The 415,231-nt window shown below is 35.1% G+C and overlaps 16 protein-coding genes, 5 long non-coding RNA genes and 1 other non-coding gene across 51 annotated transcripts in view; 10 read left to right on the top strand and 12 right to left on the bottom strand.

Annotated features, from left to right (window-relative positions):
• Dpr1 (defective proboscis extension response 1) overlaps positions 1-87,038 on the top strand; it is a 291,260-nt gene extending 204,222 nt beyond the window's left edge. The window contains exons 3-5 of the mRNA XM_072013999.1: positions 42,421-42,640; positions 48,176-48,273; positions 80,707-87,038. Coding sequence (XP_071870100.1) covers positions 42,421-42,640; positions 48,176-48,273; positions 80,707-80,810 — 422 coding nt within the window. The 3' untranslated portion in view covers positions 80,811-87,038. The remainder of the gene's footprint in view (positions 1-42,420; positions 42,641-48,175; positions 48,274-80,706) is intronic.
• LOC139992897 (uncharacterized) lies at positions 8,384-10,234 on the bottom strand. The gene is made up of 3 exons (XR_011801239.1): positions 9,828-10,234; positions 9,261-9,463; positions 8,384-8,572 (listed from the first exon to the last, which is right to left on the bottom strand). It is a non-coding gene; the product is annotated as an uncharacterized lncRNA (long non-coding RNA).
• LOC139992816 (uncharacterized) lies at positions 73,209-75,941 on the bottom strand. The gene is made up of 2 exons (XR_011801208.1): positions 74,499-75,941; positions 73,209-74,456 (listed from the first exon to the last, which is right to left on the bottom strand). It is a non-coding gene; the product is annotated as an uncharacterized lncRNA (long non-coding RNA).
• A 33,182-nt stretch (positions 87,039-120,220) lies between the features above and the next one.
• On the top strand, positions 120,221-128,816 carry Exu (maternal protein exuperantia). Of its 3 annotated transcripts, none has more exons than XM_072013990.1 (6): positions 120,221-120,586; positions 126,582-126,883; positions 126,961-127,242; positions 127,354-127,546; positions 127,625-127,767; positions 127,862-128,816. In XM_072013990.1, exons 2-6 carry the CDS (start codon positions 126,599-126,601, stop codon positions 128,174-128,176), a joined length of 1,218 nt encoding a protein of 405 aa, XP_071870091.1. In that variant the 5' UTR covers positions 120,221-120,586; positions 126,582-126,598; the 3' UTR covers positions 128,177-128,816. The 3 variants fall into 3 exon arrangements, with proteins under 3 accessions (XP_071870091.1, XP_071870089.1, XP_071870090.1); XM_072013988.1 differs by lacking the exon at positions 120,221-120,586 and adding an exon at positions 125,398-125,532; XM_072013989.1 differs by lacking the exon at positions 120,221-120,586 and adding an exon at positions 125,890-126,033.
• Positions 128,817-129,396: 580 nt separating this feature from the next.
• Positions 129,397-139,627, bottom strand: LOC139992798 (uncharacterized). Of its 5 annotated transcripts, none has more exons than XR_011801202.1 (6): positions 139,488-139,627; positions 138,611-138,919; positions 134,775-136,660; positions 132,224-134,348; positions 132,067-132,134; positions 129,397-131,403 (listed from the first exon to the last, which is right to left on the bottom strand). It is a non-coding gene; the product is annotated as an uncharacterized lncRNA (long non-coding RNA). The 5 variants fall into 5 exon arrangements; XR_011801203.1 differs by having other exon boundaries at positions 129,397-131,392; XR_011801205.1 differs by lacking the exon at positions 129,397-131,403 and having other exon boundaries at positions 131,441-132,134; positions 132,224-132,275; positions 132,354-134,348.
• LOC139992787 (uncharacterized) lies at positions 132,847-141,542 on the top strand. Of its 3 annotated transcripts, none has more exons than XM_072013987.1 (6): positions 132,847-132,983; positions 138,674-138,931; positions 139,476-139,612; positions 139,943-140,393; positions 140,867-141,044; positions 141,209-141,542. In XM_072013987.1, exons 1-6 carry the CDS (start codon positions 132,951-132,953, stop codon positions 141,448-141,450), a joined length of 1,299 nt encoding a protein of 432 aa, XP_071870088.1. In that variant the 5' UTR covers positions 132,847-132,950; the 3' UTR covers positions 141,451-141,542. The 3 variants fall into 3 exon arrangements, with proteins under 3 accessions (XP_071870088.1, XP_071870086.1, XP_071870085.1); XM_072013985.1 differs by lacking the exon at positions 132,847-132,983 and adding an exon at positions 137,761-137,988; XM_072013984.1 differs by lacking the exon at positions 132,847-132,983 and adding an exon at positions 137,761-137,997.
• A 771-nt stretch (positions 141,543-142,313) lies between these two features.
• On the bottom strand, positions 142,314-147,449 carry Pect (phosphoethanolamine cytidylyltransferase). 2 transcript variants are annotated; one of them, XM_072013992.1, is made up of 6 exons: positions 147,040-147,449; positions 146,502-146,639; positions 146,126-146,305; positions 145,608-146,034; positions 145,305-145,525; positions 142,314-144,384 (listed from the first exon to the last, which is right to left on the bottom strand). In XM_072013992.1, exons 1-6 carry the CDS (start codon positions 147,081-147,083, stop codon positions 144,378-144,380), a joined length of 1,017 nt encoding a protein of 338 aa, XP_071870093.1. In that variant the 5' UTR covers positions 147,084-147,449; the 3' UTR covers positions 142,314-144,377. The 2 variants fall into 2 exon arrangements, with proteins under 2 accessions (XP_071870093.1, XP_071870092.1); XM_072013991.1 differs by having other exon boundaries at positions 142,314-144,371; positions 147,040-147,439.
• A 757-nt stretch (positions 147,450-148,206) lies between these two features.
• LOC139992778 (uncharacterized) lies at positions 148,207-154,138 on the bottom strand. 2 transcript variants are annotated; one of them, XM_072013968.1, is made up of 6 exons: positions 153,966-154,138; positions 152,271-153,475; positions 152,143-152,202; positions 150,181-150,411; positions 149,937-150,095; positions 148,207-149,834 (listed from the first exon to the last, which is right to left on the bottom strand). In XM_072013968.1, coding segments are annotated over exons 1-6 (1,821 nt in total). In that variant the 5' UTR covers positions 153,968-154,138; the 3' UTR covers positions 148,207-149,670. The 2 variants fall into 2 exon arrangements, with proteins under 2 accessions (XP_071870069.1, XP_071870068.1); XM_072013967.1 differs by having other exon boundaries at positions 149,904-150,095; positions 153,966-154,136.
• Positions 154,139-154,390: 252 nt separating this feature from the next.
• Positions 154,391-162,114, top strand: LOC139992783 (RNA-binding region-containing protein 3). Of its 3 annotated transcripts, none has more exons than XM_072013982.1 (6): positions 154,391-154,409; positions 160,278-160,757; positions 160,855-160,999; positions 161,076-161,525; positions 161,635-161,785; positions 161,866-162,114. In XM_072013982.1, exons 2-6 carry the CDS (start codon positions 160,512-160,514, stop codon positions 162,023-162,025), a joined length of 1,152 nt encoding a protein of 383 aa, XP_071870083.1. In that variant the 5' UTR covers positions 154,391-154,409; positions 160,278-160,511; the 3' UTR covers positions 162,026-162,114. The 3 variants fall into 3 exon arrangements, with proteins under 3 accessions (XP_071870083.1, XP_071870082.1, XP_071870081.1); XM_072013981.1 differs by lacking the exon at positions 154,391-154,409 and adding an exon at positions 159,884-160,030 and having other exon boundaries at positions 161,097-161,525; XM_072013980.1 differs by lacking the exon at positions 154,391-154,409 and adding an exon at positions 159,884-160,030.
• Positions 154,926-159,530, bottom strand: LOC139992767 (probable ATP-dependent RNA helicase DDX5). 3 transcript variants are annotated; one of them, XM_072013949.1, is made up of 8 exons: positions 159,211-159,521; positions 158,447-158,704; positions 158,320-158,372; positions 158,135-158,220; positions 157,695-157,975; positions 157,120-157,613; positions 155,588-155,830; positions 154,926-155,512 (listed from the first exon to the last, which is right to left on the bottom strand). In XM_072013949.1, coding segments are annotated over exons 1-8 (1,719 nt in total). In that variant the 5' UTR covers positions 159,213-159,521; the 3' UTR covers positions 154,926-155,210. The 3 variants fall into 3 exon arrangements, with proteins under 3 accessions (XP_071870050.1, XP_071870049.1, XP_071870051.1); XM_072013948.1 differs by having other exon boundaries at positions 154,927-155,512; positions 158,135-158,372; XM_072013950.1 differs by lacking the exons at positions 154,926-155,512; positions 155,588-155,830 and adding an exon at positions 156,166-156,721 and having other exon boundaries at positions 158,135-158,372; positions 159,211-159,530.
• Positions 162,115-162,544: 430 nt separating the features above from the next.
• On the top strand, positions 162,545-166,552 carry LOC139992790 (uncharacterized). The gene is made up of 5 exons (XM_072013993.1): positions 162,545-162,947; positions 163,402-163,678; positions 163,758-164,041; positions 164,138-164,381; positions 164,498-166,552. Exons 1-5 carry the CDS (start codon positions 162,759-162,761, stop codon positions 164,557-164,559), a joined length of 1,056 nt encoding a protein of 351 aa, XP_071870094.1. The 5' UTR covers positions 162,545-162,758; the 3' UTR covers positions 164,560-166,552.
• Positions 166,553-168,882: 2,330 nt separating this feature from the next.
• LOC139992792 (uncharacterized) lies at positions 168,883-170,632 on the bottom strand. The gene is made up of 3 exons (XM_072013998.1): positions 170,485-170,632; positions 170,118-170,339; positions 168,883-169,835 (listed from the first exon to the last, which is right to left on the bottom strand). Exons 1-3 carry the CDS (start codon positions 170,629-170,631, stop codon positions 169,362-169,364), a joined length of 843 nt encoding a protein of 280 aa, XP_071870099.1. The 5' UTR covers position 170,632; the 3' UTR covers positions 168,883-169,361.
• Positions 170,633-170,741: 109 nt separating this feature from the next.
• Positions 170,742-176,933, bottom strand: LOC139992776 (uncharacterized). The gene is made up of 11 exons (XM_072013963.1): positions 176,815-176,933; positions 176,383-176,452; positions 175,419-175,698; positions 173,876-174,053; positions 173,353-173,579; positions 172,909-173,195; positions 171,977-172,801; positions 171,538-171,645; positions 171,342-171,443; positions 170,943-171,249; positions 170,742-170,861 (listed from the first exon to the last, which is right to left on the bottom strand). Exons 1-11 carry the CDS (start codon positions 176,870-176,872, stop codon positions 170,787-170,789), a joined length of 2,517 nt encoding a protein of 838 aa, XP_071870064.1. The 5' UTR covers positions 176,873-176,933; the 3' UTR covers positions 170,742-170,786.
• Positions 176,934-178,108: 1,175 nt separating this feature from the next.
• On the top strand, positions 178,109-179,501 carry Cnep1r2 (CTD nuclear envelope phosphatase 1 regulatory subunit 2). The gene is made up of 4 exons (XM_072014000.1): positions 178,109-178,540; positions 178,684-178,755; positions 178,896-179,030; positions 179,112-179,501. Exons 1-4 carry the CDS (start codon positions 178,513-178,515, stop codon positions 179,264-179,266), a joined length of 390 nt encoding a protein of 129 aa, XP_071870101.1. The 5' UTR covers positions 178,109-178,512; the 3' UTR covers positions 179,267-179,501.
• Positions 179,502-180,489: 988 nt separating this feature from the next.
• LOC139992791 (regulation of nuclear pre-mRNA domain-containing protein 1B) lies at positions 180,490-184,006 on the bottom strand. 3 transcript variants are annotated; one of them, XM_072013996.1, is made up of 5 exons: positions 183,728-184,006; positions 182,741-183,039; positions 182,525-182,659; positions 181,774-182,049; positions 180,490-181,666 (listed from the first exon to the last, which is right to left on the bottom strand). In XM_072013996.1, exons 1-5 carry the CDS (start codon positions 183,876-183,878, stop codon positions 181,517-181,519), a joined length of 1,011 nt encoding a protein of 336 aa, XP_071870097.1. In that variant the 5' UTR covers positions 183,879-184,006; the 3' UTR covers positions 180,490-181,516. The 3 variants fall into 3 exon arrangements, with proteins under 3 accessions (XP_071870097.1, XP_071870095.1, XP_071870098.1); XM_072013994.1 differs by having other exon boundaries at positions 182,735-183,039; positions 183,728-184,005; XM_072013997.1 differs by having other exon boundaries at positions 182,735-183,039; positions 183,712-183,848.
• A 424-nt stretch (positions 184,007-184,430) lies between these two features.
• LOC139992795 (HUWE1-associated protein modifying stress responses) lies at positions 184,431-188,282 on the top strand. Its single transcript, XM_072014001.1, has 5 exons — positions 184,431-185,037; positions 185,305-185,376; positions 186,224-186,395; positions 186,633-186,778; positions 186,976-188,282. The coding sequence occupies exons 1-5, from the start codon at positions 184,845-184,847 to the stop codon at positions 187,116-187,118; spliced, it is 726 nt and encodes a 241-aa protein (XP_071870102.1). The 5' UTR covers positions 184,431-184,844; the 3' UTR covers positions 187,119-188,282.
• A 3,387-nt stretch (positions 188,283-191,669) lies between these two features.
• Sans (SAM_USH1G_HARP domain-containing protein Sans) lies at positions 191,670-198,923 on the bottom strand. 3 transcript variants are annotated; one of them, XM_072013975.1, is made up of 7 exons: positions 198,782-198,923; positions 196,325-196,468; positions 193,743-194,015; positions 193,324-193,597; positions 192,801-193,109; positions 192,027-192,228; positions 191,670-191,914 (listed from the first exon to the last, which is right to left on the bottom strand). In XM_072013975.1, exons 1-7 carry the CDS (start codon positions 198,802-198,804, stop codon positions 191,670-191,672), a joined length of 1,470 nt encoding a protein of 489 aa, XP_071870076.1. In that variant the 5' UTR covers positions 198,805-198,923. The 3 variants fall into 3 exon arrangements, with proteins under 3 accessions (XP_071870076.1, XP_071870078.1, XP_071870077.1); XM_072013977.1 differs by lacking the exon at positions 196,325-196,468 and having other exon boundaries at positions 198,782-198,883; XM_072013976.1 differs by lacking the exons at positions 196,325-196,468; positions 198,782-198,923 and adding an exon at positions 195,202-195,334.
• LOC139992799 (uncharacterized) lies at positions 193,517-194,215 on the top strand. The gene is made up of 2 exons (XR_011801206.1): positions 193,517-193,657; positions 193,753-194,215. It is a non-coding gene; the product is annotated as an uncharacterized lncRNA (long non-coding RNA).
• Positions 195,329-403,963, top strand: LOC139992796 (uncharacterized). Of its 9 annotated transcripts, XR_011801192.1 has the most exons (8): positions 195,330-195,468; positions 195,975-196,103; positions 198,033-198,218; positions 198,614-198,741; positions 198,826-199,008; positions 199,577-199,711; positions 287,613-287,955; positions 293,783-294,444. It is a non-coding gene; the product is annotated as an uncharacterized lncRNA (long non-coding RNA). The 9 variants fall into 9 exon arrangements; XR_011801197.1 differs by lacking the exons at positions 287,613-287,955; positions 293,783-294,444 and adding an exon at positions 402,784-403,963; XR_011801194.1 differs by lacking the exons at positions 287,613-287,955; positions 293,783-294,444 and adding an exon at positions 326,732-326,913.
• On the bottom strand, positions 199,749-213,783 carry LOC139992779 (uncharacterized). 3 transcript variants are annotated; one of them, XM_072013969.2, is made up of 8 exons: positions 213,659-213,783; positions 210,214-210,297; positions 207,993-208,095; positions 207,035-207,166; positions 205,339-205,778; positions 204,894-205,119; positions 204,008-204,266; positions 199,749-203,700 (listed from the first exon to the last, which is right to left on the bottom strand). In XM_072013969.2, the coding sequence occupies exons 2-8, from the start codon at positions 210,286-210,288 to the stop codon at positions 203,085-203,087; spliced, it is 1,851 nt and encodes a 616-aa protein (XP_071870070.1). In that variant the 5' UTR covers positions 210,289-210,297; positions 213,659-213,783; the 3' UTR covers positions 199,749-203,084. The 3 variants fall into 3 exon arrangements, with proteins under 3 accessions (XP_071870070.1, XP_071870071.1, XP_071870072.1); XM_072013970.1 differs by lacking the exons at positions 210,214-210,297; positions 213,659-213,783 and adding an exon at positions 208,156-208,649; XM_072013971.1 differs by lacking the exons at positions 210,214-210,297; positions 213,659-213,783 and adding an exon at positions 208,193-208,648.
• Positions 206,527-206,599, top strand: Trnat-ugu (transfer RNA threonine (anticodon UGU)). Its single transcript has one exon. It is a non-coding gene; the product is annotated as a tRNA-Thr (tRNA).
• On the bottom strand, positions 224,547-370,948 carry LOC139992777 (dipeptidase 1). Of its 2 annotated transcripts, none has more exons than XM_072013965.1 (13): positions 370,309-370,948; positions 336,205-336,623; positions 324,766-325,074; positions 270,552-270,832; positions 269,832-269,988; positions 248,738-248,870; positions 244,015-244,165; positions 239,618-239,687; positions 234,668-234,844; positions 227,779-227,863; positions 226,952-227,027; positions 226,526-226,664; positions 224,547-226,028 (listed from the first exon to the last, which is right to left on the bottom strand). In XM_072013965.1, exons 2-13 carry the CDS (start codon positions 336,445-336,447, stop codon positions 225,939-225,941), a joined length of 1,911 nt encoding a protein of 636 aa, XP_071870066.1. In that variant the 5' UTR covers positions 336,448-336,623; positions 370,309-370,948; the 3' UTR covers positions 224,547-225,938. The 2 variants fall into 2 exon arrangements, with proteins under 2 accessions (XP_071870066.1, XP_071870067.1); XM_072013966.1 differs by having other exon boundaries at positions 370,738-370,948.
• Positions 403,964-415,231: the final 11,268 nt, after the last annotated feature.

Raw genomic sequence — 415,231 nt, 5'->3', positions numbered from 1 at the left:
AGAGGGTACATTTTCTGGCAAATTTTCGATCGTTTCAAAGTTTTTCCAAAATTTTAAACCAATTAAGGCTACATTTTGTCGATTACATCTCTGTAGTTATTTATTTCTCTGGATCTGTAATTTGGGACAATTGAACAGTGTGAACGTTCGAAACGGAAAGAGGGTAGCCCGGAAATGTGTGATTGGATAAATGTCGAAAACAAATAGGATGATTCCATTCAGAAAAGAGAGGAGGTAGAAACGAGTATGGGAAAGGGAGGCAGAGTGAGAACACTTCTCAGCACGACCATTGTTCAACATGCGTTCATTTTAATTGAAAGGATACATGGTGCACACGAAACCTAACAAACGGCACGTGTCATCGCGCCAGCTTCAATATTTGCGCTCTAGCACATAGCCACTGAGATTGAAATGAATTGAATGAATGCTGGGACGCTGCTAAAAACAACAAGATACTGTGCAAATATATAGAAATACGAAAAGTATAACGACGACACTTGTGTTCAGTCGTTGGCAGTTGTAAACAAGCGTGACGAGTAATACCACTAGCTGTCGAGAGATATGGTTGTCGAGCGCCTTTCGATAACAACACACTAAGCATGCCGCATTTCACTCAGACGTGCAGATTTTTATATTTTTACTAAAACTTCCCAAACAAGCATTCGCGAATCTATCTATGTTACATACATGACATTTTTTCATATTTCTACCCATAGAATGCTACGATCGTTTCACGAAAACAAATTCGATAAAATCGAAGTAACAGTGACCACAAGAGGCAGTGGCACGCAAATTATGTACGCAAAGAAGAATTTCAACACGTAACAAGAGAGAAACGTTTCTCGCTACCAATTGCGAGAAGTATGATAAATTATAATTATAAACTGGGAATTATTATTTTCATGTATGAAGTTATATAAATTTTCATTACGAAGCTTGATATTGCGGGAGACAATAAACTCGTAAGTTCTCTGAAAAGAAGGCGTATCGCTATCGGGATCTCGTTTCGTTTCCTCAAATCTCGAAAGTCGCGCACAAAATTCCTAGCGCGTACTCACGACGGCGAGAAAATTGCAAGGATGCTGTGAATGTCGAAGAAATGGCAAGTGTTGGCAACGAAAAATTCGCCCAGGATTCCGGTGGAAAAAGCGTGCAATGCGGTCTAAATATTTGCTCGGATGGCAATTGTCGTTAGAGGGTAGGATGATGGAAAAAGTATGTGGTGCGCGCGGAATACACGCATTCTCTGGCTGGGTTGGCTGTTTTAATTGAAACGGCGCGAAAGGAGGCGTAGTCGGCGGCAAAAACACCGGCACGCGGCAATATTTGCAGCGAAGTGTAGAAATTGGAACGACTCGCCCTGAAGAATGGCGTCATTTTGTTTGGCCGGTTTTGTTCGCGCCGTTTACCCGTTTCCCGACGTTGCCCAAGCATCCGACCGATCGACCCCCGTCGAATACGAATAAATCCGATTCCGTCCTCCGGTTATTCGATGCTAAATACTCCGACGATTGTTCCACGTGCGTTGCTCTTCGTCTATAGAACGCGTGAGATTCCATTAAATGTGATTTTCGAATATCGATAGATTTTTCACAAACGGTCGTTTCCTAAATTCGTTAAGCTTTTGTTCAAAGTATCGGAAACACGAATCTTTTCAATGTAAAGTAACTGCAAAAAATACTTACGTACCATCGTATTTATTATAGCATTTACATACTACGGTAGAGCCTGTCATATGTTCCTCTGTAGTGTTAAATTCGTAGTCAATACTGGTTTCGATAGTCAACTTCATTGTCTGAGATTTGGTTAAATTGGAACGCCATTATTAAGTGGAAGGATAAAAAACAGTGAATGGGAGAAAAGGAGCAATCAATATTTCATTTTTTGTCTTTATAGTTCGTTTGATTAATGTGCAAACGAAACACCCGTTCGAATATTCTTCATCTCTAACACTAATGCTGTTACATCTATACAGCTTAAGTATATGTTACACGCAAATAATCTTAATGCTAATCCTTTGTATTTCAAATTACATTATACATTTTATCGTGATTGTTTCCAATTTACTGTTTCTTCGTATACATATTTGTAATATTAGTCAGATATAATAACAGTTAAAATTCGTAGGAAATTGTTATATAGATTAATAATACAAGTTAGTTTGATGGGAGAAAATTTTGTTTCCGACAATTTCATATGCACTTGGTACTGGCTGGGGAGTATGAACAAATTAGATTTTCGAAATTTATTTCGTTACAATCTCTTCTTTCTTCCTGTGTTCCTATTTCATAGGTTCTCACTAAAAAAAACGTATCGTGCCTCTGTGTGCATACAATAATGAAATTGTGAAAATTTAATTTCCATCCGTAGCTGAATTTACGTCGAAATTTCTTTCGCCAGTCATCTGTTGTCTAAAATGCATTTTTTATACCATAAAATGAACATTATTTGACAAATACATCCTAGCTCTATTCGCGAGTGTTTCCGTTAACAGTTGAAAATTTTGAATACCAAAGAAAACCAAATAGAAAGACAATTTTATCTGGACTTCAGTTTACAAACTGAAGAACTGTAAACTGTAAATTGATGATGTTAATGAATTTAATTGTATTATACAAATAATTTTATCAATAAATAAATTCAACCAGTCGTTCGAAAGAATTTATTGTTCGCTAACTAAGAACCAAAACTACTAAAATATGCGAAGAATGCAAAACAACGATGATTTCTAAAAATATTCTTACAAACATCGTACTTCTATGACGAAAGTTCGTGAATGTCAATGATTTAAATTAAGGAATTTATTCTGCTGGAAACTAAAGTATACCTAACTAAGGGATACCTTTAAAGATAATTAAGACCATAATTTTCAACTTGCTACGAATCTCTTCGAACAAACTGAACTGGTGTTTAATAAATAGTCGCCGTATACATTGATTTTGCCGCAAGCCACGCGTCAAAGGGGACCGCGTCAAGGAACATAAGGAACGTTGGAAAATCGAAAACGACGAAGGAAAGGCAAAACCAAACTGCCTGAATTCCGGCGATGTGGCCAGCGCCATTTGCCGGTACGACACATCCGAAGATTCGTGGAGGCAAAACTAAGTTGTTGAAACTCGCTTGGCAGTCGTCAAAGCGGCGCGACATCGAGGCAAGTGACATGGTAGCGCAACGTGGAGGGATTAGCACAGGTTCTCGTGGCAGTTTCGTGACCGACTGGCACCAGCCACCGCAGGATCTAATTGTGTGCCCTGTATTTCTATCCCACACACACACACACACACACGCTCGTGTACACATATACGCGTGCATTGCATATCGTGTAATCCACGGAATGATTTGTATTCAAAGCTCGCCAAGGAGATAACGTAACGTCGCGATACCAGCTATTCTAATTGACTGGCTGTGTGCTTTTTGCTGTCCGTGCTCCAATACGTCGCTTTTCTAGAATTGCAATTTCGTGTTTTCGTGGTCTTCCAAATAGTTTTGAAGAAGATATATGCATACTCGAAGTGGAATTGTATATTCCTTAGCACATGCCATACCAGTGCGGGAAATCAACGTATGTAATTTATGGTTAAGCGAAAGAAAGAGCCGCACATATGAAATGAAAACCAAATGAATGAAATTTATATCATGTGAAAAGCGTTCGTATCTTTCGTTGCGTCAATATAACGTTACAAAATAAATCTGCAACATTTCCTTCGTTAAACCAACGAACATTTAAAAAGCAGTAAACAAGCTACGCTTCTAGAATTCTGATTATTTATTCGTTACTAATGAACTTTCTTCTTTGTGTTATTTCTTCATGAATAATTAAAACGTCCATTTGATCGGAAAATATTTATTCCGACAATAAATAGATTTCTACGTTATTGGATAAACCTGCACAAAGTACGAATTTCCTATTAAAAGGAGAGGAAGATTAAGAGAATTTTATTTCGCGTTTTTAATTTGCTTTCCCCTATCAGAAAAAGGAGTATGATCGAATTATCTGTCGGTAGCCTTTATAATTATCTTTCTTTCATCTCTCGTATCACCGGGGAACTACAATTATCAAAAGAATTCTGTGATTAACCGACGGATTTGTGCGTAACGAAACAAATATCAAGCAATTTCTTTACTCTCCTCCTTTTCCTCGGCTTTGAGGCTACAATGATAAACGAAAGCACAAGTCTGATCGTTTGAAAACCGACGGTTCTTTGGAGGTCATTGACGATTTTCATCGAATTAACAACATGGTAAAAGATGTTCACTGATATGTCAATGAAGGCTGCGAGGAAAAGTTGTAAATTTAAAAGTCTTTTACGAGAAAATTGATATTAAGTTTATGAAGCGAATAAGCTGTTTCTTGTAAGTAGAGTAAGCTACTTTAACTTAGATTTTCATTCGATTCTTGGGCCTCGGAATGTATCTTTATCCACCCTGTCCGTAATTGTCACAATATTAAAATCAATTTATAACATCAACGATTTTATTCCAATATCAAAGATAATATTACTATCATTAGGTATTGTATATTAATATACCACTAAATAAAAGAAAGCCTAAATAGAGTGTCGAGAATTAGTTAAAGTCAGAAGTTTGACACGGACTACTCGAAACATCGGAGAGATTAACACAGTTCTGTAATTGGTTTCGTAGCTGCCTGGTGCAGCTGTGAGTCGCAATTGCGTTCGATCGCGGCACATGTATATGCAACCCTCTCGAGAGGACATCGAGTCGACAAATTACGTTTACTTTCACATCCGAACAAGCTGCGACCGCGCTTAAATTCATCGTACACTCCACTTGCAACTACTTGATCTTAGCAATGACTGGATCAACTGGAAACTTTTCCAAAGCATTTCAAATGTCTGATCGTTGATTAGAATCTCGTTGCTCCTTCCTTGCGATTCCTACGTTCCCTCTGTCTTATGCAAGATGTCACAGTTAAATTTAATTAAATTGTTTCCACATTATTTTTTCTTGCTGTTGAAAATAAGGAAACGTGGCAAATTGTGAGAAGAATTTTAAACATTGTCGAGAGAAGTTTGATTCCAAGCGTCTGAACAGAAATATAATCTCGATAGTCACGTTTCAAACAATCTCGTTTAACACACATAACACATTTTTTATGAAAACTTGCTGTGGTTCGAATACTTTGGTCAGTCGCTACGCGTACTTGACGATACGATCGAGATACAAGAATTTTCGCCAAGAATTAAAAGCAATTTTTATAAACTATAGGAAATATGTTAATTAATAGATTTGTATTGATAACACGAAGTTTATTGAGCGAACGGATAAAAGTCGAGCATCATAGTTCACAACTTGAACTGAATCCCGCGGGACGACATTGTCGTGTTAAATTTATCCGTAGGGCTGATGCACGTTCAGCGTTATCATAAAATCCAGTCACGTTTCTAAATGCATCTTTACGCCATAAAACAGCCATAAACATAGTCACGTCGTGTTCGATGAAGCCTTTTCATCCGCAGGCAAAACTGACTCCGTAAAAAGGTGTACTGTACGTTACTTTTAATCGCCACTTCGTTATTAATTTGTACACTTTGACCAAATGTAAGTAATTACATACTTGCATTACTCTGTGTACGTACTCTGCACACTTGCGAGCAACAGTGTACCTTGGTGTCGTAAATTTATCTCTCTTTTCCTCGATCGACGAAATAAGAGCGTTCTCAAAAATAAAGTTCAATCGTCCATTCGCAGATTAAATCTCTGATTTCCGTTCGTTCCAGCGTGAAAATCCCATATTGATATCGACGTTTTCTACAAAATTCAATTTGCCGTTGTTTACCGTAACACGCGAACGATCGTTTCGCGATTTACCGGAGTGACTTTAATTTTCGTAAAAAAAGAAAAAAAAAAAGAAAAAAGCAGAGAAAGAAAGGAAAATAGATCGTTGCACAACCGGATACGCGCGATGCACGTCGTATGGTATGACGGACAGAAGCACAGTAGGAAAATTCGATCACATCCTGGAAGCGTTTTTGTGCGACACGTTCGTGGCTCAAAGTTGCTTCTCGAAAAGCATAAATACACGTCTCTTTCTGTGCCAGGTCGGAGTATCTGAAATTTAATTAGCAAATGTCAGCTAACGCGTTCTGCTCGCAGAGTTGATTAATGTATAGACCAGGGATCAAAGAGTAGCACGAGTATGGAAGCCATTCCAGAGCCAGCCTTCCGTTTCCCACTTACGTTGTAACGTGTAATCACACGGTTTATTTGCATGAAGGATATCGTTCGGGACTCACATCGAGGTGTAATAAAAGCTTTCGTCCCTCTGGAAATTGGTTGGTTGTCATTTGTCTTTGCATCGGTAGTTTTGCTACAATTTCTGAAACTTCATGAGAAATTGAAATGACAGGAGAAACGATGTTTTGTCTCTTTCGACGTTTTAAGAACCTGATTATATATTTTTTATTATTTTTAGTTGTATATATAAATTCTTTTTAGTAGTTAGTCGTGCCTATGTTATGCTACATCAATAATTGTTCTTATTTAAGAAAATAACCCTCAAAGATGAAGGTTGAAAGTATATTTCTGAAATATGTTCCTCCTTACACCGCTAGAAACAATATTAAAAATAGTGGGATTATACTAATGGATTATATAAATTTTATGCTTTCGAACGATTGTTTTTTCTTTTTTTTTTTTTTTTTTTTTTTTTTTGGAAATGACTTCGCTTTCAATATTTCATATGTTCCTGTATATTATATACATCCTGTGGATTTTTACGCATGAAGATTTTCCATAAATACAATCTAGTTGTAGCAAACTGTTAGTAATAAAACGTAATAGCTTTATTTGAACTCGTTTGAAAAGGATGTGTAGGTTGTAAGTTAATAATTCTCGTGTTGAAGTTCATCGCGTCAGGTTCTGGATTTCTCCATTTTCCTTTGAGTTTATTGGAATGCAAGCTGTAATATCAAGAAATTGGAAGTAGAATTTAATTTTGAATCTTATTGCCATATTTTTTATTTTCTATCGCATGGAAAAAATTAAGGAATATTCACTAAATGTACCACTTCATGTCTGCTTCTTCTTTTCAGATTTATTACAATCATCCCTTTGATGTTCTCAGCTTTATCGTAAATAGTTTTGTATCTCGCAACTTTTCTGCATAAAATTCCTTCTCGCTGCAGTTGTTACGAACCGGTGACAAAAATGTTTCATTCTGAAAGTTTCAGTTTATAAGGTAAAATTAAATGCACTTTACGTACACTCTTGGAATGTGATTATTACGTAAATATATATATTATATGCACGTGCAATGTCGTTACTTCATGAATTATAATACTTTTTTAAACTTTCAATGCTCTACGCTCACAGTATTATAATCAAAAGAGGTTCTTTCTTAAAAATAAAATGGAAATAACGTGTTCCCCTTTGAGCAATGGACATTCCGTCCTTCCTCAGGCAGGCCAATCACGCTCCCAAAGTTGCTCTTATAATACCGATGTAGAGTCAATCTCAAGTAAGCCTTGGTTCGGCAGCTTTATCGGCGAAGAAAGATTTCGCGTAATATGCAAAGCAGCCAAAAGTCGATCCGTCCCAGATCAGCATAAAAATTGCAACAATGTTATCATGGATTATAGTCTTGACTGATAGCACCGTTTTTTATAGGTCGACTCATTTATCACAAACATTTTTGTTGAAGTAACTACTTCAAGAAAAACTCTACATCTTTATTTATGTAATTCCAACATAGAAATTCTTCAACGATTCCAATTAAAAACTCTATGATCTTTAATAGATGCACCTTGGTATGTTACCAACGAAACAATACATCGCGACCATAAGATACTTACAGTTAAAGAAGAAATATCCAAATTCAGTAATAGATATAACATAAGAATTAACAACCACCAAAACCCACTAGTTACTCAATTACTTGACACAACGGATCATATCCACAGGCTAAAAAGACATTACCCTCTAGATTTAAACATTAGATTCAGCTAGAATCAAACATACGATAATCACTTATTCGCGTTATAGTACCACGCCAGAATAATTTACTTATAATTCTCAATGATAATTGATTGTAAACTACTTCCAAATAAAACAAATCTTTATTTATGTACATCCCTGACCTGGAGACCGCTATTACGCAAAAATATTCTAAGTAAGGAGAGGTGAATATTATTGTGCCCTTGAATATATATTATGTTTTCGGTTGCAATGTCTAGGAACAAAGGAACTAATAAAAAGATTTCTATTTATGTTCCTTGCAGCCTCTAGCTAAAGCTATAACTTAACTTTTTTGGTAATGTCCTTTTGCTATAAATATATGAACGTGCTCCCTATCGATTCCATTGTATTGTAACACTAAGCGTAAGTGAGGATCTGAATCAGCATAAACTTATACATCATACTTATACCTTTAATCATTTCAATATACTTTTCTATTACAAATTCATCTACTCGTTCTTCAATCAATCAACCTCAATCTCAACAATTTTGAATATATCTATTGGTCAAGTATTTTTTTCTGCTTTATCAATAATGTATTCGATTATTAATCAGTAATAGCATTTCGTTTATGAGGATCCATCTGTATGAAATGCTGAAATAGATAGAGTCTTAAATTAAATGTTGTAGGAGGCACAACGTATGTATATGGAATGTTTAGAATGAACTGTGAGGAAATACGAAATCAAAGACGTAAATTAAAACACATAATAGAAAGAGAAGTAATGAAGAAGTGCAAAGGACCACACGAAATAATAATTACTTAAAATTAATCGATACTTTTGAGGTATTGAATATTGTATTAAACAATTAATTTAGAATTAGTAGTTATTGAAAATTCTTAGGTATCATTAAGAATATATATTCTAATTAATAAACACAAAATATGTAAATTTGCCAGGTAGCCCAGATAGTTCCAGTTTAATTAATTATTTCCTCATAAACAGACGACAATGAGTTAATTGATAATTATTTCACAAAGTAATCAAGCTAGCTTTACATTCGCTAAATGAACATCCAATACTCTTCAACTTCGAACAATTACCACTCGAACCTATTAAAACACACCACGAAGATCTAACTTCTGGTCGACGATTTATTCCTACACGGTCGGAAAAGGAATTTCTTCTCGAACCGATTCCAATCGACTGTTTTCGCCAGAAGGTCCCGAAGCTTTTACACTGAATAATTATCAACTGGATTTCGAAGGAGATCTGTTCGCGGTCAGATCCGTTCGTCCACCCGCGCGAACCAGATCGCAGGGCGGAAATTTAAGAACTTACTTGGAAATCCCTTTCATCGGGAAAACGGACGGGCTCTTATTGTTAGCACCGCGAGAACTCGTTTTCCACCGGTCGGCCATTCATTCTTATGGCGTACATAACTGCCTTCGCTGAAAATCTCATCTCCTGACAAATTTTGTTACGTGCCCGCAGCAATTTCCGCGTATAGTTCTCCGTTGCTCCGTTCCTCGGTGTTTCAGTTCCTGTAACGTAGCCTGTCACATTTCAAATTGAACTGTTCTCCACTCCTCTATCCTATATTGTAGCAAGAATCAAAAAGCTAGTTTGAGCTTTCGCTACGACGGTCCGAGAACCATATAATTTAACGATTACACACGGTGACTCGCGAAAGTATTCCAACACTTGTAGATATCTCTCATGAATGTAATATATGTGTGTTGTATGGAACAATTTGAGATTTTTTTCGACGAATAAGGAATAAACTTCCTTTCAATGAAGAAAACTTGAATCCGTTTCATATAACACACGCAATATACAAATCAAAATTGTCTACGATAAGCAACTCATCCTCGCCACGTAAAAACTAGGTTCAACAAATCATCTTACCACCAAATTCTTGATACATCCCGGGCACATGTAACGGAATGCAAAAGCACCCTTTGAGTCGCGCGTTGAATATGCACGCGTTCATCAGTGGTTCCTGAATGCGCGATCTCTCCCTCTCTCTAACGCATACTCGCGCGAACTCACACACAGAATCGAAACAGAGAATACAGTGGAAGCACGCGAGGCGTGTAAGCTAGTACCAGTTCAAGCCAGGTCGGTTGCATAATACGCGTGAACCGCAGAAAATAGCCGCGCGAGCTGAAACGCGGAGCTCGGAAAATTACGAGCTCCTTCATCTTCCCTTTGCCGGCCAACGCAGCAAGGCTCAAAGGACAAACCGTCTCGTGGAAATTCACAATCGCTCGAGCAAACGTGTCCTGCTTGACTCTGTGTGTTCCTGTGGTTCACACCTGTATACGTACCCTGTATCCTTTGTATTCGTACGGTATATCTGTGTCTCGTTCCATGTATCTGTATATACATGTACACGCACGTCTATCTGCTTGGTTGGACGACTGAGTCAGCTTTTAAGCTCGTTGCTCATCCAGCTGAATTGCCGAAGCCTCTTTGAATGGCTGTGCTTCTTTCTCTTGCCCATGGAATATATGAGAGAGACAGACAGAGAGAGAGAGAGAGAGAGAGAGAGACGAGAGAATATGAAATTAATTAAAAAGGTATCGGATACGCGGATTTCTACTGACACACGCTCGCGAATTCGTCCACGACACGACTGCCTGTTTCGCTCATTCTTTTTGTCATCCTCTCTTCTGGTTTTGTTTGAAGCGACTCGAAACCTTTGATGAATCGTCCTTGAGTAGATTTCTGGATTGCGGTGAATTACGGTGATTCATGTGAACGACCGAGCTTTGCCAAGCTATCGAATAGTACGATGGACGTTTAGCGATGTTCTATTTTATTTGTACGATTTCAAAATACAAAGTAGTCTAATAATGAACGTACAGGGTGTCTTGTTCGTTCTTAATAGAAATAAAATTACTTTGCCCGTGTTATCTTTAAAATGAAAATAACAAGATACCTATTTGAGATGATTCATTATTTGAAATTATCTTTCTTATGTTTATTTCAAATTCAATTTGCTTAAGCTTGTTCGATATTTAGGAAAATTACATACAGCTGACAGAACGTTAAACTTTCAAACATATGCTTGCTTTTAACATCCAGTGTACATCGCACTTCTTGATATAAGTGTTTCCTCATTGACACACGATGAGACGCTGAATGGAAACATTCCACAGCGAGAGCAGTTGGGCAACAGCCAGCATGGGCGCAATTAGTCTGCAACGTTAATTCTCTAGAATACTAACCATTAGCCCAGTTCTTGCATCAGGAAAGCATGCATAATCGAGAGACGTACCTTGCCTTTTTATCCTCGTTTCGTCAGACAATCTGTTCGCCTTATCTTTCCCTTTTCGCTTCCTTTAACCCTCTACCAGCTCGATTCGTCTTTTATCCGCAACTCCGAATCGTATAAACGACCCATCCAGCCAGAAACTACAGAGTAGCACTCGCGAGACATGGTATGAGAAGATAGCTTGAAGAGCCGCGTGTTAACGTTTCATCGGATTTACTCGACGAAGATTACTTGGTCGGAAGGACAATTGAAATGAAAAGATGCAGAATTAAACGTACCGCGCGTGAAAGTTTTACTTCGGGAACTGCGCTAGTTTTCCTTGATTATAGAGATTCTTGTTTGAACGATAGCTTGTTTGTGGAACGAATTTAAATGGCGATGCACAATGTTTCGTATGGACTAATTAATCAGACAAGCTATATATATATATATTCTAATTTCGTGAGAAATGGCTACTTAATGTATTCTTCAATGATTAAGTATGATATACTTGTTAATAATATCTAACACACGTTAGATTATTGAAAAGTATGTTAGAAAAAATGATGTCAATACGTCTATCGAACGATATCAAAGTGAATATATCAAAAAACGCACACTTCTCTTAATTTCATTTGATGGTAATAAGAATATCTATTTTTACAGAAGACATAAAGTATGTTGTATGATCAAGATCTGTAGAATAGAATACTAGATACTAGATAAGTTATCTGACTTTTTGGTGGTTTTGTGTAAACATAGCAATCAACGTGTTAAAATTTGATTTCCACGGCACGAATTCGCAGTAGGACTTAGGTTTGTGACAAGATGCGTTCAGTGAAACCCAATTAAGACTTTGTTAAGTAGAATGCATTAATAGTCTCTCACGGTTATTGTCTGTTCCCATTACATTCTCGTGATTCCTAGTTATAATTACTGCTGCGTTCACGTTTCCAATAACCGTGCTGGTTAATGATATTTTATGGATATTCTATCGGTTCCCATAATTCTACATCTGTATTTTAGGGCTTCCGTTTCCGCTCAAACTACGTTCCTTGGAAATAGTGGGTATCTCTCTTCCCCTCTCTCTATCTCTCCCTCTTTAAACAGAATGCTGCAACAAGTTAGTCAGATGTTATATTATTAGAATTTTGGAAGTATGAAATTATTTAAATATAACTAAACATTTTTAAATCTCCTTCCCTATAGATATTAAAACGCTTGTTCTTTTTTTCTATTCCGCGTCAAAATTTCAGCTATTAAAAAATAGAATGATATAGGTAACTTGCAACGATTGTTTTTTCAAAATTAATTAAACTTTTGGGGAACTTTGCTTGTAAATAATGATTTGTGTAAATTTCTTCTTTCTCTCATTCATGTCAATTAATATTCGATGATATAATCAAATCGATAAATATCGAGTAAATCGGCCAAGTCAGGTTTTAAAAATTTATTCGTCAGTGAGATAATATATTTTAAGGAAGATGTATTGAGAGCTTGACTGGGGTCAGCTTTGAAGTACGGCGATCGATACTAACGACTTGAAAAATACGTAAACATTCTCTGCCTGTGAATTATGGAACAACATATTTTTAGAAGATCTTCCTTTACGCCACTGCAAGTATTCTTGAAACAATTTAAATAATGGTTACTCTACTTGTATAATATGTTTACACGCGAGAAGGGTTCGCAAGAACTTTGTTTTATCTAGGTTAGAAATTTCCGAAAACTTGTAACCATTTCGTCGACTACTTGAGAATTCTACTTTTCCTTGCAAACTGATTTACAGCTAAAACTCTTAGCATATATATAAAATGTACAGCAAATTACAATTAAAACGTACGATAAAAATAAGGCAGGTATAGAGTGTTAATTTTAAAAGAAATTGTACAAAATTATGGTCGCCTTAGAATCATTTAATTTTTCTTTGAACATTCATCATTCATAACGAAGAGTTTCGACAAGAAAATTCCCACGGATTACAACGAAATCGTAGAATAACCTTTTTGCTGAAAAAATTAGATTTATACTGCTGTGTATCCGTGCCAAAATTTATCAGGGGAAGACAATCTGGAAACGGGCGAAGGTTTGTATTCAGGTGGTAAAAGTAAAATGGAAGTAAGTAAAGTGGAAGAGGTAAAATGTGTAATGACTGTGGAGAGTTCGTGTTAACTTGAATATTCAGACACAAGTAGATAAGTACATATCTAGTCAGACAACTTTGCCAAGTTGCGATCAGGTATTTAGCTCCAATTGTTTTGTGTCTCGACAATTTTGACAGGAAAATCTCATAGGCAACGATATGTGTTACTCGTTACTCGTTATACAATGAATATTTTTCATTTTATAATTTTTCAAAAATATCTCTTGTAACAAATATAAAATTTAATTGAAGATATCGAAACTACAATTATTTCTTTCTCAGCTAAATTGTTAGAAGAAAAAAAAACAAATATCTATCGGAGAGAAATGAAAAATACTAGACTATTTTCTCGCTTTTCCGAAAACAAATAAAAAATTGTTAGGGGCAGTTTTTGATATCTTTCGATATAATAAATTTTATTCTTTATGTTTCTTTGACGGTTCCAGATCCAATTTCAACGAAATGTCAAATTTTCGATATAATAACTGCGTGTTGCATACAATTATACTGTGAAAAGAATAGGAAAAAAGGAGACGGGTGTAAAAATGAAACGCAAAATAAACGCCTGCGATTTTTACAATAAAAGAAACGTCAACGTGAGTCTCGGATCGCCGAACGTCAGCTATTGATCGGTTTCCCTAAAATTACAAAGAAATTGCTTTTTGAAGATAGCGGAATCGCAATCGACTGTAACCAGATCGAAAGCAGTTGCGGGAAAGCGATCGATCTAAATAAAATATAGGAAATCAGATATGTTTAAAACTGTTTGCTTCTTAATGTTTGCATTCCATTTCAATTTATCATGAAACTATTGCGAACGACACCGTAAAAAATATATTTATTAGTAGAGATTTTTCATGAATCATAGAACGAGGAATCGAAGTTGATCAAACTTTGTTATCAAAATAAAATACTTCTGAGCGATAGAGAATGAAGACAGAAAGAAAGAAATATTATAAGAAATCGAAAAAACAAAAAAAGAAATTGGAAACCACGCTTGAAAAACGCTAACGAAAAATTGGCTGGTCGTTACAGAAAACTGTCAAAAATAGAAACAAAATTACTATTGACCTCGTAACGTTTAATCGTCATCCCAGCGAGTTTTATCGTTTCGCTGAGCGTTGCTTTTTGCAGCGTTGGCAAAAATAGCGTGACGGCGCTCTATCTTGAATTTGGATCAGATAAAAAACACCAGGACAACGAAAATCGTGTTTGAAAGTTTATTTTATAACGCGTATTAAGATACGCCGCCGTTATGACGTTCTCATACTCTCGATGCACATATTGCATCGCAGCATAATGCAGTCATGAAAGTCACCAATGGTTTGGGGGCGCAACTTGAGCGACTGCAGCTGGCGAATAATAAAAGCTGTCGTTGGCTGTTCCTGTCCTCGTTTTCCATCTTGTTCCGCCGTTATTCTATAGTGTAAAAAAGCATTTGGCGAACGATTGTTTTATTTTGGCGATGCAAACGGATCCGCTTGAAACTCGAGCATCCCGTCTTTGCCTTGTTACGTCGCGCGCGTGATTAAAACACCACAGATTTTCCGGGCCATTCCTCATAAAATTCGCTGAATTCTCTTGTTTCCGGCTTTTCTTACGTTCCTGTAGTGCTTTATGAATAAGCGACTCATTTTTTATTTATATAAAATATTAGCTTCTTTAGATAGTTGACATTTATCATCGACAGCGTACGGATTTTTACGCATTTGTGAAAATTTTGGAAGCGTAAAATTGCGCGGAATGCACGTAATATGAAAAAATATGCAAAATATCCTAAACGTAGTGCAATTTTCTGGCGAGGTTCTACTATTTTAATTATATACTCGAAAATGTGAGTTTGCATAAATATCCTGTGGACTATTTATAAATGTTAAGAATATCAAATGTTCGTTTGTCGATTTCTTACAAGTCTGAGCCACATACGCTGCGTTCGGCATTTCTATAAAGGAGAAAAAGAAGAAATCTGTTGGATTTTAGCTTTTCCTCACCCTCTCTTCCTTTTAGCTTTTCTCCGCTTCCTGCTCGAAACATAACAGTGTAAAGAGATCTGACGGCCCAGTTTGTATCTGGCGCCACTTTTGATACACTGACCACAAAAATCTCGCAGTCGCAGTTGATCAAATGACATCGTTTAGACCGGAATGGAGAATTATTGTTTAACGAAAACTCTAAGCTCTGATTAAAAACAATAATTGGATTACAATATTTTTACACATTAATCCTAGACTTTTAATATGAATCTAACGTGTTCTTATCATTGTTTGCATTTATTTGTTACTTAATCATCTGTATTAATTATTTTTTAACACAGAAGTTTAACACAGTTTAAAAACTACTGTTTTCTATCCCATTCTTTTAAATATTTAAACAAACAGAATAAATTTTTCGATGACGATTTATTAAAAAAATGTCTTACGTACGTACGTGCTACGCTGTTTTCAATCCATTTTCCACACATGATTTTCTTGCTTTAAACTGTTTAATAATAAATAATTTCTAACAGACGTCTAATTTCTATAATGATGTCAGGGAAACGCCAATAATCGATCCAGAATATCTCGTCCGATATCTACAAGCATTAAAAGCATGCTCATTGCGAACAAAAATTGGCTCCAAGTAATAATTCGAGCAGCCTCTAATTAATACCGGCAAGGTTTCTAAAACGTCATCGATAGTCGATACTCTCCACTCTCTTTCCTTTTTCATCTCTTGGTTTTTGTTCAGCCGTAATACTCGACGATTCTCAGGTTAGCGAACGGACAAATAATTCGTGGCTCGTTCCAAGTGGCTCGTTAATTCTTCGGCGTCACGATTCCACGATTCTCCGGCATCGAATGTCGATTTCAGACCTCTGCACCGCGCACGAGGCAAACTCCCCTCCGCGACAGTTTCCCCTTTGAACACAGCCAAAACACGAACTTACCTCCTTTCGAGCCAGCCAATAAAAATTCACTTTGCGAACTTTACGCTACTCGATTTTTCGCTGGCTTGCTCTTCCATCGTTTGCAAATTCTGCGGAGAAGTTGGCCGACACGTTCGATGTTTCGGGAAGATTCCCACACATATTGTCAATGCGTTTGCTGCTCTTTTATCGTGATTTGTCAGTGTAAATTGCTCACAGTGCTTGGCTCAATATTTTATTATATCGCGCGGTATATCTTAACACGAGATAACTTTTATGTGACACACCACATTACCTTTGTTTAATAATCAACGTCGTGAATAACCAAACGAAAGGAAGATGAATAAAATTCAATGAAATATGATAATGAACGTAACGAGTAGTTTCCTATATTCGTGAAATCGAAAAATCGTATTTAAAATTCTACGATAAAACTTATACGATTGTACGTTAAAATTAATGCTGGATTCGCTCCTAGTGTGGAATTCGAAGAAGTGAACTTGCTGACACGACAGCGAAAGCTGCTTTCACAGATTTGAGTGAGATATTTAAGAAAGCTATGACTAATATCTCTGAGAATTCGTGATCGAAATGGGTTAAACGAAAGGAAAAGACTTCTTTCAAATTTTACAATGAAACCAAAACCATAGTCGAAACCTTAATTTTTTTAATAGAAAGCTCTGTCGCGAATTGATTATTACGATTAAACGCTGCAGAGCTGATCGTTACAATCTTGCTTCGTCTCTAGCTCGAGTTCGCATAATTAACGATAATACTCATGCACGCACAGTTACCATTAATCATATTGCGTAATAATGCTTTGTTCGACATCCAAAGAGCTTTACAAGTTTTGGAACTCAATACTACCTCAATACTCAATACTACAACTACCCCTAAATATGACTGTCTTATGTTTTCAAAGTAAGTAATATTACTTACTTTATAAAAAATAAATAAAGTATAAGTCGACGTATATAGTTACATTTACAATATATATATTATATTATATATATATTATATTATTATATTATAGCAAATAAATATGTATAAGATTGGAAAGCTTATGAAAAAGGGAAGCTCGACTAGACCTACTCACATGACGTTAATTTGGATTGCGAGCTTATGCTTAGGCTCTTCCAAATTGCGGCAAAGAACGCGATACGCAACACAAATTGCAGATTATTAATATTTATTATTCATGTTATTACAGCAACGATAGACTGCAGAATGATTAATAATAGACTGATAAGTACGTCGTAGCAAAATAAGTCAGTCATTCTACGTATATGCGGCACTGAAAATATTTAATGTTTGACATCATAAGTTATCCATGAGTCATATACTCAGTGACACGTTTACACTTCGCTAACCGCTGAAGTTGCGCTTGATCGAGCACGTCGTAACTCGAAACTTTATAACTTTCTTACCATGAGAACTACTGAAATAAAATTCGAACGTTAAAAACCCTTTGCAATTTATCTTCGATATTTACACTCCACTTAAATAATAATTAAATTTGTCCAATTCTAACGCTCGATAAATCAAATCGAATATCATTCATGATATCAAATGGTTAAACTGTTCTCGATGTTGACCACGTCGCATCGTGGAGAAACAAATATCGATTTAAAAAAAATGTCGACGAATAACTTTTCAGACGATGTTGAAGAAAGGAATTCTTTTTTAATCGTTACTAAATTCACTTCTTGAAACTACGGAAAATTTCTCTCAGTGGTCTGTCTTTTCTTATCTTCAATAGTAGGAGGTAATTTAGATAGTCAACTTAAGTGAAAGTATATAAATCTGAAGAAATGGTTAGTACGTCTCTAAAGATAGTACTTTTGAACTTTGAAGTTACCACACTGAAAATTTCCAACGATTTAAGCTCTATTCTCAGATACTCTAGAATCTCGAAACTCTAAGCTTCGTAACTTTAGAGCTGCAGCATTCCAGCCCGACACATACACCAAACGTCTACAGAACATTCCCCAAATGTCCACCAAAATCCCACCATTGCCTATCAATCTTCCAACAGAATCAAAACTCTCGACCGCAATGCTTAAGTCGAAATACGCTACTGTTCAAGAGTATTTGAACACTTGCTTATATTTGACAAACTATGTTTTATATGTTTCAATTACGTTCGAATAAATTGAACTTCGGTGATTTCATTCTTAATATCACATTGCTAATAATCATTAGAACTATGTATAATAGCATATTTTAAATTGATTTTTGAAAGGCAAGATAGTGAATATTGTTGAAGCAATTACTTCGAGAAAGGCTCTACATCTTTACTTTTGTATATCCGTGACCTGAAGACCGCTGTTACGAAGAGAATAGAATTTAGTGAAAAAATTCAAAATAAGGAGAGGTCCATATTATTGTGCCCTTGAATATAAATTTTTTCTTGGGTTACAAGGTTTAAAAACAAAAGAGTTGTAAGTAGATTTCTATTGCTGTTTCTTGTAGCCTTCAGCTAGAGCTATACACCAAGATTATCTTTTTGATAATGTCCTTTGCTATAAATATATGAACGTGCTTCCTATCATACACATATTCTATACGGTATTGTAGCAATATACCTTTTATGTATACGAATATTGTATTTTACTCTAATTACGCACACCTTGTTCACACGAATATTGTACTCTATTCTACTTACGTACCCTCTGTGGAAAAAAATATTGCGCTCTTTTTTAGTTAGGTGCCTCTTGTCTGTGTAAGTACACATTACAGTGAAATTGTACGAGTGAAATTCTAAACGCTTGATAGAAAAAGAAATCATTAATTTGCATGCTTTTATAAAATTCGTGTACTGTGGGTGTTTCTAGAAATGTAAAGTATACCGATGGCTACGAATGATAGTGTACTTTCTCGTAACTCCTTCGAGGCCAACGGTAATCTCGCGATCCATTCTGTAGAATAGAACAAAAAGCAGGACGAGAAGAGGAACAAAGTCGCTTTTCCGATTTCGGAACGGCAGAACGGTGAGCGACTACTCTAAATATTTTACGAACAGCCTGCTAGTAATTCTGGAATCCGAAAATCCCTGTTTACACGGCCGCCTCGATGCGACACCTTCGGGAACGAAAGTGGAGCGAAGCCGATGTCGTCGTCGTCGTCTCGGCGAACTTGCCCTGTGCCGTTTATTTCGGTGCCGCTTGTTTGTGCAGTTGATTGCCTTTGCAGACGCCTGGCAGAAGTTAAGCGATCAATTAAAAATGTAAACTCGACTAATTGCCACGTTAAACGGCATATCGCTTTGAAACACAGCGAACGGATCGGTGACCTGATTACACGACACGGCCGCGACTTTGAATTTCCCGACGTCTTCCGTTGGACCCATAGGGAGGCTAATGAAGACGAAAAATGATGAATTTTAGAGGGGAGTCATGTTAATTGAATTAATCAGTTGATGGAGATGGGAGATGGGAACTGGAGTTCGTAGGAAGCGATTGAGTTTTGAAGTTCAGAGACTTGCGCTGAGTTTGTTCGATGCTGCAACGAGGTTGCATTGATAAATTGTTGATTACTTTTCATGTGAGTATCAAATTTATGTTCTTTTGGAAATATACGTTTATATATATATATATATATATATAATAAATCTTTAGGCCTGTACAATTTTTGAAAATTGAAATTCATGGAGAATATATTTTAAGAATAACTAAACGAATATTTCTAATGTATTCGTAATATGATGTAATATAATCGGAATTCTGTTGCCAGAATATATTAATATATAAAGCATTTGCAAAAAAATACTCGTGTGAAATATTCTAAATTGCGGAAAATCACCAAAATTGATAATGCGTAATTATCAAATTTAGTATTAACATTCATTACACGAATTTCGATGATAATGGGGTATATTTAAAATATATTTGAACGGATCCTAGGATTATTGGAATTGTAAAAGGCAGGGGCGTGAATGGCCTGCATAAATTACGAGACCAAATTCCACTACGCGCGACGCGTAACGGGATGTCCGATAAATATTTGAAGGTTCTTCTGCAATGAAATAGTCGAATGCCAAGCAAACAGGCTACATCGTTCGTTGTTTTAATTATTGTTTGCTACAACGGCCACGGCCTCTGCTTTTCCTTTTTCCGTTCCACCGTTGCCTCTGTTCCATCCACCGATGTTAAGAGAATATTTTTCAGCATAATACGTCGAGTCCCAGCTGTTTACTATAGGTCTGTTTACGTTGTTGATTTTGTTTTGCTCACAGTTGGTTATTTCTAACGATGAGATTTTTAAACGGGATTTTGAATGTACGTGGAAAAATGTTAGATTTGCATTTGGGAATGAATTCCGTTTGTGGATGTAATTTAAGAAGTGGCACTGTTAGTTCTTATTGATAGTTGATTTAAAGGATAAAGAAAACGAAACATAGAACAGATTTTAGAAAAATTATTATAGCTTAATGTATTGCGTTCTATTGAAATCTGGATTATATATTTCAGAATATAAAATTATATATATTCAGAATAAAAAAAGAATATATATATATATAGAAATTATAAATTAAAAATTATGTAGTGAAATATAAAAAACTGCAAAATATTAAAAAGTAAATATTACAAAATAGTTTAGGAAATGTATGTAACTTAACGAGAGACAATATCTAAACCAATCATTTGGCTATTTTATGAACTTTAACCCAACACTAGTGTTAAACCTAAAGAACACAGCTTGTAAGTTATTATGTACCTTGTGGAAATTAATAAGCGTTAACGACGTGCAGGGATGTTTAAGTACCACAATGTTCTTGAAATATTAATTAGGGTTGATACGAAGCGATGGACTATGGTCAGATTTAACACACTGAAATTTTCGAGCCCTTCGAGCCGATAACAGGGTTTGCGAGGTTGAAAAATATTTGCGTTTTTTCTTCGTACAAGACAAGCAAGGTCTATTAAATTCATTAGGCTAGTTTAAAATCTGTTGAATTTGAAAGAAACCAACGGGATAGAAGAATATTAAAATTAACAAATTATTATAATTAGCGATGCATCACTTTGAAGGAAGTAGAGCAAAACTTGTTGCAAATTTTAGAAATCTGATCATTTGATTTGGTAACTAGAATCTCCCAGTTATGCATCTTCATTAAACAGTTTTTTACATTCACTTAATTAAGAATGAATACAAATAAGCTTATTTGTTTTATCTGTAGCATGTATATCTATAACGAGTATAACGTAATTTATCTTTATTATAAGATAATGTTAATAAAATAACTCGAAACTTCAATAAATGAAAATTAACATTGTACCGTAACATGCTGTTAATTAACTAGACGGTAAATGTATCTGTTTTCAATGTGATAAATCTTACTTTACGTACATTGTATATTTTTTATAAAAACGTCAGGAAAAAATTTATATCCGTTAAAAATAATTGATAAAAGAAATTTTTTCCTACAAACCAATGGATATTCCCTCCTGAAAGAGATTATTTTCACACTTTAGCTTTCCGCTGCATATTCCCCGTACACTTTTACCAAATCGCCCAGTACTTTTATCCGCATACAATTACAAAAAACTAAATGCACTGAAAAAGCGCCACGAACGACGATGGAAAGCTACATTTACGTAACAATGTGAATTTCATTTATCACGTCTCTCGCGAAAACAACCGACTGGTTTGCTTCATAACAACGAATACTCGACGCGATAATGCAGTGCCAGATTCGAGATTTTTCCACGAAAAACGTATCTAGTGTTGGAAAAATTGTTTGCAGTAAGCCGTGACGAGGCAAAATCGCGAGTAGCGGCTAGCAACAAGCGTGGCGAGTGCGAAACGGTCGAAATAGGTTGCATAAATTACAGGCCTGGGGCGGGAATGTGCCGTATAACGAGATAATTAATACATGGACGACTGTTCAGCGAGGCGAAAGCTCTGGCCGCGGTAGAATGCGCTTACCGACTGTTACGTTGCTTATAACCGGTCATATATTGTTCACCGGAAGCACGTGCTGCCTCTTTTGTTCTAGCGGCGATCTATGCGCCGACCGAAGAACGATCCGCGAATTCGAGAAATTCAAGTGATGCCGGTTTGAATCGGCGAACAATTAGAATTCACCGGTTGGCTGGCTCCGGTTGGATGGCCTGGCCAGCTGCCTGGCTGCCTGGCTGGCCCTTCATCGACCGTGACTTTTGCCATTCTGCGCGATAGTAATGAACAAAATTACATGCCGAGTGTTGATAAGGTGACTGGGGCTCTTTTTCGTCGAAATGTGGTTCTCGTTGCGTGAAATGTAAAAAATGCAGCCGGATTTTCCATCTGAGATGAAAATTTTACGTTGATTTCGCATATTTGAACCAATAATTTTATTTTGCCTACATACGATAGCTGACGAAAATATTAAAACGCTTGTAGAAAATGTGGCCAGAATTTTCACGTTGAATTTCGTGTTATTGTTCGATTGAAATTGAAATCACACTAGTCAAAATCAACTTTTTTAACCCGCGTATGAATCATCCATTTCATAGATCGAAGTTACTCATCTTTATTCTTTATTCATATATATACATTGCATATCATTTCTGTCAAGTTTCTACGGATCTCCGTGATAAAAACTTTTATTTGATTGTACACATCGCCGTTTGTTCTTGCTAACAAGGCTTTTCATGACAAAATCAGCCGTAAGCCGTGGCTTAATATCTAAACTAGTATGTCAGTGCGTGAAATTTCAATTTAGGATATGCACAAGCAAATAGCCGGTGAAATAGTTAAGTCTGTGTCTTATGGGGAATATAATCTATGCTAGCCGCTTCCTTAAGCTGCTTAACGTCAAAATAACTTAAAGCGTGTCCACGATGTGCCAGTGAGAACAATGTTCTGTAACCCGTTGGGCATCCTTTGTCGGTAGCAGAAAATTTCTACCGCGCTACTGCAATATTCTATTCGTTTTATAGATCTATATCAAACTTTTTTGCTAATGAACTTACTCTTTTACTGTCCTCAATCTATTTAATTATTATAATCCAACCCATTGGTGTTAGTGACATCAAAGTACTATATATCCATTGTACTATAGTAAGTAATATATACCCATTGTACTATAGTAAGTACTATATATCCAACTGGATCCATTGTTAGATTCGCACAGTAAGATATCGAGATAATGGCAGTTCAATTAAGAGAAGGTCTGCTATATTAAAATTTTTAAAGAACTCTCTCAGCGCTGAAAAGCTGGAAAATTTAGGGACTAGTCTGGTTAGGATAATGGAATACAAATCGGGCCAAGGGAAGTTCTCTTTGGCCCATTCGAAGTGTCGATCGAGATTTATCACGACCATGCGTCTTTGGAAAATTCAAAACCTCATCGAATTATCGGAATTGCTACTGCGAATTTCGAAGTTAAAATATTCTGATACGTGTAAAAACTCTTCAGTGATCCTTGGAAACTGTAGCGCCACAAGCTTTACATTATTCGGCAAGACAACAAATTATAATTAGCGAACCTTAACAATAACGTTTGCTAACATATACAAGTAGCTACAAAAGCGTCATAATTTCTGGCACAGTCTGTATAAATAACAGCTTAAACTTATCCTCAGAAACGAGCATTGTTTCGATTTCATCTATCCCACAGGTTAATAAACGCGACTCTCACAGATTATGCGAAGGATCCAGCGACATTTACATATCCCGTAATTACTCTCTTGATATTTGCACTGGTGATAACGGTGCCGACGATCCCGTCGAAGCGAGTAATTATCGTGAAACTTTCAGAGTTGCGGCGCGTGTCGTGCGAGAGCATAATCGTGTTTATGATTAGAATACCTCTGGTTATGTAGGGTGAATACAAGCCGGCACACGTGCCCCGTCGCTATCAAGAGGGAACATCGATTATTATCCGCTAACACGCCGCGTTCATCTGCTTGATAATTACAATCTCGTTTGGTATTCTACTAAAACGTACGAGATACCCGAACGAAACCACTTGTAGCTTAATAACAACACCATTACCTAAGGTAAGATGGCCTGTGTAACGCTATTATTTCTGTTCCTCAGAAGCAACCAACGAATTTGTGTTCCGTTCACTCTCGTGTTCATGGAAAATACCGTCTACGAAGATCAGAGGATCGAATTCAGAACATTTATGATACTTTTATAATCTTAATAAAAAGAAAATTGGAAATATCAGTTTAATTTATTCAAGAGTTTTAGATGTAAGAACATGATAAAGATGATTTCCGAGATTCCGGAAGAATTTTGAACAAATACTAAATGAAAGAGATTCTACAAACTAATAGATAGAACATTTATTTTGCAAATAGAAAGAGGAGACAATATTTTGCTAACGTAAATGAGAATGTGTGTTTTTTATTCTATCTTTTACGTCTAATTATGTCTTTGAAAATTTCCATTTTTTTTCTTATTAAGTCTCAGTGTCTATCAGATACGCTCCAAGATTAATAAAAAACATTGAAAATTATCAATGTTACTGGAAGAAAGGTGAAAAATTGTTGCCCTGTGTTAGGTTACGGATATGTTCTAGACATAGATTTTATACAAGCAAGACAGTAAACGAAGATAAAATGTAAATTAAATTAACAATCAAATGATAAAACTAAAAATAAAGCAGATCAATTTATAATACAATAGTAGTCCAGCTTATAGTGCAATGTCCAACACGATCTAATTCATTCATTTTATCTCACCATCTCGCTTCAACAATCTTCCGTGCTTTTCTATCGCGGAACCGTGTGTCCGGATTTCAGCTTCGGCCATTAGCATCTAAACTTAAACGAACTTCCGCGAACTCGTCGCCGGTATTTTGCGGCTCGCTCGGATCTGCCCCCGGGGTGAATTTTCTTGGACCCCGTCGAACGAATCTACTCTCGGTTTTTCGTTTCGCGACTCTGCCCGGTTCATTGTCAATCCGGCGAACAACGAGGTGATTATCATCAGCAACGATTGTTCCGTGGACTCGCATCAGGATTTCGCGGCAGTCCCACGAGTCGAATAACTCAACGACCGTGCGGTTTGCATCTCGCCGTATAAATTCACTTTGCTTCGTTGGAATTGCGGCAACTTAGAAACACGGACACGCCGCATATCATAGCTCGCGGACGCGTACTGCGCTCGTCCGCCTTGATGCACCGGCAATTTATGGACGCCGTGGAATGCGCCACTGCGAGGATTCGGAGGCAATTCTGTCTTCGTTTTTCATTCTCGGAACAATTTATTGGTGAAAGCATCGAGGAAAAAGAATTTTATTCTAGAGGCGGTGTTTCTATCTCCAGGTTTCGTGACCTATAAATTAGCTTAATATTATTGTGTGTTTAGACCAAGCAGCCGGATCCTCCTTCTTCCTCCAGTTTGCTAAAATTTAGTAGAGTGAAAAGCGCAAACGAATGTTCTTTCGCCGTTTGGCAATTTCTCGCCGAATTGGAAATCGAGCATGGAAATTACGATTTACGATATTTTTCACCTGTGGCTCTCCTATATTTGTGTGTCCTGTCTCTATGATTGCCTGAGATAAAATGGAGCTATCAATTTAGTTTAAAAATAGAACCTGGACCAATTTCAACCGCTTAACACCGGGTAGAAAGATGATAAATTTACATAACAACTTTGGTCGTTTCAATTTCTATTGTTGTAAAATAAAATGATGTAACAGATACGGTTTTTTATTATTTAATTTGTACTTTACAATTTGTCCAGCTGGACATTTGGTAAATTTTTCTAGCTTAATTCCTAAATAACATGTGGATGGCTACCCCCAGCGGGATACCATCTTCGAGTTTGATTATTTTATTTCTTTAGTGAGGTCAGTGGGATGTTTTCTTTCTATAAGAGTAACAGATACCATAGCTTCGAAAAGTAGCGACACACTTTGTTTTATTTATTACAACATTTACGGACTAATTGATTCGATACCGTGGAATAAATCAATTAGTGCATTCCTTTGATACTATGAAAACGAAATGTATAGTAGATATATGTAATTTCATTGGAAAATAAGAAAATTTTTTCTGTAATACTTCTCGTATCGCTGTATTGCGTCTGATCTAACAACCATTAGCTCAGTAGCATTAGTCACCAGCTCGTGGAACAATGCTATCATAAATTGTTCTCGGCTGATTGAGACACTCGAAATTTCGATGCGTCGTGGTTATCGTTAACCGTGAAATTCGGAGAAACCCATTAGGCGTTTTGATAGGTTCGCTCGGTGGTGGATGAGTTGTATGAAGTGAATTATGATAGGCCATGTATTGAGTTATAATAGAACAGAATTATTGTAATGTGGCATGAATGATGAACTATACGTCCACGCTCTTCATCCTTTGTTTTTATTATCATTTGTACGGAATGGCTTGACAGTACAACGGTCTATTTAATTTAATTCATCGAATCAAAAATAAAAAATAAAAGATGAAATAGAGATCAAACATGAAATAAATGAAATAGAGTTGAATTTTTTTAAGCTTTTTAAAAGCAACGCGTAAATTTGTTAAATCACTGTTTGGTCGTATAATTTGTAGTAAACATTCGATTCTAATAACATACAGATGGAGATTTCTACAATATTATCAAAGGAAACATGTAAATGAGAACGCTGAATTCTTAACGAGTGACTAATTAAAGTAGTTATTTATAGGTTACTCGATGTAAAAAATTGGAAGAGTCTATTGCTTTGAGAATCTGAAAGAAGTATCGAACAATGGAGTATATGAACCGTATTGAGTGAAGTCCTCCAAAGTTAACTTGAAGCGTGTCTGAAGTAGCCTCTAATGCTTCCAAAAGAACTTTGGGCTTTTGATTTAAAAAACTATTCACTTCGTCTTTAACTGCATTCTTAGCTGACTTTTCTGGTACAAGAAAGTAACAAAAACGAAATTTTTCCTCATTCTCTTTTGATCGAATTCTCGTAAAACTATTGTAAAAGAGCGATTACTCTATCTCAGACTTCGAACACTCTGATTTATCTTCAGAGTAAATTGCATTAAAATGATCCTAAATACTAAACTGTATGTGAAATGTTTCCATATAATTCCTATTTCCATTTGAAGCTACTGTTTCAACTGCAAATTTACTCGTTTTTCCACTTAATTTATACTGAAACGATGAATACACACGTAGTGTAGCAAAGGCGATTAGTGATTATACTCTAAGCTTGATTTATGGCCTGTAGAATAATCTGATTACATTCTACATTCGATTGTGAATTTCCGTAATTTACCAAATCGCACATACCTGATATTGACATAGGGGAAACAACATGTAATACAATATCACTTACTATTTATATCCTACTATAACTAACCGTAAAGTAGAACGAGCACAATTTAATCTCCATTGCTTCATACAACTGGAAACCCGTAAATCTACGATCCTCATATATTTGATAAATAGACTTCCCTGAGTGTCCTTAAATTTGGAGGAAAGGAAGTTAAGGCTTTCCAGATCACAGGCTGATAACATGGATTCTCAGATCTATTCGGATTTCAAAGGATCAAAAATCTATCATCTACATTAAAAAAACTTCTGTATAGTATATATACAGTAAATATACAGTAGCTACAAAACGTTTCGCGCATCTTTTGAAAATTTATGCACCAAAAGATTAAATTATAATACCTACATCGTAACATAAAATGGAAAGATTCTCGAACAACGGAAGATTAAAATTCAGCAACTCCGCTAAAAACCTTGCAAACCGTCTAAAAAGTTGATAAAAACCAAAGAAGCAACAAAATTAATTTAACGCGTGGTAATGTAGAATCGAGGTATCCTCTAACAACGAATACTTAGCCACAAAACAACATAATAACTGCGCTTCTGTGCAAAATATTTCCGCAACAAGCAACACAGACACTACCAAGCAAAGTATGCTTTATCTTCGCTCTTTTATGCTCCCGTTTTTCGTACCTAACTGCCAGCGTAAGAACGGATTGTAAAACTAGCGAGAGCACAGCGGAAAAACGATTCAGAAACAGGAAGCAGCAATGAAGAGGAGCCGGTCTGCCGTAAAAATTCGTCTCGATCCGGACGCGACGTATAAAATATCCAAGCCAGTAAATACGTGGAAGGGAGTCGATTCAAAAAGCGACGTACTCGTAGCAGCGGCGGCGGCTGCCACCCTCGACAACGGGCTGAGGGGACGTTTATATCATACACGCTTGCACGTCGTAAAATTTGGAATGTTGCCCGACTATCTGGGTTAAGAGTGCCCACTCGGGTTGCGGCAGTACGAAGAAAAATGCTCGGCATCGTTCGTGGCCGTTGGATCGCATACTCGCCATCCTAAACTCTTTAATCGATTTTCAACCTCCGGTTTCATGGACCTCCGAATCCTTGATACATCGATGCGATCGTTTGATACTGAACAGAAGAACGAAAGAAGGAGTGGTTACCGAACGTATGATAGGCTCGATATCGATGAAACACGATTCTTCTTGTTTGAATTAAGAATCACCACGGTCTTCTAGATTTCCCGATGATGAGTTGTTCTGGTTTCAGAGGCAATTCTCGCGTGTTCTTTCATTTTTGCTACATACCTCAGACTATTTTTTTTTTTTTTTTTCTCCAGATTTTGAGGACTGAATAATGTCAAATGCTCTTTTATAAAAATTCGTGCTTCATTGTTCGTTATTCAAATAAAAGTGTAGCCGAATAAATGAATGTAATATGAGTGTAATTACCATGCATACGTTTATTTTTAACAGCCCTTTCTGAATAGAATAAAGCTCTTTTTACAATATACGCTAAGAATTAATATAACAGGCTTTACATTTGAAAAAGTAGTTCACCAGTGAATTGCGTCACTAGTTGATATAGTTAGATGTAGGACGGTATTAATAACGACTCGCCGAGTTATATTCGTTTAACAATCGAAGAAGTCATAGTATTATTAGACGAGTCAATAAAATAACGAGACGAAAGAGACCTCTGTACAAGAAGAATTTGAAATTTCATTATTGGGAAAATTTCAAATTACGTAGCATCAAATATGAATTTGACACGAAGTCTTCGTCACCGAGCAGCTTTTATGAAAGATAAAATAAAGTTTCGTGCCTCTCTATCATTTTTCTATATTTGAACTAAATTTTAAAATTCCCAATTTCAAATGAAAAACGAAGTAGCTCAGCTTAGATAGCTCGAAGCCACATGAATAGCTGGCTTAAATACTCGAAGGTGCTTGTCCGAATCGTGAGTACCAGCAGCTGCTCGTATATCAAACGTCAGTAAGCCGGATTTATTACGTTTCGAAGTTTAACAATGTCCAATGGAGTCCGAAGAGATCGGCGTGACTTTAAGGGGAGTTCACAATGAGGTTCCACTGACGAGGCCAAGTTCGATCACGGTCCAGTCGGAAGTTAGCAGCGGAGTAGTTTATTGATACCGCGCGTTTATCCGAAAGAAAATAAAGTTCACGCCAGACGGCTCGCGAACGACCAATAAACAGTTGCGGCTCTTTCCGCACGTTTGCAACACTATTATTGTGCAATTTATGATTTTTGTCAGGACAGATTTTAGAGTTTACGAAAATAGATAACAATGAACGTTATATTGAAGTTAATTTGGTAAAAGTTTGGTCAGAGTTGATTGCTCTCCTGATGCTTCGTTTCGTTGCCGTAGCCGGCAAATGTTGATACGTTATCGTATCGTGGATTATTCGTGTAATTTACACCGATATCGCGTAACCTGACCGAAATCGATTATTTGCCACGTTTAACTTCCATCAGCAGCTAACCAACCGTGTTTATGCACTCGACAGTTGTAATAGGAATTGCGTGCAATTAGACGCATACTGCAATGATACAACTTAACGCCCTGTAGGAGAATATGCTTCTCTATTGTTAGTTGCCGACAGTGCAATCACGCGGGAAATTTATTTTCCACAATGTCCGGCATACACGGTGCCCCTTTTGTACACGTATCTATATGAAACACACCTAAGTGTTTATCTCTATAAGACACGCTGTATTTCGTTTGAAAGCGTTTCAATGTTATTAAAACTACGTTGGATATCCTTTCGTCGTGTTTTTGTTCCGTAGACACACTGAATTGTAGAAAGCATCGCCAATAACTTAAATTTAAAGCGTTTTAACTTATATTTAATATTTGTATACGTATTTAAGTAGAAATGTGCAGAAACTCAAGTAGATAATTCGAAGAGTAGAAATTCGGATAATAAAGATTCTACGGCAATTAGTTGCTTGCATGATCGAGCCTCCGCGTTAAAAACCAATTTTAGCCTTTTTCGACTGGCGAATTCGAATACCTTTTTTCATCCGCTTCCCTCTAACACTCGAAACTACTCCCATTTTTTATTCTCTCTTATTGCTTCCCTGATAATCGCAACAGAATCCCTGCAATCATCTCGTAACGACAGAAAATAAGCGAGATGATCGACGAAACGCGAAAAAGCGAAACGTTAAACGACCGGCAATTAATTAAACGCGGAATTCTGGAGGAAAAAGGCGGCCACTAAGAACTGCATCGTTGCTAATTATTCGGTAGGGAATCTTCATCGTCCGAGGAAGATACAGCAGGCTGAATCACTGAAATTAGGTTGCGAAGTGGAAGACGAGTGTCATTATTATAAGAGGCGCGAAGGGGCGCGAGGGGGAGGGGGTTAATCGGATTTGCCGGTCGAGCAATTCAGTCGACTCGAGAACTGGCAACATCGTTCAATTTGCATAACGATGTAATTTAACGCATATCTGCCTGGTCAAAATGCTTCTTGCCTGTGAACGTAATCATGGTTCTTGTGTTTACACAGCTTTCAAATTTTGCCGATAACCTCGTACGCTAGGATCCGTGTTTTCCGTATAATTTTAACACCCGGCTTTCGCTAGCAGCGCTCAAAATTTCAGGATTCTAGTGGAAGGGACGGTAAGTTGAGCTTTTGAATTTCTCGAAGATTTACTGTTACGTTGTTGACTTGTTAAGCAAGCGATTAGTATAGTAGACAACTACATATTGGAAAATGCTTCACGTAGCAAGTGAAGGTAGTTCGCAAACTTCATCGCTGATCGTGCTTCTATTATACAAGGGGAATCAAAAGTGAATACATGCCTTAACAAAAACAACTTACCTACGGACTTACCTATGCTTCTCACCGTTAATTTGTATTTACACATATCTTATTCTCTTTTCAATTAATTTTCAAAATGCCAAATGTATGTAAGAATTATTTATTAAATTTCATGCATCCAAGGTACAAATATCTTTGTAGCCACCGTATGTGCGAATATTTTTTGTACTCAACGCGTTTCAATAGAATATTCCTTGTAATGTAGCTCGGAGAAGCGAATGAACTTATTACTACACGATCTAATAAAATAACCAAAAAACAGAGAAAGAAAAAAAGATAAACTTTCGTTTCTTCATCGAACTGCAATGCTTCCCGCAATTAAGTCTGGAAGGAAGGCACGATTAGAAGGCAACCATTAAAGAAGAAGCCACGTCCACGTGTGCTGTAAAAAGAGTAAGAAGAAACGCGCAACGAAAAGGGAGAAGAGAAACTGCTCGCTTGCACGAAGGCTCGCTTCTAATAAACCTTAATGTTCTGCTGGAGATATTAGCATCGTCGGTAACGACGGGCAACGTCGCGACGCCGGGTGTCGGCGGTTTCCACAGCAGGCGACAAAAGAGCAGCCACCCTTTCAGCGTTTTTTCTCCTGCCACCGCTAGGTCTCACTCTTTTTCACTGCTATTCTAGAAGTACCTCAGGTAAGCTCATTGCCGCTGCTTACAAAGCTTACCTACCCCTCGTCATCGTCGTCTTCTTTTTCTACCACCTCCACCAACTCTTTTTTCATCCGTGCACTACGTCTTTTTTTTCACCCTTTTTCACCTAACGTCTCTTTAGCTCTTTTTGGAAACTCGACGAGCGGTATCGTGTGGGTCTTGTTGGATTTCTCCTTTTTGTTGTTGTTGTGTAGGTTCCTTGTTTCTTCGACCCGTTCATTTCAACGAAATGTAGCAGATCGTGGAGAATTTTTGGTGCTTTTACAAAATTTGTCCTTGATGGCTGATTAGCCTTGATGTGAACGATAGATAGAATAACGTAGATATAAATACCATTCTTTTATGAAGATGATAGCAAAATTATTTTAGGTGATCGTTAGATGTTTGTGCTTTTTTTACAATTTATCATTGACATTTGGTTGATCTTTACTTGATTATTAGATTATTGACAATAAGCATATTGTGGGTCTATGAGAATGTTATCAATTCTGCGATTTTTTTTTCTTTTTTTTTTGCAATTGAATATATTTGACGCTATTCTTTTAATTCAACAGCTGGGAAGTTAAATAAAAGATGAACGGTAACACAAAAGTTAATTAATACGTTTGATTTAAATTCCTAGGAGATAAGAAAGAATGTGATTTTTAAGTAAATTAGATTTCATAGATTTGTAGTGTTGTTATGTAAATTAAGATAAGTGTTACAGTGTAAACAATTTAAGGGAACATAGCTATCGGTGATGATAACCAACCGTCGATAGTTTTCTGTTTAATTTTAAGGTCAGCGAACGATGACGAGCTGGTGGCCACGTGCGGTCCTTGTGAGGCACGTAGGCTTAGGTCAAAAGGGATGTGCATGGGTGTGTGCGTCTGTATGTTACATTACACAGCGAGTGCGAACGGATGTCTATTTTTACCTAGCAATAAAACAATAGTTCAACCTTCCGTAACAATCATCCGTTCTATCGTCCCTATAGATTTTAGTATAACTCATTGACAATAAATTAATTTACATGTTTACAATAAATTTAGGAAATATTCTGCAGAAGATGAAGAAGAATTGTAGAAAAATTTTCTTAAAATATATGTATATGAAATATTAATGAGGAAATCAACAATGATTTAACGTCAAATATTTCATTTTATTACGTAGAGGATTTTATTTAATGCTCACGAGAAATTATTTGAGCAGAATTTTATGTAATTTTTTATATATTCACGTGCTCTTATGATAAATTTTATTGCATTGCTATGGTGGACGTATTCGAGAGACTTTCCACAGCATGTAAAATTTGTTGATTATTACTCGCACCTCGACCTGGAAACTGCATAAATCTGCCCTCGAAAAGGTAGTTAGTGCAATTAGAGGCACGCGAGCAGTTCTTTGCAAATTTCCACGATGAGCTCCGCAATTTTGCACCGCACGGATGTTCATACTTTTAAAGCCTCTACCATTGTCTACTTACACAACTGTACAGTATATTTCTACTCTGAAGAAGAGACACGAAATAACAATAATAATAACGTACTGTATAACGTACAATTATATTCAGAAACAAAAAAAGGAAAAGTTATTAACAGTACTATATTATCATTTTAAATATATATTTTTTCTTTAACAACATTCAATTAGTGCACGGTTTTATTAATTTTTAACCAGTTATGGTATTCGTATTATTTTTCTCAGTTTCCGATGTAAAATTGCAATTTAATGTACAATCGAACGTGATAGGTTTTCCTGTTTAATTTGATAAATATTTTATCATTATAATCCCTGTGATACCAAATAAATCTTTATTAAGTTAACTTATAGTTAACTGAATGAAACAGTCTCCAATTTGGAAACACAAAGCGTCCGATATTAATTAAAAAAATCAGCGAAGCTGTATCATGGAAAATTCGCGAAGCTTGGCAATTTTTTAACCGCTGCTGGATTTAACAATCGGAAACCTCTGGCGATACTTTTATTGTGTCATCCACTGCGTAGATTCATGTGGCTCGAAAATCCACGTACGCAGAAGCTTTTCTCGCAACGAACAACGCCGGGTGCGTTCATTCGTCGCGGCGACCGCTCCTAAATCTTCAGCGAAATATGCACAACAATAGCGATGATAATAAATTCACGCGAGGACATTAATTAGCGAATGCGTTGCATGGAGATAAAAGTCTCGTTTTATCGAGATCCTCATTTTGAAAACGTATCGTAGTTTCGTACCTAGAGACATTTGTAAGTTTAGAACGCAGTTGAAAGCATGCATACGTATCATAGTACAGACAATCTTGGTTAATGTGTCTTAATCTCAATGATATACAGTGTGCGCTGTGCACAGTAAGGAACCACGACTTTTGAACTGCTTCAAATGATATGTTTATACTATACATTTTGGCTGTCTTAGTACTATATACTGAGGACTATAAATTACTTTTACGTATAAATTATTACTGTGAAATTACTTGAAACAATATAAAAATCATATATATTCTATATTCCTGTGTTCAACGAATTTCCATTTTTTCTTTATCCTTGGTAAAACGTTAAATTTCCGAATAATTTTATTTTTCTTAACTATTTTACATAAATCTCCTCTTTCCGGTTTAAACGAATTTCCGATTTCACATTGTATTATTGTACATTTTCTAATACTTTGATTTTTCTGAAAATCTACACTGTACGTACAACATAAAATTCATAAAATATAGAATAAATTTTCAAATATTTTCGTTGAAATGTTATTTTTCTTTATACTTATAGAACTGGAGTTTATACAATTTTATGCCGAGATAATAGATACGAGGCCTTTAGCAGTGTGCAAATATTAAAATTTGGGCTTTATTGAAATTTCAAACAGGTCAGAATATTTCAAAGAATTAAATAATACCTCTGCATTGGCTTTGGAATTTTAGTAATAATTGTAAATTGAAGCAAAATACGAACGCGGAAACGTTTTCTGACACAGTTAATTTTAATAATGACTGCATACTTTGTATCTGAAGCTTTGACAATTCACTTGTTTCAATTCTTCTGGAATATTTATTCCAATGAATATACATTAATGTACATTAATTACTCATTATTACAATGAAATATTTATATAAAAATATTGCCGATAATAATATTAATAATTTTAATTTTAAGACAAAATTTCTTTAATATGTACATACGTACATATTTCTTGTACTTTTCTGGAGAAACAACGCAAGCAGTATATCACGCTCAATATAACAATATTTCTATATATAATATATATATATTTTTTAAACTTACTACACACATACACGCGCGCACGTATAATAGGAATTGAAAAAGCGAGCAGAAACGACAAAGAGTCTGTCTCTTGTTTCTTTTAACCGTTTAAAGCAAGAGTCTCTAACCTAGATTCGCAGTTGGGTGTAGAATTTCAGAAAGGGAAAGAAAGGAAATGATGTTGTTATCTGTTTTGTGCAATATAAGGAGAACAATTTCATTAAATTTAGAACGAGCTCTGTTTTTTTCCATAACAACTATTTTCTAGCTTTCTTTTTTCCAGGAAAGACAAATCTACTATTCAATTATTGAACTAATCAATTATTCGAATTGGAAACAGTTCTCCGAAACTTCGAAATTAAATCAAAGAGAAATTATAAATGGTGGGTGTTTTAAGTAATGCAAACGATGTTTCTTACGGATGAGCGATAAGCAATTTTGTTTGGCATCCAGCATCTCCTTGTGAAACGAACGGATCATTGGAAAACAGATATGAAGATTTAAAGGGAGTTATTCATACGTTTAATTAACAGTACCTTTGAATTTATAATTTAATTTCGTGAACGAATTGTTCTAAAAAGTAATTAATGGCTCTGAATTAACTATGTGGATATGGTCGTTTTAATTACGAACGAAAGATAGCGCTTATATTCTTTCCCTTTTTATATCAATTTGTATTTTATGCTGTTTCTTGGTAAAATACTTAAAAACCTAATTATATACATATAACATATTTATATAATGTTAATGTATACAATATCCCTTATACATAGAGATACATGGTTTCTTAATTACAATGATAGATATTTCGTATCTTCCACAATATTATTGTTTATATTCGTAATATAAAAATATCGAACAGATTAAAAACAAATAAGAAGAATCATTAATAAATTCTGAACACTAAGAAAATTAGACTAAAAATACTTTGTAATACGAATCAACTTTTTATTCAGAAATTATTTTTTATATTTGATCAATTAATTGATAGGAAATTTTGATACCATGTTGTCATTTCAGCATTTATTGTCCCACAGATTTAGTCACACCAATACGACACGACGCGACGTCAGCTTTCTGAATGTAGCAGTGTACATATATTTGCAGAACTGTTTAACCTTTGAAGGACTGTCAGATGTTTGAGTTTCCAAGTACTTTGTCTCCGATTACATACAAGATACCGATATTATTACGGTATTAATCCTACCTATTACGTTATTAACTCAGCTAATTTTCATGTTTTTATCGTAGGGTTGTGAAATTCAGTACGTACCGCAATTTTTCACAACAATATTAATGGACGATCGATATACACACGTATCCGATATGGAATTGCTGTGAATGCTTCTAAATGCGGGATTACTTCAGATATATTTCTAAAGATTTCAATTTTTAAATTTAAAGGAAATTGAAACAGATCTGAGGATTGAAAAACGGCTTGTCAAATGTACTTAAAATTTACAATTTTTACTGCGAACTCTTATGCATCTATGAGAAATTTGAAGATGTAAAAATGCACACACCACATGCATATAATAAGCGTACGTATAATATGTGTATAAGAGATATTTAAAATAGGATACTTGTTATTGTGTTTAGTAAATAAAGAAATTTTCTGTCTCGGTTCCATTTTTTTAACACTTTGTCTGCCACGTTGGTCATATATGACCGGCCACGGTTTTTCCTGTGACGCCACGGTGGTTATTAGTAACCAGAGCGCTTGAACTTCTTACAGTTGTAAAAATTGTATGAAAATTGACAGTTAGAACATTTTGAATATAACTGATAAATAGCAGATACTTTGAAACAAGAAGTGTACCATTGAACAATTTTTATTAAAACATCAATAAACAAAAAATGAGAACAAATCTTGCATCTAACGGATGCACTGTGTTTGCATCCATATCTTTGAGGGGTACTCTACGAATATTATTATAAACACATCTTAGAAAATAATCGTAAATGCTGCTTTATAATCGTATAATTGAAATTAGAAGTGTGAACATACCTTACTATTATATATAGAATGAGCAAACACTGTTTACTAATACCTTTACACGTTTCAACAATATATTCTGCACGTTTTGCTTACGACCAAATAACCAATGCGAATGGTTTGTTGAAGTAAATAAAGCCTCGTTATAATATGTCGCTATCAACTGTTACCAAGGCGCCACGGTAGTCACCCGTGACCACCAATAAGATAAACGGTCCATTGGGGAACAATGTTGTCTTACATAATCAATTTATTATTATTTTGCCATTATATGCATTATAATAAAAATACTCCCGTGGCGCCCTGAGCGGAACATGTGATTTCGGCGTGGCAGTCAAAGTATTAATTATATTTGCAAAAATCTGAATGTTCATAAATATCCGCAGTCTATTGATGTCAAAGAATCCTATTTTTCCAATAATATCAGAAATTAGCAATGTCAGATACCTTCAGGCTGTTGTATCTTCAAACTGTATTACATATGTAATAGTCTTCGACCATTTTCCCATTTTCTGTCGATCAGATTTGCATTAAATCGTAAATTCGGTTTGATTCCAATGCAGAAATGAATTCCACGATTGTTAGTATTCATCGAAGATAATCATTCAATGAAATGCCAGACTGCAACTGAATCGTACTTCACGAGCCTCATCGCGTAGGGTTCTGCTCTCTTAATCCTGTTCGAACATCAGTTAAGCGTGAAAGATCCCATAAAAACGCGCATTAAGCGAAGATTAAGCGGTGGAAAAAATCTTCCGCCTCTCGGATTACCCTCCTATCTTCATCTCAATGGATCTTGTAATTTAAATTCGAATAAACTATTCGTCCTTTTCTTATCCGCGACGATCGGGGGGGGGGGGGGCGTTAACGCGCGTTACACTTTTAGTAATTAATTAAGCGCATTGTATGACTTCTTCCATCATCCTAGATCGTTGCAAGTAAAATGGCCGGATCCTTTTATAAATCTTTCAACTTTGTTTAACTTTATTGAAAATAGTATTAATAAAAATATAATTCAATAGTTTCAACATATCTTGATTCAGATATAATAAAAATCTTTGATTAGCCATTATTGATAAAATTTTGATGCATTATCATTTATAGTCGTATTTTGATATTTAGATCGAAATATCTTTTTCGATGAATTGTCGTTATTGCATTCCATTGTGTAAGATCTAATGGTGAAATAGAATCTCGCAGATTTGCTGAATATTTTTTTCATTGTTGGTTTCTTGTATCATCTGGTACGTAAACAAAATTTTCTGTTTTTTGTTTTTCTGTAGCTTTAACAAAACTGTGTTTAATATCTCGATATTACGATGGCTCGTGACAAACCTTTTCTCCTAAAATATTCCACGCGATAATTGAGGGATTAACATGGCCAATCTGCAGAAATGCAGGTAAATTTGCTTCCAACCAATGTCGCGTCATTTTATCTTTATAACTTCGTGCAGATTATAGCCGAAATGCCCGATATTTTCCAGAAAACGGAGTACGATTTTAAAGTACGTCATTTTTAGCTATTTTTATATTTTTTGCTTCAACGAAACATCTGATCGAACGATCCGTTTTCTCTGCCTTGTTAGTAGTTCTCATCATTTACGGGCTATAATCATATAAGACGTTCTGCAGTACACGCTGAAACATCCGACAAAATGTGTTCGTGCTACCGATCATTCCTCTTGGCGAAAAATGGCATCGCCAGCTTCCTGATTCAATATGGATATTACGTTTTTACACGAAGGCTTTCGATCGGTATTTTAAAAGGTGAAAGATTGAAGAGCGCTAACACCACGTGAAACACCGTCGATTAAAAAGGAATATATGCTCGATATAGCGTTGCAGATTTTTACGGTCTTTCGAATTACATGTTTTTCTCTTTTTGTTATTACTTTTAAAGTTTTATGTAGTTCTGGTAGAAATACAGAGCTCGCAATATTTTCAAATATCGTTGTTATTTTACTCAACATTCAAATTTCTATGTTTTTAATTATACATAGTTCTTGTAACTGATGTATCTATCATTTATTCGGACGTTTAATTCGAATTTCTCATAGCCTATTATATATTCTTTTACTTTTTACTTAATTGTTTTCTTAACTTTGAAATTAAAAATGCATGTTCGTGCCCCTTCAAACGATCGCGGTTGATCGATAATTCGCAAAAATGTGGAACGCAGCTGTGGCGAGACAATCGAAAACGCCACCCCTGTGTGTTTGTCTTGCCTAAAAGCTTGCAATGACGCGGCGATAATAAAATACCGAACGATAATTAAACCATTCAAAAACGAACAAGGGAAACGAGCGAAAAAAGCTATGGGCGCCAGTTCAAGCGCAGTGAATTCCTTTTGTTTCAAACTAGGCGCCAATGATGCGTGCGCACACGACGGTATAAATCACGTAGCCAGGCAAAAACATTTATTCGGAACACGGTAAATCCATGCGAAATCTTTTTATCGGACTTGCTTTTGTCCGATAGCGGAGATCCCCATACGCGCGTACCGAGCCGCGATTATTCGTGTAATCGCGAGTTCCGCGTGTACGATACCATCGTACGCGGCCCATAGTCATGCTCATCGCTACGATGATAAATGGGAGAACATCTTGGCTACGTTCGATCGATAAACCGGCTACGTTATTCTCTCTTAACTCCCTCCGTATCCGAAGACGAGATTTCTTGCGATACAACGTCGTTCATGCGACTCGTATCATACTTATACCACTATATAAGTATCACCACTGTATAGGTTCACATATTTACCTTAGAATGCTTATATATACACTTAGTCGCACGACTAGAGTCCCACACGAAGGTACTGAGAACAATAGTCAACGCCCCATGGTATGTCAGAAACGAGGATACACGCAAAGACTTAAAAATACCAACGGTCAAAGGTGAAATCGGCAGGTACGCAGAAAAATACAAGGAAAGGACGGCAACACACCAAACCAGCTGCCTGCTGTAAAACTCTGAGTAAAACTCTCATAAAAAGAAGACTAAAGAGAAAACACCCCACTGACCTCGCTAAAGAAATAAAATAGACAAACTTGAAGATGGTATCCCGCTGGGGGTAGCCATCCACATGTTATTTAGCAATTAAGCTAGAAAAATTTACCCAATATACTGCTGCACAAATTGTAAAATACAAATTAAATAATAATAAAAAAAGAAACTTAGTCACGCAAGTCTACGTACTTCTGCCAAATTTTGTGTATCTGACCTATCAAAGAAACTCAAAACGCAGTTCGTCATGAAGTTACTTAAACTTAGAGTAACTGACGAAACAATTTGTGCACTCATCGACGGTATCATGATTTGTAAAATTTGGAACGATTCTGAAAATGTATTCACAAAGTACACAATATTTAGAGTTGGTATATGTTTCACAGAAATCAAAAATATTTAGGCAAACCATCGTTCGCGATAAGAGATCTCGGTATTCAGTAGGGCCATTTTTTAATTTTATCACGTGTTTAACACGATTATTCAGGCTGTGTAACAATTTTTTATATAACCGATATTACTTTCTTTCCTCTAGTAAGTTTAGCAAGTTACTTTTCGTGCTTATCGTAACTATTTTGTATTCACATTCCTATATGGTGGAATAGTTCATTTCTACTCGACTACTTATTATTTTTAGATAACATTGTTTCAATAATAAATATTAAAATAGTCAATTCCTAATCGTAAATAAAATTCAAGAAGCGAATATTTAATGCTATTTTATCAGATTAAGGGATTATAGAAGTTCTGAATTAAGCGAAAAAGATAGCAATAAAGCTCTGTGGCAAGTTAACCAAAACATCCGGTAATGTTCGATAATACCAGACAATGACGAGAAACGCTGGAATGCAAAAATTGCAGTATTAACGGGGCATGTTGAAATTCAAAGCGAAAATCGATACGCCAATCCCACGGTGAAATAGCGCGAATCAGATGCCCGTTATTCTTGCACGAATTTGATATCTCAACAGTGACTAGACACATTCTTCTTCTGTTCGCTTGAAGTCATTGAACTGTTGCCTGATAGAAACCTTCGCTGGCCATGGTAAAATTGATGAGTGCTTTCTAAAAAAAGGAACCAGAAAAAAGGAAGCATAAAAGAAGGGATGAAAGAGGGAGCTTTCGCTATGAAAACTGAATACGCGATATCGTCTTTGAAAACTGTGTCTGAACTGTTTGTTTGAAGATTTATCAATGAATTAAGAAAGATGCAACGGTTTGCCTACTCGCTTCAGAAGCATATGGATTTAAATTACAAGTATTTCGCTGAATAGCTCAATTCAAACCTTGTATTTTTCAAAGTTCAACCCTTTCACTTCCATTTCACGGCAAATTCAATTCATTAAATTAAAATTGAAAATCTGTGTAAGAGTTAACACGAAGAGGCTGCAGAGGGTAAAACAACATTTTCGCAAATTTTCAAACTATCGTTGAAGTCACACCCTGTCGATCTTGTGCAAATCTTTTGCATTTAAAGCTTCTCTTTATAAATACAATTTATTAAATTAACATTGAAGATCCATTTAGAGGTTGATATCAGGAAACTAGAGAGAATGAAAGGATAGTTTCGCAAATCCTCATACTATTGTTACAATCACACCCTGTCGACGTCGATCCTCTTATTTTATATCGCTAAAACCCATATACGCAGCAACTGCAATTTTAAACGATTTAATAGTTGGCGCGTGTTTCAGCAAAGTTCGCCCCCTCTCGCTCTTCGCTTTGGCGACAATTTTCCTCGCACGATAATTACTCGCTCGGCCATTATAAATGCACAGTACCGAGGAAACATTCGCGTGCTAATCACAAAGTAGGTCGAACCGAATCCCCAGGATAACTGAACGCTCGCTGCTTATATACGACGCGATTTGCTCGCGATATGAATAATTTATCGGCATCGGATATCGGATAATAGTCTCTAAAATTGACACAGCTTGGAAAGCAGCATTTAGCGACTATTTGACGCACCTCAACGTCCCCAGGCTTCTTATCGTTACATCCTGTAACCGCTCTGCAGTTACGTTATACGATGTTGAAAGTTTAAGATGTGACCGAGATTTAGTTGACGAAGCACATACTTAATAATGAATTATAGTGTTGCCGTGTTAATGGTAATGTTCGTCATGAATGTCAGAATCCCCAAGGAATACATGAAATTCTGTAGAATAAGATAACGATATATATCTTAACCATAAAAATAAATGATTAATCGAGTAAAATAATTTTTATTTGCAGAGGCACGAGCCAGAATAAGTGGCCCGTCGGATATTTACGTGAAAACCGGCAGTCTTCTCACGCTCACTTGTCTAATGTCTCAAGGACCTCACGATTTAGGCACAGTGGCTTGGTACCGTGGTAGTCAGCCAGTAGTAACATCTCCGCATTCAGAAAACGACGTAAACGGCGAACCTCGCATCGCTGTCGAAACCGAGTGGAGCGATGCCCTCACGTCGAGGTATGTTTCTTTCACTTTCGTTAGTAAGTTATTTTGCTATTATAATGGCAATTGCTAATAATATGAAACGAAAAAATATATTTTCTTCTGAGATTATCAATCCTGAGGTTATCCATGTATATGAAAATCACGCGTAAAAGTCCGTTTTTGTTGACTTTCTGAGTTTAGAAAGGAAGTTGAATTTCTCTTCTGTAGTTCTGCATAATAATAAATATTTGTTGGAGTATAAATTTAATCGAATTTTTAATAAATCAATCTTCATATTGAATTTAAGATAGAAGATAGTATAATGAAAGTTCGTTGGATTATTAATCATTATCACGATAAATAGATAAACTGAAGATGCACTTTCTTGCTAGTGGTAGCTGGTTTCAAAATCAAAAGGACATGCGTCGCTGATGCCAAAAGCAATCTGTATCCTAGTCCGAACTCAGCAACATTGCTCAGATATTGATCAATAGATTAACTGGTTGAACGCATAACCTAAACATAGATAAGCTTTCAATCTCAAAACTAGAACAAAACAACTATATTCGCTGCACTGAACCGAATTTACCTGGCCGTACATCTAAATTCACTTATCGAAACTACAGTCATTATTTAACACATTCGTATACGAATCAAGTAAACTAATCACTTGCGCCAACTTTCAAAAGCGAAACAAGTATATTCATCATACGAGACGCAATACCTACCTTCAAATCTATTCCGGTTAACTACGGAGAAGGGCAGTACAGCAGAACTCGTTTATCTGAACAGGTCCCTTCCATCTCTTCTTGTTAGTTCGAATAACAGAATATAACTGTTAGGATTTCAATTGCTCCTCCTTTGACAACTAAAATTTATTTTGCGTACAAACAATAATTACATACGTCAATATATTATCCATATTCACTGTGAATATATTTATTGTAAGAATATTTGAACATATATTATTGAAATTACGCTCAAAAAGGATTCAGCAATGACTTCTCTATATAGTCTAAACGTTCTACTGCACATACAGTAGAACCTTAATTACTACGAACACGCGTTACTTTGATTATCATAAGGAAGTTTCTTCTTAACTATTTCATAAATATTCATTAAAAACTTTGGACTAAAAATTAGGGATGCGTCACTGAGAAATAATATCCAAATATAAACTCGTTTTCAGTAGAACTGAAATTATCGGTAAGCACATTGAACCCATAAATTACAGTTCTACAGAGTCGGTATACCGAAGCTGATCTGTGGCGTTAGCTTCGACGCCATCCGTCAAAATTATACTCGTTGATCAACTCGTAGCCGCCACGTTAGACGTGTAAATATCTAGGTGACAATTCGACGCAGGGAATTTGCCTTGCCCGAGACAGGAAGAACGCGTCGCACGCAATGTCAGCCACTAGACAATTAATTTCTGCTTCTTGAGGCCGTGGCTCTGGAGGTCGGCTGCAGGGTGATCCTCGTCGTAAATTCATCGACGTGAAACGCCAGCCTGACAATCGTCAATCACGTCCAAAAACAGACGCAGCCTGACTGCAATATTCCCGCGACACACAAGCACCAGGGCTTACAAGGGTCGGCTAGAAATGCAGAGCATGCCCGATGCGTCTTCACGGTGCACAGACTGCCTGACAAAGGACTACCCTGTTTCCTCTATCATCTGAGAACCGGCTGGATATCATACCACGTGCTGAGACATGTTGCACTGCTAAGACGTAATACACACGAACAGAGGAAAGGTTATGGTCCCGGATAAAAGAGTTTTTGACTCACGTATTCGGCGGATTCTCTTTGGCAAGAGAAGATTTTCGTGCGCGTCGTATGGATTGATGCTCCAGTTGAGAGCGGTCTTACTATTTTTCTTTACAAAATCGCAGACGAAATCTGTATCTTCTAAATTTGTATCTACGATACATTATTTATCTATTATTAGATAGATAAAAATAATCTTATGCAATAAAGTATAGCGGTAGGTACTGCACAACTTTCCTTTATATTTTATTCTTTTTATTGTTTTTATTATTCCTATGTATCGATTATTATATAATTTAAAATTCATACCTAGCCCTTGATATGTTCGATCAAACCATCCAATATGCTTTCTTGAAAGCTCTTTCTTTCTCCCTCCTCCTCTTTTTTTATTCTCTCTATTTCTCTATCTTTTTCAATCGATGCACACATTTCCAGGCGACATTCCTAGGAGACATCCAGACATGTCTACCCAAACCCCTGGATGGCCGTATCATACACTCTTCATTCACACCATGACCTCAGGCATTCTCATATCTGTAACACTCTGAACTACATATATTCTTATTCCCTTCTATCGCTCTGGTTTCAAACACGTTTCACTCGTTTAATAAAAATTCTATCATTCCTGTGATAGTAACAATGACAAGAAGCGAATAACGTTATTGTCCATAAAACACAAACGCGAACAGAAACAGAAGTCCGGCATTAATACGTATCTTGCCGTGTAATTCTTCTGCATTACTCGAGGGAGTTTATCAAGACTAGATACAGTTTGGTCCCTGAAGCATTAAAATAATTATTTCTTAAGGCCTCTTCGGTTACAGCAACTACAACTGGGACGCTGTTAGGCAACTCTTAAACGGCCGTTATTAGCCTCAAGGGTGCGATACGTTACTATACTACACGATGAAACTGAGTAGTAAAATGCAGCAAGTAAATGATTAATCGATAATCTATTGGAAGCAAGTTGCCGAAATTTCTTCACAAGTTCCATCGTCCTATAATCTGACTACCGCACTGCGCATTTAACATGGAATTATTTGCTGTTGTTCGAAAGGCTACTCGAATTACATTCGGGCGTTTCAAGTCTGTGAAAGAAAGAAATAAAGCTGTTTTTATTAACGAATTTGGTATTTTGAATTCTCTTTTCATTTGTCACTTTTTAATTCTCTTTGGTACCCAACAAAGAACAATATTTGTTCGAACGTTTCGTTGTTTGATAGAAATTTATAACAAAAACGCGCCGAATCTTTTAAACAATCTAATGCAATAAACGTTGTTAACACTTCAAATTTCGCGGCTGATCCACAATTTCTGAATCGTATTAGTTAGAAGGAGATACGAAAATACGAAAATGCTTTCCACGACTGAACTATATTCTTCCCAAAGGGACTATTTATTTTACTTAGAACCGACATACTGCTCCCTTAACGTCAATGCGCACCAAGGCATTATGTTGCGTCAGGGAAGTGTTTAGGGCTATTATTATTACGAGCCTGAAAAGAATGATGTACAACGCTGCCATTGGGATACTACGCTTAGGTGAACACGATTGTTGGATTTATTTTACGACGAACTTGTCTATGACGCTCCGCTGTTTCTGACAACCGTTGTATAATGATTTTCACTTACCTTGTTGCCTGCTCATGCTATGTGCCACCGCAAAATGTAATTTAGTTTAATGTGTACAGCAAATGACGAAAATATCCGAATGCCGTGGTAGAAAATAATTCATCGTGTAAAAATTGTACGATAGATTGCGATTTGTTGAAACAAATTGTGTCCATACTATCATATATATAGTCACTAAATGTACGTAAAATTAAAGAAAAATTCACCGTGTAAACAAATTACACAACATTTATCACACCCAAGTACGAATAACGAAACGAAAGCATTCGAACGCTGTTCTGAAGTGCATAAAGTCCGCGATTTATAAATATAAACATGTATTTGGCCAAAAGCCTAAACATAGAAAGATCTTAAGAATTCAAAAGTCAAAAAATCTTCTGTATGCTACTAACAGTATTCGAGGGCAAATGGTTCAAGTTAGCTGGTTATGGTTTCGAGACAAGCAAATTCCGTCCGATTATACTTAATTTCCAAATTGCTTTGATTCTCGATATTCCATTAAAACAATTTCAACTCTTTGAATAAAAATTGTGAAATATCGAAGCAAATAGAGTTTGCTTGTTATCTTTTCTGTATACCATAAAACGATTTTCAATATACATTGACTATACATGGATATACATTTTTTAGTCAGTGTTCACCGATTCATATTTATTAATTGTTACACACTGTATTTTACTAAAAATTAGATAAAATGTTTGTCGTCAGAAATATGTTTCCTTGTTAATTGATTTCCTTTCTATTATTTTAAAAAAGTGGATTGAATGTAATGAAAACCCATTTTTAAACTTGGATATCTGATTCTGTATATCGCTGTGTTTATTACTTTCAATAATATTATTACATTCACCATTGTACAAAACAAAAACGACTTTCATCTATGTTTGTTTCTCTTCCAAGAGAACAGAAGAATGCTCCACGGTATTTAATTTCTCTTCGATACATGTTAATTCTTTTTATAGAGAAACACTCACACCACCAGGTCTCTCACAGCGATAATTATAAATGTGAAGTAAAAAAATTGCAAGTAAACCTCCATGAGAGATTATATTTAAAAAAAAACAGTCGTATACAATCTAATGACTACCAGCGGCGGAAATACGTTGCTCGATTTAATCAAATGTACTATCGTTCACAAGTCATAAGCACCTAGCCAACCGAAGTTTATCATTTAGAAGCAGGAAGTACTTGTATTTGATTCACGATTTATTTCTGACTTGATGGAAAAATACTCAGTGAATTTTAACAGTAATTACGGTAGTTCGTATAGCAATGAATTACTATGAAGTAATTAAATTTTCAGTTGATGAATGGCCCGTGAAATTGAATCATGAAACGCATGTATTTTTCATACTAGAGAGGTAGGAAGTGGACACAGGTAGGAGGATTAATCGTACCGCAAGCGCTATTTATCGTCGATTAATAGCCGCTAGATCATCGATGCTTCATTGTTAATTTCGTCATCAATTATTTCATATACATATAACCCAGCGCCGGAACCGCGTATCGATGACCACTCACGAAATTAAAGCCATTTCTATCATTCATATGCAATTGCTCGGTCAAATTTATGCGTCTGACATGTTTTTGTGTATTGGAACGATAATTACATCGGACGCGAATGACAGTCAAATTACGCGATTGATCGTTTGCTTGATTTGGGAGTAGATACGAGTGGTTTGAGAAGATTGCAGGATATTTTGTGTTATTTTTACAATTACGGTGGCTACAAATGCTGTTTGTACATACCCTTAATTTTCGATTAAGCATTCTTTTTACCTTATCTTATCTTTCTTATCTTATCTTATCTTTCTATCTTACCTTATCTTTCAGATTCCACGTTTCATTCCCGCGCTATCAGATTTTTGTGATCATATCATCTAATTATATCATCTAATTATATTATTACAGAAACTTTTTTCAAACATTTATTTTACTCACACGCAATAAAAGTACGTATCGAGCTGTACACAATAAATATACTACAATAAGGAAAAGGAAGCAATTTCTAGCAAATAATTTTACAGGATACATATATTCGTTACAATGTATTAATTCGTAATCGTAAACGTCAGATAAGACTAATAAGGTTACAAGTTGCGCTTAATGAATAATAAAGAGCAATATTTTGCTTGAGACGAATGTTAGTTTTTCATTCTATTGCAGATTGAGGATCACCCATGCAAAACCAAGCGACTCTGGAAACTACAGTTGCGTGCCCACTGTGGCAGAGAGGGCCAGCGTCAACGTGCACGTTATTAATGGTGAGTCTCGTATATAAATTGCTTAGCATATTCTCTTAATACCGTGAATTTTATTCACTGACGTGATCATATATGGATCGATGTCTGCATTTCAATATCGATTACAATTGTACCGTCTAACATTCTAACAAAGCTCACCTATGATTCTACAGTTATCATCGTATGTAAAGTTATCGTTTTAATATATTTATTTCATTCCGAATGCAAAAGAACCTGTTGAATAAAACTTTTGAGCAGAACTAGTAAATAGTAGTATTGTAAATAGTAATTTTGGGAATATTGTTATATGTGAGATGGTATTAGATGTAAGGTGCCCAAGAAATACTCTCGATGTTCAACAATATAATTTATTTAACAATCAACAACCAACAATCAACAATCCTCGCTTTTCGACTATGTTTGCTTCGCTGTTATATTTGACCCCTTGCACTTCGCTGTTCAAAACCGAATGAATCTTTGGAAAGATTCTTTTCTTTTGTTGTTGCTCTATATCCCACTATGCATGCGTTAGTTAGACGTCCGAACCGTTGTCCCGTACGCGTTCTTCCGAATATTCGGCGGAAGGACCGTAGGGATATCGATGGCACATTAGGCATGTCGGCCTTATGCTTATGTCGTGAAGCTGTCGGCAAGTTCCGTCGTCGAGTGCCGCCACATATGATATGTTATAAAACAAAAACATACATGTGTTATACATATTTGAATTTTATTATTTTTTATTCTAAGTTGTGTATATATACATAAACTTTATATATAATAAATATTTCGGAGCTTAGCCAGAATAAGCGTGTTGAGTGTCGTTATATTTTTACGATACGGAACACGTAGTATCCATGAAGTTCGAGGAATTTCAAAGAAAATGTGCTGCAGAAAGTCCATGATAACTATATTATAAGCAGGATTTTCATGGTTCTTTCTATCGCGTTTCAAGCATCCATCGAAAATGCCCATACGATTCCTGAAGAATCCATAGAATGAAGAGACGCTGTTCTTCGACAACCTTTTTACTGCTTCTCAAGGTTTTTAGTAGCCTATAAAGGCCGGCGGACCATTTTCCGAAGCGATCTTCTGAAATTTGAACGTCTCATTTATGAGCCGCGTAAGAAGGAACGCAGGCAGCGGGAAACGAAGGAAGGAAAGTTCAATTTCGTCTAGTTACGAGAGTTTCAAATTTTTTGGTAGCTTCAGGTGGGTCGTTCGCACTATCTAGAAAAATCGAGGAATACCGAAAATGAAACGTTTTACGAGAAGATGGTTAAATAAGCTATCTAGAAAACTGTAAGGGACAAAAATTGCCAGAAGAAAGATATAACAGCCTTTCATGTTGTGCAAGGCGAGAAATGAAAGGGTTGAAAATTTATTATTAAAAAATCCTTCGAAATTCTATCAAAATTCTCGTCTACGTTCCAATAACACGGCGAAGGAATTCACTAAGTACAGAAAGCAAAACCGTAGATACAGAATTACGAAACATGGTCAGCATTTCACAAAAGTTGAAAAAATGGATGAAAAATGCGGGCAGAAAATTCGAACGTAGCGAAGTTCTCGGATGGTTATGGATCCAATAATCATCGGTAGAACGTACTGCAAGTTAATTAACCCGACAGCTCGTTAATTTCGCGTTGTTCCAATAGGGGGAAACCTTTTAATTATAAACAGTCCGCGAAATTCGAGACGACGGCTGATCGATCGATATCAACGATCGATAAACGTGATCAGCTCGTCGGCTGTTGCACGTCGCGCTTCCATCACTCGAATTGGTGTCGCCTCGTTTCATCGTTGAACGCTCGGAACGTCCACGGATTCCTGTCGAAAATGTGGCAAACAAGCTCGAGTTTCCACGAATACTTTCCGCCAATGCGAGATTGTTATTTCGATGAATATGCCGATTATTACGGAATGGCGAACAATTGGCCGTGGTTTGATTATGCGATATGCCCGAACGGGATCAGTTTCGATTTTCGTCAGCCCACGTCCTATGACGCTGTGTTTGATGATTACCGATTACCGATTACCGATATTATCATTGGTACTTGGTTTCGATTTAATTGTTGATCGTAACATAGGAGAAGCGTTGTGACGCGACTATTTTTTAGTTCCGGTCGTTTTTGCAATCGGTTCCATACCATTAATCTACCTCAAAATAAATAAATGCTATTCATAATATAATCCATAACATAAATATTTATGTATCATTGTATTTACGATAGCATTTACATGTTTCCGCTTAATTGGTTCCGATATTAAATTTCATATTACTTGCTAGTATTAGGTTTCGTTTGTTTCTATTATTATGTTCTGTTTCTATTATTATGTTCGTGAATAATTCAATAAACTAATATAAAACAAAAAACATTGTGCGTCTGTTATTTCCTTATAAAACGAAAGAAACTTTTTGGACAACCTAATATTTTCACATGGCTATAAAAATTTGATACTATGCAAACGAGACGCATAGAGCCTGCTATGAATACGCTTGATTGGAAAATACTTGATAGGCTATGCTCGAATACTTCTTTGTAAATTAATCGAAAATCTTCTCACAAGCAGAAATTCTTTCCAAAATTTCCACCCACTTAAATTTCATCGTACAGTACGCATCACGTACGGATTATCGGATAATATTTGGAAATCGCGCTAAAGTCCTACGAATTTGTTAACAGGAAAGGAACCGTTGCTGGAGCAAAGTTGCAAACATATCGGAAAGCCTGTCATTTGCCGTTTCAGCGCAAAATTCTAGGCAGATCCATTAACTTTCGCAAATGTGCCCTTTGACAATAGTTAATAACATATTATTAATTGAACCAACTGATCGTAGAACTATGAAACTGTCTTGGTCGCTTTTGCCAGTTGCGCGCCAACACGTTTGTGTGTCCTGTTAACGTGTACCTCTCGAGTCTCGGGACAACACACGGTACAAACTGCATTCATATCGTCTCGTGTATACATTTTACTGCGTGCTAGTTGAACGTCGACGATAAGCAAGTGTTTAACTACGTGCACAAGTACGAATACGCGAAATGTTAACGCCTGAAACTTTGCCGGAAACGAGTTAGGTGGAAGAAAAATGTTGTTGCTCCATTCCTCGGTGAAAATGTCGGGGAAACGCGTAGGAATGATCTTGATACTCCTACTGTGTAGAATCTAGAGTTTAGTAGATACTATTATGTGAAAAAAAAAAAAAAATACTATGTATTAGGTTGTCCGAAAAGTATTCTTTCGTTTCATAAGGTGATAATAGATGAAGAACAATTTCTATTTTATATTATTTTATTGAATCAGGTATGATCCATTTCGATTATTATATTTCTATTATTATGTTCGTGCATAATTCAATAAACTAATATAAAACAAAAAACATTGTGCGTCTATTATTTCCTTATAAAACGAAATAAACTTTTCGGACAACCTAATATTTATTTTCGATATTAAGTAATGGAGATGCAAATGTGTCGGAATTATTAAGGAAACAGTAGAATCACATAAAATCGAGAAAGCTATGGGTAACGAAGAAGATCAGATTACAAATTGGAATTCAGCGTGGAAAAATACGTCAGAACTTTGTTTCCATTTTTTGCTAATCACATTTATTAATGTGAAATAATTACATACAGAAAAATATTTGTGTAATATATCGTTTAATATTCTACATGCAGCTTAGTACCAATTTAGCTGATATTTTTTCTCCGATCGATTTTAATACACTTTACGTCATGCGTCTTTTGCGTAAACGGCTATGCAAATTGGAATTAACGTCGGGAACCACATGGAAATTAGACTACGGGACTAATGGGATTTAGCCTTCCGGGAAACCGGATTCCACATGATTCGTTGTGAATCTCAGCGAAGATTAGGGCATCGATTTTAACGCAATATCTGTGCTAGACTTTACTGACATTGATTAAGAAGATATTATCGCTATAAATCTCCGAGTTATAGAATACATTAAACTAATTTAAATTACACAGTACTTTTATTCGTCGATGTTAATGCGTTGCAAATGAACAAAAGCAATATTTTTCTCTGATGACACCTTATATGTAATATTCGGAAACAAATTTTTATGTATATATAGTGAACGAAAAAACTATAATTTTGCATAAGTTGTTGACTAATCGCTTCAAAAATTTAAAAATTGTAAAAAATTATAATATAACCGTGTATTTTATTCTATTTATTTTACTAACTTTAATAAATAACTCGCGTAAAATTTAAAACCTAATTAGAAAAAAGGTTGACTTTATCGTAAAAAATACGAAAATATCTTCAGTAAAAACAGAAATAGCCAATAAATAAAAAGCTACTTTCAAAATTGCAATTTTGCTGAAAAGAGAACGAGATAATGGTCAAAAGGCAGTTATAGTAATAACCACTTAGTTAATGGAAAATTCTTCAGGAAATATAAAGCCATTAATGAAATCATAAAACATAGTTTTGAAACATAAAAGTGTACTTCCGTAAAATTTACGTCAAATGATTCCAATCTTTGTTTTCCACCATTTCAGTGAAAGACCTTCAAATCATTTTTTATTTCAATTACTTTAATGAAATATTTTGAAATAATATCTTAATCTATATACTTTTTATCTGCATTTCAATAGAATTCGTCAGTCTTGAAGTTCAACATCAAAATATGAATTATTTGAATGGCCTACATTTTTATAACGAATTATAAGAATAATTTTAAGAGAATTTTATAAGAATTGCTTATAATTTTGGTATCGTTATAGATTCGAAATAGTTATATTTATTTTTTACTTTCTGCAAATTTACACTGTAGCTGACTGTACCGATAGCTTCACCATGTATAATACACCAGTTCTCATCGGGTTACTTAAAGTTAAGCTGCACGAGGCACGGTTGGTGCTTAAATTAAGTTTGTCGCATAAAATTAAGCGTAGACGCATAATAGTATGCTTTAGCTATGCAAAGTATTCGTACACCAACCAATTTGGTCAGAAAGTTTGCAAAGCATTGTTTATTTGAAACATTTTAATAGAAAGCAATTAATATGAAATGACAACCTAAAAACTTCGAATTAGAAATTTTAAAGTTTTCTTAAATTAACAAATGTTATTTCCTCATTGCTGCAGCTATTACTATTACATAAACAATATGATATCATATATGCTATCATTTGCTAGTACTTTCATTTCACTAGTACTACGAAAGTTTACTGCTATAAAAATAAAATGTGAAATCTGATAAAAGAACGCTTCATAAAATAAACAAAGAATGTACACATATACAAATACTTTCTGTATAACCACTATGTATACCAAACATAAGCAAACCGTACAAAAAATTTTACTTTCTGCGAAGACCAAATAACGAATACAATTCCGTCAATTACGCTCATTCTTTTCGATTTTCGTTATTCGTATCTTCTGCTTATTTAACAAAAAAAGGCACGAACATGGTCAAAAAAGTTGCACGATAAAGGCGTATATAGGAAGGGACATTTCGTGACATGTTTTCTTTGGACATTTTCCTCTGTGGTCTTGCAAGCGTCTCGACGCCATTGATTGGACGTTGCCAGGGAGGTTTGACGAGCTCTTTGACATTACTGCGACCTCGTGGTCCCATACGATCAGCTGTATTTGACAGATTAATTAGACTACAAGCATTTTAGAATGATGTAGTGTAGACTGTTGAGATCAGAAAAAAAGGTCACAAGAAATTATTCTTTTTCTTCTTCTATTACGTCTTTATGCCATTCTATTTTATAGTTCTCATTTGACCTATTGTGCACGGTTTCAAGATAAACCGTAAGATTTGTTTGTTTTTAAGCGATGATCGACCGAGAGCAGTTCACCATGAATAGCTGATGGATCCGTGATTGAAGGCTGCCACGATACGTTCCCTCGATTGCAGTTTCTTTTGCTCGTTTTTTTGGTATTCGGACTGCAGTGTTCTGTGAAACTTTCATGAAGGTTGATTAGAAAGGTATTTTGTGTCGTCGAAGCTTTTCATTGACGTTTATTAATAAAATTCCTATAAAAAACGAGACGATTGTCAGATATTTTTGCTTCGTACTTTACCATACTTGGTAAAAAAAAAAGTGTTCAATCGGAAAAGTTTTTCCGGACAAATAGTTGATAATCGTTTGATCTAAAAGTATAATGCATCGCAATGGAAAATCTGTGCAATGTGTTCACCCGACACAAGCGGTGTTTACAAAGCAGGTTTTTATGAACGATAGGATCTCGTGTTTTTATTAATTTAGTTCAGTGAGATTTTTCTCCTTTGAATCCAGTAATCCTTGCAAGATAGTTACACCATAAGCGTTTTATAATCGTCACAGTAAATAAAGTTTGCCAAATTTTTCTATAAAGGAAATCATACTCGCTTATAGATCGTAAAGCCACAGAAAGAAGAAAATATCGAGGCAATCACAGCCACGGAGTCGTTTCAAAGTTCTTATCAAGTCATCCTGACGAAGCTATTAGAAAGCAAAGACGGACACGAAATTTAAGATCGAGCAAGTTTATCATCGATTGAGCAGCCAATCGAGCCGAAGGAAAATTATCGAGGCAGCAGCTTGACGAGCTAGCTACCCGATGAGTGAGTGGAAAACGAGGGCGGAGGTGAGGACGTGAACCGCCTGAAGGGTAACGAGATTAGCAGCGATCGCGAAGGCTGCAACCTTGCAAGTCACTCAGATATCCGGCTGGTAACCTTTAACCCCTCGGATGGGCCGCATATTGGCATAGCGTTCCCTGCTATCAGCTACAACCACTTCCTTGTGCCTTACCGCCCTCCTCTTCGCTCTTGCAAGCCACTTCCGGCGACGTTAGAGCTGATTCCGTGAGCATCCCCTTACTTACTTCACACATGTGATTAAAGCTGTCGAGGATGATCTTGAACTTGATTTGGTCTTTGACGCGTGAACTAGTATCGCGATCTCTATGAAAATTTCTTTAACTAAAGAAACCTATAATCTCGAGTTTTATATCTGTGGAAAGATTTTAAGTTTTTCGAGCTATTTCCACTTTCATATTAATGATATTAATTAAATGATATTTATCAAACGATATTGATCGAAGATTTTACTCCAAGTTCCTAGGTTATTGAGATGTAATAGAGTTTTTAAATTACTAGCTTTCACTTCGTTCGCGTGGACTACTAGTATTCTTTTTTACATAATTTTTAAGGAGAAAACAATTACGATTTGCAAACAAAAACAATTTTTAAGTAGATGAATTTTTATGAATGAGATACTTGCATATTTTTATAACAACAGTTTTAGAGGTTACTCTTCGTAGTAAAAAATGTTAAATTACAAAAATATTCGATTTCAGAAGAAACATGATGTAAACAATAACCATCGTTGCTTGTCTCTACGAAACATGGGAGCGCGTACAACATCCAGTGATTCCAGGCTATTTTGCAGCTTGCACAAAAGGGATCGAAATGAAACATAGCCTATTTTCTTTCCTGCGCTGTAAGCTGTAGATATAACAGGAAAAAGCCCATCAAAATCCGTTCAGTAGTTTTTACGTGATGCGAGTATAAACAGACAAACAAACAGAGAGGCGAAAAATCCAAGAGTTAGTTTTTGCAATCCATAGCTTATGGTCTGCACCTCGATGACTGTCTTATTTTCTTCTTTTTCTGTTCAATGTATAGACACAACTCTTTTACTCTATTGCATGTATAAATAAATAAATGTAGCACAAACAATCTTCTTTTATTTTCAGAAAATATATTTCTAAATAGTTCTGAATTTCATGACTTATTTTCGATTTCTCAAACAAATTTGTTGAAATATTATTCGACAGTAGTCTGAGAAACGAATTGTTTTCAAGAATAATCTCAAACAAGGATGTTGGTAATCATCTGTTATTTCCAAAAATTCAAAATCGTATGGAAAGTCATCATTTTTATACAATTGAAGTGTATGATCGACTGTATGTAGTACAGGATAAACAGCGAGTTATTTCAAGAAATAGAAGAGATATGTCTTAAATTATATTGTTACTTATCATGCAGGTTCATGCACATTTCTACAAATCAAAACGATCGTTAAAAAAGGAATACTTATTGAACAATAACCTTATTTATTACTTTTCACTAAAAAATCGTTTAAAAAAGATACTTTTAGAAATATAATTTTATTTACTACTTTTCGGATAGATCGACGAAAAAATTAAAAAAAAGGACAAACATCTTATCATAGAAACGAGGACTAAACGCTTGTTCTACCGAACTGAAATGAAGATTTTGTTTGTCTACCTTTGCGATCCTGTCCATCAAAGGTAGTAGCAAGAAGCAGAAACAAATGGAATAATAAATGTAAATATATTCAGCGGATATTATGCGCGATTCAGGTGCGTTTGTAAAGAATGCACACTGACGTTGGATACGATTTTCCAGCGCGTATTTCTATGGTAATCGAACACAGCACAGTCGAAGGTATTTCTCGAAAGCCTCGAAAATACTTGGTAATTCGATACGTTGCGTATGTATGGAACTTGCGAGTATCCAGTGTCTACCACGATGCATTCCGATGCCTGAAACATGCTGAAGCTCTTGCATTTATGGAAACTAGTAACGTAACTTTAGATAGTGCCTCAGAATTGAAACTGTACTGTCCGTTACGCGGAAAAGAAGAACCAATGGTGTTAACGGAGAGATAATGAAGAGGAAAATTATTGGAACAAGCGATAAGGAGGACGAGAATTTTGACAATTTTGAGTAGAGTTTAAAGTTGAAAATATCGCTGTTCTAGAATTTTTGACACGGTACTGCAAAATGCTGGTACTCTACAAGATCATTTTCCATGTCACTTTGACTTTTATACGTAATTTTTGTTTCTGTAGATTTTGTTGATTATTACCTTAACTGAATTGTAATGTTTGAACGTCATGTAACAAATATAAAAATCTTGCTCCAAATTTACAAACTTGTAGCTATCTACATTATGTTACTCTTTGCTGTCAATATTCTACTCATTAAAGGTACTATTCGAGACTTGTTACTCGAATAGTATTTTCTGAAAAACTTTTAATAACTAAACGAACTTTTGTTCCGCGTCTGGTTATTCTGTATTATAATTTATTTTATATTATATTACATTTAATGCGGTTTGCAATATGTTAATATGTGATTAAACTATAACTAATTATGGAAATGAAACATGATGTGGGGGTAGAATTTAGAAGCTGGAAAATCAGTAATGGAAAATTAACATATTAAATTTCATTTAATTAATATTAGAACAATAGACAGCAACGTTACTGGAAAGGGCACTGACCCTTTTATCAACGAGTGGAAATGAAAAAAATAAAATTTGAACTTAAAAACGGAAAGTTTCATTTTTCTAGTGTGTTGGAAATTTTGATATCGAGTTATTCTAACAGAGGAAGTTTGGCAGCTCGAAAATTCAAAAATATTCGTAACTTCGCACAAGTGTAGTTTATGTAACGCTAATAGCGGAACAATTCCTTTTTGCAGCTGAAAAGCGGTCCTAAGAGTGAAAATACCATCGCAAAGAAATCTTTACTTTTCATATCGCATTACGTTGTTATTAGCATCACGCGAACTACATTTATGCAAAATTCCAAATTTTCCAGTTTACCAAACTTCCCTCGTAAGTATCTAAATTCTAAATGCTTAATCTTATGGTTCAATTCATTGATAAATGATCTGCCTCTATTATTATTCTGCTTGCAATAAAAAGAAAAATTATTCTACATCTTAATTTAGTAATTTAATAATCTGTAATTGAATCTCTTACAAGAAGTGTCTATTCCCTCTCCTTCCAATCTATATTTTTCGTAATGAAATCTTGAATTTTATTGCGCTGTTCGACATGACATTATCAGAAAATTTCAATAACTCGTCCTTCTCGCATAAATTCAGGCCGATTCGTTCGAAGAATACTAAAATAGCGGCAGTACTCAAAAGTTTCTCGCTGTACGTTTGACATTACAACCAGCTGGACGGTGTGTAAAACAAGATGCATGGAAGGTATTTTATTGCATGGCAATAAAATGCAACAGATTACTGTCACGAAGTGACCTATCGAACACGACACACGTTCAACGCTGACATAACGATTCCGTATCCATCAACGTTCTCAACCTACACCAGAACTCTGATTCGAATGCCAACTATGTTCCTCATCTGTCGAAGTCTTGAAATATCGAACATTTCACAAAAATATAATATTGAACGTAACATGGTATAATATAAATAAATATTATCAGAATGGATCGGACATTATCGAAATAGATTTTCATTCAAATAATTATTCAAACGAATTCTTTATTTTATTTCTTATTTGCTTTGTTACTTTATCTTAAATAAGATGTATCAGAACGCTCTTCTATTATTTTTGTGATTGATCCCATAGATTGAAATAGAACCCCGTGGGAAATCGACAAAGTATCCATCGAAATGAAACGAAAATGAAATAAATAACTTGAAATCTAAACTAAAGGAAAATGAAATAAATAATTTGAAATCTGAACTAAACAAAAGTGAAATTAATGTGCACATTATTGACGTGAACAAATTGATTTTTATAGTAGAGCCATAAAATACAGAGAAGTCATCCGCGTAAACCTTAAATAAATTACAAATAAATTTCAGGTAAACGTATCAAATGTATTATATGATTTCTTTGCTTAAATAATATCAATTGTTAATAGAAGCAGAAATGAAATTAATTTTCTGGGAATTGAAAGTAAAAATAATTAGTGGAATAAAAATTGGCGATAATATTCCGGTTATTTTTCTGCAATAACTTTCCAGAAAATTGACTAAAATATCGATCCTTTCGAAATAACAATGTCACATCGAAAACATTCAATAATAGCATTCCATTATCTTTTTTATTTCGAACGTTAAACGAAAAATCAAGCAGTGAAATAATTGCCATTATTTTATTTTACATTACTTCTTGCTAATAATGGTTTAATTATCGTGCTAATGTAATTCAGTAGTACAACTCAGTAGTAATGCAGCCAACTGATACTATTACACAATCGGGGCAGTGCAACCGACTAACGTAATTTGAAATTGAGAACCAATAATGTGATTTAACGCTGAACCTTAATAGCGCAACTTGTAGCATCAGCGAATAGTAAAATTGGATGCTAAGCGAATACTTCGATTGTACGTTACAGAAAAAGAGAAAGGGGGAAAGAATTATAATATAATTGAAAATTAACATTTTTTAATGACACACACATATCATTTTTCTACAGAGACTAATACCTTGATACTGTTAAGTTACGGTATCGACATCTTTATGTAATCAATTAATCACTCCGTAACCAACCAATCATCCCCATACGAATAGAAAAATACAATTCGGTTAAAAGGGGGTGAAAGAATACAGCAAAGTTGAATCCCGCTATTTGTAAAATTCAGCATTCAACGTGAACTAAATAAGGAAAGGGTAACGGAAACTAATATCCCAGCCATCTTAGTCGAAAGAAACAATAGAAACGAAGAAAAAAAGGAAGATCCTGATATTCGATCAGGCGATTCCGTCGAGACACGCGGAAAGCACAGAGAGAGCTTTCGTAATTCGAAGGCTAGTCCGGGGAACTTCTCCCCTGGCTGATCTTCTACGGTGAGGAAACGGCGAATTCCCGCGGGATCGCGGTTGGGTATCGAAATCAAATCAGGACCAAGTAGACAAGCGGCAAGCCGGGCACGTAGCTACAGGAAAGTAACATAAACGCGTAGCGCTCGCACTTCCGCTCTGTGGCTAAAGTCTGCGCGGAAGGCCCTTGCATCAGCTGAAATCTCGATCGTATTAGGCCGAAAGACTCGTGAATCCGGCTTCTTTTCATCAGCCGACAATATCAGATTCTTTCCACAGGCTTACTAGAAATTTCCTTTCTTCGCAAGAAGATTCTAACGACACTGTATAAATACGTATTCCTACTTTTGGCTTATTGACCCGTTTCTTCTTTTATTCTTCTTCTTCTGTTCTTTGTCGATTGCGTAGTCGAATAATGTGACTCTGTTTAGCTTGTGGTATGTCGGATGGATTATATGCCTTTCATTGAATCGGATACGATTGTTTGTTAGTTGGATTAGTAAGTGGAGCGAAGGTTTCATTGTTTGGCCAAGGAATTAGTGCAACTACATAAAAAACTACATAAAAAGCTACATAAAAAACTACGTAAAAAACTGCATAAAACTATATAAGTGTTAATAAAAAAGTTTTGTAATTTTCAAGACTTTTAAATCGGCCGTTTCATGTGCGACACGAACCTAAGATTTAGTAATTTAAAATGTTATACGTGCAATTACGACCGAATGTAAGGTAACTAGGAAAATAAAGATTGAAAGTGACAGGGACAGAAAGAGGCAAACCGCTAAGTAGGTGGAAAGAACAATACGTGATAGGGAAAGCGGTTACAGAGTAGGAGAAAATTACAAGTTACAAAGCTACCTGTAGAGATTATACGTATGTAGTGCCACGGTGGAAGGCTCCTCTTTCTGTTGTGTTCTTACCACTTTGCTTTTAAAAGTTCTTTGGTAGTTGAGAGACGGAGGCGAGTTAGGGGTAACTATGTACGTTGCCGCGATAATGAACGATCGATTCTTTGCGAAGGAACACGTATGTTCGTTTATAGAGAACGAAGCTTTTCAGGTAATTGAGAATTTCATTTAACAAAGAACGTTGGAAAAAGAAGTTGAAGCACGTTAACTGGAGAAGTAAACGGGGGTTAAAAGTATTATATAACAGCGATAAATTAGAAAATTTCATACTGTTATGATATATTATTACACGTATTGTAATATGAAAGTTTCTATTTTTAAATCCTTTGCTTTAATAAAATTGTAACCTGAATAGTTACGTTAAAGAGAGAGGAAGAAATGATTTTCAAAAATAGAAAAGAAAGTCTAGTCTATGTTAGCCGTTACGCTGCGATATTCGTCTATCGCTGCTGTATACGCGTTGTCTAAAGAATTATATTTAACAATATAAATCTAAATTTAACGATGTAAATGATACATATATCGTAATTTACGTTATATCGTAATATAAAAATCGAATGACGGAATGAAACCGAACGAATCTAATCCTCACATAGAATTAAATAGGAAGGTAAATAGGAAGGTTAAATAGGAATAAATCGCATAGGAAGGTTCAAACGACGTCAGAATCAAACGCGAATCGAATCATCATGATCGAATTCCAGAAAATCGTGCTCCGAATTCCGGCCGTGTCAGTGTCCTTGCAGCGGAACGCATAATTAACCGAAGACGTGTTAATTGGACGCACGAGACGCGAACCAGCAGAAAGGAGGAGACAATGCAATATCATCGGAGCGTCGCGTCGATGCGAAATTAATTGGCGAAAAGTGAAAAGAAAGCCATCCAACATGTGTGCACACGCGCACGAACGGCCGTTAGCATTAATTAAAAGCTGGAACATTCTATTTCAATTTCAAATACCATGGATTGGTCGCCGAGCTTCATAGCTTGTCTGTGTGATCGTGATACGACAATACCGTTCCTTCAGTTACCTCGACCGATCATCCGTATTTGCATAATTCGCTGGCCAACTTAATTTCCGGCATCTCCGGAGACGTTGTCGGAAGTCTGCGCACGCTTCTTCAACGTCGACGAGTTGTCGTTCAACGGAAACGGTTTCACGCTGACGACCTTTAATATTTGCTGTGCCATGATTTTATTGAGTTTTATCAGGTAGAAGTAATGAAAATTTAATTAAAGGCTAATTTGTTTGGTAATTCAATGGACATTTTAGAGCGTTTGTAAAAATATTTTTATGGTGGGGATTCCAAAATTTGAGATATCGCGTAATCCAACACGACGCAGTAATGCTTCTTCTTCTGAATCGAATAAAAATTGTTGAATAAATTAGAAATAATAATGCAAGAAAATTGAATTTTTCTTTTGAAGAATAGGTCAAGAGTTTCATGTAGCTCTATGCAGTTTTGATACCTCATACAGATTCATACGTTCCGTTATTTGCGTTTAAAAAAAGAAATTACACACGTGCCAAGAAATTTCAAAGAGATTACAAGTGTCTCGAATTCGCATTATGCTTATCAAAGTGCACAGTAGGAATCGATATCTCTCTTCGATTCGACGATTGTCAAATCAACGTTTAACCAACCCCTACGTCCATAAATTACAATCCTTTCTACCCTTGCAAAACCCCATTTCTGCCGACAAGCCGATTTTGTATAAACCGTCGTCGTGTATTTATACCAGCACATTTATACCAGTGCACTTGGTACTTCCGTGGGTTAATTCGGTCATAAATATACGGCGACGTCTTTACAGCGATAATCACGAATGTGGTCACGAATGTGTATATTGTGTATACAAGGTGCCCCAACAATCACGGTATAATCGGTAATAAGATAATTCTACGTGGAAAAGCAAGACAAAAATGTTGGATAGAATATAATACTTGCTGTGGTATTTGGAGCGAGAATACAGTTTCTTCAGCTGTATTCATAAAGATATGAATTTATGTAAATATTCCGGTTGTTAGATAGGTTTGAGTGAACGAAAAAGTGTTATAACGATAAATCATGCGTCAAAAAGTGGATTCCTGCTATTTTGCAATTCGTAGCTTCAATTGCATTTAGTATTCAGTAGCAGATTGATCGAGCTTTTTGGCTAAAATTTATTTCGAAAGAAAATGTCGTACAATTGCTTTTTACGCCGTGTTTTAATTAATTATTAATTTGCTTTGAAAAGGAACACGGAAGAAGACGAGGATCAGCTATTTAATTTTATTTACGAGTTCTGTTAAATTTCCCTCTGGATCATTATTACCCGAATGTGATTTAACTCTGATTTAACCTGCGATTTAACATTTTCAATGGCAAATTAAAAAGTTAACCTTCTCGACTGGTGCATCGTTGAAAACCACGGATTACGAAATATAATTTTCTGGGTTATTTCGGAGTATGTAATTAAATTTTATACTTCCATTCTGGAAAGTTTAATATCATTGGACGTTAAAAATATGATTACTACGGTTTGGAATGTTCTGTCCAATCGCTTCGTTATTTTAATACGAAGCGATTTGCCTGGCATAAAATATACATATTTTAAATATATTTTATACACGTAAAACATTTCGTGCTGCAACAACTGGAACGAGTTGACTTCTTGTCCCGGATTAGCATTCCAGCAGAAAAAACAATTCAATTTATTAAAATATGAAAATATACGTGTTATGTGTTCAATTAATTGTTTTACCTACTAAATAGTATAATAAGCATACTATACTTTGGAATTTTATATATCTTTGTGTATTACGTGTATCCTCTGCACTTTGACACTATTAAATATTTCATAAATGCATAAAAATTTACGATCTATTCATCAGGTTTACTTTCAAGTAACCTAATATTTATAGACCAGGGTATTCTTGGTTTGTTTTTCTTCCACAATCCATCCTTCAAGAATATTTCGAAATTTTCCAAACTTTTTGTTGATGGCGTACGTTTGATGGACACCCTGTGTACTAGGAAAGTCAGGTTCGACGTGTTTCACCAGAAACGGGGATGATCCCTGACGATAGCGTATAGAGATCCATCACGCGTGTCGCGCGCAATATACAGGTAACCCACGAATTCTAATCCCGCGCCGTGGATGCGCGTATTACCATTTTCAAATGAAACGAAAATTGCGCCGGAATAGCCCAACGCGTTCGGTCCGATTGAACCGCGGTTTCGATGAATCAAATCGCGATTACGCTCGCGCTTAAGTAGCAACATTTCTCTGCTGATTGCTGTAATGACCTATTAAACCACCTAAACAGAACTATTGGCACCAAGCTGAAAGAAAGATTGTTTGTGTCAGAGGTGGCAGCGTTGGGAAGAAATAGCGACAGTGATTGGTGCGTGCAATGAATTAGGTACTTTCATGCAATGGTTATTACTATTATGGTTTTAGTGCTATTACCATGGCGAACTTTAACTTTGTCAATGAACACAATATTAGCTTTTCGAACAGAAATTGCCGTTGCGCTGCCAACTACGATTTTCCACATTGTTCCACGCTCCAAGTATTTTTCTTTTTTTGTTTGAATATATACTAGAACTTCGTTTGTTAGAAGGAAATTTTAGTTAATGTTAGTGTTAGTAAATTTTGAATAATAAAAAATAATATCTAAGTAGCGAGGAAAATTGGTGAATTGTCGTTACACGCATATGATACAGTTGAACCAATTGAAATAGTTGAAACAAATGGAGCTATGATGCAATGAAGAGCACAGTGAGGCTCTTGCTAAACGCCTGGATATACAACGGCTACGAAAAGTATTCGTACGTCCTTGTATTATTTATTGTAGCATTTATATACCAATTAATTAGTCCCATGGTAGTTTAAAAAAATCCCAAGTGCATTACGTTTCCTATGATTCAAGATTTTCTTTTTGCCAGTGATTCTTTATCACGAAGATTTCCCCCGATCAATTTCCTCGTAATTTGTTGCCTCCGGCTCGCTTTTCCGTGCACATAGTCTATATCTCCAGGTATCGGGGCAAGTGATTCGCGCGAAGCACGGCTGAAAAATAGGTCGAAGAGCAAACAGTCGAGGAACATCGTTAACGAAACACGGAGAGCTAATTCAGTCGAAAGGATGGCTGTTCTCCAATGGAAAACTAATATCCGGCATTATCGAGCGCGTTATTTATTTTACTTTACCATGGAAGCTGATTAGTTTTTCGATATTTATTTCAACTGTCGTCGATTAATCGTGAATAGACGAAGATTTGCTCCTATTGTCCGACAGGATTTTCCTTTCGATTGGTATCGTTGCAACGAATCTCTTATATATGCAAATCAAACGTTTTCCTTGTATAATATTCACTTTCCTTTCCTTTTCTCTATTCCTTTGCGCCTGCTCCATCTGTTAGACTAGAGATTCGTTGTTATTTGACATAGATAGCGACGATGTAGAGATCGAGTTCGTTATTTCTCCTGCCTGTTCCTTTGTTTTCATATCACGGGCTGGATGTATTGCAGTTTTCTTAAATTATGTGAATACCAGTTGTTGAAATTGAACGTGCTGATTGAATACGCCCGAGCGATTCTTTTGTGCTCTATGTTCCGCTTCATTCTTTTTTCGTTCCTTCGTTTCTCGAACGGAATTGAATGTAGTTTGTTCGATGAATCTTTTACCTCGCTGATTGTGAGATCTTCTTCTCTTGTTCAAGTGCAAGGAAGAAACTTCGTTTTCTTTTCTCTTTTCTTTTCTGCTTTATGAAGTCTATTTGCTTGTAAGAAATAATGTTCCTAAATTCTTAGGTAGACATTTTTAAACCTATAAGAAGAATAGAAATTTTAAATAAGAAATAAAATGATTATATAAGAGTATTAAACGAGATTACATTTAAAAAAAAAAGAAATGTTAAAACTAGAAAACCCATCTTTTAACAGTTCGAATATTTTTCATTGAAAAATTAGCTTTTAATTGCGCTTAATTTAATTTAAAATCTAATTTTCTATAAAATACTGCTTCCTCTTCAACTAAAACGATTTTCATATGTCTAAAATTTGCATGCTGGTACTCTGCGCATAAATGAGTTTAGTTTTCCCAATTCTCAGAGCTATATAAGTTTCTAGTTTATTTTCCACGCTTTCCATCACTTATGAATTCGTCAACTCGATTTAGCCGTGAACTCCATTTGATTGAAAACTCGAAATCTAACTATCGTCGAAATAAAACTTCGAAATCTGCGCGGTCCCTAAAGCAGCGACGAATAAAATTTCAACCGAACAAATGCACCTATCTCTGATCAGTTAACATTTTTCATTGCATCTGCTGCTTTTACTTTTCGTTGCGTTTAAAATAATCAAATGTTTTCTGATATTCTTTTATCCAAAAAATTAGTACGCTCGTTTTATTCTCCATCGTAAAAGAATTCTCTGTTAGCGAATCCCACTTTCACGTCAATTGCTTATCTATGAGTTGCAACCATAGAAGAATCAATAGCGTGCTACATCAGCGTTATTAAACTTTTTTTCCAGCTTTACATAAAGATAGACGTTTCAGCAAAGTTTATAATTCCATTGGAAAGAGCACGTTGGGATTTCGAATATAAAGGAAAACGACTTGATAATCAAAACCAGTTAAATTCGTTTCCATCGTCTCCTTCACCTTCGTCGTCGAATACTCGACGCGCGTATTCGTTTCGTGGACGTTTGCTTGTTCAGCCGCTGGTAGTTCCGCGATGAAACGATTTTCATAAGGCATTGTTGATTCGAGCGAATCGCGTAGGCGCGAACGCGATGCACACGTTCGTCCAATATTTGCGAAAAGTGTGTCGACGCGACTGCCGTGTGCAAATACCAGTCAGAACGTGTTTGCCGCCTACGGAAGCGTTATAATATTTAATTCGTTGTTTTGAAGTTTGTATTCGTGTGTCCGGTTGATTTGTAACCGCTAGCGTTAAAGAAAAAAGTTGGATCTGAGGAGAAGATGGGCTTCTTTTAGAAAGACAAATTGGAAGAATTTCTCTGGAAAGAAGCGAATTTGTGTGTTTTAAAAAAAACTTAATTTTATCAGATTAGCATACATAAGTACGTAGAATGTGGATTATAATTTTTAGGACCAGTCCATACATCTATTTATCAAATAAATATTTTTCTTATTATTGTTTTATTTTCTTTCGATTGCTGACTACAGATACAGCCTACAGGTATTGTAAAAGAGTACTAGCGTTATTTCAAGAAAACCATCCGACTGTATGAAAATAACAAAAAAGACTGCAGCTTCTTTGCGATTCTTCAGAAAATGTGTTACGCGCAGGGAACAAGTTCCGAGGAGGAGAATGGGCAAAAGTTTCGGTTTTGCGTCATTTCGCGAAAGTTTCCTCGCAATGGGCACAAACAGTTGTAAACAATTCCACTGATTAAAAAAGCTAGAAATTTATCATTTTTCTAGAGATTGCTAGATACTGGAGGTAGAATATCTTTCTCGCAACTTGCTCATTGAAACATCTACATTTTTTACATTTTTTTTATATCTTTGTACTACATCCTACCTTTGTTCCTTCTTTTTTGCAATCTATGCATATCGCACAAAGAAACACGCAGAAAGTTTTGATTTAATCGTCTAAGAAATTATTTCATTGTCAATTATTAGACACGCCATAATTGTTGGATATCCTGGGATATCTCGCGAATTACAATGATATCCGAAAAAGATTGGAATCACCCGTGATGGAGCCTTTTTGTACAATTTCCTGCTCTCCGAGTTCATTAAAGCAAGGGGTTAAAGTCTGTGCCCTGGCCCAGTTACGAAGAATGCTCTCGCAAGAAACGTCAGCAACAAGCTAAATTAAAAATCTCACGCTTGCGAAAAGCTCGCAATACCGTATTTCGACTATCCAGCATCAAAGAATTTTCAGTTCACGTACGTCATACAATCCGAACCACGTGAAACCACGAATCAAAGACGGCGAAACCTTAGACATGCGCGTTCTCTTCCGTTTGTTTAACGAAATTAACCTCTCGGCCGTGAAAAGTGCGACAAAAAATGCTCGTGCTGAATGGCAGCGGTGAAGACGGCTTCGCGCGAAACCCTGTGAACGTTCGTCACGGTCTAAACTTCAGACCTGAGGAAATTTAGACCAAAGCAGATCTAGCTTCTAACTCGAATGAAAAGGGAAAACCATCCGTGATAAGAGAAAAGCTGCCCTCAGCCTTGTACAGGCCACGCGCTTTGCCGATCTCGTGAGGATACCAAACGTCCTGCATAAAAAATGCAAGGGACACCAGCTTCCCTTTGATTGTCGCTGCGGCAGGACGATGCGATAGGCGAAGAATAAAAATGAAGACAATAACAGAGGGCTTAAGAAATCTCGTCTCTCAAAGGAAATCATCTCGTCTAGTAGGATGAGGCTTCTTCTCCGCGAATCGTCGAGGTCGTGCCTGACCGCGTACTTGCTCTTCTTCCACCTTCCTTTTTTTTCCCCTTTCCTTCACCCTCTTCGTTCCGACATTAAAGTCTGGGGAATTAAGAGACTACTCTGCTCGAAAAGCAGAGGCTGGTTTTAATGGAACGGCGTAAAGTGAACTGGATATGGTTTTGGAATTTTTTTACATGGGATTAAAGCGGATAAAGACGAAGAACACGCACACGAAAGGGGTTAATTGTTGACGGTGGTCGAGTAACACGCGGCAAGACACGCGTTTTTATATTTTTATGAACACGGCTAAAGAAATGAAGCTTAGATATCGTTTCATCTGGTAAAAGTTGTAACAAATATTCTACTTTGGATGGTTTACATTTTCCATAAATGCATAAAAAACTGTAGTTTAATTAATATAAATATTATATTCATTTTTGGCGGTATTGGACATTGTTGAAAAGTGTGTTACAGGTTATAGATTAATTAACGAATTGAAAGGTTTGCAGCGAAGGATAAAAGAACGGATGACTTGAATTCCAACCAGTCAGAAAGTGAAAGACGAGAGGCAAAGTGTAGCACCGGTGGAGAGAATAAATTTATTTTTCCAATGGAGTATTTTTCTTGCATTAACGTGATTAAGTTAAGTTCATTTTAAAAGCGGATACGCGGTGTTTGCGCTCGATAGCGATGCATTTTGTCGGCGATTGAAATTGTTAAGGTAGAAAAGGGGTTGATTTTAAATGATCGATTTGCGTTTAAAATGCGAAAGGTAATTTAATTTCGATGAAAATGTTTAACACGATAAATCGAGGGAAAGGGAGACAAGTCTAACGTCGTGCTAAATTAAATACACGAAACATAATAGTCCTTATGCTCTGAATTTAATTGAAGTTAAATTATGTGGTAAACTGGAAAAGGAGCAAAAATCTCGAAGCGAGGTGAATGTTTTTCTAATTTTATTATTATGCTTTACTGTTTATAACATTATTATGCATTGATGCGTTAATTTTATATAAATGATTATCTTCAATTATAAATCAATTTCTCTAAGTCGATTCATAGAATATGAAAGAAATAAAATTAGAATGCTGTTAATGTCACTCACTAAATCTTCTAACTTAATAAATAAAATTTAATCAAGAAAGCACGAAATACATTGCAGACTATACGATTGACATTATGATTCTCGATACCTTTACTCACGAGTACGTATATAAATTAATTAAAAATAAATTAAGACCTAATGGAGATTCATATATTGTTAAGACAAATTCGCTAAAAAGTGTCGGAACAGTTATGAATGGCAATAGACATGTCATCGATATGCAACAACTCTATTGTTTTTCTTCAATTAAAATGTATCGTATAATGTATCCACTATATATTAAATTCTCAATATAACAATTCCATTGTATGTGATTAACGCAGCCATTCGAATGATTCGTTTGTTCCCTCTATTAATTTAAATAAGGAACCTTTCAGCGGCCCTTTCGCAGAGGTGCTCGGCTGGCCTAGTTTCGAATGACAAACGAAACGTATCTCCCTAAAGGCGGTGTTGTATTGTATCAAAAGCATGTTCTGAACCGCGACCAGAGAGCGTGGGTTCGCAAACTGAAATGACTCGGCGAATTTGCGGATTTCAATTCGCCAGCGGCTCCTAAACTGTTGAATTTCGCGATAGGGAACTCGCCCGCTCGCTCACTCTAATAATTGCACACTGCTCGCAGAGTTTCGCGTTCTTACAAACCATTTAAATGTCGCTCCGTTGCAACTAGAAAACTTTCGACCTACATCTTCGGGAAAGGACGCCGTCACGACGTTTATTCCAAGACTTACCAAGGAACCCTGCACCTCTTAGCGTTCTCTCTCTCTCTCTCTCTCTCTCTCTCTCCCTCTCTCTCTTGAAGCTAACGGAAATTGTCGCGAGTTTTACGACTTAACACTTCTTACGGGCCTTAAGTGTCCGTTTAAGTCAATATCGGAACATTGTGTCTATTTAAATAGCGGAAAAATCGGATCCGAATTCCGAAATTGTCTCAAAGAAGAACAGTCAAAACTTAAACATACACATAGTACAAAACTGGAATATTTTATACTTTAATGCGACTAATGGGAGAAAGTAACGAGTCAAGTTTAAAGTTCGAAGAAAAAACATTTCGCGTGCACCGACCCAACAATAGTTCCAAATATCCGTATTTCGTTCATCCACGTAGCTGAATGAAACAGTCAGCAAACAGCCAGTAAAAAGTTAAGAAGTAAGGACACCGCAAAACGGTCATGCGGAATATCATTTTCCACTTACTACCCAGAACGAGCTAAAATTCTCATCAACTCTCATTAACAACTTCCTAGAAACAAGAAATTGCAAGACAGTAACGCAGATCACACTTCCGAATATCATTTACTGACCACAAACTGTCGTTAAATCGTAAACTAGGAACGAATTGTCCCGAATTTTCGACGAATCGAGGCAAAACTAGTCGTAATTTTCGTATCGTTTCGAATGGCCACAGAGAAATTGTCAAAGGCACGTAAGGCACGAGATCTCTGACGAATGGAAGTTTGCAAGAAACGATGCGTCGTTCGTATCGAAAAGCTGTGTGTAATCTTGTGATACACGGTTGTAATTAACGCGGCTCGATCGACCGAAAAACAGCCGGATTATACGGCTTGTTGCTTGCCGGTGGATCGACGAGAAATTTCCAGCGACGTTTCAGCAGCGATGCTGCTATCGCTTCCGATTGATTGATTTATGAAGATAAAATGGACTATGCCAGCGAGTGATATCGCAAGCTTGATCTAATTCCGCGAGAAGCGTTTCGTTTAAATCACCGAAACTTTCAGTGCGAGGCTAAAATTGCGCCATTTATTTTGCGGCATGTGTTTTGTCGATACTCTTTCAAATTAACACTTTGACTGCCACGTTGGTCATATATGACTGGCCACGGTTTCTCCTGTGACGCTACGGTGGTCATTGGTGACCGGAGCGCTTGAACTTCTTACAATTGTAAAAATTGTATGAAAATTGACAGTTAGGGCATTTTGAATATAACCGATAAATAGAAGATACTTTGAAATAAAAAGTGCCACATTGAACAATTAAACATTTTTATTAGAACATCAATAAAAAGAAATGGGAACAAATCTTGCATCTAACGGTGCACTGTGTTTGCATCCATATCTTTGAGGGGTAATCTACGAGTATTATTATAAACACATCTTAGAAAATAATCGTAAATTCTGCTTTATAATCATATAATTGAAGTTAGAAGTGTACACATACCTTACTATTATATATAGAATGAGCAAACACTGTTTACTAATACCTTTACACGTTTCAACAATATATTCTGCACGTTTTGCTTACGACCAAATAACGAATGCGAATGGTTTGTTGAAGTAAACAAAGCCTCGTTATAATATGTCGCTATCAACTGTTACCAAGGCGCCACCAATAAGATAAACGGTCCATTGGGGAACAATGTTGTCTTACATCATCAATTTATTATTATTTTGCCATTATATGCTTTGTATAATAAAAATACTCCCGTGACGTCCTGAGCGAAACATGTGATTTTGGCATGGCAGTCAAAGTGTTAATACAGCGTGGATGTTTCGGTAAATTCATATTTTTACGAATAAGGAATAGAACGTAAACAGAGACTTTCAAACCACCTTTGCCAAATTTAAATGCGTGTAGAAAAATCACAGGAATATCTATCAGCACTTGGGAAAGTTTTTTTAAAGATATTTTTCATCGCTGCTCTTAGGAAATAAATGGAGTCCACAATAACGGGAGTTCTACTGTACTAGTAGCTTCAAAACCTCGTATCTTTGCAGATTCCTGAAAGCGGTACCAAAGCAAAACATTCGACTTCGATTATACCAAATTGTCAACAAATCATAATTTCCTGATATTCTAAGCGAAGCATATTCAATACAAATTTTCCCCTTTACGTAAGAGAAATCGCTCGCTCAGCGTTTCAACTATTTTTACGAATCAGCAACTTTTTGAAAAGTCACCCTGTCATACATCCGCGAAGGTAGTCCTTTTAGAATAGTCCTATCGAGTCGTAAGAGCAGCCGAACGTTCTTTGATCCGCCATTGATTTCGTAGCAGCCGGTCAAAGGCAAAGGTTTTCCACAAAAGGAGTACGGCTTTTGGTTATCACGCGTCATTGAATCCTGAAGAAGGGCTACCGATTTCACCATTTCCACGTAACTTCTAACTGTCAACGAATCTACACGAATTTCCAACGCAACTTCTTCCTTATTTTCTATTTTCCCTTTCTTAATTCTTTAAATATATGATTTAAATATTACAATTTAATATATACGATTAAATTGATTACGACGTTTTAATCGCACCACACAGACATTCGGACTTTCTATAGCTTTTTGATATCTTTTTCTCGTTACACATAAAATACACAATATTTCCTCGTTTAGCGTTCGACATAATAATGTACTGGCAATAACTGTCGATTTTTTAAACGCTAGTATACCGCTTCAGTTACTATCCTCAATAACGAGTTTCTCTGTTTACAAATTCTTTTCGCACACGCATATGAATTTATAGCACAGTCGTCACGTATGTATGCGCGTGACTTAAAAAGCCATTCGATTGAAAATGCTTTGTTTGTAGCGACTCCATCGCTAGCCATCAGCTAACCTTCGACAGGAAGCTGCTTGATCTTGCTCGAATTAATTTAGTCGCGAAACGTGACGACTTTGATACATCCGCGAAATAATGCCGCAGTCACGCCTTCACAGGCCGAGGCTACCACGCGCCACGAGTAATTAATGAAGACGAATCGACTTCTAGCTCTCTTCTTCGTTTCGAGGCGTAAAATTCTTCCTTCTACAAACTGTGTACGTTTCCTGATGAATCACACTTAATTAAGGTGACTAACGAGCTTGGGATCGCCGCTACTCATACGCCGCTATCATGTATTGTTCTTCGTAGGAATCTTTCATTTTTATCTCTTATTAACATTCGTGGATACTCGCCCCTTTCTTTTTCACTTTTACCCCATTATTTGTAACAATAAAAATCTTTACGTTTACGAATTGATTCTTTTATTTTGTAAAACCTGACATATAAAAAACAAGGGACCACGTAAGGAATTACTTCTGTACTTGTATCCATACAATACATTCCTCGCAGCACGTACATATGTTGTCCTTCGTACGACAGCTTTCACAAAGTAAAAATTAAAATATCTATTAAAAATTAATGATTTTTCTACTGGTTATATTAAGAGATATAATAATATGAAAGAACATTAATCGAAATAAAATAAAGGAAAGCAATGAAATATACTATACCAGATACAAATCAGACAACAACTATTAAACGTCCTTACATAGAAACACAAATATAGAAGGATACCGTAAGTCATAGACAATTTTCTTTCCCATAAGTGGCTCCCTTATCATTTGTTACTCCCTATATATCATTGCCTTCCGTTCTTTTAGTTTCACCCTATCTACGTACTTGCTGCTTATCTCTGTACTTCACTCCCCCTTCCTCTATGCCCCCGACTATTTTTCTCAGCCTCCGCCTCTTTATCTTTTGGCCTTTTTCCACTTGAAAAAAGCGAGTAGGGGAGTGGTCAGAGGGCAGAGAGATAATTATCTTCGGCGAATTACTGGTAATTGTATTTGTTAAAGGGGTATTTGAATTCATTTAATTCGGACCATTAACGAGAGAAAAATTAGAGAGCAGGTGAATAGAGAGAATTAGATTTCTTTGGCGGCCAGACAGAGACACGCAACATGCGATTTCGTAAATAAAGCGTTACCGGCTCAACGAATTAAAGGGTTTACCCGTTATTTCCCTACGATTTTGAAAATATTCAATGCCTGTTTCCACTAGGATGTTTAATAAATTCATTTGCATTAGACCTATTTAAAAAACGTTAAATGCACAGTTAAATCCATATACTCTTATTTTCCAATGAAGAATTTCTTTATCAGAATATCCTTTAACATCTACAGATTTGTTTCGCGTTTTACCGATAAAATCATGACGGTCACTTTTTATTGCCGAATTACATTGCCAAAAAAATTTCGAAACGTTTTGTGTAAAACATACTGTAGGATCTTTACTACAATTAGTTTATTTACAATAAATGGATTGTAAAACAGATGTTGGTTAAACAGGAAACGATGGTTGTTTAACGTGAACTAATCACAATAACGTATTATAATTAAGACAACTAGATAGTTAATTTGCAACTCTCATCACCACGGATCCAACGCTCTCTCTCACGCAGACCGCACTCTCTCGAGAACGCAATTCGCACTCCTTGACTTCTCGATTTACACTCTCTGACTTCTCAACTGATACTCACTGTTAATTCGTCTTTATCCCTTAGCATCCCTTTGTCTTTTGTCTTAACCCTACCACATACGTGTTCCGCAGCTGCACGTGGCCAGGATCATGCAGGCCTTTTCCGCGAAACTATTCCATTGAAGGACCGACGATATATTATTGGGCCTGTCGGTAGTTCGGCTTTCTCACGACATTGTTTATAGTTTGCCCAAAGAATTGATCGACATCCGAGGCGGAAACCGATACGCAATCTCGATAAACTCGGTGCGATCCTTCGCTATCGAAAACTGCTTTTCTTACTCAATCCGTAGAAATGAGTTGCGGACTCATTTCGAACGGCAATTATCTCAAGCAAAGTGCATAAATTCATCTGTGCTCCATGCTCTATAAATGCAACGGACGCCGCGGAAAGATAAATATTCAAATATGCATAACAGCCACGAAGTCAAAGAACGTTGTTACCAACTATTTCTACTACTCGACAAATGCTGTTCCTTCGAATTCTCATCTTCTCGTTGTTCAATGTAGAAACTCTGGATACGAATTAACTGCTTTGAAGAAAAAATAGAAGCGGTAAAAACAGGTGTAGCTATAAAGGGCGTGGATCGTATGAAAATGAAACGAACTAGAAAAGTCTATGAGTGTTCTGCCAGGCAAAATGTAGTAATAGAACTTTTGTTGCTGTTTCAAAAAATTATTTATCGAAATATTCGTGGCTAGTCAAATGTAAATTGGACTTATTAGCTGTTATAATTCATTGGCTATTATAAAAAGAGCCAAGAAAGTCATGAATGCGCGAGTTTTCCTACGTAAAATATGCTAATGAAACTTTTGTTTATGATTCTGAAAATTCTCCATCGAAATATTAGTAGACAATAAGATTGTGAATTGGATTTGTTGATTATTATACTTGGGAATTATCGCGCAACAAAGGTCTGTGAAATCTCTGCTAATTTCGCGGACCTTTGCAAGCATAGCTTTGATTTATTATTTAACGGGCATGGTTCGTGATTTATCACTTACTATGGTGTTGGTCGACTCTCCTTTTTCCTGTCTCCCATGGCGCGCCGAAATAAAATTGCCATGTATTTTCGGCGCAGTGCCAAGGCTTGCTTTCGCTACTAATTTCAGCCCGTCATACACCTTACTTGTTGTTGCACATCACGCGCAATACAATTTACGTGACGTGGCCGGCCTCGTGACGAGCTTTCCCAGTGTTCCGTAACAAGCTGCATCCCTTTACCTGGTAATTTCCACCGAAAATATCGCGCTACTGACTCACGGCTAATACGTTCTAAATAGAGCTTTGATGATTTTGGTTCTTCGAACAATCTGCTTCTGGGAAGAAACGACCGAAATAACGTTAGAAACAAAGATTGATAATAAGAACATGATGAATGCATTTTTGACGAATTTCTTAATTTGATGTTATTTAGCGATTAAAGAAATATGATCCTACATAATGTAGTTAATTAAGAAGAACACAATTTTAAGAACAGAAAATTTTAATAACAGGAAAATGACCTCAATTGTATCACGAAATTATGTAGGACCACGGTATATGATATTTCAGAAGTGCAAATAAAAAAAATATAAATCTTGTTTCTCTAAGAGAAAAAGATAAAGTTTACTAAAAGTTCTCAGGAAATGATGCAAAGGAAGAAACTAGCCGAAATTATTGATTTAGCTTTAATCAACGTTTTATTTTATTTTCACACGCGACTTGCTCGTTAAATTATTCTGCAATTAGCAGAGCTACTAATTAGTATAATTACAGCAACAAATAACGTAAAGTACTGAGTTTTACGTTTCGGTATAAACTTGGTGTAAATTCGGCCAGTCGCGGGGAGACGCGTTCGCGAGGAGGCGCGTCAACGGGAGTCGTAAATTCCCGTTACGATTGTATCAATCGACACCACGAGCAGGTCGATCCCCGTATTTCTTTTAGGATAATAGGGGTAGTTCAGTTGGAATAAAACTGTAGTCTACAGTTTTATTAATATATATATTTATTTCTAATTTGCACGGATACACACTCTCATACACAAGCGAAGTCGGTGAATTTGATTACTTAGACGGAACGTGGAGTTAGGATGAACGCCCGATTGTCGTACGAACAGTTGACTTAACTGTCGCGAGGGCTTGAAGAGCCAAAGGAACCCGGGAGATGTGTGGCACAGACTGGCCTAGACTCGACTCACAGTTCGTTCTTTCGCCATCTCAGGAGTGGGAGACTTTCTACCGTCTTAGGTAGTGGATGATATTGTTTTTTTGGGATGAAGTCCCTTTTTTCTTTGTATACACATCCGCTCTTTCCGTATGGCAGATACCTGTTTTATTCGTGATTGTTACCAGCACGTAATAAATTCCAGGTAGTGGTGAATAGCCCGCTGTAAACGTAAAGTACTTTTTGGGACTCTACGTCCCGTAATTTTAGTGCAGACCAATTGACCCATCTATATACGTTAGACATTAAACTATCGTTAGAGTATATGGTGAGTCCTTGGATCTGTAGAAGGTCAGAATAACGGTATGAGGGCCGTTGACAGTCAGGTAATAAGGACTGACTTGTTGGCCGCTTCATACGGCGTAACACTTGGAATAAGTCATTCAAAATTTCGTAAGCATCGTGTCAAGTTTATGAAGAAAGATTCGATGGAAACTTAAGAAATTCTTGAAAACGTTTCTTGAACGTTAATCGTGTAACTGGATGATAAGATTGACGGGGTTAAGAAAAGTGACGTTGGCGAGTTTGTCTTCTGAAAGGTTCAATTGCGAGAGTAATTCCAACGCTATTGTTCAAATCGACTCCCAAAATCTCAGAATCATGTCCCAAATACGAATCCCTCTTTTCAAATCTACATTCAGGGCTATATGTCACCTGTCGACGATGATTTTTTCTAACCCAGTGAAATCAATCTTCCACGAGCTATTTCATTACCACGACACGTAACCTGAATGTCATGTCATCTCGTCAGCAACGTAAATTCCCTTTCTCAATGGGACTTAAGACACGGAACGTTAATCGGGCTGGCCGTCAATTGCGTAGGGCGACGGGAGCCCTTTAAACCGTCACGACAGAACAGGAATTAGAGCATCGATTAGACGGTCAATTATGGAATTGCGTCGGGCAGACATCATACGAGTAATTCGACGCTTCCAGCCGGAATACTCGTGCCGGGAATGTGGATCGTTACGGGACCGGGCACCGTTCGAAATATAATTAGTTAACGTCGTGTAATTAAAAGCATTCGGTACGAGACTCACGTAGTTTCGACGCGATTTCACCGGCCTGTCGAAATGATTAAATATTCTATTATCAATGATGGAGGCACAGGTTAGAGGGGTTTTTGGCGTTCATTAGAACAGGCGACCGAATATAATCGGACACGCTGCCACCAATTGGCAAATCCTTGCCGCGCGTTTTAACTCTCCGTGAAATCTATTTTTCTTTGATTTTCTTATAGAATCGCACGTGCTTCATGGTCGAGATTTTATTAGCAGATCTGTGAAATATATCTCGATGGTGATGTTCGAGCCACGTATTGTAGTCGAATTGCAAATATAAAAAGAAGGTAATATTATTTCACACGAAAAGAAACATGCAAATGAAACTTTGAATCGAAAGAAGTTTCATTTAATAACGTAAACTGTAAACTGAAATCAACGTTTAATTCATTATTTCAGTCGACTCGATCAATAATTCCATGTCAACGGTTATTACGTTCATTTATACAAGTGAAATATACAGTCTAAATATTAATAAAACATCGTGCAACCTATAAACGACAACTAATGCGCGTGACGTACGTGTAACGCGATATAATGACTGAAATATAGTTGATTTGTCATTTTATTTCGCGTAATATATCGATTTTATGCTTGCTAATTACAATGCTAAATGTATACCATTTAGGCATTGAACATTTTACTTTTAGATACTTGTTAAAGTAACTTTTTTAGATAAACCTATTGAGAAACTCGGTCAAGAATATATATCACGAACAAATTTTCTCTTTCGACTCGAATCAGATTGGCCGAGCGGATGCAGAATTTATTGAACTGAAGATTACCATGAGCGTTTCTGGAAGATGACTATCGAGGTAATAACGACGAAAAATGATAACAAGCTACTAAATCCTGATAATAATATACAGTGATCCTATATACAATGATCCTGAGATAATATTCTATATAGTGAACAGTGGCAGGAAATTAAATAATATTTCTCCATAATTGAAACAAGTGGCTCTTGTTCCTCCTGTTGCTGGTATCATCTGCGGTACAGTGAAGCCTGCTGCATGCAATTACTATCTAATTGCCTATACGAAATGGACATCTAATCTGGTATACATCATGGTACTCCTATAGCCGATAGCAGTAATTCTCTGGTTTATCCCGTCAACGAACGTCGTTCTAGCTTGCTGTAATTAGCAAGAAATTAATCAAAGATACGATTCTAGTGTAGAATGTGGTGCATTTCCTCGCTTTGATACGCATGTTTTATTTTTCTTTTTTTTTTTTTTCGTTTTTCTATGGTAATATGGCAATGCTCGTCTGTAAGCAAAACTTATGGTTTTTATTTAGACAAAGCTAGGTATATGGAAAAGTTTTAGCCTTTTTTTCAAGCTTTCACGTGCAATTATCTTTAATCGATACAATTCCCTAGCTTTTTGCGCAATTGTTTGGTTGGTATCGATCTGTCTGAAACGCCAACTTTGTGATCGATTGGCGACCGCTTCACAAAACCACAGTGAGCACGATGAGCAACGACCACAACGCCTAAGCCGCATGTGGCTTGAATCACTATCCTTAACTTGGACTGAGAAGTTCCACAGCACGCGGCGTATTCTCCAGATTTGACACCGACAGATTATCGCTTATTCCAGTCGATCTATTTAGCTCTCTTTAGTCGGACAACACTTTCGAAATATTGCAGAAATACGAAAGTGTTCCAGTGTGGTTTCTTCGCGACGAAATCTGAAAGTTGACAGAAAATTGTACCAAGTGTTTCGAACATCAATTTGTAATGCATTGAAAGTAATGTAGTTGAAAATGTAAAATTGATAAAGGGGCTTGAAACTTCTGCATGCGTCTAATATTTGAGGGAATAAAAGACAGAACTTAAATAGAGATCAGTTTTAGCTACGAGATATTATCATTGAGTACTTTACTCTGCATATTCTGTATATTTTTATCTTGTAAGAATTATTACCGTGAACGTGTCTGAATTATTACACAAACGTAGAGCTACCAAATAAGTAAGTGACAAAGAAAAAGAAAAGTTACAATTTGAAAATAAAAGTTTCTTTTATATCGTTAAAGATAGTTCAAAACGGGACGGAAATATCTCAGAAATTAAGCCACCGTGGCTTTATATCCCTGTGAATTTTGTACTCGTTTTAAGTATCTCCACGCTCTTCGAAACTTTGTCCATTTAAGCCAGAAGCAAGCTGTTTATGTTTCATGAGTTTACGGCTACCAAGACCATTTGGAAGGAACACACACAGCGTTTTTGTACGATACTTCCAGGTTTCTTATTCCTCAGTATGACCTATTTAAAGAGAGTGGTCATCTTGTTCTTGCTATAGGAAAATTGTTCGAGCAATCAGAAAACAATGACCCTGTTTTTTTAAAGTCAAAACGAAGTCGTAAACGTTCCATCGTAAGAAAATAGTCTCGAGAAGTTTGCAATCAGAACCTTAAGAGAAGGTACCTTCAAAACCCAAAGACCGTTTTAACTAAATTTGAAAAAGAAAAATAACAAACTGGTAGACCAAGCGGTCGAATTTTTAGTAATTTTCTATCTCAAATTTCCTATTTCAAATCGACGTCCTGGAAAATTGACTTCCCGTACTGTTATTCTCTTCCATCGAACCGTCATCTAAAACGGTAGCTTCTGAGAGTTCTGTAAAAGATAAAATTCCGCAAAAAAATAAAAGATTTTTCTTCCATCTTGTTCTTTTTAAAATACACATCGAAATCTCCGTAAGGCCCGATGTGGTTGCTCGTAATTCGAGTAAGTATGCCTCGGAACAGAAAAAATATAGGATAAGAGGAAAGACCCGAAACCAAAGAGGAAAAGGGTAACAACACGGGAACGTATAAAACCTTCCACTTTTTTTCTTCTTGTACTGTGCAAACCGTGAAAAAACGAAGTGTTCCGGTCGGAACCGGAAGTGCAGGACAGACACTAATCCAGCCTTCGTTGCTCTTGTTCCAGGAGAGCATCCAGCTGCAATGCAGCACGGAAACACGGCAGCAGGCTCGCCAACATCGAAGACGGTCCTCGTGATGCTCGCCTTCCTTTTGGGTCAATTGAGATAATGTGCGTTCTCGTACGTGCCCGTGCGTGTGTCTCCGAGCTGTCTGTCTGCGTGTATACTTTCTGCACGTACTTACGTGTGTGTGGATGTGTGAGAGCGCGTATGACGGTGTGCGCGTGGCGATTTAAACGCGAACATGGATGAATATCAACGGGAGCATTAAGTGAAACTCGATGGATCGTTGGACACAATAAGACGTAGCCAACCCTTAGTCTGTTTGTACCTTGATCGGAATTAAATTGCATGCAACCGGAACGATCATCGATGAAGAAGCTTTCTTGCGGCCACGTGATGGACGTTTTAAGAGAAAGGTTGACTGATAAGAAAGTTTTACGTTATTTCGGCCTTTTCAGCTTAGTTTTTCGATAATCGTCGATGGTATTTCCTACTTTTAACACGTTTAGATATACACACATATAACGATGAATTTTTTAAATATTTACTGAATGTTTAGTATTGTTTTAAGAAGTAATAAATTATAAAATACAAATTATAGGCAACATATACAACAAGATAATTAACGCATACATACATAAGAAACGATGCTCAAAACTATAAAAATAGAAGCGTTACACATTAATAAATGTACTGAATTATTGTAAGTTAAAGAAAATCGATGCAGAAATTATTGTTACGAGCAAATTTTTTTAGTAAATCAATTTTTAATATACATTTTCTTTTAACTTAAAATAATCGATTAAACCTCATTGACCGTAACAACTCTCGCAAGAACAGTTATGAACGATTAATTTTAATTATATTCATTTTTTGTCGTCGTGTTCGAAATTTCTTTTCAAAACATAACTTCAACCGTCAAATTCTCGAAACCATGCTCGCCAAATTTATCAGTCTAGAAACTATTGCCCGATGAATTAATGAATTAAATTTTACGAATTTTAATTAATTAATTAAATTTAAGTTTTACGAAAAGAAAGCTTCTTCGAGTGCAATTTCTTTTTATTGCTGCTCGTTAAAATATGTTCAGTTCTCAGTGAAGGAAGAAACATATATCGATGAAGGAACTCTGTCGCAGCCGGTTTCGCGTTGGAAATCGCGACTTTCAATGCATCCATAGGTGAAAACTGTCGAAAACGTCGTCGTAGTATCCCAGGTTCGATATGTGTAATAACTTGCAAATTACTAGCGCGTTCTAGTGTCATCGAAATAAGGAAACCACAGTATCGAAGTAACATTGTACATGGTATATATTGTAAGCGACGATTCAATGAACAAGAAAGAAAGAAATTGTAACATGTAAGAACGTGAACGTGTGCTCGAACATGGTAAATTCGATGTGTAAGTTTGCGAATTAGTAGGGACGATTATGTATATTGTAATTGTTACAAGACGAAAGCGATCGTTCCAATAACGAAAGAGTTCGTTCGTTCGTGGCAAAGAAAGTTTTAGTGGATATTTTCATAGCTGTACGAATCTTCGGTGAGATATGAACTTTCTCGAGAAAAATCTCGTATTTTTCAAAGATTTGATTACTTTGTTCGAACATTGTTATCTAGATTTTTCTGCGTAATAGTCCTTCAAAAAATTGCGCAATGTGTTAAATATTTAATTGTTTATATATATTGTATGTTTGTTGGTATTGTTTTTCTTTCTATAGAGTTAAAACATTTAGTACAATGTGTTTTATACGTTTTTGGTAAAAGCTGGAAAAGTGAAACGATAAATACCACGTATTAGTTAATAAATTAATATATTTCAACGTGGAATAAGGTAAAAGGGAAAGAATGTCATGTGAACAGTGAACACGTGTGTTTCATTCGCTTTTGTTCAGATATGGAGCTTTCAGCTTCCACAAAGGAGACGCCGGCATTATTTTGTAACACAGGCCAATATTGACAAGGGATTCTCTCTCGCGGATACCTCTAGTTTCAACGAAAAGAAATTCTGATATTACAACGTTGCAGGATAGCACACGTTTTCGGAGGAAAACTCGCGAATCCCGGAGCATATCGAGTTTTACGCTTCGTTGTGTGTTTCTTGAATGAGACGTGCATTATCCGGTTCCAAATGCATGATGGAGAAATGCGAATTCTTGTCGAAATCCGAGGGAAACTTGAAGGGAATGCGAGACGAGTTTAGCAACTGCAACCTACAATCATGACGATCCTGTTATTCTTATTTTACTTCATCGAAATATTTTATGAATAGAGAGGGGGAATTTGAGGGAGTACAAGACAAAAATGAAGTTAAAAAACTCGTGACAAAAACGACCTTTCAAATTCGCCAACATTTTAGATAACAATGTATTTTATACATTTATGAAATTGATCGACATATGAAATATAGCGTTTCTCACATAAAATTTTAACTGAAAAGTAACTTCAATATTATTCGATACACTTTCTCCACGACTTAGTTTCATCCCTTTCCATTCTCGAGAATTATCATTTTCAAAATTCAAAGATTTTCAAGACTCGAATATCCTGCTTACCCATGTTACTTAATAGTATAGTTTTGATGTTTTCATTGTAAATTTTCCGAACCTTCGAATGTATGTCATTAAAGTGATTATGTATAACAAAGTTCCTCTTCGCCAATTAGTTGACAACTAATAATGTGACAACGTTTACTGATTGATATTGGCCTGCCAAATTCAAACATTTGTAGAGATCGAACTGTTCGTATCTTAATCGTATCTGGAAAAAATACTTAACATATGATGATTCTTTTAATCTTTCGTGATAAATGGAAGAAACGTAGAGAACACCGCGCGACGAGGAAGTCGAAGAATGAAAGGAAGCTGTTTTACGGCGAACATGCGTATCAACAATGTGGATTGTGAATTTTATTGCGGAAGCCTTTGGAAACATTCGACCGTGCTCCTGCGAGCAAATCCGCGCGAACTGTCTTTGTGGTACAAAGAGTTTGTTTGATTGTTCTGTGGTGAAATAACTCGATCTCGGTCTAAAAGCAGAAGAAAGGACGGTTCTTAAAGAGGAGAAAACAATGAGGGTATTAACGCCTGAATTGAAATCCACAGGATTCTTTAACGTTCAGCACGGTTTTCTTTTCTTGATTTTGTCTTTTTCGAATTTTTATTCGGTGAAAAATCTTTGAAATATTAATACGGATTTATTCGTATAATTGGCAATTACGTAGTACGCCGAATTTAGTTTCATAATGCTATTATGTCAGAATAATTAGGTCGTTTATAAAAAGCTTAAGTATAAGCTTAAGTATAAGCTTACAAAAAGATTAATAAAACATCGTGGAAAATATCTCGAAGAAGTATAAAAATTCTTCGTTACTCGATATACGAACGAACGAATTCATCCTACCGATTGTCAAAATAGTCTTCCGATCGTCAATTACCAAAGACTATTTGACAATCGCATCTAGAAACCAAATGATCGTGAAAATGACTCAAACTCAACGCATATTTAATCTAAAGCCGTTTTATAATAATTTATCGATCGTCATCTGTGTTATCTTATCGTTAGATCAGCTCGACGGCTTGTATCTTAAGTAGCCAACGCTATTCGCTGTCTCTCACCATCGATATTTTTACAAACTACTTCAGAAGCTCAAACAACTAATCACCAGAACCACAACATTTAATATAATACAGAAACAAGCAGGATGCAAATAAAAATCACGTACCAGCGATTTATAATTTTTAAAATAAAACCCATATATAAAATGTCTAAGTTCCACACACAAGCAAGCCACAAGTGCGTAATCGCATAGTACTCGTACGATGATAAATATTAATAAAATAGATCGTTAGACGCGATCTCGATTAACGAAACAATGTTTTTGTAACGTGCAATTTTATGGAAAAGAGAGAAAGAGTGAGTGAGAGAGAGAGAGAGAGAGAGAGAGAGAGGAAAAAACTGCGTATGTTGCATAACACGTACGACACGCGCATGAGTTTGTACAGGAAAACGAAGACACACAGAAACGACGCGTGACGATGGAAAAATTACTCTGGATTCGCGTGATAAATTAAAATAGCGGAGAGACGAGACCTCTGGAGACTTAAAGAGCCGTAAAAGAGGCCAAACGAATCTTTCTCGTCCGCGTACCAATTATTCTTTTCTATCGTCGAGTTGTTCATTTCCCTGTTGAATCCAGAAGGATTTTCATATCTTCAGACTGCGTCGTTCTCAAATAGCTCTCGATCTCGTTCGATTCCACGTGAGTGCTTTCGTTCGAATAAATTGCGAATCGATCGAGAACGAGTACATGGTTGAATAAGAAATTTTGTATGTTCGTTTGGCGAAATATAGCGTGTTTCAATGAACGAGAATCGTAACGATTACGATGGATCTTGGTGTATCTCGTTGCGTCAATCCTGCTTCATTTGCTAAAATTATATTCTAAATTAATTATTTTGTATTTAATTTTGACTTTATTTTATTTACTCACCCTTTTAATTTGCATGTATTTCAACGTTTCAACCAGCTTGAAAACCATGTTGGTCCCATTTTCGCTTTTTTTACAAAACTATTTCAGAATCATAGACATGCAACTAGAAACATGAGATTGTTACTTTTATTGGCAATATATCGCGTAATTTTCAACGCAGTGCAATCAAAAAGCACGTCGCCTTTTGGGACAATTCAAATTTTCACCCATCCGAATACAACATTCGATCCATGCCTAATCGTCTCGTTAATTTTCGTCTCATATTAAGTATACAAATAAAACGAAGAGTGAATGTGGTAGGATGAAAGGAAACAGAGAGAGTCTGTAAGAAGAGTGTTAATTAGACGAAGAACGTATTAAAATTTCCGAACAAGAGAAGAAACTAAAAAGGCCAGACGTCGTCATGAAAAATACGATGTCCACCGAATTATCCCCCTCCACTCTCATCTACACCCCATCCCTTGACGAAATACTTTCTACTACCGAGTAAGCGTTAACATAAATGGAAATAGAAAGCGAAAAGAAAGAAGAAATGGGTGAAATAAAGGGGATTCGTATCCCTGGACTGCCACTTTCAAACAAACTCTCGGTGAAGCGAGACAGAGTAAAATTTGTCGTCGTCGCGAATGTTATACTGTGTGCAAATATTCGTCTGTCCCTCGTCACGATTTTAACGATTCACCGATTTTTTAATAGTTGTCCAAAGCGTCGATACCCTGATCGAGCAACGCGGAGATCGTTACGTTATCGTTTCGTTCGTTTTTATTCCGGGCCATTCTACTTTTACAGTTTCTTTTCAATGGATGTTGTTTATTGATTCTGTCGAATTTTTTGAATTTGATAGTTGTGCGGAATTTTGTCGGCCGAGTTTCCTAACAGGTTCGTCTTGCATGTTTTGCTAAAGCGTACAATGGCAAAGTACAATGTTTAACTGACATGGGCATTGTTTCAGTAAAATGTTTGGAAAATTATCGTATTCTATAATATGTCCAAAGTTGATCGACAAATGGCCTGTAAATTTAGAAGAACATCTTAATGAGAAAAGACTGAGAAAATGTATAGAATAATAGAAAATTTCGTTAAAAGCTTAATATTATCCGTGTGTTCAGTAGGTTGCAAGTAATTGTTATTCCTGAAAAAAGCAAACTAAATATTAATTACAACACGGGCATGAATTAATACCGCTATACGAGCAATTCCATCTCGATAAAGTGTTATTATTATGCGGGTTTCGTCTTAAATAATTCAATTAACATTTGTCTGTGTACACTACTGCGAATGTCTACTATTACTAACATTACCATGTGTAACGAACGGTTACATATATTTCAATACATTTAATAATATATAAAAAATATTTCTCTGTTTTTTTCTATTATATACCAATTGTACGAATACTTTTATATATTTATTTATTTATTTACTTATTTACTTACGAGGTTATTTTAACCTGGTCCAATTAACAATAAGGTCGTACGAATACCTTTGTCTCTTGTCGTACGCTTTAAAAGATTTGTTTCCAACATGAAAAAGGAGTTCACATCTTTTTTCTCTGTCGAAGTTTCCCCAAATGGAACGACACGTAATTAATCACTTTTTTGTATTAAGCACGGCCCTCGTTGCTGGAGTTCAGGGTCGTAATGCTTTAACGACGACTTCGAAGCATGGTCGAATATTCGTCGGTGGGAAAAATGATGGCAGTTCAGGGCTACGAGAACGATCAGAGGAAAGAACGAAATAAGACGTAAGAAAAAATCTCTGTGTATGTGTATACCACGTGAACTTGTATAATTTCTTACGTAAAACTAAACGCCGGTAAAAAAAAAAGAAAGAAAAAGAAAAAGACAGAAATAACGAATGAAACTGTGTTCCCTTTCCACGACCTCTCAGCATGTATTGTTTTCACACGATTCTCGACGCATTCTTGTACATAATGTTTTACTCTTGTAAATAAACTATCCATATGATCCGGACGAGTCGGTTGATTTCATCCTGTCGATAATAATTACGGTAGAATCTGAAGCATCCGAATCGATACGAAGGCACGACAAGGCAATTTTTGGACAGTTTTTTCTTTTTGTTTTTGGACGCGTCTTTTCTTATAATTTCAAAACATTTTTCGTATAATAGAGATGTAGATTGTGACAGATTTATAGAAAACGTGAAAGAAACAAAAGTGTTCAACGATACGAGTGGCTCAGAGATTACATTGTCAGGAAAATGTGCGCGAATACGATATGATATCTTGCAAAAATTAAACGTTACGGTGTATAGTGCATTTCAACGTTTTACATGTGTCAGGGCAAAACATATGAAAGTTACGTGTTAACCTATTAAAATGAGAGAAGCGATTGTTCCATTACACGAAAATTCCATTATTCAGACGTTTCTATCTCCCTAGTAATTCAGACATGGAAGGTTCTATTATGCGAATCTTTCTAACACAACACAAAGTGAGTAAATTTCAATTCGAAAGGTTTGTTTCCCAAAGCGGCATTTCGACTTTAAAGGTATCTCAGAAAGAGAGAGAGAGAAAGAGAGAGAGAACTGATTGTGATTCGGAAGTAATGGGAATTGGAGCGAAGGCGTAGGCCAGAGGAAGATCGATAGGTCTGACCTCGATGCGCTTGAACTTTTCTTACGTTTCAGGATATTTAAGGATGCTCGACTTCGAATCGCGAAGCTTCCCTTGGCACACGATCGCGAACTAACAACGATCGACCGATTAATTTTATCGTTCGCGTAAATCAGCCCGGCTCGAAACCAACGAAAAATAACGGTGATAGCGAGGTTAATTAGACGAGCTCGAATTACTCGTGAATTATATCGCTTGCACGAACGAGGATGCAGAAGTAAAAATTAACGCAACGCAATCGCGAAGCCGCTTGCAATTAATTCGTCGAAACAGGTCATCCTTCGTTACATGATTCTTTTTGTGTTCGTTAAATTGGAAAGATGCTGCCAGTTTAAGTGGCAATTTAAATAAGTATTTCAAGAATACATTTTCTAATAAAATATCGACGAGACGAGTAGGTTTGAATTCTTCCCGCTTTGCTTATCTACGTTAAGGTTAACAATTGAAAGAAGAAACTCTTATATCTTATCAATCTGAAAACAATCGTTCGAGAAAGTAGGTGTCCAGTTTCAACGTGTAATCCAACTTCAACTTTCAATTACGGTCATCTGTTTGAAGAGTTGTAATGTCGTAAAGCTCGTTAACGAATAGTCCAAGACAGACAAAGTATTCCTTCGTAGCAACAAAGTATTTTAATCTTCGCTTCGATCTTACTAAAATGGAGGGAAAAGGAGCATTCGCTTGTTCGGTCTAAACTCTAAACGCACTATAACGTATCGGCTTTAAAACGTACCATCACTTATCTCCGTGCAAACTCTACTCTATGTGACAAGGAAACAAACAAACGAATCTCGTATAATTTTTTTGTTAGCGAAGAAAGCAATGGCATAGACGGCATAAACGTATCACCACGGATGAGGAAACAGTCAAACATTCTCAGCGTCCAAGCATCGTATTCGAACACAATTGTATCCTTTCGTCAGCCAAGTGAAAGTAAAGTGGCCTGATTAACGTTGTTAATTAAATTCGACCGGCAAACAACAGCAGGCCGGCTTGCAGTATCTCTCGAATTTAGTATACTGGCTGGCTCGAGTGTCGGTTAATCAGCGCTACTTGTCTCTGCGTCGGCTATTTCGCAAGCTCGCGAAAAATGTTGTATTAGCATTCATCGCGGCCTGCAATAATTAAGGCTAGTCATTGTGAGCGAGAATATTTCATTGCCGTCTGCTGCTCCGTCTCCATTCCTTGTGTGCCTCGCTTTTTATTTTTTTTTTTTTTTTTTTTTGCTTCTTTTTATGTTTTCCTTTCCTCTTATTGACACGATTCGTGAGAACGCGTATCCCTGTCACCCAACTGATTCGTTCTCATTGATTCTACAGAGAGATACTGGTTTTTCCGATTGTCAAGTAAAACAGGGAATCGTGATTTAAATATTTCTTCCGAAAGGTCGAACAACGATTTTGTTCCTCGTGTCGATACTTTGCTTACGATTAGCTCTGTCACTTGAATTTTGGCAGTCGGTGTTCCTGTATTCTTCGTTGGAAAAATATAGATGTAAATTTTCTTTATTTTCTATATTTGCTATATCTACGCTTTCTTTTTTCTTTATATTTTTCGTATTTTCTGTGTTTCCTATATTTCCCTCTAATTTCTATATATCTGAAATTTCTCAGTGTTTATGCAAGTGTGTTTAAATGTGTATTGAATACACTAAGATTCGTTATTCATATTCCTATAAAAGTTGGCCGAAATTAGCATATAATACATCGTATAATATGTAGCACCGTAAAGCCAACGCCGGTTCGAGAGATGGATTCTGCGTGAAACGGTGCCAACACAAATTCGTTAGCGTTTTCAGGTCGCGCGTTTTAATTGGAAGTAGTGTTATAGCGTTGAATGTACATGTTTCTTTGTGTGCCAGTTGCATTAAATACAGAGTAAAACGAAGAACGCTAGTAATTTGTTGAATTTGGCTGCATCTGCTTGTTAGTTCCGTTGATTTGTAGATTTTTCCTCGCATATTAAAAGACTGTCGTGAAACTGACGTTTATTACGCCAGTGTTTCGTCGAAATTTTAATGTCTATTCGATTAAAATTAACAACGTAAGTATTAACGAAGTAAAAAGCGTTATTTATGTATAAATTCTTTTTCGATTACGAAACTGATGTTTAACGTGTTTAACTCAACTTCTCAGAAGTAGCGGATGTTTTGTTCTCATCATAAATTTAGTCTGTTAACCTTAACAGTAAGAGTCAGTGGCATCAGAGGTGTCAGCGGATTGAAAACTTTGGCGCACGCTGCAAGTTACACTTGAGTTTTTCCACTAAGTTTCCATTGAAAATTCGTCAGCTGCGGCTAGTCGACACCTGGGCGTTATAAAGCGTCTATTACTCAAAACTTACAACTTTCTTGGCTTTGTAACTCTACGCCTTTACGCCCCAAATATTAACTTTAACACACCGATGCCAGGATAATATTGATTGTTTTTTCATGGTACGCTCTACGGATATAAAATCATACAACTATATGAATTATAAATTTATCAAATTACAAATCCATTCTAAAGTCGCGTGTAACGACAAGTGGTGATTAATACGACTTTAACAAACTATTAAAGAAGAGGAAGAAAATGAGAAATTCCATCGAAGAGGAAGACGATTAAAGGAAAAGAACATTCAATAATTACGTCTTCACTTTTAACCGCTTACAAATCAAAATTCCCGACGGAGCTTCCACGACCGACCGCTCCCCAGTTTTCTACAGCCGCGTCTTCAAGTATAAAGACCTACGAACCAGTCAATCAGATTAATAATCGAATAATAATCAGTCGCAGAAGTTGCTCGACGCCCTAACCGTTCTCATTCTCCGCTTCGTTTCCCTCGTTCGACTTGCACTGATGAATTCACGCGCGAAAAGACGCTCGCTCGGTATAGAAAGCTGGTGAGTTCCTCGGTGTTCGCGGTGTCGCGACGCCCTTACCTTCGCGCTTTTCAAAGGACTCGAGATTCGTAACCACGCGCGCGCGAGTTCACGCGTATTGCTGAATTCGTGCGAAGCGCAAACAACGAGGAAGGGAAAAAGGTCAAAAGAGCGGCGCCGAATGGCTGAGCCCTGCCCTTTTCAATTTCCGTCGAAATCTTCTTTGGACGAGATCTCCTTCAACGTCGTAATATCTCTCATCCGCTTGATTTCTACGAGCTCGCTCCAGCATTTTCTTCGGACGACATCGTGAATTAAACGTCCGTTACTTTCGATACTCTCTGTGAGAAAGAAGGTTTTCTAAACGTTTCCAGTGGGATAATGGTAGAATTTGCGAGGAAGTGGAAGTGGAGTATTATTGGATTCTTTTGTCTGCGGGATTTTTGACTCAATTAAGCGAAGTTAACTTGCCTTCGGTCGAACTCAATTTTACAATCTCGAGACCAATGTATAATTTGATCTAACGCGCAATTGCATTCGTTAGTGACGTTAGTGACGTCTTGCCATTGAACTGCGAACTGAAAACATAGGGTGTCGAGAAAGTAAAAAGAGAAAAAAATAAATGACATGAGAGTATAGGAGATTTACGCGATCGATTAAGAAAACGTATTTTTAGGTTACTGGCGCAAAAGGTATTAATACGTTCGATTTGAACCCTTTCTTCTAATTCGTCTAGTTAAATCTCTATGTTCGATACATTGAATGCCAGAGTAAATGATAAGAAAGGAAAGTACGAGGAAAAATATCGCATCCAATATCAAATAACGAGTGAAATATCGCGATTCCTGACTCCACTGGTACTTTACAAAACAGAAACGTTCGTTGACATTCCACTAAATATTCGTCGGAAATTTTACTAGCCGACTCTCTCTAACAGAACCTATGCTTCTGACAAACGAGCAACGTCACCGAAAACGTATACCGAATGGTAACAAACAATAAGAAATACGCGCGCCGGGATTTCCGCTGACAGCGTCAAAGCCGAACTCAAAATAACCGCAAAATCCTGCCTGTACGGGAAAATATTTTCCCGGAATTTTACGAGGCAGATCGCTTCGTGAAACGTTTTCTGAACGCGACAGTCATACGTATACGTAGCGTTCCAGAGCATTTATTAATCCCGAAAACAAATCTAACCTTTTAGTTTATCAACGTTACCCTATCGGTAGCTAACGATTCGCGTTAAACAAACAGCTTCGCGTCACTGGTCGACGCATAATATTCATACAAAATACATTGGGTAAACACGTTTCGATATGGTTATCTAGGATTTCGAGAGCACGCATCGATAAAAAAAAAAAAAAAAAAAAGGTGAGAGGATGCAGGGTATACCAAACCTCGATTTACTAGTGGAACGTTGCTAGAACGCGTTCTTTCGGTATCGTGCATTGTTACGTTCCTATTGGACGATCATCAATAGTCGAACAATTTTAGTTGACAGCCATGGTCAGTCGACGGCAACTTTATCGTAACTCGATCTACCAGAAAAATTTGAGAGCGTGAATCTAAAAACCTGATTTTGGATTTTCGATGGATTTTCTAGTTGAAAGAACGTTGCGACTCGATTAGTTCACCGTTGAATCGGGTTATTCCAGAGAAGTATCGAACAACAACTTTTATAACAGGTAATGTTTAACAGGCAAACTATCGACCTACGACATACGTACACTTAATCTTTTTAGTTTCGATATTATTTAGCCTGCGCGAAAATTCATATTCTCATTAGCAATGTATATTACTGTAGACAAATATGTTTATCGTTTAGATAATTAACTCGACTAAGTACGATATCACGTATATAGGCGAGTAAATACTCGCTGTAATAGGAATAAATTTTAGAAACGGGTCCTGGTCCCTGATATTAAGGCTAGTCTCGTTACGTGCTCGCGACCATATAAAGGTGCTTAGCTAACCGTGCGAACCACCATTCGAAATCAGCAGGGAGGATTCTCGCATACGTTGGAAACGATCCACGCGCCACTTTGATCGGCGAACCGAGACGTTCAGTGTTACGCAAGGCTCTTCTGATGTCTCCCTTCTGGAAATTAGATTATAACGACACTCGGCCACGGTGTTTAATTAAAGAGCTAGGATTTCCTTCTCCCCCGATACACGTGTCGTTTCTACGGTTCTTTAACGCTTCCGTTCTCGTTTCAGAACTGCCGGATATGTACCTGGAAATTGATAATTGCACGATCAAAGTGCCAGAGGATTAATAAAAGGGAATTTCAAGGGAAGATCGTTTATGGAATTTATTTAGATTGCTAATTTCGATCATTTGACCCTTAACTACCAACGTGACCGTGTTTCTGTCACATTATCAACGTTATTCGCAATTTTCACATTATCACGGCTATCGTCATTCAGTTTATTATCATAAACTTTGAAAGAATTACAATTCGTTTAATTGTAATATACGTGGGATTAAATTATGTATATTTTTTTAACGAAAATGTTTTATGTAAGTAACATGAATTATTTTATGATTTATAGAAAAGAAACATTTATTATACGCATTAAGAATGAACCACTGCTTCCTGAAAGATAATCAGTTTCTCTTGAATATTTATTAGTATTATTGAATATTTATTAATATTCTGAAGAAGAGTTATACCGAAAACAATGTAAATTCAAAATGTTGTAATAAATGGCGGTAAATAAGTTACACACGTCAAAATGTCGAAAATAAAGCGTTTGCATAAAGTGCTGCAAAAATATTTACAAGCATGCATAAATTTAACATCGCCATAAATTTAATCCAAATGTAAACGCTTTTGCAGCAAATATACATAAATTCTACTCATAATAATTATTATAAAATTCAGAAGGACGTGCACATCAATGCGAAAGATGATATTTGCAAGTTGAAATTTAGTATACAAATTAAAATAATAATAATAATTCAGAATTTTAATGTAAGTCAAAAGGTGTTGCTTTTTTATTAACATCAAATGAAAAATATAAATTGTTACGGAAAATCAAGGAGGACAAAATTTTCCAATAAAACGAAACATTTCAGAGCGTTACTTTGAAGTTTCAACAAACAACAGAAAATTTTAGAAAATCTTACACTATACTTTAGTTCTGTATAATATTTTATATTCAAATTAAGACGAAAGGATAAGAGATAAAGGCATCGCTTTTGCAGGCACAAAATCCTGGCTGATTTCAAATGTCTTTGCCTGAGTCATCCAAGGTGACCAAAAACAATTAGTTTTGGCGAATACAATAGAACTTTTCGATGGAATTTTAATACGTTGTTTATTGATGAACACTGGCAGATTGGCGATATCATCGTGCCACTCACCCTACGTGATAAATGTTTTCGCACGTTTAATCTTCCACCGATGGAATTTTAATGGTTTCCTTAGAATTAATTTTGCGATGACAAATGGAATTTCCCGCGAATATCGAGCTACGTTATGCGCGAATTTTTCTGCGAAATATTTTGCCATATCTTCAAATATTATTTTATCTTCTCCTTTTAATAGTCGACTACGCATAAATTTCTCAAACGAAGAAATTCGATCGAAATATTAAATATTATAAACCGTAATATCAATTCTACGCTGTTGAAGTCAATCTTCATCTAAAAAATCAAGTATTATTCGGGAACGATTTAAGAAGAAATTAAGTTCTGACAAATAATGTTCTAGGACGTTCCAAGATTCTTCTTCATTCGCTGAGAAGTACTAAATAAGTACTAACAGCTTTCGCGCTCAGATTACTTTATTTTACGTAAATAACAAAATTCTCTCGGGAAAGTTTCTAGTTTCTAATATTCTGGAACCAAGATAAATTGTTATTCCGTTTGCGTTCCTATACCGTTATATATCACTGTAGCGACATTCTTTATAAAAAAATTTCATTCGCCAAGCCATATTATATATTGTAAAATATTATTTTATACAAAAGGGACGATCTTTCACGTTTCCGTAGAAAGAGTGCGAACAAATTTATCACACAAGCTAACAGTTCCTAACACTTGCAATCTTTTGGCTTCCTTTCATACACCACTTTTATCTTTCTTCCTCCTAATCTCGCCAAATACACGAATCTAATCTCACGACGACTCGATAAATCCGTTATCGTGTTACCATGACCGTCAATGGAGTTAATGGACTTGATTGAACTTCAAACATTGAGAAGCGAGCATGTGCATCGCCTCGCCATACTTGGCGCGACAAACATGCCGAAGAAACATTGACAAACTCATTTTGGCATTCAACCACGCGACAAATTTGTCGATCAATCTGGACAGATTAGCGCGCGACCACGCTCTAAATTCCACGCGAAACGAACATACAAACATGAGATTGATCTGCAAGATCAATCGTATGCGAGAACAATTTTCCCTTAGTCAGATTCGAAATTATGCAGCTGTTCATACAATCGTGTTAAATGGCTACAAGACAATCGTTTCACGTTTGGTGTGCAAACAAGCTTACGCCGAAGGGGGTCGTAATACGTAAACAGCGTAGTCTCTGGTTACGTTAACAGTATTCCGTTCGTGCTATACGTTTCTGACTGCGCAACCGAGGAAACCCCGTCCAACGATGGAATTTGATTAATAGAGACGTTGTTATCTGGTTCAACACGCACCATCGTCAAATGTACCGAATTAAAATCTTTAATCTTTTTCCTACGAATTGATCTTTGTGTCGAATTTAATTTTGAGGGGTAGACAAGAAAGGGAAACTATAGAAAGACCGACTATCTTCCGATTTCGATGATCTTTGGATATGTCGTAAAACTGGATATTATGAACAACTTTTTGTGGAAAAAATTCCCAGTACTAACACATTTAATTCTGCCTATAGTTGTACGTTTATGGTAACGTTTGCGTCAGTTTGGTTGCCTCACGCCTATCCGATAACATGATACATTCTGATATTTATTTATTTAACCCGAACCTAAATATAAACTAAAAAATGAAAATAAAGATAGGGTTTTGGTTAGATGTTATTTCATCCGCAATCAATATCGATGTATACGTTGGTACAGACGCGCAACTGTAAACAGAATTCACTGTTACTGTTATAATGTCGGCAGTTTTTTGGTATCTCGGGAACTAAGCGAGTGCAGCCCTTATACGTATCGGAAAAAGTTGCTCAAGATATCGATTTCTACGACTTATCCAAAAATCATCGAAATCGGAGTGTTACGCCACGAGGCTTTTTAGAGATCGTATTTCCAACCGTCGCTCGCGCGTCGCAGATACATCCTCTTATCTGCCCGACGAAAAATATACATTGTATCGATGAGCGCATACTTGTCACCAAGCAACGAGTTCTGGAACCGTCGATCTCGGACCGTTATTTTATAAACGAAGAAGTCGGCCTGCAAGATCATCGGCGCGTGCGGTGGCGTGATCCGAGCATATGGGGGGGTCGTCTCCCCGAAAGACAAAGAATCAAAATCTGTAACCGATCAGTCTCATTCGAACACTCTAACCGATCAGTCTCATTCGAAATCTGTAACCGAGAAGTCCATTTTCGTCGTCCGAACAGTCAATAAGTCTACCACGGTTCTACCTTCAAATCAATCCGTTTGTAAAGTCTAACTATCTCATCGAGAGATATCATCAATTCGGGTCACATTTTCTGTAACGCATAAGCTGTACTCATCGTCAAATACTTGTGACGCTCATAATATTGTGTAACCCATTGTTGAATATATACATCATATTAACCTGTTAACACAGTGTTAATTTCAATTAACCACCCCTGTTATCCTAACCGAAACACGGGGAACGACTACTTCGCGGCGTCGATTATACGAATCGTAGCGAGAATTTACGCCTCTCGCTGACGCGTTTTCCTCGCGACCGCGTCTCTCCGCGAACGGTCGTAACATTTGGTCCTTCGAGCCGGATTCAGTGGTAAGTGAAAAGTGCACACCAGTGACACCCACTACCATACAGTGCCACGTGAATCCAACATAACCAGCAGCGGAAGCGTTACCACTCCAGCGAAGTCAGTAACGTCAAGGGACCGTCACCTTGGAAGAGGCATAATTCGATGGTTGAAGACGCAACCATGCAGCCTCCCGCCGCAACTGGACAATCGTCAACATAACGATATTCAACAACTTCGATCGCACGACAAAACACGTCATTTTCGGGAAGAATCGCCTTCCTCACGAAACGTACGTCAACGACATTCCACTGCGCAGGGACAAGCTACAACCTGCAGTCGGAACAACTTCAGTTTCACTACAACACGAGTGATCTTCGGGAAGAACGCCTTCCTCGCGAACATCACGATATCCCGCTGCACAGTGACGAGCGAGCACTGCAGCCGGAACAATTCTGCATCGGGAAACACCGATCGCACATCACAAGTACCACCTTCGTTAACGAAGCATCTTCAGCACAAAAAATGGCAAATGAAGCAAGACTCATCGCCTTGAAACAAGAGTACGACGATATAAGCGAAGCATTCAAGACCATATGGAGACTACTCGACCAATACGAACAGTCCGGACAGCGCAACAAGGGCAGCTTAAAATTTTATCAAACACTGGTCGACGACAATTGGAAACAATTCAACATTGTCGTTAACGAATTGCTCGACATCGACGACAACGAACCTGAGGACTTATTGGATGTCTATACAGACCTGAAGATACGATTGGTTAGACTCAACAACATTGATTCTTCCTCAACGGATGCCTCCAACGCAGCGGCGAATCCAAAACTATCGGAATGCAACAGCAATACTTCCAGCAGTTACCAGAGACGTAAGAATAATCTAAATAATAACAGTAACAATGATCATACTCCGCCGATGGAGAATCTCGTATCGAGTCTAGCGCCGATTCCGTCGCATGACACGCGAAGTTCATTGTATAATACTCGCAGCGCGCCAACACGCGACTCGACGACGATCAAGTTCGCGTCCTCATTATCCGAAAAATCTGATTCAACACTACCAAACGCCGTGAATCAGACAACCTCTAACGTTCTCTGCTCATCGCCTGCATGCGACTCGAGGACGACCAAGTTCGTGTCCTCATTGCCCGAACAATCTGATTCAACGTCACCGATCGCCATGAATCAGACAATCGCTCACGTTCGCAACACATCGCCAATACGCGACTTAACGACAAACAAGCTCGCGTCATCATTATCTGAACGATCTGATTCAACGCTACCAATCGCCTCGAATCAGACAACCTCGAACATTCGCTGCTCATCGCCAGCACGCGACTTGGCGACGGCCAGGCTCGCGTCATCGTCTGAACAATCTGATTCAACAATGCCGATCGTCTTGAATCAGACAACTTCTCACGTCCGCAGCTCATCGCCTGCATGCGACTCGACGACGACCAAGTTCGCGTCCTCATTATCTGAAAAATCTGATTCAACGCTACCAAACGCCGTGAATCAGACAACCTCTAACGTTCGCTACTCATCGCCTACACGCAACTCGACGACGACCAAGTTCGCGTCCTCATTATCCGAAAATTCTGATTCAACGCTATCGGACGCCGTGAATCAGACAACGTCGAACGTTCACTGCTTATCGCTTACATACGACTTGACGACAAACAATTTCGTGTCATCATTATCGGAACAATCCGATTCAACGCTACCAATCGGCTTGAATCAGACAATCTCTAACGTTCGCAACTCAGAGCCAAAACGCGACTCGACGACAAACAATTTCGCATTATCATTATCTGAACAATCCGATTCAACGCCAGCAAGCGCCTTGAATCAGACAACCTCTGACACTCGCAACTCTTCGCCAACACGCGACTTGAAGACAACCTCTCACGATTCTCTGGACCGGAAAAAACTGAATCCCGTTCAGGACAACAGAGGCAATTTCGAATCAAAACCTACAGCAGGGGTTTCGAAATCCACGATAAGATTCTCCAGGAACATTTCCTCCTCAATCAGCATCTCAATGTTCAGTCTGTCTTACAGCACGTTACCTGTATCATCTGAGAGCAGGAGTATCATATCGGAGAGTCATTCTCCTGGACATAACACGAAGATGCCACCTTCGCCATTTTCGAAAGGGGCCACATCTGCAAATTACCCGAAGCGGAATAATCATCACGTTGTCACCACCGTAACGAATTCCTCAAATGAGATTAGTTGTCAAACCACACCATCAGTTTTCAATACTTATCCACTGAGCCCACAGATTGCTGCATCGGACAAGTCTCGGGAAAAAACCACGAAGATCTCACTGGAGTCACCCCTGGCTCCAATAACGCCAACATATTTTCCAATGCCAAGGCAAGTCACAGTTACGACGTCCAGCGTCGCGACGTCCAACGCTCATTCTCCGCCAAGGATCATCACTAAGAGAGCGCGATTCGGGCGGATCATCGGGGGGAGCCCAACCTCCCAATCAACTCCAAAACTCCGCATCGTGTTGGACGAATCAACATCAGGCAACACAAGAATTCCGTTCAACGACACCTCATGGGCAGAGGTGTTCCAAGACACTTCCTGGGTCGAGGTACTACACGACACCTCCATGATCGAGACATTCCACGACACTTCATGGGCAGAGGTGTTCCATGATACTTCCTGGGCCGAGCTGCTACCTAACACCTCCAGGATCGAAGCATTCAACGACACCTCATGGGCAGAGGTGTTCTACGACACTTCATGGGCAGAGGTGTTCCATGATACTTCCTGGGCCGAGCTGCTACCTAACACCTCCAGGATCGAAGCATTCAACGACACCTCATGGGCAGAGGTGTTCTACGACACTTCATGGGCAGAGGTGTTCCATGACACTTCCTGGGCAGAGGTGCTTCACAATACCTCCAGGATCAAGGCACAAAACGACACTTCCTGGGCCCAAAAACACAACCGCAAATTCCTAAAACGACGAGAACCACAGCGATCGAAACTACAAGGAGTTTCCGAACAGGACATGAACAACAAACTTGTCAAATCACTATAATTTAGTAATTTTCAGATGTAATCCGTACTCTACGAAGGGAATCTGGCCCATTCATCAACCTCAGAATCACCTATTGCAAATCATTTACGTCAAAGAGCGAGAGGATCGCAACCACCGCAGAATCCAGGTATTCGTATCCAACTTATACGTCTTGCAGTTAATGCAGTCCACATCGAGCTGGTCAACGATCTCATAAGCGAGGCCTTCGTCGCGTCTCTGGGAAGATTCATCGCTCATCGAAGGGTCAGTCTTTCTAGCCGGCCGATGGATCGAATGGCACTTCACACTCTCAACTCGCCTCACTTCAACGGATTGTGGAAGCTAGCAGCAATTCTTCAAACGACATCTCAGACGTGTCGTCATTAACAAGCTTCATACAATTAAAACGCGAAACACACTCCCTATCAGAATCAAAATCAACCCTCAACTCCAGACCGCCAACTTCGATATCTCCAGATCGAAACGATCTCTTAATCCTTACTCCCAGTCACCTCCTCATCGGAGACTAACAAGTTTGCGAGATTGAGTTTTCAGGGATACTCCAACCAACCTTCTCCAGCTAGCATCAAGAATATCCACACGAGCTGAACATACGAACCAAAGGGAGCAAGGGCAGTTACGGCATACTAGAAGACATCATCGTCCTCCTCATAGAAGACAACGTTCTCCCAATGCGATGACCATTGGGCAGAATCATCAAGGTCCAGCCCGGCGCAGACGGCATCATACGGACGGCTACCGTACGAACGGCAACAAGCACACTGGATCGGAGCGTCAAGTGGATGGTACCACTACCGAGCAGATCGCCGACAGATGACTCCGAAACACCCAACAGCTACGAAGTCTAACGAGAGATCCACCTCACAGTATTACCCATAGTACTTGATCGGTACCCTCTCAACGGGGGGAGTATGTTACGCCACGAGGCTTTTTAGAGATCGTATTTCCAACCGTCGCTCGCGCGTCGCAGATACATCCTCTTATCTGCCCGACGAAAAATATACATTGTATCGATGAGCGCATACTTGTCACCAAGCAACGAGTTCTGGAACCGTCGATCTCGGACCGTTATTTTATAAACGAAGAAGTCGGCCTGCATGATCATCGGCGCGTGCGGTGGCGTGATCCGAGCATATGGGGGGGTCGTCTCCCCGAAAGACAAAGAATCGAAATCTGTAACCGATCAGTCTCATTCGAACACTCTAACCGATCAGTCTCATTCGAAATCTGTAACCGAGAAGTCCATTTTCGTCGTCCGAACAGTCAATAAGTCTACCACGGTTCTACCTTCAAATCAATCCGTTTGTAAAGTCTAACTATCTCATCGAGAGATATCATCAATTCGGGTCACATTTTCTGTAACGCATAAGCTGTACTCATCGTCAAATACTTGTGACGCTCATAATATTGTGTAACCCATTGTTGAATATATACATCATATTAACCTGTTAACACAGTGTTAATTTCAATTAACCACCCCTGTTATCCTAACCGAAACACGGGGAACGACTACTTCGCGGCGTCGATTATACGAATCGTAGCGAGAATTTACGCCTCTCGCTGACGCGTTTTCCTCGCGACCGCGTCTCTCCGCGAACGGTCGTAACACGGAGGTTAGACAGACTTTTTACGGTTTCACCGATAAAAGTTTGTCTGAACGTTCTCTATAAAATAATCCCTACAATCTATTCAAGACCGTAGTTAACTCCTAGAATGAGTAACGAAATAGTCGAATGTGGCGAATTGGAAGGAATCCAGTTCGGTAAAATAGGACGAACAACGGAAGCGGAACGTTTACGCAAATGGAACATGAAACGAGGATGAAGTTCGTTTAATCTGCAGCCATCACCTTGCTAAATCTGTTTCGTTCTTTGAGGACCGGGGGATTTTTGGAGACTCGGATTGGTGACATGTGGTTTGAAAGAAAATTTCGAGGTGTAACTGGGGAAATTATGAACATTGTTCCATACTTATTAAAGCGGTTCTTCATTTTGTAAAACCCAGCTTTATTATTTAATACATGAAAATTTAATATACAGGGGAGAAGTTATTTTTTGCGAAGGACGGTAAGTAGCTCGTAAAGAAAACCTTTAATATAAAGCAAGATCAGGAAGCAGCTTAACCCTCTGAACAGCCTTACATGCTTGGAATAAACAGTTCCCTTTAAAAGAGGTACAGATATTAAAATGATATTGATACATATTGTAACTTCATATCGACCAATTTCAATCTTTTTACTGTAACTTGGACTAGGGAAAATCCAAATTTTACAAATGTCAGTCATAACATGTAGATATTCTGCAATGAAGTTAACAATAGCCAACGAGAAAATTCAATTTCGCAATAAACCGTAAGGTAGAAATTTACAGAAATTAAAAAGAATTTTGCGTAGAAGTTTACAAGCTTGGAAAATTAAAGAAAATGAACTTTTAACTTAGCCGATTAAAGTATTCTTCTTCGGAAGGAATCATATATACGAACTTAAAAAAAAATGTGCTATAGACTTAAGATAAAAAAGCAATTTATTTTTCGACAAGTGAAAAGCGCAACCGCGTGTTACAGCACGAGTTACAGTTCTTCTAACCTTCATAAGCTTTACAATTAGAACTTCCAGCGTACTTCCTTCGTAGCTTTACAATTAGAAAGTTGTAAGTTAAACTTTGTAGCGAAGTATCGGCTTGTGAGAGGCCAAAGGGGAATAAATAAACGAGAAGATATTAAAACAATTTCGAGGATGTTCGCATGTAGCGTGCATTCTACCCGTATTTAAACATTCTCTTTGAGTGACGAAAAGAGGGAATAAATTAACTAAAAGAGCTTGTCTACTCGCGTCAAAGTGTCGCGCTGCAAATTACTTCTCGCGAATACTTGTCAAAATACTAAAATTCGAATTTCATTTTCAAATCCGTTCAAAATAAAATAACCCGATTTCTCTACGTACTGTATTAAATTATTTTATTTTTCGAATTTTCAGTGGAAAAAATATAGTTCTCTGATTGATTGTTTACAGTCGCATTAATTATCACCATAGGTTATCAACAACTCAACTGAAGTTACAGTTCGAGTTTATATCATTTTTGTAATATACATTTATTTTTCATATGTCTACAATAGGTCCAACACTATGACGAGAAAAGAATTTAATTGATTACGAAACCAATATAAAAGAATGATCTAATATTAATGTATATCGAAATAGTGTTTTAACAATAGACATAAAATCAAGAAGGTCATGTACGTTCAAAATGTCCGCTATAGTGTTTTTAGACAGAATAAAATCACCGGGGTCCTAGCGTTAAAACGCCGAATCACTCTCGGATTACCATACAAAAGCCCTTTAATTTCAAACGATTTTATATGACGATGATTATCAACCAGCGAATTCTCACTCCATCAAGAACAAATTGCCACTCTGCCTTTCGATTTAGCACGATGTAACATCAGGGAATAGAGTTACGATTCGAGAGATCATCCGATAAGATCATCGCCTAGCATTCGTACTCTTCCCTAGCCAGAAGGGGTTTAACAAAAAAAAAAAAAAAAAAAGAAAAGTAAAGGAGCAAAAAAAAACAATAATAGAAAGGAGGAAGATTATCTGACAAAGAGATCGAGCAGCTCTCCCTGGTAGGCGATCGTGCTCCCAACCGATCGCCAAAGCCCGTTTCCGGTATATTCGATTTCCTGCACGCGAGTCAGGAGGAAATTGATTCGAACGACGCGCCGCCATCGTCGCTACATTTCAAAGTTAGGCTTGAAAAACGGATTCGAAGCGAGAAAAATGTGTTCAGCCGATGAAAGTTGGCACCGGAAGTACGGCTGTCTGCACGCACCCGATGTTCCATCGTGCTTAACCCTTTCAATAGGAATATACCCGCAAAATATTGTAACAATGATCATTAAAAGAGCTTACGTATCGATTCTCTATTCTTTCTCTCTGATATTGAATTTTTTCTACTAACGAATTATTAGCGAATGATCGAATTATTATGAACTTATTGCCTCTACAATGTATAATTTATTGCCTCTGTTTTGTATAATTTTTGTATCGCTCTTTCAGAAACTATAAAAAAATCTATTGTTTCTGATGACTGGAGATGGCTGTCGTCAGTCTTTTACTCTACTTGCTAGTTATACGAATGAGTTAACAGCAGAGATGAGTAAAAAGAGATTGTCGATACGATGTTTAAAAAGGCAGCCAAACGATGCACACTGAGAAGAACCAAACCAGCTAAGAATGACCAATGGCCGAAATAAGTGTACAAAGTATAACTGTGCGAAATTTAAGGAAGAATCTTATAAAAAAGACCGCGAAACATCTTCCGAAAAATTTCCGAAACATGACATTTCCCAAAATCAGCAAACTGTGCCACCTCCTACGTTACCATGTTCTCGTGATACAAAATCTGAAAATTAATCGAAAAAAATAATCATGCTACTTCCAATGTTATCATGTTCTCCTGGTACAAAATCGCAAAACCGGTCCGAAATTTTCAACGAAACCTCGGAAATTTAGTACGTCATCTTCCAATATTATCCTGTTCTCTTCATAGAACATCGCAAGATCAGCGATGATTAAACGCTTTGTTCATTTGCGAAATAAGATCGTATTGTTCGATTCAATTTGCAAGCTTACAACAAGTGTGCAATTTTACTATGAGTTCATAGGTTTCTGTGCGATAATTTGCGCAATTGCGTAGCTTTGTAATAATTTGATACCGTTGCTCGATCGGTGAAGCTGAAACAATCCTTATGCGAAAACGTCAGATCAAAACTTTAGGCGCTTGTGGAACGCTACAGCATTTTGTCGCTTGCTTTCAAATTACGGCTAAGCGCCTGCTTTCCACCAACTCTGTACGACCCGGTACGAACACACATTTCCTCTCTCTCTCTGTCTGTCTCTTTCTCGCCGTGCATATGCACGTTTTTTCCAGCAAAATAAAACATGTGCGTATAGATCAGCTGTTTCACCATTACAGGCAGTAATTCGTGGAGCAATACCTTTGGTTGAATTTCTCCCACATCTGTTGACGATCTCCCTTTACTCATCACAAATTAACAGTAGCTGTTTTTTAGTACCAGTGATATATTATTTAAAGAAATTGCATTAACAACCATACATGAGTTAAACGCACACCGTAGGCGTAGAGCGTCCATTAGATTTTATTTAAAGTCGAATAGAAACCCCTTTAATCCACGAAGGCCATTATGAATGATTCATTATAGAATTTTATTGAAATAATTACTTCAAGAAAAACTCCATACTTTTTGTTTTGTATATAAGTAGCTAAGCTGGAGACCGCTGTTATGAAGAGAATAGAATTTAGTGAAACAAAAAAATTGGAAATAAGGAGAGGTCCATATTATTGTGTCCTTGAATATAAATTTTGTTTTGGACTACAAGGTTTAGAAACAAAAGAGCTATAAGTAGTAGATTTCTATTGCTGTTTCTTGTAGTCTTCAGCTAGAGCTACAAGGTTAACGTTTTGGTAATGTCCTTTGCTGTAAATATACGAACGTGGTCCCTATCACAGCCCTTCTTCTATTGTATTGTAACACTATAAGAGTGAGAATCTGGTCAGCATACATTACCTATAGTTATTTCAATATATTTTTCCTATTACAAATTCATCCACTCGTTCTTCTATCAATAAACCTCAACAAATTTGAATTGATATAACGATAGTCGAATATTTAAAAATTTGGAATATAAATCACCCGCGTGACTTTCTGCGCACGAAGATTCCTTTATTGACTGTAGCAAAACTCGTCAAAGGTAGAACGTGCTACCCTTATTTCTACTAAATGAAATTTCAGATACGGTTGACTTTACGACAGCATGGGGGAATGTTATAAGTTGCAGACAATTTTCTACTCTATAGGTGCTCCCCCCATTATCACACCCCTCTGTTCCTTCTCGTTCTCCTCCACCTAGTAACTACACCTCTTAGCTGCATATCTATGACCCATCTCTTTTCCCCACCATTTTTTTCTAGCCGCGATAAAAGGTGATCACAGGGTAGGAAATTGCCCGCAATTTACGATGAATTTCACGAAAGTCGTGCTTGCACAGATTCGTATATAATCTCCTCGTTTACGTTCATATGCTGATAATTTAAATTTTCTCTATGAAGGAAAAATGTTATAAAGTCTTGCAAAAGTTATTACTTTCTTTTTCATGTATTATCGTTTTATTCTTTTCCCTTCCCAATATAGCATCGTACAAACTTCCTTTCCATAAAACGTAACAATTTCTTCTCTTTCACCTTACTTCTCGCTCGAAGACGAAAAAACAGAATCGACAAACTCCTGCTCAGCGAACATGTTATAAGGTAAAAGGCAAATCTCAGGGAAACAGTCTTCACGAGCATCTTCATCTGATAGTTTCGCGGACGATATATCACGCCCTTACAGATATTTCTCTGTTGTAAAGCGATTACTTAACGCGGTCGGTGCACATAAATCCCATCGCGATTAGCTACAGGCTGTTTGCGAGGCGATCGGTCAATCAAAGCTTCCAACTATTAATCGACGAGTACAGAGAATGAGAACAACCGGTGGAAACAGAGGAAGATAGTCGCGCCCTAATGAATATTGATTCCCGAAGGTGGCAACACTCTACCGCCAGAAGAAACTGGATCAGAACGGAGGAATTTTACTCCCCGGCGACTGTAATGGGTCAGGCTCATCGGCCAGCATCGCGTAAGTAAGATAAATGATCCTCTAATATCTGTATTCCGCAACAGTTGCTGATGAGCCGACTGGAGCCTGGTAGAGAGAGATTCGAGCCGCTTTCAAATTAAAATCTCGACCATTCTTGCCTCATAATTATGCAATCGATAGATCAAAATCGATCGGTTAAGTTGATGGAAGAAAAAAGAAATAAAGCGCGTGTCTATAAAAATTTATAAAATGATGGTCGGTTTAAGTTGGTGTACGCGTATCGTTATTGGAAAAGTACATTTTCCAGGAAATTAGATTAGCTGTAAAAGAATTCAGGGTGAAAATTATTAATAGAAATGTATAAAATTATTATTATGAAAAGTATATAGAATAAAACATACATATGAACGGCGCACGATAAGGATAAAAATCAAATTTCGAAAGAAATAGTCTTACACATTTGTCTCCTATATTCCAATGTAACTAGCATTTTTCGAACGATTGAAATGACTTTTCAGTGATAAAATTTAATTCGTATGGGCATGTATACATGCATCTCATTTTGTAACTTTCTTTTCTTTAATTCATACGTAAGCTAGAACTATACTTTGCGCCTTACCATTATAATTTGGAAACTGTCTACATTAATGCTATTGCACATTTTGAAATATACATTAAATAAACGAGTAGAATTGCCATTGACTCACATGCAGGATAATACAACAATAATCGTTTTATGGTACCGTTGTAAAGTCTACAGCTGAATCTGTTATCTAGGTCAAGCAGTAAAGAAATAAGTATAAACGATAAAAGCTCATGCGTACTCCGTCGAACAGAAAATTTTTAGACGAGGTAGGTAGACAGAAACTCCCTTTTTGTGTCTCTCGATATATACGAGATGAAAAGCAAATAATACAAATAAGAAGCGAAAAATATTATTCCTGATCCATTCGTGTATTCTATATTTTGGTATCATTTCTTTATCGCAATTTTTGCAGTAGTTTATTCAAGTAAAAGCATGATTTTCGCTGGTTCATGATTCTATAGAGACTGACATAATCTATCAATATTTTCGGTAACACTTACGTATATTACATTTAACGATATTTCATTTTGTATATTATATATAAAAACATAAATTATGTTAATTAATTGATAGTAATTATTATTATTAAATATAAGAATATATAATAAATGTTACCATATGTTATATATATAATATAACATATATTACGATATGTTATATTATCGTATTACTAAAATAAAAATTTTATTATTCATAGAAGAACTTACGTTGAACTTGTGGGACCATTGCGTCCTCTCCGATTTCGATGGTTTTTGAATATGTTAAAGGAAACAACTCTTTGAACAACTTTTTTCTATACATATAACCATCACTCTCGCTCAATTTCTGAGATATTCGCGAAAAACCTGCTTTACCAGCACATTGAATTCTGTGTTTGTTTATAAATGAGAGTCGGGTGAGCTTAAAGGCTCCGTGCACAACGTGCATATGCGAGGTTGCAAGAAACGTCTGTTATGAGTTTATATCTTAATTAAAAGTGAATATCATCAATGTGATTTGGATTGGGTTTGGGTTAGAATTTTCAATCCAGTCACTGCGATCATTCTATTTCGTAAAATAGTATCAATTATTCATTTATGTATTATTTTTATAATTAATTTGTTATTATTTCACATAAGCGTAACCAAAGTGAATACATTGTCAGTCAATTTTTAAGTGAATTATAACGAACATTTCGTGTAGCCTCGCGTACGCAGTTGCGCTCGAGATTTTTAAGCTCGCCCGGTTTTCGTTTATAAACAGAGAATAAGCGGCAACCAATACTGACGCATACGCTGCTACAGACGCACAACTATAGGCAGAGATACGCTGTGTGGTACCGGCAGTTTTACGCGAATATCTCGGAAACTAAAACCGACCGACGGTTATACATACAGGGAAAAATTATTAAAAATGTGGAGATTTACAATATATTTAAAAATCATCGAAATCAGAGAGGACGGATCGAGATGACAACTTCTCTGACATCGAAAAATGATATTGCTTTAATTCAAATAAGCTTCGATTAAAAATAGTACTTTTGCAATTATTTCCCTTGAATTTTCGATATTGATAATAATTTAAGGAGAATACATCGTGCAGTAAGCTATAAATTTCTCGAGTTTGAATGAAATATAGACGAATACGCGTGATTCACGAATTAACATATTTCCATAAACGCCTACATCGAACCTAAAAATAAAGTACAGTCATTTTATGACGAACTGTACCTATGATATTTGAAGTAATATGAAGAAGATTTATATCGTTCTTAATCCTAGTGTCTGACTTGAAAGAAATTTTCAATCTTTAACATCTTTTAAATTATGCTCTTTAAGTGCAATAATGTTTTTAAGTTTCTTTTGTAAATTAAATTTTTCTATTAAATGGTAGCTATTTATTCTATTATTAGCTTTAATTAAATTACTTGGACTTTTCAATCTTTAACATCTTTTAAATTATGCTCTTTAAGTGCAATAATGTTTTTAAGTTTCTTTTGTAAATTAAATTTTTCTATTAAATGTTAGCTATTTATTCTATTATTAGCTTCAATTAAATTATTTGGACTTCATAAAAAAAATTCTCGATGCTAGATATCTTGTATCACTTTATATGCATCTCGTGTAAATTTTTTCTCATAAAAAGTCATCGAAATAATTATACAAACGTAGAAACAAGAATGCAACATGATATCATCGATACAAATTGCAAATGATGTCATCTCTCTAGCATGAGTTCTACATCATGCCTCTCATTTTCTATTATCTTTTCCGCATAAAACGAGAAAAGCATTCGTCAACGTGTTTGAGTCATCGTACTTGTGATAAACAAATAAATATAATTCAATGATATTTTTAAATCTTCAGTGTAAACTTACGCGTTCACTTTACTTAAAGCTACTTATTACAATAATTATTATGACTTTTATATTTTAGATAAACTAGAACCAAATTTATATGTGCTTCTTGTACCAAATTTATATTAAATGTCAGTTTATGACAAAAATAATTACACTATAGTAGCCAAACATTAAGTTAACCAATGATCAAGAATTATCACGCAATGATGATGCATGAAAATCCTACACTTGTAGAAGTTTCCTTTCTCTAAAGTTAATGTTGCAACAGCACCGCTTATCATCCAAAAAAAAAAAAAGAATTTATACATTTCAATTTCTAATAATTAGAAATTTTTCGATTTTTAAGGGAAATTTTTCGCATTACAATATAATTTATCTATCTATTACCATGTAGTTCATTGCTCATCAGCGAGTACGTGTTAGATAACTCAGTGAACATCAAAGTGCCATTCATATTTTCTCCTTTCTGCTTAATTAGATTTAATTCCGTTCGATCGCTTTAAACTCATTAACAGAACTCAGGAAAAGGAAACGCGATGTCGGGAACCAAGAGTATTCCCGTACTTTTCTCAGATGTGGATCGCCTTTTATTGCGCTTCTTCGTTTCCTTCGAGTCTGATTTCTTCTACCTAATAACGCCAGTTCAACGTTCTTCTGTCTGGTATTTAAAAAATAAAGAACCAGTTTGTTTCATATCATACTACGAAAATTTAAATGATCACTCAATATATATATATACATATATACTATTTTATATTTCTCCGATAAAGGTATATGTGTGCGATACATGTTAAAATTTCATTCGCATTGTAATAAAACATGAAAATCATAATTACATTGATATTTGAAACAAAGCTGAATACAATCACTCATCACCATTATTGATTTAATTCGAAATCATGACGTACATTCACAGCTTGTATAGGAAAAATTCTACTGATATTCTATAGAAAAAATTACAATAATTTTAAAGATATCATTAACGGGTATTTGTTAACAAGTAGTAACACTGTTAATATTTTATTTTTCAGTCTCCCGGTCATAAAGATGATTCGGTTTACTGAATCATACATTCTTCTGATACATATATCTACACACCCTTATTAGACTGTTTCAATTTCCCAATATTTCATTCATGAAATTAATAATCCTCTACTACCATCAATCTCGATGAAACATATGTGATGAATAACATATTATATTTCTACGAATTTAATCCGCTTTACAAACATAAGGATATAAAATATTATTACACAATATTTTATAACTAATACGATACATAATCCGTGATTTTCAAATTTGTGTAAGGTAATAACTTACAATATTCTTTTATCCTTTAAACCACAATGATACTCTCTATAATTCGATTTATTTTCATAATTATTGACGTTTACTCCTGCTTAAATTAGCACGCATTTCTTTCATTTCTTCATAAATGTTAATTCTTAATATTCTGTCTCTTACGATTCTCCGCTAATCTTCTCATGCGTCTCTCGCTTTGTCTCCCCACTCATATACTAATTCTATTTCTTTAATATTAAAATTTATAGTTTTCTAATTTAGAAATTATTTTCACCCTTTTTGTATATTTTATCTATCTGGGAAAAACATTTCCTTAATTTAGTAGGAAATATTCTCTAGGAATTATTCTCTAACATATGATACTCCAAAAGTAAACCAAATAATTCTATAAAAATATATCTGGGTCATTGAACTCAAGCAAATTATTCTGATGTGCCCCAGCTATCTAGCTTTTAAAAGAATTAACAGCACCATCGTTCCATCTTGAACTTAACGAGGCCGAGAATTTTTTCTCACTTCGATTTCCCGGCTGAAAAGTATGAGAAGCTATTCGTGTTGTCGGCTGATTCGACGGAAAAGGTCTCGTCCAGGATCTTCGTTTCGAATTGTTTGTCTCGACAAAATGCAAATGAAGAACAATCATCGCCTTGCATAAAGACACGTTGACGTATAATTAGGTACGAAAGGACGCGTGGGAAGCAAATACTACCTTTTCCATTATAAATTTGATACACGGAGATAAAAGATTAGAAAATGGTACTTTTCTTAAAAACTTGGACGTATATTTTATCGAGATTCGCAGAAAAATTCTAGGCGACCAGAATATTTTATGTTATTATGTACAATGGCGTTAATATTCAAACATTACGAAAGATTTATATATATTAATGTTATTGAGTTATTTGTGTTAAAACATCTATTACATTTAGTAGAACATTTACGATAATTAATATTTACATACTAGCCACATAAGGAACGTACATCTTTTATTAAACTGTTAATCGCTAGTAATTACGTCAAACAGCAAAACCAACTATTCCGAGAACAGCTGATGGATATCGTATGCTAATTTAATTAAATTAATTCTTAATGCTTCAGGGATTTTTCATCGAGCAAATATTATAAATAAAGCGAATCTTATGAATAAATATTACAAATGGACACGCATTGTCTTCTTTTTATCTTCCTATCACATAATTATTTTTTGAGACTCCTTCGTTAAACGACAGAATATTTTGAAAAAAATGTCCAGTTTTTAAGCTGATATTTTCCCTGAAAAATTTCATAGACCATTCGACAATAAGCAACAGCATTTAACAATAAGTGGAATTGGAAGAAAACAGTGAAAGAAGAACATAAATTGCAATGAACAGAATTAATTACGCGAGCGGGTGGTCGCTAGTTCTAACGATCGACCACGAAAACCACAGATTTCTGGGGCGGTGTGCGGTAATTGTGCGAGTAAAATCGCATAAAATCCACGTGCTGACCAGAACCCAAGTAACGACATGTCGACAATGTGCCTGGCACAGGCTGCAGAGATAACCAGCTTGCGTGGAGGAGACCAACGTCGTTCGAAATCAGCTCCGAAACTTAACGAGAGGATACCACGATATGTCTGTACGTATTATAATTTTTCTATCGTATTTAGACGTTATGTACGTATGTACGAGGTGACACTATTTCAAGTGGTACGCGCAATTATCTCCCAAAAACTATTATTCGTTATGCGAAAAAATGTTTTAAGCAAAGTTTAGCTTATTTCGAGTGGGGCATCTTGCGATAATCACAAATCTTATCTAGGTGGATGTATCTTACAAATTTCAAAGTGATCCTTGTTTTCTTTTTTTTTTTTTTTTATGTATTTTTGCAGAACTATATGTTTTTGTGCAGATAAGTGTGTAGCCTGTTCCGTGACGAATTCATCGATCTATAATCTCTTACTTTTCAAGGTCATTCAAGATCGTTTGTTGCCTTCGACACCATCAAGTGACTTTGCTATCTCTCCCTAGAACCAAGGATAACGGAACCCAAGCAATCGCTACGAATGTTCGAAGCCTCACGTTTTCAGACATCACACTCGCAATACGTCGGGACTGGTGGCCTACACACCATGCGGGTGAGGACTTAAATTTATGGCACCTTTAAGTGTTGACGCTTTCTCTTTCCCATAGCCGAAGATAACGAAGAGAAGTCCAGCGGTAATTTGCAAAAGAAAGATGTTGATTTATTGATTGTTCAAGATGTTGTTTTCTACAACATTTTGAAGCAACTTCCTAAATAAGTACCAATTTTTGACCATCATAAAATGTTCCTCGAAATAAAGTAAGTTTTATGAACTTCAAACATATTTTTGCATAGCGAGTATTTTAGGAGGTAATTACATGTATCACTCCAAATGGATCACACTGTATATACTACAAACTAAAGATTAGGCACACACATGCTGCATTGTATTTCATTAACTCCATACTTAAATGCAAACTGCAAGATTTAATATTTGATTATATTTTCATTGTGGCATCTTTTTTGGGTGATTTTATTATTTTTTCTAAAATGTCATGAAAACTATTCAGATGTACATCTATCATAACATAAACTATTATTATCTTGGTTCCTGTATCTGAATAGTTTTCTTTTTTTCCAAAAACAAAACCTGTGACAATTTTCACAGCTTTTCGCTCACGAGCATCACACTCTATGCTCGTTCAACAAAAATTTGATGCAATCTTTTTATATCGAAAAACGCAAACCGGAAAAACAAAAACGGGCCAGACGTCATGGCTGGAAAAACATGAGATTTTGAATCGGTATTTTAAAAAGGAAAGAGAGACGCGTTGAAAACTATTTTATGCCACTCTCGTAGTTTTACTACCTATTTTTATTTTTCTCGTTTTTTATACTCTTTTTTGTTTTTTATATACTGTTACATGATTTAAAAGAGAATTTTATTATAAATAACACTATTTCTTCTAAACTTTGTATCGAACTATTTTACATCTAAATTATTCTTCGTTTAATATGCCATTTATGAGCGCTGTATAACACATCGAAAACAAATCATTAAAAAAGGAAAACTATAGGTATATTATGATAGTACCGTTATAAAAAATACTACTTATTTACTTATTCTACCACATGTACCAGAAAACGCAAAAAGAAGAATCCTAAAATCAAAAACACATGGAAATTGAATATTCAAATAGAAGTTTTTATACGAATTTAAAAGTAAAAATCTAAATGACAGTAGAAGCTACACGGTATCGAATAAAAACTACGTTTTATTTCGGACTGTAGGAGTTTAAGTGACAAACGATATAAAAAAGAGATAAAAAATAATCTTTGTATTGGAAAATTGTGTACATAAATTCCACGATTTATAATTTATTTCATTTTTTTATGGATATTGCAGTATAGTGTAAAATACATAAATATAACAATGCCTAATCTATGTATTATAATCTATTTTATATCATATGTCAAGAGCTAATCAATCTAACACTCTTTTTACCATATACATATTCCTTTCTGCCAAAATTCCTTAAAGTAGAAATTATACTATGAACTATAGAATTTATCATAGCAAATGATTAAAAGAAGCACCATTTTAAAGAGCCATGATCATCTCCATGTTTAATTGAATACAACATTTTTTCAATTGCCAACTGATAAAATTTTGTTCGAAACATCTTTTTATCATATTAAGAGAAATGCTGACTGATCGTGATCATCGTTACAATGAACATCCTGCATAAGCATCGAAATTAACAAACGCGCGTTTTTATCCTTCATACTTTTTATTTTCTACCTACGTAATTTGTCATTCACCAATTACCACTATATAATACATGCAATATCGCTATAACAGTTTTCCCAAAAGGTATCTTGCTCGAACAAACAATTATGATCAGATAATAATCAGACAGAAGAAGGACGATTCGCTGTGCTAAAGTTAGGCAAGCCAAATGAACTAATATCGAACGTTAAGAGCAAGACAAGAGCCAGGGATCGAAACACCACCAGATTTTCCACCAGCTATAATATCAGTGGTCGCATAGTCAAGTTATTCTGGTACACGCCCACACGGTACACTATGTACATTAGAATGTATATAGCGCCACGTGCTAATTATACCAGCAAACGAGCAACACGCTGCATGCTTTGTACGAGTCGATAATACAAGCGCGTTTGTCTTTTCACGATTAAAGAGACTAAGACCGTGAACATACAAAGAGCCGTAAACGGCAAGCAGCAAACGGTAAGTGGCAAAATTGGCATTTGGAGCTGTGCTCGGTACCTGACTCGATTCCAGTTGTGTTATACCTGAACGTTCGCGATAAATCAATCGGTGTCGACTGTGCGAACAGTTGTGAATGACACGAACCGGGAAGTTTGCCTCCCCATCGTGTTGATCAAAAATCGCAACTTTCTTTTAAAATCCACACCGGTCGTGAAGTGATTAAAGGTTCTGTTTGAATTGACTTGGGCCGCGCTAGGTAACTACTTTTAATTAAAAGAAAAGTAAAAACGCCTCTTGGTCCGTGAGAAGGGAAGGCGGGAGAAGGGTTCTCCATTGTTGCACGCTGATCGCTGTTCAACAAGAATGGAACTCGAGGAAATTCCTTCTTTCATTTGATCAAGGATTACGACGCTACTTGTGTCCAATTTTTAATATTGAGAGATAAAACTATTTAATTTGTTGGATTAATTGATCGTTAGAAAGAATGAATCAGGAAAGCCGATCGATAGATAATTTTCATAATTGACTTTATAGATTGTTAACTAATTATCATTCTAACGTTCTCGTCGTATTTCGTTATTCGTTCGTATTTGGATACTTAAATTTCATTAAATTGGATCGAATTTCAATGACGATATGTCGAGTAAAAACTGTATTGTTAATCACGATTGATAATCAAATATTTCAATATTAATTGTCGGTTATTAATTGCATTGAATAATTCCAACACTGTTTTTGGAATGTTATTTTCCTGCTCTTACGCATACGTGGGAAACCGAAATTTTGTACAATACGCACGATAACAGAATTGATGGTATGATGAAGAGAAAAGGTAATTACTTGCGCAGATATAAATCGAAAATGTGGGGCGACAATTTTTGCAGAAGATTGGCTGAAAGTTTGAATAATCCACCTACACATTTTCGTTGTCGAATATATCTTTTCGTAATTCGGCATTTCTATTTAAAAAGGTTCATAAAAATTCAAACTTAATTCACTTCCTACGCAATCGTATTTTATGCACAAAAGTAGAGGCAGACAGACAGGATGATTTTATCGTTTCAACGAAGCTTCGTAAAAATCGCGAGCGCATTCGATTAAATTTATTTCGTAATTCTCAACGTAGACATACACAAGTTGGACTACAAATTGTACGACGTTTCTTCGGTGCAAACGTAAATTTATATCTGTATGTCATTACTATGCAACTCGAGACACATGAAATGTATCAAGTATACGATTAATGGGACCGTTTTAATGTCGCTAAAAGCACCAATTTGTTTCCAGAATTAGAATGCATTTACAAAGGAAATGCATTGCCGCTGCTATTTACCTGATAACTCTGTTACACAATATGTCTTCATATCGTGTTTCGGTATTCATTTATTACACATCATGAAACGTAATCGTTTTTGTAATTTTGCCAACTTAAATATGTATGTAATATATGTCTTGTGATTGTTTTCGCGGTACACGAATCTAGGTATCAACGCAACGGCCGTAACATTATTTTCGATACATTTGCTACGCGATATTATCGCCATTATTAGTTATTATTATTTAAATCGTTCATTTTCATGCGAATTTACCACTCGCCATTCATGAACGTTAATGTATACTTCTGGAAATGTTTCCAACCTTATAACTACCTGTTATCGTTTCATTATGGAAATTTTACAACTATCGCGTCAGCAATCAACGATTTCATAGGTGTTTCTAAGATTTTTAATTGCATTTTAAATATCATGCACCGTAATAATTGCATTTCACTGTTAGTGACTCGGGTAACTCTAGGCTTCGAAGCCTAGAAGATTTATTATCTTCTCAAACTCTATTATGTTCAATCGTCTTTGTTGTAAAAGCTGACATTATATAATTAGCTACGTGATAAATCTGTAACAAATAACCTGTGATATCGCTATATGATTTTTTAATGCGATTTTAATTATAATTTGTAACATTGTTTACGTAGCTTATGATTATTTCATTAGATTTATGACAATTTAAATAAATGTCCATTCTATTATTAAAAGCTTATTTCGCAAAAGTTGCGAAAATTACAGTGGCGCGATTTCAATAGTTAATTTATTTTCTTAACGTATCAGAGCAGTTTATCGATATAAAAAGTGACAAAACAGAATTGACCTTTACTTACGTTTACGCGCAGATAAATAATGACTCAATAAATATTGCAATAGAGGAAAATCGATATTTCTTTCTGAAGAACATGAGATAATCTATTTAAGACGGGTAAACGAAACAACTTGCAAGAATGTTTGAAATTCTAAAACACGATAAAGGCGAATCAGACTATTCTTTTACAAATTTCCGGTTTTCTATACATATAATATACGTATAAATATATGCTTTTTTAAATGTCAGCTACTACTTTCATGTGTTATATGTCATAAGAAATATCTCGTAAAGCGCGGGAAAAGTAACGCCCTTATCAATTATCCGGTTGCCCGCAACTCGTGTCATTATTAAACGTACACGATAAATGCGTGTGTAAACCACAAACGTCAGTTACATAATTATTCCGTTACAAAACAACATATTCTATTAAAAAATAACAAGTAGTCGGCGAAACGATAAAGTTCGAAAAATATGATAATTTTGTCGCACATATATTTTTGTAACATTTTTGAATTTGAAAAAGGAATATAGGGGATTACCCACTTATTATTAAATAACAAGGTCGTATTATATAATTAACAGATAAACCGTTGCATGTTTCTGCTTTATTTATAAGTCTGGCTATCGTGTTGATAATTTAAATAACATATTACTGCGTATTTCATGTTTGTAGGCAAACGTTCGATGCATTTTAAGAAATTAGATAGAAAAATAGGATATAAGATTATCATGTTAAGAGATAAGATTTTTCTTATCTATTGGATTAGCTTTGGATTGCGTTTATTTGATTAATATCTAATGTATCGTTGAAAGTAACTGTTATGTGATATTGCTATAAATTACTATTGATTTTCAGTGTATCAGTCAGTCATTTAATACTAAGAATTTATTGGGTCGCCCGGAAAGTTCATCCCGATTTGCATTTCGATTCGATATACATTTATTGAATTATATAGGTGCCATTTTGTTCCACAACCTTTCTCCATCTTTCACGCAACCTGAATATTCCATCCATCCAGAGCCTCTCAGGTTTTTCGGCGAAAAACTTTTCAATATGATCTTTCATGTCGACCAAATTCCTTAAAGATCAAAACGAACTTTCCGGGCGACCCAGTAAGAATCGTATTACGGAAATAGTTACAGTTCACTTAATATCTAGCTATTCGAAATAAGTAACTATTAAAATTATAGGTGACTTATTTGAACAGTATCCAAGAATAAAATTGGTATTAGGTAAATAATAACCGTAATTATATTAATAAATGTGTTCCACGAGCACTCTCTCCAAATAGAAAAAATTCGATGCACACAACACGCGACGCGATTTTATCGCTTCATTACAATTCTGGAAGTTGCATGCTTATCACACAATACGTAATACCGTTCACAAATTCTATTATCGCGTTCAATAATGTATATCACGTCGTGAAGTTTCTATTCGCAAGCAACAACTGTATAATTTATCAAACTTCTGATACACAAGAAACCGTTAAATATGTAGATAGTACGGCCGAAGACAGAAACTTTGTCTTACTGATTTCATTTATCTTCGTTTTTTATTTATTACGAACAATTAAACCAATAAAAATACAAACAACCTTTCTCCACATAAAACAGAGTTTATTGAGAGTGTATTGAATAAAGGGACGCAATATCGTTCGCCGTTCACTTTCAATATATTCCTTTTTTCCTCTTCACGTGTTTAATCTGTCAACGTGATAGAAAATCCCTGTATTGATAGGAAGAAAAACTCAAGTGCTATAGAAAATTTTTCTTAAAAATATAGAAAATATATAAAGCTGATATTATTCGTAGATATAAATGTGTTTTCAATCTTCCTATTTTATAACTGTACATTGAAAAGAAATTTAAATGTTTCGATATAGTAAACTGAACAGGTTGCTGTGTGAGTCAGACTTTAAATTTATTCAGAAATTCAAATAAATAGTGCCCAAAATAATTATTACTTATGTACAATTTTCTCTATTGTTCGTATCATACTGTTTTATTAAATTACAAAATGTATCTACTCAAAATCTGGATATAATTTTTTAATTCTCTTCAGTTTTAAATGTTTGTATCGAATGTATTCTATTTTTCAGGATATAAATTTAGATCAATTACGTGCATCCCCTTATCACAATTTCATGAAAAGTTTGGGAATGAAACATACTGATTGCCATTTACTATGTAAAAAAAGAAATGATTTTATCCATTAATACTGACTTTTACCACGCCATAATAATAGACTTCCTCCATAAATTATAATGTCATGAAAAGTTCTAATTATATGAATTCAGTTCCTCGTATGTAATGTGTTCTTATTAAACGTATTTTATACGTATACTCGGAACATTATTAGCTTTACAAATTTTTAATTTTAGCTGCTTTTTATCACTTTGTATCACTTTTTCTAATTAACCGCTTTCACGCGAGAAGTAAAACTATACATACCAAGATTAAATAAACAAAGATTTTATCTAAACTGGAAATCATACTACAGCATCTGCCAACATTTTCCTTATTAACCAACTAAAATGCTTGTTACACGTGATTTTCATATAAATTATCATATTATTTTTTATATTAATCTTCCTCGATATCTTAACGCGCTATAAAATATTTCTTAATAAGTAAATAGAGAAATGTAATCGCATGTAACTCTTGTCGTAGTTGTACTTAATATTTTTAGTGTCATTTTTGCTCATTTTATATTAATTAAAAAGAAATCTTCGTCTAAAATTTACAGAGCTCAAGAGACTTTTCATTATATGCTATTAATCATCAAAAATATTTCGATCATTTATAATCGTTGTTCGTTCGTAACCAGAACAACTAACAATTAATATTTTTAATCATTCAGGATCCCTTCAATATTTAGTCAAGATCACAGTCTTTTATTTAAACAAAAATTGATTTTATCTCAGTGATTTCCATAAAAATGTTAAAAATAGCTGTTAATTCTGGATCCTGGCTCAAATACATTTGTGAGTCATTGTATTCTATCATAACACCGCGAAACTTCAAAAGCCCGTGCCAATAGCCAAGAACGTCCGTATCCTACGTTGTCGCGCATCAAGAACCGCGGTTGCACGCAATGCGCGAGCGATGCAACCTTATCACCTGCTCGTTGCAAATCGCTCGTATATCAGACACGTTGCAGGTACGTGCAAATCTCACGATATCTTACGACGCGATGCGTCGTTATCAGCGAAAGCGTGCGGCTACCGAGTCGAATACGAGCGAAGTCGATCGTTCGCGGTACGAGTGGGGCCCATCGTTGCATCGCATCGGGTGGAGAAAGCTGGTAAAACAAAAGAGTAACGAAGGATAACGCGTGGAAATGAGATAAAGATAAAGATAATGCTAGGGAGCCAAAAACGAAGGGAGACAATAGACTGTCGGAATCTGTGCGTCGAGTCAACGGTCTTTTGTCTGCATTTCACGGCGTTCACTAAGGCGTCACGGTGAACAGAAAGAATTGAGATCCAGGAGAAAAGTGTCACGTACGCGGCAACCGCGGCGAAGAATCGTTTTTTAACGACCGATCATCGAAGTCCATCCATTGAAAGAAAGAGTAATCAAGATCCAACGCTGTAACAGCTTACTCCACGGCGGAATTCGTGGCGGAATCGTTCTGTATTGTAAGTCTTTCCATTTATTCGGAATCTCTTTTACCGATCCTTTAGATTGTATGGTTAAATTAAACGTTGACGTGAGTTACGTTCGTTTGGCTTGGAGAATTGATCAAGTGATAAAATCGTCGCGGAAGAAGAGGTAACCAGTCTCGAATTAATTTTGAACGTGCGATTTCTGATAATTTGTGATGCGTTATTCAACGATGGATGTTTGTGCTAATTTAAATTTGTAGAAATATAAGAAGTGGAGTCTAACTAGAGGTTTGTTTGTTGTAAAATGTATTTTATATATATTTTTTTTTCTTTTATATATTGAATGCACTCTCCTTTTTATGTATATTTGTATTATCATTAATCGATTACTATTCAATTTCCAGACTGTACGTTGTACGTTTGTGGATTACGTATTTAATGTTGAAATACGTACACATATTCTTTCAATAATTTTATAATAGTTCCACGTACTACATAGATAATTAAATATTTTTCCAATAATTTTCTTCTATTAAATAGTTGAAACATCGAAAGAATGCATAATATTATTGCTCATATAACATTAACGTCATAAATGATCGTTAATCTAAAAACGTAGAAATGGAAATATTCAATTAAGGAGCCTTTGAAATCGTATCTCTGGTGCTCTCAATGGAACTGCATAATTTAACAACATTTATGCATTATATTTGATATTCCCTTTTACCATTAACATTTAAAATTACTTGTATAGGTTATCACCATGCTGTTATCATTTGTTTCTTCGATATAAAGTGGAATTATTCTAATTATAATACATTCTGTGTAAAAAGTAAATTAGGCATAAAATACTTGATCATAGTTGAGACAAAAAAGTCCTTCGTTATAATTTCATGCGATATGTACGTAGTTACGGAGCATGTGAACTTCCAACGAGTTACACAAGTCAGTATGTAATGCAGCACAAGGGTGAATGAATTTCACAAGTGTCGGATATGAATGAGCATCTCATGCGTTCCATGTGAATGACAAGTGCAGAAGGGATTGAATGGTTGTTTATGGTTGAAATTCGGTTTCATGCAAAATGTACATCTAAATGAGCTCTAGAAACGTACATGGTGCTCTTAGAATGAGAAGATAATCTCGAGTAAACGATGTTGACATGTCCGTGATATATCTGCAAGGTAGTTTTTATATCATATTTTTTTAATATATTATCACATAATGGAAAAGACTAATTAGTCTATCAGAATCAAAAATTCAATAAATGAGTGGCATTTAAAGCGAAAAGCGTCCATCTTGACAAAATGAAATTAACTTCAAATGATAAAATAAAGATGTGAACAATCGTTGATGAAACTCGACATAAATTAAATTCGTTTTAATACTCGTTAAAAAAGTAACGTTAAAAGGATTTGTTTGTAACAATACATCATTCTGTATTTAATATCGTTAATAATTCCTCGTTCGCGAAGGAATACCTCGTGAACTAATTTTTACGCTATGTACGAGATATCTCGCGTCTTAATAAAAAGGCGTGCAAGATATATCTCGTCCATAACGTCACATCATATGAACAACATTGCGTCATGAAATATCTGATCGATAGGTGAAAATAATTTTTATCTTCGAATGCAAGATTAAAACTATTATATGAATCAATATCATACGTATCGAAAGTACAAAAATGTATTCAGTTCAATACGATCGCTCGTAAAACATATAGAACTGACAAGATTAAACATATTTTATCGTGAAAATTCGCAGCTTTTATCATATCTATTTCGTATTTTTTTTTTTTTTTTTTTTTTTTTTTTACTATCTACCTATATTTATTTTATGTATATGTATACTGGATTAGAGCCGATGATCTATTGATTCATCTACAATATTAAATGAAAAGAAATTTTTCTCCAATTTTTAAAACGATTCTTAACTCAGGATTCTCGCATTAATTGATCCCTTTTCTGCGTTTATCTCTCATACTATGTTTGCTGATGGCACTATTACATCTGTAGGTGATAGACTGAATATTAACGAAGAGCAAACCTGTAAATCTAGAATTCGTTTTCCGATATTCTCCATCTACAGCCATTTTCCATACTGAATTCTGATGCGTCGTTTATCTTGATAGTTGTGATCTATTTAATCTTCGAAATTCTTAAGTAAAAGATCTATTTGACCGGAAACTTCAACTATATGCCGTTTTAATTTATCCGAATGATCGTACTTAATAAAGAACTGCAGGTTTCTCAGCAGTTAATCCTTTCAATCTCGAAAGAAACGTACCTATGTACATACACACGTCGAGTTTCATTTCCCTTTGCCATTTTTTAATTTCAATGAAATACTCTACTTTTTTTTCTACCAGTCGGGGGTAGAAAATGCACCGCTAGAGATACAGAGAGATGATCGATTTTACCATGTTTGCCGAAGCTAGGTTGAATACTAATCAATCTATCAAGGTGTTTCAATATTCCCTCGCCAACCTCCTTCTCCCTTTTTTTGCTGCCGAAATCCACTTGAAAAGCAATCGTGATATTTGAACACGATGTTCATTATACCAAGTGAAGCGCTTCAGAAAAATCATCGACTTCGTCAAGACGCAATTTCTGTCGTTGCCATTTTTTCCCCGTCGATATCTTGTTATTTCTCTCTCAAAAATATTCACATCACATCGACTACACTTAACGTATCTTCATTATCAACGACGATTACTACGAGGATGAATGATTCCTCTTTCACCACGTTTCATTCAAATTTTATAGTATCAACATTTCCTATCAGAGAGCAGATATGAAACTGTCGAACACATGCACAAATAGCGAAACCAGACTTGAATATTAACCAATACCGCTGACGCGAAATGCTCCAAGAGCGTTTTAATATTTTTTACTATTTACATGAGATTTTGCTTTGTCATATATTGTAAAAAGTGAACGTGACGGCTGAGAGAAAGCTTTCAGCTGTAGTCGAAACTACAACAGATTAGTTTTATTTTACGTTGAAATTCGTGAACTTCAGGGGCTTTTTCATTTTATTTAAATTTCGATGTTTAATTGATTATTGTATTTTTCGTATCTCATTTGTGACACCTTGTTCACGTTCTACTACACGATTAATCATTTTAACTTGTACGTCATCATTGATATTGCTTTCACGATTATAAACTTTCAGGATAATAATATATCGAAATGAAATTATTTTAACTTTTGTAGTGATGTACAAAGATATTGTTCGCACAAAAATGTTTCAAAAGTCATTCTATTTTTACCATAGCAAAAGAGAATACATTCGACCAACAGTCCAATTAAAAATCTGCAAAAATAATTGAAAACTATTGTAATCAATCATAGCTATATCGTGGATTTATGTTGTAGATTTATCAACAATAATGATATAAATCATAAATAAAAAAGGCTAAATAATTTATGCATAGTAAATCTATGATACACGAAGATTTATTACGAACAATTACGAAAATGAAAAAGCCATGAATAATTAATACATTCTAAATTTATCATAAACGAAGATGAGCATAAATTTGCTCGACATGATCTTACTCGAACATCTTGAAAAAGTTTCATAAATGGTACATTTGTTAGCTACAAGAAAGAAATGATAATAAATAATAGTAATATTACGTTTACTGTGCATGTTGTGGCGTATGCATTAATCTAATGACGGTAATTACTGCCCTAGACAATTATTCTTATGATATTATACGGAAACGTGTATCATGAAGGTGCATTATAATGGGAATTTAGTCGTAGAAAAAAATTCAATAGAGTGATAGTTGGTCGTGCACAATTCGCCTTCCAATTTTCTCACGTTTAAACACCGCGGAGAATTCGATAAATTCGGAACAACCGGCACGGGAGAAATTCCGCGGATAAATGAAAGACAAAAACGAGCCGTGGCGAACGGATGACCCAGTTGAAACAATTTATCAGTGCTACAAAGCGTGCGGCCCGCTCTAAAAAAGGATAAATAACAGATAACGAGAGATAAGCTGCAGGCCAATTTATCGCTACCGTCAACAATTTTCCCAGAGTGCAACGTGCAAATGGAACTTTATGCAGAGGCGTCGTAACAGCCGCATAAATAAGAAGTACGATTCACGCCGACTCGTGCTAATAAATTTTACTTACAAACCAGTTTTTAACGATTCATCTCATCGGGAACGATACCGATATGCGAAAACGTGAATTTCTTTTTACACTCGACCGTCCGTTATGCAGTCACTTTCATGTTAAATACCTATGACACACGTATATCTTTAGAACACGTCGCTATGCAACACACTTTCGATTTGTTTCAACCAGTGTCTATCTGCCAATCTCAACTAGAAAATAATGTAATTGAATGTGGATCAAGTTATTTATTTCACTGATGGTTCTCATACAGGTATCTAACTATTTAAGCATCGAGTCACGAAAAATTAATGTTCGTACCGTTTAATCGCCGTTTTTCATTTCGAACACGTTCAATATCTTATAGAACGAATATCAAATCGTTTATTGTTCGTCGAATCTCACCTTTATTATTCTACATACACGTGAGATACTTTCAATCGAACATTTCCTAGTTTCGTTTGCAATGTTCACCAACTGCTATAGTGCTAAAGTTAGATTAAAAAGTAACGCTACTGTATTGAAATACGAGAAACAAATATGTACACAACTGTTTCAATTTGATTCACGTACTGTTTTAGCAAATCTACTAGAACTTCAACTTCAATTGGCAGTCTCTCCTTCACCTAATAGTGACATTAGAACCACGTGACTTAAGAACGAGTACGCAGGCGCAGATGATCGAGCAGGCGGTTTACTGCCAATTTCGCACGTGTGTTCAAATGAATTTAGTTGCGTTCCAGTAGTTTCCAGTATCTACAAAGGATTTATAGTACTGCCATCAGTTTCGGTGATCGTATCAAGAAACTCAGTGAATAATACGGAACTGCGAAACCACGTGAATCGGTGAGCGAATGTAACGAATCTAACGTTGACTTAATGGAAACTAAATCGAAATCGAGGCTATACATGAATCGCAATCGACCCACGTGTGATGAGAATATCTGTTTTACATACGTGACACGATTCGCCGCGAGCTGATATGTAATGCGTGTTGCATAGACGTCACGGAATCGCAAAAATCCATGTAACATTCAGTTTCCTTAGTGGTAGATATACCTGTCGCGAAACAAGATAGCAACTGTATTAGATCGTCATTTTTTTTTTTACATCGTTGTTGATGGTGGCATATCACTCGTTTTGATAAATTTCTTGTTCCCAAGATTAATATTAATAAGTTTATTAAACGTGAGACTGCGTGTGTTTCATTATTTCCGATAAATATTTCCGTCGCCTTGTTCTTGGCACAGAACTTCTTTACACAAACGCCTCTGGATAAGAAAAATTGCTGCATGCGATAGGAGATTATTTTTATTTGATAAATAATTTGTAAGTCTGTCGTAGAAGGTAAGATATTATTGGATGTATTCTAAGCCATTAATCTTTTGTTCTGAAGTATTTGTGTACTGTATTGAATTTCAAGGTCGACCTTGCCGATACCATGTATAATCTTCTACTCTACGCACGTACCAAAATATCTCGCCCTTGTACAAAAACTGAGCGTTCGTTTCAAACATTTGTTAAAAGAAATCTTCGGAGACTCATAATTTCTACGCAAATTTATACATTTTTTTATTTTTTTAAAATTTATATATTTTTTAATGATAAAATTTCTATGTTGAAGATATTATATATATAAATAATATATATAAATTCATTGAGAATGAAAAATTAAAAAATTATTTAATCCTTATTATTATGTGTATAATGTATATGAATCGCATTGTGTTTCTTTATTAATATTCATTCATTATTAACTAACATTGAATTTGATTAATAAAATTTGCGTTAATGGACTATTTTTATATTGATCTATTGAGAATATTAATATGAAATATTATTATTTTAAATATTCTGCTTTGTATAAATAGAAAACTATATTATATTTTTTGCAGATTATTAGTTTAAGAAGATGGTGTCGTCAACAATAATGGAAAATGGGAAATCTATCCCATCAAGGAAATCTACTACGGGTATTGGCCCAGGCAACTATCGTTTAGTTGGTTGGGATATGGATACTACAGGCAAAAAAGTTATAGATGAAATATGCCAAATAGCTGGGTATACACCTAGTTCTTCATATTCACAATATGTAATGCCATATAAAGATCTTAATCCTCCAGCTATAAAAAGGCATAATATGAAGATAGTAACTATTGGCAAGTTTCGTGTACTTAAAGATAGTACAACCAATAAGGTAAAAAATTTCATTAATATCAAAAAATTAGTATTTAATCTGTATTTGATTATATTACACTCTATATTCTTTTACAGGCATTAAAAACTAAAAGTGAAGTGTCTGCATTAACAGACTTTCTAACATGGCTTTCGTCTATAAGAGGAGACGCAGCAGATGGTATCATATTAGTTTATCATGAACCACGTAAAGTTATTCCTGCTATGTTAATTGAATCTTTAAAGAAATATAATCTTCTGGAAAAATTTAAAGAAATTGTGAAAGGATTTGCAAATGGGTTTAATGTCGCAGAAGTAAAATGTGCAAACACAGTTCGTGCATATACTCTTAGGACATTATCTCAAAGTTTATTTAATCGAGTAAGCAACATCTGTTTTATAGAATGTGTAATTATAATACATCGATGATAAGTTTTAATAATAATATAAAATCGCTATAATAATTTTAATATGAAATTGTTATTATTTAAGGAAAATCAATTAAATAATGCAAAAGACAGAGCATGTTTGGCTTTACAAATAGTACAACACTTGAGTTCACTAGAAGTTACAAAAGGAAATGAAACAGATGGTAGTGGTGATAGTGATAGTGCCATGAAAAATACTGTTGATTTCATTAGAGAATTTGTTCAGCCAGTAGAAATGGAAGAACAAGAATATGCAGGTATATAAAATAAATTAAAATTTAAATGTTTAAATATTGATTAGAAAAAATTCTATTATATAGTATTATGTATTTCAGAATTAAAAATAGTATTTGAACGTCAAAATACTTTAAGACCTATTTTTGGGGCCCTATTCCGTGTGAATCGTCGAGAACGGCAACATGCTAGTCCTTTACGTCGATTGCTCGCCGAAGCAGGCATAGAATATTCTCAATTACAAGTTTGTATAATTCAAATAAAATATTAATATCTATAGAATCGTATTTTGAAAACTAATAAAACTAATAAAATTACTGATTTAACTTGTGTTACAGGAAGCGTGGAATAATGGAAAGAAAGAAGGTTTAGAAAAATTAATTAAAGAAAAATTAACTTCGACTGAAGAAAAGAAAATCGAAGATTTATTGATCGTCCTTGAAGATCATTTCGATCCTAATAAGAAACCCAAATTAAGAATATCAAGAGAAAAGAATCAGATGAAGATGGAAAACTCTATGATTAATGAGGATAAAGAAAATAATAACAAATGTGATTCAAGTATCGGAAGTCCGGATACCACTACTCCTAATTCACCGCTTAAAATTAAATCCGAATCTTCTGAGAGTAGTACAATTATAGCAGAGGAATAAGAACTAAACAGTTCATTTCTTTTCTTCAGTGCCTTTTAACTAATTATAAGATCAATATTGTTATCAGTAACTGAGTTTATAACCATTCCGTTCATTCTTATCATAACGTTATTCTAGTGTGATAAAGTATGAGTGTTATTTGTTGCAGTATTGTATTTAAGTTTTTATTTTCGTTATAACAGAGTATATATTGTATCCTTGAAGGATATGAAACTCGACTTATTGCTAGTTAACAAAAACATGTACAAATAACACATTAATTATTTTTTTAGTTTATGATAAAGGAATATTTAATGTTCGTTTTTTTAACGGTTAATTTTATGCTCATTGATTTTTATTTAATCGGATTAACGTTTAACGTTGTAACAAGTGATTGTTTAGAGACTGTCGATATAGAAATATATTCGGACGCTAAAGATTTTTTGTTTTTCATCATTCTGAGATTACCATAAAATATTCTTTTTTTTTTACTTAATGTTAGTAAGATTTACGTATAGAGTACAGATAGTAATATTTGAAGAAAGATATAATATATTTTTGTACGCCAAAAGTTTAATAAAATGAATCATGCACCATGATGTTGCATTTAAAAGTTAAATTTTGTTGTACTAAACAATTAAATAAAAACTTTGAATTACAACTTCTTATTTCGATCGTTAACACAAACTTACGGTATTTTATTTTTACTCGTCTCTTTTTTCATCTCCTTCTTTTTTATGAGTACTACAAAGTCTTAATTTACAAATAATTAAACGTATCACGCAATATCGTTCTATGTTCCGAAACGACGGTAACGGCATGTTTAAAGGAAAAACAAGAAAAGACTCCAGCGTGACTTCTCTCTGTTATAAAGCGCATCTCGAATCGGTGCAACCATCGAGATAAAGTCAGAAATAAATTAAATATATGAATGCCTATGCAGTGGAGCGTTGTATCCGCTTATGGGGTTCCATAAAGCATGCCAAACGCCTCGAAGCGTAAACAAGCCGGTGCACCGCGAAAAAATTAGAGAAATATTTACTTGCTAAGAAAGGTATCGACGTAAATCCCTTTAGTACTAGGCAAGACTTAACTGTTCGATAAAACTTTACGAAACGTACTTGTCACATTCATCAGAGATTTCTAGTTAACCGACAGAACACGTAATACAAAGGATATTTCTTATAATTTTATTTCGATCCACTGAACTATGACATAGCATATCAAAGTTTTATCTTAGAATCAATTATCTCTCCATCATTAGCTCTACATAAAAAATTTCTAACTTACAAATGGTATTGATATATGATTAATTAAAATTTAAATGAATGCAGAAGATGACAACAGTATTTAAAAAAACATGGGTCTACCAATATTTCAATAACTATCTGCGTGTATTTTTAGCTATCGGACACTCAACTTGGCCTTATTAATTTCTTTTCATGGACGACGAACCATAAAGCACAAAATACACTTACTGCATCGCCATTACTGTAACAGGCAGCGAAAAGGAAATTGCTGTTACTGGAAGGCTCGTTAATTGAGCGCCTGTAACCGTACGAAAGTATAGCGATAATAAATAATCTGGTGATAGTGGTGTTTGTTAAATCTTTTGTTGTACAAGATCGGAATGTTAATGAGATAAGAGATCAAGAAATAAATTGGATTGCATGATATAATAAATATCAATGATCAGTATTAATAAACGTGGAATGCTAGTTTTTGGTGTTTTCGATACATTAATTTTGCTTTACAATAATTTTGCAATATCTATCATAAATCAATATACGTAGCTAAAAATATAGGAGAGATATTTGATGTAAATAGCATATTTTAATATATTATACGACGTTTATTTGACATTTGCTTCATGTGTTAAACACATGAAACACGCGTTGAAATTGAAATGAGAAAATAAAGTTTTTTAGAGAAATTTCTTCTTCCACGTACATTTTAAAATAAACAGAAAAGGAGATATTTTCATTAAAAATTCCAATATTAAGTTCCATAAATATTTTCACAAATTACGATTAAAATCGCTTAACTAGTGAACAATTTTATATCTCGCGTTTAAATTTTTACTCTGCGGTAAAAAGAATGTATAAGATAATTATAAAAATATTAAATTTAATTTACGTAAAGTAATATGTAATAGTGCTCGAAGAATATTTGTGTTGCTCAGTAATTCTTCGAAGAGTGTTCACTAACGTGATACACAAATATTTTTTACAGTTTTATAGAACCATTAGTTTTCATTTTTAGCGAGTCTCGAATTTCTGCAACAGCGGAATTCTCTACTTCCGAATACCTACTGTTCATCCAGCTCGAGTTTAAGATTCATAGAACATAATTGCGTATACAATAGCGAGGAAAGCATGAAAAACGATTATAATAATAACTTAACAAGTGTCGGTGATTATTTTCCCTTCTTACTTCTATATAAAGCTCAAATCATATTGTAATATGCTATAATTGAGCATAACCATTAAAACATCTATCTTTCTTTCAGATTTAAGTGTTTTATTGCTTCTTTAAATTAATGAAATCTTTGCATGCCTACGTTAAAAAAGTTACACTCAGTTTTGCCTAATTATTTAATTAGAATTTACGGTTGCTCTATCCATCGTAGGAAAAAGACCAATCTTTCTTTCAAATTATTTGTATGTAAGTCGGTTTGGTAAAACCGTTATCTAATAATTTGAAAAATGCTGGAGAACGCTCGTGAATGTACAGTTTCAGTTTTCATCGTCAACACTTTCGTAATATGCAACTAACGGATACATTTTCCGTCTTGAAGCGTAACAAACGATAACGGTGAACGATTATTACTAAAACCTTTAGCGAGTGAGGCCGCGTAACAAATGTAATTACAAAGAATACGCGCGTGCCACCGTTGAAACGGATCCCTCGTTAAGGGAGCGTGCTACGGAGAATAGAGGGACGAGAACGATTCGATTTTCATTAAAAAGCAATCGTTTCGTGGCATACGTACGGTCGTTGCCGATGATTCACTACGAGGTCTGGGCAGACAGAAAACAACGGGAGAGCAATTTTCCCGAGAATCTCGGTGCGTTCGAAACGCGTGACATAGCACTGTGCTCTATTAGTCTCAGTCAGTCAGTGACAGGTACAGTAAACCGGCACGAAAATGACGACCAACACGACGTCATTCTCACTTTTTACGCAGGCATCTGACACAGCTGATGAAAGACACGATCCTCGATGAAAAATAAAATACTGTAACAAAACTAGAAACTTTTCATTTTTTTTTCTTTTCCTTTTTTTCTTTTTTTTTTTTTTTTTTTTTTGACATTTCATCAAAATTTATATTCGACTGTGTAGTAAGTTTATTGGTATTTCTTCGAAAGAGCATCGGAGATCATTACTTTTATATCAGATGTATTTACAATCACCGCGCATTATTTTGTTCCATTATCCTTCGCAAATGAATTAAGTAAATGAAATTAAAAATATTTTGAACGTTTGTAAAATATATCGAATTTTTCTTTACTGAAAATATTGCCACAAGAAATTATATTTCAGCATTCCGATTTGATTAAAGATTTTTGGTATTTTTAATGTAAATCATCTTTTATGTATTCTTCTTTAACAGTGTTCCAACATGTTTGATCGAATACTGGCATTGACCCAAAATCAACGCACCGGAAAAGTCAGCAACCGGCTAAGCAATTCGTCTTTTATGCATGTCGGAATCACGTAATGTCTCGCGATTCCGCCAGTTTACTGAGGCTTCCTAGACTGGAATGCCGCCGCGAGTAAAAGAAACCGAAATGAAATTTTGATTCGTAATAAAAATGCTTCACGCATAATGAACATTTCTATTCTTCGTTAGCGATTGCATCCTCTTCCGATAGAATCAAACGTGGAATATACATGAAATATAAACTCACCATTGGAGATAATCACCTCGATTTCTTTTATACAAATCTCCTCTATCTATGTATCATCCTTCCGTTACCTGAAAAATAAAAATGAAATGTCAGAGAGAAGGGAGAGAGAGAGAGAGAGAGAGAGAGAGATTTACTCCTTTCAATTTTTGATCCATACTTCCGTTTAAAAAAGTAGCAAAGAAATAAGATAAGAAATCTTGCAAGGGATTCTATATAAAAGTAGACAAGTAAATCTTTAAGGATTCCACGTAGAGATTGTTTCGATTAGAATGTAAGGGTTATCGTACCTCTTTATGCCATATTTTAGAAAAAGTAAACTGAAACATTGTCTCGAATTCTACTCCACTTCTTTCATCTTCGTATATCCGATTGTTCATAAATTATCCAAAAGAATTCAATTAAACTCAAACATTAAGATCGAATCTACAGGGCGATTAAGTCTTCTTTGAACTAAATTTCTAAAAAAGGAAACAGAAAAGAATAAAATTAAATGCGGAAGAAAATGGGGCGAATGCTATCCCGAAGGAAGCTCGGAAAGGAGACGCGGTGTCCGTTCGAGGCCGTCACTGCTCGCGAGGAAGACGCGGTAAGGATGGTTGTTAGCGGAGGCAGCAAGCATGCATTAACAGTACTCTGGATGGGCCGGTGGTTCTCTGGTTCCTTGATTTCCGTTCCTCCCCTCCAGGAGACAGTACCCGTTGGAGGAACATCTACCACGGAGGGAGAATTCTTGCGTGGTACACGCGCCTCAGTTCATCGGGAATCTTCGTCAAAATTGCATCCCTCTCTGTGCAATTCCTTCTATCAGGAAGTGTGTTTCTCGCGTGTTTTGCGTTCACGATTAAAGAAACAAGGATAAGGAAGGGAGACACTTCGGCTGGATCATGTGGATCGTCCTGATCGCTGGATTTTGCACGGTGGGTGTCAAACTTCGGTTTTTACCTTTTTATGTAAATCTTGCGAAAGGGTTCACACGAAGCTCGAAACTCCGGTGAATTTCCACTTTAAAATTATCGATCTCACGCCTGACACTTGTCGTTGATTACGTAGGGAGAATTATTTGAAATCACATTCCAAAGGGAATGAATTCTATGATAATATAATAACTCGACTTTTCAACCCATTTTCCTCTTGTTCTTTCGTTTCACTTCTTACAACTTTGTCGAGCTTTTAGATGAAGGATTTATGGAATTCTGTCTTTCTTTTTTTTTATGTGTTTCTACGTCTTGATAAATTTATAGGAAAACTTGCAAATTCTCTGTAGGGCTGGGGTGATAATGATGTTTTCATCTCGTAGCGGAGATATAAAATTTTATTTGCATAAGAAGACCGCGGGTATAATCCTTGGAAGGCGTTTCATGTCGAAATGTTAACTCGGATCTTTTTAACGCGTTCGGTGCGAGCTGTATTCTATCAAACTTTTTCAATTCCGACTGTTCTTTTAAATTACTGGTTTAGAAGTCACAGATAACTGAATCGAAATCTGAAAATTACGTCCATGCAAACGATTTGAATACATAAAAATAGAATTTATCGAGTTACATTAGAAATATCTCTTTAATTTAGTCACGTATCGCTTTGAATATATATTTTTAGTATGACAGTCTATTTATATTAACACGTATCTTGTATATTCAGAATTCAATTAAAACAGTGTAAAAGACATTATATATAATATAACAAACTATAATTTATGACGTGCAATAAATTAATCGCAGGAGTATAAAATATAAATAGACCAGTATACCAACATTATGTATATCGATACAAGAGAATATAATGAATAAACTATCCGATAATCAGATATAAATCTTTTCAAATCAGATTTCGTTAATTTATACCATTCCAACGCTCGATTGTTAGTGAATTCAATATTTCTTCATCAACAGGCTATTCAGGAAGTTGTTAACTTGTATGGCATCCCATATGCGGAGACAAATCCATGTCATCCTGCCAAAAGCGTCAGTGAGAAATAAGGAATTTACGGCGCCATAAAAGAGACGGGTGCGGTACTTTCGTAAAAAAGAATAAAACGAAAAAATGTACGTGTGTATAGTTATCTAGGAAACAATCTCGAGGGAACCAGGCGCACACGAGAGCCCGTTTCACGTAACAGATTCGGCTGTTTGTCTCTTCCCGTTAACCTTCCGCGCATCAATCGAATCGGAGCGTACCGCGCACACGCGCATGTAACACTTTACGTAAATTCTTCCACGCGTGTATTATTCACCACTGCTCTGTTAATTTGCCTTTAATTTAACGACACGGTACCTACAACATACCTACAACAAATTTAACAATTACATCTGAAATATAACATTTATTAATCGAATTAATTTATCGATATCGATGAAATCTAATTATGTATCTTTATGTAATTTTTGTAATTATGTAATTTTTTGCCAGTACAAGGAAAGAAATAGAATGCGAATAGAGATTTGTAACATTTATAAAAGAAATAACGGCAAATACATTATCTTGGAAATTTTATGTATTTTTCTCTATTGTATGCATTCTACCATATTCTATTTTTGCAATTCTTTATTTTTCCATTTTTTGAAATTTCGTATAAATGCACAGAAATCCGTAATCTACTGATCACAATTTTTTCAAATTCAAGTCATTTTCATTCGTATCACACTTTACCCGTAAGCCCCTGAAATATGAAAAAATTGAGAAGGCGATACGTATACGACTGTGGAAAGTACTTTACAGTATGATAAAAAAGTGAAGTGTTACGTTCCAATTTCGATAAGCGACGATTTATACGAAATAAACAGAAACGCAGCGATACAGCGTTCCTATTACCGCCGTCGAGTTTGCCATTATTATTACGGCTACAATCGGTAGTATTATTATTCGCAGTTTCAATTGAATTTCGTGATACAGAGAACAGGATCGCGTTCGTTCATCGAACAAGACCCGACCGGTGTCGGACGATCGATCGAAAAAACATTAACGTTTCGATAAAAGTCCTATCGACCGGCAGCAATCCATAGTTTGGCATTCAATCTGAAACAAGGCTTGATCAAACTTCTATTAACTCCACAAATTGGATACCTCGACTGTCACGACCATGCAGTAACTGGGGTCCGCTTATTTTTCCCTTCCAACCGGTCGGTTTCTTCTTTAATGCGAATAGTTTCCGTTTAACGATTCGGAAATCATCGTCGGACGTTCCAATTCCATCGAAAACTTTGTGTTTCAGCGTCGTTTGCTTCACCCGTGTCCGATTAAAGTGCTGTTACAATAACAGTTTCGACGCACGCCATATCGGCCAAGTAATGGCTCAATGCTTATTAACTCTTTAACCGTATCGATTTCTAAATTAGTAACTTCTTTCGGACATGGATTTAAAATTTCGTTAAACGATCGGATCTTTTCGTTTTTGTCTGCACAGAAGTTTGCACTATCTTTTACTCCTTAAACGAAACAAACTTTTGAGTATAATTTTTCTGAGATATAAGAACGTTATACCTAATTTTGACCTCCATTTTGAAGTATAATTAATTACAGTTTCGATGCTATAAAATATTATAATGTATAAAATATTTACCTACTTGAGGAAATCATTATTTCTTTTGGAATTCCAATATGTTTCAAACTTTCGTAGTAGAATTATGTTAAGTAGAATTATGTACATGAGTAGTAGACAGTAGGATCCTACTTCTCATTATTTTTACTTAATTCTACTTATACCTGAAGAAACGATTTGGATAACTGGACATCTTATAACAGGAGATCGCTGATTTTCTTCACTATCTATAATTTGTCACTGAAATAACCGGAGAGCATGTTCGAATAACTGTATTCGAACGTATGTTACCCATTCTTTTGCTTATTAACGTACGCAAAATTGTAAGCGTTCGTATAATTGGAATAAGATTCACCAATAGTTCGATGTACAATAACTTACCAATCAGTAACATTAGATTCCATTGCACATTACAGTTACAAGCTAAATGACTAATATTATTAGTGTGTTAACTAACTACATAGATCCTACCAGTTCCTTTGCTTATATAAGTACATAAGAAAGCTATCAATAATATGATAGATATAATATTGACACATACATCAATATAAATGTGCCTCTAGATCTTACAGAACACAGAAATAATATATTTCATATTATAATAATAAGTCTGGTATCGACGTATTTTTATTTCTTTCGAGTATCATAAAACGGTTTAGATAAATGAGACTAAGTAATTTTCTATATTAAAACACTTACGCAACAAGTTCAGTATCTTGTTTCTTCCAGCCAATGGATAAAAAACACAATGTCTGTGACAACATCAAAGTCGATTATCTCCGTAGTGTTTACATCCATGTGACATCTTAATTGCTAATTAAGGTAACTACGCGAAAAATCTATGAATTATTTATAATTCTATGTAGTTTTAATATCCTGCTATTTAATATACATGCAATTGATACAGATGATCCAAGGTAATTTATTAGCCCGTCTTGAAATCGTTAATTACGCGGCTGCATTTGGATCACGTTTTTCCAATTTCGCCGCAAATTTTTCGTAAATCCGCTCGTTTCATACCGTCGTCCATTCAAGATTATTGATGAAAAATCAGTGAACCTGAAATAATTAATGATACGACATAGTAAATCGGTGTATTTCGGTTAAATCCGATGAGATTTTGTTTAAATTAATCGCTCTTCAAGTACGTTGACTCAATTACCCTCGCTCATACCTGCCCTCAATTATACTCATTTTTTCGCGTTTAATACGAAGATTAATAAAAGCGGGAAACAAGAGTGAATTTCTATAATATTTTTGCAGTCCATTGATAATTATTATATTCAGTATTTAATGAATATAAACCGCGCACATTAAGCGTTTACTGTATGAACATTGATTTTGATACATTAACTTTTATGATTATTGAATATATTCAGTTTACCAATAAAAATTCATCGAACGATCAACATCTTTAATCAGCGATAAGTCATTTTGATTTGAAATAAGTAGTTTTTAAGTACTTTCGTAATAAGTTTTTGTCTCTCATATTACTAGATTCAGTATCTAATTATCAAAATGTTTTAAATATTTTTATTAAAATTACGTAATAGTATTAATTGAATGTTGCTTGTTACTATAACGGAATATTAAATAATGGTGGATCATGTAAATGAAATTGTTGATTATACCTTCTACCTTCTACCGGCAAATTATTTCCCTATTCCTCAATTATGTTAATACTAGTGTGAGTTCAATGATTCTTTGGTAATTATAAAAGACAAAAGATTTGTGTATCTGAAATTTCCCCTTCCTGGATAATAATTAATAAATAACTATAAATTTTAACATAAAACAATTCTCTACCAAGATTCCATGCTTTTAATCGTATTCGTAAAAATATGATCTTGCATAAATACTCGCTAAATTAGCATATTAATAAGACATCTAGAGAGTCGACAGGGTACACCCTTTTATCGATCAGCTTATCAATCGTATCGCGGAAATCAAGCAATCCTGAAAGCTGGGTTGACCTACCTCGAAGAAATAACCATGACCTGTACTACGATTATACGCCTGGCTGACCGTACGATGAACAACCAGTATGGTACGCATACATATAAAGAATAACTTAGGCGGGCACCAGAGCGTTTCTCTACACCGTTACTCGTATTGAAGTCTTTTCTCTCCGCGTGTTGGTCACCTTGTTTCGTATCGAAGTTTCATACCGCGCTAGATATCGGCGGAAATGGTAAAAAGGCGCCTTGGGCTCGATATCGAGGAAAAAGTCCAAGGCGACCCACGTTAATTAAAGAAATTACTTTATCTATAGTCGCGAGAGGTCACTCAACGCTATCGTCCAGATGTTCAGACGAAAAAACGGCCGTCTCGAGGACAGTGACACGGCTGAACAGGTGTTATTTCACGGTGAAATAGTTCAAAAGTTTGTTAGTAAAGTATGTTAATGGTTAATGCACTCCTGTTACCGCAAAACGTTCGCTCAACTATGAAATTCTTCGTTGCCATGCCCGCATTGTATTTTGTATCATTAACACCGAGGTTACGGCATTCTTTCACCTCTTTTTATCTTGCTCCTCTCTGTCGCTGAATCTCATCTTTAATTACGATCAAACGTAGCGTAAACTCGTGCTGACGGTGTACGTGTGTACACTATCGCTCAAAAGTATTCAGATACTTGATCTTTATTATTCATAGGATGTACTTTAATTACAAAAGTGCATGTTGTAAAGCTACGCTATGGATATTTTGACGCATTAAATAATAAATAAATAAATAATAATAAATAAATGATGAATTAAATCGTCCGAAGTGACCCAATGCTTTTGAGCGGTAGTGGCAGGTATTTATGTACGTTGTACATCGTTTATAAGATCTTGTTATGGAAATATACGCGATAGATAACGGCATCAGCGGAAACTGGCGTAAGAGATAATTAAAAGTGTGATTGAATTTCCATAGATAGTTTTATCTCTAAGTGTCCATGAATATTATATTTCAAGGCAATTGGAAAAGAAAAAACTATATGCAAGAAGGAAATGAATTACATACCAGGAGGTCACGAATGTCGTTCGAGCAAACCTGTGTAGATGAATGACTGTCGTATTGTTTCAGGTTGCCGCCACCGTTGCCCAGGATTACGAGGTCTCTGACATTCAGTGCAGCGGCGCAGGATCAGCAGCCGATCTCCTGACAGCGAAGATCAAAAGACCAGTTGGCTTCAGAGGGGCGCCGCTCTTTGCCGACGACAGATCCGCCAATCCGCTTACCGACATTCACTGCCAGATCAGGCCAGATCCCAATGATCCTCAGGAAGATAACTATTTCCTGAAGGTGACTGACTTCTCGAAATGCGGCATCCTGAAGAGAAACGTGAGTCATCGATCGAAATTTTGCTTCCTGCGCTCGTTGATTGTCCGCGTCCGCGTTCTGTTACGCGCGTCGATAAACCGAAACCGATCAACTAATAAATGCTTTCGTATTACCAACTTGTCACGTAACTGATCGCAAAATTCGATTATCAATCGCTTCTTGCTCAGATCAGATGATCGATGAACATACGCGACATTTACGATCGTCTTGTATATATATCTAGGGAAGATTTTTATATATTTCTAACGAAACGTAACTACAGTATAGCAATATAAATATCGTACATTGCAAACTACTCTGACATATCGTATGAATTTATATAATGCGATTGTATATTATCGTAATTGTTAAAAAATGAGTATTCAAAATATTTAAATCTAGCGCTTGAAAGAATCTTGAAATTTATCGTTGACATTACATATAGATATGAGCTGTTAGTTATCTAACTCGCTAAGGACCAAATAATGAAGTACATAAATAATTAAATAAAAAATACATAAAAGCTAGGAAAGAGATACGATGAACAAAATTTTATTGTCATTAGGGTTTCATTCACCTGCGAGTATGGTTTCCGGCATTTCCCGGTGTCGTTATGCTAGCCGATCAAGAATTGATCTTAATGTGCCGACCACCTGAGCCCACGTTACTCCGTCACAAAGCTGCCGGTTTCGCTGGAACCTTGTAAGTTGTTGTTCCACATTGACAAGATCGTGTTTTATCTAATAACTCCTATGGAAACAGACATGAATTGCAAAGACACTCGAATAAATATTTACTTTGTTTAAAGTTATTTATGGTATTGGTGATAATTCTGATCGTTTAATTATCTAGATCAACGACGAAAGTATACATGTATGTACATATGTATAATAAAACATTCAACAGTTCATTCTATAAAAAAAAATAAGCATATACAAAAATTTTCATGTTGGCACCGTATTGCGGAAGATGTTTGAAACATGTCGTGTACAAATTTTGTTTTCTAAATTTTGAAATTCTAATCTCTTTCAGTCCTCACGGGGCAAGAGTATCTGGGGTGGTCGAAGAAACACCTGGACGACTAGAGTACGAGGTAGCCCTTTACCGCGAAGCTACGGGCAACGTATCGGACGCATCGGGGTCGCAGACTGTCGATCAAGCGGTTCCCATTGGTACAAAGCTTCAGTTAAGAGCTCGAATCAGTGCAGACAGTGCATGGGGTTACATTAAACTGTTGGAAGTAACCGTTAGTCCCGATCCCGATCAGCCTCACGCTCCAGGAAGTGTCGTGTTGGTGAAGGACGGCTGTAGAAATCGAGATTTCGCGTCAATAATTCCTCATCAACCAGCCCGTTATCGAGAGAGAAAGAACGAAGTTTTCCTCGATTTCGAAGCCTTTCTCCTCAGTTCCATGAGAGAACGTTCCACGCTGTGGATCCACTCGCAGATCAAGGCTTGCATGGAACCTCAGGACTGCCAACCGGTAAGGACATAATTTACGGTCCAATTTAACTTGTGGTTGACGACTGAATGAGTGGCTATTCACCTGTTCAGCTTTGTAATTCGCTGTCTGACACAACAAATACATTCGTCCTTTAGAGGGCTCGTGCTTAGGAGTCTGCGGTTTTCCAAATGATTGTTTGGGCACGTTTTTCGTAAATGCGAACGGTTCAAACATAAAAACGAGATTGACGTACTAAAATGATAAAGAAAGAATCTAAATTCATAATGGATTTGTAATTAATTCGATTGATATGTCAAATTTATACTTTTATTTTCTTAAATTACAAATTGTTAATTATTTAAAAATCTCTTTGTGATCAAGTGACAGTACAAGTGTCAATATCTAGTAACAGAAGATGGCAAAATTAATATTTTAAACGATCATAATTCAAAAGTGTTTCTTCTATTTACAGAAATCGTAAGAATAAATAATATATAACAACCTATTTACAGGATTTTTGTCTCGATCTTTTTGAACCATCAGGACACGGAAAAAAGAAAAAACGATCTATCGTAGAAGATACGAACGAATATTTTCCTAAAGTCGACCGCTTGATAAAGGAATACAACGATTCGATACCTTATACGAAATTTAAGGAAAATATCGAATACACAGTGATGATGCCTGATGGTGAGTTAAAAAAAATTCCATTCTTTAAACTCGTTAATACTAAAATAGTAATTGCTATTTTCAAATATTTAAAACATATTTTTATTGTAATTATTGAAGTATGTAACTTTAATAAAATGAATCTTATTGAAAAATTCATTACCTACGTATTTTGTGATTTCTAGATATATATCAGAAAGTGACTGCTGGACTTGAAAACAGTTGCGGTAGTTTCCTTTACGTTGCAACAGGACTTGGTGCACTTCTGGTTTTATCCGCTTTTATCATGTGCTATCTTGCAACAAGACTTCACAATTTGTCGTCAACTATACCACAAAATAAATCGATCGACGAACTAGTACGAGATCGTGCTAGAAAATATTCTGAACAAACACCAGGCTACACCGGCCGATCTACGGTACAATAGCAAAATGCAAATATTATATTACATATGTACTTTATTATGCTCAATCAAAATGAAACGGTAGTTTTCGTGAAATGAAATAAGAAACCAAATTAACAGAACGACTTATGGTACGGATATAAACAAAATATCATACAAAAATAACTAAATTGTATTATAACGTAATATTTTTTTTAATATCTGTGAGCGTTAAGAGATTATATACTAAACTAAAAACACAGAGTTTAAAAAATATATAAAACTAATATATTAAATTAATATACTTAATGTATATTATTTAAGGTAGATAAGATAGATAAAATTTGATAAGACTTGATAGAATTACTGCAAAGATACGGATATGTTATATATTATTACATATTTGTGTATAACATAAAAAAACAAATGTAATTTACGAACTTTAGCAAATATTAAATTCTTCACTATTGCTCTTCGTAACTGATCATTCACTTTTGCACGTTTTATACAACAAATTGCACGAAAAATTTATTTTATTTCATTTCTCACATTAAATACTTATTACATAATTGCAAATCTACTTCTCCGCTATTTCAACATTTTGTTAAACGTGCAGTGCTATTACGTGACCTGAAACAGTGCGTATATAATCTTTAATAGTAAGTAATCCTAAATGAGCTGTATTAATTTATTCATTGTAGAATAATTTACTCATATCCGTCACGGTTGAATATAATTATAATGTATTTTCTTTTGAGGGTGATTGTATACGTTTGACTCAATGTACATACATACAGTAGTAGAATACTATTTGTTGTTTATAAACAAAATGTTATCATTTAAAGATTCTAACCATAAATTTCTTAATCGATCGAATAAACGAATAGGTATAGAAATATTACAAAATATTTACTGTATTAATATGATCGCATATAAGTTATTTATTGCAAAATAAAACATCACTACATTTTTATGCATGTCACACTTTTAGGAATATTAAATTATTAATAGAAATTAAATTGATCGCTCCATTTCGCAATATTTTATAGCATGTCATTCTATTACATGTTTATGAATATAACATAGTGAGGGATTGGTAAAGCTGTGCAATAGCGCGTATATAAATTAGGATACAAGGGCGGACTAGGACTTAAATTTTTATTGTAGAAATAAAAAAATGGGACCTCTTGTGTTCTTATCTAATACGCATTCACATTCGTACAGTAAATATGTGTGTGTAACTCAATTAGCGAGCGGCGTCAATTGCTTGTCTGATTAAACAAGAACAGTAAGGTCCTATACAGAGTTCTCTTTCAATTCCCACATCGCATCCACTTACACGCTAACATACGACTCGCGTACTCTATATCTGGGAGATTACAATTCTACATAGAACGGATCCAAGTCCGTAAAACCTCTAAACCCTACTGCCTCACCGGGAATTTTCCCAAACCCCCCAATAGCCAGTCCGCTCCTGTAGATACAATTTATAACAATCAACTTCACTTAAATAAAGTAAAGCATATAAGAAAAAAATTCTACATCAAATAGATTTCGGTCTACAGATAATAAGAGCGTAATAAGAGCAAAATAAAAACGTAGAACAGATTGCCTACTTTGTATCACGATCAAAATGTATCTTTGGTTAATATTTAGTTTCAAGTAAAAATAATGTAACATGATTATGTTACAAAATGTGGCACTTACGATTTATTTTACAATTTTAACATTTGTTTATAAATGTACATTTTCCTTGTACAATGCATTGTTAATTCGTATTAATTAAATACACATGTATTTGATAATAACGATTACAAATATTATTTCTTGTATACACAAGAAATCTACAAATACTGCACAATTAAATATCGTAAAAAAAATATCGATTGCAAATGCACAAAATTACAGTACATTTCATAAAACAATAATACTATAATAAACAATTTATTTAAATAATTATGTTACTATTATCTTTAATTAATATAATATTGTGTGTTTATGTGCTATGAAGAATATATATAGTTATCTTTCCTTCCAAATAATTATGCAAAATTATTATAGTCATACTACAACTATATTCTAAGTTATAAGAAAAAATATTTAATGTAAAAACAGATTTAAAAATAATCATAACATTCCACAAATCAATCGTTTAAGAGTTAATAAGATAGATTTAACAATTTACACTTATAAATTTATTTACTATTTCCACTTTATGTGCTATACAAAAAGAATCCAATTATAAACTAGATTTAACTAAGTGACTATGAAATTAAAAATATACATGTTTTGGTTGTAAAATGTTTATAAAATCATTTGCTTAAATTTTTAATTTCATATAGATTAATTATAGTAATAAAATAGTGCATGTATTGTCAAAAAAATAAACAATACCTCAAATATGATGATAAAATCTCTGTAAAAAAATACATAAAATATATAAGTAAAATCTAACATTGTAAAAGTTTCATTTTTGTATAATATTCACATCATGATACATAATCAAAAGCTTATTAATAATATCCTAGTACCAAGTTTTAATACCAGATTTATATATGTGTGTGCATATTTAGACTTAGCATATAACATAAAATAAGTTTCTCTAAACCTTCCTAATTAGAAATATTTAAGTTTACAAATATTCACAATTTTTTGCATACCTTTATCGTTGTATTTGTTTTTGTCGTTGAGTTGTTGGAAAAAAAAATTGTCTATAATATGTTAATACCTTAAATATTTAGCATGGTTATAAATATTTAAACCATACATATTTTCAAATAGAATTAAATAATTTAAATATTAGTGTGATATATTTACAAATATGTTCCATAAAATATAATTATTACACACTTTGAGTGTATAGAATAAATTATTCAGTCCTTTCTTTTTTCTGAGACTTTATAAAGGCTTCGTAAGCTGCTTGTTCTTTTTTTTCCTTCTTTAAATTCCTATTTTCAAATTCCAATCTGCAATTAAGCACTATATCAAAACATCGTGAGTCTGTCTTAAAATGTTGGGATATGCAAATATGTTTTACAATCTTAATTATGATAAAATAAATAAATTATAAATTTCATTGTAAAGAATACACACTTACACAAACTACACGTAAATAGAAATATAAGATGAATCCATGAAGTGTTTGATAGCATAAACTTGCATATCCCATTATAAAAGCATGAATAGATGAATGATATAAAATTTCAAAATAAAGTAAGGAAAAAGATGCTGATTTCAAGCTGAATGAGGAATGGCAAAATGCAAAATGGCAAGATTCAACATATCAACAGTTGTTCAAGTTCTTAATTATTATATGTAGTTCATATGACCTAGGAAGACAAAATACTGCATACAGTACATCTTTTTGGTGGAATTATTTAGTAATAATAATCTTGAGTAATCTTGAATAATATTGAGTATCGACTATATTTATATTATAAAAAAAATATTATATGAAATAAAAATATTTCTATATCTTTTATTTAATGAAGTATGATAATTTCAAATGCTCATTAAAGTTGCACAATCATTATTAGATGTATTTAATATTTTTCAATTGAGTGATAATTTTAAAAAACACATTTAAGTTTAATATAAATGTAAATATTCTGTAATATTAAAATATAATATTAAAATTAAAAATTATTTTCAACATTTATTATTACTTATTTTCATTTGTTCTAAAATAGCACAATTAACTTCAAAATTTTATTTTTGTTTAGTTTTAATCTTGTATCTTAAAGTAACCATGTGTTAATATTTAATGTATTAGGTTTACGCACATTATATGTAATTTTAATTTGGAATCTAACAGTAATCTTTGTAATAATTTATCAATTATTTTTAGTCATTCATTCACTTATAGCAGTTAAATCTTATACAATTTAAAAATAACGTACCTGTGAAGAATTATGCGTTCAACAATTTTCTCTGTAGTCATGTCATTACCACTATCCAATAATTTAAATTTATTCTGTCTTTTAGGTTCAGTATATGGATCTGAACCATCCTCAGAAGGCATGATAGGAGTCTGACCATGACAAACAATAGCTACATCAAAATGTTCCATAAGATCTTTAGTAACTTCATATGGAGCCCCAATTACTACTTCATTAACATACTAAATCAAATAATAGACTTTAAATATACTGTAGCTCGACTGGTATTTTATAAAATATTTGAAATAATATTTTATTTCTTACTTTGCATGCCAGCACACTAAGTACTCTTTCATGAAGATTCATAATTGGATGATTACCATATTTGTATCTATTAACCACTGGATCTGTATGAAGTCCAACTATAAGATAATCACCTTCTTTTTTTGCAACTTCTAGGAAATCTAAATGACCAACATGAAAAAGATCAAATGCTCCTGCTACATAAACTATTTTATCTCCAGGTTGTGGACTTTTCCCATCACTGAATTGGATAATTTTTTGTGTAGTAGGTAAGAATTGTGAACAACCTGTCCATGGACTTCGAGCTGTTCTATCTTGACCCATGCTTTTACTAGGTTCTCTATCAACACTATATTCACTATCTCCTTGTTTAAAATGTTGCCGTGTCATTAACAGCATTCGGCCTACTAGATCAGTTGTTGATACGCCAGCTGTTCTTTGAACTTCCCTGTAATAATTATATTTGCTTATATTTTATTTATTCCTAACTTTTATTATTATTAATATAACTCTCTTATATTAATTTATTTTATATATACCTATAACGACCTGCTGCTTTGACCAAATGATACGTGTCTACACCATCTGCTGTCATAGTGATATCATCACCATGAACACAAAAATCACAATTGTATTTGTCTAATGTTTCTAAAGTCGTAACATAAGGTGCTCCTTCAACTACCTCATCTACCCACTTGATACCACGAACCATTTTGTACCTAATATAAATATATTTAATTACAGAACAACCATAAATTAATTTGCTTTAATGCTAAAAGTATAATAATTTGCTTGTGATATTACTTGCACAATATTAATTATTTTTTATATATTTATACATAATTAACAAAAAATGCTATAAAAGTTATTTAAAATTCAAAGTAATTCAATTGTTTTATTTGAATAAAGACATACCTTTCTTGTTCCATAAATACTGGTGGTCCCTTATGCTTAGTAATTTCTTCATCTGTATGTACACCCACAACTAGATAATCACCTAATGCCTTCGCTTGACGCAAAGAATTCGCGTGGCCAAAATGCACCATGTCATAGCTGTGTTGAAAAAATAATCATTTGAGAAAGATATCTGTACATTTATAACGAAATGTACAGGTGAAAAGTTTAAATGTATTTGTTTGATAGCGGAATTCGCATAGTTTAATACAATAAAAGTTTTATAAATTGTCTCATACATAATACGTTAAAACGTAAAAAAGAATGAAAACGGCAATTATAACAGTGTCACAGATATGAACTACTCAAAATTATCACTGTAATTTCTGTTATACGTATAATTTTCTATCACTGTATACATATAATTGTGTCATCCCTATCAAAACTTTATTGATCGACATCCTATTATCAAAAAGTCATAGTCATACACCAATTGTGGACAACAAGCACGTAAAATTTAAATTAAGTATAGGATAAATATAAATTAATAAGAACTTACCATCCATCACACCATACCCTTACTTCCTTGCGATTTTCTGTCATAATGAATGAAATTGATATTTATAATACAAAATAGAAAAAATTCTTTTGCTTAATAAATAATAATCGGTAACTACGAAGCACACTACACGAAATCTTGGAGTGCACTGCGCTGACTACGCGTATTGCCGACTCACGCGCCATATACTTTTCATCAATTCATCCCCACTTCGATTATCATTAATATGTATATGTATATAATACTCTATCGGTAGTAGACGATATATATGTATAAATATATATATCTTGAATATATCTCATAAATCATTGAAATTGAAAAAATAAAATTTTTATGTTCTTTACCTTACAATTATGAGATCATTGCAATTAATTTTTGAGAATTTTCTGATGAACATATGTCTGATTCATACATCGATAGCACTTATTTTATTATCTCGCCTTCGAGCCTCCAATAATTTATAAGTATATACTTAAGACGGGAATCTACCGGAAAATTAAGATACACTTCCTAACTATAGTACACTATACTAAATTTAAAAATATTTGTTCCAATATGTACAGAATCGTATCCATCAAAATTAAAACAGCACGCCTTAGGAAACATTTTAGTCTTTGACGTAAATGGTTCCGTATATATGTGTTGAAGCAAATATTTTTTAATTTAATACAATGTACCATAATTCAGCTTAGTTTACCGGTGGATTTTTGACTTGAAGCGAAAAAGCTGAAAAGATAACTGGCAATTTCCACACACCTATCTCCCTTGTTAGCATACACAACTCGGTTTCAACATGCGTCTATTATCGAGGTAATACTGTTGTTTATCAATTGTAAATATTTAAAAATCTAATAATTGGAGTTGTTCGTAAGGTTTTTTACAATAGTAGATTTTGTATAATATATTGGAATGATATCCATATATTAAATATATAAAGTGATTTACAATTAAGTAATGTGAGCAGAAACAACTTATTTTATGTTACAGATTTTTAAATATTTCTTAATTTTGTAAAAAAATCTACTTATATTCCTATAAATTCTATAAATTACGTAGTTTGAAATTGACACATTTTTCCTATTTCACAAATTCAATGTTGCAATTAGACATAAACTGGAATAGAAATACACTAATTATGGAACAATAACATAATGACATAATACAACATTACAATGAGAATGGAATACTTCATTATTTATTAGACAACATTGTACAATATAAAAATATTACGACAATTTCAGATCTACAAAATTTACTGTATTGATAAGACATGATTATTATTATTATTATTATTTTGTTTTGAGAATTCTGACCTAATGATTCTTTAATTTATTCAGCTAACATCAAAAAATATATTCACGCAACATCATAGAACACTAAAATATACAGATTAATATTATACGCTAAATACTATAAAGAATGACTAATGATATTACAATGTAAATTCTATTATCGTAAAAGCAATCAAACAGGCACACATAATCGGCAGTTGTGTAACTCTATCGTAAAAGTGTAACTGTACAAGATTGTATTGGAATGAATCAATAAACTCTGACCTGATCGTATGATTTCTGATAAATGCCACAATGTCACTCAATAAGAAAAATATCTTTTCGTGGAACAGATAAAACTGATTACTCGTAATGTCATATATTATCGTAATATTTTACCATAAGCGATGAAATAATAAATAAAAAATATTGTTCCAATGAATAAAAACTCGTTACTTTTTAACAAAATTTGTATATAGAATATAGTAAATTGATTGTGACATTGTTCCAAGATAATATGAGTTCCTAACTTAGTATCTTTGAATCCAATAAAAAATTTAATGAATACAATTTACCTTCCAAATAAGGAAAGTAAGCTGTGATGAAATTTTATATAGAATTATCGAAATACTTTATACTTATATTATTTTATTAAATGTCTAATACTACACTGCATAGGATTTTATATCCTCTTAAGTAAAATACAATTCAATGTACTGGACGTTTGAAATAATACAGATGATTCATGCATTTACGACTTATACCGATACATATACAAAAAACACATCTTTGTAAACTAAGCAACTCTGACATAAATAGTCAGCATAAATTAAGTATATTGTTCTGAAATAATTTTTTTCATTTCTTACTATTTTTCTTAAAACTCCCATATTTTAAAGGATATTATTTGTCAATATTTTGTATTCGATTTTATAAACATTTCTTTTTACTTTTGTTTAATGTACCAAATACATTAGGACTTTTAAATAATTAATTTAAGTTGTACGTGAAATATATAGTCGTATTTGCAAGTATCACATGTCAGAAATCATTAGTAACGTTCTATCTAACATTACATTTGCATATACACTTTTTATCTTTTTTCATTTTTTTTCTTTTTTTTTTTTTTTTTTTTAAGAATGATTATGAATGTCCTTAAATTGTCGTAACCTAGCTTGCTAATACATTCAATCATATTACTTTATCCGGTCATAATATCACGTGCATTTTACTTTACTTTGTATTTAACCATTGCGAGAAGCACGTTACATAAAAAAACCTGTTCTATAAAACATTTTTTAGTTTGTTTACATTTCTTTACTATATTACATAAAACATCCATTCAAAATGAATTTTGTAATTAATAGCCATTTTGTTGTCTATAATTACTGCCACCTCCACCTCCTCCTCCACTGCCTCCATATCCACCATTTTGACTATAACCGCTGGAACCACCACCAGACCCTCCTCCATAATTGTTTTGAGAAAATGCTTTACTATTATAGTTGCCTCCTCCCACACCACCTACATAGACATAGATTATTTAATAATGTATATTAAAAAAGTAAAGTAGAAAGAAGATAGAACTCTTACAATTTTTATTTGACGTTATACTGCTATTATTACCATTCCACTTATTTCCTCGATCTCCTCCACCGCCATTAGAACGATCAAATCTGCCACCCCTCTCTCCGTCGCGACCACCACGCGAACCACGGGAAGTGCCACCGCGGCCTCCAGAACCACGTCCTCCACCACCTCCACTACGTCCCCCATAACGACCTCCTATAATAAAAAACGAAAAACAGAGATATTAAACGCAAAATTAATTACTTCAAAGAAAAATACATACTTTTATAAATATACATACTTTTATAAATGCCTGGATTCCTCGATAATTCATATAATTTGGGATTTACAACTTGTTTTGCTTCTTCTAAAACTTGAATTAAGTCACTAGCCTTGTGTGCGTTACCAGGAGTGAAAAATGCGTACGCAGTTCCCGTACGCTGTGAACGTCCTGTACGACCAATCCGGTGTACATAGTCTTCAGAATTGGATGGATAATCCAAATTTATCACAAACTTAACATCTTCCACATCTATATAACATTAAAAGTTATAATCATCAAAAACGAAAATTACTTGTGTCTTTGTGGTTCAATTAACTTACAAAGCGAATTAATTAAAGCATTAGTAGACATGTTATGTGCAATACAAATGGAATTAAACAGTATTTTTTTGTATACAAAATTTGATGAGATAAAACATTTTATATTAGAAATATTTATTCATCATTATTCATCACTAACTCCTCAGTCCTTAATTCCACTTATAATTTTCACATGAAATACACAAATGAGTTGACCACAAAGAGCAAATTTTTATATTATTTACCTGTGGTTGCCAAAAGCTGGAAACGTAAATACATTTTTGGAAATGTAGAGGAATCAGAGCTCAGATGGTTCTCATGGAATTCTCACTTTATGCGTTAGCGAGCTGTATATTTACTCTTAGTAACTTCACACCCTTCTCTCCCGCACCAAAGTATGGATCTGTGCTGGTCATTCAAAATTTGGTCCTTGCGCATTGCTTCCGTGAGGTTGGAACATTGGATGAGCACCATGTGCATTCTCCGATCAACCCCACACGCATTCCATTGTATGAGTAACACCAACATTTATTTTGCACTGTTGGGAGTTCACAAACTTTCTTTTGTACTAATGCATATTTTTAACAATTTGTAAATCGAATATAGATTATAAATTTAAACTAAATTTACTTTTTTTAATTTAGTGGAAGTATAATTTAACAAACAGTGCAAAACAAAGTAATGCCGTTTCCTACCCTTCTAATCTAAGAACATAAATGGTACATCTATCCTGTCTAGTAGTCCTTGTTTGCTAGATACCCTAACTCTATGATTTCCATACTTTGGACCGTCGCAGGTACAGAGTGAGAGTGTGTTTTTTCAAGTGGCACGGTGAGCCGAGGCACAGCGTTAGGTTAGCTTGTTGCGCGGGGACAGACCAGCAGTCACGCCCCATTCAATTATATATTCCAAAGCAAGCTCTCCAGAGTTCTTATCATTGATAAAACTCCGTCGCATGTGCCTCTGAAAACACATAGAACAGCACGTTAATACCAGACTGACAAGACTTTTCTCAATCAGAGCAAAATTTAAAATCATGAATCTTCTATCGTCTTACCTGTTTACCTACACTAATTTTAATGCTGAAATATTTTGACTTACTTTTAATTCCAATATTGATAATAATAATAATATAGCGCTATAATCAGGAAACGAATTATGATGTTCCTCAGAACATAATTCATGTCTTAAATTAATATTAAAATATTCATTTATTAAAACTAATAAAACTTTATTAAGAAAATATTATGTTATAGAATATTATTAGATACTAAAAGTATGTCAAAATCCACCTAAATTGTAATAAAACTAAAATTACAAAGTATCCCTTCAGTATTGTTGTGCTGAAAAGATGAAAATAATAGCATTAACTTTCTGTTTGTGATTTTATAATATATCATTAAGTTCCCTAAATAATGAGTTAATGGAAATCAATTAAAATATCCTAAACGAAATAGTAAAGAGACTTGAATCAGTAATTGTATTAATTGATAGTTCTCTTCTTGAACCTCTGTATTTTTTAAACAATTTCCATTCACACCAAGAAAGGACTAATGTCAATCAGTCTGGCACATGCCGTTATCCGTTGCCACATCACAATTATACAACTCTCACAAATGTGAAATAACCATCGCAGCCTGACCCTTACATCATACCCACGTGTGTGTAAACAGATTCTTACCTAATCCTCTTGCTGCAACATCTGTAGCTACTAGAATGGCAGATCTGCTATTCCGGAACTCTGAAATAAATTCTCTAGTATTGGACAGAATATGTTTATATACATAGAATTTTACAGTTAACACTTACGATTTAATACATAATCTCTTTCTTGTTGGCTTTTATCTCCATGGATGCCAATTGCTTGCCATCCATACCTATTAATTGCACGTGTTATATCATCTACTTTTCTCTTTGTTTCAACGAAAATAATAGTTTTATTCTCTGGTTCATTTGATATTTCTTCTAAAAGTTTCATAAGTTTACCCTCTTTTTCATATTCTTCACATACATCAACAATTTGAAGGATATTATGATTAGCGGCTAATTGTAGAGAACCAATATTAATTTGTATATAGTCAGTTAAAAATTCTTCTGCAAGATTGCGAACTTCCTTTGGCCATGTTGCTGACCACATAAGAGTTTGTCGATCAGGTCGGATTTGTTCTACAATTTTTCTAATTTGTGGCTCAAAACCCATGTCAAGCATTCTGTCAGCCTCATCAAGTACTAAGTATGTGCATCTACGTAAATTTGTTGTGCCACGTTCTAGAAAGTCAATAAGTCGTCCAGGTGTTGCTATGCAAATTTCAACACCTCGTTCAAGATCACGAGCTTGAGGGCCTTTTGGAGCTCCACCAAAAATACATGTATTTCTTACTTGTGACGAGATACCAAAATCTGATGCAACTTGTTGAATTTGCTGTGCAAGTTCTCTTGTTGGAGCTAAAATCAAAGCTATAGGACCATCATTTCTATTTAATCTTGGTTGATGATTTATATGTACTATTGCTGGTAAAATATATGCTAATGTTTTCCCAGATCCAGTTTGAGCAATTCCAACCATATCACGTCCAGATAAAGCAATAGGCCACCCTTGTGCCTGAATTGCAGTTGGTTCTCCAAAACCTTGTCTACGAATTTCATTTAACACATAATCTGGAAATCCACCTTCCTCAAAAAATATATTTGGCCCTGGCACATTTGTTCCTTTTACAGTAATTTCTTTATCTGAACGATAAGCTTCAACTAAATGTGAACTTCGAGTTGTAACATTAGGATGAGGTTGATAGAAATCTTTCCTAAATGGTGGTAATGTACTCATATCCCATCTTGGTTTTCGAAGCCGTTCTCCAGGTTGCCGGTTTTTAAAATTATTGTTTCCAAAACTACTATCTCTATTGGAACTACCAAATCTACCACTTCCACTACTTCCATCTCGACCACTAAAACGACCTCCTCCACGTACTCCTCCTCCTCCTCTTCTATCACTACGTTCACGATCACGATACGCCCTTAAACATAAAGTAATTTATATGTATTAACTAAATGTGAATACAGTACACAGTTTATATACATAGATATAATTATGTGAACAGTTGAAAGTGATATTATAAAAAAATATTTTGTTTTCTGATATATCGTATATCATTTATAACATAAGTATATGTATTTAATGCTATTTTAATCATATGAAGTAAATTAAATTTTAATAATATAGCTTAAACACGTGCTGTGAATTCGTGAGATTATAATTATAAAATCAAGATCCACATATTTCATACTTATAAAAACAAATTATTAATATTAAAACTTTCCTTTAATAACTAATATGTTACAAATAAGTTTAAAAACCATATATATATTAAGTACGAGCGCAAAAATTTCGTTAATATAAGAACAATATGGAGTAAAGCAGTCAATCATAGACATCAAATGTCAATAAGAAATTTACAGGAAATAGGTATTTTTAAGTAATGATAATAGAAATTTCATATAACTTACATTCTCCTAAAGATACTTATTACGTCAAATTCGGAATTACGGTAATTTTCCTTAATAGAAACACGTACCACTAACAAGAACCAAGCAAAAGTATGTTCTACTCTCTACTACGCGTTCTCGTTATACGATTCGAAGAGGATCTGTGAAACAAATATCATGGCGTCGTATTGTATCAGGAAATACCTCCATTTTACTTTCAATTTTATCATTTTATATATATTAATACTTCTATCATTTAAACATACTTTAACTATGTACAAAATATTTTATTTCTTTTTTTCAACTATTAAAGTTTAAACATTAAGTATAAATATTTTATGAAATATAATTGCATAAAATACCGGAAATAATAGTATCGAGCAGGGAAAAATACATTAAAATAAAATATCAGATTGATAAGCAAACTATCAACTTACTAATGTCTTTTGTTTTTATAGCTTATAGGTAAGAACAACTCAGTTAATTTTGTTAAAAAGGATAATTTTATTAATATAACTTGAAATACATACGCACACGCACACGCGTACACGCACGCACACAGACACACACAACATAAAAATATAACAAAATACATTTAGTTATAATTCTTTAATGGGAAATTTTAGCATTTATATAACTTTTGATATATTCACGCAGAGAAATAAACAATTTATTTTATACATGTATCGAAATTTATTCAATAAAATTTTATCATCATAAATGAAGAATAATATTTGTGAAAAATATTAAATGTTAAGTTTTTTGTAATTATATTTAATGAACATCATTGTATTAAATTATATTTAATAAACATCATTTAACATTCTATATGTATATGATATGTATAACACAATATAACAAGCTAATTTCATTTAAATATTATTTTTCACAAAGCGTCCTTAATTAAAATATTTTTTACTTTAACACAAAATATTATTAACACAAAATATAGTATAGTTATAAATTATATAATAAAAACATAATATATATTTTTAACCTGAAATGTTTTTTAAAACATTTTGTATAATGAAATCTAGTTTTTAACTTTTAAAATAATACATACATATTTAACAAACATTATTTTGACCATTACTATTTTTTTATTTTTTTCTTTATCATGTATATAAAATACATGATATTTTTTGGTTCTGTTTCATATTTTGTGTATTCTTTATTTTATTTATCTTAAGATTAACACAAATGTAACTATACTGTTATTAACATACTTTGATAGTAAAATTTGTTTGTAATATAGTAAATGTATTTTTAGTATGTTGTTCCTCTATACTGATAAGTACTTCCATAATTATCTCCTCCCCCATAACTTGGTGCTAAATTGCTTTGCCCATAAGTTCTCTGTGTATACCCATACCCTGTATTCGGATTAGTTGAATTACTTTGTCTCATATTGTTATAGCTATTGTAGTCTGAATTTGAATAATTGTTTGAAGTAGATTGATAAGAATTTCCACCACGACCTCTTCCTCTCGTAGAACCACCTCTTCCTCTGGTATCAGTATTACCTCGTCTAGCATTACTTCTGTCATTGCTCATAAATCGTTTGCCACCTTTCACAAAAAATACAAAATAAATGAATTATGACATTTATTTAAGCTTCACATGAAAACAATTTAAACACATACTTCTGCTTCCATAACTTCCTGATTTAGCTAATTCTGCCATTTCAGTAAGTCGTGGATTTATATTTTGTCCTGCTTCTCTTAATACCTCTATTAAATCTCCTGCATGTTTCATGTTATGAGTTGTAAAGAATGCATAAGCGGTACCAGTTTGTCTTCTTCGTCCAGTACGACCAATTCTATGTATGTAATCTTCTGACGATGATGGATAATCAAAGTTTATTACATATTTAACATCATCCACATCTGTGAAAAAATATTTTACAAAATATAAGAATTTTCCTAATATTTATACTTATATGTATATTGTTTGTAATAATCATCACCCCATTTGTTGAGTGTGTCAAGTTCACAGAATGATCTTCAAACTTGTAAAAGTAATTATATAGAATGCTTGAGATGAAATATATAAAATGGTTTCGAATATATTAAATTATTATAAAATTTTTAAAAGTTTTTAACTTTTATTGAGATGGAACAATATCCCCCAATTTTCACTTAAATATATTTGTCTATAAGTCAGGTTTGAAAACCACCCACCTTTTAGTTGGAAATTCCATTTCAAAATCAGCAAAAACAGCCCCATTTACTTTTAAATGTAGGGTTATTCAGTCATGTATGATGGCCTAGAGATTAGACAGACACAGCGGTAGTGTCTGGTTTGGGATAAAGGCAGCATTTTAATGTTTAAGCCTGAATGCATTGACCTTTTTAGATTTTAAATAATAATTTTAACAATTAGAGGCACTAGAAAACGCTTGAGAATTGTTTGACATACTATAACGGCAAATCAATAGACAAAGATAAAAAAATAAATATAATATATACTACTTACATACATATGGTAAAACAGAATTTTTTTTTAAATGTATGATTACTTTATAATTATTGTATTATAAACATTTTCGATGTAATCATTATTATTATTATGTTATAAAATTAAAATCTGTATTAAATTCTTAAATTTAAATTCAAAAATATATAATACTATATAAGAATTTAAAAATTGAAAACACAGGCGTATGTTTAACATTTTGATATTGTTATTGATATAATACAAGCAAAGAAAAATAAAACATTCACTGTGTCTGCCCAATACTGGCAGTACACTGCGTTCACTTAGGGTACTCTGTGCCTCTGAAAAAGAAAAGCAGACAGTCTTAGTGGTAGCTTGTGTGCATTTCTTTAGAACCCTTCATATAAATTTTATTATTGAAAAAATATGTTTATTTAAATATTTATACATATAAGTAACCCTATATATGTTATTAATGATAAAAAAAATACAAACCTGCTTAAAATGTAAATCATATCATAAAGTATAAAAATAAAGTTAAAATAGAGTTTAATCTGTGTATTGTAAGGGCTCTGCTATCAAAAAATTTCAATAAATCACACATTGCTACATACATAGCTGTCCACTGGTCTTATTAATAACGCATCTGGCTAATCCAATAAGTGTTGCCAATTCCCATATTCACCCGATATTCTTGACTGTGTACATAATCTAAGTACTATGAAGAAGTAACGCATACCTAAGCCTCTAGCAGCTACGTCTGTTGCAACTAAAATAGGAGCTCTTCCACTTTTAAATTCCTGTAATACATGATCTCTTTCTTGCTGATTTTTATCGCCATGAATACTCAATGCTTGCCATCCATCTCGCCTGATATTTCTTGTAATATCATCCACTTTTCGTTTTGTTTCAACAAAAATTATTGTTTTATTTTCTTTTTCATTTCCAATTTCTTGAAGTAGTCTATATAATTTTAAATCTTTTTCAAACTCCTGGCAAACATCCACAATTTGAATAATATTATGATTAGCTGATAAAGTCAGAGAACCAATATTAAGATGTGTATAGTCAGTCAGAAAGTCTTCAGCTAATGCACGAACTTCTTTAGGCCATGTAGCTGACCACATCAAAACCTGTCTATCAGGTCGAATTTGTTCAATTATCTTTCTTATTTGAGGTTCAAAACCCATATCCAACATTCTATCAGCTTCATCTAATACTAAATATGTGCATCTAAAATAATGCATATTCAATATCATATATATTGAAAATATTTTAATTGTACATAATTTTAGTTAAAAATAAAAGTTATACCTGCGTAAATTTGTAGTCCCTCTTTCCAGGAAATCAATAAGTCTACCTGGTGTAGCAATACATATTTCAACACCTCTTTCTAAATCATGTGCCTGTGGGCCTTTGGGTGCACCACCAAAGATACAGGTATTTCTTACACCTGCTGCTTCTCCGAAACAATTAGCTACTTCCTGAATTTGTTGGGCTAATTCTCTTGTAGGAGCTAAGATTAAAGCAATTGGACCATCTCCATTACCAAGACGTGGTTGATGTATGATATGTACAATTGCTGGTAAAACATACTGAAATAAAAATATTTTAAAAGTTTATCAATTCATATAAACTCATTAAAACTTAATTTTATATACATGTATTATGTGCATATTTTAACTCTTAATAAAAAAAAAAACGTCTTTACATTTCTACAAGTTAAAAATTAATGTATCTCTAATTTGGCTCACTCCTAGCGTTTTTCCAGAGCCAGTTTGTGCAATAGCAACTAAATCTCTGCCACTAAGTGCAATAGGCCATCCTTGTGCTTGAATTGCTGTAGGTTGAGAGTATCCCTGTTTATGTATTTCATCCAATACATAAGGTGGAAAGTTTCCTTCCTCAAAATATTGAATAGGATTAGGTATATTGTCACCTTTTATAGTTATTTCTGCATTTTCTCTAAACTGGCATACTTCTTCTTTTGATCTGGTGTAAAGTATTGTATTGAAATTTATATTGTAGTTAAAAAGAATAATAAAAAGTGGATAAAAGGTTTTTACCTGCTTCTTACTGTAGGATGTTCAATATAAAAATCTTTACGCAAAGGTTCTAAAGATCTCACATCCCAATTGATTTTTCTAAGAGCTCCTCCAGGTTGTTTGTTTTTTACAATACCTCTGATATTATTAGTAGTGCCTCTACCACGTATACCGCATATATTAATGCTATTACCACGAATACTATCACTACCTCCTTTATTGTTACCTCTGCCACTACCACCTCTGCGGGCTCTATTGTGATCTCTGTCTCGATTAAACCTGGATACATAATCTATTTTAATTTATAATCAGTTTATTATTATATTATAGGATACAAATTTATTAGATATATTATATGAATTTCATATAAATTTAATATTCGTTATAATAACTGAAATATTTTAATGACTTGTTTGTTTATTTAGAGATATGTATACATTCCGTAATAAATGTATTTTTTTCATATAAGTATGTACTTTTTTAATAAAATTATGAGAGTAATATAAAAATTATTTTTTTATATTAATAACTACTTTAGTTAACGATCTATTGTAGATGTACGATAATATAGACATCTATATAGAGATATGTTAAAATATACAATCATTTTTTATCATAAATTTTGATTATTGATTACCATTATCTGCAATACGATTTGGCACTACATACTTGGTAACTACGATAAAATAAATAATTAAATGCTTATACTCTGAATTACATCCATGGAAATTTGAATACAAATGTTTATTATGTAACTTTCAATTAGGTTGTCAAGTCGTACTTACATTTGGAAATTGGAATATCCTTAAATACAACGAGCAACAGATTATTCTGCTTTGCGGTCACTTTCGCAAACGCCAATCGATACTTTAGTAGAAGCGAATATTAGGAACAGTCAATAATCCTAGTTGAAAAATTGTATTAAGCTTAGCACAAGCTATGAAGTCTCTTGACCGTGAAAATGCAATTGATATACTACGAATAAAATATAATCGTTGTCTTTAAACTTGCCGGTAAATTCGGCGGATCAAATTGACAAGTGAACTTCCGAAAGTAGTTCCGTATAAACTGTTTCCATGACAGCATTCGCGTAGTAGTATATAGAGAACGGATGAATTAAAACAAAAAAATATAAAATAGAATAGAATACTTATAGAACAGTTAGAAGAAATATCAAATATAAAATAAACGTAAGCAGAAATCTTCTTTTCGCGAAACTTACATTTAATTTAAAAACTTTGTAACTAACTTATTAAATATATTTATAGTTTATTATATAATTAATGGATTAATCTGGTTTTTGATCTTTATTACGTTCTTGTGGTAACAATAAAATTGACAAAAACTTTAGTTTAAGTAAAATTTCTAGAAACTATAAGTAGGAGTAGATAAAATTGTCAAAATTGAATATGCCGCGGTCTTATTAATTAATATATCTTAAGAAGATGTCGCTGGACTTTAGCCTCCAGGTTCATAATTTCCTTTCTGATGATGTGTATACTCCATACAAGTTCTTTATGTTTACGATCTGCAGTATAATCATAAATATAGTTTGACACTATTTGATAATTTTTTAAATTTAGGATGTCATCTGAAATAGCACATGTAATTTAATATTTATATACGTATGACTGAGAAATTATAAATAGAAATGAAAATTTTATTAAGTTTATGTTATAAATTATATTATGAATACTTAACCTGTCATAATCTGATATTTACTTAGATTCATTGTATTTTTAGTTTTCATTTTATTTTTCAAATTTTATATGGAATTCAGAAATAGGTTTTTAAATATATTAATAAAAATATTTATTCTTATTAAATATATTAACGAAATTATTTATTTTAGGCCTCAGATACACTTAGAATTCTTCATTTGCCACCAGAACTTTCTGATGAACGACGTAATGAATTATTAAAAAAATATGGTGCTACTAAAACCCGAACTTTGAGGTTTTCTAAAAAGTACACTATAACTTTTGCAAAATTCCAATCTCAAGAAATAGCCACACAAGCATTGTTACGTTTACATCAATTAAATGTCAAAGGACAATATTTAACAGTTGAATTTGCTAAAAAGTCTATGTCAATAGAAAAAACAGAAAATAATGTTGATAATGACAAACTAATAAAAGAAGAAAGTAAGAAGGAATCCACAAACAGATCTAACTTTCAAACATTTCTACAGAAACTAAATAGTTGGACTATGAACCAAGTTTTTACTCAGCCACCTCCACCAAATATACAATATAAATATTCAGCACCAACAAAAGGCACTTTAATAAGAATAGCCATACAATTATTAAAAGAACCAGTGTTTTATACTCAGGTGAAGAAATTAAAATATAATATAAAAGTATAATTTAATATACTATATTCTTTATTTATTTATATTCTTCATTTATTCTTTATTTATGTTTACATAGGTTTTACATTTGATGAATAGGATGAATTTACCACCTCCTTTTGAAGAGTTAGAAGCAGAATTTCCAGCACTTAAGGAAGCTTATGATATAGAAAAGTATAATGATATTTTTATAAAAGAAAGTTTATATACTAAAGAAAACGAAGGTAATGAAATTATATTTTCTCTTCTTCTTATGTTCTTTTTTTAAGTTATATATATTTAGTATATAATATACAATAGATATTTTCAATGAGGAAATAGAAGAAGAGGAATCGGAAATAGAGTCAAATGAGGAAGATAATGCAAAACCTATGGAAATTATACCTGTAAAAAGAAAACGTCCACAACATAAAAAACGTTTAAAAATTCCGAAATTTATTAATCCAAATAAACAAATAACATCTTCAAATTCTATACAAAAAGTTGTAAAACCAGCAGATATGTTTGAGCCAGTACAACGTGGTGAAACAAAAAATCTTAAAATTGAATTGAAAATGGTGGATAAACTCTTAGATGCTTCAAATAAAGAGGAAAATACTGATTCTAACAATGCTGCAGATGGTGGCTTTGGTTTAATGTTTCCACTTTCTAAACCCCTTGATCTTGCTGAAAATAGCGAAAATACTAAGGGTGTTGAGCAAGAAGTAATTACATCTAATCAATTAGCAAATAACAGAATTTCTGCTAATGGTAAGAATTATTATATTCTCAATAAAATATTGTATTCTTCTAAATATAACAAAACAATCAAAGAAAGAACATGTTAAGTTTTTTTTTCATTATATTTTATTCATTATAGATCAAAGATTACTTCCTGTTTTTAAAAATTACCACCCTGGAAAACCATCAAATCGTTTATATATAAAGAATCTTACAAAGCAAGTTGAAGAGAAGGATCTACATTATATTTATCGAAAATATATAGTACCTGAATTAAAAACAGAATTTGAGTAAGCATTAAATAAGAAGCAATTTGTTTGTTATATAATTTAATAACAATTGTTTCTAATAATAATATATTTTGTTTTAGGTATGATGTGAGACTTATGCAAGAGGGTAGAATGAAGGGTCAAGCATTTATCACATTGCAAAATGTAGAACAAGCACAGTTAGCTCTTAATGAAACAAATGGTTTTATTTTAAAAGATAAGCCAATGGTTGTACAGTTCGCTAAAATATCAAAAAGTTAATAAGAATTTTGTTTAATATGTTATATGTATTATATTATTTATAGTCAATACTAATTTTAATAAAGATAAATTTTTTACATGCCTAGTAATTTTATGTTACGATATGTAATATGTTATATGTATTATATTATTCATAATCAATACTAATTTTAATAAAGACAAATTTTTTATATACCTAGTAATTTTATGTTATGATATTTTGTTTGAAACAAAATAGAACTTATTGTAATGCATACTACATATTTACATTTACGAAAATTTTAATCACATGTATACTCTTGTAACGTGGATCTTTGGATCGATGCGGCGAAGTGATTAAATTCAGTACTTTCTACACAAAAGAATGAAAAATTTATATGATATATTATTTTTCTATTATTGATAAATTATAATCGCTAATTTTATGATATTCTGATGTATCGCTATCCGTAAATGTGTTATTTAATTTCCATAAAAACTTTTGTGAATATATGAAATAAGACCTCGCTTGAGTTATTTAGTGGCATGTCACAGCCGCGTCAGCGAAGATCGGCGCCCGCCTGGCATTTAGTAATTCGAAGACCTTCCACTAGAGTGCTATGTTTTGAGTTGTTCGATCTGTATCGTGTGCGTTAAGCGTTCGGTTCACCGATCACCGTCGAGTTGTAACCGTATGTGCTGTCGCCGTCACTCTATTGCCGTCCCTCATTTCCGTCGTCGGTCTCGCACACGTTGACACGTCCTTTGTATTGCCATGGACGTCAGCTTGCTGCTTCAGCATTCACAATATGCGTTACCTGTGGGTATCGTGCTTGTATGTGCAATTCTCGTTTTCGTCTTTGGTTTCAAGAAGGCCGAACAACCACCTTTTGCACAACTTTCGGTAGGCTCCGACGTGGACCGGAAATTTGCCAACAAGAAACGTAGCAAGATCAAAGAAAAGGTTAGCACGATATAAGTGAGCGATTCAAACAATATATCTTTCTTTTTTTTTTTTTCGAATCAACTGACAATGCAAATCTATCAATCTTTATCGTTTACCCTCCATATGGTTGTCTATTTGTTGCAAGTATTTATACACGAACACATGGTTGATAATCAGCTGGCATCGCCAGTTGAAAACGATTATTCGTTATCGTCTTTTTCAATGTGTAAAATGCAATTTAATTATGTACATGCTGTTCAGAGTCAATATTATTATCCCTTTCTCTACTTTTTTGAAATATTTTATTATTCATTGTATCATAATAGACATTTATGTATCCATTTTTAAAAAATTCATAGAACTAGGGCAATTTTAATTAATATAGTTTTGTTTTTTGTCTGTATACAAATTATAAAAAATGAAAAATTTATGTATTCTAAATTTTTATTGAAACAATTTATGTATATTGCAGAAATCTGTTAATGGCCAAGTTACAATTGAAAAGCCAAGTCCTATTAAAAAATCTGTATCAACAAAAACGGATGCTGCAAAGAAAGCTGTGTCTAAATCAGATGATATTGAAGGAAAGCTGAAAGAACGAAAACAAGAAGATAATAAAATTTCTGTAACAAAAAAAGATAAAGATCAAGTTGTAGTAAAAGTTGGCAAAGAAAACAAAGTTGAACAAGTGAAAAATAAGAAGAACATAAAGAATTTATTCCAAGAGAAGCCAGTTGACTTCGATGAAGGTAACATCCTATTGAACATTTTTAAATGACTTTTAAAATGGTATTCTAGATAAACATTAATTTTATGTTTAAAATATAGGCGACTGGGAACAAGCTTATTCACGAAAAGATAAGAAAAATAAGAAAAAAGAAGAAGAATCTCCTTCAAAGAAGAACAAAAAGAATGCTAAAAAGGCTGATTTAATTAATGAGGATGTTACAAAACAAAAAGTTTCAGAAAAAACAGAAATTAAAGATAAAGTTATTAAGGAAACAGAAAATAAAGAATTGAAAGATAAGGAGAAAAAAGATGTGATACTTACACCTATTTCCAACGAGGAAATAAATAAGGAAAAAGAACAACAAAAGGAAGAACAAACTAAGGTATTCTTTAAATGTTCATTTAAATGTTTATTTTCGTATATATATATGCTTAATATTTAATATTATAATAATTAATGCAATTTAATTATATTTAAGAATGAAAAGGTAGAAAAAGAAGAGAAAAAGAGTGGAAAGTCAAAGAAGACTAAGAAAGTTTCTGAAAGTGAAAACACCTCTGTAGTGACCCCACCTACATCAAAAGTAGATAATAAAGTTCAAGAACAAAGAGCAAAAAAGAAGGATGAGAATACAGAAAAAGATTTAGATAATTCAGAAGAAAAAAGTCCTAAAGCTATACAAACACAAGAGAAGACTGGACCAGTGTTTGATGAATTAGGAGGTAATTTTGTCCACTGTAATAAATTCTATTTTTGTAGTTTCGAATATGGTAATAATAATATAAATTCTTGGATCTCAATAGTAGAAATCTTATACGTGTTCTTAAACATATTTTAGATGTCTGGACAGAAGCCAAACCTCAAAAGAAAAGTAAAAAGAAAGCTCGTAAAGATAACTGAGGGTGATTAAGTATGATGAAAATTACGTTCCTTGTGAAAAGGAATAGAGTGAGAATCCTGCTTGGTCCAAACGACATGTGTCATTTCGGACTTACCAGGTGTGTTTTAAGTGACTTACCAATTAACCACCTGACCAAATTGTTCCTTCCCCTTGTACATAATGCCAATTGGACTAGGTTGTTCGATCAGTTCGATTTTACATGCTACATGACTGCAGGTGCAAAAATCGTTGTATGCAGAAAAAATCTTTGTTAACTATTGATTTTTTCAACATACTAATTATCTGCTTTAATGAAGCTGCTTTGCATTTAACGAAAGAGGCATAAGTCATAGTTTTCACTATAAAATAGTTATTATATATATATTATTCTTTTAAGGATTTTCATATATGTCTATAATGATGCATTAGTATTCTGTGAGTTACAGCTACATCTCTTAGTATGTATTTTTAAGAGTTTCATTGTAAGTATAAATTGTTAACAAATAGTACTTATGTCCTTTACGTTTTGTCAGCAAGTCCTATAAACAATATTTTTGCTAGGTTATTCTGCAACATGTTTGCATCCACGTTAGTGATATTTTAAATATTGATTTTATGCATTATAAGTAATTCAAATGTTATAGATGCGAACGGTTGAAAGCCAAAACTTAGAAAATATGAGATATATTTCAAAACAATAATAAAATGCAGGACAATCTCTTATGGAGAAAAGTTTGCATTACTGATGTACATGTCATTTTCAATGTACTAAGAGAAATATTTTCTTATACTTGATAGCGGGTAATTTATTCCATCATATAGATCCAAAATTATATACTTTGTAATAATAAACTGTATGTAATATTTTATCATAAAAAGTACATCAGTAATGAATTTTAAGGATTGATATGTATTTATAAGCATATGCGAATCTGTGACAAAATTTGTGCCAAGTTGTGAAGAGAAGTAAAACAAGGTACAATGAAAGTCATTATACAATTATATATGATTAATTTATTAATTAAAATAGATGGTTTTAATTGTTATAACTGAATTTTATTCATTATTTATTTGTACAATATATAATTATATATATATTTTTGTTTTCGGATTTTAGTGTTTATATAATACCAGTAGGTATGTATAATACTTAAAAATATAAAAAATATTTAATTCATACCTAAAATACTTTTACTAATTATATTATGTGATTTAATAAAAATAAAATTGTGTTCTGACTTTCAAAGTATCTAGTTATTAAATATATTTAATAGAAAAGAAGGTACTGTTTACTGCAAATATTATCTTTTCATGTATAAGAATAATTCTACTGAACAAAAATCTGAAGGAAGTCTATTAACGAGTATGATCAAACGTGGATCAAATAATCAAAGTTATTATGTTGTCTTTTAATTTTTTACGAACAATCTAATCCAGCCGTTCACATTTTATGCCATGTATAAAATATAGTGAGTATATTGATTATACATTAAAGGTTTTCTCTGAATAGTCTTTTTAACTAATGTAATTTAATCGTTAATATCTACATTATGTATAGTAATATCGCATATGGAAATGCAAGAGTTAAACTCTATAAGAGAAGTAATATCTTGAAAGGAGAATTAAATATTAAGAATGTCTTTAAAGAAAACATTAAAATTGAGTACTATATTCAGAGATTTTTGGCTTCTATTTTCTGAAAAAATGAAAAAACAAAAATTTGAAATCGAAAAATGATGTTAGTTGCAATCGCGTTATCGCGAATAAATGCGTAATAATTAATATAGGAGATGCATTGTAACGTCATTTGCTCGAAACAATTTACTAATTAGTGTTGTATGTTAATATGTAAAGATAAAGAAAGAATATTTAGGGTGTATGGCGAATGAAATATTGTGATAAGTATACTGTATACCTGAGCGTTACATGAACGTTGTAAAATAGTACTATTAAATAATATTATCATTTATAGCTTTTACTTATAAAAAGAAAATGAAAAAATATTCGTTTAAATAGTTCTCCATATTTTGTACTTTTACCCTTAATATATTTTCACAAAATATTCATTCTACCTGTATGTTTTGAGATATACATACAAGCTATTAAAGATTTTAGTATTTCACATATTTTAAAAAATTCTTTGTTATAAAATATTGATACTTTGAAAAAAAGAAAGATTTCTTTATATAAATACAATTTTTTCGAACGAGTTTCAATTCTATATATATATATATATATATATATATATATATATATATATATATATATATATATATAGTGTGGAACCACGGATCGTTATTACTATGTAAAATTCAATGAAATATAGTCGCTTGTATCGAGTGACCCCATCGAGTGCCAAAAGTATATGTTATACTTTACTATGGGCAACTGTTGTATAATAATTTTTGGTAATGAAAAGACTTTAATATTCATCTTTCGAGTATTTATGAATATATCGTCTCTACATTTCTAATTTTATGTAGCAAGCACTCTGCATTTTTATAATTTTACTTTCCTATACGTAATTATTCAAACGAATTGTTGGAAGTACCTATTCAACTATAATTGAAATAATAAAAAGGAAACGTACGGAATGTAAAGATTTTTCTACAGACGTTATGATCAGTGTTGAAATAACGATTTTTCTTACTAATAAGAGTTGTTACACTTCGTTGTTTAAGGTGTAAACGGTACTAAGGAAAAGTAAAAAATATAGTCTTTATTTTGTTTCTATTGCAACTATAAATGCAAACATCGCTTAAATAATTCATGTTGCGCGTATACTATCCATATTCAGTGTTACAGCTGTATTAAACTTATATATTTAAGTGGACAATTGATCGAGCAAAGCTAAATGTAATTAATTATAGTTTTATATTACGAACGATTATGTAATGTTATTGTTCAATGCTGGTCGTAAGAAACGTTTATATTTACCAAATAATCATTGGTGAACTTAAGTTCAACGATCGGGACAATTTGAGTAGCTGCCGAATCATGCGGTCTAAGTATTTAATATCATATTTTTGTATGTAATATTCTTCGGGTTACTAACTCATGTGACGACACAATGACAAAGAGGCGAAGTTAATTCGGTTAATGAGCCTGGAAATTAAGGGAGTTTTTAAAATCGTGTTGATAAAAGGATATCATATTTTGAATAACATTTATATGCACTTTATTCGTCTATCGAGTAATTAAATATCGATGTAAAAATCACTATAAAACTGTTGCTATCGCAAGATCCTAATAAAAAAAAAGAATTACACAAAAAATTAAATACTAATGATATAAGGAAGTCTTTTCAACAAAACTAAATTTAATTGTACTGATTATGATTAAAAAAATATTATCGCTATTGTATATATGTATAATATATTAATCAGCAATGTTCTTTCTAATTAAATATATACGTATGTGCAATTTTATTGTATACTGAAGTGGTAGTAACTTGAAAAACTAATGATTGAATAACGTGGTCTATACAAGTACCATTGTAGAGATATTTCAAAAGTGTCGATCAGTGTCCAACGAAATTAATTATATTTCTAAACATACATATATGTATTTTGATTGTAGCTTAATGAGACTACTGTAGTTTCATATAGTGATTATGATGTGACGTCGATATTTTGCTTGAGTGTAGTTCAAAGTAATTGAAATATTTTTTGCTAAAGAAAGTCTTTCTCCTCATATAAATAAATGTACGATACGAAGTTAAGTTTAGTGGCCTAACGCTTGCAATATTATTAACCTGATAGTGATGCACTTGGACTCTGATCATAATAGAAATATCGAATATAGAATAAACGAAACTAAGTGCAGACTAGATAAAAGGATATTATTCCGTGAAACAGAAATATCATGGTTATTCACGATGTATTTTATTCATCAAAAGTGTTAACATAGCTGCTGATATTACGATATCTATATAAATATATTTGTGTAAAATGCGTGTATTTCAGTCAGTTCAAATACTATGTATAGCGTACGATTTAATGTTGAAATCGATATAAATGGAATTTTCTTTCAAAATCGATGGAAAAAATATAATTTAAGAGAAATATTCTGTTTCCAACGGCTGCATATTCTTATTTGAATTATGATATCATTATAAATTATGAAAATTTATATAAGTCCTTGCAATATAAATATTTCGTAGCTGTAAGTTTAAACTACATGATCAAAGCTACTACAAAAAAAAAAACCGCACAATCGGTACAAATGCGAAAATAGAATATTTCTCGTTCCGTACTTACATTTTTGATTGTGACATTTTTGGGATAGAAGTATAAGAGAAAAAAAATGCATTACAAAATAAAGAAGAGGCAAAAAGAGGTAAATGAAATGAGGAATAAAAATTATATTTTTCAACATTCAGTTGCAACCATTCACTGCGCCCGCCCACTAATTATCGTTACAATGAATGTTTTGTACATATTTAATTGTCATTACAGTTTTTAAATATTGTATAAGGAAGGCTAGTTTATTTCACGTTTCAAGGGACCACAGAATATAGACAAATAATAAAACATACAGAACCTCGTTTCTCATTTTACTTTTTCATCAGCTGTTCCTTCATTATTCTCTTTTAGTTTCTACTTCCTACATGAAATTATTTACATTATATAAACTTGTACAGTATCTATTCTTTTTTTTTTTTTTTTTTTACTAATTAATCTACTCATCGTTCGGAACACAAACAATATCGTTGGAATACATACGTTTTACATTTATGATTATCATATTTTACTTTCATTATTAAAAACAATCATTTACTTAAATTCGTTTTTCTAGTTTTCCTAAATGTTACTTTCTACGCTTATTTTCGAAATCCTTTTTTAGGGTATTTGCTGCATTTCCTTTTGAATGGTTTAACAGGCTTCGAATCGCTCTCGTTCTCGATTTTGACTTTATTGCTCTTTCTTCCCAAATCAGTAGATTTCATTCCTTTGTGTCTAATTAACAATCTTCCATTCTTTCTGGACGATCTGTTTTTATTCTTAACTCTTTTCTTCCTCTTGCGTTTCTTTTTACGATCCATATTAGCTATTATCGCTTCTGTGTCGGCGGACACTTTCACTTTCGGTTGCTGAATTGTAACAGTTACCCTCACAAAGAGATCGTACAGAACATCGCCACAAAATTCACCAAAGCAATATTCTTCTCCACACTCAGCACAAGTTTTTACGCTACTTTCGATCATACCGGCACGGTTTTTACTGCGTCTAATGGGGCTTATAATTGATCGTCGTTCTTTAGCAACTGTTTTTGCTTCTAGTTTTCCCATTTCTACCTGAGAACATAATACAATGTAAAATAACTACACGACCTAACGATTAATTTTAAAAGTATGGTTCCCAAAACGCTACACATAAATAATAATATTCACAGCTTAAAGCTATTAATGCAGAGTAATCTACGAATCATCAAATATTCAAGTTGGCTCTGATAGTTCGAAATGTTTCAAACAAAAGTTTATTGATATAAAATGAGGAATCTACAAATGTAAAAAAATGTTTCAAAAGCTAATTTGATTGGTGTGTGCGGAATTACGAGGCCTAAATAAAATAAATACCAATCTGGAAAACATTTCTTCGTCTTGTCGATGCTTTGGTCTGATCGGCGTTAACATTCTCCAATCAATAGCAACCTGTTGTAACTCATGAAGATTCAAAGCTCTCATGTCTGGAGGTATCGGATTTCCATAATTCCATTCCTTTCCAAATGCTTTCAGTTCTCTTCTGGTTGGCTTCCAGGAAAATTCTTTATCGCGCACTTTTGCATCATCTTTTTTTACCTATTACCATAATTATTCCATAATTATCAGAGAATAGAATTTTCAGATTTTGATAGTGAATTTTTTGTCAATTTATTACACCGTCAAAGGATCTTAATTGTACACGATCGTGGAGGAACAGTTAAATTATTCGTATTACTCCAACCTTTTCCGGTTTAATTTTAAATTCAGGGCAATTTTCGAGCAGTCGCCGGAATTCTTCTTGAGAATTACAGGTTGCTTTACTTAGATCAGGTAATAAATTTGCATCCTTCTTATCTTCTTTTAGAAGATCGTCCAATTGGAAGGCCATTATTTATATCTGTAATCCAAGAAAAATATTCAGATCTCATTTTCCGATACGTAAATCATTATTCCTTCCTTATGCTGTCTGTACAAATTCGTTTTCTACAAAAATAAAACGAAAGAAACGAAAATGTGAACAATAACGCGATTGTTTGCTTTTTGTTAAAAGATCTCTGATGCAACGGGAGAGATTAGGCATCTCTCGGAATCCCATTCGATCTGTTTCATTAAAAGACCCTGCAAGATAGATTTACATATATCAATTTATGGAACACTAATATATTTAAAAGCGTCTCTATTTTGTTATACAACACGTACATTTTTCAAGGTAGATAATTTAGATAGAATTTCTTGTCCGCACCAAATATTAGAATTGTCATTTCGTGATCCTTTATTATCAGTATTATTAATATGAACATTGTTCAATCGAGCTTTATCACTTTGCTCGCATCTATTTTCTTCGATAGAGATTCTCCCATTCTTGTCAGTTCTCAATGGTATGATAGAGTTTAAACTATCCATCGAAAGATCTGCATCATAGTTGTCAACTTTTAATTTTGATCTATTTAATGTTCGAATTTTCGATTTAATATTCATAAACTTTCTTCTGTCAGGAGATGGTGATCTATCAAAAAACACAGTTGATTATCTGTTATAATATTTCTTATATAATATTTTTAATGCACGAATCGAAATATTAATAAGAATTACGTGTACCTAGAACGTTCATCGCTGGATTCAACTTGACGTCTCCTCAATCGCAATCGTCGTTGATAATGAGGATCTTTTTCGCTTTGCGTGCGATATCGAGTTCCAGGTCTAAGAAATTAACAATATTTAAACATTTTTCATACTGCGATGAGATAACCGTTAATTAAATATTAATCTATGTTTGAACATTATAAAAAATTACCTATTAGCATTCCACTGTGGTCTAGATTCGATAGCTCTTCTAGGTTGAGGTTTCGACCGAGGAAAAGTTTTTACGATAATGTCTTCCGCCGATCCAACGTTAGCAGACCTTTTAAATTAACGAAACATTGCACGTAACATTTAATATCGTGCAAATGTTAGTTAGAAGATAAAATATTTGCATATTTATAAACACCCAAATATAGCGAAAGCAAGCGTAACTTGTGTTATAATAAATAATGTATATACGTGCAAATAAATATACAACAAAAGATAGTAATATAAAATAAAAATAATTGTGTAATAAAGTGCGTAAAAAATAGAATTTCGAGAAACGAAATGAAATCATAATTACCGCTTCTATTTGCAAGACAGAAGAATAATATCCTCTACGACTCTTCAAGTTTTGAAGTGATTCAATGCATCATATTACGACTCACTTTTCAATGTCCCTTTTAATAGCATTCGTTGCATCCTTGCGGTCCTTCATAGAAGTATCCTTAGTGGTCAAGTCCTGCACTTTCTCCGGAAAATCCTGAACATTGTTTTCTATATCTGTTTGCGTACCGAAATCTCGGCCATTTATAGCTCTGTACTTGCTTGGCGTGAGTAATCTATTCTCTACGATCATCGATGATATCCTGGAGGAATTTGGGGTAAAGTTCGAACTGCCTATATTCTGTATGAAGGTATTCAAGCCTACAGATAAATTACTGTTCGAATTATTTTCTAATCTTCTTGGTGTTGGAGTCAACACCAAGTTGACCAATTGTAGATTTGCCTTGCTGAGTAGTTCCGAATCTTCAAGTCGACCACTTAGCACAATGGCTACGTCTTTACTAACAGGAACTTGGATTGGTTTTATGTCATCCATATTTTGTTCTGATTCGTTCATCGTATTATTCTCATCGCTATTGTCATTGTGTGTTTTGTTACTATCGTTATCAACATTATTATATTCCCCTGTATTTGATATTTCTTTTTCGACAGTTTTGTTTTCGACATCGTCATTATTAGAAGATAGATTCTGTTGACTTCCTGCACTCGCGCAATTTTGACCGACCTGGTTTTCATTCGAAGTATTGGATTCACAGTTTTTAAGAGATGCAATGGGATTCTCTTCGCTATTTTTTTCGCACTTTCGCCGAAATTTCTTTTGTTCTTTTGCTAAACGCTCTGCTGCTTCTAACACTTCACGCATCGCCTCAGCTTGTCTTAATTTAGCCGCTTCTCGGTCTTTTAATTTTCTTTGTTCTTCCTCAAATCTAGGATAAAGATGATTTCGTATAGACTTATTGAATTAATTATACTTATATTTACTTGGTAGAGACACGTATAATCAGTTGTAAAAATAAACTCAATATATTTATACCTTTCCTTCTCCTTTTCCCTTTCTCGTTTGATTCGTTCTTCCTCTAATCGTTCCTCCCTCAAACACCGCTCCTTCTCTTCTTTCCTTTGTCGATCCTTTTCTTCAAGTTGTTTTTTAATCGCGCTCTGAAGTTCTAGAGCTTTTTGTCTTCTTACTTCTCGTTCTTGAAGAATTTGTGCATCGACAGGAATATTTTGACCACGAAGATAAGTCTTGTTATCGGATCCGATCGAACCTACCGTTGAGCTGTCTGAACTACTCGCACTCTCGTGATTAATAACCAGAACCTTGATAAATATTAATATAAAGTTACAAATTCTGATTATAGGAGATAATAGCTAACATGATATATATCAATAGAAGGTACGATATTTGTTCTATTGATTTAAATTTGTATTAAATAGTTATCAAAATCGAGTTACAAGGTATTTCTGATAGTCATACTTGGCTCGAATGTCCCAATCTTGACAACCAAGACGGTGGTGGTGGATCTCCTCGTGTAGTCTCCTGACCCCAGACACCGCCCCATCTTGGCCTGTTAAGTTCGCCTATTCTACCATCAGATAATCTCCTCGATGGTGGTAATGAACTTTCAGGTGTTGTGTGATAAGGATTCTGCCACGTCTTTTCGGTCATGTCCGCTCCTAGTGACTTGCAACTGGGCAACAGCGCTACAGAATAAAACAGGAAATTACCTATTATTTAAAAACAAATATTATTTTATCGACAAATGTGAGTGCTTCTTTTTTAAAAAAATCGAACATAACTCTCCACATACATATGTAAGAAACTGTAATAACTAATAATAGGAAGTAAATAGCTTAAGGCAAGAACAAGATGATTCTAAAAATCGAATTCGTAGATGACATACTCTAACGTGTCATGAACTTATGCAATATGATCTGGTACTTACTGTATGATATAATATGTTAAGCTTCTTACTCCAAAATCTACCATACCAACTTACTTCCTTTCGCTGATACAGGTATGTCTACAGAGTCGCTGGCGTAACCGGAAGTTTCCCCTTCGCGTTCTTCACCTTGCGAGCCGTACTGATTGTTTTTCGAATTCTCGTAACGATCGTAAAGTCGACGTTTCTCGGAATGATAGTGTAAGCCTTCTGTAGCGAAGTCTCGTTGTTGGCCCTAAAATACCAAGCAATGAATTTGTTCTATAAAGGCAAAATAAAACGGTTCGCGTGACGAGAGAGCAATTCCCTACTTTTTCATCAATCTGGATATCGTGTTCCCTTTAACGCGCATATAAATATACATATACATATACATATACATATACTTATAGTTAGATATGATTACTGTACCAGTACGAGACAGGGACGACAAACCGTGATAGGGTTCTGTATCGACTTTTGAGATTTGTAGGGTCTGTTTGCTATCTTGACATAGGTTTAAGCTTAAGTGAATACGATTGCTTTGCCTTTATCGTGTTTCGTTATTTTAACGAGAACAGTTTTTATAAAATAAATGCTTCGTAGGAAAAGAATTATTTTCTATTTTAAAAAGGAATTATTATAAATATATTCTGTTATAGCTATATTTCCTTAAGTGCTTATATTATTTATTGCGTTATTGATTGCATTGAAAATATTTGGATTTATTTTATATTGTTATATTGTTATTTTATATGAATTTTAAAAATATGTAACTATCTTAAATTTTATATACATATAACTCGTTATGTAGCATCATAATTTTCTTCCAGTTCAAACTACAACAATCTATAGCAAATATATGTAATTGCTTCAACTTTACACATACAGTGACTTCCAAAAGTGTCGCAACACCCTTTGAAACTGAATTTGGTCATTTGGTCCAGTTTTAAAAAAGTTATTCAGTCTTAAATAGTGTTGCACCAGGTGTGGTAGTCATTGCATGCCTCATGTATATTCAATATGAAAATTGGGATATGTACAAAGTATGTAATTTTGGTAAGAAACTTGGTTATATACAGACAAGGAGTAGTCAAGAGGTGAGTGAACTTTGGTTGGAAGATAAGAATCGATTTGCCAGACTGCCTTACTTTTGCTTTCCCCTCACGAGTAACACACAATCACGTATAACTTTCAACACAGTCTCGAAGCGGCAATTAAAAGCACGTGCTCATTTGTTATTTCGTTATCATATAGAACGGCTTTTAGAACAAATTTTACGTAATGAATATTCAAAAATAATCAATCATACACAATACATAAGCGCGGTATGTAGCGTAAAAAGTAGGACAATGTTACGAATTTTCAAGTATAAAAAGAAATTACGATCATCTTAAATTCTGCACTACATATTTTGTTGTTCGCTTACCTTCTTTATATATTTATATATGTATCGTTTTACAATATTTTTTATTTAATAAAAATCGTATGTCTAATAAGTAACATATCCCGTTAGAATTTGTAATTTATAATTTACAATTTATATTTTATAATCGTTATTCCTGGTCACAATCATTGAAAGTAATCGAATATTTTTGTGAGCCCCTGTATGTTGACGAACCTGACAATGATATTGTTGCTGATCCTTGTTATAAATCGGTGGTAAGCTCGGACTTCTGTGCCTAATCTGCGAAACTTCCGACTGCTCGTGTAGATTTATCAAGCTACCACCATTGCAATCCAGACATTTTACACTCGTACCGCCGTTTCCGGAACTCTCTGTCACCAGACTCTTCAGGCTGACGGTGCTTCCATAATGTCCAGCAGCACGAAAAGGTTTCGAGGACGATTGCTTGTCTTTCGTTTCCGTCAAGGACATTCTTGCGCCATTCGGATAGGTGCTGCGTTACACGTTTTATTAATACATCGTACAATAGTAATAGAAACACCTTGATTTACAATCGGATCGATGCGAGCCTCTCTGGCTAACATTGAACACGTTTATTTAATATCACTAATCTAACGAATTGGGTACGAGTACTTTGACCCTATTCGATTGTTGATGAGTTCTTGAATAATTTAACAAAATTCTTTAGCTTTTATATGGAATTTATGTTCATAATGCTTACTATATTAACGTATTAACCGAGAAAGATGAGTTAACTCGTCACTCAGATTGCCAATCTCTTGGATATAATAATATCTTTATTTAAACTTTCAATTTTGCAAAAACCAGAAATCTAGCTGAAACTAATTTAGCTTTGGTAACATCTGATTGGATGATTATGAAAGTTTCTGGTTAAAGGATAATCCGTTTAACAGATGAAATATCCTTGATCTACTCCTCTAGTGTCTAAATATTATTTTAAGTTATATACGAAAACACGAGCAATTGAAAAATAATTATACGTAATGTCTATTTGATTACTTAAACATCATCTTCTTAATAGTTTTTTACACGACTTACTCTGTACTTAGAATAAATTCAATTAATAAATATATTTAAAGAGTCTTGGTGTTTTTGAATGAAAATTTTAAAACAACTAAATTTATTGTGACCTTTATTGTATTTTTGGTATACTTACCGAATATTGGTGCGGATATTGATGTTATTTTTCAGAAGGCCCCAACTTCCGCCAAGACGTGCCATTTCTTCTACAGTATCCGTATAAAGTATTAATTTGCCGCGCAATATTATCATATTTTCATGCTAATATCTCTCTCATATTTAATTCAGTATGTACATAAATGAACATTATTTTGTATTCTCTACTGGCTACTTCTATTAAGATTTCATATGACCTAATGTAATTTACATTTCCATCTAAATTTACTACGATTTCGATACGGTACACAGCACGCGATATGCTATTTTTGTATCAAATATATTATTGCAACTTTAGTTTTCATATTTTTCAATATCTACGATCATTTTGAGCAAATCTCAAGGACGCTAAATTTTTTCCCAAGATTATCGAGTATAGGATCATTCGAATGATTGGAATTTTGAGACCTACCTCTCTCTCTCGCCCATTGGATCCTTTTTTGTTCCACTAATGACGTTCTCCCGAACATTGTTGGCGCGCGACACGTTTCGCGCGAAAAGAGATTTGCACGTTCGGTAATGAGGATACGGTCAAATACGTAGGGAAAAAATAAAACAGAACCTACATCAATCAGTCCTTATTTAATGCCAACGCACGGCAGTTTTACCTATTTAGCCGTTTTCGATCTCCGGGCGATGAATCATCCAATGTTTCGGTGCACGATGACTTCCGGCGCGAATTTGAAACCCTTAGATGTCAAAAGACGTTGCCTGAGTTCATCACAGGTCGTGTCAATATTTGAGACTGCGGTAGGCCTGCAAGACTGTACAAGGTTCACCTGACAAGTACACACACGTGTGGCTTATATTAAATGCGAAAGGAACGCGCGGTCGCGATTCGATCGTGCGGTACGTTTCTATGGGAACAATCGTGAATCAACCACGGAACCTTTTACACTATTGTCAGGGTCGATAATATTGACCAGATAGGCAAGATAAGGGATAATGACCTCCAACCGTCTATTTGACGGTCAGAGATCAAATCTTCGACAGTGGCATATGAACGTATGTAAGTGCATTGTTGAAGAGATAAAACTGCTGTAATGAATAACAATTTAAATATCTGTACCAATGTAAAGCAGAAGATGCAATGTTTCATAGCTTTCTGCACGACTTACGAATATCAGTGACATTTCAATTTAAAATTCTTATTTTTTATATCAATTTTTCGTAAATGTTATTTTATATGGAAATAGAAACAAAGATCACACGTATATTTATGTAACGAAGAAGATTTATTTTACATAAGTCCTTTATGTTGAGCAAACAAAACCTCATTGTTATTAATATAACAAGTACATGTTTATTTAGCTATTCAACCAATTCCATATTTCTAATTTAGTTTGTCTTAGATTGGTATACTAGATAGATGTAATCTAAAATTATATAATTTATTTGCAATATATACGTATTCTGTTAATACATTTTATGTATAGTTTAAATATCATCTACAGATATGCTGTTTTATAAAATTGTAAATAAAATATCATCATTAAGTCTTACATAAAACCAATATTTATAGGATAAATAAGTAATTTTGTTAGCTGTAATTGGAACTTGTTTCATATATGCCGCTTTTAAACGATATTATTATGAAAATACACGTTGCTACCATCTGTTATTAAAACTGTAAATTGACAATTAACGGGTTTCTCTAGCGACATCTTGGAACGGTAAAGTTATCAACATAAATGCACGTTCGCCCGGGAAATCTTTCTTATGAAAAATGGAACTATATTACAATGTAAAGCAACGTCTTTCCTGTTTGCCACAATCTCCTATTTCTAATTGTTTCCATTTGTTTAATTTTTATAGTCCTAGTCCTAAAACATAAATAAGTTCTGAAAAACGTAACATCGCTATTAAGAATTCTTACGTGAAAAATTATACTTTATTAGTTTTTTATTCAAAAGAAAATATCTAACAATACTAAAGTATTATATCGTATTTGTGAATATCAGTATAAAAATGTTTATCAAAAATATAATTACATGTTTATTTATGTAATAATTCGTATTTTCAACGATAGTGGCGTGCATGATGTGATTTTATAATCGGAATTATTTGTAATCCGTTTGCTTTAAATGTATACATATGAAAGAAGTAAAACATGTCTTTAGATCAAACAGTGTGTGAAGGTAAAAGTAACAATTTAGTAATTTAAACGATTAATTTAACGCATTTAGTGAGAAATAGCAGTAATGTTATAATAGCAAATACAAGATCAGTTTTCAGGTTATATTGTGTTTGCTTGTAACTTCTAACTCTTTGTTGTTTTCAGATCTGAAAGCTTTTGAAAGACGACTTACTGAAGTAATTGCTAGTTTACAACCAGCCACTTTGCGTTGGAGAAGTATGTTTTTCTATTTATCTGTGTCTGTTATATTTTATAAAACTCTCTTATTAATGATAATGTAACGTTAATGTTGCTTATTCATTTTGTTACTCGATGTAAATTTATTCTATGTATATTTAATGTAACACTATTTTCAGTGTTGTTAGGTTTCATTTCTGTGTGTACCGCTGTTGGCGCATGGCATTGGTTAACAGATCCAAATACACCAGCAGTATCATTTACACAAAGTCTATGTAATCATCCATTTTTTGCAATTGCTAGTATTATTTTAGGTAAGCATGATCAACATGATCTGTGTTGTCTCTGGTAACATATATATAGATATAGAAATGGATACATTTAATTTGTTTCAGTTATATTATTTATGATGGGAGTTCATAGACGTGTAATTGCACCAAGTATCATAACTCAAAGAGCTAGAAGTGTTCTTAGTAATTTTAATATGAGTTGTGATGATACTGGGAAGCTCATTCTTAAACCAACGAGATCACGACATCATGAAACTTAAAAACTAGAAATGATATAGATTTTATGTTAGTTTCTGAAGTGTTCATTAATACCTGAATTGATATGCAGGGTGTCTATAAAAAATATATGTATACTATATGTATAAAACACATTTTTGATACTAGTGTTAAATTTAAGATATTTTCTTGTTGTACTTAGTATTTAAAAGATTCAAGTTGGTATCTTTTATTTTTTAAACTCTATTCATATATTAAAATTGATACACATATAAAAAATGTTGTATTTCATAAAATTATTTTGAAAAATAGTAAAAAATGTTTAAATTATATATATTCCATGTACATTCATTTTAAATACTCTTAAACAATAAACATAGTAAAAATGATTGCCAACAGGTGATACAATAATTTTCATTTGTATCGAAGCAATAACATTTAATAGGTTTACAATGATTTATTTCAAAGCAATGATAAATGTAATTTGATATATATTTTATTTCATGTACGTCATAACTTCCTAAATAATATAAGTTATAAATAATATAGTTCTTAAATACAAGAATATTTGTAATGTTCTTATTTATTGTGTGTATATATACGTAAACATATGTATATGACAAGAGATATAAATATTATATATTTATTTGATTGAAAAATATTCGCGATGTTATATATCTAAATTAAAAATTATATATATACAATATTATATATATTATTTACATATATATTGTGAATATTTTTCAATAAAATAAATATATAATATTTATATTTCTTCCCATATATTTGCTGAGAGTTGATACATGTTAAAATTTTTGTTTAGCATTTCATTAATATTTATGACATGTATAAAGATATAAGTATAAACGTAAGGTGTTGTAGTAATTTAAATTCATATATAGATAAATGATACATGTAACATCATAATTGTATATATATATATATATATATATATATATATATATATAGAGAGAGAGAGAGAGAGAGAGAGAAATGTAAAATAAATTTTATTAGTATACTTTAAACAAGTAAAATTCTTTGTTATATTCATTAAATATACATGTAATGTACTATTTTAAATTTTATATGCAGATTAATTTTTATTTTTGTTGGTCGTGTGTGTGTTTCTTTTTATAATAACTTTAATTACAATTGAACTATTTTAAATCATAAACAGTATTATCATACTATAAGTAATGAAACATAGACAATAACATTGAAATATTTACTGTAAAGCAGAATTATGACTATTAAATGAAACATACTATTATAACGATCAAAACATTTATTCGTATTAATATTCTGCATATTATTACAATTTTCGCAATGCACAATCACGCGATTTATTTCGTACAATATTACATATACAATATTATTTATTTACGCAGATCAGTATTCATTCAAAATCAACTATAGCATTATGTATTTAAGACGCGTTTCTCAGTCCCAGTATTACATTACCTACGATATATATATACAAGGGATAATTACCAAGTATTATAAGTGTAACATTCTAATTCTAACATTGCTAATAGCAATGTCTGGACAACTAAAAATTTTCTGTATTTGCCAATTTCTAATTGCATATTTTTAACATATATAATATATTTCGTTATTTCATAAATATATACTTTTCTTTTTCATTTCTATTGGAAGTTTTCAATTGAACAATTAAATTGAAAACAAAATTTCCAATTTGTATCATTTAGAACTTCAAATAATGGACATGTTTATTCATATTTTTCTTCCGTTTTATTTTTTTATAATATATTCGATTTACAAGTAATATATTTGAAAGTTATAAACTTATTAAATACTTTTTATGAATAAAATATGAAAGCAGGAACATTGTTAATTTTGGACCAAAAATTTTTGTTTAATTTTTCAAGATATCCTAGTAAAAATTAACTTTCATTTGCGTTTTACTTAAAAACCTAAAAAAAAAAAAAAAAAAAAAAGACAAAAAGTAGGTAGTTTACAAATGAAATGTAACATTGAAAATGACTGGCACTATAGTTTTATAAATTCTGAAATGTTATACAATTACTTGGTTCGTTTGCTTTATTCACATTACTAAAATATTTTGTAAAACGATCCTGTGATATTCATTTATCAGTACCTTTCTTTGTAATTACATGCGAGGATCAATATTTAATGTATTAAATATTGAAAAGTATAAAGTTATAGTATAAGATATATTTCATCACAAAAACCAAGCTAACATAGCATGGTTGCACTTATTTATGCATGGAACTAAAAAATAATTCAGTAATCGTGTTTTCTAAACTCACGTGCTAGTGCATAGAAAACAGATCACCAGCTGAAGGAAGTGGTGCCAATCCGCCTGTAACATCAGGTAATTGTGTCAAATCAGGTAAATTGGAAATGTGTGATTTCACCTCAGATCGGACAGCGCATACTTTTTTAAGTTTTTCTTTATAGTCCTGTAACATTATTAAATTTTATATTATATATATATTTTTTTTTATTTATATATATACTTTTTAAATAGATATTTGTGATTTATTTTCTAAAAAGAATACAATCGTACTTCTAATGTTGCTTGCGCCTGTTGAAGTAACTGCCTTTGTGCCAAAGTGTAATCTCTGAGCATAGTTAGCAATCTCCTTCTGTCTTCCATTTCTGCTTGGAGTCGTCCGTTATAATCTGCTAACAATGCAGCAGCTTCATTTACTGCAACACTTAATTGATCTGCAGCTGCTCTGTCTGCTAAATTCGCAAGAAGCGAAACTTCAGAAACTTCTGGTGGTAAAGAGGCAATACGTTCTCTAACACCAGCATCTGAAGATGCTGTGTTTTCCAAATCCTGAAATAGAGAAGGCATTCTTTAATAATTGCCTTCAATATGTTCATGTATATATACATGTTTAATGTATTTGTCTTATACTATTTACATGATCATATGAATGGATCATTTAAGAGGGTGAGGTATTCTTTTACATAAAATTACGTTTTATTAAATAAGAATATTATTTCTAAAAAGACTAAAAAGGCTATATATGAAAATTTTAAGTAAATCCAATGTTACTATTTTATTATTTATGCAATAAATAAATAAACATTTTTTAGTAACAAAAAAGAAAATGTATTGTGAAGTAGATTAAGAATAAAAAAGATGGTTATGAAATGATTAAAATTTCTATTGGGGATGGAAATATCAAACTGTAAATATGCTTGCCAATATGCCTTATGGATTCAACATATATTTTTCTATATATAAGATAGTTTATTGCTAACGATACATATTCCGAATTTTTGTTGTTTTTATAAATGGTATTAACCATTAAGGCTTTGATGAGTTCCTCTGTTTCCGGTGGGTCTCCAGCAGGAGTACGAGGACTTAGTGTTACATGTAGCTCTTTGGTTCCATCCACTTCAACCTCAGTCTCTGATTTCTTTCTCTCCTTTTTATCTTTCTGCAATGTATGATACACATAACATAATTAGAAATATTATACTTAACATCATCTGAAATCAGTGTTTTATGTTACCTTTACTTTTTCTATATCATTCTTAAATTTCTTTTTTGGAGGAGGTGTTCCCGGATCTTTTGAGGTATCTGTAAAAGCAGCCTTAAACTCTGCAATTTGTGCCTTATCATAAACTCCTCTTTCTTCCCAAATTTGAAGGAGCCTATTTAATCTCTCCCTTGTCTTTTCATCAAATCCTTTCATATGTTCAAAAGCTTTTGGTAAAACTGTCTCAAATTCTTTTCCAAACTCTGGTCCTTTCTTTTTACTATTTTGAATAACATCATTTGCCAAATACATAAACATCAGCTTACGATTATCCTTCACTGTAAAAATGTTAATAATAATAATACTTGATAAAGTATAAATTTATCAATTTTATAAATCAATTGTATATAAAAAAATATAAACTAATTTGCATTTTTTCTGTTAAAATTGAAATTGTAACGAAATGTAATATATGAGAAAAGTTGTAATTATACAGTAAATCAGATTTATTATAACACTTTATTATAAAATAAATTATGACAGTTATGAAATAATTAGTTCAAACATATATTATGTAATACAATTACAATGTGACAAATGAACAACTAACATGTAAAAAGTGGAGAAATATTTTTAAAAACCTTTAAATAATGATGTCATTTATATTAAGAATTAATAACAATTACATTGTATATGTGAAAGCATATTATGTGCTGAATTTTACTTTTACATTGAAAATTATAATATCATGTAAAATATAACATATTCTGATTGTATTAAATAAATACTAACGATATAAATACAATTTTGCAGTTGACATACTGTTACGAAAAGTATGTTCATAATTACGTAGCGAAAATCTAACTTGCGAGTTAACCTAGACATTTTTCGAAGATTATTTCACATGTATTTGATTTGTAATACTTTTTTAAAATAATTCGATAAGAAAATAATATTCGACCACGTGTCCAAAGTTTTAAATATAGAATAAATAGCAAAGATATACTTACGACAAGCGTCACGTACCTTTACACATCTCTTTAAACCAGACTTTCACGATGGTCGGATGATGTTTTCTGTGGTGAATTAACCAAAGAGAAAGTGTTTGAATGCTTTGTTGAGAGGGGTTTAAGTCCATTAATCTTTTCACAAGTGCACTTTCTGTAAACCCTGTCATTTTTAAATTAGAACGTTTGTTTTGTCAGCAAAAGATGTATAAAACCGTACGTATCCCAACTCACGAGCCGCACAACTGTACGACTCAACAGCTGAAATACAAACACGAACGGCGTATAAAACGTTGCACTTTACCGCATATTATTTTCGTCATTTCAACAACCAACGCCACCTTTCCGAGACATTTTCGAACTATATCGCATTGCGTTGTTAATTTCATGATCGATAATTCAAATATTACAGTACAGATAAAATACTACTCGTATTTTCTGGTGGTCAATGACAGTTATTATCGTATTATATATGTCCATGTGACAGAATTTTTTACATTATTTTACTTGAAGAAGAAACAATTCATAATATTAGTAAGTATACGCTATCAAAGCAAAGTGTATACTAATTTCATTTTATATATATAAGAGGTATTAAAGGTTTTTTAAATGAGACAAATCAATAAGTATAGACAAAAGAAATATAAATGCATATATATATATATTAAAGAATAAAATTCCAAATTCTTCTTTATCGACTGTGCATGGTTTTGGTAAGAACCACGAGTAGAGGATACTGGATCGCCTTGAATAGAGCGCAGCAGTGATTTCCAGAGACCGCCAGAGATCAGTGCGTCGTCGCAGTCGAGGGATGAAAAAGGGATTATGTATCGTTGGGTTAGTTCGTTCTTCGAACCTGCCAATTCGTATTTCGTGTTTCGTTGCGCGTGAGACTTGTGCGATCCTCGAGCGAGGCTCATCGTAATGGCCGCGACCTGACTCGGGTGGTGTGCATGCGAGCTGCCGTGTTCGCGTTACGTGAAGTAGACGAGCAGAAGAGGAGATAGAGTAAAAGAAATACAAGTAACGAGAAAATACGACGGAGTTTAAGGTTACCCGATTTCCGTATATATCGTGAGTGCGTGTGGGTGGGCGAGGTGGGTTGAGCTTGCAAAAAATCTGGAGGACGGCAAATCATGAACGAGGATAGGAGTGAAGAGGATCCATTAATGGATCTCTGGTACAGCAATTGGGAACAACAGTGCGTTGAGGCGCTGGAAACGGAACCGGATTATGAAACGCAACTGCATAACGAAAAGGAACTCTATTCCCATCAGATGTGGACGAGTTTTCAGACGACAGCGTCGGCCATCGCCCAGCTGTACAAAGGCAAGTTAATTTAACGATAATACCGATCGCCGTTCCTGTCTTCCTTTTTGCTCATCTTCAGAACGAGTTCTATACGATGTTTACGAGCAGCAAAACGTCTTGCTACCTCGCTGTAGTTACCATTTCGCGTGACATCCATTTTGTGCGACGTACGAGAGGATACGCCACTGTTCTCGCTTCTCGTTTGCTTCGATTCCCTTTTTTCGCCGCGTGTTGCATATCGATTTGATCGTGTAACCAGTTCCTTTCGGCTTTGCTCTTTTACAGATCGTATGCTGGGTGTCTCTCTATGGCTACCCTTCCAGACTGCCGCAGGTACCGTCACGTCGTTGTACAAAGGTGCGTGCACTTCCTTGGTCTCTCTTGTCAACAATGTGAGCAAGATAAACCTACATTCTGTCTTTCTCTCTCGTGATCTTTCTTTCTTTCTTTACGATATTATTTTTTTTGTGTCAGCTTTTTTTTCTCTTTTTTTATCTACAGGTTTACTATTCGGTCATCCTTTTGCACAGCCGTCATCCACACACAAACATACATCTACATTCACAAACATTGATAATGTGTTTGCATGTACATGTGCGTCAGAACGCTTTGCACAGCTGACCAATACTGAAGGTCAGCTGTTAATTGACGCAAACTTTCAGGACTATTACGAATATTTATAGAAAACAGAAGTACATTCCTATCATTTTCCGAAAATTAGATCATTCTTGCAGATAATTATGAGTCATATAATAAAATAATATCAAATGTTCATCAGTACAAGTTTTATATGTGTTGACTATGATGCTTGTTTTATAAGTAATTATTGATATTTTTGAATTGTTTATTTTGAAATAAATTTAATGGTTCTTTACGTTAAAATTTTGATATGTTCTATCCTATTGTAATTTAAAGAAAGCTAATATTGGCATTTTTAAATTATTATTTTAATTTCTAATAATTCTTTCAAAACGTTAATTGTTTTTATGAACATTAAATTTAAGTTTATGACCATATTACAAAAGATTTTAGTTTTATTTTTAATCTTAATAACGTAGATTTCTATTTATTTCAAATATCTATTTAACTATAACTATTTGCGGATAACAATTTTTCCTTTTTTCATTAGTTACTTATGCTGATAATCATATATGTTATATATTTAACACAGTTTGGTATATAAGTGTAACATATATTTTTACAGATTCAATGGACAGCATGCGTCGCTGCAGTGAATTAGGTGTAGAAATGGGACGACAAAAACGTTCCAAAGAAATAATGAATTGGGCTAGAAAAAAGAGACGTATGATTCGTAGAGAAGACCTATTAGCATATCTCGCTGGAAAATCACCTCCACCTCGATCACATTCGCACAGGTAAGTATCGTATCAATATCTTTAATAATATTTCATGTACAAATAAAGGCGTTTTCTATAGTTTTTGTATAAAATAAATTCCAGGAGCTGGGGAAGGCATTAATGTCATGTTACTGTACTTCACTATGAAAAAAATCTTTTAAATGTTTTATTTTATAGGACCAATAACTTTTATAAGGTTTGTCTTATTAATGGAAGTAACACAGATGTAAAATGAGCATTAATAAACTTTTGCAGAAGTTCACCTAAGCCAAGAATGATGGTGTGTAGTTCACCTTCATCAGAGAGTTCATCGCCAAATATGGTTGTTGCACCAACACCACTATCTGGTAGTGATCCTGATCCTGAATTACATACATTTAGAGAAGCAATTGCATTATCTGGTAAAAAATGTTGCAATATAGTAGTAGTAAATGTATAGTAGTAAATGTAAAAAAAATTAAGCTTACCATGAATTATTGAAATCATTCTGTGTTAGTTATAATGATGGAAAGATCCTTATGTTGATGTTCAAATTCTGTTCACTGTAATTAATATTGTCTTTAAATAATCAAAATATCTTTTTAAAAATTGTGTGTAGGTTCGCCAATATCTCGGCGCGCTGGGAGACAAGCCGAATTGTCAGCCTTTATTACTAGCGAATTCGCTCGACATCATAAACGGCCTGCTTCACACGATGTGGATATGGGATCTCCCACGCACAAACGTTCGCGTTTCATGTAACGGCGCGCGATGTGTAAAGTAGCCTCGCTCCCTTGTTTCCCATTAATTAATCAATTGATAAATTAATTATTAACGGTTCAACTCCCCTACATAGTTCCCGGTTAAACATAATCACTTCAAGAAGGTGGCAGTGACTTGCATTGCCATATGAAACACGTTCGTATATCTCAATTGTTATAATATTTGCCAAGTTATATTATTATTATTATTTATTAATATCAACTCTAAAGTTTTCATTCTACTATTAATGATTAGAGCAATTAATTTAGTTATTAAATAATTAATTTAATTGCGAGGAGTAATTAAGCTATCGAAATTACTGTGTCATCGATCGAAGAAATATTAATTTGTTAACTTAAGTTTTTAAAATTATTACAAAAAAATGATTAGAATTTATTTGAAAATTATTTATTTATTTATATATATATATATATATACAACTTGTACCCTAATGAAAACGTGTTATAAAATACCATTCAAAGTGCCCATATGGAGTGAATGTCATTGTTTCTTGTGCAAAATTCTGTATATGTGATTATTAGTTGATCAATTTGTAAACCAAGAGTTATATATACCTTGCCAAACATACTATGAGATGTTAAAAGCTGCAACAAACATGCTTTACACATAATTAATGTGTATCTTGAAATTAGCAGCTAATATTTCGTGATATTTTTTAGCCAGTTCATAATGTACCGTAATTTGTTCGAGTGCGATGTTTGACAAGTGATGAATTGGTGATCTAGTATTTTGTAATTATATTACTGTCCATGATTGTAATTTTATAGGAGAAAAAGGGAACGGGGAGAAAATGACTGTAGATTGTTCTTTCACAATCCAAAGGATCGCTTCTCTGATTATAATATTGTTATGATTATTAAATGATCATAGGTAATTCGTATTTGGACGCTTTTGTGAATAAAAAGATCACATTTTATACGACTTTTGTTGGTGATATAAGGGAAATATGTGATGTGAGAGAGAGTAAGAACATAAATGAAATACAATGAAAAACAATGTGTTAATGAATTGGTTTCTGTAATTCTGTAATTTTTATTTATCATGTAAAAACAAGGGATCTACATTTTTTGTTGTATGACCTCTATATGATGTAGAGGAATCATAAAAATGTCTTTTGGATAATATATTTAATTGTTTCTGCAATCCGTCTTGTTTGTAATTGTGCATCTGCTTTATTTGTTTTGTGTGCGATCCCTTGGAAGCAATCGAAAAGTGTTTGCTACCATGTTTTACGCGTCATGACATCCACGCCTAAGTTTTAAATAACGTGAGATCGAGTTTAGAAGCAAGGTTCAAGGAAAATGCTGAAAAATGATGTTCACGTCTTATTCTTTCCATATGTGTCGCGGGTGCTCATAATTGTGTAACTAATTGATAAAAGGTTCTTAAATAGACTTTGTGTAGTTATAAATCTTAAGCAAGTTAGGGTAAGCAATGCTTATATCAAACAGAATTGACAGATAAAATTAGCGGATCGGTGGAAAAGCTCTATAAAAAGTTTCTTCCAATCTTCTTGTATTTGACATCAATGATGGAAGATTATCATAGTATCGAAGTTGATTTTTATTTTTTTGCGTATTTGTTACAAGCAAAGGGTTGAGCAGTGTATAGTGAAGATGTGTCTCAGGCGAAATCAGCATGAAAATCGTGAAATGTAAAGGTATCTACTTTTCCACAATTTCTAGTATGGATTTAATCAATAAACGAGCTTTCCGTCTTAGACGTAGCCATTGTCAGAGAGACACAGGCAGCTCTTCGCTGTACATGTATATACACATATACACATGTAATGTATATATGTGTATTTGTACGTATACGTGCATATTTTATAAGAAGCATTATGTTCAAAGAGAGAAGTTGAAATAGAGTGATTCATCACTCGAATTATAAGGTCACTGTACATGTATATTATTTCTAGTGTTGTGCCTCGTAACTGCTTCTACTTGAATTTTGAAGATCATCAATTATAGGAAATTCGAAAATGTTTTAATCGAACTGCCTATAAATTTATTTAAGAACAAAGTTCATTCTTCCTATTCACGTTTCGAATTTCCTTCCATTCGTTCTTCGAAAATCACTTAGGAGCAAACTTGTTTCTGTTTGTTTCCTTCTCCACATCGTTTGAGCACCGTTCCGGAAACAAGCGAAAAATTGTTATTCAGTTGTAAATATAGCGTATGTTTATAATGATAACGATAAACAATAGCCTTAGGGGTATTGCTAATATTATCATTATTGATATCGATAACTATGCGATAGCTTTAATAATATTTATCATATGATCGGCAATTAATAAAACACCCGGATTCCACTTGACTCAATTTTCCTGACCACTTTGGTTACGCAGGGTCACGTTTTTGAAACTTCTGAAAGTTCAATTCAAACGAAATGTATAATACTATATCGAGAAGTATCTTTGTACGTAAAAAATTTAGTCGCATTATTTGTTTCTAAGTTTTTCAGACGATAATATTCTATTGATCTGATTCATTTCTTGGTAGATTTTCGTACAAAGGTAATTCTACTTAAACATTTACATAGAAGAAAGTAACACGCTGAAGATGCCATACTTAGGAATACGTTATTGATAAGAAAATAATAGTCAATGATGGAACATCGAGTCATTTTGTACAGGCATTGTCATCTTTATTTTCCCTTTCTTAGCAAAGAGATATTTTCGATTTATATTTGAGAGGTTTGCTTTTGGTCGTAAGAAAATCGATATTTGTTTATAATCTAATAACGTGTTACTTGTTCGACTATTTTCAAGAATTTGTTACTATAATTGACATTTTCCTACCTTGTATAATCCAAGACTATTCATACACTTCGAGACCAGCAAACTAAGTTTTCCCACGTATATAGGGAGCTTTCCCTTTCTCATAGGAAGTTAATCTTGCTAGTAATCTATGTTGTCTTTTATACTGATACAATATTTTTTATTTATACAGTCAGTGCAAAATATTGTGCATAGTTTCAAAAGAAAATATACGGGTTTATTAAAATTTCTTATCATTTATAATGAAAACTGCTAGAAGGTGATATGTTTTATAAGTAAATATTTTGAGATTGTAAATGGATAGGAAACGACATGAATATCATATCTTTTATGGAGAAATTAAATTTTACGTTATAAGTAACCTTTTTGTGAATCGATGACTTCCGTGTTTCTTTAATGAAATTTGTAATTCATACTTGCTGCCAAAAGGAGTTTCCAATGAAATTGCCATTATGCAAAACCGACTGTTGTGTATAGAAACAAAAGACATAGCTTATAGGGCTCTGAAATTAATCGATTAATAGTAAAAATAAATTAATCCGTTTTTATATTAATAAATTGATAGTACTCTAGAATAATCGGACAAGTTGAACATCAATATTTATTATTTATTAATCGATTAATCGGGTAGCCTTAGTAGGTGAGATCGCGAGGATCATTTCTGTATCATATCTTTTTCACAATACTGGTAGTTCGTACGCTAATCATACAGGTGCGTAGAAACGCGTACGTGTCACAAACACAGGGCACCAACAAATTTTCTACAAACCATTTTTTTTATTCTGATGCACATTAATCGCAACGTGATGTACTTTTTTGTCAACAAATGTATCACCAAATTCTACTTGCACGAACACGGAAAAACCGTAAGAGAACATGAAATGTCTGTTCGCGGCGAGGCGAGAAATGGTGCTGTAATTTTTTGCGACTATAAGAAGCTTGTATATTTTTGCGTCTCTTGTTTGTAAGATAATCATTTACAAATAAAATTACAAAGAAACAAATATTATATTGTTAGTATTTGCCTTTTGTCTACAAATTATTAATATATTTTTTACAAAATAAGGCTATTTTATAAAATGTTTTCGATATTTATTCGTATCATATTTACATGTTTTAGTTTTATGTGATTTGTACACTTTGTATATTGTATTTATATGACCAATAAGAAAAAATTAATTTCACTTATCCTATTGTCTAAAGAACCTATAAAGATACATTCTATTAAATTGGCATTTACATTCTCATTTACATTGATTAATTTAGTAATGTATTCTACTGTTTTAAGGCACCATACAAGCAAAAAATTAGGATTTTTGCATGATGAAATAGTATTTCAACATGTCGTCCATACAGTGAATTACCAATTTATACTTTTATGGCTTGTAATTTTTTTCCGGAAATGAGTAGATTTTTTATAGTACATTAATTATAAGGAAAATGGCAAGAAGCGATACATCGCTTCTTATGATTTGATTATAGCAAAAAATAATGTAATCTTATAACACCTATACATCCGTGTAATTAAAATAACTTTAATCATACAATCACGCAAAATTTTATACGAACTATAATTAAAACGTAAGTGCAATTGTTCGTATTGATTTTTTATATGTTGTATACAATTTAGTTTTGTATTAGAAATTAGTTGTATAATTTTTTAATAGGCACTTAAGCAATTTATTAGGCAAGATTAAAATATTCGAAAATAAAGCTAATATTCTTTTGTTTCCTCAGTAATATTTCAAGTTTCACAGTCTACTATCTTTAATGACATTTTCTGGGGCATCTAATGCTCTTTTCCTGTTAGCTATTGCATTCATTAATTTCCTTTTAGGTCCAAGTGGAAGTTTAAGTGCCGCTATATCGGTTTCAGTTAGTAACATTAGGGCTTCTAGATCAATTTGTTCTGATTCTAAAACCGGATGTACCGATGAAAGATTATTGGCAACTAAAAATCTTTGCAATGGTGTCCATTCTTCATCGGTTTCTTCCTCTATAATTATATATGATTTTATAAAAATTATTAGTATTTAAGATAAAAATTTAACAAACATATAAATATATTAACAATTTGCAATAGAATTTAGTAATATAAAGGATTTTACCTGAAAGTAAATCATCATCCCACATACTTTGTCGGCGAGCTAAACTACCTGCGCTTCCTATGCTGATTTCTTCGTTGTGCCCATTTGAGTTGGTTCTATGACCATTTATAGATCCGTTTACAGAACCATTCACGCAAGAGTTACCGTTTTGTTCATGTGCATCCACTTGCGAGACTGGTAGATTATCGAAAGTAGTTGTTATCTAAAGTTAGAAAACAGCAGTCTTCTATACACTGCTTTAAATAAAATCATTATATTTGAGACATTTCAATAATATTAATGAACTATTATTCTATTATCTATCCATTGTAATATTAACAAATTCTTTAGATGAATATATTAATATCTTTTGTTGTTAATTTTGCATTTGAAATGCATTACGAATTCAATGTCTTTAATATCGTTGAAGAAATGAGTAATATAATCAAATTGGGTGGAATGTAACTATTTAAAACAATTATCGTGAGCAGTGACCGTGTAATCATTTAATTTTACAGCTATGTATGTCATTATAACATTAATAAGTGTTGTGAAGTAAAATAATCACAAAAATAGAGCAAGCTAATGTATATTCTGTATTCTGTGAATGGTTGTTATAAAGAACGTTTCGCAATAAAAATTTTATATGTTCGTGAAATCATAATGTGAATTAATTAAAATGTCCCGTAATCATATAAGATATCATAAAATATCACGCTACAACATTTAAATTAATTAATAGGCATTTCTCGTTTAATCTCTTTTACCATGCAAAAATATAATACATAAACTTACCGCTCTTCGAAACGCTACCGATCCAAAACCAGGTCGATTGAAGATACTTGCCGGTTCCTGCAGCAAAACGTTATCTCCTACGCCATCCATATCTTCTCTATCATCTTGTTCGGTATCTTCGTCAAAGGATCGATCGCCCAAGAGATCAGGAGTACTTTGTGCTTTGCTTAGTGTACCCCAAACGTCAGAGATCTTTCCTCTCCTTCCTGCTTGTTGAGTTTGCGTTTCATAAGTTCCTACGTACATTACTTCAGAATCTCTTCTAAGACCAGTGAGACTACGTATCGATTTTTTTCCATTTACTTCAATCTAAAAATGTTTTATCAGAAAGAACACAGCTTAATTCTCTTTAATAAAAGAAATATTATATATATAAATAAAATAGATTCAATATTGATTTTTAATTATATTATTGAATTATGTTCAAAGGAACACTAATAAACTTATTTGCTGGTATTAAAATTCGTTTTTTAGTTATTTACAATCATGCTTAAAAAAATGTAAGTTTAAATATTTATTTTACCTCTACTACTTTGAAATCATCAACGGCTTTTCTTGCTAAAGCTTTTCTGCATACTGCACTGCCTTGTTTCTTTGCAGTAGTGCCAACAATATCGCTGAATGTTGGTGAAGGCTTCACTCGACCTTTGAAGGTCAAGATACTGGGTTTGTGAGGTAGAATGCCGGTTTCGTTAACCGTAGCTAAATCCAATTTCGTTCGATCTTTTGATAACTTTTTCTGTTCCTTTTCAGCTCTGATTTCCGCCATCTTCTGTTTTTTCATATATTCTTTTAACCTGTTTTATACATAATTAATGATGATAAAAATTGAAAGTGGAAGTTGTATCAGTGTTGAGGTATAACATTTTTTTACTATACTCTTTTACATATTCTTATATCTATATATTCCTTTTGTACATATTTAAATAATTGTATAAATACCTTTTTTCAGCATCTTTTTCTGCCTTTTCTCGAAGTAAACGACTCTTTTTGCGATTATTTAATTCTTGATCAGCTTGAGCAAGATCCAGAAACTGAAGAGTCATCTCTCTACCATTTATAGCAGCCAAGTCTCTAGCTGAATGCCTGTCGATATCCAATGACCAAATGTTGCAGCCGAATTTCACGAGGAACTTGACGCAATATTCATGACCCCTTGCCGCTGCCAGGTGAAGGGCCGTATTACCAAAATAATCGGTTTTGTCGGGATCCCCCCTACAAAGAAAGTTGTTAAAATACAAATTATTCCACATCTGCTACTTGTTACTCGGCACATATATTCACAAGGATGAAGTTGCGTGTTCATTTCCATATTGCTTTTGTAAATATCTTCATTAACTTTTAATTTTAAAGTTTTGAAGTACAAGGGATTATGTAGAATGGAATGTAACTAAAATAATATAGCTTGTATAATATGTGGTGTCATTATTTTCCTATTGACAAATTTGAACGACGTAGTAATAGTTTGCATTTTTACAATTGTCGTTGAAAATATATATTTTTACCCTAGGGGATTTGACCTTCGAAAACGAATGGAGGGAATAAATGAGTTCTGTAGCATTACATCCTGTCACGCAATGACACACGAGCGGAACAAAGTTCCGGAAAGATACCAGGTCTTATATCGAATTTCTATCGTTCGTCGACCACACTGAAGCCAGTCGAACGACATATGATCTTATTCATAATAAGGCACGTGCTGTCTTTCAGCTTTTATATCAGCTCTTCATGGATCGTCGCTGATCCTATGAAATAATGTACAGTCGTAAGGTATTTTCAAAAATCCCATACGAATTATCATCCAAAATAAATCTTGAGAAATAGAACATTTGTGAAATTGAAACAAATAATAGAAGACACATGAATAGAAAAATTATAGTAATATTTTATTAAATGCATTTACCCTTTTATACATATTATGTTATTAAATGATACTGTACAAAACTGTACTGTACTGTATTAAACCGTGTGCTATCCGTATATAATAATGTAAATAGCAGTAAGCAATGCGTGTAAGAAATGTGACTATTTTATATTATACTAGATTTTATATCTTTTATCGTAGTGATCAAACATTACTCTTTTTATGTATGTATTTAAAAATGTTTAAGCTTAATATGTAAATACATATAATCCATATAATTTGAATATTTTGTGATAATATTTATATGATTTATATTTCTGTTAATTATAATTGATTAATTATAGTGATATTTGATTTATTTGCTCAATATTTCAAATGTCGCGATAGAAAGTGATCGTATTAATATCAATGATCGAATTATTAAATGTTTTTGTTACTTCAAGAATAAGTAAGAATTTCTGCATTTTATTTTGTCTACAAAATGGGTAAGTAAATATTTTAACTAGAAAACGTCCAACAACGATTTTAAATGATTACATGAATGGCAATTCCTTGTTCCCCTGTTCCATTTCATTCCGTTCCCCTGCGTTTTGTTCCGTTCGTATTGTTTCCCACTCCGATTCGATTGTTTTCCATCGGTGCTTGCTTGGCCGTAATTTCCGTTCGTGGGGTCGATAGATGCCAGATTATAGCATATATTTCCGGTTTCGCACATCTGTCATCGTTTAATACAAAACTCTCGTGTATATTCATACATGTACGTACTTAAAGGAAAAAGGAAACCACGAATATTTCATATTAGAGGTATGTTTTAAAAGTAATTTTCAGCGATTAATGCAACTTTTTTCATGTTTTGTGAATATTATTCATATGGAGTATTGTTAAAGTTTCCGCGTTCACTAACCATAACGGCCTCGTACTTAATTTACATGTGACTTTCAAGGTTAACTAAAGATACATATGTATAAGCTTCTTCAATTTCGTATATTACATGTTGATAAGTCTACTTTTTTAAGTAATAAATTTGCAAGATGCCATAAATAGAAATTATTAAAAAAATCGGTAATACAATATAGTAGGACCAAATTTGTTGCAATGAGATTTTTGAATATTTTAATTGAACTATTTGTTTCAAAATATAATATTTATATTTAATTTATCTTATCTAATATTTATATCATATCATATTCATTAAGAAATTTACATTTTCGAAGTAAAATATTTTGTGCAAAAAATTACATTAAAAGTATCGTCTGTGCATGCGTGAGCAGTTACATTTTACCGCGAACCTTTTCTGTTTTAGTGCGCAGATGCAGAAATAGGAATGTAACCAGAAATAAGAAATGTTTGACGATAAAACTGTTCATCCAAGAATCGAGAGGTATTACATCGTTTCTCTTTATGGATTATATTTTCCACGAGCTATTGCAAGTGATATGGTAAATTAATATAAACATGCACATGCAGCGATAAAGTCCTCTTTTAAAATAAACTAGTTATTAATTGCAACTTGTAAAAAGAGTATAGTATAGTATAGTATAGTACAGTATAGTATAGTATAGTATAGTATAGTATAGTATAGTATAGTTTCGTAGAAACCCTGTGATGCGTATGGATGTTTCTCGAATGTGTTTATAAGTAAATAGTTTTGCGAGTATACCCTCTGGCGACGAGCAGTCTCAGAGCATCTATATGACCTTCAAAGGCTGCCCATAATGTAGGGGTCATTCCACCGTCATCCCGCGCGTTACAATCCTTTTTTGTTGCTTCTTTTAAGATGTCTAAGGCGCCATCGCGTGCAGCTCTATAGAGAAAACAATTATTTTCAAATAATCACTGATCACATATAACCGCTGAAAAATTCTGTTATACTTGATATAGTATGTTTTTTAAAAGATAAATATTTCAATTATATGATTTTATATCCAATGATATTTGATGCAAAAATATTTTGATTTTTTAATGACAGACATTAATAATCAAGATTATAAATTTTATAATAAATGAAGTTATCTCTTTTGACATATAATACAATTAGAATAACAAAGAAGTTGTGTTCTACTAAAAGATCATTGAGTCTTTAAATAATTAGTATCTTTTGTTGTAGGAGCACTTTCCGCTATACATGTATTTAGAAGTAATAGATATTTCATTACTATGTAGTTATCTCGTTTCTTGATAATTTCCTAGCTCTACTTATGAATTAAACTGCATATCTTGTGTCACGATAATGTGACATAGCACGTCATCGTTTTCTCCTTTGGTCGAGTTTTCTTCTTTTAATTAGTCTTTACCTAATTAAGAATTATTATACAAGATTTTATATTCGTATATATATGTATGTATATAATGAAATTTAACGCTTAAAGTTTACATTCACTTTTTAACACTTCAATTATTTGACATTACTCTATTTTATTTTATATATTTTTAAAGATGTACAAGTCTATTTGTAATATGAAAAAAAGAAATGAGAAAAGAGTCCTAAATGAAAAATACGAGCAAAGATGTCAGAGAAAGTACGTACAAAGTTCTAACGAGCTCCTTGCATGATAATTTTCTCTATGTTACAAATCATTAACCATGAATATATCTTGACACGTATTGATTTTACTTAAATGAAAGTATGCAGAAGTGTTGTAAGAGAAATGATTACTTTTATTAGATTAGATGAGATTCTTAATTGTTATTTTTAAACATTATAATAATTGTATATAATTATGTATAAAATTTTATAAGAAAATGTAATGTGTCCTACGAACTCTGTCCACCTGAAATATCTTTGTTATTTCAAACAATACGCGAAAATGTTTCTAAAATGAACAAATGGTATCAAAAGCGCAACAGTACCACTTCGTATGTCTATTATTTGTTCACATTTGAAGTACTACGTACATCTTCCAGCATGACTCATAACGAAAGTAAAAAGATGAACATAATCAAATATCTAAAAAACGGCAAGGTTTGGGATAAATGTACCTTCCTTTTATACCCAGAATCCGCTATGGTATCGAACTCAAATATGAAAAATTGGATATTGCATTTAAAAAAATAAAATTGATCTCCTTATCTTTCCTGTGCATCTACATGTAAAGAAACCATTATCTGCTACCATATGTATGTATTTCTTTAAATCCTACAATTAATTATTAATCCTTAATTCGTAATACTTTCGCATATTGTTTGAAATAACAAAGATATTTCAGACGAACAGAGTTCGTGGGACTCAATTGTATATGCGTTATTCATTAGAAAGAAGCATTGACGATTTACATTTTATATTCTCAAAATAATGATTTAGTTTATTAAATATTTCTATTCGAAGAGTAAATTATTGCACCTTTTAATTAAATGGATACTTTTTTCAGTGAAAGGTGATATTCAGAAGTGGAGTATACATTATACAACCAGTGCTCGTAGAAGTGGGCTGGATGATAAATCTTCCTGCTGAATCAAATAAAAGCAAAGGTGTTCTCATGCATAAATTCCGTACGCGTGCTATGATGTACATATACCAATGAGATAGTACTTACATGATCATTGTACAGTTCTGGGTAAGTAGGTATGTTTCAAATTTTTTAAATTCTTTCATTCAGTTATACAGCATGTATCACTTATATTAAATGATGCAGTATTGTTACCAAAATTTTGTTATTAAATCAATTAATATCCGTGTACTATCTTAGAATGTACTAGTTAATTTATATTAATAGAAGACCCGTTTTTTATAATTGTCGCAAAAAAAAAAGGAAAAAAAACAGAAATATCTACACCTATATATGAAACTAGAAGATAAAAATAAGTGAATTTTGAACTGTGATGTTGCAGTGATTATGAAACAATAAATTTCTTCGATTGATTTCTTATCGAATTGTAGTTGGTGGTCAAGATTTCAAAGTGCAATACTTCGTTCTCATGGTTAACCAGGCATGTCATTTTTTCACTCTAGCCAGAGACAAGAACCTGGCTCCACGACATTTCTCTGCTTCCTGGATCTTAGATAGATATCTTGTTGTAGTATATTAAAGCGTACCGCGTACCATTGGTAGAGAAACAAAAACATGAAAACTCAGAAAGGTATGCACAAAGTTTGTTGCTCGTATAAAAGGAAATTCACCTGTGAAATCGTTCGGACGTCATTCTGTTCCTCTGTCCCTTTAGGAAGTTTCGTTACCGATGGCAAAACATCCCTGCTGGAGGCAGAACTTTTGGCACTTTTTCTATGAGATGCACTTTAAATATCAACAAATGAAAGTATCATAGACCGTGCATATTTTGAGCAAAGTGAAACAACCACGCGCGCTGAGTATGGCGTCCAGCAGTGTACTGCTCAAACGAACGAAGGTATTATACTCTTACTGTATTACTTGGACCGTGTTCTGTGGTCCCTCACCAAGTCTATCTTACTTTCGACCGTTATATTGATAAGTCCTCTCTCGCTCTTTTACCAGTTCCCGCCGTTGCTTACCTGTCTGGTATCACCATAGGAATACTTTCCGCCACCTAGTGTTCAGTATTTCGTTGCATACGTGTGCAATCTATTTCTACTCTACCGACAAACTTTCATACTGCCTTTTAAAAATTAATCTGCTATAGCATTGTCAACGCTGGCGTATTTATAATATATAATATTATAAGGCCTATAATAGCTATGTAATTTGATCTAATATATTTCAATTATGTAGAAATTTGAAATTGTTTTTATAGATTAATTGTATATTTGAGACAATAGAAATTTAAATCAACCTGAATTAGTGTTAAGTTCTTATTTGCCATTTATTTATTATATGCGCATTTACATTCTTTATGTTTTGTTGGTTTTATATATATGATCATAGTTAGGAAACATTTAATAACTTATAACAATAACTTATGTATATACATGATAAAGAAATTCTTTTGCATGTTATAGATAAGGAAGATGTAGTAACGACGACTTATATTAACGATTGTTGGATTAGTTGGATTCCTTTCATCAGAAATGAGCAGAGAAAAGTTGCAGTTATGAGAGTTACCAACATGAAGATAGAATGCTGCGCCGCAATCGGTAAGTAAGTATTTTAAAAAGATAAATGATTCACGCCTAGTATGCAATCGCTTTTATATCTCTTAAATAATAATTTATATACAAATTATGTTTTCGAAGTTGTTTTATTGAGACGTTACAACAATCAGCATGCAAAGATTACATTGAGTCCAGAATCTTACAATATTCATTTGTTTCAATATACTTGCTAAATATACAATTGGCTTGCAACAAAACCGCTTATGTCAAGCAAAGAACATTGTTAGTGCTGCAAAAGATACCCTTGAGTACAGATTTTGTGCATATTTAATTGTCAATCGGAAATTCTTTTGATATGTTTCTTTATTGCTCTACATCATGGACGTAAAATAATGATTCTTTAAGAATTACAGTTTTTAAACAAGTTGTTTATATTGCACATTTATTGCCTTCATTTGATTTTAATACAGACATTTAGGAATAATGTTACGTGTAATATAAAAAAAGATTAAGTATTCATGATACGTAGTTCTTAATTCTGTAAGAAATAGTCTTTAAATTAAACTAAATTTTTTGAATTAAAAACGAACTAAATATATTATTATTAAACTTTTAAGAAATTGATCTTTCTACACATTTTCAAATTTCATAGTAATAAATATATAAATTGACATTAATCATGTATTCCATGAGTATCTTTAAGTCGTTAATAATACAATCCGCCTTTCTTGAGTTCAATTGTATACCTTGAAATCTTGCACCGAATTTGCAACACTAACGATAATACCAAGCAATCTTTCCTATTGTTATTAACCCTTATTTACTTACAGTTTCATCACAGCTTGATTATGTTTTTATTGTTAATTGTTAACTATGTATTTCGTATATTTACATGTTATCAGTAAGAATAATTAACAGAGTAACGCCAGTATTGATTGCATCATTTTGAAATTTCATTGCACCTCATCGTGTATATGAAATTATACTTCAAAAGTTAAAATTTCTTATTATGTAAATTTAAAAAACCGATATAGATATTTTGTTCCTTCAAAGTTATGCTTCTAATAATTTTATTCATAAAAGTTAAAAAAAATTATTTTATTATACGAAAAAATGTTCAACAATATTTCAGTTTTGTAACATGTACATAACTAAAAATTTTAATAAATTTTAGCTTTTATATACACAAAATATTTAACAAAGATTTCCCTAAGTAAGCACATATGAGTGGGACATATTAGCCCAGAGAAATAATATTCCAAATATTATCGGAGATTTATCATTTTTATATGTATATTTCTTTAACCATTGGTCCATTCAAACTCGAATAATAAACAACTTTTTGTTTTCTGAACAAACTCAATTCTTCCCTTCTCGTTTTATTCCGTTTACCAAGAAAATGTGTCTCAGCAGTTTTATCACCAATTTTTAGTGCAAAATATCAAATAAAAATAAACGAAGAAATTTCTCTGCACGTACAAATGTTGTTTTACTGATTCCATATGTATATTATTCGTACTAAAAATAAATTAAACTACAGAACGCTGTTTTTCATTATATGCTGACTTAATATGTTCAATTGTGTTTTATCAATGTCACCATATCATCGTACGAGAGATATAAAAATAGATTTTTATATTCATTTGGCTAAGTCTCTGTTTTTAAAAAACAACATATATACGGTATATCACTCGACGTCAATGGATTGTCATTTTTGCTACATTTCTTTTCTTTTACACTCGATTCGAGTATACCTACAAAATTCATTTAATTCCTTCATTCTTATTATATCATCCAAGGAAAAGTATTTTTTCATGGAATTTAAGAACGATTTTGATATTTTATGCAGGTATAATGAAATAGGCCTCAACTCGTGAAACGTTTAACAATAGAACAAGAAAGATTTTGGCAGTTAATTCTTTTCGAATTACTGCACTTTCACAAATGTGTTACAAGGGACAGCTCAACGCTGTGTAAATATAACATTGTACGTCATACGTATTTAAACGAGTTTGATACGATATGACAAAACCGTGTCATATATAAATGTTATAAATACATTGATTTTTTCTTTATATTGTTTGATATATCGTTTATCGTTTCAATTTAAGAAATACGTTGTTTGAAATGCCAAATGCATTCTCTTATACATATATATATATATATTGTATATATTTCTTTGTAGCAGTCATTTAATAGCTAATATAGATTGAGTAATGGTAATACAATTTATCATATGTGTTAAAAATTGGAAAATACATTTTTAGTAAAATTTCGCTACAAATACATATCAACAATTTTTTCGAAATATTTGAAATGCATGTATGTATTTACGTCAAATATTTTTAAAGCGACTTGAAAGGCTTTTTATACATTGCCAAATATGAAATCACGTGAATAATTTTCAACATTCTCGCGGTGCAATTGTCTTTTCGCTTTATTTTTCGTATCATAAACATTGAGAAAATTGTATAATGTAAAAAGAATATAGCGTAAAAGATTTGTATGATTATTCTCGGTAGAAATATGTATCGTAATTTCAACATAACTTTTATGTACCTTCGTTATAGGTTAATGTTAATTTTGTACAGATTGATCGATTACATAAGAGGGTATATTATTTGTCATTATCGCGGCAAGCTTTTATGTTTATCATATTTCTTTCGTCAAGAAAATAATGTTCTTTTGAAAATGATTGTCTTGCAACAGAAAGCAATTTGTGAAAAGCCATATTAGCTTCACTTATACTATGTTTTGAGATCATTGAGCACACATTACGTTACTGTATATTATAATTCGAAATTGAAAGATAGAATATTTAATTATATAATGAATCATAAAATAAGATACAGTGAAACAATATAAGATTCGGAGTGAGTTCGTTAATATTAGGCAAAATATTTATCTTTTAAAAAGCAATTATTCTAATTTTAATAGTCAATACACTTATTCCTGATTCAAATTTTGTCTAAATTACAAGTACAAATATGATCGTAACAAACTTGCACGTAAAACTATATCTAGACTTGTAAGTCTATCTTGCCTAAATGTGGCTGTAATTTTACTAATTCACGCAATGTTCCATTAAACTTACATATCTAATATTATGAATATTTACCTTTATAAGGAATACGTTATCAAATAACAAGTGACTGTATCAACCTTTTACAACAAACAATTTCACAATATCCTACTAAACGTGTATCTAACGTGGAAAATGCGAACCTATTCTCACTCAAAACTTGGGGATTCATTCGTGTAAATTTGTTCACAATCAGCCTTTACATTTCTCATTTTTACCTGTTGCGAAGATTTTCTTCTTTCAATCATTCGAAGTAATCGTATATCTCTTATATCTCGCAATCCAATTATTTTTTTATAGGTAATTAATCCATTAATTGAGAGTATCGTTTCTTCAAACTTCATCATCCTCTATGTACAAAGTAGTTCCTTTGCTTTTTACAAAATCATGCAATATCGCATCATCACTACGAATATTCCTTTTCTGTTCTTGTTTCTTCGATACTTGATTGTTACATATCAAATTTTCGGTTATTAATGAAACTTCATTGCGTATTTCAGTCTCGTCCAATTCGTCCCTCGGCGTTTCTACCTCTATCTCCGGGACATTTTCTAATTCAGGTTCCTCAAGTAAGGCATCAACTTCAGTCGGTCCATCGGACGATACATTCGCGGCGATGGGTTCATCGACATCAATCGCATGGCTATCGTCAGAATTGTCTGCTCGACTTTCTTCAGCGTCGAGAGACGCTGCCGTGAAGTACTTGAACTCGGATTCGGATCCGCCACTTTCGATAACGGCTTGCGTGTTTAAAGAGTATCTGCTCGATTGCGCGTCTTTCTGCTGTTTCTCGAAAGATGCTCTCTTATTGTCGTCCGACCTAGAATGGTGCAGTTTCGCTTGTCGTTGCCGTTTTAGATTTTCACCACTGCTTGCCCTTGACCTCATTTCCACCTCGTCAGATAGGTATTTCGTGCAATCAATGGAGAATCTGTCCACTGACAATTTTCTAGGAGAAATTCATTAAATAGTTTAGAATCTCCCTTTTGTTTATTTTTTACTTGATATAAGATTAACACGTTTCGCATTATGGTTGTCTGTCATAATAATCAAAGACGAAAAATACTAAAATACTAGGTAAGAAATATAGAAAGGATATTTTTTTAATAAATGAAAATTGTAAAGTCTTAATTTAAAGGTTTATTTTAATATACGTTTAATGTGCATTTTGAACTTCGTTTTATTTTCTAAGTTCCGTAACAACTTTTGGCATTTGTACGATACGAAACATGTTATTAAATAATTCTTAATGTTACCTATAATCTCCTCTGCGAAAATCGGGACTCTTCCTGAACTCCAGGCTAGCTTTACGTTGGCCCATCATTCTTTCAATTCTACGTTCGCTTCCAGCTTTGTCAAATGACATTTTATGGAAGCTCGGCGAGGAGATTTTACGGAAGTCTCTGGGGGATATTTTTGTAAGATCTTTCGATGCGGTCAATTCCTCAAATAATCTTATGTCTATCGAGTTTCTTTTTCTCGGTACAAAATCGTCTGGATATTTGCTGTAGGCACCTACAAAGAAAAATAACTGAACATTCATAACAAATGTCATAAACCTAAATGTCATTGTAATAATATTACAAGTCAACGTTACGCGAATGTGATATTTCATTTGCAATGTTGATTATGAAAATGGATTCTAAGAATTCGTTTATTTATAGCATTATTATATTTTTATTTTTAGAAATTGCTTTTATGTTTGAAAGTATTTATTATTAGAATATATTTCGTAGTAATATTACATTTGCGCATTATTTCTTTGCTTGGTCCTTGATTGGTTAATATTAACCCATTTGCATCCAAGCACGGATTAATCCGTGCGCTGCGACTGTCTTCTATCACCAAGCGTGGATTATTACGCGCGCTGCGACTGCCTTTTTTTATTTCCATTTTCTAATAATAATCTAAATAATTTTTTTTTAAATAAATAATTTTTACTTTTTTCCTCTGTTATAAAGAATGTAAGATGCGATGTTTGCGAAGTAACATTGTCTACCAATCGTTTTGAACAGTAAATTTTCGGTAAACTCCATGAAGAATTCGGATGTCATTTACTGCAACTACGATCGACTGCGCGCAAATGGGTTAAAAAGTTCATTACTGTCGGCTGATCTTTTTACTTCAGAATTTACAACTGACCTGATAACTTAGGCGAATAACCACGACCCGTCGGGGATTTATCTGCTTCTTCAACTTCTTCGACATAATCAACTTTCGTTTGCCGAAGCAGTTGATGACGTCTCGCGGTATCCGATCTATCTTTAACTTTCAATGTAACTGGACCTTTATTAGGAATGTGCAAATCCATCGCCATTGAAACTTGGCTGCCTCCCATTTTTTGTTGATCCAAACTTTCCCTGCTGACCTATTCAAAAAATCACGTTAGCTATGTCCCAATTTTATAATAAACTCTCATAACAAAAACGGTCTTTGTCAAAATTGTTTAATTTATAGATATTAAAGATATTAAGTTAAATTGTACAAGTAAGTCCCGGTAAAAGACAAGTATGAACAAGGGGCATTTTTGTTATAAGTTTAATTGTTTATTAACAAAGAATATACGGCTATTGTATTCTTGTTATACCTGATGAGGACTGTAGCTTGGATTATCAACAGAAAGAGCATGCCTCTGTAACAATTCTGGATTTAATAACGCGCATCCAGCGTACTTCGGTGTTCTTTTACGAGGTGATTTCTTCTCAATTAACGTTGGTGCACTGGGGCTTTTCTTAATTGAGTGCCCAGTCTGTTTCTCGCTCAGTTCTTTAGAGAATTGCAAGAACTCCGCGGTCAATTGTTTCCTAGAGACTTCGTGTATGCTTGGACTTGGACTTCTGTTTACTTTGAACACACCGAGTTGGTGATCCCATTTGGTCGTTTGACTAGATGTAGACCTACGATTCCGTTGATTTCTCGTGTTTTTTATTGTCGACGTTTGATTAAAGCGAAAACGGGCCGGCACCACTTTGGCAGCATTATCACGAGCCTCGAAGGTCATTACACAGGCTGCTACTACGATAAAACCTGTGAGATTTCATCGTGTTATTTGTAGATCGCGCTTTAGTAAAATTATATACCTAATTCGGCAGTCCTTAATGATAATGATTGATTAACTATCAACGTTAAAAAGAAAGTTAATTGCGATTTTTTATTAACATAGCGCACTTCGAATGATTGGAGAAATTTTTTTAGATTTGATCGAAAATTAAGAGGAACGTTACAGAGTATGCTGATAATTAGTTCTTTTTAAATTATTCTTCTGTGAAGAAAAAAATCAATTCGTGAAGCGAATCGGAGAACAAAGCGATAATAGATGGATTAAGTGGTGCGAGAAGGCTTTTGAATATTTATCTGTGATGTCGGATGTCGAGAGGAAGCATTTATGTGTTAATTTAGGAATATTTTTCAACTTGTGTCATATTTTATATTAAATAAAATTGTGAGATAATATTAGTAATGATCTTGCATATATATATATCAATACAAACAATTATTTAATTATATAAAAATTTGTTATAATTATTTTATTAATTTCAAAGTAGAAAATTTAAATTTTAATCATAACACATACGTATACAAATATTGAAAAAAAAGTTATTTAATTATTTCAATTTAAAGAGAAATTGTCTTATATTATGTTATATTTGCATAAATAATAATTAATTTGTATTGAAGTTTTATACATTTATAATTTATAATTTATATTTTATACATTTTTAATAAATGTATAAAGAACCGTGTAAGGAGTTCTCAAGACGTTCGTAATCGTCAAGCCTCCATAGCTCAGGGGTTAGAGCACTGGTCTTGTAAACCAGGGGTCGAGAGTTCAAATCTCTCTGGGGGCAAACATTTTTTTTCCCACTTTTTTCCAAAAAACAAATATGCACAATGTACAAGCACTGTTTCAATCATGATCAAACATTATTTAAATATATTAAAGTTTTAACAATATATAATCTATCTCACTTGCTATTATATTCTATAATATTCTAGATCACTTGTCTTTTATAATTTTTTTTTAGAGATATATTTAGCTGTGATTGATAAACTGTTAAACGATGTATTAAAAATTTTATATTCTTTGACATAATTTCATTCGTAATTTATAATTTCGCCGAAACTTCTTTTGAAAAATCTTTGCATTTGAAATTAAATACGGAGATTGTGAATAATAAAACTGTTTGAAATAGTTGTTTTGAAACAGAGACGTAGTTTTTGATGTATAGAATTTAAACAGAGGATAATATCATTTAAAAGTTTTTATAAGATGTTAGCATTACCTCCTACTCCCATTACGATCGGACCAGCATAACTGAGGTTATTTAGATGGAACCCACGTGATTCATTCTTCACTCTTATCGTTAGATTACCTCTGATTTCTTGTGCCACGGACAGTTGATCTGCGAAGTATCCTGTACGATGTACAAATACAGATTTTTTAAATTTTATTTTAAAAAAGAAATGGAGCAATATCAATGCATTATCTGGCTTTGTATGTAAAATGTGGCATTTTATTTGAATTATGAATATATTTGGTTATTAGAATAATATAATTTCAACATGCGCTCTTAATAATTCGCAATATTATTAGTTAATGTTAAATAAGTTGGACGTGGTTCTTGATTAGTAATATCCTAGGGTTCTTTTTGCACATACTGACCAATAATCAAAAATTCGCGAGTGGTATATGTATTATATATGTATAATTGGATATTGCTTTATGCAGACGTTATAAAATAATTACACGCATTATGCAAGCAGGAAATTATTAATCGATACCATGCAGCTATCTTAGTGTTTTGTTTTTCATCTATTTTAAGAAACAACGATGGCACTCGTGATTGTTTACTTTTTCATAACTCTTTCGCTACTATAGCATCGAAGCTCAAAGCGTTTTTGGTATATAGACTAAAACAGTATTTTTTAATACAGGAAAATTATGCATATAAATATTTATAACGTATCATATAAACACAAAAAATATGATACAACAAATATAAGTAAATATAATAGAATAAATATAAATATAATATAATAAATGCAAATAAATATAATATAATGAATACATATATACGTATATCGTAGCAAAAGCGTTAATAATTACGAAGTTTTAAAACGAATGTGTGATATCATATAAAGATTAATTTATTTCGACCAATAAACTATTTCTAATTATTCAGATAATCTGTAATAATAATTAGATCAATTGAAATTTATAAATCTCATAAATCTACTCACCTATGGTCGCCATGCAAGCTCCTAAAAGCATTAGTAGTAGACCAATTCCGAGAGCTTTGCAGGCGTACCACAAACACCGCGTTGTCACTTTGCCTCTCACCACCTATTCGATTTAATTGCTTTCGTTAACAGTTAATAACCTGGACGATGTCCAATAACTTACTGAGCACATTCATCGACGCTTCATCATTTCACTTTACCTAGTTCTATGGTCTGCTAAAACGATCACATCGATTCGTTCGTCACATTCTATTATGACGCAGTATGCAGTAATACTCGTCTGTTATAACTTTAACTTGCGTGTTAAATATTTCTCGGTACAAGAGAAATTCTAAAAAATAATCTTCTCTGTGTGATTTAAAGTACACAATACAATAATTAATAAACACAAATAATTAAAACGTATAAATCGATTTTATGTAATAATTTAAAAATTGGAGGAAATTGTGAGAAAAGTACTAAAAGGAACATAAATCTGACAGAACTAAATTTTGATATAAGAGAAAAATTTTACCAAATGCATGCTTCATCTAATATTTAAGTTTATTTAGCTACGCGTTAATCATCAAAGATATAAAACACGACTAAACTTATTCGGATTACTTTTTCTTTTACAAAATATAATTTCATCGAGCTTTAGGGAACACAGACTGCGACTTTTATTTGCACGAAATTCTTACCTCATTAATGTATTGCTTCTCATATTGCAAATATAGATACAGTAGTCGAGTTTGTATGCACAAGAGAGCTTATGTTTGCATATACTACGAAATAATATCGCGAATCAAATACGTGTTTCAGTTTCGAAATTATATGTGTACGAAGATTATTCAAGTAACAATCTTTCAAAGAGAAAGATATACTGTTCATGTTTATTAATGTATTTCTTGTTGAATATTTCAGTTAATAGTCGAACTGTGCCAACATTTTCTATGGATGCAAATAAAAAAAGAATATTTGTTTGAAACAGAAAACGTTTGGATCATAACTCTATATTCTACTTTTAGCGTAATGCCCTGTATAAAAAATATAGTACTTAAAAGTTTTTAAAAATATTGTATTAGTAATAATGCTATTGTATTTACATATTTATTTTCATAATACTTATAGTACTATTATTATATGTATACAATAATAAATATTATAATAATATACAGTAGAACTTCATATATCCAGATCTCGTTTATACGCATAAATAATTATTTAGCGTCAATTATATAAACTCATAACTGAGCCTCTATTATCCGAACTACGATCCATCGTACTTTACAGTTATATGAACATATATTCTCAAGTAATACGCGTTCGATACCCAGCTGAATGTTGGGTCAGAATTGTTGTTGAACCTCAGTTGTCCGAAGGTTATCAGGTATCGGACCTAATAAGAGGAATTAGTGGAATAGCTAGTGAAACTTTATTATCGGAACTTGTCTGTTATCCCAACAGCCTTGTCCTCCATGTTCGGATAAACAAAGTTCTATTGCAATTAAATTAATTATAATTGTATAATATATTATAATAATACTATAGTAATAAATATTAGTTAAATCGACAATATTCCTAATTGAATTATATGTTAATAATTTAACAATTCTCTCACAAATTATATTTTAATATCTTATTATAGGAAACATTGGTAACTTTTGCATAACTTCTTTTGTTAAGTTTACAAAGGGTATTATATATTTTCTATTACACTGTTTTATATCTTCGATATTTTCGTAATAAATTTATTTGTTTCTACATTTGTTCAATATTTATTCTTAGAAAATATGTATCAACATATCTCAACTTTGCGCCAATTTATACACATATCGTGCCTATATTACTATACACGCTCTATTTATACGATATATATCTATAACACGACATAATCGATCCAACAAAAGTGAATGAATTTTATTTCTATAAAAAAAAGTATTTACGTAATTTGATGATTGAATATACATTATACAATAAAATTCTATTTTATTCATTATGATTGAAAACTTATTTTCATTTATTTATAAATAAAAAGATTACGATATTTATAATATTAATACTCTAGAGAAATTTTTGAAAATAAAGATGCAGGTCCAATAAAGCAATAAATTACAAAAAAAAAATTAAAACGTAACGTTGTAAATTTCGTATTTATCAATGATTGAAAGTGATTTTGTTTCGAATAAATTCTTAGTAGTATATTAATATTAGAGGTTTTAGTTGGAAGTTTGAAATATACCTGTACATTCCAGTGAGCTCCTGGACCGCAGGCTCTTCTCTGCGTCCCTTGCCAGTGAATGCTTCCTTGGGGCATTTTGCGTTCCTGAAGTTGAATAAATCCTGCATTATTAACAGGAGTTAGTGGTGCAACAAATTTAATAAAAGATACTGTTCTAAAGAGAAGTTAAAGTGAAAACCTTCTTATCACAGATTTATGTGATTCGAGATATTTTCACCGTTGTTGCAATACTCAAACGTTTTCAGAGTTTAATTAATTTGATTTAAATGTATTTTGAAAGTACGTATATTGGTTTCCAATAAAAGTATTTTGGTTCTGGACTGTAGGTAGAATATAGATTGATAGTACAATTCAAAGATCATTTTAGACTTTTATACATATAATTTTTATAGAACTGAGAATTTTGCATAGATTCATTGTTTTTTTACTTTACTTCAGTACTTTGTGTAAAATCGATAGACCGGCTATTCCTTTTTTAATTTTCAAAGTACCAATTTAAGGTTATAGTTATTAATTACGGTATTCAACTTTTATACTTTAAGAGTACAAGCATTAAAAGATTAAAGGTAAATCAATACTTTTAAGCTATTTGGTGTAATAAATTTGGTTGAAAAACTGTGCTATCTTTAAATCAATATCATCTTTAAATTTTTAATAGTTTGATAACGTTATAAAAGTACAGTAATCTATCCATGACAAGACTTCCAAAACTATCTCAAAATTGCTACAGAAAGCAACTAACGTCTTCCTCGTGGGTACTATGGTTATATCGAATTTAACACTTGTATGAATCATTTCGTATCAAACGTTTCCGGTAAACAAGTTACGGCTGTGACTTGTTCGCACGAAAATAGAGTACTAGCTCACTCAGTGCCTCATTTCATTTAACAGAAGGCGTAACTTCTTGCTCGGCATTCGATTTAATTCAACTTCGCGATACGTATATAGTACTTGCCCCGACTTTTACCACCCTCTCATGCTCATTCACTTTTACATAAGGGTAGGTAGACATAGCCCAGGCGTGCACAATACGTCCGTGTAAAATTATCTGTCAGTTTTCGATATGTATATGTGCCACGCTCGCATACTACACGCATATAACAAGTAGAAGCATTGTTCAGATCTGTTTCCTATCTTTTCTGCATCTTTCACCGTAGAAAGTTCCCACTTCGTATCGATCCAAATCCTTCTTTAAGGTTTCTTTCGCAATCTCTGTTTACAACCCGAAAACTTGTCTATTTTCTCTTTCACGGGTTTACTCCGGATTCAAGACCCATTCGAGCTCGATTGCGGTTTCGAGAGCCTCCGCCAATATATTGTTACCTTTTGAGTTTTACTGCTCCAAGTAATCGCGAAATATTTCACGAGAAATATCTATATTAGAACCGTTAAAAAGATATTAATAATCTAAAGCACTTTGAATCGCTAACGAGGAAACTTGAATATACTAATTGTTTTACAATACTATAATCAACATAATGTTTGAGTACATGTAATTGAGATCTAAATGCAGAAAATTGAAAAATATTATGCAGTTTGTTGAACAGAAGGACTTAATATTTTAAACGCTAATTACTGATTATAAAACTCTGAGAAAGTTGGTTATAGATTTTACGTTGATCAAGTCTAGAACTACGTACTGCCAGCTCTTAAAGTTTCAAATTTGTATTTTTTAACGTTCTATGGATATACTAGAATCTGCTTTTAACAGGACGCACAAAAACACAGAAGAAGGTTCTTTTGAAAACACAAGAGTTCAGAAAATACAGTTGATATTCTAACATCTGGTTTCTTGTTTTTTATTCGTATCGTATCGTATAACTCGTTCCTGAAAAAGGTCTTTACTCCTTCTATGCTACATTCGAACACAATGTTCACAGAGAGGAGTCTTCATTGTAGGTCAAACGTAAGCTCCATTGTGCATAAAGTGAGAACTTCCAAGCATGAAAAGATTCATTACAATTATGGCGATTAAAGCTCGACACGTTTCGGGCTTTTAAATGCTTTTTGACGATTGTTATCTTCTTTATAAGACGATAAATTTTTCAGATGCAATGTTCAATCGCATTTTTTCATCTTTTGATATAAATGGGAAATTTATTTAATACAATCATAACACACTGTTATCTTATTGTATATTTATATTTGAGAAGAACAGAGGACGTTTCATCTGAATTTATGGGAATAAAACTGAAAAATGGAAGTAGAAAGAAAATGCAACGTTGTGTTGACGCAACATTTTGTATGTAATTTCTTTTTAATGAATTCACATTATTGAATTCATGTTGTGATTATGAAAACGAATTTCAAGAATTTCTCGATACTTTTCTTTGTTGCTATTTCTCTTCTTCTATCTGGATCCTACAATTTTATCAAATTTGAAGAAATTCAAGTACTGTTATGATGAACTATATTTTTTTCAAATAATAAAATTTCTTTTTATGACTACCTGATGAAACAGCAACTTTATTCGTGTCCGTTCAATAATATTGCGTTTACGCAAATTCTGTATATATTACTTTACTGCTCAACATGAATAAAAAATAAATAAATTCTACTTTGGTATTGGATACCGCAGAATGAAATACAATATAGAATGAAAGTTTAAATAAAGTTTGAATATACGTTCGCCACAACAACTTTAGGCGAATAGTGTAATACATAGTTAAAATAAATGACGAATTCCATTCGTTGTGGAGTATTAGTTGCCGTAACGATCGAACCGAGCCATTTTCATTTGCATAACCACGACCTTTGACTACGTTGCAGTATTCTCCTTTGTTCAATTCGACCACGAGTGCAAGTAACAGAATGGTTCTTTTGAATAATTCATTGAAAAAGAATTTGGCATCCCTATAACTTTCTCTCTGTGTTCTCGAATATTTCATCGTTAAAAGAAGATGTTCCTTCCATTTATGAGATTATTTGTGATAGTCGAACATTCTCGGCAACACGAGCAGAAGCATTCGGCTTTTAAGTTTGCCCTCGAGCGGTGTTTTAATATGCAGAAAGCAGGATTGCTTTTGTGATTAAACTTTGTCCTATGGAAGCGTTTCCTTGCAAACGGTACTCACACAGAAACCGTTCACGTGGAACGTAAGATAAGAAATTTCAAGAGAGATAATGTAAGCTCTGATTCATGCTACTATTTCTTTTAAACGTTTTAACAAATTTTACGTATAAGGTTTTAGCGAACTGCTGATAGAATTCAAGTAAAGTCAACATTTTGATTGAGAATCTCTTAGATAAAATAATTTCTTTATTTAGAGATTTTCCGTTTTTGTTGAAAGTAAACTATATTATATCTACATTTGCAAGGATTAAGATTGGTACAAGCGGGATTTATTTGTTTCTATCCACTTTAATTTCGAAATTACGAAAATTTCGGATTTAGAAATGATGTTAAATACAGAAGGAAAAATAAATTCCTTTTTTCTTTACTCACCTTCCTGCCTCTTCGGATTTGTTATCGCAACATCTTCTTCTATCTTTTCTTTTAACGACCAATGTGTTTGCGTGTCTCTTGTACCATTTTCTCTCTTCGAAACTCCGTTGAAATTGATTGTACAATGAAATAGTCTGTATGTCATAAATTTTCAAAGAAATGTGAACAGCACTATAAGTCGCATGGTTACGTTCAATCGCGATCACAAATATATGTTTACATATATATGTATGTAGAACGTATGAACATCAAAATACAATCAACTATTGTAAATTCACGGGATGATAGTTGGCGGACTCGTACCGACGGGACTACGCTTTATTTTTATTCCAGCACGTGGTATTGGTATGCGAATTACCCCGGGCGAGAAACCTCGGCTCGGAGACGAGTGTAAAATGTACTTAGACCATAGTTCTTGAACCGCGTTTGTCATTTCAACGAGCTCTCTTTACGATGTCTCCTTAATTCTGTAATTAAGCAGGCTGTGTGGAGCCACCGAGCAAACGCCAATTAGCTTCCATGTAAATTCCATTCATGAAACAACTCCACTCATCGATCTATCCGTGATATCGTTGCGTATACTTTGTCTCGTTCCTTTCAACAGTTTCTTCTTTCCAACACCTCCCTTCGCAATTTTGGGAGTATCGATTCGAGTTCGCATTACAGAATAATTTTGTAACTGGGACAACCGGATGAACTTTTGAAAAATACCCTCGAATGTTTTCCTCAGTCGGTCGTCTGGACCCTCTTTGAAACGTCTCTTCTGTCTGATATTTTTAATGGATGCACACCATTCTCGTCTGTATGCCGGTAAATGATTCTAATTACGTTGCAGCGCGCTGTTTTCACAGATCGAACATGTATTTTCCGCGAAAGAACAACTCAAATGTCATATCGTGTTTGGTCAAGGGAAAAGTTTCATTGAGAGCCAAGCTAATTCATCAATATTTCTACGATTCCTTTCTTACGAATATAACTTTTCTTTTTTCGAATTTGATTCAACAGAGCTGTGTCAATTAAATGTTTTTATAGGAATTTTGTTGTATTTTCTTATAATATGCAAATTTTTTTCACGAGTATTACAATGAAAGTTCGTCTTTTTTTTATTATTAACTAGCTTCCTAAAGCTACTTACTTAGCTAATACTTAGACACATCGATCTTATTTAGCAATTTATCGTAGATTAAATTGCACGGGAATTTCGTTACATTATAATATAATCAGATAAACCAGAGTCATTTCGCAATAGCGATCGATTGCTCCAATTTTGCATGTTCATTCCGAATTTCCAGATGCTGTTTATTTACAGCGATTGTATCTGTATTATTTATCGCTTCGCATTGTTTATGCCCACTGTATTTATTTATTCATTATACGTATGAATATTCTGTACATATTTTTGTTCCACACTTGGTTCCATAGAATTCTTATATCTTAATTTAATAGTTTAATTTAATAGCTTAAAGATTTTAGAAAGGAATTTTGATATTTGTCATCAATTTATTCCTTTGTATAAAATCTACGAAGGTGGAAGAAAACTGTTTGTTCGTGGTTTAATAAGAATGCAGAAACATGATTTATATTTGTTTTTGAAGACGATATTCGAATAATATCATTAATATTTTTGCGATAAATTTCAAGAGAGACAGTTATTTATCTCGTAGAAATACTGAGAAATACCTCAAGAAATCTTTCAAAACATAAATATCCTGCAGGTTTCTTTTCTCGATGAGATGTTTATGATCTTTGTATCCATTCAAATTCTTAAACTCTCGTAGAATATGAGACAAAATTGCAAAATATAAGCTTCACTTTTTCATCGATAAGGCAATATCGAATCTCTTCCTTCTCTTTTGCAGCACTATTTTTAAGTCATGTTTCTCTTTATTTTTATTTTTTTACGGGTTTACTATGTTCGAGTAATCAAGAAATGGAAGTGTTTTACTCGCCTAACTCCCATTCCCTTAAAACGAGTCCAATGGAATTAAATTTTATGGTCCGCTTAACTCCTGCCTTTTCTCACACGATTCTGCGTTTCATCGCGGAAGGAAGCCACTAAATCTGCACTGGATCATCGTCGGATCGTAACTCTTCTCTGTCCCACCATCGGAAAACGATTCCCACCCTTTCAACCACCTTACGAGACACGCGTTGCTCACAACTTTCGAACTTCGTCGTAGAAAGCACGAGGTGGAAAGCGCGATCACTAGGTCCTTCTAAAGCGGCCAGAGTAGATATTTGTCGGTTTATTGAAGGTTGATCCTTCTGGCGGTATATTCAGTGTCTCCTAAGGTATCACAGAGTGCTTGACAGCAAGTTTTACGTATAAACTGAAATAGATAGAAAGGAAAAAAAAAAAAAAAACACCGAACCGATGGAAACTGAATCGTTCACTAAATCATCGCGCGATGATCGAAGACGCGACGCTGATCGTCAATGTTTCAACCGCCACGATTTTCTTCTCTGTTCATCGTTTCCTGCGTCTCTTTAACGAGATCCGGTCCCCCAGCCTTGTCCTTGTTCACCCTAAATGGGTGCTGGCTGTTCGCCGGAGAAGGAAAAACGACTGGAAACGCTACTAAATCACCGTCAGGATCAGGACTCGGGGGACGACGATCAACGATGCCGCTTGAGGGAGTGTCTCTACTCCTCCAGCATCACCTGTTGGTATCGTATCCCGGTCACGGGCTATACAGGGTGGCAAGGGGAAAATCTGCTCGAGCTAGACGCCGAAAACACGCCTGCGCGAACGCAGATCGATGTGTTATATCGCAAGCTCTCTTATACGGATCCTCTGCTCTAGCTCTGTCTCCTTCTCTTGGACGTTCGTTCCGAATGAGACGTGACGCGACGTCGACGCTTATCGTCGATTTGACGAGTGCTATTGTGTTTATCGGACGTTGCTTTGTATCTTCTTTTTTTTGCTTCTGTTCCTTTTTTAGGTACAGCTCGATGAAACCTTTCTGTTCTTTTTTGGTCCTCGTTTCGAGCTGAAGTTGGAATTCGATGATTAAACCAGATTGATGACTTTTGGGAAAATTTTGCTTTAATTATTAGTTCTGTAATTTGGTTTGTTTTATTGCTTTAGTTATTTGAAAATGTTTTGTTAATAAATAATTTCAGTTATTTTGCGATTTTTCTGCTACGTAGCTACTTTACCATAATATTCCATTCGTCTTCAATTCAACCGTGTTTTTCTGTTTCGAAGCTTCTAAAGTTTCAGAAGAATGTGGTAGATATAATTGATTTCATGTTTCAATTTTGTTCTATTTTTCTGGAGCATTAAAACTCTTTGCTTATTGAACCAAGAACGAGATTGAGATTAAATTTCAGAAACTGTATATTCAGTTCGAAACGAAATGCCACGATACATTATACGTTTTTAAGCCACAATTAAAGTCGGAGTTAAAATTGAAAGAAACCAAACTCTGGTAAAAATTTAATCCATATGTCGAATATATAATTAATATATAATATATAATATATAATATATAATATATAATATATAATATATAATATATAATATATAATATATAATATATAATATATAATATATAATATATAATATAATTACTAGATACATATAATATTTTTGTTAGTATAGGTTTCTTTAGTTCAGCACGTTTCGAAATTATTCTTTTATCAAATGTTTTTTAAAGTATGCAAAGAGCTGTATATTCTTTAACTAATCGATTTTCCGTTATCGATTCTTATATTTTTCTTTGCGCTTCGTTTCAGAGACGGATGACTTCTTTCGACAAGAAATTGTTGATCAAGTCCATTGGCTCGTAAAAGTTTAGCATACTACTACTACGTATACTTACTTTTTATCCCTTTAACAGTTTCGATATGTTAGTACTATTTATACGATATTTATTAGACTCAAGAAGATTTGGTTTTGAGAAAATTTTATAAAAGATTAAGTGAGAAGAATTCAATATGCATTAATCGTATAACGTTAATATTATACGTTTAACGAATTATTGTTTCGTATTTGTGAATTGTCAAGGAGAAAAATGAAGAAATTCTTTTATCACTGTATCAACTAGTTTTGTAAATAATGTTTATTAGATAATGCGTGCTTACGAGTATTAGGTAACATAATGTATTCTACGGTCCTTCATAGAAGGTGTACAAATCATTGTTCCAGCAATGTCTTCTAGATTAACATAGATAAAATCATCATCGTTGTCATCGCTATCGTCTTTGTCCTTGTTCGATTCGTTAAATCTATTTCTCTCGCCTGAGTTTGTTATCGTGCGAGCCATTTATTTTGCATCGACACTTAAAATCGAATCTGTTTGTCAAACTCCGAGACCATTATTCACACTTTTGTTGAATTCTCAGAAATTTTTCCCGCATCTCACGGCAAATATCTTAAAATATCGAAGCGTCAACGGATAGTAAAAAATGTTTCGCGAATTTAGTGGGGCCGACATGTACGTGTGGAAAAAGATATTCTTCTGGATGGATCTTTATCTGTTTATTTAAGTACGAGGTTTATTCTTCAGGTTTGTAGCATCTTTTACTTCAAAGAGTTAGAACTTTAATCTAGTTTAACTCACGTTCTAAGAAAAAAAACTATTAAACAAGATCGACTACATCGTGCAACGTGATGAATCACTTTGTTGAACCGAATGGTGTGCTCTTCCTCAAAATCAAGCTGATCAAATAAATATTGGGGCGCGATAGAAACGCGCAGTTGGCCTCCGATTTCTAATAAACATCATTCGATTTTAGTGTTCCGTTATACGAGTCCACGATGATCGATTCAACATTCCCGCGAGTCTTTCAACATCAAACAAACCGAAGTCCCTAAAATTATAATAGTTTATACACAATCTAGGGTTCACCACTTTGGGTATAACTAAAACTGTTGATAAATAACGTATCACTTTTGGATGTTTTCTTTTTCTAAATTCGTCAGGGTCATTCGGAGCGTATATAGCTCGTGAAAAATTGGCCTGACGAGTCTTTTAAAAAATGCTCGATTTCTTTCATTTCCCTTTACGTTCGCTCAGTCATTTTTCTCCCTCATTCGCATTCTGCATTCATCCTTTATTTCTATATATATATATATATTTGTTTTGTTTTATTTATATAATATATATAATATATATTTTTATGTAGGTAATAGCAAGTAATTTAGTCTTATGTGTCCGTTTCACGTTCGTAATTATAGCAATCTCTAGTCGAATGGAGATTAATTTATTTACGCACGGGATTCTGCATATTCTCACCATTTCATGTTCATAGGATTGTATGCCGTGTACGTGTCATGTATGCGTGCGTATTCCCCAATGATTGTATAAGATCGTGTAAATGTTTGTATTGTATACATGCTTGTAAACGTACTATTTTCCTTAGGTAGTAGGTATCAATAGTGTCTCTTGCTTGTAGCGTTAATAATTAATTTATTAAAACTTTCTATATCATTTTAATCCTCATAGTCTCTTTAATAATCGCCTATACATCCCATCTCGCTCTCTCCCTTTTCTCTCTCTTCCTTATCATCATACGTCTTCTTTACAATCTCTCTCTCTCTCTCTCTCCCTCTCTCGCTCGCTCGCTCTCTCGTAAATAGCTGTCCTTTTATTTCGTAAACGCTCTCTTTTATTAATTTAAATTCATCTAAAAAGATTTTCGCGTGCAGTGTTTGTCGAACAGCTCGAGAATCGATTTTATCATAGCAACAAACTTGTTTACTTCCATTTATTTAAAAAGTGTTTATTTCAAAATTCGTCTACTTGATAATCTTCTGTTTAAAACAGTATAATTCAACCGTAAGAAACAACTAGTTGAGTTAATGAAAATAATAAACATGATATAAACAAAAATGCTTTATTGATGGTTTAAACAGGATAGATTGCCGCAAGTCGAAAAAAAGAAAAATAAAAAATATTTGTAGGGTATACTTTTAATATTGGAAAACGTATGTTTCCATATGGATTGGGCTGGTCTAAGTTTAGCTTTTCTCCTCATCTATATTGCATCCTGATCTGATTGCATCGAAGCATTATTAAATAATTTAAAATCATTGAATCTTACACATTTTTCTCGAGCGTTCGACATTATAACAGTTTAAGAACAGTTTAAATAGACAAATGAACGAAGTATCAGCATTATATTTTCCAAGCATTTAATCGGTTCCAAGCCTAAAAGTGGCAATCGTTGAGAGTTTAAACATTAAATATTAATTTGAATTTTTATTCAAAGTAACTTATAAATTTTCAAACGCTAAAATTCGCGAAGGAGAAAGCTGGAATGAAACAACTTTAAGGGAAAAGGAAAAGGTTAGAGAGGAGAAAATATCTAGAAAAGAAAGCAGCTCTACAAATTCAATCATTTAGGTAATAGTTTATAAATATCTGAATTATCTAACGATTATTATTAACGAATTATATCTTTACCGAATAAGTAGGGAAAACACAATTCTGCAACTTCGTTCAATTTATCTGTTCATACGTACATTGGCTACAAACTTTTTCGTCACGAATGGTCGTAAGTATTACATTCTCGAGGAATAAAGTGAAAAATTGTAGCCAAGATCAGACAGAAACGGCTTCAAGTTTTCTCGGGTTTCGGTTTTTGAAACTGCTTCTCTTGTACATCCCCTGTTATATACATCTGTGGATTACACGTCGATATATCCTATTTACATGCGCGTGTCTCGTCTTGCCAAACTTGCCCTTTTGTGCGTTTGGACATGTCGGTTGTAATTGTATATAATATAGTAAGTTACAATATTATTAATCTGAGTTTCTAGGCAGTTGTGTGTTGTTTATGTTATGTACGTTAAGATTTATCTCTAAAGTTCTTCTGTTTCTCTTTCTCACACTCTCTCACACTGTTTCTCTCTCTGTCTAAACGTTTTACTTTCGCCCTTTACACGAACAATTGATTTTGGCCTCTGTTTTCTTGCTAAATCGGTTCAGAAAAGGAAGGTTCATCTACGCATGCGTGCTTGATCGTTTCGCTACTTAATTCATAGAAAATGAACACGTTGAACAGTTTTCGTTCGACGTTCGAGCCTTTTAAAAAGATCGTTGAGCGTATCGATACTCGACTCACACAAAAGAAAGTCATCGATAAATAAAATTTGTAAAAATAAGAATTCGATTTGATTCTCACGCGAGAATAAAAAAATGTAAACAAATGTTTACCTTTATCTTCTTGAAATGCTCGAAACATCGATTTCTTTCAACTTGTTCGATATTTCTCTTGATTATTATACGACGATTTATTTCAACCGTATCCATTTCTCATTCTTCCGCTTGCACTCATGTACTCACGCACGCTCGAAATGATTATCTAGAGTTTCCTCCCTCACGAGTCGATTCGAAATTAATTTCTTTTCGGCATCTCACGCGGCTTCGAAACCCATCTTCGGCAATTTTTTTTCGCCTCGAAGGAAAAACGTGATTTCTTCTTCCCCTTTATTTTTTCTCCCCATTTTTTTCTTTATACAAAGAATACACCGTTGCGGCTATACGAAACTAGAACGGTATCATTTTGTCTACATGTGAATAATTCCATGAGTCGTGTGGTTGTAACGCTATCGTAAACACAAGAGTGAGTCTTGTTTCCATCTCCATGTCTCGATCAATGGTATTGAGCAATGTACTGCCGTCGAATCAATCGTTTGAGAAATATACTTCGCTTCCCTCAAACATCATCGTTCATGAAAAAATTTGAACAGCTATAAATAATGTATCATCGTTGATAGAATGTCGGAATCAAAGAAGCAAACCAAATACGAATTTCTTTTTCTTTTTTAGCATTCGAAGATTTTACTGTTCTCGACGCCAAGTATTTCTCAAAGAATCGATCCAATCAATATTTTTAACGTGCTAGACTTACTCTTTACGAATTAGAAATCGTAAATATCGTCCTATTGGTCTTTTACACTACTTAATCGTTCACTACGTGGCGGTTATCAGTGTTATTGCTGCTAAGAGTTCGTTCAACAGGATCCTGCTGTCTCGCTAAGGTTATTTTATCGGTAGACAATAAATTCTGCTTGTCGATTTGAAATTGTTATCCTTGTCAACGTCGAGGAAAACGCAAGCGTACGTATTTTTACTTCGAGGAAAAAAGCTTCCACTAACGATCGTACTCAAGACCTTTCGCTTCGTGTAAAGTAATTAACGATCATTCGCTGTATAAACCGATAGCCTTTAACGCAATTGTTGTTCTCGAAGTTCTTTGCATTTCGCGATATATTGTGCATATTTGAAGGGCTCAGTGAAAAAGTAGTACAAGTGAATTTTTTTTTGACACTAAATAGAACAGAAATATGAAGAAACGATATCTGCGTTTAGGCAGAACGTAGAAGATTTTGCTATGAATAATCAAACCTTTATAGGTATAATAACTAGCATTGTTATTGTGTATAATTAAAAGAATAGGAGTAGCAGAGATTTGTTTTAGCTAATACGTATTATAACAAGTGATAGTGCAATTACTTTGGGTATTTTATATACTTTTTATATATTAAATGTATTCTATCCATTTTTGCATCTTTAAATTTCTCATAAATGCATAAAAATCCGCAATCTAACGACATGTTTTAATTAACTTAGAAGCATATGCATTTCTCTATTAGAGTTTAATTTTATTTATAGTTTCCTTAATTGAGAATTTTTTCATTCGTACTAGTTTTCCTCTGAACCCTTTCTTTAATCCTGTCGAATCTATGGAACGATATATCTCTTAAAATTTTCTTTTGTACGAAACGATACTTAGTTGTATTAGATCGTCCAATAAGTTCGTATCGCAATCCGTGTTTACTTTTCGTGGCGTGTTTTATGTACGTATTGGGTAAGCGACTAAAATAACTAATCTTGTGGCATAGAGTTGAAGAAAAGATATGAAGAAAATAAATGATAAGTACTATCCAATAGTGCAATAAGTTTTTAATCAAATACGATAATATTAAGCTAACTAGAAATACTAATGTTTTTGAGATGTAAAACGTTATAAATACGAGACATAGGAATCTCAACAAAAAGTTAAGATTTAATTAATGACGTTAATTGACGTCGAATTAAATACGCAAGATATATCGTCCAAAGTGTTGCAGAAGCATCATGTGGCGAGATATTTTGTCCTTAAATGCGTCTGTAGATACAAATGAGTTGATACAGAACGAATTTTTGTTAATTCCTTCACCACGGATTAATCTTCTACCAGAGTCGTAGAATGGTGCTGCGAGTTGTCGAAGGCGCCTTGGTTTCTTTTATATAATATATGTATATAATATATATATGTATAGTCGTTAACAATGTTAATTACAGGTACCTAAAAATTTCTCGCACGCGTTCCCCACGTCGGAAAAAAGTAAGAAAAGTCGAAATGTTCGTACAAGCTAGGACAGTCTACGCTAGTTTTCGGTATCATTCGCATCTTCTGATTCGCAGTGCGTTTTTTGCCTTCCTTCTTTGTGTCTTATTTTCACAATCGAGCGTTTCGTTTGCTATCTACCGGTGATACTTATCGTGATATTACAAAGTCGATAATGGAAAAACGTCGTTATAAAAAAATCAAAGACGCTTGCGAGAATTTTGTCGAGTAAACGCTAGGGAAATCGGTGTAATATTTGATGTATGCGAGCACGACGTTATATATATTTACAGTGTCTGCAATAATAGTAATTGATCCGATATTATTTCCCAATGTTTCACAACGCGTTTCGCTTCGCAGCTCAGCTTTTGCCTCGTTCAAAATTTTCGCATCCTTCTCTTCTTGATCCTCAATACGTATCATAGATTTTCGGATGACTTAAGACAATGTCCGAGAGCGATTGGCAAACCAGATGAAGTATTTGTTTAGTACTTGCTCACTGTCTCTAATTTAAGTTACATCCCAAAAGAAGTTCCCTTTTCTAGATATGTAGAAGTATTTTCTACGTGTTCTCATTCCCGAGTCCTCGGTTTTATTTTACGATTTACCGACTAAAAAGTTTATTGCTACGTCTCGACTACTATATCGAAAAGGGATTTCGGCAATTATAGGTTCTCATGTCATAATGGTTCAGTATAAATTGGCTTGGCAGTGTTTCATATTGGTGAGCATAATAAATAGACCTGCCAATTTATCCGGATTTTCAATGCTTGATCTAATTTAGATAATATTCAAGTATCCAACATTAACGTCATTACGCTAAAATGACCAAGCTAAGTAGAGATTTGATTAAAAATTTCATATTGAATTTAATCTTCTATCGAGAAAGGAAATTTTAGATACAAAAGCATTTAGTATAATTTAAGACTATTCGGTTATTAGTTAAATTTTCTACTTAATTTTCTAGTAAAAGAAAGGTGCCTGACACAAAGATGTTTCATATAGATTGAAAATTATCCACTTTGATTGGAATCTAAAGAATTTAGAAGAATTTAGTTATTTAAAATTCAAATGTAACACTACTATAAAAAGGTAATTATCTCATGTGTGTTTTCAATAACGCACAGTATGCATATACATATGTATGCAAATCTAAATAATGGCAATTGAATAGCGCAGTTGATTCTACGAAATACTCAATTTTTTATATAAATATAATTGAATATTCGAATATTATCGATATCCGGATACTCGCAGTCCTAACAAGGTATTTCGTTTACAAATGAATCAGCAGTTGCGTCAAATAATTGCGTCATGCATGCGTAATAGAAGCCTCGTTATAACAAACATTATAAGAACATTTTTAAGGATTTCAGTCGGAGGTTGGAAACATTTAATAAGTGACGAACAAGTCTTTCCTCTTAATGGTCTTTGGTGACGAACTCTAAATGACAAAAATTATTTGCCATTTGTAAATATAGAAACTCTAAAAGCTTGAAACAATCGTATATACGTAAATATTGGTTTCTGTGATCTGGTTTCAAAATTTCTAATTAAATGTTACAAAAGTTTCATTATTTTCTCGCCGATTTTTCTAGTTCTTTTTTTTTCTTTTTTGGTTTTTCTTTAATTCCTTGATCTTAAGCGCACTTGTTAAGTTGACAAGGAGCAAGCATTCAAATGATTATCTGCGTCTTTAAGGGTATAATTTTCATTCATTCGTATTAAAAAAAAAAGTATATCAAGGATAGGTGTAATATTTGGGAGATTCGTATATTTTATATAGTAGTTATTTCGAATATATCCTAATTTCTCCTCTATGTCAAGGATATTATCATGCAGTTATAAATTACAAAATAAAATTTATCAAATCATTCAACGTTAAATCATGATTAATAGATCTTTTCTCTGATTGACATTTGAACGCGTGCCACCTAGTATCCATCGCTTGAGATCTTATATAATTATTCCAAGGTAGAAGTATCGAAAAACATTTATTGGAATTCTGTCAGGATAATACCGGGAGAACGTTTCTTAAAGAGTATCCTCGTTTGAAATAAATTCTTCCTAGCAAGCATTTTTGGCCGCCTCGATTGTCCGCATCATTATAAGCTATTCATTCAGGAACGCTTTTTCTTACGCTTATAAGTATTCATCTATGAATATCTTCAGGACCAGCTCAGATTTCTGTATAAAATTTCTATGTAGATGAATACGCTAATAAATACGGTTTATGCTATAAATATATTTCTAGTTGAATATATTTATGTTCCTATAAATTTCAACAGTTTCGGTGTTAACACTATTATAAGCGAAATAAAACAAATGTTCGCGGTTTCTCAGTAAAATTCCTTTGGGAGGTAATACAAGCGCAGTGTGTATCAAAAAGCTGATTTCCGTAGATGCAATCGATACAAGGAAATAAATAAAAAGTCCTCAATAATTATGTATCTGCTTGAAAGTATGGACGGACGTATCCAGCTATTAAAATAGCAGCAAATTAATCATTATACGTTATACAGATATGTTCTTTCAGCGAAGTGCGACAACAATACGAAGAACAAGATAGTTTGTTCATAAAGTTAGTCAAAAATGGCCAAAAAAATACAATCGCATAATTCATGGCGGCGCGGCGTGTGAATGAGAGGAGAAAAAGATAAGGAAGAAAATTGAACTTGTCCTGAAGATGATCGTTCAACACATGGTCTCGATCTTATCAGTTTTCACAGATGGAACGTACGTTCTTGTTCAATTTTTCATCTTTCATAAGGCGCGATCGAGTTCCCCGGAGAACTCAAAAAGATGTTATCAGGGAAAAGCGATCTTTCAGCTGATCCAGTCCGCACGTTTACAGGGTCCTATAGTTCCATGAGACGTGTCGAATCTTCGGCGATCGTAGAAAATCGAGGAATCCTGCTGTGAATGTCTTCAAAGAAGATCAAGACGCTCCGTAGACGCATGCGGAGTTGTCAGGTGGACTGATCTTCTCTACTGGCAATACTGCCGCTCTGTGCCATTCGTCGCGCACCTAAAATTCCATTTTTTTAAATCCATAGAGTTAATAATTAAGAACGTACGGCAATATACATAAATATCGATAGGATTTAAATAATAATCTCGCGTAGAAGGCAAATTTTAATTGCTTTGGAATCTTTGAATTATTCAACGTTTTATAAGTAACAAACCCGAGGATGTAGCTTTTTGAATATTTTATGATAAGGGCATTTTGTTTATCTTAAATTCCTTATTATTTTAGCTTGTTTTGTTTTTAAAATTTTAGTTGGTTGTTATAACAAATTTTATCCAGTAAATCTTATAAATCGTAATAAACAAATAAAGATAATTTTCATGTTATATTCGGAATGCGAATTTTTAATATAAATTTATATTATATGTACTGTAGTATAAACTTATCCATTCCATCTATTCCTCTTGAGCAAGTATATCTCTTATACAATTAGCACAAATCCTATTTTACTCTTTGATTATATCCATTTTAATTAATTGGTAAGAAATATAACTCACCTGCTCGACCTTAGCGAATACCCTCAATAAATTGAGGCCAGCTAGCTTTTTAATGTCTTCCTCCGTCCACGTTGGATCCTCCAACAGAGTAGCCAACAATTGCGGATACCTCGAAACATCCTCCAAGCCGGTAGGAGTGCTGAAAAGCGCATCGATAATCGCAGTGTCGGTTTGTTTGATTCATAATGACCTCTATCATTCAGAGAATAGATGTTCGACACTAAAATTCGTTTCAGCAGTCTCGTATCAATGAAAGCAATTTTACGATTTACGCGTTCGCCTAAGTGTTCATTGTGTGTGCCAGTGAAATGTTAGCAAACTCCCTCCTCATAGATACAACAGTAATTGCTTCATTGAGCTGAGTATCGATAATGATTATTCTCTGAATGCGCGTTGTTGTGCCGAGGATACTCGAAAGATAATTACAAATTTATCCCGTCGAAGCCGGCTCCTATTCCAACGTGATCGATCCCCGCCACCTTTCGAATGTGATTGATGTGTGCTGAAACAGCATGGTCGTCCTTAATAAACTTGGTCGTGCCGTGGCATTTGAAATGTTGATTTTATTATTTTCAACCTGCACTGTCATTACTGTACTCCATTTGAACAAAATACGTTTCTGCTTGATTGTTAATTGGTCCCGGCGCGCGTGTTAATCAGTTTCACATTAATTTACGTAAACGCGATCGAACAGAAGAAACGAATCATTGTTCAGCTCGAATATAGATGTGTTTTATTAACATAGTAGAAATTATTCCATTCTTATATTTATTGTTTTACATCATTCCTCTCGATAGGAACGTCGCGTATTCATTTCGCCGAAGTTCGGACTAAAGAGGTTTCCGAGGTAATTTTTCGGAATTTCAAGAATTCTAAGTTCCAATTATTTTTTATTTCTCAACTCCTACACAGAGCATCGTGATCCCAATCTTTTAGTCAACAGTCCAGTTATAAATTATATTATTTTGCGTACTTCGCAAATCAGTTCACAATCGATGTTGAATTTTAATTTTTACTTTTTAGAAATATCTGTATTTTCAGTATTTGCAAAGGTTTGACAACATTTATCGAAATAATAAATTCAAAATTCGAAATTAAATGTTTTTATAACAAACAATCATGATTTGTAAAATGGACCATGTTATTACGTAGTGGAAAGAATTTCAAAGCTAATAATTGCAATGCAGTTTCTCCTACAGTCGACTATTGCTTTAAATAAGAACGAAATAACATATCGATGATACTTTACGTACCAATAACGTCTTTTATGGTAGCTGTACTGTTGCACGTTATGAAGTATGTATAAAACGGAACCATTGCCACACCGCCATTTTTAGCCTGTGAACAGATGTATTAACCTGAGATATGCCAAGATTGTACAACTCTGAATATTATTCGCGCAAAGAGAAGCGATTGTAAAATGGTGCGGAAAAGAATAAAGCGGTTATTTCATTTTCCGCGAATATACAAAGGCATTGGATTTTTATTGTGCTTTTAAAAAATTCTTCTCATTCCTGCAGTATACATATGGACTGTTTCAAAAGATATATATAGATGAAAAATTTAGAAAGCTGCTGGTAGTTTGTAAAATTCATAAATAGAGTCGACAAAAAGCTATTAATTTCAGAGTATGTGGTAACTGCTGGGGTCAATTTGTGGAAAATGCGCATATCGTTTGTAATTCAATTCGTTATTTATGTAGGATAACAGTTTTCGAATAAATTTAGTAATTTATCTTGACGTACTGTATTATGTAATTTACAAAATGTATCTACAGAACGCAATAGCGCACAATTAACGAAATCTTTAAACAAAAATTACATAGATCGTTCGAATAAAGTATTGGAATCTTTAAATTCAATTTTCTAATTGCCAAATCTGAAAAGTACAAGATGGTATGATAAAGTATTCGCGAGACACGCAAGCTCTCGGAAGCTACAGAAAGTAACGGTTTACATCGATTTGTAGTTTACGATTTCTCCGCTTCAATCTACGATTCGAATGTTCTACACCGTTGGACGATATTAAAAAAGTTGCGATTCGAGACGGCATACTTTCTGAAATGCGACTGGGAAACGCACATTGAAATTCGATGAGTTGGTCGCTTGCTCAAATCTGGGGCGCATTCGTAGCTTTCCATATTGATTTCGTCCAGAGTCCTTTTTCAAAAGACAAACGGAAACGACTTTGGCTACCATTAGAATCATCTGTTTCCACTTGCTTTTATGTTCCTGTTCTTATAGCGTTGGTAAAGGGGACATCTGAAGTTGTTTCTCGTTGCTTTTTCTTTTGCACGCATTCGATATTATAGGGCAACAAAGAAATCGGTGGTTATGTCGCAAAAAGTTTACGCGTTTGTTCTTTCTCCGGAAGTTTTATTTACTATCTAGTATAACTACGTTAGATTGCAAAAGGTACAACTTCCTCATTGTTAGATGACCGAGTCATTGATCATTTTCTATTTCAAGCCGACTTTTTGAAGCATTTAATTTCTTTAGTTGTGTGATTTTTTCACTAGACCGGTGGTATGGGTCTTGTGGTCAGTTCTTGAATTGCTCGCCAATAAAATTCGAAGAAATCGTAAAGTTACTCCAGAGGAATGCAATTTCACTTCCATTCCACGGAGACAGTACACGTTGCATTGAAATTTTAATACCGCCAACTGCTATAAATCATATTCTCCGCTTACTAGGATTTTTGAACAATTGATTCAAAATTCCATGAAACATTTAATATCCACGACGCGACGTGTCCGCGCGTCGTGTCATCGGAAATCGCCATGTTTCCCGATACAAAATTTTGCTTTTTCGAATTTTGCCATAGTACAATGAAAACGTTTCTCTCGCTCGACGTTATAAAGTTCGTATCACCAGTGCCTGTCGCGCTTAAATTTGGCATGAGATTGCTTTACTCCTTCCCGATGCTATTTACATGAATATTCATTTGATCTATCCAATTTTAAGTTGCGCCATTAACCAATAATTTAGCAGCTTAAGCGGAATTTATAAGTGGAATTTACGTTACTCGTATATGTTAAGATTAGCATTACGAGAAATTATTTAAAGCTACTCTGCAGATTCCCTTATCAATTTGCATGGTAGAGATTTTTACGGTACAGTAATCGATACACTAATTAGAAAGAAAAGTTAGATATAGACATAGAATCGGTACGAAAGAAACGCGATAAACTACTCTAATTTCCTCCATTTAGCTGACCTCTATATTCCTCGTTCAACTTAACTTTATAATCCCCTCCAAGATAGAAACGCAGCTACATCTAACCGATTCGTCAATGCCGAACTTTTGATGACAATCTAAACAATCTCCTAAAGTACCGGACCGATTTTTATCTGTTTCGGTTAACACGAAATGCTTGGAGCTAGTGCGCCATGGCCATCCAGTTTTATCAGGACCTTTTTATCTCTACCTCCTATCGACAATTACTGAATGTGCCAATCGAGAGAAGAGACAATGCCCTGCCGTCTAGTCGATACCTGACCTGACTTAAACTATGAAGTAGCGAGCGTTAATTGGGGCAGCAGTGTGGCACAGCTAATAACATGTTACCAGACAGGCCATCGTTCGGCCTCTGATTGGTGTAACTCATCCCCTTGTCGCTTCGTCATGATCGAGCCAGTATTGATTGTACCGGCGAAGCAAATAAGAAACACATATTGATTCTCTCTCGTAAAGATACAATTAGTTGGGATTTTAATCAAGCTAATTGGATTAGTAGATATTGCTTGTCTCTTAATATCCGACTGTGATTTGATTTTTATATAATTCAAATTTTATTTTAAGGATATTTATATAATGTTTTACTGTTTCTTTTTAAGTTCTTTGTCAAGTTTACATTAAAAATTCGCGCGCCTATTACGAATTTTATACAAAAAGACTTTCCATATACAAAAAAGAATTAATAATTGCCAGTCGAGTGCACGAACGCATGGTTAAACGGAATTTAAGGCATTGTTGTCGTCGTCTCAAATTTAATCCGATAGATTAACTTAAAGCATCGACGCAGGGTAATTGTCATTTTGACGTCAGTGATTGGCAGGCGCAGGGCAGCGATAGGATTAAATTTTAATCGAGCTTTGCACGCGAGACTTAATCACTTACAATCAGTTTACTCAATGTTGCGTCATTAATGTGAAATCACTTACGAATCCAATAATTGTGGAAGCTTGGCCACACGGTACAGCGTAAATTACTGCGAGAGCTTTGTGCTTCGAGTGGAAGATCATCGCGATTCGAGTTTCTTCTGATTTAGAATCCTGATGATTTATTTCTTCGGCTTTCTAGCTTTCGTACTCGCGAACTCGACGAAAACCGTGGAGTATTACTGTCCGTAAAGGAAAGTTTAACGCACGTAGAGGGTCGTAAATATTTAGATAATTTAGCCCGAGTGTTTATGGTGCATGGGAACGTTTTAAAAACAGATTGTACATTCTCATTGGCCAGTTGACTTCCTTGTCGGATAAATCATGTACCTTCACGTATTGTAATCCCAATTTAATCCTACAGAATTCTCTGCAGAACCATTTTTTGTCAGCCTCATTGACCCAGCTCGTATATTATTTTATACGAGTATCCCGTGTGACTTTTTTCCACCATTATCCCAAGCGCGAATTCCGCGCCACGTTGAACATGTACTTTCTGCCCTGAATATATCCTCTTGGTCGTTTCGAACTCGCTTCGAATTTCTCTCGTTTTTCATCCCGTATGCTTTTTTCTCGATTCGTTTGCACGGACCTGACACATTCAACGGACGAATTCACCCCCTTTTCCTTGTCGTTCAACTGACGTTTCAACCGCTCGGCTGGTTTCGAATTTCAGACAAGAAGACAGAGGAAGAAATAGATAGATAGGTAGATAGATACGATAGATAGATAGATAGATAGATAGATAGATAGATACATGGAGAGAGAGAGAGAGAGAGAGAGAGAGAGAGAGAGAGAGAGAGAGAGAGAGAGAGAGAGAGAGAGAGAGAGGCACGTAACGCGTTTTCATCAAATCCTACAACGAGGCTGGACCGGGCCAACCCTGAACTTTTCGGAACACCCGACCTGGTTCTAGTCGCGTGTTTGCTGACCTAAAACCAAATAATCTCTTCGTTGGCTAACGTTTGCGAACAGTTGGTCAAAACGGATGGAACGGTTAGGAATATTCGTGTGTATTTTTGCATACATATACTCTTGAACTATAAGTAAATCAATCACTCGAAGCAAGAGGTGATAGCCGATGATAGAGGAAACATTTTGGTTTAGTGACTACAAAGATTAGTTTCGGCTATTAGACTTATTGCTGGGCTATTTACGAATGTGTATATATGCATTCATGGGAAATATAAATGTGCATAAATGGACAAAACGTATAATTAGGATTTAAAATTCATATTTATATTTAATATTAATTTCAACGCCAAAATTAATATTAATATTAAATATTAATTTTTACATTAAATATTAATATTAATTTTGACACTAAACATTAAAGGTGTTAACAGTTATAATTTATTATTTGGTGTTAAATTTTATATCTTTCATTACTATAAAACGAAAGGAGATTGAACGTACGTTTATTAAACGCAAAATGTTTCCTTTATGTTTTTCAATCTTACTCGATCGATGTGTAATTTTAAAGTATTTCATGTCCTTCACATTATAACTAGCGTTACTATGTTCACGTATTTCATTAATTTAAAAAATTATATCGCTGTAATTGATTTCCAGAGTTCGCGCACGCCTTTCAAAATTTGTTATTTAACATTAGAATGCCATGAACTTTAAGTATATATTATCTGAAAGGGGATTAAACTTAATGTCGGTCCACTAACTTTCAATGTAGCAGTTGGAAAACTGTAACTAAAACGTTAAAATTTATCGAGCGACCCAAAAAGCTACGACGACGCGACGGTCGGTAGTGGGTTAAGCATGGATTACATCATAAATGCTCACTAACAATTTTATCTGCTACCGTATTTACGCTCAAACTGAATTATTTTCTCCTGCTTTTTTGCGTACAAAGACCATCATTTTAGGCGGACCAACGAGATTGCTTGGAGATTTTAACAACGTTGAGCTTATAAAAGATACGCGACAACTAGATTAGTCAGTGTTTCGGTTTATTTTTCAAAATGTGGTATTAATACTTACAAATTTTTTATTTTCTGGAAGAAGCATTCGAACAATTATCTATTTCCTCCTGTCCAGTCTGGAAATTAGTTAAATTCAAATATACTTGACAAATTCTCGAACTCGATTTTCTCGAAAATCAAGCCTTGAACGAAAATGATTTATGCTATACATTCGTTTCTTATTTTTTCGTAAGGAATCACCCGAGAAACATGTTGTACATGTTATTCGATTTCACTTTATGTGTTATATAATGAAGTTAATTATTGAATATTTTATGATCCTGAAACAGATAAAATAATATTGTCGTTGAAAAGCAACACTTATTATTGCTACAACCAAATAATTATTGTCTGTTAAGTTCAACAGTCGCCGTTGGCTTTGCCTTAGAAACTCAAAATGCAAAATATGAGGTTACTTTATTTATGACTTGATATATTTCTACTGGCGCGCTTAACGAAGATTTACCGGAAATTTTTCAGAATTATATGACATTGCATATTTCTGAGCAATCAAGAGTAGGAAAAACATTGACAACTGTATTTTCCACGATTCTACGACTTGGTCCAGAATAAATTCATTGGTCTTAATAAAATATCTACTTAGCTCCTCCGAGACGTAGAAAAACTTATAACTGTAATGTTAGGACTTTTATGTTGGTTCCTATCTCCTATATCCGGTTAATAGTTTCTACGCGGAAAGTGTGCATAGATATGTGCATACAGTGTTAATCATGCGAGCAAACTTTATACATGTTACTCTAGGAATCGCAATAGATTGAAATATACTTACTACACCATAACAATAAATTTTTGCAAAATATTACTTTTCTCCCGCAATGTTGTCTCTGGCATTCATATCGTTGAACATTTTTTTACTCCATGAAATTTATCTTGTTTTAATGATTTTAAAAAGTTTAATGAAATGCGATTTAATAAATCATCAATGATTACCGTGACAGTAAACGTGTGAACAATTGAGTAACATAAAAAGTAGAAAATCAAGAGAAGTGGACTTATCGAGTAAATAGATGAAAGTAGATAGTGAAAACACATTTTCGACCACCCATTGCACATTTTCTACAGCTGGTCAAACCTGCTCTGTTCGTATGCAACACGCGGCACCCTGCTGCACTCATTGCATCACTTTGTGCAGGCGTCGAGTGCTCTTGGCGGTTCCACTCTTACACCGCGTCGCGGCGCCTTCAGATGAACTTGCGAACGTGTAAGTCGATTTTTCTCCTTCCATTTTAATTCTTACCCCCTATCCATCTACCTTCCCTTGGTTTACAACAACATTCTGCGCGACCTTTCCTTTTTTCGTCTACGTTCGTTTCCGCAACCAAATACTTGGCTTTTTACGACGTCGTTTCTTCTGCTTTGTCCTTTTCTATAGGTTCCTTTGTTAATTGACAGCCAAATTACAGCGTTTCTCCTATCATTTGATGTTTCTGTTAAATGATACTGTGTTTACCGAGTTATTGTCGGTTTGTAGCGAAATCGAAGAATTTCAAAGTAATATATTTATACAAAAGTAGCAGTTTCTATACTAAACATTTTCTAAAATGTATATGCTAGTCAACGTTGAACGATCTTATTATTCAGTTTGATATATATTACTCTATTTAAAGAATAAGAAGTTTGGTGTTGAATATTCCAGCTTCATCAATACGTAAGATTTAACATTGTCTTCTTGTATTTAACTGTTTTTATGCTTGTCGTATTTAATAATTTCTATTCTATTTTACATATGTATATTTTCTTTATTAATTTTTTATTGAACGCTCTGGCAGTCTTTCGATACTACGTTTTATTGTCTAAAGGTTACGCTTGAAAAGAATTGAATTCTATTGGTAACAAGGATTTATGCAATGTCCAATTCATGGAAAGGGAAGCGTATAACGTTCATCTGATCGAGTATCGAAATTGGCTTAACCTTGCCTCACTATCCTATCGCATTTCCATGCACTCCTAACTTTTCCACGTCGTTTGGTTGCACGGGAACTTACCAGATTTCTAAGCACGTCGTCTGGCACGTTTCTAGTGGAATTGCAAAGTGCCCTAGCAGCACTGTGAGAGAAAATCACCGGTGCCCTCGTCGTCTGCAGGGCCGCCCTCATAGTCCTTGTTGAGACATGAGAGAGATCCACTAGCATTCCCAGTCTGTTTAGTTCCCTGACGACTGCCTGAAAAATAATAAGATATAAGTATGCATATTTCATGCTTAATTTTCGTTAACCCTTACCCTCTAAACGTCAAATCATTCTTTTTAATAAAGAATTGCACTCTCTGCAGTCATTGCAAAAATTATTGTACGAATACAAATAATTCTCTACGGAGAGTTTTCACACTTTTATATACTTCGAGTCCTTTGAACTTCATAAAATGGTAAGAACTAGACGGACGAAAACAATAGCAACGAGAAAATTGACTAATCTCTTTCATAGAAGATTACTCTTTTTCATAACCACACCGTGAAAAAAACAGACAATACGATAATGGAAAAAGAAATTTCAAGCGAAATGTTATGTTAACGTAACGTTGATCTTTAATTAAATCAGCACATCACTGTGACACTACTGTATAATTTCAAGAATAATTTCAAGGAATTATCGCGTATGTTATCACCACACACGTGACTGAATTAACTCTTGGCTCTAGGTAGGATAAATACCGTCGACTGTTAAACGTGCCGATGACGTGGCTAAATAATTGTCACGTATTTAAAGATCGACAGAGGTTGCCTTTCGATACGTGGATTCGGTCGAACTGCGTGTAATTCCATGAATACGGTTAGAATGCAAATTTTCATGCCAGCCACCGCCGCCAAAGAGATTACGTGATTTTACAGTTTGCATTACCTTCAGCCACGGCGAACTTTATTCGTACGCAAAACGACTCGAATTTCGTTTCGGCAGCCTAGTTTTCGAGCAGCCACGTGTTCCTGTTTTGCATTCGCCGCTGCCACGGACATTATAGAAATTAACTGACATAACGGATGGCCGTGTATTCTGTCGTGATGCATACGTATACGTGCTCTTTAATTAACAGAACGAAATTCACAGAGCGCAACATTGACCGTACAAGGTTGCGTTACTCTAACAATCTTTTTTTCACCCTCTCCAGTATACACCACCCTAGCGAACCTTTTTCTTCGTTCCATGCACCGTGCTTTTCTGTTTCATACAGTAGCCCGGTTAGCGCATAAAACTTAATTGCCCGTGAATCGTGAGCAACTCGAAAACGAAAATATACAAGTATTGGCCATACACTACATACGCTGCATTTTAAACGTATTATTCTGCGCCGATTTTTTCATCTCTGGCGCGGCCGCTGTGTTTTTTCAGTAAGATCGAAAACCAAAGTGTACACTGTCGCTCATGAATACGTGGACATTTTGGTCGATTTGTATTAACGATACACGAACGTTCACTGCAAACAAACGATCGAAAACAATACTCGCTATTTTCTTATGAAATTACACATTCTACATACGCGTAAAGAAAAGGAACGGGATTAATCGAATGATTCCGTAATCAGAATTTGTACAATTCAAAAATTATTGGAGACCAAAGTGAGGACGTCGTAGTGTTGAAAATTGCTACGCCCTCTTTGCTCCTTAATGCCGCAGTAAAGTAATATGGGAGCCCGGCAATCTCGCACAATTACAAGACGTGCCACTTGGAGGCAATTACTCTGAAACGCCGGAAGGGTCAGTATATATGTACGTGTGCATGGACTTAAGAGATATCTTTAATTCGGCGCGATTTCACAGGGCGTTGATTAAGAAAGATGATCGGAGTTACTTGTAACACGAGAGACGGGATGGTCCCGAGATATTACGTGCGAGAGAAGGAGAAAAGAGAGGAGAAGAGGAAAAATCAGAGATCGTGAGGGTGAAGGATGAGAGGGGTTGGATGGTGGTAAGGTTGAAAAATAGCGTAGAGGACGAAGAAACGTCGGCATTTCGACTGGCGAACATTAGTCGATGGCGTAAGCAAGCCGCCTCTCCTATCGCGCGAAAATAGAAGAAAAAAGCTGATGCGGTGCATAGACCGGGACGTCGATACGAGAGAAAGGAAAAGAAGGAACACAATGGGCGCTGTCTTTTTTTTGCGAGCGCGCTCCCGCTCTAACAAGAAGCCAGTGATGTTCGTTTTTCTTGGTATGCGCGATTTTGTACAGACAACGGGGACGAGGTGTTTCCATCGATTTAAGCTACCTTTCCACGCGGCCATTCCTTCTTCATAACGAATATTTAAACGTTCGCGCGTCCTCAGATAACGAGATTCTATTAGCGAGGTTGCTGGAAATAATTTGACTTTGCGGAAGCTATAATTTTCACGCGTAATTCGAGGAAATATTTTACCGTAGATCTTTCAAAAGATGGATTATTTTCTGGCATTATCAAATGGCATATCAAAAGGATATGGCTTAAAAAATATATTTGTCAAAACTTCTGTAAAAAAATATGGTGCATGTATTATGTCCATACAAATTTCATTGATCGATCTGAGCAATGAAGTAATAACAAATACAAGATATTCTTTCAAAAATTAATGTAACGTATTTCCTTGAATTTTTAAGCTTATCGCGAAGAATCGTGTTCTAACTGAGCTATAGCGCGCTTCCCAGTGTATGTATTCTATAAAGAAAAGCGTGCACGTGCTTACACGAAGCAACGAAGGAGAATACCATGGGTGTGCAATACGAGTGTTAGGTAATCGAAGAAGGAAATAGAAAAGGAACAGGGGAAATATCGTAAATATCGTGTACTAGTGTACATACACATCGAAACGAAATCTTTTCTTGAAATATATTTGGTCCACAAGGTACAGAGATGCAGTTTCGTATTTAAATGAGAAAAATATTCCGTGCAAAAGTTACGCGGCTCACGAGGACAAATAAATATGTAAATACGAAGCTGATCGTAGGATTTCCAGTTGTCAGTTTCTTTTATTTTTACGTCTGTTTGCGATCACTTTTCTAACGAAACGCGCCGCTATTTGTTTTCAGCTTTTTCGTTCGCCTCATGCGGGTTGGCAAACTTCGAACTGGTGGATATTTTTTTCAATTTTATCTTATTTTGTTCCAGAGAATATTCATACCTTATACTATATAAATGACGATAATAGACAAATATTTAAGACTTTGAAGTATCCTGATATTTATTTTTAGTAAAAGAAGCATTTAATATTATAAATATGAAATTCGTAAAAATGTCCAGTTTGAATCTTCCTCTTTCAGAATTAATCAAAATATGCACGTACTTGAAATATTTATATTGCACGCGAGGAAAGTAAATTCCTTCGATATTATAAGTATTAATAACATTATCATTTTACGAAAAATGTTTAGCTCGATATGTCAGTTTTCTTCATCAAAAGCTTGTGCCATCGAATAACATAGCAACGCAATTTCCTCGCGAGCGGCGTGGAACGAAATATTAGATTATTTCCCAGCGATTTATACGAAAGATTCGCGTCGTCGGATGCTTACGTAATGTCATACAGTGGTATTGAAAGCCACTCGAATTCAATATCGAAAGAAACAAACGCGAGGAAAATCCTTTCGGGAACTCGGTTACATCACGAAATTATTTACAGTCTGTATCGTAACAGCGGGTCGAGGCGAGGGTGCAGCAGGAAAGAGAAGCAAGACAACCGGGAATAGCTTTGAAATCCTCGGATTAGTGGAATTTTGTAGTAAATTGTCTAGCAAGGTTGCCATGTGGTACCTTCGCAATAACGATTTTGTACCGACGTTGTTTCAATATAGCCGATGGTGTGCTTGAACAATCGAGCTATGCCTGGCAATGTAGCTTGCACACGAACACAATGGAAACCGTGGTCTACGGTGGTGCGCATGTAAATGAGAGGGAAAAGAGGCAAAGAAGAAGAAAGAACGGGGAGTAACAAAGAGAAAACGGTGGAAAGGGCAGCATCCAGCAGAACGAGACGAGAATTCGAAGGGGAGAGATTAGCGAAGGAGGGATGGAAATACTGAAAAGCAAAGGTGGTGGGGAAGATAGCAGAGATGGCTTATTTGATTTACGTTCTCGCTTGCATCTCTTCCGCTTCCAACCCCTTTCTTTATTCTTTTTTTTATCACGCGACAGAGACTACCACCGAGAGAGTGCAAATTCCGCAAGATCGATAAAAAATGCTCCATCTCGTCCCCATCTCTGTTCACAAAAAATTCACCAGTGTTTCTTTTTCTCTTTCTTTATTTCTTTTATCTTTGTCGTCGGTATATCGAGATTCGTGCAACGAATTTCGACTGGAAAATTTTCCCCATTCCGTTTTAACGATTGAAACTTCTCCGCGAGATTCCGCGAGACCTATTAAAATAGGTCACGCGCTTATAACTTCAGGAAGAATGAAGAAACGTGGCGTAAATAGAACGCGCATCGTCATTGATTGCTTTTCATTGATTATTATTTACCTTCGTTCATCGAGAGTACTACGGTTACTTATAAATATAACGTTTATCGCTCGGAGACGATCGATCGATCGTTCTTTAATATTTGCCCGCCTACCTGTTTTCAATACGCTGTAGAAACTGTTCCCAGCAAAATGTTAAATGAGATGGAATATCTTTTCAACAAAACATTTTCATGTACTACCTTGGTTGTTGATGGTACAGTTATTAATATAATCGCCGTACACCTTATGTTTTAATGAGTACGATTAACGTAGTTTAGATATAATATTTCGCGCAATTGATTTATAAGTTCAAGCGATGTATTGATATTTATTCCAATGGAATTAAAATTCGATGGAATTTGATTTAAAATTGCTTGCTTATTATGACGTACGAAGACAGCAAGAGGGATTGTTTATTGACAGTTTATTCGACTTAAAAATTATCTTTTTGTAAAGCAGAGAACAGTGACTTATCATTTCTCTCCCTAGTTGCCTGCATATGCATGTATATGATGATTTCGTTTGTTAACTTACCTTTCCAAACTCACTGAGGCCTGGTGTCGAATCCTGGGTACTGTTCGTCTCGCCAACTGAACAGACTGCCCTGCCAAGAAAATGTCTGTTAGAATTCCTTTCTTCTTTTGCGTAAAGCCGTCGAGAGCTGTAATAATTTTTTAATACACACGCTTCTGTCTTTGTTCACTCGGTAAACATGAATTTCTCACGTGTTAATTTTTCATTTGCCAATGGAAAAATTTCATTTAACCAGAGGAAGGAAATGCCAGGTCGAAATCCTACGAATCGTTTTAAAATCGAGAAATAATTTATCACCGCGCGGAAAAGCAATTTCTGATCGTAAGAACAGTTCGGCAGAGGCGTAGAATCGTTCGGGGGTGGTCGTGGTTCAGAAGGTAAAAGATCGAAAGATCGTCGGCGACTCGCGAAGCCATAGAAAATTTAATCCGAGCCACGAAAGCCGGTAATCTTTCTTCTCCGGTCGATTCTCACCTCGATGCCGATGTCGCCGCGGAAACGTTTTCAGAGGAAGGAGGGTCGACAGCTCGTCGTCATCGAGAACCGCGGGAAATCCAATCGTCTTGGCAATCCCCCGTTCCCACGAGGAAATAGCGGACGAAGACAAAGGAGAACGTGAAAAAAAGATGGAGAGATGGAGGTCGAGGATTGGAGATCGATTAGGCCTACGTAACATTTTCTGTAAAGCGATTCCGGTATCGTCGCAAGAAAATGATTGTTTGATAATAATTAGGGACGAGACCAAGTTCAATGAAAACAGAGTGGCTGAGGAAAATATTGGAACACTTAGAGAAATTTTTCATGGATATATTACGTGTGTTATGGAAAATATTTTGAAATTTCGTTAGCACGGTACCGAGACACGGGTATCACGATTACATTGGTCAAATTTGAAACTAATCTGTAGGTACTTAGTTCGGATAATCGAACTACTTACTTCCCTACTTACTGTACTTTTGTTTCGTCTCGACTGATCCCTAACTTTTCAGCCAACGCAATTACAATATGTACACGAATTCGTTGTACATGGAGACTGAATTCCATTAGATAGAATTTTCTCGACATGCTTCCCTCACATACGTATCTACTTTTCCTTATCCGTGGCACCTTGCGGCGAAGCAAGGCGCATTAGGCCTGTAGAAGAGAAAAATATGTAGCATCGAAACAGAGATTTGTTCGAGGACAACGTGACTCTGGTTCTTATTTACAGCGCCGCCAGCCACAGCGTCGAGGGACTCGTAAAGTAGGCAAGGATTGAAAAGCAGGCTGTGAATCGGGTCGACGCGGCGGCTATTGTCGTTTGATACTTTGGACTCGAACTGTTAGTTACGGGCAACGATATCGGCCATCGAGTAGTACATTTTGCATTCACGATCATAGACGGATACATAGTTGGCTCGTTCCTCGTTGCAAACTCTCGAGGGTATAAATTCCAGCTTTGTGACAGGAATTATTCTATCTTAATGGTGAGCTTTCGGTGTGGAAAGTATGTAGGTCGTGTTGTGGATACGCTTTAAGGTCTGTAGCTTCGCGAAGTGTTCTCTGCAAAATTGATGCTCAATAGCGGTGTATCTGCTATCTGAAAGGAACTTGTTATTCCGTTGCTCCTATCCGCCGCATTCGATACGTTTTTCGGGATTCTATCTATCGAGTTTTCAACCATTCCACCCGTTGTTCTACCGGTAAGATAATTTTGTTAGTTTTTGTCGGATATCTGAGTGGTATTTGTTCGTGAATCGTACCGACAAAAATTTATCAACACTGGGATACAAATTTAAGTAATCAAAGAAGTCAAATAAATGTATATCCATGTGTTTATGGACGCTGTTAAACAAATGGAGCCGGAGATTTGCTGTACTTAAATTGGATTTAGACCTAATAGGGATTTGTTTCACACCTTAAATATCATAATTAAGATTAGACTTTGAAAATTTTATGTATTTTTGCAAATTAGGTTTCCTATAAGTGCTTAAAAATTTACAATCTACTCGTTGTTGAGCAAACAGAACTGTAAAAAGTTCCATATAAAACGCACGATATATCTATAAAAGACTTTTTACGTTGAATTTTCAAATACTTTCGTAAGTCACCGTATCTCAGAACTACACGACTCGCAGGAACAAGGATTTAAAATGTTTACCTCGCCGTTCGCCAGGGTAAAACCCGACAGAATTGAAGAGATGCATGAAGAAAAGCTTTATTTACAACGGAGCCCGGTACAGAGCGTGGGGTATCGTGGGACGCATAAAACTTGCCTGTACGATTGATGTCCTCAAGGAACTCACATTTCTAGCTCGTTTCGACATTATTCTAGTAGCAATCCCATGTTTCTGGAAAGTCCGAACGCGACGATTTCGGGATTCCCGCGAACAGAGAGAAAATAATAAGAAACTTTGCGGGCTGTAAATGCGGGAACACAGATCGGGTCTCCGGAGATTGAACCGTATAGCGAACCCCGGGAATTTCGTTGAAATATAGCGACTGAAAAGGAAACCGCACGAAACTTGTTCGATGCAGGGGGGAATCGACGCTGAAAGAAATTCCTGCGAAGGATCAACTTCTCGTAAAAGGAATCGGTTATCGGACGTACGGGAATCCATGGACTCATTGAGGCATCTTTCGGTCCATTCACTGCTTAGTTAGGATCGAATAAATATAAGAATGAATTTTCGCATGAATTTTCGTCTCTAAACACAAGGAACGTTTTTACGAATTTTCATGCTGGTAATTCCTATACGCTCTATGTACTATTAACGAGTTTGCTTTACTCTGAACAATTTGGTTAATTTACAGTAATAACATGTGAAATTTGTCAAAGCGTAAGTGTCTCACCAAAGATTTTACGAATTTCTATGAAATCTTTCTATGAGATCTTTCTATGAGAATAAAATGTATAAAATCTGATAAAAAATGCTGCATCGGAAAATAAGAGAGCTTTTTGTCGTCGTTGTAAAGTTTTGATTTGAATTGAATAGCATTGAAATGAATACGAACGAATATAATATAAATATAAATGAATATAAATGAATATGTAGTATTTGAACTTTATCTTTTCTTTGTATAGTTCGGGATCAAGAAATGTCCTAATATTGATGAAAGGGGATGTACTTTGCTGTGTATTGAGACTGGATTGTCGATCAGAATCAAAGTTCCTTTGTTTCCTTTCGAAACAAGCTTCTTTTGACCGTTCATTTCTTCGAACGTAAGACGCGAATGGAGGTTTTTGGCAGGGTACTGAAATCGCTGAGATGGAGGAAATTTTCTGTGCGCCAAGGTTTCAGATTGCGTCGAGCTCTTTCAGGTTGATCGGCCATGGCATAGGTTTTTCTTCGGCGATGGATCACGGTACAAAGCGGGGCCGAACGACCTGGTAAAAAGCACTCGTAGTAGTCGTATTTGACGAAAGAGCGGGACGAAAGAAGTTTCACTGGCCGATTAATTGAAATGGAAAAGGGTCCTTTGGTTGAGAAATGTTTTGTACGGAATCAATTCAATGTGCGATTTCGGTCTGATAGCAATGCTTTCGGGACTTCCTTTTTTCTCACCGAGCCGAAAGAATACCATTTTTCTTTTGTACGTTTCTTTCACGATCCCATTATATTTCTACGCGGTATATTTTGTACTCGGTAGTATAATTAAGAATAAAATTAAAAGAATTAGCATACGAATAGAATGGTCGACTAATATTGGCAGCAATAAACTTTTTCCATTGAATACTAATGCGCTCCTTCCGCTATTATTATAAGTATTCCATTGAATACTTGCACTCCGAAAATTTGTACGATCAATCTTTTACAGTGAAAATTTATAAAACCGGAACGAGAATTGTAACCTAAATGTTTTATTCATTTTTATATTTAAAATCATTCTATCCTTTGTTATTTCACTCATTGCGGTTTTGCAGATGTATGTACGTACGTATAGAGACCTGAATTAAATCACTTGGTCGACACAATGACAACATTTCGATATGAAATTGCGTGTATTGTAATTCAATCGTTAATTAAATTGCTCGTAGATTCTGGCTTCTCGAATGGATTATCGATTTATCGCAACGTGAATTGTACCGAGTATATTTTGATACATAATTAATGGGCTGACATTATAGAAAATGATACGCAGACAGTTAAAGGTCTATCAGGTCAATTAGGTAGTTTGGAAGTCCATACACGGAATATTGAAATACTAAAATAAATTTGGAATCCAACTTAGCTTGTTCGTTAAGTTTAACACCAAATGTTGGAAACTGAAAATTTAACCCTGTTTGATCGTAGCTGTTGATTTATGCATATAGGACCATAGAAAAAACATCTGCCTCCGCTTCTACCTAAACTTTATTTAGAAGTTTGACTATAAATTTTTTTGGATCTTTCGAAAGTGGTATGGAATGTACTCACCAGGAAGTATCGCAAGCATGCGTTAAGGTAAGGTATCTCGCGCCCAGGCCGTAAAATGTCCTGAGAACACCTAAGGAATTCCCCAGGGAGTGACCACCTTCCACCCCGATAAGACTTGCGATTTTGCCTTCTCGATGCGCTTCGATAAGACCTACGCAATACGAAAAAGTACCACTTTGTTTAGTACATTTATTGCATCCGTATATTTGAAATCGTCCACATTTTTTATTTATTTTCACCAGGAAAGGATAGGTTACGCTCGTTGAGAAAAATAAACACGTTATCGATGTTTAGATTTAATCGTGATTGAAAGAACAGAATAATAATAAAGAACAGAATAATTTGAAGATATGTCGACAGTTAGAAAAATATGTATTTTTAATCTCTGTTCCAATAAAATGTCCCCTTTTTCCCCTCAAATATTCTCTCAAACTCGGTCTCCATTTCAATAAAAACCATGGTAAAATTATTCTTGTCCTTTTTTTGTCGGTTTTTTTAATGTTGCCCGCAAATTCCTAAAAAGGCGGGAAAGTGGGTGGGATTTGCATAGAAAATTTCTTATCACCGTAGACCAATCAGGTATCAAGGAATTGCTTAGAACGAGTTTAACAAGACCCAGTGTTCTCATACTAGATTATTCAAATCGAGTGAAGAATACGTAAGTACGCAAATAATTCGCTGCTTGTTCGTTTTAATGGTTACGGAATTGTATTTTCTTCCTGAATGAAGGAGGCTCTTTATTTTTCGATTTTTTATTTACCCAGCATCAGTTGTGCTTATGTAGTTGTCAGCATTATCGTTGCCTATTTTTAAACAATGAAAATACAGAATAAAACCGTTTCGTTACATACATGTGACGTAAACTGGTCGAAACACACGTGAATCTTATCTGACCTTTTTTAAATTTTACATTCACTGAACAATTTATAATTTCTTAATTCTACCATTTATTTGGATTCTTTTGTATCTGGTTTGTTGCAATATTCGACCATCGATTCTCTTCAGCCAATGATCCATACTATTGTAGTATGAATTTAATAAGTCGATCAGTCATACGAGGTTTTGTAGAGTTTAACCACCGGTTCCTCTAAGAATCACCTTCTTTTCCACCTACTGCCCTTTTCCTTCCACGACCTTGTTTCGGTTTCTCACTTGGCGGAGTTTTTCAAGCTTATGAAAATGGTTGACAGCTTTCTGGAGCAGGTTACTTGTGAGAAGTTTTACAACAAGGCGTTTGCTATACTTCGCTCAACTCCGACTGTCGCACTTGCCTTACGTCCTCCTCTCATTTTTCTGCAACGGCGCATGCATAACGCGACCTTTGCTTTACGTTTGTTGCACTGTGAGTACGCACTGCAATTCCAACTGACAAAATTCTGTTGACGACTCTTTGTACCCAACCTTCTGAGTTACTTGCAATGACAGAAATTGAAATGACAATTATTTTGGAACTTGCACTATTTTCCGCGCTATTTCACGTTGCGGAGTGAAATAAAGGTAAAGTAAGTTGTAAAGTAAATTTTATAAAGTAAAGAAGCTTCATTATGCAAACGTTTTTGTCTTCCTATTAGTTTGGATATGGAAGACTCTACTATCATCTAATATATATGTATATACTTGCGACCGTAATATATGTATGTAAGTCAATAATAAGTTGACATATGTAGCTCAGTTAAAAACATTAACACGAGTCCAAAGTCCATTTCTATTCTATTTGAAGTTCAAATACGAACTTCGAGATGTAGGTCACAAACTTCAAATACGAATGCGAAATTCTAAGAATCTAGTGCAAGTTTAAAATAGGTCACACAATTGGAAGTTATGCTAACGTACTGACCATTCATTGAAGATAAATTCTCTTTCCAAAGTACTCGAAGAATTTTGTTCACCCCATAGTGATAAAAAATGGGGTCGTAAAATATTCAACGGGAATATTAGGGTGGTTCTTTTGCAAAGGAAAAGCGTGGGCGTAGAAACCGCGTTTGACACGATACTAAGTTGCAAATTGATGTTACAACACTCTGATAGGATTTGTTACGGAGCTTCGTATTTTTATAAGTATCCTGGTTTAAAATTTTTCGTGCGTCAAATTTAAGTTATACCGTCTCGTACTGTATAGGAAATATTAACGTCCATATCATAAACTTTAGATTAAGAGCAAATTAAGACTGGTTTTACGATCATCTTCAGGTTTCAACTATGAAAAAGAAGATTATCTCGAACCAGGACTGTGGTTAAAATTTCAATAGTAGGGATTCTGCGTTATAAACATAACTTGTCAAGAAGTTCCCTATGGGGCTTCTGGTTTTATTTAATTTTGTATATTTCCGTTTCGTTACCCTGGTAATGGTTTCCGCGTGGAACTGTCTGGCTTCGTTGAGCATTCAAGGAAAATGCATGTAGAGGCTCAAAAGACAAGTGAAAAGTTCTATTCCTGACTTTCCGTTGGATGTTCTTTTCGCGACCCCGATTCGGTTTCCTAGTTGCCAGAGTTTCTTGAGCTTATGAAAATGGCTGACAGCTTTCCGACGTGGGTTACTTGTCGCCGAAACTTTTGCAAATTTCCTCGCGCAGGTTATAGACTCCTTCGTTTTTGTTTTTCTTCCTTATCATTCTCTCTCGTCCTTCCCTGTGGTAATTTTCCAAACTCTTTGCCAGAGGAATAACTTTGCGTTTTTAAAAGTCCGAAACTTGCGTATTGTTTGACCGAACAAAGCTGGATGAGAGAGGAAATGTCTTTGGCGGCAAATAGAATTTTATCATATTTTTAATAGAACCATCGCCGTCGACGAATGGACTGAACTTTATTATGATATTTGAAAATTTTAATTTAGAGTTGGGAGTTCGCGAAAGAATATTCGGCGTATTCCTGGCAAAGCCATATTTCACGAAATACAAGTGCGTCGGAATTTTGACGTCAATCTACGCAGTAATGAACGAAACTAAATTTGCTTTTAAAAAATGTGCAATAATTGTTTGCTCGATTTGTGAAATTGTTTGATTTAAACGAGCAAATAGGATATTTTCGTGGAAACAAAGCCGCGAGTTACAGTGTATTTTTGCACTACTTTATTCGTTAACTCAGTGAAAAAATGTAGGAAAGAGTAGAAGCGACGTGAAAATTTGCATGAAGGCAATTTTATCGATTAACTAGCCGCCGATAAGCAAACATTTTTCTCAACCGTCGGTAAAGCTACGACAATATGAAACGGTGCTACCAAGTTGGAACCAATAATTACTTTCCTCTTGAATGATACTGCTTCAGAGAAATCGAGCAATTAATACTAGTTTCCTTTGTCCTCTTGAGTTTCCTCGAGAGCAAACTTCCTACCCGGCTCTGTCGTTTCTGTTGCATCCATTGTTACTTGCAGTTGGTACGCGATTCTAGCAATCTAATTATCAGTAGAACAAGTAGCAACATCTTAAACTTGAAAATCTGTTTTGTTACTGCTTATTGACTGTTATTGTACCGAGTTCCTCAAAATTATTAATTTCCATCGCTTGTATAATCTTCGCAACGTAATTATAGAAACTTATAATTGCATTATACTTTGTTCAATTCGTTGAATATCTTTCATTTTATACGAGGAGCGACTCGTTTCAACAACTTTCTACTCATTAACATATACACTGCTACTAAACTATGGCTACTGATCTTCAGGAGCGGCACAGCTTGTTCATCAAAAATATCTTTAGCTTCAATGAGTCATTAAATTTTTGTACATTAAAATGGGTCATACGTCTATTTACATAGCATTGATTTTTAATTTTATTGATTTCTAATTATATGCAAAACTATTACAACGTAATTGCTCATCTTGTAAATCACTTGGAAAATATTATATACAAAAATGAGTTTTTGTATTATTTGAAAGAACAAAGAAGAGATTTGTTTACTACGCTTAGTTCTTATTTTTTTATTATATTACATTTTCATTTTCTAAAGTAACTTTTACGAATTGTTAGAATTGTTAAAATAGCACCTTCTCGTACATATAATTTAGCCTGAGTAATAATTAAATAAGGAACAAACAACATCGGAGTTCCATTCCACGATGCAATTTCTGCTGTAGTAAAATAGAGAATTGTAAATCTTTCGAAATCCGTGGTAATGCATTGTTCGTTCCTAGAACGTAAGTCTCGCTCCTTTTCCGTTTCTCAGTGCTATGAAGCTGCATTTTTTATTTCTGTAGCAACCTTAGGGAATCGTACCTGATAAATATTGCTTGCACCATTACGTATACCTTGATATTCTGTGCACCAATCTTCCTCAAGACGCTCTTATCTCTTCTTCGTAAGTTGAATCGAACAAACTCTAAATCTCATATCTTGCATTATGAAATAAAAACTGTTATATAGTTTAATGTTTGAAAAAATAATTTCAATTATATTAGATGTATGCTGCTCTATATATGTAGAATTTGAAGCTTCGATAAAATACAATCAAAGTAGTGAATTAGTGCGATCAACAATTTCATTCGCATAGCAATTTTATTAGTTCAATTTTCATGTATTACTTGGGTCAATTATTACCAGATCAAAATACTATTTAATAATTAAAAAAATTCATGTATTTCAAAAAAATAAGATTCAACTTTTGATTCAAATATTCGCATTATATATAACGTAATATATAACGTATAAAGATATAACGTAAAGCAAATTTTCCAGATCAATGTTTTGCAATTAAAAACTGATCGTGAATTGAAGTTTCGAAGCTCACCTTTGACGGAGGTAACCAAAGTTAAATGTTGAGCATTCATCTCGGCGAGCCGGCGGATCACGTCGATCTGTTCCAAGGAAAGTTGAACCGCATTCAACTGTGCCGCACCGCATGGAACGTAGGCAGACCAAAACTGAAAACAATTAAAGCAAATGTTACGAATAGTTTACAACCTTACTTCTATGAGAGATTACTAATAACACACGTATAACTTTTAACCTTTTCTAAAATACTTTAATAATTCTAACATATTAAATTGTGAGAAATATATGCCGAAGATGAGAGGCGACGAATTCTTGATAGAAACATTTTTAATAAACCATGCTTTCCACTCATTTCGCATATTCATGACATACAGATTTAACGCTTGTCGTATTGAGTAGGATCGAAGACTCTGATAGAGTAAAGTGGATTCGGATGGATTATTATTAATATTATCCATGCATTTGCATGGTTTCGGTATTGTGTGCCGCTAGTTAGCTACTGATTGTAGCGGGTAATACGTCCATAATCATAACACTTGAGAACACTTAGCACTGGACGATAGACAGTTAATTAACACTCGTCGTTGTACGAGCCGAATTACATTCACATGCTCGCGTGGAGTGCTCCTCCCTACTTTGAAAATTATTGTGCACAGACAATTAATCAGCTCGTACATTAACGCTAATTTCATTTCGTGTTAAACAACGAAAATATTTAATTAATAATTGCGGCAGAAAAATAATCGTAAAAATTCAATTATTAGGTAGGTACTGTAACATACCAAATTACCATTTTATTCATTATAGATGCTTTTTTGTAAATATTATTTTATTCGATAGGTAAATGGAGTGTAACACGTTGACGAACGTATTTCTCGGTTAGGAATGCTTTCCGAGTACTATTAAATTATAAAAGAAACCAGTTAATAGATCTTGTTGATATTAAATGCTGTTATAATTTTAGATCAAAGATTCTAAAATTATGGCCAAAAGAGAATTGTCGAAAGAGATTATCGGTTAAAGCTACGCGATACCTAAATGTTATTAAGGCTGTACACGAAACGGTACCTAGTGACGAATAAAAAGTTTTCTGGAACAGAAGGGGACAAAGCAAAGAGCAATGAGGCGCGCCTCTGCATTTCACTAGGTTCCGCTTTGAGAAGCAACGTTACCAATTACTCGGCGGTCTGATTACCGTAGAGTTTCTGTGCCAGTGTAAATATTGAATTTCGGCTCTCGTCTAACCCGATTGGCATCCCTGATTCCCATGGTGCAGCTGCCATGACGTCAATGTTATTATACTAATCGCGTGGCGATATAACATCGGCGGTGGCAACATGAAATTTTATGGAAAACAAATCACCTTTTAAACAAAGGGGAATAATTAAGTGAGATACACGCCATGAGCTCGGCGGTGGCTCCTTTGTTAATTTTACCCGCTCAGCATATTTTATAATTTTCGTTTAACTTAATTTTAACGAGAGTGGTATAAGAGAGGAAAAAGAATTTTAATCTTCAACGAGAGTGGACAAAGGGATGTCTTATTAAGTCAATCAAAATTACAGGTTTGAAAAAGTTCGAATATTCATTTAAATATCGCTTAGTAAATCCGAATCGGCTTTTAAATTTCCATTAATCGCTTGATTTTCATTGGAATTTATATTTTTCTACTACAGGATTCAATTTTTCGGATTTTATCCACCGATTACTATTTGCAATCTTCGTAATGAAACGTTTATCTCTCGTACTCAATTTTGTATCAACTTGGCAATGAACACGAAAGAGAAAGAGAGAGAGAGAGAGAGAAAGAGAGAGAGAGAGAGAGAGAAAGAGAGAGAGAGAGGGAGAAAGAGAGAGAGAAAGAGAGAGAGAAAGAGAGAGAGAGAAAGAGAGAGAGAGAGAGAGAGAGAAAGAGAGAGAGAGAGAGAGAAAGGGAGAGAGACAGACAGACAGACAGACAGATAGAGACAGACAGACAGGTATAAAATTGTAATATTTGTAATACTTAACAGTATCTTCAGTATTGTCGTAATGTATATTTATAAAACTTTAGTAAAACCATTGTACAAACTGTTAAGTGTTTGTAATCCTTATAACATATAGTATAAAAATAGTATTATCTTCTTATTTTACGTAACGCAATTGTAAATCGATCGTAATTATAACGTTAATGCAGCTTTAACGCGATTTAAACGTTTTCAAAGCTGGGGGAATGGTGAAAGCCAGGTAATGAGAAGATGGAAACAGCAAATACAAGTTACACAAGGCTTCATTTTACTTTAACTTATGCGCTCCACGTTTCGTAATTTAAGTCGGCTTCGTGTAATTATTTAAATCTACTAGATTTTAATGAGAGTTCTTTATCACTAAACACGATGCCCCTTTTGAAGTCACCTGTTATTAATTAGTCGGTTACAAATTAACCGGCCCTCGTCGGTTTTCCCTTTTTATAACCAGAATGTTTCCGATGTGAATATAAGGAAAATGGCTTCTCCATCTCGAGCTGGAAAAACGGATTAAATATGAAGCGAGACAACGTTTCATGGTTGGCTTTTTACACCTCGTACTCAGAGAAAATAATTGAGTTGTTGCCGCGTTGCTGAAACTTTCACGGTAAATTGGGTATTTTCCCAACTATAAAATGACAGGATCCAGCTAAAAGGCGCGACGCTGGATATTCTCGGAACGCAGTTATGTGCGTAAAAATGAAAAATCTAACAGGAGTTTGTATATCGCGCGTAAAATGTTTTATGAACGTATCAAATAGAAATTCTTTTCTTTGTTATATCCGTTCATCTGAGACAGCTAAATTTACTTATCTGCATGCACTATATGCTTTCACTCGTATACTTACAATTTTAAGATCGAAAGATCTGACATTGCTTACTGATCGAGTCAACGTTTCAACCAGTCAGCGAAGCGAATCTGATAAGTCTATCTCTTCCCTGACACCCGGTACAGTAAGTAGTAACACACACTAAGCGTGCATACACAGGTAGTGGAAATCGTGGTTAATAAGCGGACGGGAGATAAAGCCGTCTGACTGGAAAGAGACGCGCGTTCTTCCAGAAGGGAAGCAGATAATACGGTAGTAACGTAGTATGTAGGTAGTTCGGCTGCCGTATTTTATTCAAAACACGAATTCGCCGTCAGGGAAATGTGCTTTCGATAGAAAAAAGGAAAAAAAAAAGACAGGGAAACTGCAATCAAGCCGGTGACGATTTCAAAGCAACTTGCTTGTTGAGTCTCGTATAGCAGTTGGCGTTCCGTCAAGTTAACGTTCGATAGGAAACAATTTGTTCCTTCTCGCGTGGCCAACGTTGGAAAGCGTCGCACGGCAATTAAAATTCTTTTGATTTTCATCGCGGCCGAGTTTTCACCGAGAAAGCAATTTCGGACGTCATCGCGAAAGTAGAAATTAAAAAGTCTCGCTGATTCAATTACCGATTGAAAGTTTCCTCGGCCGTGTTAATTAAAAGCGAGACACGCGATGTGATTCCTCTGCTTTGTTTTTCGTATCGAACAGTAGGTCGTCGTTTTTTCTTCTCTGTTTTTGTGTGAAATTAGTTCGAACGTTTTCAGGCTATTATCCTTAGCGGCGCAATAACTGGACTAACGACGTTTGCTTAACGTCTTATTGGTGTTTGGCGCACCATCCATTAAGCGCGTATCTACTTTATTTTGCAGTTAGAATATCTGATACGCCAGAACTCCATCTATGTCAACTGCATTTATCTGAGCGAAATTTTAATTAATGCTCGATTAACTGAGCTTTTGCTGGTTGTATTCATTTATCTGAACCTGAGCTTCTGTTATATGAATGAAAAATAGTAGGTAGTGGGGATAATTGCTACAATTACATAAACTGTTTGCCCTCTGACAAGTTCAGATAAATAGAGTTCCAACGTAAATGGAGTTCTACTGTACTGAAAATTAGCGTCGTTATTTCTCAAAATATGTCAAAATATGGAATTCAGATAAATGCGGTTCTATTGTACGTACTACGCTAAATATCGAACGCGTTTAATAAGAAAGTGATACCAGTGCCAAAAATGATTCTGTCGTAGCCGATGTTGTCACGTTAAGACTGCAAGGTACCGAGTAATTTCGAGAAAGTCATAAAAGGCCCGGTTTGCTCAATATTCTTAAAACCAGTCGTTTAGTCTGATCCCTTTTCTTCTCCTATGGTAACTAACAGAATGAAAAGTTCCTTTGATAGCGAGGAGCCGTAATAATGGTGGTTATTTACGTTATAACGAAATTCTTTATAGGAAACAGCTCAAGAAAGACCGCTGTAAAGGGTGCGTTTACACGACACTGGGTTTCTTCGCGTATTTCCTTTTTGTGCCATTCGTTGTTATGTTTCCTTCCGTTCCCTTCTGTCCTCTCTACCGTCGAACAGCAGTTTCGCCACCAAGAAAATGACTTTCTTGCCTGCCTCCTGGTTTTACGCGATATCTCGTCCGTTCGAAATAACGGAGTATTACTCGAGGTAAACGAGTAACGATAGTCGCCGATTATTGCCGGTGGCTCGTCAAATTCAGTTCACGGCGTGTATCTATGTATTGTCGATTATCTTTCGCCAGTGGTTTTCCATACGTTTTCGAGGGAAATCGATAGGAGAAGAGAAAACGGAGCGAGTCGATTTGTGTTTTCGTGCTTTTAAGGATGAAATTTCGTTATTTTTCCATTGTCCGAGGATCCTTCGTGGACCAAACTCGGTAAACAGGATAATTCTCGCGAGATATTTATCGACGCTCGTGCATTCTCTCTTTTATCGGTGAACGCTTCCGGTAACCGGCTCTTTTATTGGCTTCCACGGTTTCCTTCTTGACTTTCCCGAGGTTCGATCACGATCTTCCGACTAACCCGACTGGAAATAGAAATTCTCTGACCTGTCTCGCGTAGAAAGATTTTTTATCAAGCAGAAATTTAGTTCTTTCAAAGAGAAATTCGTTATTTTATTCTTTTACAAATTGGAAGTATCGATTCTCGCGTTTAATAGCTGTAAAGATTTTCAAGAATGAAATTACTCTATGTGCCAGTGACAATAAGAAGTACAGAGTTATCAGGTTTTTCATTTGCGATCTCCGATTATCCTCGCCATAAACTAGAAAATCAGTTTCTAGTCCACTTTTTCTGTCGCGCACATGCAACAAATCGTGTTAGCTGGCCGCGCAAAATGTTTTCATATTCCTATGATGATTTCACAGGAGAAAGAACTTTACCCTTCTCTGTGGTCTACATCCAAACAACTCGAGGGGACATCGAAAGTGCGTTAACACGCAAAAGAAATCTGCATCGACAAAGTTCGCTGCACGCGAGTACTTATGTATAGATAAAGACTCGCGGAGAATACGCGGAGAGTGGGGAGGGAACTACGGAATCTCGTTTCCATTCTAACTCCGACGAAAACTCGAAGAACGCGCAGTAATCGCGAAAAGAGAATCAGCCAGGACGCTCTGCTACATCATTTCCGATGTTCGGTTTGACGAAACAACCGCGGCAACCTTCGGTTGCCATAACGCGAAACTTAACTAACTGCGTTCCGAGCGGAAAACGACAAGTTAATGTAAGCGAATTGAAAATCGTTAGTGAGTTATGCACTGTTAGTTTCCGCGGGATAAACTTTTCCAAATGAGAATGAGTCATATTCCTTTAATAGAGCCGCGGAACTGGTGGGGAAAGTACGTGCCGAGAAATTTGATTTAATACGATTAGACCGTGAATAGTTATGCAAATTCATGTTTCTATGAAAGCAACTGAAGAAATGGAATTTGAATAGAAATTTGTCTCATCTACTAAATACCATAACGAGTATTCTACTTTGAATATTTTATATATCTTTAGATCTTTGCGTATCGTTGTATTATGTGTTCTCTAAACATCTTTAAAACACAATATGCATGTACAGTCTAAATATGATTCGATAATTTGATAGAATATAGATGTAATCTTCGTAATGATTGTTATGCATATTTAATATTTTAGTGCTCAACGTAATTCTCTTTCATGGAAGTAAGAATTTTTTACGTATACAGACGTAGTGAAATTTCCACGGGCTGCAGCAATTTATATCGCGAGGCATGGAAGCGTGATTCAAATTGTCTTCCATAGGAATGTGTCGCGTAATTAATAATTGAATACGGACAATGACATAGAAGTAACAGCAATTGTTAGACTGCAACGTTCGTGTCTAAAAGCTCGTATAATTACACCAACGGTCACGAATACATTAACGAACCTTGAAATCAATTTTTAAAACGAATACAGGAACGAATTTGCAAATAATTTTACAAATTTCTCAATCTGTAATACTTCGTATATATGATATTCCAATAATCGTAATCGTATAATTGACAAGAAAGCAAGTTTTCGTGAAAAAATATAACACGTATTGGCATGTAAACATACTTAAATAATTTTGTGATAAAGTGTTTAGTTTCCTTGGTAAGTTAGATACACAAAATTAGGTAGATGTATGTATGCTTTCGTGACTGACTGTAGGTACACGAAGAGTAACCAGTGATCAATATTGTTCGTTATATTTGACGTTAGCCCGCGGCATGGTGTCAATTCATTACAACGATGGTGGAACGAAAGCCATACAGAACGGTAAGGTCATAATACGGGGGAAAAGAAAATGATCCTTTAGGAAACCAATTCGGATCGAATCTTCCCCAGAAGCCGTAAAACATACTGCTCCCCCAATTTTTGTTGCTCTCTCGCAAGGGTGAGAACAAATCCATACTTGTTCTTTACTTCTGCGAACGGTCCTATTACTTTTCCTTGGTTGATCATCGTATTCTTTCCTTTTTTTTTTTTTTTTCGTCTCCGACTTTATGCTCCGTCCTTGTTTTTCAGGACCAACATAAAATCCACGATTGCGTAGATATTAAACCTTCATCCTTTGAATTCATAGTTATATTTGTAAGAATATGAATTTGCAAAAACATGTAGAATCTAATCACTGTAAAGTTCAACATTAGATTTGTTTATAGATATCGAGTACTCGTTAAGTGGAAACTGGCTGCAAGCTAACGTTCTTACGCCATCGGCAAAAAAATACGAGTGAACACAACACGTCGTAAACCAATCCTGCCTTTAAAAGCATGAATTTCCGGTTCCTCGATTTTCCGTGCGAACGCTGTATTGCCTGTTTACATTATTAACGAAATAACGGATGATGCTTTTTTTCTCTTGAAAATTGCAAGTTGGAAGCCCACGACTCGTGCATCTTCCCGTAGTTAGCAAAGTCGTTTACCAGTTAGAATCTAGGTCAGGGAAATGGTTTCGCATCCCACTTCCGATCGGCTCTCTATTTTCTTGGTAGGCCTTTATCTATTCTTTTGCTATTCGTAGACAATCGCGAGAAGGGTTCGCTGGATACGATTCTCGTCGTTGGTCCGTCGTTAATACGATATGGATTCATTTTCAAGTAGCTACGATCGATTTATCGGCGTGAAGGTGATTCCTTCGGGAAACCTTAGAGACGTCGCGTCGTTTCCATGGGAAACTACTCAATTGGATTATCGGATGACTTGGCTTTAGACCTTTTCCTACACTTGCCTTCCTTTTATTTCACCTTAATGCTATTGTTTTTACTTAATTGTTTCGCTTCAGCGAACGTTATTATCTTGCGATCAATTTTCTTAATCTCTCTCTCTCCTTCTCTCTCTCTCTCTCTCTTTCGAAAAAAGAACAGAGTATTTGTCAAGCAGTGCAATACAGGGACTTAGAATCTGCAATTTAAAGCGAATGAAAGAAATTTATGCGTTGAAGAAACAACAGAACATCCGCAACGAGAATTTCCTTCTCTTGTATGCGCTGCTCGTGTTCGATCAATTTACAGGGGTCCGCACTTTTCCGAGTAGTTTCCACTCTCACGTAACCCTACCTTGTTAGACGTCAAAGTCAATATGCAAACGAAGAAGCGGCAAAGTGCTGGAAGCGCGCCGGGGCCGCCGGTCTTATCGAGTTTTAATATTTATTCGTGCTGCGGGACTGCATTTTCTCGAAGAAACTAAAAAATTGAATTCCCCTGGAGTAGGCGCTTACCATCGATGACAATAGAATCGCCACCCTCTTGGAATTGAGTCTCGATAATCAAATTACAAATCGCCAATAGCACGACAGGGGATTCTTTGCTCTGGCTTTCCTCACTGACCCTCCAATAAACGCAGTCGGAATTTCAGATCCCGATTACCTGCATTTTTCGCGCTTATGCTCGCGTCCATTCCATCTACATTTGCATTTCGCTGCTTTTCTCCCTGTTTGTTTTCTTCTTTTTACCTTGTTTAATCTTTCTCCATCAGATTTTTATTTCTTCTCCTGTTCTTTCGATTCGAACAAGAGCGCCAACATCACGATTTTTCCTATTTCTCTGTAAATCTTATTTTTTAGTTTCATCACAGTACTACTTTATTATATCATCTTATCATATTTGCATACCATTGCATTTACTATAGCATTTGCATACTAATCGATTAAATCCAAGTATATTAAATTTACTATTGTGCTATTCAATTTATTATTATTTATTTACTAAATTCCGACCGTGAATAAATAATTGCAATGAAAATTTCAGATCCAGGCTACCTACGTCTTTCGTCCTTATGTTCGTTTTCTTTCAACTTTCATTTGCATCTCGCTACTTTTTTCAATGTTTGTTTCGTTCTTTTTACCTTGTTTAATCTTGCTCCACCAGTTTCTCATTCCTTTACCCATCCCTTCGATTTTCTTACCCTCGTCACGGTTTTCCTATCTCTCATCCTTCTACTTTCCCTCTCCCCGTTCCTTTTTTCGAGTAAATTTAAAGCTACCCTATTGCCCGAGGAAACGCCCTGTCGATTTATCAGTGAAACTCAGGTTAAGTAGAGAGGAAGGAAAACGAGACCGAGAGACGAGGGAGGAAACGCGAACGAAAATTGGCGGATGTATTAGTGTTTGCGTTAGCTGGCCGGAAGAGCCGCTGGTGTACCCAAACGTATCCAAAGAGAATAGAAACTACTCTCGTATTAGTGGGAGAAGAGAAATTTTGTTGGGCGCTCGAGTACTCTTCTTGGCTTCGTATAATATGATGTATTTAAGGCGTGCTTAAAACATTTACAACTGTTAACTAGGATACCGTTTATTACGGAGCTCGAGGATCTTGTTTTACGAGTCGCACCAAATTGTTTTACATTCTACGTTCTCTTCTTTAATAAGATGTTACGTGTGTAGCGTGCGTATACAATTGTTTCAAAAAATGTTTCTACGCATCTTTATCTTTTAACGAAGTGCTTTCTTATCAGGTTGTACATATCATTTCCATATTTGTGTACGAAATTGCAGTTGTATGAATATAAAAGTGCTACCTTTGAATGATACGAAAATTAATACACCGTGGGTCTAAATTCGTGGTACAAACGAAATCAGGGAAATTCTGTGGTTCGAAATAAGGCGAAAATCAAGAATCAATTTGATAGAAGCGTGATGGTGGAAGCTTCGTTTTTGAGAGAAACGAACTTGAAAATCTGTCAAATATAATATATGTACTTAATCAATTGTCGATAAAGGCGATGCATTAATCTTTGGTCCGTCCGAAATGAATCTTCGACACGGTGCGGTTTGTTGTTAATTACTGAAATAACTTTCTAGAGCGCGTTTGCGAATTCCTGTTAGCCTTCCCGCATAACCATGGTTCACATGCGCTTCGTATTTATCGCGTGGAACGCACGCAGGTATTCATTTCCAAGTATCCGGCAGGACGTTCGTGTGCTCTGGATCGTTGTGCACGTGTTTAATTTTGTGGTACACGCCAGTGTATGCAGATGAATCTCATATGCGAGTGTGAGTATATCATTTATCGAGTATTTTCTGCATTCTTTGCAATATTCCACTCTATATAAATCATAAAGATTACAATGGTTACTTATGATTTTGTAACGAGATTAAATCTTGTAAATAATAAACAAACCGTGGAATATTTTTGTGCGGCAATGTACACCGATGCATATTTTAAAAAATTCTGAAATCGCGTAAACGAAGTATGTGAGAGTATTGCATAATGAATTAATAAAGAAGTTGCGTAATACGTTTGCAACCATCAAGATGAATTATGATTATCTCTGAAAACAACTCTCAAAAATAGCGTGCAGTGGTGAGATTACAAATGGATAAATCCTCTCTGTTCAAATTATATAAGATTTCCATCGATGAAAGAGCTTGTCGAACGTTAGTTCGTAGAAGTTCAATTCCTTCGAAACGCTTGATCGTGAATTTCAATCGATACGCTGAATTCCTTCGAATATTAAATAGAATGCAACACAGTTTTATGAAACTTGCTGTTAAACGATGCATACAGAACGAACTCGTTTTTACGTAATATTATGCAAATACATTTTCCAAGAAAGTTAATCTGCTCGAAAACTTAGGTGGTGCGTTTCAAAACACTCAAAAGCGCATAATCAAGCAATAACATGGCGGACTAAGAATTGTGGTGATGTAAGCCAAAGTTTCGAGAATTCAAGTTTAATCATGTGCTTCAGCTTTTAAGGATGCCGACAGTTTAGTTTCTTATCCGGCGAATTACAATTTATAATTTCATTCTATGGCAAAATTATAGGTGGTATATTGGACTCCTGAATTATATTTCTATTATTGCACAATTTGTTTTTTTATAAATTGAAAAGCTACAGGTTCAATGCCACGAACATACAATATTTGTCAGGTTTACGCATTACTGAAATGATTTTTAAAATTAGATAATTTAAATCTATAATCTGCTAATGGTATAAAAAGATATTAATTACTTTTTCTAGTTACCTACTGCTTTTCTACTGATTCTTATACTTTGATAAAATTCACATTATGATTAAAAATGATCTCAAATACAGGATTCACGTGAAAAGATAAAAAGGAAATGCCTTCGAAGTCTGTTACAGATATCCAACGCGTCAATAGCAATTTGCGATATCGAGTTGAAGCTTGAAAAAGAAAAAAAATAAAAAAAAAAGAAAGTAAATGAAAGGATTGGATGGCTGGGGTTGTTTACCGAAGTGCAATATCTCGATGGAAAAGGATGTTTCGTAACACTCAACGAACAAAGAGGAACGATGGGTCATACGCGAATAGATCGGAATAAACGGTAGACGCAGCCAGGGTGGGAAAAAAGAAACTAGCCTGCAGCCTGTGAGCCCTCTTTTTACGAGTTTGCATCTCGAAGGATGTTTGTGAATGCCGAACTAACGTCGAAGAAAACAAACACTTGAAATGAACTAACGCAACTGCCGAGAAGTTTGCAAATGCGAGCATCTCACGCATACATAGGTATATGCAAGATGGATGCATCTTTGAATTACGAATGATCCGTCTGCGAACTTCCAGGGAGAAGTTTCACGAATTTCCGTGAAAACATCCGCGAACGAAAGATGTGTCTCAAATTTTTCACGTGAGTCGCCTTCGTGATTTTAATAAATCTCTTCTGTTGCTGTTCCCACATGCGTGCGTTTGTGTGCGTGCCTGTGCATATATGCATGGAATATCTGTTATGCTACGAACGCGTATTCTATTCTTCGCTTCAAAATTCCGCAGTTTTAAAAAAGAATACAGATCACAGTCGTTTTAATATTTCCTTCTTTTCTTTACAAACAGAAACGATATTCCCATGACATTCTTAGTTCTTTGCGTCTTCCAGTGAAGTTTTATACTATTTTTACACAACAATTTCAGGTTTTATACAACTTTAGGATCTGAAGTTGGCGTGATTTGATTGCTACGGTGTTTAGTTTGACATTGTAAGAATACGCAGGCGGACTTAAACTTGCAAAGTATTAAATGAAAACTATGTTTAATAATGAAATTATTAACTTAACATTAACAGCGAATCGTCTAATTATTAAAATTGTCCGAAACTGACGCATTTCGTGAAGAATAGAAATCGAAATGCCTGAAATCGAAGATAATTTAAAAGTTAAGCACAACACCACGATTGTAAATACTTTTGTAAGCCTCTGTACATAATATATTATACTACACCTTTTCTCTTCTTCTTGATATCGTAAAAGTAGTGATGAGTAACAAGTGTCGGGGCTTATTTCTTTTCTTTTATTACGTTTTCATAATTTAAAAGTCAATCAGAGTGTTACGACCGTTCGCGGAGAGACGCGGTCGCGAGGAAAACGCGTCAGCGAGAGGCGTAAATTCTCGCTACGATTCGGATAATCGACGCCGCGAAGTAGTCGTTCCCCGTGTTTCGATTAGGATAACAGGGGTGGTTAATTGAAATTAACACTGTGTTAACAGGTTAATATGATAGATATATTCAACAATGGATTATACAATATTGTGAGCGTCACAAGTATTTGACGATGAGTACAGTTTATGCGTTACAGAAAATATGACCCGATTTGACGATATGTCTCGATGCGATAGTTAGACTTTGCAAACGAATTGATTTGAAGGTAGAATCGTGGTAAACTTATTGACTGTTCGGATGACGAAGATGATCTGACTCGAGAGTGACGATGCTGTGTCAGAGGAGAGCTGGGAAAGGGTGTGTCTAACGCATGGGATCATCGGATTCGTTAATGACAGTTTTTTGGTCAGGAAAGTGAGGGAAATAGACGTTGTTTCTATTGGCTATTACGATTGTTGGTGGACCAGGAGGGGTCTTAGCCGCCCTCGATAGAAGGTTGGTGGTGGGAAGCATCGCACGTGTGAAAATAACTAATTTTAAGTGTTTTCCGGACACAAACCAGAGATCTTAGAAATTACTTTCGTAGAAAAGATCCTTGTTCGGACTGAGAAACTTTGTTGAGATTTTCTAAGATTTATGGTCGGTCCTTGAGATTCTTTAGAGTATGCAGTAAGGATGTGCAGACATATGGTTGCCATGTGCGATGCAAGGCCCCGTCCAGGTAGAGAGTCGGCCGACGTAACACAGAGCAAGTCGTCCTTATTGCAGAACCGGAAATTAAGCTTTTGGCGAACAGCCCATGCAATCAATACTTCTCATGAACAGCATGCAATAAAACACACCTCTTGTTATTAGCACCCGTTGAATTTTGTCGAGCCATTTCTTACACAAGAAAAATGGTCCAAAACGGTTCGATAAATTTTACTTCAAAGGATCGAACGTAGCATTGTCTCGATAATACATTGCACGAAATCGATTCGAAAATACACGCATAAAATTGTAGTGGTATGAAATTAGGCGACACTGCGGGTCTAAATATTGTCCTTTTCATATTTTATATTTTTGTCATAACTTTTTAATGAAGCTTCGAACAATCTATGTTTATATAACTATGTTTATATAACATTTTTTCTTATTTATATCCATAGAATATCCTAAACAAGTTTGGCCCGATAAAATTGGATTACTATATATATACCTAGTTATTTTCATCCTATCACTTTAATTCTCTTCGCTTCGCTTCGTCATTTTAATTCTGGTCATCCATAAAACGTATTTAGACGCACGTTAGAGATACGTAGTTTCAAACAGTTGTTTCTATCGAATCATAGCATCTTCTTACGAAGCAAGAATTTATTTCGTTTTGATGTGTACCATCCATAATCAGTGCTCCTTTTCCACTGTTTTAATTACGTTCGGTCGAATTCACGGTACGTTTGCCTAGAAACATTTCGCATGAAAGAATTTTCCATTCCTCTGTACGCCATTCGTTTGCTTGTAACCAACACCGGGGGTTCGTCGGTTTCGTTCAAATAAAGAACCCAATGAAATCCTCTCGTTAAGTAGCAGGGGTGTGCGTTTACTCTTTGAAAATGGCTGCGTGCATCAGGACTGGCTGGTATGACCTAATTATGATAGCGGTACGCCAGCCAGAGTGCCATGCACCTACTATAAATGGATGCCCGTAAACCAGTCCTGCATGTGCTGCATCACGATTATACCCTCTCGTAATAACAACCAATCCGTCTCACCCTTCCCAGCCACCGCCGTAGATGACGAGGAGAGGTGCATGTGCGGAAGTAACGTTTTGTGAGCCGCATCTCCGTAACCCCGGCGAAGTGATTGACATATCGACAAACGCAACCACCCCTTTGCCCGATTTTATCAGCCCCTCATAAAACTCTGATTCGTTGTTTAACGATTAATCGTTAACGAGGACAATCAACCGCGCTCCACTTTTCACGGAAATTTCATTCAGAGTTTTTCGATTCGATTCAAGCAGATGGAGAAAATTCTTCTTCCTTCGAGTTTGATATAGATGAAAACATTGGAATTTCATTGTACAGGGTGATGGAGAAGTTGGAGGAGCTCGTATGCATGAGCTGCGTTCATCGATCGTTCTTTGTTCGTTGATTATTTTCGAGTAACGGCGATGTACGCGAGGGAAATTTCTTTTGTCGAAGGAAGGTGCTGTTTTATGTCGAAGATAGAGGAAGAAACGTCGAAATCAACTTTCTCGTATAGGTAGTGCGGTATAAGTTTTTAAGAACAAGTTCCAACCTTATGCTGCTAGTCAGAAAAATCTTATGTCTATACAAAATCTGCGTTCTTAAAATTTGTAAATGTTTAAAATTTTGTTTAACACTTGGTCAGTTTGTTTTGACCGATCCATTGATTTGTTTTATTTTTCACGCGAGTATTCTCCATGTTCGTTCAGTCAGTGTCTATAGGATAAGTGGAAGAATTAATTTCAACGTGTGGTAATTAACAATGACAGGCAATAATTTGACCCGATGTTCGTAAGTGACATTTCCGGTAGTTTATCGTCGCGCGGAATATATATAATTGAATAATTTAAACGTTCGAACAGAATTTTGTTCGCGTTGCGTCAGTCGCAGTGGCGTGTAAGCACAGAAAGCCCGCATGATGGCGGTGCTTCTGTTCGTAGGTGAACAAGAGGCAAAAAGAGGATGTGTGTTATGCAGGGTGGATTCCAATGATTTTCATAGTGATTGACGTATCGACACGTGCCATCTCTTTCACCTGGTTTTCTCGTCACTCGTACAATGAAATTTCAGCTTTTTCTATTTGTGACTTTCAATGTCGAATTAACGAACCTCGAATGGATACGCGTTTCAAGCGAAATTAGTTCCCTTCACGAATCGGATTCGTTGATTTCGTTCGGAACGTGTAGGTTAAATTAACAAGACGAATTTCTACGTGAAAGTTAGAATAAATGTTTTAACATGTACGCTGATTCACGAAGTTATAATGGATATATCGTATTTATCATAGGAAACTTTTAGAAATTTCATTCGCGCAATTTTACGATAACTTTGTGTCGATTTTATTATCTTCAATCGTGATGTATCGACGTTACCGAACTATGGAACATTACTCATTAGTAATCTGCGTGGTTGGATCGTTAGAGGGCAATCCTTTGAGTCCAACACAAACCAGTTTACGTATGAATTTGGTGATTAGAAACTATTGATTAGAGCTTGGCAATTACGTGAGACGCCAGTTGAACGATGCTGGAATTTAGATGTGGCTCTTGTTAATCGTTGTGATAGGTACATTCCGAATTCGTCATCAGTCCTGAGAATCAGGAACCGAAAATATCAAATATTTAAAATTTACAGAAGCTATATAATACTGCTTAACATAGGTCGTAATGAGTTCGTAACAAACAGGATCATCATAACGCATATCTATCATAGAATAGAACTTTTAAAATAAGATATACGTTAAAAAAGATGTAACGTCTATGAAGAGTTATTAAAATCATACTACTTAACTCTGCCTTAATAGACTCTTCCGTAGGTTATAACCGCAGTAATTATAACCATAAAATATCACATTCTTCGGAATTCAGCCGATAGAAATGCGAAATTGAACTATTAAGACGGTGAGTAGTAGGTGATCCGCGCGAGGTAACTAAGCCCGCGTAATTATCGTGTCGATAATCGAAGGGCAAAGTTTCTCTTGAAGCTTCCCGGCCCATTGACACTGGCAGAGTCGTTAGCAAGCCTTCTTCCTGCTCCGCCAAGTCCAAATAGTACCCGGTGCAAACTTGTCGAAGTTTCGAATGCACCACGGCCCAGCCCGAATACGTAATGAGTACGTGGCCTCTTGGCTTTGGACCATTATGCGAGCCGGACCATTATGACTAATCGCTTGGAATGCTTTGCTATCGGGGCCAGGCAAACATTTTGCGACGAGAATGATCGGCTGAGCTTTACCACCCAGACGAGAAGAATGAAAATTGCTCGATCGTTAACTTCGATTTACGTTGAGTTTCTGTTGATTTCAAACCTGTTCGTTATGATGCTTTTTGCAATGAAGAAAAACGTCATAGAAACGAAGGAATATCGTAGGTACGAATGGTAGGTCGTTAAAGTTTTGATACTTTTTCGGTTTATTATTCCTGAATCTCATTGAGAGATTTACCGATTCTGTAATAGATCTGCAATAGTTTAATTATCTGACTGGTAATATGGCGCTATTATGAAAAAAAGTACAGCATGCTATTAAGAAGAAAGATAAAAGTGATCTGAAAATCTTCGAAAGCCCTCTAGCTTTTGTAAGCGAACTTCCTATATTTAGAAAATTGATTGTATCCTTTCGTTTCTTTAATTATCTGTCTATTAATTAAGTATTCCTTTGTTCACCTTGCGTACAAAGAATCATATTCGGTCGTTTCCCGATTTCTTGAAATATCTTTTGTCAGGGAATTTCTTAATTTCACAATATCGGTTTTTCTTAACAAAATTTCCTTTGCTCGCGACGTAGCTTCCCTAAGGAGGCAGACTCACTTGACACGACACAGCGTCATCTAATCTGTGACCTAATCTCAAACGCAAGTACAGTTCAGCTGGTCCAGCGGGAGCACCGGAGAGGGAAAGAGAGATGACGATATGTGACTAAGTATACGAGTATGTACATGTTGCCATGAAATTGGAGCAATAGAGATGGACATGAAAGCTGTGGCACTGAGAAGGACAGTGATAAATATGTATATAGAGAGAAAGCGGACCAGAGAGAACAAGATGGAGGAAGAGAGAGGGAAATGGACGTTCAGGCATTGGTAGCACCGTATTAGTGCACCGATTGCCCGCAGCAGGTCTGGGCTAAGTGAATGGGTCTGCCGAGGGCTTTGCTGATTATGGTGTCGTCATTGATCCAGATCGAAATTGGCTTGCTTCTGTCATGGAACGCGCCCAGAGGACCATTAATATCCTCCTGGGGGCCTGGATGGAGGCAGAGAAATAGCCAGGGGAAAAGGGAAAGGGGTGGATGGTCACAAATTTTGCGGTATACGAAGACTTCGCGCGACCCTGTCACCATGAATCCATTTCATAATTAGACTATCAATTTTGGATCGGGACCACTTTCGCTCTGACTCTGGGTTTTTATGAGATCTCTGGAAAGACTTCCCCTTATAGACAACCTCTAGTGATTCTGGCATTGGTTTAATGAGTTTTTCATTGATTTCCTCCGTTTGTGTTTTTCGGGAAGACGAGTGAACTCGAACTTGTAAATTGACAATCTTTTTGACACGATATTTGTAATTACGGATTCCGTATTTTTTACGCGCCTAATAAATTGTATATAATAATTTTACAGAAATTTATAAATAATTATATAAGGATCTTCGTATCACGAGATTGTATCGTCTAGTATGATATTTAATAATAGCAAATTAACTTGGCAACATCTTTCAAGTAACGTCGATTCGACTGAAATTTCTATAGAATCACACGCAAATAGAACGAGCTCTATGGTCTGGAGCAAGCACGGAAAGAAGAATGGAAAGAAAAGAAAAAAAAGGAATGATTACAATGGTGAATCCATCGAGTGTCTGCATTCAATTCGTGAGATTGAATTGGTTTTCTGAGGGAGTTTGTGCAAGATATACTGGTTTGATAATGTACGTTGACGGACTTCATAATTAGGGGAGAAGTCAATTATATGGAAATGTGGCGCTTTCCTTTGTCGGACGCGCTCAGAATTCTTGCAGGTTCTTCTTGTACGGCATTGTACATTCGGCCTTTGGAAAACTATCATTGTACCATCTGCGAATTACGAATCAGTGCAGCTTTGTTATTACCATTTTAAATTACCACCGTTCTATTCTATAATATTTATCCTTCTGCACTCGTTTCAGTAATTGATTCATCGAGACAATCGACAAACAATCTAACCGGCCAACATGTATCCGATAAACAAGCTGTTCATGGCCGAAAGAAACACATTTGCCATCTTTTCAGCAGCACAAAAGCGACAATTTCCTTTCTCCTTAACTCCCATCCTCTATCATATTTCGAGATCAAAGGATTAATTACAAGCCTGTCTCCAATTCGACGCGATAGAAAGTCTCTTAATTTCGAATTTCCAGCGTGTCACGCCGGTTCGCGAGAACAAAGGTTATAACTGATAACAGTGAACGCGAAACCGATACCCTGTCGAAGATATATAGCCTTTCCAATCTGTTGGCAAAGTGGAAGTTATAGTTGGGCTTTTGCGGCTGGATAACGCACGAAGGGTAACTGGAAACATCGAGTCAAAAGAGAGGTACTTTCGTGACAGACTTTTAGGATTGTCGAAAGATTGTGCGGCTCTATATCCTGCTCTATTGACTAATTGAAGATCCCAAGGAAGATACCTACTGGCTATCTCTCGAATCAGATTAAAAGCTGTCTCGTTACGCGAGATCAAAGGAATCCATTTTCTAGTGGTCTGGTAAAAATACTCGTTTTGAGTTGCACTAACGTCGATCGCCGTTCCGGTTGGATCGCAAAGGAAGACGCACGTAGATTGTAGTAGCCTTCGTGGCCGATAATTGCTCTTTTTTCATTGCTTCTTTCTCTTACTCCCCAACCCCTCGTTTATCTGCCCCTTGTTTACGGCCTACCTATCCATATCTGTCGATTGCCAATATCTTGCGAAGATGGTAAGAACCGACGCGACGGTACAAACAGGATCTCTAGGTCAGATAAGAGTTAGTGCTCACTTGTTGACCCGTTTCAATGGTCGTAATTTATCGAGATACGCGGGACGGGCTGGAGGCGTGGCCAGTTGCTGAAAGATCTGGACTTATTACTGATTTATCGGGGAAAAAGTAGGATTAATGATGTACGCCATCGGTTGAAAGCATTCGTTTGGTTGGTTTTGACAGGATGTAATTTTATTACAGAATTGTTGATAAAATAATCGCAGATTATTTTGTTGCTTATAATTAGATTGCGGTCTTTCATGCATCTACGGGGAATTAGAAAGTGCACAAAATGTACACAATGCATGTAATAGTGTTGAAGTAATTACTTCAAGAAAAACTCTATATCTTTACTTTCGTATATCCGTGACCTGGAGACCGCTATTACGAAGAGAATAGAATTTAGTGAAAAAATTCAAAATAAGGAGAGCTCCATATTATTGTGTCCTTGAATATAAATTTTGTTTTGGATTACAAGGATCTAGAAACAAAAGAGCTATAAGTAGATTTCTATCGCTGTTTTTTGTAGCCTTCAATTAGAGCTACAAGGTTAACTTTTTGGTAATGTCCTTTACTATAGATATATGAACGTGCTCCCTATCATAGCTTCTTCTATTGTATTGTATTGTAACACTATAAGAGTGAGGATCTGGATCAGCATACACTATACCTGAACTTATATATATACTTATACTTATTTACCTTTACTTATTTCAATATATTTTTCTATTACAAATTTATTCACTCGTTCCTCTATCAGCCAATCTCAACAAATACAAAAATATACGAAATGTCCAAAATAAATATATTTTAATACAATAATATTTATTATAATTTGTGATGAAACTACATAATGTTCCACTCCTTTAATTATGTTCAGGAGAATATAGAAACGCATAAAAGTTCGTCTATTTACAATCGTTATAGTTGTGTTCCGTATACAAATATGCGTATGCAAATAACGCATAGGACGAAATGTTTGTAGCTATCATTTACTTAAAAATTTCGCCAAATGCAATTAAAAACGCCCTAATTAATTTGCACTTATTATCGATCTATCGATATTGACGACATACATATACCAATCAACAATTTGTATTCTTAATTAAACGTTAAATTACTGCACCTCGTGCGATTAAGCACAAACAACAAAATTACCAATTACGCTTTATTCCTTGCATTGATATATCTACGTATATACATTATATATACCAACAATGAAAAAAATTCTAATAATTATCGAACACGTTGTTCCGTCTCTTGCAAAATTTAATTCCAAATATTTTTATTAAATCATTTGGAAATTAAATAATCTCCGATGTTCGATCCCAATTAAAATATACTACTAGACCGAACACACATTTACCAATTAATCGTATTCGGGTATTTAATTAAACACGAAAGCATTATCCGAATTTTTCGATCGACACTGCTGTAGTACTGTATTCGACTCGTACTTAACATTTTGTGATTTCATGCACTGTCTGTAAGCAAACGTGCACAACCAATTTCTATTTCCTCCAGTTCGACAGGTTCTCTCCGAATTTAATTGAGCGCTCCTGGATTACTCCCGAAGGGTTTAAGCATAAACTTGCTTGGGATTTACCGATATGTTCCTTCTGAAGCCGGTCGAATAGTTTCAATCGAAAGTTAGCAGGTTTCGGTGCCATTAAACGGTAAGTAATCATTCCCACCAAAATTGTTCCCGAAGTGAAATTCAAAATGACTAGGAATTTCCAACTGCGTGAGCCAAGTTGCGATGATAATATCGTTCAAATTTTCCACAATAATTTGTATGTTTTATGATCCTACGCTTTGCTATTTATTATCGTTATTGGTTTACATATTAGTTTCTATTTTATATATTATCAATCTTCTCTTTATTACAGAACGCCTACAATAATTCTCTAAAGTTTCATTTTACATGTTCATTTGAAAACAGAGGAGTCGAGTGTCGTTCACCGAGCTACAATAATATTTGTACGGAAAGTCTCTTTAGACGGTAGGTCGAAGACAGTTGTTCAAACAGAAACCGCACGATCGAGGGTCGACAAGGTGCTCGTAAAGTTTGTTTAAAACGCAAAACAATAACGTTAAGTTGGATTGAAGTAATTAAACGCGGAGATCTCGTCACGTTGGCAAAGTTGAAATTGTAATTAGAGATGACTGAAAAAGCTACCAGGGACTGGGTTGGGATCTGTGTTATTTCACGCTCACCTGTGCACCGACGAGACCAGCACGTAATCTAGGAATGTCTGTGTGACTCCAGTCTGATCTAGCCCAAGGATCAACTCTGCCGAGATCGCTGCTCAGATTGACCTCGCCGAGTTGATTGTGTACGAACTTTCTGACGTTCCAGGGCAAATCGTTGTGCCTGAGGAACAAAGCCGTGGAAAACGCTTCGTGAAGAATTATTTAATACAAATCACTCGCTAACTATATTGCTAGATAGGTAAACTATATTGCTACATCTCTTTACATGGATTATCGACTACCTTATGTACTATCCAGGGCCCTTTTACACGATAATTTACCAACTATTCGACACACTACCACTTATGAACTCCTTTTTTATAATTTTACAGCTTTATACCCAACAGAATAATAAGTTGATTTGTAATTTGTACAATTTAGCTGTACAATTTTAGTTTTTTACCTAGCTCGTTATCGATAGTTTGCGACTTCTAAAATTTCGCTAATGATTTTAATTCAATCGTGCAAGAAGGCCTGGACGAAAGAGAGAAAGTAAAATGTAATAGATATTCAACTAATAATTGGAAAGCATTAGAATCTGTGAATTGTTAATTCGTTTATGTCATAGAATAGGTGGCACTCGTAGATGCTTGCGAGAACTGGTAGACTGATTTCACTCGAATTTCGATCGATACCTCCGTTAGCTTTCTGTGACGCGATTCTTCCGTGAATGCACGAGCTTACCCGTCGATCAGAGGCACTTCAGTGAGAATCCTCCTGATCACGTCCAGCCTCTGCTGATGCGTGACAGGCGCGGATTGTAGAAGCAATGGTAGACAAAGCCCTCCGAGAAGCAGAACCGCCACTAGGAGCAAGATGGGCGCCAATACCCGGCATCTTCTGCGAGGACTCTCTTCCCTGCGGTCTTTGCTGCTGCCGCTACTTGGGGAATCCTCACACGGCGGTGGCAGTCGCACTGTGCCGTTGCACGGTGCCACGTCTGGCAGTTCTGTTAGGCACGTCGTCTGCAAACCAGAAATAATTCCTGAATGTTTCTGGGACAAAAACTCAATGGAAATAAGGAAAACTAAAATAATTCACATATAGAATTTTGAACTTAAAATAGATTTTAAACTTTCACGTTAATTCGATCGGACATTTGTGGCCCTCCGGGTTTCGAAGTTGTTTTAATCGAGAGATTACGTGTGTTGGAAAATGTTATTTATGCATTTAAGATATTTTTTTCGTCAATAATATGATTGCCTTGTATGTCATCAGAGGCAAAAATCAAATAAAGGAGTTATATTTCAAATACAACTAATTTATATACACATTTGCAATAATATGGAACGGTCCAAATATTCATGGATGGCAATGTACAAATAATGCATAGTAATATGAAGAGGGAATAAAACTGACCCAACCGTAGAAAAGGATAATGATATTAACTGAATTAATTATGTTATTAATTGGCGATCAAACGAACAATTGTAACTACATTTCCATATTTAATTCCAAGCCGATTTACCTAAATTGCTGTATTCTTTCAATTTTATTGTGAAATGTGAAACTGTAATGCAGTTAAACAAATTTGTGTCCATTGAAACCAGTCATTAACGAGCATTTAATTATCTTTTTGAAAATATCGTAACAGGTCATGGTTGGCTAATTCGCAGCTGAATGAATGGCAACCATAACCTGTTCGTATAAAAAGATAACAACCAGAGCTATACTGACACGTAACCGAGGAGATATCCTCCAGAGCTACCGACTCGCATTGCAGACACCGTGGAACTTTTCTTCGCACTTATCCTAACTCCTATAAAGTAGAGTAAGACTGAGACCGGTTTTCCACGCGTGTCTTCAAATCCTTCTACCATCTACTAACACCCTGAGCACCGATGAAACTTTTATTGGGCTGACACGGAGCAGAGCATTCTTTCTCCCCGTATAATAACAAGTTCGCAACGACTTCAGTCCGATGTTGAATTTATATGATGATTTTAAGCTTCGATTGATGTTATTGAAACGTAGCTTACCTCTGTACTTTACATGGTAAGGATAATTAACGATATTCATAAAAAGTGTAATGTATAAAACGTATATAATTAAATACCTTAAGATTAAGATATTTGATCCATCTCAAATTTAAGGCTCAATGAAACTCAACGTCTCAATGTGAAATATTTGTCGATATTTTTTTGTCTACATATCGTTAAATATGTAAAAACGACGTTCTATATGCACTGAGCTAATACAATAGTTCTTTCTCGGGGGAAATTTCAGTTCTTCCGTATTTATGAGGCAGTGTTTTAACCGAGTTGCTGCGTAATCCTATCTCATTGAGAAGCCTAACGGATCATCAAGTTCCATGCGCTAATTGTCGGTCCTTTCACCGTATAGGTAATTCCGTCCGTAACTCTGGCAGTTTAGGGCAGCATTGTGCACCATGGAAAGCAAGGGAAATCCCAGTTTCATTCGGATTCCTCTCGTTCCGCAATTCTCGGGTTTCTTCTATATACACACGCGGTATCCACTAGAAACTTCGCATCCCTGTGCATCCGCATTATTGTGCGCCATAAATACAGGAAACTCGCTGCTGCCGTCTACACACGACCAAAGGGAGACACAGAGTTGTACGTCAGCCAGATAAAAGTTTCGCCGATGCTCGAAGTGCCAGCTTCTTTCAACTTCCTCGCTTCCGCAGTATAAAAACGTTATATCCAGCGACAACGAGGCGGATTGCGGATGCGGACGAGAAGACCGTTGAAAATTGCTAAAGCGCGATCATCGTCGATCGAAATAAGAAGCCAGGTTCGTGGAAACGTTACGGATGATGGATATTAGGTAGTTGTATAATAAACATACGATATATGAAGTATCGTTTCGAGATAAGTACCTCTTAGTTAGCGTAATTTAAACTATCGCTTAAAATTACAGTACTCTTATTTGTAACCCGTGATCTTGGGAAAACATTTGATAAAGCTGAATGTAAATTGGGGTTTTACAGGGATTACCGGCTAATGGGAAAATTGGATTCATTTAGGCGAAACACACGACCACCTAACGCGTTCGTTCGCGCGAAATTTAATTTTCCTTTTAATTGATCGATACTATTTGGAATTCGTATTCGAATTTCAGTTTTAATTAGAATAGATCTACGATGCATTGGCGTAATGTTCGTATAAACTATTGGGCTGCGTGGCGTTACGGTACGTTAACAAGGAATTTCGTGCTGGTTAAATGTTATTAATGTTACACGCGGTTCTGTCGAAACTTCTCGTAAATAAGCGTTTAATTACACGCGATCGTTGTTTGATATGCGCGGTTTGAAACATGTCGTAACCGACCGTATCTTCCGCATCGATGGATTCGAAGTTTGTGGTCCGCGTTAATTGATGCATTTGTATCAAAGTTCCAATTCGTTACGATGTTTTTCAAACGTAAGGCCGTTTGTATTTCCCGTAATTATTTCATTTCGAACTTTGTTATAACACGATATTTATGCTATACAAAATTTATATACGTATTTACATACTCAATTACATATAATTTTAAATATAATAAAAGTCATATGTTATTTCATTAAAAATGTATCGTGAATAATATCGAAAAGTTATTCACACACGCACACACACGTTGTTTGAAGCTGCGTAAGTAGTATGGTCTACGCTTAGTCCGCGCATAACGTCTTGTTCTACTGACAACTTATACGCTGTCATAATGAAACAGCCGCTGTCTATCTCATCCCAAGTGAGCCCAAAGAATTGATTACTCTCTGAATATCTCAGAGTGTATAATAGTCAGGTGATGCTGTCAGAGTTCTGTGATAATGCGCTCATTCTAAAATCTTTCGGGGCCAAAGCCGCGACCTGTCGTTCGACTTTCGAACTTCCGAACGTTCCCGTGCACTGCCTAGTTGTCTCTGTTCGTCACTTCGTCGCGTCCTTCTTCTTCTTTGTGTATTCTCCTCTGAGATTCCATTTTCTGTCCTCCTGCTTCCTCCTTCCTAGTTACTGGCACATCGCCATGCGTTAACGAGGGAACAAGATGAAACTTCGCCGACAGATATTCCTTAGCAACGGAATTCTCCGTGCACGCTTTGGGAACCGGAATATTCAGCATTGATGTGACATCACGTACACCCCGAGTTCCGGGTTTTCTCTGCGGTCGAACGGTCCTGCTCCTCTGTTCAAGGCCATTCAACCGATCGGGGTCGCCGAATGCCCATGTTTCGTTACAGAATAGAAATTGTCTTCCAATGCAGATAGTGGTTTGATGGATTGCTTACCACTCCTCCGACGACGTTTGCGTTCGTTTGGGTGTCAAGTTTCAACTTGTATCATAATTTTGAAGCTGAAATTTACTGTGTGTATAAGCATTCACTTAAACATCTATCGCACCAAGAATGGAGAGAAGTATTCGATACGTTTTTCGGATATATCGTCAAAAAGAGATTCGTGAAATACGTTAAAAGTACGCTCACCCATATGTGCAGCGACTTTATAGAAACCACTCTTAGTATCTTGCAACTTCATGCTCTTCAGAGAGACCCAGAATTCCATTTTACCGTTCGTTCGGATTTTATCTCGTTTCACAAAGTGTGTCAACATTTTCTACCCATTCAAAGCAATCGAGCAAAGCCAAAATAATTGCCGCACAATAATTGTTCACACTTGTAACTTCGCCTCGTTTGCTAAAGCGGTGCGCTGCAAGAGAAATAGACAAACTAAACGCACGCGGTAGCTGCCAGAAAGTTCCTGTGATCATCTAACGCTTTGAATTCATTGTACGGTAATAATTATCGTCCGTTCGCACGCATCTGGTCACTCTTGACCGGAATAAGAAGAACGAAAATTGGAGTGGGCGACGCTTTCGTGACCGTGGTAATTGTTTGAAAGTTTTTCATTTGAGCTCGTCAGACATTAAGGAAGCACGTTAATTGTGGCAACTGAAAACGAAGCGACGAGATAATGTCGTTAGGGGAAACGTGACGGTTTTTTTTTATTGTAGTTTCCTTCGCGACTCGACCGCGTCCTCGATAAATCAGAATTATTACGCAATGCGGAACCAATTTCGATATCTATCCTCGGGGCGAAATTGCCAATTCATTTCACGGGCTTCCTTGAAAAATTACGATCGTACGGGATAAAAAGTAATTGAAATTTCGGGAATTCTCGCGATAAGGCACCGATCGAGTTTCGACTTTTATCTCGACTAAGTTTACACATTTTACGTTGGATTAAAAAAGTAAATTTTTTAAGAAATCCTTTTCGTCTCTAATCGCGCGTACTGTCTTAGAACGTGGATCTTTTATCCATTAAATATCATAATAAACATTATACTCTACATATTTCGTATATTTGTGCACATTACCTGTATTTATTTTGAGCGTTTTCGCAATTTTAAATTTCCCATAAACGCATAAAAATTCGCGAAAGAAATACTTGCTTTTAATTACTAAGTAACATAAAAAACATAAAATCAACAGAAACCGACCAATCGTACCTTTTGCATGCGGTCTTCGTTTATCTTCTACCATGAAAATGAGTGGATTTCCTATTTCGAACATTAAAGTAGACAATTAAAGATCGCGTCTCTAATGGAGCATTCTCTACAATTGAGTTTTACCAGGTGGTTCGACATAATTATTCGGTCGGAGGGTTGCTTAAGGCGCCTTGCTCGATTGCAAAATCGATTGCCGCCGTAATTCTCCGTTGTTCTGTCGCCTTCCGTTTACGTACTCCTTGCCGTCGTTTTTTGGCCATCGTCTGTTCTAGTAATTAAGGAACGGTCGACGGCGGAGTCGTAAATGGTTATTAAAGGCCGCGTGTTACGGTCGTTATAGAGTTTCTACGAAGGTGGCTTCATTAATTAAAAATTCTTTAAAACTAGTTCCTATGGTTGAGCTTGTGCGATACCCGCGAGACATTTCCCGTGGACTTTGCCGTGGATAAAACGGACCTCGACGCACAAAGTGACTCTTCTCTTTTCTTTTTCTTTTTTTTTTTTTTCTGCATAGAGGAAACTTGTCGGCCAACGAACTTCGCCTAACGTCTGATTTTTTTACGAGTTTCTTAATTGCATAGCCCTGAGATGTCGTAAATTAGCGACTCTCTTTGGATTGAATTTAATTAAATGAATTCCTTGACACATAATTAAAATTCAAGCCTCAGGGCCGCGTCGCTGCGTTTTGTTACAAACACGTGTACACGCGTGCGTTTCGTGATCTGCTTTGGGATTACCGCTTGTGTACAATTACATGCTTTGTGCTGGTTTCGTGAAATTCTCAGGGCGTTAACATTTTGTCGAAGATATACGATGCAATCGGTTTAGACGAATACATTGGAAACTAAAGAATCGTAGCTATTTATTTGCTGGTTACTTGAAATGATTTTTACTTGAAGTTTGTCGATAAACAGTAGCTATTTATTTTTGTCGAAATCGAAATATTAATGTATGTCGGCAATTAAGCAAGTTTCTTAAAGTGACGAGAAGATCCGTTTAATCCAAGAATGTACCAAGCAGAAAAGCAATGGGCATTACGAAATGCAGGTAAATCGATATATTGCTGCGTGAAACGCGAAGCGTGAAGTGTTTATCGAATTAACGGGCATCAACGTTACGGGATTTATGCTGGTAATCAGATTCGTAGTTTGCAAAGCAGATAGCGATTCCGTCGTTTCTGCTGAAGTTACAAATCCATGAATATCATCGAATTCCTGGAGAGAGCCCTCTGTTGTTCTTCGGAGAGGTAATATTATGGAAAGTAGAGCAAAGATTAAAGTGTCTGGACTGGGGTGAGGGTTAGGCAAGGATATGAGAGGCGATCTTATTCGAGTGTCTGCAATTCGTACAAAGAAAAGGAGGGTCAGACCGTGCTGAAAGGTGCCTGCCAGTTAATGGAACTAAGAACCATGCGAATCTGTTACGTCTGGCAAAGGCTTTTCGCTTTGATCCGTCAGCTGCATGTACTTCCGTCTTTAGTCGTCTGAATGCCTCGTCTGGCACTTGATGCGCACTCGTATCTGTATTCGCGCGTTGTTCATTTGTCGTTATCTTTTTCGCCTGTGATATTAAAATCCAAAGCTAACGGACGCTGTTGAACTACTTTCAGTGGAGAGCTTATGATATTATATGATATTTTCTATCGTATCGGTTTAGCTGTGAATAAACAATGACAGTCGTGCAGGATGGTATATCAACTCTCTGTCCATGCCAGCTATATCTATTATTTCAACTAACAAACGGAAACATTACGTACAAAAGGTGTATGATTCTGCAAGAAACACATAACGCGATGACGATAGTTTCTGTTGAAAGGCGAACTTGTTGGCCATACCGATGGTCAACACGGTGGGCTAAAAATATACCTAAGTCAGATATACAATTTTAACCGATCGAATTGCGTTTTGTCGTAGGTAAGCAAGTATACTTTAGGACGATAGTATAACTGTCGCTTCTGGACTCGTATTCATCATCGAACTTTATCTTTAATTACACTTTCATATCTATGAAACCATGCGAAAGCGCATATCTCCGCAGTAAAGCAGCTCCATCGAACACGTACCGCCCCCGAAATACTAAATCAAATGCTTCTCTTCGGAAAAGTTCCGAGAGTCGAGCGAACTGTTCCAAACTATCGACAGCGCGATAGTTTTCATTGAGGACAGTCGCGCAGTTTCTCAGATCCTACCACGTCGACCTCAGGAAGCTCTCACATCGAGGATGACATCGCCCTTCTACATCGTGAACGATGTTCTCCACAATGCTTCGAAGACTATAACTCACGCGTCTTCATCATTTGATCGATTTGACCTCTTAACGCCTGAGTTATGAAGATAAAATTTTGCGAGTATTCTGTTGGTGAGAAAGTAATATCAGTTTTGTGCATATAAAGTGCATTATCTTACGGTGTTGTTTTTTTATTTAATCAGTTATATTCTATCCGTTGTTTTCTACGATTATCCCACCAGTTTCGGAACTTCTGCATGGCAACTTCGAAGAAGAAATTGATTTTCATTGAAAAAATGAACCGAACTGATTGCTTGATATCGCGTCCATTCAAATGATCTCGCAATGCCTCGAAAGAGCAGAAGTCCGTTCCTGCCATATCCGGAGAACGGGTAGAATGAGAAAGAATTTCATCTAACTTACGTCTTTTTTTAAATTTGCGTACAATTGATGGCAGTCAGACTTTGTCAGGTTCCACGTCCACCTGTCAGAACCACGTATTCGAAAATGAGCAGTAGTGTACACAGTGGTTATAATTACTATAATTATAATTTTTACCAAGTTTCACGATATTTCATGGTGTATATATATTTTTTATAGCCACTCTAACACATACCAGGCGCTAAGAAGCTTAATACACGACGCATGGTCTAAGACCAACGTCTTGTTTCTTCGCTAGGTTCAGAAGCTTCCCTCTGTCGTGTACGATTTCGTACACACGGTCTTCGTAAGGATATGTATATATACATATGTGTGTACGCGTGTAAAAAAGGATAGAAGGGAGGAAGGGCCAGAAGAGGACTTGAAAGCCAGCGAACTCAGTCCGAGCATTGTCAAGTTTTCGTATAAATTTCTCCTCGACGTAAATTCAAAGGCCGCCGTTGGTGCACAAAGCCAGCTCGAAGGGGGTAGCTGAGACAGAGCTGGTGTAGTTAGAAGGGGTTGAACGAAGAGAAAAGAGAGGATTCGAGCCAGGACGCAACTGAGGTACTTTCAAGTCTCTCTCCTTACTCCACCTACGCTACCTTCCTCATCCTTCTGCTCGTTCTCCTCCTCTTCCACCATCGTCTTTATCTCCGGCTGCCTGCTCGTTCTCTTAATTCTGCAGCGATTAACGATCCAAGCCGGCGAGAAATTAGTTCTGCTTGTTTTCATCCCCTTCCGCATCCGCCTGCTCTTCTTCGTCAATGTCCTTTCCTTCTCTAAACACCTTACTTTTTGCTCTTCCCAGTAATTATTATTTGCAGATTTGAACGTTCCTTTTGTAGAACTTTTCCGATTTGTTCCCCGGAATTTCCTTCGAGTTTCATAAATTAAACATCGGTATTTCTCGTATTGGTTTAATCTTACAACATAACACCAGAAGACGCGGCGCGACGTACACGACGAGAATCGCGACCGAAAGATACAGTGGAACGGCTCTGTTTATTGCCCACTTCGCTCGATAATTTCAAATAACAGTCGCTCGTTCTTTCCCCGTTGGTATGGAACTCGGTTTTATTGCGGGAATTCTGTTTGGAAATTCTATTTTGTCGGTTAATCCGTCTCAACTTCCGCATCGATTATTGCTCCCTCGATGGGGTTTCGTAGAATTAAACGGATATGGGTGTAACTGCGTTTTACGAAGAGGTCGTCTTTTATTTTAAATTAACAGGTAGATACAGTAACATAACAGGCATTTGATTGCATTTATCTGTGTATGTCTTCCATTGATAATATTACCAGTTGCTCTGTTTTCTCTCCATTCGATGTACCTCGTAGAATTAAATCAATATACGATGGATGATTAAATTGTTATGATCATCTCGTAGTCATCGGCGGTTACACTCAGAATCTTCGACAGTATGTCGACGACATACTCCGAGGTCATCGATATCGGTAAGACGTGCCCTGTTTTACATAATTATCCGAAAATACGTACGTATATGTAATAAAAATTCCTATGGTCTATTTATTAGATCGTCATAACAGCGTCTGCCAGTACGACGAAACGTAATTTTATCTCGCCTATACTACCGCAGGACCATGTTCCGTGACATATTACTTTATAATCCGAACGCATTTACAGAGACTGACATTTCCCTGCTGGTAGCTGGTAATGAGACAAATCGCGTTCGACTGCTCGTCGATGTTTTATTTCGACGGCCACACGTTTCCCGTTGTTTGCTGTGGCCAGAGAACGGCGTGTGTAGCTGTTTCATGTTAATTAGTTTAGTTGGACGGCGTTTGTGTGCGTATCGCTGAACGAGCCGTGAACCCGAACGATTTTCTGGACGTTAAACAATGCGTCCTCCGCCCGCCTCCTATTTACGCATAAAATAAGTTTAAACATGGCCAAAATTCGGCCTGCCATGCCAGCTGGAAATCGCTTCAATTTACATCGTCATGGGAGAACGTTTGCGCTTGTTCGTAAACAAGCTTGGTCGATTTTCGAAGATTATTTGGATGCATAATTCTCGCATACTGGATCCATTCAATCCAGATTTTGCAATTTATATTTTTCGTTCCTCATGTATTGAATAATCCGCTCGAGGAATAATGAGTATTATAAATATCGATCATGTACGGAGTGTTTCGTATAATGCGTGCGACGCATTTCAGCAGTGGTCAAAGGATACAAAAAGTGCTTTACCTGCTTCATAATTACAGTCCTCAATATGTTACAGGGTTATTATGTTTATTCGCTGCAGTTAAGACACATAATATTCTATAATATTCTTCAAAATGTAACGTAGAGAGGTGAACGAATTCATTAAATAGCAACCTAATAGGAACTTTTATTAGGCTATCTCTAGATTGCCAATTGCACCGTAATTACTGAAGCATTCCGCACATTACTTTTTCTTTCCATTTTTAGCTCCACGATTCCAAGTACCCTTGCTTGAGGAAATTAGAATTGAACGGAATTAGGGTGAAAAGAGTAACACGATTCGAAAAACGAATATTCTTGCTCCTTTTACAAGACCTTTTAGACAAGCGTCGCGACCCGGTGAAACAGTGTGACGAAATAAGCGTCTATTTCTTAGTGAAAAGTAAATATTTCACTAGCAGTGCGCGCCTAAGTGGACCACGGTCAAACCAAGCAACCCGACCAAACAACGCCGCGTGGCCTAACTTCTCGTCGACTTAATTTAAATGCATTTGCGGTCGGTGGAAATTTTACAAAAGTGTACGGGCCTGTGTAGGAGACACTAAGAGGAAACATCCTCTACTCAGTAAAAAGTTTGCGAGCTAAGTTGCTCGTGCAGGGCATGTCCTATTTCATTTGTTCGCTGTGGAAATACGCTTGAGCCTTGGAGGACTGATGTCTTTCTCGCAAATGTAAATATTATATTTAACACGAAACAATTAAAAAACGAGAAACTGTAGCTTTTGGATACCTCTGAAGAATCCGTGAGATAAACGAGATATGATGATATTCTTAGCGGAGCTTTCAAATTTTCCAAGTGCGAAGAAGTTAAGAGATCGATCGTGAAAAGGTAATTGTTAAATAGTCTCATCTTGATCATAATTATCGTCGTATAGATATAATTAAAGGTATAATGAAACAGCTTTCTACCATGACTTAACAAATTAATTTAATTATTTCCTTCAATTATATTCCGAATAGTTTGTTACGAATAACGAATTATATTATTCGTAATTGTGCCTATTGTTAAAATAAATCACGTTCGTCACTTCATACCAACCACTGTACTTTCTTGCCGATCAGGTTTTGAGTGGTAGATAATTTATAGTGATAGTGTGCAATTATAAACAAACGGTATTTCTGGACAGTTCATGAGATTAAAGGGCTATTCATGACCTGATCGTACAATTTAACGATGCGGTTATTTTCGCCATGCTAATGGCACCAGTGGTGTCGTATTTACAGTAATGAGAGAAAGCTATTATCACTTTCGAGTATGCATTAGAACATCGGTGTAGCGTGAACGTGCGTTGCCATCAAATGGGAGGAATGCAATATGCTGTACACTGTTTCATATGCGATCCGTGGAATGCAAATAAAGTTTGCGTATGGTGCACTTCATTATCCTTCATTTTGTATCCTGTCCGTTATTTAAGTGTACATAAAAGCTCGTAGCATGGCGGACGAAGGTGCGTTCTTTGTTTAAGTAGAAGTATATTCTTGTTTCAATAAAAAATTGCCAGCAGTTTTGGAATAACAATATTTTCCAATTACGCTGATTATTTTACTCTTTTCGCAACAGCTAGGTAGACAATGTTTGGACAGCTGTAAGACGGTAGTTGCAAAGAAGAACGTGATATAACGTAATCAGAAAATAATTGGAGCGAAAAGAAACGTTGTCTGCAAGGTTTTCTATAGCATTGCGTTATAAAGATTATAACATCACATGATGAATATTTCAAAGATAAACGAATAACTAGTTATCTCAGTGTTCTTTCAAATGGCGATGTATCACGATAACTATGCAACAAATATATTTTACGTTACGTAACCAGAAATTGTTAAATTGATTAATTTAATATCGGGTACTCAAAATGTGATTGCAACGAAATTTTCAAGGACTGTATGAAAACATGTGAGGGTTATCGTAAACACTTCGTTTGTTTTCAGTTACTTTGTTAACGTAATAATCGATAAAATGAAATAATTACGCGAAGGAGTGTAAACATATCGGCGATTCAAAGTGCGGCCATTAAAATTGCATTCGAAGGTATTCCATGGAAATGACAGAAAACGGATTAAAATGATTAAACGGAGGCCGTTCTGATTGCATTCGAAAGTTGCATTTAATAACATTTTTGATTACCTATAACCATTTTTGCTATCTCGCGGAAATAGCGGCCCGTTAATCAACGATATCCGATTAAGTCCTGACTGTCTTTGCGTTTGCGAAATTTAATAAACAAAAAACTAAGCGGCCGCCTTGAAATAAAACTATTATACCGATCGGATAACGTACCGATATGGTTTCTTTCCTGTCTCGAGATTCGATTTCAAGCAATATCGGTCGATCGCTCAAGCTGCAAAAATACCCTGCAATTTATATTTCAAACGAAGTTTCGTTTTAGAGCAAATCGAATTTGGAAATTTATTAAAATTTTCTAGACTGAACTTTCTATAATACGAGGCCTTAAGGGGTTAAGTCATCTACAATCGGTTAAGTTTGCTACAATCTTCCGCAATCTTGTCTTGTAAGATGATAAAATCAAGGAAAAATGTGGAATACAGCCATTATTATACATGAAATAAGAATCTCAAGAAATAATTCTGTATTTTTCTTTTTTTTTTTTTTTTTTACGAAATAGTTAGACTGCGATCTTATTAATGCAGTATAAATTCTTCGCGGTGGCGTAGATTACGGTGCCACGGTTTGAGCTGAAGAATAAAACCAAATATTTTTAGTTTCTGCGTAATATTTAGTACAGAAGTACGTAGGACTTAAAAAAATGTTGATTTTTGTAGAAACTGTGCACTTTTAAATAAAAAGTTTCATTTTTCACGCTTTAAAGCATATGTTTGCAAAATATGACTTTTAAAACGAGTGACGTAAGTTTCTTCTACAATTTTTATCCGATTCGCTTCAAATTTTAACATGATTTTCCTTTTTACATAATCTAGGGAAGTACGTATGGTTTTTTGTGAGATATTTAAAGCTTTCTTCGTTACAGATATTTTTATAATGAATTTTTCCATGAAAAATGAAACTCATCATTCAAGAGTTTTCACAAAAGCCAACATTTTATTTAAGTCCTACGTACTTTCGTATGTTACGTAGGAGCTAAAAGTATCCGGTTGTATTCTTTAACCATCTACTCCACCGCGAACAATTTATGTTGCGTTAATAAGATTCCAGTCTAAGTCTTTATGTAAAGAAATTATTTCTTAAGATTCCTATTTCTTGTATAATAATGGCTGCATTCCAAATATTTTTTTAACGTCGCTCTTTTACCAGACAGAATTGCAAACGGTTGTAAGAGATTCAACCAACTCAAGATGGTCTAAATCCTTAAACGAAAAATTGTATTCTACACTTTCTACTTCTTTTCGTAAGTAGTATAATGTAAAATGATCTTCTATCGGTCGTTTACTCCTGTCTAGTTGTTAAATTTGTGAAAAATATTAAAAGAATGCGTATGATGATAATCATTTATCTTTCTGTCGATTGTCTCTCATTATTATCGGCTAAAACCGAGTAGAGCAGTAGTCAAAATCAATAGTTGGAAGAAAGTCCTAGAAACGACCACAATAGTCAACGGGAATAATTTTGGGTAAAGTGACAGTTAGTGACCACTGACAAACCACAAAGTGGACATCATCTCCGGTAGGTAGAGCGTCAAGAGTTAGTTGATAATGTGCAGCAGTTTGAGATATTCTAATGTACATAAAAATGGAAGATTAATTGAGTTAATTGAAAATAAAATTAATATCAAAATTGAAAGATTTAATTAGAATTTCTGACGTGATAAACGCGTAGTTGCATGTCATTTTATGACGTACCTATGCACTTTCGTTCGTAAGTATCCCGACACCTTGGGCGATTTAGCTCATAACTTTTGATTTTGAGTTACACAGACTGTAGAAATTAATAATGTATCAACAATTATGATATTTGTATCTTTTTATTGTTAGAATATCAAGGAAGTAAACTGATACTTTACTAGTTGAATTTCAAAGACAGCGGGATTTTATAAATTACATTTCGCGCTAGCGATTCTCGGTCACGTAAACGATCTTTCGTCCAGTGGAACAATACGGACCAGAGGGAACGAGTTTCTTGCCTTGCTTTGAAACAAAGTGTCCATTTCGTTTATTTTCTAAGGCACTCGGTTCTATGTCACAACTCCAAGAAGCTTCTTCGCCCAGTAATCAATCAATTTACTTCTAGATCAAGTTTCCTGCCCGATCCGGCAAAAATTCGAACAGATTAAAAAGCGAGAACTACGTTCACCTTTGACGGATATTTTTATGTGCCATCGGCTTCTTTCGGTTAATAACTTTATGTTCAGTTACCTTTCTCCTTTTTCTTCTTTTCTTAGCTTTCTTTAGATATCTTTCTTTACATAACTACAATATTATATTCTTAGATGTTATAAGAATATTAAACATTTTTTGCCTGTCGAAGTAGATCGACAAAGATATGAAAAATAAATAAGATAATGTTGACTACGGTAACAAAATGGCCTGATTCAACTTCGACTATACTTGCATGTATAAATAAAAGTCAGATAAACGTATGTTATATTTTAGAAGGTTACTTTTTCAATTTTGGTGAGTAACGCAAAACACTATTTAATTGCATTAATCGATAGCCACTCGATTATCTGATTTATTACCGCGATATACTCTCCTCATTGACCACAATTGTTATCGATCTCACCTATTGCGATTATTATAAATGGCTAATTTCTTCGAACCGACAGGGAATAATATCATTGATTTTGCATAATTAATATTTTAAAACTATACTAGTTAAGCCGTTTATTAATTTAAATTATAAAATATAATATCACAGAATAGAATGGAAATATTACGGAGTATAATAAAAAGAATAAAAAGATATAGTGGAAGAAATTTCTTGAAACGGTCGATAGAATCAAAAGAAATGAAAATTAACCCATAACTGCACAACTTTCAACTAATATTTAATTTCTCGAGGCTCTCTCTTAAGAGCCATTGTGACGTGGATCAGCTAAATTGCTGCGATTCGCAGTCGATTATCGCGAAACGACTTTTATCGTCGACCCGAGCGTAAATCGTAGCTCGAACCGATCTCTTTGGAATCGGACTTTCGAAATAATGCAGCGCCGCTCTAGAAACTGGGGCAGCGAATCGAAAGGGGCTAGAGTCGAAGGAAAAGCCTGTTCACGGCTGGGCGTAGTTGGAAGTTCGCGTGAATTCCCGGCTTTCCTGTGTTTCCCGAGCGAAGCTGTAATACCAACGAGCCGCGACCGTGACTTTTGTTCTCGAATAAAAGGAAAACTTTGATCTACGCGAAGATCAACGCGAAGAAAACTTGAACAACCGCGAAGCTACCGCGAATGAAAGATGCATAAAACATTATCGACGTTCTATTAGACTTCGCGACGTTCGTCCTATTGAAAAGCTATCTTTGTCCAGCTCACGGTGTTTCTTGTGATGGCGTCTACTTCCGCAAGGATGCTGCGACGCGACGTTTATGAAAAATAGCTGTAGGAAGTAAATCGATACCCAATTTCTCCTTATAGCCTCGCTTGGATAAGATTGGATAGTTAAAAAAAAAACGTTTATGGCGAACTTTCAGAAAAATTTTATAGTGCTGTATCTGTTTACTTTGGCGTTTTACCGAAGCCAAGTCAGTCCACGCTCAATTGAGATTAGATTTAATCTCAGTCTAACAAAAAATTGACCCAGCGAATTTGAATTAAACGTTGTATTTTGAATTCGTTTGGATCTCTACTTAGATTGAAAACAATCTAACAATCTCGTGCAAATATGAAATTACAAATAGATCTATTTCAAGGCATTCATGATTTTATAAATTTGGAATTGTCAGAGATAGGTTCGAATTACGATTTTTTAAATTCTATGTGAAAATTAAGATATCGGGACGTACTCGTCGATGTATGAAAAGAGTATGAAAATTGAATAAAGAAAAGAAATTTAATGAAATAATTAAATTTTTAATAATTTTCTGCAATTCACCTATTTATTTTTAACATTTTACGTGCAGAACTCAAGCTAAATCGATAATGAGATAGCCATATTCACCATCGTCAATTCCCTACTCTTTAATTCCACTAGATTTCGCACCATTGCGAGCTTTTTATTTTCTGTCGTTTCTTTCCCCGTCACTTTTTACTCTTCAACTTCTCTGATATTACGTTTGCCCGGTTCTTTACCACTTTACGCGCTAGTTCAACACGATTTTTTCCTCCCGATGAAGTCTAGCCACCCCGGCTCGCATTACTTCCATTTTCGGTTCATTGTTCTATGCCGCTTCCACCCCGCGCCACGTCCCTACGCTTCGTTCAGCTTTGCTCATCTTCTTTTTACCGCATTTACCTCCGCTATATCATCGATTCTACCTTTATCTCGTCTTTATCGCCGCCACTTCCACCTCTATTATCTCTTTCACCCTTCGCTTGATCTTTAGGTCTAAGGCGGCGTCGTTCCACTACCTCTTAAGGGTTGAAACTTCAACGTCTGGCTAACGTTTAACTTTACACCACAAACGCATTTGGCTATATTGAACGCGGTCTCCTTATTTTCTATTCTATTCGAATGTTCTTTGGTTCCTTTGAAAATTTGTATTTTGCATTACAAAAGTTGCCACAGGTGAATGATAAATACAGTTACTCACATTGATATTCTGACACGGTACTATCTACGTATTTATCGTTTTGTATCAAAGAGAATGATTTCTATTATCGTAATCCGAAAGTACATAAAAAGTTGCTTCCTAAATAATTTTGGGAGGATGCAAATATATTTGAGAAAAAGATTCATTCATTCATTTTTTTTTTTTTTTTTTTTCGTCAATTTTACGTTTTTCATCAGTTACATTTTGTAATTTGACCGTTCCGTAGCAATTTGCATGGTAATACATTATAGATATTAACAACGCTTGGTAACGATCGATATTATTAATTAATTTTGTTAAAATGCCGAATCAAAGCGGTGATTTATACTGCAAGGGTAACTGATTAAATAGGATAAGTTATTATTGAAATATAATTATCAGATTAATTATTGTGGCTTAATTTAAAGATGAGTCGAATCATTATTAAAAAAAGATCTATTCCATAATTAATTCATTCGCTAGAGATAACGATTAATTAGTCTTTGATTATTAACAACTGTACAACTCTTCAACCGTAGTTTAGTGGGAATAAAAATTAACGTTTATTATCACCATTTTCAAAATCTAAGCAAACGCGTAAACACGTCATATCAACCTTCCATCGGAATTCTTCTGAAACAATTAGAACGTAACGCAGCTTTTTGCTCGAACATTACCCGAAACGCGAAAACACCAAAGATGGCTACATCATAACGAACACCTCGCGTTCCGTATTTCAGTCATTGATCACGCAACTGATACTTCTCCGTTTGTTTTTTTGCAGTCGTCCAATATCGAGCAAAAACGACGAACGTGAGAAAGAATCATTTTAGTCGCCGAGTAAAACTGCCGATCGGATTGAAGAAACGCAATTATGGCATTCTGCGTGAAAGCATCAGAGAATGAGTTTGCTATATACATGTACACAGTACTGTGGAAAACGCTAGCTGCCGGAAATCCATTTTGCGCGGCGCTGTCGTTGGAATTTCTAACAGGCCAGCCTCGCGGATACATTTTGGTGCACAGCTGGGTTGATATCCTCGATGTTATTAGAGGAAAGAAGAACCAGGAAGGAGCAAAGAGAATGGAATCTGTGTGCCAGACTGATTGCAAACGAAAGCACAAACGTGAGTCGAAGTAATGTTTGCTTTCTTTTTTTAGTATTTGTTTTGAGGAAGTTTACATGGGTTGACGAGAGCCGATTGGATTTCATGGTAACTACCATTGACCCGCTTTTTTCTCTTTTTATTCTTCCTTTCGAGAGGGAAAATCGACGTTCATTGTTACAGAAACTGGAATTGCATCGTGAAGGCAATTTGTGGAGCGTGTAACGCTATTGTGATTAATTCTGGCTGTTCTGGCTGTCAGAGAATTCAATTGGAACGTAAAAGTATGAAACTGATACTAAATGAATGAACGGCCATGGTGAATTCACGAAACGCCTGTTTTATCACCATTTTATCGGGGAATTTTCGTGAATTTTATTGTACAGTTCGCATTCAGTTCTCTTTCAGGGTGTAATTAGGGTGTCGTGTCCAGTCATTTCTGTTGTGGGACGTGTATAGGATGTCGATCGTATATTTCGGCAGATTTTATGAGCTGCTTTCTATTGTAGTAAAGTCGAAATATCCTAACAATCACATATATACGAAATAATTGGTATTGTAGAATATTGTTAATTATTCGATATCTAATTATAATTTATTATAATTTAATATAGTACATGTTTGCGTTATCACCGTTGGACCAATATTTCTAATTTTCTGCTCTATACAAATGATAAAAAATGAAAGGCAATTTCTAGAATTGTAGATGAAGAAACGTATGATGTGAAGAATATAATTAGTCGTTGTTGTATTTTTAAATTCTAATTTAGATTCAGTCGCTCGTGTTATCGCGTTATGTGATCAATACCTCGCTGCTCTCTCCCCGTAGCGAGTACACTCGGTTCGCAATGAACCGTTGAACGACGTCCAGATGACTGACTTTTCCCCGAACGACATACGTTCAAGGACTTGCAATTTCGTGGCACCGAAGTGTTGTGATACTTTGAAACGTCCTCGTAAAACAAGCGATTTTCCAGGAAACTGTGAATTCGCTACTAGCGATATAAAAAGTTGTCTGATAACGCTTCCAGTCGACCTCTGTATCGTTCTTGTTTTCTTTCTCTTGGAAACGTATGGCTGTATCCACAAAGGAAAAAAATTTATGATTTACATTTTTTTATAAAAGGAACGCGACGATTCTAGACTCGATGTTGTAACATCGAACACTACCGAATAATGTTGCTGTTTTAACGTGTTTTAATATTTAATATTGTTTCGTATACTGAAGTTGGACGTTATATAGAGCATCGGAAGGCTTTGTCGGCGAGTCGGGCGAGGATTGGACTAGGAAAAGCTCATCTAACAATTTTTTAATAATCCCACTTTTTGTTGTCTACTATCCTACTATCTTTCTATCTGCTATTTTCTACTATAAAACATTTTTAATCTGTTGCTTTGTTAACAAAATCATAAAAAGTATATTAATCGAATTTCTGCGATTGATTTCTCCTTTCGGTGTTAAAATATAATTTAAAAGGAAAAGGTGAGGATTAAATAGTCAAACTTGGGAAAAATCATTACACTGCGTACTTATTATCTGTTTTTGTAGGAAATAATTCTTAGAAATAATTTTTCTAATAAATTTTAATCTCCACTTTTCATTTCAAATGATCACATTTTCAATCGATTCTTTTTTTCTCTACTGATACCCATGCAGATGAATATTGCAAAAGCTTGTTCCGTGGGCAATTCTCTGGTCGTATAAATAATCTAATAGTATAAACTCGCCGCGGTACATCTGCGGCTGGTTTGTGTAATCTGAGGGCAGTTATCCCCGCGGGAATCTCCCTTTACGTGTTCAATCCTACATAAACAGATTCGTAGTTCCCATGTAGCGTAAATCTCGTCTAAACAAACCCTTTGTACTACTTTTTAACATTATTTGATAAGCTAAATAGTTTCTATTTTTCAATTTTTTTTACAACGAAAGTTCGCAGGGAGTATTGCTTTTTTTAGAGAAATTCCATCTTGTTTCATTAGGGATGAAATTATTAAGGAAAGGTAAAAGTGACTTGCAATTAGTGTTTCTTAGTTCTTTCGTTTTAATTTTCTGATCCAATTTAAAAAGTTACTTGTTCGCCCAAGCGATGACAATTTTTAAATTTAAACTTATAATTTTTGAGACAGTTTTCTTTTTAATTAGTCAAAAACGTATATTATTTTTCACATCATTCGGCATAGAGTAAACGTGGTAAACCAGAGGGAAATTATTTTATCTAGAATTTCTCAAATTGCTAAGCACGTTCATAAAGTTCTTTCAAAGTTATCCCCAACGAAGTGAATTTTTTTGTTTTAGTAATTTCGCAGCAGGAAATTGTATCTCGTAGAAATGAAAACTCACGAACGAAGCTACTTAAAAATCGATGTACCCATTACAACGGGTGGATCTACTGTGATGCCTTTGGTGCATCGGGACATCATCTCCCACCCGTATGCGCGTACTCGTAAGTTCACTTCATGCTATACGTGTGTTTTTCGGTTACCAGGACCGTTCCATTTCTTGACTCGACAGGAAGGTCTTTGGTACCAGGAAAATATTGACACTTTCCTTCATCGAATACACAGGATATTTAAAAAACTTGAAGTCGAATTTTAGGTATCTACATTTATTAATATATTTCTGCTTGTTTCGATGAATATTACATACTCCCGAGGGTTTGACCTAAACTTTCTAAAATACCCTGTAGAAAGAATCATAAGAATAACATCGGATCTGATGAATTTTTCTTCCCATTCGTCTTCTTCGTCTCTTTTCTCTCGACCTTAAATGTGCGTTCTTCTACACACGGACCATCCGAGCGTTTTTACACGAGACAATTGGACGACAAAGGAATTAAAAGCGGGCCACATTACGTAACCGCCAGGCTGCTGTTTGCTTCGTTATGAAACTAAGCGGCATGCTTTAAGAGGCTCTCACCTTTAAATAGCCTCCCGGGTATGATGAGATGGACAGAGATAGAAGAAACTGGAATGAGAGAGTATCTGGAAAACCGTAGGGCACTTTAGCAGTTAGGACGCTCCTGTTTTCTGTCTTTTCGCTCTCGTGTCCTCTTTACTCGTCTCTTTCTGCCTTTTTCCCTCTTTCTTCTTCTTTCTTTTGCCTCTGTTCTTTTCGTACTCCACCCACCCGGCCAACCATCCACACAAACATGAGCACATCTCTTTCTGTCACCTGGTTCTTTTGTGAAATATACACTACCGCTCATACGTATACGGACGCTTTGATCGATCTGTAGTATCAGAATGCGAGTTCTAACAAACTATACGCAGTGACATTTTAACGTATGTATATGAAAGACAAACACACGAAAGAAATCTTATACAGGGACAAGATATCATACTTATGTTTTTAATTAATTCAAAAAATCCTTCAAACATTTGGCAGTCACTTTTCACCACACTCTGAAAAGTCACATAATCTAAGACTTACATCGTCTACCTATTAAATAGTATAACGAGATCTCTGCTTTGTATATTTTTACACCTTTGAATTTCTCGTAAATTACACAGCAGCAGTCTGTTGATCATATAATTGATAATAAAATTTGGAAATTTACCAAACACGAAATTCATCAATTTTCGAGAAACAGCTTCTGAGAGATACTATATACGATTCGTATCAAATATCTGCTTTGTATCAAGAGATTTGTAATACTGATACGGCTTACTGTGTGTGTTATACGCTATGTATCGTATTCATGTCATAACTGTATATCATCCCGTAGCAATTATGTAAATGTCTGTTATATCGGTATTTATTATAAACTCTGATTTTCTAATCTTTTCTAATCTTATTTTCACATAATTTAGGTTTTAAGAGGGTAATGGAATTAATGTTTCGATTTATACTTATTATATTCGTACACGGTTAGACGATTTAAGAAGCCGCGGCCGTAAAGAATCCAAATAATAGCAGATATTATTACCGCAAAATTGTATAATTACATCACGTGCAATTCAAAAAATAAACAAATGTGTAGGTACTCTTGAGAGATAGTGTATCTCGGTGGATTCAAAGGAGAAGACTTTCTTTCTTGCAACCCGTTTTTCAAGTGACGACCAGGTTTTATCCTCGTTACTGTACTAGGCCTGCAAATCTCTTCTCTTCCTTCCTGTCTTCCTTTCTTTCTCTCTACCTGTCACTTTTTTTCTCTCGTTCTATGTGCTCGCAAAATTCTATGAGATTAACTCGGTCTCGAATGTGATTTCGGTGAAGTGTTTAATCGCGTTTCTCTTCATTTCTTTCTTTGGTTTCCTTATTTCCCTTTTGAATCCTTGTTCCCGTCGAATGGGAAACCTGGGCGTTCACGCGGCGCTCCACGCGAGAAACCGAATTAACTCGAGCAGCCGCGGCATTAACGTAAATAATGCTGTTCACTAGATGTATGCAAATTAAACTTGCGACAGATTTAATTGCGTAATGGCTTCATTAAGATTTATACGTGCACCGGCTCGAGTGTGCTTCCGGCGTATCGAGACGGAGACAATTTGTTCGAGTGTGGCTTCAATTAGTCTCAAAAAAATAAAATATTCTTAGGACTTAGTCTTGAAAAATAAAAGATTCTTAGGGATTAGTCTCGAAAAAATAAAAGATTCTCATATACGAAGAGAATTGGAGAATTCTTAAATATTCAAAATCTAAGGGACAAAAATCGTCTTTTCGCGCATTGTTTCTAATAAATATTAGAACACCTAATAAATATTATTATATATAAAACGTAATAACTGATTTAAGTTAGTAAAGCATGATTTGACCAAAATTATACGTTTCTTGCAAGACAACGACCGAAAAGTAGATGGTAGTTTAAGAGAACTCGCAAACCTGAGAAAATTGAACTCTTCGTTAAGCTGTAAATGCTAGAGAAAATTCCAAAATTTATCGTGAATGGTCAGTGTGAATACGTACCTGTGCGACTTTAGTTTCACACAATAGTCTTTATAGGGGATTTGTAACAGAGTAGAATTATTGGAAATCGATAAATTCGGTCCGTCACCGAACTGATATCTATGGAATATAGTTATTTGCACGTTTGCACCTAGATATCACCGAGTCTTTAATAAATCCAGACTCCTGTATCACAGTCGAATTAATCGGTCTACCCAGTTATTTGTTTCAAGTTCCACAAATCGCATCATCTGTTTATCGTTCAAACCTTCATTAATCAAAGTATTAGAATCTTGTTACTGACCATCATGGTTGAGATGACATATCAGAAGAAGAGGACACCTAAGATAAAAGAAATACCAGAGAAAGAAATGTTATTTAATTAATTTCTAATGTTATTTAACAATTCTACTGTTCTTCCACGCTATTTTATCAGGAGTTTATTCACTTCATTTGCAATAAGTACCAACAATGCGTACAAATCGAAATTCAGCTCGTTAAAACAAATAGTTTCAGCAGTTAAAATAAATTGTTCGTGATAAATGGTTAAAATAAATAGTTAGGAGAGAAAAAGCGGAAAGCGATCGAGAGATTCTTCGTCGTTACACTTTAATTCGTTATAGATCAGCGACACCCCTTTAAACGCGACACGAAACGGAGCGTAAAGTTGATCCTAAACACAGCAAGAAAACGTACTTTGGATGGGATCGGTTTCTCCGCCGGTGTAACAACATTTGTTCAGAGAAAGCATGCGATCCACTACGTGTTTGCTATTCTTCGGCCGCCTTCGTGTAGCGTGATGCTGCCTGTCTCTCTCATCCTATCTAACCGGTGCTTGGGTCCCTTTTAGAGTTATCGGTCGTTCCACAGACGAGCGATTTCCCGTTAAATCGGCCGCCAAGCAAACTGAATGAGAACGAGTTTTCGACGATGTAATAGGGTTGTCTTCTTTCGTCTCCCCAGGCTTGGCCTATCGTTCGGATTAACGGAGGGTAATGGACATCAGAAAAGTCCTCTGAGACCTGCGTTCACCCTGGTATCACGGGGCTACGCTCCATTTTTGTCTTCGTCCGGCTATCTCGTCGCGCGAGAGGAGCCATGCATAAAAGCCGTCGGCAAAGCAACCTGCCGACACATTATGTAACGACGTTTAAGCTTGACGAGGCGTGAAGCGTAACCTTCCGCCTTCGTCGTCGCTCCTGGTCAGTTCGACCGATCTCTCAGGATTTAATGCAGTCACAGGTGAGCAGTCTGAGTTGGTAGACGGCCCTGCACCACGCCGTTTCCAACGTTACCTCGGAGGTCAATGATCTTACGCCGTCGTCTGTGAAACGCCTTCAGGTATGTTAGGAGCTTCAGGCATTCGATTTTGCGATAGCTACATACGTGTTTGGAATATGCTCTTGTGGAATTTTTAGACTGAACAGAATTTAGACTGGAGCGTAACTACGTCCTTATCCAAAAATTTCAGATATTGCCAGTTTAGGGATTAATTTGATTCTTTCGGTGTAAAAATGATGCAAAATGTCAAAATGTGGAATAACCTTGTAGATTGTGTCGTTTGTCTCCTCGTGTTATATTATACATCTGACGATTTTCATCTAGCAATGTGTTATATTTATTAACACATTATAACAATATAACACAATCGTGTATATATTGTACATCTAACAATTATTTCACGATGTTCCTTTGTTTATAAAAATTGTATAAAAGCCTTTCAAAAGACACGACGTTTTACGGAGCTTGCACGATACAACGAATGAGCTAAGATTAAAAGTCATTGTTGTAAGCAAGCTCCGTGACAATACAAACCGCGTTTGATATTGTACGTCAAAAGCGAGTCCTTATGCGCGGCACCGTTACACAACCTAGTACAAGACTCTCATTACAATTGTTGCTTCCTGCACATAGCCAGACCAGCGAATTTCTACCAACAAAATATAATCGGTGTTCTATTTAAGAAAATAGAGGTCATCGTCATTAGTTCAGAACTCGTGGCCACGTATAAGGTTCAAACGGTGCGAAATACAAAATAACAAGACAAAGAAAAAGAGAAACGTAGAAAAGGCCAGAAACAGTGAGTTATCTACTTGATTCGAAATTGATTAAAATTTTAGCTCAGAAATTGGATAAATTTTTAGTTCAAAGACAGGCCAAAATTTCAATGTAGAAATTTTGTCGAAAAAAATTATTTTTCTCTTTTTTATTTGATTTATTATTCCACTTAAAAAGAAAAAAATAATTTTTCACTTCCTTGAATTCACTCAATTTCGTGAGAATTGAGTATTTGAGCTACACACTGGAAATTGGAGTATTTTATTCCCCTTCCTTGTAGCAATAAGTCGAAGGAAAAAAGGAAAAGAATTTTGGCAATTCGTCCGAAGCGAGTCCGGATTAAATGTTTGAAGAAACGTGGCTCGCATTTCGCTTGTTTAAGTTATGAATAGGTTCCGTAGGAAATCTCATCAGAAAGTTTTCATAGAAAAGTGCAATCGCGTTTGCGCTGCACGCCACGCTGTTTCCTTTCGTGTTACTCCAGAATTTTGCCGGTACTTACTCCTACGAAAGGAAAGAGTAGAGTTTCATCCCGGAAACAAATAAGTAAGACGTATCTTCTTCAAAATAGAGTCTTATTATTAATGTGTGTTGCAGCTGGAGGCAGCAGTTTGTATTCTAAGAGGGCCATGCACGTTTTTTACAGATAAAACCACGGGGAATGAATAGAAAAATACCGTGATTTTGTGCTTTAATATTTTAAATGTATTTCATTTACTTTGTTCCTTTCCTTTTTTTTTTTTGTTTTTGTAGTAGTTTGAACTTGCGTTTAAATATTTTAAATATTTTATAATAGAAGATACAATTTCTTTTTATATGTATTTAACGTCGCGTCAATTGCGGGGTCGTTAACGGCGACGTTAGGCTCAAACTGATTAGATTTTAGTGCACGCATTTTTATTTCTTTGAGGAAATTTAATTGATAAGTGCAGTGTTAAGTCTGTCTCACGTTCCATTCCATGCCTCTGTCTTTGCGTTTCTGTATATTTACATTGATAAAGTATATGAGTGGTTTAATTGTTGATTATAGCAAGTTTTAGTTGTTCTTGCGAGCTTAATGTATGTTATTTGCAATATATTTTTTTTATAAGAGAAAAGCAACTAAATATTCGGCATTTTTTGGATTGTTGAAAATTGTATACAATAAAAATAAAAATAAAAATACATTTATTTATGTCTGCAAGAAAGAAACGTTTCATTGGAAAATAAGAGCATACGCGGATAGTTCTTGCAGTCACCGAACATTGCCTGTAAATTATTCTTTCTCGCTACGACTTTTCCGAGCAATCCGTTATTTTCGATACACCTCGATTTTGATTTATCGACATTCCTAGTGGCCTAGTTTTTTACATCGATCATTAATTTATCACGAGTTAATTGATACTCTGCTTTAATTACGAATCGTCTAAATTAGCTCTATCTCAATTTTCACCTGATTCTGCGTTCAGCTGATTCTCGGCTATAATGTTGTTTCGAAGCGAGCTGTACACGCATTCCAAACGCTATACTCGCAATATTTCGAGTTTCGATTAATTGCTTTGCCGTAGGCCACGTGCCCCGTATTGTTCTAAAATCGTTCACTTAATAGTAATGCATCCCCAATATTCGGTTTTCGCGAGAACATGTACAATGCTGCAAATTAAATCGCGAATTGCGTTTTCGTCCCGGGCGGAAATTAAAATGCATTGTAGAGCAGATCAATACCAGTCGCTATTTTCGTTAAATCTGTGCGATCTGTCTATTGTAAATATCATTATCGTGAATGGGTTTCGATGACCTGTTTCGTTGCTTATCGTTATGAGAGAAATTTCAAGTAATTAGTTTAATACGCGGCGTTCGGTGTTTTGTGTGCATTCCAGTGGTTATATGATATCATGACAAATATAATAAATAGATCGTGTGTTTCTATACAGATTTATATTTTCATTATATTTTATATTATTTATATTGTATTAAGTTGTCCGAAAAGTTTTTTTTTCGTTTTATGAGGAAATAATAGACGCACAACGTTTCTTGTTTTATATTATTTTGTCGAATTACGTACGATCCATTTTGTTCTGTTGAGATAAACTCCACGACATTTCACAGACTTGGTTTCACGTTTGTATGAAGGTGCATTGTTGCAAAAAACATGCGAATGAAAGACACTTTTCGAACAACCTAATATATATCATATTTATATATTATATTTATATTATTATATTGTATATCATTATATTTACTTTTACATCGGACAGAGCTGAAGCAATACAAATTATTATAGGCAAACTTGTCATCAGATCAATCAGATTTTTTATACTCAAATTGAAATATAGAAATGTTAATATCAGAACATTTATTCCTATCTCTCCTATGATTTTTATCTAGCATTCTATAATAAAGTTCCATACAAAACGCGCTGTCTAGAATCGTATCAGGCTGGAAGATTAAATCAATCGTCCGAAGAAATATGTTGGTGGAAAATATAAAGGAAAAACGTGAAAATGGGTGGGGCCTGGATACGATGGAGTAGAATAGAAACGAAAACGTGACAAAAGGTAGCACACGTGGCAATCACCTCGTTAGCGCGCCATTCGCCTGGAAAGGCGCTTTTTCAAGTAGTTAGGGTTCGGGATTTCACGGGAATGGAAAAGACGGGAAAAGAAAATTGTGGGTAAGGTCTTTGTGCGCGCGAAATCATGGCTCTCGAACTTCTCGCATCTCGAGGACGCTATTGTGTCCGCCTATTGGCTGGATCGTACGCGATTTTTCACCCTTCCTTCAACAGGGACCCCTTCTTCAGACGCGTTTCTCCTTTCGCGATTTCTTTAAAGTTTCTCTGCTGCTACCACAGCAGGTGATTTATTAGTCATGTTGAAAAGAATCGTTAATGGCTTGGCATTTCGTATCAGCGACGAAGAATAAAGTAAGTGTTATAATACATAATATAGCGTTGGTTTACGCCACGCTTGAGTGAATTTTATTTGAGATAAAGATAACAGATAACGTCTTGAAAATAACATGTCAGTTTCAGTATTGCGTCGATCGATCCGAAACTTTTTAATGTAAAAAGGACAATGATTTCATATCGGACTAACTCTTGAACATTTTGAAGTAAGAAAGATATAATAGATTACACTTTAGATACATTACACTTAGATTACTTAGGTTTTAAAAAGTTTTATTCGCTGAAATTTATAAAACACGAGGCATAAGATAAATATTGTTACGAGAGCTTTCATACTGTCAGAAATAACGAATTAAGATATTAATAACGATATAAAACATGCTTTATTAAAAATGTTAGAATGTAAATTAAAATTATAATTTGTATGATAACATATTATATTAATACTTTGTAGCCGAATTGTACATATTAATTATTATTTTAATCTGAATATGTATGAAAATTTTAATTTAGTTCCATGTAAATTATTTGAAAATTGAACGTAAATGATGATAAATATGCAAAATTATTCATTAGATGCTTAACAATGAATAAAATTTCGTTAAACGTGAATAAGACTGTCGCGTGTTCCATTAATATATATGGTCTAACATTGTTTGTTGAAACAGATCATCTTTTCTATTCAACAATCCACTAGATTTATTCCCTCGTTACAAAGAGAGTGAATTCAATATTTTGTTATCAAAGTTTTTTAGCAATCAATTCTTCTTCGATCTTGAATACGTAATAAAATATATCTGGTATCAAAAACACTACGATGTTTTGAACAGCCTAATGAATTTCAAATTCTTGATATTGCTTTAATTGTGGAATTCCCGCTTTAAAATCTTGGTCAAATTACAAGTACAAATATCTGTTGCGTTAATACGATGGTTGCGTAAATATTCGTTTCGGGTAGAAACGCGACAAAAAATTGCTTTTAAATTTAGCAACAACCTTAATCCTAGAGACTGTAAACAACGCGGACACGTCTATTAAAACATTGTAATTTAATTTCTGCATGCTGTGCGCGGTACAATATTCGTGCTCAAGAATTTTAATTAAAAACATTTCATAGAGAAAATTCGATGCTATGAAAAAAGGGGGCGAAGCGGCGACGAAACAGAAAAGAAAAAACGGCACAATGTAATTTTCGACTCTTCATAAATCCAGAAAATTTCGTTCGATTCACGTGGTAAGCACCGATGGCATCGACTTTTGAAGGTGGCTAGTATGGCGAATTGAAACCGCAGACTGGCGGTTTCCGATTAATTCGCGCGGATATACCACACGGACACCTCTTTAATTCGATCGGTTCCTTTATTTATATGGCATCGCGTCCTTGAAAAAGAAATAGGAAAGAACGCAATAAAACGTGAACATTTATAATAACAAATTTATGGCACCAATTACTTTTAGATATTTAAATGGCCATTAAACAAGGTATTAGATTAATTGGAAAGTTCCATATGGAGTTCTGTCTGAAGTTCTGAAATAAAAAGAAAAAATGGTTAAAGCATAAAGGCAACAAGATCGCCTCTAATATCGCGACCTCCTCTGTAGCTTGCGATCGAGAATTTAATTTTCTCTCGAATTACGACAGTCTTCGTACCTTGCTAGAGCGAAATAATGAACCGAGTGGATGGCACTGCTTCTTTCTCCTACCTTCCCTATTTTTCTTTCACTGATCGAGGAGACTGAGTGCTGCTGACCTTCTATAGGACTTCGGTTGACTGGAATCTGTTCTCCCATAATTTGCCTGCTCTCTCGCCACGAAGCTGTACATTCAATGATGTACTTTGAGATGAAGAGAATCGACGCGATTCAGGTTGAGAGGAACGACGAATGTTTCTTCTATCTCGAAAAGTTGCAAGAAGAATTAAATTCGACGAATGTTCCAATTTGATTCTCCGATGTTCCCCAATTTTCACGCATAACTTTTTCTCTCAGATTGCTTTTCATTAATAATTTCAATTTAACACAGGGAAGCATAGATAAAAATCAAAATCTACTGTCATAATGAACAATTCCTGTAGTCTCGAAAACACGATTGTACATTGCGCGGATTAAATTATAACAAATTGCAGCGGGAAAATGCATGGAATCAGCGGTGCGAGAAGAATGTAATAATGATAAAAAGGATAATCTTTGCTGTAGGGTCGTTGTTGTTTTAATACATTAGTTAGGCGCTTCTCTTTATGGAAATCCCCCATCTGCTGGATCATGCAAAAATTTTCTTGTCGTTTAAATTAATTCACTCGCAAGTTAAATTACTTCACTGTACAATTATTCATTATCCTTTTACTTAAAATTGTATTAGTTCATATCGGAACTGACACGTCTATCGATAATCCTCAGTCTATGCAATATCGAATTATTTTTACTTCGCTTTTCACATTTGAGATTTACAGGATGACCGCATTTAAGTGTTTGGAGAAAACGTAAATTTACATTAAAGTATTAGAGTTTGAATTTCTTTTATTTCTTCTCGGTGCTCCATTTTCCGAACAATCTTAAATCAATGTGCACTCTGCCGTGTAAATTCTCTTTATAAGTGCAATTTAACACCAAATTCTTCGTAAGCTGGTAAAAGCGATCAGACACATCCACATGGGAAGCGGAGGAGGAAAACCGTCGAGTCATCGCTCCGAAGCTGAGGCATTTAATACTACGCGTTTAATTTGGGAAATTCGTTATTAACAATAAACCTTATCCATTAAAACAATGATAAAAGGAGAAATTAAACATTTAAACAATAATCGTGTTCAACCCATTCAAATATATAAGACAATCCTTATTGCTTGTTATTATAAGCTTTTATTGTCGTCTCATTTAAATCATTTTCTTCACAAACACCTAATATAAATATCTCCGATTATATTTATATATTGCTTTTGACTACTGGTTTAATTAATGCATATTTTGATGTGTCTATAGACAGCCAAAAGAGAATGAATTAATGTAATTATCGATTTTTCTGGACGGTCTCGTGAAATTCACTTGCTTGTTGATTCGTCGAGAGTCTCCTTGAAATGAAATAAGGGGCGCGGGGTATTCAGGTGTTAAGAGAGGTCAAAGTGCCTGGCTGATGAGTCGCAAAAAGGTTCGCAGAATGAAAAGTCAGGGTTGCTACTTCGATATTGATCGATCTTCATTCTACGAAATAAGAGTCTCGAGTTTCCTCATTTGTACTTTGTCGATCCAAAAATTGCTTCTCATCAGATTTCACACTCTAATTAAACAATTTTTCAATTCGTTACTTTGTACGAGTTTAGAACAAATGTAACAAATATAACATTTTAGTCAGCGACAGTCCCTTTTTTATTTTCGCGATTCTAATTCACTGATACTCTGCAACTCATCTAATAAGAAATACATCTGTACGTGGAATAGCTACAAGGAACATTCCATGTTAGGAAAGTGCTAAAAGTTTTTAGAGGCTTTTAATCTAAAGATCGATATAAATCGTCGAGTTTCCACGTTGCTTTCTATATTTCGTTCCTTTCATTCCTCTTCCATCCCTTTTATGTATCGCCGCACGGCTTTGCTAAGCGAATAAATTACTCGGAATAAATTTTCCTTCAGGAAATCGAGTGATTTGGAGAATTTCCAACTTCGATATCTCGAGGTAGTCCGGAAATTAGAGACCCTGGTTTGTATACTCAAAGGAGACACAATCAATTCGAGAAGCAAAATGCTAGGGAAGCACGAAATTGGCTCAAAAAATTATATTCCAATTTCAAATGCTGACTTTTTCCAGAATAGATAGTATTTATTCAAAGATACAATCTATTTGATATTTTACCAAATGGTCTACAATATTACAATTTTTAACATTAAAATTTCTTTACATTCGATAACGGACAATAGTTCAACGCGGTTCGATTTCATCTTCCTTCGCCGATAAAAATTTTAATTGATTCTTTGTCCATGACCAATCACACAATGAACACATACATGACTGAGTTTCTTAATTTCGCACACATTTAGAAGCAAGAAGCATCACTGTTTCGGACAATTAGTTTTTCCGGCTCGTTCGTCGCGAGCTCATAATAAAGTTTGCACATTATGCACGCAAATTATACGTCCTCTGCACAACAGAGATGTTTCCATGCGCACTATAATGAATAATAAAATTTATTGCCACTGTGCTGTTGTTGAATCTCATATCTTGTTTATAACGTTCCGTGGCATACATCATCGTAGTTTGACGTAAAATGAAATTGGCACTGTGAATTGTGCATTGATCCTAGAGAAAGAGTATTGTCTTATTAGTATATCGTTCGTTTGCTGGAAGTGTGATATAGAAACAATTAAAGCTTGTTTTGATTACCGAAGCCAAAGAATCACAATATCATTCGTAAGTGTGAATTATTGTTTTGGCTTTAATTTCATTGCAATATCCTTAGCAATTAAAGTATAATTTGCATCGGGAAAATTTAATAATGCTTTACCTATGAATGAGCTTGTTTTAATGAAAAATAACTATAGAGGCTAATACTCACGTACAATACGTTCAGAATTTAGGTCACAGAGACAGTGAAAAACATTCGTATAGAAATACCTCTGTCCCAGTTACCTTTGCTTTTAAATAAATCATATATTTTCTATGCGAATTAAAATACGATCGAAATTGTCCAAAATTTGGATAGAAAACATATTTACAAATATGTGAAATCTTTATAGATTCGATCCAGCTAAAAAGAGCGTGCAATCCTAGCCCGTTAGGTAAAAAAAATTATACGTTAATGGGTTTATCTACCAGTAACCGAATCCATAAAATTTCCTATACCAGTAACCATATTTCTGTTTCATTCTTTCACCTTAATCTCCCAATCTATAGCATCTTTACGTAACATCTACTCGCAAGATAACCTGAGCCAAAGGTACTAATTAACTTGAAGACACCATGAAACGAGCAAAAAAGGGCACAGCAAACAAACCATCGTGGCACATTCGTGCAAACAGGAGCAATTAAAACGCATGTCTGAACATGGTTCGTTCTTTTTACTATCGGTCGTATATTCACGTGGGGGTGGCGGGCTCCATTACCAGAGATACGGTTGCCTGGTGTGACCAGGGGCCATGTGTATGGCGGTAAACGAGAGTCGAATGGAAATTCGATAATAATTATTGCGGGACCGCGGCGCGAACCTCCGTAGCGTCGAAAAGCTGCGGGAGCAGGTCGCGGCTGTAGCGGCCATAAATTCTGGGTCGGGCTACGTTATACGGCACTGCACCGCGCTCAGATTGGCCAAGGTACAGCCGGGAGCTAGACGAATGTGCACATTTATCAGGGTCGACCCCGGACGGCGGCTGATAATTCGATTAAAAAATCGTCGACCGCCGTCGTTGCGAAAAGACGAATCTCATCCTTGTCCTTTTTCTGAATATTTATCCCCCAAGCTAATCCCGCCTTTCCACTCTGGGCAAATTGCTCGCGGAAGGCGGAGAGTCCAACGGCAGGAGAAGGATTAAGCGACGTCCTCGCGTGTTATCCAAGAAATTTCGTAATTTACGCTTACATTTGCTTCGTCGTCTTAGAAATTCCAGAGGAGATTGATAAATTTTGGCGATATTTGTCGGCTGCAGATTGTCGGATTGTTTCATAAGCTTTGCGATATATCGCAGAAGAGCACGCTAAAATCATCGTGTATAATTTAAGAGTTTAAAATAGGAGTTTCAACGTATAGCATTGTTAACACGTACTGGGCGGTTTGCGATGATGTAGCGAGGCGACAATGCTGCTTTTGAAAGAAGTTATTCTGAGGATTTTTGGGATTGTATAACGTCGCATTGTAAAAAGAGATGTTAAGGCCAAGTATTATGGTTCCAGATCGAGTCTGCGAGATCTGTTCGCTGAAGGTAAAAAGATTTGTACACGAGTTAAATTGGCGTGGCAACATTTGTCGAGCGGAAAGAAAGCTGGAAAGAAACATAGATAGATCTGTGCGAGTTATTTCGCGGATTTCCACGTTCATGATTGGTTTCCTTGGGATGTTTTTTTCCCATTTAATTGTATGAGAGATAATCTGTTCCTGTTTGCCATATTGTACTACGGAAATATTAACGTTGCCATATTCCACGAATTCCTTTCGACAAAAATGAATTTTTGTGTTTTAAAAGATTGTGGTATTTAAATATTTCTTACTTCATGAAAATTTGGATCGTAGCTTTATCTCACGATAACCCAAAAAGCTAAAATAAATTATTCCAGCATTTATAATTTTCTCCGCCATATTCAGCATCAAGTTACATCTTCTTCACTAAAAGAATCGTTTGTCATTTTTTTGATACTTTCATCGTTTATCGTTTCAATTTTTCCGTTAATATGCCGGTATATACTACAAATAAGAAAATGCCTATGCAACTGAACAACCATCTCATCTCATCTATCGATCGATCCCTTTTCGTTCGAGTATAGCGATACTGCTGCCAATAATGCGCCGGAATATGCGTACATTCGAACGGGTATTACGGAATGTTATTATAACCGAGTGGAATTCTGTTGCGTGTACTACAGTGGATCACCATTCCGACTAAACGCCACTTCCGAACGATGCTGACATGTAAATGTTCGGTTAATGAGCTGCATATAATCGCGATTTCGCTTCGTTGTTCTTCACTCCGGACGCGAAGGCCAGTCGACGTTAAATTCGGCTAGGTTATTGCAATCCCTGTGCTCGAATAGCGATCATCTCTTGAATCTCGAGATCGTAATTTCATAATCGAGTGAAATCCTTCATTTCCTAAACTTCGACGTGTATTTCCTGCTATAGAGAATATTTGTCATATGGAATTTTTTCCCACTTTTTCGATATATTATTTCATAGAAAATTGTTGTTATTTCTAGTTCTAAGAAATAATTTCTCGATGTTGATAATTTATGCTTCCCTGAAAACATAGATATCATCTACGAAAGTAAACAGTTTAGTTGTAGCCATCGCATAAATTATTCTTCGAAATTGTAGAAGCAAATTTTGGACGCTCTTTTGGCTTTTTGTTTTCTAATTTACGAGCAAGGTTCTGACAAGCGGATGAAAATTTTGCGAGTATAACAACAGAGCTCTAACTTCATATCAATTTCTAAAACTTTAACGAGATATAGAGAGTGTAACCTCGTAAACTTTCCTTTCTACAAGTATACGCAGTTTGCCCAGGTCGGGAATACTTTCTCATTTATTAGACAAGCGATTAAACGGCGCTTTATCACGAGAGAGCATTATGTCATACGAGCGTTTTTATGCTGTCACCCTTTGATGTGGTTTCCATGAATTACCCAGAACGTTGAAATGACAGTTTAAAGCTATTGAGCGTGTTGCATGATTTTCGATTTATGCCGATAAATTTGAAAAGGAAAAAATTCCGAGCCTATTAACAAACAATAGTATCACTTTAACGATATTAATCTCATAGTAGCGTGCAAAGGAAACTTTAATAGAGAATTTATTTGATAATAATCTTTGCCGTGAAATTAATTAAGAAAGTATCTCCGAAAGCATCGTGACTGTAGAAGAAAAAATCGAGGCCAAACGAATCTGCCATTATATCGAACAATGCCGGTGCGAAACACATTATACCGCCCTTTGTTTCTTCCATTATACCTGTACTTAGCGCTTAAACACTCCTTTGAAGGAACGCACCGCTTGCACCCTCTCGAGAGGGTTGCTCGCTCACCGGTGAATATCACGTAAGAAATTACATCGAAAGAGTGGGACGCTAAAGGAGGTGAAAATATGGAATGGAGGACAGCAGGCGGTGTGGGTGTAATTATTTAAATATACGTCGCCGTCGGCGAGCTTCGAGCGGGAATATTTCACAGCTCGCGCCATATTACGCCAGTAACTTACGTCCGGCTATTCGGGCCAGATGTTTCTGGGAGGTTCAGACGGACGAGTATTTACGAGAGGAGCCGACCTCATCCGATTTCTCCGTCCCTCGGCTCCGATTCGTGTCACGTGGTCACGTCTAGCGATGGAGTGGGGATAGAACGCGTAGTAGTAGGGATGTATCGCGCGGTGGTGGGGCAAGCGTTGTTGGGGAATTGTTGCGAGGGTGGGGAAAACGGAGGTGGCTGTTGTGCCCGATATTGATGTCAAGGTCTTCCATCTCGGTCGTACTCTCTTCTCGCGTGGGTCGCGCGAAATCAATAGGATAAAATCGTTGCCGACAGGCATCTCGTTTCTTCTCGCTTCCCATAGCTTCTGATTACGTTTCAAGCGATGCAACTAGCGGCGATTAAAGCGTAACATGCTTTGGAATTTATTTGGGGCTTACATCGTGCTCAAGCTTCTTCTGTCCAGCCTTTGACTTCCAAAAATATCTTTCGGACACGCTTGTTACTTTCGAGACGAAAAGCGAGATGGACAACATAAGCCATAAAAAACAGTGCTTCCGCTGAGAAATACAATAAATTGTTTTCACATTTGCAAGAAATATTTGATGCATTTTTTCCATTTCAATATAAAATAATATCTGCAGATCATGGACGGTCTGGTATCACACGATATACATGTTTTACTCGTTATAGTAAGTCTAGTTCATTATTTCTGATTAGAGTCTTTAAATGTGCTCACAAATGACACCCATAAAGTTCCAGTCAGGTGATTGAAGATGCAATTCTGCTGGACCTCCTCTCTTATCTATCTTTCACTAAAGATTCCATTTAAATGTTGTCTCACATTCATTAAGAAATATGATGGAGCATCTTTACATCAAATATGATTATGGCAGTCGTGCTTCATTATTATGCTAATGAAATTAGAAATGCTAATGAAATTTCAAAATGTTTTGTATAATACACACAATACACGTAACGATTTATTTATGGTAAGAGTTTCAATATTTTTGCGAGCCACTGTGCGTTGATTAAACATTTTTTACTTTCCTCGGTGAGTGCTATAAGCTCACTAAATCTTAGAGCTCAGTTTTAACATCCTACATATTCCCAACTGCGGAAACCTTTGTCATAATTCGTAAAATTTTATGCTTTCTTCCAGAGAGTTTCGATACTTCTTTTTCCTTTTCGTAAACGCAGAAACTTTGCAACTTCTTAGTACCATCGGTTTATATTCGTGCATCGTAGCGGCAGTTAATCACCGTGACTTTAATTTCAGTGTTATCACATGCAGCCTCTACTCTACTCCTCCGGGAGGACCAAGTTGTCGTATGTAATAAATTATGTCTTCTGCTTTGTTTCTATGTCCGATTGTTTCCTTTCTTCCCTGTGTTCTCAACAACGATGCTCTACGAAGGCTGTTTCTTACACCTCCGTCTTCATTTCGCTCTTCTTCGGAGAAAGCGACTCCAAGTTTCCACGACTGTTTAACACCTTCGTTATCGTTAGAAAGGTTAGTACCTTTTTATCTATTAACGTCTGCTTCATTCATAACAGAGGTAATATCAGAAGAGAAGTTTTATTTGTGACTATAATAAAATAACGGCTATAATAATGAAAATCCTTCTAATGATGGTGATTATTCATTAACATACCGAAATATCGAATCGCCTTTTCTGAACTTTTTGCTGCATTTGGAATTCGCGTATCGATAGCGATAAATAGAGACAGTTTATGTATTTATGGGAAATATATAAGTATAAAAATATATAGAATGCACATAGTGAGGATGACTACGTGAAATACCTGAGTTAAACCGCCCATTATGATATTTAATGAGTGGAAGAAATCTGTATATATATATATATTTCACTTTGTTGTCGTAAGAATTCACTGTAAAGATTTGCATTTAAAATCCAACGATAATAATGATTTAAATTGTTATAATAAGGTATACAATATCTTAATAATATTTCTGCGATTGTAATAGCAAATTCTATGTCTGCATGATCGCAGAAAACGTTTGGATAGGTTCAAATGGAATTGTTCTTGCGTGGCAGCTCTGCGAACACTCCATAACACATATGCCCCTTTATATTGTCTGATCACAAAACTCGATATCTACTTTGACGAGTTTGAATCTACCTACACATTTCGTCGATTGACGTCAGTGAATGCACTAGACACGTTCATCGATTTACTTTCAATGTCTCTTGTTACCGATTAATCTCGAAGGTTCATGGTTTAGCGTCCGTTCTCCGAAACGCATATTTCACTTTTATCTTTCATATTTATTCATTTTCTTCTGATACTAGAGATTCTTTAGAATCGATATTTTTTAAATTTATTTTTAAAATTATCAAGCGGAAAAATATTAATTTAAAGCAACAGATAAATGTTATTTTAAATTAACATTTATTTAGTTCTTATGTTTGAACAATGAAGCGACTGAGGGAAAACATAAATGTAAGCTATTTTTTAATATACATACGATCCTTTTTTAACAAATATTTTCAAATAATGATTACTGGAACTAAATATCATTTTTCATATTCAAATACTAAAATTGTATCTGTAGGAAATGAGGTTGAATAGTCGCATACAATAAAAATAGTCGCGGTTGGTATTTATGAGAGTGCTTTGCCTCGCGGAAGTTCTAAGTTTAAAATAAAGTGCCACGCTCGTGATTATAAGAAGTGGATATGGTTTCAATGACGTAAATATTTATAAAAAGATTTCCTTTCGATATATAAATAGGTATTTAGTATTAACACGCGAAACATGTTGCACTCTTTCACCTTTTGCATATTTCATTCAACTGTGGCTGTTTCAAGTTTCAAACAGAGTGAGATTTCTTGAAATATATGGAAAGTATGTCATACGCGTATCGATCCATAGGTAATTAGTATCAATCCTATCTTTCTCAATAATAATTATTAAAAACTAGAGATAGAAGGTCGTAATTTACATTGCTTTTGAACTAAAAGAGAACAATTTTATATATACCCCATTAATTTAAAAAAACTATAAGATATAAACAATTTTTATTAAATCTGAAATTCCTTTTCAACACGTTTCTATAGATAGCAGCTTTGTACATATTTGCATTCGATGTCATGAAGATGTCCTCAACTGTCAGTGTTTTATATTAAAAAAATCCCCTCTAAAAAAATGTCTAAAAAACAAACAAGCAATGTTTACCAGTACTATTTATCAGTAAACACTAATCGTCTTGTCTGCACATGATACCGCACCGGTTCGTCAACAAAATTTCGATGCCAACAATTTGAAAGTTTTTTATTTGTCGAGATTCAGCGAAGAGTCCTCGATCCATAGTTTGTGATCTCCATCTCGCAAAAAATTATTCGTTTACGGATGCACGGAAAATGGTCGAGTATAACTTTTTAATTGCTCGACTATCAAAACCTTTTTCCACAACGATGCCCATACACGAATGAAAGGGTCAGGCTAGATCGAACGCGTTGCAGATGCTTTTAAATATATAACGTCCTTTTCCCTCATCGATCAGTCTCGTAAAACGATTTCGATGGCAACAGGTGCACGAGTGGAAAAAAAAAAGTAGGAAGAAAGTTATATCAACCCAACGAGGATTTCAGATTAATGGGATAACCTAGAGGAGAGGTTGCGGAAGAGTGACTGGCACGGAATAGGAGGAAACGATCCGGTAACACGATGCAAATTGCAAATGAAATTTCGAAAAGAGTAGCTGCTTGGAATCCGGTGGAATTTTCTCGAGGATATCATCTATGTTCGTTTCCCATCCTCCTGTTATTCTCGATATTATATTGTTAATCACATTTAGCAAACTGATTGAATGATTGTTCCCTGTGATACTGATACTGGTCCCTGACGCACATCGCCATAAAGATTTTATTTCTATACATATGTAACTGTATTATTGTGGGAACCTTTATTGTGAACATTCTCAATTATCGTCCTATACGTCATATATATTCAAATTTAGAGAAACTCACGTACTCCATATGTTATGTTAGTTGGTGAGAACTTCATTAACGTTATCTGACTAAACGGTGTTCGTATAATTGGTTGTTCGATTAAGCGGTGTGTACGCTGTTTGGATAATGTTCAGTTAAGCGACATTCCAGTAATCGGATGTTCGGTTAAACGCCGTTCAGACAATCGACATTCTAACGTAGTATAGCTCATGACCTATCATAGAGTTCAATATTACCTTGCGATAATAAAAGGATATATATGTCCCATAGGTAGAAAAATGATTAATCGACAAATCAGCATAATATATCAACGAAACATTAGATAATGGTCTAATATTTCACATTCAATTCTTAAAATATAATTTTTCATCCTGCAATCTGCTTTATTTTCAAGTAAAAGGAACGAAAGAGCAATATAGGAAAATCCGTTTTTTTTTCTGTGCATCATTTAAGTAATTATAAAGCTAATTACTTGGAACAGTAAGATTAAAGTGTTTAAACGTTTATGATATTTCATTCAACCTAATTTAATCGTAAAAAGTAAGACGAGAGAGGATATTCAATAAAATGATGATCGTAATAAATGTTTTTATAACTGATTTTTGTTCCGATCTTTTCTAAACATCCAGAATTCTTAAAATCATTATTTTAATAAATAGTAATTGTAATAGTAATTCTAAAAAAGATCAGTACACTACATTATTTCATAAAATTTGTATAAAAATATGTAGCTACTAAATTCGTTACCAATTTTTCGAGTAATCTGCAATATTATATCCACGAAGCTAAAATCGTAATATTGTAGCTGTAGTGCTCATGAAACTCACGATAGCATCATAAAAATCGTCGCGAAAAGAATAACCGAATCGTTCAATTGTTCAATCGAAATCTGTTTTTAAGCGGCGTCTTTAACGTTTCTTTTTTTCTGGTTCGATTTCTCACCTCGAAACGCTCTAATTGCATCCAGCTGTGGCGTTTTCTATTTAGTTTCCGGGCTGTGGTAACCCAATTAAAACTTGATCGAGGCGACGAGGGAAGAACGGTAAAAGGAGAGGGGGAAACGAAGCTGCCGGATGAAAGAAGCAAAATGCCCCCGTTACAAAAATGCCACGCTACCCAATGAAATAGACGGCGGCGACATCGATTTTGAAAAATTCGATTAGCGAGCACAATGGCTGGCCATCCTCCGCGTCCTGCAGCAACCTTTCGTCGTTCGCTCATTTCCGACTGCCTCGCCAATCATCATAGGCCCCGACTTTACCTTTCCTTTGGATAGACACCTATTCTTTCACTGTTTCTCTTTTTCACCTTTCTGTCGAACCTTTCTCCACATTTCAGCTAAATATAGCGACGTATATTGTTAAAACATGATGATTCTGACATACTAAATAGCGAAATATCGCAAGAAGTTACAGTGGCTGGTATTTTCATTTATATAGATTCGGTATCATTTATAATAATTTTCGTATCATTGGATAGTACTTTTGTATGGTTACTAAAATTTCATACTATGGACGTGAAATGTAGAATCTAGTAAAAAATGATGTATTGGAAAATAAGGATGTATATAAACATTTCTTTTAGAAATGTATCCTCCTTTACATCGTCTGTATATCACTATAGAAAGTCTAACAAACTTATATTTGGACTGAATTGGACTGAAAATTTATCTTTTAAGAAATAACTGTTCACCGATGTAACCAACAAGTGCATTAAAAGAGCGGTGTTACCTATCCCAAGCTATCAGAAATAATAGAAAGTTTTTCAAAGAGCGGTATAAAAGTGGTACGAAACGAGGGAGATAATAAGCTCATAATCCGCTAAAAAAATTTCTGTAATTCGTCAGAAAGAAGAAATGAAACTCCGGGGTTAGGGAGTAGAAACCGTAAGCTGTTAACTAGGCGTGCGAATGAAAGGCGCAGCCATCGCACCTTGAAGGCAGCCACGCAGAGAGACAGAGAGAAAGTTAGGATTAAAATGCGAGAGAATAGAATAGAATAGAATAGATTTTTCCCGACAGTGGACGAGGAGTGAAGTCACGTTTCGAAATTTTTCGCCTGTGTTATTTCCCCGGGTAATGTTGGAATTACACGACACGGCGAGAAATTGCAAAACAGCCGACTCTGCCACGTAATGCTCTTCTTAAAAGCTGCGCTGCCGCAACGGAACGGTGCCTGAAAGTTTCTCTCTCCGGACGCTTAATACAGTGCACGGGACTGAGTAATAGCGTGACACTCTCTAGGGGTAATTAGATGATCGCCCTGTGAAATGGTTCTCTATCGTTAAGTATACGACGTTTCGTTCGGTTAATTTCACGAAATTGTCCAGAAACGTGATTGCTTCGTGCGTATTAGTACACTTTTGTTGATTTATTTATGTTAATGTCACTTTACGACTTAAAAGCAACATTTTATCGTAACGTAGCATAAAAGTGTAAAGAACTTGTTAGATGTAACTAAAGATATATCTAATTGTTAGGACAAACAATAGTTGAATATATTCAATATTTTAATATTTTTACAACTAATATCTTTTAAATTATAAAGAAGGTTTAGCTTCAATATCGAGTAAAGAGACAATCAAAGGAGGCAATTTTCTTTCGAAAAAAGAATTTTGTACCACCTAACACGTTGCAGTTCTCTGGTAAACACAAACTAGAGAGCCATTTTCGGAATTGTATCGCATTCGGTGCTTTAATAAATTGTTATACTTGTCAGAGGTCTGATTGGCCCCGATATTGTTATATAATTAATATTCGCTACCCACGTATCAGGCTATCAAATTTTCAATTCGCATTAAGTAAATTCAAAGCAGCGCGTTTTCATTATGAACACGAAGCTCACAATCGTTCTCTCCTCGAGTCCAAACTTTGAATTTCACATCGCTCCGCGAATTAATATAGGAATTTCTACGTATATGCGAACAAACGTAGCCAGATGTAGTTATATACATAGTATATAATGTTTTATTACCTTTCTACTATTTTTCTATTACTAAATTCGATAAAATGAGGAATTTTAGATCTTTTTTTATTATTATTATTGAAAGCATGCACATGTCTTTGACCAAAACTATGTTGGCTTTAATTATTTGAAAAGTACGTTATTCGGATATAGGAATTTTTATTCAATTTACAATAAATTTTTATATATGTCTGTGGGTCGCTATCCAAATTCAATTTTGTCTAGATCAACTAGATCGCTGAAATATCAAATTGTACGGCTTATAGCGTAATAATTCGTAACCACAGTATCGCCACAGCCATAATAGAAAGCCTTAGTCTGTGTATACACATGTTTCACACCTCTACCAAAATTTCGAAAAGTGTTAAACTCGTCTCAGTCGCACGTAACCCAGAACTAATTCCAATCTTCTGTGGCAACGTAGACAGGTTAAAAGAAAGCCAAGAAGTTTCAACGTAGAAACTTCGATTAACTTCCACTCGGTTGAAGAAGAAACTTCAACTAATATCTGGGGTTCATCGTGCCTCAAAAATAATTTCATCGCGTGCGTTTGCTGGAAGAACGGACGCGAATTTGTCGCAGACACATTCGATTGGATGTTTCTGATAAAATCTCATTTTTAGAGTTTTGAATGATACCACAATTGTTAGTAGTTGCACCACTTATCTATATTTCTAAATAAATACAATAGATTTTTCCATCTATTCTTAAACACATTAATGTGACAAGTAAAAAATTACATATACAATAATAAACAGTATTTATTTGTTATAACTTCAATATCTTTCACTATCAATTAGCTACAATTTCTCTGATCCTTAATTTTGAACGTAAACATGTAAAATTAATCTGATTTGGTTATTTTTACATGCCACTGTATATGACTTTAATGTTTTTATACAATTATTCAAACATTTTATACAAACTTATACAATTTAGCAATATTGAAAAATAATGCCACTTGTATTCATTTCTTCTTAATAAACATTTGCATTGTAAATGCTTGCAAATATTCATTTTTAACAGGAATAAAGTTTTAATCGCTTATAAACGTAAATTTGCTTATTTACAAGAGGAAAAATCCTAATTGAGTAAGGTTTCTCATTCTGAACTGCAAACTAGGAATTGATAATTGCTACTATAGACAGTTTCGTAGCGGTATAATAGTATACTAAAGTGAATCATAAGTTCTTGCATAGTTTAAGCGGAAAGTTTATTTCTCTCGTAACAGTTCTATTCGAAATTAAGGATACTGTGTTCTATAGTCTTATGCTAATCGTATGACTTCCCATTATATATGAACATTATCTAGCAGAATAATTAGTTGCAAACTGAAAACTGATAGTATGATTTAACTTTTAGTTGTCGGCAATTTTATAATTATGTATAATATGCACCTATGTGTGCTCATAAATTGAAAATACTCAAAAATTTGATGCGAAACATCTTTCATTAAAGACACGATGACTTCCAATACTGTTGCAGCACCCTTTAAAACTGAATAACATTCTTAAAGTTGTACCAAATGACTTGGGTTTTTTTTTTTTTTGAGAAGTTACAAGGATTAGTTTACCAAATGACGTATAAAAATATTTTTGAAAAAAATTAAAATTGGTAGAAATCGTGAAGAACAAGATAAAACTCACAAATTCCAACTTTTTTTATCTGGGCTTGTAATAAACATTTAAACAACACATTTTGAATATTTATATCAGTTATATGTATATATGCTGAAAATTATATTGAAATCAGTTGATACGGAAACAAGTGACAGGTATCGAAAGATATAAATTTTAGTCTGAAAGTCGTAAAAACTGCGATTTTCGCTACTTTTACCCATTTGTAGTTGATAGCAAGGTTAACTGACCTTAATGAATTTTCAGTATATATGTAGCTGACATAAATGTTCATTACAAACCCAGGTAAAAAAGTTGGAAATTGCGACCTTTACTTTTTTCTTCGTAATTTCGATCAATTGCACTTTGTTCAAAATTCTTCGATACTAAGTCGTCTAATGGACTAATCCCAACCTAAGCCTCTTAACTTCTCAAAGAAACCCGAGTCATTTAATTCAACTTAAAAAATGTTATGCAGTTTGCAATGGCGTTGCGACAATTTTAGAAGTCAATACATTTCATAAAATTTTACATAAACTAAGTTGCTTACAGATACAATACGATACGTTCGACAAAACGATACAAGAGATGGAATTAGTTAAAAATCAATTTTTAAACTTTTAGCATCTGGGCAATTTCAATAAATTTTACGCAAGCGATGTAAACTTTAAATTGATTCAATAAATTTCTCCGACTATCTCTTTCGTTACTTTGTCGCAATAAAGTTATTTCTTAATATTTTACCGTGCAATTTATAGATACGCGAAACAATTTGGATAAATTTCGCATAGAGTGATACAAGATTAAATACGAGATTGTAGAAATATTTAACGCAAACGGAGAGAGATACAGTGAGTGTCAAGGGAAATATATTTATTCGTGGTTCTGTTTCAACACGTGGAATATTAAAGCTACAAAATGTATGTAGATTTAGAGCTCAGATGTTCCATTAGCTTCTACGATTTGTGCACACGCCCGTAAAGAGGAAAATCCTTTACATCGACCAGTTGAAAAGATAATCTTAACATCTGCGAACTTTACTGGTGTTCGTGTTATCGTTTGTCATTTTCACGTAAAGCTGAATGCGCAGCTGTTAAACGCTAACGGTTATGTAATGTCTGATGTTGAGAAAAGAGATATACCCATTTCTTTAAAGCTAAAATTTATTTTCCGAAAGGATACCATCGGTTTCCTAAAAGAGTAACGTAACTAGAAAAACTAAATTGTTTGAGAAATTTGACGTGAAGCAGAAAGTTTGAAGCAGAAAATAATGGACAAATCTTTTTCTTCCACTATTTAGGTAATAACTTTCTGAGTTTGGTCTTAATAAAATATTGTTTATATGTATTTTGTTTATGATTAAGGAAAGGATTAAAACAGTTCCTTAATTTTAATATTCTTCCTGTGAAATAGCATATTTTTATCAAGTCAAATATCTTCTGTTCGAATGAGTAGTTCACTTTTGCAGTCATTGTTTATTAGCGAAACGCAAAGCCGCGAAATACCGACTGGAAGATGAATGAAAAAGAAAAATTACAAGTCGGGCAGCGCTGTATGATGCTTAATGACAAAGAGAAAGTGCGATAAAAAATTTCAGCCTAGTCGAGACGCGGAGTATTAAAACCGCCTTAAACAACCACTAGATAAGTAACAATAACGTTGTATACTTCTGTGAACCGCGGTCGTCAGCTAGATCAGAACTGGGGAAAAAATAAAGTGAAGGGGAGAGAGGGAGGAAAAACCTTGCTTATGTCGCGCACTTATGTCAACAAGCAAGCTCGGGGTCAACTCGGATCCAACACACGGAAACACAGAAAATCCAATATCCGTCGTGAAACGAAACGACACTTGAATATTCCGGCGATGCTCTACGCCTTCGAGGCGCACGCCAACCGAATGGCCATGAATTCGAAATTCTCAGATATAACCGGGATTTATTGAAGTTTTTGACAACGTTGATTTCGAATGTTCCTCGTACTGGCGTCTCAGTCGTATCTCGCCTTGTCGAAACGCGAGCTTGTGCGTTGATACATGTGTGATGTAAGTAGGTACAGTTATTCTCAAATGTATTCGTACTTAGCGTAGAAAATTCTCATATGTACAGGGAGATCCAAATAAAGTGTTACGAGCTGTTATCTCAGTAACTAATGAAGGTATCGATTTTATTTTTGCTGCAATTAAATGGTATATGGACGCTAATTATTTGGAGTGCAATCAGTTTTCTTATAACGAGTTGTAGAGTGAAGAAAGGGGCATCTAATTTTCTTTAAATAGAAGATGGCATTAAGTTTATATTATTCGGATACTTTTATCAAAGTGAATAACATTTATTTAAACTATTCTTTTTTATTGCGCGTAGTTGCAGAATTATAGTAGGATCAAATAACGAAATGGTGTAATTAATGTGATGTAACACATAATATCAAAATAGTAATTTTGTACCAAGAGATACATATTTGCAGTAATGATCATAATAAACTAAATATGCTTATAATGTTAACATTAATGTAAATTTTGCTTGATTTTATTAATAACGGCCAATAATTTCCTCCGGGCAACATTATCATGCACTCAATATAATGGTCTGTGCCGATGATAGGGGATAAAATTTTAGCTAAAATGTTAGGCGAAATTTAATTTTCCTGCTATTGTTTTACAAATGTTAATGGATACTGGAATTTAGTCGATGCAGTATAATTTCTAGTTTGACGGATATTTGTGTTAAAGCAGTATTTTCATTATTGTAATAATTAATAAGTTCACAGAACTATTCATGTAAAATTATGGATGCATTTTATAATATAAATTTGTAATAGTCGACATTTCATAATCAATGCCTTCTGCTTCATCTCATACCTAATTCTGTATTATAGACAAAGTCCATAATTAAAAGTAAGGTATGTAGGACATATTATGCTCGTACAATGTTTTTTATTTATTTTGTGTGGAGCTTCAACTACTGGAGTATAACGTGTATTTATGAGTCACTGGGTATAATTTTAATTTGCTTCATGTTACACGACAATTGGATATGCAATATTAATACAGCGATATTGCAAGCATAAATGTCATTCTCGTAGAATTTAATAACATAAATGATGAATGTCCAGAACCCAGGAAGATGTCTTTTCAAAATTTGTTAATTGATCAATGTCGAAACCATTGAAATATTGTATAAATGAAATTTAACACGAAGTTCAACAAAAAACAAACCACTATTTATTTTGTTAAGAAAGATGATATAAAATTTTTTAAATGGCGAACCTCGTATTTTTACAAATATACCAATTCAATGAGTCAAAAGGAAATATTTGCATCGGTGTGACTATTTAAAATTAGAATCTCTGATGATAAAATAACTTTCTATTCTATTTTTTACCTAATCCACTATTACATTTTTACTTTTACGACGAGCTAACAATTAATCAGAAAGCTACATTTATACACTACATAAAATAATTACGAATTTCGTGTGGATTGCATTACGCCCGCTTTCTGATCTATACAAATTGGATTCTGTACAAATATTACCGTACAAAGTACACAGAGTCATCTAGGTACGTAAGTTTTAATTGTTTCGAGCAATACGTTATCTTCACTGAGATTATTAATCAGCTTGATGGAAGAGTTAAAATTTTCAGCTTTAGATACGAGAAAAGGAAAATCTGAAGATAAGGATTAAGCTGAAAACTAAAAATATTTAAAATCTGCTTGAGAACCTACTCTTCAAGATACGTAGCTTTTAAAGGTTACGATAAAATAAACGTAAAAATCGTTTAATACAATAGTTTCTAAAAGTATATTCGTAAATTGCAAATATGAATTTTCGAGATGGCACTTTTCAGGTCGTTTACGATGAAACATGAACAGAAGGTTGTTAGCTTCCAAGGTAGTACTTGAAACTAACCCCTATTCATAGTCATGCACGGTGACTTTTTGACGAGAATAACGCAATCCATCGTAGCGTGTCTCGCTCTCTCGACATAATTATACGAAGTCGAGATCTTGAGGAGCTCGAGAGATCATGGTTTGCCTGAAATCCTCTGGCGGTACGAAATTCCCGGATATAATCCTTAGAATCCCTTTTACGTAGTTCTCAAACACTCCAGAACATGGAAAACCATTATTCTGTCAAATATTTCGAATCCAATCAAGTGCCTAGCTATGGTGGTATAACGCGATTCAGCCTAGCTCGAATAACTTTCGCTTTCTACCAGATAATCCCGATAGATATCGTTTGGAAATACCAGAAAATATTAAGGATATTGCTTGAGAAATTCATGACGTTATAATTGATATAGAAGTGAATTGCTATGAAGTGTGACAAGTAATATAGAGGTAAATTACTCGAAACACAATAGGAGCAAATTAATTGGCTATACGAATAATAGCTTACATGCTTTTGATGATGATTTTTATATTTTTATCTATGTAAAGGAAAGCAATATGGGGTTATCTAGAATTTACTAAATTTAGTATAATACTATTTGCATTATAATATATATTATGCATTAGAATAGTTATTTTTAGAGTGCTACTTGTTAAATAATTAAATTGATTTAAATAACAACTGTATTAGATGAATATACTTTTGTTAGAAAATGATCGTACAATTAATTTATTAAGCATTTTATTACATTGTTCATATATTTTATTATTGTATATTTCATTATATTGTATAAGTCTGGATTATGTTATTTAATTGTATTGCGTAATATATAAAATATACACGCTATGTATCTACAAATTAAAATTAAATAACCTAATTTGTATCTAACTCAAACTGTTGTGGTCACCTGTGTCCCAACGATACCAGCTGCGGGTTAATCTGTTTTAGATCCTCTGGGATCTATAGATTATTATATTACAAGCATAGAAAATAAAAGTAGCTAAGTTTATTATACGCATTACCATTCAAACGTAAAACTATTATTTAATTTTGAACATTTAATTAACATCGTGGTTATCACATTCAGCGAACGCATGCGAAATGACTGCATGGTAAAAATATACAAGAAATAATAATAAAATTTTCGTTTACGCGATATACATATTTCGGTGTTGAATAAACTTCCACCAAATAAGATTCAAACGCTAATTAGAACTCTCAAAGCTGCTTTTTTTCCATTGCCAGTGAATATAACTGCCCGATAATGGCCAGCTATACACCTAGATATATTTTCAACCATTTCACCACGATCTCGCACACCAACCCTTAAAAAACAATTCCTATTAACGGCGAACCGTTTCATTCGCAAAACGCTATTTCCCCAGCACGATCGAGACAAATGAAAAAATATTCAAACTAACCAGAGCGATCGATCGTGAAAACAAAGCGATTATACAACCCCTTCCGAACCTTTCGTCACACCTGCACCGGCTTGTTAGAGACGACAAAAATCAACGTAAACGTATGCCATGGTCGAAAAACCGAAACAAAAAACTGCACAAAAGAAACAGACACAGGTAAAATGGTACCTGGAGCCCGAACGGTATGTAAATCAGAATCAGGGAAGAACAACGATAAAAAAAGAAGGAGATATACGAGTTCCATCGAAGGACCTGACTATGTCCATGTGCGTCCCGCTTGCACGGCCGCCAATGCACACACAGGCCAATATACATATGTATATTGCCGAAGTTTACTTGCTGCAGTGCAGTAGTAACGTTGCCCCTTCATCCCCCGGGCTGGTACCGTGCACCCTGTGCATCTCTCCTTCTCTCTTGCCGCACGATTCACTTTCTGCCTTCCTGCATGCATGCTTCGTTCCTCTCTTTCATCCTCTCCCTTTCTCTGCTCTTCCTGTACCCTGCATCCTTGTCTCTTTCCATTGGTCTGCCTTCATCCGGTATCTCTCTCGCGTGCCACCCTCGCTCACCCTCTTTTTCTCTCCGCAGCAACGTCCGAAAATGGATTCTCTACCTGGCCCGGAATAGTTTTCGAAAAGTTTTGCTCGCACGCGACCGGCCGTGCAAACACACGCGGGTCCAGCTGTGCGCAAGTATGTGACAGCGTATATGCAGCCGGATACACGCACACACGGCCGCTCCTGACAGGTATTACGATGATAGATACGCGCGTGTCATCTTTTTTTGCGCGCGCTCGCTCCACCCCCACAGCCAACCCCTCGTGCTGGCTGCTGGATCTCTTCCGGTCCTTTTGCAACTGGCTGGCAGCCAGCCAGGATTCACGGTGCTACCACGAACCAGGACACTAGAGTTCGACGTGTAGCATCTCCGTGGGCAGCGCCATTTCAAAATGAATTTTTCTTTCCTCTATTCGTATCTTTCTCTGTTCCGCTTTGTACGTGTAACTTGTGTATATGTGCATGGATGGACGTGTGAGTGTGTATTTTTACTGTAACCGCGCGGCTTACCCGGTCAAACGAGGGCACGATAGCGAAGTTCGAGCCAGAGGACTGCGCGGTTTGCCCAAAAGAATCCGTTTTCACGAGAGAGCATTTCCCCCGGCCGCTTCTTTGCGACAGTTTTCTCGCGCGCTTTTTTCTCCCTTTTATCGTTTCTACTTTTAATATTTTATGTTTTTCTCCGTTCTTTTTTCTTTACTCATTTTTCCTCTTTGATTTTCCAGAACGATTGCCTGCGGAACTTGCCCTAAATGATGTTCAATTTACGCCACCGATGAGCGAACAGTGTTATGTTTACCAATGGTTTTTGTTTTGCAGTCGCAACTCGATTTCCATAGGTGGAATTAATTGATTGGAATAGTTAAAGAAATTTGATTAATTATTAATCAATTCATTTTTATTAATTATTTTAATTAATTAATAATTTTCTAATTAATTATCCAACTAATATCAAGCGAGCTTGAATTAAAGAAGTTACTAGTAATTGATAAATGCCTAGTCATTTGGAGTTATTTAGACTCTACTTACTCTCGTTAGCTATAGTATACGATACTCTATAGCACGATTCATTTTTTCACCACGCTTTGTCACCGCAGAGTCAGAAATATCGAAAATGAATTTTTTTTAACAAAACGAGAACGTTTCTCACAATCACTGCTATAAAACCAACAAGCACAGAAGCTGTAAGACGCTTGCGTGTATATTAAACGCACAAAAAGAAAGGCTAGAAGTGTAGAATATATATAATAGATCGTTTGGAGAGGTGCACTACAAGTCTTGAAATTCTTTTTGGTGTTGGTTGCTACGGTTCCTGGAGATGCTCGAGCTTTACCGCCCCAGTCATGTGTAAAAGATGCGTTCTAACACGGACCCCCGCTAAAGGAAAAGTTCGCTCGGAGGGATTGTACATAATCGTAAAGAAACAATGTTGCGAAGCTCGCAACACGGCGGAACAAGAGGGGCCACCTATTTTGCCTCGTCGCTTCCGCTTTTTGTGCGGCCAGGAAGCAACTTTAAAGCGTTTCAAATTAGTACGAGTGTTAGAGAGAGGGGGGGGGGGAGTAGGGAAAGAGGAAATTTAAATGGTTCACTTTGGACGGGGAATTAATTAACTTGCAGAGAATGTCAGAGAATTTTTTTGCTTAATGAAAATGGAGGCCAAGTTTGTTAAGAAGAATATTCGATATTCTTTTATTTAATTTGCAATAATTGGCCAATGTTTACTGCGACGAATGCGTTGGATTTAATTAAAACATCGTCGTGGATGATGTTTCGATCGAGCACGTAGTTTGTTATTTGAAAGGACAAGAATCATTAATGGTGTAACTCAATACATTGCTATTCTTTATCGAATAATATCCTATGTTTATTGTTTTAAAAAGCCCATTATATTTTCCAAACTATGGAAACGTATTGCAATAGAGAATAACGTTATAACGTAAATGATTATAAACCACGATATAATAAATTCACGCTCTCGAAATCTTCGCTTATTATAATTTCAATCATTTTTACAGTATGTGCACTATGCATAATACACAATCGTACGGTAGCTAATCTCAAGAAGAATTTTCTGAAAAATCGTTTATTTTGAAGCAAACAAAAAATTATTCATTTCATACCGAACGCAATTAGACGTTTATATTTTATCTAGGCAAAATGCGATTTGCCTTATTTAGTCTCTCGTTCATAACAAATTCACGATTATTAGCCTATCATCTATCTTCGAATTGTCAAGAATTCTGAAGTCCCTTAATCGCCAGTCATGTAAAAGAGCCCTAGAAAAGAGGAAGCGGTGAAAACAAACATTATTCCCCTGATCCTTTTCCACTATCCGTCCTGGACAAAGGTTGGCCAAACCTTTGACGTACATTTTCCTCGGATCGACAAAAGAACAATCGATCTTTCTCATCGCAGTTGGACGCGTTCCCGTGGCATCAGGGAACCTTCAAATTTTTCCGAAAGCACACAGCCGGAGCAGTGTGCGGAATAGAGAAAGCGCGGTGACAACAAACGCCCACCATAGTCCTCTATAAGAGAAGTAGCCTTTTGTAGGGGTTCCATGGAAGGCTCGTACGTTATCGCAAGTACGTAATCGTAAAGACTTAAAGTATAACGCCGTCGGGTCCTTTCTTTCGCCGGAAACCGAGTGCCGCCTCACCATCCTTCCTTTATCCTTGCCTCTCTCTTTCTGCCTGTCTTTTTCCCCTCTTTCGTCTTTTTCTCGTTCCATTCTATCGCGGCTACGGTGTTCCTCAACTTCAGAGAAGAATTTCAGAGTCCGATATAAAAGACAAGAAGACGCTGCCAGAAGCCAGGAAGCGTATAGCCGCGGCAGACGAGAAATTCTTTGAGAATTTTTCAGACTGGCAATGAAATACTCGCAATAGTGGCGTTAACGACCAGGGCTCAGATAGGGCGAAAAGAGACAAAGTGGGACAAAGCTTGGTGGAGAATTGGAGCACGAAATGTAATAGTTCGACGAGTTGCTATCGTTCGTGCTTGTTATTTGTTTCTTTGCGTCGCGACGAACGCCGTGTCGCAACGACGGAACGTTCTTATGAAATGATATATGTCCGTAATCTCTGTTAGAGTGATGCCTCGCGAGGTGCGTCAACGCGAAAGCAAGCAATATTTCACGGTTTTCTACGATCTCGCGATCTCCGATCGTAGAACTCTTTGTTGACTCAGGATCTGGCCCGATGTATTGCTTATAAAGTACAAGAAAGTTTGATTTCCTGGATGTTAGTCAGTTCGGAACTAATGTTACTGTTTCTGATGAGTTTGTAGGTGATATATGGGATTTGATATTAGTTTCGATTATGATTTCGACATAAAGAGACAAATTATAATAAATACATAGAACCATTGTTACTTTTTCTGAAGCGTTTAGACACGATGGCGCGACGTCGAGGTCTTCGCGTGTCCTTCTGGTGAAGTGTACGACAGGGTTGAAACTCAGTCTTCTGGTGAAGCGTACGGCAGAGTTTCTTCAGGATCCAGTTTCAGAGTCAAGGACTTAAAAGCCATTCGTTCGATGAAGTTCGGACACGTTGAAAGTTGAAAGTTGGACACTATCGTCGTTTGTCGAACACGCCGCGTCCAGCTTTTCTCATGCAAGAGAACCAGATCGGCCGGTGCCATTAACGTTAAAACGTTTACTTTCGACAGATGGGAAAGCAATCAAAAAGTGGCTGTTCCGAGGCATAAATGGGGTGTCGCTGCTGAACTTTCGTCGTACTTGCTCGAAATCCTGATCGAAATGTAGGCGTAGGTCGTATTTTAGTAGCAAGCAGATTGCCAGAAAGAGGAAGTGATTTTAACATTTGAGTTTGAAACTCGTTCAACGCTACATGCATTAGCTCGTTTATTAGAAAAAAAATAGCTTTGTTCGTGCGTTGTTTATACTTCTACAATTTTCTTTTTTAATACAATGTACAATATCATCGTTTCGTAATTAAACAGACATAAAACATCATTAAACATCATCGAAACGAAATTATTGTAGTTTGTAACCAAGCGTTTCCCCTGTATGCTCTGCATCATCGTTCGAATTTATTACTCGGCTGGTCAATCCTTGTAACTGCCAACTGGCAGAATTCTGAAATCGAGTTTGATATATCCAGGCGAATGGAATTAACGTCGAAAAGCCTCGAAGAGGGGTCGCACTTCCAGCAATATATTTCATTCGTTTTAACTTTCTCGCGTTTAACACGCTACTTTTGCACGAATGCGACCACAGAAACAATTTAATTCCCGACGACCGATAATCCGGTCCCAAAACAAAGGCGCGAACGCTAAATTTCATTTAGCACCGTGAACCCACCCGTTCCGCTAGGAATAATCCTTCTGTTGAAAGTGGTCCACACACAAGGGTGAAATGTTTGAATACATACGTCGATGCCTGTGACATGACGTTCAAATTATTGTGCTAATAAGAGTAACGTTATGCGTGTGTTTAGAATAAATGTCGACTTTTTATATCGATCTAGGTATTGATCGATATAAGTGCAAATATTTTTTGTATGTTAAACTAGTCGCGGTCTTTACATTTATCCAAATTTTGATTTTCCAAACGATATCCCGAAACAGCAATCATTGCTATCGCAATACGGTAACGTTAGCAAAAACGATCCCATTCGCTCTAACATAGTCGCATATAATCGCGAATAAAGACGAATCGATTAAAAGGATAATTTACCTGATAGTCCATGTAGTTCCCGTAGCCCATGTGGTTGCAGGTACAGGCACATGCCTGGATGTGCCTCCGCATGTCTAGTTCAACCTCCTCGCCGCAGACGCCTCTGCTCGCGGCCATCATGGTGTCCCCCATGCAGTAACCGCTGGTGCAATACATCCTTGGATCGCTCTGGTCCAGGTAGCCACCTCCCGTGTCATCGTACCCGAGTCCGCTAGCGCACCTGGAATCCGAGGTATATCCCACGCGAGATTGGGGACGTTCCTCGTATCCCAGTCTGGACTGGGGTCGATGGAAGCTCGGAGGTACATCCTGCGACACGGAGAAGGTTTTGCGATAAGTTGCGTTCACCTGCTGCATTATTGAAGAAGGTGAGGTGAGGTAATGCGTGGTGGGATTTCGATAGAAGTTTCGAAGGAAACGGAGGGTGGGATATTCGAGTGGAGAGTTCGACTATTCAATACGTTTCGCACTAATTAAATTTTCATTATTAAGAACTACGAATGTTCGTAGTAATCTATGTTTTTAAGAACAAAATTAAAGACATAGATTATATATGTATATGTCGGATTAACATTTTGATTAGGGTTAGGGGCGTGTAATGAATCTTCACTGGAATTAGCCATTACTGTTATACAATCGAGGTAATGTTGATTAGCATAAGTGTGAGTATTACAGAATCGACAAGTAACCGCGGTGATTAGACACTAATGACAGTGGTCTTAGGTTCGATAACGAATCCGCGGTCAACGGGATAGTAAATGTTCTTTCTTCCAAAGCCTAAGTTGGACTCTTGGTTAAAATAAAACGTGACAATATTCACTGATCGTAAAGATGTTGTTTTTCTCGCTGATGAGATCGCACGAGAGTGTGTTTTCCATCGCGGTGATGCTGCAGAGGAAAATTATAATGGGATATGTCTAAGGGTACGAGATTATCGGATTCGTTGAGGAAAATCTACGCTCGAAAAGTGAAGGAAATGGACGTTGCTGTTAATTGGTTAATTTCTATGTTAGTGGTTAGAGAAGGATGCTAGCAGCCCTTGAGAGAAAGTTGCTAGTGGGAAGCGTCGTTCGTGAGAAAAGTATCTTCCCGTAGTAGGTGATAGATTTAAGGACTGTTAGGACAAAGACTGTTTGTCCATTTGAAGGACCTTAGTTAACTAAATCCTAAGATTTATATCTCCTCAGCCTCCTCAGGCTAGTCCTCATTCTAGTTAGCTAGCTGAACATGTACTGTGGAGATGCATCGACATCTGGTAATCATCTTGCCCGAAGAATACGGTCTGTGTGTGGCGAGCCATGGGGCAGAAACCATTGGAATGTTTACTATCGAGTGCCGCTACAACTACTTCTTTTTTAAGGAGAGCTATACAATTATTCTATGTCTCTATTAGGTAAAAACGTTCATCCCGTGACCGCGACTACATTCGGTGACTAGTTGTCGCCTCGAGCCCAAACTCATTATCGCAAATCTCAGACAATTATAATCGGATTAACTTATAAAGATTAAAGTATTGGGGATTTTCCAAAGGGAAGGTCCGGTGTCCTTTTATCTCCGACATATATATATATATATATATATATATATATATATATATTCATAATTGTGTATTGAACGTAAACCGTATGAAATTCGTGAGGATAATAAAGAGATTTTAATGTTAAGTTTCAATGTTAATAAAATAAAGTCAATGGATATTAAAAATCACGCGGAATTTTTACAACGTGGGAGATAAATTAAAAGGCCGAAATGAAATTTTTTTTTCAATGGAAAATATATTTTGCCCCAAATTGGAGCAAGAAAAAAATCGTTCTCCTTGAATTAAATGGCAATGAATAAATCGTACAACAAATATCCGATTATATATTCCTCTTATTTCGTGAATTTTAGTAGTAAATATAACATGTGAAAGAGCTTTTTATCAATTCCTTTGCTTGTTTAGAAAGAAGAATTTATTAATTTTCAGTATTATATCTGGCGTCGAATAATTGCTATGGGTAATTTAAAAAATAGTGGTGGATATAATCGAGAAAAGTCGTGAAATTTCGCACGCTGTTAATTTCCTTCAAGTCTTCAGTGGAAATGGATGATTCTGGAGATAGTTCTTAGATGCATTTTAGATATTCTGAGGTGAGTGAATCATTTAAATGTTGTTTGAAAGGTCTTTGTTGTCTTTACTCTTTAAGAAATCTTTTCGTATTATTTTTCAATTTTTGTTCCATTAATCATAAATGGTTGTATTTCATTTTGTCAATGGAAGTAATGGTAAATCTAATTTTTATTATTACAAATGTATATTATTAATTAATATTCACTATTACTTTAAAAATGGCAAAGTTAAATATTGTTATTAATTAAACTTCTATTTTATATGAATACAAATTTAAAGGCACTACTTGTTGTAATAAAACTAATTTGTTAATAATTTTATACAACAGATAGCTATTATCATTGATAAATTAACATTACAAATTTATTCTTTATTACGTAGTATGATTTATATAACTTTTATATATATGCAATTAAATTCGTAGAGTATAATATTGATAATATTTCTATACTCTGTTTTCATATTTTCTACTACAGATATCGTATCATTTGCCATTTAAAGATACTTTGTATCTATACTGCGCTAGATTTAAGTATGTTATATATTACAACAACTTGAGTTTTATAAAGATGTACAATTATTGTATAAATTGTATTAAAAACCTATTCTAAATCATATCCATATTTTTCTGATACAAAATTGCAATTTTCCGTGCTACATATTCCCAAGTTATGTTCTTCTGATTTAAAACTACGATTTTGGTTAAAAAATTTCCCGGAACATACAAATTTCAGTTCCGGAAAATTTTGCGTGTCACTTAATTATATTCCCCTGATGCAAAATTTCATGTGTAGTTAAAAATTCCTACCATGATCTGAAAATTTTAGTACTAAAAAATTGTTGCCAATACCTGAGAATTTCAATGCTAAAGAGCTTTTGCGTGCGACTTACTTACGAGTTATGTTTTCCTTATGTAGATTCTTAAATTTTCGCAAGAAATTTTTATCAAAAGTTGTCTCATCTTGCTTTCTATTTATTTCTGTTATGATTCTATCTTATACATACATGGATGGAAGGAAGGACAGATATATGGACAGAACGATGAGCAATGGATAAGAAGCAAAAGGAAAAGGGGATGGGAAAGGAGATAAGGGAAAGGAAGTATGAAAGGGACAAGGAAAAAAATATAAGGAAATAGAAAGAAGGGATGGAAAGAAATATAAAGGAAAGAATACAATGAAAAGAAATATAAAGGAAAGGGAAGAATGGAGAGGAATACAGAAAATAACTAGGAAGGAAAGGAAAACGAACGCTCATGGAAGTATCATTTACCTTTGTTTTTTCTGCTTTCAAGGTTTAAGTTTAATCGGGAATACAGGAAACAAAGAAAAGGAAGTACAGGAAAAGATGGAAAGAAAAAATCATTGGATTTATCATTTACCTTTGCTCCTGCCGATTCTAAATATCAAATAGGAATAGAAGAAAGGAAACAATGGAGAGAAAGAAATGATTATTACTTTACCTGTAGTCCTGCTGATTGCAAAATTTCAGCAAAATTGAAGGAAAGAAAATACAGGAAAACATGGAGGAGTCCCTAAATACATATAATATGTATTGTATACACAAGAAACCTGACAGATAAAGAGTTAATTGTTTTCTAAATCTGCTTTTTCTGCATTTTTCGTTATTTTATTACACTGTCAAAGGGTTAATATCGTCGTTGTTCCTTAGAAAACATTTAATTTGAGAATTAATCTCGAATGTATTAAAAATATTTCATTGATCTATCTAAATTAAACAGTACAGCACAATAATCTCAGAATATTGCTCTGATTTCGTGCTACAAACAAGAAATATAAATTGAACGCGTTGGTTTAACAACAACCTATGTAGAGATTTAATGGTTTGCAGAATATTTAATGATGAAGGTCTTAACGTTCGTTGGTTGGGTTACCCAAGGGCTGATTTATGCTAAGATTTCGATAAAGTTTTAGAGCTGGGGACATAGAAAGTTTAGAAGTATTTGATTTATACTAGACTGTTTGCGTAGACAGTGGTTTCTGGAATAATTAACGATAATGGCTCTAATACAGAGCACATTGATAAATATTTACACTTGCCGTAAGATAATCAACGACTGTAGCAACTTAGGTACTCTATACATTTCAATTCTGCCGTAGTATTTATTTGCTTACTCTACTTTCATTTAGGTAGCTTCTTCTTAGGAAAATAAAATTCCTTAAAATGATTAAAAAATTAATCTTTAATATAATCTCTACCATGTTTTATTAGAATCGTTAATTTCTTCAGAGTCTGATGATCATCAATGTTATTCCTGGATCTATTTCCCTTCATAGTCTGTATTCCGATGTATTATTTTTAATCTATCCCTGAATATCTTGTAAAAAGTCTAAAAATTTCACTGAAGATGAACGAATTTACATCTGCCAATGTTTCTCACCACTTTATCATTCTATAATTCCACAATATATTTATATTTACCAGGACTAAAAGCGACCTAACCGAAGTTAATTCATCTTCATTAGTTCTTAATTCCGTGCCAGAAGGAATTTCTCGCTAAAGGACGACCTAGTTGATAGGTTAAACGCGGAGACAACGGAGGTCAGGTCAGAGAAGGTATTTGTACGAACGGGATGATTAAGCGAAAAGTTGTGCGAATGCTACTGAATACCTTCTGGTGACGAATATAGAAGGATTGTCACTGGTCTTTGTTTCGTAGAGGTATAACAGGAGAGGAAGAACGGAAAATCTATTAAAAAAGAAAATAAATTGTAGAAGACGGCGTCCGTTATGATAACGCAATCAGCGCTGATCAAAGGAGGATGTTAAAAAGTGTCCATTTTTGGATCTCCTTGCGAACGAAAAATTATTGCAGAACATTGAAGAGTATCTATCTAGGAACAAAAAGTTTCAGTAGTGTTTATCCGAGAAAAGAATGGGAAAGTTGGAAACAATGAGCGAAACTACCAACGGTCGGACTTACTCGTGCGTTACACTTAATCTTCATCTTCTTCAGTTACTAATCCATCTACGAAATAATTTTTTAGAAGTTCTGCTGTTATGTCAATTGGTATTTGTAATCGTTCAAATCCGAAATAGCACAAGATCGTTGCTACGTGAGAACGGCAACCACCAACACTGTCTTTGTTTTACTTTTGTCACTTAATACGCAAGTAAAATATTTTACATTATTTAAGTGCTTAGAATGCAATTTTATCATAATCAAAATGCTATTATTCATTTATATTTCAATTTAATACTTTTGATAGTCAAGGGTATCGAACGCTATTGCAATCTGGAATTCAAGGTCTCTATTTTCCTCAATACAGTCTGCACAATATCCAGGTGGCTGTTCCATTTGACGTATGCCACGTGTACATAAACATCTTTATGACTTAGTGTTGCAAGAAATTCCAATCGAGCAACTTCTATGCGGTGAAATTGTGCTCGCCCTATATTTAAGTTTTCTCCGCATATCAATTGAATCGAGCAATCATTCGAATGATGTAGAATTCTATTCGTAATACGGCGATCAAGAGGAAATGTAGATACTGATTTAAATGTGACATTCACAATGTGTTATGGCACAAGCTGTTTTATAATCCTGAGATAACGTAGACAATGTATTATTTTAAATACTTTTGTCGAAATACTCGAATTGACTTTTTTATGATCTCAAAAATATACCGGTTTTTGGTAACAAGTCGTAACTAATTTATTGGTTCATCCGAAAAAGATGAAGACAAAGTATAACGAATGGGTAAGTTGGACCTCTGCTATTTTTTCATCTTTGCATTCATTTTTTCAACCTTTCCATCGTTTTTCAGATATATGCTAGTAACAGTTTTGTTCCTAGAGAGATACTCTTCAATAACCTGCAAGAAATTTTCGTTCGCAATGAGGCTCAAAAATGGCTACTTTTTAACATTCTCCACCATATGCTATACATGCCTTAGTATGTAATACTCGTGGCTGTGCTGTGCTTTGCGATATTTCTTTTCTTTTCTATATGTATTGTTTATAAATATTTTTTAGGACATGAAAATTCCAATTTCAAATCACAAGGAAGATTGCCCCCCTTTCGAAGATTTTTTGTAAAGGTGCAAGCAATGTTACAATATTATATCAGGATATATCGATTTCACAAGTTGATTGAAAGCGACTCAGCAACGATCCCGAGAAGAAGGTTCCTCTAGGAAATGTCTTACGGATGATAGTACCGTGCACATTCTGTTGACCTATATCGTTCGAATTCTAATCAGTCTTCATTCCATATGAGTAATCTGTTACCCTATAATTCTTCACGTTGAAAAGCATCCGAGAGGCAGTGGATATCGATTTCAATTTGTAAATGGTCTCAATCCGTAAACGACGAAACAACATTCTCCACAGGGAACTTTTAGCCAGGCTTTGTTTCTTGCAAGTCTACCATGGATGTCGATGAACGTATTCTTCAAAAGTTTCTATCGTATTTTACACTATTCGTTTCTTATGTATTTTTACACTTGAAACTTGATAGTTTTACCGATAAATATTAAAAGTATTTAAGTGTAAAAATCGCATACGTACTATTGAAAGATATCTTGAAATAATGCTGGGATCTGCGATTTTATCAGACATAATTTCTAATAATTTCTAATAAATAAGACATAATTTCTAATAAAATTTTTCACGTGAATTGCAATACATTTGTGACTTAACAAGAGGAAATTATTGAAATTAATATCGCAATTATGTTAGAGACTATGATAGGAGATAGACATATAATTAGCAATTTCGATAATTACCGGCTAAATCTAATTAATTGTTCTCGTATTTAATGGTTATCTGATGCGTACTGAATCGATTCAGTATTCTATTATTATGTTCCATTATTTGCGTCAGATGATCGAAAGTTTTGCTATCATTTTGAAGATGAAAAATTGAAACTAAAAGAGAGAAAGATAGTGGGGGAAAACTAGTTATTGATACAGATATCGATACAATTATTATACTGCAATAAGATATACATCAAACGAACAGAAGCAAAATCTAATCTCTGCACGCGTGCGAAGTAATAATTTCCATTTCGCGTGTCCGTTTCCCTTAAACATCATAATGACGCATCGATTTCTCATTTGCCGAGATGAAGGTAGCCCGTTTCCTCTTTGGAAAATAGCTTTTAAGAGTAACAGCGAAGAGACGACGACGAAGAAAAAAGGGGAATCGGTTCGATGACCGTCTGCTTCAACACCGGCTGACAATAAAACACTTGAGAGAAACATTATCGATCTCTCGCGGCTCTTTCGCCATCGATATTCCCTCTCTATGGTTGAATCTCGTAACGTTACAACTATCGAGAATCGTTACGTCCATTGTTTCACGAGAGATGGTAATGTATTTCCAAGCTTTTCATTCGAACTGCATGGCCGGCTTGTGAAATCAGCTTTAGGAAATATCGCAATATTATTTCAAAGATTAATTGAGGATTAATCGTGGGATCTCTGGAATGTGTAATTTATAAAATACTATCAGGTACTGGCAAATAATTATCGCTTAATACTCGAAATATTTGGATGTTTTGAAAGATAATGTAAAGGTTAAAATGAAAAGACAAAGAAAGGAAAGAGAGACGAAGAAAGACATAAATAGGGAAAGGTGATGTGTACGTGGTGCGTTCCACACGCGTATTACGCATCGAAATTGCATCGAATAGCAATAGAGGACGAGTTTGGGACAGGTGGCTGCATTCCCAGGCTTATTGCCGAAGAATAAACGTTGATTTATTTCGAACGGTAACATTTCCCGGGACCGCTTTTCTCTCGGCTCAAGCGCGCGTTGCCTGAATTCCTAAAATATGGCGAGGAAACGCGGAACAGGGAAACTGGGCCAAATCGATACCGGCCAAATATACGTACGGCAAAAGTTCGAACTTGAAGCATGCATGCCGGCGCGTCGAATCAATTTTCGGTAACTGAAAAGCCATAATGGCCGCCAGAAGATTCGACGCTGAATTCGAGGTTCAGCCGAACCGTGATCAACCTCGCGTATTCTGCACGAAAGCTTCACTTTCCACCTGATGAACACACGTTGCTCCTCAATGCTTGGTATTGTTGTAGATGGCGATCTATGAAATAATGTTATTACAGTTCGCGATGATGGTCATCGTTAATGACACCTGTTCTATAGCGTTTTAGCAGTTAATAGATAATCGGATTGAGAAAGAAGATAGTCGTAATTAGTGGCGGGACCAAGTTCAATATGTACTTATAAAGCCGAATCAAATCCGCTAAGGTTCATCTGAACAACTTCTTGCAAGAAAATGTTCTTGCATTTAATTTCAACTAAGTTGATTTCACCTAACACTTTGTAAGAAAAGAAATATAAAGTTTTACGAAAAGTCCTATAAGAAGAAGTCATAAAATGGAAGGAATCGAAGTAACTCGAAGGTAATTTAAACATCTACGCTGTCAATCGAATTCTCAAAGTTGAAACACGAATTGAAACATGTCAGTAAAGTTCGTAACGATCGCTATTGTCAGTAACAAATCTCTCTACCATTGAACGTAGTGATACACTTCACTTAACAATCGGGTCGTGAAATGGAAGGCTATGGAAAATAGCGATTTTTTTTCACTCCCTTTTGAAATCTTTTTTTTTTCAAATCGTTATTGAAATAGCGTTATGACTGTTCGCGACGAATATTGTTGACAGTAACAAATATTCTGATATTGGATGTAGCGGTAGCACTTCAGCTAACAACTGGGTCGTGAAGTGAAAGAATAGGAAAGATTGTGATTCCTTTCGTTTGAATATTTTAGAATAGGTACAAAACAGCCGCAGATGAGTATCTGTTTCCAATAAAATGAGATATTATCGCGTTTGTTTCACATTGAGCACTCTTGGTCTTCGATTTCGTTTCTTTTAATACAAGAAATACATTCTATATATAATTACCTATTTTTTCAATATATATTTTACATATATCAATGAAATGTTTATTGTTGCCATTTCAAACGAAAGTTGTGATAGAGATCTAATTCAATTTTGAAAAATATTGACACGAAAACGCATTGTATAAATATTACCATTAAAAAATAGTGACAGTTAATATTGGAAACTATGTATATATAATAGACATATCGATGAATCATGTTTTAAATTTTTTATTTTACTGGCGATATTTATGCAAATAATTAAAATTTCGTATTTATTGATTTTATAGAAGAAGATGGTAAGTACTAATTTTAATTATTAATTTTACTTCAAACGTATAACAGATAAAATATTTTATATATTGTACTCAAACAACTATAAATAAAACATTCAATAGCCTGATATTCCCAATATATCATGTATTGGTTAAAACAAGTAAACATATTTGAGGAATATACATAGCCCATGTTATTCTATGTCCAAAATCAATTGACCTCTCGAGACTACTCAACTATGAATAACGTCACAAGTGGCCTTTTCTTTCCTAATTTCAATACACACTTCAACTACGTATAACCTAATGTGTTATAGACACAGAGCATGTGCCTATGAATTCAAGTTTTCAATATCTAAAATAAACGATACTGAAGGATGCTTAGATAAAAAGAAGTAATAATTAATGTAAAGTATAATAGTTTAAATATTCAGAAAAAATTTCCATATTAGATAGAGAAAAGTAGACATGCATATTTATCTTCCACGAACAACAGGAAAGATAACCTTGTATAATTCGTTCCTGAGAGTCATAATTTCAGGACAAAACCTTTTTGTTCATTAACAACCGTCACTTGACTGAAATGTAAGCTGCGCGAGGATGGGGACAGCCGGGAAACATGTAACAGCGAGAATAGTTTAAGGTAACGACGCGTTTCCATGAAACGCAGCCACGTTAATATTTACCAGCTCAAAGAAATATGCGCATATCGTTAATTTTAGGTGCAACGAAGTAGACGAGTAGTAATGCTCGCTGAAGCAGGGATCAAAGAAACACGGTCGCGCGCATGCCTAGGAATTTCAAAAGGGAACGAGAATTCATTGAAAGAGAGATGGCACACCGCGTTTAGAGCGCGAACAAAAAATAGAAATGTACGAAATGCGTTGCGTAGAGATGCAATCTCCAGTTATTTTCAGGATCAATAGCCGCTCCAAGCCGAACCACTCGTGAATTACACGTAAATCGATTCAACGATAACAGGAATTGAAGAATAGATTTCGTTAATCGTTTATTAAAATCGCTTTACTGTCACTTTACGATGTTTTGAGAAGAACTGAGCATGGAATTAAGATAGAATTTACGTGGCTAATATTTCTGCGTCATCTAATATTAATATAGCCGTTTAAACTTAGGTTTCGGACATAACATTTCCAACGATTGCAAGCACTCTGGTACAATAATCGTCCAAAATTAGCTTCAGGTGCTTGAATTAATGTACCAATTAGAAGCGTTTCAGGGGCACTAGTCGGCTGCGTGAGGTCGGATGTAATTCTTTAATGTTGCACGAACTCCTCGTAACATGAGGTCTTAGAATTAGTTAAGCCCGAAATGGCTCATATTGCTGGCGTCAGACTATCGAACAAAGTTACCTGCTGAATCATCAACGGCTTAAAGTTTCCCTTCTCAGCACTAATTAACCCGCTCTTTTCCCCGGTTTGCTGCCGTGAAATTTAATTTTCAACGAACAATAATCATAAATATTAGGATCGAGAGGACCTGGTTCGTTGCGCTACTGCGAATTCGTTCAATTCTAACGGGCCAATTAAAGAAACCTGCACACGCCTCAAGCCAAATTAAATTTAATTAACGCGCTGCAGGATCGAGACATGTTATTCACGTAGCTACAATGGAGGAGAGGAGAAGGGTACGATAGTGCCGATAATTTCATCGAATCTTCATGCCGACATTTTGTAATTTTCTATGGCAACGAGAGATTTATTTAATGAAAAAATTCTTCGAATTGTTCTCCACTTTGAAACATGTTAGGAAAGTAGAAAGCGAAAGACGTGAAGAGCAATTGAAATTGTTAGAAAGTTATGCGATATTGCCATGGAGGTGGAACTGGGATAGGATTCGAGAAAAGGAGGTGGTGGATTTTGATCGAGATTTTTTGGAATATAAAAATCTATTGATTCCACAAAAAGATACCATATTAACTGTTAATTTTGGCCACTAATTTACCATTAATTTATACGTTTAATAATATTCACACACTATTGATAGAAATCGATCAAAGTATTCAGATATTTGTGTGCAGCGGTGTATGTGTTGAAGCAAATATTTTTAAACCTAGCATAGTACGGCATAGCATAATTTATCTTAACTTAGCTTCCCAGTGGATCTACGATTTGAGGAAAGCTCTAAAAAATGTTAGAAATATAGAATTTCGATCACGTACCTGGGGATAGGCGTCCTCCTGATATGGAGTCCTGCGATGGCACTCATCGTAGCACCTGCCGTCATATCCGCTGGGCGGCCGTGGATATGGATCCTGGACCGCAGCTGCAGCTGCACAGCAGTCCGGTATCTGCGCCTGGTAGGTCTCGTAGGGGCACTTGTCAGGTTGGGCGGTAGTTCGCGGCGCCTGGTGCACTCGCTCCTGGGGCCCGGTCCCGTAACCGGTACCTCCGGAGTGATGCATCGTCCTCCCGTCGGTCCACTACTCAATCACTGCATCGTCGCGATCGCGTCTACAATCGACGCCACGTACCACGTCTGTGTCGCGAGCCGCTCTTCGTGCGGGTCCATCGTCACTTTTCTCGCCACCACACGTGTTCCCGCCTCGCCAATTTGATTTAGCCCAGGCCTAACGTCGACCTGAATAGATACAGGGTGAGACAGGGCAGAACTGTCTCACCCTGGTCTAGTGACCTACGCTATTCAAGGTTTTCTTTTGGATTCATATGGGGAAAGGTCTTGGAGAGCCCAATTAGTCGGAGGATAATGATTTGTTTCAACTTATTGCGGAAGTGCTGGTTGACCTGGGAAATAGAAAATTCATTCAATCGATTTACCATCCACCTGATTTTAACTGATTTTAACTTTAGCGTAACCTATCGACGAACTTCTGCTTCACTTTTATAGATTCCAAGCGAAGATTTTCTATTATTTCACATACTCATTCGGATAGATACATCAAATTCGAAAACAAAGCTGTAGATTCGAAGAAGACTTCTCGCGATGTCCAATTATGGTTTATATAATATATATACACGAAAGTATTGGTTTCCAACGGCTTGGTTGGTACGATCGTTCGATTCCAATTTACCACAGGTTATTCCTCGTACGAGGCCATTATTTTCTTCCACATTTCTTACACAGAATGTTCTGGAAATCTCTCGACTTCTCTTCTCCACCTTTCTTCTCTCTCTCTCTCTCTCTCTCTCTCTCTCTCTCTCTCTCTCTCTCTCTCTCTCTCTCTCTCTCTCTCTCTCTCTCTCTCTCTCTCCCCGTGAATCCGAAAACGTCTCGGTGAAGTGATATCGATAGATAAAAGCTTGATTCGTTCAATCGAACGATCGAACAATTTCCTGGAAGCAAGGAACTCGGCACAAATACCTCGGAAAGATATCCGTAGCTATTCAGGGTAAGTACGTATGTTACAAAAAGGAGGAGGAAGGTGCAATTTCGAACAACCCCTCTCGAGCAATGTGCTTGAAACGTTCGGAGCAATTATCTTTCACGGTTATGTCGTTTCACAGGGTGTTTTAAATTTTCAATCCATCTTTAATTACCACAAGACTAGCTCGCGTATCTCGTTACCATGAGCATTTTGGCACGAAAATCCCACAACGAAAGATACTTAAGGGGAAATATCGCGTACGAGGAATCGTATCCGTGCTGAATAAAATCGCGTTCTCAGTATGATTCAAGAGTGTGTGTTCTGCTCTTATTTTTCCTTTTTTAGCTTAGTAATAGCGGTATTATTCTTGTTTCTATTGTAGAGTGGCTATAAAAAGTACTGGCACGGTACATAATACAATAGTAAGTACGTAAAGCTGATATTCTTAGGAGAAATTTCAGAAACAGATTTAGATTAATTGTCGATATCTACTGGATGATACATATCTTATTTCAAATTCCCTTTCTTTAATTGGACTTATAAAAAGATGATTTTGCATAAACACGCCATAGTCATCATTCTCTGAAAGGCGTCACCATCTACGCTGAAACAGTCAAAATCTCGCGATTCCACGGGTTCTGAAGTTCGCCCTCAAATTATTCCACGCGATCAATCCTCATCAGCCGAATCATCAATCTTCTAACGTTGGGGGAAGGAAGCGAAATCTCCTCTCGTTTCCCTTTCCGTGTCTCTCCCGTGTACACACGCGTGTGTCCACAATCTACCTGGTCGTTTCTCTACATGATTCAACTACGAATTCCTAGCCCAGCCTCGAGTTTGTTACGCTAGACGAAATCCTTTGTTTCAAACCGTCCTTTTGCTCGCCATTTCGACTCGGCGTCCTCGGAACGCCACTTCCGGTGTACGTGCTCGTATTCCATAGGTTTCGTTTCCCCTTATTCTCTATGTGTCGCTGACTTCTTTTCCTTTGAACGGCGGGTACTTTGTACCCCGTGGAAAAGCAAGCTTTTCGATCATCATTCGGCTAGTAAAAACGTAAAGAAAGAATGACGACGCTGAATCTTGACTAGAAAGTGAACGGGACTTTAATTTTTGGCTTTTCATGTTTGTGAGTGAACGTGATGCGTGCGTTACAATAATGCTAATTTTAGAATTCTAACTTTTACGATAGTTAGACGACATATTTGTAATTTTTTCTGGTCGAGTTAGATTTGGCTGAATGATTGGATATTTAAATTTAAAAGTAATGCGTGATATTGAATTGAAGTCTCGAGAAAACGTTTTTACGCAGCAATGTAATAATATTAATTAAGCCAATATCATTAGATAAGTAAATTAATAAAGATTGCGGAATCTATATTTCACAGAACTACCAAACTAACCCAATTGTTCCTACAATACCCAGAAGCATCCATTCTCGAATATCACCACGAAACTACGGGCATTGCTGACAATTTTAATTAAAGCTGCCTAAAGCTCTCACAAAGAGGCAACCTGCGAGGCTGTTAAATCCATAATTCCACGATCTAAGAGAGGGTCGACTTGTTCCCTCCTTTCAACCATCTATTTCCCCTTTGCTGCTCCTTCATGGACTCTACTTCTTGATCAGAAGGCTTGCTACGAAGGAAAAAGCTCTTCCATGCTTCCAATGATCAGAAAGGTCGAGTGTAGTCGGTGAAATGCAAGGAACGCAAAGAAAGAAAACAAAGAACGAGCCAAGAGAGGGAGTAAAAACAGAATCGAGCTAAGAACTCGTCGGTATGATTTCCTTGACGTTAGCATGCTGTTTTATTCATCACCGTAGTCATCTAGATAAGATAAAATTGGTCAGCTTCAGTTTCAAGTTAGCAAGGTTATCCCGTGGACACTCGATGAACAAAGTTTTCGTTTAATTATCTCTGGTCTGATATCGAAGACAAATTCAGAAACTGAAATGGCAAACTACGTAAGTGCCAGAAGAGGAGATCTCCTTCATCTCGGTGTTATACATTTTTAGTATCTGCCTCTTCTCTTATCAAGTAGAATTGTATTTATAAGAACTGCACCTTAATTGGCATAGGTAAAGCTTGCAAATAAATTTCTCATTTGTCTCATTCCCATTCTGGAGTGAAATTAAATAATAAATGTTGGCAGTTAATGAACTAAATGAAAGTAATTACATAGAATACCGAGATAATTAAGATTGCAAGGTATATTTCTCACTTCACCTAGGCTTTTGATAATGGACCACCAACTTTAGCGTTCCTTCATTTTCATAATTTTCAATTGAATTTACTGAGGTACAGCTTCTAAATGAAGAGGCTTTATTTAGTTACATTTAATTCTTACAGCAACTGTATTCGCTTCTCCACACTTTCTCGCCTCCTTCTCATTGAATTACTTTGAACACCACAATTCCTCGATTTTCACAATATCAGTTGTTCGCTACTTATTTAGCGTAAATACTAAGTTTTACAATGTAAATGCACATTTTCACGAATGTAATTAAGGAAATGGTATCTATATCAGCCTACCCTTATTCCAACATTATTAATGACATTTTTTTCATTGTGAATTCTCCTAAAATTTTTAAAATTCTACGGAACCTTCGATATAAAAAAGAATAAGTTCTTGATGAAACAAATTTTTTGCCAAACATTAATCTTCATTTCTACATTAGTGAAAACGCCTATTTCCTAAGTAATTGCCTCGTTCATTTGGAAATTCCTACCTCGGTTTATCCAACAAGAGTTCTTCAATAAAATGACACGCACTATTTACTCGGTGAAGAGCACCGACCCCAATTTAAATATCCCGAGAAATACCATGAAACGCTGCGGTCCTTCGGCTCCCTCGCATCGAGCAACTTCGAAACACGCAATTTCTCGCATTGCCGCCGCGCCGAACGGCAAATACTTTGCCCGGCGGATTCCCGGGGGCCGTTTACACGCGGGAATTATCAGTCGTTGGCGCGAAATAAAGGTGACATCGCGCTCAAACGCGCAATACTCTTCCAGCTAGTCGACGAGACTGCCGTCAGATCGGCTAGATAATTTTCTCTCTGGCTGGATGTGAAAACGCGGCTCGGTGGAGCGAGCCGAGGTGTCTTTCGTCGCGCTTCCACGTTTTCTCCAGTTTTCTCGACGTACCACCGTTCGTCTTTTCGACGGGCGGCGATCATCAATCTTGGACAGTAAGGGGTAACACGTTCATCTCCCAATTACGTCGTTCTTCCTTCCGGGAGAAAGGATTTGCATCCCGGAAGAAACATGCCGCCGATGCGATGTCTCCCCGATAAATCGACTTCTTGGACGTGCACTTTCTCGACATACTTCCCTTGTATCGAGATAAACTCGCTGATGACGGAGCTCCGCGAACCATAGTTTTTTATTTTTGTCAGATCCTTCTCATTGGTTATTCGTTGGATTTTTGGGAAGGTTATTGCCACGAATTTTATCACACAATTAGTTTGAATTGATTTAAAAGGATTCCGATCTTGATTTAGAGTAGCTTTGGTATACGTACTTTCAGCTTTTGCAAATTTCACTTTAATAGCATTGAAAGATTATGTGAAAAACATGAGATGAAATATTAATATTATAAAATAGAAAATTTTTATCATATGTTATATTGTCGGTAGCTTTACATTTTATGCTATGTATAATATAATACATAATATTATATATTAGGTTGTCCGAAAAGTTTCTTTCCCTTCATAAGATGATAATTGAAGAACAATAATTTTTGTTTTATATTATTTTATTGAATTAGGTGTGATCAATTTCGTTCTATTTCTATTATTATGTTTGTGCATAATTCAATGAACTAATATAAAACAAAAACCATTGTGCGTCTATTATTTCTTTATAAAACAAAAGAAACATTTCGGACAACCTAATATAATTATAAAAATATATATATATACATAAACATATAAATATATATATAAATTATATACAATATAAATAGTATAAATATAGTATAAATTATATATAACATTTATGAAATATATATATATATATATATTTCAAAATTATTTTCGATTATTCCTGTTTTTTCTGTATATTTTGTCATATACTAATTTTGGCTCTATAAGAATTAATTTAATTTTTAATATATACGTATATTTTATATTTTGGTACAATCGACATCACGTAAATGTTGTGCACAGTTAATAGAAAACAACGGAGCTCAGATTATGACAGAAAATTCGATGGAGGAAATCCCTCCCCCTTCTGAGTTCAGGTATTTCCTCGTCATCGACGGCTGTTTCTTTGAAAATGCGAGGCACATATCTCGCAATGCTTAGGGTGGTCTCTCCATCAAAGAATTACGACCTGGTTCTGCACAAGCGTATACTTAAGAGTGGAAATCCTCGATTTCAAAGAGATGGAGGCGTCGAGAGAAGAGGAGAGGAAAGGAGACTCGCCCCTCTTTGTCTCGGGAGAGGATGATAAGGGTACAGGAACAAGGAGACCCTCTTTCCAAGGATCGTCATCCAGTTTTCACCAACATTGCGTACGAGTAAGATAGCGTCGTCGTCGTGTCAAAATGTTGATATTTTTTTTCCGCTGTTTAAACTTCCTGTACTATTTTTCTCACTATTTTCGTCATTATTTCTGCATTGTGTGAATATGTTTTTTTTTAAAGATTATACGTTGAAACAAAATTTCTAAATCAGCAAATCAAACCTGAAGGGAATGAGAATACATACGATACACATTCCATTATAAAGCACATTCTTTCCAAAAACTTCAACAACAATGGCGACACGAACTTTCCTGTGCGACGCGTAGTTTTCCATAAACACCATACGTTTTCGACAAAGAGCCTGGTCCGCTTCTAGCAATCGAGTATCCTGGAGCAACTCTAACACCATAAACTCCGTGAAAGTCAATTAAATCACAGTATTGCATCCCCGGTTTCGAGCACATCCTTTATCTAGACCTAGAGGATCCAAGACACCGTGTACGCTTCCCTGTCTCTCCTCTCCTTCTCAACAATAGCGATCTCTCTCCTGCTAAGAATCACCCTCTTTCATCCTCACACACACAAACCACGTACGATGTCTCTCCCTGGTCGGAAAAAGACTACATTTCTGGAAGTCCTTGGATAACTTTCTCATTCCCCTTCCGGCTCACCTATTTCTCCATTCTCGTGACGCTTGCGTATCATGGAGCGTGCAACAAACGTCCGTGAAACTCTTCCTAGAAACTTTTCGCCGGACTATCCTCACGAGGACGTCGGATTCTGCTTAGCAAACGCGAGCAACGCTCGTTCGTAGGTGTGTTTTTCTTCTTTTCCGTGCTCGCGAATGGATGATAACTGCGAAACTGGCAAGGAAAAGTTTCTTCGAAAACTTTGTAACGGGTTGGCGATTTTTTTGTTTGAGTAGTCGCACTGGGTAGCCTCGATGGATGAACGAACTGGGCATTGAAGTTTCTATATCTCTGTCGAATTTAATAACTTGACAAACGTATTGCGAAGGCTTTAAGTTGTAGACTTTGAAAGATTGATCGTTAATTATTATAATTTAGTTTTTGATTATTATGTAATTTAGATATTGTGCGGTCGATGTACTTGATTTCATCTTACGTGTGCTTGAAAGGTGATATTATTGATTGTCATTTATTATTTATCAATTTTTAAGCGTATTTTAGTGAATTTACGTTTTGTGAACCTTCTGACAAAGGTTCGTGTAAAATATACTTTCGATAACAAAATATCTTTGCATTTGGATTTTGGAAGAGACAAGAACATGTAATTTTTCATAAATAGGTATTTTCTAAAATAAAGTTTTTATGTAATTCTCAAGCTAAAAACTAATTATAGAAATTCTAGGAGAATTGGTACGTCAAAAATTCTTATCATTCGTAAATGTACTCGATTCTTTATTTTTGTAGTTCAGTAGCAAAAAGTATTTTTAAGTATTTTTGTATTTCCAAAGAAACGTACAAATGAATGAATCTCTGTTAAGAAACGAAGAAAAATACCTATATAATAATAAATAATAAGATATTATAAGAATAGTGAGGAAACATATTCAAACTTTTGAGTAGCTTCAAGGTCTGCGTAGATTCATCAGGTCCTTGGTTCCCTCACTATCGCGGAAATTGTAGCCCGAATATACGTGGGGAACGTGTCCTTTCGATATCCTTACAAGATCTTTACGAGTCTTTTTACGAGTGTCTGGATAAAGGAGCAGCTCTCATATAAATGCACATTCAAATCTGCTGTTTATTGAATTTACGTTTCTTCTGCTGCATTGCTATCCTGCATTTTTTTTAAATAACTGAAGAACTTTGCAACAGGTAATTTTCAAGTACGTAATTATTTCTCCATTCAGCATTAATTTATATTTCTTATTTTGCTTTTTTAAAAACAGAAAATATCTTCCAAGTATTCAGAGAACATCCACTTCGTCAGTCAGTTTTACTTCCAATCTTTCAAAGAATCCTCTTTCTGGCTTAATGAGAGATTTTCAAAATCTTCTCCATCTTCTTTTCTCCTACTATAAAAATTCCTTGCGGAGACGCATTCGTCTTTCCATGTCTGCCGGATCGTCGATAACAAAAATCGCTGAGGGAGAGCTTCGTCCGAGGAGTTTTAACAGGAACCCTCGTAAAGTTCTAAGAGGCGGATTTAGCTTAACGAAGCCTCGCGATATTCAGACCGCGGTCGCTCGTAAATTTTTCCAGGACAGATAAAGCTCGCCGGACGAGTTAACCGGAGAAACGCTCGGTAACTCGTATTTATCTCGTTGGATACCGCAAATTTTTTTCGGGAACAACGGCGTGAATTTTTAAGTTCTGGCCACCCTGTATGCCGTTCACCGATTACTCGCTGCTAGTCGGCTCGCAGATTTGTGCAAACTTCGTGCTTCTTCATGCATAAATGGAGATAGAATAAAATTATTTGAGAATTTTGCAGCGGAGTGTAACTGTTGTAGCCTCATTTACTAATACAAAATTGTAATGATTGAAACTTACAAATTAGTATATTAACAAGTATATGTATATATAAAATCAGTAATTCCACTTCTAGTAATATTTAGAAAGAATCTTTATCATATTAGCAGCAAATTCTGTTATCCCAAAATCGTTCCTTCCCAAAATTTGAACGAATCTTATTTTCGTAAAAAAAAAGCTCGAGCTTGATACAAATTTAAATCACCCGAAATTCATTCACGCAGGTAGATCGACTGGCGTAAAACAGGCGATAAAAGATACTCGAGAAAGGCGGGGAAAGTTTCCAGCGCAAAAATAAAATTACTTTTACGAGCGACACTGGCCCCCGTAGGTCGGCCATAAACGTAGATACTCGTGCGCCGCGCCTTCGCCGAATCCCTGTGAAATTTTTTAATAAAAGAAATCTTGCCGTAGCAGCCGGGAAAATTTATCGCCACGGAAATAATTTTTGCTCGAGATTCGCTGGGCTAGACGCGAGTACGAAATGAAGTCCGCGAACGAAACGGACACGTGATGCGCCATGGAGAGATATAAATTTCGCTTCTTGACAAGACACAAAACAACGTGACCGTGTGGTTGTTGTACGGTCATCGAGTTATTTTATTAACCTTCTATTTATCAAGTCTATGTCTAGCGTTTGTTTTCTCACCCTTTGTCCAACATTTGCCCAGTCACGATTCTTCCTTCTACGAGTCTGTCAACATTGACTTTCATAAATCGTCCCATAGGGAATGATTATGGTCGTCAACGGGATGACACATCTCTCTCTCTCTCTCTCTCTCTCTCTCTCTCTCTCTTCGTTCTGGAATTTCTTCGCTGTTGCCTTAGAGAAGCAAAGTAAGTTCTGATATCGCGAATCATTAACATGGCTTCCGTTTTTAGGAACATTTAAGATTAGTTGTGTAACATCTATCTTCATTTATTCAATTTATTATATTTGCGCTAGATCTGATGTCAAGAACGAACACAGAAAAGGAAGCCATTTTGGGGGTCGAAAATACGCTCTAAAGCGTTGCACGAGTAAAGGATCGCGGAGATTATCGGTGGACTCATCTAGCTTGTCGAAGGATATAGATCCCTTGCAGCAACATAAATCCTGTATCCTGCCGGAACACGGTGCCAGCAGGGTGCGGCTATCGGCTTATTCCATCGTTCTTGTGTTTATCGAGCTAGCGTTTACCCTTTCACGCTCTCCATTTCTTTCTTACCCCCTCCCTCATCACAGCTTTTCTTCCTGTTTCTCCCTCTCTCCCTCTCCTTTAGAGCCCGACGCCTTAGCTTTCTCTGAGCTATTCATCGAATTGCTCAATAAGGTTTCGCAGTTGAACCTGCAGGTCAAAGGTATTCGTCGAAGGCTTCATAGTGCAACGACCTCACCTTGCATGGACATAAGCTCATTCTTTTTATTTTCCGTTTTCTCTTCGTCGTTTTTCTCATGCTTTCTTATTGCTCTTTCAATGTGGATCCGTGAAAGACGATTATTTTTTCTTTCTTTCACTATAATTTCGCCAATTGTCATGGAACTGATATTCTTCTCGAAGAAGTCATTTGGAGATTCTCTTTATTGTCCTTTATCATTTCGAAAGTCAGAAATTACGAATTTATTTTACCTGCGTTAAGTAGGAACTTTTGGGTTGAAGTTGTGGTAATGGAGATTGTAAGATTCTTTTGTGATTTTGGGATTATATAAAATCGAACCAAGACTATTGGTACCCTTGCACTCGGGACTGGAACTTGGGGTTAATCAGTATACTTCAAGTTTTAGCCATTTAACTATTTTAACTTCTTAATTATAAAACTACCGTAATAACATTAAAGTGGCATTAAAAAGCAGTCTCAAGTTTCACCAGATTCTCTCCTTTCTATACTTCGTTATTCATGAGAAAATTTTCCAGCGGGTATCATAAAATGGTGAAATCTCTTATATTTCCTTAAAATTTATTCAAATATTACAATGAGTGTTCCATAGAGAAGTGGCCGATTGGCGATTAGGAATCTGGTCATACGACGATGGCTGGTAGAGCCGGCGACGAACAGCTCGTTCCATTTCCTGATATAACGACCTCGAGGGGTCGATCAGACCGTAAGCCCCCATCGTCGATGTTCGACGAGCTTCCGACGAGCTTCCACGTCTCAGGAACGAGACGAAGGAAGGGTATTTCCACGTGACCTACAGCCGCTTTCTCGCGCTACGTGCAACTCGAACGCCTCGATACCTATCACAGTTCTCGCGCGGATTTTCCGCCTGATAGCCTTGAATTCCATCGAAAGGTCAACGATATTTTTCCGTTTACTTCCCACGTTTCTTATTCTTTGTTTCTCTGTCTTTTATTTTTCTCTCGATGTAGGATTCGTGATATTTACGTGAGAACTTGATACGTATCGTGTAAGGAAATAAAGAAGGCGTAAGTAGATTACATTTTTGAAATTGTGACTTTATGAAGACAGGAAGAGTAATGTTTTAGCAATTTGATCACTGTATTATTTCTTGTAGGTACATGCAGTGATATTTGATACTATGTATAAAGCATAATCGTCAGCAGAATCGTTTAATTTATTTTACATAAAATCGTTGTTTCGTAAGCAGGATCCAAACTGTACATGTTATCTGATGCGTAAAATTGCATTTATAGGAGGTTGACAAAGGATCGTATTGATAGATCATCAATTGAATAGTTCATTGATAACAGATTATTAGGTGTCGGATTATCGAGATTCTATTGTTTAGACCATAACAAGCGCCGCAAATGAATAGTGATTTAGACGAGCTGAACGCCGATGTGTACGTCCATTCAAGATAAGTTATGGCATATTGCATTAAGATCTGAATTATCTGAATTAATTGGAGCCCGTTGTGCAAACAAATTAATAAGTAAAATCAATAAAACAAATAGAAATATTATTCATAATTATAATTAAAGAAGAAACTCGATCATCGTATTTTGGAATAATTAAGTAATTATACAATTTATCAAAGTATTTTCTTTCATCAAATTTTGTTTAATTAAAAATATCTTTTCGTGTACGTAATTAATTTTTGTGTAACGAGCTGCAAGATATTCAAAGAAGTCGATTTATCGCACGTACATTCTTGCACGTGTTTACAGTGTACGAGTGTTTACATGTCTAAGGAAGGTTTGTCACGTGTAATGCCATTCGTTTTTCGCTCGCAACGATTCGATGCAGTTTCATTGTTAATTAGACAACTTCAAGCTTCTTGAGTAATTGGATAAGTTTACGAGTTGCCGGTATAGCGAGAGAATGTGACAATTTTTCTCGTATTCCTGTTTATATAGAAATTGATTAAATAAAATAAGTTTAAAATAATTGATTTCCATATCTAACACCAACGTTACTTATTTCCTTGTTTTATAGTCCAATTATTTTCAAAAAATGAACTTTATAAGAGAGTTTAACTTTTAAGAGAGGGATATTATTATAATTAATATAACAAGATTCCGTTGTAATTTCGTATTTTTTTTATAACTTCTAAATAAGGTATTTAAAAGTCTATGTTTATAAAACATTTCTTTTTTCTTAATTTTACTTACAGAATATGCTAATATTATTTTGCCGAGAAAACTGGGATGCTTCGTATAAATATTTCTATAGGAATATTAGACTCGAGTAAAATTCTCAAATATTTAGTTCTTCTTATACATCTGTAAAGATATAATCCGCAACAAAAGAATAGCACATCCTGCAATCTGTTAATTCTTACATCGAAAATTATAAGAATTTAATTTTGAATACATATATACGTTTTGTACATCACTTTCTGCCACGTAGATATGAAGGTGTTAATATGAGATTCGTTTATCTGTAAAAATGGAAATATTATAAAAAATCATTGATAGCTAATTTTTGTAGAGCCGCCAGAATTTCGTATAATTGAAATGACTCGCCTTGGCATTGATAAAAAGATCTTTTGATTTTTTTTATTTATTTGTTCTCATTCTAATAAAATGTATTCGGTCAATTCATTTATGCTATTGAATTGTCTGCCTTTACCATAAACAGCTCTAGCAAGTTTTCTCGACAGTTTTCTATTATATTTATATATATCAGTTAGATAGTCTGTTTATGTTTTACTGGCTTATACCTCGATGGGTCCCCTAGGACCATATGAGGTTGGGATACGTCCAACCGACGCGCAAGGTACCCAGTACCTTGCTCCCTTGAGCAGCTAGGCCTGGCAGGGACTTTCGCTCGCTTCAGGTAAGACGGAGCTGTTTCTAAGCCCTACCGTCTCTCCAGGTTCCGGAGCAGTTGGTACGCTGCTCACCCGCCGACGTAACCGTTCCGAAGTCACGGGGGGACACCCGCGCTCCGTAAACGACCGTCTTGCCAGCATCTTGGCATCAACCACTGCCACCACGAGTCCATACCCGAATTTGGTCGGGCAGAGGGGTCACTACTCCCTCCGGGCTAACACTCGACCGCCCGTGGTACCATCTTATGTCGTTGGTGGGACCACCGTGTGGATGTACGGCCACGTCACTGCCGGCTCGACGACCTGCTAGCCGAACTTCAGCAGACCCAGATGGGACTTCACGCAAGCGGGGACCTGCGGTACTTCTGTACCCAGGGATTTATCCCGGCGGTCCCATCCTTCGCATCAGGATCGTGGGTGCGCTACTACCCAAGGCCACGTAAAGAGAGCATAGCCGCACTTAAGCGCACGTATACTCCCGGCGACCTTCCCTGCGGTATACATAGAGGACTCACATAAGCGGAACGCTCGTCCCGACGGTCCTCCCTGGCTGCGGGAACGTGCGTTTGCCAGCCCCCATAGGCTCGCACAAGGCGAGCCCTTCCTGCGGAATTTATATATATCAGTGGAATGTGCCATTTCAAAAGTGCAACATTATTACTCTTAAAATATGTTTTTACCAGCTTTGCACTCTTACTACCATGTGAACCGCCGTGTTATCCTGTTGAAATATAAATTACTCCCCAGAGATTCGTGTTATATGTGCTCTAATTTGTGCCCAAATTAATTCTAAATACTTTTTGCTATTCAGTTTACCCTGGATAAATTTTGTATTTGTTCTGCCATGAAAGCCAATATCGACCCACATCGTCACTACCTCGTCACCCATCTGACGACAGCTCAAAATTTTTGCTTCCTTTCGCATATCACGATAACAATAATTCCACTCGTCAGAGCTTTCCAAATTAAATTTCTTTTCATCAATAAACGACATTTTTCTGCATTTCTTTTTCCAGTGCACGTGTTCTTCCGCAAACTGCAATTTTGTCTTCTCATGTGCCTCTGTTAGAGGAGGTTTCCTTTGCAGTTTCTTTCGCTGTAAATGCTTACATTGTTTCAGGATACGTTGGACATTTCTGATATTCGTTTTCAGCAGCTTCAGCAATCTCCCTTGCAGTTATCGATGAATTCTATGCTGCTCTTGAAATAGCACGCTTTTTTCGTACTGTTAAAACTTTAGGTCATCCATGATGTTTCCTTCGGCCGTAATTTTGTGCATCACAAGGGAAATTAACAACAACTTTTCTACTTCTGCCGACAGCTTTAGTAATTATCTTTTTTTTTCGTATTTATAATATATACGATCATAAATACGATTATAAATAAATAGTAATATTCACGATTATTCGTAATTATCTTAAAATACAAATTTTCCTTTTGATAATATTAAAATCGTTTACATTTTCCGATCTGTTGGTTTTTTCCACATCTTACCTTCTACAAATTACGTATAATATCTCACTACACTATATTCTAAACTATCACTCACTGACACTTGCTTGTGTTCAACTGAGAAAGTGAGAATACACAACGTGTACTATCATTTTGTCGGGCTAATTTTGCACAATGCAAATAGAACAATGCACAATACAATAGAGAGCTACGCATTTCTACACTCTTTCGCATCTATTACAAGCTTCACAGGGTATGCTATTTTTTTATCGCGACTTGTAAATATTTTGATCATCTTTCAAGTAATCTCACTTTAATAGTTACTTGAAATTGTCGTGTAACTTATATCATTGAGACAATGTGAATATATTCCAGAAGCGTAATTTAAGAAAAACTTAATAAATAATTATTAGATAAAGATATTTGCAGACTTTTATTGAAAATAATCTTTTTCTTTGTTCCTCGTCGTTTTTAATGAAATAATTCGTAATTATATTATATTGGATAATGTGCAGTTTTAAAATGTTATCAGACAATGATAAAAAGAATCAAATCAATCAGAGTGCATTAACACCATTCGCACTGTATTTCGTTGGGTTCCGCCCTAAATTCGAGGTATCGATTTCATCTTTCGTCTAACGATCACAGGTGGCTTCTTCAGGCGTCTCTAGCCTCTCGTTTCTCTCTCGAGCTGGTTGCATTGGCGAGTCAGCCGATTTTTGTACGATTTCCACGCGCTAACGAGCCGCGAATCTCGGGTTTCCTGGAAAAACTCCGAGAAATATCGTAGTTAAAGATATCGTGGTGTGTGTGCTTAAGCGCGAGTGTAAAAGTCCGTAGGCTATTTCTTCCAGCCTTTCCTCCCTTCTTCTGTTCGTCGGTCACCAGGTCTTACACTTTTCTCTGTTGCCTTCTCTTGTTTTCCATCTCTTGGTTCTTGGCCTTCAGTTTCTCTTTCTTTAGAGCTCGCGTACGCCCTTTAAGTTTAAAATTAGTGGCAGCCCCATAATTGCTGGACCGATGGAAGATAATAGAAAAAAATATATGTATCAGTAAATAAATTGGAGGGTTATAATTCGTTTCATTCCTTTATTATCAACTGAAAATCCTGTTTTCTATTGTAGGAATATCATTTTGTTGAAATTAATAACAAAGGTTACTGTATGCATAATAATCGAATCAGGTCTTCTTATCTCTTTTATTTTAGCCGTTTTGATCTTCAGTTCATAGGATTCAAGAAGTTTTTAAACGTATGTTGTGGTTAGTCTCAATCCGCTGAAGAGCTTAAATCGGGAATTAACTTCGAAAGTTCCAATAGGAACGATGGAAAAACAAATTAAAATCCAGACAATCTTTACCAAACATTTTCTTTGAAATTTGAAGCTTTGGTATACCTCTTCCTGTCTCTTTACTTTTATTAAAACGTTAACTTGAGATAGTTTCGCTATTTAAATTCAGAAGTACTTGTTGGGTTGTTCCACATCAAAGCAATGAATTCAGTAACGAATATAATCCAGTAGGAATTTTTACAAAATATATATCATATTAATGCTTAATAATATAGAGAGAAAAATATTCGGTCAATCGGATTACTCGACTGGGATTTGAACCCGGATTTTCCACTCGCCGAATGAGTATTTTCTTCACAGAGTTACCTAGACCGTCGGCAAATGTTTTCTCCCGAATTCTTATGTGTCATTAGACGGCTGCCTACAGTAATTAAATAGTTCTTCGATATAAGTGATAATTGAACTATTAGTATTGATTAAATCATTTAAAATGTCAAACATAATTACATATATAATTCCCATAACATATAATGTTCGTAATTGCAATAATTTAACCCTTAGGCTGTAAACGTTTTTACCCTAGTCTCAGTATCCTCAAACTGTAAACGTAAGTTTTTCGTATCCGGTGTATTTTTCAACAGGTACTCAATTTGGATTTTTGCAAAAGTCAGCTTATATTTTTAGGATAAGGAATTTACATGACGCGAATAACAACAAGCTCTAATTATCAGTACAAAGTAGTGTTATACAAAAGACAGAAGTAATCGTAATACATCATAATCAATGATAATTAAAATATTAAACAGAGATAAATAAAAGAACATCTCTGTTTCTTCGATATCTTCCAAGCGAAACTATACCTTGGTTCCTTTAACGATAGATATACATATTTAGCTTTGTTCGTTTGGATTCTTTACAATTGAAGATGCCGAAATGCCAATTGATTCTAAAATTTTTAATTACATCGTGATAATAAAATAAAAATTCACATTCATATTTAAAGAGCTAAATGCAGTGACGCGTTTGGATGAAAATTCACCACTTTAAATTTAATTTCTTCATCGTATACGAACAATAAATATCGCCGCAAATATTTCGCTTGTAAAATGGAAAAATCAATATACATGTAGCACTGTTGCCCATCACACTCTTAATCAATAAAGTAAAAGACAAAACGCGAGACCAGTTGGGAATTATGTATTAGGAACAACGTTATTCTTGTTCTCGTCACTAAAACGTTCTGGCTGGAACTTCTCAGGCTCAAGAAAATAATACTTAATACTCGTGATGCAATGCGTAAACAGGAAACCACACAATGTTATCCAAACATACGATTAAATACTTGTAACCGGGTTCCGCTGGAGGCAATTGGAACTTTCGCGCACAACCTGTTGATGAAAACCATCGGAGGATATTTTCGAAAATGTCTGCGACGTCACCATTTCTATGTACTTCATTTTCACGAGAACCTCGTACGAAATCAGCCCGTTTCCTTCTTCCATATATCGATCCACCTCCTCTCTTAGTTTCTCTTGAACGTCCGGATTAAGCGCCAACTCGTGGGCCATGTAACACATCAAGATGGAGGACGTATTGAAACCAGCCAGAAAGAAGATGAACGCCTCTGAGCTGTGATATCATCGATAGTCGTCTGATGGTTGGCAGGCTTCTCCTTATCCATAGCCTGCATCAAAAGGTGAATCATGTTCGGTTACCTTATGGAAGAAGTTAGTAGCGTCGCGTGAAAAGAACGATAATTCTATCATTCTGATTGAACGTGGATTTACTCTCCCTATAAATTGACCACTGTTGCAGCGCAATAGTGCGATTGTAATCAAGGACAACCCAGCGACGCGGAATTTTGTGGCATTAGCATACCTTTTTCCGTTTCTTAAATTGTACGCGCTTCCTTGTTTTATTGCCTGCGAATCGTTGGTCGGACACTTAAACGTCGCATGCGGTTACCTCACCATTTTGAAAAATGCCCTCTCCATCTCGAGAAAGTGTCAAATCAGGAAATTCAAGTGAGCAACTTGGCAACTTCAAACATCGTTCCTATCATCAGTCTGTAGTAGAACTTTATCGAGTAAACATGCAGTTCTTCTATCAAGTATACGCGCCTGTTCCTATTTTTTTCCGAACTGTCGTTAAACTTTAAAGAGACTCAATTGCATTAAGTTGCACTTCGAGGCAGTCGAGTAAAAGTTCGCGTGAACGATCTCTCGCACTGCAACAACCGCTATTACTTGATTTTGGATCTCTCTGCTGTGAATCTAAGAATAAGGAACAGAGAAAGCAATCGAGATACAACAAGACACTTCACAGACTTTGTATTTAGACAGATCAGTTTAAAAAGATTGAAATTAATTTAACCCTCGTACATGGACTGTTTTTAAACTTTGATGCTCATTTACAACCATTCGAGATCACACATGTAATAATGATTCTGGACATAGTCATATTCAGGAACATTTCCTTATCTTTTAACGCGAATTTGGAGCTTTTAATTTTTACATAACACCTTACTTTCTAATCTAAAATCGTGAGTTTGTACAAAAATTGATGCTTTTCTGAAGACTGAGAATAGTGCAAAACAAAAAATAAATTTTTTTTTGCTGAGCAATAACAGGAGAATAGATTAGATGAATTTTTCTATATAATATAGCATTTAAAATTACAAGTAGTTAATTTCTCTGTCTGCTCCATTTTCGCTTACTAGTTTTAACATCTAGTCAACATGATATCATTAGTTACAAATAATATTCGAGTAATATATGTGTACCTAACCTTTCAGCGGCAATCATCAGAGAGAAAGAAATGATTCTTGCTACGTACCACCGGGAATAAATTACAATAATTCAATGAAACAATTAAATTTATTTGTTGTAGAAAATAAGGGAAAAATTTCTATCTCTGGAGAACGTGTGGTTACATTTTAATAGGTTTGGACAACTTCAAAGCCTGTAGTTCGCAAACTTGTGTAACTTAACCTAACTTCGGCAGAGACGAACTCCCTTTGCACATAATATCCGATAATCTCATGCTCACATAGCTAATAGCTCCTATAATAAGCGTCTATTTCGCTCACAGTCATAGTTTAAATATGCTAAATCTATCTGCACAATTAATTCACCACTTTAAAACTAGGTTAAATTAACCTACGATCTATTCGTATTTTGTTTACATGAATTTATAAGTATTCGTAAAATAATCATTTAATGTTGTTTCTTCTAGCTCGGTGACAGTATGGTGGAATATATTCATTGCATAGACTATATATAGAGTATAGACAGAGTAAAGTAGGCATAGAATATATTATAATATACTCTAACATTTCTAAAACGGCTAGTACTTTGTCATTAAACATATATGATGTTCCTAATCTTGAGAATCCTTTTGTAGAACAAATTTTCCATTCTTTTATTAATATTTTCATCGCTATTTTTTATTGCATCTTATTAAATTAAAAAGTCCGCTAGGTTATATCGAAGTTGTTTTTAACGCGTGGCAAGAAAATGTATCAAAACTTTTCTAATTTTGGTTTTCAAGAATTGTCAGGGGAATGACTTCTTTATCTTAAAGTTCCATCTCTTATAAATATATCTTTTTTAGTGTGTTTGTAATTTTCTTTCAGTATACTGTACAAACTCCTTTGAGTTTGACTTTCCTCGTATTTATCAAATTGTTTCCTGCAGTTTGTATGCGAATGAAAGTTTGAATTAAATTTTTCAGACTGAATTGAAGAGATTTTGTAAAACTTTTCTTTATACATCGAAACATCATGCAGTCTTTGTTGTAGAGTATGCAAAAAAAATGTTCCTTACAACTTCTGCTCTTCTGTTTACAATTTTTCTCAAACGTGATAACATTTTCTTTAGATCGACCTATCTCTTTACATTCTTTTTCGTACAGGATCAATGTAACATCTTCTTTTCTTGCAAAAGTAGGGCCTGTATGTTATTTTATTTCCTTAAGTACCTTCCCATAGCATGAACTCGTTCGATTCACCTAACCCCCACCGAGTCTTCAATTTCTACTCTCCTCCACCATTTCCTCCTCCAATAGTACCTATACCATCCACTACTGGAAAACAGCGTCAACACATCACAATTAACCATCCTTCCATCTCCCAGCGATTCAACCCCTTCCACACCCCCAGACAAGCGGCGCGAATCACTTTATATCCAATACCTCGTCTATTTCTACCAGACTTAGAAACATCGACATTCACCCATACAACGACGCACACGCTGTCTACCACCGAGTCCCCAGTTCTCGGTCTGCCGTTCCGTAGCACTGGAGGGTTCTTTTTCCCCCTTTTACGAAGTCGCGAGGTTGCCTCGCATTCTATTAGCGTCTGGCATCGACTCAAAGGGCACCGTAATCGAAGATGCAGGCAGCTGGAGGAGTATCGAAGGTTGGGGGAGGGTGGGAATCGATTCTAATCGAATCATGCCAGCCTGCACGGATTATATCCTTCTCACGAGATTGGTCCGGTCGTGGTCAAAGGACATATCGCTGGTCGACAATCACTTAAGGCCCACTCTGGCTGGTTAGAGAGCCGACCAGCCGCAAACGTGCCGTTGCCTTCTTCCTTGGTGTCCAGGCAAATCGATCTTGATCTCACGGGTTCAGAAGAGAGCCTCTCCTTCCATATCTCCATATCTCCCTTTCTCCTTTTCTCCCTTTCTCCTTTCCTCCCTCCTTCGCTTCCTCTCTCTCACTCTCTCTCTCTCTCTCTCTCTCTCTCTCTCTTGGCTTTGGTTTCGATTCAATCTTCCAGATGAACATTGCGGTCGTCAAAGGAATTATCATTCTCCTCCCTTTCATTGATCGACCAAAACTCTTTGGTCGGCGAATACTTTGACGATGCCTCGCAAACGATATAATACTAACTGCACTCTGTAAACCTCTAGCCGAGTTGTACGAGCTCGTTTGCAACGTTTTATGACTGTGGTGGTTGTTTCGTTGGTCATCGAGGTGTGGCTGCTAGATTGTTTGGTGCAATTAGGCGGCAAGCCTAATAGGGGGAGATCGTATTGCCCGATGCGAATCGACAGGTGTTGGGGGTTGGCCAGATGGCGGCTCGTATCGAGTCTCGGTAGCACGGAGGATGCAGTTTGTATTAATTGCAGCTGGGAATTTTTCCTATTGCGATTGTGATTTGATGTTGGTTTTGGTTATAAAAGATACGCGTCCTGTGGTGTTCGCGCAATTTGGAATTTGTAGTAATTTTAGATGGGAGATTTTGGTATCGCAGCTATTATAGTAATATATATGCAGTTTATAGAGTCATAATTATACGGAGTTTTACGCAGTTCATATACATTTCGGAGCGTAACAATTACACCATAACACCAACTTTCGAACGTTCTGGAGTTCTATGCAGTGATTTCTAAGTATTAACAATATAGTATGAAAGGGATTGGACGACATTATATGTAATGAAGAAAATTTCAAAGAGCATTTGAATTTGCAATTTCAATTTATTTGAAAATAATAATAAACAAAATATTTCTCTGGTGAGCATCTATATGTACCAAAGTATTTACAACGTACAACAATTTATTAAATTACAACGAAATGATAAAATTATAATGTAAGTAGTTAAAATAAGTAATTTTAATAACGAGTATGAGATTCATCTCTATCTATTAATTCTAAGATGCGATTTGACATACTTTTAATTAAATTTTTCGGAATTCCTAATTTGATTTTACACTTCAGTAACAACTGTTTTTAACTATAAAATTTTTGAAAGTTGAATATTTGCATAAATATGCCATACCATAATGCCTCATAGACTTTCGATTAGACTTTGATCTGAGAAGCATGCAGATGTTTCAATAAATTCATGTTAAATCTTCCAAGCCATACTGTGAGTTCTCAGCTTTTATGCATTGGGGCATTATATTGCTGATAAGTATTAAATTATTAAGTACTAAGTTATTTTTCAGAATATCAATATCAATCTCTGTACTTTTCATTTTTGAAGTAGGGAAAGCAAATTGAAGCTTACCCCTGCAGCAGAATGCACGCCACATGATAAGTGTTCCTCCACTAGAATTATGCTTAGAGAAGTACTTTTCTTCCTTACGAAGGTAAATAGTGAATTAAGTAAGGAATATTAAACATAAACTTAGCTCTCGATTTATTAATGTTCAAAATTAATTTGCATTATTTCAATTTCTACTCATGTTTTTACGAATGTATTGAAGCCTGACTATGTTGTGGTGTTTTAAGAACGTAGATGCAAGCATCATTTTTTGTTTTGTAATGTGCGGATTACGTTTAAGAACACGTTGAGCGGTCCAATCAGAAAGGTTGAAATCACATTCCTTCACGGTTTCTTTTTAATGTAACTTTTTAATGTGCTGCGCGCAACTTTAACAATTTGTCTTTCAGTACGGCGAGATAACTTCTTTTTAGGTGTACCATTCTTGTTTTCTTCACGCGTAGTAGGACCACGTAAAAATTTAGTACAACTTTATGAAATCGCCCGAGTTTACGTGCGATTTCAACAATTCCCAATTTTTGTTCTTTGTATGCTAACATCGCACCTTGTTCTTCTTCGGCGAGATAGCTATCGCGTGGCATTGTCTAAATTAATCGAAAAACTTTGTCCTCGCTAAACACTTTATAAAAGAGACGTTTGAAAGAAGTTAAAAGTGAAGCTGGCGCTATTGTCTTGCTCCGATGGTAAAACAGTTTTTGATTATATCTTGACATATGCATAGGCAACTTCGATGATTTTCGCTTAAAACCTGTTAGCATCAGCAACGCTCTTCCACATTATGCAAGTGACTTCTTCAAATTATTTTCTTAAAGTTCGAAAATGTTAAAAGTATCGGTGGTGCTATAGTTATGCTCCTGTTATACGCTTCAAAGCGTCTGATCAATGTGTCTGATCTATACTTTCTTCTGTTTCAATAAATCGAATTAAAATAATTTATATGTACATCAATATTCAAAGTGTATTTATGATTTATCGTATGTTATACATTTTTATGTTTCGAGTATATACTTGTGTTATGAATCGTTATATCGAACTAAAAAGAGGAAAGTGAGAACTCTGATCGACAAATAGAAGAAAATCTCAGGATCTTAGGACATGTGTGAACTTCTATGAGAAAACGTGCCCAAGTGTCTATTGAAAGAAACGATAAGAGACAGATGGTACGTTTACTCAGGAACAAATCAAAAAGAATTATTTTTATATCCGTTATAAGAACCTTTCCAATTGTTTGGACGAACGAATCGTATTTTGTATTTTTATCAAAGCTTTATTTATTTTACCATTTATTTTTCCTGCTCTCGCGGACATTCTGTTTCAATTTGGTTCTACTCAAACGCTATTTTCTTTCGCAGTGAAAACAAATTTATTGATTCTAGTAATTTGTAGATGTTTAATTGAAACGTAACGTTTAGCCAAAATGAATTTTATAACATAGAAGTTTTCGCTACAGTTGAAAATATAAAAAGTCATTTTTTTTTCAATCAATACTCTACTGGTGTGTCCCTTAGAATCCATATACATGTATGTTATTTGAACAGTTTTTATATATCTAGGAAATAAAACTGTGGTAAAAAGAGCAATGATAATATAATTCAAAACTTAAACAATTCGATTAATTTCTCGTAGAATTTTTTTCTTTAAACTTTTCACCCTATCTTGTTGAAAATCACAATAAAAAGTTATGTTTTTATTTCCTTTCTTGTTCAACATATCGCTCTGAAGCAATCAAACATTATTTACATAATTTTTAATCTAACTTTCCTGTCACTCGACAAGATAATTTGCGCAGTATGCAAATAAAAACGTTGTCCCATCGCCAAGTACTCTTATCAAGCCTTATCAAAGCAGAAAAAAACGTAGAAAAAACGTAGAAAAAGTGAAGATTCCCCACCCCACCCGCTATGAAACTTTCGCTGAAATTCAATTCCGAATTACCGGTCAAATTAATTATTCGAACGGACAGGGAATCGCTGGATGAACGTATTGCTCGTCAAAGATCGATTAAATCCACCCACCTCTGCCCCGCACCTCCTCGCGTCGCTGAATATTCCCTCTTCATAAATATGCTAATGTTACACAAACACAAATGCAATCTGACCGCATTCGACGTCTAGCAATCGTTTTAATCTCTTGTTAGTTTGAGGAAGCAATCGTGCTCACTCCCTGTCTCTATCCATTTCGATCCTTTCCCAATCTCAGCCCCTCCTTTCGATTATTTAGCATGGTCTGTCTGTAATTGAGCGTACAACGAATCTGTCTCACCGGGAATTTCGCATAAATCATACTCATCCCGCTAGCGGAATCTGCATAAATCGATATCGATTGTTATTTTATGCGGGGCCATTTTTTATGCGGCTTACACCAGCCAAGACCGCGGAAGCCAGGCTGAACTGCTGCCGCGGGTTTGCGTTCAGAAATGTTGTTGGAGTATAGTGCGGATGTTTTTTGAGACTGATTTAGCGATTTGGCATAATTTTGTTGCAGCTATTACAGCAGATACGTGTCCCTCGGTTTACTAGAAGATAGAGACACGGTTTAAAAATTTGTACGTTATTCTACAACGTGTACATTGTGTATCCAATTTCTAACGAATCGGTGTAAATGAAAATAACAAAAATTATATGTTTTTGTCGTACGAAGAGATATAAAAAAAAATACCAGATTTCGGGCAACGAATGTATTTTAATCAATACATCGTATACTTTCAAGCAGATCGTTCCCATCTAATGAAAATCTTTAACGCCCTGTTTACAATTTTGTATATTTTTTATTTTCGAAATTACGTAGTTCACTCGTTTGAACTATCTTTTAACTTCTACGTTAGCGTAATCAGCGTCAACAAAAACTGCTGCGGGCAACTTGATCGAAACACGAATTTATAGCTCGTATGTGGTTGTCTGGTCACAAATGACTCACTCCACTAGTCTCTGCTAACTCTCCTGTTCATTATACAAAATTCGTAACAGTCCTCCTCCCGTATTTACGTTTCATCAAAGCAGTTAGGCCGTATTATAACGAATAATAGATGGGAGTAGATTACTGAATTGCCCCTTACTCAAAGATTAACTCCTGATTTCTCCATAAAATGACTTTCCTAAAGGAATAAGCTAATTCGTATCTTTTAAGATAATTAATTCTCTTAAAAAATTAATTCTCTTGTTGTCCTCGTTAAATTAAACGAGTGACGATGTGCGTTACTCCTTTCAAAAGTAGTTAAATACAAAATATACAATAATCTTCCTTTAAAGAAATAGAAAATAATTATATCCTTTTGACGTAAATAAATTCATCTGTAAAAAGATTGAGCTCTATTTATCTTTGCGCTAAATTTTCATATTGCGATAAAGTCTACAACCGTTAAAAATTTAATTATAATCTAATATGCATAATTTTAAAACATTTGTTTAAAGATGAAGTTTATAAATACTGTTTATAATCTATCAATCTTATAATAAAATAAAATAACATAGTGTCTCTCTTTATTTTCATTTCTAAAATATGTGTCTATAGTTTGTCAACAAAAATCAAGAATACATACCTCGTATTGTTTCGTTTAATATCGAAATTTTTAATTTACCTCCACAAACTTAAATTTACGTTAGACGTAACTTAATCAAAAGAAATACAACTTCAAATTTAGCTACGTATTAAATTTATTTGCTATATAAATAAATCAAGTACAGAGAACAAAGCATCAATGGATGCTTACCGCCAAATCGTATATTCCAACAGATTCCAATCTAACAATGTATGCCATTGAAGAAAAACGTAAAGAGACAGTATTAGTTAGAATTTCATAAGCTTTGGCGACAAGTTTCACGCGATTCACGTGTCGTATTCAACGACGTTTTCTCAGACGAATACTGAGATTCGCGCGAAACGAATCCCCACCGAAAACATCTTCGTTCGATACGAAGCTTGGATTCACGAAAGAAAAAGAGAGAAAAAGGCAGCAGCGTGTCTTTGTTGGAAGTAAGTGGACCGATAAAATCTCGACGGCTTCCTCACGATAATATCATTTCGAGATACTTTCACGGGGAATTCACCGCACACGGCACTCGCACGACGAGAGAAAAGAATACCAGTGACGACAAAATACGATCGAGTCGGTTGAACGGATCTCCCAGGACCTTTCGAATGAATTTCTCGCCGCGTTTTTCATTCGCTTGCTACGTCGCGAAACTCTTCGGCTCGATCCGGATGAAAAGCTTTCAGAGATAGAAATCTGATGGACGGAAGTGCCCGTTCCTTCTTGCGAAAGTGAAAGTTCAACTTTTTACGATTACTTCGATTACGTTTAGATTTTCCATCATTACCTTAATTACGTATACATTTCTTTCATTATCCTTAATTAGGCTCAAATCATTTTAAGATTACTTTGTTTAGATCCTGTCTAGATTTTCTTTTGTAACTAAACCAAGTGTACTTACATTTTGTTTATTTCGACTTAATTATACCTATATTTCTTCCACCATTAACATGATTGCAACTGGATTTCAAGACTTACTAGGAAAATAACGATTGTTTGTGTAGTTGAAAGGAAAAATAAATTTTTAGCTGTTACAGAGTTTTAGTTATTGATAGTTGCAATTACTAAGAACTGAAACAGCGTAATATTATCACCATTTTGTTTTCTAAAAATTAGTGTTTAAAACTTTATGCTTAAAAAATATAACAAAAACTGTATTATAATATATTAGTGACGTTAAAGTAGATTTTTAAAAGCTTCTTCTTTGCAACGAGAACGTTAAACATTTAGAAGAAGATGAATTTGAAATTTAACTTTTAAAAGCATGGCGTAGCAACTTCGTCGTTTTCAGACTTTGAGCAGACTTGATCCAGCCTTAAGTATTGACTTAAATCATCTTAGCTTCCCCAGTTTACGTTTTATTCCAATTATGCTGAGGATTTTTCGAAAACTTTCTTGTTTAAAGTAACCTGGCAAATAAATAATTTCAAAATTATTAAAGTGAACATTTCATATTGTTAGGAATTATTTCAAAATATTACTTGACCCTACTCTGAGAAATAAATAATACTTATAAACGGAAATGTATTTTAATTTTACTACAAAGTGAATATGTAAGCCCGTTGTTAGTTTAATAATAACGTAGCTCGATTTTCTCTAGTAAACGTAGTCACAAAGTGCATGAACAAATATCTTTCAGCAACAGATTATTATTACGAGGTTGACGTATACCGTGTGAACCAAAATTTCCGGCTTCTCTCTCGATTCTTATGACGACGCGTGAACAGTGAGCTTAACGCGCAGTTCAAACATCCGTAGATATTTGGATTACATGAGCTTATCTAACATCTTTATGCACTGAGCGAATGTTTGAAAACTTATCGAGATAAATTTTCCCTAGAGGATCTTCTACGTGCAGTATATGACATGTTACGAATCGATTAGATTACGATTCTGTTATTAAAACTGAAAATAATGACTGATAACAAATAAATAATAAATACATGGAAAGGAAGATGAGAAAAGAGTAACGTACAAAATCTTGATACGTTATGAGGAACGCATGCAAGTAGAATAGAGACGTGAATGGACGGACATAAGCGTTCAAGGCACATTCCAGTGACGCCGACACGAAACAAAAGGAGTACATCAATTCCGCGTAAGCACGGGTTGTTTCTCGAATCACAACGTGTAATCTGCAAAGCAGTTTATTGTCTGCCACGATGAGAATGTAATCGTTAATCCCACTAACGGGCTGAAACTGTAATTACGCGTTCTAATCACGACCGCCATAGGTACGCCACTCTGATAGAGTTGATCAACGAGCAGATCGGATGAATCATTTCACTACAAGGAATCGGGATTCTGCATTTTTGGTGTCGAACTATCGAGTGTAGTTTTGAGAAACAAGGTTAAAGCACACGTACTGTATAAACGAATGTGACAAAATGAATTACATATTGCATTCAATATGCTTTTAACATACTTTTAATATGAGAAATCTTTCTATATCGGTTAGGTTTAGAGTGTGTCTAATTTAATATCGTATTACAATCATGTTCTCAAAACATAGCTGATCCTAACATTCGATCTAACCGAAATTTAACAATAAACTTCAAGATACTTTTTCAGGAGTTTCGTATTTTTAAAATATCGAGATATTTTATGTACTTTAATTTAGTTCTATGAAATTATTAATGTTCTTCCAACATTACATTTAGTATGCATCAATCTACAACATTGCCGATTTACTTTATATTTCCCAAAAGTGTTACAAAATACATAATAAAAGTCACAATTTCGAAAAGTCTGTTATTTAAATCACTGCGTGATTTCCATAAATGAATTGTCATTTTAATCATTTTTCTTGTTTTCCAACGGGAGAAAATATTCGAGAAAACAAATTCCCTCGGAGGCACAAAACTTACTCCAGACTCAAGAAGAAATTAAGGAACTTACTATTCGCGTAATAGAATATTAACAATCTAAGTTAAAACTTTGATTCCTTAAAATTTCGTTCCAAATTCTATGAAACTTCAGCGCATTCGCCTAATAATAGTAAGTAGTGGGTGCTCTCATTATTTATCTTGAACTCGTTAATATCTTAGTACGAAAGATTGTATCGGAATAAAGTTGGGATAATAAAATTTCGGGTTAACATAAAAATAATCCAATTTGGGCACTTCGAAGTCAAATAGAATCACAAAAGACGGCAAAACTTTGTTATGATGTTTAATTATTTAAATCGATAGCTACGACATCTATGTTATAATCGAACAAATAATCATGTAACAGTGATAGCTCGGTAACTAGCACATTTTAGTATTCTAATTAATTCGACGGCAAGCAATCATCGAGTTTGAAACCCGAAATTCGGTTCGAAGTGATTCACGATCGATTTAATTATCGAGAATCTATAAAAAGCGGGAACGATCTTGTTTGAGGCAGAAAGAATGAAATTGCGGCGAGCTGCGTAAAAATCAACGAGCAGGGATCCCCAGGTGGTATCGGGAGGAAGCGCAGCTATTTGCTTTCGAATCCGTCGAATTAATCACCCTAGAATATCAGTCTTGTCGCGCTCGATTGCCGAGTCGGTCTAACATGATCGAAGCTCACGATATTCCCGGTTTAGACTTCTACGGTTCGATAGCTTCTCTGGTGAAAATCGTTACGGTAGTAGTTCGCTGAAATACTGTTATTCATGAAAGTACCTGGCAAAAAGTTTTCATATGCTTTTTATTTTATTGCGTTGTTACAATTTTTTTCAGGGATTGCTCGGATGTAAATTTTCGATTTAAATTCGCAATAGAAATGGTAGAGCTTGCAAAACCAACTATACAAAATTGCTATTCCTTTTATAAAATTGCAAAATGCGAAAAAAATTTTGTAGAGAATTACTTAGATATGCCGGGGAAATTTCTACACTGATATTCGCATGTTTGCATTAACTGAAATTTATGTTGGGAAGAAAGGGCTGATGCAGTATTAATCAAAGAATCAATTAGCGTTAATATTGTACTATCCGAATGTTTTTTAAATACTCTGTATATATGTAATTAAAAGTATTTGATACAAAAATGAGCAAAATTTAGGAAAGGAAATGATATAAAATAGTAAGAGAAGTCATTATTTTATATATAATTAATAGCCAAAGGTACTAAAATTACTTTATCTTGGTCTATATATGTATATATATATATACTTCAGAAGTTTTCAAATTTTGCCAATACTTTACCTTATTTCCACGTAATATTTCGCGCTTGGGTTTCAAACTATTTTCCAAATATCCTCGTAAATACTCATTGGAATCTCCAATTATCACTTTGCGACGTTCATCGTACAACACCCACTTATCATTTACTTCTCCAATGAAATCGGCGAAAAATGAAACTAAAATACATATCATTCCCATTCATTTCGATATATTACATTCCTTCACTTTGACTGGTCGGTTCCCCGCACTGTAATTTCACTGCACGTATTTTCTCATTGGCAAAATATCACTGTGGTATCCTAGTCGCACGTTAATTAAAGTCTTTAACACGAATTCAATTCCAATTAACGTTTGATATCGGTCACGGTCGTTTGAAAGATCAGAGATACGATTTCCAACGTCGGACACATACTCAGAAGCTGAAATTATTCGCAGATATCAGCTCTTTCGCCAAACACTTGCACGATTAACAGGTTTCACGAGTAACAGATGGAACAGGAAGAATCTGTTGATATTAAACTCTGTAATTCGAGATTCACTATTCATGAACACGAGAATTCGCAAACGACTGCTCGTTGCTTTGTCATAAAAAGGTAACGCAGTATCTAATGTAGCCGACTATAAGAATCTAATTACACGAAAATTTACAAAGATGATTATAATTAGAAGACGATTGTACTTTTACACTTTCGTGAAAAATTGACGTACATACAATATCTTGCAAAAGATGAAACGAATAAAGCTTTCACGCATTAATTTCTTTAATTTCTCTACATAAAGTCGACTTCTAACATTTGTTTATGATATTCTTCGAATATATATTCGTGATATTTAAACTTCATCTTGGAATAAAAGTAAAAAAATTATTTTTTATCTTCATTCCACTTAAAATTCTTTCAAGCTCAAGCTATCTTTCGGTCACGGAAATCAGAGACCTCAAACCATCCTATAAACGAAAAAAGCCAGCTAAAAAGGAAGAACAAATGAAGAAAGAAATCAGATAGGAGACGTCTAGAAAGATAACAAGAGGTCGCTATTTATCCAGACATTGCTAGAGGCTCACTGTCACGTACGTTTTATTTACGACGTGGTTGAACCGTTGCCAATCAATCCATCGACTCCACGTGCTTCTGGCGAACACGACACTAGCTTCTAGTCAACGATCGATATCGAGCGGATATCAGGCCCGATATCGAGCCTCGAGGCGATCGTCTCGTGAAAATCTCCGTGGCACCGGTGTAAAAAGTCTGAGAAGTCTTCCAGAGAAAGAATTACGATCGACTGGCGACTATCGAACGTGTGTGCGTTCGATGGAAAGAATGGAGGTTTGCTCCTCTCGAGGAAAAGCGTGCGAACGCGACGCTTCTACGGAACCGCTGAGGAAACAGGCGCGACATGAGGCTTCGGGAAAAAAAAAACGAAACGTCACGCGAAGCAACTGGTTGCAAAGGCGAAGAAACCGAGAAGAACCGGCGCGAAGAGAGCTCCGCGGAATATTCGCCGTGGAGAATCGTTTTTTGGAGATTGTGTCTCGCGAAACTCTTTTCGCGACTGCTTCGGGGTGCCGCTGAAGGGATGATCGTGTATTTGCAAAGTTTCCGAGGTTCGGGTGGGAAAACTGAGTTGGTGTTGCGTTCCATTTGGGAATTCAGTGAGCCACGATTTCTATGTTACTGTGTAGTACATATTACTATTAAGTTATCTCATAAGTAGATTATCGTATTCGTGGCAATCTATATTTTTTGGATAGACGACTAGAGAAAATACAAATCTTAAATACAAATCTGTTTCACTTATTGAATGTTACGAGGACTATGTCTTGAATAGTTTATATATTTTTACATATTATATTTGTGCATATCTTTAAACCCATAAATGCATAAATATCTGCAATCCACTTATGTATTCTAATATGGTTTCTTAGAAATATATTAGTTTATGCAGAAAATTCGTAGCGATAACTCAGAAAGATTTAAAGCCGATATATTGTCACACTATTTTATTATATATGTGCCACTTCTTTTAATAGCTTTTTGCTATCAGAACTTTTTTAATTTTCTGTTCTTTCCGATAACGATTTCAAAGTATATATGTTTTTAAAGTAATACTGAAATTCGTCGTTCATCCAAACACGAACAATTTCACTGCTTACAAAAGATGTAGCATGCTACTTGAAAAATGAAGGTGACCTTGAAATATCGTACTCTTCCAAATAAAAAAAAAAAACAAGTAAAATAATAACAGAGTTCTGTATGATATACAAACTTCGTGAGTAAAGATTCCTCATATCTTTAAAAATTGTGGGAAATATTCAAAGCGATAAAAATTATTATGTTACTCAGTATATCGTTCCATCATTCTTGCAATATTGTGCTTCATAACCTGATTAATATCCTTGTACGTGAATTTCAATAATCTAATTGAAAGTTTAAATATTATGGTCAATTAATTTCTGTCGTCCGCGTGTGTATGTTAAATCCGCAGTTATCAGTTGTTTGTAAACGTACATGTTTTAAAAATACGCAAATGAAAGTGATTCATTTGGTTCCATATGTGATTAAAATGATGGATTTTAATGTCTCGCCCTTGTAAAATATTGAAATATATACCGTGTATTAACAATCATTCTAATGCTCCATAATTTTATAAATTTGGTTTTTCCTGCTTGATACAATAATAACAGAACAACTAGTCCAGTTTATTCTGGACTAGTTTATTTCAGTCACTATTAGCATTATTCTGATATCTTAGTTTACTTAAAAACGCTGTGCAACACGAGACATCGAAGGAATATGTATTTGAACATGTACATCGATCTATGACCCGCGGCTGTCACTCGTATCAAAATGGAAATAAGAGACATCAAACATATCTCTCAAATCTAAAAACAAACTCACGTGTACAACATCGACATTTCGTTATAAAGTATTTTCCATTCCTCTTGGCAAGCACCTACTATAAACACGAAAAAAATGAAAATCCCTTTTCTTCCTCACTTTGTGTAATTCCTTGATCTTTACTCGAAAAACATATAAAGACTCAAAAATGCGAGATGTCGTCTCTTTTATAAAATCAATGAAAGACGATCAGAAGTATTCAGGGAGTTTAGCACAAATTCTCGACACGTGAGATCAAGACAGAAAATAGAAGGAAAGAAGAGAAAGACGAAGCGGAAGAATCTACTTCAATTTTCAAAATTACGTTCTTCCGCTTATCTCGCGTCGACGAAGCCGCGCCAACGAAGGATCGCGTTTCTCAACCAGTCTCACCTCTATTTCGCAAGACTCCCGTGAACGAGATCACGCAAGAACGCGGCGCGAACTTGTTAACGGAAGTAAACGAGCCATCCTGACGACGCGACGGGGCGTCGTCGCGCGAAAATTGTTTGTCGCGGCAGATCCGCGTGGCGATTTAGCCGGACGAGTATTAGGAACGCTCGAGTCGGTGGAAAATCATCAACGGGAGCGAGAGTGAGCCTAATTTATTTATCTATTAGCTGACACTGTACTGAAACGCGTTCATACACTCGATACGAATGTGTTCAAATTCTTAGAGTATCCGGAAAACGCGAGAGACTAGCGGAAAAAGTCAAGAAGTTTTGCACCTTTTTCAATTATATTGCAATATTCCGATGTGTACGGTGGTGAGCGTAGTTTTTCTACCAGATATATTTTTCATTATATGTTCTAAAAGTGATATTTTCAAAATTTGTATCTACGTAATATTATATAACTGTACAAATAGTGTTTAATTGCTGTACTGTTTTCTTCTACATGGCATACATAGTATTTAACTTAGCAACATTTGACATTTTATAATAATGTGTTTACTGTAATAATAATCTCTTCTCTCTAAACCTGACATCTTCTAAAATAACAAGAAAATATTTTAAACAGAAACTTACTTACAGAAACTTAAGATACTTAAAGTTCGCTAACATTTTACGAATTAAAAAATTAAAAATTTTTCCAACTGTCAGATTCTGGATGTGGCCAGAGTTCCATTAATTTTTCCATGGAACCTGACGTCTTATAACAAAACAAGACCATATTTCAAACAGGACTTGAAACTCACTGCCAGATTCTGAATATGACGAGTCCCCATTAATTCTTAAAATTTCAAATAATTTTACATCACGTAAAAATCCACCAAAAGATAGAATTTGTTCACATTTCTACGAAATCAAGCCGAAGATGCAACCTCAGATTTGCAAACTGAGAAAAAGAATCTTGGGTCGTCCGTAAAAGCAAGAAACGGGATCCCGTCAGCTATCTTCGTCATACGAATCCAGGTCAATCGAATCCTGTTAATTCTTCATACCGTGTCTGTTTTACAAACTCGAGTAAATAGTCGCGTAAAACGCGATACGAACAAACACCAATAAAAACATCCTTCCTTCCTCCTTTTGAAGTACAATTTAAAACTCCTATGAAACTATCAGGCAGCTTAACGAAAACAAGTATCGAAGATTCGAAGCACTTCGCGAACTTTGATCCTCCAAAATCCTGGCAAACAAACTTTGTGCAAAACCAGCTATGTATTCTTCACTTTTATTACAAAATCGCCGCTAAAATTAACAACACAATCATATCTATCGATTCAAACACTAAACCGAGAAAAAGAGTCTCGAGAGCAGATTTTATATTGCATGTTTCATTTCGAAAATCCTCAAAAGCAGACGCTTCTATTGATACGAAACAAGTCATACTCGTCACTCCTAGGAAAAATCTATTGACACAATAGTTGTAATAGAATGCCAAATATGTAACTACGAAATCGCAGACTTTATTATGCTCCATGTATATTTTAAAATGTTGACAAACAAAGAGCTTATTAACTTCTAGGCCTCTATTCATATACAGCAAGTTATATTTTTTACTTCTAGTACCACTAACCCAATATAACTAATAACGTATTTGCACATGCAGAATTTATTGTATTTGTCCAGGAAATCGAAGAAAAGGAAAGTAAAGTTCGCACCGCATATGTCGTTTCTAAACTAATTTTAAATTAGTCAAAACAGAAATGTTAATTTCTGAACTCTCACTGAAATGGAACGAATTATATTTCTATCTTGTACGATAAAAACAACACCAATAAAACTATCAACGTAATCATCTCTTTAGGATGCCAGACATTTAATCGGAAAACCTAGAGAAAGACGACATGTGTCGTTTCCAAATTTTTCCTTTCTAATAAATAAAATGAGTCATATCCTTTGTTTCCACTACAATAACGCAATCATGGTTAAAGATTGCCAAATATTTAATCAAGAAACCTGCAAAAAGAATCTTGAACGCAGATATTATACTCCACGTACGTCAACAAATTTCTTAGAAGACAGTGATTCCTCATCCCCGAGATCGTTTAGTTTGTAACTTTCCAAGACACTTAGCGAGCTTCCCTTAGCCACGCGTTTCCTCGACTTTACGATCTCGGCCGCTATCTGCTCTCCGACTTTCAGCTGATTTTCGATCCACGAATAAAGACGTTTCTACGAAGCTACTACAGAACAACGACGTTGATCATTCTCATAGAAATTAATTCACCGATCCTCGTATAATTTTTCTCACGCCGATATATCTCCGATTTACGATTACAATTTACAAATCCCGTTGGTCCACTCTAACCAGGCGGAAAAGAAAGAAAAAGGGAAGGAAAGAGATATTTCTCGATCAAGGGACAACTGGCGCGACCAGGTATTTACGCGTGGCGATCACTCGAGCGAAAACAAACGGCGAAGAATTACATTCTACTGGCTATCTGTCAGCCGGCCGTGTTCGACTACGGGCATCCGGTTAGACGGTCGCGCGCACTTGCCAGGGTTTGTAACCACTAGACTAATTCACCAGAACCGGGGAGAACGAGCCACGCAAGAACCGAGTATATATCACCGAGCGTTCTTCGAGGAGACGACGACGAAAAGGAAACAAGGAACAGAGCCGTTGCGCACTCGGCGACCGCCGCGGCAAGACTGGGGTCTGCTACCCGGCCGGGGTAGCTGCCATGGCAACCCGACAACCCCCGAAAGCTTCATCCCACGATCGGATCCTCTCGCTCTTTTCCATGGTCTTCCGCAGTCGTCGATCTCTTCCCACGCGATCTCTTTCCATCCGTTGGAACCGTCGCTGCACACACGCTCGCTATCCTCTTCTTTTCACCTCTGTTTCACGCCTACCTCTTCGTCCTTTCACTCGTGTCATTTCACTCGCACTTGCAGCCTCCCTTTCTCCGTTCCTCTTCGCCATCCTCCCTCCACGATATTCCTCTGGAGCAGAACGGAGCTGGCCTCGCGCAAGCTCCGACCGCTGCCGGAGGAAAAGTCGCAGAAGCTCGTGGCCTCCAGGAGAATCTCTGCCTCCAGAATGATGCTCTGTCGCTCCGACTCTCTCCTTTTCTTTCTATCTACATCGTGAACGAGCGCGCTCTCGCTCGTACAGGCACGCCGTTACCGCGCGATTCTTCTGATACACAGGATTCTTCTGGTTTTCTTGAGCCTTCTGCTGGTGAGATCTAGTGGCGAGCGATTTCGTGACGTTTCCGGAGGAATTGTTGGATTTTCCCTTTATGCGGTCGACCAGCGGCGGTAATTGTCTGGGTGGTTCAATTTTTAGATGGACAGTGGGAAAGGGTTGGCACAGGGTTGTTGAAAGGATGCTGGATTTGGAAGATGGTTTAATAGTTATGACGGGAATTGTTTTTGGATGTTGGATGAGCTTGTTTTCTCTTTATGTTTTTATGCTTGTCTTCTTATAGTACATTATGCTGTTAGTTATGTTGGTGTCTTATGGCAAATTGTGCTGTAACACATATATACGATAATGATAGCTCTAGCTGTCTTACAAAGAGTTGTTTAAATAACATAATAGATAATCTTGTGATGACTAATCGATTCACAATTATTTTCTTTGTTAAAAAATATGTCGGTAAAGATAATAATTCAAGCACTTCCAGACAATTACCTGCCGTTTTCTCTGTAGAAAGCAACTGTTTTATATGTTTCTCTTTCTCTCTTTGCAAATAATTTCGATCACTGTTTTGCATCGTAATAGCGTTCAGTATTAAGGAATAGGGTTATGCAACGCTGAAGCTCGATTAAACGCTTAAACCTACCTTTCCCTCGCAGCGAAACTTTCGCTTGCGAGAAGTTAACTTGAAACAACTGTTGTTAATAAAGAAGTTGCTAGTTGCTTGCATAAAAGTTCCGTACTTGCGTAACACATTCTCACGTTATTTGTACATCCTGCCATAACGTGTTAATTAGGCGAAGTGGAAAATCGATCCGTAAAGTTTTGTCACATCGATCGAATATTTAAGTCGATTGACTTTGCATATTGGTAGATTGGTTATTGATTTTAAGATATGAATTTAAGATATGAACAATATTGACAATTCGTGAAAGGCCTTTTACCCTATTTTTACGTTCCGAGGCCTTTAATGCGGCAATGTAGAAATGACAAGGTCTAAATTAGAGTGCCTTTCACATCCTAGCAACTTTCATTCGTATAGAACATTTTCTAAAATATGACACAAATCTGGCTTTGGATTTAAAAGATCCAGCAAAATACATTTGATTGACAGATCTCTGAAGAATGTGCTTTTACACAATGTGAGTACTCGGCTCGAAATTTATGTATCCCATAGGTAATTCTAAAGAAAAAACCAGTGGGTAACAATATCATGAAATTATTGTTATTAGAGATACAATAATTAATTACTCTTTAAAGCTAATAATGATTAATTACTCTTATTATTTATTATTCAATAATAATTCAAACTCATTACTATCTCCGGTGCTAATTTGTAAAACTAAATATTTATATAATTTGAAATTGTCATACAAATTGATAAATTAACTTACCCTTTGTCCATACATTTTGGAAATATCGGCGACAAAAAACAAATTTCAAAGTTTTCTCTCTTCTGAAAGACCCGATGTTGAATCCTAATCCATCTTCGATATATTCCATTTATTGTTATTATACTGCAGATTTTTATACATTTATGAGAGACATGATGATATAGAAATGCAAAGAATATATATTATAATTCGCAATTATATATGAAATTCTATAGTGTATTATTCGTTATGATATTTAGTAGGTAAAACAAATTTCTGTTTAGGTTTCATTCCTTTAATTATATTCATAAAAGTATGAGTTGCGTAAATATCCTCATTCTATACTCATCGTGGTTGTTAATAATATGTGCAATTTGGCACGCAGTTAAAACTTATTTAAAAGGACAGTCATCTTTCTAGACCTATCTTTAAACTTATAGGAACGACCAAAAATCTTACGTGTATTTGTCAACTGTCTTAGAAGAGGAAATAAAACCAGCGTCGACAACGTCTTTATCATTTGTTGGAATGCACTCGAAGCTATCGTTTTATCCCCGATGAATGTGAGGATGAAAAAAGACATAGCTTCTGATGGATCCTCCTCTCTTTCCTCTGTCTTCTTCCTAAGGCGACCCGTATAGATTACAAAGGAATAGCTTGTAGGAATGTCGAGCTGGTTCTTTACTGGGTGAGAAATGCCAGCTCTCGAATTTCTTCTTCCTGTATTCGCGCATCGGATGCCTGTGAAACAAACGACTTCATTTTCGCGCAGTTACAAGGGATGTTGCCTTTCCACTTTCTGACAACTGTCGCTACCCTTTCTAGTCGTTTCTATTCTAAGATGTAAGTGCATACGTACAATTTAAACAATCGATTTTTAATTTAAAGAAAAATATTATTCAATTTAATTTAATTACCATTTAACTTAAAAATTTTTTTAATTTGAATGAAATGATTACTTAATGATACGAGTTTTATTGTACTGCAGCATTGTTGGAAACTTAGGATTGCAGGCAGGTTTACTCAAGAGATGTAAATTAAAATAGCAACTATAACTTTCGTAAGTGACTGTAGGATACAAACACGTGAAATTATTCCCGCATAGCAACAACCAATACACAGTTTTCAATATAGGATGGAAAGGAGAGGCGCTATAGCCACGATTCGTCCTAAAAAATCGTTTAGCGGAAAGAGTATATCGGTATGTAGTGGTCAAAAGATTAAACATCAAAGGCTAAGTCTACACTCGATTAATTCTTGGCCGGCGGGTGGCGGCCGGTGAATGGCGATTACTGAGTCATTTCTAATCCATATATTTTTTGAACTATGTTTTAGCCGTTATCTTATCGTTATTGTTATTATAACGTTATTTTTTACAATTGCAAGCTTGCACAAAGTACTTGTAATTTCTTAGGACACAAACTATATGTACCAAAAAACATTGTTAAATATACTGGTAAACATATGACAACTAATCACAACTAATCTTCGGTATGTCAATCTTATATCGAAAATATTGGCAGCATATTTTGCATATTTTTTATGCATTTAACGTTTATCGCACATTTAACGTGCGGTCTAGTTACATATTATCTTTTCATTATTATTAAAGGACCGCGGGTCTATATTTCAAAGATCAACATACATTGGAAACTATAGCCTCTACCTATGTTTTCGCGCCACCAAATCATGCTGCAACCGATGTATAATAAAAGGAAGGAGGAAAATTCTGTTCGACACGTAAGATATTCATAACGTCGAAGACAGATGTTCCCAACAAGAGATGTTGAAGAAAGATCAAAAACTGACGTTCAGCTGTTGAATTTAGGGAAATTCCGCTTCCCGACGGCGGATAATCTAAAATTAAGGTAAACGTATACGCTACCTTCCAACGTTCTGCATAAGCAATGCACCGTGCGAAACAGGCGAATTTATTTGAACCCGTTGTCCTGGCCACAATTACTGTAAACGTATCCTTCGCTTTTAAGAGGTAATTATTACTGCGGAACGATAAATCTGCTTTAACGTAGCTCCCCTCCACCTGCAGAACTCCTTTTCCCTGTCCTCTGCTTTTCCACGCTCTATTATTCTTACTCCTCCCCTTTTCACCCCGTGTGTCCCTTTCCCTTTGTATAGCTTTCAGAATTTCTTTCACGATTTCTTTCTCTATTTCTCCCTTTCTCTTCCATCTCTCTTCCTCTAGATCTCACTCTGTTCTTTTTATCCTGATCGTTAAGTCTCCCCCTATTTTCCCTCCATTTGTTTCTTTCTGGCTTCTGCTTGTTGTACATGCATCGTTTCTTTGAACTGTTTACCCTTCTTTATATGTATACACAAGGCGGCACGTAGTTTACGGTTGTAGAAAGTAAATTCTCCATAGTTTTGCAGATTTCGTTCTACTCCGCAGATTAGAGAGACTTCAGTTCTAAGAGAACTTGAAGCTTCAGTCATTATTTACTAACAAAATTATTAAAATATAACGCGCAATATATTGTACACGAAATTTTTCCAGGGTAAGATTTCAAATATTTTTGTGAATGAATCGATATCGTTCGCAAAACAATTCCTCCTACGTATTAATTCAATTATTCTGAGCAGTTAATCCTCAACTACCACTACTGCTATTCATTCATATAAGAAGCCACGTTTCCAGCGTTATGATGGAGGAAATCAAACTTTCCACGCAACCATTCAACTTGCGTTAAAAAGAATTAATACTCTGTATTTTCACATGGATCATGTTTGCGCTCGTAACACAGTTCTCGTTTCGAAATCCCCCTACATACGAATCAAAATAAAACCGTGAACGAAGTTTCCAAAACATTTCTAACATTTCAAACATGGGGCCAACCGTTAATTATCCTTGGTAGAGCATAGTCACTAAGTTATAGAAAAATGTCAGTGGTTTTCAGGCTTTTTTTCGTGGACACATCTCCGTGAAAAAGGGGGTGATAAGGTAGTGGGCTGGCCAAACCAGCGTTTGCTGTCAGCAGAAAGAGAGAGAAGAGTTTTAAACGGTTCTTAATTTAATTTTAAGTAGATTCGGATCCCTCTCCCAGCTTGTAGCCACGTCTGTTGGAATTTAATCGCCCTGTTTCAAGGAAATAATTGTAAAACGTGAAACTACCAGCATATTCTAGACTTTTTATGAAAGGTCCAATCGTTTTTAGAAGCTACCGAAATGTGTCCCGGTTGTAGTTGGAATAAATAATTCCATCATCTAAAACAATTTCTTTCAATACATTTGTACAAAGTCTACGCTTTGGTATATACAAAAGTATACATACTTTTACCTAGCGAATTTTGTGTATCTGATTTATCAAAGGAACCAAAAACGCACTTTGTCACAAAGATATTTATATTTGCACGACAGTACAATTATTATTAACATATTTTTAATAAGAATTTAAGAAATTATTACATGAAATCGTAAAATCATTCGAAAAATGAACTTTCATTTTAAGAATATTGGTTTAATGAGTTCATATTAATATTTTTTTCCTTCACTATGTCCTTCAAGTTTGCCCTTAAGATCTGACGCACGCTGCATAATCAGGGCTCATTAAACTCTTTGGGAATGGTACGATGTTATTATGTTTCATGTAATTCCGCTCACGAAGCAGGATGCAATAATGGAGAATCGCAAAAGAATATATTTCCGCGATTTAATCCAGTTTTACATCGAAATTAATTTCCAATACTTATTTGAAGAGGCGAAGTTAGAGAATAAATGTCGTAAGTAGAATGCAGAACGCGATATCGAGCGTTTCGAATGGTCCAATCAATAACTCGAAACCAGCCGGGTAAAGTTACGCAGAAACGCGTGTAATTAATTCAACTGGGAACTGCATCATTAATACCTATCAACGATGTTGCAGCGCCATAATTAGATTATTTTTTAATATAAGCCTGCCTACCTCCGGCGGATATATTTTCGATCAGCTGTTGGGTTATTAACACGATCATTGTCTTAATCACATGCTTGCGTGAATCACGCATAGACAATGTGACACAATATGGCAGAACGTGACAAAGATAAAAAATAATTCATTCTTCTATAGGTCTCGGTTTCCTTTGCTCATTGTTTTCAACCTCAGTTTACATTTCTGAAATTCTATATATCATTTAAAGTACTATGAAACCTATTCGTTGCGATACATTTGTTACAACATGTCTCAATAAATTTTTTCTATATGCCTACCTCTTGATAGATGATGTCGTTTGCCACGGTAGGTCAAATTTTGATACATTTGGGTTTAAAATCCATCGAATTTTTCCAAGTTGAATAATTGGAACGTTAGGAACGTTATCCATTCCCGTTTTAATTATTTTTACGCCTAGTTTGTAAGAGAATTGACACTTGTCCGTTGATATTTTCTGCTGTTGAAACGAGTGTATAATTAGGGATCAGCGAAAACAGGAGCACGGGGCGTGAGTGCAATATCATAATGTGACAGAGTTATCGAAAAATTTCAAATTTTCATGTAAATCTCACTTTGCTGCTAGCAATATTATGGCCCGTCACTGAGCTGCCTGTACAGCAGTCGTTTGTACAACAAAAGTAATTCAAATGCAAGCAGGTATAAAAAAATACTTGATTGAAAATTTTAAAAGAATACATTATTTGCGTAGTAATTTCTTTAAATATTTGGGGAATTTATGGTAATGTACAAACAGATATTGAATAAAATGAATAAAATTCTCGTTGGAAAATAAATGATTGATTTCCAATTTTATTGATATATGTACATGTTTCTCTTTTTCTAGACTCTTTTTTTCCACGACAAAGTTTGTTGTTCAAGCTATTCGCAAATGCGTGGCTGTAGTCCTTGTAAGGCTTTTTATTCTTCTTTTTCCAATTCCTCCTTTTTCTCTTTTTTAGTTTTCGTTTCTAGGAGATGTATAAAACCATAATTGTGTATGATTTGTTCCGCCAATTACGATTATTATGAGGTACGACGATTTATGAAAATCGATTTGAATATCGATTTTATATTCGTAGAAAGAAATAAGATTTCTGACGCGGAACGTTTTGTTAATGGATTTTAACTCTGAGTTGCGTATTTTTAAATGTTGGTTTAAAGTGATACAAATTAATATTAAATTGATTTTACGGATGAAACTGTAAATAAATTACATAAAAAAATTACAAACATATGAAATTTATGCCATATTATATCGAAAAGAGAATTGAATTTATTCTTATATATATCAAAAATGGAAAGACTATATATTTACAAAAAATTTTATTTGAAAATAACAGTTAAATTAAATTCATACAAATTGAGAACCATATGTACTTTTCAATAATAAGAATTACATTTCTTCATTTTACATTGTTTAACTTTTTTAGGTAATTCTGTTTCCATTTTTCTCTACAAAAGAAAAGAATCGATGCGTTTTTAATTAACATTATTCAACTTTTCTTAATGAACGAATACGAAATTTTTTAACCAATTCTTTTCATTTTTCGTGATGAAAGATTAATCATCGAATCTTTTAGTTAAACTTTCCTTTTCAAAGATTCTTACAAAGATCCCCTGGACTAACTGTATCTCTGTTTGTAAATTATTCGGTGAAATATCACAGAAACGGGACCCGATGCTTTTTCCATTTCGTTTCGACGTATACCATTAAAATCGGTTAAATTCCACCATTTCGATTTAGCTTCCAACGTAACAAACAGAGATGTAGATAATAGATGGGACGAAACGGTGTCCAAGCTACGACCATGAAAAATCCAGAAAACAATAATCGAAACGGAATGATAAACGGGTGACGGCCGATTTTCAGGGCGAAATTATTTTTCGGAGGAGGGAACATGGGGGAAAAGGAGTCGATGCTCGTCGAAACTTTCAATTAATAGTCCGTTCTCAAACTGTCACACGCACTTGAATGTTTATCCGTTATCAACGTGAATTCGCGTACCAGTCAAAATTGCACTATAAGTCGATAAAACATTTTCGACTGGATAACACACGACTGAGAATTCGTGTCGATTCGTTTTATCGATACGTGGGTATCCGAGTGGAGGACTTAATTTTGAATTCCATAAGACCCGAAATCAGAACAAATTCTTTCTTTTTGAAATATTACTAATATATAGAATTATACACTGCCACTCAGAACTCTACGTGGACATTTGCTTACCTCTGACAAGATGCAAATTAATTAGAAACATCAAAGACAATTTTATTCTTTATAACAATTCCCTGTAATAATCTCTTTTAGGAAAATAGGGCAAGATTTGCAAGTTGCTTAATGTGAAACGCCTGAAACTTTCAGTGTACGGTCTTGCTAAGTTTACATCGATCTTCCAGCGTCCAAAAAAGTTCTCAGCTAGAGGTACGATTAATTAAAAAGCGTCTGCCCGGCTAGTAGTATAATCCAATGCGACGGAATTATCGGCGAGCACTCGAATCTGTAAAATAAACCTTCGAGTGAACTTAAAATGCGAACGAAAAGGGAGGGCCGGACAGATTTGAGGGAGAGGGAAAGACGAGAAGTCCGTTCCGCTGATTGAATCGAGAGCTCCGCGATTTATCGACGACGCGCGAGGGACAAATAAACGAAGGGGGAAAAGCTAGAAGAACGAAAAGGGAAGTCGGATAGAAAAAAAAGGGAATCGATGGAAGGACAGCTGTAACGAAACGATAATAGCGCTAATTGATGTGCCGACGAATCGATAAAAATGGGACGGATGAACAGGTCACCGGGGTACAAGAATTGGATGCACGCGCGAGAATCGTTGTTTGTCGCTGCAACGAGATACAATTTATGGTCGTCAGCTATTCGTCGTAATCACAACGTCCCGCGTACGCGACTTGTTTTCCCAGAGTTCGAGGCCAAACGCTTTCCATCGACAACGAGTTTCGAAATTTCTGTTTATCTCCTAACTATCCGCCGATGTTTTATTGGCTGTATGGTAACTATAACAGAGATTTTAACAGGCGAATAAGAGATCTGGAAAATAAAAGTATGATAGACTATGTTTAGAAGAGTTCTCTGCGTTTTCATCAAGTAGGTGCAAAAGTTATACAAAACCGTTCCTTTTCGGATTGGACTATTCCTTAGAAATAAAATTTCTGTGAAACTGAAACGTTCGTAGAAATCATTACAACATTTTATTTGATTGTTCAGAAATGAAATAAAGTTTATCTGTAATTGTATGATTAGCTTCTAATGAGAATGATATTTTACTTTATAATTCTAAATATATAAATTTATTAATTCTAAATAAATAGAACATTGACATTTTAATTTATTTAGTCTCAAATATCATTTAGTAATACTTTCATATCACTACAATAATTTGATACTATGAAAATCAAACGTAAAATCTGGCGAAAACTTGCTTCATTTGAAAATAAGGGGATGTGGTAATGTTTTTTTGTAACTACTGCAATTGCGAGATTAATTTCCTCAAACCATTAGAACAAAGGAATGAAGAATGTTCTTAATGCTTCATAACATAAAGTAACGGCCAATTTTTGGGTTTCTTTTCACGAGCATCCTCCATCTCGTAACAATTATTCCTAACGATTTTCCAATGGTTGCAACATAAAACCGGTAAGGACCGATAAGAAAGAAAGGAAAAGGAATTAAAACCTTAAAATCCTTTAAGAAACTAGTCAGCAGTTAAACTATCGAACTTGAACGGTCAGCACAGTGGGTTGGCGTGTCGAGAACTCGTTTCTCCATGTCGATGGAGGTAAAATTTCGTGACGACTTTCGTCCGGGTTTCGAAAGCGACCACGTGGCCATGGTCGAGTTAAGCTCTCGAAAAGCTTGGAAAACGCCGCTGACCGCGGCTTCCCGTGGCAATAAATAAAGCTGATAAGCCGGCCACGGTGTTTGCGAACGTTTTACTATTACTTTTCCATCCCATCGCCATTATTCTTCATCGTTTCCATGTCACAATGAACGATCGGTCCAGAGCCATTGCTTCGATTTACGACGAATATCCACCACATTTCTTCGATCAGTATTTCTTCTTTCTTTCGAATGCTCTAGGCTTATTTTTGCATAGTAACAATATGCTAAATCTGGACGATATCCAATTAATATCATATAAAAATATATTTTGGGGAAAAAATATTGTCCCTCAAGTTTTTAACTGTTCTAACTCTATCTTTCAAGAACAACTTACTTAACTAACCCGCGTGTATCTCATTGATCTAAAGAAATCCTAGAATTCATTACAACCTCGTCTGTGCTATTAGTCCTCGTCGTTTCCCTGTCGAACAAACATTCACGCGAGTTCTCGGTCTCCATAACTCGGTATCATTAATGATGATTTTTTCTATCGAAACGTGCTCTATTTGCTAGTTGCTATTATTCTAGCATAAAATTCTATATAAATTGTAATTGTTTTTAGTATTTATTATATAACTGAACTAAATAATCGGACGGTCATTCGACGTTTCTTATTATACTGGGAAAAAGAAAAGAAAGGAATCGTCGAGTGCGTTAAACAAAGGCTCTTTGCAAACGGCGATAACAACGACGTTAACGGCGTTTCACCGGTACCAGATTTTCGGTGGCGTAGCGTGTATCAAAAGCACGTGCTCTCTTGCGCGGCGAACAAAAGTAACGCAGTACATAAAAGCGAAGAGCGAGGTTTTGTTTTCCCGGCACACAGCAATTCGCAGTTCGTTGCGACATTTTTCGAAACGTGCTTCGAAACCATTTTTTTAGTAGTTTATGGAACGCGACGGTGCGGCCGGTTGACGAGGAACGAGTTTCGCGAATTTCGCGATTATGTCGAATGCGTTTCTATCGTGAAGTGTCAAAATTTGAAACGCGTTTCGTTCAGATTAATTCTGTAAAAAAAAATAGCAAGAGAACAGCGCATGGTTGATCGGAACAAAAAATAGGATTTGGAAGAAACTTTTTAGATAAAAAAAATTGCATTGACACTAGAACAATACCTTCAATTTTTCTTTTTGTAGTAGTTGAAATCATGTAGCTGCTTTGATTTTATACTTTTCCATTTACTCCGTGAAACATCTGTTTCCTCCAATCCTTTTGTACCGTGCGCCTGTTACGTGCACGTGTGTCCGATATCGATGACACTGCGTTGTATAACTTGTTACTCGCCGAATTAACCTCGGATAACTGATTCACTAGAGTGTAAGTGTGGAGAAAAATGGTTGAATGTGCGAAGAACAATCAACGACACCAAAGGTTATACTTCTCCGAACAATGAGGTTTCGAATTGTGCTTGACGGCTGAGACGAGATTTACGAATACTTAGTGCTGCTGATTGGGGTTAGGTCTACAATTGAACGTTACTAATGCAGGTCACGAAACACTTCGATGCATGTACCGAACGTTAACGATACACTGTCCGCAAACGCGTGTCGATGCTACTTGCAATTGAAAAACAACTGATTGTTCACTGACTAAGACGACTCTTCCCTTCGTTCCACAAATGCTTGGAAATATCGTTTACAGATGAAGATCTCGCACAGAACTGTCAACTGATTGTCACGGCTGATAGAACGATTCCTCCTTCACGATCGCTTGAAGTCATGTCCACGAACGCTTGAAGATGTTGACGAGACGAGAAAGACAGCTGGAAGAACTGTTAACTAGTCGTTGCAACTTATGGAACGATTCTGACTCCACGAACGCTTAGAGATGTTGATGAGTCAGGAAATGCAGATGGGACTGCTTTCTCCGAAAGCTGAGAGATGGAAAAGATTCTTTGCTCCACGTCTGGTGGAGATGTTACCGTAGAAGGGAGATTGTGCGAGACCCTTGTCTTTGAAAGTTGAGAGAATTAACTAGTCTTACTTCATGTTCTGATGGAGATGTTAACGATTCAAAGACACGGATGACGCTCAACTAATCGGTTCAAATGATTAAACAAGACTGAATCTCCGATCGATATTCACAGTTGAACGTTTGGAACAAGATTGCTCGCACGCTGATTTGTTTTCATCGAACGCAAGAAGAAGGGTAATCAGTATACTCGCTCGCATTCACTGATCTTCCGTGCGCTCGAAGCGCAGAGGTTTCTTCGAGGGAAGTGTGTAAGCGATACTTGGAGGAGCGTGAGGCTTCGATGTTATTAACTCGTACTACTAGGGGCGCGGTACATCGTCCGGGTGACGCTCGACCGATCGCACCATTATAATCCACAAAATTAAAAATACAACTTCGGAAAAAACCGCGTTTATGACGCACTCGGCTATAGAAACTACGATGGGCATAAAAAATTAAAAATACTGTCCCGCTCTCTAAAAGTCTCTTGACTGCAAAAGTGAGAATCGTAAATTACATTCGTAAATCCTCACGTTTTTGTTCCTTCGGACGTAATACCTTTCCTCGTTCGTTTTTTAATTCGATAGTTAATAATGTGATCAAAACCTAACGTAAAGATTATTTCTATAATACTGTGATTCATGTTATCAGGTTGAAAAATAAAATTTTAACTTGAAAATTCAACTTTTCGAGTGCCTTTCCGCTAACATGAAAGGGGAGGATAATATTCAAGAAATACTTTGGTAGGCACTTTTTAAGGAAATTTCATCGTTTATTCGTCTCGAGGCTCGACAAGACAAAATAAAGTGGAATTAAACGAGCCAGGGATCCCAGACGTTCGGCGGTTTATGTCATATGCGCTGACAATTCGAGCGGAGCACTTTAAACTTCGTCAATTTTTCACCCTGCGGAAATTGAATACCCTCTTCTCTTTCTTTACGTTCGTCGTCGACGTGTCGTTGTCTTGATGAGACCTTCTTTGTGTCTGATGGAAATCAAAATTGAAACGAACGTTCATTAGGGTCTCTTATATAGGGTGTCCCGTAGCCTGTAAGGCTTTTAACAAACTGGTTCCATATATTCTATAGACGAATCATTCTATTAGCTTTTTTTAATAAACTTCGTCGTTCCTTCCTTTTGTCATACGTTTGGCATAAAAAAACGTTGGTACAGAAAAACATTGGTACGTTTAATAACTAGATTGCTGGTATTTATGCAAATTCGTACTCCCATGAAAATAGTTAAAAGGCTAGGATTTGGGCAAAGATTTGTTTCACTTATTCAAGATTGTAACGATTGTGCTGTATTTTGGGTATTTTCTACACTTTTACGTATTATGTACAGTCTATGCATTTTTTCGTATCAATCAAATTTATAAATATAAACGCATGAATTCATAAAAATCTGCTGTCTATTAATATCTATCGTCCTATCTCATTTACAAACTAACTTTTCAGAATTTCGAAACTAATATTTCAAAAATTAAAATTCACTGCCATTGAAGCTATTTAAATTCAAGTTTAAGTTTGAGAATTTTTTTAATGCTCGGTAATGAAATCTTCAAGTCTTCCTATTAATGGACATGAATTTTGATATCATTGCACAGAATATTCTTTAATATAAACATGCTCATTCGTGAAATTAGTAATTTTTCAACGCAGAAACTGATTCATTCTCCAATCTTTGTACAAAAGTTTTAGTTTCTGTAAAACTGGCAATAAAATATAGAATTTTTAAAAGCAAACAACAAAGTGAAGACAAGGTAAGCGAAAAACATGGACTGTAAAATCGCATCGGCATGGTACATATTTCTCGTGGTATGTGTACATTATAAATAATTAAGTCCATTAATGACGATATGTAAATACTATGACGGCAAATACTCCTGCGATACGCGATATATTTATTTGCTGTTCCGGTTTGGTTAATTTACGCGAGAGGTATTAGTACGCTCATTTCGTATTTCAATTACACACGAAACATTTACGAAGTTAGTGTCATTGGACATGGAACGTTCATTTGTCTTCTTTTAAAGTGAAATATTTTTTTAAAAAATGTTCTTCAAAAATTTATTTCGAATAAAAGGTGTATTAGTTTCGAAGGGACGAAGAGCGTGTTCGGTTAAATCACTTCAAGTCAATTTTTCGATGCTTTAGTTTCAGTCGGAAATTCTTACGTCTGTACGTGTCCAATGGCTCTGCGCTATCTGTCTATTTTTCCTTCGTGAAAACTTCGCGTATTTTAGGATGCACTTTTAGCGAAATTATTGTTGCTAGGGAAAGTTGACGATGAAATGGCCTTGTTTGATGTCTGGCCTTGTTTATTGTTTATTATATTAAAGTTATTTATTGAAAACTAACGGCTTTCGCGAAAGTAATTTTGCTATTTCCATTTTATAAATCGTGCTAAACGTTTACACGACAATGTTTTTTCTGTGTTAACGCAGCTAGCTGTCACAGTTTCATTTCTAGAAATTTAAAATAAATTATTAATTAGGAATGATGTTTCCTGATTAAATATATACGAAACATATTTTATTGATAGCGAGCTGATGTGAATGTACTAATATTAACAGCTATAATAATTAAATGATCATTATGCAACTGTGTCCGTTTGTATTTGTTTTACGAAATGATATCAAAATTAACTGTTTCATTATTAAGTTGATATAATGCAGAAATAAACATAGAATGTTCTCGAATTAACTGTAGAGACTTAATAAAGATTTAAATCGTATACAATTATTAATATTTTAATACCTACTTTAAAAGAGAAGGAAGGTACTTATGTTTGACATGTACATTTCTTTTTTCTATGCGTGTTCGCCGATGTTGCACGGCATATTCTCCCTTTGATTCCGCTAAAACAATTTTTTTGATTTGGTCATTGCAAACTTTCTTCTTGCAAAAATCCAATTTTTATGTACACTTCTCGTCAAAAAGATAACCCAAGTGGGCTATCTTTAATTTCTCAATGACGCGTGTAAAGTTTTTCGTCTGTAACGTATAATATCAAAACATTATGAGCTCAGAATATGCGGCTTGCTAGAAATAAGTTACAATGTCATAGATGTTTGTATACAACAAAGAAAAATTGTTCCATACTAAGGTCGAAATGATAACATACTCTGTTAATATGTTTAGAAAGTGCTCAGTAGTTCATGATCCTATCAACGTGTAAAGATTACATTACAATAATATACAAATTTGTAAATATGGGACGCGGAAAAAATTAAACGAATCTGAAAAAAAGTAAACTTTTGAATTAAAATAACAACGGTTATCAGTAGCAAAAATATCGAAAGTAATAAGAAGAAGTCGTAGAGTAATACACAATTTCTTAAAAAATGTTGAAGATTATGGCAAAAAGAAAAGTACTGGCTAGCCGTCATCGTTATCCGATCGTGATAAGCGAGCAATTTCAGCGTGTAGCTTCCAACTCGCAGTTAACAACGAAGCAAATAATGGAAAAATCTAGTGTTAGTGCTAGTGTTTCAAGTGTTCGTCAAGTTCCTACTATCCTGCAAAAATATCAAGAGGCTAAAATTGAAAATGAAACCTTTGTTAACAACGAAACACAAAGTAGAACGTTTACGCTTTGCAAAAGAAAGAGTGCATTGGAAAAAGAAATGGAGAAGGGTACTATTTTCAGACGAAAGCAGATTCAACTTGGATGGTCCTGATGGATTCCAATACTATTTTCATGACACGAGAAAAGAGACAATGTCAGCAATTCGACGACAAATGGGAGGAAGCAACGTGATGATTTGGGCCGGCATCGGTTATTTCGGCAAGACAAGTATCAAGTTCATCGACGGGAGAATGAATAGTGTTCGATACTTAAGTTTAATCAAAGAACAAATAAATAATCATGCAGAACGCATTTCTGGACCTGATCACATCTTTCAACAAAATAATGCATCTGTACACACATCAAGATTGGTTCAATCATATTTTAATGAAAATAATATATCTATTTTGCCGTGGCCTGCACGCTCCCGGGACCTTAATATTATTGAAAATTGTTGGGCAGAACTTGTTACGCGAATACGCGAATGGAAAGCAGTATCAACACGTACAAGAATTAAAAAATGCAATTGCACTCGAATGGGATACGTTAAGTCAAAATCATATTCAGAAACTATATAAATCGATATCAAATCGTATAATAGAAGTAATAGAAAATAAAGGAGGATGTACCATTATTAAATAAGTATATATGTTTGATAAGTAATTATTGTTAATTACAATTTATGTTGATTATTATTTTCTTATTGTACATGTGTTATTATTTCGTTCTTAAAATAGAACAATTTTTTTTTATTACACACTGAACCTCATAATATTTTTAATTATTTTCAACGAACCGCATATTCTGAGCTCATAATGTTTTGATATTATACTTTACAGACGAAAAACTTTCTATGCGTCATCGAGAAATTAAAGATAGCACATCTGAGTTATCTTTTTTATGAGGAATGTATGTCTATTACTCAATATCGAATTGAGTTATGGGAATGAAAATTTTTGTATCTTCTAGGGATAGTTCGCCGATCGCTCCCATTTGCAAAATTTCTTCAATTTGTTCAATGTTAACGATAGTTATTGCAACGAATTAGTTGCTCACCAATTTCGTTCACGTGTATTCAGTGATTGCTCTGCAATTGTTGGACTGACGTCGAGATGATTCTGAGCGTTTTAAAACTGCGTTTTTCAATATAGATTTCAACTCATGTTTATATCGCAGGAAACATTGTTCTGCGAATTTGTTTTCGGGCATAAGTCTACTATCATTGCGACATGACATGTGACACGCTATTAGGTTATGGAAATATCCTCCTCTATCACTGTTCAAAGTATAATATCGGTGGCACAATACAGCAGGTTTATTTTTTATTCGCATTCGGCGCTGGACAACAAGCCACGCAATTTTGTATACATTAATAAGAATCAAGAATCGAAATAATTAATAGAGAGATAGAGATAAATTGAGAGAAGTAATAAATAGATAGAAATAAATTACCGTCTTATTAATGACAATGGAAACCATTTTAAAAAATGTGAAAGAAAATAAAGGATAAATATTTTACCAAAAATATTACCGACTTTCTAAAGCGCTAAAAAATATGGAAAATTCTTTATTTTATTCATATTTTATTCGACACTTATGCAACAACGATTGGATTACCCAACTAAACCGCATACTCAGTATAATTGGTAATATTTTTTTGGCAAAAGATCTTTTATCTACTAATTAAATTAATAGCTTTCCGACAATGCTTATTAATACAAGTCGTCTCCTTTTGTAACATTGTCATATTTGATAAATTAAATCTCTCTTTCTCGAGACGACGATTTATTAAATTCACCAGCTATTTCATTAAAGTCCCATTAAACCGACTAAATTTTCATTTATTATCCTCTTCATTGAACAATTCGCTCGAATGAGAAATTTCCTTTGTAAAAAGGAATTAAACTATTTCTGAAATCGTGCATGCAAGTTTCGGCTTTGAACATCGTCGATATTATTTCCCAGGAGAATCGTTGAATCAATTATACAAAACACTCAATAAAAAGCTCATTTCCATGTGAAAATAATCATTGAAGCTCAACAACAAGAAGTACTGAAGCTAAACAATAATAATAAGGAATACGGTTTTAACATATGATCTTTTACAATTTTTATTAAATGCAATCTTTGTTAAGAGGAAGAAAAATATAAATAATGATTCGCTACAAAGTAATATCCGAATGATTGATCAGAAGACGCATCTTTGCACTTAGATATGGAAAGGAAATGCCAAAGATAAGAAATTCTTGTCAATTCCCGAGAAGGTCGTTCTAAAACATTTGCAAATTCTTTACAACTCATTAATTATATTGTACCTCACTTGGAATATGCTCGTGTCATATTCCATGCTGTAGTACCAGTTATCAATCCAAATACATCCAGATAATTCTAATAACTCAACATAAATTTCTGCGATTTATATCACGTGCAGTTGGTTATACAATTCGGAGATAGGACCATAGTTGGAGAAAGATTGCTAATATATATGTCGGGTTCAGGTTAACAATTGGATTTGGGGCGTGTAAAGAATCTTCGCCTGGATTGTTCATTGTAGTTTCACAATCAAGATAACGTTTATTAACACAAATACAGAAGAAATAAGTCTGAACAATAACAATGGTAACTAGACGCTGATGGCAATGACCTTAGATTCGATATAGCGAATGCACGGCCCACGGGATAACTGATCTACTTTACTTCTAAGTCGAACTCGACTTACTCCTTGTGATGCAAGGATCGCTTGATTAACTCTTTACTAAGACGTAGAGTATTCACTGATCGTACAAACACAATAGGTATCTAACCAGTGCAACTGTAAGAAAAGGAATGCCTCTCCGTCGCGACGACGCTGCAGAGGAAAACTATGGTGGGATGTGCCTAAGGGCACGAGGTCATACGATTCGTCAAAGAAAACCTCCGCTCGGAGGGTGAGGGAAATAGACGTTGCTGTTAATTGGTTAATCTCCATGTTGGTGGTTAGAAAAGGATGCTAGCCGCTCTCGAGAGAGAGTTCCTAGCGGGAAACGTCGCACTTAAGGAAAGCAGACCTCACGTATCCTGCCGCAACAGGCGACAGACACACGGGCTGATATAACAAAGACTGTTTGCCAATCTAAAGGACTTTAGTTATGCGTCGGCATCTGGCGACCATCTCACCCAAAGAATGGGGTCTGTGCGTGGCTGCTGGAATGTCTCATTGTCAAGTGCCGGTACGGCCAATTCTTTAAAGGAAAGCTATGTAACTTCGTATCTCTCTTAGGTGGAACGTTCATCCCGTGACCGTGGCTACACTCGGCGACCGGTCGTCGCCTCGATCCCAAGCTCATTGTCTCAAGTTTCGAATGACTGTGTCTGGGTTATTTCGTGAATGCTATTGAGGCTTTTCCAAGCAATTCCAACGGGTGGCCCCGTTGTCCTTTCATCTCCGACATATATATTTATATATTTTTTTTTTTTTTTTTTAAACCACCGATAATCACATTGACAGTCCTCTATTACTTCAACATACTAATTTCAATGCTTGCTTGTTAATATCTTCTCCGGTAATCTCATTGACAATTTTTGTGATCCCGTAAATATAAATAGTATTAAATGCAGTAATAAATAGTACTATGTAAATAGTACATCCGAACGAGTCGATTTCTTCACTGAAACTTACGATAAGTTAAGATGATCAGCGTTGTAGTTATTTAACTCCTAACATATTATTATAATATAACCATTCTTATCCGCCCTTCTTCTTGTATCTTTCTTCTTCTATGTTTATATTTCTTTATTTTTTTCATATATTTATATCCTCTTAATTTTCCTTTTCTCTGTTTTGTATTTATTATTCATTATTGTAACTCCTTTTCTTCCTTATACCGTAGGACTAGGTGCCGTGATTTGCTAGATAAATAAATACAAGATTTTTCGAAAATTTATCATATTCACACAACTACTTCTCCGAATACAGTCACATCTTTACTCAACAAATTCTCCTAATACAAAATCTTAAATTTCGACAAAAAATTTCCATTCACTGTCGAGAAATTCACCCCCAAAAATTTCCCTTATCCTTCTCTCGCTCATGTACCACTATTCAATCCCAACTTAATAAAAATTCCCTATGCGATACTTTCCAGAGCAAGAATTCCTTGGATATTAGTCCATAAGCTCATTATCAAAGTGGTTGAAGGTCGATTCGCACTTAGATGTTACCTAGTCAGCGATTCGAGGAGACGAAAGTAGGAGTTTCATGGATAAAGAGAAATTGGATAGGTTTGGCAGGGCATCAGCAAAGGGCTGTGGGTGTACGCGTGGTAATTAATGCCGCTGCATCGCTGCGGGCTAAGAAGCCGGGACACGCCGGTGGTGCAAGCCAAAACCAAACATTCCTAGAGTCGGTATATCGCGTACTAGGGTTATCTCGGTATTAGTTCGACACGTACCAATTATAAGCTGGCACACGAGTCATTTCTAACGCACGTCGGGGCTGGAATGTCGCAAAATTCGATTTAGCGAATGGTCCGCTAGCTTGAAAACGATGGTTTCGGCGTTTGGAATTGATTGGTAAGGTGTTAAATTCTAAAATTACTGTTCCATGAAAAGAGCAAGATACGTGATTTTTCACATTTTGTTTTCACTTGTGTCCTCCATATATAGACTAATTCAAAAATACACAAAGGAATAATTTTTTTTTTTTTGATAATATACACACTGTAATGTTTATCAACAGGAACATGTGACGAAGCTTTGTTCGATATATTGCTTATTAAAAGATATAAATTCGTTATAGGATAAATGAAAATTTAAGCAAATCGTCGAATTCGATCATTGAGAACGATGCGAATTATCAACTAGGTGACGATCAATCAGGTTGCAACTGGTCGCTTGATATCGCGAACTTTGAACGTTATTAACGCTCAAGGTGGAGGTAGATTAAAGAAGCAGAGTAATGTTGTGTTTAGTTGGTTTATTTGCACTTTGTTTAATATAGACTGAAGAGTTTATACTAATGTTAGTTCGTGTTGAGTCTCTCTTGCTGACTGTGTGATGAAGACTGTTTGGAGACCTGGTCCTTATATTTTAATTCTCCTTTCAGGGTGTACCCTTCTGTCCATGTTTCGTATGAGGTAGGAATCTATTCCTATCCAATCTTGTGATAGTTGAACCATCGTGGGTATATCTCATTTGATGTTGATGGTTAACACCAGATTAACTTTAGAGCGGACCCGTCGAGCACTTAGAGTACCGATTAGCCCCTTGACGAGGTCCCCACTGTAAATTTTACAACTTGTGATTTGGAAATTTCCAACTTCGCAAGAAAGATGTACTGTCCATGTTGTAAACTGTGGTCTACTCAAAATTCCGAACAGAGAGAGTACGACTACTTCTGGAACTTACTGCATTCGAATTCTATAGCATTCATTCAGTAACTAAACAATTGTGTCAACATCAAACCAACAAACCGTATCACAATTACATTCCATTTCTCCATTGAAGGTATTGCTTATCTAGCGCCTACTTTATTTTAATCTTCGCACGTTTGTATTGTCAAAGTTCCGAATCTGGCGAGCGTTCTAATAACTTAATAACCTACTGACTAACTCTGCGACCAGATACAACCAGGGAAACGTGGGGTGTCATGGGACAAAACAATACAAAGTGAAACTTGGCGATTACAGCCAGTATCTGATTCAACCCAATTTATCTGGCCTCGTTGTTCCCCAAATCTTACATAAGCTTCCGTTCGCGCCTTGTTGCTCCGTTCGAATTGCGCATATACAATAGGCACAAAAGCCAGCCAGTTTGCAAGATGAATCGAGCTAATTAGAATGTTGAGACTGGATCTTTAGTAGGTAGGGCACGCGCCACTACTGCGAAATTTTAAGATGTGGCAGATAATGCGTGCGAAGGTCGTTTGATGGATGAAAAAACATTTGGTATGAATAGAATTTACTTGTGTCTTGAACTTTGTTTCCAATAATCGAATATTTAAGCCACGGTATCCACGTACTAGTTTCAAACTTTGGAAAAGCGACATTTCATGTGCACTGACCTAATACTTTCTTCTTCTCGTCGTTCGTTTTTCTGTGTCCCAGAACGAGTGTGAAAGTTAGCAAAATTGTTTCAACGGTCAGTTTGAGTAAAAAATATCATATGAACGTAAATTCTGTTCACAACACTTAGATAGTTGTAACAGCTCAAAGTTTTACTACTCTCGTAGCAAGAGTGCAAGTTTATTTCACAGTATTGCCTGTATTTCAGCTTGAAAGACACATTTTGGACATTTTTTATAAAATTCAACTGGAAATGGCCGACATTTCATATACTTGTGTGTCTCATGTAACTGGGATGGAAAAAATGTTAGAAGATAAATTGGACGATTTACACACAGGTACTGATATATTAATTTTAATGCAACCGGAAAGGAAAGATGCGTTTGAAACAGTACAACTGCACACTTTTTTTTAAGTTGTACCATATATTTTTACACGCACCAATTGGTGCATGTCCTCATACATCACTTCTTTCCTTTGTTTAAAAAAAAATTGTGATCATTCTTTTATTCGAAATATAATTATTCGTATCGTCAATACTAGAACAACGTAACAGTATCTATACCGATTTTTGTTGTGAAAAAGAAAAACTAATATCGTGGGATCTATTCTTCCGTATAGTCGTAACAATCAAGACATTGTTCATGCCAAATCGGCCATTTATTTGCCACTGGTTACATAGCGGCACGCTCACTTTGAAAGAGTAATTCCGACTATATAATACTCATTGAAAGGGGAAATATAGAAAGAAATCGAATGTAGACTGTCTGCCAACTCGATCGTTCTCGCTGAGATGAACAGTTCGCTTTGTGGACGTAGCTCATCTGACGTTGAATATCGAACTAAAATAAGCAGAACAGTTGTAGATTTTTATCTCTACGTTCGAAATTTCATGCACTTTCTTCCCATAAAAGCTTGCATAACTTTCAACAGGAAATTTATCTGGTCACTTTGTAAACGTTTAGTTATTCTTGTTTTTATTATTGTAGATCGAAAATTTGCTGCAAAATCATGAAATAAAATGCAAAATTATTGAATGTAGCGTATTGAGATAATATTAATAGAATATATAGTATAGGATATTTAAAGATTATTATAACTATTATAAAAATTCGATTAAAGTATTTATATAAGTGCAAGGATAACAAAACAGTATTATTTCGCTTTATAATATTGTAGTCAACATTTTTGTTCAATTTCTAAATAAAAGCTAACATAAAGTTTCACTTCCTTTTTGCTTTCATTGGAACCGTATGTCATTCAAATTTCTTCGTTAGAGCATTTTACTACCATTCTCATCGATACCACGTGTTTCTTCGTTTAACTTCGTGGAAATCGATGATAGTACAAATAATTCATATTTAATTTACATTTTATTTACAGTTTCGTAAATATTTATAAAATTATACCATGCAACTCTGCATGTCACATCATTCTTCCAAATCTCGACACATATCTGACTATCTCAAAATCTTTTCAAAGAACGTTACTTTACAATCATATATTTTTTAATTATTTGAAATACATGCCATACCTTGAGAATAAAAAGTTTGAATATTGCAGATAATATTAAATATGAAAATGTTGTTTGGGACAATTCAGACACACACACGCGCGCGCATAGAAACATTTAATATTTTATATTGTACATCCTCTTTAATAAAACGTGTGTTAACGTTTTTATTACGAAGAAAATTTTGAAAACCTATGTGCTGCATCGCAGTCAGTGATCTAAAAAATTTTTTATCAAAGATATCGATAATTTATAACACGATACAACTTCAAAGCGAAAACCTTCTTTGGATATATGTATTTATGTATTTAATTCGCATTGTTAGCTAATGAATCAAACACGGCGAGTCTCAATTTCACAAATTTCTCACGAATTCCAGTTGAATTGATATCACTGGTACATTTTCTGTCAGTGCAAATAAAATTCCTACAAGATCGGAAAATAACGAAACACAGCTCCGAAAAGAACACAGAACGTTCGTGAAATAATTATCTTTGCTCACGGAGAGGATTTTAATCGTGTAACAGTTTCACGAGAGTGTTCGCTAGGCTGGTATCTTTGTTCAAGTCCGAGAAAGGGGACACGTGTCCCGTAATTGCAGGGAATTTTTCCTAATGAAAGGCCGTGCTGGTCAAAAAGATCCTAGAGCCGAAAGGGGTGGCGAGAATTATAGAGAGAATCGAGGCGCTTGCGAGTTTGATGGAAGCGCAAAGTGCCAGAAACCGCGTCGTGTACGATGCAATATCGTAGAACATTTTTATCGAACATCCTCTAAAAGCACATAGATCAACGTGTTAATAATGGAAACTATTGGCGATTAATTACAAATAAGATCAATCCTGTATTTCTATTAGGACCACCTCGCGACTAACTTCACAACAAATTATACGAATAAATAAATTATGACAGTTTACGAACGATAAATATTTTACAATATTTTCATAATTATTTGCTAAATCATGTTGTAGCTCGGCTTATAAAAAATTACCAGCACTTTCTCCTTCTTACGTAATTATATGTAGTATAAATTCTCATACGGTATCGTTAATAGCATTGATGCTAGATAAAATAAAAAAAAAAGAAAAAGAAAGAAAGAAAGAAAAATCAACTGACAAAAAGGGACGCGCCAGTACAGAAAAAAGGAAAAGAAAAATTTTTTAAATCCCGTCCTGTATGCGCGACACGTGGAATAGCTTTTTATTTAGCCAGTCGATTTAAACGGGACGAAGGGTCGAGGATCGATCGGTTTTTCTCGTGGCTAAATCCCTGTCGTGATGCTATTGAGAATGGTCGGGATTCTGGAATGGATTTCAATGGAGCTAGAATGCCACCGCTTCTCCCATGGGTATCGCGTTTTGCGGATCCGCCTTAACGAACCGCGCACTCAGTTTGCCGTATGCGTGTAGTTAGCCGTGAACCCATCCACTGAGGATCATTACGAGCGGCAAATAAAAAGGACCCAGTCTCTTGCCCCTTTTCAAGGACAAGTGGAAAATCCTGCCGGATGCGAGATGGACGTTGATCCTAGAGTCTCCTGAGGAGACTTTCAACATAATTCGCCTTCAATTTTCCATTTTCGCAAACGCTTTCCCTCTGTAACGTTTTGCAACTGTACGTCTTGTACACAAAATTCACTCGTTATTCGTTAGTACAGTGTGATTCAAAATTGTGTATGCATTTTGAAGGCACGCACGTTTGTTCAAGGACTTTGATACATATGTTGCGGAAATTAAAAATTAATTGAAAAGATATAAAATATGTAACGGAATACAAATTAATAATAAAAAGAACATAACTAAGTCTGTAGGTAATTCAGTCTTATACTAATCTTATTTTTGTTTTTAAGATGTATATTTACTATTGACTTTTGCTGTATATATGTATATGTATATATATTAGCGCATTTATGCGTACGCGTGTATGCGTGAAAATGAAAGTCGCGAAAGCTGGAATTTAATTTGAATTGAATTTGTTAGTAGCCAACAAGGTGAATGACGGTGAACGATAGTCGGTGAGACTAATCCGATCCGATTGGATTGAAGCGTTTAGAGTGAATAGGGTGACTGGGGAAATGAGAAGTTGGAGAATTATTGGTTTTTAATCTTCTTAAAGGTAAAAGTTCTTCTTAAAGTTCTAAAAGTTAGAAAATGAAGTAAGATTTAACTTTCTTTCGATTTTTTGCTTTCAGTTAGTTGCGTGTTTTAGTGGAGTTGAAACTTTAAATCTCTATAGCAATTCTTACGTTCGGATTAAAATTCTGTTTCATCCATAATTAAACACCAGTGAAATTGTGAATCCACGATGCATTCCAGGGTCCATCGTACGAATTCACTTATCTCTAATTTCCAGATTTTTAATCGCTTAGAACTAAGCAATCACTGCTTAGTTTTGTAGCGGCATATAAGTCAGAGGACAATGCGAATCGAGAGCGACTCATGTTGTTGTTTTGCCTCGAGACATTGACAGCGTCTTGACGTACAAAACGCAACACAGACTCCGGGCAAAACAATGTCGTCGCTACTTGCAACCGTCAACCGAAGTTGAATTTAAACTTTCCGGTACTCCCCCGACCAGTATAAATAAACGAACACGATCGTTAAGGCAATCAATTAGTATCGAGCAATCTTATAGCGATTAATATCGAGCGAACGTACGCGTTACCTTGTATACGCATATCGAGCAACACTGAGCGAAGGACGACTAATTCTGTACTGTAAATAGTTTTAAATACATTTGACTACACTAAGTATCAACTCGTCTCATCACTATATACATCAACACGTTTAATCGTCCTCCACAGTTTAATAGTAGTACTACCTTAACAGTAGTACTACTACTAATAAACGTATGCGTTTCCAGAAAAGAATATGGGTCACGGCGTGTTCAATCTGCGTTCATTGGTCTGTGCACCGTGCGTGCTACGCTTTGAAGTCCAGTACCTCCGTAACCAATTTACGAAATATTGATTTGAAATAAACTTTGCCTTCTACTCGACGATTTTTCTCCACCGTTTGAGTACGTTAGTGAATAAAATTTTATAAAAGAATTAGATATATTCATGTGAATAGCTTATTAGAAGAATTTCTAGAATATTATTAGAGAAAGTTTTACGAGTTTTGAAAAATTACCTGATGTTATTTGCTTAATTAGATGGAATATATTAATGAGATGATAATGGAAGATATATATTTAGCGTAAGGAATTTTCTAACAAATGAAAACTTTGTAAAGCAGTATTGAAACTAGGCAAGACTGATAGCAACAATAACAGGAATAAATTTATCTACCATTTGCAATAGAGGTGAGAACAAATGTTTCGCGTATAACTTTTTACTTTCTGTGTTCCAACAGGTACTATTTGTTCGACAAAGGAAAAAACAGTTTTCAATGGTAAAAACAACATTGTTGTAAAAACAAATGGAGAAAATGTTACGATCAATAGCACAATCAAAGTGGACGTAGGACAATATCTATTCCGAGGAAATTCAACGAAAAAAAAGATTCTAACAAAGCGATGGAAATTTAGATAGCCATAACAAATATTAAAAAAAGATTTTTATTTAGAAAAATGTAATAGTGTGTAAAAATTTCTATTGTTTCTGAAAAATGTCGTGCTTATTTACGGATAAAATTGGCATTGAAAAGCTTCTAAATATTCGAACATCTTATAAATCTAGACGCAGTAGACTACGTCTCTTTAACAATGTATAACTAGTTGTACTTGCAAAGAAACTTCCTAATAGTAACAAAGTTTACCTAAGCAACTCAAAGTCGATCCGACATCTCTCATGGAAGACACACCATGAATATGACAACGTCTATTAACTCCTGTTTAATACTTATACGACAGATAAACTCGAAAATTCTACGTAAATATTCTGCTACTAGCGAAACAATTGTTCTAATAACAGACTTTGAGGAAAGTAATTAACACAAAGGAAAGATATAGAAGAAACGGCTGAAAAATTTTGTTTTAAGGAATATTTTATTTTAAGGACAGAGTTTCAGTTGTTATTTATTTTTTAAATAAATATTGCACATTAGAAGTTAACGAATTAATTGTTAAATTTCAAAATTGTTATCCCGCTATTTTCATTTCTTTCCTGTCACGCAAACAATACTTCGCCCAAGCTGAACTTATCCTCCATTTCACAATCTCCATCAAGCTTTTCTTCTCGCCATTCAATTAGCCCTGTATGAAGAGAGCGGTCCATTTCTCAATTCCTCGTAGCAAGTTCGGCTTGGTGACACGAAAAGCGGCGTGGCGTGGTAAACGGAAGCAAGTAAATTGGTCAGCGGTAGAAAATCGGATGGGCAAGTACAGTGACGTGGCACCACGTCAAGCCCCGAGGCGGATTAATTTAAGGGTCAAATAAATCATTCCGCTATCTCGCCGGCTACGGCAAAAACATTTATCTTCCTGCTAACCTAGCCGGAAGCGGTGCCTCCGAAACTCGCGGTTATAATCGCCAACGAATCGAGACTTCGTGTTGATCATTATCCACGAGCAAACACGGGGATCCAACGTGGGATTTTTCAGAAATCCCCCATGAATCCACGCTGTTGCTTTCGGACAAATACGCCGTGAATTTATAGTCGTGCTGGTTCGTCTTTCGTTCTCGATTTAGGTCATTAATGATTCTGTGGAGAGTGCAGGATTTCTCGAAGCTTTACGAAGTTATAAATGAAATGGGATATTTAAAAGGATAAATTTGGTATATTAATTGTTCCAAAAATAAAGAAAAAAAGGATACGTGAAATTTCCTTTGGCAAATATGTTTAAAAATTATATGATATGTCATATACTTTTTAAACGTATCGTAGCTCGATATTTTTTAAACGTAGAAAGCTACTTTTCAGAAATGATGTTTTTTGAAGTAACAGAAATAGAACTTCTAAGGATATAGTACAACTAACTCGTGGTTCGAAAAAAGTTGTTACGATCAATCTACCTCGAGGCAACGTTCTTTTCTTTCAACAGCTCCTTATCAGACTTATTTCGTGACTTTTACAGGGCACAATTTGTTACTGCATACCACGTAATTGATTTTTCCATCGTTCTTGTATTCTTCCTTTTGTTTAGAACGCGAGTCCTCGTTAGCGCCAACTTAAGGAAAATCTTGTAGTTAACGCATGAGAAGCTCCCAACCTAATTCGAGTAAATTGGAGAATGCTGAATACTCGTCTCCTGGTATCTTTAGATCCGTTATTTACAGAGCATTTCCCATTTTCTAACAACATTGTCCCATCGGAAGGACGAGTTCGTGTTTGATGCGACAAATGATTCAACACAAACGTACACTGGGAAAGATACGCCATCCACTGGCAGATATTTTAATTGCTTTGATGTTATATATAATCCGGAATGTTAACCGTGACAATTCGGGGATCCGTGATATTTCAAAATCACCGAAATCGAGGAGGTGCAGCCGTACAGCCATTACCTCGTTTTTTCGAGAACAAAACGTTTGAAACACAAAAGAAATTTTGAACAACTTGGCACAAATTATCCGTCAGTAACTAAATAGGAAAAAGTTCTTTACTTTAATTTAAATTTTATAAATTGTTGCAATCAATAGTAATCGATATATCTACAAATAATCAGAATGATCTCGTTGCAGCTCGCGATATAAACGACCAAGCAGAAAGCGCCGTGGGCGCGAAACTCATTACTGTGATAGAAAAATTCCAACGGTCTCTAGGAGAGCAGAAAATTCGCAAAAAAAACTATCAAGGTTGCCGAGCTAAGCCGGGATTTAGCTGGCACAGTTCACGGCATTAAACGTAACAAGCCGATCCGCGTATGAAGCCGGCTGCATGTAGCCGCGACTAGGTAATTATGTGTAAGGCTTAATTACGCAAAGCGGTCGCTAACTCAGATAATAGAATGCCATGTAGCGAAATTAAACTGTACCGACAGAAATTGCATATGACGCAAAATAAATCAAAATGCTAATGCAAGAACGTAAGCTGCTCGTATTGCATTACTCTTGCGAATATTTTAATTATTTGACAAAAGTAAATTGCTGCTTCAGTTTGTTTGTTTGTTGAGAGTTTCATATTTAAGACTCGGAAAACTCAAAATTTTTGTTATCACAGGATTGACTAAACTCTTGCCGATTGAAATCGCTTATTCGAAAGATTGCCAAAGTAATTGTTCCGCAGCATTAACCGATCCACGAGAAACGTAACTACGTCTTTAATAACACACGAGTTATAAGGGAGTGGTCCAAAAGACAGCGGAGTCGAATATGTGCATGCAAAATGCGACATGTACCAGCGCACTTGCTCTTCCGTTTCTATTTGACATCGTTGCATTCCATGCATTAAATGTAATACGAAAGAGCGTGCATGCATGCATGAATAGTTCATGCGAGCTGAACATTCGCCGAGTCCTCGATGAATCGAGCTCTCTATCTACTCCAAGAGAATTCCAAGTGAGCAGCAAAGTCACGGGAACGTCTACATTCTTTTTCTTGCGCGACTGTCGACGTTATCGAATGTTTACAGTTATTCGATGCATCAATGAAAATCTGCTTTCGTTTCGTGGTTACGTTCTCTTTGCGAAATGTTACGTAAATACGTAATTTTAAACTTATTTAGAATCGTATTACCAATTATTTTACGTAGTTTCATATTCACAGAGGATAAACTTTTACTTGATTATCTTTCCACTTTTCAATCACTTTTCTTCGATCGTTCAACTGTAAGTCATCGGGAAAATCCTATAAAACTCTACAATATATACGATATATAGCAATCCTTTGTTAAACAGTGAAATCAATTTCGTCGAGTATATCGCAAGATCTGTAAAAATGTATAGCCAGTCACCGAAGGCAAACGTACAAGAATTTTTCCAGCGATAGTTCTTCGATCATAAATACTTGGCAGACGGCAGTTTCTCGTCATGCTACGACTCCATTTTACGCTGAAGCGGTCGATTCGATATCCTTCTTGACAGCGAATCATTAATTCAATCGTATACTCCGAAACGTTCGTGTAAAGTCCGACTGTACTGTTAGATAAAATTCGAACGACTGTCGCCAAGTTTACCGCCTTCATTCATAGTACTCGCAGCTCACCAATCAAACATAATCCTATTATGATTTTTATGAAAAATCAATGTATATTTAAGAAATTACGTTGTAGCATATGAAACAGCTTGTATATAAATTGATTTATTTCGATGTCGTTGGATTACCGAAGTTATGTTCTGTAAAGAAATTTAAAAAACGATCGATACTCTTTATGAAGGTATTTGATAGAAACGTGATTTAAAATGAAAACGTTGAACAACGCGTTGAAACGAATTTGTCGATGTTTTTGAATACTAAAGTGATATTAGCGTTTAAAACTGCACTGCTGATGTTAATCGATATTAAACATGAAAAATCGGATAAAAGTTTGTATTTTGAATTCCAAATTTTAATCAAATATGTATATTAAAGTATTGATGACATAATAAAATCTACTTATTTAATGATATTATATACCTTTTAATTGGAATATTTTCCAAAGATGATTGGCGTATTTCGAATATTTTCAATTTTCTGGAATGAACACAAGTACGTCTAACGAACTGCGAATGCAAGATTTGATTATTTATTTGATTTTATGTATGAACGAACGCAGATAGTTGCTGATTTTTTGCCAAGTAATTTCAAAATAATTTCAAAAACTTGTCTAAAACAAAAAAATTTTGTCCTTCGTTCTAACTGACGATGCAATTTCTGCGATACGAACGTTTATTACGATGCCATGCTTCCATCGAAAATTTTGCTGAATATCTAACATCGAAATAGGAAATTCCTTCGTTTCCGAATTAGCCGATATTAAATTTTCGTTTGAACGAAAAGGAAAGTGGGCAAGGACAACTAACTAGACATTTTATGGATAGTTGCGTGTTAAGATCTTATTACTGGAAACACGATACTCGTTCACCTGACTGAACTTTACGTACCGTTTCCGTTTATGGGTACGTACGACCGGACAACGTCGTAGTTTCATCCTCCTTAACTCGCTTACACGCGTATACGTACATTTCACTTAGACGCTGCAGCTTTAGCTCTCATGGAAAAAACGATACGACGCGCTTGGACCGTAAAGGCGGCCACCGAACGACTATCCGCTATTTTCGTGTTATTTTTCTAGGCGAACAAATGGAATTTAACGACACCATTCTATTTCCTCTATCGCTTTCTTTGTTTTCGTAGAGTTTGCTTAACAGCATAGAAGTTGCAAGAAAGATCGTTCACCTTCGTGCTTCTTGAAGATTGTAAAGCAAGATTTTTTGTTCAGGCATTTTGTTTTATTTCATCAGGCATTTAGTAGGGAAGATTGTAAATCGTTAAAAATATTAATATATAAAATTCAAAATATTTAATTTTTATACGCTTCTTTTCTTAATAAAATTGAAAATTGAAAAGAATGGAAGATAGATTGCGTTACATTTTAAGAACATGTGTCTTAATGTCTTATATTGAATAAGTGTATGTAGACTCTGCGACTGACTATAATATCGAATAGAACGCCAACGCATATCGAAAACAGAAAGGAAATAGTAAGTACGCGAGAAACTATTAAAAACCAGAAAAACGTTTCATTCGAAGGAAAGATATCCATCTCTGAAGAACGAGAGAGCATGGATAATAAATTCATTAACACGGAACTCAATGAGCTAGGATGGAGGACAATAAATCGTGGCACAGACTTATTAGCCTTTCATTTGAATTCACTTTCTTCCATTTTTGCTCCGTTGACCCGAGAGATTCTCAATTTCTTGAAGATGGAACGACTCTGGTCGCTATCTGTGTACTCTGCGGATCGCTACGGCTCTCGTTCGTGCTGCATTATTAACTCGAACTTGTTAACTTCGTTTCACCCTGGCTAGCTGAACGGATCCTTAGCGTTCCTCTCACTTATATTTTCTAACAAATTCTCCTCTCGCCGTTGGATAACCGTTACTGAATCAAGTTCACGCTGTTGCTTGCCACTGATCGTTATTTATCGGTATTACGTTTATTATTATGTACTAATGTATTTCTATATGTTCGATTATATATAGCTCAGTCATGATCGTCTTATGAAGAGCAAAGATACTAATAATTCGAAAAACATGGACGATGCGTGCAGGATAGAGTGCGAGATTTCTTTGCGATTTCTCCCAGAAAGCAAAAAAGCAACTAAGAGACCAAAAGACAGAAGGAAGAAGAACGAATAGAAAGAAATGCCGAAGGGCGACGGTTAGATAAAAAGGAACGAAGAACGGATTGAAATATATTCTTCATCCGTTAGCCTCGAGGCTGCTCGAACTACACACGCTGCTATCCTGTCCTCTTCTCGACACTTATTCCAACCTCCTTTTTTCACTTTCTTATCCTCGGGTGAAATTTCGCCGATCGTCATCGTGGTACGCCCGGAAAATGGAAAACAACGGAACCAGAAAAAAGAATACGATACAAGAATCTCATTTGATTTCGATAACATTACCCGTGATACTTTGTTATAAGCTTTTATATTATTAGTTATCAGCGCAAGAAGAAATCAATTGTAATCTAGAATTCAGTAAAGGATAAAAGGGAAGCGCAGTCCAATAATATCGTCGATACTTTCCGATATTTATATTAATATTTATCATGCGAGACCCCATTCATTCAAGCATTTCAAGTAACAATTCGAAGAACAAATCTTTGCACGATTTCATAAATATCTTTAATGATGCTAAGTGGCAGGGAAATTTACGAAATTCCAATCGCGCAGTCAGTCGATGTAGCCACGAAGAACCATTTCCGGCGACCTTAAGCACCGTGCACGTCTCGTTTTCTTGAGAGGAAAACCATCCCAAGATTTGCCGTTGCAAGCTCGTGAATCCGATTTGCAACCCTTTCCATTTCTCCTTCCCTCTCGCTCTCCTTCTCTCTCTCTCTCTCTCTCTCTCTCTGTTTCTCTCTCCCTATCTCTCACTTTTTCTCTTTATCTTCGCACATTTAACCCCCGTTTCCACCCTCTTAGTCTTGTACCCCGAAGAAATATGCACGAAAGAAGCAGACAGTTTTCTCGACATCTTGTCGTTCCTGTCCTTTCTGAATTGCGATACGGAAGTTTAGATGGCACTTGCTGTAAACCTTTCCACGCGCGAAACCATAATTCTTGTTTTTAATTTAACTTTTTCTGAAATGAAAATAATAGAAGGAAACGCGCATGTTTATTACATCTTACAACTAGTGCCTTAGCCGTATTGACTGTGTTAGTCTAAGAATTAGTTGTAAAGAATATCCATATCCTTTGATTAAATTATTTAATTATGTAAATACTATATAAATAATATGACATTTTAATGCAAATTTGCTGAAATAATTTTATTTAAATCTGTTCTCCTATATTAATCACTTCAAAATATAATTAACGCATTAATTTAAATTAACATATAATTGACTTTATTCTATTTTTCAGTACATAAAGAAATAAGCTTTTTAAAGAATGTTGCACGTAATTGAATAAATTTTTAAGGTGTTATTAAGCAGCACATACTCTGACAGCCTGGTTTACATTCTGAGCCAGTTTGATCTCAAAAAAAAGCAAGGTAGTTATTCATACATGAACATGCAGAATTTGCATCACCTTTGACGTATTTACATAAAACTGATGCGCGACCACATCTTTACACAGGAAAGTAACCAGCATTACTTCCCCTTGTCAATATCTCTCACAGTACAAAGAAATATAATTATAAAAACAACAAATTAATTCTATATTATTTGTTTGTTTACAAAGAAATGTATTTGTTTATAAAGCAATATAAAACTGTTTATCGACATATATTTATCAATTAGGAGGAAATAAAATGGTGTTTAAAGTTGCGTGTAATACATAGTGGAATCTCACTGAATTCAATTACCCTGAACATACAGAATTACAAGGAAAATTGGAAGCTGTCTCGGTTCGGGAAGTCAACTCATTAATTTTCACTCAGTAACTGCTGGTTAGAACCCTTTCTAGATGGCAAATGGTGTGTTAATGCTATTCTCTACAAAGTGTTATTAGGTTTCGGCGCTAACATAGCACTAAAACATTTTACAAAATCATAACGCATCACGTGATATAACTTTCCATTTATTAACTTACAATTTAACCTAACACGTGCAAGTATTTTCAGTTTTCACTATCCGGCCACGTCGAGGGATGTTAAACGCAAAGAATAGAAAATTGTACACGCCTAAGCAACAATGTTTGCAAACGAATGAAGATAAGAAAGAAAGTTGTTGAGTTTTACTTCGTAGAAATTCCTTGTGTTACAAAGTAAATTTTTGATCAAAGTATATTTAGAATTTCATAAGTTTTCCAAGGAATTTATGTAGACGAGTATCGTAAAGTTGCTACTATGAAATTTAAAGTAACTCCGCTCTGTGTGTGCCGTTCTAAAATATGCGACGTTTACATTTCTAAGTCATGAATTGACCGAAGCGTGTTGAAACTTGTTGAACTAAAATTTTTATTAATAATGTTAAAATAATGTCAACACGTAGCAGAAATGTCCAAGTGAAATGTTAATATAAAAGAAATATTTAAACAAGTTTTCAAACGGGGTACATCTCACGTACAAACAAAGACGATTCACGACGCAATCCATAGTCCATACAAGACTAATTACGAAACATCGAAATTAAAACAATTTATATACGAATAGAGGCAGTTCAAGCAAAACGAAAGTAGATAAATCAAGCGGAATCCCTTTCGATCTAATAACGGACTCTAACGTTCAATCATTATACGTCAAAAAATTCCAATGGTTTTTAGTTGACTGGCGCAACCAGGTTACTGCAATTGGCGGTTATTCAGCAGGGACTAGACATGCCCGGTGTAGCATGGAAAACGTAATTCCATTGTTTATCTGTGTCCCATGATGGCTGTCAAGGTACGCCGAATACATTGGTCACGTTTGCGAAATGCGCGTAAAAAACGGGTTCACTTGGACATAAAGCACGCAAGCTTGGCTAGTTTTAATTTTTCCACTATAAATCAGCCGATTCGATCACTTTGAATTTATTGTTATTAATAATATGCGCACTGTCACCGCGGGCAAGCCAATATTCCCCGTAAAATTAAACGATGATTGTTTTCGACATCAAGATATCAACGATGACACGTATCTGATTCGAAATTAAATTTACGACGACGCGCGGGATACACGAATGGAAATACACAGTGAAAGACGAAAGTATTCGTACAGTTGATTTACGGTAGAAATATAAAGAGAAATATTTTCTATATTATTACGATATATTCGTCGACGAAAGCTCCTTACCTGCAACAATTCCTAAGTACAAATTAAACGATGATATTAAAAGCACCGAGGGTACACCGTTCGAAAAGTGTAACTGGGAGAATGTTAAGAATCGGTAAAAATTAAACGACGAATCGTTAACGGGTTCCGTGAACAAGCGGTTGGGAGTTAAAAAAAAAGGACGAGAGAAGCGAGAGGAAGAGAATTTCCTGTCTTGATACAGGCTTAGAATGCTTCGGGCCCAGTCTCAGCCAGGACACCGGTTATTATTTGCTGTCGCTGGCGAAAGTCACGATGAAGCAGAAAACGGAAAATTATTCAAGCGTGCCTCGTCACAATGAGCAAAAAAGACGTCGCCGCCCCGGTGGCAGCAAAGGATGGTATGATAGGAGCGAAGAAGGTTTCGCCAGGGGGTCCAATCTAACGATTTGTGTTTACGTTGGCAGTTGGCGTCCTCTGAGCGATACCTTCTTTTTCTCCTTGTCTTTTACTCACTTTTCGACTAATATCGGCGATTCTCTCGAACAATAATGCTAGAATATTCGCTTTTCTACCTTTGACTAATTTTTCTGTACGAAATTCAGTTAAGAATTGATCGATAATGAAAGTTTGTGACACGTTCATTTTTGTTCAGGTCGAATTTGCATAGATATCTAGCGATCGCCATTAACGAAGTCAGCTTATACCTAATAAAGACGAAAACTTATCGCTAAAAATTTTTCTCGAATCGGTGGAAATTATACGAAACTCAAGCTTAAATTATTATCGAAACTCTATACACGATTTTAAATGATTCTGGATTGGACCGCGTTATACGAGCAGTTCTCGCGCGATTTTAAGCACCGAATGGAAACAGTTTGGTGAATTTAAAGTTGCGGCAACGTAACAGCGCGGCGTGAACAATGCGTCTAGTTTTCGAATAAACGCGGAACGAAAACTTTGTCGAGGGGCCACTCCAAGTGTTCTGATTGACCGAGTTTACCAACGCCACGAATATTTTACTTTCAACTCGTACACGGTCCTTTTAATTTCCACTTTGATCCGATCAATTTATCGCATCGCTTGGTTTAACTCACCGACATACAAAGTAAACGTGAAACATTCTTCTAATTTCATCTGTAAAATCTGCCTTGCAAAATATTTACCAAATAATTCCCCTGAGTTTCTAAAATAGGATGTAATGTTGTTAAACGCGCGAAAGTGTGAAATTATTGTTTTTTGCAGTACAGTATTCAATTAGAGTAACAATCTCACCACGGTGAGCTGTATTTTATTTTGTATTTTTAGAAAATTCTCGTTTATTGGTATTAATCAAAAATCTTTTTCTCTTTTGTAGTTACGGTGAAAAAGAAGCTAAATTATATCTTCTGGTACTGAATTATGCAATCGTAAAATAAGCGAAATAACAGAACCAACAGAAGCTAAACAATCTGATTAAATAGAGTATAATCAAGAATTCTGATTAAATGAATGCAAATATATAACTTCGTTTTAGCAAGCTTAATTCTACACTTCAAATCTTTCCAGTTAAGAAAATAGAAATCCTGCCCATCAAATTATCTAAATCTGTTCTAATTTTTTACTAGCCACAATTAATATCGTAATCACACGTAACGAAAGTACTCGAAATATTCAAGAGTATTCAAAACGTAATGAAAAAATTTGGTGAAACAGAAAGGAAGAAGAACAAAAATCAACAGAAAGAACGATTTCTTTGGGAAAGTCAAGCGAGATCTTTACGTTGTGTCGTGCTGATATTCCCAACTGCTGGGAAATATTAAATTAAATTAAATTACGTATGGATGTGACCGTGTACGGGTTTGCTTGTGAAGCTGAGCGGCCGTGCACGTGGCTAGACTGTCGAGAAATTTTCTCGGAAATGTTCATCTCGGTCGGCCTGCTTCTGCTCCTGGAATCTATTACTTTCGTCACTCGGTTTCCTTCGAGGAGTTTCGCGATTTCCAGGCGACGAGACGCGAGAATTATAATTCCCGGAAGTAGCAACTCGAACGCGACTGAAGTGGAATTTTTAATAGCGTTCGTTTTGTGAAATGCAATTTATCTTCGAACTGTCGGGAAAATATCGGGAGCCTTGGGAATTTTGTTTGCTGAGTTGATAAAAGATGATATCTACATTATGTTCTCGAGCCCAAAATTAAAGAAGATCAGATTAGGGAAAGTTATTTTAACCGAAGAATAAACATGATAAAATTCGATTCAATGCACAACCAGTCGCAAGACCATCAGTGTATGTAACTTCTTTTTTTTTAAAGAGCTCATTGCGTATTCAACTCTCTAAAAAACGTTCCTTCTCGAGCTCCTTTAACCTTCGATCAAGGAACAAACCTCCGCCAGGCAGATTTCAATACGACAAAATCGAAAGGTCCTCAGGCTTATAGATCTATCTTTTCAATACCCTGGACACGTTGGATACGGGCCAGTCTGGGAGTTTTTAAGATATTGCTCGTGGCTGCTCGTGCCTTCGGCTGTCTACGCGGAAAATGAAGAAAAAACGTGGGAGAAAAGATAGAAGAAGGGAAGAGTAGGAGATGGACGTTGGTAAGGTGGTGAAATAAAGAGTAAGTCGAAGAAGAAACTGGCAAGATGTTTCTCTATGAAGAGACCAGGACGAACGGAGGGGGAGGAGGAGGGATGAAGAACGTCGAAAGATACATCGCTTTCAAATATTTCAACCGCAACAAAAGCTCCGTACTCCCGGAATCCTCGACCCAGCCGTGTAACACACTGTCTATTCTCTGTCTTCCGCTGCTGTTTCCAGTTGTGTCTCTACAGGGTGTTTCCCATTTAAACAATCATACCACGTACCAGTAATGTCTTAGAAGCAAAAATATAAGAAATATCTTATAGGTGAATGTTGCCAGACTACAGGAGAAGAAACTGTCTTCGTTAGGGATTGAATCGTGCATACTCGCAGAGAAAGATGAAGGTTGAAATAATTGTTCGTTATTTCGTTTGTATCATTCAACGAATTATCCCGATGCTCTATTTCTATTATTCGAGTTCTATTACTTTTAAAGGTACATATTTTTCATTTCAATTTAAATTATCTGTATATTTTAAATGTTCTGTAAACTTTGAAGACTGTCTCACAAATGATTCAAATATTTCAAAATTATTAAATCGATTATCCATAAATCAATTATTCATTGACGTATGGATGTAATGATTGATTGTTTAAACAAGAAACACCCTGTATGCATCACCATGTAGGGAACATGGCAAGTGAGAATTCTCTCCATGACGCATGATGCAACGTTCACCGAGGCCGTCAGTGTAATGAGAATGTTACGGGTTTTCTATAGGAGATACAGACAGACAAATGTGACTGGAATACACTTAACAACGCACCCGGAGATTTTAGAAAACGTTTCGTGATGATGCATTTTCATGACTGCTGACGAACGCGCGTGTTCGAACTGATTATACCGTTTAATCGGTCTGGTTCGTTCTGGATCTCATTCCCGCTGTGTCACCCGGAAGAAATGAATTCCAAGGCACGAGAATCGATTGTAACCGCTGCGACGGAATTAACGACGCGATCCGTCGCGAGAAAGTGAATCAAAAGTTTTCGTCTCGGCAACTATCCTTTCAGAAAGAACGTTTTACTACAAGAACAAATTTTCTGTTTAGAAAGATTAATTTTAACGTAAATTTTATATTAAAAAGAACGATGATATAGTGTAAGATATGTGTGCAAAGTGTAAGCATACTGATACAATTGAAATGGATATGAATATTTATAACAAATAATGATATCTTTTTAAATAATCTTATTATTCTAAGGTTTTAAATGTTTTGCACTGATGGTAAGTTGATGAACAATGAAATATATTGTTTCCAATTCTTCTCCTCCTTTATAATTAAAAGTCCTCGCAGAAGAAAAAAGCCAATTATTAAATTCCTGTAACTACTGAAATTGCTAACAAATACACTCAAGATACAGAACTCACCAACAACAAACATTCCTTCTAATATTTACTTTATGAGAGACCTCGATAGAAAAGAAATGGAAAAATTTTCTTCTTGACTCCAGTTGCGGATAAATCAAATAAAAGTTTCCACCGAATTAACGTCACTTTTCTTTGACAATTCACAAATGGAATAAATGTCAAATTCGTCGAAACGTAAGAAATAATCGTAGGTGTATTAAAAAGTTGTACTATGCGGAGAAAAAGGCAGGAATTTGATCATACGAGAGGAGTGGACTAGCATCTTGGGAACTTATCTTTACTCGAAGAGAAGACGACACAAAATATGAAGAACCCGGTGAAAGTAGCGGGTAGAAACATAGCGAGAGAGAACTCGAGGTGAAACAGTCAAGATAAAGTACGTTGAGGTCCACAATCCTAAGTGAATGGTGGGCAAACACTGGAAAGGAACGAAGAGACCTTTGGAGGCTCGCCGAGTGGATGGCGGTGATGGTGAAGGATTATACGAAAACGGAAACCAAGAGGAATAATCGTGACCTCTAAGTTCTGCCAACAGGATACAGCGTTATTCAGGCTTGTCTTTGCCTACAATGGAACAAACGAGTTTTATTATTAATTCAATCATAAAATATACTCGATTAATAAATATTAATAAAATAAACGTTATTTTTGGAAGAAATTTCCTTTTATCTCGCTTTCAATGTATATTTAAAATTGTTATTTTAATTGCCTTTTTGGATAACATTGAAGTTTAGGTTCGAAGGAAAATTGAGCTACAATTTTGTTTTAAATCGACTTGGTATTCTGCAAATAAATAAAATATTTTCATTACTATTTGACATATAAAACATTCTAATAGATTTAAAATTTATTAACTTACCAGTATCATAATTCTTGCTTCTTGTATTAAGTGAAAAAATTCAGGACGTAGATCTCTTAATTTGTACTTAACAGAAATGACATTTTTTTAAAGTTTAAACCGTTCTCCCGTATTCAGGTTGTAAGTTGCAACGATGTGCGAAAGAGTATTCCTAAAATAAATTAATTTAGTGGTGTTCATAAATTAATTAACGTAGTTCACGAACTATACTACAACGACATGAAAGTGTGATAACGAAAGATCATTAATTAAAGTCTCTTATCTTCCGCAAATTATTTCGTGGAAATAGGTTTCCTCGAAACTAAAATATGTTTCCTGCAAAAGAGAAAAAAAAAAACAACAAAAAAGTATAAAACCAAGCAATCTAAGTAAAACATTAATTATATCATAACTCTTTTCTTTTATTTCATAAATTAATGATTGAAACACCTCAAATAATTTTAATTTAAAAAAATCCAAGCTCTATATTATTAATAGAACTGTAACAAAAATATTCGATAAAAATATTCAGTGAAGAATTATCATGATCAAGAATCTTTGTTAAAATAATTCGAACGAACGGGATGTCTAACTTAATACAGAGAGAAGTTTCGCAACAATACACCAAGAGCTTGTAAAGACATGACAAGGGTAGCGAAAGAAGCTAAGGGGTTAGAATCACCGAACTGCATATTTAGTGGAGGAGGATAGTAACAAGATGAAGCGTGTCTGGTAGCGGCCAGTCAAGAGCCATCAACCCATCTTCCTTGAGCTTCGCCCTTTCGAACCCCTGCAAACCTCAGAACAACAACCCTTTCTGTCCAGCCTAGTGGCCGTCATGAATATTACATCTTGTTATATTACCAAGCCATGTTTCCATAACATTACAACATAGCTTCCGTAACATTACTGAATTCTGTTTATTAACATAGTAGTTACGAAAGGAATGTCCAAGGATTTGTTTAATATCCTTTTCATTGTTATTTCTTTCTCACGTAGGTAGTACAATTTTATGAAGTTTGGAAGTATGCACATGACTATGATGAACTTTATTTTTAAGTCGTAGAAGTATTTCTTTACACTAACTTGCAAAATTATTTAATTGATCTTAATTTCAAACGAGTTCAAAATCATTAATTTTCGTAAAAAAAAAATTGAAGTTCCTTATACCCTCTGAGTATCGAGTTTCCGAGATTAAAGACTTTTAAAATCTCTCCGATAATTTCTGATAATTCCCTTATTTCGTTATCATTATTGGCTGCACTTTGATTGATCTTTAATTCTCAATTCGCAAACCTAAACATGCACTATTTTATTACCTTCCTTTCTCGAGTACCTTTCGAGAACCTTTCGAAACTCTGTGGACCACTTAAACGTCCTTTGAAAGCGTTTAATTACTTTCCTTTTCTGTAATTCACAGAGCGTACAAGTCGTTGAAAGTTACGCCGTTTTGTTTCGCTTCGTTTTAAAACTTCATTGCTTCCCCACTTTCATTGCTTGTGCACACTATACAATTTCATACTTGTAACGTGTTTATAGCATTGCCTAATAATCTTCAATGTTACGTTTAACAAACGAACACGGTGCAGAGGATTATTAGATTCTTTCGAATATACGATCGCTGTACTTTCATTTGTGCTTTCGTTAATCGAATTTCCCTTCAATTATCTGTTTGTTATTTAACTCGGACTTCACAAAGCTTCCCAACGTGCGAAATGAAATTTGTTACTTTAACGTTTTCATTAACAAAACAAAAAAAAGGAAAAAAGCGGAGGTGCAAAAAATTTAAAAGAAACTTCTCAAACTAAATTATTTCATAATATTTATGTACATGTATATACATAAATATATCTGGCATGAAAATATTTTATATGGATATTTAATCTAGGAACGTAACTGAAAATAGAAGTTAATATTAGTATTTTTACACTTTTCACTTATCGCATAACATAATTATTACTTAATAAATTGCATTTTTCATTTTTGATCGTTGTCATTTGTTAATTAATAGAACTCAGAAATCTTGCGGATGCTTTAAGGTATTAATACCAGTATAAACATTATTTTCTTGGCTGTATCATTTTATTATCACATTAGGTTCGCTTCTCTTTAAACACGCGACCACGGCACGTTATAGAGAGCCGTAAACAGATTCTTGTTTTTTGAATCACCAATTAAAACACAGTATACATTGTTATCTTACGACCCCTGTATGCACACATTACAGTAAACCAATTAAGAAGTTTATCGAGCGGGAGAAATCCTTAAGCCGTGAAGTTAACTAGATGTTTGATAGATAGACGCAAGACAAGGCAATGTTTCTTCTATTTTCTTACTAAAATACTGCCAAAAAGTTGTTGAAACTCTAAAATATTATTTAATAATACATTAAAATATTATTTAATAATACATTGATTCCAGTTTTCCTATTATACTTTTCGAATAACTAGAAGAGAGAAAGGATTGGCAATTTTCAAGGAGAAAAAAACGGAAACTAGAAAAAGGAATAGTGGGTTGGCTCAATTCTAAATTAACCTCCTAGGAAAGTAGAGGAGATGAAAAGCGTGATAGTCCATAGATAGGTAAGTACTTGTGGTGAGCTCCAGAAAAGGTGAAACGGCTCCATTTTAAGACAGGTCGACTGTAATTGGAATATGTGATGCTCCATTGTATAGAAAAATGTGAAGAGAATTTTTATTCAATGATTACATTTTTAACAGACGAAAGGAATTCAGTGAAAATTTTACAATTTTATCGAATTATTCTTTCGTTATTGTTACTCGAAGTTGGCAAGTATCTTCGTTTGTCTCTTTTCGTTTTAACTGAACGCGTCGGGAAAAACTACATCAGCGTGAAAATCTGTGCTCGGTTAATCGAACGCATTCAACGCGGGCCAGTCACCGTTTATCTGTGCCCAGTCGTTGAATTCGAATAAATCTTCACCAGGTCGGCTGATCGTCCTTGTTTGCGACCTACATTTTGTTTTTGGCAACGCCACCAGAGAGTTAGTTTCATGTATTCGAGAGCACGACACGAATAGTCGATGTTTCCATTGATTCATATTTTTTTAGACAACTGCCTGGTTCTTTGTAAATACCAGATTCATTTTGTAGTTCACTACACCTTTTTCATTCGCTACATACCAGTCATCTCGAATTAAGCTTATCGGGGGGAAATTAATGGGTCAGTGGTCGTTCTGATCAGAGGAGTTAACATTAATTTATTGTGAATTTAGGAATATCTACTGGGGGAACGTTTACTTTTCGAGTTTGCAGCGACAGAGGAATTAGTATTAATTCATTTGGAAATGTTTGCTGTGAGCGTATTTGCTTTGAAATTTCGAAAATCATAAGGATTAATATTAGTATACGGTATAAAACTTGAATAAACGAATATATATTTTGTGCATGAAAATATGAGAATTTGGAAGAAATAATTTTGAGACAAACACAATTTTTGGAAAAATATAAACACGAAGGAATCTAACGATTTTTCCAGAAATATAATTTTTAGTGCAAGTGTTACAACTAGAGTCTTATTAAAGGAAATGGCAAAGAAGAGACTTTAAGGCTACACTTTAAAATCAACCAAGAGATTGAAACATTTGCATCCCTCCTCAACCGTGAAAAGAACCATGATATTTAATGTTCAGCAATATTGAACAAAAAGCAAGATTCGAGGAATCTTTTCATTTCATCCTATTATCTTTCATTGTTTCTTCTTATTAAGCGTTTCGCTTTAATCGAGTCGTGAATATTGATTTCCAGAGAGTTGAGCAATTCAAGGATGCCGAGGGAAATAAAGTTTCACCACGCAGTTGCGGAGAAGCTTCTGCAGCGAACATCTTGTCATCTCCGTACGCAAGAAGAATCTTGTAAGAAACCGCTCCAACTTGAACACAATCTGTCACTTGCAAGTGATTATTACATATGTAACATTGTTTGTTTTCAATATTAAAACAGTATGTCATAAAACGTTCTTAACACAAATATTTTTAAATATATCTTTTGCTACGTTGTGTATATCTAATGTAGAAGACTGATAAAATAGACAGCTAGAAACGATATTTTTATGAATAAGGAACGATACTTTATCGTCAACGAGAAAACAGAACATACGAAACGATATAACAGTTTAATTGGCACTAAATTATTTTTCAATCAAGATATTCCAAGAAAACTAGCAATTTGCAATACAATGGATCCCCCACTGGCGAATCGGAGGTAAATCGAGGTCGAAAAGCGGACGCATCGCCAGTCAGACAGCCACTCCGAGAGGTTCATCCTCGTAGCGAGTGCGTTACAAATAGGCTCAATTAATTACAGAACAGTCGGCTGCGAAATGACTTGACGCGGCGGCTCGCGTTATCGGCGAGGGCGCGTATACGCGATTGCACGCGGACAAAATCGATGGCCCTGGA

This window comes from Bombus fervidus, chromosome 12, assembly GCF_041682495.2.
Source record: "Bombus fervidus isolate BK054 chromosome 12, iyBomFerv1, whole genome shotgun sequence".
Lineage (NCBI taxonomy): Eukaryota > Metazoa > Arthropoda > Insecta > Hymenoptera > Apidae > Bombus > Bombus fervidus.
The sequence above is the reverse complement of the archived record's forward strand: the minus strand, read 5'-3'. Positions and strand labels throughout refer to the sequence as shown.

What these genes read in the sequence shown, in the direction of transcription:
- Sans (XM_072013975.1), bottom strand. Translation starts at nt 198,804, where the DNA reads ATGACGTCCGAACGATTTCACAG. An exon ending in ACGTCCGAACGATTTCACAG is followed by an intron (nt 196,469 to 198,781) that starts GTGAATTTCCTT and finishes TTTTCTCTATAG; the next exon opens with AGCTGCACGCGATGGCGCCT. An exon ending in CGGTAGCGTTTCGAAGAGCG is followed by an intron (nt 192,229 to 192,800) that starts GTAAGTTTATGT and finishes TTCTAACTTTAG; the next exon opens with ATAACAACTACTTTCGATAA.
- LOC139992767 (XM_072013948.1), bottom strand. An exon ending in GCTCTGGAAAAACGCTAGGA is followed by an intron (nt 157,976 to 158,134) that starts GTGAGCCAAATT and finishes TTTTTATTTCAG; the next exon opens with TATGTTTTACCAGCAATTGT. An exon ending in CGTAGCTGCTAGAGGCTTAG is followed by an intron (nt 155,831 to 157,119) that starts GTATGCGTTACT and finishes ATTTTTTCACAG; the next exon opens with ATGTGGATGATGTTAAATAT.
- Pect (XM_072013991.1), bottom strand. Translation starts at nt 147,083, where the DNA reads ATGACAGAAAATCGCAAGGAAGTAAGGGTATGGTGTGATGGATG. An exon ending in TTAGTGTGCTGGCATGCAAA is followed by an intron (nt 145,526 to 145,607) that starts GTAAGAAATAAA and finishes TATTTGATTTAG; the next exon opens with TATGTTAATGAAGTAGTAAT. An exon ending in GAACGCATAATTCTTCACAG is followed by an intron (nt 144,372 to 145,304) that starts GTACGTTATTTT and finishes GCTTAATTGCAG; the next exon opens with ATTGGAATTTGAAAATAGGA.
- LOC139992790 (XM_072013993.1), top strand. Translation starts at nt 162,759, where the DNA reads ATGGACGTCAGCTTGCTGCTTCAGCATTCACAATATGCGTTACCTGTG. An exon ending in GTAGCAAGATCAAAGAAAAG is followed by an intron (nt 162,948 to 163,401) that starts GTTAGCACGATA and finishes TGTATATTGCAG; the next exon opens with AAATCTGTTAATGGCCAAGT. An exon ending in AAAAGGAAGAACAAACTAAG is followed by an intron (nt 164,042 to 164,137) that starts GTATTCTTTAAA and finishes ATTATATTTAAG; the next exon opens with AATGAAAAGGTAGAAAAAGA.
- LOC139992787 (XM_072013984.1), top strand. Translation starts at nt 137,905, where the DNA reads ATGTTCAGACGAAAAAACGGCCGTCTCGAGGACAGTGACACGGCTGAA. An exon ending in GCGGCATCCTGAAGAGAAAC is followed by an intron (nt 138,932 to 139,475) that starts GTGAGTCATCGA and finishes TATTGTCATTAG; the next exon opens with GGTTTCATTCACCTGCGAGT. An exon ending in GCCGGTTTCGCTGGAACCTT is followed by an intron (nt 139,613 to 139,942) that starts GTAAGTTGTTGT and finishes AATCTCTTTCAG; the next exon opens with TCCTCACGGGGCAAGAGTAT.
- Exu (XM_072013990.1), top strand. Translation starts at nt 126,599, where the DNA reads ATGGTGTCGTCAACAATAATGGAAAATGGGAAATCTATCCCATCAAGG. An exon ending in CTCAAAGTTTATTTAATCGA is followed by an intron (nt 127,243 to 127,353) that starts GTAAGCAACATC and finishes TTATTATTTAAG; the next exon opens with GAAAATCAATTAAATAATGC. An exon ending in GGAAGAACAAGAATATGCAG is followed by an intron (nt 127,547 to 127,624) that starts GTATATAAAATA and finishes TATGTATTTCAG; the next exon opens with AATTAAAAATAGTATTTGAA.
- LOC139992778 (XM_072013967.1), bottom strand. An exon ending in TGTTGCAGCAAGAGGATTAG is followed by an intron (nt 150,412 to 152,142) that starts GTAAGAATCTGT and finishes AATGTTATATAG; the next exon opens with ATGTGGAAGATGTTAAGTTT. An exon ending in TATAACGTCAAATAAAAATT is followed by an intron (nt 149,835 to 149,903) that starts GTAAGAGTTCTA and finishes ATGTCTATGTAG; the next exon opens with GTGGTGTGGGAGGAGGCAAC.
- Cnep1r2 (XM_072014000.1), top strand. Translation starts at nt 178,513, where the DNA reads ATGTCTTTAGATCAAACAGTGTGTGAAG. An exon ending in AGCCACTTTGCGTTGGAGAA is followed by an intron (nt 178,756 to 178,895) that starts GTATGTTTTTCT and finishes CACTATTTTCAG; the next exon opens with TGTTGTTAGGTTTCATTTCT. An exon ending in AATTGCTAGTATTATTTTAG is followed by an intron (nt 179,031 to 179,111) that starts GTAAGCATGATC and finishes AATTTGTTTCAG; the next exon opens with TTATATTATTTATGATGGGA.
- LOC139992779 (XM_072013969.2), bottom strand. Translation starts at nt 210,288, where the DNA reads ATGCCCCAAGGAAGCATTCACTGGCAAGGGACGCAGAGAAGAGCCTGC. An exon ending in AGCTTGCATGGCGACCATAG is followed by an intron (nt 207,167 to 207,992) that starts GTGAGTAGATTT and finishes TACATCGTACAG; the next exon opens with GATACTTCGCAGATCAACTG. An exon ending in TTATTCGCCTAAGTTATCAG is followed by an intron (nt 204,267 to 204,893) that starts GTCAGTTGTAAA and finishes TTTTCTTTGTAG; the next exon opens with GTGCCTACAGCAAATATCCA.
- LOC139992776 (XM_072013963.1), bottom strand. Translation starts at nt 176,872, where the DNA reads ATGTTCGGGAGAACGTCATTAGTGGAACAAAAAAGGATCCAATGGGCG. An exon ending in AATATCCGCACCAATATTCG is followed by an intron (nt 175,699 to 176,382) that starts GTAAGTATACCA and finishes CGTGTAACGCAG; the next exon opens with CACCTATCCGAATGGCGCAA. An exon ending in GATTGGGACATTCGAGCCAA is followed by an intron (nt 173,196 to 173,352) that starts GTATGACTATCA and finishes ATATTTATCAAG; the next exon opens with GTTCTGGTTATTAATCACGA.
- LOC139992792 (XM_072013998.1), bottom strand. Translation starts at nt 170,631, where the DNA reads ATGGCCTTCCAATTGGACGATCTTCTAAAAGAAGATAAGAAGGATGCA. An exon ending in TTAAAATTAAACCGGAAAAG is followed by an intron (nt 170,340 to 170,484) that starts GTTGGAGTAATA and finishes TTATGGTAATAG; the next exon opens with GTAAAAAAAGATGATGCAAA. An exon ending in AAGAAATGTTTTCCAGATTG is followed by an intron (nt 169,836 to 170,117) that starts GTATTTATTTTA and finishes TTATGTTCTCAG; the next exon opens with GTAGAAATGGGAAAACTAGA.
- LOC139992795 (XM_072014001.1), top strand. Translation starts at nt 184,845, where the DNA reads ATGAACGAGGATAGGAGTGAAGAGGATCCATTAATGGATCTCTGGTAC. An exon ending in CCTCGATCACATTCGCACAG is followed by an intron (nt 186,396 to 186,632) that starts GTAAGTATCGTA and finishes AAACTTTTGCAG; the next exon opens with AAGTTCACCTAAGCCAAGAA. An exon ending in AGAAGCAATTGCATTATCTG is followed by an intron (nt 186,779 to 186,975) that starts GTAAAAAATGTT and finishes AATTGTGTGTAG; the next exon opens with GTTCGCCAATATCTCGGCGC.
- LOC139992791 (XM_072013994.1), bottom strand. Translation starts at nt 183,878, where the DNA reads ATGACAGGGTTTACAGAAAGTGCACTTGTGAAAAGATTAATGGACTTA. An exon ending in GTTTAAAGAGATGTGTAAAG is followed by an intron (nt 183,040 to 183,727) that starts GTACGTGACGCT and finishes ACATTTTTACAG; the next exon opens with TGAAGGATAATCGTAAGCTG. An exon ending in AGGCGCAAGCAACATTAGAA is followed by an intron (nt 181,667 to 181,773) that starts GTACGATTGTAT and finishes ATAATGTTACAG; the next exon opens with GACTATAAAGAAAAACTTAA.
- LOC139992783 (XM_072013980.1), top strand. Translation starts at nt 160,010, where the DNA reads ATGTCATCTGAAATAGCACAT. An exon ending in AACCAGTGTTTTATACTCAG is followed by an intron (nt 160,758 to 160,854) that starts GTGAAGAAATTA and finishes ATGTTTACATAG; the next exon opens with GTTTTACATTTGATGAATAG. An exon ending in ATATACTAAAGAAAACGAAG is followed by an intron (nt 161,000 to 161,075) that starts GTAATGAAATTA and finishes AATATACAATAG; the next exon opens with ATATTTTCAATGAGGAAATA.
- LOC139992777 (XM_072013965.1), bottom strand. Translation starts at nt 336,447, where the DNA reads ATGCATCACTCCGGAGGTACCGGTTACGGGACCGGGCCCCAGGAGCGA. An exon ending in TTTGGTTACCTCCGTCAAAG is followed by an intron (nt 244,166 to 248,737) that starts GTGAGCTTCGAA and finishes CGTATTGCGTAG; the next exon opens with GTCTTATCGAAGCGCATCGA. An exon ending in TATTCGCTAAGGTCGAGCAG is followed by an intron (nt 226,029 to 226,525) that starts GTGAGTTATATT and finishes ATGGAATTTTAG; the next exon opens with GTGCGCGACGAATGGCACAG.